The 487,587-nt window shown below is 43.7% G+C and overlaps 1 protein-coding gene across 2 annotated transcripts; it reads left to right on the top strand.

Annotated features, from left to right (window-relative positions):
• The first annotated feature begins 1,549 nt into the window (after nucleotides 1–1,549).
• On the top strand, nucleotides 1,550–365,750 carry fhit (fragile histidine triad diadenosine triphosphatase). Of its 2 annotated transcripts, XM_041887645.1 has the most exons (9): nucleotides 1,550–1,588; nucleotides 10,130–10,226; nucleotides 29,137–29,223; nucleotides 140,702–140,835; nucleotides 302,400–302,545; nucleotides 303,850–303,879; nucleotides 318,226–318,294; nucleotides 365,360–365,469; nucleotides 365,621–365,750. In XM_041887645.1, the coding sequence occupies exons 4-8, from the start codon at nucleotides 140,718–140,720 to the stop codon at nucleotides 365,459–365,461; spliced, it is 465 nt and encodes a 154-aa protein (XP_041743579.1). In that variant the 5' UTR covers nucleotides 1,550–1,588; nucleotides 10,130–10,226; nucleotides 29,137–29,223; nucleotides 140,702–140,717; the 3' UTR covers nucleotides 365,462–365,469; nucleotides 365,621–365,750. The 2 variants fall into 2 exon arrangements, with proteins under 2 accessions (XP_041743579.1, XP_041743580.1); XM_041887646.1 differs by lacking the exon at nucleotides 318,226–318,294.
• The last annotated feature ends 121,837 nt before the right edge of the window (nucleotides 365,751–487,587 follow it).

Genomic DNA, 487,587 nt, shown 5'->3' with positions numbered 1-487,587 from the left:
TTTCCCACCGTAAAGCATGGAGGAGGAGGTGTTATGGTGTGGGGGTGCTTTTCTGGTGACACTGTCTGTGAGTTATTAGAATTCAAGGCACACTTAACCAGCATGGCTACCTCAGCATTCTGCAGCGATACGCCATCCCATCTGGTTTGGGCTTAGTGGGACTATTATTTGTTTTTCAACAGGACAATGACCCAAAACACAACTACAGGCTGTGTAAGGGCTATTTTACCAAGAAGGAGAGTGATGGAGTGCTGCATCAGATGACCTGGCCTCCAAAATCCCCCGACCTCAACCCAATTGAGATGGTTTGGGATGAGTCGGACCGCAGAGTGAAGGAAAATGTGGGAACTCCTTCAAGACTGTTGGAAAAGCATTCCAGGTGAAGCTGGTTGAGAGAATGCCAAGAGTGTGCAAAGCTGTCATAAAGGCAAAGGGTGGCTAGTTGAAGAATCTCAAATATAAAATATATTTGGATTTGTTTAACACTTTTTTGGTTACTACATGATTCTATATGTGTTATTTAATAGTTTTGATATCTATTAAATATTTTGTGGTCCTCTGTAGCTCAGCTGGTAGAGCACGGCGCTGTAACGCCAAGGTAGTGGGTTCGATCCCCGGGACCACCCATACACAAAAAATTTTTTATGCACGCATGACTGTAAGTCGCTTTGGATAAAAGCGTCTGCTAAATGGCATATTATAATATTATAATATTATAATATTATATAATAATATTATAATTATTATAATATCTTCACTATTAGTCTACAATGTAGAAAATTGTAAAAATAATGAAAAACTCTTCAATGAGTAGGTGTGTCCAAACTTTTGACTGGTACTGTATGTATCAATGTGACATCTAGATGGTTATAAATATTAGTTATTTCTTGTGTAGGCTGCTATCCTACTCGAAATGAAATCATGTGAGAGAAAAAAATGGCCACATATCTACCGCCGGCGACACGACATTGATACGTAGTCGGCAGGCACAACACCGAGCACTGGTCACTTACTGGCTTACTATTGACTCATAGTGCAGCCCAATCAGCCAAGCAAAACTGTCTTGAGTGTCAACAAATCTGCCCAATTATGTGATTTGCTTTCCATAGACCCACTCCTTTCGACACACCCACTCGCCCATACTCTGGTCGCCATATTGGGCTGCAGCTACCCATACTTGTGATTGGTTGACAATAGTGCCTCACACATTGCAGGCGATGGCTGCAGGATGAAGTTGGTAAAGAGCAACTGCAGAACTTGCAGTCAAAACTTCATGACCTTTGATCACATTAATTTTGTAAAGTTCCTGCTGTCGACATGTAGGTGGAAGTCAGACATTTTTCATCCCCATAATGCAAACCACTTTGAAAGGTTGGTCATCGACTTGACAAAAGTGATCCGCTCAAACGCGCCCAAAGTATGTTGTTTAGGGATTCAGAACGAACATACAAGCCATGTGGCTACACTCGTTGTGGAACTTGTAGTCACATTTACATGCTAGAGATGCCCTTCCAGCACGATTGTGCATCACCAGAACTGCATTTCCCATAGATCATTGGGGTTATCAAGACTGTCTCATACACGGAAGGTGAGTGCTCCTGTCATTTTCATTTCAAACGAGGACGAAATAAAGCAACTATATTGTTCTACGTTTTAGCTGTATTGATTGAATGTATTGATTGAAGAATTGTAAGTGAATTAAGATGATTAGCTAATATATTTTACTTCTCTCGACGTTTCATAATGTTTATTTGCTAGGAAACATGTCAATGAATGTGTATTAGGCTACAATCACCGGTCAGTCCAAAGATCTGACAACCAAATTGCGGATAATAGGCCTACATAGTATTTTGCTGTGAGCGAAAGCAAACTGTATGTGCGTTCAATACATTCTAGCTAGTTAAACCTAATAGAATGGAGCTTTACCTTGTCCACGCTACGCGGTGTTCTCTTTAACATTGTTTCATTACTGCACTGTTCATTCTAGACACATTTTTTGCGCGGAATAATGTGCCAAACAGTTTTTCAAAGATTTACGTTTCATAGGCATATAGTGCACATTATGTAAAGATCCAACATAAATTGCAGACGGGGATTATACAACGAAAATTAATAGGCTATTGAATATAGGTAATTGTAGGTCTATTTGACATAGGCATTTTTTGTATTTAACTCAACTTCATGGATGTTCCTTTTTTAAAAACATAATAATAGTCTCATTGATGCTGTTACCATTGTCATTACTGTCTTTTTTGTTTCATTTTTACACATAGACCAGTGTCCCCTTCAAGTATGCTGATGACTGACAGCTGCAATAAGGGCCTTCTAATCATAAAGACCCACCAGAACTATGCCTTCTTTTAGTCTATCAGCATGTATGGTTATATAATGTTTTCCAATATGGATGATTGATGATCTGTTCTGGCCATATTAGCCAATACCTCTCCCCTGATGAAGAACCAGAAAAACACTAAATCCCTCTCCTCTTCTTCACTTTCAGTCTAAACTCCTCAAAAAGGCCCAGTTGGCTTCTCAGTCAGCGTCAAACCCTGGGGATGTACACTTTTAATGATTGTGAAAACAAGGTGACAGTGTAACAGTGGCACAGTCCCACCATTCAGTGTATGGGAAGAGTCAGAGAGAATGCTGAAGTCTACACGCTTGGACAATAATGATTGTACTGTTTTTTACTGGGAGGGTGACAGACTGATGAAGATGTTTTGTTGTGAGGCGGTGTCATTCGTAAATAAAGCTTAGCATGTAAAAAAGAAACCCAATAAACTCAAAATGATCCAGGCATGGCCTATCCCTATATAATATACTATATCCTGTCCTTACAAAGTATAGACCATACATGTACATTGATGCAGGTACAGTTCTAACACAGTTCAAGTAGGCCTAGTTATTAGAACTGAAACCTGTTTTCAGTTTGTCTTTACAAATTGATATTTAGTGCAAACATTAGATTTGCAATCAAGCTCGATTAAGTATGTTGAATACTGCTCTCACTCTATTACTGTTTGATGAAATTAATCAGAAATACTCCACTGGGCTTCTTATGAGTTTGTTTACAGATGGTCTTATACGACTCACAAACAGCTATAACAGCATATATAACAGCAGCTATAACAGTGCTACAAATTCTTTAATGTAAACTCTTTGTAGCCGATTTGTACCTATTTACATGGTACACTACACATCTACAGTGCATTCAGAAAGTAATCAGACCGATTGACTTTTTCCACATTTTGTTACGTTACAGCCTTATTCTAAAATTGATTAAATAGTTTTTTCCCCCTCGTCAACTAAACAAAATACCCCATAATAACAGCACATTTTTGTTGCACATTTATTAAGAAATAAAAATCTGAAATATCACATTTACATAAGTATTCAGACCCTTTACTCAGGACCTTTGGCAGCGATTACAGCCTTGAGTCTTCTTGGGTATGATGCTACAAGCTTGGTACACCTGTATTTGGGGAGTTTCTCCCATTCTTCTCTGCAGATCCTCTCAAGCTCTGTCAGGCTGGATGGGGAGGGTAACTGCACAGCTATTTTCAGGTCTCCAGAAATGTTAGATCAGGTTCAAGTCTGGGCTCTGGCTGGGCCACTCAAGGACATTCAGACTTGTCTCGAAGCCACTCCTGCGTTGTCTTGTCTGTGTGCCTAGTGTTGTTGTCCTGTTGGAAGGTGAACCTTCGCCCCAGTCTGAGGTACTGAGTGCTCTGGAGCAGGTTTTCATCAAGGATCTCTCTGTACTTTGCTCCGTTCATCTTTCCCTCGATCCTGACTAGTCTCCCAGTCCCTGCCGCTGAAAAACATCCTCACAGCATGATGCTGCCACCACCGTGCTTCACCGTAGGGATGGTGCCAGGTTTCCTCCAGACGTGACGCTTAGCATTCAAATCAAATTAAATCAAATTGTATTTGCCACATGCGCCGAATGCAACAGGTGTAGACCTTACAGTGAAATGCTTACTACAAGCCCTTAACCATCAATGCAGTTTTAAGAAAGAATACCAAAAGAAATCACACAAAAATACAATATAAAATAATACGAAATAAAAGTAACATAATTAAAGAGCTGCAGTAAAAATAACAATAGTGAGGCTATATACAGGGGGTACCGGTACCGAGTCAATGTGTTGGGGCATCGGTTAGTCAAGGTAATTGGGGTAATATGTACATGTAGGTAGAGTTATTAAAGTGACTATGCATAGATAATAAACAAAGAGTAGCAGCAGCGTAAAAGAGGGGTGGGGGGGCAATGCAAAAAGTCTGGGTAGCCATTTGATTAGATGTTCAGGAGTCTTATGGCTTGTGAGTAGAAGCTGTTTAGAAGCCTCTTGGACCTAGACTTGGCGCTCCTGTACCGCTTGCCATGCGGTAGCAGAGAGAACAGTCTATGACTAGGGTGGCTGAAGTCTTTGACAATTATTAGGGCCTTCCTCTGACACCGCCTGGTATAGAGGTCCTGGATGGCAGGAAGCTTGGCCCCAGTGATGCACTGGGCCGTACGCACTACCCTCTGTAGGCACTGGCGCCGACGAAGATGGCGGCCTCGCAACTAGCTCTTAGGAAACTTTGCAGTATTTTGTTTTTATGTATTCTTTTTTACATTATTAGCTCAGAAAGTGTTTTGCATCATTACATACAGCCGGGAAAAACTATTGGATATCATAGCGGCGGTAACTCACCAGCATTACGACCAGGAATACGACTTTCCCGAAGCAGATCCTTTGTTTGCTCTCCCCAGGGCAACTGAACTGAATCCAGCGGCTGACCCAAAACATCACCGGAGGAGGAGAGGCACTCGGAGCGGCCTGCTGGTCCGACTTAGGAGGCACGCACACCACCCACCGCTTCCAAGTATTCTACTCGCAATGTTCAATCTTTGGTTAACAAAGTCGACGAACTACGGGCAAGGATTTCTTTCCAGAGAGACATCAAGGCCTGTAACATACTCTGTTTCACGGAAACATGGCTCTCTTGGGATATTCTGTCGTAATCGGTCCAGCCAGATGGGTTCTCAGTTCATCGCGCAGACAGGAATAAATATCTCTCCGGGAAGCAGAAGGGCGGAGGTGTGTGTTTCATGATTAACGACTCGTGGTGTAATTGTAGTAACATAGAGGATCTCGAGTCCTTCTGTTCACCCGACCTAGAATATCTCACAATCAAATGCCGACCGTATTATCTCCCAAGATAATTTTATTCGGTTATAGTCACGGCCGTGTATATCCCCCCTCAAGCCGATACCACGACGGCCCTCAAAGAACTTCACTGGAACTTATGCAAACTGGAAACCACATATCCTGAGGCTGCATTTATTGTAGCCGGGGATTTTAACAAAGCAAATTTGAGGACTAGGCTGCCGAAGTTCTATCAACATATCGACTGTTGTACTCGCGCTGCTAAAATCCTCGACCATTGCTATTCAAACTTCTGGGATGGTTATAAGGCCCTCAAATCTGACCATGACTCTATTTTGCTTCTCCCTTCCTATAGGCAGAAACTCAAACAGGAAGTACCCGTGCTAAAGACTATTCAACGCTGGTCTGACCAATCGGAATCCACGCTTCAAGATTGTTTTGATCACGCGGACTGGGATATGTTCCGGGTAGCTTCCGAAAATAATTTAGACATATACACTGAAACATTGACTGAGTTTATCAGGAAGTGTATAGGTGATGTTGTGCCCACTGTGACTATTAAAACCTACCCTAACCAGAAACCGTGGATAGACGGCAGCATTCGCTCAAATCTGAAAGCGCGAACCACCGCATTCAACCATGGCAAGGTGACTGGGAATATGGCAGAATACAAACAGTGTAGCTACTCACTCCACAAGGCAATTAAACTGGCAAAACATCAGTATAGAGACAAAGTGGAGTCGCAATTCAACGGCTCAGACACGAGACGTATGTTGCAGGGTCTACAGACAATCACGGACTACAAAAAGAAAACCAGCCACGTCGCCGACACCGACGTCTCGCTTCCAGACAAGCTAAACACCTTCTTCGCCCGCTTTGAGGATAACACAGTGCCACTGACGAGGCCCACTACCAAGGACTGTAGTAGTGGCCCACTACCAAGGACTGTGGCCTCTCCTTCTCCATGGCTGACGTGATTAAGACATTTTAAGCATGTTAACCCCCGCAAGGCTGCCGGCCCAGACGGCATCCCTAGCCGCGTCCTCAGAGCATGCGCAGACCAGCTGGCTGGTGTGTTCATGGACATATTCAATCTCTCCCAGTCTGCTGTTCCCACATGCTTCAAGAGGGCCACCATTGTTCCTGTACCTAAGAAAGCAAAGGTAACTGAACTAAATGGCTATCGCCCTGTAGCACTCACCTCTGTCATCATGAAGGGCTTTGAGAGACTAGTCAAGGATCATATAACCTCTACCTTACCTGTCACCCTAGACCCACTTCAATTTGCTTACCGCCCCAATAGATCCACAGACGATGCAATTGCCATCACACTGCACACTGCCCTATCCCATTTGGACAAGAGGAATACCTATGTAAGAATGCTGTTCATTGACTATAGCTCAGCATTCAACACCATAGTACCCTCCAAGCTCATCATTAAGCTTGAGGCCTTGGATCTGAACCCTGCCCTGTGCAACTGGGTCCTGGACTTCCTGACGGGCTGCCCCAGGTGGTGGAGGTAGGAAACAACATCTCCACTTCGCTGATCCTCAACACTTGGACCCCACAAGGGTGCGTGCTCAGCCCCCTCCTGTACTCCCTGTTCCCCCATGACTGCGTGGCCATGCACGCCTCCAACTCAATCATCAAGTTTGCAGACGACACAACAGTAGTAGGCTTGATTACCAACAATGACGAGACCGCCTACAGGGAGGAGGTGAGGGCTCTGGGAGTGTGGTGCCAGGAAAATAACCTCTCACTCAACATCAACAAAACAAAGGAGATGATCGTGGACTTCAGGAAACAGCAGAGGGTGTACCCCCCTATCCACATCGACGGGACCGCAGTGGAGAAGGTGGAAAGCTTCAAGTTCCTTGGCGTACACATCACCGACAAACTTAAATGGTCCACCCACGCAGACAGTGTGGTGAAGAAGGCGCAACAGAGCCTCTTCAACCTCAGGAGGCTTATCACCTAAAACCCTCACAAACTTTTACAGATGCACAATTGAGAGCATCCTGTCGGGCTGTATCACCGCCTGGTACGGCAACTGCACCGCCCACAACCGCAGGGCTCTCCAGAGGGTGGTGCGGTCTGCCGAACACATTACCGGGGGCAAACTACCTGCCCTCCAAGACACATACAGCACCCGATGTCACAGGAAGGCCAAAAAGATCATCAAGGACATTAACCACCCGAGCCACTGCCTGTTCACCCCGCTATCATCCAGAAGGCGAGGTCAGTACAGGTGCATCAAAGCTGGGACCGAGAAAATGAAAAACAGCTTCTATCTCAAGGCCATCAGACTGTTAAATTGCCATCACTAGCACATTAGAGGCTGCTGCTGCCTATTGAAAACACTGGCCACTAGTGCCTTTTGTCAAACTCCAAGCGGGCTGTCATGTTCCTTTTACTGAGGAGTGGCTTCCGTCTGGCCACTCTACCATAAAGGCCTGATTGGTGGAGTGCTGCATAGATGGTTGTCCTTCTGCAAGGTTCTCCCATCTCCACAGAGGAACTCTGGAGCTCTGTCAGAGTGACCATCGGGTTCTTGGTCACCTCCCTGACCAAGGCCCTTCTCCCCCGATTGCTCAGTTTGGCCGGGCGACCAGCTCTAGGAAGACTCTTGGTAGTTCCTAACTTCGTCCATTTCAGAATGATGGAGGCCACTGTGTTCTTGGGGACCTTCAATGCTACATAATGTTTTTGGTACCCTTCCCCAGATCTGTGCCTCAACACAATCCTGTCTCTATGCTCTACGGACAGTTCCTTCGACCTCATGGCTTTTGCTCTGACATGCACTGTCAACTGTGGGACCTTATATAGACAGGTGTGTGCCTTTCCAAATCATGTCCAATCAATTGAATTTACCACAGGTGGACTCCAATCAAGTTGTAGAAAAAGGATGCACCTGAGCTCAATTTCGAATCTCTTAACAAAGGGTCTGAATACTTATGTAAATAAGATATTTATGTTTTTTTATTTGTATTACATTTGCAAAAATGTCTAAAAACCTGTTCGCTTTGTCATTATGGGGTATTGTGTGTAGATTGATGATTAAAAATATATATTTAATCAATTTTAGAATAAGGCTGTAATGGAACAAAATGTAGAATAAGTGAAGGGGTCTGAATACTTTCCGAATGCACTGTATATAATTGCTTAAACCATGCTTTAACCTTAACTATGTTTCAACTACATTGACTACATCTGATGTGTAGATGACGTCTGAATGTGTGGACTCATGTTACTGGACATTTCAGACACTTTACACCCTCTGACCCTCCGTTAGTCTTCTCAGACCATCCAGAGGTGGAGGTGGTGGGAACAGTGGGAGTCCAGAAGTGACCAGATGGATTTTTTTATTTGCCGAATTTGATTAAATACATTTTAATTATCTGGTTTTCAGTGGTGCTGTTCAGGGATGTCACATGGCTCCTTCTTGTAATGTGGACCATCTGTATCCTCTGCAAAAAAATTAAAAAATAAACAGAGAAATCTTCTTGTCTAAACCTATGAACTCCTGCTGAACTAAACAGTACACCTACTTGGAGCTGTAAACCTGTTTATTTGAACCCTAACCTGAAACGGATGCAAAAAAAGGTCCATGGCAATATGTGCCAGGTGTTCTCCCAGATTTGGATGTGCTTGGTTTGAATTATTTTAGATGAATCATACACACACTTCGCCCACCTTAATCACAAGACAACTCAAGAATTATACATGCTACTGCATGCAGCCTTCTACTGTATATCTTCAATACTTTCTCCTTAAAGGAAAAATCATGATGATGCAAAATGTTGGTCCAATATCTTGAGAACTTGACTGCTGACATGCAAAACATTTTGGGACTGTATCAACAGTTGACTAATGAAAAAATATATAGTTTTTGAGTTGAGTTTTCCTTTAAGCATCCTTTTGATGTTCCTGGCCCTCCATACATCCCTCTATGTACGGTGTGTCTTCACAATTATACCTTAACATACAATAAAACCAGTGTGGATGAATATATCAGTGATACTTGTCCGCAGCTTTCCCTGGTTCCAAACATCATTTGGAGATTTGCGGACAGGGATGCATAATGCAAGAGTACTGGCATCAATTGTACACTGTTTATTCATACCACAGCAATATTTAATTGATTTGATTATCTTTGCTTCATGTTTAATTAAACAGCCATAGACCTGTGTTCATTTCTCTATCCCTGTATTTCCCCAGCATGTCCGCCATGTATCGTGTTGTTCAGTGTGTTGTGTGCGTCATTACTTGTGCCCATCTAACACACAAGGAGGCTCTTGTATCATGTTGAGAATGCACAGGACTATATCTATTTAGCAAGTTCTAATTAGGATTATAAAATTACTTTGGAGAAAAGCATTTAGGCCAAGTACTGTATATAACAGCCATGCTATCTTCATTGACATTCATTTAGTGTTATATAGCAGTGTTGCGCAATGCAGTTCTCGAACTGGGATATGAATACAAGCACGACTCTCACTTCCTAAAGTCATAACAAAATGACATGTTCACATTGTCTTATAAAGCAACCATGTACTGTATTCAGGTCAGTGTTCTCCCACATTGAAAGTCAAGTGACCTACAAATAAACACAAGTTCATCCAGTCATCTCTATCTGTTCCTTGAGTCCTTGATTCTTTCCAAAAGAAGAGCAGGAGGAATAGGGAGAGTGGTGATAATGACAGAACCAATGGCTCCTCAGTTCTAATTCTGCCACTGTGTGTGTGCGTGTGGTATGCGTGTGTATGTGTGCACTCTGAGGTCAGGCTGTGTGTGTGAGGGGCTGCAGAGAGAAGACCTGCATAATGATTTTCAAGGAGAGGTCGTAAAGGTCACTACCATAGTGCGGTGGAAGGTGCCCAGACCCTCAGCAGAATATCAACTCTCCACCTCTCCTTGCATTTCTCCTCCATTTACATGGAGCCTCATGTCCATACTGGTCTCTGCCCCTGCAGGTAAAGAAAAGCGAGGTAGAAGATCAGAGAGGAGTTCACACTGCATCAAGTCAAATAGCTGTGATCTGCTCTGGAGTCCAGGTCCACTTAAAGACAGGTAAATATGATTAAACAAGACAAGCACACAGTGTACAGTATCTGACTAAACTCCTGGACAGTCTGTAGCGCAGAGGTAAAGGACAGCTGTTATGTAAAATGGTAATACATTTGGTTTAGATCAGGGGTGTCAAACTCATTTTAGCTCAGGGGCCACATGGAGGAAAATCTATTCCCAAGTGGGCCGGACCGGAAAAATCATGGTATATATAACTTAAAAACAACAACTTCAGATTGTTTTCTTTGTTTTAATACGATCAACATACAACATAAAGCTGGAGCCTGAGGACAGTGTGTCCAAAATAGTACAAGCACAACATCACTATTAATCATAAAACACGTCAAGTTTATTTGAAAATTCTAAAGAAAAAGAACACACAAACACACAATGCCTCAGTGATTAACAGAACTGTTTCACAGATCACAGAACTATATCAGGGTGTCATTTCTCAGGCAGAAATGTAGATAAAAATAATGAAATCCTGTTCCCCAAACAAGTGCAAGAACCACAGAGTCAAGAATAGGTTAAATATACAAATAAAATAAAATCAATTAAAAACAATAGCACATCAACATAAAAACATATAAACATAAATCTGAAAGCGTTGCTCAAACTCCCGTAGCAGTCCAGTTATTTTATCTTTGAACCGCTTCATGTCTGCCACATGTTGGGTCGCGCACACATTTTTCAGACAGGGGAAGTGAGCTGCATCACCACCGGCAAGTTGCGTCTCCCACAATGACCGCTTCAACTTGAAAGAACGTATGCTTTCATAATACTGCGTGACAACTTTGTTGCGCCCTTGCAGCTGTTTGTTCAAGTTATTCAGGTGCTCTGTAACATCCACCATAAATGCAAGGTCCGGCATCCATTCTGCGGAATGAAATTCTAACACTGGTTTGCCCTTTTCTTCCATGAACTGTTCAATTTCTTCTCGTAAATCAAAGAAACGCCTCAGCACAGCACCTCGGCTTAACCATCTTACCTCAGTGTGGTATGGCAGGCCATAGATGTGGTCTTTCTCTCTGAGAAGGCTGTCAAACTGACGGTGATTCAGGCTTCTGGATCGGATGAAATTAACAGTTTGGATGACCACCTTCATGACGTTATCCATCTTTAATGACTTGCAACACAAAGCCTCCTGGTGCAAAATACAGTGAAAAGTCAAAAATCACGTCCTCCATTTGCAGATTGCACTTTCTCTCTGAACTTTGTCACAACGCCTGCTTTTTTCCCGATCATTGAGGGCGCACCATCTGTAGCCAGGCTGACAGCGTGGGACCAGTCCACTCCGACCCTGTCCAGCGCGCCGACGAGTGCGGTAAAAATATCAGCTGCTGTCGTTGTATCTGTCATCGGCACCAACTCCACGAACTCCTCGGTGACGGTCAATGTGTCATCAACTCCGCGGATGAAAAAAATGGCCAGTTGTGCAACATCTGTAATGTCCGTGCTTTCATCAATTGCAACCGAAAAACGCAATAAATGACTTTACTTTTTGCTTCAACTGGCTGTCCAAATCCACTGAAAGATCGGAAATCCTGTCTGCAACTGTGTTTCTTGTCAGGCTGATATTTGCAAAAGCCTGCCGCTTTTCAGGGCACACAATCTCCGCTGCCTTCATAATGCATGTTTTTACAAATTCACCCTCACTAAATGGTTTTGAAGCCACTGCGATTTCATTAGCAATGAGGTAGCTAGCTTTCACTGCAGCGTCACTGATGTCTCGGCTGTGAGTAAACACAGACTGCTGTTTCTTCAGACCCGCCAACAGTTCATTCACCTTCTCTCATCTCCGCTGTCCTTGAAAGTTGTCATATCTGTCGGCATGAAGACTCACATAGTGGCGACGAAGGTTATATTCTTTCAGCACTGCAACATGCTCTGAACACACCAAACATACAGCTTTCCCATTCAATTCCGTGATTAAATAGGATTACAATTTTTCTTGGAACACTCTGCACTCTGCGTCCACTTTTCTCTTTTTTGACAGAGACATATTGGGGCAATGAGGGTGCCAAAGCACATAATGTTAAAAGTAGAAGCCGTAATAAATATCGCGGGCAAAACAAAGTAGCTCATTGGCTGCACGTGCTTGACCTACTTGCTCTGCCCCGGTATAAACAGTTTGCTTGCTTAACACAATTGCTATTGCGCCATCCAGTGGACGCAATTGGAACAGCAGTTTATTTTATTGAAAAATTGCAGCGCATTTTTATACTTTCAAACATTTTATATATTTTTTTTCCCCCTAAATCATCTCGCGGGCCGGATTAAACCTGTTTGCGGGCCTGATCCGGCCCGCGGGCCGTATGTTTGACACCCCTGGTTTAGATTGAGATTTTAGTCATTTAGCATACGCTCTTATCCAGAGCGACTTACAGTTAGTGAGTGCATACATTTTCATACTGGCCCCCCGTGGGAAACGAACCCACAACCCTGGCGTTGTGTCTATAAATACATGAATTAGGATGGTGACATGCTATGTGGGATGTACTTACTACTGTAGCTAGGTTTCCATCCAATTGGCGACAGATTTTCATGTAAATATTCAAAAATCTGCATGAAAACAATATGCAAATGTTTCCACTAGAGATGTGTTTCCATCAAATTGACCTGTTGCGAATAAAAGGCTGTGCGTGATGACGCAGTGCACATAAAATACCCTTTGCGGTTAAATTCCCATGTACCGAATAAAAAATACAAGTTAAATGGGTTTCCATCGCATTTCCAACTCTACTGATGGTTTTGTCAACACATTTTTTTTGTGTTATATTGCGAATGTGCCCACTCTGGTCTTGGCATGTGAGCTCTAGCCAACACCTTGCAGATACAGTGTACGTAAAATAGCCTACATGATGAGATTATTATGGACAAAAGAGCGAGATTATTTATTTATCAAAAGGCAGCCAAGCATCGATCATCATGTCTCCATAATAAGACCCTTGATATTTATTGGAGAGGAGCATCAAACACCACGTGCACTTTCACCTCCAAGTTTACTTCGATATGATGGTTATTATATCAATATTTGTGCATAAAGGAATTCCCATCGCCATTTCTCGCATAACAAAAGGATCCCACCTTGTCTAGCGTATTTTGTTTTGTCGACATTTGGAAAGTTTACGGACAAATTTACTCTTTCCATGTCACGTTCGTTGTGGAAAGGATCGGACCAAGGTGCAGCGTGGTATGCGTACATAGTCGTTTATTTTAATAAACACCGGCAAAATCCAACAGAACGTGAAGTTCAAGAGGCTAAACATCAAAACAAGCCAAACAGAAACAAGATCCCACAACTAAGGTAGGCAACATGGCTGCCTAAGTATGACCCCCAATCAGAGACAACGACCGACAGCTGCCTCTGATTGGGAACCACACCCGGCCAACATAGAAATATATAAATTAGATTTCACACCCTGACCAACCCAACTAGAGATCTCAATGTCAGGGCGTGACATTCCATCAGGCCTGTCGTGACATTTTTTAAACCAATGTGTACATTACTCGCATAAAAAGGTTGGATGGAAACCTGGTTAATGACAGCAAAAATGTAATGAGCCTAAATCAAGTCATTCATGACCTTTTGATTATTAGAAGTCAATATATGTGCCGTTGCATGGTAGAGTCATTTAAATGTATCATTCCCTATGCTTATTGTGATGCCCTTCAACACTGCCTATCCTGTTAGTGTTGTTTCTGGTCACGCCTCAACGTGGGGCTTAGTGTACGTCAATGTCAATGGCAGAGCAACAAAGGAGCGGAGCTCCAACCCATGTTACCCAGTGGATGACATTTATCCCCTCTCTGTATTTCTGCTGTTAATCCGATTGGAGACAAAGGCCTTCATTCCCAATCACATTATACAGTTGGCATCTCTTCAGTCTCTTTCACTCTTAATCCCATTCAATACGAGCAAAAATGTTACTTTATCTGATTGGGCACAACAGCAATCTGATACTGGAAGATAATTGGTCATATCTGATTTGGGGAAGAGGGGGAAAATTAAACATTTAGAGGTGGGGGAAGGGGGTTGGGGAGTAATAAGTGAGGGAAGTGGGTGGGAAAATAGATAAATGGAGGGAGAGAGATAGATAGTAGGATGAGCAGAGGGAGAGTTTATCTGTCTGAGCAATGGTGGGGCTCCTTGTTTTTTTATTAGTCATCTTGCCCGGGGATACGAACGATTGTTACTCAATCCTTTAAACCAGGTAGGCCTACAACTGAACTGAATTCTGGAGATGTGTGTCAGCCACTTTTAGATATATTCTTTGCCTTACCACTAAGTAAAAGGATCACCCTTCCAAAAATGAGATATGTGTTCAATTTCACCTTCTAATTTCACCTTTCAATCTCTTTTATCCTCTCTGGAAATGTGCTGCTTCAATCCTTTGACAAAGAGGATAGCCACCGAAAGCCACCAGTGATGGGGTATTGGCGTCTCTACTGTGTTACTACACTCTACCCCTAGTGATCTCCTATGACTCTCATTACCATTCATGGAAACACTATGAGAAATTGACACAGATGTGCTTATAATGTTTGCTCATATGCATCATACTTGCCTGGATTGTTTTTCTTTTGTCTCTCACTTACACTCTGTGCCGTAGACCTATAGCCTACATAATTACAAACGTTTAGGTACTGCAGGCCCCTAAAATTTAAATCTGGACCTCGAAGCCAATTCCACTGGTTTGTTGCATTCTTCACCGCTAATTAGGGACTAATTTAAACCTGGGACACCAGGTGGGTGCAATTAATTATCAGGTAGAACAGAAAACCAGCAGTAGTCCGGACCTTGTTGGGTAAGATTTGAATACCCCTGCCCTAGGCTATGCATTATTGTATGTTCCAATAATTACATGTTTTGAATAATTTTCTAATTAAAGCAGTCACAACAATGCAGAAACATTACAATCTGGGTGGCTACAGCGGGATTATAAGAGTAGGAGTACCTGCGGCACTCCAAGAACAGGGTTGTCTATACCCCTGCCATATAGCCTAGGGCTACACTCTTAGAAAAAAGGTGCTATCTAGACCCTAAAAGGGTTCTTTAGCGGTCTCCATAGGAGCTCTTTTAAGAACCTTTTTGGTTCCAGGTAGAACCTTTTGGGGTTTCATGTAGAGCCCTTTCCACAGAGGGTTCTACATGGAACCCCAAAAGGTTCTACCTGGAACCCAAAAGGGTGCTCCTATGGGGACAGCCAAAAAACATTTTGGAACCTGTTTTTCTAATAATGTAGGCTACTATTTTGTAGGCCTATACAGTGGGGAAAAAAAGTATTTAGTCAGCCACCAATTGTGCAAGTTCTCCCACTTAAAAAGATGAGAGAGGCCTGTAATTTTCATCATAGGTACACGTCAACTATGACAGACAAATTGAGTTTTTTTTTTCTCCAGAAATTCACATTGTAGGATTATTAATGAATTTATTTGCAAATTATGGTGGAAAATAAGTATTTGGTCACCTACAAACAAGCAAGATTTCTGGCTCTCACAGACCTGTAACTTCTTCTTTAAGAGGCTCCGCTGTCCTCCACTCGTTACCTGTATTAATGGCACCTGTTTGAACTTGTTATCAGTATAAAAGACACCTGTCCACAACCTCAAACAGTCACACTCCAAACTCCACTATGGCCAAGACCAAAGAGCTGTCAAAGGACACCAGAAACAAAATTGTAGACCTGCACCAGGCTGGGAAGACTGAACCTGCAATAGGTAAGCAGCTTGGTTTGAAGAAATCAACTGTGGGAGCAATTATTAGGAAATGGAAGACATACAAGACCACTGATAATCTCCCTCGATCTGGGGCTCCACGCAAGATCTCACCCCGTGGGGTCAAAATGATCACAAGAACGGTGAGCAAAAATCCCAGAACGGGGGACCTAGTGAATGACCTGCAGAGAGCTGGGACCAAAGTAACAAAGCCTACCATCAGTAACACACTACGCCGCCAGGGACTCAAATCCTGCAGTGCCAGACGTGTGCCCCTGCTTAAGCCAGTACATGTCCAGGCCCGTCTGAAGTTTGCTAGAGTGCATTTGGATGATCCAGAAGAGGATTGGGAGAATGTCATATGGTCAGATGAAACCAAAATAGAACTTTTTGGTAAAAACTCAACTCATTGTGTTTGGAGGACAAAGAATGCTGAGTTGCATCCAAAGAACACCATACCTACTGTGAAGCATGGGGGTGGAAACATCATGCTTTGGCTGCAAAGGGACCAGGACGACTGATCCGTGTAAAGGAAAGAATGAATGGGGCCATGTATCATGAGATTTTGAGTGAAAACCTCCTTCCATCACCAAGGGCATTTAAGATGAAACGTGGCTGGGTCTTTCAGCATGACAATGATCCCAAACACACCGCCCGGGCAACGAAGGAGTGGCTTCGTAAGAAGCATTTCAAGGTCCTGGAGTGGCCTAGCCAGTCTCCAGATCTCAACCCCATAGAAAATCTTTGGAGGGAGTTGAAAGTCTGTGTTGCCCAGCGACAGCCCCAAAACATCACTGCTCTAGAGGAGATCTGCATGGGCCAAAATACCAGCAACAGTGTGTGAAAACCTTGTGAAGACTTACAGAAAACGTTTGACCTGTGTCATTGCCAACAAAGGGTATATAACAAAGTATTGAGAAAATTTTGTTATTGACCAAATACTTATTTTCCACCATAATTTGCAAATAAATTCATTAAAAATCCTACAATGTGATTTTCTGGAGAAAAAAAATCTCATTTTATCTGTCATAGTTGACGTGTACCTATGATGAAAATTACAGGCCTCTCTCATCTTTTTAAGTGGGAGAACTTGCACAATTGGTGGCTGACTAAATACTTTTTCCCCCCACTGTATGTGTGATGTACGGAATTGTAACATGATATGTGAATGCTTTCATACCATTTATATCTTAGCTAGTGTAATGCATCGGCAGCATTTTGAACGTGACTCAGAAATCAAGTGTCACTTTGAATAACACTAACCTGTCTCGATCAATGAGAGAAGATCTGAATTAGACACAGTGTTGGATTACGTCATGGAACAAAAATTGATTTAATTTCATAAGTGAGCATTTTCTAAATTCCAACGTCCCACCTACAACTAGCGATGGGAGTTGAGAAGACAACGGTAACTTCCAAATTGAGAATTAAGGAAGTATCGCCATGTAAATGTTCGTTGAAAAATGTCAGGCGGTGCTTTACACTAGCAAAACTGTAATAGGTAGGGAAGCATTCACATATCACGTTACAATTCTATAGCTACGTGTGATGATGAGTCCAGAGGCCATCACGTGTGCACTCTGACTGTAGCGCACAATTTTCCCTAATGCAAACTCTCTCACATTGCTAAAGACAGCCGGACATTCACTATTAAAATGTGTACTTTACGCCCCACACTGAAAACATGTTGTTGAGTGTTTTGCAGCGTTGTCTAGTTGATTGCATCGTATTGATTTGCTGGGACAAGTCCAAACAGACTGCGATTCGGCAACATATCCATGCCTCAGCCATACCTCCAGTAGCTCATTACAGTAATGTTGATGTCAATATTTTTCCTGCCTTTGAGTAATTTGAGTTATCATTCAAGGATTCAAGAAACGCGTTTCCTACCTGTTAGTCTCTTCTCACACCTGTATCACTTCCTTGTTCTCCAGGTAGTTGCCTAGGCATGTGCTTGTTTGATCCAATGTTGCCTTGGTGAGGGAGTTTGTAATTGTCATAATAGTGTTTATTGTAATGAACAGACGTGTATGATACGGGATGTGAAATTTGTCCCCCAAAAATGTTAATTTAAGTGTAATGTGACATTGAGCCGAAGTGTATTTTCTTGTCAAATTTGTCTTCTTTGGTCTTGAGCACATGATTGCAGTCGTCAGTGATTACACTGCACCTTTATTCAGTAAATCATCTTCTTGCCTCCGTGGCTACCCAGGCAATCACAAAGATGGTCACTTCTTCCTGTCTGTCTATCGCCTCCCTTGGCAGTGAGACATGGTAAGCCTACCTGCTTCCAGCAGATACATTCTTAGGGCACAGACGCTGTGAGACATACGAGCTAACAGGATGTCGAAGGGTGCCAGACAGGATGGTGCGTTACCGCCACCAACAGCACGGGTGGTGAAATTACATAACTAGCTAGCTAGCTACTAGATACGCCATAGACCAGAGCTAGTACAGCGCTAGTGCGGACCAGAGCTAGCTAGCTACACCCTGGACCAGAGCTAGCCAGCTATTAGCTACGCCCTGGACCAGAGCTAGTACGACAGGATGTCGAAGGGTGCCAGACAGGATGGTGCATTACCGCCACCAACAGCACGGGTGGTGAAATTACATAACTAGCTAGCTAGCTACTAGATACGCCATGGACCAGAGCTAGTACAGACCAGAGCTAGACCAGAGCTAGTGCAGACCAGAGCTAGCTAGCTACGCCCTGGACCAGAGCTAGACCAGCGCTAGTGCGGACCAGAGATACCTAGCTGCTAGGTACGCCCTGCACCAGAGTTACTAGCTACGCCATGGACCAGACAAGTGCGGACCAGTGCTCGCTAGCTACGATCTGGCCCAGCGCTAGTGCGGACTACAGCTAGCTAGCTACTAGCTACACCTGGACTAGAGCTAGTTAGTGAAGAATAGAGTTCGTGCGGACCAGAGCTAGCTAGCTACTAGCTTCACTCTGGACCAGAGCTAGTTAGTGCGGACCAGAGCTAGCTAGCTACACCCTGGACCAGAGGTAGTTTATGCAGATCAGAGCTAGACCTGAGTTAGTGCAGGCTAGAACTAGCTAGCTACTAGCTACACCTTGGACCAGAGGTACTTAGTGCAGACCAGAGCTAGACCTGAGTTAGTGTGGATCAAAGCTAGCTAGCTACGCCCTGGACCAGAGCTAGTTAGTACAGACCAGAGCTAGCTAACTACTAGCTACACCCTGGACCAGATCTAGTTAGTGTGAACCAGAGCTAGACCACAGTTAGTGCGGACTAGAGCTAGCTAGCTACTAGCTACACCCTGAACCAGAGCTAGTAAGTGCAAACCAGAGCTAGACCAGAGTTAGTGTGGACCAGGCTAGCTAGATACTAGCTTCACCCTGGACCAGAGTGTAGTGTCTGAGGGTCTATGATTTTGCTGACGTTTGCAAAAAGTGTGTTAGAGGTAACTTGGCTCTGCTTGCGGAAACATCTGGAAAGCATTACTACATAGGCTTCTTGGAATAGAGGATATGGGGAGATATGTGGAAGGCCAGGGATTGGTTTATTAAAATCACGCCATATTATGTTACATAGGCTATAAATACCAGGTTCTGAACAAAGGGACTGGGGGAGACAACATATTGGATCAACAGATTGGCCGTTTCTCTCCAGATATAACTGCAGATATCTGTAAATTAATACTGTGAACTTCGATACAATAAATATTTATAATCAAAGAACAGTGTAAGCTGACTTCTTATCATCACAGCATAATTAGCAACGTTGTCTTGGACACCACAAGAGCATGTTAGTGCGGACCAGAGCTAGCTAGCTACTAACTACACCCTGGACCAGATCTAGTTAGTGCAAACCAGAGCTAGAACAGAGTTAATGCGGACGAGAGGTAGCTTGCTCCTAACTACACCCTAGACCAGAGCTAGTTAGTGCGGACCAGAGCTAGAACGGAAATTGTGTGGACTAGAGCTAGCTACAGTTGAAGGCGGAAGTTTACATACACTTAGGTTGGAGTCATTAAAACGAGTTTTTCAACCACTCCACAAATTTCTTGTTAACAATCTATGGTTTTGGCAAGTCGGTTAGGACATCTACTTTGTGCATGACACAAGTAATTCTTCCAACAATTGTTTACAGACAGATTATTTCACTTATAATTCACTGTATCACAATTCCAGTGGGTCAGAAGTTACACTAAGTTGAAAATTATGTGGATATATTGAAGCAACATCTCAAGACATCAGTCAGGAAGTTAAAGCTTGGTCGCAAATGGGTCTTCCAAATGGACAATGACTCCAAGCATACTTCCAAAGTTGTGGCAAAATGAATTAAGGACAACAAAGTAAAGGTATTGGAGTGGCCATCACAAAGCCCTGACCTCAATCCTATAGGAAATTTGTGGGCAGAACTGAAAAAGCATGTGAGAGCAAGAAGGCCTACAAACCTGACTCAGTTACACCAGCTCTGTCAGAAGGAATGGGCCAAAATTCACCCAACTTATTCTGGGAAGCTTGTGGAAGGCTACCCGAAACGTTTGACCCAAGATAAACAATTTAAAGGCAATGCTACCGAATACTAATTGAGTGTATGTAAACTTCTGACTCACTGGGAATGTGATGAAAAAAATAAAAGCTGAAATAAACCATTCTCTCTACTATTATTCTGACATTTTACATTCTTAAAATAAAGTGGTGATCTTAACTGAATTTTTTACTAGGATTAAATGTCAGGAATTGTGAAACTGAGTTTAAATGTATTTGGCTAAGGTGTATGTCAACTTCTGACTTCAACTGTATATACTAGCTACGCCCTGGACCAAAGCTAGTGCGGCCAGAGCTAGCTAGCTACTAGCTACACCCTGGACCAGATATAGTTAGTGCTAACCAGCGCTAGGCCACAGTTAGTTCGAACTAGAGCTAGCTAGCTACTATTTACACACTGGACCAGATCTAGTTAGTGCGAACCAGAACTAAAACAGAGTTAATGCGAACCAGAGGTAGCTAGCTAGACCCTGGACCAGATCTAGTTAGTGCGAACCAGAGCTAGGCCACAGTTAGTGCGGACTAGAGCTAGCTAGCTACTAGCTACGCCCTGGACCAAAGCTAGTGCTGACTAGAGCTACTAGCTATGCCCTGGAACAGTGCTACTTAGTGCGTACTAGAGCTAGCTAGCAACTAGCTTCACCCTGGACCAGATTTAGTTAGTGCGAACCAGAGCTAGGCCACAGTTAGTGCGGACTAGAGCTAGCTAGCTACTAGTTACACCCTGGACTAGAGCTAGTTATTGTGGACCAGAGGTAGCTAGCCACTAGCTACACTCTGAACCAGAGCTAGTTAGTGCGGACCAGAGCTAGACCAGAGTTAGTGCGGACTAGAGCTAGCTAGCTACTAGTTACAGCCTGGACTAGAGCTAGTTATTGTGGACCAGAGCTAAAACCGAGTTAATGCGGACCAGAGGTAGCTAGCCACTAACTACACCCTGGACCAGAGCTAGTTAGTACGGACCAGAGCTAGACCAGAGTTAGTGTGGTCCAGAGCTTGCTAGCTACTAGCTACGCCACAGATAGAACAATGAGACAGATATTTCCCAGGATGTATAAATGTGAAGTATCCGCGTGGCCTTTCCACTCGCTAACAAATATGGAAGTGAGAGGAAGCCAATTGGCCGGCAGTGGGAGAAGATGTAACGAGATGGATTCTGCACATTTTCTCATCAATGAAACATTTGATCTCAATACAGTTTTCTGTTCCCAAGACTAGAATTTGTTACGAACAGAGTGGACAAAAGTTAGTAGACTTTGCCCTTTGCCAAAGTTTTAAAAAATGGTGTTGTTTAGAAGGAGTGCAAAGGCAAATTTAGTTATTGCACACGCGCACTTCACAGAGTAGGCGTTCCCTAACGGAAATATGCAAATGTATGCTAGAACGTGCCAATAGGATCTCGCTAGCTCGTGCTTGGCTCTGACCACCTCCTTGCTTTTTCTGCCCACTATGACTAATTAGTTCCCATTGAAAGACAGGCTGTGGTTTATCTTAGTTATAAAAATCTGTGGCTAAGCCCTGGACCAAAGCTAGTGCTGACCAGAGCTACTAGCTATGCCCTGGTCCAGAGCTAGTGTGGACCAGAGCTAGCTAGCTACTAGCATAGAGATCCTTTTAAATTCCTAATTATATGGGTATGCCCTGGACCAGAGCTAGTGACATATTATAACTCTGGTCCAGGGTGTTAGAGCGCATGCGCTTTGACATTAGCAGACCAGGCGCCCGTCTGCAGCTGGATGCTTCTCACCCACTTTGACATGAAGTGACTTAAATTGACAATAGTCTGCATTTTCAATATGGAGCCCACTAGCCCAGGTTTCCAAGTAGGCTTCCTAGGCCTATAGCTCAAATGTCAGTGTTGGTTCACAGACAGCGAGGACAGAATACAAGTTGTCATTCATTAGGAAATAAATAATGACATTTACGGTGGCCAATTTTGAAACTATTACGTTTTTTAATGCTCTTGGCATTGGTCTCACTCTGCCTCTCCTACCTCAATTACATTCTGTGTGTTGGTGTCTCAGTCCAGTGCAACTTCCTAGCTCAGCTCATCTGTTCCTGGGGAATTTATGGCGGGGAGTTGATCTGTTATCATATTTGTGCATTATCTCCAGCAGCGGGTGGATATGCATGGTACGGTGAGCAATGATAGAAAAATATTAGCCCCAGTAAATGCCACGTCTTTATATCACGTTAGGAACGCCTAACCGGAAGCTATAAATACGATGGAGCCTGTCTAGCATGTACACATTACTTATATTTGGTCACAAGGAAAAAAGCAAGAACACCGTTATTAATTAGATTAATTGGATTATAATGCAAGTAGATCATGAAGAATTTGATTCTGGGAGGCTACGTTCTGAATCTACAGCGTTTCTCTCTGGTGGAGACAGGCCTACAGTAGCTTTGAAGTAAAGGACACACGCAACACATTGGACTGTCTGTCCTCAGTCTTGTGCTCTGATTCTTGGGTGGGAATGTGTGGATTCCCATTCACAGCTTGTAGAGGAACAAGGTTTCAAACAACTGAGAAGTTTACGAAACAACCTTCATCATCCCGTCATTCATGTGACTGGAAGTTGGATCAAGGTGACCCACTATCCAGCGTGACTCATGCTGCCTTGGGTTGAGTTCTGTTGGTTCTAGTCCAAAAGTTATCCTGCTGTTACTTCTCCTTCCATCAATCAAAACCTTGTCATGTACAAATGGTTAAATTCTGTAGTCTTTCTGTCGTGCTGCCATTATGGATGCTAGGGCATATGTACAGAGAGATTAATATGGAAATGCATCATAATGCTTTGTGTGCCAAGAGGAATCTAACAAAGCACTTGTCATTGTAGAATAATACAAGGGTACAGAAACTGGCAGTTCCTTTTATGTAATGTATTTACTACAAGCAGAATAATCAACAAAATCTTTTCATTTTGAGTTATCACATTAGCTGCTCTGTATGAATTTAATGAATGTCAGTTTGTATTTGGACATAAAAAACACAATGTCAAATTAACTTAACTCTAAGGTCTGTCCAGAGTGTCTCCCTAATTAAAAGTGATGTTTGTTTTTGTCTTCAGTTTTCGGAGGCTATTGCAATTGAAGTTCAGGTTGTTGAGTTGTTACCCCCTCTGGGCAAGCCCAAATTAGACGAGTGGTACTAGACGGCTAGACTAATGTATAAAAGTGCTGGATTTTGTAGAGTGAGGCTTCCTCAGGTCAGTGTGCATGTGTGAGGCCGGGAAAAACAAACTGGCCAGGGTTTTAAGTTGCAAAACCCCAGGAGTTAATTTGGTTTCCCCTGCAGGTCCACTGTTTGGCTGAAAAGCTATCATCTGGTTCTGATGTCTCTTTGGGAAGTCTTGGCCAGTGGTAATAAACAAGATATCTAGCCAGCGAACACCAGGACTTTGAACTCTCTTTACCAATAGCCTAATTGCCCCTGGATCCAGTTGTGCTCTTTGTTGCTTCAAACATTCTCATCTATACATTTGAACTTGAATTAAGTTGTTAGACTGCTGGTAGTGACTGTTTGTGAAAGTCAAATGCAATAGACTAACTTCACCTTCAAATATTCAGATTTAGATTGTTACCACCAGATTTACCTTGTGGGCATTGAATCTAACTGGCAACCATCATTCCCGCAGAATTACAGTTTTCTATGTCTTCTGTGATGGCAGCCCTCTAGAGATTTTGCCCCAATTGAAGTGACTTGCAGAAAAAAGTATTTATCTGGCTCTCCTGTTAACTCGAGGAGTGATCTGACATGATTCCTGCTCTACTGCTCTCCCTCCCTCTCTCTCCTGAACCTTGTTTTCTCCCTGGGTGTCCGCCTTCCGTCACTTTAATCAACCCTTTTAATTACCGTCACTATCAGTCGCCCTGCGCCTCATTGTCACCGCTGGGACATACTGCCTGGGAAGGCAAGGCAAGGCAGGGGGAAACTCCTAAGGGAGACAGGGGCCTGTGCTTGGGTAATAGCAGGCCTTTGCCAGTCCGTCAGCTGTATTGCCAGCTCCCATCTCTCCCTGCCCGCCGGGCAGCTCCAGAGATGTCGTGATAAATGGGTGTTCGCTTCAGCTCAACTGTGCCCTCTTAAGTAGAGGAGAAACTGAGGGTATTAGGGCTTCTGTTCAATCAACACTTCCCCAATAGAATTTGTCCTTTACGAGGAAAAACAAAGTTCAAGCTTGCACCATCTCTTTCATTAAAAAAAGAACGCCGAGTTGAGAGACAGGAAGATAAATAGGATCCAGGCATCCAGGGAAAGGTTACACCATCTAACTAGTTTACAATTTATTTTGCGCATCAATGACATGTCTTTTACTCACAGGTCTTTTTATCATCTTTGTTTCTTTCCATCCCCTCTCATCACTGTTCCAGGTAGACGAGCTATTGTTCTAGTCTCTTATTACCTGTTTAACTACTCCCTGCCTAGTCATTAACATGTTAAACAGTGATATTCCAAGGTTATCTTTGCATTCCTACACGTTCTTTCCAACATGCTTAGCTTTTTATCCAAGGCCCTTATGCTTTGATCTGTCATAGAACCTCAACACAATAAATTCATCATGATGCAATGTGAATTATAGAAACACTTAAGGTAGCTGAGACTAAATATTTTATCTGCCCCACTGCTGAACCAAATCCAATGTTAATTGTTCATGGCATTCATTCGGCATACCACTTGAACATTACGTCATGAGATGTCTAAAAATAGCTATTCATGTTACAGTTTTTTATTTACAATTGTCATTATGGCAACATTTCTATTTACTTTGAAAAGTCTTTATTTAGACGTGTTGCAATCAATGTCAGACACCTTAAGATACGTTAACAGTAAAGCATACATTCATTAACCCAAGTCCTACATCCCTTATTGAAAATAGGCTGCGTTGAAACATCAATGACCCAAGACCAGCTCAGTTCATCCCTACCATTGTGACAATGAGTCGTCATAATGCTGCATCAAATGTACATTATTCTAGGGGCATTGGCAGACACAATGTGAGTAACTTAATTTATGTCCCCCTAATTGCCCTGAATACCTCTGTTGATCCTACAGCTATTGTATGCAGCACTCATGAGCCTATGAACCAGAGTTACACTGTTAGCACTGAGGCGGTGTGCCCTAGTAGGAAGACCATTGTGTGCAGCTCACCCTGCACTATCAGCTCCAATATAAATAACATGAGCAAGTCTACTTCTGATAAGCTTCCCAGTTTAGCTTTAAAAACAATCAAGCAACCCAGAAAAGTGCTAAAAATTGCCCATATTAACATATGCACCCTGAGAAACAAGGACCATGAAGTCAACAACTTGCTTGTAACAGATTACATTCATATTCTGACTATCTCTGAAACTCACTTAGATAATACCTTTGATGATACAGTGGTAGCAATACATGGTTATAACATCTACCGAAAATACAGAAATGCCACAGGGGTGGTGTTGCAGTCTATATTCAGAACCACATTCCTGTAAAGCTTAGAGATGATCTCATGTTAAATACTGTTGTAATATGGCTACTGTTGAAGTAATATGGCTACAGGTTCATCTGCCTCACCTAAAGCCCATTCTTGTGGGAAGCTGCTATAGACCACCAAGTGCTAACAGTCAGTATCTGGATAATATGTGTGAAATGCTTGATAATGTATGTGATATCAACAGAGAAGTATATTTTCTTGGTGATTTAAATATTGACTGGCTCTCATCAAGCTGCCTACTCAAGAAAAAACTGTAACCAGTGCCTGCAACCTGGTTCAGGTTGTCAGTCAACCTACCAGGGTATTTACAAACAGCACATGAATGAAATCATCAACATGTATTGATCACATCTTTAGTAATGCTGCAGAAATTGGCTTTAAAGCAGTATCCAAATCCATAGGATGTAGTGATCACAATATAGTAGCCATATCTAGGAGAACCAAAGTTCCAAAGGCTGGGCCTAATATAGTGTATATGTTTTGTAGTGATTCATATGTTGATGATGTAAAGAATATTTGCTGGTCTGTGGTGTGTAATGAGGAGCAACCAGATGCTGCACTTGACATATTTATGAAATTGCTTATTCCAGTTACTAATAAGCATGCACCCATTAAGAAAATGACTGTAAAAACTGTTAAATCCCCTTGGATTGATGAGGAATTTAAAAATGGTATGGTTGAGAGGGATGAGGCAAAAGGTATGGCAAATAAGTCTGGCAGCCCAACTGATTGGCAAACATACTGTAAATTAAGAAATCATGTGACTATACAGACTATTAAAAATAAAAATAAACTATACTATGAAACAAAAATAAAAGATATAAAGAATGCTAGTAAAAAGCTTTGGAGCATCTTAAATGAACCTTAAATGAAATTTTGGGAAAAAAGGCAAACTCGACTCCATCATTCATTGAATCAGATGGCTCATTCATCACAAAACCCACTGATATTGCCAACTACTTTAATGACTTCTTCATTGGCAAGATAAGCAAACGTAGGTATGACATGCCAGCAACAAACGCTGACACTACACATCCAAGTGTGTCTGACCAAATTATGAAAGACAACAATTGTACTTTTGAATTCCGTAGTCTGTTTGGAAGAGGTGAAAAAAGTATTGTTGTTTATCAACAATGACAAGCCACCGGGGTATGACAATCTGGATGGAGAATTACTGAGGATAATAGCGGACGATATTGCCACTCCTATTTGCCACATCTTCAATTTAAGCCTACTAGAAAGTGTGTGCCCTCAGGCCTGGAGGGAAGCTAAAGTCATTCCGCTACCCAAGAATAGTAAAGCCCCCTTTACTGGCTCAAATAGCTGACCAATCAGCCTGTTACCAACCCTTAGTTAACTTCTGGAAAAAATTGTGTTTGACCAGATACAATGCTATTTCACAGTAAACAAACTGACTTTCAGCACGCTTATAGGGAAGGACACTCAACAAGCACTGCACTTACACAAATGACTGATGATTGGCTGAGAGAAATTTATGATAAAATGATTGTTGGGGCTGTCTTGTTAGACTTCAGTGCAGCTTTTGACATTATCGATCATAGTCTGCTGCTGGAAAACGTATGTGTTATGGCTTTACACCCCCTGCTATATTGTGGATAAAGAGTTACTTGTCTAACCTGGGGCGGCAGGTAGCTTAGTGGTTAAGAGCGTTGTGCCAGTAACCGAAAGGTTGCTGGTTCTAATCCCCGAGCCAACTAGGTGAAAAATCTGTCGATGTGCCCTTGAGCAAGGCACTTAACCCTAATTGCTCCTGTAAGTCGCTCTGGATAAGAGCGTCTGCTAAATGACTAAAATGTAAAATGTAACAGAACACAGAGTGTGTTCTTTAATGGAAGCCTCTCAAACATAATCGAGGTAGAATCAGGAATTCCCCAGGGTAGCTGTTTAGGCCCCTTACCTTTTTCCATCTTTACTAACGACATGCCACTGGCTTTGAGTAAAGCCAGTGTGTTTATGTATGCGGATGACTCAACACTATACACGTCAGCTACTACAGCAACTGAAATAACTGCAACACTTAACAAAGAGCTGCAGTTAGTTTCAGAATGGGTAGCAAGGAATAAGTTAGTCCTAAATTATTCCAAAACTAAAAGCATTGTATTTGGGACAAATCATTCACTAAACCCTAAACCTCAACTACATCTCGTAATGAATAATGTGGAATTTAGCAAATTGAGGTGACTAAACTGCTTGTAGTAACCCTGGATTGTAAACTCTCATGGTCAAAACATATTGATACAACAGTAGCTAAGATGGGGAGGTCTGTCCATAATAAAGCGCTGCTCTGCCTTCTTAATAACACTATCAACAAGGCAGGTCCTACAGGCCCTATTTTTGTCACACCTAGACTACTGTTCAGTAGTGTGGTCAGGTGCCACAAAGAGGGACTTGGGAAAATTGCAGTTGGCTCAGAACAGGGAAGCACGGCTGGCCCTTAATAATACACGGAGAGCTAACATTAATGACATGCATGTCAATCTCTCATGGCTCAAAGTGGAAGAGAGATTGACTTCATCACTACTTGTTTTTGTAAGAGGTGTTGACAAGCTGAATGTACCGAGCTGTCTGTTTAAAATACTAGCACACAGCTCGGACACCCATGCACACCCCACAAGACATGCCACCAGAGGTCTCTTCACAGTACCCAAGTCCAGAACAGACTATGGGAGGTGCACAGTACTACATAGAGCCATGATATCAGGTAACTGATGAAAGCAGTAGAATCAGATTAAAAAAACAGGTAAATATACACCTTATGGAACAGCACACATTGTGATATTGTTGTATGGTGGTATTAAACATTTTGTATTGTAGATATGTAGTGGTGTAATAATGTTATATGATGTACTGTTTTATCTTTTGTTTTATATGTAGTGTAAGTGCTTTAATATGTTTGGACCCCAGGAAGAGTAGCTGCTACCTTGGCAGCAGCTAATGGGGATCCCTAATACATACAAATACAAAATAAGCATTATTATAACAGTATTATAACAGACCTCCGTACAGACCAACAACAATATCTATATCCAGATCTGCAGTATCCCAATCCACGGCCAATGTGTTTACCTACAGGCATCTTTGAGTTAGTGTTGTGAGTGACAGAGGAGTATCATTCAACCTAGGCTGTCTACAATGAAACTCATCATCTTGTAATCTTCTTCTCCTTTGGTTCCAGCCTCCATCTGTCCTTCTATCCCTCCTTCCATCCATCCCTTCTCTAATTACCAGACCCTGGGACCGTGAGAAGCAGGCGAGGTTGAAGGTAAGTGCATTTATTGCTTCTCTTTGACAATAAAGTTGGCCTGGATCATTGATTTTTCCTCGCCTGCCTTTTTTTTCAGGGGATGTAAGCATGTTGATTACAGATAAAGTGAACAGCAACATTTGTGTTGCTACTGTTGTCTTGTTTTCTCATTGCTGACTGTATGTAGAGAACACTGGGCTAGATAAGTTCAGCCAAGAGGTTGTTTGCTCTGCTCAATGTATGTCTGGTCATCCTCTCTGCCTCAGCTGCCTCCTACGTAGAGTTACACAGCACTTACACAAGAGGGAGAATAATGCTTTATTTCTCTTTATTGAATCACATGTTTTTAACTCATCCAGATTCAGTTTGCATGAATTACTTTGATTTGCTGATGTGCATGGTGGTGACAGTGCTGCTTTGCAAAGCCCTGTATCTTAGTAGAAGGCTCTAATAGAACGTGCTGTCTCTCCCCTCACAGGAAAAGGGGAGAAATGTGGATGTATATCTGATGTTGGGGATACCAGGGAATGGGAAGTTATTAATGAATCGTGTCATAGGGTGGGTGCTCTAGCATGTTAAATCTCCATCTGAATGGTGTGTGTTGGTGGTGCTATACGCCACTCTCCATGGCCTGTGCTAACTACTGCACAGCTGGTCTTCAATCCCCTGCCTGTCCAGAGGGAGACATTTCTTAAACTAGCTCTGGTGGATCCAGGCCTAGCCACGGCACTGGGGTAGACCCAGTTAACAGATGTTTGATTTGGACATCAGCCCCTTGCACCAGTGGATCTTAACCTCCCTCAATGTTTTATTTGCCTATGCCTGCAGATGAACACATCTGGCTGCAAGCCTGTTACCCTCAGGACTAAACTACAGATTACAATTGACTGCTTAGTCCATGAGAAACTTTAAGCAAATCGACCATTGTCATTAATGTAGTCAGAGTTATGTGCACAAGATTAGGTCTTGTAGGTTGTGTTTCACACAGCAGAACTGATGAAAAAATGGGCAATAATAGCCTGTTTTACTAATCACTGATTGCTGTAGTACATTTGGAGGGCTCTTAAAATGTTTACTGCAAGGGCCCTAACAGGGGTAATTATCACTCATTTAGCGCATTTTGAAATTATAATTGGCATAATAATTTTCATGAAGTAATGCCTTTCTGGGAAACATTTAATTATCACTGTAATATTTAGGGGTTTTATAGCCATGAATTACACTTGCCCAGATTGAAAACCATCACTGCTTGATTCATATAGGCTGCAGTTTATTATTATTTTTAGCAGAATGTGCAGCTTGGGTTAACATATAGAGATTTGGATTAATATATGTTTGCCTATACTGTATGTGTGGAATGTCTGTAGAAATCACTTCCCTATCTCCCATTCAGGAGCTCAAATATTCCTAGGGTCTCATACCTCATACTGTAATTTTCTTTACCCAGGGACCACTAATGCTGCCTGACTAATTTTGATTAGTCTACAGTACATTCCCCTGTGGAGAACTGCTCTCTGTCTATTGACATAAACTTACATTGAGAAAGATTACATTGTCCAAAGCTATTATTTACCAATGCAATACATGCCGGAGACTAAGGTGAAGGCTAATGGATTTGTTATTATACCTCTGTTAGCGTCAGAATGTTAACTGATTGTTGGTTATGTGTGTGCCTGTGCGCGCGCGTGTGTGTTGTTCCCTGTGTGTGTTGACCGGAATGTACAGCTCCCACCTTTATTCCTGAGATGATGGGGATGCTGTGTAGATCCGGTCTATTCTCCAATGGGAATATTAATCATTTTCCATCCACTATGTCTGGGTAATTGCTCATTCCTGGGTGATGGGCCGGACTAATGCAACTCCCACATCTGGGAATCGAGGGGGGCTTTTACCCTCTTGAATAACCTCTTAGACGGCAGCCTCAGTGCACCACAGTTCTGTTTGATCGCTCCAACAGGTCATGTTGACACAACCTGACATTTCTTTATTCCTGGATTGTACTTGAAGTATATGGTTTACGAGAATGTTACGTCAGTAATAGTAGTAGATGTCCCAAAATCTAAATTCAATTTGGTATTTTTTGTAATTTAGGTAAGCACTAATTGTTCTAATGTAATGCTGCATGGATACAGGCTTCCAAGGCTCATGTATAGATATACTCAGGCCCCAAGTAAAATCTGTTATGAAAGCACTAGACATTCAACACCATTGAGTAATACCAGCATGCCATGAATGCACCATGTTGGGTGTTTTTGATGTGGCAGAAAGTGTTTTTAGAGGTACTGTAGTACAATGGCCGTAATTGGCATTTGAGAATATGATCAGATTCAGAATCACTTGCCATTGTGTTATTTATCGCTATAGCCTTTTGGCGTGGGAATAGATAATCTATAGACATTATTCTGTGTCATGATACATTCAGGAAAGAGCTAAAGAATATCCTTGGGGACATTCAATGGCTCGTTTTACTTCACTTGGATGTTATTATTTCAAAGTTAGTTTTTTATACCATGCAGGACTCTATGATTAGAATGCTTGACAGCTTTATGGCAGGTAATTCCACACTTATTTCAAATGGATCTCTGAAGGCTTCACTTTTATCTTGTTTTTTCCCATTAAACCTCCCTTATAATACATTGAAAGCACATCCAAGTCATTATGTAAAACAGGAGTATGTCTTAAAGTGTAGTTATTGAAATCACCACTTTTAAATAAAAGGAGATTAAACCATATTATTATTATATTATTAAACTTAGCTCTGGTGTCAAATAGGTGGTTTATGCATTAACGGCTGCAGCACTTAAATCACGACTAAAAGCTTTCTCCAACTCTAGCAGAAATTCAGATTTTCTATAGAAATGTCCATTGCCTAGTGAAAACGACATTTTAAACACTCTTCCAGCACATGCAATTAGAGCAGGGGGATTTAGTCTAGGTAGAGGATTTTACCAAAGAGGTTTTCAGTATGTGCAGATAAGTGAACGGATAATACTGTATGTACTCAGCAAAAAATGTTTTAAACTAAACCATGTGTAACTAGTAGGCTTTTACAGATAGATACTTTCAGTTTTCATTTGAAGTTCAGGTAGGCAGCTTTTACTTTCAGAGAACCCCCATCTGTTCAAAAACAAGTCTGCAACTCGTCTCTTTCTGTCATGTACTGTAACTGAGGACACTATCAGATTTCTCTGCTTTCCCACTGCGAGTGCAGTTACAGTAATGCCCCTGTTCTCTGCCCAAAATACAACTATTTGTATGGGGAATAATTGTATTGAGAATGTGCAATCTGTGGCCTTTATCCTATTAACTCTCTGGTCAATAATCCAACAGAGACAGATAGAGTGTCAGGCCGAGTCAGGGAAGGAGAGGGAGAGGGGGGGACATTACAGGATAATATGGCCTTGACACAGCCTTCTCACATACAGTGAGGGAAAAAAGTATTTGATCCCCTGCTGATTTTGTACGTTTGCCCACTGACAAAGAAATGATCAGTCTATAATTTTAATGGTAGGTTTATTTGAACAGTGAGAGACAGAATAACAACAACAACAAAAAAATCCAGAAAAATGCATGTCAAAAATGTTACAAATTGATTTGCATTTTGATGAGGGAAATAAGTATTTAACCCCCTCTCAATCAGAAAGATTTCTGGCTCCCAGGTGTCTTTTATACAGGTAACGAGCTGAGATTAGGAGCACACTGTTAAAGGGAGTGCTCCTAATCTCAGTTTGCTACCTGTATAAAAGACACCTGTCCACAGAAGCAATCAATCAATCAGATTCCAAACACTCCACCATGGCCAAGACCAAAGAGCTCTCCAAGGATGTCAGGGACAAGATTGTAGACCTACACAAGGCTGGAATGGGCTACAAGACCATCACCAAGCAGCTTGGTGAGAAGGTGACAACAGTTGGTGCGATTATTCGCAAATGGAAGAAACACAAAATAACTGTCGATCTCCCTCGGCCTGGGGCTCCATGCAAGGAACTGGGTGAAAGTGTTGTGGGCAGATGAGACCAAAATCGAGCTCTTTGGTATCAACTCAACTCACCGTGTTTGGAGGCGGAGGAATGCTGCCTATGACCCCAAGAACACCATCCCCACCATCAAACATGGAGGTGCAAACATTATGCTTTGGGGGTGTTTTTCTGCTAAGGGGACAGGACAACTTCACCGCATCAAAGGGACGATGGACGGGGCCATGTACCGTCAAATCTTGGATGAGAACCTCCTTCCCTCAGCCAGGGCATTGAAAATGGGTCGTGGATGGGTATTCCAGCATGACAATGACCCAAAACACACAGCCAAGGCAACAAAGGAGTGGCTCAAGAAGAAGCACATTAAGGTCCTGGAGTGGCCTAGCCAGTCTCCAGACCTTAATCCCATAGAACATTACATTTACATTTACATCATTTAGCAGACGCTCTTATTCAGAGCGACTTACACATTGGTGCATTCAATTTATGATAGCCAGTGGGAAAAGCACTTTTTTGTTTTTTTACGGGTTGCCAGAGCAGCAAATAGCTTTGACTGGGCTGAGCGGGAACTGTGCTTCCGTAGAGGTAGGGGAGCTAGCAGGCCAGAGGTGGATGAACGCAGTGCCCTCGTTTGGGTTTAGGGTCTGATCAGAGCCTGAAGGTAAGGAGGTGCCGTTCCCCTCACAGCTCCGTAGGCAAGCACTTTGGTCTTGTAGTAGATGCGAACCTCAACTGGAAGCCAGTGGAGTGTGCGGAGGAGCGGGGTGACATGAGAGAACTTGGGAAGGTCGAACACCAGACGGGCTGCAGCATTCTGGATAAGTTGTAGGGGTTTAATGGCACAGGCAGGGAGCCCAGCCAACAGCGAGTTGCAGTAATCCAGACGGGAGATGACAAGTGCCTGGATTAGGACCTGTGCCGCTTTCTGTGTAAGGTAGGGTCGTACTCTGCGAATGTTGTAGAGCATGAACCTGCAGGATCGGGTCACCGCTTTGATGTTAGCGGAGAATGACAGGGTGTTGTCCAGGGTCACGCCAAGGTTCTTTGCACTCTGGGAGGAGGACACAGTGGAGTTGTCAACCGTGATGGCGAGATCATGGAGCGGGCAGTCCTTCCCCGGGAGGAAGAGCAGCTCCGTCTTGCCGAGGTTCAGCTTGAGGTGGTGATCCGACATCCACACTGATATGTCTGCCAGACATGCAGAGATGCGATTTGCCACCTGGTTATCAGAAGGGGGAAAGGAGAAAATGAATTGTGTGTCATCTGCGTTGCAATGATAGGAGAGACCATGTGAGGATATGACAGAGCCAAGTGACTTGGTGTATAGAGAGAATAGGAGAGGGCCTAGAACTGAGCACCAGTGGTGAGAGCATGTGGTGCGGAGACAGATTCTCGCCACGCCACCTGGTAGGAGCGACCTGTCAGGTAGGACGCAATCCAAAAGTGAGCAGCGCCGGAGATGCCCAACTCGGAGAGGGTGGAGAGGAGGATCTGATGGTTCACAGTATCAAAGGCAGCGGATAGGTCTAGAAGGATAAGAGCAGAGGAGAGAGAGTTAGCTTTAGCAGTGTGGAGAGCCTCCGTGACACAGAGAAGAGCAGTCTCAGTTGAATGACCAGTCTTGAAACCTGACTGGTTTGGATCAAGAAGGTCATTCTGAGAGCGATAGCAGGAGAGTTGGCTAGAGACGGCACGCTCAAGAGTTTTGGAGAGAAAAGAAAGAAGGGATACTGGTCTGTAGTTGTTGACATCGGAGGGATCGAGTGTAGGTTTTTTGAGGAGGGGTGCAACTCTCGCTCTCTTGAAGACAGAAGGGACATGGCCAGCGGTCAAGGATGAGTTGATGAGCGAGGTGAGGTAAGGGAGAAGGTCTCGGGAAATGGTGTGGAGAAGAGAGGAGGGGATAGGGTCAAGCGGGCAGGTTGTTGGGTGGCCGTCCGTCACAAGTCGCAAGATTTCATCTGGAGAGAGAGGGGAGAAAGAAGTCAAAGCATAGGGTAGGGCAGCGTGAGGTAGGACCAGCGGTGTCATTTGACTTAATAAATTAGGATCGGATGTCGTCAACCTTCTTTTCAAAATGGTTGACGAAGTCATCCACAGAGAGAGAGGGGGGAGGAGGAGGAGGATTCAGCAGGGAGGAGAAGGTGGCAAAGAGCTTCCTAGGGTTAGAGGCAGAGGCTTGAAATTTAGAGTGGTAGAAAGTGGCTTTGGCAGCGGAAACAGAGGAAGAGAATGTAGAGAGGAGGGAATGAAAAGATGACAGGTCAGCAGGGAGTCTAGTTTTCCTCCATTTCCGCTCGGCTGCCCGGAGCCCTCTTCTGTGAACTCGCAATGAGTCGTCAAGCCACGGAGCAGGAGGGGAGGATCGAGCCGGCCGGGAGGATAGGGGACATAGATAGTCAAAAGATGCAGAAAGGGAGGAGAGGAGGGTTGAGGAGGCATATTCAGGAGTTCGGAGGGAGCAGGATTTAGCAGAGGGAAGAGATGATAGGATGGAAGAGGAGAGAGTAGCGGGAGAGAGAGAGCGAAGGTTGCGACGGCACATTACCATCTGAGTAGGGGCAGAGTGAGTAGTGTTGGAGGAGAGCGAGAGAGAAAAGGATACAAAGTAGTGGTTGGAGACTTGGAGGGGAGTTGCAGTGAGATTAGTAGAAGAACAGCATCTAGTAAAGATGAGGTCAAGCGTATTGCCTGCCTTGTGAGTAGGGGGGGACGGTGAGAGGGTGAGGTCAAAAGAGGAAAGGAGTGGAAAGAAGGAGGCAGAGAGAAATGAGTCAAAGGCAGACGTATGGAGGTTAAAGTCACACAGAACTGTGAGGGGTGAGCCATCCTCAGGAAAGGAACTTGTCAAGCTCATTGATGAACTCTCCAAGGGAACCTGGAGGGCGATAAATGACAAGGATGTTAACCTTGAATGGGCTAGTGACTGTGACAGCGTGGAATTCAAATGAGGAGATAGACAGATGGGTCAGGGGAAAAAGAGAGAATGTCCACTTGGGAGAGATGAGGATTCCTGTGCCACCGCCGCGCTGACCAGATGCTCTCGAGGTATGCGAGAACACATGGTCGCCAAGAAGTCGAGGGACTGGAGGGTAGCATAGGCTGAGATGAACTCTGCCTTGTTGGCCGCAGAACGGCAGTTCCAGAGGCTCCCAGAGACCTGGAACTCCACGTGGGGTCGTGCGCGCAGGGACCACCAGATAAGAGTGGCAACAGCCACGTGGTGTGAAGCGTTTATGGCCTGTGCAGAGAGGAGAGAACAGGGATAGACAGACACATAGTTGACAGGCTACAGAAAAAGGCTACAATAATGCAAAGGAGAACGGAATGAAATGAACTAAACATCTGGGAAAGCGAGAGAGCGGGGCCTCCCTCCCTCACAACCTGGTGGCCAACTACAAGAAACATCTGACCTCTGTGATTGCCAACAAGGGTTTTGCCACCAAGTACTAAGTCATGTTTTGCAGAGGGGTCAAATACTTACTTCCCTCATTAAAATGCAAATCAATTTATAACATTTTTGAAATGCGTTTTTCTGGATTTGTTTGTTGTTATTCTGTCTCTCACTGTTCAAATAAACCTACCATTAAAATTATAGACTGATCATGTCTTTGTCAGTGGGCAAACGTACAAAATCAGCAGGGGATCAAATACTTTTTTCCCTCACTGTACACACAAGTCATCTGGAGTGACTCACCAGGACTCCAGGAAGAGGAATGTCTGACATGCAACATGAAAGCCAAGTGATACTGTACAAACACAATGACCAACCTTTGTTGGCCAGATCTGGCAAATATCAATTATTTTCAATCAGTTCCCCTAAGCACTATTACTGTGAGCATAATTGGTCTGGGAAAAGCACTGTGCACAGACAGATTGGTTTTAGAGATAATTGTGTCTGCTGAGAAAGGATGTCGGCTGGTTTTAAGAGTGCCTCGCATTTGGAAAACACTCATTGTCACACAAGGAGGGGAGGAGTCTTCAGAGTGTGATGACATTAGAATGGATGGCTCTTCCTGTTCAGGGACATTAGATGACTGCCACTTGCTTCCTTGGTGCTTTTCTACATCAGCTTCATATGGGGCATTCTGGAGATCTGAATGGAGTCTGAATACCATTACATAGAAAAAGCTCACGCCGTTTCTGCACTGTATTTTTTTAAGGCATTTGATCTGAGGCGAAGTTCAACATGCCATTTCATACGCCTTACATGCATGCATATTTTTGTGGGTGTCACTTTGAGATCTTGCTTGCTTACACTCAATACATTATTCACAACATACCTGCATAATTCCATGTGATCTTCTTGTATTTTTCACAGTGAGGAGATTCAATCAATTTTACAAGAATTTACACAAAGGTTCCAAAGCAAAATAACTGTATCTTTAAAAGTTATTGTGAGTAGTTCTTTCATAGTTGTAGTACTTCTCGTTAACTTGGAAAACGTTATTGTTTTGATTTTCATCCCATTTTCCATACATTTTTGGGAGCTACAGTGTATGTAAAGGACCCCTTAAATGTTTGATGATGCATATTCCAGTTTACAGTCATTGGGAGTCAGCATGAACTCCAGAACTCTTACTAATGTGCTTTGTCCCCTGGAAGTTCATATGCAGTATTCAAAGGGGTGTCCCATTTGAAGCATTTAGGATAATTATCAACTAGATTCAGCCGTGGACCGATTTATTTATTGAGCGGATGATCGGGGGGCTGGAACATAATTAAGCAATAAGGTCTGAGGGTGTGTGGTATATGGCCAATATACCACAGCTAAGGGCTGTTCTTAAGCACGACGCAACGAGGAGTGCCTGGATACAGCCCTTAGCCGTGGTATGTTGGCCATATACCACAAACCCCTGAGGTACTTTATTGCTATTATAAACTGGTTACCAGTGTAATTAGAGCAGGAAAAATATATGTTTTGTCATACCTGTAGAATACTGTCTAATATATCACGGTTGTCAGCTAACCAGCGTTCAGGGCTTGAACCACCCAGTTTATAGCTACAAATAATTTGTAGACTCCGAATTGACTATAAGAAGCCCAAACAGATATAATGTTTGACACAAACATAATCATTTCAAACCTTGCTTACGTTTGTATACGATCACGTGTCTCTATTATGCGTGGGAATACTTGGAATCAGATTTCTTAAATTAAGATCATTTGGAGCTCATTTCCTGGTGTTTTTACAGTATTTTATGTCCAACAATAAATGAATAAATATATATATACTGTGCCTTCGGAAAGTATTCAGATCCCTTGACTTTTTCCACATTTTGTTACGTTACAGCCTTCTTCTAAAATTGTTTTTTTTTAAATAATCCTCAGCAATCTACACACAATACCCCATAATGACAAAGTGAAAACAGGTTTTTAGAAATTGTTGCAAATGTATTACAAATAAAAAACAGAAACAAGACAGACTCGAAATTGAGCTCAGGTGCATCCTGTTTCCATTGATCATCCTAGAGATATTTCTACAACTTGATTGGAGTCCACCTGTGGTCAATTCAATAGATTGGACATGATTTGGAAAGGCACATACCTGTCTATATAAGGTCCCACAGTTGACAGTGCATGTCAGAGCAAAAACCAAGCCATGAGGTTGAAGGAATTGCCCGTAGAGACAGGATTGTGTCGAGGCACAGTTCTGGTGAAGGGTACAAAAAAATGTCTGCAGCATTAAAGGTCCCCAAGAACACAGCGGCCTCCATCATTCTTAAATGGAAGAAGTTTGGAACCACCAAGACTCTTCCTAGGACTGGCCGCCTGGCCAAACTGAGCAATCAGGGGAGAAGGGCCTTGGTCAGGGAGATGACCAAGAACCTGATGGTAACCCTGACAGAGCTCTAGAGTTCCTCTGTGGAGATGGGAGAACCTTCCAGAAGGACAACCATCTCTGCAGCACTCCACCAATCAGGCCTTTATGGTAGAGTGGCCAGACGGAAGCCACTCCTCAGTAAAAGGCACATGACAGCCCGCTTGGAGTTTGCCGAAAGTCACCTAAAGACTCTCAGACCAGGAGAAACAAGATTCTCTGGTCTGATGAAACCAATATTGAACACTTTGGCCTGAATGCCAAGTGTCACGTCTGGAGGAAACCTGGCATCATCCCTACAGTGAAGCATGGTGGTGGCAGCATCATGCTGTGGGGAAGTATTTCAGCGGCAGGGACTGGGAGACTAGTCAGGATCGAGGCAAAGATGAACAGAGCAAAGTACAGAGAGTTCCTTGATGAAAACCCGCTCCAGAGTGCTCAGGACCTCAGACTGGGGCGAAGGTTCACCTTCCAACAGGACAATAACCGTAAGCACATAGCCAAGACAACGCAGGAGTGGCTTCGGGACAAGACTCTGAATGTCCTTGAGTGGCCCAGCCAGAGCATAGACTTGAACCTGATCGAACATCTCTGGAGAGACTTGAGAAAAGCTGTGCAGCAACGCTCCCCACCCAACCTGACAGAGCTTGAGAGGATCTGCAGAGAAGAATGGGAGAAACTCCCCAAATACAGGTGTGCCAAGCTTGTTGTGTCATACCCAATAAGACTCAAGGTTGTAATCGCTGCCAAAGGTGCTTCAACAAAGTACTGAGTAAAGGGTCTGAATACTTATTTAAATGTGATATTTCAGTTTTTTTGTTTTTATAAATTAGCAAAACATTTGAAAACACCTGTTTTTGCTTTTTCATTATGGGGTATTGTGTGTAGATTGATGAGGGAACGAAAACAATTTAATCAATTTTAGAATAAGGTTGTAACGTAACATAATGTGGAAAATGTCAAGGGGTCTGAATACTTTCCGAAGGCACTCTATATAAAATGATTTTGCTCAGAAAACTTGGGTGGCGAAATTGAAACCACCCACAGGCCAAATTCGGCCCGTGGGCCCCCAGCTGGGTAACCCTGCACTAGTGCGTATGTGTTCATCTGTGTGAAGGAAACTGAAATACACAAGACACTTGAGGATTCAGTTTAGTTTTTTATGATCATTAAAACGTCCTTTCAGAAAGCATGCTAAGTGCATCCCACATGGTTTGCATGGTTAATTTTTTTAATAAGGCTGTGCCTCAAAAATGAAGGCAGTTCCACCCCCCCTTTCTCCTTTTGTTGCTGGACTATCTGGGTGCTTTGGCTCATAAACAGAGGGAAGTATCCTCTCTTGACCACGGCTTAAGTGAAATCGTTGCCTTCCCTTCCATGAGCGGCCGTATTGTTTCCTGCTTTGCCTTTGATGCGGGTGCTATTTGTGGAGGGTGGAAGCGCAGCCCCACCTGCAGAGCATTCCAGATAAATGGCAAGAGCCAGGAGCGGGCGTGCGTCCTCTCGCCATCTGCGCGTTATCGGTGCGGACACCCCTCTGCCGCGGGGCATTGGCAGTACCATCTCCCTCAGGGAGCTGAGCCTGGCGGACTCCAGCCTCATGTGCTATTCACACTGCTACGAAATATTTTTATAAGTAAACCAAGATAAACCACAGCCTGTTGTTTCAAATGGGAACAAATGAGTCATAGTGGGCAGAACAAGCAAGGATGTGGGCAGAGCCAAGCACGAGCTAGCGAGGTCCTATTGGCGCGTTCTAGCAAACATTTGCATATTTCTGTTAGAGAACGCCTACTCTGAAGTGCGTGTGGGCAATAACTCAATTTGCCTTTGCGCTCCTTCTAAACAACACAATTTTTGAAAACTTTGGCAAAGGGTAAAGTCTACAAAACTTAGTCCACTCTGTTCGTAACAGATTCTAGTTTTGGTAACAGAAAACTGTATTGAGATCAAATGTTTCAGCGAGGAGAAAATTTGCAGAATGTCGGCCAAAATCCATCTCATTCCATCTTCTCCCACTGTCTGCCACTGGGCTTCCTCTCACTACCATATTTGGTAGTGAGTGGAAACGCCAAGCAGATGCGTCACATTTATACATCCGGTAAAATATCTGTGTCATTGTTCTATCTTTGCTGCTACTGAATACTGTGTGGTTAGAGAATGTGAGTTCTCTATTCAGAGGGGATGTAGGCCTATAAACATATGGATGGATCACTCACTTTGAGAAGTCGTCTGCAGATGAATTGTAGTTAAAAAAAGAGAGCATTGTGCATCATTTCATGTCAGCTCATTAGAAGATGGTACCATACAGTACTATATGCCACAATTTTGTACATGCGTACGATGTGAGTTTATATTTAGTCACTTTCTCTTTGTCAGTTGCAAAGAGGATTTTAGATGTGTAGAATTGTGAAAACTGTGACTCAGTTAAAAAAGAGAGGTGTCCTGGGCGTGTTTTATTGTCCCACAGTCCTACTGTTGTTATTTGTAGGAGAGGACTATGTAAAGGATAATCAACGAGGGGCTATGCGTACTATGGAAAATAGTGAACGAGGTGGAAGGTGTGTAACTAACCTTCCACAGGTAGAAATTTGTTCAACATCCACTGAAGTAGCTAGCAAGTTTACTAGATACAGTTGAAGTCGGAAGTTTACATACACATAGGTTGGAGTCATTAAAACTCGTTTTTCAACCACTCCACAAATTTCTTGTTAACAAACTATAGTTTTGGCAAGTCGGTTAGGACATCTACTTTGTGCATGACACAAGTCATTTTTCCAACTATTGTTTACAAACAGATTATTTCACTTATAATTCACTGTATCACAATTCCAGTGGGTCAGAAGTTTACATACACTAAGTTGACTGTGCCTTTAAACAGCTTGGAAAACGCCTGAAGGTACCACATTCATCTTGACAAACAATAGTACACAAGTATAAACACCATCGGACCACGCAGCCGTCATACCGCTCAGGAAGGAGACGCGTTCTGTCTCCTAGAGATGAACTTACTTTGGTGCGAAAAGTGCAAATCAATCCCAGAACAACAGCAAAGGACCTTGTGAAGATGCTGGAGGAAACAGGTACAAAAGTACCTATATCCACAGTAAAACGAGTCCTATATCGACATAACCTGAAAGGCCGCTCAGCAAGAAAGAAGCCACTGCTCCAAAACCGCCATAAAAAAGCCAGACTACGGTTTGTAACTGCACATGGGGACAAAGATCGTAGTTTTTGGAGAAATGTCCTCTGGTCTGATGAAACAAAAATTGAACTGTTTGGCCATAATGACCATCGTTATGTTTGGAGGAAAAAGGGGCTTGCAAGCCGAAGAACACCATCCCAACCGTGAAGCACGGGGGTGGCAGCATCATGCTGTGGGGGTGCTTTGCTGCAGGAGGGATTGGTGCACTTCACAAAATAGATGGCATCATGAGGAAGAAATATTATGTGGATATATTGAAGCAACATCTCAAGACATCAGTCAGGAAGTTAAAGCTTGGTCGCAAATGGGTCTTCCAAATGGACAATGACCCCAAGCATACTTCCAAAGTTGTGGCAAAATGGTTTAAGGACAACAAAGTCAAGGTATTGGAGTGGCCATCACAAAGCCCTGACCTCAATCCTATAGAAAATTTGTGGGCAGAACTGAAAAAGCATGTGCAAGCAAGGAGGCCTACAAACCTGACTCAGTTACACCAGCTCTGTCAGGAGGAATGGGCCAAAATTCACCCAACTTATTGTGGGAAGCTTGTGGAAGGCTACCCGAAACGTTTGACCCAAGTTAAACAATTTAAAGGCAATGCTACCAAATACTAATTGAGTGTATGTAAACTTCTGAACCACTGGGAATGTGATGAAAGAAATAAAAGCTGAAATAAATAATTCTCTATTATTCTGACATTTCACATTCTAAAAATAAAGTGGTGATCCTAACTGACCTAAGACATGGAATCTTTACTAGGATTAAATGTCAGGAATTGTGAAAAACTGAGTTTAAATGTATTTGTCTAAGGTGTATGTAAACGTCCGACTTCAACTGTAGCTATAGTAGTTGCCTTGGTAACCAAACAGACTTTCTAGTTAGCTAACCAAACCATTAGTCCTAGCTTGCTATTGTGAAAATCAAATTCAACAATGCCAATAATGTTTTCAATTTGACTTTTGCATTCAAAAGCAGCTCAATCATAGAACATGCAAGGGACAGATCAACATTTACTCGGGGAGTGGTGGTCAAAAATAGGGGAGGGTTATCAAACTTTTGTTTTTGCTTTGGGAGGGTTGTGTGGTTTCTTGGGGGGCACAGGGGAGGGTAGTGCATTTTTCCCTGGTTTCCATTTGCTCTTCTGCACATACAGTGGGGAGAACAAGTATTTGATACACTGCCGATTTTGCAGGTTTTCCTACTTACAAAGCATGTAGAGGTCTGTAATTTTTATCATAGGTATACTTCAACTGTGAGAGACGGAATCTAAAACAAAAATCCAGAAAATCACATTGTATGATTTTTAAGTAATTAATTTGCATTTTATTGCATGACATAAGTATTTGATACATCGGAAAAGCAGAACTTAATATTTGGTACAGAAACCTTTGTTTGCAATTACAGAGATCATACATTTCCTGTAGGTCTTGACCAGGTTTGCACACACTGCAGCAGGGATTTTGGCCCACTCCTCCATACAGACCTTCTCCAGATCCTTCAGGTTTCGGGGCTGTCGCTGGGCAATACGGACTTTCAGCTCCCTCCAAATATTTTCCATTGGGTTCAGGTCTGGAGACTGGCTAGGCCACTCCAGGACCTTGAGATGCTTCTTACGGAGCCACTCCTTAGTTGCCTTGGCTGTGTGTTTCGGGTCGTTGTCATGCTGGAAGACCCAGCCACGACCTATCTTCAATGCTCTTACTGAGGGAAGGAGGTTGTTGGCCAAGATCTCGCGATACATGGCCCCATCCATCCTCCCCTCAATACGGTGCAGTCATCCTGTCCCCTTTGCAGAAAAGCATCCCCAAAGAATGATGTTTCCACCTCCATGCTTCACGGTTGGGATGGTGTTCTTGGGGTTGTACTCATGCTTCTTCTTCCTCCAAACACGGCGAGTAGTTTAGACCAAAAAGCTCTATTTTTGTCTCATCAGACCACATGACCTTCTCCCATTCCTCCTCTGGATCATCCAGATGGTCATTGGCAAACTTCAGATGGGCCTGGACATGCGCTGTCTTGAGCAGGGGGACCTTGCGTGCGCTGCAGGATTTTAATCCATGACGGCGTAGTGTGTTACTAATGGTTTTCTTTGAGACTGTGGTCCCAGCTCTCTTCAGGTCATTGACCAGGTCCTGCCGTGTAGTTCTGGGCTGATCCCTCACCTTCCTCATGATCATTGATGCCCCACGAGGTGAGATCTTGCATGGAGCCCCAGACCAAGGGTGACTGACCGTCATCTTGAACGTCTTCCATTTTCTAATAATTGCGGCAACAGTTGTTGCCTTCTCACCAAGCTGCTTGCCTATTGTCCTGTAGCCCATCCCAGCCTTGTGCAGATCTACAATTTTATCCCTGATGTCCTTACACAGCTCTCTGGTCTTGGCCATTGTGGAGAGGTTGGAGTCTGTTTGATTGAGTGTGTGGACAGGTGTCTTTTATACAGGTAACGAGTTCAAACAGGTGCAGTTAATACAGGTAATGAGTGGAGAACATGAGGGCTTCTTAAAGAAAAACTAACAGGTCTGTGAGAGCCGGAATTCTTACTGGTTGGTAGGTGATCAAATACTTATGTCATGCAATTAAATGCAAATTAATTACTTAAAAATCATACAATGTGATTTTCTGGATTTTTGTTTTAGATTCCGTCTCTCACAGTTGAAGTGCACCTATGATAAAAATTACAGACCTCTACATGCTTTGCAAGTAGGAAAACCTGCAAAATCGGCAGTATATCACATACTTGTTCTCCCCACTGTATTTTCCCTATAAACACAGAGCAGCCAACTTTTGAAAGCTTGGAGTGAGATTTGCTATTTGAATTTCATTGCCCCCTAGCACAACACCTAGACGGGGAAAAATGTTACTGTTTTAAAGCTAATTTCCTGCAATTCTACATATTTTTACATGGCTTAGGCCTATGCCCAGGGTGGACAACAACAGGTCAGGTGTATTCAGGATGCTTTGAACATTAAATGAACACTCAAAATCGGACGACTTTGTTACTTTGCAATTTTGGGGAATGAAAATGAAAATATGCTAATATTTTAAACATATTTTTTCAGGTGGTTTGACGCTTTATTCAGACAGTAATGAAATGAGATGGGGATACAGGCAAATGCTAGAAACAGTGGGATGGTTGGAAGTTGTATGTGCGGGGAGTGTTACCACTACACCAAGGCTCTGCACAGGGAATAGTAATAGTTGATGGCAGTGGGTCACCAAATCATAGATTGCAATCTCCTTGTCCATAGACTGATTTCAGGGTAAGGACACAACATTTTGTATTTACTAATTTGGGTGAATTATCTCTTTAAAATAGGGCTGGAAGAAATTCCTGCTTGCTCTCCAGGAGGGTTGGCCACCCTTGATCTATGTTTACCAAGTGCTGGGTGTTTGAAAATGTTCTTGTTATAACAATTAATTTCTCAAAATCACCAAACCTTCAAGAAAAATCTAATGAATATCAATATTCAGGTGGTTTATGCCTACTATTTGACGAACCTTGCCATCATCTTACTCTACATAGACATAATATGATGCGTTTAGGAGTTGTCTAGCGTGTGCACAATACTGAAATTTCTAAAATTATGTTTGATTCCTGGAGCATTTAATATCCAATGCTTATGTGTATGACATATTCAAAACTGTCTATGAAGGGCTGCAAAAACACATAGCCTCACATAATTCATTTTCAAAGACACAAGTAGGCATATGAGATTTCAAATATGTGATTACACTGGCAAAATTGTGAAGAAGTGGAATATTAAGTGTGTTGAATAACAGTAGTGTTCTTGCTGACAAGCACAGTAATTACCATATATTTTAGCCCATTGTTAAGAATGAGAATTGTTCCACAGATCAGACTAAATAAAGTAAATAGATAATAAAATCTCCTGAAGACAAGATGACATATCTCCCCCTATACCCTAACCAAATTAATGTTATATTTATTGTATAGAATCAAACTTTGTATAGAATCAAACTTACACTTTTGGGTTCACAATCTATTTGACAAAATTATTTTCATAGTTACAAATCAGGTCAGCCTACCAAACTTCCCTGCTAAAACATACTGTAGCCTTTTTGTTGTCACAGCCTTAATGCCAATCACCAAACGAGGGGACTAATGCAAGTGTGGATTAAATTAACTTTAGTAAATTCTTTCAAAAGGCTGCATTCTTCAATAGGGATGGGAGTAAAAGCAACCAAATTTTGTTGACAACATTGTACATAAAACAGCATTACCATGCTACTCTTTTTACAGTTTTATAAACTTAGCGGCGAACATTCTCGCTCTCCATTCAGCTCCACACTTATCTTGAGGGGCGTTTCTTTAAAACATGAATCCAATCCCCGTGATCCCTTACATAACTAGACCAATCATATGCTTCAATGTGCTGCGGTTCACAGTGCTGTGGCAAGACAGGACAATGATAAAGGTTTCGCTCGTGATGTTAAATTGCAGGTGCAGATGCTCCGATTTTCAAAACGATTTGGAGCACAGTTGAAAAGTTAACGTGCTGACTATACAATGGACGAATTTGAAAAATAAAAGCAGTAATTTTCAATGCGTGAGATATGAGGTGTGCCGTGAGAGCGTGAGAAGAGGGTCAAATGCGTGTGTCTCAATGCCAATGTGTGAGAGTTGGCAGCTCTGTAAACAATGGCTTGACTTACTTTTGTTTTATAATATATGTGCACAACCTGTTTTTTCTTTCTCATTATGGGGTAATGTGTGTAGATTGATGGGGTGGGGGGGTGACAATTTAATCAATTTTAGAATAAGGCTGTAAATTAACAAAGTGTGGAAAAAGTCAAGGGGTCTGAATACTTTCCGAATGCACTGTATTTATTAAAATATGGTTATCATACAGTGGACACCTAAGCCTATAGGTCTTTATAGGCCACTGATACATTTAGTGCTCAAATCTCTGACAGTGTCACGCTCTGGCTCCGGGACTGTGTATTTTGAGCCAGGGTGTGTTCATTTGGTTGTGTTTGGTATTGGTTGTGTTGTATTTGGTTGTGTTTCCTTGTTTGGTCGTGTGACTCCCAATCAGTGGTAACGAGTGTCAGCTGTCGGCTCGTTATCTCTGATTGGGAGCCATATTTAAACTGTCAGTGTTCACCTTAGTGTTGTGGGTTTTTGTTCCGTATCAGTCATTGTAACTGAGGACTTCACGATTCGTCATTGTTTGTTGTTTTCGTAGTGAGTACTTTTATTTAATAAAGTCATGTTCGCTCAACGCGCTGCGCTTTGGTCTCCCTCATTAGACGATCGTGACAGAAAAACCCACCAAGATGGGACCAAGCAGCGTGTCCAGGAGCCATCGCCAGGGAGATCCCTCACAGATCTCCTTCGCCTCCTGGACTGGGTCAAGCCGAGTGAGGAAGAGAAGGGCTTGACATTATGGCAGAAGGGCGAGAGGCTGGCGAGGGACATGGAGACCTGGTCCACGGGTAGGAGAGACGCCCCGAAAATTTTTAGGGGGGGGCTCACGACGTCGGACCAGCAGGAGGCCGCGATAGAGCGGCCCAGTGGGTTGCCGGAGAAGGCCGCCGGGTTACGGGGGCCACTGGTCGAAGAGGGGATGGATGAAGTAGAGGCACGGCGAGAGATGTACTGGCGTGTGTTGCCAGTCCGGTCCGGCCCGTTCCAGATCCCGGTGTAGGGCCAGTGGTGTGTGTCCCCAGTACAGTCCGGCCCATCCAAGCTTCCCGCACCAAGCCAGTGGTGTGCGTCGTCAGTCCGGCACGGCCCGTGCCTGCTCTCCGCATCAAGCCTGTGGTGCGTCTCGTCAGCCCGGCTCTGCCCGTTCCTGCTCTCCGCACCAGGTCTGTGGTGCGCGTCGCCAGCCCAGTCCGGCCCATTCCTGCCACTGCGTACCAAGTCAAGGGTGCGAGTCGTCAGCCGGATTCAGCCCATTCCTGCTACTCGCACTCAAGCCAAGGTGCGAGTCGTCAGCTGGATTCAGCCCATTCCTGCTACTCGCACCAAGCCAAGGGTGCGAGTCGTCAGCCAATTCAGCCCATTCCTGCTACTCGCACCAAGCCAAGGGTGCGAGTCGTCAGCCGGATTCAGCCCATTCCTGCTACTCGCACCAAGCCAAGGGTGCGAGTCGTCAGCCGGATTCAGCCCATTCCTGCTACTCGCACCAAGCCAGGGATGCGAGTCTTCAGCCTGGTGAGGCCTGTTCCGGCTCCACGCACCATGCAAAGGGTGCGTATCGTCTGCCAGGTCCGGTCCATTCCTGCCTCACGCGCCAAGCCAGGGGTGCGGCGTCGGCAGTCCTGATCCAGCTAACTGGGTCAGATCGGACTGGGGGCACTACGGGGGGATTGTAGTAGGGTGGTGGTCAAGCCCGGAGCCGGAGCCGCCTCCGAGGAGCAATACCCACCCAGCCCTTCCCTATTTGGGGTGTAGGCGCGGTCGGAGTCCGCGCCTTTAGGGGGGGGTACTGTCACGCTCTGGCTCCGGGACTGTGTATTTTGAGCCAGGGTGTGTTCATTTGGTTGTGTTTGGTATTGGTTGTGTTGTATTTGGTTGTGTTTCCTTGTTTGGTCGTGTGACTCCCAATCAGTGGTAACGAGTGTCAGCTGTCGGCTCGTTATCTCTGATTGGGAGCCATATTTAAACTGTCAGTGTTCACCTTAGTGTTGTGGGTTTTTGTTCCGTATCAGTCATTGTAACTGAGGACTTCACGATTCGTCATTGTTTGTTGTTTTCATAGTGAGTACTTTTATTTAATAAAGTCATGTTCGCTCAACGCGCTGCGCTTTGGTCTCCCTCATTAGACGACCGTGACAGACAGCTGAACCGTGAGGTGGACAATTATTGTTTTAGGCAAAAAAATAAAAGGGCTTTAAAGTTTTGAATATTTTTAAGGACACATAAATGTGGCTCATTTAAATGTCCGGTAAATTAAAATCTTCCCTGTCATGTTGCCCTGAAACTCTGTTTTTATTAAGATTTTAGAATATTCACATGAACATATGTTGCTAATTGGATGGAAAACTAGCTATAGACTTCCTAAAGACTCTGGCAAGTGTGCTAGTCCAGTGTCACTTTGATTATGCTCGCTCATCATTTTTCACCAGCAGCCCCAAACATCTAAAGAATAAGCTACCAGCCAAACAAGCTTGTAAGAATTGTACTCAAACTCCCCCCTCATACTCATCTGGAGGTTGAGTATTTTTTTGTCTCTATCTCTGTAATGTGTCTGTATCTATGTAATTGTAGATGTATTTATGTTTAAAAAAAATAGGGACCACGATGGAAATAAGTCCCCGACTTTATTGAGCAATCCCGGTCACTTTAAAACATCTGTGTATATGTGTATTTTTTTTAACTGACAAATAAAATATAAAAAATAAATAATATAATATCAATCAATCAATCCAAACTGTGCAGCGGCCAACTGATGAAAGTTGAATGACATTCAGAGATTGTCAAGCCAAGCCTTCGATACTGGGTAGGCCTACAAGATAGGGAGGGATGTATTTTCTGTTTGTCGAGATTGACATAGTCTATTTATTGTGGTGTTGAAAACACAAACCATGATATTGAAGTGCCCGAAGTCGGTATGCTTTGTTTTTTGGTTGTGTTGTGTATTGGCACAGAAACCTGTTGATGGAAAATTTGTTGCATATATTTTATATAAACTCAGCAAAAAAAGAAACGTCCCTTTTTCAGGACCCTGTCTTTCAAAGATAATTCGTAAAAATCCAAATAACTTCACAGATCTTCATTGTAAAGGGTTTAAACACTGTTTCCCATGCTTGTTCAATGAACCATAAACAATTAATGAACATGCACCTGTGGAACGGTTGTTAAGACACTAACAGCTTACAGACGGTAGGCAATTAAGGTCACAGTTATGAAAATTTAGGACACTAAAGAGGCCATTCTACTGACTGAAAAACACCAAAAGAAAGATGCCCAGGTTCCCTGCTCATCTGCGTGAATGTGCCTTAGGCATGCTGCAAGGAGGCATGAGGACTGCAGATGTGGCCAGGGCAATAAATTGCAATGTCCGTACTGTGAGACGCCTAAGACAGCGCTACAGGGAGACAGGACGGACAGCTGATCGTGAATGTGTAATTATATAATGTGTAAAGACCACTCTCTTTACACTTTATATAATTACACATTCACCCTAATTGCAGGCGTAGTTTGGATATTAGACTGAAAGGATCCATATTTGACCATTAATGCAGAGTTTTAATGCAAATTGGTTCAGCAAATGAAAAAGTGATGTCCTAGATATTTTGGATTGGAGTCACACAGTGCAAGAGAGACTAGCAGACACTGTGTCACGATCGCTGACAGATGAAGCGGACCAAGGCGCAGCGTGATAAGCGTACATTCTTTATTGTACTTAACAACCGAACCAAAACAATAAACCAAACGATACGTGAAGTCCTAGGTTATACACAAAACCTAAACGGAACAAGATCCCCCAAAACTAACATGCCAAAAGGCTGCCTAAGTATGGTCCCCAATCAGAGACAACGAGCTACATCTGTCTCTGATTGGGAACCACCCTGGCCAACATAGATATAAACGATCTAGAACGAAAGCATAGAAAATGTAACAGAAACTCCACACCCTGGCTCAACATTTAAGAGTCCCCCGGGCCATGGCGTGACAGTACCCCCCCCCAAAGGCGCGGACTGCGACCGCGCCACACCAACACAACGGGGTAGGGGCCGGGTGGGCATTCCGCCTCGGAGGCGGATCCGGCTCCGGGCGTAACCACCACTCTCTCTCTACCCCCCCGTAGCGCCCCTGGTCTGGTCTGGACCCGCTGGCCGGAGCTGGACTGGACACCGGTGGAGCGGATTGCTCTGGCTCCGGTGTGGAGCAGCTGACCGGTGCCAGACCAGGCACCGGTGGAACAGGCACGGACCGGACCGGGATGACGACGCGCACCATTGGCTTGGTGCGGAGAGCAGGAACAGGCCGGACCGGGCTGGCGACGCGCACCACTGGCTTGGTGCGAGGGGCAGGAACCGGCCGGACCGGGCTGACGACGCGCACCACAGGCTTGGTGCGAGGGACAGGAACAGGCCGGACCGGGCTGGCGACGCACACCACAGGCTTGGTGCGGGGAGCAGGAACAGGCCGGACCGGGCTGGCGACGCTCACCACAGGCTTGGTGCGAGGGACAGGAACAGGCCGGACCGGGTTGGCGACGCGCACCACAGGCTTGGTGCGGGGAGCAGGAACAGGCCGGACCGGGCTGGCGACGCGCACCACAGGCTTGGTGCGGGGAGCAGGAACAGGCCGGACCGGGCTGACGACGCGCACCACAGTCTTGGTGCGAGGGACAGGAACAGGCCGGGCTGGACTGTGGTGACGGACTGGAGGTCTGGAGCAGAGAGCTGACACAACCCGTCCTGGCTGAATGCCTATTTCCACACAATCTGTGTGAGGCATCAGCACAGGACGTACAGGGCTGTGCACTCGTACTGGCACTACAGCACGTGGCACTGGCACAGGATATCCGGGACCGAGGAGGGGTACTGGAGGCCACGAGCGTTGAGCCGGCACACTCCGTCCTGGCTGCATGCCCACCTTAGCACGACACGTGCGTGGTGCTAGCACAGGACGTACAGGACTGTGCCGGAACACTCGCGGCACAGTACGTGGCTCCGCATAACACAGAACCTGCCAAGTCTCACGCTGCCTAGCCTGAGTACGGGGAGTTGGCTCTGCTCTACCTCTAGGCTCCGCCAACCACCCTTCCAGCCCCCCAAACCTGGTGGCCTCCTCTCCTAGTCCGCCGATTCGTCCTGTAGCTGCCTCCAGCAGCCCCGTCGTCCACGCCGTGTGCCCCCCCCCAAAAAATTACTTGGGGTTGCCTCTCGCGTGTCCGTCGTCGGCACGGTTGGCGCCGTTTCTCCTCTCCTGCCTGGGCATTTACTTTTGCCCATGGCCCTCTGCCCGCGAATATGTCCTCCCAAAACCACCATTCGCCCACCTGGGACATCGCCAACTTCTCTTCCTGGGCACGCTGCTTGGTCCTCTGGTGGTGGGATCTTCTGTCACGATCGCTGACAGATGAAGCGGACCAAGGCGCAGCGTGATAAGCGTACATTCTTTATTGTACTTAACAACCGAACCAAAACAATAAACCAAACGATACGTGAAGTCCTAGGTTATACACAAAACCTAAACGGAACAAGATCCCCCAAAACTAACATGCCAAAAGGCTGCCTAAGTATGGTCCCCAATCAGAGACAACGAGCTACAGCTGTCTCTGATTGGGAACCACCCTGGCCAACATAGATATAAACGATCTAGAACGAAAGCATAGAAAATGTAACAGAAACTCCACACCCTGGCTCAACATTTAAGAGTCCCCCGAGCCAGGGCGTGACACACTGTCTGAAATGTAAAGATGTGCACTCCATTATTTCACATAGGAAAACATGACTGTTTAATTAACACACCAAGTGCACCAACCAAACATAACTACAGTACATTTGAGAATAGTGAGGGATTGTCTCAACCCATCAATCCTCAACAACGAACACTAGAACTGGGTCTGTATGTCTATAGTCCATCCAGTTACAGCCTAAACATGTTTAAGTGCAACTTATAACAATACTGTATTCCTTAGAGGAAAAGTGACAGCTTCTGTAGAGTGAAACTCACAATGGTAAAAGGCCCTGCTCAAATGTGTTGCTTTGAAACGACAGCCACGTCCTCATCTGTTCTGTAACGAGGAGCTCTAGTGCTGAGGAAGGAACACATTGACTGGTTATCTGCTGAAAGCTGTTGTTTAATATTCATAAAGCCTGTCCTATTTTAACAGCAGCCAGTCTGACAGCTACAACTGCGCTCCTCTGCCAACTGTGCTTCTCATCTTCATACCTTAAGGCCCTGACTAGCAAGAGAGGAAGGACAACACTGACAGCCTTGACATTTGATGCTAGCACTCAATGGAGAATTATACCATGGCTTTGTTGAATACTCATTTCTGATTGCCTTGAAGGGCATTCTAGAGCGTGCATTATTTCCCTATAACGCACAGTATATCAGCATGGTAGAATTCAATGGCTATAGTTCATTCTTAGGGACAGATTAACATTTACTGGGGGGGGAGGGACTGGTTAACTCAAGGTTTCATAAAAACAAAATGCACCCCCCCTCCCCAAAGTTACAAATATTTTCACATGAACCTCCCCTTATACTGTAAAATGTATTTAACACCCTCCCCCCTCATATAATGACCTCAAATAATGTTTACGACCACAAATAACAATAACTGTAGCGACACTGTGTTTATAAAAGTGGATATCGACTTTGCCACTTCAGCATGCTTTTGCGGCACAGTCGATGCCTCGCAGGGCTACAGGCCAGAAGGTTGAGGGTTCACCGACCACCACAGACGAGCTCACTCTCCCTGCCTGTTTCATTACACTACGATCAGAGCCAGCTGCAGACAATGATCAACTGAGTGTCACGTTCGTTGAAGGACGGGTCAGACCAAGGCGCAGCGTGATATGCGTACATATTTATTTTACTCATAAACACACGACAAAACAACAACCGAAATGTGAAGTCCAAGGTAGAATACACAACATACCTTAACCGGAACAAGATCCCACAACTAGACAGTGCCAATAGGCTGCCTAAGTATGGTCCCCAATCAGAGACAACGAGCGACAGCTGCCTCTGATTGGGAACCACAACGGCCAACATAGAAATACACATACTAGATAATAAACATAGAAAACGCACAACAAAGAATATACACACCCTGACTCAACATTTAAGCGTCTCCTGAGTCAGGGCGTGACAGTACCCGCCCCAAAGGTGCGGACTCCGACCGCACAACATAAACATAACAGGGTAAGGGCCGGGTGCGCATTCCGCCTCGGAGGCGGATCCGGCTCGGGGCGTGACGACCTCTCACTCTTTGCCTCCCTGTTGCGCCCCTGGTCTGGTCTGGACCTCTGCGTGCTGCTTCCCCTCTCCTTCCTCCCACGATACGCCAGGCCCTGTCTGGACCCTGACGTCATGGTCTGGACTGGAGCCGCTGACCGGAGCTGGACTAGACCCCGGTGGAGCGGACTGCTCTGGCTCCGGAGTGGCGCAGCTGACCGGAGCTGGATCAGGCACCGGTGGAGCGGACTGCTCTGGCTCCGGAGTGGAGCAGCTGACCGGTGCCGGACCAGGCACCGGTGGAACAGGCACGGGCCGTGCCGGACTGGACAAACGCACCACTGGTCTGGTGCAAGGAACAGGCACGGGCCGGACCGGACTAGGAACACGCACCACTGGCTTGGTGCGAGGGGCAGGAACAGGCCGGGCTGGCGACGCGCACCACTGGCTTGGTGCGAGGAGCAGGAACAGGCCGGGACTGGCGACGCGCACCACTGGCTTGGTGCGAGGAGCAGGAACAGGCCGGGCCGGGCTGGGCTGGCGACGCGCACCACTGGCTTGGTGCGAGGAACAGGAACAGGCCGGGCCGGACTGGCGACGCGCACCACTGGCTTGGTGCAAGGAGCAGGAACTGGCCGGGCCGGGCTGGCGACGCGCACCACTGTCTTGGTGCGAGGAGCAGGAACAGGCCGGGCCGGGCTGGCGACGCGCACCACTGGCTTGGTGCGAGGAACAGGCCGGGCCGGACTGGCGACGCGCACCACTGGCTTGGTGCGAGGAGCAGGAACTGGCCGGGCTGGCGATGCGCACCACTGGCTTGGTGCGAGGACAGGAACAGGCCGGGCCGGACTGTGAAGGCGGACTGGAGGTCTGGAGCGGAGAGCTGGCACAACCCGTCCTGGCTGGCTGCCCACTTTCGCACTACACGTGCGGGGCGCTGGCACAGGACGCACTGGGCTGTGCACGCGTACTGGCGATACAGTTCGTAGAACTGCCGCAGGATATGCGAGATTGAGGAGGCGTACTGGAGACCAGGAGCATTGAGCCGGCACACCCCGTCCTGGCTGGATGCCCATCTTCGCACGGCACGTGCGTGGTGCAAGCAAAGGACGTACAGGACTGTGCCGGTGCACTGGCGACACAGTACGTAGCTCCGCATAACACGGAGCTTGCCCAGTCATACGCCTCTTCGCGTGAGTACGTGGAGTTGGCTCTGCTCTAACCCTAGGCTCCGCCAACCACCCCGTGTGCCCCCCCCCTAACATTTTCTTGGGGCTGCTTCTCGGGCTTCCTCCTCGACCGGCCTCCTCCGTGTTGCCGTTGCTCCTCTCCTGCCTGGGCATTTACCTTAGCCCATGGTCCTCTCCCCGCAAATATCTCTTCCCATGACCACAAATTGCCCACCTGTGACATGGCTACTCGCTCCGCCTGGGCACGCTGCTTGGTCCTCGTTTGGTGGGATCTTCTGTCACGTTCGTTGAAGGACGGGTCAGACCAAGGCGCAGCGTGATATGCGTACATGTTTATTTTACACATACTAGATAATAAACATAGAAAACGCACAACAAAGAATATACACACCCTGACTCAAAATTTAAGCGTCCCCTGAGTCAGGGCGTGACACTGAGACATGAACTGAACAAGTTCTACAGACATGTGACTAACAGAAATGTAATAATATGTCCCTGAACAAAGGGGGGGGGGGGCAAAATCAAAAGTAACAGTCAGTATCTGGTGTGGCCACCAGCTGCATTAAGTACTGCAGTGCATCTCCTCCTAATGGACTGCACCAGATTTGCCAGTTCTTGCTGTGAGATGTTACCCCACTCTTCCACCAAGGCACCTGCAAGTTCCCGGACATTTCTGGGGGGAATATCCCTAGCCCTCACCCTCCGATCCAAAAGGTCCCAGACTTGCTCAATGAGATTGAGAACCGGGCTCTTCGCTGGCCATGGCAGAACACTGACATTCCTGTCTTGCAGGAAATCACGCACAGAATGAGCAGTATGGCTGGTGGCATTGTCATGCTGGAGGGTCATGTCAGGATGAGCCTGCAGGAAGGGTACCACATGAGGGAGGAGGATGTCTTCCCTGTAACGCACAGCGTTGAGATTGCCTGCAATGACAACAAGCTCAGTCCGATGATGCTGTGACACACCGCCCCAGACCATGACGGACCCTCCACCTCCAAATCGATCCCACTCCAGAGTACAGGCCTCGGTGTAGCGCTCATTCCTTAAACGATAAACACGAATCCGACCATCACCCCTGGTGTGACAAAACCGCGACTCGTCAGTGAAGAGCACTTTTTGCCAGTCCTGTCTGGTCCAGCGACGGTGGGTTTGTGCCCATAGGCGACATTGTTGCCGGTGTTGTCTGGTGAGGACCTGCCTTACAACAGGCCTACAAGCCCTCAGTCCAGCCTCTCTCAGCCTATTGCAGACAGTTTGAGCACTGATGGAGGGATTGTGCGTTCTTGGTGTAACTCGGGCAGTTGTTGTTGCCATCTTGTACCTGTCCCGCAGGTGTGATGTTCGGATGTACCGATCCTGTGCAGGTGTTGTTACACGTGGTCTGCCACTGCGAGGACGATCAGCTGTCCATCCTGTCTCCCTGTAGCGCTGTCTTAGGCGTCTCACAGTACGGACATTGCAATTTATTGCCCTGGCCACATCTGCAGTCCTCATGCCTCCTTGCAGCATGCCTAAGGCACATTCACGCAGATGAGCAGGGAACCTGGGCATCTTTCTTTTGGTGTTTTTCAGTCAGTAGAATGGCCTCTTTAGTGTCCTAAATGTTCATAACTGTGACCTTAATTGCCTACCGTCTGTAAGCTGTTAGTGTCTTAACAACCGTTCCACAGGTGCATGTTCATTAATTGTTTATGGTTCATTGAACAAGCATGGGAAACAGTGTTTAAACCCTTTACAATGAAGATCTGTGAAGTTATTTGGATTTTTACGAATTATCTTTGAAAGACAGGGTCCTGAAAAAGGGACGTTTCTTTTTTTGCTGAGTTTATATAAAATATATGCAACAAATTTTCCATCAACAGGTTTCTGTGCCAATACACCACACAACCAATAAACAAAGCATACCGACTTCGGGCACTTCAATATCATGGTTTGTGTTTTCAACACCACAATAAATAGACTATGTCAATCTCGACAAACAGAAAATACATCCCTTCCTACCTTGTAGGCCTACCCAGTATCGAAGGCTTGGCTTGCCAATCTCTGAATGTCATTCAACTTTCATCAGTTGGACGCTGCACAGTTTGGATTGATTGATTGATTTTATTTGTCAGTTTAAAAAAATACATATATACATAGATGTTTTAAAGTGACCGGGATTGCTCAATAAAGTCGGGGACTTATTTCCATCGTGGTCCCTATTTTTTTTACATAAATACATATACAATTACATAGATACAGACACATTACAGAGATAGAGACAAAAAAATACTCAACCTCCAGATGAGTATGAGGGGGGAGTTTGAGTACAATTCTTACAAGCTTGTTTGGCTGGTAGCTTATTCTTTAGATGTTTGGGGCTGCTGGTGAAAAATGATGAGCGAGCATAAACAAAGTGACACTGGACTAGCACACTTGCCAGAGTCTTTAGGGTGTCTATAGCTAGTTTTCTATCCAATTAGCAACATATGTTCATGTGAATATTCTAAAATCTTAATAAAAACAGAGTTTCAGTGTTTCCTTTAGGATAATTTGGCGCCGGGCAACATGACAGGGAAGATTTTAATTTACCGGACATTTAAAAAGAAATTTCATGGACATCCATATGCATTCAGATCCATCCTGGCTCAGCCAGCACCATCAATAAACGAGGGATGTTGGCCAAATGAGCCACATTTATGTGTCCTTAAAATATTCAAAACTTTAAAGCCCTTTTATTTTTTTGCCTAAAACAATAATTGTCCACCTCACGGTTCAGTTGTCAGAGATTTGAGCACTAAATGTATCAGTGGCCTATAAAGACCTATAGGCTTAGGTGTCCACTGTATGATATTGATATTAATATTGCAATTAGGGTGAATGTGTAATTATATAAAGTGTAAAGAGAGTGGTCTGCTCCACAGATGAATAACAACAGCTCAGGTCAAATCAATAGGCTTTGTCTTATGGTAGTGTGTGCCTTTAGTAACATGACTCAGCCAATGGATTACCACTCAATGAGTCAGACAGAATGTTGTTATATTCGGAATGGCTTTTCCCTACAATTGACACTACAGTAATGTCTGGACAACAATGTAAGCAATGTTATTTTTATTAGAAAAAAAGCACAAAGAGCAAAAAAATAGAAAAGGGAGGACATGAAAACCAACTTTCCAGGCTTAGTAACTTGAGAAGGAGAGCAGTGGTGATAGTTGAGCACCACCTTGTCCTCTTCTCAACGGGAAAGGACACAGAGGGCAGGTGGGAATGTTCCCCAGGGTCTCCTCCCGCAGAGTAGTGGGTATCACAGGCACACAGTCAAGGCTCTTGGCCTCTCCCTTGTAATAGATTGCAACTATATAATGGATTGCATTTATATAGCCCTTTTCCCATGGTCTCAAAGCGCTTTATAGTATATTGTGATGGGAAAACTGGCCCCACCAACAATGTGTAACACCCACCCTTAGATTCACGGTGGTATCCTGCCCTTTCCTCACATGGAGACTGACATGATTCTCTCAGTGAGAATTCTGAGAATAGAAACTCAGAGGGAAGGAGATAATCACAGAACATAACATTCAAACATTAAGCTGAGCTTTTGCCTTGGATCGATTTCAGTGCACAGTTTACATTAGACTAAGCATTTCAAATAGGATTCTAAAACACTTAGTTGTCTAGTCCTAAAAGGGGACAGGTGTGATTGACCAGTTGACTTGATCTCCACAACAGATCAAGTTCAACATTTGTTGCAGACAGGTCGCTAATAAGGTATAGTTGTGGCTCCGTTGAGGCCCAGTTCCCTACGGCATCACTTTATCACCATGTTTATTACGGTTGTGCAGGCCAGGCTGCTCAGAAACACACGTCATACCCTCTCTTCACACACAAAGGAAATAGAACTCAAAATACAGCGCCTTTATGGTTATGTTATGCTTTCTCTATTTGTAAGACAATGGTTTCATTCTTCATAGAGAAAAAAATACTGTGATCGAATTATTATTGTGTATAAAGTTAACAACCGTATGTTATGGCAGAGGGTGAAGGTTTCCATGCCCCCTATTAAGCATCCTCAGGCCTTTTAGCAGCATACAGACAGGTCTTATTGAACTGATGTTGTTTATGTCTTTAGTTGCCCTACAGTTCTAACCACCACTGTCATCCTGCTGATGTTGTGCCTGTGAACAATTTATTCACATTTTCATGCTTTTCGTTCTCGATAAATTCATTCTACGGTATTGTAATGTTGTTTGAGCCATAGAATAGAAGCTCTCTATGAAATCAGTGATACTTTCAGTGTTCATCAAACCAGGGTCCTGGGCATAGATGTCATTTTGTTCTAATACTGCATCAAGGTTTTGTCAACCTTTGTGATAGCAGACCCTTGTACAAGAGGTGACAGTGTAAAGGCAGGTGAAAGTGCCTGAGGGTGTGTCCTGGTTAAACAGGTGCCTGTGGGCCATCCACAGGGAGGGCTGATGTACTATAAGCTGTCAGTGACATTTTCAAAGCCCCTACACGAGCACACACACACACACACACACACACATACACACACACACACACAGCATCTCAGTACAAAGCTGAGTCTGTATGTTGGACTTGGAGGTGTCTGGGTGAAAGCCTTTTGTCTGAGTCTGTCCTCAACTGCTGGGCTGTCTGCCTCTGCAAAGTCAGACAACAATTTCAAAGATTTTACTGAGTTTACAGTTCATATAAGGAAATCAGTCAATTGAAAGACATTCATTAGGCCCTAATCTATGGATTTCACATGACTGGGAATACAGATATGCATCTCTTGGTCACAGATACCTTAAAAAAAAAAATGGTAGGGGCGTGGATCAGAAAACCAGTCAGTATCTGGTGTGACCACCATTTGCATCATACAGCACGACACAACTGCTTTGCATAGAGTTGATCAGGCTATTGATTGTGGCCTGTGGAATGTTGTCCCACTCCTCTTTAATGGCTGTGCGAAGTTGCTGGATATTGAACTGGAACACACAGTCATACACGTTGATCCAGAGCATCCCAAACATGCCATGAAAGAAATGGGACATTTTCAGGTCCAGGAATTGTGTACAGATCCTTGTGACATGGGGCCGTGCATTATCATGCTGAAACATGAGGTAATGGTGGAGGATGAATGGCATGACAATGGCCCTTAAGGATGTCGTCAAGTTATCTCTGTGCATTAAAATTGCCATCGATAAAATGCTATTGTGTTCGAGGTTCGTAGCTTATTGCCTGCCCCCACCATAACCCCACCATAACCCCATGGGGCACTCTGTTCACAACGTTGACATCAGCAAACCGCTCGCCCACACGATGCCATACACATGGCCTGCGGTTGTGAGGCCGGTTGGACGTACTGCCTACCCGACTGCTCGGAGATGTCCGCATGGTCCTAAAGCACACCGCTGCCTCATTTTGTATCACATTCCAATGATAAAACTGGGAGGGACAAAAATGCAATTTCAGAATGTGTTGCGCCCCTGATTATAAACACAGGTAGATACCAAAGCTTTTTATTCACGCTCATGTTATTCACTCTTTCATGTTGGACTAAGCAGGCCCTCCTTTGCTTTGTGAGTTTTCCTGCCCATCAGTATTTATGATACTCATAGCCCTAATTAGCCAAATGGAAGTGGAGTGGCTCTCTGGCTACCTGGATAATGACCTGTAATGCACTGTACAACTCACCTATTTAGTCACCCTGCCTCACACACACCAACTAGATGTCTTTGAATCCAGCTGAATACATGCCACTGTTTTACACTCCCTATTGTGTGCGTTATCAAGGTTTGCAAGAAAATGAAAAGCATATAAATATAAACGGATGAAAATATATGGAAGAACATGAAGTAAACCTGATGGTGTTAACATTTTTAAAAGAGAATGTATTTATTTAACAATTTCAACATCTCTCAGACATATGATTACTTCAGTGAAAGAAGGGTGAAAAGGATGCATGGTAAATTATTAGAACAAGTCCATGGAGAGAGCTCTGTCCTCTGTGTATCTGGGGTCCATACCGGACTGGGCCAGCAGAGGGAAGAGCTCAGCTCAGGGTTGATTAACGTGTCTCTCATCTCCCTGTCACTTGGCTTCTCTCACACACAGTCACTCCACACTGTCACTCAGCCCAGATTACTTTCAGCCATAGCTCATGTGTGAGTGAGTCACGCTTATACAAACACACTTCCGTTGGTATACATACATACCTTTTGAGTCACCACACATTCTGTGTGTCTGAACGGGCTCTTGGACTATGAGTAAAATGTTATAGTCTTCTTGTCACATTCATGCTGGCACGTTCCTGTCTGTATCCTTGGACTTTCCTTCACTTTGAAAGCCCTATTATACATTTCTGGAACATTAGAATGTTAGTTTTGTTATTAGTCTTTGAAACTTTTGCACAGTTTGGACACCTACTTAATACAATTATTGTTTCTATAGGAGTGGGGAAAAGGGGACAAAACAATATGTGTAAGAAAGATGGCACTGCTAATAGCCCATTTCACACCATAGTCTGGATTTTCAGGTTAACTTTTCTTTCATTTAGATTTAGGCAAAAATGAAAATGTGGCACTGACTCACACAGATCTTCCAGCAAATAAGTCACAATAATATACACTACCAGTTAAACGTTTGGGGGTATGCGTCTTTAACTTTCTCACTCATCATTATTCACGATTCATTCAGGATTATTTGCAATCATGGTAGACTACTTTTGGAGCTCACTGTATGTCACAGACATGAGCAAAGATTAATGTCTTGTACACACTTTTTCAGTATGGAAAATGTTCATATTTCACTGTACCTCCAATTAGGAAAAATAATATCATATAGCATCACTTATTTTGTTTCCTCAGTTTTACAGAGAACAATAGCGTATGTCTTTGTCCGGGCAGGTTAAGGCTCCTGCTGGTAGCTGTCTGAGTGGATGAGAGGGCAGTAAACAGCCTCTGTCGGGGGCCTGTGCTGGGACATTAGCTGGCCTTTGTTTTACGAAGCTTTAGGATGCAGATACAGCCATGACTTTAGCAGCCCTTGATGACCAGTTTTACATGCTAATCATTTGACATCCTGCTCGCTAGAAGAGGAAGAAAAAATATGGAGGGGGGTAGGAAGGGGGGGAACAGAGGATGAAGGAAAGAATATGAGGAGAGGATAAATTATTTTTGCTTTGGTTTGGCAATGATAAAATGAATGCATGCTTTTTGGTTTCTAAGCTGCCCATAAAATTTGGAGGAAACAACAAGCATACTGCTAGGAGATTAGCTCTGCAAAAGTGTAACTAATTATTTTCTGTTCCACAAGCTGTGCCACACTCCAGTGTATCAATGAATACCATTAGATGAGCCTAAGTTAACTGAGACGTGTGGCTCTCCATCACCCGTTCTGCTCTATGTAAAAGCACCACCACACTCTCCTCCAATTCTGTATGAGGTGCAGGGCTCGGGGGAGAGAAGGAGAGGAGGAGAGAGAGAAAAACAAGCTTAATTACAAAACCAATAAAGTAGCTGTGTAAAGTACTCTGGAGGACTGGAATTACATCTCCATCCCAATGAATGGACTGCAGCCCTCCTACCTCTGCTATTATTGTCTCCTCCTCCTCCAACTCCCCGCTGACAAGTTTTTAATTGCCATAAATTCATGCATATTCATGTAAGGTGTCACCCCTCTTTTGTTGGTTTACTTTGGTAAAAGGCTGTTTTGCATAGCAATGATGACGTTTATTTGTTTGGTTATACCTACTCCCTCCCTCCACCCTGTCAAAATGCTGTTGTTGTGCTACATCTGTCTACTTAGCAGCAGTATATGATGTTCAGTAGAGGTTGCCTGTGCGTATGCTGTATTGCGCTCTTATCTCTGTCAAATAACGACCATTAAGCAAGGTAAAACCCTCATTAGCTGTGATTCAAATAACATTTCAAGTTCAAGTAATCTTTATTTACCAGGAATGGTAAAATGGAAAAGTGTCTTTGGCTTCAACTCAACAAACTCAATGACAAACACATTTCATAAGTCGTCATGTGACATTCGTCCTTTTATATTCTGCTGTGATCTTTACCGCAAAACTGTCAATATCCCCATGACCTCCCCAAACTCGCAGAGAAGGGTTCAGCACCCAGACCTGCAGAGCGCAGCCGTTTTCACGGCCCTTTTGGCTTGGGGATTATATTTCATTCACTGGACCACACACACACTCTGCTGCTCAAGCAGTCTGCTAGACTTCCTTTGTTACCTACATCAGCTGATATTTTCACATCACGATCAGTGAATTCCCCTCCAGATCAATTGACCATGGCACATTGCTTTGAAAGGGAATAATGTCAATTCTTCTAAATCTAATTCTATGGTGCTAATTCACCCGAATCCGGACATATGTCATTCAGCCTTTAAAGTTTTTACATGTGAACAAGTGCTGCTAAAGTTCACAACCTAGCTTGAACTATTAATGACTTGGTTGCTCTATTGAATTAGACACTGACAGGTGTTTATTTGTTTTTGAAGCTAGCGTTGGCTGAAAAATCAATGTCTCTATGATACATTTCAAAGCTTTGTATGCATGTCATGTTCTTTCTTATCATCAAAAACTCTTTGAAATTGGTTAATTAGTTTCAGTTTGTCATGCTGAACATCATTTTACACCAACAATTTGTGATTTGCTTTACTTAAAAAGCACGGCTTTCAATATCACAATTTTAATTCAGTTTGTCAGACAGCATATTGGCCCTTGTGATGGTTTTTATTTGATTATATTTGCAGTGCTTTGCACCAACGTGTACAACAGTTTAATTAAAGGAGTAGAAGAGCCTGAATGCGAACATAATTTAAGAGTAAATTGAATTATTGTATTTGCTCAGTCATGTTACCCTGTGGGTCTACTCTAGATTTCATTTTACACAGTCAAACTCCTGAGAGAACAGCTTTCAGAGCTGACAGCATTCCATTTACACGCACACACAGGCATCCACGCACATACATACAATCACGGACAACACGCACGCACGCATGTACACACACACACACACACACACACACACACACACACACACACACACACACACACACACACACACACACACACACACATATACACACACACACACACACAATATCTATTTCATTGCATCAGTGACATGCTTTTATGAAGCACCCTAGTCATTTGAAATTAAAGCCTTTCACTTATTCATTTGATGCATTGAAGTTTAATAAGTTTACTTTACCCACTGCACCATAAAAAAAAAAAACTTTTGAAAAAATATAATAAATCCAAATTAATTGGCAATTTTGTATGCAGATGTGGACAGATGCTGAGATACAAAAAACTGTTTTCTCTCTAAGGTCTACTTGTTTCTCAGGTCTTGGAAAGTACCGTGTCCCTGGCTGTCATGTGCATATTTTATTACAACATTTTCTAGGGGGTCACCGTGCTTATTTTGCTGGACTTCAGTAACAGGCAGGGTGACTCAATAGCAAACCCTTACCCATGAAAGAGGAGACGCAGTAGGGATGAGGGGTTCACATAAACCTGTCTGTTTGAACGCTGGGCAGTTTGTCTGTATCCCCTCTGCTCTTTCATCCCTTGTCAGATCCTCATTGGATACATCCTGCCAGCCCTCACTGACACCCCCTACCCCTTCCTAGCCTCCACCCCAAGAGGTCAGAGTCATTATGCTGCTTTCTGCAGCACCATTAAGGCCTGTTTAAATCCTTTATCTCTTTTCAGCAAGCTATTGTTAAATCTCCTCTGTCTCCAACTCAGGTCAACCGTTTTTTTCGGGGGGACTTGAACATCAACAAGCGACCCAGAGGTCTCATCCTCAAAGGCTAGTAACACACTCCAATTAGATCCAAAATCCAATTAGAGCAGAGCTTTCCTTGCTATTTTTAAACCGCTCCTCAACTCCTAATGGGGCGCAAACATTATTATTTGAAATTAACAGCTTTGCCCCATGCTATTCTTTTGACATTCATATCTTAAACTTTTCATATAATTGAATCAACCAATCTGAATTCAGATTGGGTTTTCACAGTAATTGGGACAATTGGAAGTTTCTGTGTCAAAGCAGAACAGGTTTACCAGGGATTGAGTGCTCTATTTGTTGCTGAGATAGCTGTTGCTTTTTAGTGCCAATGTCACTGTTCTCTGAATGTTTGTCTCAATTAGTTTTCCTTCCAGACCTTGTGGGAGTGATTTGTCTCACCTACTTTGTGAAAGAATTCAATGCCCACTCACAGCCGCTAGTGCATAACAACATATCACTATGCTTTTTTTGTACAGCCAGCTATTTACCTGGTAAATAGTAAGTACTCTTAGTAGAATTGCTACAATTCATTCCTAAGTACTTAAATTGAATAATGTAATACGTGTAAACAAACATTTGCTAGGCTACAGTACCCTGTTAACCAATTGTGCAGATTTTTTTTATTTTGAATTAAAACCCCAAAACTGCCTGCAGTAAATCACATGATTTCTCAATAGTCATAAACACCAGCAAAAAAAAGCCTGTCAAATTAAGTATTTTTGAATTTCTCAAGTGGCAGCCGTGAACTATCTTGGTTCTCAGTATCTAAATTATTCAAGCAGATATGGTTGAAACTGCGTAGCACAGGCCCATATTGTGTTAAAGCCTTTTTCCATGTAGTTAATATATGAACAAACCTTGGGCTCTGTCCTGTGGGCTTTCGATTACAATTGTGTGGGAATATATATAAATAATGGTGTGTTCCATCTGACCTTCAGTGAACTGAACTAATTATTTATCCTATGTGGATGGGGCTATTGAATACCATCCAAACATAGATGCAAGCATCAAGCTCACATAATAAAATAGTAGAACATGAGGGACATTAATAGATTTCACTGCTAGTTAACCCTTTGAAAGGGTGTGGTATTGTGGTTGCAAAGCTTTTTGATTTCTTCATGGGTTGAACTGAATTGTCTTTAGAATTACGTTCAAGGCTGCATTTAAATGCTTTATGAGTGGGCTAGTTACTGTGTTGGAGGCGTTCGGTAGTGGGCACATATTTTGGTGAATGCTTGTTTAGGCTGGGATTGGGGTTTGTGAGTTTCCCTCTGAGCAGTTTGAAGGTCCATTGGGAGGAGACATCTGTGGGATATGCTAACTGTACCTTGAGGCTATTAGCATTCACCACCAAGTCAAGGCCACTGGTTCACTGTCTGGCCATCAGACATGCGACTGTTACAGAAGACCTGAGGGTAACACTTCACAATCATGTCACTACTGTATTACAATGGTACAGTAGCACATGTTCACCTTCAAAAACCTTAACTGCATCACCATACACTTACTTAGGATTTGTTTAGTATGATCTGTTGGATTCAGTCATAGTGTAGCATCACCAGCATTCCTCTTTCATAGTTTTTACGTTTTTTAATTAACCAAAAAATATGTTTTAAGTAACACTAGGCATTGGTCTGAAGACGAAAAATAAATGAAATTCACATGAGCACCACAATGCATTTTTCACCCATGCTCTACCAAGGTTTTCCAGCACACAGCTTTGACCAACTACAGTTGCTATGTATGTACGGGGTAGGCCGTCATTGTCAATAAGAATTTGATCTTAACTGACTTGCCTAGTTAAATAAAGGTTACATTATTTTTTATTTTTTATGTTGGTATTGTTCTTCAAACTATGTGTAGGCAGGTTGCTTAGGATTCAAACCTTTTAAAACAGCCTAATTCATACTCTTAGTGGAGGTGCTTCCACAATCATGTGATTTGTACCGCATATAAGGTAAAGTATTGAATTCTTCACACACCACATTAAGACATTATCCCATTACGCTAAATTTTCAAGCTTTTAAAAAAATTAAATGAAAGCAAGCTTTGCTTTTATACTTACAAGACCATCAGGCTTGATTTAGCTTTTTTGTCTTGTAGTAATGTGGTGCATGCCTGTATTTCCTTAAACCTTTATTTTAGCAATGCATATCATTGAAAAAAAGGTAGGTGCCCAACATAACAACAGGTGGTGGTGTGTTGGATACAGTAGCTCAGATAGATAGAGCCTGTCTACATTCCTGATTTTTGCAACTGTTAGCTTACCTGTGTAATATTGAATTAAGCTCAGAACCACTTGTGTTTCAAACATGGTCCTGTTTTATCAATTGCTGTGCTGATCAATGGACAGTTCATTACCTCTGTCAAAATAATGTGTAGCTTAAAGTTATGTTCATACTTGTATTTCTTTTTGCAATAAAGATGGTCACGCAACAATAATACACATTTACAATCGGCCTACAGTGCATTCGGAAAGTATTCAGACCCCTTCACTTTTTCCCATTTTGTTACGTTACAAACTTATTCTAAAATTGATTAAATAAATAAAAATACACATCAATCTTCACACAATACACCATAATGACAAAGTGAAAACAGGTTTTCTGAATTTTTTGCAAATGTATAAAAAAACAAAAACAGAAATACCTTATTTACATAAGTATTCAGACATTTTGCTATGAAACTCGAAATTGAGCTCAGGTGCATCCTGTTTTCGTTGATCATCCTTGAGATGTTTCTACAACTTCATTGGAGTCCACCTGTGGTAAATTCAATTGATTGGACATGATATGGAAAGGCACACACCTGTCTATATAAGGTCCCAGAGTTGACAGTGCATGTCAGAGCAAAAACCAAGCCATGAGGTCGAAGGAATTGTCCGTAGAGCTCCGAGACAGGATTGTGTCGAGGCACAGATCTGGGGAAGGGTACCAAAAAATGTCTGCTGCATTGAAGGTCCCCAAGAACACAGTGGCCTCCATCATTCTTAAATGTAAAAAGTTTGGAACCACCAAGACTCTTCCTAGAGCTGGCGCCCGGCCAAACTGAGCAATCAGGGGAAAAGGGCCTTGGTCAGGGAGGTGACCAAAAACCGATGGTACAGACAGAGCTCCAGAGTTCCTCTGTGGAGATGGGAGAACCTTCCAGAAGGACAACCATCTCTGCAGCACTCCACCAATCAGGCCTTTATGGTAGAGTGGCCAGACGGAAGCCACTCCTCAGTAAAAGGCACATGACAGCCCGCTTGGAGTTTGCCAATAGGCACCTAAAGGACTCTCAGACCATGAGAACCAAGATTCTCTGGTCTGATGAAACCAAGATTGAACTCTTTGGCCTGAATTCTAAGCATCACGTCTGGAGGAAACCAGGCACTGCTCATCACCTGGCTAAAACCATCCTTATGGTGAAGCATGGTGGTGGCAGAATCATGCTGTGGGGATGTTTTTCAGCGGCAGGGAAAGTCAGGATCGAGCAAAAGGTGAACGGAGCAAAGTACAGAGAGATCCTTGATGAGAACCTGGCCCAGAGCACTCAGGACCTCAGACTAGGGCAAAGGTTCACCTTCCAACAGGACAACGACCCTAAGCACACAGCCAAGACAACGCAGGAGTGGCTTCGGGACGAGTTTCTGAATGTCCTTGAGTGGCCCAGCCAGAGCCTGGACTTGAACCTGATCGAACATCTCTGGAGAGACCTGAAAATAGCTGTGCAGTGACACTCCCCATCCAACCTGACAGAGCTTCAGAGGAAGAATGGGAGAAACTCCCCAAATACTGGTGTGCCAAACTTGTAGCTTCATACGCAAGAAGACTCGAGGCTGTAATCGCTGCCAAAGGTGCTTCAACAAAGTACTGAGTAAAGGGTCTGAATACTTAAATACGTAAATGTGAATATGTAAATGTGATATTTCATTTTTTTTAAATATACATTTGCAGAAAATTCTACAAACCTGTTTTTGTTTTGTCATTATGGGGTATTGTGTGTAGATTGATTAGGAAAAAAATCTATTTAATCAATTTTAGAATAAGGCTGTAACATAACAAAATGTGGAAAAAGTGAAGGGGTCTGAATACTTTCCGAATGCACTGTATATCAGAAAATACATATAGCCAAATTATATGTATATACAGTACTAGTCAAAAGTTTGGACACACCTACTCATTCAAGTGTTTTTCTTTATTTTAACTATTTTGTACATTGTAGAATAATAGTGAAGACATCAAAACTATGAAATAACACATATGGAATCATGTACTAACCAAAAAAGTGTTAAACAAATCAAAATGTTTTTTATATTTGAGATTCTTCAAAGTAGCCACTCTTTGCCTTGATGACAGCTTTGCACACTCTTGGTATTCTCTCAACCAGCTTCATGAGGAATGCTTTTCCAACAGTCTTGAAGGAGTTCCCACATATGCTGAGCACTTGTTGTTTGCTTTTCCTTCACTCTGCGGTCCAACTCATCCCAAACCATCTCAATTGGGTTGAGGTCGGGTGACTGTGGAGGCCAGGTCATCTGATGCAGCACTCCATCACTCTCCTTCTTGGTCACATAACCCTTACACAGCCTGGAGGTGTGTTTTGGGTCATTGTCCTATTGAAAAACAAATGATAGTCCCACTAAGCGCAAACCAGATTGACTGTCACATTAGGTGGCTCGGAGAGCGAGGCATGGTGTGGCACGATCTGCTCAGTGTTCTGCGCCAGCAGAGGGCCTGTTTCTACTTCTCCCCCTGACATTGTAGTCATCCACCTAGGTGGAAACGACTTGGGATACACCAAGGGGACGGCACTGGTACGGCAGATGCGCAAGGATTTAGAGGTTCCCCGGTACATAGGTGGTCTACTCGGATATCGCGCAGCACAGGAGCTGGATGTTCCAGTGGGACCAGAAGTTAAACAAGTGCATAGAGAGGGCCCGGCGTGCCGTCAATCAGCTGGTGTACGCATTTCTAATTGACAGGGACATGCACACAATCCACCACTCTGCCATTAAGCAGTGTTTCCCTGGGATGTACCGTAGGGATGGAGTGCATCTGACGGATGAGGGCAACAACGTATTCCTTGAGAGTTTGAGAGTTGGTTTCTCCACCTTTCTCTCCCCCATAGTAGTAGCAAGACGTGCACAATAGTACACACACCACACTCCCTGTCTATTGCTGCTCAACAATGCTCAATGAACCCAAAGGCTCTTTTAATGCAAATAAGCAATGTGTCAAAACTATACACTAAAGAGAATGGTGAAAATGTATCCTCCGAGAGGTAAACCCAGAACCTTTAGTTCCGAAGGCAGTGACGCTAAAAGCTAATTTATGCTTTATCCGAAAATGTCGTCGGAGGCTCCGTATGGAGGGTGTGATGCAATTGTGGAGCCTCCGGAGGCATGCAGAGGCCAAATTGAGCTCCGTACCATATCGCCGTGCACTTCCCAAATTTTGTAATGATGCAGAGGGCTCCGTATAGCTCCACATTGACATGATTGGTTGTCGGTAGGTGGGGGTGCTGCACGGCCAATGCAGACGTCGGTTTGACCATGCAGCGCCTTTTACCATTACGCTACGAACCTTGTTATAAACACGTCAACTTCAAACTCTATTTAAATGTACAGTCTGGACTATTTAACTGGACAGTGTGGTGATTACACAAAGCTTTCGTTGCACACTGTTTTTATTGTTCATTCACTCAGTACTGATTGAATATTTATTTCTCTTGCTTGGTTAAAAATAAATTGTCTAAAACAGTTTAAAACATCTCATTTATACAGTTAGGTCATTTATAGAGTTAGCTCTAACCATGTTAGCAAGCATGGTGTTTTCTTTTGACTGTGCATGGGTTCGGCTGCGCTAGCAAGCAATGATGTTGTTTTAACAGGGTGTACATGTGCACTGGCACAAAGTGCTACATATGTGGATGGCAAATTCAGATTTTTGGGAACACACTGAAAAGTAACTTAACACTATTGATCAGTCAGAGCATATTTGGATTATAATGACAAGAATACAATTGCATTGAGAAAGGAGGAAGCGTACTGAATTAATGCATAAGGTAAGGTCTGTAACGTTAGTTAACGTTATATTGCTTTGCTTTGTATGGTCGAAAAGCAAAGTGTCTGGTGTGCTAGCTAGCACATTTTTTCTTTGCAAGTTTGTGTTGTGAGAGGCATGGCTGATCTTGGTCGAGGCTAGCTAGCTAGCTAGCAGTTGTTATGTTATGAGCTGAAATCTGGTTGCACACGTAATGTTAGCAAGCAAGCCAATTTGACTGTATGGAGTCCTCAACCACTTCTTATCATGGCTGGCTGCTGCCTGGCTGGTGCAGGCGGCGAGCTGTTTGTGTTGTCGAGTTGCTGAGCGACCGAGTTGCTTGCCTGGTTTGATAGAACTCGGCTGAAACAATATGTTAGCGTTGTCAGAAATGCTACAAAAAAGGTAGCACATTGTTGTTTTTTAATGGCCGGAAATGTACACGTGAGAGTGATAAATTATCAATTTAATAAAAACGGTTGCACCTACAAACTTAGTCAATCCGGCATTTTTTTAAGTCCAGTGGTCACTTTATTGACGCTATAGTCGTTTTAATCCGACGTCTAGAATTTGAGCTTGGGAGCCACAAGAAATACTCTTAAAACTCAATTGCTAACGAACCTATTAAAAATCCGGTATGTGGTTCTCGGTAACGGACAGACGGCTCATGACGAGAGGCGGGGAGTGTGTTGCGTACCTCCAATCAAATTGATTTGCGAATATTCATTGAGATTGGTCTCATATTGGCTTAGATATGACGGTAGGGAGATTATTGTCGCGTCTATATTCATTTGAAAGTTGTGTTTTGGTTTTCAGTGGAAACACTGATGTACTGTATAACCATGGCAACTGTGTAATAGAAGAAGATCTGTGTGTTTGTGTACGCGCGTGTGTATTTGAGTTTTTTGGATAAACAGCATTCTTATAATCCTCCAGTATCATTCACGTCATTGGGATGCCACCAATACATTAGCCATGTACACTAGATCCCTATTATTCGGATTAGAGTCAGAAGCTTTATTGCGGAGTTGCAGAGCCAATGGTGACATGGCTGCTAATTTGAATGGGCTTATTGCTGACACAAGCACAGACTATACTCTACCAACCAGGAATATGCATCATAACCCATTTCCACATCTCAGGCAAAATCTGTATAAATAAATTGAACCCAAATGGCCATACATTTTTGGTTAAACTTTAAAAAAGAGTTAAACCTAAAATCTTACTATTGATTAGAATGAAAACAGAAAATGGAAATACTGAACTTTCTCTGCACTCACAGTCGATATAACTTGATGCAGAGTGCAGATATATATCCCAGTTTTTTTTGTTATACTGTATCAATGGGAAAAAGTTTGATGCTAGGATCTCACATCACACTCATCAATTCCATCAAGATTAGTGTAAGCCCTCATATAAGCTTCAGTAATTAGTGCTCCTCCAAGCAAGACAAGCTTAGCATCCATCCAAAAATAGTAATTGCCCTACTCTATAAATCTCAATTTCTCTCACACTTCACGCACAACATAGAATTGAATAAGGCAATTAACATTCAGACATTTCACACAACCATTTTTCTCCAACCTAATCCCTGGGCATCATGCTACACAATATAGAAATGATATACCGACTCTTAGCATTGGCCACACTGGCTATACTGTATGCATACAGTGGGGAAAAAAAGTATTTAGTCAGCCACCAATTGTGCAAGTTCTCCCACTTAAAAAGATGAGAGAGGCCTGTAATTTTCATCATAGGTACACGTCAACTATGACAGGCAAATTGAGAAAAAATAATCCAGAAAATCACATTGTAGGATTTTTAATGAATTTATTAGCAAATTATGGTGGAAAATAAGTAAAATATCTTAGTACTAACCCAAGGTATTTTGATTATCTTATATCTTCTCACAGTTATACTTCATATTCAGTGAGAGTATATTTGTGTAACCCTCTCTTCCTGTGCTGCCGCCCATTACATGCAATCCCCATTCTGTTCTGTTGCATTTTGAATAGAGCGTCTCTGGCTCCCCCGGGCTGTGAGATTGCTTGGTTATCACCAGGATGAGATTATTTCTGTCTCACATTCAATGTGCTGTGGCAGCTATCACATGGCCATTGTCTAAAGGCCTGAAGAGGAGACAGCTCCAAAATACAGGCCTCTGTTGAAAGGGACACGCAGATTTTTTTTATTTTTATCGTTTCACTTTGTACACCCTACACTGAAAAGAAGCGTGTTATCCATTTCTTTGGTCAAATCAAATCAAATCAAATGTTATTTGTCACATACACGTGTTTAGCAGATGTTATGTATGAAAAATGTATGCACTCACTAACTGTAAGTTGCTCTGGATAAGAGCGTCTGCTAAATGACAAAAATGTAAAATGTAATGTTATAGCGGGTGTAGCGAAATGCTTGTGCTTCTAGCTCCGACAGTGCAGTAATATCTAACAATTTCACAACATATACCCAATGCACACAAAACTAGTAAGGAATGGGATTTAAGAATATATACATATATGGACAAGCAATGACAGAGCGGCAAGATACAGTAGAATATTCTAGAATAGAATGCAGTATATACATATGAGATGAGTAGTGCAAGATATGTAAACATTATTAAAGTGACTAGTGTTCCATTTCTTAAAGTGGCCAGTGATTTCAATAGGCAGCAGCAGCCTCTAATGTGCTAGTGATGGCTATTTAACAGTCTGATGGCCTTGAGATAGAAGCTGAGGCTCTGTTGCGCCTTCTTCACCACACTGTCTGCGTGGGTGGACCATTTCACTTTGTCGGTGATGTGTACGCCAAGGAACTTGAAGCTCTCCACCTTCTCCACTGCGGTCCTGTCGATGTGGATAGGGGGGTGCACCCTCTGCTGTTTCCTGAAGTCCACGATCATCTCCTTTGTTTTGTTGATGTTGAGTGAGAGGGATGGGGCCTAATTCTATGTAAAGCAGTGCAGAGTCCAAATGCTGGTGAAGGACAGACTCAGAAGCGATGGACTAATTTTACCATTGGAATAAACATGCTGCTATATGTCTGTGCAATGTGAACACACAAACCAAGGGCAATCTGACCACAGCCTTGACCTAGTGGGTTTGTTGACCTATAATCACATCAATTATGTTGTTTATCTTGCCTCTGGCTCAAAAGGCATGCTGTGTAGGCCTATATATATTTATTTTTTAAAGATGTGGACTGAAGTTTTATGATGACATTCTAGCCTTTTCAAGTGTACTGATAAATAATATATCTGAAAAGTTAGTAATGCACCAACACAGTTTTTAGTTGTTGTTTACATCAGTGTGTGGATCATTGGACATGTGTACTGCCAACAATATTTAATAATATTTAATAATACTTAAGCCTGTAATTTCATGCTAGAGTAGAGTCAGGGAGAAAATCAACCAACGTCAACCAACCATCTTGATAATTGCAATTTGACAAGTTTCATGACTATTGCAGTCTAACCGAGAGTGTGAGATGTACAGGTGTAGGATCTTAATTTGAGCCAGCATGCTACAGTAGGGAAATAATCCTGCAGCAACAGGAAATGTGAATGAGTATGTGGATTCTAATTAATTGACATTTTTGTAGGGGTTGATACATTTTTCGTAAGGGAAAATAAAGTCTGAAATTTCAAAGTGGAAATGACAAACTTCAGAAGCCTTTTTAAACCTCAAATACACTACACATTTTACATTTCCCTCATTAAAATGCAAATGAATTTATAAAATTTTTGACATGCATTTTTTGGATTTTTTTGTTGTTATTCTGTCTCTCACTGTTCAAATAAACCTACCATTAAAACGATAGACTGATCATGTCTTTGTCAGTGGGCAAACATACAAAATCAGCAGGGGATCAAATATTTTTTTCCCTCACTGTACATGCCTTTTAGCCTGCTGCCTTAGTGAGAATGATCATAGCCAGTGATCAGGAGTTACCCTCTTGGTTGTACATGCCCTTGAATGCTGACATCAAGGATATTGATATTTATGAGGCAAGTGGGTGCACATTTAATATCATGTGGCAGCAAACCATATTAAAAAAGTGGTCTCTCCTTGGGTCTTCAATACTTTGGGCTTTTATTTGCACCATAAATCCAAGAATCAAGTTTGTTGGGTTTTAAAAAGGCCCTATTATTCATGTCAGGGCTGAGGGATTGTAAATATGAGAGAACAAAGTGGTGTGTGAGGTGATAACAAGACTAATTTATGCTGATGTTGCGCTGTAAACTATTTACGGAGGCTGTTAGCAATCGCCAGGTTTATGTTGATGTCCCAGGAGCCATAAACAATCTAAAAAACATTTCAGGTGAACATCAAAAACAAACAGGCAGATGCAACAAGCTGCCCAAGGTTATGGAGCTTGTTTACTATGCTTGGTTTTTAAGACCGCCCTCTCTGCCCATCACATCCATCTTGTAATCTCGTGTTTTGTGATGAGACCTTGACGTCCAGATCACCAGTTTTTTGAGCGCTCCCAGAAGAATGGTTTGTTCAACCACCTTCAGCCTGATCAAATGCCCCATTCAAAATCCACAGGAAGAGGTTTCTCAAACGTCCTTATGTTTCAAATAATATTTGTGAACCTTGTCCATTCCATTGGCTATTATCCATAGCGAACGCAAACTCTTCAACGTTTCATATTGGTATCTAAAGAGGACTTTCAGTACATGTTCAATATACACTGTGTAACACTGTGTTGTTAGTAGAATTAGATGTAAGTGACCTTGGCAAACAGTTGGTCTCTCTAATGCAAATCGTCCGTAGCACCAGTTGGCTGGATTGATTTCTAGTCCGATTCTCCTGGTTGTAGGTTAGAGCTGAGGATCCCTTAGAGGCTTGTACGAGGCCTGTGGATGCAGGGATTGACTTTGGACTGAGGCTTTAGCTGACAGAGAGCGCAGCTGGATCCATACTCTTCCCACATGTCCATCACTAACCCCTCATCCCCCCGAGCTCACACACTCCCTCCACCAGGGAGGCCACAGAGGGCTGAGCTATGGGAAACTGTTGGCCAAGCACATTTCACTGTTACTCTGTCCTCTTTTCTCCATCTTGGCAAACTACTGGAGTTACATCAGCTTCCCTCTGAGACACGCTCCATATCTCCATTTGATATTCAACAAGTTAAGCAGATGCTCTCCTCCTCCACCAGTGAAACTTGAGACTCCTGTTGGAAGTCTTGACAAGGCCATGTCCAGCATTGATTTGTCATTGTTTTCTAAATGAATGACTCATGTTGTTTATTTTCACTCTTCAGAACAGTTGAAACATAAACCAGTGTATTTTGTCCTTATTATTTCTATAGAGGCATTGATTTAACTAAACACCCACACTGTATATTAGCATGTGATAGCTTGACATCCACCCACTTTGTGTACATAAGTCTTTGTTCTCCTCAGTTTATGCAATGCAATGAGATATATTGTACCTGCCTCATGTTTTAGAACAATAAAATATTTAGAGTTGTATTTTGGCCTTCTCTTCCTCTATATCCCTAATTCATGTTTTATTCAAATAGAAGATGAGCAAACCATCATCAACAGCATGAATTATGACTAATACCAAAGACTTAATGAATAAGAATAATGCAAATGTTACAGTAAAGATAATTTTAGGGGACCCATCATTGTCTTCTAGTGATTGAGGTCAATGTAAATGATGTGTTAGTCAGATCTTGTATAATGTATATATCCCTATCATGTAGGTTTGATGTCCTAAACAGTTCTCTAGCTTTTAGTATTTACTTTGCAGTCATGCACAGAGATAAGTAATTCATTTTTTATCAACTGAAAAACTAATTTTAAAAATACCTGTGTTGTTTAATTAAGCAGACAGAAAATATTAAAACCCAGTCCCAGCAGTACTCAGACAAACTCTGTCTGGAATAAATGTGCTCATCTCAAAATATTTCATCAGAATTTAATATGAATACAAGTCAATGTTGTCTCCAAAGGTTGGGGTGACATCAAACAAGTATTTGTCTGTTTCATGCCAGCATTTTATTCCGTGTGCAAAAAAGGTGTGAGGAGATGTACTGTATAACAGGGGAGCCAACAATCAAGCTCTGTATAATTGGCTTTGTGGAACAAGCTCCCCCACGATGCCAGGACAGCGGAGTCACTGACCACCTTCTGGAGACACTTGAAACCCTACCTCTTTAAGGAATACCTGGAATAGTACAAAACAATCCTTCTACCCCCCCCCCCCCCACCCCCCCATAAAAAAAAGAAGAAAACAAGTGGTTGTCCCACTTGCTATCATAAATTGAATGCACCAATTTGTAAGTCGCTCTGGACAAGAGTGTCTGCTAAATGATGTAAATGTAAAATGTGACGTTTAATTTACTGAGAATAAAAAGGTATTTAGTGAATAATACTGTTGTTGTGTGCTCCTCATTCCAATAATAGTAATAATATATGCCATTTAGCATGCACTTTTAGCTGAAGCGATTTACAGTGATGCATGCATACATTTTACGTATGGGTGGTGTTGGGAATCAAACCCACTTCCCTGGCGTTACAAGCACCATGCTCTACCAACTGAGCTGTTGTAATGATCAACACACAGTCATTTGGTGAGGCCTACTGCCTCATCTACTATTATGGGAAAACCTCATGAATTGTGGGTAACTTATTCACAGAAAAACTGCAGCAATGAACAAGTCTATGATCTTGATTGTCAATTAACGTCAACTTTTGATTATCATTTGGCATATGCTGTGAATGGTGAATTAAAATGTCGTCATCTATTAGTTTGTATTTATTATAATCAATGATGCTCACAGTCACAGTTTGGTGTTCATTATGATATTTGCATAGGCTTACATTAGTGTTAGGACTTGTGTTTTAAGGAATGCTTAAATGTTTTTCTTCTTCTAATAACTTATGTTTTCCCAATAGAGTGAATAGGACCTGGAGCAGTGAGCATCTCTATAGCTGTGCAGTAGACCTCCCATTAATACCACCACACTTTGTTATTCTCCCCATGGCAACACATTGCTTTTATCCATTTAGATTGCACACCTTAAGGTTGAGGCCGGTCTTCAGTGTAGAATTCATTTAAATACATGACTAATTCAATTCCCTTCTTAAGGGTGCATCGTTGGATTTGGTGTGATATTTAATTTATTACTATTATGATTATGTAGAGAGATACAGTAGGTAGATAGATATATACAGTGGGGCAAAAAAGTATTTAGTCAGCCACCAATTGTGCAAGTTCTCCCACTTAAAAAGATGAGAGAGGCCTGTAATTTTCATCATAGGTACACGTCAACTATGACAGACAAATTGAGAAAAGAAAATCCAGAAAATCACATTGTAGGATTTTTAATGAATTTATTTGCAAATTATGGTGGAAAATAAGTATTTGGTCACCTACAAACAAGCAAGATTTCTGGCTCTCACAGACCTGTAACTTCTTCTTTAAGAGGCTCCTCTGTCCTCCACTCGTTACCTGTATTAATGGCACCTGTTTGAACTTGTTATCAGTATAAAAGACACCTGTCCACAACCTCAAACAGTCACACTCCAAACTCCACTATGGCCAATACCAAAGAGCTGTCAAAGGACACCAGAAACAAAAGTGTAGACCTGCACCAGGCTGGGAAGACTGAATCTGCAATAGGTAAGCAGCTTGGTTTGAAGAAATCAACTGTGGGAGCAATTATTAGGAAATGGAAGACATACAAGACCACTGATAATCTCCCTCGATCTGGGGCTCCACGCAAGATCTCACCCTGTGGGGTCAAAATGATCACAAGAACGGTGAGCAAAAATCCCAGAACCACACGGGGGGACCTAGTGAATGACCTGCAGAGAGCTGGGACCAAAGTACAAAGCCTACCATCAGTAACACACTACGCCGCCAGGGACTCAAATCCTGCAGTGCTAGACGTGTCCCCCCTGCTTAAGCCAGTACATGTCCAGGCCCGTCTGAAGTTTGCTAGAGTGCATCCAGAAGAGGATTGGGAGAATGTCATATGGTCAGATGAAACCAAAATATAACTTTTTGGTAAAAACTCAACTCGTTGTGTTTGGAGGACAAAGAATGCTGAGTTGCATCCAAAGAACACCATACCTACTGTGAAGCATGGGAGTGAAAACATCATACTTTGGGGCTGTTTTTCTGCAAAGGGACCAGGACGACTGATCCGTGTAAAGGAAAGAATGAATGGGGCCATGTATCGTGAGATTTTGAGTGAAAACCTCCTTCCATCAGCAAGGGCATTGAAGATGAAACGTGGCTGGGTCTTTCAGCATGACAATGATCCCAAACACACCGCCCGGGCAACGAAGGAGTGGCTTCGTAAGAAGCATTTCAAGGTCCTGGAGTCTCCAGATCTCAACCCCCATAGAAAATCTTTGGAGGGGAGTTGAAAGTCCGTGTTGCCCAGCGACAGCCCCAAAACATCACTGCTCTAGAGGAGATCTGCATGGAGGAATGGGCCAAAATACCAGCAACAGTGTGTGAAAACCTTGTGAAGACTTACAGAAAACGTTTGACCTGTGTCATTGCCAACAAAGGGTATATAACAAAGTATTGAGAAACTTTTGTTATTGACCAAATACTTATTTTCCACCATAATTTGCAAATAAATTCATTAAAAATCCTACAATGTGATTTTCTGGATTTTTTTCCCTCATTTTGTCTGTCATAGTTGACGTGTACCTATGATGAAAATTACAGGCCTCTCTCATCTTTTTAAGTGGGAGAACTTGCACAATTGGTGGCTGACTAAATACTTTTTTTCCCCACTGTATATAAAGGCATACAGTGAGGAAAAAAAGTATTTGATCCCCTGCTGATTTTGTACGTTTGCCCACTGACAAAGACATGATCAGTCTATAATTTTAATGGTAGGTTTATTTGAACAGTGAGAGACAGAATAACAACAAAGAAATCCAGAGAAACGCATGTCAAAAATGTTATAAATTGATTTGCATTTTAATGAGGGAAATAAGTATTTGACCCCTCTGCAAAACATGACTTAGTACTTGGTGGCAAACCCCTTGTTGGCAATCACAGAGGTCAGACGTTTCTTGTAGTTGGCCACCAGGTTTGCACACATCTCAGGAGGGATTTTGTCCCGCTCCTCTTTGCAGATCTTCTCCAAGTCATTAAGGTTTCGAGCCTGACGTTTGGCAACTCGAACCTTCAGCTTCCTCCACATTTTCTATGGGATTAAGGTCTGGAGACTGGCTAGGCCAGTGCTTATTCTTGAGCCACTCCTTTGTTGCCTTGGCCGTGTGTTTTGGGTCATTGTCATGCTGGAATACCCATCCTCGACCCATTTTCAATGCCCTGGCTGAGGGAAGGAGGTTCTCACCCAAGATTTGACGGTACATGGCCCCGTCCATCGTCCCTTTGATGCGGTGAAGATGTCCTATCCCCTTAGCAGAAAAACACCCCCGAAGCATAATGTTTCCACCTCCATGTTTGACGGTGGGGATGGTGTTCTTGGGGTCATAGGCAGCATTCCTCCTCCTCCAAACACGTCGAGTTGAGTTGATGCAAAGAGCTCCATTTTGGTCTCATCTGACCACAACATTTTCACCCAGTTCTCCTCTGAATCATTCAGATGTTCATTGGCAAACTTCAGACAGCCCTGTATATGTGCTTTCTTGGGCAGGGGGACCTTGCGGGCGCTGCAGGATTTCAGTCCTACACGGCGTAGTGGCTTACCAATTGTTTTCTTGGTGACTATGGTCCCAGCTGCCTTGAGATCATTGACAAGATCCTCCCGTGTAGTTCTGGGCTGATTCCTCACCGTTCTCATGATCATTGCAACTCCACGAGGTGAGATCTTGCATGGAGCCCCAGGCCGAGGGAGATTGACAGTTATTTTGTGTTTCTTCCATTTGTGAATAATCGCACCAACTGTTGTCACCTTCTCACCAAGCTGCTTGGCGATGGTCTTTTAGCCCATTCCAGCCTTGTGTAGGTCTACAATCTTGTCCCTGACATCCTTGGAGAGCTCTTTGGTCTTGGCCATGGTGGAGAGTTTGAATCTGATTGATTGATTGCTTCTGTGGACAGGTGTCTTTTATACAGGTAACAAACTGAGAATAGTAGCACTCCCTTTAAGAGTGTGCTCCTAATCTCAGCTTGTTACCTGTATAAAAGACACCTTGGAGCCAGAAATCTTTCTGATTGAGAGGGGGTCAAATATTTATTTCCCTCATTAAAATGAAAATCAATTTATAACATTTTTGACATGCGTCTTTCTGGATTTTTTTGTTGTTATTCTACCATTTAAAATTTTAGACTGATCATTTCTTTGTCAGTGGGCAAATGTACAAAATCAGCAGGGGATCAGAGCAGGGGATCAAATACTTTTTTCCCTCACTGTATATACAGTATTTGATACACTGCCGATTTTGCAGGTTTTCCTACTTACAAAGCATGTAGAGGTCTGTAATTTTTATCATAGGTACACTTCAACTGTGAGAGACGGAATCTAAAACAAAAATCCAGAAAATCACATTGTATGATTTTTAAGCATTTTATTGCATGACATAAGTATTTGATCACCTACCAACCAGTAAGAATTCCGGCTCTCACAGACCTGTTAGTTTTTCTTTAAGAAGCCCTCCTGTTCTCCACTCATTACCTGTATTAACTGCACCTTTTTGAACTTGTTACCTGTATAAAAGACACCTGTCCACACACTCAATCAAACAGACTCCAACCTGTCCACAATGGCCAAGACCAAAGAGCTGTGTAAGGACATCAGGGATACATTTGTAGACCTGCACAAGGCTGGGATGGGCTACAGGACAATAGGCAAGCAGCTTGGTGAGAAGGCAACAACTGTTGGCGCAATTATTAGAAAATGGAAGAAGTTCAAGATGACGGTAAATCACCCTCGGTCTGGGGCTCCATGCAAGATCTCACCTCGTGGGGCATCAATGATCATGAGGAAGGTGAGGGATCAGCCCAGATCTACACGGCAGGACCTGGTCAATGACCTGAAGAGAGCTGGGACCACAGTCTCAACGAAAACCATTAGTAATACACTACGCCGTCATGGATTAAAATCCTGCAGCGCACACAAGGTCCCCCTGCTCAAGCCAGCGCATGTCCAGGCCCATCTGAAGTTTGCCAATGACCATCTGGATGATCCAGAGGAGGAATGGGAGAAGGTCATGTGGTCTGATGAGACAAAAATAGAGCTTTTTGGTCTAAACTCCACTCGCCGTGTTTGGAGGAAGAAGAAGGATGAGTACAACCCCAAGAACACCATCCCAACCGTGAAGCATGGAGGTGGAAACATCATTCTTTGGGGATGCTTTTCTGCAAAGGGGATAGGACGACTGCACCGTATTGAGGGGAGGATGGATGGGGCCATGTATCACGAGAGCTTGGCCAACAACCTCCTTCCCTCAGTAAGAGCATTGAAGATGGGTCGTGGCTGGGTCTTCCAGCATGACAACGACCCGAAACACAAAGCCAGGGCAACTAAGGAGTGGCTCCGTAAGAAGCATCTCAAGGTCCTGGAGTGGCCTAGCCAGTCTCCAGACCTGAACCCAATAGAAAATCTTTGGAGGGAGCTGAAAGTCCGTATTGCCCAGCGACAGCCCCGAAACCTGAAGGATCTGGAGAAGGTCTGTATGGAGGAGTGGGCCAAAATCCCTGCTGCAGCGTGTGCAAACCTGGTCAAGACCTACAGGAAACGTATGATCTCTGTAATTGCAAACAAAGGTTTCTGTACCAAATATTAAGTTCTGCTTTTCTGATGTATCAAATACTTATGTCATGCAATAAAATGCAAATGAATTACTTAAAAATCATAAGATGTGATTTTCTGGAAATTTTTTTTAGATTCCGTCTCTCACAGTTGAAGTGTACCTATGATAAAAAATTACAGACCTCTACATGCTTTGTAAGTAGGAAAACCTGCAAAATTGGCAGTGTATCAAATACTTGTTCTCCACACTGTAGATAGATAGAGATATAGTATTTTGAGTACTGATTCAATGTCATTTAGAGGTGCTGTGTGTCAGGCCCCTTTCACATCACACCATGCATTCAGCAGCAGTTTAGACTGGTGTTGTATGGTACGGTGGCGGAGCCATCCTTGACTCTGCTCTCCCTCTGTTCCTGTGTGCTAGCCTCCTCCCTGGGTGCTGAGCTGCTCCTCTCATTAGTGGAACAGTTAGCGACCCCGGCGCCTCAGGGTGCCTCCCAAGTTCGACCCCGATTCTTGTTTCCATCATAATTGCTTAGTCAATTTCACCTTGAGTTCACAGTGTACCCTCTCCCTCTCCCTTGCCGGGAAACATTCTGCAGTCGTTAAGGTGTGTCCTTTTTTAAAATTGCCTGCTGCGCTAGGTGCAGCTGTGTTACTGGAACAACCTCCCTGTCTCCTACGTTGTCATACTCTCTTTTAAGGAAAATGATATTATTTTATACTAATACAGTTGCTTAGAGAAAGAGATTTTGTTTAACAAGTATTAAATTTTTTCTAAAAAAGAGGGAGGTAAAGATTATTGCCACCCCTGTTTTCAATACGTTTCAATACCACACCTTGCAAGGATAACGGCACAGAGCCTTTTTCTAAAATATTTAATGACATTTGAGAAAATATTGGGAGGGATTTTAGACCATTCCTCTATACAGAATCTTTCCTTTGTCTGTGCTTATGGACTGCCCTCTTCAATTCAAACCACAGGTTTTCAATGTGTTTCAAGGCCGGAGACTTAGATGGCCATTGCAAAATGTTGATTTTGTAGCCAATTAACAATTTCTTTGTGGATTTCGATTGGTGTTTGGGGTTATTGTTGCTGACAAAGGCAACCCGGTTTTTGGCTAAAATGTCCCGGTACTCGGTAAAGTACATGATGCCGTTCACTTTAACAAGGGCCCCAGGACCAGTGGAAGCAAAATAGCTCCATTACAACAAAGATCCACCACAATATTTTATTGCAGGTATGTTTTTTTTAATGCTTATGCATCCTTGTTTTGACACCAAACTCACCACTGGTGTGCGTGGCCAAGGAGTTTTATTTTCATGTCATCTGATCATAGCACCGTTTCCAATCCAAGTGCTAATGCCGTTCAGGAAACTTTACATTTGTTGGATGACATGAAAATAGAGCTCTTTGGCCATGCACACCAGTGGTGAGTTTGGCGTCGAAATAAGGATGCATAACCCCATACCTACTGTAAAATAGGGTGGTGGATCTTTGATGTTATGGGGCAATTTTGCTTCCACTGGTCCTGGGGCCCTTGTTAAGGTCAACGGCATCATGAACTTTACCCAGTGCCAGGACATTTTAGCCAAAAACCTGGTTGCCTCTGCTAGGAGGCTGAAACTTGGCCGTAAGTGGATCCTCCAGCAGGACAATAACCCCAAGCACACATCAAAATCCACAAACAAATGGTACATTTTGCAATGGCCATCTCAGTCTCCGTTCTTGAAACCCATTGAAATCCTGTGATTTGAATTGAAGAGGGCAGTCCATTAGCACAGATGAAGGATATCACGTATCTGGAAAGGTTCTGTATGGAGGAATGGTCTAAGATTCTTCCCAATGTATTTTCCAATCTCATACAACATTTTAGAAAAAGGCTCAGTGCCTTTATCATTGCAAGGTGAGGTATTGAAACAGGGGTGTTGTTGAACAAAATCTCTTTCTCTGAGCAATTGTATTAGTATACAATTATTTCATTTCCCCATTTTCTGCAGAGTACAATATAGCTCAGTATTTGTATTATTTATTTTATAAAGTATTTTTTGCTCATCTTTATCAAGGGTGCCAATAATTTTGGACCTGACTGTACACCAGGGTGTCTTGGAGGACATGGTAATTAAATTACATTTGCTGATCTGTACATTGCATTAGGATTTATGACCCACATTAAGCTTGCTGTAGTGACTGGTCCCAGTGTCATAAGAGCTCTCCTCTTTGGTAACTGCTTATGTATATTAAACATATTTCATAGGATGATGTTTATTCAAAGACTCAAAGACCTATTAGTGCCTCTCAGTCTATAGGCATGAAGAGGACCACAGCACATTGATACACAGCAGCACTAAATGAGAGCCTGGTCTGAAGCACATTAATTAATTAATAGGATTGTGATAAGAGGGCTTGAGAGGGAGTGGATAGATACATACGAAGCAATACAAAGCCATTAGATTACTGATCCAGTGCACATTTTTCGTTTCCAACTTGAGTCATTACGGTATTGCACTGTATCTACTTCCGATATTTTACCATATTTTTCCCCCTCCTTGGCATTGAACTAGGAATGATGCTCAGAGGGATGGATGAACACGAGAGGTGCTTGAAATGATTTTGTCAAGGGTTGGTAATCATTCCTCTCTGTATTGTTTTCTATGAAACTAGTTTAAAATGAGGTTGGGAAATGTAGTTATATCATCCCCTACATCAGGGATCATCAACTAGATTCAGTCACGGGCCAATTTTTTTCTTGACCGGATGGTCAGGGGACCGGAACATAATTACAAATAATTTGTAGACCAAAAATGTACCGCATGAAGCCCATACAGATATATTTGACTAAAACATAATCATTTCAAATCTTGCTTGCATTGGTATACGATCACATACAGTATATCTTGCTATTATGTGTGGGAATACTTTGGAACAGATTTCTAACATTAAAATCACTTGGAGCTGATTTGCTGTTGTTTTTACAGTCTTTTATGTCCAACAATTAAACACAATATATTAAAAATAATAACATTTCTTTCTTGCTCAGAAAACCTGGGGGGCAAATAAAATCAAATGCGGGCCAAAGTAAGCCTGCGGGCGGCCAGTTGGGGAACCCTACCCTACATGACACAGGCCTACTATAGCCGGGTACAAATAGCTTAGGCTAAATGGTACTGCTTGCTGTAAACATTTGTTATTGTTTTTCATTTCCAGCTCAAGTGATGTTATACCATAGAGTTCTTATTTACTTATTTTATTGTTGCCTTGACCTCTGAAATTGTACAATAGCAGTGTTTTCAAGGCCTTTTAGTAATAACATGAAACAGTAGCACTGAAGGGATGGAATACTCTTTCATTTGTTCCCACATTAAGAATAACATTTCACTTACAATCGATTATACCATGTGTTGTGGACATATGCTACTACATCTCAAGTCTCACCATCAGAGTGAACACGCACAAAAAAAACAGTTCCATGTAAATCCATTTGTTTGATGGATGAGTCTCAGTGTTGCTGCTGTTCTGGATCTGTAGCTCCATGACAGATGGCTCTCTGGTCTAATGTAAGCACAGTATTTTTAATTGAATATGAAAATACTATATAGAGCAGCCACAAGTCTCCATCATGGCAAAGGTCAGAGTGGCACAGTAATCAACGGTGCTGCTGGGAGGAGGCTGGGAGCCCTGAAACGACTGCTCTGGCCCTGGTCTTAACCTTCTCCCAGCAGCACCGTTGTTTAGTTGCTCTTTCTCCTCAGTCGCTGTGCCCGCCTAATCTCATTTCCGCTGCTAATGCCTGTTCCGGGAGATGGTGTGCTGACAAGGCACATCATGATAATGATTCATGTACACAACCAAATTGGATCTCTCAAACACTTCTGACTTAGGGAGGAGTCTTTGATAAAATTGGTTGAAACTCTGCTGACAGTAATGGTTTTAAATCAGCATGTGTAACGACTAGCGATGAGGTACTGTAGATCTGTATGGAACCGTGTTACTTTTTAATAGACAATGCACCAGTGTCAATAGATGCAGTGTTGTACTCTTTCAGAAACTGTAAGTTGTCACATGCCATGGAAAAACACTGTAGTTATGCTTCTGGGTCTTCATCAAATAGGACGTTAACTCCACCCAAACGTAATACAGTAAACCAATGATTGTAGCCCACCCGAATAAATAATTGTATTTTTTTATTATGTGCTTTTTACTTTTTGTAGTAGAAAGCTATGTGTTTTCTTCTGAGAGAGCGAGGTAGAGAGAGAAATAGTAAAGAGAATAAATGTATAAAAGATTCAAACTATCGTACCCTATATTTTTACTCCTCCCATATGTGAATTTGGCTTTGGTGTTACTATAACATACGGGATGAGGTGATGTTGAAGATGACAGGGATGCTATGCAGTGACTAACACTACCGTCTTAGCATCTGTGGTTCTACAAAGGCATGCTAAGTCAGGTAACATGGATGTACGGCACACAAGTACACATGATTTACACTTTTTTTTTTTTTTTTTTTTACTTGAAAGTTACCAAAATGCTGATAGATTACTGGTAAACTACGAATGTTTCCATTAAAATATACCCTCCCTTTGCAAGCCAAACCAGGGCCTTTAACATAGTCAGCACCACATGAAATGACTCTTGACAAGATATTATGTTGTTGAGAGCAGAAGTGCTCTTGGCCTTTTCAGCTCAACAGGACCATTATCCTGACCACTCGACAGTTCCCAACAACTTCTCATTCACTAATTACACATTTGGATGGCTGTATGCAAGCCACTTATTATTCCTGTTGGTCTTCTGTGAAGTGGTTGAGCCCATATTTTATTTAGATTTTTGATTGACAGCTTGGGCTCATAGGTCTGAGTCTGACAGGGTTTGTCTACACATCAGACTGTGCTGAATCAACATCAAATTGACAAAGCACTTCAACCCTCTCTGAAGCCTGTTGATTTACAGGGAAGTAAAGTTTCCTCTGAACAGACAAACAGCCTTTTCCTGAAACATGTTATCTGGGTGACATTTCTGTCCACTAAACAACCATATTACTCATAATACTTGTGGGATTTATAGAAAACAATTGTTTTATGATGCCAATGATAACAATATGGTAGCATCTACAGAGAAGAGTGATGGCAAGCGGTACCAGTGCACCAAGTCTGGAACCAACAGTACCCTGAACAGCTTCTAACCCCAAGCCATGAGACTGCTAAACAAGACTGCTAAATAGCTAATCAAATGGCTGCCCAGACCACCTGAATTTAAAAATGTTTGCACTAACTCTCTTGCACTGACTTTATGCACACACACTGGACTCTACCCACTCACACATACTTAACTGATACCTCAACACACACACACTACATACGCCCACATACACATAATATATGCACACACGCATACTTATGCCACACACTCAGTCACACACACTTTCACACACAAACACTTTCACACTCACCACATACGCTGCTGCTACTGTCTATTATCTATCCTGTTGCCTAGTCACTTTACCCCTACTTATATGTACAGTACATACACTACCGTTCAAAAGTTTGGGGTCACTTAGAAATGTCCTTGTTTTCGAAAGAAAAGCAAATTTTCTGTCCATTAAAATAACATCAAATTGATCAGAAATACAGTGTAGACATTGTTAATGTTGTAAATGGCTATTGTAGCTGGAAACGGCAGATTTTTAATGTAATATCTACATAGGCGTACAGAGGCCCATTATCAGCAACCATCAGTCCTGTGTTCCAATGGCACGTTGTGTTTGCTAATCCAAGTTTATCATTTTAAAAGGCTAATTGATCATTAGAAAACCCTTTTGCAATTATTTTAGCACAGCTGAAAACTGTTGTGCTGATTAAAGAAGCAATAAAACTGGCCTTCTTGAGACTAGTTGAGTATCTGGAGCATCAGCAATTGTGGGTTCGATTACAGGCTCAAAATGGCCAGAAACAAATACATTTCTTCTGAAACTCATCAATCTATTCTTGTTCTGAGAGATGAAGGCTATTCCATGCGAGAAATTGCCAAGAAACTGAAGATCTCATACAACGCTGTGTACTACTCCCTTCACAGAACAGCGCAAACTGGCTATAACCAGAATAGAAAGTGGAGTGGGAGGCCCCGGTGCACAACTGAGCAAGAGGACAAATACATTAGAGTGTCTAGTTTGAGAAACAGACGCCTCACAGGTCCTCAACTGGCAGCTTCATTAAATAGTACCAACAAAACACCAGTCTCAACGTCAACAGTGAAGAGGCGACTCCGGGATGCTGACCTTCTAGGCAGAGTTGCAAAGAAAAATGAATATCTCAGACTGGCCAATAAAAAGAAAAGATTAAGATGGGCAAAAGAACACAGACACTGGACAGAGGACGATTGGAAAAAAAGTGTTATGGACAGATGAATCGAAGTTTGAGGTGTTCGGATCACAAATAAGAACATTTGTGAGACGCAGACCAATTGAAAAGATGCTGGAGGAGTGCTTGATGCCATCTGTCAAGCATGGTGGAGGCAATGTGATGGTCTGGGGGTGCTTTGGTGGTGGTAAAGTGGGAGATTTGTACAGGGTAAAAGGGATCTTGAAGAAGGAAGGCCATCACTCAATTTTGCAACGCCATGCCATACCCTGTGGATGGTGCTTGATTGGAGCCAATTTCCCCCTACAACAGGACATTGACCCAAAGCACAGCTCCAAACTATGCAATAACTATTTAGGGAAGAAGCAGTCAGCTGGTATTCTGTCTATAATGGAGTGGCCAGCACAGTCACCGGATTTCAACCCTATTGAGCTGTTGTGGGAGCAGCTTGACCGTATGGTACGTAAGAAGTGCCCATCAAGCCAATCCAACTTGTGGGAGGTGCTTCAGGAAGCATGGGGTGAAATATCTTCAGATTACCTCAACAAATTTACAACTAGAATGCCAAAGGTCTGCAAGGCTGTAATTGCTGCAAATGGAGTATTCTTTGACGAAAGCAAAGTTTGAAGGACACAATTATTATTTAAATTAGAAATCATTATTTCTAACCTTGTTAATGACTACATTTCCTATGCATTTTGCTATATTTCCTGTTCAAACTCATTTCATGTATGTTTTCATGGAATACAAGGACATTTCTAAGTGACCCCGAACTTTTGAACGGAGTGTAGCTACCTCAATTACCTTGTACCCCTGCACATCGACTCAGTACTGGTACTCGGTACTCCCTGTATATACAGTGCATTCGGAAAGTATTCAGACCCCTTCACTTTTTCCACATTTTGTTACGTTACATCTTATTCTAAAATGGATGAGAAAAAAATTAACTAATCCTCATCAATCTACTACACACACTACCCGATAATGACAAAGCGAAAACAGGTTTTTAGACATTTTTGCACATTTATTACAAATAAATAACAGAAATACCTTGCTTTGTCATTATGGGGTATTGTGTGTAGATTGATGAGGGGGAAAAAACAACAATTGAATCAATTTTAGAATAAAGCTGTAACGTAACAAAATATGGAAAATGTCTAGGGGTCTGAATACTTTCCGAATGCACTGTAGCCATGTTATTTTCTACTCCCTATATATAGCCATGCTATTTTCACTCACTATTTTTATTCGTTATTCACTGTGTATTTCCTCATGTCACTATTTCTATTTTTTATATATTTTTTATCTTATCTTTACAGTGGGGGAAAAAAGTATTTAGTCAGCCACCAATTGTGCAAGTTCTCCCACTTAAAAAGATGAGAGAGGCCTGTAATTTTCATCATAGGTACACGTCAACTATGACAGACAAATTGAGAAAAAAACATCCAGAAAATCACATTGTAGGATTTTTAATGAATTAATTTGCAAATTATGGTGGAAAATAAGTATTTGGTCACCTACAAACAAGCAAGATTTCTGGCTCTCACAGACCTGTAACTTCTTCTTTAAGATGCTCCTCTGTCCTCCACTCGTTACCTGTATTAATGGCACCTGTTTGAACTTGTTATCAGTATAAAAGACACCTGTCCACAACCTCAAACAGTCACACTCCAAACTCCACTATGGCCAAGACCAAAGAGCTGTCAAAGGACACCAGAAACAAAATTGTAGACCTGCACCAGGCTGGGAAGACTGAATCTGCAATAGGTAAGCAGCTTGGTTTGAAGAAATCAACTGTGGGAGCAATTATTAGGAAATGGAAGACATACAAGACCACTGATAATCTCCCTCGATCTGGGGCTCCACGCAAGATCTCACCCCGTGGGGTCAAAATGATCACAAGAACGGTGAGAAAAAATCCCAGAACCACACGGGGGGACCTAGTGAGTGACCTGCAGAGAGCTGGGACCAAAGTAACAAAGCCTACCATCAGTAACACACTATGCCGCCAGGGACTCAAATTCTGCAGTGCCAGACGTGTCCCCCTGCTTAAGCCAGTACATGTCCAGGCCCGTCTGAAGTTTGCTAGAGTGCATTTGGATGATCCAGAAGAGGATTGGGAGAATGTCATATGGTCAGATGAAACCAAAATATAACTTTTTGGTAAAAGCTCAACTCGTCGTGTTTGGAGGACAAAGAATGCTGAGTTGCATCCAAAAAACACCATACCTACTGTGAAGCATGGGGGTGGAAACATCATGCTTTGGGGCTGTTTTTCTGCAAAGGGACCAGGACGACTGATCCGTGTAAAGGAAAGAATGAATGGGGCCATGTATTGTGAGATTTTGAGTGAAAACCTCCTTCCATCAGCAAGGGCATTGAAGATGAAACGTGGCTGGGTCTTTCAGTATGACAATGATCCCAAACACACCGCCCGGGCAACGGAGTGGCTTTGTAAGAAGCATTTCAAGGTCCTGGAGTGGCCTAGCAAGTCTCCAGATCTCAACCCCATAGAAAATCTTTGGACGGAGTTGAAAGTCTGTGTTGCCCAGCGACAGCCCCAAAACATCACTGCTCTAGAGGAGATCTGCATGGAGGAATGGGCCAAAATACCAGCAACAGTGTGTGAAAACCTTGAAGACTTACAGAAAACGTTTGACCTGTGTCATTGCCAACAAAGGGTATATAACAAAGTATTGAGAAACTTTTGTTATTGACCAAATACTTTTTTCCACCATTATTTGCAAATAAATTCATAAAAAAATCCTACAATGTGATTTTCTGGATTTTTTTCCCTCATTTTGTCTGTCATAGTTGACGTGTACCTATGATGAAAATTACAGGCCTCTCTCATCTTTTTAAGTGGGAGAACTTGCACAATTGGTGGCTGACTAAATACTTTTTTTCCCCACTGTAACTCTGCATTGTTGGAAATGGAGACGGAAGTAAGCATTTCACTGTTAATCTACACCTGTTATCTATGAAGCATGTGACAAATAAAATGTGATTTGATTATATGATGCACACTATGCAATCTCTATATCCCAACGTTGCATTGAATATATTTGATGTTTTTGGCAAGATGTCACCACAGACCAGTAATATTACCAGTATGTTTTACAACATGTCAAAAGCAGATTTCCAAGTCTTCAGAGGACGTGTGTGTTTAAGGCTACTGTTTATTCAAGTGAGCATGCAATAAATACTAGGTAGATATTATGCCATTAAGCTTCACAGACCAGACTTTTTTAATTAACACATTTAAATAATCACATTTTCCCTGCTCATCATAATCGAGTAATTGACTTTTTCAGCTCATTTGCTGTATCTTCACAGACTAAATAGGATATTTTTCCTAATAGCAACAGTATTGCAACAATATTACAATATTACAACAATACAATTGGAATATTATATTGTTGTAATATTGTACATTTTATATTGCCAATTTGTAATGGTGGAGCAGTGTGATTTTGTATAGTGCACAATGTCTTGTGTGATGTATTGCTTTATTTATGATATAGACTATTGTTTTGTTGTGATGTATTGTTTTATTTATGATGTAGACTATTGTTTAGTTGTGATGCATTGTTTTATTTATGATATAGACTTGTTTTGTTGTGATGTGTTGTTTTGTTCCTCTAACATTCCACTCCTTGCCACTCTTTGTCATTGCAAAAGAGACTGGCCTTTCGGCAATCTTCAAATATGAACATTCTATCATTAATGAGCTTGAGGAGATCAGAGGATTTTATCCTAATTCGATAACCCATCATCCAATCACAATGTTTATGCAAAATCGACTAATAGGAAAACGTTCTAACTTAATTCATACATTTAATTGGAAACATTGGGCATACTGTTCACTAGTTTACTCCAATTAGGGAAGGGGTGGTGGGGTTGTAAAGTAATAAAGTGAAATATATATATTTTTTAAAAGTATATATATATATATATATATATATATATATGTATGTATATGTATTTATTTGTATGTATGTGTATATGTATGTGTATGTATGTATATGTGTGTGTATATATATACACACATATACATACATTTTTTCATTTGCGAGAAAAAAAAACATATGGGGGATTGGAAGTGACGCAGACAATTACATTGATGGAAGTTACAATCTATCTGTAATATTAAAGCTGATCTACCCCCTAAATTTTTAAAGAAATAAAAAAATAAAAGGCATTCTGACATTATACATTTCCTTGGAAACATTAACATTGGCCACATGGAGAGCAGAGGACACTCATTGGGCTAGGCTACTGGTTCAAGAGCTATAACAGAAATACAGAGGATGGAAGAGAGAGAGGCCAGCGGAGATGCATAAATTGATGCATGAATTGTGCAAGAAGGAAACTGTAGTGAAGATAAAGATGTATAAATTAGAAGTTAATTCATAAACTGGGCTATTAATCCACTATGTGTATGCTAGCCAATACAGTATATTAGGCCTAGGCTACTACAGTGAATTTATGTGACCACCTGTGCTATGCAAGCCAGAGACAACAAAATATTTTTGTCTGACACACGTTTTGTGCCAATGAGGGGGCGTGCTCGGTCCTTATTTTCCTGTAGTCCACAATCATCTCCTTTGTCTTGGTCACATTGAGGGAGAGGTTGTTATCCTGGCACCACACGGCCAGGTCTCTGACTTCCTCCCTTTAGGCTGTCTCATCGTTGTCGGTGATCAAGCCTACCACTGTTGTGTCGTCAGCAAACTTAATGATGGTATTGGAGTCGTGCTTGGCCATGCAGTCATGGGTGAACAGGGAGTACAGGAGGGGACTGAGCACGCACCCCTGAGGGGCCCACGTGTTGAGGATCAGCGTGGCAGATGTGTTGTTACCTACCTTTACCACCTGGGGGCGGCCCGTCAGGAAGTCCAGGATCCAGTTGCAGAGGGAGGTGTTTAGTCCCAGGGTACTTAGCTTAGTGATGAGCTTTGAGGGCACTATGGTGTTGAACGCTGAGCTGTAGTCAATGAATAGCATTCTCACGTAGGTGTTCCTTTTGTCCAGGTCGGAAAGGGCAGTGTGGAGTGCAATAGAGATTGCATCATCTGTGGATCTGTTGGGGTGGTATGCAAATTGGAGTGGGTCTAGGGTTTCTGGGATAATGCCTTTCAAAGCACTTCATGGCTACAGACGTGAGTGCTACGGGTCAGTAGTCATTTAGGCAGGTTACCTTAGTGTTCTTGGGCACAGGGACTATGGTGGTCTGCTTGAAACATGTTGGTATTACAGACTCAGTCAGGGACAGGTTGAAAATGTCAGTGAGGACACTTGCCAGTTGGTCAGCGCATGCTTAGAGTACACGTCCTGCTAATCCGTCTGGCCCTGTGGCCTTGTGAATGTTGACGTGTTTAAAGGTCTTACTCACATCGGCTACGGAGAGCGTGATCACACAGTCGTCCGGAACAGCTGATGCTCAGTGTTGCTTGCCTAGAAGCGAGCATATAAGTAATTTAGCTCGTCTGGTGGGCTCATGTCAATGGGCAGCTTGTGGCTGTGCTTCCCTTTGTAGTCCATAATAGTTTCTGTACCCACACATACAATTATCTGTAAGGTCCCTCAGTTGAGCATTGAATTTCAAAAACTGATTCAACCACAAAGACGAGGGAGGTTTTCCAATGCCTCGCAACGAAAGGCACCTACAGTGGGGAGAACAAGTATTTGATACACTGCCGATTTTGCAGGTTTTCCTACTTACAAAAGCATGTAGAGGTCTGTAATTTTTATCATAGGTACACTTCAACTGTGAGAGACGGAATCTAAAACAAGAATCCAGAAAATCACATTGTATGATTTTTAAGTAATTAATTTGCATTTTATTGCATGACATAAGTATTTGATCACCTACCAACCAGTAAGAATTCTGGCTCTCACAGACCTGCTAGTTTTTCTTTAAGAAGCCCTCCTGTTCTCCACTCATTACCTGTATTAACTGCACCTGTTTGAACTCGTTACCTGTATAAAAGACACCTGTCCACACACTCAAACAGACTCCAACCTCTCCACAATGGCCAAGATCAGAGAGCTGTGTAAGGACATCAGGGATAAAATTGTAGACCTGCACAAGGCTGGGATGGGCTACAGGACAATAGGCAAGCAGCTTGGTGAGAAGGCAACAACTGTTGGCGCAATTATTAGAAAATGGAAGAAGTTCAAGATGACGGTCAATCACCCTCGGTCTGGGGCTCCATGCAAGATCTCACCTCGTGGGGTGAGATCCACGACCCATTTTCAATGCCCTGGCAGAGGGAAGGAGGTTCTCATCCACGATTTGACGGTACATGGCCCCGTCCATCGTCCCTTTGATGCGGTGAAGTTGTCCTGTCCCCTTAGCAGAAAAACACCCCCAAAGCATAATGTTTCCACCTCCATGTTTGACGGTGGGGATGGTGTTCTTGGGGTCATAGGCAGCATTCCTCCTCCTCCAAACATGGCGAGTTGAGTTGATGCCAAAGAGCTCGATTTTAGTCTCATCTGACCACAACACTTTCACCCAGTTCTCCTCTGAATCATTCAGATGTTCATTGGCAAACTTCAGATGGGCCTGTATATGTGCTTTCTTGAGCAGGGGGACCTTGCTGCAGGATTTCAGTCCTTCACGGCATAGTGTGTTACCAATTGTTTTCTTGGTGACTATGGTCCCAGTTGCCTTGAGATCATTGACAAGATCCTACCATGTAGTTCTGGGCTGATTCCTCACCATTCTCATGATCATTGCAACTCCACGAGGTGAGATCTTGCATGGAGCCTCAGGCAGAGGGAGATTGACAGTCTTTTGTGTTTCTTCCATTTGGGAATAATCGCACCAACTGTTGTCACCTTCTCACCAAGCTGCTTGGCAATGGTCTTGTAGCCCATTCCAGCCTTGTGTAGGTCTACAATCTTGTCCCTGACATCCTTGGAGAGCTCTTTGGTCTTGGCCATGGTGGAGAGTTTGGAATCTGATTGATTGATTGCTTCTGTGGACAGGTGTCTTTTATACAGGTAACAAGGTGAGATTAGGAGCACTAATCTCAGCTCGTTACCTGTATAAAGGACACCTGGGAGCCCGAAATCTTTCTGATTGAGAAGGGGTCAAATACTTATTTCCCTCATTAAAATGCAAATAAATTTATAACATTTTTTACATGCGTTTTTCTGGATTTTTTTGTTGTTATTCTGTCTCTCACTGTTCAAATAAACCTACCATTAAAATTATATTTTCTTTGTCAGTGGGCAAACGTACAAAATCAGCAGGGGATCAAATACTTTTTTCCCTCACTATATACAATGACCGACAAAGACAAATGACAGAGGGAGTGTAAATATATAGTGATAGAGTGGGGATTGGAACCAGGTGTGTGTAATGATGACAAGACAAGTCTGGGGTTGATGAGTGAAGGGTGTTTGCCAGCAGCAGGTTCAGCAGCGGCCAGAAGGCCGGCGATGCCGAATGCCTGAGCTGGACTGGAGGGGGAGTCAAAGCGAAGGCTGGTGTGACAGTACCCTCCCCCCTGAGGCGCTGCTCCAGCAGTGGGGCTCCGCCGACCTTGGGGACGACCCCGGAGACGCGGTGCGGGTCGGTCGTGACGACCCCTGTGGAAATCCCAAATGAGAGAACGGTCCAGGACGTCCCACTCCGGAACCCATCACCGCTCTTCGGGACTGTACCCCTACCAGTCGACCAGGTACTGGAGAGACCCCCCCACGACGCCTTGAGTCCAACAGGCTGCGGAAGGAGTAAGCCGGGTCTCCCTCAACGTCCAAGGGAGGGGGAGGTGGGTCGTGGGGTCCAGCACTAGCCAAGGGACCAGCTGCCACCGGCCTGAGGAGAGATACATGAAATGAGGGTGAGATACAGCATTTGACGGGGAGCTGTAATCTGTACGTCACCTCATTGATTCTCCTCAGGACTTTGAACGGCCCCACAAACCACGGGCTCAGCTTCCGGCAGGGCAGGCGGAGGGGCAGGTCCTTCGTAGAAAGCCAGACCCTGTCACCGGGGTGGAAGACCGGGGCCACGCTGCGGTGACGATCGGCTTGCGCCTTCTGCCAGAGGACGATGCGCTGGAGACGGGTGTGCGCTGTGTTCCATACCTCCTCGGCGCGCCGGAACCAATCGGCCACCGCAGGAGCCTCGATCTGACTCCGGTGCCAGGGCCGGCTGATAGCCTAGAACACACTGAAAGGGTGTGAGGTTAGTGGAGGAGTGACGGAGGGAGTTTTGTGCGTATTCTGCCCAAGGCAGAAACGCAGCCCACTCCCCCGGCCGGTCCTGACGGTAACTACGAAGGTACCTACCCAGTTCCTGATTTACCCTTTCCACCTGCCCATTTGATTGGGGACGGTACCCGGAGGTGAGGCTGACCGTGACCCCCAGCCATTCCATGAAGGCCTTCCAGACACTGGAGGTGAACTGAGGACCACGATCAGACACAATGTCCTCCGGGATCCCGTAGTGCCGGAAGACGTGAGAGAAGAGAGCCTCCGCGGTCTGCATGGCCGCAGGGAGACCAGGCAGAGGAATAAAACGACAGGCTTTGGAAAACTGGTCCACAACCACCAGGACGGTGGTGTGCCCCTCCGAGGGGGGAAGGTCTGTGACAAAGTCCACGGAAAGATGGGACCAGGGTCGTTGTGGAACTGGCAGCGGGTGGAGTTTGCCATAGGGTAGGTGTCTCGGTGTCTTGCTCTGTGCGCAGGTGGAGCAGGAAGAGACGTAAACCCGGACATCCCGGGCCAAAGTGGGCCACCAGTACTTGGCGGAGAGACAGTCGATAGTACGTGCTATATCCAGGTGCCCCGACACAGGTGCTGTGTATGCCCTGGTGAGGAGATGGACCCGCACATCAGCGGGCACGTAGATACGCCCCTCGGGACAGTGGGCAGGTGAGGTCTCCTGTCGAGGGCTCGACGGATGTCTGCGTCCACATTCCACACGACAGGAGCCACAATGCAGGACAGGGGAATAATGGGTGTCACATCCTCCCTCCAATCCTCTGTGTCATGCACCCAGGACAACGCATCGGCCTTAACGTTCTTAGATCCTGGCCGGTAGGAGAGGGTAAAGTCAAACCTGGTGAAGAATAGGGCCCACCTGGCCTGACGTGGGTTCAGCCTCTTCGCTGCTCGAATGTACTCTAGGTTCCGGTGGTCCGTCCAGACAAGGAATGGGTGTTGAGCACCCTCCAGCCAGTGCCGCCATGCCTTCAGCGCCTTCTTGACGACCAACAACTCACAATCCCCCACGTCGTAATTCCGCTCCGCGGGGGACAGCTTCCGTGAGTAGAAGGCGCATGGATGGAGTTTAGGTGGCGATCCAGTACGTTGGGAGAGAACAGCCCCTATTCCAACCTCGGAGGCGTCCACCTCCACGATGAAGGGCAGAGACGGGTCAGGGTGAACCAGAACTGGTGCGTTCGTAAACCGTTCCTTGAGCGCACGAAAGGCTTTGTTGGCCTCCCCAGTGCAGTGCAGCTGTCGAGGACCTCCCTTCAGGAGGGAGGTGAGAGGGCCACCACACAGGAGCGCTCCTCGGCCTGTCGCTTCCTCGCCTGGTTCTCCTTCTAGGACAGGAGTTCCAGGGGTGGTCCGACTCCCCACGGTAGGAGCAGAGACCCTGTTGACGGCGGAGTTGACGTTCCTCTGGGGTAAGGTGTGTCGTGCCCACCTCCATGGGCTCAGTCTCGCTTGGATGTTCCTGGGAGAGATCCGAACCCCTGGGATGGGCGACGACGGGCACGCAGGAGATTATCCAGGCGGATGGCTGGTCCAGCGTGACGTCCTCAACGCGACAGGCCAGCTCGGTCTGGACGTATGCCTGTAGCCTGCTGCGGAAAACTGTCAACAGGGCCTGGTCATTCCAGCCAGTGGACGCAGCCACCGTCCGGAAATCCAGAGCGTACTCAGACACTGTCCTGGATCCCTGGCGCAGACGTAGGAGACGCTCACCTCCCTCTCGGCCCTCTGTTGGGTGGTTGAAAACGGCACAGAAGAGTTGGGTGAAGCGCTCATAGGACTGTACTTCTGGACCGTCCCTCTCCCAGATGGCATGCGCCCACTCCAGAGCCTGGTCTGTCAGCACTGAAATCACCACCACCTTGTCCCTCTCGAAGGCAGTCCCGGCATGACGTGCAAGGTGGAGGTCACACTGCAGGAGAAACCCCCTACAGTGAGCTGGGGTGCCGTCAAACTGCTCCGGGAGGGGCAGGTGGACGTTGCTGATCGGACCAGGTGAAGTAGATGGTGGTGGGGTGGCTGGAACGACCGTGAGGAGCTGGGAAGATGGAGGTGTAGCTGCAGTTGGTGTACGGTCTGGATCACCTCTTCCATAGCAGTCCCGAGGTGCTCCAGGCACGAGTCGTGCTGCTCCTACAGCGGAGAGGTCGGGATGTCCTGCTGCCTCCTGTTTTCTAGGGTCGGTCATTCTGTCACAAGTGTAGAGAGGAGTAGGCAGGAGACAGTCACAGGTTAGAACTACTGAATTTATGAAAGCATCATAGCTTAAAGTGGGACGAAACCCACAGTGCAAAATATAAAGTACTCAGGAAATAGTAGGAGAGATCCCTCTCAGGAAAACAAACAACATATACAATGACTGACAAAGACAAATGACAGAGGGAGTATACATACAGTGATAGAGTGGGGATTGGAACCAGGTGTGTGTAATGATGACGAGACAAGTCCGGGGTTGATGACTGAAGGGCGTTTTCCAGCAGCAGGTTCAGCAGCAGCTAGAAGGCCGGCAACGCCGAACACCTGTGCTGGACAGGAGGGGGAGCCAAAGCGAAGGCTGGTGTGACATGGATGTCCTTTTATTGTTTATTTTCCACGACACAAAGCTCTCCACATCCTAATGTCAGACTCTCATTAATTTCATTCAGACTGTCGGAAACCTGCTGTGGAGAGTGGAGAAACCTTTCACTATTGCTTTATTGATGTGAGTGGGCTTTGGGGACTGTATTTGCCTTACACTTTGTGTACCAGTATATTTAATTAGAAGGAGTTTTCAATTCCAACTTTCTTCTGATAGTATTTCAAAACACACTGTTCCCTTATGGTTAAGATATGTTTTGCACTTTTGATACATTTGGCACGTGAATAGACTACCTTCTGTAGTAAACACATTGTAGTAGTAGGAGTCAATATTGTGGGTTAGTATTTGTTTTTATTTTACCTTTATTTAAACAGGGAGTCACCATTGAGACCAGGGTTTCTTTCGCAAGGGAGCCCTGAACATACAGTTCATAGACAAAATCAAATCAAAATCAGACAATACAGCACAACAACAAATCTAGAAAAACAGCCACATTCCTCAGCAAATAGTTCCCCAATCAATATTTTAAATTGGCCAAGCGGCATCAGAACGTCCAATTGCAATGTATTTTACTAATAAAGTTAGGTAAGTTGGAAGCTTGTGTAGTAGGGCTTTGTAAACAAAAAAGGGAGTAATGAATTGATCTATGGGAATTGAATGAGGACCAGCCAACCTTTTGATACAGAATTCAGTCAGTGGTGAATATTAAAACTGTCACCAGTGATAAAACAAATGATGCTATGGTAGACGGCATCCAAAGGTTTAAGAGTAGTGGCTGCTGCATTCTGGTAAATGGTGTCACCATAATAGTCAAGAACTGGCAGGAAAGTTGACTGGACAATCTGCTTCCTGCTATTTAGGGACAGGCAAGATCTATTTATAAAAAAAGAAGCCACTTTAAATCTTAGCTTTTAACTAGCTCCTCAGTATGTTTTTTTTTTAACATTAAGTCTTTCTAAATCCAAATGCCCAGATATTCATAGGCGGAACCCGATCAATGGGAGAACCATCCAATGAATAAATATGTAGTCTATATGAAACATCTTTGCGAGAACTAGAGAACAACATGTATTTAGTCTTGTCCGCATTAAGTTAAAGTTTTAAACCAACCAGGGCTTTCTGTGAGGTAACAAGGTCAGATTGCAGCTCTAACATGGCCTGGTCAACAGTTGCGGCAATGGCATACATAGCAGTGTCGTCTGCATACAGATGAATATTACAAGTTTTAACAGATAGACCAATATTATTTATATAAATAGTAAAGAGAACAGGTCCCAATACCGACCCCTGCTGTACACCTTTTGTAATATTCAGGAAACTAGACTTAACACCATCAGAGATCACACATTGAGTCCTGTCTGATAGATAATTTTCAAACCACTTGTAAGATGCCTGATCCAGGCCTATTTCAGTCAACCTTTGAATAAGAATGTGATGGTCAATGGTATCGAAGGCCTTGGAAAGGTCTATAAATAAGGCAGCACAATGATCTTTATGATCCAAGCAATTAAACACATAATGTAAAACAAGCGTAGCAGCTGAAACTGTGCTATGTCAAGATCTAAACCCGGATGGGTGAACACTTTAAGAGTGAGAAGTTAAAACAGTTCTTAGCTGAAAGTTTGGAAAGGCAAGATAATTTGGACATTGGACGGTAGTTATCGAAGGAAATGTGCCTCTTTACAGATCTTAAGGATAACACCAGAAACATTTTTCAAGTAAAAAAATATAGGTCACTGCAATAAGTGGGGCAGAGAGCTGCAGTAAGAAGATTTAAAGTGAATATGCCAATGTGTTTTTTTTTTACATCAATCTTTAGCAAAGCACTTAGTACATCCATAGACATCAAAGGGTTGAAATGAAAATAAAGTATGTGAGTCTGTTAGTGCATCATTCTCGACAATCTGTTCTGAGGTGACTAAAGGTCTCCCTCTAGTGGGATGAGATGAATATACAGAGATGATCCTTTCAAACAGGTGGCCAGCTGAAGAAAAATAATTATGATAGGCATTATGTAGCTCAGTTGGTAGAGCATGGCGTTTGCAACGCCAGGGTTGTGGGTTCGTTTCCCACGGGGGGCCAGTATGAAAAATGTATGCACTCACTAACTGTAAGTCGCTCTGGATAAGAGCGTCTACTAAATGACTAAAATATAAAAATCACAAATGTCTATTTTGTCTAGAATGGGACCAGAGGCTGTCAAAACCTGCTGGGGCAACGAGGGGGTGGAGTTTTTGTTAAAAAATATTTGACCACTATCCAGAAGTTGGCTGGCTTAACACCACTCTTTGATAAACAATTAAAGAAATATGTTGATTTTGCTTTTTTAACCAGGGATAGACATCTACAGTGCATTCGGAAAGTATTCAGACCCCTTGACTTTTTCCACATTTTGTTACGTTACAGCCTTATTCTAAAATTGTTTAATAAGACATTGTCCTCATCAATCTACACACAATACCCCATAATGACAAAGCGAAAACAGGTTTTTAGAAATGTTTGCACATTTATGAACAATAAAAACAGAAATACCTTATTTACTTAAGTATTCAGACCCTTTGCTATGAGACTTGAAATTGAGCTCAGGTGCATCCTGTTTCCATTGATTATCCTTGAGATGTTTCTACAACTTGATTGGAGTCCACAATTGGACATGTTTTGGAAAGGCACACACCTGTCTATATAAGGTCCCACAGTTGACAGTGCATGTCAGAGCAAAAACCAAGCCATGAGGTCGAAGGTATTATCTGTAGAGCTCCGAGACAGGATTGTTTAGAGGCACAGATCTGGGCAAGGGTACCAAAACATTACTGCAGCATTGAAGGTCTCCAACAACACAGTTGCCTCTATCATTCTTAAATGGAAGAAGTTGGGAACCACCAATACTCTTCCTAGAGCTTGCCGCCCGACCAAACTGAGCAATCAGGGGAGAAGGGCCTTGGTCAGGGAGGTGACCAAGAACCCGATGGTCACTCTGACAGAGCTCCAGAGTTCCTCTGTGGAGATGGGAGAACCTTCCAGAAGGACAACCAACTCTGCAGCACTCCACCAATCAGGCCTTTATGGTAGCGTGGCCAGATGGAAGCCACTCCTCAGTAAAAGGCACATGACAGCCCACTTGGAGTTTGCCAAAAAGCACCTAAAGGACTCTCAGACCATGAGAAACAAGATTCTCTGGTCTGATGAAACCAAGATTGAACTATTTGGCCTGAATGCCTAGCGTCACGTCCGGAGGAAACCTGGCACCATCCCTATGGTGAAGCACGGTGGTGGCAGCATCATGCTGTGGGGATGTTTTTCAGTGGCAGGGAGACTAGTCAGGATCAAGGGAAAGATGAATGGAGCAAAGTACAGAGAGATCCTTGATGAAAACCTGCTCCAGAGCGCTCAGGACCTCAGACTGCGGCAAAGGTTCACCTTCCAACAGGACAACGACCCTAAGCACAGCCAAGACAACACAGGAGTGGCTTCGGGACAAGTCTCTGAATATACTTGAGTGGCCCAGCCAGAGCCCGGACTTGAACCTGATCGAACATGTCTGGAGAGACCTGAAAATAGCTGTGCAGCTAAGCTCCCCATCCAACCTGACAGAGCTTGAGAGGATCTGCAGAGAAGAATTGGGGAAACTCCCCAAATACAGGTGTGCCAAGCTGTAGTGTCATACCCAAGAAGACTTGAGGCTGTAATCACTGCCAAAGGTGCTTCAACAAAGTACTGGATAAAGGGTCTGAATACTTTACGTTTAAATTTTTTATACATTTGCAAAAATTGCTAAAAACCTGTTTTTGCTTTGTCATTATGTGTATAGATTGATGAGGTGAAAAAAAAGATTTAATACATTTTAGAATAAGGCTATAATGTAACAAAATGTGGAAAAGGTCAAGGGATCTGAATACTTTCCGAATGCACTGTATTTCTCAAATGTCTGAAGGACTGCAGTCCGTCTAGCTTTAGCCCAAGCTAAATGTATTTCCTGTAATTTCTCAGACAATTCATGCATAAACCAAGGATTACATCGGTCTTTTACCCTTAGTTTTTTGTATGGCACATGTTTTATCTGCAACAAAGTTAAACAGAGAAATAAAACAATTAAGGTCCTGATCCGTATTCTGTTAACGTAAACAGGTTTCCTGTGTGGATTTAAAGCAGGTGTAAGAAGCTATGAGAGGAAAATAAATCAGGACTGGTATCAGGGCACAGCGTATAACCGCAACCGCAAAAAAGGATGTCGTATGCTTGTGATTGTAAGCTCATGGCAATCCATAAAATATCTGGATATAATCATCTTTGTTGTAATGGAACAGGGCTTTGTGGCAGCTTTGAGCTGAGTATCACTAGCCAAGCGTCAGAATGGATACAGGCACATCCCTGGTTTCAGCATAGCGATCCTGTGCTTAAACAATCAGAGCCTATCAGTAGCCCAGAATCACAGGGCAACATGCAGCACTGCAGAGACGAGATACAGAACTGAGCTGTCATTCTCACTCCCAGTCCCCTTGTGCATGTGTTTGTGACAATCGTCGTTTGTGTGTGTGCATGTGTGTGTGCGTGTGTGTTAAGTTCATGGTGAGGCAGATGTGCTGTGAAAAGCAATTTGAGATTAGAGTGCTGTGGCTACCATTTAAACTAGCCTGGGTTTAATTGAGGCTGGCCCTGGGCTTACTGTAAGGGAAGTCAAAGCACCTGTGTCTCAAATGCATTCTTTACCAAAGCCTCTGAATCACCATCACCATTCTCTTACCTCTGTTAAAACAGCCATATGGGACCCAAGACCTAGTAAGCATCAAGTAGAATACAGATTGAGCTGTTTTTATCTCTTACCTCTGTTAAAAGAACCATATACATTTACATTTTAGTCATTTAGCAGACGCTCTTATCCAGAGCGACTTACAGTTAGTGAGTGCATACATTATGGGACCCAAGACCTAGTAAGCATCATGTAGAATATAGATTGATCTGTTTTTATCTCTTACCTCTGTTAAAACAGCCATATGTTTCCCAAGAGCTAGTAAGCATCAAGTAGAATACAGATTGATCTGTTTTTATCTCTTACCTCTGTTAAAACAGCCTTATGGGACCCAAGATCTAGTAAGCATCAAGTAGAATACAGATTGAGCTATTTGTATCTCTTACCTCTGTTAAAACAACCATATGGGACCCAAGATCTAGTAAGCATCAAGTAGAATACAGATTGATCTGTTTTTATCTCTTACCTCTGTTAAAACAGCCATATGGGACCCAAGATCTAGTAAGCATCAAGTAGAATACAGATTGAGCTGTTTTTATTGTGTTGATAGATGACTATTGGGCATAGTATCACTCAAGAATGTGCCAATTTCATTTAGATCAATGCTTGTGGTTGGATTTCCCTCAGAAATATCAATGACTGAACCAGAATGACTTAACACAGACCATTCAATACGTTGGTCTTTACTTCATACCTTTGTGATGACACTGGTAGGCTTTTTTTTTCTGTTTCATGCTTTATTGAAACTGCCTTTACCTTGGATAGATTAAATCCCAGTGTATCTTTTGAAGAAGTGGAAATAAGGCTGTTTCATTATTTTCATTGCACCACAGGGCTTTGAATTGTTTGGCATTGCTGTTATGAGCACCTGGGTCCAATCTGGCCAATCCCAGTGTGATAATCAATAGCCATTTCCTGGCCAGTGTGTAAAACTGTGTGTGGCCGTGATTGAGTCGACCCCCTGACTTAAGAGGTCAGATCATACTCGTGGGATCTAAAGCTACACTCTTGCAGATGGGAGCTGATTGGAGGAAAAAAAGGCTAATTAAGAAGTGTGTCAATAAAAGTATTGTTGATATGCTGACGTGTTGATTAAGTATTCTGTGAGTGTCCTTAAGGATATTTTTGATACTGAATAAAATTGTGTTGTTGATTGGCGAGTCAAAAGCAAAATTGTCTTTGATTATAATAATGTTGATGTGCACAATATAAATATTGTGAACAAGGTCAGTGGGTGTTATGTAAGGGAATACTAATGTTTAATTCCTGCTCTGGAAATTGTTACTGCATTCAAATATGGCTGCACTGTACCTATAGATACGCGTTAGCACATATGCTAAAAATAGTATTCTCATAAACCATAAGTCAAATTGACTCCAGATTTGGTATATACACTCTAATGAATTTGAGAAAGATAACCAACCTACAGCACTAGACTAAACTTCACTTGCGTCATGCTTGAGATAAACATGTTAAGGCTTTCACTGATTGTACACAAAGGAAGATAGTTTACATTTACATTTTAGTCATTTAGCAGACACTCTTATCCAGAGCGACTTACAGTTAGTGAGTGCATACATTATTTTATTACTGGAATCGAACCCACAACCCTGGCGTTGCAAACGCCATGCTCTACCAACTGAGCTACATCCCTGCCGGCCATTCCCTCCCCTACCCTGGATGACGCTGGGCCAATTGTGCGCCGCCTCATGGGTCTCCCGGTCGCGGCCGGCTACAACAGAGCCTGGATTCGAACCAGGATCTCTAGTGGCACTGTGATGCAGTGCCTTAGACCGCTGCGCCACTCTACGTGATAGAGTGCTTTCTTTGTTATCCAACTGATCTTTCTGTCATCCTGTGACCCTGTTCATTGCTGCTCACAGCTATATTTACATTTGTAACACTTTTCTTTTTTTATCATGATGAAAGTGGGCATTTTAGGCCCTTTTTAGACCTATATATCCCCCCTGTAAGACCCAATGATCCGTGAGCAGTATATGATACAGAGAACACCTTGGTGTCATTATACTCCTTATAGTGTGCTCTAAAATATGGAGTATCGCTACATTCTGAAATACAATTTTAAACATGCATTTATTCAACATTAAAACTATTAATATCTCAAAAGTACCCTTTTTGATTTTGTTAATTTTAGACATATTGTTTTAAACAATATACTCTACAAGTACGTCACATTTCCAGAGTGGGCGCTCTGTTACTAAAGTTATGATCGATTTTATGAGCACCCACCAACACAGTGAATGGGAAAATGGATCCAAAGGGAACTCTCTCTGCTGGTGATTTGTCGAATGTGGAACCCCACAGGAGGGCTGTGATTGATTAATGACCTATAATGTCAATTTCTATGTCTAAAATTGATAATTTCTTCAAAGGTAGGTTTGATGTGTTTGAAGAGTTTATTGTTCCAAACAATATGTCTAAAAATAAGCAAAGGGTACATTTGAGATATTTATATGTTGAAAAAATTAATGTGAAATAAAATGTTTTTCACAATATAGCCATACTCAATATTTTAGAGCACACTATAAGGAGTATAATGACAGCAAGATCTTATCTGTACCATGTAAGTTTCACGGATCATAGGGTCTTAAGAGGCATGTATAGGTCTAAAAAGGGCCTAAAATTGCCACTTTTATCGCGATTTTCTCAAAAATTGTTTGTGATACAAATGTAAAAAGCATGCTAAACATCCTTCCTCCCAATACATTTTTATGTGAGAATTGCCAGAACAATCTGAGATACCAAAAATATTTTCCGCCCATGCTGGCGTGGAATCGTCCCATTGCCAGTCCCTGATTCCCCATTCCCTGTCAGATAGCATAATCCGCACACAGACCTCACCACAACAAGGAGTAGCGTCCTTCACAGGATCCCTACCAGGACCCATCATCTCAGACATCAGCCTCTGTGTGCACCTGACATTACACTAGCATCAAACACACCTCCAGAGCCACTTCTCATGCTGATTGACGTTTACTACACACTGGTTCTGAAACCATCGTTCTGATGGAGGGTAAATGCACTCATTTCAATTAGAACATCTAGTGAACAGCCAGTACGTCTGCATTAATAACTGATGTAATGAGTCGAAATACAAATTTGGAATGAATCTGATGTGTGGTTCATGAGGAGAAGATGATCGCAAATGATTTTGAGCATTAGCGTTACATATGCAAATAATGAGCTGTTAATAGTTTCCTTGTTCTTTGAGATATCAATACCAAATTCAGTGTGGTTCATCTTAGGGGTGCCCATGATAGGGATGACAAGTTTCAAGTTGATAGGCCAGTGTGGAGTGTATTTACAGTGGTTTAACCCTTTGATGCGTATGAGTACATGGGTGTGATCATTCTACTGTGGTCCCTGCAGCATACGCTCAAACCGGTGTGATTAGAACACTTCTTTAGAACGTCTAGTTATGATTGACGCAACAGTCAGTGTTTGAGCTGGGCACACTGTTCTTTCACAGAAACATTTTGCACAAACACAGTCTTTACTACTTTATGCCCTCAGTGTGAGCAGTTTATTTTTGGATGCACTGTTCACACATTAACAGAAGATGCAACAGCATAACACAATTCTCATCCAAACTGGAAAATGTAGGCTACGCTAGTCCTAGTGCGTTTTTTTTCTTCTGTTTTTAAATAACTAATTTACCGACATCGGTTCAATTATTTGAATTCAATTTCATGCACTTTGCACTGCAGTTTCTCTAGAGATAAATCAGATCGTGCATGAACTGTGTGATGTAGTTTCCAACAGGCCAATGTTCTACATAGTTTAGTACAGAAGACGTGATAATTAACTATAATGACCATAATCAATTTTGCGGCTACTTGTCCGGTCTGTGTTTCTTTTATGCCTGCTACGTAAGAGACAGAAGAATGCGCGATCAAGAGGGCATACATAGAGAGCAGTTGCTTCGCGAGGTATTGGTGTTCAGAAGTCATAAAAGTATGCCATACATACTTTGAAGAGAGCCACACCTTGGCCGTATCTAGCCCTTCCACTCGTTCTCTCTCTGCTCTGCCTTTACACATCTTGTGCATCTGTTTTACCATGGATTCGAGTTTGTCTGCATCCTGACGTCCCTCAAAACCATACCTCTCCCTCCACCTGGTCACATAATGGAGGTTCCTTCTATCCCTAGACTCCATAAATCTTGTAATAATTCACTCAATAATTATTCTCCTTTGGACTTATTATTAGGTGCGACTTTTGAGCAAATGTTATGATCAACTTTTGTAATTAACCATTTAAATTATTCAACCTGTAACCCAGAGTGTTTTAAGACCCCAGTTTCATGAAACAGATGGGACAACCATTCTTTCTCACGCGACCTATTTTAGTCCCTTTTTCTGGAATTATTCATAGATGTGACTTTTGAGTAAATATTAGGTCTCACACGTATACAACCTTACATGATTATTGGTTAACACTATCGGTAACCCAGAGTTTGTAAGGCTCCAGTTTCATGAAACGGATAGAGTTACGGCAAAATCTACAGTTGTTTGTGACTTTTGACTTTACTAATATTCTATTTCTCACACATGCTATTTTAATTCCCTGGTTATATTGTAAAGACTGTATCGTGTACAATCTCAATATTACCTAGTTTATATTGGTATTGGCTTATTATTGGCCTATTACCTTGAGTCAATTGCGGACCCACTTCCTTCCTTCCTGTTTATATTGTAAAGACTCTATCTTGTACAATCTCAATATTAACTAGTTTATATTGGTAGGCCTATTACCTTGAGTCAATTGCGGACCCACTTCCTTCCTGTGCTATACCACTCACATCTTATATTTATCTAGAATACTGGCACATTGGGTTTTCTCTCGATAAACGTCTAAAAACGTGATGGCAAGTCTTACTAGATTTTGGTAATCATTCTCTGCCCTTAACAAGAATTTCAAATTATAATTGCAAGTTCAGATCACTTTCCCCCAAAATCCAATGAATAAAGATTACTGACCTTATTCTTGCAGCTCAATTTTGGTTGGATATCGTCACCGTTTCTGTCGTTTCCAGTTTGTCACCGGCCTGTATTGAACCCCCAATCTCAGAGGGCAGGTCTTTGTCTATACGGATGTATCATCCGCCCGTACATGGTTTTCGGGCAAATATGCATCTTATATAAACACATTTGATTAACTCTCTAAGCTCTAGTCTACTAATAGTCATACATTATTAGTTTAACTGAGGGTGTGACATTTTAGTCATATCTTACTCACACATTTCTTTATCAGTAATCAAATAAAACAAATTTAATATAGGCTACACAACAACTGAAATATTGTATTAAAGTAAGCTAATGTGAACAACCGATGATTAATAAGTGATAAGCAGTCATGGGCAGCAATCACTACATTCACAGAACTTTTATAAATTGTTTCATTCTGTGTTGGCAACCCACATAGTGCATAGAGCATTTAACAAAAACAAAACAAAAACAAAAATATGAAATCGAAAATTGTGATTATTTGTTAATAATCAAACTGAACCGAACTCAACAAGCAACAAGGAAAGAGTGACCTAACACAAGCGGTCAACTCTGTCAACTCTCAGCTGAAAGAAACCATAATATGAATTAGCTAATAGCAATTACTATTTACAGTTCAGCAAATCACAGGTGAGCTCACCAGTGATTGAAATATTTGAGTAAAACACTTTCTAAAAATCGAAAGTAATCCGACGGTTTGTTACACGCTGCCATGTTGTTGTTTTTTTGGCAACCAAAGATAAGAAGAAGTGACAATATGAGTTGGGTCTGTTTGCAGAATGCATGTTGAAGGGGGTGTGTCGTCTACCATCATTCACTTCCCATCATTCACTTCCAGAAGTTTACTCGAAAGACGAGTGAACCATCCCTTCACCTCGTTTTGTTATAACATCTTTGGTCTGACAGACGTTTACGTGACACCCAGAATGCATTGTATGATGTCAACAAACATGGCTCCACACATAGCTGGTAATTAGCTTAGCATTAGATCATCATAACCAGTACAACCCTCAAAAAAGTATTTTACACACATATGTGTCCATTACAATATGCAAGAATTGGAATGCATGATTTGTCACCAGTACTTGAAAACATGAATAAAACAGTAAATAAATAACCATTTTCTAATAATGATTTATTAATACAAGTGACGCGTGCCGGCAGTCAGGAATCAGATTCTGACAGTGACAGTGACAGTGATGAGCTGCCCCCCAACCTTGTGGCCATTGAAAATCCTGAATCTGAGGACTCTTTGCCCACCGACGAAGTCCCAGGTCCCTCTGAAGATGCTGGTGGTGATGGAGGCAAGACAACAGTGGGAGAAGTACAGGAGGTCTGCGGTAGCTGGAAGGCCGCCAGCCATTTCACCCCTCCTGGCCCTGCTGTTGGCTTTGATGAGTCCCAGTCTGGAGTGCAAAGCCCCTTGCCATATCCCTCTGAGGCAGAGTGCTTCAAGCTGTTTCTGACAGAGGAGTTGGTGGTAGACATAGCTACAGGAGAAAAGAGAGCCAGGAGTGAGGGGGAAGCTCGCTAAATGGGTGACAACCACAATTAGTGAAATGTATACCTTTCTGGTGACAGTCCTTCTCATGGGAATAGTGAAGAAGAACTCCCTAAGGAAATACTATGTTTGCAAGTGCCTTCTTTGCCACTGTCTTTTCCCAAGACCGCTTCCTAGTTCTGCTGCGATGCCTGCATTTAGTCAACAATGCTACTGCCAACCTAAATAACCCCTTACACAAAATAAGAAATGTTCTTACCAGCCTGACATCAGCATTTGGTCAGGTCTTTGTGCCATACAAGGACCTATGCATTGACGAGTAGGGTAGGCTGGCGTTCTGTCAATATATTCCCTCCAAAAGGCACAGGTTTGGGGTCAAGTTCTTTTTTATGTGCGACGTGAAGACAGGATTTGACTAGGACTCTATAGTCTACACAGGGTCCACCACTGACATCCAACATTATGAGGGGCTTGGGGTGTCTGGGTCCATGGTGATGACCATGCTGGTACCTCATCTCGGGAAGGGCCACACTTTGAATGTGGACAATTGGTACAGCAGTCCTATACTCTTGCAGCCTCTGCTCTCCAACCGCACAGGGGCCTGTGGCACAGTCCGGTCAAACAGGAAGGGGATGCTGGCATTTGGAAGCAGGAAGATGCAGAGGGGGAGGTTGGAGTTCAAGGAGAACGATCAACAGCTGGTAGTAAAGTGGCATGACAAACGAGACGTCCATGTCCTCTCCGCTGTCCATAGTGCAACTATGTTGGCCACAGGGAAGGTGGACCACCTGACGGGAAAGAGAAAAATCAAACCAGACTGTGTGCTTGACTATAACCTCAAAATGGGGGCAGTGGATAATGCGGGACATGATAAACAGCTTTGTGGAATGCACTCGGAAAACTACCAAATGGTATAAGAATATATTTTTCCATCTGATTAACACTGCTGTCCTCATTGGTTCACCACCAGCTAACAGGTGAGATGATTACTGAACAAGTATTTTTTGTAATTGGACATAGAGTTCACATACAAACCACATACAGTTCTATTATGCAATTATATTGACAATATCTCACCCACCTACCCACTCCGTCATCCTCCCCACTCCCTCTCCCTCACCTCCATAGGTGAGGTGACTACCTATCAAAAGTAGAGAACCTCATGAGAGAGCTGCTGGAGGAGCACCACACCCCTTTGGCGTCCATCCACTGGCGGCCGTCCTGCTGCAGACAATCCCCTAAGCCTCACTGCATGGCATTTTCCCTCCGAAGTCCCTCGAACTGCTGCTCAGGCAGTCACACACGGAGGCACTGCAAAGTCTGCCTGTCTGGCACCAGGAGAAGGAAGCAGAGGAGGTTGACAAACTACACGTGTTTAACTTGTGACACACCTTTGTGTGTTGCGCCATGCTTTGCGGAGTACGATACGCTCAAGCGCTATTGAGCACATCTGCAGCAATTACTGACTGACTGACTTGACAGGTGACCTGCCATGATACTATGCCTTTAGGGGTGGGGGGTGGGAATGCAGTTGTTGTTCAATTAGTACTTAAATATTGAAATATGGGTTTTGCATAATGCATATTAATAAGTTGTCAGTCTTTTCTTGCTGTTTTTTTCCTCTATTAAAACTAGTTTTTGTTTTTATTGTTCAACCACTACCAATACTTCAATAAAATAGACAACCATTACATATTGGTCTATGTCTTTTCTTGCTGTTTTTTCCTCTAGTAAAACTGTAAAGGAGCGTATGTTCAACAGTATGTTGCTAGCATTCAAAAGCTGGCCTCAATCTTCGGCAAGAAAGATGTCCAGTTTGAGTGATGATGTTGGCAAATAATGTTCAATACTGTTTTTGTGTGTGGTTTCTGAAAGTATAGAATAAAGAGGAATTATTAGTAATTAGAATACAATATCAGCATATAGCAATAAAACAATATTAAAATTAAGTAACATAATAACACTGCTATAAAAATAATAAGTTGCATTGACAAAATCATAATTATGAATGATATAACAGTAAGAAACAGTAACTGTTGAACTCCACAAGGGGGCAGGGCAGAGCAGAGCTATGCTAAACAGGCCAAATAAAAACACAGGCAATGGTCATGATAAGGCCAGGGCAGCTTCAAAAGATGCAACACAAGCTAATACTTTTCTGAAGTCATTATCATTGTTTTACAGAGTTAATAGAAAAATGTAGCTAGCTACATAAGCACAATTGAGTATAATGCCATAAAGGTTAAGCAATTAGTGTCTTGCGTGTCTGCGGTTATACGGGAATACACACAGAATACAATATGCTCTATACATACAGTTCATTCGGAAAGTATTCACACCCCTTGCTTTTTGCAAAAATTGTTAGGTTACAGCCTTATTCTAAAATTGATTAAAATGTTTGTTTTTTTCCTCATCAATCTACACAAAATACCCCATAATGACAAAGCAAAACAGTTTTTACAAACGGATATATCACATTTACATAAGTATTCAGACCCTTTACTCAGTACTTTGTTGAAGCACCTTTGGCAGCGATTACAGCCTCTTGGGTATGACGCTACAATCTTGGCACACCTATATTTGGGGAGTTTCTCCCATTCTTCTCTGCAGATCCTCTCAAGCTCTGTCAGGTTGGATGGGGAGTGTTGCTGCACAGCTATTTTCAGGTCTCTCCAAAGATGTTCGATCAGGTTCAAGTCCAGGCTCTGGCTGGGCCACTCAAGGACATTCAGAGACTTGTCCCGAAGCCACTCCTGCGTTGTCTTGGCTGTGTGCTTAGGGTTGTTGTCCTGTTGGAAGGTGAACCTTCGCCCGAGTCTGAGGTCTTGAGCGCTCTGGAGCAGGTTTTCATCAAGGATCTCTCTGTAATTTGTTCCGTTCATCGATCCTGACTAGTCTCCCAGTCCCTGCCACTGAAAAACATCCCCACAGCATGATACTGCCACCACCATGCTTCACCGTAGGGATAGTGCCAGGTTTCCGGCAGACGTGACGCTTGGCATTCAGGCCAAAGTGTTTAATCTTGGTTTCATCAGACCAAAGAATCTTGTTTCTCATGGTCTGAGAGTCCTTTAGGTGCCTTTTGGCAAACTCCAAGCGGACTGTCATGTATTTTTTATTTATATTTTTATTTATTAAATTTTATTAGGATCCCCATTAGCTGTTGCAAAAGCAGCAGCTACTCTTCCTGGGGTTTACACAAAACATGAAACATGACATAATACAGAACATTAATAGACAACAGCTCAAGGACAGAACTACATATATTAAAATAAATTACAAAAGGCACAGGTAGTCTACATACAATGAGGGAAAAAAGTATTTGATCCCCTGCTGATTTTGTACGTTTTCCCACTGACAAAGACATGATCAGTCTATAATTTTAATGGTAGGTTTATTTGAACAGTGAGAGACAGAATAACAACAAAAAAATCCAGAAAAACGCATGTAAATAATGTTATACATTTATTTGCATTTTAATGAGGGAAATAAGTATTTGACCCCTCTGCAAAACATGACTTAGTACTTGGTGGCAAAACCCTTGTTGGCAATCACAGAGGTCAGACATTTCTTGTAGTTGGCCACCAGGTTTGCACACATCTCAGGAGGGATTTTGTTCCACTCCTCTTTGCAGATCTTCTCCAAGTCATTAAGGTTTTGAGGCTGACGTTTGGCAACTTGAACCTTCAGCTCCCTCCACAGATTTTCTATGGGATTAAGGTCTGGAGACTGGCTAGGCCACTCCAGGACCTTAATGTGCTTCTTCTTGAGCCACTCCTTTGTTGCCTTGGCCGTGTGTTTTGGATCATTGTCATGCTGGAATACCCATCCGTGACCCATTTTCAATGCCCTGGCTGAGGGAAGGAGGTTCTCACCCACGATTTGACGGTACATGGCCCCGTCCATCGTCCCTTTGATGCGGTGAAGTTGTCCTGTCCCCTTAGCAGAAAAACACCCCCAAAGCATAATGTTTCCACCTCCATGTTTGACGGTGGGGATGGTGTTCTTGGGGTCATAGGCAGCATTCCTCCTCCTCCAAACACGGCGAGTTGAGTTGATGCCAAAGAGCTCGATTTTGGTATCATCTGACCACAACACTTTCACCCAGTTCTCCTCTGAAACATTCAGATTGGCAAACTTCAGATGGGCCTGTATATGTGCTTTCTTGAGCAGGGGGACCTTGCGGGCGCTGCAGGATTTCAGTCCTTCACGGCGTAGTGTGTTACCTATTGTTTTCTTGGTGACTATGGTCCCAGCTGCCTTGAGATCATTGACAAGATCCTCCCGTGTAGTTCTGGGCTGATTGCTCACCGTTCTTATGATCATTGCAACTCCACGAGGTGAGATCTTGCATGGAGCCCCAGGCAGAGGGAGATTGACAGTCTTTTGTGTTTCTTCCATTTGCGAATAATCGCACCAACTGTTGTCACCTTCTCACCAAGCTGCTTGGCGATGGTCTTGTAGCCCATTCCAGCCTTGTGTAGGTCTACAATCTTGTCCCTGACATCCTTGGAGAGCTCTTTGGTCTTGGCCATGGTGGAGAGTTTGGAATCTGATTGATTGATTGCTTCTGTGGACAGGTGTCTTTTATACAGGTAAAAAACTGAGATTAGGAGCACTCCCTTTAAGACCTGCATAAAAGACACCTGGGAGCCTGAAATCTTTCTGATTGAGAGGGGGTCAAATACTAATTTCCCTCATTAAAATGCAAATCAATTCATAACATTTTTGACATGAATTTTTCTGGATTTTTGTTGTTGTTATTCTGTCTCTCACTGTTCAAATAAACCTACCATTAAAATTATAGACTGATCATTTCTTTGTCAGTGGGCAAACGTACAAAATCAGCAGGGGATCAAATACTTTTTTCCCTCACTCTATCAATACATACACACAAACTATCTAGGTCAAATAGGGGAGAGATGTTGTGCCAAGAGGTGTTGCTTTATCTGTTTTTTAAACCAGGTTTGCTATTCACTTGAGCAATATGAGATGGAACAGAGTTCCATACAATAATGGCTCTATATAATACTGTACGCTTTCTTGAATTTGTTCTAGATTTGGGGACTCTGAAAAGATCCCTGGTGGCATGTCTGGTGGGGTAAGTGTGTGTGTGTCAGAGCAGTGTGTAAGTTGACTATGCAAACAATTTTAATTTTTTCAACAATCTCCTCAACTCTTAACCAAGATAGACTGGCATGCATAGTATCTTTATCAGCTCTCTGATTACATTGAAGAGCAAGATGTGCCGCTCTGTTCTGGGCCAGCTGCAGCTTAACTAGGTATTTCCTTGCAGCACTCGACCACACGACTGGACAATAATCAAGATAAGACAAAATACAATACCAAATACAATACTCTTAGATGTTCAGGACCAGTTTATTTCTGTCCACCCTTTCCAAAACAGACTGCAACTCTTTGTTAAGGGTTTCAGTGACTTCATTAGCTGTGGTTGCTGATGCGTATATGGTTGAATCATCAGCATACATAGACACACGTTTTGTTTAATGCCAGTTGCAGGTTATTGGTAAAAATAGAAAAGAGTAGAAGACCTAGAGAGCTGCCCTGTGGTACACCACACTTTACATGTTTGACATTAGAGAAGCTTCCATTAAATAAAACCCTTTGAGTTATATTAGATAGATAGCTCTGAATCCACAATATGGCAGAGGTTGAAAAGCCATAACACAAACTTTTTTTCAATAACAGGTTATGGTCAATAATATCAAAGGCTGCACTGAAATCTAACAGTACAGCTCCCACAATCTTCTTATTATCAATTTCTTTCAACCAATCATCAGTAATTTGTGTCAGTGCCCTTCTCTATAAGCATGCTGAAAGTCTGTTGTTAATTTGTTTACAGAGAAATAGCATTGTATTTGGTCAAACACCATTTTTTCCAACAATTTGCTAAAAGCTGGCAGCAAGCTTATAGGTCTGTTGTTAGAACCAGTAATGGCCACTTTATTTACATTTACATTTACGTCATTTAGCAGACGCTCTTATCCAGAGCAACTTACAAATTGGTACATTCACCCTATAGCCAGTGGGATAACCACTTTACAATATGTATTTTTTATTTTTTTTTTGGGGGGGGGCTGGGGGTGTAGAACGATTACTTTATCCTATCCCAGGTATTCCTTAAAGAGGTGGGGTTTCAAATGTCTCCGGAAGGTGGTGAGTGACTCTGCTGTCCTGGCGTCGTGAGGGAGCTTGTTCCACCATTGGGGTGCCAGAGCAGCGAATAGCTTTGACTGGGCTGAGCGGGAACTATGCTTCCGCAGAGGAAGGGGAGCCAGCAGGCCAGAGGTGGATGAACGCAATGCCCTCGTTTGGGTGTAGGGACTGATCAGAGCCTGAAGGTACAGAGGTGCCGATCCCCTCACAGCTCCATAGGCAAGCACCATGGTCTTGTAACAGATGCGAGCTTCAACTGGAAGCCAGTGGAGTGTGCGGAGGAGCGGGGTGACGTGAGAGAACTTGGGAAGGTTGAACACCAGACGGGCTGCAGCATTCTGGATGAGTTGTAGGGGTTTAATGGCACAGGCAGGGAGCCCAGCCAACAGCGAGTTGCAGTAATCCAGACGGGAGATGACAAGTGCCTGGATTAGGACCTGTGCCGCTTCCTGTGTAAGGCAGGGTCGTACTCTCCGAATGTTGTAGAGCATGAACCTGCAGGATCGGGTCACCGCCTTGATGTTAGCGGAGAACGACAGGGTGTTGTCCAGGGTCACGCCAAGGCTCTTCGCACTCTGGGAGGAGGACACAACGGAGTTGTCAACCGTGATGGCGAGATCATGGAACGGGCAGTCCTTCCCCGGGAGGAAGAGCAGCTCCGTCTTGCCAGGGTTCAGCTTGAGGTGGTGATCCGTCATCCATACTGATATGTCTGCCAGACATGCAGAGATGCGATTCGCCACCTGGTTATCAGAAGGGGGAAAGGAGAAGATTAGTTGTGTATCGTCAGCGTAGCAATGATAGGAGAGGCCATGTGAGGATATGACAGAGACAAGTGACTTGGTGTATAGGGAGAATAGGAGAGGGCCTAGAACTGAGCCCTGGGGGACACCAGTGGTGAGAGCACGTGGTGCGGAGACAGCTTCTCGCCACGCCACTTGGTAGGAGCGACCGGTCAGGTAGGACGCAATCCAGGAGTGAGCCGCGCCGGAGATGCCCAGCTCGGAGAGGGTGGAGAGGAGGATCTGATGGTTCACAGTATCAAAGGCAGCAGACAGGTCTAGAAGGACAAGAGCAGAGGAGAGAGAGTTAGCTTTAGCAGTGCGGAGAGCCTCCGTGACACAGAGAAGAGCAGTCTCAGTTGAATGACCAGTCCTGAAACCTGACTGGTTTGGATCAAGAAGGTCATTCTGAGAGAGATAGCAAGAGAGTTGGCTAAAGACGGCACGCTCAATAGTTTTGGAAAGAAAAGAAAGAAGGGATACTGGTCTGTAGTTGTTGACATCAGTGGGATCGAGTGTTGGTTTTTTGAGAAGGGGTGCAACTCTCGCTCTCTTGAAGACGGAAGGGACATAGCCAGCGGTCAAGGATGAGTCGATCAGCGAGGTGAGGTAGGGGAGAAGGTCACCGGAGATGGTCTGGAGAAGAGAGGAGGGGATGGGGTCAAGCGGGCAGGTTGTTGGGCGGCAGTGTCAAGTCGCAGGATTTTATCTGGAGAGAGAGGGGAGAAAGAAGTCAAAGCATAGGGTAGGGCAGTGTGAGTAGGACCAGCAGTGTCATTAGACTTAACAAACAAGGATCGGATGTCGTCAACCTTCTTTTCAAAGTGGTTGACGAAGTCATCCACAGAGAGAGAAGGGGGGATTCAGCAGGGAGGAGAACGTGGCAAAGAGCTTCCTAGGGTTAGAGGCAGATGCTTGGAATTTAGAGTGGTAGAAAGTGGCCTTAGCAGCAGAAACAGATGAAGAAAATGTAGAGAGGAGGGAGTGAAAAGATGCCAGGTCGGCAGGGAGTTTAGTTTTCTTCCATTTCCGCTCCGCTGCCCGGAGCTCTGTTCTGTGAGCTCGCAATGAGTCATCAAGCCACGGAGCTGGAGGGGAGGACCGAGCCGGCCGGGAGGATAGGGGACACAGAGAGTCAAAGGATGCAGAAAGGGAGGAGAGGAGGGTTGAGGAGGCAGAATCAGGAGATTGGAGGGAGAAGGATTGAGCAGAGGGAAGAGATGATAGGATGGAAGAGGAGAGAGTAGTGGGAGAGAGAGAGCGAAGGTTGCGGCGGCGCATTACCATCTGTGTAGGGGCAGAGTGAGTAGTGTTGGAGGAGAGCGAGAGAGAAAAGGAAACAAAGTAGTGGTCGGAGACATGGAGGGGAGTTGCAGTGAGATTAGTAGAAGAGCAGCATCTAGTAAAGATGAGGTCAAGCGTATTGCCTGCCTTGTGAGTAGGGGGGACGGTGAGAGGGTGAGGTCAAAAGAGGAGAGGAGTGGAAAGAAGGAGGCAGAGAGAAATGAGTCAAATGTAGACGTAGGGAGGTTGAAATCCCCCAAAACTGTGAGGGGTGAGCCATCCTCAGGAAAGGAACTTATCAAGGCGTCAAGCTCATTGATGAACTCTCCAAGGGAACCTGGAGGGCGATAGATGACAAGGATATTAAGCTTAAATGGGCTAGTGACTGTGACAGCATGGAATTCAAATGAGGAGATAGACAGATGGGTTAGGGGAAAAATTGAGAATGTCCACTTGGGAGAGATGAGGATTCCTGTGCCACCACCCCTCTCACCAGATGCTCTCGGGGTATGCGAGAACACATGGTCAGACGAGGAGAGAGCAGTAGGAGTAGCAGTGTTTTCAGTGGTAATCCATGTTTCCGTCAGCGCCAGGAAGTCGAGGGACTGGAGGTTAGCATAGGCTGGGATGAAGTCAGCTTTGTTGGCAGCAGAACGGCAGTTCCAGAGGCTGCCTGAGACCTGGAACTCCAGGTGTGGGGTGCGTGCAGGGACCACCAGGTTAGAGAGGCAGCAGCCACGCGGTGTGAGGCGTTTGTGTAGCCTGTGCGGAGAGGAGAGAACAGGGATAGGCAGAGGCATAGTTGACAGGCTGTAGCAAATGGCTACAATAATGCAGAGGAGATCGGAATGAAATGAACTAAACATCTGGGAAAGGAGAGAGTAGGGCCTCCCTCACCAAAACTTCCACCTCAGAAACTATAATTGTTTCACTGAACCACCCGAATAAAAACTCTCCCAACTTCCACTTTAGAAATTAGAATTGTTGTGAACTACAGCGGTTCAATGTTTCAAGGAATAGACTCAACTTACTTTATTCAGCTAGCTAAATATGACACCATAGCTAACTAGCATGCTAGCATCCAATAACACACAGTTTAGCACCAATACTTGGTTACAACAAACTACCAATAGTGTGTTAACACACTAAACAGATAATTCGTGTCCGTGTCTAGTTCCTTTCATAACGCAGCAAAAATTAAACGTTGGCTAGCTAGCACAAATATATTGTATTTAGCTGCTACAGTACAGTTAGCTGGTCGTGTTGGCTAGCTAGCAATGGCTACTGTGTTGACTTTGTTTGAAAAACGGCTAGCTAGCTAGCTAGCTTCGTGCTACACCCGGCACAGCCGAATACAATGCTAACCTACAATAACTACCCACAACAGCCCGCGATGCCTACCTACAATACCTAACTACAATCTAAATACATAATTAAGCCTTACTCGACAAAGCCCAAGCTATGTATAAAGCCAAACTTACCCGACGCCAGCTGACATTTGTCTTCTGCAATCAGTAGGTGTAATTAAGTACAGTAGCTACTAACTACCTAACGTTGATGCCTCAGATAATGAGGATAGAAAAAACGGCTGAATGGTAGGTAGCTAGCTGGCTTAATTACAGGTACTCTTAAGCGTGAAATAACATTGGAAACAACTATCCACCGTTGCTAAACGTTACCAGTAGCTACCCGCTAGCTAGCTAGCCTCGTGCTTCGCCGGGCTCCGCCGTATACAATACTTACCTACAATAATTACCTACAGAAACCTACAATAACTACTGTGACGTCACGAGAGGCTACACAGCTTTCAGCGGGATTGCTCAAGTAGTGCAAGGAGACCAGGTTCAACCAAAACAAGGATTTTATTAAAGGTCTTGGGAAACTAACGAAAGTATAACACAATTATGTTCTCTGGTGGCTCTTTAAGGGTTAACAGTTCAGGGATGTCTCTTCCACATCCAAAATCATAACTCTCCCTCGCTCAAATAACTTTTCCCCAGTCTTACTGTATTCCACGTTGCAGCTAGTGGCCAACCCAGCAAACCGTCCTTCCAAATGTCCCACACGTATTTCCACAGGTGCATATATCCAAAGGTGAGTATTTCCCAAAGGTAAGTATCTCCAAATCCTTATATTCCTCATGGAAGTGGACGTGCAGCACTCTTGTCCTCCAGAGAGCCCAGCCTGGAGACCGTGTCTCTTCCCTTCAACAAACCTTCAGCTCATCAGCTCCTCATTTGTTTCAGCTGCGTGGGAAGATTGGCCATAGAGGGGTGGAGTTCCCGACCATACCAGCAGATGGAGCCATAGCTGTCTGGGTTTGCAGCCACCTCAGGGGGATGTAACGTCCCTCCAGGACACAGCCTCTCGTGACATCACACATCCCCCTCCTCGGGACCGACGTCCCTCGTCGGGGTAAAGGCAGCGAAGAAGGCATCACGCCGGGAGAGGGCGTCCGCATTGCCGTGGTGCTTGCCAGACTGCTCTCTCTTCAACTCCTCCAACTCTAGGACCAGGGACTCAGCCTCCTGTTGTCTCTCCTTGAGTTTCTTACTGAACGCATCAGCCTTGGTTTTAGCAGAGTTTAGCTTCTGTTGAGCAGCTTTCAGTTCCTTCTCTCTCTCTGCCTCCGCATTCTTCATCTTGTTCTCCAACACCTTGTACTTCTCCTCTGCCTTCTTCTGGACCTCCTTACTCCTGCGCAGGGTCTCCTCACACTCCTCGATGGTCCTGCGCAGCCTCTCCAGCTCCTCCTGTTGCTTAGGGAAGGAGCTCTGTTGGAGTTTAGCCTGGAGGATATCTAACTCTTCTGTCTTCATGTCTAACTGTTGCTTTAACAAACGATACCTCTCAGCGGTCCCCTTCAGACCAGACAGTTCTTTGTCCAGATTCTGTAGCTCCGTCTCTGTGTCGGTCTGGGCACCTGCCATCCCTATCAGAGCCCGGGCGGGAGTGAGTAATTCGGAGGATTGCACCGGAGCCTTCCCAGGATGAGTCTTGCCTCTCCGTTTCCGAGGTACTCGGGTTATCCTCTCCTGAGACTCTCTCCAGAGTGGGTAAAAGGCTGGGCAGTCTCGTCCAATTAGGACAGGGACGGGGAGGGAATCAACCACCCCCGCCGTCGTGTGTATGGTTCCCCGTGTGCTGGTCATTGTAAGTTCAGTAATGGGGTATTCTCTGGTGTCCCCATGGACACAGGAAACTGGGAGGACTTCCCCGGGGTCAGACACGTTGGGCCCACCAAATCCTTACGCACCAGGGTGGCCCGGCTACCAGAATCCAGTAAGGCCTCCACATCATGGTGATTCACAGTTACCGGGCAGGTGGGGGGGTCGATCTGGGCCGCCATCTACGACTCCCAAGAGCGAGGCAAAACGGTGGGTGGGTGCTGAGCTGGAGGACTCCGCAGTGGGCATAGGTTCATCGGCTGGTTTCCCACACTGCCAGGAGATATGTCCCATCTCCCCACACCGGTAACACTGTCGAGTTTCCCCCTCCTGGTGTACTCTTCTTGGACCCGCCTGGTTTCTGGCTCCCCCTGGGGCCGGGATAAGTCCTGACGTGGCTGGGTTTCGAGACCTTGGGGTCCTTTGGACGGGTTCTTCCCATTTGTGGTGGGGCCGCCCTCCTGGGGTCTTTTCGGGAAGCATTCAGCATCTCCGCTGTGGCCTGGTACTTTTCCACAGCTTCCACGGTCAGATCAGCCGTGGTCAAGGCCTGTTGACTGATGAACCGTTTTGCCTCATAAGGCAGGGCGCGTAGGTAACGATCCACCACAACGGCCTCCACCACCGCCGCTGCTGTATTCCTCTGCGGATCCAGCCATTTCCTTGCGATTCGGACAAGTTCATGCATCTGCGCCCGAGGAGGTTGGTCTGGTTGGAAGGTCCAGCTGTGAAAGCGCTGGGCCATACCAAACTTTGTGAGTCCATATCTGCTGAGGATCTCAGACTTCAGGGCATCATAGTCAGTAACCTGGTCAGGGCCCAGGTCCCGGACAGCATTCAGCGATTCCCCGGTTAGAAAGGGGGCTAACAGACCAACCCACTGTTGCTTGGGCCAGGCTTCCCTAGTGGCCGTGGCCTCAAATGCATGCAGGTATGCCTCAATGTCATCGGTAGCTCCCATCTTAGATATAAAGTCACTTGCCTTTATTGGGCGGGTATTTTGGACAACCCTCTGTCTCTGCAACTGCAATTCCTCTGCCTTCAGAAGGTTGGCTTTCTTTTGCTCCTCCAAGAGAGCCACGTTTGCTTGCATCTGGGCTTGCTGGCCAGCAACAAGGGCTTTCAATATGTCCTCCATTTCAGTCGGCGGGGAGCCTACGGCCAACTTGGAAAACTGGGTGATCAAACCTTCGGTATCCTCCTCTGACATGCACTATTAACGCTTGAGCGTGCCCGTATTCTCCACCATCTGTGACGTCACGAGAGGCTACACAGCTTTCAGCGGGATTGCTCAAGTAGTGCAAGGAGACCAGGTTCAACCAAAACAAGGATTTTATTAAAGGTCTTGGGAAACTAACGAAAGTATAACACAATTATGTTCTCTGGTGGCTCTTTAAGGGTTAACAGTTCAGGGATGTCTCTTCCACATCCAAAATCATAACTCTCCCTCGCTCAAATAACTTTTCCCCAGTCTTACTGTATTCCACGTTGCAGCTAGTGGCCAACCCAGCAAACCGTCCTTCCAAATGTCCCACACGTATTTCCACAGGTGCATATATCCAAAGGTGAGTATTTCCCAAAGGTAAGTATCTCCAAATCCTTATATTCCTCATGGAAGTGGACGTGCAGCACTCTTGTCCTCCAGAGAGCCCAGCCTGGAGACCGTGTCTCTTCCCTTCAACAAACCTTCAGCTCATCAGCTCCTCATTTGTTTCAGCTGCGTGGGAAGATTGGCCATAGAGGGGTGGAGTTCCCGACCATACCAGCAGATGGAGCCATAGCTGTCTGGGTTTGCAGCCACCTCAGGGGGATGTAACGTCCCTCCAGGACACAGCCTCTCGTGACATCACACTACCTAAATAACTACCTAAATAAACTACCTACAATACCTAACTACAACTACCTACCTACAATCTAAATACATGGTTTAAGCTTTACTCAACACCATATAAGAAGCCAAGCTTACCTCCTGCTAGAGAAAACACAACCTCTCCCGACCACAGCTAAGGTCCACTCTTGGGTAGCGGAATTACTCTGGTTTCCCTCCAGTCCTGAGGACAAAGACTTTCCTCTAGACTCAGATTAAAGATTTGACTGATAGAAGTGGCTATCGAGTCAGCTACCATCATCAGTAGCTTTCCATCTAAGTTGTCAATGCCAGGAGGTTTGTCATTATTGATCGATAACAAAAAAAAATCCACCTTCTCACACTAACTTTACAAAATTCAAACTTGCAATGATTTTCTTTCATTATTTCTTTCAGACGATGGCTCACTGTTCGTTGTTGGCATTTCCTGCCTAAGTTTGCCTACTTTGTCAATTAAGTAATCATTAAAATAATTGTCAACATCAAATGGTTTTGTGATGAATAAGCCAGCTGATTCGATGAAAGATGGAGTTGAATTTGTCTTTCTGCCCATCATTTCATTTAAAGTACTATTTTTTTTTTTTTTCATAATTCTTTATATCATTGATCTTGGCTTCATAATACAGTTTCTTCTTCTTTTTGTTGAGTTTAGTCACATAATTTCTCAATTTGCAGTAAGTCAGACAGTCAAATGTGCAGCCAATACTTATTAGCCACTCCTTTTGCCCCATCTCTTTAAACCATACAGTTTTTCAATTCCTCATCAAGCCTTGGAGCCTTAACAGTTCTAACAGTCAGTTTCTTAACAGGTGCATGTTTATCAATAATTGGAAGAAGCAATTTCATAAATTCATGAAGTGCAGCGTCTGGATGCTCCTTATTAATCACATCAGACCAACAAATATATATTTTTAATCATCCACATAAGAGTCACAGCAAAATCTTTTGTATGATCTCTTATTCACTACTTTAGGCCCAGCTTTTGTAACTTTGTCTTTCCTGGATATAGCCACTATATTGTGATCACTGCATCCAATGGGTACAGATACAGCTTTAGAACAAGTTCTACAGTATTAATAAAAATGTGATCGATACATGTGGATGATCTTGTTCCTATAGTGTTTGTAAACACCCTGGTAGGTTGATTAATAACCTGAACCAGATTACAGGCACTGGTTACAGTGAGAAGCTTCCTCTTGAGCGGACAGCTTGATGAAAACCAGTCAATATTCAGGTCCCCAAGAAAGTAGACCTCTCTGTTTACATCACATACACTATCAAGCATTTCACACATATTATGTAGAGACTGACTGTTAGCACTTGGTGGCCTATAGCAGAAGTGAATCTGCAACCACAACACTTCAATAACACTTGACATAAGATATGGCTCTGAATATATACAGCAACACCTCTCCCATAAACATTTCTGTCTCTTCTGTAGATGTTATATCCTTGTATTGGTACTGCTGTATCATCAAATGAATTATCTAAGTGAGTCTCAGAAATGGCTAATATATGAATGTTATCTGATGTTAGCAAGTTATTGATTTCATGAACCTTATTTATAAGGCTACATATATTAATATGTTCTATTTTCAGGCCTTTCCTGGGTAGCTTATCAGAGATAGACATAATATGGAAAAGAGCAAACAAAGCAAGATAAAAAAAAATATACATTCAGCAGTCCATTAATCAATTGGTGTGTGTGTGTGTGTGGGCTGCGGTGTTGAAGCTACGAACCCATAGGCTTTCTCATCCCTTCCAGGCTTCTGGGAGGGAGGGTGGACAATGAGCCTTTCATAGCAGATCTAAGCAATGTCCCCACGCGCTCTGGCAGCTTTCGTGGCTGAGATAAGTTCTTTCCTCTTCTGGCGCACAGCTTCAGGATAGGCCTCATTGAGGAAAATATACGTTCCTCTCAAGTTCTTGGTCTTTCCAGAACAGCTACCTTGTCCTTGAACCTCAGGAACTTGACCACTATCGGCCTGGGCCTGTCACCTGGGCCGGTGGTGGGTTTTCCAGTCCTATGGGCGTGCTCCACCTCAATCTTCCTGTAGTCCATCTTCAATTTCTCAGAGATCGTTTCCCTCACTTTGTCCTCAGACTCCGTCCAGGTCTGATGTGGAGATTCTGCAATTCCATCCACAACCATGTTATTCCGCCTTGATTGTCCCTCGAGATCCGTCATTGTTATCATGGATTCACACACAGAACTGATGTCAATGACTCAATGACTTACAGATTGCTGTCATCTTGCCACTTTCCTGTTTTAACTCATCGAGCTGACCCTGGGAGAACTGCAAGCTGTTCTTCAGGTCCTGGACCTCCCAGGTCAGGTCGTCCATTCTATTATTAGTTGAATCCACCACTATTTGGACCAAAGAATTGAAGCTATTTTCTTGTTGTTGTAACAACTGCTTGTAGAACTCTTTTTGTTCGTTTAAATGATCCTTCACCAGTGATAGAGACACACCACTGTCCTCAACGGTACTCTCGCCGGCCTTGGTCTTTGTCATGGTAGCTAGCAATGTAGGTTATGCTGTTACTCCTCGCAGTTCCAGACAGGGCAGGTCACAGGGAAGATTTAAAACAACAAACAGTAGAGATCTATACAGCCACAAACCCAGGACAATCCGCGGTCCCAGCCACAATTGCTAATCGCGTCGCGGGCTGCGTTCAAGCCCTCAAGAAATCCTGCTAGCTTGATAGGCAGCTAGCTAGCAGCTAGGCTAGCTGCTACCCCAAATAACTCCTCAGACCCGGCTTTGGTCGGCAGGATCACTGGACAGAGAGTAGCAGTCCCAGCAACTGATGCCAACTGCATCGCGGGATCCAAACTAAAAAGTTAGCTAGCTACTAAGAAACTTTCCAATACACTTTTAAAACAACAAACTTTCCAAAACAACAAACTGAGCTCTCCCTCGTTCCGCGTTCAACAGGAAGTGACAGGAAGTGACAATGCCGCTTTTTACTGAGGAGTGGCTTCCGTCTGGCCACTACCATAAAGGCCTGATTGGTGGAGTGCTGCAGAGATGGTTGTCCTTCTGGAAGGTTCTCCCATCTCCACAGAGGAACTCTAGAGCTCTGTCAGAGTGACCATCGGGTTCTTGGTCACCTCCCTGACCAAGGCCTTCTCCCCCGATTGCTCAGTTTGGCCGTGCGGCCAGATCTTGGAAGAGTCTTGGTGGTTCCAAACTTCTTCCATTTAAGAATGATGGAGGCCACTGTGTTCTTGGGGACCTTCAATGCTGCAGACATTTTTTGGTACCCTTCCCCAGATCTGTGCATTGACACAATCCTGTCTCGGAGCTCTACAGAAAATTCCTTCAACCTCATGGCTTGGTTTTTGCTCTGACATGCATTGTCAACTCTGGGACCTTATATAGACAGGTGTGTGCCTTTCCAAATCATGTCCAATCAATATAATTTCGAGTCTTATATCAAAGGGTCTGAATACTTATGTAAATAAGGTATTTCTGTTTTTGTTTTTAATAAATTTGCAAACATTTCTAAAAACCTGTTTTTGCTTCATCATTACATTTACATTTACATTTACGTCATTTAGCAGACACTCTTATCCAGAGCGACTTACAAATTGGTGCATTCACCCTATATGTGGTATTTTGTGTAGAATGCTGAGGAAATTGTTTTATTTAATCCATTTTAGAATAAGGCTGTAACGTAACAAAATGTTGAAAATGTCAAGGGGTCTGAATACTTTAAGAAAGCACTGTCTATGAGCCTCCTAGGTTTTGTATTGAAGTCAATTTACCCAGAGGAGGACGAAAATAGCTGTCCTCCGGCTACATTATGGTGCTACCCTAGAGGGTGCTGTTGAGGCTACTGTAGACCTTCATTGCAAAGCAGTGTGTTTTAATCCGTTATTTGGTGACGTGAATGTATTTAGTATAGTTTTATCTAAAAATGACAAAATTTTGTAAATGTTTCACTATTTACATTTTTCAGAAATGCAGTAGGATGGTCCTCCCCTTCCTCTTCTGATGAGCCTCCACTGACACACACACCACACACACAAACACACACACATACAACACATGCGCACACACACACACACAATGTTGCCAAACTAAAAGGGCTATAGCATTTTAAATTATCTTTGATGAAAATTATCCAAAGCTAATGTTAATTGGGTCATCGCTGTGTGCAATAAACTAAATTCAGCATTCTAATTCTTCATTGTGGAATTGTTGGAGTCCATTTGGAATGTTCATGCGTGAGACAGCTGGTGAGCGTGTGTGTGAATGCGTCTTCTGGGACCAGTTCCAAATCCACCCAGAGCTCAGCTTCTCTCTTTCTCTTTCTCCAGTTCCCTCTCTCTTTTTTCTCTCTCTTTTCCTTCTCTCCTATCCATGTGTGCTTACTTTACCAAAGCCACCATGTTGCAGTGCAGAGAGGGCGGAAACGGAGAGAGTGTGACGGAGATGCTGAGAGAGAGAAACGCAGCATGATTATCTCCAGGCCTCAGCCCGTCTCCTTAGTCTCCTCTCCCATGCAGACTCTGTTGGGCCGCAGAGCCCTCGGAGACAGGCCCGTGTAATCGCTTAGGCCTCATTTAACCCCATTACAATAAGTAATTCACACATTTCAAAAGTGGATCCTCTCACAGTCATTAGGTGTAATTAAATTGAGGGGGAGCGGTCACGTTAGAACGCCAATTTACTGCTTTTTAGAGAGGGATGCATCCCACAGGATTTTCTTGTTGATTTTTTTACTCTGGTAATTTTACACACTGTGCTTTTGAATTTCATTTTCAGCCTCAAAGTCATGCACTTGTGTAGGTAGGGCATTGGGGCAGACTATACCACAGCACAGCCATATAGTTGGCCAGCTGTGTGTACAAAGGATTTTGACATACTGGTCTAAACAGGAAAACCTCTGGCCCCTATTTATAGTTTAGAGAGAGTTGCACTCCCCTCCAGTCATTCGAGAATAAGATGGATGAGCTTCGTTCAAGAGTCTCCTATCAGAGAGACTTCAAAAACTGCAATATTATATGCCTTGCAGAAACTTGGCTGGCTCAATCTATGAACATAGAACTCAGTGGTTTCTTCATGCAGCGGCACGAACAGACGATGGCAGCCTCAGGCAAGTCCAAATGTGGAGGAAATCTCGACCTTTTGCTCACCTGATATAGAATACCTCATGGTATGCTGCACTTTTTTTTTATCTACAAAGAGAGTTCTCATCTGTAATTATTATCTCAGCTATCTACATCCCTCCACAAGCCAACCACTTTGTCACTCAACAAACTGTATGGAGCCATAAACAAACAAGAAACCACACACACAGAGGCATTGTTTCTGTTGGGCGGAGACTTTAACGCTAGGAGACTTAAAACCGTTCTACCTCACTTCTACCAACACGTCTCCTGCGCCACTTGGGGCGCTAAAACTCTAGACCACCTTTAATCTACCCACAGAAACACATACAAGGCCTGCCCTCACCCTCATTTTCGGCAAATCAGACCATGACTCTATCCTCCTGCTTCCTGTTTACAAACAAAAGCTCAAACAGGAAGTACCAGTGACGAGCTCAATACGGAAGTTGCCTGATGATCTGATAAAGCAAACACAAGGCTACAAGACTGTTTTGCTAGTACAGACTGGGATATGTCCTGGGACTCATCCGATAGTATTCAGTCACGGGCTTCATCAATGAGTGCATAGACGACATCCCCACAGTGACTATACAAATGTCTTTTATGTTCGCTTCGTGGAAAACAACAGAGAGTCTTGCATGAAAGCCTTGTTGTTCTGAATGACTGTGTGATCTCACTCTCAATGGCCGATGTGAGTAAAGCTTTTAAACAGGTTAACACTCGCAAAGCCGCCGGGCCAGACGGAATAACAGGGCGCGTTCTCAGAGCATGCAGAAACCAGCTGGCAAGTGTCTTCAATGACATTTTCAATCTCTCCTTGTCCCAGTCTGTAGTCCTAACATTTTTCAAGCTGACCACCATTGTCCATGTTCTCTAGAACTCCAAGGTAATCTGCCTAAATACCTATTGCCTTGTAGCACTCACATCTGTAATTATAAAGTGCTTTACAAGGCTGGTCATGACACACATCAACACCATCATCAACACATCCGCCATGCTGACCCTCAACACAGGGCCCCACCCAGGGGTGCGTGCATAGTACCCTCCAGCACTCCATGTTCACCCACGACTGCATGGCCACGCACGACTCCAACACCATCATCACGTTTGCTGATGACACGGGAGCCTACAGGGTGGAGGTCAGAGACTTGGTAGTGTGGTGCCAGGACAACAATAACAATAACTGATCGTGGACTACAGGAGAAAGAGGGGAGAGCTTCAAAATCCTTGGCGTACACATCACATGGTCCACACACACCCGCACAGTTGTGAAGAGGGCACTACTGCGCCTCTTCCCCCTCAGGAGGCTGAAACGATTTCACATGGGCCCTCTGATCCTCAAGAAGTTCTACAGCCGCACCATTGAGAGCATCTTGACTGGCTGCATCACCACTTGGTATGGCAAATGCAACACTCTCGACCGCAAAGCGCTACAGATGATGTTGCGGATGGCCCAGTAAATCACTGGGGCCAAGCTCCCTGCCATCCTGGACCTCTGTATCAGAGAAAGGGCCGAAAAATTGCCAAAGAATTCTGCCACCCAAGCCACAGACTGTTCACTCTGCTACCTGTTATCTCTGCACTCTGCTACGCGAGGACACACACACACACACACACACACACACACACACACACACACACACACATACACACACTTTCACACTCATATGCTGCTGCTACTCTGTTCTTTATTTTACTTCTATTATTATCTATCCTTCTGATGAATAAGTTAATTCATATTGTTACTTGTGCGCATGCGCTAGAGCAGTGGTTCCCAACCAGGGGTACTAGGACCCCTGGGGGTACTTGGCCTATCCACAGGGGGTACCTGAGAACACTCATGAGACCGTAGGCCAACTGGTAAAATGTACATGAGGGAGTACTTAAGGGGTAATCCGGGAAGAGCAAAATTCAGTTGGTGGTACAGTAACCGAAAAAGGGCATGAGGGCAGTTGGGAACATTGGCACTTAGCATTCAGTTGCATGTCATTTTGTTACTTGGCATTTATGTTATTAAATGTGGTAACACATTGAAAATAACCTGAAAATAAAAGTATATTATATTTAACTATAACCAGCAGTGTCAGCTGCTGCCAGTAAATGCAGAATAGGAGGTGTCCTACTTCAACAGCATGTGAAGACTGGAAACCAGTCGCCTACTGCAGCAGGCATCTGAGGGGTGCAGAGACAAGGTACGCTCAGATTGAAAAAAAAAGTGTTTAGCGAGCGTGTGGGCTTGCGAACGCTTTGAGAAGTACCTCTACAGACTAGACAGCTTCAGGCTGGTCACCGACCACAAACCCCTTGTGCCCCTCATTAACAGCAAGGACTTGGACAATGTTCCTATCAGGTGTCAAAGACTGTTGATGAGGTTGATGCGTTACAGTGGAATCGCAGAGTACGCGCCAGGAAAGACACTCGCCGAAGCTGATGCTCTGTCCAGGGGTCCACTGAGAAACCTTGAGGGTGCAGCAGACTCCCAGAGCGACGTGACTGTGTATGTCACATCAGTTGTAAGTAATCTACCTGCTTCCCCACAGAGAATGTAGGACATCAGGCTGAACACAGAATCCGACCCACAGCTGCAGTCAGTGCTGTGTTTCATCAGAAATGGGTGGCCTGAGTACTTGGAGAAAACCCCTAAATCGATAAGAGACTTTTATCAGGTGAGAGGGGAACTATCAGAGACACATGGAATAGTGATCAGGGGCAACCACATAGTCATTCCCACATGCATGAGGAAAGAAATCCTACATAGGATTCTTGAAGGACACCAAGGGCTGGTTAAGTGCAGGGAGAGAACTAACCAGTCAGTGTGGTGGCCTAAAATCTCACAGGAGATAATTACAGAGGTGCAAATGTGTGCATTTTGCTGTTAAACTAGGCACACACAGAGAAAATAGCCATTCATGTCTAGTGAGCTTCCCTCCAGACCATGGGAGAAAATAGCAATAGATATGTGTGAGTACAAAAAGCAAAACTACCTAGGAGTGTCAGACTACTATTCTAGATTCCTAGAAATCCTCCACCTTCCAACCACGACCAGTAGCCAGGTCATAGCCAAGCTCAAAGCAAACTTTGCTAGGTTCGGAGTCCCTGAGATCCTGCTTAGCGATAATGGCCCCCAGTTGGCAAGTACAGAGCTAAAATAACTCAATAAGGTGTATGACTTCATACATGTGCCAAGCAGCCCCCACTTCCCACAGAGTAATGGACATGTGGAGAGAGCTGTACAGACAGCCAAGTGGATACTCAAGCAGACAGACCCTCTGCTCGCTCTGATGACCTACAGAACCACTCCCTCAACATCCACAGGTTTCAGCCCGGCTGAGCTACTGATGGGGAGAAGGATTCAGAACAACCCTCCCTTCATTGGAAGAGAATCTGAAGCCAAACTGGCCTGACCAGGAGAAGGTCAGACAGGCAGACACTGCTGCAAAACGGAAGCAGGCGTTTTACTACACGGCCGCAGGAATTAGAGTCAGAAACCTTCCATCACTGAGCCCTGGGGATATAGTACTCATGAAACTTGATGGACAAAAACGCTGGGTGACACCAGCTGTTGTTCAAGGCCCGAGCTCCATCCCACAGTCATACCGGGTGGAAACTGCCCAAGGGGGGCAGTTCAGAAGATACAGGCGCCATCTACAGCTAGTGCCAAGCACAACGACACCAGACCAGATCGTAGAGACTGTGCCCATGACCTCTGAGGTGTCTGGTGAGTCAGGGGAGACACAAACTGTTTCTCCTCACAGGGACATGACTCGTCCACAAACAGTAATAGAGACTAATGTCACACGTTCAGGACGAGTGAGAAAGCCAGTAGAGAGACTGGACCTGTAAAACTTTGAAAAGAAAAATCACTTCTCCTATGTAAAAAAAAAATTAAGAACATGGTTAAAAGACACATTGAATGTTGTTTATTCTGTTTATGAGCTTACTTGTTGGTTAGCCAAACACGGAACAGTTAAGTTTAAGATGAAACTGTGGTGTTTAACGTTATAGTTACAGGTATAGTTTTGAGAAGATCAGAAGTTACTTCATGGGTTATGCTCACAGTATAGGTTCACTTGTGATTGTAAACTGTCATCTTGATAGCTACATTATGTAATAACAGTAGACAGAGTTTGAATGTAAACATACCGTTGATAAACAATTTGGGGAATGTTTTATTAAAGGGGGAGATGTGATTAATGGGTTAATTCATATTGTTACTTGTGCGCATGTGCTAGAGCATAAGGGCAGTTGGGAACATGGCTACTTAGCTTTCAGTCGCATGTATTTTGTTACTTGGCATTTATGTTATTAAATGTGGTAACACATTGAAAATAACCTACAAATAAAAGTATTTAATATTAACTATAACCAAGACCTTTACAATCCTGAATGCTAGTCACGTTACCCTGCCTTTATGTACATATGAAGAGTTTATTTTCTAAACGCTATATCCTCAAATTTTTGTTTTTTCATCAGAAATGATTGCTTATGGCTACTTTCATGAGCATGTAAAATATAACTGTTCACAGATTTGTAATTAATAGATTTTAGATACCATATATCCATTGTTTAGCTGGAATGGAAGGTTCATATCCTGTATATTTGACTGTGATATGTGGTTGTCTCACCTAGCTATCTTAAGATGAATGCAAGTCGCTCTGGATAAGAGCATCTGCTAAATGACAAAAATATTAAATGTAAATGTTTTACATACACATCTCATATTATTGTATTGAATAATATATAATAATCATGTTATTTTGCTAAATGCAATGTATTCTCCACACTCTCAAAGAAATAAGTAGTACTGCTAGGTTGTGACACTCTGGCTCCATGGACTTTGTTTATTGAGCCAGGGTTGTTCATTTTCATTGTTTGGGTGTATTTCTATGTTGGGTATTCTAGTTGTTCATTTCTATGTTTGGTGATTAGTCATATGACTCCCAATCGGAGGTAACGAGTGTCAGCTGTCGGCTCGTTATCTCTGATTGGGAGCCATATTTAAACTGTGTGGTTTCTCTTTGGTTTTGTGGGTTTTTGTTCCAGGTTCAGTCATAGTCACTGTAGGACTTCACTATCGTCATTTGTTTGTTGTTTTCGTGGTTGCTTTTATTTAAATAAAGTCATCATGTTCACTCCACGCGCTGCGTATTGGTCCGTTTCCTCAGACGATCGTGACAGAAAAACCCACCATCAAAGGACCAAGCAGCGTGTCAAGCGGCAACAGGACCCAGCTCCAAAGGCTTCCTGGACATGGGAGGAGATTTTGGACGGAAAGGGGTCCTGGACTTGGGAGGAGATCCTGGATGGGATGGATCGCCGTCCATGGAGCGAAACGGTGGAGAGGCGACGGCGAGAGGAGCAACGGCGTCAGCAGGGCCATCGTCGGAAGGTCGAGAGGCAACCCCAAAAAAGTTTTTGGGGGGGCACATGGCTTGGGCGGCTGGGCAGCAGGAGGCTACCACAGGGCTGACGGAGGCAGAGAAGGGGCATATTCAAAGGGCAACCAGGTTACGGGGTCACTGGGCAAAGTAGGGAAAGGAGATGTAGAGGCACGGCGAGTGGTACTGGGGTGTATTACCAGTCCGGTCCGGCCCGTTCCAGTTCGGGGTAGAGCCAGTGGTGTGTGCCTCCAGTAGGGTCCGGCCTGTTACGACCCCTCGCACCAAGTGTACGGTGCGCATCTCCAGCCCGGCTCGGCCTGTTCCGGTTCCTCGCACCAAGGATACGGTGCGCGTCGCCAGCCCGGCCCGGCCTGTTCCGGCCACTCGCACCAGGGATACGGTGCGCGTCGCCAGCCCGGCCCGGCCTGTTCCGGCCACTCGCACCAGGGATACGGTGCGCGTCGCCAGCCCGGCCCGGCCTGTTCCGGCCACTCGCACCAGGGAAACGGTGCGCGTCGCCAGCCCTTTCCCACCAGTGCATACACCACGCACCAAGCCTCCTGTGTGTTCCCCGAGTCCTGTGCGTCCTGTTGCTGCTCTCCGCACTAGGCGTGATGTGAGTCCCCAGGGTCCAGCATGCCCTGTTCCGGCTCCCCGCACTAGGCGTTATGTGAGTCCCCAGGGTCCAGCATGCCCTGTTCCGGCTCTCCGCACTAGGCATTATGTGAGTCCCCAGGGTCCAGCATGCCCTGTTCCGGCTCCCCGCACTAGGCGTTATGTGAGTCCCCAGGGTCCAGCATGCCCTGTTCCGGCTCTCCGCACTAGGCGTTATGTGAGTCCCCAGGGTCCAGCATGCCCTGTTCCGGCTCTCCGCACTAGGGCGTTATGTGCGTTCCCAGGGTCCAGCAAGCCCTGTTGCTTCTCTCCGCACTAGCCCTGAGATGCGTGTCCTCAGCCCGGTACCTCCTGTTCCGGCACCACGCACCAGGCCTACGATGCGCCTCAGACGGCCAGAGTCTGCCGCCTGCCCAACGGGGCCTGAACTGTCCGTCTGCCCAACGCCGTCTGAACTGCCCGTCTGCCCAACGCCGTCTGAACTGTCCGTCTGCCAAGCGCCGCAGGAACTGCCCGTCTGTACTGAGCCTGCAAAGCCGCCCGTCTGCCATGAGCCTTCAGAGCCGTCCCGCCAGACCGGAGCCGCTAGAGCTCTCCGCCAGACAGGAGCAGCCAGAGCCTTCCGCCAGACAGGAGCAGCCAGAGCCTTCCGCCAGACAGGATCAGCCAGAGCCTTCCGCCAGACAGGATCAGCCAGAGCCTTCCGCCAGACAGGATCAGCCAGAGCTTTCCGCCAGACAGGATCAGCCAGAGCCTTCTGCCAGACAGGATCAGCCAGAGCCTTCCGCCCAGCCAGGATCCGCCAGAGCCGTCCAGCCAGGATCCGCCAGAGCCGGGTCCAGCCAGGATCCGCCAGAGCCAGCCAGCCAGGATCCGCCATTCAGTCCGGTGCTGCCCCTCAGGCCGGTGCTGCCCCTTAGTCAGGTACTGTCCCTTAGTCCGGTGCTGCCCCTTAGTCCGGTGCCGCCCCTTAATCCAGTGGGGTTTAGTTGGGGGGTGGTCATGTGGAGGGGGCTACGGAAGCGGATAGTGACTAAGGTGGGGTGGGGACCACGACCTGGGCCAGAGCCGCCACCATGGACAGACGCCCACCCAGACCCTCCCCTAGACTGTATGCTGGTGCGCCCGGAGTTCGCACCTTTAGGGGGGGGTACTGTGACACTCTGGCTCCATGGACTTTGTTTATTGAGCCAGGGTTGTTCATTTTCATTGTTTGGGTGTATTTCTATGTTGGGTATTCTAGTTGTTCATTTCTATGTTTGGTGATTAGTCATATGACTCCCAATCGGAGGTAACGAGTGTCAGCTGTCGGCTCGTTATCTCTGATTGGGAGCCATATTTAAACTGTGTGGTTTCTCTTTGGTTTTGTGGGTTTTTGTTCCAGGTTCAGTCATAGTCACTGTAGGACTTCACTATCGTCATTTGTTTGTTGTTTTCGTGGTTGCTTTTATTTAAATAAAGTCATCATGTTCACTCCACGCGCTGCGTATTGGTCCGTTTCCTCAGACGATCGTGACATAGGTTTTACACAGTCAAATGTAACAAATAACTACATGTTTAATTAAGAACTGAACAAATGATACATTTGTGACATCAATATTTAAAAAATATATACAGTGCCTTCGGAAAGTATTCAGACCCCTTGACTTTTTCCACATTTTGTTACGTTACAGCCTTATTCTAAAATTGATTAAATTGTTTTTTCCCCCTCATCAATCTACACACAATACCCCATAATGACAAAGCAATAACTGGATTTTAGAAATGTTTTCTAATTTATTACAAATACAAAACGGAAATAAATAATTTACATAAGTATTCAGACCCTTTATCCAGTACTTTGTTGAAGCACCTTTGGCAGCGATTACAACATCGATTCTTCTTGGGTATGACGCTACAAGCTTGGCACACCTGTATTTGGGGAGTTTCTCCCATTCTTCTCTGCAGATCCTCTCAAGCTCTGTCAGGTTGGATGGGGAGTGTTGCTGCACAGCTATTTTCAGGTCTCTCCAGAGATGTTCGATCGGGTTCAAGTCCAGGCTCTGGCTGGGCCACTCAAGGACATTCAGAGACTTGTCCCGAAGCCACTCCTGCGTTGTCTTGGCTGTGTGCTTAGGGTTGTTGTCCTGTTGGAAGGTGAACCTTCGCCCGAGTCTGAAGTCCTGAGTGCTCTGGAGCAGGTTTTCATCAAGGATCTCTCTGTACTTTGTTCCGTTCATCGATCCTGACTAGTCTCCCAGTCCCTGCCACTGAAAATCATCCCCACAGCATGATGCTGCCAACACCGTGCTTCACCGTAGGGATGGTGCCAGGTTTCCTCCAGACGTGACGCTTGGCATTCAGGCCAAATAGTTCAATCTTGGTTTCATCAGACCAGATAATCTTGTTTCTCATGGTCTGAGAATCTTTAGGTGCCTTTTGGCAAACTCCAAGTGGGCTGTCAAGTGCCTTTTACTGAGTAGTGGCTTCCGTCTGGCCACTCTACCATAAAGGCCTGATTGGTGGAGTGCTGCAAAGATGGTTGTCCTTCTGGACGGTTCTTCCATCTCCACAGAGGAACTCTAGAGCTCTGTCAGAGTGACCATCAGGTTCTTGGTCACCTCCCTGACCAAGGCCCTTCTCCCCCGATTGCTCAGTTTGGCCGGGCGGCCAGCTCTAGGAAGAGTCTTGGTGGTTCCAAACATCTTCCATTTAAGAATGATGGAGTCCACTGTGTTCTTGGGGACCTTCAATGCTGCAGACAATTTTTGGTACCCTTCCCCAGATCTGTTCCTCGACACAAGCTCTACAGACAGTTCCTTCAACCTCATGGCTTGGTTTTTGCTCTGGCATGCACTGTCAACTGTGGGACCTTATATAGACAGGTGTGTGCCTTCCCAAATCATGTCCAATCAATTGAATTTACCACAGGTGGACTCCAGTCAAGTTGTAGAAACATTTCAAGGATGTACCAGTCAAAAGTTTGGACACACCTACTCATTCAAGGTTTTTTCTTTATTTTTTACATTGTAGAATAGTAGTGAAGGCATCAAAACTATGAAATAACACCTATGGAATCATATAGTAACCCAAAAAGTGTTAAACATATCAAAATATATTTTATATTTGAGATTCTTCAAAGTAGCCACCCTTTGCCTTGATGACAGTTTTGCACACTTTTGGCATTCTTTCAACCAGCTTCATGAGGTAGTCACCTGGAATGCATTTCAATTAACAGGTGTGCGTTGTTAGAAGTTAATTTGTAGAATTTCTTTCCTTCTTAAGGCATTTGAGCCAATCAGTTGTGTTGTGACAAGGTAGGGTTGATATACAGAAGATAACCTTATTTGGTAAAATAGTCCATATTATGGCAAGAACAGCTCAAATAAGCAAAGAAAAACGACAGTCCATCATTACTTTAAGACATGAAGGTCAGTCAATCCGGAAAATTTCAAGAACTTTGAAAGTTTCTCCATGTGCAGTCACAAAAACCATCAAGAGCTATGAGGAAACTGGCTCTCATGAGGACCGCCACAGGAAGGGAAGACCCAGAGTTACCTCTGTTCATTAGAGTTAAATGCACCTTAGATTGCAGCCCAAATTAATGCTTCTCAGAGTTCAAGTATCAGACACATCTCAACATCAACTGTTCAGAGGAGACTGCGTGAATCAGGCCTTCATGGTCAAATTGCTGCAAAGAAACCAATACTAAAGGACACCAATAAGAAGAAGAGACTTGCTTGGGCCAAGAAACACGAGCAATGGACATTAGACCGGTGGAAATCTGTCCTTTGGTCTGATGAGTCCAAATTTGAGATTTTTGGTTCCAACCACTGTGTCTTTGTGAGACACAGACTAGGTGAACGGATGATCTCCGCATGTGTGGTTCCCACCTTGAAGCATGGAGGAGGAGGTGTGATGGTGTGGTGGTGCTTTGCTGGTGACACTGTCTGTGATTTATTTAGACTTCAAGGCACACTTAACCAGCATGCTACCACAGCATTCTGCAGTGATACGCCATCCCATCTGGTTTGGGCTTAGTGGGACTATAATTTGTTTTTCAACAGGACAATGACCCAAAACACACCTCCAGGCTGTGTAAGGGCTATTTGACCATGGAGAGTGATGGAGTGCTGCTCCAGATGACCTGGCCTCCACAATCAACCGACCTCAACCCAATTGAGATGGTTTGGGATGAGTTGGACCGCAGATTGAAGGCAAAGCAGCCAACAAGTCCTCAGCATATGTGGGAACTCCTTCAAGACTGTTGGGAAAGCATTCCAGGTGAAGCTGGTTGAGAGAATGCCAAGAGTGTGCAAAGCTGTCATCAAGGCAAAGGGTGGCTACTTTGAAGAATCTAATTTTGATTTGTTTAACACTTTTTTGGTTATTACATGATTCCGTATGTGTTATTTCAATTACAATGTAGAAAATAGTAAAAATAAGTAAGTGAAAAGAGAATGAGACACGGACAGAAACATAGACAGATAACTTTCAAATATTTTATGATTGCTCTAATAGATTTTCCCAGCAGGGATATCTGTGACAGCCGATAGAGAGGGGTTTGTCAGATGTGACGTCATCTTGGCGGTGCTCTTGATATCTATGACACACTCTGATGAGAGGACTCATCATTTCACAAACCCAATTTCACCAAGCGAACTGCTGCAAATAGTGACAATCCTTTTTGTTTTAACTAGCTTCAAAATGAGCAATTGGCTCCAGTGAAGCGCATGGTTTATTATCTCACTAGTGCTCATTACTGTGTTTCTCACACCAGGGTATTCTTTCATTTCTGTTATGATTGAGACTTTTCAATACGAAGAGACCAGTTTGACATTTTTAGATGATGACACAAATGTCATGCTTGTTTGTCAGACTTCTGTACCTTGAAAGCTGTTTCATGAACGGTTGATTCTTTGGAAAGTGGCACTTTGTATTATCCTTAGATACTTTCTGCAGTGTGATTTGCTGAACACCAAGTGAACCCTTACAGACAGCGCTGCAGCAGTCTTGCCTCAGTTCACCTTATTTGAACACTTCTTCCCTCTTTCAGGCCTGCAGTCATCACCATGTCCGTCACCATGTCTACGTTCCGTTTTGGACAGCACGTCATCAAGGCCTCAGCAGTGTTTCTGCAAACTGAGTTGTCCTTCGCCCTGGTCAACAGGAAGCCTGTGGTGCCTGGACGTATCCTTCAATTATGACTTTAACAGGCCCTAACAGGAGAGGAAACGACTGAACCATCCTGAACCTTTGTCTGTAAACAGGTAGGTCACAGCTCTCGTTCTCTCTCTCTCTCTCACCTCACTAGAACATTCTGTGCTCAATTTAACAGTCTAACAGTTTGTCTCTAGTAAGGTGGGTGTGACCTCAACAATAGGCCAAGTAAACAGCTGCTTACCACAAAAACAGATGAATAAAAAAGAAAACAGTGTCCCGCAATATGTGGACAATTGGGGATTGTTTAGATGGTATAAAGTTTAGTTGTTTGTGTCACAACATAACTTTAAAACAGATGTTTACCTCATAATGGATCAAGGCAGAGCGGGAGAAGAGGGTTCATGCATCTTAGTCAGCTCTTGCCTCCACTGTCCTCTCTCTTTGGGTGAAAAAAACTCAATATTTTTGTCTATTAATCATCGTTTTCAACCAGCAAATGCGAACCTTGCATTCATTTGCATGATTTCCATCGCTGATTTGCTTGAATAATGTGCTTATTCTCTTTTTGGAATACTAATCAGTCCTTGGCTTTGTGCTTGAATTCCTCAAGTGCTGTTCTGCCTTGCATAACTTCTCTGTGTTTAGATTAACTTTCGACTTGGGGAGATTTTTCACCGCATTATAGGGCATTGCTGTATAATCCTTAAGTCTAAAGAAAGGGAAAAATGTTCTCAGGTTCTCAGGCCATGCAGAATACATTAGCATTATTTAATCATACACTTTTTTCGTCCTACAGGGAACATTATAATAATGCCAGAAAGCAAATTCACTGAGTAGACACTGTGATTATCACTCCAGTGTTAAAGGGCACTTTTTGTTTCCTAAAGTGTGTGCGTTTGTGAGTGAGTGTTTGGTGCCTTACTACTGTCTTTATGCGTGTGTATTTGAGTCGCTGTCTGTGTGTCTATAGGTGAATCTACAGCCACTGTGGGTTCGGGTTGTTGAATATGCATTGGCATATAGCTCTACTGTTAGATGTGTTTTGTTCGCTGGGTGAGGGCTTAGATCAAAGCACTATTCTCTGCTGTCATATCTGTACATGTTGTGGTGTGGAGAGGTAAACAGTACTTAGAGCACTTGGCTGAGATCTGAAACATTACATTGTTGTCTGTCTGCACTTGGACTTCCCAGGGATATTGTGGGTTAACATGGTATGCATTAAAGTCTGTGGGAAAACCCAACGGACATACAGTTGAAGTTGTAAGTTTACATACACTTAGGTTGGAGTCATTAAAACTCGTTTTTCAACCACTCCACACATTTCTTGTTAACAAACCATAGTTTTGGCAAGTCGGTTAGGACATCTACTTTGTGCATGACACAAGTAATTTTTCCAACAATTGTTTATGGACAGATTATTTCACTTATACTTTACTGTATCACAATTCCAGTGGGTCAGAAGTTTACATACACTAAGTTGACTGTGTCTTTAAACAGCTTGGAAAATTCCAGAAAATGATGTCATGGCTTTAGAAGCTTCTGATAGGCTAATTGACATCATTTGAGTCAATTGGAGGTGTATCTGTGGATGTATTTCAAGGCCTACCTTAAAACTCAGTGCCTCTTTGCTTGACATCTTGACATAATGGGAAAATCAAAACAAAATCAGCCAAGACCTCAGAAAAGAATTGTAGACCTCCACAAGTCTGGTTCATCCTTGGGAGCAATTTCCAAACGCCTGAAGGTACATTACATTTACATTTACGTCATTTAGCAGACGCTCTTATCCAGAGCGACTTACAAATAGGTGCATTCACCTTATAGCCAGTGGGATAACCACTTTACAATGTATTATTAAAAATATATATATATATCTTCTTTTTTTGGGGGGGGTGGGGGGGTTAGAGTAAGGGTTACTTTATCCTATTCCAGGTATTCCTTAAAGAGGTGGGGTTTCAAATGTCTCCGGAAGGTGGTGAGTGACTCCGCTGTCCTGGCGTCGTGAGGGAGCTTGTTCCACCATTGGGGTGCCAGGGCAGCGGACAGTTTTGACTGGGCTGAGCGGGAACTATGCTTCCGCAGAGGTAGGGGAGCCAGCAGGCCAGAGGTGGATGAACGCAGTGCCCTCGTTTGGGTGTAGGGACTGATCAGAGCCTGAAGGTACGGAGGTGCCGTTCCCCTCACAGCTCCGTAGGCAAGCACCATGGTCTTGTAGCAGATGCGAGCTTCAACTGGAAGCCAGTGGAGTGTGCGGAGGAGCGGGGTGACGTGAGAGAACTTGGGAAGGTTGAACACCAGACGGGCTGCGGCATTCTGGATGAGTTGTAGGGGTTTAATGGCACAGGCAGGGAGCCCAGCTAACAGCGAGTTGCAGTAATCCAGACGGGAGATGACAAGTGCCTGGATTAGGACCTGTGCCGCTTCCTGTGTAAGGCAGGGTCGTACTCTCCGAATGTTGTAGAGCATGAACCTACAGGGTCGGGTCACCGCCTTGATGTTAGCGGAGAACGACAGGGTGTTGTCCAGGGTCACGCCAAGGCTCTTCGCACTCTCAACCGTGATGGCGAGATCATGGAACAGGCAGTCCTTCCCCGGGAGGAAGAGCAGCTCCGTCTTGCCAAGGTTCAGCTTGAGGTGGTGATCCGTCATCCATACTGATATGTCTGCCAGACATGCAGAGATGCGATTCGCCACCTGGTTATCAGAAGGGGGAAAGGAGAAGATTAGTTGTGTGTCGTCAGCGTAGCAATGATAGGAGAGGCCATGTGAGGATATGACAGAGCCAAGTGACTTGGTGTATAGCGAGAGGTACCACGTTCATCTGTACCAACAATAGTACGCAAGTATAAACACCATGCCGTAATACCGCTCAGGAAGCAGACGTGTTCTGTCTCCTAGAGATGAACGTACTTTTGTACAAAAAGTGCAAATCAATCCCAGAACAACACCAAAGGACCTTGTGAAGATGCTGGAGGAAACAGGTACAAAAGTATCTATATCCACAGTAAAACGAGTCCTATATCGACATAACCTGAAAGGCCGCTCATCATGGAAGAAGACACTGCTCCAAAAACCGCCATAAAAAAGCCAGACTACGGTTTGCAACTGCACATGGGGACAAATACTTTTTGGAGAAATGTCCTCTGGTCTGATGAAACAAAAATAGAACTGTTTGGCCATAATTACCATTGTTATGTTTGGAGGAAAAAGGGGGTCGCTTGCAAGCCGAAGAACACCATCCCAACCATGAAGCACAGGTCACAAATGGGTCTTCCAAATGGACAATGACCCCAAGCATACTTCCAAAGTTGTGGCAAAATGGCTTAAAGACAACAAAGTCAAGGTATTGGAGTGGCCATCACAAATCCCTGACCTCAATCCTATAGAAAATGTGTGGGCAGAACTGAAAAAGCGTGTGCGAGCAAGGAGGCCTACAAACCTGACTCAGTTACACCAGCTCTGTCAGGAGGAATGGGCCAAAATTCACCCAACTTATTGTGGGAAGCTTGTGGAAGGCTACCCGAAACGTTTGACCCAAGTTAAACAATTTAAAGGCAATGCTACCAAATACTGATTGAGTGTATGTAAACTTCTGACCCACTAGGAATGTGATGAAATAATTAAAAGCTGAAATAAATAATTCTCTCTACTATTATTCTGACATTTCACGTTCTTAAAATAAAGTGGTGATCCTAACTGACCTAAAACGGGGAATTTTTACTAGGATTAAATGTCAGGAATTGTGAAAAACTGAGTTTAAATGTATTTGGCTAAGGTGTATGTAAACTTCCGACTTCAACTGTACATAAACTCCTACTATCTCTCTTTCCTTTTTCTCTCCCTCTCTTTCTCTCCATGGGCCCACCATTGATTTTGTTAGTCATTGTCACTCAGATATCATATTAACATGTCATAAGTCAGTGCAAAATGTGTAGAATTGCAGGAAATCTTGACTTTCACTTACTTAGCTAGCAAATGCAGCTAGCTAGTTTAGCCTACTCAAACACCCGGTTCAAACAGAGAGGGATGCTATGTTAGCTAGCTGGCTATGGCTATCCAACACTGGAACTCTTCCAAGTCAAGGTAAGCTTTTGGTTTTATTAATTTATTGCCACCGGGGCCTGCCGGTGTAACTGCTAATCTGCTTGCTGTACACTGTTCTGCGTGATTTTAGTGGGTTTACTAACGCGTTAGTTCTAGTAGCTACATTATATGACCAAAAGTATGTGGACACCTGCTTGTCGAATATCTAATTCCAAAATCATTGGCATTAATATGGAGGTGGTTCACCATTTGCTGCTATAACAGCCTACACTCTTCTAGGAAGACTTTCCAATGTTGGAACATTGCTGCAGGGACTTGCTTCCATTCAGCCTCAAGAGCATTAGTGAGGTCGGGCACTGATGTTGGGCGATTAGGCCTGGCTCGCAGTCGGCGTTCCAATTCATCACAGAGGTGTTCAATGAGGTTGAGGTCAGGGCTCTGTGCAGGCCAGTCAAGTTCTTCCACACCAATCTCGACAAACCATTTCTGTATGGACATCGCTTGAAAAACAGTCCCAGACTATTATTCCTCCTCCACCAAACTTTACAGTTGGCACTATGCATTGGGGCAGGTAGCGTTCTCCTGGCATCCACCAAACTCAGATTTGCCTGTTGGACTGCCAGATGGTGAAGCGTGATTCATCACTCCAGAGATCACGTTTCCACTGCTCCAGAGTCCAATGGTGGTGAGCTTTACACCACTCCAGCCGACACTTGGCATTGCACATGGTGATCTTAGGCTTGTGTGCGGCTGCTCGGCCATGGAAACCCATTTTATGAAGATCCCATTTTATGAAGCTCCCAGGCAGTTTGGAACTCAGTAGTGAGTGTTGCAACCGAGGACAGAAGATTTTTACTCGCTTCGCACTTCAGAACTCGACGGTCCCGTTCTGTGAGCTTTATTGGCCTACTACTTCGTGGCTGAGCCATTGTTTCTCCTAGACGTTTCCACTTCACAATAACAACACTTACAGTTGACCTGGCCAGTTCTAGCAGGGCAGAAATTTGACGAACTGACTTGTTGGAATGGTGGCATCCTGTGATGGTGCCACGTTGAAAGTCACTGAGCTCTTCAGTAAAGTCATTCTACTGCCAATGTGTCTATGGAGATTGCATGGCTGTGTGCTCAATTTGATACACCTGTGAGCAACAGGTGTGGCTGAAATAGCCGAATCCACTAATTTGAAGGGGTGTCCACATACTTTTGTATATATAGTGTATGTTGACTATGACATTAATATGGTGACAACGATGTAGTCTGTGTGAAGCGGTTATGGTATGAAGGTTTGGCTTGGAAAGTAATTTTTTTTTCTCACAGACAGCTGTTTTATTGTGCACTGAAGTCCACAAGCGAAGGGAAAAGGTGAGAGGAGGAGAGAGCGTAGATGCGAGAAGGAATTATATATACATCGAGCAAAGTGATCATGCTGTTTATATGTGGCTGCTTGTTCTGTGTATGCGTGTGATCAGGGGTGTATTCATTCTGCCGATTCTGTTGAAAAACTTTTCTTAAACGGAAGCAAATGGAACGAAACGGGGATAAACATACCTGAATTTGTCCAATAGAAACTCTCGTTTGCAACTGTTGGACTAATGTCTACAACCTAGATCAGCTAGATGCTAGATGCAAGCAAGAGTGTGCAAGACGGTATTGAATGTGTCACTGTCTGTCACCTTGATTACTCAAATTTCTCTCGACCTGTGCACCTTCGTTGTAAACTTTCATTTGTAGGCTAGGTTGTAGCAACCTCATGATGGTTCTGTAGTAGTAGTCTAAACCTATCGATGTTACATTGAGCTGGGTGAATGGAATATGAATGACTGTCATCCAATATGCTGTAATAGAAATAAGCCCCCCTAAAAAAAATGGTTCTCCCTCATCTTAAACGACACCGACCACTGGTACACACACACATGCTGTCACGCCCTGGCTCTGGGGACTCTTGTATGTTGAGCCAGGGTGTTAGTTTCGTTGTGTAGAGTCTATGTTTCGTGTTTCTATGGTATGTTCTAGGTTATGTGTTTCTGTGTTGGCCGGGGTGGTTCTCAATCAGAGGCAACGAGAATCAGCTGTTGCTTAGGCAGCCTTGTGTGCACTTGTTATTCGTGGGATCTTGTTCTGTGTTGGTTTGTATTGTATAACCGAGGACTTCACGTATCGTTTTGTTGTTTTGTGTATTTGAAAGTACTAAAATAAAAGTATGTACTCGTATCATGCTGCGCCTTGGTCTGCTTCGTATGACGATCGTGACAGAAGATCCCACCAAAACAGGACAAGCAGCGTGCCCAGGAGCAGACAGCCTGGACTTGGGAGGAGATCTTGGACGGGCAGGGGTCCTGGACTTGGGAGGAAATCCCGGCCGGTATGGATCGCCGTCCGTGGGAGGAGACGGTGGAGGCGCGCCATAGAGAGGAGCAGCGGCGCCAACCGGGCCGACGTCGGACACGCAAGAGAAAACCCCAAGAAAAGTTTAGGGGGGGGGGCACACGGCATGGACGACGGGGCTGCTGGAGGCAGCTACAGGGCGAGTTTGGGGATTAGGAGAGGAGGCCACCGGGTTTGGGGGGCTGGAAGGGAGGTTGGCGGAGCCTAGAGGTAGAGCAGAGCCAACTCCCCGTACTCAGGCTAGGCAGCGTGAGACTGGGCAGGTTCCGAGGTATGCGGAGCTGCGTACTGTGCCGCGAGTGGTCCGGCACAGTCCGGTACGTCCTGTGCGAGCACCACGCACGTGTCGTGCTAAGGTGGGCATGCAGCCAGGACGGAGTGTGCCGGCTCAACGCTCGTGGCCTCCAGTACCCCTCCTCGGTCCCGGATATCCTGCGCCAGTGTCACGTGCTGTAGTGCCAGTGCGAGTACACAGCCCTGTACGTCCTGTGCTGATGCCTCACACAGAGTGTGTAAAAATAGGCATTCAGCCAGGACGGGTTGTGTCAGCTCTTCGCTCCAGACCTCCAGTCCGTCTTCACAGCCCGGTCCGGCCTGTTCCTGCTCCCTGCACCAAGCCTATGGTGCGTGTCTCCAGCCCGGCCCGGCCTGTTCCTGCCCCTCGCACCAAGCCAATGGTGCGCGTCGCCAGCCCGGCCCGGCCTGTTCCTGCCCCTCGCACCAAGCAAATGGTGCGTGTCGCCAGCCCGGCCCGGCCGGTTCCTGCTCCCCGCACCAAGCCTATGGTGCGCGTCGCCAGCCCGGCCCGGCCGTTTCCTGCTCCCCGCACCAAGCCAATGGTGCGCGTCGTCAGTCCGGTCCAGCCCGTTCCTGCTCCCCGCACCAAGTCAGTGGTGCGCGTCATCAGCCCGGTCCGGCCCATTCCTGCTCCCCGCACCAAGCCTGTGGTGTGCGTCGTCAGCCCGGCCCGGCCTGTTCCTGCCCCTCGCACCAAGCAAATGGTGCGCGTCGCCAGCCCGGCCTGTTCCTGCTCCCCGCACCAAGCCTATGGTGCGCGTCGCCAGCCCGGCCCGGCCCGTTCCTGCCACTCGCACCAAGCCAATGGTGCGCGTCGCCAGCCCGGCCCGGCCTGTTCCTGCCCCTCGCACCAAGCAAATGGTGCGCGTCGCCAGCCCGGCCCGGCCGGTTCCTGCTCCCCGCACCAAGCCTATGGTGCGCGTCGCCAGCCCGGCCCGGCCGGTTCCTGCTCCCCACACCAAGCCTATGGTGCGCGTCGCCAGCCCGGCCCGGCCCGTTCCTGCACCCCGCACCAAGCCAATGGTGCGCTTCGTCAGCCCGGTCCAGCCCGTTCCTGCACCCCTCACCAAGCCAATGGTGCGCTTCGTCAGCCCGGTCCGGCCCATTCCTGCTCCCCGCACCAAGCCTGTGGTGCGCGTCGTCAGTCCGGCACAGCCCGTGCCCGTTTCACCGGTGCCTGGTCAGGTACCGGTCAGCTGCGCCACACCGGAGCCTAAGCAATCCGCTCCACCGATGTCCAGTCCAGCTCCAGCCAGCGGGACCAGACCAGGGGCGCTACGGGGGGGGGTTGTTAGAGGGTGGTGGTCACGCCCGGAGCCGGTTCCGCCTCCGAGGAGGAATGCCCACCCGGCCCCTCCCCTGTTGGGTTTATGTTGGCGCGGTCGCAGTCCGCGCCTTTGGGGGGGGGGGTACTGTCACGCCCTGGCTCTGGGGACTCTTTTATGTTGAGCCAGGGTGTTAGTTTCGTTGTGTAGAGTCTATGTTTCGTGTTTCTATGGTATGTTCTAGGTTATGTGTTTCTGTGTTGGCGGGGTGGTTCTCAATCAGAGGCAACGAGAATCAGCTGTTGCTTGTTGTCTCTGATTGGGAACCATACTTAGGCAGCCTTGTGTGCACTTGTTATTCGTGGGATCTTGTTCCGTGTTGGTTTGTATTGTATAACCGAGGACTTCACGTATCGTTTTGTTGTTTTGTGTATTTGCCTCACACAGAGTGTGTAAAAATAGGCATTCAGCCAGGACGGGTTGTGTCAGCTCTTCGCTCCAGACCTCCAGTCCGTCTTCACAGCCCGGTCCGGCCTGTTCCTGCCCCTCGCACCAAGCCTATGGTGCGCGTCGCCAGCCCGGCCCGGCCTGTTCCTGCCCCTCGCACCAAGCCAATGGTGCGCGTCGCCAGCCCGGCCCGGCCTGTTCCTGTCCCTCGCACCAAGCAAATGGTGCGCGTCGCCAGTCCGGTCCAGCCCGTTCCTGCTCCCCGCACCAAGTCAGTGGTGCGCGTCATCAGCCCGGTCCGGCCCATTCCTGCTCCCCGCACCAAGCCTGTGGTGCGCGTCGCCAGCCCGGCCCGGCCCGTTCCTGCACCCTGCACCAAGCCAATGGTGCGCTTCGTCAGCCCGGTCCGGCCCGTTCCTGCACCCCGCACCAAGCCAATGGTGCGCTCGTCAGCCCGGTCCGGCCCATTCCCTTCTCCCCGCACCAAGCCTGTGGTGCGCGTCGTCAGTCCGGCACAGCCCGTGCCCGTTTCACCGGTGCCTGGTCAGGTACCGGTCAGCTGCGCCACACCGGAGCCTAAGCAATCCGCTCCACCGATGTCTAGTCCAGCTCCAGCCAGCGGGACCAGACCAGGGGCGCTACGGGGGGGGTTGTTAGAGGGTGGTGGTCACGCCCGGAGCCGGTTCCGCCTCCGAGGAGGAATGCCCACCCGGCCCCTCCCCTGTTGGGTTTATGTTGGCGCGGTCGCAGTCCGCGCCTTTGGGGGGGGGGGTACTGTCACGCCCTGGCTCTGGGGACTCTTTTATGTTGAGCCAGGGTGTTAGTTTCGTTGTGTAGAGTCTATGTTTCGTGTTTCTATGGTATGTTCTAGGTTATGTGTTTCTGTGTTGGCCGGGGTGGTTCTCAATCAGAGGCAACGAGAATCAGCTGTTGCTTGTTGTCTCTGATTGGGAACCATACTTAGGCAGCCTTGTGTGCACTTGTTATTCGTGGGATCTTGTTCCGTGTTGGTTTGTATTGTATAACCGAGGACTTCACGTATCGTTTTGTTGTTTTGTGTATTTGCCTCACACAGAGTGTGTAAAAATAGGCATTCAGCCAGGACGGGTTGTGTCAGCTCTTCGCTCCAGACCTCCAGTCCGTCTTCACAGCCCGGTCCGGCCTGTTCCTGCCCCTCGCACCAAGCCTATGGTGCGCGTCGCCAGCCCGGCCCGGCCTGTTCCTGCCCCTCGCACCAAGCCAATGGTGCGCGTCGCCAGCCCGGCCCGGCCTGTTCCTGTCCCTCGCACCAAGCAAATGGTGCGCGTCGCCAGTCCGGTCCAGCCCGTTCCTGCTCCCCGCACCAAGTCAGTGGTGCGCGTCATCAGCCCGGTCCGGCCCATTCCTGCTCCCCGCACCAAGCCTGTGGTGCGCGTCGCCAGCCCGGCCCGGCCCGTTCCTGCACCCTGCACCAAGCCAATGGTGCGCTTCGTCAGCCCGGTCCGGCCCGTTCCTGCACCCCGCACCAAGCCAATGGTGCGCTTCGTCAGCCCGGTCCGGCCTATTCCTTCTCCCCGCACCAAGCCTGTGGTGCGCGTCGTCAGTCCGGCACAGCCCGTGCCCGTTTCACCGGTGCCTGGTCAGGTACCGGTCAGCTGCGCCACACCGGAGCCTAAGCAATCCGCTCCACCGATGTCTAGTCCAGCTCCAGCCAGCGGGACCAGACCAGGGGCGCTACGGGGGGGGTTGTTAGAGGGTGGTGGTCACGCCCGGAGCCGGTTCCGCCTCCGAGGAGGAATGCCCACCCGGCCCCTCCCCTGTTGGGTTTATGTTGGCGCGGTCGCAGTCCGCGCCTTTGGGGGGGGGGGTACTGTCACGCCCTGGCTCTGGGGACTCTTTTATGTTGAGCCAGGGTGTTAGTTTCGTTGTGTAGAGTCTATGTTTCGTGTTTCTATGGTATGTTCTAGGTTATGTGTTTCTGTGTTGGTCGGGGTGGTTCTCAATCAGAGGCAACGAGAATCAGCTGTTGCTTGTTGTCTCTGATTGGGAACCATACTTAGGCAGCCTTGTGTGCACTTGTTATTCGTGGGATCTTGTTCCGTGTTGGTTTGTATTGTATAACCGAGGACTTCACGTATCGTTTTGTTGTTTTGTGTATTTGCCTCACACAGAGTGTGTAAAAATAGGCATTCAGCCAGGACGGGTTGTGTCAGCTCTTCGCTCCAGACCTCCAGTCCGTCTTCACAGCCCGGTCCGGCCTGTTCCTGCCCCTCGCACCAAGCCTATGGTGCGCGTCGCCAGCCCGGCCCGGCCGGTTCCTGCTCCCCGCACCAAGCCTATGGTGCGCGTCGCCAGCCCGGCCCGGCCGTTTCCTGCTCCCCGCACCAAGCCTATGGTGCGCGTCGCCAGCCCGGCCCGGCCCGTTCCTGCACCCCGCACCAAGCCAATGGTGCGCTTCGTCAGCCCGGTCCGGCCCGTTCCTGCACCCCGCACCAAGCCAATGGTGCGCGTCGTCAGTCCGGTCCAGCCCGTTCCTGCTCCCCGCACCAAGTCAGTGGTGCGCGTCATCAGCCCGGTCCGGCCCATTCCTGCCCCCCGCACCAAGCCTGTGGTGCGCGTCGTCAGCCTGGCCCGGCCTGTTCCTGCCCCTCGGTTTGTATTGTATAACCGAGGACTTCACGTATCGTTTTGTTGTTTTGTTTATTTGAAAGTACTAAAATAAAAGTATGTACTCGTATCACGCTGCGCCTTGGTCCACTCCTTTCGACGAACATGACACATGCATGCACCAGGGTTTCTGTTAGCCGGTAATAGCCGGCAAAAAAAAATAATAATAATTAAAAATGCCGATAAATAAAGTTATTGCAGTCCAAATTGACCGGGAGAAAAAACAATCCCATTGCAAAATAATTATTTTTATTCAGCGATGGAAATGCCAGTCAATGTAAACACATTTGACCGTTAAGCTTATCGGTCTATAAGTAATTTGCATAACTTAGTGAAACTTAAGCATAGCATACAGAGCCTATTTTGAGCAGAATATTACCTCAGCTCTAGACCTGCTGTTGCAGCTTCTCAGCTCGTTGCTGCTGGAGTGAAACATGCTTTTATATAAGCCCAGTCATTATGCAAAAATTCTAAATGCAATCGCAGGTTAAAAACAGTTTTGATGGTCACGATTAAAAATAGCTACTATTTTTATTTATTAACTGGTAATTGAAGCGTGCCTCACATTCGCCATTCAAGTGCATAGGCAACAGTAGGCAGGCTATCAGCGCGTCAACGATCACTTTGCAGTGTGAGCTGGAGGCAGAATGCATTTTGAAAACTGATACTTAATTGCTTGAAACCTGAACATTTGACTTCATATTATGAGGCATGTCTTACCTTGCTTCAAAGTAACTTAGGAAAAATCCGACCATTGAAACATCGGTACAATTATTTTATAAAGACTTAATATGCCATTGAAACCAGCGTTCATCTCCTGTTCTATTGGTTTTTATATGAACTTTCTGTAGTTGTCCAGAAGCCAAAGGCATGATCCTAGTCATATTAGCAAACCATCCTAGTTGTTGCATCTTTAGTTTCCCCTTCTTTCTACGTTTCTAACATATATTTTAATCTCTGTCACATATGGAACCACACGCATCAGGTGCGCTGTTTAGAATGGTATTTTCCCGCGAATTTCATTTTGGCAAATGTTTGAAAATGACGTTTTATTGGCTGCTTCATTACAGGAGTTGAATGTTCTGTTAAGATGAATTACCATAATCTAAATGTGATTTCTGTCATTCTGAGCACATGGATTACGCACCCAATGCATATACAGTACAGTCGTGGTCTTTTGAGAATGACACAAGTATTGGTCTACACAAAGTTTGCTGCTTCAGTGTTTTTAGATATTTTTGTCAGATGTTACTATGGTATACTGAAGTATAATTACAAGGATTCCATAAGTGTCAAAGGCTTTTATTGACAATTACATTAAGTTTATGCAAATAATCAATATTTGCAGTGTTGACCCTTCTTTTTCAAGACCTCTGCAATCCGCCCTGGCATGCTGTCAATTAATATTTGTGTCATTCTCAAAACTTTTGACTATGACTGTAGGTCCCGTAAATTTCAAATGGCCGGTAGATTAAAATCTTCCAGGTCACGTTATCCGGCGCCAAATTTTCCTAATGGAAACCTTGGGAACACACACACACACACACAAACACACACATTGACATGAACACACACACACCATGAGAGCTGACGTGCTGCGTTGCATATATGACTTGAAATGCAGGTAACACCGTGACTTGACTCTGGAAAAAACATATTGGCTTTTCAATAACGTTGGGTAATGAGAAAGCAGGTGTCACTTCCAGTCGATGAGATGGAGAGTTTGGTGAGATATTTGAGGGAGAAAATGTGTTTTATGATGCCGTCAGGCCTACAGTGTTTCCCTACCTGTCGGGTTTATTGATGGAGTTTCCCGGCAATGGGTTTTCTGGGTAAATTAACAAGATAGACGCTGGCTGTCCAAGAGTCAGTCTGAATCTGAACTATAAGTTCCATAAAATGCCCTACCTTTTATGGAACATGATCCAGGTATTGGGTAATATAAAATAATTTGATTTTGCTTAATTAGCTCTGGTAAACAGCATAGTTGAAGGTAAGCACAGGGCTCCTAGACCATAGACCAGCTATGAGAAGTTTACTCAAGAAGATGAGGCAAATGACCTATTAGCATTGCATGTGCCATCCAGGCCAGGGTAATGTGTGCTAAGTTAAATTAGCATTGTGCCTCTAATGACCCTGTTTCAACAAGGCAGTGCTATGTACATTGAAATTACACTCATGAAGATTCTAATTGATGATGTTTTCTATTAGAATTACAATATACTGTATGTAGAATGTCTGCTTGGCATAAATCACTTTTGCATTGCATTGCATATAGCATAGTAGTACAGCAGTCGTTAATGATATAAACTTCCTGAGTTTACACTGTACAGTATATGAAATAATCTTTAAAGCGGAGATGTTTACAAATTGGTAGAATATGTCCCACAATTTATCATGGTATACTTTTTTTATGTTTACTGTTTATATCAACAAGACTCTAATTGAAGTATTACTACCTTTTAACATCATCATAAGGCTCCAATAAGGGATGACACATCATTACCCTTTTAATCAGTGCCAGTGATCTACCTCTTTTGATCCAGTGAACCCGGACCAAACTTCATAAGAGTAAGTCTCAGTAAGTCTCAGTTTGAATGAACATCAAAGACAAACAGATAAATATCTATAGTGTGTATGTCTGCCTTCTACTGTATGCCACGGATAGGAAAGCCTAATCATGTTGTCCGTTGGTGTTGTAACTTTGCTCTGGCAGAACATGGCTGAAGGTCAAGTTTAAAATTATGGATTATAACTTGTCATATCAGCGTTAAACATGCCCACTGCCAAGCCCTTTAGGGTCCCTCCCCTCACAGGCATGCAAATCTCCCTGACAACACAAATCACACCCTTTGATTAAACATCTCCTTTTTGGATGAATTTGTCATTAGTGAGATACTCAGAATAGTTGATTACATAGATCTAGTAATCCTATTGAAATTCATAATTAACAACATTTCCCCCCCTCTTCCCGAGGTAGCAAATGGAGGGAAAGAAAGAGCTGTGATTAGCGCGGCACAATGATCTCTCATTATCGTTCAATCTAGCAACACACATTACCAGACGCACAGGCCGGGATTACCACTGCCTTAGTTCTGGAAATAGCCCCTAGGTAACTGTTTGAGAGCTATGTTGTCATTGAGGTAAATGTCAGTGGATGACAGATATGTTCTTCACATTGCGTTCTCAAGGAGATCAAACAAATGTGACAGACATCGGCGGTCGCACCAAGAAGGTCAATGATTTCTCAGACCTTTTTATATGAATCCCCTTGAATATTGCTGTGTGTTTTCTATTGCCAGCCTCTCCAGAATCACTCAGATCAGAGTTTCTGCTTTGACAGTCACAGACCACTGTGGTGGAGAGAATACACTAGTCACACTTGAAGACATCAGAACCACACACCATATACTGTCTATAGTAAATCTTCACTTAGCTTTGATGTAGAGGGAAGTCTGAAGGGATGGTGATGTTGACACATCAGAAAACCTATTTTATTCTGGCTGTTCTCCGTTGTCAGTCTCATGTGTTTTCTAGGCATATTTGTATTGTAGGCTAAATAGAGACAAAGGTTTATAGGTTTTTGCAATCAGCACCATCTTCTCAGATCGTAGTATGTACATTGACAGTGGCGTCATGCCAATAGGGGGCACAAGGGCATGTGTTCCCTCAGATTTATCCAGTTTTTTCATATGTTATATTAATTACTAAAACATGTTATGGTATTTTTCATAATTATTTATAGTAATATCTGTCAGCTGTATTTTGTGGAGGGGGACACACTGACTGGACCAGGTAGTCCCCTGTAGCTCAGTTGGTAGAGCATGGCGCTTGCAACGCCAGGGTTGTGGGTTCGTTTCCCACGGGGGGCCAGTATGAAAATGTATGCACTGGATAAGAGCGTCTGCTAAACGACTAAAATGTAAATGTAAAATGTAAAGAGTACCCCCCTATTCTCCCTAGTAAGTGGTTCCTTACAAGGTGCACAGAGCAAAGATATGCTAGATACTCTAGTGTATGCAGTAATGTCAGTGGAGGAAGAGAGAGAGTGTAGAGTGACACACACAGCGTTTGATTTGATTTTAGCTGCAGGTGATGGGCAGGACTCACAGGAGGTATGTTTGTTTATAAATTAATTTAATCAAGCTATGTAGCCTATTGATTCCTTGTTGCTGAATAAATTTTAAAAAATGATGTTTTGTTTCTCTGTAATACTAGCCACCTAGCAATTTCTGAAGTTGGCTTTAGCTAACCTCCCAACATCATAACTAACTACCCAGCCATTTCAGGCCATCAATACAGTTAGAGTAGCTTGTCTAACTGTCTTAGCTGGCATGCCTGCTGGTATGCAATTACTAGATGTACTGAAAAAGACTTACATTCCTTTAAATATTTTACCTAGATTTTAGCAGAGATGCAGAGAAGCATAGTTTCTTAAAAAATGTAACCACCAGTCAGGAAGATACAGACGGCTCAAGAGGTATGCTTAGATATGCAGAAAAATACTTTATTTAAATGTGATCTGGCACCTTATGATAATATCATGATAGACCTATGTGTGTATTAATTATGATGCCATGATATGTGCCTGTATTGATGATGTGTGTTATGATCCAATGTACTGTGTTTTAATTTGGATGTAATATCCTAGGCGTTTTAGTGTAGGATATTGAGATGTGTGATTTACAACAGTCAGAATGACACCCTCTGGAATGTGTAGAATAGAATTAGGCATCATGATTATGCAGGAAAAAGCTGTTTCAGGTGTTTGAAAAATGCAAAATATTCCAACTTCCATGCGCCCAGGCCCCCTCTGGACCACCCCATTCCTCCATCCTCACGTACATCGTGCCCGCTCTAATAATCAATGACGCCCCTGTACAGTGATACAGCTCCTTCTCAATGAGTGAGCTCTTGTCTGAAATGATCTCTTCCCATCTCAGACAGCCTTTCTACACAGCCCTGTCTTTGATGTGATCACATTAAATGTCACAATGATGGAAGAATGCTTGAGTCAATGCCACCCCCAAGCTTTGGCATGCTAGCCTATATATCCAAAAGGTTGAGTAGGCCTACAGGGTAATGTACACTGAGTATACCAAACAAAGGGACACCATACTAATATTGAGTTTCACCCCCCACCTTTTGCCCTCAGAACAGCCTCAATTCTTCAGGGCATGGACTCTACAAGGTGTCGAAAGCATTCCACAGGGATGCTGTCCCATGTTGACTCCAATGCGTCCAATAGTTGTGTCAAGTTGGCTGGATGTCCTTTGGGTGGTGGACCATTGTTGATACACACGGGAAACTGTTGAGCGTGAAAAACCCAGCAGCGTTGCAGTTCTTGACACAAACCGGTGCGCCTGGCACCTAATACCATACCCAGTTCAAAGGCACTTAAATATTTTGTCTTGCCCATTCACCCTCTGAATGGCACAAATAAACAATCCATGTCTCTTCACCTTCATCTACACTGATTTAAGTGGATTTAACAAGTGACATCAGTAAGAGATCATAGCTTTCACCTGGTCAGTCTATGTCATGGAAAGAGCAAGTGTTCTTAATGTTTTGTATACTCATTGATCATCCGCATTGTAGAACTGGAACCCATTACCTGTGTTTTCTTACATCATTAAAAAAAAAGATGAGTGCTTATTCTGTTCACGAAATACATTCCTCTTGAAATGTGATTTGCCTTTCTGAACAATTATGTTATCCAACTGAGAGTTAGCTTCACATAGTTTTGAAGGTTAACATAATTATCATAAAATAGGTTTGGCTTTAGGGAGCAAAGTCAATGCTATCTTATTGTTAGCTTGCAGTGCTTGCGGTGCTTTCACTCTAGTGGTAGCATGAGACGGAGTCTACAACCCACACAAGTGGCTCAGGTAGTGCAGCTCATCCAGGATGGCACATCAATGCGAGCTGTGGCAAGAAGGTTTGCTGTGTCTGTCAGCGTAGTGTCCAGAGCATGGAGGCGCTACCAGGAGACGTGGAGGAGGCCGTAGGAGGGCAACAACTCAGCAGCAGGACTGCTACCTCCGCCTTTGTGCAAGGAGGAGCAGGAGGAGCACTGCCAGAGCCCTGCAAAATGACCTCCAGCAGGCCACAAATGTGCATGTGTCTGCTCAAACGGTCAGAAAGGTACCGAGATGAGATCCTCAGACCCCTTGTGAGACCATATGCTGGTGCGGTTGGCCCTGGGTTCCTCCTAATGCAAGACAATGCTAGACCTCATGTGGCTGGAGTGTGTCAGCAGTTCCTGCAAGAGAAAGGCATTGATGCTATGGACCGCCCGTTCCCCAGACCTTAATCCAATTGAGCACATCTGGGACATCATGTCTCGCTCCATCCACCAACGCCACGTTGCACCACAGACTGTCCAGGAGTTGGCGGATGCTTTAGTCCAGGTCTGGGAGGAGATCCCTCAGGAGACCATCCGCCACCTCATCAGGAGCATGCCCAGGTGTTGTAGGGAGGTCATACAGGCACGTGGAGGCCACACACACTACTGAGCCTCATTTTGACTTGTTTTAAGGACATTACATCAAAGTTGGATCAGCCTATAGTGTGGTTTTCCACTTTAATTTTGAGTGTGACTCCAAATCCAGACCTCCATGGGTTAATACATTTGATTTCCATTGATCATTTTTGTGTGATTTTGTTGTCAGCACATTCAACTATGTAAAGAAAAAAGTATTTAATAAGATTATTTCATTCATTCAGATCTAGGATGTGTTATTTTAGTGTTCCCTTTATTTTTTTGAGCAGTGTATTTAAATGTAAGCTCAGTCGAGAAGATGTACAGTGTTGACTATAAGATTATTCATTATGGATAGTTTTGATAGTGGATCTGCTATAGTTCCTATCACTGTATGCATTTGTCACCAGGTTCCATGGTTTATCTTCTATGTTTTGTGTGGTGCACTGTGCTGTATCTGGTTTAACCCTCCTCTTGGAAAGGGTTATATGTAGCTTCTTTACTGTGATGGCATTTGACAACTCTCCTAACCCATTCCTCGACTGTCTGTCAGAATCCTCCTTTAAAACATCTCCCTCTCCGTCTCTTAACTGATATTCTACTCTATGATCGTTTCTGCTCTCCTCCCCTTTCCTCCCCTCTCTCCTCCAGGCCCATGTTCTGCTGATAGTGCAGTGAAATTCTCTGCTCCTGGCGACTGTAGACCCTCATGTCCAGCCGGCTGGCTGCATGGATCATTGTGCTTCCATGCCGGCAACCATACGAGAGTAATCAGGTCATTGAGTATTCTGAGCTGCAGGAGGCACTAAGCCTCAACCTTTTTATCTCTATCGAGTTTACGTCCATGTCTGTTCAGGGCTCCACAGCCTGGTGGGAATGGGGCTCCACCAGGACCCCCTCTGAGCCTGCGCCACAGCCCACTCAGAGGACCCCGACGGCTGGCAGTGCCAAGGCCAGGATGGGGGTGGGCGTGACAGGAATTGGAGGCTTTTGAGTTTTACCCTGCAGTGATACAGTTCGTCTGGATGTCTTCCCAGTCCACTTTTCATCCAACACACACACACAAAGAAACACACATAGGTCATGAAACATTTATCCCATCATGCATGTTTGTCCATGGAAAGTAAAGTAATGTTTCACATCTAGTTTCGAAGGGACACAGTTAAGATTCTGGAAGGGACAAAGAAAACAAAAGCTTTGCATTTTAGAAAAGTCAGCCTCTTTAATATAATATTAGACAAACAAAAAATGGCCTACTTTTTTGTTTTTACAAAAGCTGAATATTGCAAGCCACTACACATCTCCAATTAAACATTTGTATGCACAGGTTTCTTTTTCTTTAGAATTTTCTTTGAAGATGTTTTATTTCATATACATTATCGCTACTAAATGACTTGCCTTACTAAATTATTCCTTGTGCTATCTTACACAAAGCTCTGTTTTCATGTCTAGCTCCTCATCATGGTTCTCTATGGGGCGTTAGTCTTGTTTAGGGTCGATGCACAATATATACTGGTCTGCTCTTTCTCCGCCCTAGTCATCAATAAATGAAGTTCTCACCTAAAGACTTCTCCCTCGAAAAACAAGCATTTGACATCTGGAGGATCACTGAGTTGTTTGGCTATAATGTTAGGTAGGTTATTCTGTTGGTTTTCCACCCAACCGTTGCCCCATTAGATTTAATCTTTACTTTCATGTCTGTCTAAAAGCTGTACATTTCCATTTGTAATCCACATGCAGATGTTATTGCCTAAATGCATTTGTGGTCATTTCATTTAATACATATGTACATTTAGTACATTTGTTGTTATTACATTTAGTCTTGCCAACATATTTACATTCTTCTCACCTGAACCCTACTTCAAAGGCAGTAACTTGCTCTCTCTCTTTTCTCATCTCACATGGAGCCACCCCCACGCTTGTTCTGACTTGCCCTTTTCTATCTAACAGGTTTTAGTTGAATGTTAGGGAATCATAAGGATCTTATAAGATTACAAATATAATAAACAAAAATATAAATGCAACATGCAACAATTTTACTGAGTTACAGTTCATGTAAGGAAATCAGTCAATTGAAATAAATTCACTAGGAACTAATCTATGGATTTCACATGACTGGGCAGGGGTGCAGCCATGGGTAGGCCTTGGAGGGCATAGGCCCACCCACTTGGCAGCCAGGCCCACCCACTGGGGAGTAAGGCCCCAGCCAATCAGAATGAGTTTTCCCCCACAAAATGGCTTTATTACAGACATAAATACTCCTCAGCACCTCCCCGCAGGTGAAGAAGCCGGATGTGGAGATCCTGGGCTGGCGTGGTTACACGTGGTCTGCGGCTGTGAGGCCAGTTGGATGTACTGCCAAATTCTCTAAAACAACATTGGAGGCAGCTTATGGTTGAGAAATGAACATTACATTCTCTGACAACAGCTCTGGTGGACATTCCTGCAGTCAGCATGCCAATTGCACGCTCCCTCAAAACTTGACACATCTCTGGCATTGTGTTGTGTGACAAAACTGCACATTTTAAAGTGGCCTTTTATTGTACCCAGCACAAGGTGCACCTGTGTAATGATCATGCTGTTTAATCAGCTTCTTGATATGCCACACCTGTCTGGTGGGTGGATTATCTTGGCAAATGAGAAATGCTCACTAACAGGGATGTAAACAAATGTGTGCACAGAATTAGAAAGAAATAATATTTTTGTGCATATGGAACATTTCTGGGATTTTTTATTTCAGCTCATGAAACATGGGACCAACACTTTACATGTTGTGTTTATATTTTTGTTCACTGTATATTGCATGTAAACATCTTTAAGTAATAATATTTTTTTATAAGAACTAACATCTACAAATATATTGCATGTGAACATCTTTATGTAGACCACACTGCAGTGTCAATATTCCAGGAACATAGGCCAAGCATTGCACAAAATGTTTTGCAAAATATCTACAGTACAAATTGATTGATTCGACAATGTTTGCTTGAATGTCACTGTGTATTATGAAAACCTTTTCTAGGAACTGCACAATTAACTTATGAGAGCTGTAATTAGTATTTTTAAACCATTTTGGCAACAATTAGTTTATTGGACAATACCTGAGTGGATGATGACAGAGGACAGGGTGGGCTACTTTTCCCATCAGTTGGTTGTAGGCCTATAATCAAACAGTTGTAGACTCTTTTCAGCAGATGCATTTTGAGAAGCATATTTACCTCCTGGATTCTCTCCTGCTGGGCAGCAATGACATGGACAATTGCAATTGTGTTTTGTTATTTCTCAGAAGACCTTGCATGTCTCTTATGGAACTGTTTATGAAACATCAATCTATTTGTGCCATTTTGAAATCAGAGAAAGCATATTTTGTTTCCATTATGTTGTAAAATCTCTCTTTTATTGTCCAGACAAGTTGGACAGAAAAGTGAAAAAGCATTACCGTATTTTCCGCACTATAAGGCGCACCGGAGTATAAGCCGCAGCAGCTAAATTGAATGATGTGTACATATACAGTGGGGAGAACAAGTATTTGATACACTGCCAATTTTGCAGGTTTTCCTACTTACAAAGCATGTAGAGGTCTGTAATTTTTATCATAGGTACACTTCAACTGTGAGAGGCGGAATCTAAAACAAAAATCCAGAAAATCACATTGTATGATTTTTAAGTAATTAATGTGCATTTTATTGCATGACATAAGTATTTGATACATCAGAAAAGCAGAACTTAATATTTGGTACAGAAACCTTTGTTTGCATTTACAGAGATCATACGTTTCCTGTAGGTCTTGACCAAGTTTGCACACACTGCAGCAGGGATTTTGGCCCACTCCTCCATACAGACCTTCTCCAGATCCTTCAGGTTTCGGGGCTGTCGCTGGGCAATACGGACTTTCAGCTCCCTCCAAATATGTTCTATTGGGTTCAGGTCTGGAGACTGGCTAGGCCACTCCAGGACCTTGAGATGCTTCATATGGAGCCACTCCTTAGTTGCCCTGGCTGTGTGTTTCGGGTCATTGTCATGCTGGAAGACCCAGCCACGACCCATCTTCCATGCTCTTACTGAGGGAAGGAGGTTGTTGGCCAAGATCTCGCGATACATGGCCCCATCCATCCTCCCCTCAATACGGTGCAGTTGTCCTGTCCCCTTTGCAGAAACGCATCCCCAAAGAATGATGTTTCCACCTCCATGCTTCACGGTTGGGATGGTGTTCTTGGGGTTGTACTCATCCTTCTTCTTCCTCCAAACACGGCGAGTGGAGTTTAGACCAAAAAGCTCTATTTTTGTCTCATCAGACCACATGACCTTCTCCCATTCCTCCTCTGGATCATCCAGATGGTCATTGGCAAACTTCAGACGGGCCTGGGCATGCGCTGAGCAGGGGGACCTTGTGTGCGCTGCAGAATTTTAATCCATGACGGCGTAGTGTGTTACTAATGGTTTTCTTTGAGACTGTGGTCCCAGTTCTCTTCAGGTCATTGACCAGGTCCTGCCGTGTAGTTCTGGGCTGATCCCTCACCTTCCTCATGATCATTGATGCCCCACGAGGTGAGATCTTGGATGGAGCCCCAGACCGAGGGTAATTGACCGTCATCTTGAACTTCTTCCATTTTCTAATAATTGCGCCAACAGTTGTTGCCTTCTCACCAAACTGCTTGCCTATTGTCCTGTTGCCCATCCCAGCCTTGTGCAGGTCTACAATTGTATTCCTGATGTCCTTACACAGCTCTCTGGTCTTGGCCATTGTGGAGAGGTTGGAGTCTGTTTGATTGAGTGTGTGGACAGGTGTCTTTTATACAGGTAACGAGTTCAAACAGGTGCAGTTAATACAGGTAATGAGTGGAGAACAGGAGGGCTTCTTAAAGAAAAACTAATAAGGTCTGTGAGAGCCGGAATTCTTACTGGTTGGTAGGTGATCAAATACTTATGTCATGCAATAAAATGCAAATTAATTACAAAAAAATCATACAATGTGATTTTCTGGATTTTTGTTTTAGATTCCGTCTCTCACAGTTGAAGTGTCCCTATGATAAGAATTACAGACCTCTACATGCTTTGTAAGTAGGAAAACCTGCAAAATCGTAAGTGTATCAAATACTTGTTCTCCCCACTGTATAAGCCGCACTGGACTATAAGCCGCAGGTGTTTTAATGTTTAATTACCATATGTAAGGGTTCGTGCACAGAGGGGATTGTCTGGAAAAAGATGGCTGCTTGAAAACTTCCTTTGCACAAACTGTCTCGCTCTCGTAATGTCTGTCTGTCTTGCTCTCGTTCTGTCTCTCGTTCTGTCTCTCGTACCACTCTCGGTTCCACTTTTACTTTTGCACGCTAACTGTCTCACTCTTTTCCGGCCTCCAGCTTTTCCTGCTGGAGCCCACCGCTTAAAGGTGTGGGGCGCGGACCGGTCATAGAGCCCATAGAGTTAAAGTTGGTGGACTGTAACCTGTAAAATCCATATATTTAGGAGGTCTTCTAGTGGCCGTTAGCTGTAAAAATCCATAGATTAGCCGCACCGTTATATAAGCCGCAGGGTCGAAAAATGGGAAAAAAGGCGTGGTTATAGTCCGAAAATTACGGTAGTTTATCAGTGGCAAAAAATAATAGCCAAATGATCAACTGCCAGTGACTCTGGAAACAGGGGAGAATTATGTCTGAGTAACTCTTATATAGATGAATATGACTGACCATTATGAGTGTGTGTGTGTCTTTCTTTCTTTCTTTCTTTCTTTCTGTCTGTCTGTATTACTGTGTGTCTGTGTCTGTGTCTGTGTTTGTGTCGATGTGCAGGACAGTAGGGATCCCAAAGACTTTGATTGCGAAGGCAGATTGAGGTTTGGTCTCCTTTCTTGAGTTGAGACTCTGTTTCATAATTAAAATCACTCTCCCATAGGCCTGCTCCAGATGTGATAGTGAACTTGCTGGCCTCTTCAATGCCACTGAGAGATGCTGGAGACAGCCAGACATCTCTAAATGGTGTACAGAGGCCTTGGGACTAAGGCATATTTCAATTATTTCGAACCCCCTCAAAATGTCTGTGGACCTTAAGATAAATATGGTATCTGACCTGCCTCTGTCTAGTTTATATAGTGCAGTGTTTGGTATTAACTGTAAAGGAACTATAAAAATTGCAACAGATTGGTGCTTGTAGTGTTCCAATCAATTAGCATGTCAAAAGCATCATTATTGATAATTAACTTGTATTACATCAAGTAGGCACTTAAAGTGTGCCTACGCTATTTATTCTTCCATAATTTTGGGGGAAAACAATTGTGAGTGTGTGTGTGTGTGTGTGTGTGTGTGTGTGTGTATGATTGCATGGTTGGGGAGTAGCTGATTACAGGTAATCTGATTACAAAAAAACGGTAACTGTAATCAGTTATGTTACCAGCAAAAATATATTGTAATCAGATTAGAGATACTTTTGAAAAACAAAATGATTATTTATTGGATTACTTTTAAATTCAGAAAAGGTGTTTGAGGGGGAAAAAAGCATTATGACACCTTTCTGTTTTCTCAATGACATTCAATTCAGTATTGAAAAAAGGTGACCACAATTCAGAGATCACTATGATGACACACCAAATGTGTTTGATGGATCCTATTTGTCTTCTTCTAATGCCACTTAAGGGAAAAGCAATCCAAAAGTCACTGAAAGTAATCAGATTTTGTTACTGAGTTTGTGTAATTCAAAAGTTACGTTGCTGATTACAATTTTGGACAGGTAACTAGTAACTGTAACATATTATATTTAGAAAGTACATACCCAACCCTGCATATGTGTGTGTGGTTAGCATATCTCCTGTGTGTGTTCAGTATGTGATATGTTCAGGTCTTTGTGTGTATGGCTTTGTGCTGCATGTGTTGTGTGTGTGATAAAGTGCTGTGTTTTTCACATTACAGTCCCAGAGACAGATGACAGTCCTAGTTGGCGGATGATTCACTGAGTCTCGCTGGGAACCTATCCGTGGAAATAGCAATAATGAATTTATGAGCACTAACTATGCTACTTGTAAATTCACATTTCTGAAAGATATACTGCACTGGCCTGTACCGCCATCCTCACTCACTTTGATTCATTTCAGTGGCTGAATACAGGATAAGAAACCACTGATTATTTTATTATTCTATGGAGCCATAGGCAGTCAGGGCTGAATTAGACTAATGTTTGGACATGACTGCCAGAGAATAGGGGAGTAGGAGCAGATAACAATATTGGCCTCTACTGATCTTTTGAAAGATTTGTATAGGACAGCGTGCCTTTAGGGGTGCCATCAATAGCATGTAAAGTAAATGAACTGTTATTGCAAACACAGTAAACAATATGCATTTCAATGGACATAAAACAATAACTGTCAGTGGTTGAAAATAAAAAATATTAAAGGGTCAAGACACTGTGGATGAATGCCCTACCTTGCGTTCAATTAATCACATGTGAACTTATTAGTATGTCTGTTAGATTATGCAGCCTTTGAGAATGAATACATTGGTGGCATCGGATAGCTGGTCGTCGTGTTTAGCGTGTTCTTGATATGGTCTCGGAGAGCATGAAAATGTCTGTGTTGATGTTAATATATCATGTGTCAGCTCTACCTCATTCAACTTCCTCTGTACACTCTTAGAAAAAAGGGTTCCAAAAGGGTTCTTCTGCTGTCCCCATAGGATAACCCTTTGTGGTCAAGGTAGAACCCTTTTGGAGAGATCAACTGATCTGCTGGTTTTCCGTTGCAATCAAGCTTAATTAAGCCCGCAGGTGCATGTAATCTCCCGTTAGTAGTGTTTTAAGAAATCCAGTGGTAACCTACAGGAGCGCATTAAGTTCTATCTGTTCATTGCAATCGAACCCAAGTGTTTGTGCACCCTTTTATAAATTAAAATAACCCTACTCCACTGTCCTTTAAAGTCCAATGTTTCATATTAATGGAGGAAACGTGGGGTCATCTGTTGTAGAGTTGGAGGCGTAGAGCTGTCTGGTCTCTCCTCATGCAGTATGCTGCTTCCTCCTGATTTTGTTCCTCCGTGGAGGACCCATTATGTGCTTGGCTCGCACAAAGGAAAACAGGCCCTGTGTGGCTGCATTATTCATTTCTTAATTTCACATTGGCAGAGTAATTGAGAAATAATGTAAGGGTGGGAGTTACCTGGACAGAAAGCAAATTAAGCGCTCTATTCTCATGGAAATGATGGAAGTTTACTTTGGTGTGGTGGTGAATAACAAAATGTTAACTCTCCTCCCCCACCCCACACTTTGCTTTTGTCTGCCAGGGTTACGGAATCTTCTGGTTTTCTCTACTGGGAAATATGACATTTTCCAGAGTGATCACTTTCCTTTGCATGACTAGTTGTGTGTCATTTGATGTCCTTGAGGGAAAGCAGGAGATGATAAAGCTGGTTGTTTAAAGACAGTCTAAACACAGAGCTCCTCCGTGACAGATCCACACTCCACACTGACTCTAAGGCTGATTTGAATTACTCTCTTTAGCGTTTTGTATCCTTTGCATGTGATTATATTTCTTAACCATTGCTAATTGAAAATATATTTTCATACCATCTCTGGGATCATAGTACCATCCTAATGACGTGAAATAAATATAAGAATATTACAAAGGATAATAATAATAATAATAATAATAATATGCCATTTAGCAGACACTTTTATCCAAAGCGACTTACAGTCATGCGTGCATACATATTTTTTTTTGTGTATGGGTGGTCCCGGGGATCGAACCCACTACCTTGGCGTTACAAGCGCCGTGCTCTACCAGCTGAGCTACAGAGGATCACAATGGTCATTTTTTAAAATGAAATATATTACATTTCTGATCATGATTTAAGCATATGACTAATAAGGTCCATATGCACAGCTGTGGTGAATTCTCATCTACGTAAGTAAGGGATAATCAACAATAGGCTATGCATTCTATGGAAAATAATGAACGACGTGGAAGGTGTGTTCTATGACGCGCTCCGTGGAACTAACCTTCCACGGAGTTGCATTATTTTCCAGAGAATGCATAGAGCCACGAGTTGATTATCCCTTTTATACCATGGCTATAATTAAACACATTTGTCTCTAGAAATGTGTTCAACATCCACTGAAGTAGCTAGCAAGTTTAATAGATAGAGACAGTAGTTGCTAGTTTAGCTAACCAAACCATCAGTCCTAGCTTGCTATTATGCAAATCGAATTCAACAATGCCAATAATGTTTTCAATTTGACTTTTGCTTTCAAAAGCAAACATAGAACATGTAATAATTAACTATAGCCATTGAATTCTACCATGCAAAAATACTGTGTGTTATAGGGAAATAATGCCCTTCTAGAATGCCCTTCAAGCCAATCAGTATTCAACATGCCATAGTATAATTAAGTGATAATGCCCTCGAAGCCGGTGTTTGGAGGATATATTGGCATGGGTGTTGTTAGGCCCGAGTCAAAGTTGAGGGCATTATCACTTTTATACAACTGGTTACCAACGTATTAAAATAATGATTTACATATTTTAATTAAAAATGTTATTTTGATGAATTTAGTCATACTATTTCATCCTTCCACAAGATATAGTCCCGACACAAATCTAGGGTTGCTACCCAAGCCGGCTGGTCATTTGTTCTATCGGTTCGGTGACCAGAGATGCGACCCAGTCGTTCAGTCTTTTTGTTTTGTATCTTTGGACGCGACCCAGTTGTTCATTCTAAATGTTCCATTGGCATACTGGCTGGCAACGTTCTTATCCCTTGCTCGCTAACTACGGCTAACTTACAGTAACGTCAAACAGTGCAGCCAGAATAACAATAGTAGCTGCATTTGCATTTGTTTAAGTTGTTTTCTAGTGACATTTATTTGGATACATCCATAACAATGAGCTAATGCGGCACGATATTGCCTGGCATAGGAAATGTGCTCTCTCGTCAGGACACTGTTGTTCAGAGGAGCTAGCCAACAACACAGCTAACACAATCACTTCAAACTGAAGCTGGAAAGACTGCAAACCAGCTGCACTTCATTTTACCTTTTTTTCAATTGACATTTCTTTGTATATATCCCTAAAAACGATGCCAGCTGATTCATGATTTCAACTGGCTGAGAAACGCTGCCTGCCTGTCTGTCTCGTCCTGACTCCCGACACGTTCATTACTATGGGACAGCTGAAGATCGAATTTGAATATTGAAACAATGTTGCAAATGTCAGAGGGACAGACAGCAAGATTTATACAAATATTCGCTGTCGAAAACTAAATGTTAGTCTAAAAGAAATGTGAGATAATGTCTAGATGCTTTTTATAGTGGAGACCAAGTTTATAAATAGCCTGGCTGGGCTGAAGAGACAGTGGATTGTGCAGTCAGATGGAACAGAGTAAATAGGCATTTTAACGACATAGATTTATCCGTTGGTAACTTGTGGAATAGACACCGGCTGTAATGCGGTTTTAACCAATCAGCGTTGAGGATTAGGCCCACCCCTTGTATAAAAATAGTTATTTAATTGTTCCTTTCACTTTCAGCAAGGTCATACACCCCATTCCAACCATGCTGCCTCAAGTTTGATTAAAAAAATAATATTCAGTAAATATGATACCTGGGGTCTTTATTCCCTCCCATCTTGACACCAAATATACACATTATAGTACCATAACTTGAGAAATTATATTTCCACAACATTTGGTTATCATGTAGAATGTTGCCATACAACATGCCATCCAATGTGTTAGTCTTAATAGGAGAGTGACACAATAAGCTCCAATAGATTTTATTTCATTTTTTACTAATATTGGAAAGAACCAAAAGGCCCCCATGGCTGTAGATATTCATTAAACTAACAATTATAAATATGTGATAAAAAGAAGAGAAAATTACTCTATTCATGAGTTCCATAATGCAAATTCTATTAAGATGGCACCTTAAATAAATACATTTCCTGATGGCTCCCTACATTGCCGCCACAGATAATGGAGTCCAAAATTATATGTTTTATTCTTGTAATCCAAATGAAATGACTTACTTGGAGCATTCATTCATTCTGCCTGGCTCACAGGCACATCTCACCAGTGAATGCAAGTCTGAAATACAATACTGCTGGTAATTAGGCTTTTTAATGAGCAGGGCACAACTATAAACAGGTCAGACGGAGCAATTATCTTACAGTTAAAGACTATTAAATGGCTTAAACAATCACATTCACAGCATAAAAATACTTTACTGACAATTTCTACCAAATACCTATTTTCTCTCAGTAATGTAAATGGAACATTGGAATAGATATAATAATGTTGCAAATGGCACACTACCCTAGGAAATAAAGAAAACATTTAAATAGCGTCATTTCTTTCAATAATGAATTTACTAAATGCAAATGTTTCAAAATGTGTTATTGGAAAACTGCAGGAAAGGGTTATGTGTGTCCAGAGAGAAGCTGTGTGTGTGCAGTGGTTGAAAAAGTACCCAATTGTCATACTTGAGTAAAAGTATAGATACCTTAATAGAAAGTTACTCAAGTAAAAGTAAAAGTCACCCAGTAAAATACTTCTTGAGGAAAAGTCTAAATGTATTTGGTTCTAAATATACTTAAGTATCAAAAGTAAATGTAATTGCTAAAATATACCTAAGTATCAAAAGTAGAAGTAATTTAAAATTCCTTCTATTAAGCAAAGCAGGCGGCTCTATTTCCTTGTTTTTATGGATAGCCAGGGGCACACTCCAACACTCAGACATCATTTATAAAAGATGCATTTGTGTTTAGTGAGTCCGCCAGATCAGAGGCAGAAGGGATGACCATGTGTTGTCTTGATAAGTGCGTGAATTGGACCATTTTCCTGTCCAAAATGTAATGAGTACTTTTGGGTGTCAGGTAAAATGTATGGAGTAAAAAGTACATTATTTTCTTTAGGAATGTAGTGAAGTAAAAGTAAAAGTTGTCAAAAATAATAGTAAAGTACAGATACCCCCCAAAACGACTTAAGTAGTACTTTAAAGTATTTTTACTTAAGTACATTACACGTGTTTGTGTGTGTGTGAGAGAGAGAGAAAGTTGTGTTTGCACACACTCTTGTGTGGCGATGGTCTAATGCCCTTCCCGCAGTGGGCTCTGTCTGTGGGGGGCAGCACTGCTGATTGCTCCTCTTTCATCAGCCTGTCATGGCTGGACCTCAGGAGGACATCACGCTGGCCCAGTGACCTCCACTTCTCTAGGTCAACCTTCCCCTCCTCTAGAAACTCCTCTCCCTCTGGACAGCACAGGGAAAGTTCACCTTGTCTCTCTTAGCAGCTGTTTGAATCTGTGTGTTGATTTTTATGTTGGGGTCAACTCGGCTCTGTATATCTAATCCATATACTGTACCTCTGCAACCAAGACACTCATTTCATGTGAATCAATCATCCATTCATATGTCATAACATTTATAGATTTACACTTGATTACTATTGATATTATTGATAAGTACAGTATATTAACATTTGCAGTACAGATCCATTATGTCTCCTCACATACAGTATTCCAGTGCAGTGCAGACAGACATCCATTTACCGGTAATATTGTCATCGAGACAGTGAGTGAGCTGACCACCGGTCCGCTTTGTCAACTGTCAACGGCAGGGAGATTCCACTAAGCAGATAGGCCTGAGGTTATTGAGTCCTTTTGATAGTGTCAGAGCATGTAAGGCCTGTAATCTATCACTTCAGCTTTTCACTGGGATCGGCTCCTCACCCATCTCCCAGTCCCAGGCCTGCTGGGCCAGTAGTTAGTTAATCATCCTAGCTAACCTCACTGTTACAGGCTGCTACAGTCTCATTTTAGCAGAGTTGGATCAATGTGAGTAATGGCTTTGTCACAATAGACTGTCGGACATCTGAAAGTGACAGAAAAAAATCTAAATAGTTTTGGTTCTGTCAATTATGTTGACAGATTAGAAGAGTGTGGTATATTAGAGCCTTTGAAATTGACCACAACCCTGACAGGTATACAGTATAGCTATTTTGTGTGACAAATGTATCTGTGAAAAATAATCTCTACAGCCTTATTGTATCTTTGATTTGTCATTTTTGCAGAAGTTAGCATCTCTGCTCTACTTTTGGTGTTGGTTCTAATGACTGTGACCTTCAGAGTAGAGTGGTGAGGTGGTAAGGGGTTATAATGAGAGACTAGCAGAATGCTTTATTATCAGCATATCTCTTAGCTCTTCACAGACCCAATCCGGTGATTGAGCACTCTTTACTGTCAACACACTCCCTCATGCTAATTAGCATGTATACTACAGTGCATTCGGAAAGTATTCAGACCCCTTGACTTTTTCCACATTTTGTGACTTTACAGCCATATTTTAAAATTGATTAAAATAAAATAAAATATCCTGATCAATCTACACACAATACCCCATAATGACAAAGCGAAAACAGGTTTTTAGAAATGCTTGCTAATTTATTAAAAATAAAAAAACTGAAATATCTTATTTACATAAGTATTCAGACCCTTTGCTATGAGACTCGAAATTGAGCTCAGGTGCATCCTGTTTCCATTGATCATCCTTGAGCTGTTTCTACAACTTGATTGGAGTCCACCTGTGGTCAATTCAATTGAGTGGACATTATTTGGAAAGGCACACTCCTGTCTATATAAGGTCCCACAGTTGACAATGCATGTCAAAGCAAAAACCAAGCTATGAGGTCGAAGGAATTGTCCGTAGCGCTCCGAGACAGGATTGTGTCGAGGCACAGCTCTGGGGAAGGGTACCAAAACATTTCTGCAACATTGAAGGTCCCCAAGAATACAGTGGCCTCCATCATTCTTAAATGGGAGAAGTTTGGAACCATCAAGACTCTTCCTAGAGCTGGCCGCCCGGCCAAACTGAGCAATCGGGGGAGAAGGGCCTTGGTCAGGGAGGTGATCAAGAACCCGATGGTCACTCTGAAATAGGTCCGGAGTTCCTTTGTGGAGATGGGAGAACCTTCCAGAAGGACAACCATCTCTGCAGCACTCCACCACTCAGGCCTTTATGGTAGAGTGGCCAGACAGAAGCCACTCCTCAGTAAAAGGCACATGACAGCCCGCTTGGAGTTTGCCAAAAGCCACCTAAGGACTCTGACCATGAGAAACAAGATTCTCTGGTCTGAAGAAAACAAGATTGAACTCTTTGACCTGAATGCCAAGCGTCACATCTGGAGGAAACCTGGCACCATCCCTACTGTAAAGCATGATGGTGGCTGCATCATGCTGTGGGGATGTTTTTCAGCGACAGGGACTGGGAGACTAGTCAGGATTGAGGAAAAGATGAATGGAGCAAAGTAAAGAGAGATCATTGATGAAAACCTGCTCCAGAGCGCTCAGGACCTCAGACTGGGGCGAAGGTTCACCTTCCAACAGGAAAACGACCATAAGCACACAGCCAAGACAATGCAGGAGTGGCTTCGGGACAAGTCTCTGAATGTCCTTGAGTGGCCAGCCAGAGCCCGAACTTGAACCCGATTGAACATCTCTGTAGAGACCTGAAAATAGCTGTGCAGCGACGCTCCCCATCCAACCTGAGAGCGCTTGAGAGGATCTGCAGAGAAGAATGGAAGAAACTCCCCAAATACAGGTGTGCCAAGCTTGTAGCGTCATACCCAAGAATACTTGAGGCTGTAATCGCTGCCAAAGGTGCTTCAACAAAGTACTGAGTAAAGGGTCTGAATATTTACGTAAATGTGATATTTCCTTTTTTATTTGTAATTTCTTTCTGCAAAAATGTCTAAAACCCTGTTTTTGCTTTGTTATTATGGGGTTCTGTGTGTAGATTGATGAGGAAAAACAAAACAATTTAATCAATTTTAGAATAAGGCTGTAACTTAACAAAAAGTCAAGGGGTCTGAATACTTTCCAAATGCACTGTATATCTGAGTTCCACAAAATATATTCTCCTCTGCATCTTTACTGATGGACAGCCTCTACACCCACAACTAATTAGGTTGGATGGAAAGTTTGATCAAATACAGATATTTTGGGTCCTCAAGGACAACTTTTAATGTTTGTGGAAAAGTTAATGTGCATATGGTTTCTATCTTCAGTAAGAGCTGTGTTGTATAGTGAACCTCATATTGTGTGGAGCAATCCAATCCTCTCTTCTCTCTCTTCTTTCTATTAGCTCTATCCTCTCTTCCCTTTCTGTTTTAAGTAGAGTAAATAGGCAGTCTCCTCTCCTCTGTTTCTCCCCCTACCTCCCCTCCTCTTCCTGAGGCCAGCAGATTGTACCATGTTTGATTAGAGTATTAATAGCCACAGACAGTCTCGGCAGTCACAGCAGTTATTGATGGCAAATTATGAATCTGACCTCTCAGCTTTTTAGCTGATTCCATTATGTTTGATTAGAATACACATAACCCAGAAACTAGATTTTGTATTCAATAGCAACATTTTTGTTGAATGGCATATTTTCTTAGTGTTATAGGCCCGGATCATTTCCCCCTGTTCTTTATCAGGAAATTCTAAATATTCAGGGTTTTCACCATCCCACTCAGACACTCAGACTCCATTCACCAGGTCCATCTGGTCCCAGATATTCCTGTCATTAATACAGCCATAGTCAGTTTGAGCCAGTCAGTACCAGCACTGATATTGCATTAATAAAAAATGAAGCAAAGTAATAAAGTCGTACAAATCAGAGTTGGAAAGAACAGCTGTTTGCCTATTCATCATTTTACTCCATATGAACCCCAAACTGAGATGAATAGGCAGCACCAGTAGGGTACACAGCAGTTTAAAGGACACAGTTGGCAAAACTCTTCCAGTTCTGTTAGTCCCTCTGTCTCACATGAGGCACACTGTTGGCCTGTACAAATAATCCAAAAAGGCTTCCAACATTATGTTATCATTGAATGATTGAGTATAGGACAATTCCACGGAAACATAATGATGCTGAGACTCAGATTTTTCACTGTGAAGTGTATGTCAAACAAAAACCAATGATTGCACAAGGACTAGTTTTAACAATTCCAACTGCAAATGTTACAAAAACACATTTACTTGAACAGATGCAAAGTTTGGTAACAGAATGACGGTTTGTGCTGTTTGTGACATCATTCAGGAAATTGTTAAAAGTCATCCTTGTGCATAAAGTTGTATGATTTGTTTAACTCTACAATCAATGGTTTTTGTTTGACATACAGTTTAAAGATAAACATCTTAGTCTCAGCATAATTCTGTTTCCGTGGAATTGCCCTAGAGCAAAAGAGTGAAAGAATGTATAGGTGACTCCTATGTTTATATGTCATCTCTTTCCTGTCTCCAGTGATTAGGGAAGAATCTTTAAAGTAATCAGGTTGCGATGCCAGTTCAGCTTTAAAGAGAAGCTCAGTGGTGAAAGCTCCCCTCTCCCTTGACAGAATCCATGTACAGTACTAATGAGTATGACTGTGACAGCGTGTAATTAGGTTTTTATGGACAGCGTTGTGGGTCATAACTTAGAACACCAGAGTGCTCCAAACTTTTAACTGCCCTCCCTGAAGTTTAACGACCTCCCACCTGTATTCCTGCTGGACTCATTTCGTACCCTTTCAGTTGTCATAAAGGTGCACTCCTCCTCCTTAAACTGGCCCCCTCTAGGGGGGAACACATGGTTAATATACCTCTTCCCGTCACACGCAGGTGTTGGGCCAGAGATGGGCCTCACCTCTGAGCAGATTTTGCAGGAGGCCGATTGGAACAGTAGCATTAATCAATGGTATTTTGGGCTGTGTATTAATTAAACTGGCACATGGCACAAAACTGCATGGGCGACATGCTGGCTCCACTGTGTGCCAGGGATATTAAAAAGTCTGGGATATTAAAATCAATCTGGTTGGGTTTATTTATCCTCAGACAGACAGAGTTCCTTTAGAGAAGCATTTCAACTCACTGTGTGAATAACATAATATTTCTAGCTCTTTACCCATTTTTCCTTAACATTTTCCAGGGATGCATGATTTGTCATATTTCAGTAGTGCATTTGCAACAATTTCAACCGTGCTGTGAATCAACATCTGTCATTTTTTATTTCATATTGTTAAGGCCCCTTTCACAGAGTATGACACAGATGGAATGGGATATCATAAGAGCTGTGGATGTACATATGCAAATGCTTGTGACTGTGTTGTGTAATGCAGGGTAATCTCTCTTCATTATGAGTGCGGAGGACTTGCAGTTTTGGCAGTTCGCTCGTCACTGGTTTGAAAAACGCATGTATGGATTTCTATCCGTCTGCTGTTCTCGTTAATGTGTGTTATTTTGTTCTAATGTCGGGATAATTCATTTTTATGTGCAGCAACAAGCACTCTCCAATTAATCAGTTAGCTTTTCAAAGTGCTATACAGTGCAACTTAACAGACTGGAAGTCCATAATGAAGTGCTTTATTATAGATTTTCGAATATGTCTTTCTTCTTGCTTTTCTCTTTTCCTTTCAAGCTGCAGAGAAAAGAGGGTTCTTTGATATCCATCCAGAAAAACATGAGCATCTGGGAGATGCAGAGATACAAAACACCATTTGAATTATTTGCCTTTGAAACTCCTCAATAAGCACTGTCTGTGAAAGTCAACAAAGTACAACCGAAGTTGACATGAGTTGTGTCTGGAGACTTTGTAGTAAGGGGACTCTTCAAACTGAACTGACCAGACACCTGTGTGTGTGCATGCAGGTTGTGTCTTTGTGTGTGTTTGTGTCTGTCTGTGTGCGTGCATGTCTGTCTGTGTGTGTTCGTGTCTGTCTGTGTGTGTGTTCGTGTCTGTCTGTGTGCATGCATGTCTGTGAGCTTATGTGTGTGTACATGTCTGTGTCTGCGCGCGTGTTTCTGGGTTATCTGGTTTGTTTGGATGGCGAACGTAAGGCATTCAGCCACCAGCCCGGTGTAAGGCGCCAATGTAGATTGCTTTGGCATGGTGAAGCATAATGAATCTATTGGGCAAAATAATTGTTGCGAGTGTTAAGCTGCTGCTGCATGTATGCCTGTGATAAGCTGATCATAAATGGAGGGATTTATGATACCACATTAAGGAGCTGCATTTATTCATTCAACTATTATTTGGGATACAATGGGGAGGAGGAGATAAAAAAACAAAAAAACATTCTAAAGTATAGCAGCGGGAGGTAGCATTTGACAAGAGAGGGAATGACATGACTCTTGTTTTTTTTTTGTTTTTTTGCTGAGCAGAGATACGGAAGGATAGAGACCGCAAATGATCCACAATCAAAATCATATTTTTGTCAGCAGACAGACGAGCAGTGTAATATAATTATAAATGTAGGGCTAAGCCGATAATGTCTCACTCGCTCCCTGCGGCTGTGTGAATGTGTTTCCATGAATTGAACTACCGGTACCTACTGCATGTTTGCATGTTTCTAGCCATTGCTTCCTCAGAGCCAATCACTTAACCCAGTTACTGCAATGCTGTATTATTATATCATTCAAAAGTAGAGATTTGGACTGGTTTGTATACCTTTGGTTTGCATTCAGATACAGTATAAGGGCCTGTAGTAAGCCCTGTTGATGACAAAAACAAGCAAACTTCTCATAAGAAGTTCTGACACCATAATATTTAGACTTTTGAGACTAGAAAAAAATATATATATAAAGCCTATCCGACCACAGCGGGATTTTGTGAAAATTGTGAAAAGACAAATAATAATTTTTTTGGTTGTGTAAATATTCACATTTGTTTCTAACAATGTTCTGTATAGACATTTAGGACACTCCTCCATACATGTGGGATATACTATTACATCACTACAGTCCTCTGCATCTAACCTGCTGAATATATCCTTAGCAAACTTGGTGGTTGTATTGTGATGAATGCATTGTTGTTTACATAACACCTTTTTAAGCCACTGAATAGTACATACTTTTCTATACAACACTGATCTCTCTTGGGGAATGATGAATAAGTAAATAAAGGCCTGCTGTCATTGCAGAGATTTGATCCTCATTTATGTCCTGTCTGTGAGGTTTGCATAGTGCTAAAAGATAAATGAACAATGACTGTATTGACGAGTAGACTGCTTTATTTGTATCAGAAGGATGTTTGAATGACTAGAACCCTGGGCATGATCACAGAGGACAAATCAGGCTTGAGGATTAGTGTAAACAAAGTAGAGATTGCATCACTGATCAATACAAATAGACAATTTGGGTTGGCCCCCTGACGTGCAAAGCAAAGGCCACTTGTCAGCTGACAATGAGACAACCCCTAGTGTTAGCCAGCTCAACAGTGACCCCCTCATACTGCTAATGCTGATATTATGCAAAGCTCCAGATTTCTAACTGAGTCCCTCTGACAGGCTAATTGCCCTGACAGCTCTTGTTAGAGATGTTTTATGGGTGTGCAGCGGAGGCGCCCAGAGTCAGGCCCACGTGACTCCATGCCAGGCAGCCTGCCGGGCAGAGGGGGACAGGGAGGGGAGGGGGAAGGGGTCAGGGGCACTCCCCTGGAGGGAGGGTGGGGGGGTGTCCAGGGCTGGGATTGGGCTCTGTGGTAGTCATTAGAATGGTCAGCAGCTGGTGGGATGTTGGCATACTGTCAGGTCCTCTTGTCCCCCTGACCCCACCGCTGCACGGTGCATGTAGATGAGGTAAGCGGCGCAGCAGTGTGAGGTCATGAGGCACTGTCATTAGAGGGGAGGTCAGAGAGCTATAATCGCTTACATCTTAAAAAGGCTGCTTCCTGACAGCAGCACCACAGGTAGTCATACATCATGGGACTGGCTGGCTGTTGAAGCCTGTTTACCCTCCCTCCCTCACTGTCTCTGGGCATTGTGTGACTCCATGCAGCACTGTTGCACTGCAATTTATCCACTTATAGTGGAAGAGATTGAGCATTTTTATACATGATAGATGTTTTCACTTATATTATGGATGGCTATTATTTATTTAGCTTTTTTTTTTGTGGAAATGTTTGAACTGGGATCCTGGCTGATCAGACTGTGTTTATATAATATGTTAATGAATAATCCTGTGGTGTTAACAGGAATGAGTAGTTAGGATACACAGACATCCCATTATAAATGATGTCTCAACAGGTTACGCTTCGTTTTTACACCAACCACCACTGTGATGAAAGCATCCATTTGGCCTATCAATAAGCAGGGTTCTAATTGCAGTTTGACTACCATTGGGTCTTCTCTCTAGCATATTTGTTCAACTAAATGGGTAAGATGTTGAAGAAGGTTGTGTATGTGTGACTGTGTGTATTCCTCCTCTGTATCATCTTTCACAGGTGTTCATTCAAAACTCGCTTTGTTTTCTTACCTCCGAGAGACTGTGTTTTCTCCTCCAACATGGTGAGCAAAATGTGCTGTCTGACAACCGGTGTGTGTGTGAATGCTGCTCTGTCTCAGCCTGTAGAGGTTAATGGGTTGGTTGGCTATGAAGCGAGACTGCGCCACTTCTGACGAGCCACTGTTTATTAATTGTGACCTCTCACATCCAGGGGTTCATGCCTGATAATGTATGACATGAGTTATGGAAGAAGGACCCATTTCAGAGCCAGCCCACCTCCCGGATGCTTTCAGGGGTCGGGCGTGCGTTTGTGTGTGTGACAGGCATTATTGGAGAGACAGGACGCTAATTTGTGTAACACGACAGAACAAGATGGAACGCAACGAGAGGAATGTGGCGTGGTGTCTCCTGACAGGCCTGCTTGTGGAAACGCCCGCCATTTTGTGAACACATCTGGGGATGTCACGGACAGACGGCAAATAGCCTCTCTCTAAACAGTTTACAGTGACATGGGCCACCTCTGTGACACAGGGATTTAAAACCAGACCCCTGTCTCTCATCAATAGTCATCCGTTGTGTTTGCAAAATTAACGAGAGCAACAACATTGTTCGTTCCCTTGCTATACTCTATTCTCCTCCAAGGCTGTTCCTCCATGAGAATGGGTCTATTAGACAGTGCCAATGTGGTTTGATGAAGAACAGTGCTGTCTGTCTAACTGGAGGAAGTGATTCTGACATTTATGCCTGCTGGGAAGCATTAAGAAGGCTGCTCATTTAATCAATTCCTCACAAACACAGCGATTAATTAACTTGTTATGGATTGTTTCCTGCTGAAATTATGCTTCTTTGTGAGTGGCGATTAAATCAAATCAAATTGTATTTGTCACAAATGCTTACGGGTCGTTTTCCAACAATGCAGAGTTAAAGATAAAAAAAGATATACACTACCAGTCAAAAGTTTGGACACACCTACTCATTCAAGGGGTTTTCTTTATTTTTACTATTTTCTACATTGTAGAATAATAGTGAAGACATCAAATCAATGTAATAACACATATGGAATCATGTAGTAACCAAAAAAGTGTTAAACAAATCAAAATATATTTTATATTTTATATTCTTCAAATAGCCACCCTTTGCTTTCATGACAGCTTTGCACATGTCACACCCTGGCTCTGGGACTCTATATGTTGAGCCAGGGTGTGTTCATTCTATGTGGTATATTTCTATGTTGGGGGTTCTAGTTCTTCTGTTTCTTTGTTGGCCTGAGTGACTCCCAATCAGAGGCAACGAGTGTCAGCTGTGGCTGGTTGTCTCTGATTGGGAGCCATATTTAAACTGTCTGTTTTCCCTTGGTGTTTGTGGGTTTTTGTTCCAGTTGGTCATTGTTACCTAGGACGTTACGAGTCGTTTTGTTGTTTTGTATCGTGTGTGCACTTTAACTAATTAAAGTATGTTCGCTCAACACGCTGCGCCTTGGTCCTCCTCTATTAACGACGCTCGTGACAGAAAACCCCACCATACCAGGACCAAGCAGCGTGTCCAGGAGCAGGCAGCCTGGACGTGGGAGCAGATTTTGGACGGGCAGGGGTCCTGGACCTGGGAAGAAATCCTGGCCGGGATGGATCGCCGGCCATGGAGTGAGACAGTGGAGAGGCGACGGAGAGAGGAGCAACGGCGTGATCAGGGTCGTTGTCGGACGGTCGAGAGGCAACCCCCAAAAAATGTTAGGGGGGGGCACAGGGCATGGACGACGGGGCTGATGGAGGCAGAAAAGGGGCGTATTCAGAAGGCCACCAGGTTACGGGGGCCACTGGTCAAAGTAGGGACAGAAGATCCCGGGGTAGAGCCAGTGGTGTGTGTCCCCAGTACGGTCCGGCCTGTTACGGCCCCTCGCACCAAATGGACGGTGCGCGTCGCCAGCCCGGTCCGGCCTGTTCCTGCCTCTCGCACCAAGCCTACGGTGTGCGTCGCCAGCCCGGTCCGGCCTGTCCCTGCTCCACGCACCAAGCCTACGGTGTGCGTCGCCAGCCCGGTCCGGCCTGTCCCTGCTCCACGCACCAAGCCTACGGTGTGCGTCGCCAGCCCGGTCCGGCCTGTTCCTGCCTCTCGCACCAAGCCTACGGTGTGCGTCGCCAGCCCAGTCCGGCCTGTCCCTGCTCCACGCACCAAGCCTACGGTGTGCGTCGCCAGCCCGGTCCGGCCTGTCCCTGCTCCACGCACCAAGCCTACGGTGTGCGTCGCCAGCCCGGTCCGGCCTGTCCCTGCTCCTCGCACCAAGCCTACGGTGTGCGTCGCCAGCCCGGTCCGGCCTGTTCCTACTCCACGCACCAAGCCAGGGGTGCGCATCGTCAGCCCGGCCCGGCCTGTTCCTGCCACTCGCACCAAGTCTACGGTGCGCGTCGCCAGCCCGGCCCGGCCTGTTCCTGCCACTCGCACCAAGCCAGGGGTGCGAGTCGTCAGCCCGGTTCGGCCCGTTCCTACTCCACGCACCAAGCCAGGTGTGCAAGTCGTCAGCCCGGTCCGGCCCGTTCCGGCTCCACGCACCAAGCCAGGGGTGCGCGTCGTCAGTCCAGCACAACCCGTGCCTGGGTCACCGGTGCCTGGTAAGGTACCGGTCAACTGCTCCACTACGGAGCTGAAGCTAACCGCTCCTGCTACGTCCAGTTCAGCTCCAGCCAGCGGGGCCAGACCGGACCAGGGGCACTATGGGGGGTTTATTGGAAGGGGGGTGGGAAAGGCCGGAGCCAGAACCGCCGCCGAGAAGGAATGCCCACCCAGCCCTCCCCTGTTTTGTTCTAGTGGAGGCGCGGTCGCAGTCCGCGCCTTTAGGGGGGGGTACTGTCACACCCTGGCTCTGGGACTCTATATGTTGAGCCAGGGTGTGTTCATTCTATGTGGTATATTTCTATGTTGGGGGTTCTAGTTCTTCTGTTTCTTTGTTGGCCTGAGTGACTCCCAATCAGAGGCAACGAGTGTCAGCTGTGGCTGGTTGTCTCTGATTGGGAGCCATATTTAAACTGTCTGTTTTCCCTTGGTGTTTGTGGGTTTTTGTTCCAGTTGGTCATTGTTACCTAGGACGTTACGAGTCGTTTTGTTGTTTTGTATCGTGTGTGCACTTTAACTAATTAACGTATGTTCACTCAACACGCTGCGCCTTGGTCCTCCTCTATTAACGACGCTCGTGACAGCACACTCTTGGCATTCTCTCAACCAGCTTCATGAAATAGTAACCTGGAATGCATTTCAATTAACAGGTGTGCCTTCTTAAAAGTTGATTTGTGGAATTCCTTTCCTTAATGAGTTTGAGCCAATCAGTTGTGTTGTGACAAGGTAGGGGGGGGGTATACAGAAGATAGCCCTATTTGGTAAAATACCAAGTCCATATTATGGCAAGAAGAGCTCAAATAAGCAAAGAGAAACAACAGTCCATCATTACTTTAAGACATGAAGGTCAGTCAATACGGAACATTTCAAGAACTTTGAAAGTTTCTTCAAGTGCAGTTGCAAAAACCATCAAGCGCTATGATGAAACTGGCTCTCATGAGGACCACCACAGGAATGGAAGACCCAGAGTTACCTCTGCTGCAGAGGATAAGTTCATTAGAGTTACCAGCCTCCGAAATTGCAGCCCAAATAAATGCTTCACAGAGTTCAAGTAAAAGATACATCTCAACATCAACTGTTCAGAGGAGACTGTGTGAATCAGACCTTCGTGGTCGAAATGCTGCAAAGAAACCTCTACTAAAGGACACCAATAATAAGAAGAGACTTGCTTGGGCCAAGAAACACGAGCAATGGACATTAGACCGGTGGAAATGTGTCCTTTGGTCTGGAGTCCAAATTTGAGATTTTTTGGTTTGAACCACCGTGTCTTTGTGAGACGCGGTGTGGGTGAACAGATGATCTCCACATGTATATTTCCCACCGTAAAGCATGGAGGAGGATGTGTTATGGTGTGGGGGTGCTTTGCTGGTGACACTGTCTGTGATTTATTTAGAATTCAAGGCACACTTAACCAGCATGGCTACCGCATCATTCTGCAGTGATACGCCATCCCATCTGGTTTGGGCTTAGTGGGACTATCATTTGTTTTTCAACAGGACAATGACCCAAAACACCTCCAGGCTGTGTAAGGGCTATTTTACCAAGAAGGAGTGTGATGGAGTGTTGCATCAGATGACCTGGCCTCCACAATCCCCCGACCTCAACCTAACTGAAATGGTTTGGGATGAGTCGGACCGCAGAGTGAAGGAAAAGCAGCCAACAAGTGCTCAGCATATGTGGGAACTCCTCCAAGACTATTGAAAAAGCATTCTAGGGGAAGCTGGTTGAGAGAATACCAAGAGTGTGCAAAGCTGTCATCAAGGCAAAGGGTGGCTATTTGAAGAATCTCAAATATAAAATATATTTTGATTTGTTTAACACTTATTTGGTTACTACATGATTCCATATGTGTAATTTCATAGTGTTGATGTCTTCACTATTATTCTACAATGTAGAAAATAGTAAAAATAAAGAAAAACCCTGGAATGAGTAGGTCTGTCCAAACTTTTGACTGATAATGTATATACAGTGCATTCAGAAAGTATTCACACCACCTCCCTTTTTCCACATTTTGTTATCTTACAGCCTTATTCTAAAATTGATTAAATATAAATTTAAAAAATGCTCATCAATCTCCACACAATACCCTATAATGACAAATAGGTATTTAGAAATGTTTGCAAAAAAATACAAACATTTCCTTATTTACATATGTATTCAGACCCTTTGCTTTGAAACTCGAAATTGAGCTCAGGTGCATCCTGTTTCCATTGATCATCCTTATGATGTTTCTACAACTTGATTGGAGTCCACCTGTGGTAAATTCAATTGATTGGACATGATTTGGAAAGGCACACACCTGTCTATATAAAGTCCCACAGTTGACAGTGCATGTCAGAGCAAAAACCAAGCCATGAGGTCGAAGGAATTGTCCGTAGAGCTCCGAGTCAGGATTGTGTTGAGGCACAGATCTGAGGAAAGGTACCAAAATATTTCTGCAGCATTGAAGGTCCCCAAGAACACAGTGGCCTCCATCATTCTTAAATGGAAGAAGTTTTGGAACCACCAAGATTCTTTCTAGAGCTGGCCGCCCGACCAAACTGAGCAATCGGGGGAGAAGGGCCTTGGTCAGAGAGGTGACCAACAACCATATGGTCACTCTGACAGAGCTCCAGAGTTTCCATGTGGAGATGGGAGATCCTTCCAGGAGGACAACAATCTCTGCAGCACTCCACCAATCAGGCCTTTATGGTAGAGTAGCCAGACAGAAGCCATTCCTCAGTAAAAAGGCACATGACAGCCCGCTTGGAATTTGCCAAAAGTCACCTAAAGGACTCTCAGACCATGAGAAACAAGGTTCTCTGGTCTGATGAAACCAAGATTGAACTCTTTGGCCTGAATGCCTTGTGTCACGTCTGGAGGAAACTTGGCACCATCCTTACAGTGAAGCATGGTGGTGGCAGCATCATGTTGTGGGGATGTTTTTTCAGCAGCAGGGACTGGGAGACTAGTCAGGATCTAGGGAAATATGAACGGAGCAAAGTACAGAGAGTTCCTTGATGAAAACCTGCTCCAGAGCGCTCAGGCCCTCAGATTAGGGAAAAGGTTCACCTTCCAACAGGACAACAACCCTAAGTACACAACCAAGACAACGCAGGAGTGGCTTTGGGACAAGTCTCTGAATGTCCTTGAGTGGCCCAGCCAGAGCCCGGACCTGAACCCGATCGAACATCTCTGGAGAGACCTGAAAATTGCTGTGCAGCAAAGCTCCCCATCCAACCTGACCGAGCTTGAGAGGATCTGCAGGGAAGAATGGGAGAAACGCCTCAAATACAGGTATGCCAAGCTTGAAACGTCATACCGAAGAAGACTCAAGGCTGTAATCGCTGCCAAATGTGCTTCATTACATTTACATTTACATTTTAGTCATTTAGCTTTATCAAAGTACTGAGTAAAGGGTCTGAATACTTATGTAATTTTTTATACATTAGCAAACATTTCTAAAAACCTGTTTTGGCTTTGTCATTATGGGGTATTGTGTGTACATTGATTAGGGGAAAAAAACTATTTAATCAATTTTAAAATAAGGCTGTAACGTAACAGAATGTGGAAAAAGTCAAGGGGTCTGAATACTTTCCGTATGTACTCTATATATAATAGAAAGAGTAATATAATTACTATTTCTAGTGATAAAATAACAAGTAAAAATAACATGGCTATATACAGGGAGTACCAGTACCGAGTCGATGTGCAGGGGTTACGACGTAATTGAGGTTGCTACAGTGCATTCGGAACGTATTCAGACCAAGTTGCAAAGATGAGGTGAAACTGATTTCAGTTCCCCTGCATTAAAATCACCTGCCACGAGAAACGCCGCCTCTGAATGTGCATTTTCTTGTTTCCTTATGGCCCTATACAGCTCATTGAGTGCGGTCTTAGTGACAGCATCAGTTTGTGGTGGTAAATAGACAGCCAGGAAAAATATAGATAAAAACTCTGTTAGTATGGTCTCCAGTTTATCATGAGGTTTTCTAACTCAGGCAAGGAAAAATCGCGAGACTTCCTCGACATTAGAGATCACCCACCAGCTGTTGTTAACGAAGATACACCCCCTCCTCCCTTCGTCTTACACAAGTCTGCCGTCTGGTCTTGACAATGCATAGAAACACCAGCGACATGTCTATCCATGTCCTCGTTCAGCCACAACTCTGAAAAACCTAAGATATTGCAGTTTTTCAGGTCCTGTTGATAGGATAGTCTCGAAAGGAGCTCATCCAGTTTGTTCTCCAGTGATTGCATGTTCGCCAATAGAACAGAGGGCAATGGCGGTCTATTTGCTCGCTGACGTAGTCTCGTCAGGATGCCGGCTCGCCTACCTCTCTTTTGCCGCAGCTTCCTCTTTGGAGTCCCAGGGATAAGGGCCTGGTCTGGAGTAAGCAGAACGTCCAGAGTTGCTGACTCATTGAAGTAGACATTCTCGTCCAAATCGAGGTTAGTGATCTCTGTTCTGATGTCCAGAAACTGTTTTATGTGCAAACAAATTTAAGATCAGCGTAAGTACACTCACAAACTAACAGAATTGATCAGGAGCCTGTAAGATGGCTGCTATTCAAGGGAAGGATCCAAGGTGAAATAGAGCAGAAGCCAATTTCAGGCCTTGAAAGTTGTCTTGGCCAATCATAGTGACAGTGTGCTGCTGTATTTATTTAGCTTGTTATTGACTGATTTTTGGATTTAGGGATTTGTTTGGTTGTTAAACAAGGGAGAAACACTGGCTCTCTTGGTATGCCATGTTTCCTCAGTGGTACACAGTGGTAGATGGGTGGGGGAGTGTACTGTATCCCAGCTGTGGTTGGTCCTTGTGAGCTATCTCCCCTCTCTGTCTGTTTGTGGTGGACATTGCTCCAGGCTACAAACTCCAGACATGGATGCCAGTAAATCTACAGAAACAGCCTGTCAGTAAGAAATAGGATTTCACACACACATACACATACACATACACACACACACACACACACACACACACACACACACACACACACACACACACACACTCTGCCTCGGCGCCTCTGCTTCCTCAGTTGCTCCTAATATGAGCCACACTATCGGGTAGTGTAGTGTGAGGGTGTGGTATGGTTTTGTCTGGTGTGGTAGCCTCTGCCTGGGTGTCTAGCATTGTTGACAGGCAGGGGGGGCATCTGGATGTCCCCATCCCGTGTCCCCGCTGCTTCTCATCCATGTACGGCGGCAGGCGCGGCGGCGGTGGCTGTCCAATTGATCTCTTGTTATCTGAGGGGACGCGCTGGTGATTGATGAGCGCGTGCAGGAGGTACCTGTGCCACAGCCTCTGCTCTTATCTGGCCTCCGCCGCCGCCGGAAACACAGCCGGAGCCTCAGCCTGAGCCTCAATGTATGGCAGAAGGGGCCGAGGGGAGGATGATGGACTGCCTGCCTGGTGCCCCCCTCCCTCCCCTGTCTCTGAATCAGGCTGGGGCTAGAGTTGTGTTTGGGGCTGGAGGCAGAGAGGAGACTGGAATTGCATTTGGGGCTGGGGATGAGGAATGGGGAGGGGTGGAGCAGGAGGATAGAGTATTGAGCTGGACCACTCAGGCTGGTAGGCAGGGAAACAGCCACGTAGGCTGGGAGGGAGACAGGGAGGGAGGGAGGCAGGGAGGGAGGCAGGGAGGGAGGGAGGCAGGGAGGGAGGCACTACAAGCCCTGCAGCTGTGTCTGCTCATAAAAGACAGACCCTCCAGCCACAGATTGTCTCCCTGCGATACACAAACACAATTTGCACTGGCTAATTACTGTTAATGGAGGGCCAAGGTACGGGTGGGGATGGGGAGTCTGCTGGGATGAGGGGGGGGTTGTTTTTTTATCAACAGTGACATTATTGATTATCCTGGCTCTGAAGCTCTATTTAAATTATCAGAAATAAATTGCTCCGGGATCATCTGATGAAAGGGAAATCAAAACGGGGGAAGGACAGAAGGACTGTCTCTCCAAATGATATACGGTTGGCACATTACATTGGCAAGTTGTGCTAACTGGAGACAGGATGATTGAGGGAACAGACAATGACAACAGCTCCATAATGAAGTGTTGCTACATTCCCTCATTATGAGAAGAGGAGGCCAGAAAGTGCCAGGAGTGGACCACACCTGTCCAGCACTACGCCTCTAAGTGTCACAGCTGCAGGGCTGTGGGATCCAGTCTCTGAATCCAGCATCTCTGTCCAGCTCTATGGAAGGAATAGGAAGGGGGTTGGATACATAATGACTCAATACTCAGAGAGCAGAGATTCTTAAATAAATTCAAAACTACATACAGATGACATGACGTTAGGACTTTCCACGGTCAGCTTTACAATCCTCTCTTTCTTTCTTTCTTTCTTTCTTTCTTTCTTTCTTTCTTTCTTTCTTTCTTTCTTTCTTTCTTTCTTTCTTTCTTTCTTTCTTTCTTTCTTTCTTTCTCTCTCTCTCTCTCTCTCTCTCTCTCTCTCTCTCTCTCTCTCTCTCTCTCTCTCTCTCTCTCTCTCTCTCTCTCTCTCTCTCTCTCTCTCTCTCTCTCTCTCTCTCTCTCTCTCTCTCTCTCTCTCTCTCTCTCTCTCTCTCTCTCTCTCTCTCTCTCTCTCTCTCTCTCTCTCTCTCTCTCTCATCTTTGTTTGGTTGTCCATGCTTCTTTCTCCCTCTCTATCCAGCATATTTCTCACTCCCTCTTCCTTTGTCTATGATCTAGCAGAAAGAGCACTGTAGTATCTACACTGATCAAAAATATGAACGCAACATATTGGCCCCATGTTTCATGAGCTGAAATAAAAGATCCCATAAATTGTCCATAAGCACAAAAAGCTTATTTCTCTAAAGTTTTATCTCTGTTAGTGAGCCTTTCTCCTTTGCCAAGATAATCCATCCACCTAACAGGTGTGGCATATGAAGAAGCTGATTAAACAGCATTATCATTACACAGGTGCACCTTGTGCTGGGGACAACAAAAGGACACTCTAAAATGTGCAGTTTATTCCCACAAGTTATAAGGGAGCGTGCAATTGGCATGCTGACTGCAGGAATGTCCACCAGAGCTGTTGCCAGATAATTTAATGTTAATTTCTCTACCATAAGCCACCTCCAACGTTGTTTTAGAAAATGTGGCAGTATGTCCAACCGGCCTCACAGCTGCAGACTAGCTCAGGACCTCCACATCCGGCTTCTTCACCGGCGGGATCGTCTGAGACCAGCCACCCAGAGAGATGATGAAACTGTGGGTTTGCACAACCGAATAATTTCTGCCCAAACTGTCAGAAACCGTCTCAAAGAAGCATATCTGCATGCTCGTCGTCCTCACCAGGGTCTTGACCTGACTGCAGTAACTGACTTCAGTGGGCAAATGCTCACTTTCGATGGCCACTGGCACGCTGGAGAAGTGTGCTCTTCACGGATTAATCCTGGTTTCAACTGTACCGATGGCAGACACCGTTTATGGCATCGTGTGGGCGAGCGGTTTGCTGATGTCAACGTTGTGAACAGAGTGCCCCATGGTGGGGTTATGGTATGAGAGGCATAAACTACGAACAATGAATACAATTGCGTTTTATTGATGGCAATTCGTGAGAAGATCCAGAGGCCTATTGTCATGCCATTCATCAGCCGCCATCACCTCATGTTTCAGCATGATAATTCCTGGAAGCTGAAAATGTCCCAGTTCTTCCATGGCCTGCATACTCACCAGCAATGTACCCTCTAAGCTGCGCGCAGTGGCCCCGAGACTGCCGCACAGCTCCCCCGGGACTGCAGCGCATAAATATCAGCCAACAGAGTGAAGCGCGAGATTAAACTTCACTCAACTTTCTAGAGCTGTGGTCACCAACCGGTCGATCGTGATCTCCAAGGCATTCCTAGTCGATCGCCAAACATTTCTGTAAAAAAACAAACAATGCTAAAGTCTTGTGTTCCTATTTATTTTTATTCGTCTCGGGCTGTTGGCGGTAGGTGCATCCGATTCAGCTGCCCTGCGTGCCGGGTTGGCCAACTGTTGCCATTTTGATCCATTTCATGTGTCTGAAGGTACACACTCTGCCTTCCTGGTGGGCCCAGAGAGCAAATCAAGTGCACTATATGCCTACCGCTGACCAATCGGATGGCTCAGATGACCGTGTCTGCATTTACATTTACATTTTAGTCATTTAGCAGACACTCTTATCCAGAGCGACTTACAGTTAGTGAGTGCATACATTATTTTTCATACTGGCACCCCATGGGAATCGAACCCACAACCCTGACGTTGCAAACGCCATGCTCTACCAACTGAGCTACATCCCTGCCGGCCATTCCCTCCCCTACCCTGGACGACGCTGGGCCAATTGTGCGCCGCCTACGACAGAGCCTGGATTCAAACCAGGATCTAGAAGGCATAAAAGAAAGCTACAGCAAAGTTGATACTGTGAGATTTCAAAACGTTTAAAACAATGACTAGAGAGAGACTGTAAATGAATACAGCAAAGATATGCTGTTTTTATGAGTGAGTTCTTGTTTAAGTTCTTACTCAGCACTGTCAACACTGTATTCAACACTTGTATAACCTGTAAAATATGCGTTCTTCCTATTTCCACTTAGCACTACAACAAGCACTGCAGCAGTAATGAATGAGTAGGAAAGTGTATCTATAGGCTTGCATTATTGTTATTATTAGCGGCTTTGGTCTTTTTTAATATCGAGGAATATTTCATTTCAGGAGTAACAACATGAATTTGTGCATGAGGCAGAAATAATGCGGTGCGACTCGAGTTTTCGCCATCAGCTGGAAGATGGTGTCCCTTTTTGGTCAGTGTCAGTGGAGGAAAGGGAGAGCGGAGAGATGTTGAGAGGCGGACCCACAGTCTGCTGCTCTCTCCCTCTGCTGAGACTGACCATCAGATGCAGGCACCCAGTAAAATAAAAATAAAAAGCAAATTAGTCAAATGTATGCTCACTCAGCTGTGCTTCATGAGTAATACAACAACAGATTTATTACCGGTGTGATCATACAGCCTACCTCAAATTCTGAAATATAATTTTTTTAAATGGCCCGAAAAACAATGCATTGGCAATTCAAGTAAAGCCAATATGCAGTGATAATGTATTAGGCCTATAGCTTACTGCACAAACGTCATTGCTACAGTACTGTTTTTAATTGGTTAATGTTCCATAGGCTTATGTTTTTTATGTAATGTTTTTTAAAAATCTGAGCGGTAGACTTTTTTTTGTTGTTATTCTGTCTCTCACTGTTCAAATAAACCTACCATTAAAATTATAGACTGATCATTTCTTTGTCAGTGGGCAAACTTACAAAATCAGCAGGGGATCAAATACTTTTATCCCTCACTGTATGTAAGAATACTGTTCATTGACTATAGCTCAGCCTTCAACCCCATAGTACCCTCGAAGCTCATCATTAAGCTCGGGGCCCTGGGTCTGAACCCTGCCCTGTGCAACTGGGTTCTGGACTTCCTGACAGGCCACCTCCGGGTGGTGAAGGTAGGAAACATCACCTCCACTTCGCTGATCCTCAACACATGGGCCCCACAAGGGTGCGTGCTCAGCCCCCTTCTGTACTCCCTGTTCACCCATGACTGCGTGACCACGCACGCCTCCAACTCAATCATCAAGTCTGAAGACGACACAACAATAGTAGGCCTGATTACCAACAATGACGAGACAGCCTACAGGGAGGAGGTTAGGGCCCTGGTGGAGGGGTGCCAGGAAAATAACCTCTCCCTCAATGTCAACAAAACGAAGGAGCTGATCATGGACTTCAGGAAACAGCAGAGGGAGCACGCCCCTATCCACATCGACGGGACCGCAGTGGAGAAGGTGAAAAGCTTCAAGTTCCTCGCCGTACACATTGACAATCTGAAATGGTCCACCCACACAGACAGTGTTGTGAAGAAGGCGCAACAGGAGGCTGAAAAAATGTGGCTTGGCTCCTAAAACCCTCACAAACTTTTACAGATGCACAATTGAGAGCATCCTGTCGGGCTGTATCACCACCTGGTACGGCAACTGCAACGCCCGCAACCACAGGTGTCACGAGTTACAAAGCCAGAACCCAGAAGCAGACCAGGACAAGGTAAGTAGAAACGAAGGTGAGTGTTTATTTACAAATTCAAGAGTGATGCTGAATAATCCAGGGAACAGAGCGGGCGGCGTTGATTAGTTGTTGGGGGTGCAGTGGTTGATCCCATCATGGCTCGGCAGTCGCCGACCACCAGGCAGAGGTTGGATGAAGGTTCCGGACGAGTGACTGCAGATGGAACAAAACGGAGGTAAGTAAACAACAAACCAACGAGGTGCAAAAACAACAAAACTAACGCTAGAAGCTCTAAGACTGATACTCTGGTAAACCTACTGTTCATGGCTAACGATCCGGCAGGGAATGGATGTTAGGCCAGAGCCTAAGAAGGGTGATGATCAGGACCAGGTGTGCAGATTGCTGATGGGATGCAGGTGCGGAAATCAAGAGAGCTCCCCGGAGCGTTCCAGAACCCTCGGGAAACTGGAGATCACGAGCAGAAAAACTAGTCCACAGACAGGACCCGACTCAGACTGCCGGGATCGTTACAACAGGGCTCTCCGGTGGGTGGTGCAGTCTGCCCAACGCATCACCGTGGGCACACTTCCTGCCCTCCAGGACACCTACAGCCCCCGATGTCAAAGGAAGGCCAAAAAGATAATCAAGGACATCAACCACACATGCCACGGCCTGTTCACCCCACTATCATCCAGAAGGCGAGGTCAGTACAGGTGCATCAAAGCTGGGACCGCGAGACTGAAAAACAGCTTCAATCTCAAGGCCTTTAGACTGTTAAATAGCCATCACTAGCCGGCTACCACCCGGTTACTCAACCCTGCACCTTAGAGGCTGCGGCCATATGTACATAGACATGGAATCACTGGTCACTTTAGTAATGGAACACTAGTCACTTTAATAATGTTTACATACTGCTTTACTCATTTCATATGGATATACTGTATTCTATTCTACTGTATTTTAGTCAATGCCACCCCGACATTGCTCATCCTAATATTTATATATTTCTTAATTCCATTCTTTACTTTTAGATTTGTGTGTATTGTTGTGAATTGTAAGATACTACTGTTGGAGCTAGGAACACAATCATTTCTTTACACCCGCAATAACATCTGCTAAATATGTGTATGTGACCAATACATTTGATTTGATTTGATTTGATTACAGCCTTCAGGCTTCTTGGGTATGACGCTACAAGCTTGGTACACCTGTATTTGGGAAGTTTCTCCCATTCTTCTCTGCAGCTCCTCTCAAGCTCTGTCAGGTTGGATGGGGAGCATCGCTGCATCTAATTTCAGGTCTTTCCAGAGATGTTCGATCGGGTTCAAGTCCGGGCTCTGGCTGGGCCACTCAAGGACATTCAGAGACTTGTCCCAAAGCCACTCCTGCGTTGTATTGGCTGTGTGCTTAGGGTCGTTGTCCTTTTGGAAGGTGAACCTTCGCCCCAGTTTGAGGTCCTGAGCGCTCTGGAGCAGGTTTTCATCAAGGAACTCTCAGTACTTTGCTCCATTCATCTTTCCCTCGATCCTGACTAGTCTCCCAGTCCCTGCCACTGAAAAACATCCCCACAGCATGATGCTGCCACCACCATGCTTCACCGTAGGGATGATGCCAGGTTTCATCCAGACGTGACACTTGGCATTCAAGCCAAAGAGTTCAATCTTGTTTTCTTCAGACCAGAGAATCTTGTTTCTCATGGTCTGAGAGTCCTTTAGGTGCCTTTTGGCAAACTCCATGCGGGCTGTCATGTGCCTTTTACAGAGAAGTGGCTTCCGTTTGGCCACTCTACCAGAAATCCCTGATTGGTGGAGTGCTGCAGAGATGGTTGTCCTTCTGGAAGATTATCCCATTTCCACAGAGGAACTCTTCTCCCCCAATTGCTCAGTTTGGCAGGGCGGCCAGCTCGAGGAAGGATCTTGGTGGTTCCAAAATTATTCCATTTAAGAATGATGGAGGCCACTGTATTCTTGGGGACCTTCAATGTTGCAGAAATGTTTTGGTACCCTTCCCCAGAGCTGTGCCTCGACACAATCCTGTCTCTGAGCTCCACTGACAATTCCTTTGATCTCATGGCTTGGTTTTTGCTCTGACATGCACTGTCAACTGTGGAACCTTATATAGACAGGTGTGTGCCTTTCCAAATCATGTCCAATCAATTGAATTTCCCACAGGTGGACTCCAATCAAGTTGTAGAAACATCTCTGTTTGTTTTTTTGCAAAACAAATCTAAAAACTTGTTTTCACTTTGTCATTATGGGGTATTGTGTGTAAATTGATGAGGATTTTTATTTATTTAATCCATTTTTGAATAAGGCTGTAACGTAACATGTGGAAAAGGGGAAGTGGTCTGAATACTTTCCGAATGCACTGTATGAACTGTAACTCAGTAAAGTCTTTGAAATTGTTGCATGTTGTGTTTATATTTTTGTTCAGTATATTAGCTAAAGGGTATTTCTGAGTATGAAATGGATCTGAATCAACGGGCATGCCTAGTCTGCAGTATGCAAAACCCAATTTCCTTTGTCTTCATATCGATACACATGACCACACATGCACAGATGTGTGTGAGTGCACAAAATAATCCTGAATTGTATTTTTTGAGACTACAAACTGCCAAAAGAAGCACTTAAATGCACAGAACACCTGTGAGAATTGTACTGTAGCTACAGTGGGGAAAAAAAGTATTTAGTCAGCCACCAATTGTGCATGTTCTCCCACTTAAAAAGATGAGAGAAGCCTGTAATTTTCATCATATGTACACGTCAACTATGACAGACAAAATGAGAAAAATAAATCCAGAAAATCACATTGTAGGATTTTTTATGAATTTATTTGCAAATTATGGTGGAAAATAAGTATTTGGTCAATAACAAAAGTTTCTCAATACTTTGTTATATACCCTTTGTTGGCAATGACACAGGTCAAACGTTTTCTGTAAGTCTTCACAAGGTTTTCACACACTGTTGCTGGTATTTTGGCCCATTCCTCCATGCAGATCTCCTCTAGAGCAGTGATGTTTTGGGGCTGTCGCTGGGCAACATGGACTTTCAACTCCCTCCAAAGATTTTCTATGGGGTTGAGATCTGGAGACTGGCTAGGCCACTCCAGGACCTTGAAATGCTTCTTACGAAGCCAGTCCTTCGTTGCCCGGGCGGTGTGTTTGGGATCATTGTCATGCTGAAAGACCCAGCCACGTTTCATCTTCAATGCCCTTGCTGATGGAAGGAGGTTTTCACTCAAAATCTCACGATACATGGCCCCATTCATTCTCTCCTTCACACGGATCAGTCGTCCTGGTCCCTTTGCAGAAAAACAGCCCCAAAGCATGATGTTTCCACCCCCATGCTTCACAGTAGGTATGGTGTTCTTTGGATGCAACTCAGCATTCTTTGTCCTCCAAACACCACGAGTTGAGTTTTTACCAAAACGTTCTATTTTGGTTTCATCTGACCATATGACATTCTCCCAATCCTCTTCTGGATCATCCAAATGCACTCTAGCAAACTTCAGACGGGCCTGGACATGTACTGGCTTAAGCAGGGGGACACGTCTGGCACTGCAGGATTTGAGTCCCTGGCGGCGTAGTGTGTTACTGATGGTAGGCTTTGTTACTTTGGTCCCAGCTCTCTGCAGGTCATTCACTAGGTCCCCCCGTGTGGTTCTGGGATTTTTTGCTCACCGTTCTTGTGATCATTTTGACCCCACGGGGTGAGATCTTGCGTGGAGCCCCAGATCGAGGGAGATTATCAGTGGTCTTGTATGTCTTCCATTTCCTAATAATTGCTCCCACAGTTGATTTCTTCAAACCAAGCTGCTTACCTGTTGCAGATTCAGTCTTCCCAGCCTGGTGCAGGTCTACAATTTTGTTTCTGGTGTCCTTTGACAGCTCTTTGGTTTGGCCATAGTGGAGTTTGGAGTGTGACTGTTTGAGGTTGTGGACAGGTGTCTTTTATACTGATAACAAGTTCAAACAGGTGCCATTAATACAGGTAACGAGTGGAGGACAGAGGAGCCTCTTAAAGAAGAAGTTACAGGTCTGTGAGAGCCAGAAATCTTGCTTGTTTGTAGGTGACCAAATACTTATTTTCCACCATAATTTGCAAATAAATTCATTAAAAATCCTACAATGTGATTTTCTGGAGAATTTTTTTTCTAAATGTGTCTGTCATAGTTGACGTGTACCTATGATGAAAATTACAGGCCTCTCTCATCTTTTTAAGTGGGAGAACTTGCACAATTGGTGGCTGACTAAATACTTTTTTTCCCCACCGCTTTTTTCCCCCACTGCTTCAAGCTCAACTGGAGTATTTTCCATGTCTGGATACTAAAGGAGCCTGAGGATTTTGCTTTTAATTGTTTTGTTTTTTAGCTCGTGTCAAGTGGTGGTTCAGCCCTCAATTTTGTTCTTTCACATGATCTTAGTGTACCTTCAAGCGTTGGCCTTGAATTTAATTGCACATCCACCTTCTCGAACTTGTGTTGAAACAGTACATTAATACAGCATTGTATTCGTCTAAGTCCCAAGCTTTCTGTGTTGCTTTAACCCAGAGACAAGGGAGTTCTCAGGGCTACTGTATGAATGATTTATACTTTTCTCTTTGAAATTCACAGACAAAGCAACAATTTCTTGCACGGCTTGCAGATATCCCTGCAAGGAATCTGATCATTTGTCCCACCGTCCTTAGTGTGATAAATAATACAAACTGCTGAATTTTTTGTGGGGTGTGTGTGTGTGAGTGAGAGAGATTTATAAGTGGGGGGATGGAGACAGAGAAAACAGAGAGAATATTATTGGTGATGGAGCATTGTTTTCCACAGTTCATTAGCAGGAGGACACATTATTTACACATTATGTGAGACATAATGGCTATGCTGATGTGAGATGATGGCCCTTGTCTTATTACAGTGATGATAAACAGCCACTCCCTCTCCCAGTCCACTCACAGCCATTCCAAACCGATCATATTGCAGCTCCCAGGCCGCCCATGGATCAATATAGTTTTCAGCACGACTGTTTTTCTTTCCCTGATTTGATTTTCTCTCCATTCCCCTGCAATGGTCTCTGTTCTTGGGGCTTCAGCTGTGCATGCCTGGGGATGATGCTCAGTCATAAACAATAAAGTCCCTTCTCCTGCCCCGTCTCCCCCAGCTCTGGCACCGAGTAAGTCTGTCCGCTGCATTAATTTCTTTAAAGGAGTCCGGCTGGGCTACACACTCTCTCTCCTCAGCGGCTTAATGCGCGGTATGATACAGGGTACGTGTGTATGGTGTGTGGTAGAGCCTGTGCTGAGCCGTGCTGCATTCCCAGTATTGATCCAAGGTAATGAGCACCGAGAGAGCGTGAGCCCGGCCAGCACACAGCAGCCCAGGAAGATGAATGAGAGAGTAATTGACTGAGACAATACAAATAATTTGTGGCTATAGGAGAACATCAAGATTGATGGCTGCTTTGGTTGCGTAGTGGAATAGCTCCTAGTTTTAGTAGTGCAGGTTCGACTGCTCCCAGGGAGGCATTTGGAATGAGGGAAAGGACTGTAAAATCTATGGCAGTGAGAGAGAGACGGGAGGATAGAGAGAAGGGCAAGGAATAAAAGCGAGAGGGATAGAGGGAGAGAGCGGAGGAGAGAATGCCGCTTTCATGAAGAGAAGGAAAAATGTAGGGCTGATTCACCTATAGAGGGCAGGCTCATCCAGCTCTAATGTACACTGAGTTTACAAAACATTAAGAACACCTGCTCTTTCCATGACAGACTGAACAGGTGAATCCAGGTGAAAGTTATGATCCCTTATTGATGTCACTTGTTAAAGCCACTTCAATCAGTGTAGATGAACGGGAGGAGACAGGTTAAAGAAGGATTTTGAAGGCTTGAGACAATTGAGACATGGATTGTGTATGTGTGCCATTCAGAGGGTGAATGGGCAAGACAAAATATTTAAGTGCCTTTGAACGGGGTATGGTAGTGTTTTTCACACTCAACAGTTTCCTGTGTGTATCAAGACTGGCCCACCACCGAAAGGACATCCAGCCAACTTGACACAACTGTTGGAAGCATTGGAGTCAACATGGGCCAGCTTCCCTGTGGAATGCTTTCGACACCTTGTAGTGCCGACGGATCAAGGCATGCCCCGACGGATTGAGGCTGTTCTGAGGGCAAAAGGGTGGGGGGGTGCAACTCAATATTAGGAAGGTGTTCCTAATGTTTAATATACTCAGTGTATATCATACCTTGTTTAAAATTGATTACATTAGTCATATATTATGCATTATACTGGAACTGTAAATTACTTTTGGAATAGAGAAATGTGTGAACACTGACATCAGACTCGCTCCCGGATTGATCTTCTTACAGGAACATCAGTTTAGAAGTAATAATTTCACCCCAGAATTTGTGAAGAACAGTACTGTAGATGCTGACATCTCATTCCAATGCATTATGTACACAAATAAACATTGTTATATACTACACTCACATATACACTACCAGTCAAACGTTTGGACGCACCTACTCATTCAAGGGTTTTCTTTATTTTTACAATTTTTTAGATTGTAGAATAATAGTGAAGACATCAAAACTATGAAATAACACATATGGAATCATGTAGTAACCAAAAAAGTGTTAAACAAATCAAAATATATGTTATATTTGAGCTTTGCACACTCTTTGCATTCTCTCAACCAGCTTCATGAAATAGTAACCTGGAATGCATTTCAATTAACAGGTGTGCCTTCTTAAAAGTTGATTTGTGGAATTTCTTTCCTTAATGAGTTTGAGCCAATCAGTTGTGTTGTGACGAGGTAGGGGGGGGGGGTATACAGAAGATAACCCTATTTGGTAAAAGACCAAGTCCATATTATTGCAAGAAGAGCTCAAATAAGCAAAGAGAAACGACAATCCATCATTATTTTAAGACATGAAGGTAAGTCAATCCGGAAAATTTCAAGAACTTTGAAAGTTTCTTCAAGTGCAGTCGCAAAAACCATCAAGCGCTATGATGAAACTGGCTCTCATGAGGACCGCCACAGGAATGGATGACCCAGAGTTACCTCTGCTGCAGAGGATAAGTTCATTAGCGTTACCAGCCTCAGAAATTGCAGTCCAAATAAATGCTTCACAGAGTTCAAGTAACAGACACATCTCAACATCAACTGTTCAGAGGGGACTGTGTGAATCAGGCCTTCATGGTCGAATTTCTGCAAAGAAACCACTACTAAAGGACAACAATAATAAGAAGAGACCTGCTTGGGCCAAGAAACACGAGCAATGGACATTAGACAGGTGGAAATCTGTCCTTTGGTCGGGAGTCCAAATTTGAGATTTTTGGTTCAAACCGCCGTGTCTTTGTGAGACGCGGTGTGGGTGAACGGATGATCTCTGCATGTGTAGTTCCCACCGTAAAGCAGGAGGAGGAGGAGGTGTTATGGTGTGGGGGTGCTTTGCTGGTTATATTTAGAATTCAAGGCACACTTAACCAGCATGGCTACCACATCATTCTGCAGCGATACGCCATCCCATCTGGTTTGGGCTTAGTGGGACTATTTGAAGAATCCCAAATATATTTTGATTTGTTTAACACGTTTTTGGTTACTACATGATTCTATTTGTGTTATTTTATAGTTTTGATGCCTTCACTATTATTCTACAATTCAAAAATGTGTAAAAATCTAGAAAAACCCTTAAATGAGTAGGTGTGTCCAAATTTTTGACCGGTACTGTATAGATATATTTTTACATGAATAAATAATATCTCATTCTCATACAGAAATGCATAAAACCATATTTTGCAATTCACTAGCTTTCATGTTTAAAACATTGTGTAGTCATTAATATTTTGACCCTTCCTAATCACATGGTGTGTTATGAAAGTCACTGTAAGTGATCGGATCTCATTACGCATCAGTAGTTTCAGGTATTCTCAAGCCATCATTCAAACAACATGCTTGTTTCCACCTGCGCCTGTGATGTCACCTGCTTCATTTGTAATCCTGTTCTCAAAGCCTGTATGTATGTTGAGATGCCTGTAGTCCCCAAGTTTAGGCAGGAGAATGATATAGACAAACTCCAAATTCTTAGTACATAGCTGGATAGCATCTGTAATGCCTGGTGAGCGTGTGTGTCATCTGACAGCTCCCCATGGGCCAGCTATTCAGAGAGAGCAGCCTACATTATTAATAACTCCCTCACATCCATACAGGTCCTTGATCATCCCACTAATAATGTTGATATATTCCAAAAAGTCTTATCTTAATCATGATTATTACAGTGATTCTTGTGAAAACAACACAGGGAGATCACATTAGTTTCAGGTGTACAATACAGTATGCTCTCTTTCTACCAGGATCAGGGTTGTCTGAAGTGTCATGATTGTGTGCACATGGGCTTACTCCGAGAGCCAATTAAATAGGTTGTCATTTGAAGGAGACACATGGTCACGTGACACGCTCTTGTGGTAGAAACACTGAATTGGATTCTCATCTACTCAGACGCTCCCTGCATAGTTTTTCTGCTCCAGTATGATAGCATATCCAGATCAGTTAGAGCCCTTTTCCACTGCACCCATTAGTGAAACAGGCTTTGTTAAACACAAAGGTCGTGGGCTTCCTAATGAAAAAAGATCCCATTGGTCTGTGGGCTGTGGTACGTGCAGTGTGAAACTAATATATATGGTGCTGTGTACATAAGGGAGGTAGCGGCCCAGAGTGAACTCTAGATTTATAGTAATAATCTGTGGAAGGTAAGAGATCTGTGCTGGAGAGAGCTGGGCCAGATGGTTGAAGAGTCCCTGCTAATGTATTACAATTAGACAGGAGAAAGCCTGTATGGGCAGAGGAGAGGAGAGGAGAGGAGAGGAGAGGAGAGGAGAGGAGAGGAGAGGAGAGAAGAGAAGAGAAGAGAAGAGAAGAGAAGAGAAGAGAAGAGAAGAGAAGAGAAGAGAGGAGAGGAGAGGAGAGGAGAGGAGAGGAGAGGAGAGGAGAGGAGAGGAGAGGGAGAGGAGAGGAGAGGAGGGGAGGGAGGGGAGGGGGGAGGGGGGAGGGGAGGGGGGGGAGGGGAGAGGAGGGGGGGGAGGGGGAGAGGAGAGGAGGGGAGGGGGGGGGGAGGAGAGAGGAGAGGAGAGGAGAGGAGAGGAGAGGAGAGGAGAGGAGAGGAGAGGAGAGGAGAGGAGAGCCAGGATCAGTGAAATGCCAGTTTTCTCTCCTGAAGTTGTGATTTGGAGAGAGGTGAAGGCTCTGACAAAGACGGAGATGGAGAAAGTCATACACCTGGCTTACGTAGTCAATCCTCACACCATGCTGGCATTCATAGCTCAGAACATGCACAGAAATGGGCCATTTTAATTGTATTCTCAAAATTCATTACAAAATACATTAGTTGTTGTTTGGTAATTTGGTCATATGTTACATGGATACTGGTAATAGCTCATGAATTTAAATGATTGTGGCATTGTTATGCATGTTCATTAGTTTCATGATAGTAGTGGTCTCAGTCCATAGCTGTTGCATTTTTTGTTTGCTTTTGAAATGACACTATCAGGCATCAGAAAATACACACACACAAACAAACATAGACACACGCGTGCACACACACAGACACACACAGGAAAAGCAAGCTGACAGCAAGCTTCATTAGCAGGGTGAGTTGTGTTTACGTGGGTCTGTGGGAAACCAACAGAAAGAGTAACGTGCATTAGTCACATCTCTGCTCCGCTCCTCTCGCTCTGCCTTCTCAGGGCAGGGATTGTTAAGCACACGGCTAGTCGGACAGACACTCTGACAGCTTTATCAATATTCCCTCTCATCAAAGCGCTCAGCCAGCCTATGCCCCCGAAAGGCCACCGCCACACACCTAACTGTCTCATTAAAAAGTGTGGAGGGCGTCAGGGGATGTTTGGGGCTCCCGGGAGCCGAGGTTGACACCGCTCAGGTCCCCCAGGCGTTGGCCCCGGGGGCAGATCAGAGATCAGCTCTCACCCAGCACCTTGACCCTCCACTGACCTCATCTATTTACACCCTGTCAAGACTGCTGACAGAAGTAACCCACTGGGCACAGACCACAATTCAATGTCTATTCCACGTTGGTTCAATGTAATTTCATTGAAATGATGTACAAAACAACGTTGATTTAACCAGTTTATCTCCTCTCTCTGTCTCCCTGGTGATGATTCACAACCACAGAGAGAGAGCGGGGGAGAGAGAGTGGTTGAAAGATGGAAAGAGAAAGTGGTGAGGGACAGGTAGAGAGAAAGAAAAAGGGAGCGAGAGAGAGGGAAATCAGAGCAAAGTAAGGGAGGAGAGAGGGAAAAACAGAGGGAGAGGGAAAAATGATAGCGCGAGAGAAAGGGGGGATGAAAGGGAGGGAGAGAAATGCAATTAGCATTAAGTAGGGGCGACGTGGCTGAGCTATAGTTTTTTTTCTCCCATGGTGCTCAGGTAACGACGTTGCTGATGGCCCATCATGGAGAGATGTGGTGGGAGCGGGGGAGTAGGAGTAGATGGGGGAGGAAGTGAGAGGGGGGTTGCAGGGGGAGAAAGCGAGGGGGCGCAATGCAAAACAATAATGCAAAGGCATACCTGATAAAGAAAATTGAATTTTAAAGCGTCTATTGGGAAAAAGCCTGTTCTGAATTGTGTTCCTGGAGGGCTGGCATTGGGATTGCTCTCAGCTCAGCCATAAACAAGGCACAATCATAATGCAGATCTCTCTGTGCAATATTGCTGTCTTTATGGCTGAAAAAGGCAAACAGTGCCTACTCCTGCTCCCAGAGTGAGCTGCCGAGAGGCAGAAACAATGCTTAGCTAGAGGAGAGAGAAGGAAGAGGATTTTTAGGGAAATCCTGAGTGAGTTAGTGGACAGCTTGTTCTTCTCTCTCCTCTGATGCGTTGGCTGAATGTTCACCAGATTGGTGATGACAGGAGTTTTTTAATGAGGTTTCACTGGTGCGGATGTTAACCTGCACCATTAGGGAAAGAAACACATGGCTAACTGTTCCTCAACGCCCAATGAACGCTGCAGAGATACCCACATTTATCAATTACAGCAATCTATTCCTTGAGGCTTCACGGAAGAATACAGCCACATAACTAGCTGGACTACTGCAGGAGCAGAGGTGTAAAGTACTTAATAAAAATATTAAGTAGTTTTTTGGTGTATCATAACTTTACTTTACTATTTATATATATTTTTTACAACTTTTACGTTTACTTCACTACATTCCTAAAGAAAATAATGCACTTTTTACTCCATACATTTTCACTGACACCCAAAAGTACTTGTTACATTTTGCATGCTTCGCAGGACAGGAAAATTGTCAAATTTGCGCACTTATCAAGAGAACATCCCTGGTCATCCCTACTGCCTCTGATCTGGCGGACGCACTAAACACACATGCTTCGTTTGTAAATGATGTCTGAATGTTGGAGTGTGCCCCTGGCTATCCGTAAATAAACAAATACAAGAAAATGGTGCCGTCTAGTTTGCTTTATATAAGGAATTTGAAATAATTATGTAGCTCAATTGGTAGAGCATGGCGCTTGTAACGCCAGGGAAGTGGGTTCGATCATCGGGACCACCCATACGTAAAAATGTATGCACACATGACTGTAAGTCGCTTTGTCGCAGCCGGCCGTGACCGGGAGACCCATGGGGCGGTGCACAATTGGTCCAGCATCGTCCAGGGGAGGGAATGGCCGGCAGGGATGTAGCTCAGTTGGTAGAGCATGGCGTTTGCAATGCCAGGGTTGTGGGTTCAATTCCCACAGGGGGCCAGTATGAAAATTAAAATAATGTATGCACTCACTAACTGTAAGTCGCTCTGGATAAGAGCGTCTGCTAAATGACTAAAATGTAAATGTAAAATGGATAAAAGCGTCTGCTAAATTGCATATTATTATTATTACTTTTACTTTTGATACTTACGTATATTTTAGCAATTACATTTACTTTTGATACTTAAATATATTTAAAACCAAATTATTTTAGACTTTTACTCAATTAGTATTTTACTGGGTGTCTTTCACTTTTACTTGAGTAATTTTCTATTAAGGTATCTTCACTTTTACTCAGGTATGACAATTGGGGACTTTTTCCATAAGCCTATTTATAGGCTAAATGCTACACATAGAGGACCTAATTTGAAGCATGCCTGTACTTTTAGCTGATGGTAGTCAGCAGAAGGAAGGGGTGTATGGTTAACATCTTGTCTGAGATGAAGTTGTCCTGCTCAGAGGCTACCCACAAATTTGGTCTGTGGGAGAGTTAGTTGGCATGGGTAAGATGTTCTGAGGAGACACATTAGAAGTCTGCACACAGTGTAAAACATTATTCAAGAATTATCGTCACAAATCCTGTAGTTAGGAAATATGTGACCGACCACCTCGATTTGGTCTTATGTAGCAAAATTTGAAATTGTGTTTTTTACATTGGATAAAAATAGAGACTCAGAGCTACACAATGGTATATCATACAATGCAGTTGAGGAACAATGGGAAAGTAATTCTGCTTTGAGAGTTGATGAACTTGTAACCCCACTTTTGAGAAAATGTACCTTGAATGTTTTGGTTCACCTACTGGAGAGCTCTTCTTTGTTTACACCTATTCAGCATCGTTCACACCCTCTAAACCTTAGCCCCACCCATCTCTTTAATGATTCACATGTGAGGCCATGTGCTAAACAGAGTGAGTAAGTAGTGTTGTAAACAACCAAAGATGTCAAGACTAAAAGTGCTGAAAGTAGGAGCCTACAATAAGGAAAAACTCCAGGTAAAAATACACTTTATCTAGTCCTTGGCCAATATCCTAATCTGACTTTGGTGCAGGTCATGTTGTTCTTCACATTACCGTATCTGGTAAACACACACTATATCAAACAAAATCTAAGTTTATTTGTCACATGCACAGGATACAGAAGGCGTAAACGGTACAGTGAAATGGTTACAATATCAAAAATAGAAACTGTCCAGATTTAAATATTTTACAATTATTCGATGATGCTTACCCAGACACACTTGTCTAAATTGATGGGTCATGTGAAAGAAATGCTATAACCACCCCCCTGCTACATCTAGCTAAGTGGATGGGTCACTATTGTCTAGACATGTACATATGTTCATGAAATACAATAGATGGCCATAATCACCCCCAGACACACCTGGCTAACTTGATGGGTCATGTAAACATCTGGTGAAGTGTAGTGATTTTATATATATATATATATATATATATATTATTTTTAATGTTTATTTAAGGGGTAGATCAGCTTTAATATTGCAGATAGATTGTAACTTCCATCAATGTAATTGTCTGCATCACTTCCAATCCCCCATATGTTTTTATTCCGCACCTATACATATACATATACATACACATACATACATATAAATACATATACATACATATATGTATACATATCCTTTAAAAAATATATATTTCCCTTTATTTCTTTCCAATCCCACCACCCCTCCCCTATTTTGGAGTAAACTAGTGAACAACAACGCTAAGGCCTCTTCTTCCAGCATATACATACTATATACATTTTAAGGACAAAGTCAATTTTACAATAATTATATATATATATATATATTTTTTTTTTTTCTTTTTTTTCTGAACTTCCTCAACCTCTCCGATCATTTTCTTGATGTCCATCCGGTTTGCTTCTATATGCCATATATTTCTAACTGTGATCTTTCACAAAAGCTCTCAACCTATAACCACTGTACATATTATGGACACATTATGCTTTACATTAGTTATCTTGTTGTTATTAGTTATTGTTAGTTGTTGTTAGTCCCATCCTTCAGCTCCATTCAACACCTCCCATCTATCTCTTAACACCATCCAAATTTGATTTCTATTTGCCATATATTTTTCAAGTTGAGTTGAGTTGATGCCAAAGAGCTCCATTTTGGTCTTGTCTGACCACAACACTTTCACCCAGTTCTCCTCTGAATCATTCAGATGTTCATTGGCAAACTTCAGACGGCCCTGTATATTTGCTTTCTTGAGCAGGGGGACCTTGCGGGCGCTGCAGGATTTCAGTCCTTCACGGCGTAGTGTGTTACCAATTGTTTTCTTGGTGACTATGGTCCCAGCTGCCTTGAGATCATTGACAAGATCCTCCCGTGTAGTTCTGGGCTGATTCCTCACCATTCTCATGATCATTGCAACTCCACGAGGTGAGATCTTGCATGGAGCCCCAGGCCGAGGGAGATTGACAGTTCTTTTGTATTTCTTCCATTTGCGAATAATCGCACCAACTGTTGTCACCTTCTCACCAAGCTGCTTGGTGATGGTCTTGTAGCCCATTCCAGCCTTGTGTAGGTCTACAATCTTGTCCCTGACATCCTTGGAGAGCTCTTTGGTCTTGGCCATGGTGGAGAGTTTGGAATCTGATTGATTGATTGCTTTAAGAGTGTGCTCCTAGTCTCAGCTCGTTACCTGTATAAAAGACACCTGGTAGCCAGAAATCTTTCTGATTGAGAGGGGGTAAAATACTTATTTCCCTAATTAAAATGCAAATCAATTTATAACATTTTTGACTTGCGTTTTTTCTGGATTTTTGTTGTTGTTATTCTCTCTCTCACTGTTCAAATAAACCTACCATTAAAATTATAGACTGATCATTTCTTTGTCAGTGGGCAAACGTACAAAATCAGCAAGGGATCAAATACTTTTTTCCCTCACTGTACATACACATACATATCCTTTAAAAAAATATATATTCCCCTTTATTACTTTCCAACCCCACCACCCTTTCCCTAATTGGAGTAAACTAGTGAACAACAAGGCTTAGGCCTCTACTTCCAGCTTATACTTACTATATACATTTTATGGACACAGTCAATTTTACAATAACTATATTTTGTTTGTTTTTTCTCCTGAACTTCTTCTACTCTCAACCTCTCCGATCATTTTCATGATGTCCATCCGGTTTGCTTCTATATGCCATATATTTCTAACTGTGATCTTTCACAAAAGCTCTCAACCTTTAACCACTATACTTATTATGGGCACATTATGCTTTACATTAGTTATCTTGTTGTTATTAGTTATTGTTAGTTGTTGTTAGTCCCATCCTTCAGCTCCATTCAACACCTCCCATCTCTCTCTTAACACCATCCAAATTGGATTTCTATTTGCCATATATTTTTTCAACTGAACTGTGATGTTTCACAAAAGTTCTGAACCCTTCTTTTCTCATTGTTTCTACAGATTGTAAATTGAAAATAAACATTTTTGCTAAAAGTATTATTATATTATTGATCGATTGACTATGACTTTTCAGATCACCCAGTAGTGCTATCTGCAGGGTTAGCTACAGGTAAATATTGCAATCCTTCGGCCATTCCTGGACCTGTGTCCAAAAACAAGCTACAAATGGACAGTACCAAAACAAATGATCTAATGATTCTGTCTCTTCGCAGCAAAATCTGCAGAGCTGGGAAGATTGCATCACTCATATAAATAACATTCTATTGGTAGCAAGAATTTTGTTTAATAATTAAAATTTAAAAATTATAAGTTTTGAATCCGGCGTCGTTTTGTGTATCAGTTCATAAACACTATGCCATGGAATCGGTACGTCAAAAATCTCTTCCCAACTATTTTGCAATCTATATGGGACGGCTGTCAATCCTTTGGTCCTTAAATGTAACTGGTATACTTTTTTATTTTTCTCAATTTTCTTTAACCAATTATGGTCTTTAATGCAAGTTTCTTAGTTTTTCCCCCTTCCACTTTCCTCTTCCATTTTTGCGGTAATGCTGCAATTATTTGGTTGTAATTTTGGGTAGAGCAGACATTTCCATATGTTGTTGTTAGCTGCATGTGTGACATAACTCCATCAGTCCTACCTATGATATAATCTACAAAGTTTATACTGATTTATTTTTATATTTTTTCTTCTTTAAAAAAAATAATCAATTAGTATATTTGAGTTTAACCACAATATTTGTTGCATTATTTGTTCTGTCGTTTCTGGAGGATTACATTGAAATTGCAACCAACTTTCTATGGCTTGTTTTAGAAATAGTGATATTTGGGAGATTATTTCCTTTACAAATAACTGAAAGTGAGACGTTGTAATCTGAATAAAGGGAAAAAGGCCATTCTTGAACATGGGGTGAGACAATCTTACTAATTTGCTAGAGTACCAGTTCAGATTTAAGTATAACTGAAGCTTTTAGTGATAGGTCTAAAACTTTAATATTTAATAATTTAGGCCCATTTAATTTTGTCTGGCTTGCCGTTCCAAATAAAATTGAATATTTATTTCTCATATAATTTAAAAAACTGTTCGCTAGGCGTAGGCAAGACCATAAGCAAATACGTAAACTGGGATAATACTAAAGAGTTAATCAGGGTGATTTTTCCACAAATTGACAGGTATTTTCCTTTCCATGGTAGCAAGATCTTATCTATTTTTGCTAACTTTCTATTTACATTTTTTGGAGTGAGATCATATATTTAATTTGGGATATGTATTCCGAGTATATCCACATCAACATCTGACCATTTTATTGGTAAACTACATGGTAATATGTAATATAGTACATTTATCATAATTTGGTTGTAATCCAGAGAGGTTAGAAAATTTATCTAGATCCTATATGAGGCTGTGGAGGGATTCAAGTTGTGGATTTAAAAGAAAACATGAATCATCAGCGTACAATGACACTTTTGTTTTTAAGCCCTGGATTTCTAATCCCTTGATATTATTGTTGGATCTGATTTTAATAGCTAATATTTCGATGGCCATAATAAATAGATATGCCGATTGTGGACAACCTTGTTTTACTCCTCTTGACAGTTTAAAACTTTTGGAGAAATACTCATTATTTACTATTTTACACCTAGGGTTATCATACATGATTTTATCCCATTTTATAAGAGATTCTCCTAAATTGAAACGCTCCAGGCATTTATATATAAACTCCAGTCGTACTTTATCAAATGCCTTTTCAAAGTCTGCTATGAATTGCAGGCCAAGTGGAGTCTTTTGTTTAGACATTTAGCTAGCAAGCTAGCTAAACAATGAACCATAATCCCAACCCATAGCTAGCCACCATGCACGAAATGCTGTAGTATGAATCTGCAGGTAGCTAAAGAGAACCAACAAGGTTCAATGTTAGCTAGCTAGCTAACATTAGGCAATAACTAGCAATGCAAATGAGTTCATGACAAAATTAGAAATGTATAACATCTGAAAATGTAGCTAGACTTTTACCCGTATACTTGGATGACCGCTTCATGGCAGACTAGAACCACTTTAACTAAGACGTCCTGTGTCTTTTCCGTTTTGTTTGTAGCTAGCTACAGCTTGATTGGCTGAACGTGGTACGCAACATACAGAAGTAGCATTAGCCTCTCTAGCATGGTAGGGAAAAACTGTCAAGTCACTCCAATTCACACTGACCATGTGCATAAAGTAGTCCATCACAACTTTGTCCCACAGATCTTTGCCGATAGTGCCTGCTAAATTCAGGGCAGCAATGTTGTTGAGAGCAGTAGCAACACTTTTTCAGTTCTCCAAGGCTAACATTATATCTTTAAAAAAAGCTTATCAAAACGTATTTTGATAAAAAAAAACAAATATTACGTTCAAATACCTCTCCTGTGAAGTAGTGATGTGCGACATACGCCTAGCTTCATGAAATGGGTCACATACAGTATATCAGATCAGAACCAGCTTTAACGCTTCACACATGCTATAGTTTATGAGATTATTCTTTTCACCTCAGTCACAACAATGTGTTGTTCAGCTGTCAGCCAATTCCCATCCCTTTAGCTCTGTCCAGCCGACATGACTCACTTCACATTGTAGAGGACCGCCAAAAGATATGCCACCATTTTGTTTAACTGCTAATTAGTCTTAATACATGTATGTAGTCATGTCAGCCTGTTCAGTTAGCCCTTCTGACATTAATCATGTGTGACTTGCACAAATTGTTCTGAATACATGTCATATTCAACCGATGTTGCCACGGTTTCTGCAGCATTGGCAGTTTGCTCTGTGTCGCAGTTAATGGCCCTCTCCCATCTAAGCTTCTGTTTGTGACGATAATTATCCACTGTGTTTCTGAGACCAGGATAAGGTTCCCTGTCACGCTAAGGGGTTAAGGGGAGTTCAATCCAAGGGAAAGGGACAGAATCATCCAGGATGTTTCTCTCCATCTCTCTCTCCTCTGACATGACCTCACAGGCCTCATCATGCAATTATATCTCCTAATCTGTGTCTGGTGTCACCAGTCCATGGCAGAGGGTTTGGGAGGTGTGGAGCTGCAGAGGTAATGATGTACTGTACCGAAGGTGTGGTTTTTACCCCATCCATCTGTCTGTAATTTGCGAGCTGTGCGCAGGAACTCTGTCTTTCTCCAGGGAGCGAAGAGGGGAGGTGAGAATCTTAGTGTCTCATTAAGACCCAAATTAATTGATAAGCACGCGATGCTCCTAGGCATGTAGGTGTCTTATTAAACTTCTTCAAAGCTTAAGGTCTGCAATTCAGCGCCTACTTTGATCAGTAATTGCAGACAACTTTCCCACAATTAATTGATTACTCTGGGGAAAAGGGGTTTTCTCTTAGTTGGAGATACTGTACATGTCTTTTGGATTTCTCCGAACCAAGGTGAAAGCAAAGGAAAAACCATACACTGTCCTCTCTTTTACTGCAATTATCATCTTTAGACTTGAAGCCCTTCCGACTTCTACGATGTGTCATAGTTCACTTAGAGTTAAGATAGTCAGTGTGGAGGCAATGGCTGAAGGGTAGGAAAGGTACAGAACACAGTAGTTCCATGGGCCCCACTCTCTCATAGCTGGAATCACTTATTTTCTCCCAGGACTTCAAGGCCCGTCCAAAGTGATTCCTGTGGGAGAGGGTCATCAGCTTCCCAGGTGTCGGAAATGATCTAAGAGCAGCTTTAGAGAAGTGGAATGCTTCATATGAACTCACTCCTACCTTAGTGGGCTCCTTATTCTTAGTGTGATTTCATAACCAAGTCGCTCCATTCAATATTGAGTTTGCGTCTCGATAGAGGCTTGTTATGTTTTTATGTTTCACTATAATTTAAACAAATGTGTTTATCAATGTATTTTTCGGAAAGCGGGCATGGTGAAGTTCTATTATCTCTCAGTAAGCCAGTCTTTCTGACTCGTTATCTCACGCCACGCAATGATTCAATGATTCCCTACAAAATATCAGTTTAATGAACCCCTGGCCCACTTTGTTATGTTCGTCATATTGTGGTTGTTGTAAGTAATGGCAGTCATCCATTAAGTAAATTAGTTTCTGTGTGAGTAGAAGAACGGTAGCGGAGGAATGCAGCGTATAGCTGAGTGTAATGAAGGGCTGGGCCATACAAAGAGAATCCAATGTGGCACTGCTGAAGCACTTAAATAACAATAAACCTCATAATGAGTTGGCTTGGTGCAGTTGGGGGTCAAAGACATCAATATGGGACTAATGTTGGTCTCTTTTAGATAGTTGTATATATTTGTGTATCTATTTATCACTTATTTTACCAGGCAAGTTGGCTGAGAACATACAGTGGGGAGAACAAGTTTTTGATACACTGCTGATTTTGCAAGTTTTCCTACTTACAAAGCATGTACAAAGAGGTCTGTAATTTTTATCATAGGTACACTTCAACTGTGAGAGACGGAATCTAAAACAAAAATCCAGAAAATCACATTGTATGATTTTTAAGTAATTCCTTTGCATTTTATTTTATGACATAAGTATTTGATCACCTACCAACCAGTAAGAATTCCGGCTCTCACAGACCTGTTAGTTTTTCTTTAAGAAGCCCTCCTGTTCTCCACTCATTACCTGTATTAACTGCACCTGTTTGAACTCGTTACCTGTATAAAAGACACCTGTCCACACACTCAATCAAACAGACTCCAACCTCTCCACAATGGCCAAGACCAGAGAGATGTGTAAGGACATCAGGGATACAATTGTAGTCCTGCACAAGGCTGGGATGGGCAACAGGACAATAGGCAAGCAGCTTGGTGAGAAGGCAACAACTGTTGGCGCAATTATTAGAAAATGGAAGAAGTTCAAGATGACGGTCAATCACCCTCGGTCTGGGGCTCCATGCAAGATCTCACCTCGTGGGGCATCAATGATATAATAATAATAATATAATAATATGCCATTTAGCAGACGCTTTTATCCAAAGCGACTTACAGTCATGCGTGCATACATTTTTTTTTGTGTATGGGTGGTCCCGGGGATCGAACCCACTACCTTGCCGTTACAAGTGCCGTGCTCTACCAGCTGAGCTACAGAGGACCACGAGGAAGGTGAGGGATCAGTCCAGAACTACACGACAGGACCTGGTCAATGACCTGAAGAGAGCTGGGACCATAGTCTCAAAGAAAACCATTAGTTACACATTACGCCGTCATGGATTAAAATCCTGCAGCGCACGCAAGGTCCCCCTGCTCAAGCCAGCGCATGTCCAGGCCTGTCTGAAGTTTGGTAATGACCATCTGGATGATCCAGAGGAGGAATGGGAGAAGGTCATGTGGTCTGATGAAACAAAAATAGAGCTTTTTGGTCTAAACTCCACTCGCCGTGTTTGGAGGAAGAAGAAGGATGAGGGGAGGATGGATGGGGCCATGTATCGCGAGATCTTGGCCAACAACCTCCTTCCCTCAGTAAGAGCATTGAAGATGGGTCGTGGCTGGGTCTTCCAGCATGACAACGACCCGAAACACACAGCCAGGGCAACTAAGGAGTGGCTCCGTAAGAAGCATCTCAAGGTCCTGGAGTGGCCTAGCCAGTCTCCAGACTTGAACCCAATAGAAAATCTTTGGAGGGAGCTGAAAGTCTGTATTGCCCAGCGACAGCCCCGAAACCTGAAGGATCTGGAGAAGGTCTGTATGGAGGAGTGGGCCAAAATCCCTGCTGCAGTGTGTGCAAACCTAGTCAAGACCTACAGGAATTGTATGATCTCTGTAGTTGCAAACAAAGGTTTCTGTACCAAATATTAAGTCCTGCTTTTCTGATGTATCAAATACTTATGTCATGCAATAAAATGCAAATTAATTACTTAAAAATCATACAATGTGATTTTTTGGATTTTTGTTTTAGATTCCGTCTCTCACAGTTGAAGTGTACCTATGATACAAATTACAGACCTCTACATGCTTTGTAAGTAGGAAAACCTGCAAAATCGGCAGTGTATCAAATACTTGTTCTCCCCACTGTATGTTCATATTCCACTACTGCCTGAGTAAGAGGGGTCAATGAGTGGGGTGCTGGGGATGCTATGTACATGAGTGGAGGATGGTGAGTACTGTATAAGCATTAGAGTGTGTAACTGTCAATATCAGTTGCTCAAGTACTTTTGAGTAGAAAACGACTGATAATCAGTCCAGACAATAATTATGGCCGATATGATCCCTTTCCTAGTCTATCGGCCCTTGACTATCCGCGCGGCCGATGTCCACTTTATAATGTGAGTGCACCATGCCTCTTGTGTCAAATTGCTACAAGAAATAGCTGCCTCACTGCATTGCTAGCTTGCCTGTCCTGAGGAACCTCTGGAATGCATCTCTTGCTAGCTCCCCACTCATGCTGATATCTGCACATCCTTTAACACACTTGAATAATGCAACATGGCATGTCGAAATGTTGAAAGTGCTAATTAATTTACTGTTCGGTCAAAAAAATCCATACAGGCTACAACACTTTACAAAGCAAGAAGATACCAGTGGCTTGCCAGCTAGCTAGCCAGGTAAGAGCCCAAATGTCCACCAGATGGCGCTATTATTCCTGATGTTGTTTGTCATCTAAGGTATATATAATATTAGCACTGTGTTAATATTAGCACTGTGTGGAAAAACACAATTTTCCACCACCATGCTAGTGGCTAATGCTACATCCGGATGTTGCGTACAGTGCTCAGACCAGGAGTAAACAATAGACTGCTGCAACCTGATTGGCTGAACATGGTACGCAACATCCAGAAGTAGCATTAGCCTCTCTTGCATGGTAGGAGAAAATTGTGTTTTATTAAGACTACGCATATTTTCCAAGTTTTTTTAGGCTGGCGCCCCATTAAATTGAGGAAGGAGGAAACAGACGCCATTGCAGCCTGAATGGAGGATGTTGTATGTACAGTTCCTGTGTTTTATATATACAGTGGGGAAAAAAAGTATTTAGTCAGCCACCAATTGTGCAAGTTCTCCCACTTAAAAAGATGAGAGAGGCCTGTAATTTTCATCATAGGTACACGTCAACTATGACAGACAAATTGAGAAAGAAAAATCCAGAAAATCACATTTTAGGATTTTTAATGAATTTATTTGCAAATTATGGTGGAAAATAAGTATTTGGTCAATAACAAAAGTTTCTCAATACTTTGTTATATACTCTTTGTTGGCAATGACACAGGTCAAACGTTTTCTGTAAGTCTTCACAAGGTTTTCACACACTGTTGCTGGTATTTTGGCCCATTCCTCCATGCAGATCTCCTCTAGAGCAGTGATGTTTTGGGGCTGTCGCTGGGCAACACAGACTTTCAACTCCCTCCAAAGATTTTCTATGGGGTTGAGATCTGGAGACTGGCTAGGCCACTCCAGGACCTTGAAATGCTTCTTACGAAGCCACTCCTTCGTTGCCCGGGCGGTGTGTTTGGGATCATTGTCATGCTGAAAGACCCAGCCACGTTTCATCTTCAATGCCCTTGCTGATGGAAGGAGGTTTTCACTCAAAATCTCACGATACATGGCCCCATTCATTCTTTCCTTTACACAGATCAGTCGTCCTGGTCCCTTTGCAGAAAAACAGCCCCAAAGCATGATGTTTCCACCCCCATGCTTCACAGTAGGTATGGTGTTCTTTGGATGCAACTCAGCATTCTTTGTCCTCCAAACACGACGAGTTGAGTTTTTACTATTTTGGTTTCATCTGACCATATGACATTCTCCCAATCCTCTTCTGGATCATCCAAATGCACTCTAGCAAACTTCAGATGGGCCTGGACATGTACTGGCTTAAGCAGGGGGGACACGTCTGGCACTGCAGGATTTGAGTCCCTGGCGGCGTAGTGTGTTACTGATGGTAGGCTTTGTTACTTTGGTCCCAGCTCTCTGCAGGTCATTCACTAGGTCCCCCCGTGTGGTTCTGGGATTTTTGCTCACCGTTCTTGTGATCATTTTGACCCCACGGGGTGAGATCTTGCGTGGAGCCCCAGATCGAGGGAGATTATCAGTGGTCTTGTATGTCTTCTATTTCCTAATAATTGCTCCCACAGTTGATTTCTTCAAACCAAGCTGCTTACCTATTGCAGATTCAGTCTTCCCAGCCTGGTGCAGGTCTACAATTTTGTTTCTGGTGTCCTTTGACAGCTCTTTGGTCTTGGCCATAGTGGAGTTTGGAGTGTGACTGTTTGAGGTTGTGGACAGGTGTCTTTTATACTGATAACAAGTTCAAACAGGTGCCATTAATACAGGTAACGAGTGGAGGACAGAGGAGGCTCTTAAAGAAGAAGTTACAGGTCTGTGAGAGCCAGAAATCTTGCTTGTTTGTAGGTGACCAAATACTTATTTTCCACCATAATTTGCAAATAAATTCATTAAAAATCCTACAATGTGATTTTCTGGATTTCTTTTCCTCAACTTGTCTGTCATAGTTGACGTGTACCTATGATGAAAATTACAGGCCTCTCTCATATTTTTAAGTGGGAGAACTTGCACAATTGGTGGCTGACTAAATACTTTTTTTCCCCACTGTATTTCCACACTATGGGGTTGAAATAATACTCTGAAATTGTGAAAATAATGATAATGCCCTTATAGTGTAAGAGCTGTTTGAAAAGACTGCCTGAAATTTCTGCCTGTTTTGGTGGGATGGAGTTCTGGGCTGCCTGGTGAAATCACCAGGTGGTAAATGAGTTAGTAGACCAATAAGAAAGAGAGTTCCATACATCTCTGCCATTAACAGCTAATTTTCAGTTTTCCCCTTCCTACTCAGACCACTCCCAGACAGTCCAAGCAACATTTCCTTGAGAAATTGCTCTTTGCTAAGAATCTATTTTTGTTTATTTTTTACCATTTTAATTGAAAACAATCACAGTAAGGCACCTAATTGTTACTCATGTCAAACAATGTCAGGAATAATAGTGCCATCTGGCGGACATTTGGGCTGGCCAGGTAATAAACAACATTCTGCTTTCACATAAAGTTAACTTTCCTTGCTAGTTTACAGCTGAAGCTAACATCAATTCACTACCCTATAACTTTATTTGTGATACCATAATACCATCATCCAAAATATTATGATTTCAAATCTGGTTATCACCAATAACTTTGGTAATTCACTGGGTTAAAACATTTTGCGAATTCACTGTCTCACTGTGCATGCAAAATGTCTGTGCCATTTTCTTAAAGGGACAGCCTGCAATTTTATGAAATAAGAAATTAGGCTACTTCCAGGGGCGGATTGGCCATCTGGCATTTCGGGAAAATGCAAGATGGGCTGGTCCATTTTTTGTGGGCCTGTCTAACTTGGGGTTTTAGCGTTAAATCATAATTAACTGGAAACAAATGGGTGCCTCAAGGAAATAAATTGACTGGTGTGGGGGCCTCGAGGAAAGAAATGGGCCGGTGTAGGTGGGTGTGTTAGAAATGCCAGGGCTGATTTCTGGTCCCAGTCTGCCCCTGGCTACTTCTATGCAAGTGTTGTTGATCAGTAGGATAATATCAGTCCCAAATGGAAGGGAAACTAATTGTTTGTCATCTGTAACTCCATATAATCCACTGAAATCAGCCAAACAAGCTCAATAACTCAATGCACATACTCCTATTAAATATGCATTCACCTGTATTGTGAGTAGGCCTAGGCTACATCTTGATTTGCCCAGTTTATCAATAGAGATTTACCATTCAAATAAATTATTACCATTGTAATGTAGTTAGATTGGTAAAAACAAAGTCAAATGGATTGTATGATTGTATAATTGATTCATTATTACATACATGGCTGTCATTGGGAAATTTTGACATCCAAAAAGTATAATTTAATGATAGTGAATATTGGCATAAAATCAGTCTCCTTGGCCCCCCAAAAATCGGTATCGGCATCGGCCCTAAAAATAACTTATCGGTCCTTATACAAATCCTTAATAGGGAAACAAGAATTATAAAATACATTTCAATATCATAAGTAATGCATTAGAATAGTTGGTCAAAGTGTAAAGTTACTGAAAAGGAACAAAAATGTGGTAATTGGATATATTAAAAAGACGGAAATTGAATGTTTTGCATAGGATTATTCATTGATTTAGTGCCATAATATTATACCAGACAGGGTGTGCTGGAATTCAATTAAGTGAAAGAGACAAAGCAACATTTTGGAGAGATGTGCCGTTTAATAGGATATGATTCGTTTTTAACTTCCCTCATAAAAAAGTTTGTTTCTGAGGTTGTTTTGGGGTTGTGTTTACTGGATATTTAATTCATTAAGGATTTTCCGAGTCCTCCTATGAATTGAAGGACAAGCTTTTGAATTTCACATGAGACCCGAATGATACCTTATTATTCATTATATGCAATTCATTTGAAAGAAATCTGTTTCATACTTGAGAGGAGACCAAGAAAATGATTCGATTTATACATCCACTCATGCAAATCTAGAAATGGAACTGGACAAAAAAAGTATTATTACATAACTGCACGGTATTTGCAAACAACATGACAGGACATCAACCATATCAGTTATATATCCTTTTTATCATATTTGACAGTGTATCCCTTAGCAGTTTATGTTGATGATTAAGTCTAAATGGTTGACTGACATCTTTTGGCCTATTTTTGGAAGAAAACAAAACAACTATCTGCTCCTGTGCATTGTTGCTGACTTGGACTGTATGGTTTGAAAGCCTTAGATTAAAAATGAATGATAGATCTTTGACTAGAGTTTTTCTTCTCCCTACCCATGGAGATAAAGACACACCAGAGCTCTCAGCTAGATTTGCCTCAATTCTTATACATGCCTTTGGTGAGACACACACACACACACACACACACACACACACACACACACACACACACACCATGCACACACACACACGCGTGTGCATGTGGGCACACACACACATTCACAAATACAACAGAATCAGACTTGAAGAACATTGTAAATCATGTGTGCTGGGTCTGTTGAGAGGGACCACTATTTTGTGATGGAGTGTTGGCACTGCATTGTAGGATGCGGCAGGGGGTTCTGTGTGTACTGGGGAAGAAGGATCGATACACACACACACACACACACAGAGGCACTGTGGCCTGGTCGTGGCACAGCTGGTGGTGGTTTATAAAGGACGTTTCAGCCCCTCTTTGTTTGCGTGTCACATCTGATTGTGTTAAACACGCAGATGCTTTTCACATGACATTTAAATCAACACTTCAACAGAACTGCGTCTTCAGCTTTCCTCTACAGTACTGTAGCTCTGGGCTCTCCAGAATGCTGGATGAGATGTGGGAAAGTAGACAGACTACTGTATGGAGTATGTTAAGCAAGGATGTGTCTGCCCTTTTCTGTTTTAGGCTACACCGGAGGCAGTCAAGTCTCCATTAAGCCACAGAAGAGAGGACTGTATGTTTTGGTATCCATGATGTACATTTGTGAATGTACTATGGATGAGGAGTGTGTGAGAAACCCACCCTCTCATTTCTACTGCCGCTCACACAACAAGGCCAAGCCACCATCTCTCCTGGAGCCAAGTGGAGCCTGCTCTGGCTGTTGACATCCCAACATCTGTTTTCTGAAGTGGCACACAGCAGCTGTCAAAAAGTACAAACCCAAAAAGTACAAACACCCCTCGCCTCTGTTGACAGTGTGTATTTTAGGCTATATGTTGATGACTTTGACAGTTATTGTGATTGTGAACCCCATCTCGTCTTCAGGACTTGTCAATCTCCGAACCTGTCCACTCACCCAGTCATCTGCTAACGTATAATTTCTGTCTGACAGACATTTTTTTTAGGGGGTAGATCAGCTTAATATTGCAGATAGATTGTAACTTCCATCAATGTAATTATCTGCATCACTTCCAATCCCCCATGTTTTATATATATACATACACACATATGCACACATACATACATACATACATACATACATACATACAGTGAGGGAAAAAAGTATTTGATCCCCTGCTGATTTTGTACGTTTGCCCACTGACAAAGAAATTATCAGTCTATAATTTTAATGGTAGGTTTATTTGAACAGTGAGAGACAGAAAAACAACAACAAAATCCAGAAAAATGCATGTCAAAAATGTTATCAATTGATTTGCATTTTAATGAGGGAAATAAGTATTTGACCCCTCTGCAAAACATTACTTAGTACTTGGTGGCAAAACCCTTGTTGGCAATCACAGAGGTCAGACGTTTCTTGTAGTTGGCCACCAGGTTTGCACACATCTCAGGAGGGATTTTGTCCCACTCCTTTTTGCGGATCTTCTCCAAGTCATTAAGGTTTCGAGGCTGACGTTTGGCAACTCGAACCTTCAGCTCCCTCCACAGATGTTCTATGGGATTAAGGTCTGGAGACTGGCTAGGCCACTCCACAGGACCTTAATGTGCTTCTTCTTGAGCCACTTTGTTGCCTTGGCCGTGTGTTTTGGGTCATTGTCATGCTGGAATACCCATCCACGACCCATTTTCAATGCCCTGGCTGAGGGAAGGAGGTTCTCACCCAATATTTGACGGTACATGGGCCCGTCCATCGTCCCTTTGATGCGGTGAAGTTGTCCTGTCCCCTTAGCAGAAAAACACCCCCAAAGCATAATGTTTCCACCTCCATGTTTGACGGTGGGGATGGTGTTCTTGGGGTCATAGGCAGCATTCCTCCTCCTCCAAACACGGCGAGTTGAGTTGATGCCAAAGAGCTCGATTTTGGTCTCATCTGACCACAACACTTTCACCCAGTTCTCCTCTGAATCATTCAGATTGACAGTTATTTTGTGTTTCTTCCATTTGCGAATAATCGCACCAACTGTTGTCACCTTCTCACCAAGCTGCTTGGCGATGGTCTTGTAGCCCATTCCAGCCTTGTGTAGGTCTACAATCTTGTCCCTGACATCCTTGGAGAGCTCTTTGGTCTTGGCCATGGTGGAGAGTTTGGAATCTGATTGATTGATTGCTTCTGTGGACAGGTGTATTTTATACAGGTAACAAACTGAGATTAGGAGCACTCCCTTTAAGAGTGTGCTCCTAATCTCAGCTCGTTACCTGTATAAAAGACACCTGGGAGCCAGAAATCTTTCTGATTGAGAGGGGGTCATATACTTATTTCCCTCATTAAAATGCAAATCAATTTATAACATTTTTCACATTTTTTTCTGGATTTTTTTGTTATTCTCTCTCTCACTGTTCAAATAAACCTACCATTAAAATTATAGACTGATCATTTCTTTGTCAGTGGGCAAACGTACAAAATCAGCAGGGGATCAAATAATTTTTTCCCCTCACTGTACATACACATATATATCCTTTAAAAAATATAGATTCCCCTTTATTACTTTCCAACCCCACCACCCTTTCCCTAATTGGAGTAAACTAGTGAACAACAATGCTTAGGCCTCTACTTCCAGCTTATACTTACTATATACATTTTATGGACATAGTCAATTTTACAATAATTATATTTTGTTTGTTTTTTCTCCTGAACTTCTTCTACTCTCAACCTCTCCGATCATTTTCATGATGTCCATCCGGTTTGCTTCTATATGCCATATCTTTCTAACTGTGCTCTTTCACAAAAGCTCCCAACATACAACCTATATACTTATTATGGACACAGTATGCTTACATTATTAGTTATCTTGTTATTAGTTGTTGTTAGTTGTTATCAGTCCCATCCTTCAACACCACCCATCTATCGCTTAACACCATCCATATAGGATTTCTATTTGCCATATATTTTTCAACTGTACTGTGATGTTTTACAAAAGTTCTGAACCTTTCTATTCTCATTGTTTCTATTTTTGCTAAAAGTATTATTATATTATTGATCGATTGACTATGACTTTTCAGATCACCCAGTAATGCTATCTGCAAGGTTAGCTCCAGCTAAATATTGCAATCCTTTAGCCATTCCTGGACCTGTGTCCAAAAACAAGCTACAAATGTATAGTACCAAAACAAATGATCTAATGATTCTGTCTCTCCGCAGCAAAATCTGCAGAGCTGGGAAGATTGTATCCCCCATATAAATAACATTCTATTGGTAGCAATAATTGTATATAATAATTTAAATTGAAAGATTCTAAGTTTTGAATCCAGTGTCGTTTTGCGTATCAGTTCATAAACACTATGCTATGGGATCGGTATGTCAAAAATCTCTTCCCAACTATTTTGCAATCTATATGGGACGGCTGTCAATCCTTTGGTCCTATGTTCTTTAATGCAAGGCCGACAGACAAGTTCCTTACTTTCTCACCCTTCCACTTTCCTCTTCCATTTTTGCGGTAAGGCTGCAATTATTTGGTTGTAATTTTGGGTAGAGCAGACATTTCCATATGTTTTTGTTAGCTAATAACATAATATTATACCTTCAGTCTTCTCTGCACACTGGGTCCATAGACCTCACCCACACTGCAAACACAGAGATCTCTCCGATAGTCTCTGTCAGAAAGTCGACAAACTGTCCTCGCCTGTGTTTCCATGTGTACTCCCTGGGCTAAGGAGCAATATATGGCCACTTTATTTATGTAACTTGTGGTTCTCTATCAGGGCATTATGAGTTCAGACAGACACAGTATTTCATTTACAGTGACTGTTTTCAAATGCTTTCGAGAGCAGCATGACCATTGCAGTAATACAGTTAGGGCTGACCCCATTTAGTCGACTGGTCGATTGTTTGGCCCATAGGCTGTTGGTCGACCAAGATTTTTTTTTGTCAAGCAGTGGCAAATATATACAAAAAAATGCATGGCACACAAGACACCTGTCAGATTCACGCCTGTCTGAGTGGACTAATCCATTGCAGAGGCCGCAGGGATGGCACACCAGTATCACCAGTAGTACATTTAGCCTACCGTTAGTTCCCATTATTTCTAATCTACAGTGTTTGTTTGGTTACGGTAATTTATGTTATTGCATTCAATATATTATTATTACAGTCGTACCGTTGTCATTGTAGGAGTGGACATGTTGTTTGCATTCCATTTACGAGTTGTCAATTTATTAATTGTCTTTTGTTTTGAGAGCTCCTATTAATCTTGAGTAAAGACACACATTTGCCCTAGGCTACCTGGCCTGCGGGCAAATGTAGGCCTATAAATGTGCCCATTTGGGGATCTGATACTATATCTGATTGTCTTAACTCACCATCACCGTGGAGCTTCTCAAAGTACATTTTTCTTCGCCTCAAACAGCAAGTAAACAAAGTCTGTTTTTGCATCCATTGAGAATGACAATAGTTCCTCAACTTTAGCCTATTTGAAAAATATCTCCCTTTCGATAACCACTCAGCATTAAAGGGAAAAAAATATAATGCTCTGATCCGGTGGAATCGTCATAAAATAGGCCTACCTGATTACTTCTTATCCCTTGCGCAAATAGCCTACAGCTCTGTCTGTCTGTCTGTCTGGAGCTCACTGGTGTGGAAACGCTGAGGGCCCAGAATATTTTATACAATGTTGCAAGTTTGCTAGCACGAGCTTCTAGCTTCGGGCCGGACCAACTTAATAGTTGATAAATTTTTCAAGTTCCTTGCAGACAGGCCATGTGTAGCCAATGTGATTTATAGGATATTTTACCAGGATATTTTCTACCTGCGGGCTGCAATGTTTTTATTTGTTGGCTTTATGTAGGCTATTTTTACATATTGGCAATGGCAATAGAAGTTACTTTTAGATTTGTATCATTTTCATTTAGAATTTTGATTAACCACATGACATTGATTTTGAGATATAAAGACTTTATTATAAATGAAATGTTCCACGGAAATGTGCATATGAAAATCATAACTGACACGCAGATCAGTAGAAATGGTACGATAGCTTGGCACTCCAAATGGAAAAGGTTGCTAACCTCTGGTGTAGCCTATTACTAACAACTTCAGGCGCATAACTGCAGAATCTACGTAGGCCAGCAGCAGCGGGCAGTGGGAGGAGGAGGGTCGGGAACAGGTTTCTTTCTTCTGGTTAGGCTATATTGATCGCTGGCTCACTCTTTAGTAATTTGTGTGTCTTCATTTTTAATCGCAGTGCTTAAAGCATCAGACAAGCTCAGTAGCCTACATATAGTTGATTTTATTCAAACATAGGGTATGTCTATATATGGAAAAATACACGTTTAAAAATGTTGATTGGTCGAAAGAACAGACGATTGGTCGAAAGAGCAGACGACTCTCGTCAACCAATATTTTTTTTTTATCGGGGACAGCCCTAAATACAGTACTGTGCGATTGAACTGGCCAGATCAAATTCCCATTTACAATCCAGCACCTGGTTCCGGAATTCTTGTTGGAGGGTGACGCCTGCCTCACTGACCTTGGGTTTGAGCATTGCGACAGATGCCCTTGACTCCAGTCCCAATGAATGTAAATTCTAGACTATTAAAGGGTGTTGTGGTATGTGCTGCGCTTTGCCGGCTCTGTGCAACCAAATTAAAAGGACATACATTTTAAAAGGTGGTGCCTGCATCAGTGTCAGTTACCACTATCTGATTAATGGTGTCGAGTACTCATTTCAATAAGACATGAATAATTCTGCTTTAGTCACAAAGTCATGATAAAGTGTGTTCATTGAGAAAAAGAGGAAAAACATAGACATATTAGAAAGTTGGTTTGGAGGGGGCAGCCATTGATGTGAGGATGAAGTTGGGAAAGGGGAAGTGACCATTGACTTCCCCAGTGTATTGGCTTGGTTGCTGCCAGGGGAGAATGACTGCACTCATTGAAGCCACTGAAGTTTAAGGCCGACCGTGATAGTGCAGGCATTGTTTGTAGAAAACAAGATCCCTCATTATAGTGAATAGCAAAATGGCAATCGTCGTGGTCAATTAATAAAATACAAAAAATCTATTGTTTTATGTTTGTGTTGAAATTGTCAACAAACAAAAAAATCTTGGTGGTCAGTCTTCTTGTAAATAAAAACATGTTTTGAAGACAATCATGGTACCAATAATTTATTCTAATTCATCAGATGTATGTCCTTGAATACATTATTTTAAAATCGCACACAGAAGATGTTATAAGGATAATTTAGTTGCTAATGGCAGCCTGCAGTACCTCGGTCGGCCTTCAACTTGAGTCAGTGTTTCACAACTCTGTTCCTTCGAGTATCCCCAAGAGTACATATTTTTGTTGTGGCCCTGGACAAGCACACCTGATTATACTTTTCAACTAATCATCAAGAGCTCAACAAGTTGAATCAGGTGTTTTTGTCCAGGGCTACAACAAAAATGTGTGCTGTTGGGGGGTACTCGATGACCGCAGTTGGGAAACATTGAGTCTTGAGTTACTCAATGCGATGGGGCAGCACTGAGCTAGCCTGCAATGTCACTTCCTGTGGTAGCTCCTGCGCATGTTATGTATCCATGAGACGCCATCTTAACTGACTTTATTTGGCTTCAATGCGCTATTGAGTCTTTACATAGGATGGCTTTTTCCATTAATGTCATTGGTTGCTGCGCTGCATTTGGGGCAGTAGGTCTGGAGGAAATAGTTCCCTGCCCTGGTTTCACCAACTGAGCCATTATAACTTAAACTGTATGAGTTAGCTGTCAGATCAGTTTGACTAGTTATAGATTGACATTGATCTAAAGAGCAGTCTGATTACAGTATAATCTGCTTAACTTACAAATTATTGTTTTACACTCTTTTACTCTTGCAAAGCTGACAGCCTTATGGACCGAAGTGGCCACCTTATAAATGTTTCATCACTTAGGAAGATGTTATTCTTTCGCCTTTTCTTTTTTGTTGATCATTTTTTTGTTTTACTCGGTGACAACTGTTGTGGGGTCAAATCAAGTTAGTTGATAAAATATGTCCTGCTATTTACAGTGGGGGAAAAAAGTATTTAGTCAGCCACCAATTGTGCAAGTTCTCCCACTTAAAAAGATGAGAGAGGCCTGTAATTTTCATCATAGGTACACGTCAACTATGACAGACAAAATGAGAAAAAAAAATACAGAAAATCACATTGTAGGATTTTTAATGAATTTATTAGCAAATTATGGTGGAAAATAAGTATTTGGTCACCTACAAACAAGCAAGATTTCTGGCTCTCACAGACCTGTAACTTCTTCTTTAAGAGGCTCCTCTGTCCTCCACTCGTTACATGTATTAATGACACCTGTTTGAACTTGTTATCAGTATAAAAGACCCCTGTCCACAACCTCAAACAGTCACACTCCAAACTCCACTATGGCTAAGACCAAAGAGCTGTCAAAGGACACCAGAAACAAAATTGTAGACCTGCACCAGGCTGGGAAGACTGAATCTGCAATAGGTAAGCAGCTTGGTTTGAAGAAATCAACTGTGGGAGCAATTATTAGGAAATGGAAGACATACAAGACCACTGATAATCTCCCTCGATCTGGGGCTCCACGCAGGATCTCACCCCGTGGGGTCAAAATGATCACAAGAACGGTGAGCAAAAATCCCAGAACCACACGGGGGGACCTAGTGAATGACCTGCAGAGAGCTGGGACCAAAGTAACAAAGCCTACCATCAGTAACACACTACGCCGCCAGGGACTCAAATCCTGCAGTGTCAGACGTGTCCCCCCTGCTTAAGCCAGTACATGTCCAGGCCCGTCTGAAGTTTGCTAGAGTGCATTTGGATGATCCAGAAGAGGATTGGGAGAATGTCATATGGTCAGATGAAACCAAAATAGAACTTTTTGGTAAAAACTCAACTCGTCGTGTTTGGAGGACAAAGAATGCTGAGTTGCATCCAAAGAACACCATACCTACTGTGAAGCATGGGGGTGGAAACATCATGCTTTGGGGCTGTTTTTCTGCAAAGGGACCAGGACGACTGATCCGTGTAAAGGGAAAGAATGAATGGGGCCATGTATCGTGAGATTCTGAGTGAAAACCTCCTTCCATCAGCAAGGGCATTGAAGATGAAACGTGGCTGGGTCTTTCAGCATGACAATGATCCCAAACACACCGCCCGGGCAACGAAGGAGTGGCTTCGTAAGAAGCATTTCAAGGTCCTGGAGTGGCCTAGCCAGTCTCCAGATCTCAACCCCATAGAAAATCTTTGGAGGGAGTTGAAAGTCCGTGTTGCCCAGCGACAGCCCCAAAACATCACTGCTCTAGAGGAGATCTGCATGGAGGAATGGGCCAAAATACCAGCAAAAGTGTGTGAAAACCTTGTGAAAACTTACAGAAAACGTTTGACCTGTGTCATTGCCAACAAAGGCAAATATATAACAAAGTATTGAGAAACTTTTGTTATTGACCAAATACTTATTTTCCACCATAATTTGCAAATAAATTCATTAACAATCCTACAATGTGATTTTCTGGATATCTTTTTCTCATTTTGTCTGTCATAGTTGACGTGTACCTATGATGAAAATTACAGGCCTCTCTCATCTTTTTAAGTGGGAGAACTTGCACAATTGGTGGCTGACTAAATACTTTTTTCCCCCACTGTAAATGCTAATTTCACTTCCTCTGTCCGTGAAAAGTTTATCTCTTTATGTGAGGAGCAATAAACCAGTTGGCTTATCTCCAGCATGGTAGCAGAGTTAATACTGTATGCAGATGACAGCAATAGGACAAATATAGAGACAAAGCCAGTAGAAGGTATGCTATTCAAATAACTGTCAACTGGTTTTGGCATTGTCGGATATTATTCATCCTAATCAGACAGGTTTTTTACATGGATGATACATTGGAGATAATATAAGACAAGTACTGGAAACAATAGAACACTATGAAAAATCTGGGAAACCAGGCCTGGTATTCATATCTGACTTTAAAAATGCTTTTGATAAAGTATGACTGGAATATTTCAGTTTTGGAGAATCTCTTATACAATGGGTTAATGTTATGTATATTAACCATAGGTGTGAAATAGTAAATAATAGCTACTTCTCAGAAAGTATTAAACTGTCAAGAGGAGTAAAACAAGGTTGTCCACTATTGGCATATTTATTTATTATGGCCATCGAAATGTTAGCTATTAAAATCAGATCCAACAATAATATCAAGGGGCTATAAATCCAGCGCTTATAAAGAAACGGTGTCATTGTACGCTGATGATTCATGTTTTCTTTTAAATACTTTTTAAATACTTTCAGCAAAAAATTTTAGCTTTAATTTACAATCTGTGGAAACTATGAGAATAGAAAGGTTCAGAACTTTTGTGAAACATCACAGCACAGTTGAAAAATATATGGCAAATAGAAATCAAAACTGGATGGCATTAAGCGATAATTAATGTAAAATATACTGTGTCTATATATATAGGTTCAGAACTTTTGTGAAATAGCACAATTAACAATATACAAGGGTTTTTCTTTATTTATTTTTTACTATTTTCTACATTGTAGAATAATAGTGAAGACATCAAAACTATGAAATAGCACATATGGAATCATGTAGTAACCAAAAAAGTGTTATATATTTTACATTTTAGATTCTTCAAATAGCCACCCTTTGCCTTGATGACAGCTTTGCACACTCTTGACATTCTCTCAACCAGCTTCACCTGGAATGCTTTTCCAACAATCTTGAAGGAGTTCCCACATATGCTGAGCACTTATTGGCTGCTTTTCCTTCACTCTGTGGTCCAACTCATCCCAAACCATCTCAATTGGGTTGAGGTCGGGGGATTGTGGAGGCCAGGTCATCTGATGCAGCACTCCATAGTTAAAATAAAGAAAAACCCTTGAATGAGTAGGTGTGTCCAAACATTAAACTGGTACTGTGTGTGTGTATATATATACAGTGGGGAAAAAAAGTATTTAGTCAGCCACCAATTGTGCAAGTTCTCCCACTTAAAAAGATGAGAGAGGCCTGTAATTTCCATCATAGGTACACGTCAACTATGACAGACAAATTGAGAAAAAAAAATCCAGAAAATAACATTGTAGGATTTTTTATGAATTTATTTGCAAATTATGGTGGAAAATAAGTATTTGGTCACCTACAAACAAGCAAGATTTCTGGCTCTCACAGACCTGTAACTTCTTCTTTAAGAGGCTCCTCTGTCCTCCACTCGTTACCTGTATTAATGGCACCTGTTTGAACTTGTTATCAGTATAAAAGACACCTGTCCACAGCCTCAAACAGTCACACTCCAAACTCCACTATGGCCAAGACCAAAGAGCTGTCAAAGGACACCAGAAACAAAATTGTAGACCTGCACCAGGCTGGGAAGACTGAATCTGCAATAGGTAAGCAGCTTGGTTTGAAGAAATCAACTGTGGGAGCAATTATTAGGAAATGGAAGACATACAAGACCACTGATAATCTCCCTCGATCTGGAGCTCCACGCAAGATCTCACCCCGTGGGGTCAAAATGATCACAAGAATGGTGAGCAAAAATCCCAGAACCACACGGGGGGACCTAGTGAATGACCTGCAGAGAGCTGGGACCAAAGTAACAAAGCCTACCATCAGTAACACACTACGCCGCCAGGGACTAAAATCCTGCAGTGCCAGACGTGTCCCCCTGCTTAAGCCAGTACATGTCCAGGCCTGTCTGAAGTTTGCTAGAGTGCATTTGTATGATCCAGAAGAGGATTGGGAGAATGTCATACGGTCAGATGAAACCAAAATAGATCTTTTTGGTAAAAACTCAACTCGTCGTGTTTGGAGGACAAAGAATGCTGAGTTGCATCCAAAGAACACCATACCTACTGTGAAGCATGGGGGTGGAAACATCATGCTTTGGGGCTGTTTTTCTGCAAAGGGACCAGGACGACTGATCCGTGTAAAGGAAATAATGAATGGGGCCATGTATCGTGAGATTTTGAGTGAAAACCTCCTTCCATCAGCAAGGGCATTGAAGATGAAACGTGGCTCGGTCTTTCAGCATGACAATGATCCCAAACACACCGCCCGGGCAACGAAGGAGTGGCTTCGTAAAAACGCATTTCAAGGTCCTGGAGTGGCCTAGCCAGTCTCCAGATCTCAACCCCATAGAAAATCTTTGGAGGGAGTTGAAAGTCTGTGTTGCCCAGCGACAGCCCCAAAACCTCACTGCTCTAGAGTAGATCTGCATGGAGGAATGGGCCAAAATACCAGCAACAGTGTGTGAAAACCTTGTGAAGACTTACAGAAAACGTTTGACCTGTGTCATTGCCAACAAAGGGTATATAACAAAGTATTGAGAAACTTTTGTTATTGACCAAATGCTTATTTTCCACCATAATTTGCAAATAAATTCATTAAAAATCCTACAATGTGATTTTCTGGAAAAAGAAATCTCATTTTGTCTGTCATAGTTGACGTGTACCTATGTTGAAAATTACAGGCCTCTCTCATCTTTTTAAGTGGGAGAACTTGCACAATTGGTGGCTGACTAAATACTTTTTTCCCCCACTGTATATATATATATATATATATATATATATATATATATATATATATATATATATATATATATAACACAGTGGGGAGAACAAGTATTTGATACACTGCCGATTTTGCAGGTTTTCCTACTTACAAAGCATGTAGAGGTCTGTAATTTTTATCATAGGTACACTTCAACTGTGAGAGACGGAATCTAAAACAAAAATCCAGAAAATCACATTGTATGATTTTTAAGTAATTCCTTTGCATTTTATTGCATGACATAAGTATTTGATCACCTACCAACCAGTAAGAATTCCGGCTCTCACAGACCTGTTAGTTTTTCTTTAAGAAGCCCTCCTGTTCTCCACTCATTACCTGTATTAACTGCACCTGTTTGAACTCGTTACCTGTATAAAAGACACCTGTCCACACACTCAATCAAACAGACTCCAACCTCTCCACAATGGCCAAGACCAGAGAGCTGTGTAAGGACATCAGGGATACAATTGTAGTCCTGCACAAGGCTGGGATGGGCAACAGGACAATAGGCAAGCAGCTTGGTGAGAAGGCAACAACTGTTGGCGCAATTATTAGAAAATGGAAGAAGTTCAAGATGATGGTCAATCACCCTCGGTCTGGGGCTCCATGCAAGATCTCACCTCGTGGGGCATCAATGATCATGAGGAAGGTGAGGGATCAGCCCAGAACTACATGGCAGGATCTGGTCAATGACCTGAAGAGAGCTGGGACCTCAGTCTCAAAGAAAACCATTAGTAACACACTACGCCGTCATGGATTAAAATCCTGCAGCGCACGCAAGGTCCCCCTGCTCAAGCCAGCGCATGTCCAGGCCCGTCTGAAGTTTGCCAATGACCATCTGGATGATCCAGAGGAGGAATGGGAGAAGGTCATGTGGTCTGATGAAACAAAAATAGAGCTTTTTGGTCTAAACTCCACTCGCCGTGTTTGGAGGAAGAAGAAGGATGAGTACAACCCCAAGAACACCATCCCAACCGTGAAGCATGGAGGTGGAAACAGCATTCTTTGGGGATGCTTTTCTGCAAAGGGGACAGGACGACTGCACCGTATTTAGGGGAGGATGGATGGGGCCATGTATCGCGAGATCTTGGCCAACAACCTCCTTCCCTCAGTAAGAGCATTGAAGATGGGTCGTGGCTGGGTCATCCAGCATGACAACGACCCGAAACACACAGCCAGGGTAACTAAGGAGTGGCTCCGTAAGAAGCATCTCAAGGTCCTGGAGTGGCCTAGCCAGTCTCCAGACCTGAACCCAATAGAAAATCGTTGGAGGGAGCTGAAAGTCCGTATTGCCCAGCGACAGCCCCGAAACCGGAAGGATCTGGAGAAGGTCTTTATGGAGGAGTGGGCCAAAATCCCTGCTGCAGTGTGTGCAAACCTGGTCAAGACCTACAGGAAATATATGATCTCTGTAATTGCAAACAAAGGTTTCTGTACCAAATATTAAGTTCTGCTTTTCTGATGTATCAAATACTTATGTCATGCAATAAAATGCAAATGAATTACTTAAAAATCATACAATGTGATTTTCTGGATTTTTTGATTTTTAGATTCCGTCTCTCACAGTTGAAGTGTACCTATGATAAAAATTACAGACCTCTACATGCTTTGTAAGTAGGAAAACCTGCAAAATCGGCAGTGTATCAAATACTTGTTCTCCCCACTGTATATATATATATATATATATATATATATATATATATATATATATATATATATATATATATATATATATATACACTACCGTTCAAAAGTTTGGGGTCACTTAGAAAAATCCTTGTTTTCCATGAAAACATACACGAAATGAGTTTGAACAGGAAATATAGCAAAATGCATAGGAAATGTAGTCATTGACAAGGTTAGAAATAATGATTTTTAATTGAAATAATAATTGTGTCCTACAAACCTACAAGAATCCTCCATTTGCAGCAATTACAGCCTTGCAGACATTTGGCATTCTAGTTGTCAATTTGGATTGGCTTTATGGGCACTTCTTACGTACCATACGGTCAAGCTGCTCTCACAACATCTCAATAGGGTTGAGATCCGGTGACTGTGCTGGCCACTCCATTATAGATAGAATACCAGCTGACTGCTTCTTCCCTGAATAGTTATTTGCATAGTTTGGAGCTGTGCTTTGGGTCATTGTCCTGTTGTAGGAGGAAATTGGCACCAATCAAGCTCCGTCCACAGGGTATGGCATGGCGTTGCAAAATGGAGTGATAGCCTTCCTTCTTCAAGATCCATTTTACCCTGTACAAATCTCCCACTTTACCACCACCAAAGCACCCCCAGACCACCACATTGCCTCCACCATGCTTGACAGATGGTATCAAGCACTCCTCCAGCATCTTTTCATTTGGTCTGCGTCTCACAAATGTTCTTCTTTGTGATCCGAACACCTCAAACTTCGATTCGTCTGTCCATAACACTTTTTTTCCCAATCTTCCTCTGTCCAGTGTCTGTGTTCTTATGCCCATCTTAATATTTTCTTTTTATTGGCCAGTCTGAGATATTAATGTTTCTTTGCAACTCTGCCTAGAAGGTCAGCATCCCGGAGTCGCCTCTTCACTGATGACGTTGAGAATGGTGTTTTGCGGGTACTATTTAATGAAGCTGCCAGTTGAGGACCTGTGAGGTGTCTGTTTCTCAAACTAGACAATCTAATGTATTTGTCCTCTTGCTCAGTTGTGCACCGGGGCCTCCCACTCCTCTTTCTATTCTGGTTAGAGCCAGTTTGCGCTGTTCTGTGAAGGGAGTAGTACACAGCGTTGTACGAGATCTTCAGTTTCTTGGCAATTTCTCGCATGGAATAGCCTTCATTTCCCAGAACAAGAATAGACTGACGAGTTTCAGAAGAAATGTATTTGTTTCTGGCCATTTTGAGCCTGTAATCGAACCCTGAATTGCTGATGCTCCAGATACTCAACTAGTCTCAAGAAGGCCAGTTTTATTGCTTCTTTAATCAGCTCAACAGTTTTCAGCTGTGCTAACATAATTGAAAAGGGTTTTCTAATGATCAATTAGCCTTTTAAAATGAAAAACTTGGATTAGCAAACACAACGTGCCATTGGAACACAGGACTGATGGTTGCTGATAATGGGTCTCTGTACGCCTATGTAGATATTCCATTAAAAAATCAGCCGTTTCCAGCTACAATAGCCATTTACAACATTAACAATGTCTACACTGCATTTCTGATCAATTTGATGTTATTTTAATGGACCAAAAAAATTGAATTTCTTTCGAAAGCAAGGACATTTCTAAGTGACCCCAAACTTTTGAACGGTAGTATATATATATATATATATATATATATATATATATATATATATATATATATATATATATATATATATATATATATTCAGTCGTAGTCAAAAGTTTTGAGAATGACACAAATATTAATTTTCACAAAGTCTGCTGCCTCAGTTTTTATGATGGCAATTTGCATATACTCCAGAATGTTATGAAGAGTGATCAGATGAATTGCAATTAATTGCAAAGTCCCTCTTTGCCATGAAAATGAACTTCATCCCAAAAAAACATTTCCACTGCATTTCAGCCCTTCCACAAAAGGACCAGCTGACATCATGTCAGTGATTCTCTCGTTAACACAGGTGAGAGTGTTGATGAGGACAAGGCTGGAGATCACTCTGTCATTCTGATTGAGTTAGAATAACAGACTGGAAGCTTTAAAAGGAGGGTGTTGCTTGAAATCATTGTTCTTCCTCTGTTAACCATGGTTACCAGCAAGGAAACACGTCCCGTTAATATTGCTTTGCACAAAAAGGGCTTCACAGGCAAGGATATTGCTGCTAGTAAGATTGCACCTAAATCAACCATTTCTCGGATCATCAAGAATTTCAATGAGAGAAGTTCAATTGTTGTGAAGAAGGCTTCAGGGGGCCCAAGAAAGTCCAGCAAGCGCCAGGACCTTCTCCTAAAGTTGATTCAGCTGCGGGATGGGTGCACCACCAGTGCAGAGCTTGCTCAGGAATGGCAGCAGGCAGGTGTGAGTGCATCTGCACGCACAGTGAGGCAAATACTTTTGGAGGATGGCCTGGTGTCAAGAAGGGCAGCGAGGAAGCCACTTCTCTCCAGGAAAAACATCAGGGACAGACTGATATTCTGCAAAAGGTACAGGGATTGGACTGCTGAGGACTGGGGTAAAGTCATTTTCTCTGATGAATCCCCTTTCCGATTGTTTGGGGCATCCGGAAAAAAGCTTGTCCGGAGAAGACAAGGTGAGCGCTACCATCAGTCCTGTGTCATGCCAACAGTAAAGCATCCTGAGACCATTCATGTGTGGGGTTGCTTCTCAGCCAAGGGAGTGGGCTCACTCACAATTTTGCCTAAGAACACAGCCATGAATAAAGAATGGTACCAACGCATCCTCCGAGAGCAACTTCTCCCAACCATCCAAGAACAGTTTGGTGATAAACAATGACTTTTCCAGCATGATGGAGTACCTTGCCATAAGGCAAAAGTGATAACTAAGTGGCTTGGGGAACAAAACGTCGACATTTTGGGTCCATGGCCAGGAAACTCCCCAGACCTTAATCCCATTGAGAACTTGTGGTCAATCCTCAAGAGGCGGGTGGACAAACAAAAAACCAAAAATTCTGACAAACTCCAAGCATTGATTATGCAATAATGGGCTGCCATCAGTCAGGATGTGGCCCAGAAGTTAATTGACAGCATGCCAGGGTGGATTGCAGTGGTCTTGAAAAGGGAGGGTCAACACTGCAAATATTGACTCTTTGCATAAACTTCATGTAATTGTCAATAAAAGCCTTTGACACTTATGGAATGCTTGTAATTATACTTCAGTATACCATAGTAACATCTGACAAAAATATCTAAAAACACTAAAGCAGCAAACTTTGTGAAAACCTTTGACCACGACTGTATACATTTACAAAAAAAGTATATGGGGGATTGGAAATGATGCAGACAATTACGTTGATGGAAGCTACAATCTATCTGCAATATGAAAGCAGATGTACCCCCTAATTTTTTTTAAAACATTAATTAAAATATTGTCAGCATCAATTATTCATTTGTAAGTGTAGTTATCTCTCACTCTCTCTCGTTCTCTCTCTCTCTCTCACTTTCACCCTCACATTTACACACACGGTCACACGAATGCATTTGCTACATACATGTATACATTTATACTGTACAGTTTTCTTATAAGGAAAGGAAATATACTCAATCAAATCTATATAACAATATCCATAGGGGCCGTAGTGTACTGTAATATTTCTAAATGCTCGATCAATGTAAATTGTTGGAGTGTTGTAGATAAGACCATATGTTTTCCCCAATAATCAACCTCCCCTGGTAGTGTATTGGAATGCACTGATACTTGTTTGTCCTGCCACTGATATTGCAGCATTACACCAAGGAATAGAGTGTACCAGCAGCTGGAAAACATCTGTTGTTGAAGTGTACGCTGAGGATAGGATAGTGTGGGGGTGGTACAGTATGTGTCTGTGCTCCAATGTGTGGTACAGACTACTGTTGATGGGTGCTGTTGTGGTGTAGGCTACACAAAGATATTGTTCACATCAGACTCTGAAGTAACCAACTAGGTGTGAGAAATATGGCAGATGGTCCAATTGGAACCATATAGCTTACATTCCCTCAGTCCCTTCAGTTTTATAAAACCCAAAGGGGTAAGTATGGGCCAATGTTGTTATAGTTTTGTGATTTAATATTTGTTTTTATTTATATTAGTTTTTAGATTTTTATTTGAAATTCAGTTTAGTTTCAGTTTGTTTTCAGACTTGGTTTACTAGTTTTTATTTAGTTTCAATTTGATAAAAACATTTCTATTTTGTTTTTAGATTATTTAGTTTTAGTTTTGGTGTTAGGGACAGAAAGTAGCCTATGCGTGGGAGGCTAGGAGCCATTTATGTGTTGTAGGCCTACAGTTTGTTATTTTGGGATGTCACTTTTTGCCACTCGGGGGCTGTAATACATAAGGTGATGGGCCAGGACCATAGACTTGGATAGACATAACATATCTGTGTCATGATGGCATCTGGGAGAGCATGGGCAGCGCCATTGAGGCCATCTACATCTTGAAATAGTCAATTTTCTTCACGAGTAAAATGTATTGGCTGATCCAGTATGAAAAATAAAATAATGTATGCAACTGTAAGTCGCTCTGGATAAGAGCGTCCGCTAAATGACTAAAATGTACTTGCTGCTAGCTAACTAGCTAGCTAGCTAACGTTAGCTGGGCTCAATGGTCTTATCTTCCCTGAACCTTGTTCTCAGGGTATCCGTAATCCAAGGGTATTAGGTGAAACACACCCAGCATGTTATTGTTAGCTGGCTAACTGCTTTTGTCAACACAAGCACACATGTCCCTCAGTGAAGTCCTGGTAACTTACAGGGAACAACATAAAGGTCCGCCAGAGAACGTTCCCTTGGAACCATCACATGACGTTCTTAGAACAATTTCAGAACGTCAATGGGATAACGTCGCACCGAAAGCCTTAAGGGACCTAATGGAAACCTCGCCGAATGTCCTCAGGACATCCCATGTTTGCTGGGAAGTACCTTTACCTTTATCTGACAGAAAGAGAGGAAAAAACAACAAATGAAGTCATGGCACATTTATGCAATATTAAACATGTATCACTGACTAGCCCCTTCAAATAGGGTTAGTAAAAACAGCTTCAATAACAGCAAAAACATAAGCAATACAACACATAAGCAATACAACACAAATCTATCAGTTCACAGCCAGCCAGCCAGCTTGGGTGTGTGTGTGTGTGTGTTTCTGTTCAACCAAACAACATTTTCGTGTTTATCTTCAAGAAGGCTCTGCGTTCAAGAGAGGTGGTCATTCGGTTTCTCAAGCCTGATGCCCTGTGGCCTCCAGTGCCACAAGGCACAGCTTTGGATAAACAGAATTGTGTGAGGGTCTCACCTTCAGTATTTCATTTGACTCTTAGATACAGCTATCAATGTTTGATAAAACTATTTAACATTTATGTCCAGGAGAAAGATAGACTAAATGTTCCATTCAGATTCAGTTCAGTTTGTTTCTAGAGAGAATTTGGTACAATAGAGTTGCTTCAGTATTGCCGGTTAAGTTAGACTTCCGTTTAACTCCAAGTATGGCAGAATTCAAGACAGAATCATCCTAACTGGTAATGGCTCCAGCTCATATTCTATGATGGATCTTCTTATTATTCAAATTGGGTAAACAAATGCCTGCCAGAAAGTCGAGGCAATCTATCAGTTCACAGCCAGCCAGCCAGCTTGGGTGTGTGTGTGTGTGTTTCTCTTCAACCAAACAAGATTTTCTTGTTTATCTTCAAGAAGGCTCTGCATTCCAGAAAGGTGGTCGTTCGGTTTCTCAAGCCTGATGACAGTTGTCCACAGATAGAGAATATCCATTGCCACAGGGCACAGCTTTGGATAAACAGAACTGGGGAAGTGACTCTGTAAACATGCCCCCCTTTACCTCTTCCAGGTATTTCCGCAGCTCACACGGGGCACTTAATACCCTGCCAGGTTGACCCTCCAGCTGGACAGTGACCTCAGACACAATCTTCGATGCGAGGAAGCTATATTTCTGAAGCCGGCAGCCTTGCGAGGGTTAACACACTTAAATGTCTTACTCACGTCGGCCACGGAGAACGAGAGCCCACAGTCCTTGGGAGCGGGCCGCGTCGGTGGCACTGTGTTATCCTCAAAACGGGCGAAGAAGGTGTTTAGCTTGTCTGGGAGCAAGACGTCGGTGTCCGCGACGTGGCTGGTTTTCCCTTTGTAATCCGTGATTGTCTGTAGACCCTGCGACATACGTCTTGTGTCTGAAAGCACTGGTCGAGATGCTTGCTGGATTCATCGTGCTGGCATCTTCCTGGGGTCCTGCTGCTCCACGGCTGTACTCTCTGATTTCCTGAAATACAAGACTCTGCTTCCCTCAGAAACACACTTGGGTCCGTCAGGCAAGCTGCTGCAGGGGTGGGATCAAAGTCTGCTGCCAGAGGATTCAGTGTGCATGCGAAGCGCTCACTCAGTGACTTCAGGAGGACCTGTGCCAAATGTTTGCAACAGTAGTTGACGGCAAGTGTGCCTCAAGGTTGAGAAGGTAAGGCACCACATCAGACAGCGACTGGGTCTCAGTTTGAAGTTGATTGTTGTGGATTGTGAATGGCTCCAGCAACTTCACAAGCTGCTCTAGCTTGGCCCAGTCACTGGTCAGCAAGTTGGTCAGTGTGGATTGCGAACTGCTCCAGCAACTTCACAAGCTGTTCTACAGTAATTTGGCTCAGTCACGCTCCCTGCTCACCCTCGGATTTCTTCCTTGTTAGCTAGTGATAGATAGTGATAGTGATAGTGTTGCATAAGCTAGGCCTATTTGAAACATCGGCATCTACTGGCAGCACTTACCCACCAGATTCAGAAGCTCGAAAACCCCATTTCAATGAAAGCTTGAAAACCACATTCGATTATTGTCTAAAGTTTAGAAGAAAAATACTAAAACTAAACAGAATGTGTGCTTTTTATTTTAGCTGTTTTGCAGTCAACGATAATAGTTTCAGGATAGTTTTAGTTTTTCAAATCTTTTTCATTTTTATTTCAGTTTACTAAATTATTTTTGCAATTTTGGTTTTTATTCTACATTCAGTTTTCGTTTACTATAATAATCTTGGAGAGGGTTATGGTTGTTTTAGGACCTGGGAAATGTGTGAGGGTCTCACCTTCAGTATTTGATTTGACTCTTAGATACAGCTATCAATGTTTGATAAAACTATTTAACATTTGTGTCCAGGAGAAAGATAGACTAAAGGTTCCATTCAGATTCAGTTTGGTTGTTTCTAAAGAGAATTTGGCACAATAGAGTTGCTTCAGTATTGCCGGTTAAGTTAGACTTCCATTTAACTCCAAGTATGGCAGAATTCAAGACAGAATCATCCTAACTGGTAATGGCTCCAGCTCATATTCTATGATGTATCTTATTATTATTCAAATTGAGTAAACAAATGCCTGCCAGAAAGTCGAGGCAATGTTTGAGCATGTTTCATCTCCTCTCCATTAATGATGTTTATTTCTTCCTGTTCGACTCCCCGAGGAGCATCAGCAAAGCATCTCAAAACGCCAGCAATCAGCTCCCACTATCTGCATAACTCAATTAGTGCTTCGGCGTGACTTTGAATGTGTTTGTTGCGTCTCCCCCCGTCCCTTCCCCCTTTTCATTTATTTCAGATATCAAGGACTTCCTGAATGACAGATACGTCCTCTATTCTCAAAATAGACGGCACAAACAAGGCACAAAGATACCGAGATCTTATTTGGTCTTTCTTCACTCACGGAAAAATACGTTTTCATGAAACACATCAGTAAAAATGTAGGAGCTGTGTCACCACTCGATCCTTTCTACACACACAGCACAGTCCCCATAATGCACACTGTGTGTGTTTGTTCTCTTCAGAATGTCTAGCTCCAAGATCTATAGATGTTCAACTCTATTTGATGTAACCATCTGCAATCTGCAGTATGTTTTTTAGAGCCAGGGGGTATTGATCATAAAAATATCATTACACAAGAACCTATTGAGCAAGGGTTCTTCAGCCATTATGTATTGTACTTCATACAGTACACTGTTGTGAAACATTATAGTCCCCCTTGACCATCTCAATATGCAGCATGAGAGTCCTTGATACGATAAAAACATGACAGAGGAGTTATGTATTTTTATAAATAGTCACCATTAAATGGAAGAGGCACATTATATTTAAGCCCTTATGACACTGGTCAGAGAGGATATTGTATTTCTGTATAATAGAGTGTCCTGTATTCTAACAGTATATGGACAAATTAAGTGATACAACATTTTATAAGTCATTTAATCATCTTTGGAAACCAGTGTCAGATTTGATCTATCAAGGGGTTTTAGTATTGTCACTTAGGCCCTGTTTATAGATCTCTAATGTCGCATTGAGAAAAGAGACACTTACATGTCAGTAAAGTAGTTTTATCCCATTGTACTTTTATATTCATGCATATTTCATGTTTTGGGTATATGAATAGATATAGTTTGATGCCTTGTTTGAAAAGATAATGTATGGGGTTGGACACTCAGGCAGCAACAGTGCTGCTTAAAGAACCTGGTACTCTATTCATGGCCATGAAATATACACTCAACCAATAAGCATTGGACAAAGAGTACAATTTAGCTCTTTTTTTTTGACCACTTGGCTTTAATGAACTCTTATGTCCACTGACCATCACCTCTATTACTCAAAGTACATTTCTCACCCTGTAGGCTATAGACGTATTGCTTCCAGATGGAGCCCCTCAATTCTAGCCCACCTGTTTTACAGTGTAGCAAGTGTTGTACTGTACAGTCAATCTATTTTGACATGCCATGAAACCTTTACAGCCCCGGTGAACATAGAAATCAGCTGGTCTCTAGTTTACCTTCTTTACACATTGTGCAGTGATTGAAAGGTTGCTGTTTTCTTTGATGGTGGGTTTCATATTTGAATAATCATTTGAGCATGCCTCTCCACAAATTACTGGGTAGAATGATTATGAACATTTACACTGGGAACATCTCTCACATCAGGCTGTCACAAACGCTGAGTGTGGATGTGGTGTAGGGAATCAAGCGCAGGCACACAAGAGTTCGTCAATTTCTTTTAGTGGTGCAAAACAACTCCAAACAGGAGAAAATAGCCAACCCAACCGGGAGGCAAGAACGACAAAAACGCACACAACACAGTGCGTAAAACAAGGAAAAGCGCACGCAGTGCGGACTCTCAAAAAAACACAGAAAGAGAGCAAAATCCCATGAACACGAACAGCTGACAAAAACAATCACACATAACACCTGACCCAAATGACGAAACTAAATAGGGAACACAATCAAACACTAACAAGGGACAGGTGTTACAAACAGACAAAACCAAACAAACATGAAACATCGAACGGTGGCAGCTAGTACTCCGGAGACGACGACCGCCGAAGCCTGCCCGAACAAGGAGGAGGAGCAGCCTCGGCCGAAACCGTGACAGTACCCCCCCCCTTGACGCGCGGCTCCAGCCGTGCGCCGACCCCGGCCTCGGGGGACGACCAGGACGACGCGGAGCAGGGTGCGTAGGGATGACCCCGATGGAACTCGGTCAGCAGGGACTGGTCCAATATGTCCCTCCTTGGCACCCAGCACCGCTCCTCCGGGCCGTACCCTCCCACTCCACGAGATATTGAAGACCCCCATCCGGCGTCTCGAATCAAGGATGGACCTCACAATGTGCGCGGAGCCCCCTCAATGTCCAACGGGGCGGAGGAGTCTCCTCTATCTCATACTCCTGGAGTGGACCAGCTACCACCGGCCTGAGGAGAGACACATGGAACGAGGGGTTAATATTCCTATAGTCAATAGGCAGTTCTAACCTGTAACACACCTCGTTCAACCTCCTCAGGACTTTGAATGGCCCCACAAACTGCCGACCCAGCTTCCGGCAGGGCAGGCGGAGGGGCAGGTTTCTGGTCGAGAGCCAGACTCGATCTCCAGGTGCGTACACAGGCCCTTCACTGCGGTGGAGATCGGCGCTCGTTTTCTGCCGACGGATGGCCCGCTGCAGATGTACGTGGGCAGCGTTCCAAGTCTCCTCCGAGCGCCGCACCCATTCATCCACCGCAGGGGCCTCGATCTGGCTCTCGTGCCAAGGTGCCAGAACCGGCTGGTACCCTAACACACACTGGAAAGGGGTTAGTTGGGTGGAGGAGTGGCGGAGAGAGTTCTGTGCCATCTCGGCCCAAGGAACGTATCTCGCCCACTCCTCCGGCCGGCCCTGGCAATAAGACCTCAGAAACCTACCCACATCCTGGTTAACACGTTCAACCTGCCCATTACTCTCCGGATGGTAACCCGAGGTAAGGCTTACCGAAACCCCCAACCGTTCCATAAACGCTCTCCACACTCTGGAGGTGAACTGGGGGCCTCGATCAGACACTATATCCTCGGGTACCCCGTAATGCCGGAAGACATGGGTAAACAGAGCCTCAGCGGTCTGTAGGGCAGTGGGTAGACCCGGCATGGGAAGGAGACGACAGGCCTTCGAGAACCGATCCACAACGACCAGGATGGTAGTATTCCCCTGTGAGGGGGAAGGTCGGTAACAAAATCCACCGAGAGGTGGGACCAGGTCGTTGTGGAACGGGCAGGGGTTGTAGCTTACCCCTGGGCAAATGTCTGGGCGCCTTACACTGGGCACACACCGAACAGGAGGAGACATAAATCCTCACATCCCTAGCTAACGTTGGCCACCAGTACTTCGTGCTAAGGCAGTGAACTGTCCGGCCGATACCCGGATGTCCAGAGGAGGGGGACGTATGAGCCCAATAAATGAGGCGATCGCGTACCTCGAGCGGAACGTACGTCCGACCCACTGGACACTGGGGAGGACTTGGGTCGGTGCGTAACGCCCGCTCGATCTCGGCATCAACCTCCCACACCACCGGTGCAACCAGACAAGACTCTGGTAGTATGGGAGTGGGCTCAACGGACCTCTCCTCCGCGTCATACCGCCGAGACAGAGCATCTGCCTTCCCGTTCTGGGACCCAGGGATGTAAGTAATTTTAAACACAAACCGGGCTAGAAACATAGTCCAGCGGGCCTGGCGAGGATTCAGTCTCCTAGCTGCCCGGATGTATTCCAGGTTACGGTGGTCAGTTAGAATGAGGAAAGGGTGTTGAGCCCCCTCAAGCCAATGCCGCCACACCTTTAGGGCCTGTACCACGGCTAACAGCTCCCTGTCTCCTACGTCATAATTCCGCTCCGCCGGACTGAGCTTTTTAGAATAAAACGCACAGGGACGGAGTTTAGGTGGTGTGCCAGAACGTTGGGAAAGAACGGCCCCTATACCGGCCTCTGACGCGTCCACCTCTACCTGGAAAGGTAAAGAGGGATCCGGATGCGCCAACACCGGCGCCGAGGTAAACAGGTCCTTCAGTTTCCCAAAAACCCTGTCCGCCTCAGCTGACCACCGCAAGCGCACCGGACCCCCCTTCAACAGAGACGTTATGGGAGCTGCCACCTGTCCAAAACCCCGGATAAACCTCCGGTAATAATTTGCAAAACCCAAGAACTGTTGCACCTCCTTCACAGTGGTTGGGGTCTGCCAATTACGCACAGCTGACACCCGGTCTACCTCCATCTCCACCCCTGACGCAGACAACTGATAACCCAGAAAGGAGACCGACTTCTGAAAGAACAGACATTTCTCTGCCTTGACATATAGGTCATGCTCCAACAGCCTCCTCAATACTCGGCGCACCAGGGCTACATGCTCTGCTCGGGTAGGACTGTACACCAGAATATCGTCTATGTACACGACTACTCCCTGTCCCTGCATGTCCCGGAAAATCTCATCGACGAAGGATTGGAAGACTGAGGGAGCATTCATTAACCCATATGGCATGACTAGATACTCGTAATGTCCGGAAGTCGTGCTAAACGCTGTCTTCCATTCATCGCCCTCTCTAATGCGCACCAAGTTATATGCGCTCCTGAGATCCAATTTTGTAAAGAACTGAGCACCGTGCAATGACTCCGTCATAGTCGCAATCAGAGGAAGTGGATAGCTGTACTTCACCGTAATCTGATTGAGACCGCGGTAATCAATACACGGGCGCAGACCTCCATCCTTTTTCTTCACAAAAAAGAAACTCGAGGAAGCGGGTGAAGTGGAGGCCCGTATGTATCCCTGTCTCAGAGACTCAGCGATGGAGCGGTCCAGCGGGTGTGAAGAGGAGGCCGCCAGGTTAAGGGGGCCACTGGTCACAGAGGAGAGGGAAAGTGTGGAGGCACGGCGAGAGGTACTGGGGTGTGTTACCAGTCCGGTCCGGCCCGTTCCTGATCCCTGCGTAGGGCCAGTGGTGTGTGTCCCCAGTACGGTCCGGCCTGTTCCTGTTCCTCGCATCGAGCCTGTGGTGCGTGTCGTCAGCCCGGCCCGGCCTGTTCCTGCTTCCCGCATCGAGTCTGTGGTGCGCGTCGCCAGCCCGGCCCGGCCTGTTCCTGCTCCCTGCACCAAACCTGTGGTACGCGTCGCCAGCCCGGTCCGGCCCGTTCCTGCTCTCCGCACCAAGTCTGTGGTGCGCGTCGCCAGCCCGGCTCGGCCCGCTCCTGCTTCCCACACCAAGCCAGTGGTGTGCGTCGTCAGTCCGGCACGGCCCGTGCCTGTTCCCCGCACCAGGTCGGGGGTGCGCTTCGACGGCCCGGCTCGGCCCGCTCCTGCTCCCCACACCAAGCCAGTGGTGTGCGTCGTCAGTCCGGCACGGCCCGTGCCTGTTCCCCGCACCAGGTCGGGGGTGCGCTTCGACGGCCCGGCTCGGCCCGCTCCTGCTCCCCACACCAAGCCAGTGGTGTGCGTCGTCAGTCCGGCACGGCCCGTGCCTGTTCCACCGGTGGCTGGTCCGGCACCGGTCAGAGGCTTCACGTCGGAGCTAGAGCAATCCGCTCCACCAGTGTTCAGTCCAGCTCCGGCCAGCAGGGCCAGACCGGACCAGGGGTACTTTGGGGGGTTCGAGAAGGAGTGGGGGTCAAGCCCGGAGCCGGAGCCGCCGCCGAGGAGGAATGCCCACCCAGCCCTCCCCTGTTTTTGCTCTTATTTAGGCGCGGTCGCAGTCCGCGCCTTTAGGGGGGGGTACTGTCACACCCTGGCTCGGGGACTCATTATGTTGAGCCAGGGTGTGTTCATTCTATGTTTTCCGTTTCTTTGGTGGGTGTTCTAGGTTGTCTATTTTCTATGTTTGCCGGTGTGACTCCCAATCAGAGGCAACGAGTGTCAGCTGTCGGCTGGTTGTCTCTGATTGGGAGCCATATTTAATCTGTCTGTTTTTCTTTCGGGTTGTGGGATTTTGTTTGTGTGTGTTCGTGTTGAACCATAGACGTCACGCATTCGTTGTTTATTGTTTTGTTCGTGTGAGCATTTAAATAAATAGAATATGTTCACTCGCAACGCTGCGCCTTGGTCTCCCTCATTAGACGATCGTGACACAGGCTGGTTTAAAGGGTGCTGCTAATGATTGGTTACCCATTGATCAAGGTCTTGCTGTGTTTGATCTATCAAAGTGCTAGCCTGAAGAAGCAATAGGAGATAGATAGGAAAGCAGATCTGCTTGAGTTCCTCTGATGAAGAGTGAATGTGGATCCCAGCACTAATACCCTTTGGTGACACAAGTGAGGAGGGCCTTGATCAAATGGAAAAGGGGATTATTCAGGGTTATGAGGAGAATATGATGTAATGCTTGTTTGTGTGTTTGTCTGTGTGTGTGTTTAAAGATTGCTCATTGTGTTTATGAGGACTGTGGGAATGGCTGGCCCCAGAAGGATATAGTCGGGTAAAATAAAGTGAAGTAGATTTAGCAGATAAAGCGCCAAATGCCTCCTATCAGAAAGGTTCAGGTAGATGCCCCTAACCCAGCAAGGTCACAAAGCACTGAATCTGAAATATGTTATTGCCATCGCTTCTCCATCCAGCTCTGTTATTGTGAACCGTAATGAGAATGATACTCGTCGATCTTGGAAATGTGATGGCTTTTCCACACAGGCGTCAGTAGGCAGGAGCAGAGAAGGGTTTATTTTTGGCACGGAGAGGAACAGGCAGTACTGTGAGGTTCACTGAGGAGCAGGTAAAGGTCAGCGTGCAGCACCAGCTAGCAACCAACCAGATAGCATAGAAAACAATAACAAACAAGGCGCTAGCAGCAGAAACAAAACAAACCCTCAATGAGGCCTGAAGGACGTCACGGGTTGGGTTGTTTGAACATCTGTCTGTGCCTGAATAAATTAACACCAAATCCCTGCCAACATCAGATGAAGAGATACCATCAGACATCCAGAGAGGACAGCGTTATGGCTGTAGCAGCAGCATCTCTCCCTGTCACTGTGTACCTATTGTCTACGTTCAGACAGAATGGTGGATAATTAGTAACCACAGCATGCAGTCCTTGAACAGGAATGTTTGATTTGAATGTCAAAACACATTACACTGAATGACACCAAACAGGTAAGCTAGGCATTTAATTTTTTTATAAATGATTCTGAATGCTGTCCCACACAATGCAAATGATTGAGATGGTGGGCCTTTCTAATGAACTAATTGTGATGGAGGTATTCAGTGATGGCTGTGGATGTGCTACTTAAGGAAAACAGCAACACAGGAACATTGATGATGGGAGATATGGGGATGCTGTGGCCCTATCTCTCTTCACACTCATCCAGGTCCCATTTCATCCAAGGCCCATTTCAGTGCATTATGTATGATTTTCAAAGCCCCTTGCCTCTGCGCTGAATCACATGTATTTATTAATCCAATATCACTATAGAGATGGCTCACAGGGCATCAGCAGGCTCAGAGAGGAGAGCTGGGACTGTCAGAACCCATCAGCCTGTCTGTCTATTAGCTCATCATTCTATTATACAATGGGGTTATACGCTGAACAAAAATATAAACTCAATATGTTGAGAGTTGTTCCCATGCTTAATGAGCTGAAATAAAAGATCCCAGACATTTTCCATACGCACAACAAGCTTATTTCTCTAAAATGTTGTGCACAGATTTGTTTACATCAATGTTAGTGAGCATTTCTCCTTTGACAAGATAATCCATCCACCTGACAGGTGTGGCATATCAAGAAGCTGATTAAACAGCATGATCATTACACAGGTGGACCTTGTGCTGGGGACAATGAAAGGTCACTACAATGTGCAGTTTTGTCACACAACACAATGCCACAGATGTCTCAGATGTTTTGAGGGAGCGTGCAATTGGCATGTTGACTGCAGGAATGTCCATCAGAGCAGTTGCCAGAGAATGTAATGTTAATTTCTCTACCATAAGCCATCTCCAACATTGTTTTAGAGAATTTGGCAGTACGTCCAACGGCCTCACAACCGCAGACCAGGTATGTGGATGGCATTGTTTGGGCGAGCGGTTTGCTGATGTCAACGTTGTGAACAGAGTGCCCCATGGTGGCGGTGGGGTTATGGTATGGGCAGGCATAAGCTACGGACAACAAACACAATTGCATTTTATCAATGGCAATTTGAATGCAGAGAGATACCGTATTGCTTCCAGATCCTGAGGCCCATTGCCGTGCCATTCAGCCGCTGCCATAAACCTAATGTTTCAGCATAATAATGCACGCCCGGCCCCATGTCGCAAAGATCTGACCACATTTCCTGGAAGCTGAAAATGTCCCAGTTCTTCTATGGCCTGCATACTCACCAGACATGTCACCCATTGAGCATGTTTGGGATGCTCTGGATCAAAGTCTACGACAGCATGTTCCAGTTCCCGCCAATATCAAGCAACTTTGCACAGCCATTGAAGAGGAGTGGGACAACATTCCACAGGCCACAATAAACAGCCTGATCAACTATATGCGAAGGAGATGTGTCGCGCTGCATGAGGCAAATGGTTGTCACACCAGATACTGACTGTTTTTCTGATACATGCCCCTACTTTTTTAAGGTATATTTGACCAACAGATGCATATCTCAAATCAAATAAAATCAAATCAAATTTTATTGGTCACATGCGCCGAATACAACAGGTGCAGACATTACAGTGAAATGCTTACTTACAGCCCTTAACCAACAGTGCATTTATTTTAAACAAAAAAGTAAGAATAAAACAACAACAAAAAAGTGTTGAGAAAAAAAGAGCAGAAGTAAAATAAAGTGACAGTAGGGAGGCTATATATACAGTAAAATAAAGTGACAGTAGGGAGGCTATATATACAGGGGGGTACCGTTGCATAGTCAATGTGCGGGGGCACCGGCTAGTTGAGGTAGTTGAGGTAATATGTACATGTGGGTAGAGTTAAAGTGACTATGCATAAATACTTAACAGAGTAGCAGCAGCGTAAAAAGGATGGGGTGGGGGGGCAGTGCAAATAGTCCGGGTAGCCATGATTAGCTGTTCAGGAGTCTTATGGCTTGGGGGTAGAAGCTGTTGAGAAGTCTTTTGGACCTAGACTTGGCACTCCGGTACCGCTTGCCGTGCGGTAGCAGAGAGAACAGTCTATGACTAGGGTGGCTGGAGTCTTTGACAATTTTGAGGGCCTTCCTCTGACACCGCCTGGTATAGAGGTCCTGGATGGCAGGGAGCTTTGCCCCAGTGATGTACTGGGCCGTACGCACTACCCTCTGTAGTGCCTTGCGGTCAGAGGCCAAGCAGTTGCCATACCAGGCGGTGATGCAACCAGTCAGGATGCTCTCGATGGTGCAGCTGTAGAATTTTTTGAGGATCTGAGGACCCATGCCAAATCTTTTTAGTCTCCTGAGGGGGAATAGGCTTTGTCGTGCCCTCTTCACGACTGTCTTGGTGTGTTTGGACCATGATAGTTCGTTGGTGATGTGGACACCAAGGAACTTGAAGCTCTCAACCTGTTCCACTACAGCCCCAATGAAATCCATTGATTAGAATTTATTTCAATTTACTGATTACCTTAAATTAACTCAGTAAAATCTTTGATATTGTTGCATGTTGCGTTTGTTTTTGTTCAGTGTAGTTTTAAATCTTAAGAGATTATAGATAAATATATTTTAGTGGAAATGGGTTTACATTATGAATGAAATTCAAGCCCTCTGAAATTAATTCAATCAATCAATTTTCAATTTTATTTTATATAGCCCTTCTTACATCAGCTAATATCTCGAAGTGCTGTACAGAAACCCAGCCTAAAACCCCAAACAGCTAGTAATGCAGGTGTAGAAGCACTATTGAGGTATTGTAGGTAGGTCAGCTAGCCTGCTATATCCTGTGCCTTTGCTTTTAAGGGATTCACAGTTGATATGATATCTACTATCTTTGCTGTTATTATTAGCATCAGCCATACGTTCTGGTTATATCATTATTCTCTTTTGAATTGCTAAGCATATGTATTGCAGATGCCAGAACTTTTGTATGTAGTTTAGTGAGGTTTGTTTGTTAGTAAGCGTTGCATGGTAGGATCGAGACAGAGATGGAGTGGCTAAATGGGTTCTGTCTGATAAATGAAGGCGATACTGCCTTGTTGATGCACCAGATGTATATTGTAGCCGGCTGATTGGCAGGGCCATCTAGACCCATCTGGATATGAAACACCAAGGCTATTATATGACATTCAGTATGCTCTAACCAGCAGGCTCTAAGTGATTTCTCCGGGTGTGGATAAAGAGAAAAACACTATTTGCCAGCCATCCATTTTACTCACCCATTTCCAACATCCCACTCCCTCAGAATTGTTTCAGCCATTTAATATTTTCACTCGCTTCTTTCCCACCGTCACATGTTCCCGAGCCATGTCTTGGCAGTTTTCAGCATAGTACCTGAAATCGTTAGAGGGCAAGTCGTTAAGGAAGTTATCTACCTTTTACATGGCTTTTCATCCTGTTTCAGAAGTACTGTTCTGGCCTCCTTTTATGACTGAACGAAAGGTATAATTCAAAGGCTCAGCGGTTGCGGCGGTTAAGGTCACTTTGATGAGTGTAGAGCGGAGCAGACGTGAAACACATTGAGTAGTAGCTAATTTGGTGCATGCTAATGTGGCAGAACGAGGAGTGATCGGGGTCAGAGGCGTGGGGGACTCCTGGGTAGAATTGATTCTGTGTGGATCTCTCTCTCTCGCTCACTCTCTCACGCTCTCTCTCTCTATCAGTCTGATGGTATACGAATATCCTGTTCTCATATATTTATATACAGTGTATCTACAGTCTATGCCTCATGTCCTGGGGTGCCTCATTCAATCTTCACTCTGTCATATCAACATGTTAGCTATGCCTCTTGACATTACACACAGTCCGTTAGTGACATCCATCAATTTACCCATGGATTATGTATCAACCCGCACATATGCCGCTGTCCCTTCGACATCTCATTAAGTTACTGTATGTTCCTTACACAGGGTCACATATACACTGCTCAAAAAAATAAAGGGAACACTTAAACAACACATCCTAGATCTGAATGAATGAAATAATCTTATTAAATACTTTTTTCTTTACATAGTTGAATGTGCTGACAACAAAATCACACAAAAAATATCAATGGAAATCAAATGTATCAACCCATGGAGGTCTGGATTTGAAGTCACCCTCAAAATTAAAGTGGATAACCACACTACAGGCTGATCCAACTTTGATGTAATGTCCTTAAAACAAGTCAAAATGAGGCTCAGTAGTGTGTGTGGCCTCCACGTGCCTGTATGACCTCCCTACAACGCCTGGGTATGCTCCTGATGAGGTGGCGGATGGTCTCCTGAGGGATCTCCTCCCAGACCTGGACTAAAGCATCCGCCAACTCCTGGACAGTCTGTGGTGCAACGTGGCGTTGGTGGATGGAACGAGACATGATGTCCCAGATGTGCTCAATTGGATTCAGGTCTGGGGAACGGGCGGGCCAGTCCATAGCATCAATGCCTTCCTCTTGCAGGAACTGCTGACACACTCCAGCCACATGAGGTCTAGCATTGTCTTGCATTAGGAGGAACCCAGGGCCAACCGCACCAGCATATGGTCTCACAAGGGGTCTGAGGATCTCATCGGTACCTAATGGCAGTCAGGCTACCTCTGGCGAGCACATGGAGGGCTGTGCGGCCCCCCAAAGAAATGCCACCCCACACCATGACTGACCCACCGCCAAACCGGTCATGCTGGAGGATGTTGCAGGCAGCAGAACGTTCTACACGGCGTCTCCAGACTCTGTCACGTCTGTCACATGTGCTCAGTGTGAACCTGCTTTCATCTGTGAAGAGCACAGGGCGCCAGTGGCGAATTTGCCAATCTTGGTGTTCTCTGGCAAATGCCAAACATCCTGCACGGTGTTGGGCTGTAAGCACAACCCCCACCTGTGGACGTCGGGCCCTCATACCACCCTCATGGAGTCTGTTTCTGACCGTTTGAGCAGACACATGCACATTTGTGGCCTGCTGGAGGTCATTTTGCAGGGCTCTGGCAGTGCTCCTCCTGCTCCTCCTTGCACAAAGGCGGAGGTAGCGGTCCTGCTGCTGGGTTGTTGCCCTCCTACGGCCTCCTCCACGTCTCCTGATGTACTGGCCTGTCTCCTGGTAGCGCCTCCATGCTCTGGACACTACGCTGACAGACACAGCAAACCTTCTTGCCACAGCTCGCATTGATGTGCCATCCTGGATGAGCTGCACTACCTGACCCACTTGTGTGGGTTGTAGACTCCGTCTCATGCTACCACTAGAGTGAAAGCACCGCCAGCATTCAAAATTGACCAAAACATCAGCCAGGAAGCATAGGAACTGAGAAGTGGTCTGTGGTCACCACCTGCAGAACCACTTCTTTATTGGGGGTGTCTTGCTAATTGCCTATAATTTCCACCTGTTGTCTATTCCATTTGCACAACAGCATGTGACATTTATTGTCAATCAGTGTTGCTTCCTAAGTGGACAGTTTGATTTCACAGAAGTGTGATTGACTTGGAGTTACATTGTGTTGTTTAATTGTTCCCTTTATTTTTTCGAGCCGTGTATAATATAGAGGGTGTCCCACTGTCTTTGAACCTGGTAAAGTCAATAGGAGCCAGCCTCCCCTGAATGCATTATTTAGCCTGTGCACACTAATGAGCTACTTAATTTATTTAATGAAGTCCAAATGTCACTCATCATTCCTACACCTCCCATAAGGAGGAGAGAGATGGATCCTGACGCTCTGGTGATGCATAATGATTTTAACCTGCTCTCATGGAGCTCGAGTAATAGCCTGTAATGGGACAGCACTGGAATTTGTTTGGTTACGTTTTTCACACCCAGATTAATCACTTCACTCCCATGGAGAGTGGGAGGAAGGGAGCAAGGAAGAGAGAGTGAGAGAGAGAGAGGGAAAGAGAGGGAAACAGGTTGATGGGTGTGTGGATGGACGGATAGATAAACTGCCAGGAAGTAATATCATCTGCGAGGGAGAGTGATAGTGGCTTGGAGCTCATTAGTAGGCCTACTTGAGATGAGCAATTCAGCTCTTTCTCATATGAACTGGACACAGCAGGGGTTGCCCTAAATGAAAGGTTATGTCTGAGGATCCAACCTAATGAAGCAACATGAAGCTACAGTATATAAGAAGGCCCTTCACATGATTGCTTAATCTCTTTGACTTTTATGTCTGACATTTAAACTATCCCAAAGGGCAGTTATTTGATTGTGGCTTTGTTTTTGTCTATCAATTATGTGGAACTGTTTCATGATTTGGACATAAAATGTTGCTTTAATACAGTCCCATACCACTTCCCCCAGTTCAAAACCCAGATCATTGTATGATGTCATGCCAAAGGTTTACTATCACACCCTACAAGACAATAAGAAATGGGTGTAATGGTAATGCATGTACAGTGGTCTAAGCAGGAGGGTACTTTAGACCTTCTACCTTATACCCCCCAGGTGTTAATTATAGATTGTATAAATCTATATGCAGATTATGGATGATAGTCATTATTAAATAACACTAACCTGTCCATCAAAGGCAGAGTCACCTGGAAGTTGGAACGTTTTCCCCAAACTCCCCCCCAATGATATGCTTCCTCAGTCCCAGCCATGCAAATCACCAGGAGGACAGGGAGTTTTTCCTAGCCACCGTGCTTCTACACCTGCATTACTAGCTGTTTGGGGTTTTAGGCTGGGTTTCTGTACAGCACTTCGAGATATTAGCTGATGTAAGAAGGGCTATATAAAATAAAATTGATTGATTGATTGATTGACACATTGAAGTATTGAAATATATTTAAATTAATTTAAATGTATTGAGATGAGCGGTGCTGCCTGTGAGCCAAATCCGAGTGATTGCAGCGTATTCATAAGAAGATGTATTGTGCTGTTCACTCTTAGGAGATTCTCAGAGTCAAACACCTGCAGACAGACACTTTTTATTTGACTTCTACTATCGTTAGACACTACCCAGCAAACCAAAACTGAACATTCGTTAGGTCGCAGCAAATGTTCTCATCACACAAAAACTATCCAGTCATGGTGATGATTATAGAATGTTTGTATAAAACATTTCCCTGATGTTGCAAGAACGTTCCTAGAACACATTTAATATGTTCTTTAAAGGTTCCCAGAATGTTTCATTAGGTTGTGGGAACAGTCTGGTGAGAACATTGTGAACATATATAAAATATATATTCCCAAAACACAAACATTATCCAGTTCTGCGGATTATTCTACGATGTTTCTTTTAGGGTGCAAAAAACATTCACCTGATGTTACAAGAACGTTCCCAGAACACATTTTGTCTGTTCTTTAAAGGTTCCCAGAATGTTCCAGATGGTGAAGCGTGATTCATCACTCCAGAGAACGCATTTCCACTGCTCCAGAGTCCAATGGCATTGTGCATGGTGATCTTAGGCTTGTGTGCAGTTATTGTGCCGACGAACAGTTATTGTGCTGATGTTGCTTCCAGAGGCAGTTTGGAACTCGGTAGTGAGTGTTGCAATGTGTGGCCTACCACTTTGCGGCTGAGCCGGTGTTGCTCCTAGACGTTTCCACTTCACAATAACAGCACTTACAGTTGACCCCGGGGCAGCTCTAGCAGGGCAGAAATTTGACGAACTCAATTGTTGGAATGGTGGCATCCTATGATGGTGCCACGTTGAAAGTTACTCAGCTCTTCAGTAAGGCCATTCTACTGCCAATGTTTGTATATGCAACGGGTGTGGCTGAAATAGCCGAATCCACTCATTTAAAGGGTGTGATGTCACGAGAGGCTGTGTCCTGGAGGGACGTTACATCCCCCTGAGATGGCTGCAAACCCAGACAGCTATGGCTCCATCTGCTGGTATGGTCGGGAACTCCAACCCTCTATGGCCAATCTTCCCACGCAGCTGAAACCAATCAGGAGCTGATGAGCTGGAGGTTTGTTGAAGGGAAGAGACACGGTCTCCAAGCTGGGCTCTCTGGAGGACAAGAGTGCTGCACGTCCACTTCCATGAGGAATATAAGGATTTGGAGATACTTACCTTTGGGAAATACTCACCTTTGGATATATGCACCTGTGGAAATACGTGTGGGACATTTGGAAGGACGTTTTGCTGGGTTGGCCACTAGCTGCAACGTGGAATACAGTAAGACTGGGGAAAAGTTATTTGAGCGAGGGAGAGTTATGATTTTGGATGTGGAAGAGACATCCCTGAACTGTTAACCCTTAAAGAGCCACCAGAGAACAGAATTGTGTTATACTTTCGTTAGTTTCCCAAGACCTTTAATAAAATCCTTGTTTTGGTTGAACCTGGTCTCCTTGCACTACTTGAGCAATCCCGCTGAAAGCTGTGTAGCCTCTCGTGACATCACAGATGGTGGAGAATACAGGCACGCTCAAGCGTGAATAGTGCATGTCAGAGGAGGATACCGAAGGTTTGATCACCCAGTTTTCCAAGTTGGCCGTAGGCTCCCCGCCGACTGAAATGGAGGACATATTGAAAGCCCTTGTTGCTGGCCAGCAAGCCCAGATGCAAGCAAACGTGGCTCTCTTGGAGATAGAGAACTACTGCCGTAGTTGCCCTGAGTGTCAGCAGGTTGCGCCAAAGCCCACATATAGAAACCCGCTCATTCCCTTGCCCATTATCGAAACTCCTTTTGAGAGGATTGGATTAGACATAGTCGGGCCCTTACCGAAAAGTGCCAGGGGACATCAATACATTCTGGTCATTCTGGACTATGCGTCCCGGTACCCGGAGGCCATTCCGCTGAGGAAGGCTACATCCAGACAAATCGCCAAGGAGCTGTTCCGTCTCTCAACTAGTCTGGGAATCCCAAAAGAGATATTGACGGACCAAGGGACTCCATTCATGTCCAGGGTGATGAAAGAACTCTGTGCTTTACTGAAAATCAAACAGCTGAGAACCTCGGTCTACCACCCCCAGACAGATGGCCTAGTCGAACGTTTTAACAAAACACTAAAATCCATGCTGCGGAAAGCGGTAGGGGAAGATGGGCGCAACTGGGATCAGCTGTTACCATACATATTATTTGCGGTGAGAGAGGTACCTCAGTCTTCTACTGGTTTTTCACCCTTTGAGCTCTTGCTTTCCTACAGACCCAGAGGACTGCTCGACATCGCCAAGGAGGCCTGGGAGGAGCAGCCATGCCAACAGCGGACACTGATCGACCATGTAGGGGCTATGAGGGAGAGAATGAAGGCCATCTATCCCATGATGCGGGAACACCTGGAGGCCAGTCAGCGGCAACAGCAAGCCTCCTACAACAGATCTGCTCAACCCAGGGAGTTTAAGCCGGGGGACAGAGTGCTGGTCCTGGTGCCAACCGTTGAGTGCAAATTCCTGGCAACCTGGCAAGGACCATATGAGGTCATTGAACGCATGGGAGAAGTAAACTACAAGGTGAGGCAACCAGATAAAAGGAAAACTGAGCAGATTTATCATGTTAACCTTTTAAAGAAGTGGCACGCCAGAGAGGCGCTGTTCAGCTCTCTACCCCCACAGAGACCCAGGAACCGGCGCGAGAAGAGGTTCAGCTGGGTCCAAATCTGTCCCCACATCAACGACAGATGGCCCTGGAACTCGTGGAGCAGAACCAGGATGTCTTCTCCTCCCTTCCCGGTCACACAGAGGTGGTCCAACATGAGATCCGCACCATGCCTGGCCGAACGGTAAACCAGCGCCGCACTACCGCGTGCCAGAGGCTCGTAAAGTGGTTATACAGAAGGAGGTAAGGAAGATGCGGGAGTTGGGAGTAATCGAAGAGTCCCACAGTGCCTGGGCAAGTCCCATCGTACTAGTTCCCAAGCCAGACGGTTCAGTACGATTTTGTAATGACTATCGAAAGTTGAATGAAGTGTCTGAATTTGATGCATACCCAATGCCTCGTGTCGATGATTTAATAGACTCCTTGGGGGCATGCTCGTTTCCTAACCACTCTTGATCTCACAAAAGGCTACTGGCAGGTGCCCTTGACCCCGGCGTCTAAGGAGAAGACAGCCTTTGCCACCCCCGGAGTGGCTCTACCAGTATACCCGACTTCCGTTTGGTCTCCACGGGGCACCTGCCACGTTCCAACGCCTGATGGATCGAGTCCTTGCGCCCCCACAAGAGTCACGCAGCGGCTTATTTGGATGATGTTGTTATACAAAGTCAGGATTGGGCCAGCCACATACCCCGGGTACAAGCGGTGCTGGATTCGCTCAGGGAAGCAGGGCTCACGGCAAACCCGAAGAAGTGCAAGGTGGCCTTCAGTGAGACAAACTACCTGGGGTACACCATTGGGCGGGGGTTGGTCAAACCACAGGAAGCCAAACTGCGGGCCATACAGGACTGGCCGCAGCCCATCAACAAGAAGCAAGTAAGGTCATTTTTGGGCCTCGCTGGCTACTATAGACGCTTTATTGCAGATTTTGCTACCATAGCTGCACCGTTGACGGAGCTGACGACCAAACGCCACTCACGAATGGTGAAGTGGAACCCTGCGGCGGAGGCGGCTTTCCTCAACCTGAAGCGAGCACTCTGCTCCAGTCCGATCCTGGTGGCACCAGACTTCAAGAAGGAATTCATTGTCCAAGCGGATGCTTCGGAGGTGGGTCTGGGTGCTGTCCTCACCCAGGCACATGACGGTGAAGAACATCCCATTCTCTACCTAAGCAGAAAGTTACTTCCAAGAGAGAAGAACTATTCAACGGTGGAGAAAGAATGTCTGGCTGTAGTCTGGGCCCTGGAGTCCCTTCGGTTCTATCTCCTGGGCCGACGTTTCATGGTGGTATCTGATCACGCCCCTCTGCAGTGGATGGCCAAGAACAAGGAATCAAACAGTAGAGTAACCAGATGGTTTTTGAGCTTGCAACCGTTTAACTTTTCTGTTGTCCACAGGGCTGGCAAGCACCACGGCAATGCGGACGCCCTCTCCCGGCGTGATGCCTTCTTCGCTGCCTTTACCCCGACGAGGACGTCGGTCCCGAGGGAGGGGGATGTGTGATGTCACGAGAGGCTGTGTCCTGGAGGGACGTTACATCCCCCTGAGATGGCTGCAAACCCAGACAGCTATGGCTCCATCTGCTGGTATGGTCGGGAACTCCAACCCTCTATGGCCAATCTTCCCACGCAGCTGAAACCAATCAGGAGCTGATGAGCTGGAGGTTTGTTGAAGGGAAGAGACACGGTCTCCAAGCTGGGCTCTCTGGAGGACAAGAGTGCTGCACGTCCACTTCCATGAGGAATATAAGGATTTGGAGATACTTACCTTTGGGAAATACTCACCTTTGGATATATGCACCTGTGGAAATACGTGTGGGACATTTGGAAGGACGTTTTGCTGGGTTGGCCACTAGCTGCAACGTGGAATACAGTAAGACTGGGGAAAAGTTATTTGAGCGAGGGAGAGTTATGATTTTGGATGTGGAAGAGACATCCCTGAACTGTTAACCCTTAAAGAGCCACCAGAGAACAGAATTGTGTTATACTTTCGTTAGTTTCCCAAGACCTTTAATAAAATCCTTGTTTTGGTTGAACCTGGTCTCCTTGCACTACTTGAGCAATCCCGCTGAAAGCTGTGTAGCCTCTCGTGACATCACAAGGGGTGTCCACATACTGTTGTATATACAGTGCATTCGGAAAGTATTCAGACCCTTTGACTTTTTCCACATTTTGTTACGTTACAACCTTATTCTAAAATTGATTAAATTGTTTTTTCCCCTCATCAATCTACACACAATACCCCATAATGACAAAGCAAAAACAGATTTTAAAAATGTTGCAGATGTATTAAAATACAACACTGAAATATCACATTTACATAAGTATTCAGACCCTTTACTCAGTACTTTCTTGAAAAACCCTTGGCAGTGTTTAAAGCCTCAAGTATTCTTGGGTATGACGCTACAAGCTTGGAACACCTGTATTTGGGGAGTTTCTCCCATTCTTCTCTGCAGATCCTCTCAAGCTCTGTCAGGTTGGATGGGGAGCATCGCTGCACAGCTATTTTCAGGTCTGTCCAGAGATGTTCGATCGGGTTCAAGTCCGGCCTCTAGCTGGACCACTCAAGGACATTCAGAGACTTGTCCCAAAGCCTCTCCTGCGTTGTCTTAGCTGTGTGCTTAGGATCATTGTCCTGTTGGAAGGTGAACTTTCTCCCCAGTCTGTGGTCCTGAGCGCTCTGGAGCTGGTTTTCATCAAGGATCTCTCTGTACTTTGCTCCATTTATCTTTGCCTCGATGCTCACTAGTCTCCCATTCCCTGCTGCTGAAAAACATCTCCACAGCATGATGCTGTCCTCACCATGCTTCACCGTAGGGATGGTACCAGGTTTCCTCCAGACGTGACGCCTGGCATTCAGGGAAATGAGTTCAATCTTGGTTTCATTAGACCAGAGAATCTTGTTTCTCATTGTCTGAGAGTCTTTAGGTGCCTTCTGGCAAACTCCAAGCGGGCTGTCATGTGCCTTTTACTGAGGAGTGGCTTCTGTCTGGCCACTCTACCGTAAAGGCCTGATTTTTGGAGTGCTGCGGAGATGGTTGTCCTTCTGGAAGGTTCTCCCATCTCCACAGATGAACTCTAGAGCTCTGTCAGAGGGACCATTGGTTTCTTGGTCACCTCCCTGACCAAGACCCTTCTCCCCCGATTGCTCAGTTTGGCCGGGCGGCCAGCTCTAGGAAAAGTCTTGGTGGTTCCGAACTTCTTCCATTTAAGAATGATGGAGGCCACTGTGTTCTTGGAAAACTTCAATGCTGCAGAATTTATTTGGTACCCTTCCCCAGATCTGTGCCTCGACACAATCCTGTCTCGGAGCTCTACGGACAATTCCTTCGACCTCATGGCTTGGTTTTTGCTTTGACATGCACTGTCAACTGTGGGACCTTATATAGACAGGTGTGTGCCTTTCCAAATCATGTCCAATCAATTGATTTTACCAGAGGTTGACTCCAATCAGGTTGTAGAAACATCTCAAGGATAATCCATGGAAACAGGATGCACCTGAGCTCAATTTCGAGTCTCAAAGCAAAGGGTAAATAAAGTATTTCTTTCTGTTTTTTCTTTTTAATACAGTTGCTACAATTTCTACAAACCTGTTTTCATTTTGTCATTATGGGGTATTGTGTGTAGATTGCTGAGGATTTATTTGTATTTAATCCATTTTATAATGAGGCTGTAACGTAACAAAATGTGGAAAACGTCAAGGGGTCTGAATACTTTCCTAAGGCGCTGTATTTGCGCATGTTATGGTCTTGTGAAGGCTGGCTGAATTCTGGCAAAGTGTATGTGTTTTTTTTTTTTTTTATCTCAGCATGTCTACAAATTCTCCCTTCTCCTTGTTTTTGTTTGCTTGGAAATGTTGATACTGGAGACTACTATCAGAAGAAACTGTGTAACCTAGCATTTATAGCTGCTAAGAAATACATTGCCATTAATTGGAAGGTTGGTTATCCTCCCACAATGGATGGAAGAAATGTCAAGTTATGTATTATTAGATTAGATTTATTACAAGAATAAGGGTGTACTGTGCAACTTTCTTAAGGTCTGGATGCCTTATATGGAATGCTGTACGACAAAAGGAGTCTGTATTGAAAACATGCCCACGTCATGGGAGATACCTATTTAGGCAATCCTTAGCTTCTGGGCTGCTCAGACTGGCCCTGGGGGTCTGCCGTACTGTTGGTGGTTGTCACTCTGGCCTTGGCCTAACACAATAATTAATGTTTTACTAAGATCCTAAAGCTGAGTGGGGTGTGTTGGGTTGGGGCGCTGCAGGGCCGTGGATCACTAGGGGTAGGAAGGGGTGACCCAGTATATTGTGTGCAAGTATTGGAATGGCGCCGGAGAAGATGGCTGCCGTTTTACAGCCCTCTAGCAATTGTACTATTATGTGTGTTTTTCCGCATTATTTGTAATTTATTTTGTACATAATGTTTCTGCCATCGTCTCTTATAACCAAAAAGAGCTTCTGGATATCAGGACAGCGATTACTCACCTCGTATTGGACTATTAATTTTTCTTCAACGAGGCGGCCGCAAAGGATATCCTACAGACACCCGACAAGGCCCAAATCCCCGTCATTCGCATAAGGAAGAGACAGAGATATCGTGGACGTAGGTCGGGGTGCCTTGTAAGGATCCGACGGCGAGCGAGTAAACTGCCGCTCCCATCAATCCTATTAGCCAATCTTCAATCATTGGAAAATAAATTGGATGGCCTAAGATTACAGTTATCCTACCAACGGGACATTAAAAACTGTAATATCTTATGTTTCACCGAGTCGTGGCTGAACGACGACATGGATAACATACAGCTAGCGGGCTATACGCTACATCGGCAGGATAGAACGTCTGACTCCGGTAAGACAAGGGGTGGCGGTCTGTGTATATTTGTAAACAACAGCTGGTGCACAAAATCAAATACTAAGGAAGTCTCGAGGTTTTGCTCGCCTGAGGTAGAGTATCTTATGATAAGCTGTAGACCACACTATTTACCAAGAGAGTTTTCATCTATATTTTTCATAGCCGTCTATTTACCACCACAAACCAATGCTGGCATTAAGTTTGCACTGAATGAGCTGTATAAGGCCATAAGTCAATAGGAAAACGCTCATCCAGACGCAGCGCTCCTAGTGGGCGGGGACTTTAATGCAGGGAAACTTAAATCCGTTCTACCTAATTTCTACCAGCATGTTAAATGTGCAACCAGAGGGAGAAAAAAAAAACTCTAGACCACCTTTACTCCACACACAGAGACGCATACAAAGCTCTCCCTCGCCCTCCATTTGGCAAATCTGACCATAACTCTATCCTCCTGATTCCTGCTTATAAGCAAAAACTAAAGCAGGAAGCACCAGTGACTCGGTTAATAAAAATGTGGTCAGATGACGCAGATGCTAAGCTACAGGACTGTTTTGCTAGCACAGACTGGAACATGTTCCGGGATTCTTCAGATAGCATTGAGGAGTACACCACATCAGTCAATGGCTTCATCAATAAGTGCATCGATGACGTCGTCCCCACAGTGACCGTACGTACATACCCCAACCAGAAGCCATGAGCTAATGGAAGAGTGGCCGCACTGAGCTAATGGCTAGAGCTGCCGCTTTCAAGGAGCGGGAATCTAACCCGGACGCTTATAAGAAATCCCGCTATGCCCTCCGACGAACCATCAAACAGGCAAAGAGTCAATACAGGACTAAGATTGAATCGTACTACACCGGCTCTGACGCTCGTCGGATGTGGCAGGGCTTGAAAACTATTACAGACTACAAAGGGAAGCACAACCGCGAGCTTCCCAGTGGCACAAGCCTACCAGACGAGCTAAACCACTTCTATGCTCGCTTCGAGGCAAGCAACACTGAAGCATGCATGAGAGCACCAGCTGTTCCGGATGACTATGTGATCACGCTCTCCGTAGCCGATGTGAGTAAGACTTTTAAGCAGGTCAACATTCACAAGGCCGCAGGGCCAGACTGATTACCAGGACGTGTACTCCGAGCATGTGCTGACCAACTGGCAAGTGTCTTCACTGACATTTTCAACATGTCCCTGACTGAGTCTGTAATACCAACATGTTTCAAGCAGACCACCATAGTCCCCGTGCCCAAGGACACTAAGATAACCTGCCTAAATGACTACCGACCCGTAGCACTGACGTCTGTAGCCATGAAGTGCTTTGAAAGGCTGGTCATGGCTCACATCAACACCATTATCCCAGAAACCCTAGACCCACTCCAATTTGCATACCGCGACAACAGATCCACAGATGATGCAATCTCTATTGCACTCCACACTGCCCTTTCCCACCTGGACAAGAGGAACACCTACGTGAGAATGCTTTTCATTGACTACAGCTCAGCATTCAACACCATAGTGCCCTCAAAGCTCATCACTAAGCTAAGGATCCTGGGACTAAACACCTCCCTCTGCAACTGGATCCTGGACTTCCTGACAGGCTGCCCCCAGGTGGTAAGGGTAGGTAACAACACATCTGCCACACTGATCCTCAACACGGGGGCCCCTCAGGGGTGCGTGCTCAGTCGCCTCCTGTACTCCCTGTTCACCCATGACTGCATGGCCAGGCACGACTCCAACACCATCATTAAGTTTGCCGACGACACAACAGTGGTAGGCCTGATCACCGACAACGATGAGACAGCCTATAGGGAGGAGGTCAGAGACCTGGCCATGTGGTGCCAGGATAACAACCTCTCCCTCAACGTGACCAAGACAAAGGAGATGATTGTGGACTACAGGAAAAAAAAGAGGACTGAGCACGCCCCCATTCTCATCGACGGGGCTGTAGTGGAACAGGTTGAGAGCTTCAAGTTCCTTGGTGTCCACATCACCAACGAACTATCATGGTCCAAACACACCAAGACAGTCGTGAAGAGGGCACGACAAAGCCTATTCCCCCTCAGGAGACTGAAAAGATTCGGCATGGGTCCTCAGATCCTCAAAAAATTCTACAGCTGCACCATCGAGAGCATCCTGACTGGTTGCATCACCGCCTGGTATGGCAACTGCTCGGCCTCCGACCACAAGGCACTACAGAGGGTAGAGCGTACGGCCCAGTACATCACTGGGGCCAAGCCTTCTGCCATCTAAGACCTCTATACCAGGCGGTGTCAGAGGAAGGCCCTCAAAATTGTCAAAGACTCCAGCCACCCTAGTCATAGACCGCACGGCAAGCGGTACCGGAGTGCCAAGTCTAGGTCCAAAAGACTTCTCAACAGCTTCTACCCCCAAGCCATAAGACTCCTGAACAGCTAATCATGGCTACCCGGACTATTTGCACTGCCCCCCCCCACCCCACCCCATCTTTTTACGCTGATGCTACTCTGTTAATTATTTATGCATAGTCACTTTAACTCTACCCACATGTACATATTACTTCAACTACCTCAACTAGCCAGTATGTCTGCGGTAATGTCTGCACCTGTTGTATTCGGCGCATGTGGCCAATAAAATTTGATTTGATTTGATTTGATTTGAAGTAAAAAGAGCTCTACAGTACTATTAGGCCTATGATACAAATTATATGGAAGATGTACTGTTTCTGTTTTTTAATGTGTAGGTGTATGTGTGTTTTTATTAAACTTTTGTTTTCCAAAACATAAAAAAATAAGAAGATGGGCAGGAAGTTGTGTTGGGGAGAGAGTTCAGTTATTGACTAGACTGGTGGGGGTCGTGCGTGCAGGCGGCTCGGGCTGCCTGGGCGGTCTAGCTGAAATTTGATATAGAGGATGTCTTAATAAAGACAATCAAAAGTTGTCTTTGTACTTTATTTGTAAGAGTTGTTCAGTTTTGTGGGGCTATTGGTTAAAGGTGCAACACAATATTGATTATTTAATTAGCATAGATCTAGTTCAGTCTTATCAATCACTTAAACATATTTAATAAAGATCTCTTACCTAGCTTGATGACTGTGGACATTTTTGCTTACTTTTTGTTGTTCTAAATAGAGACAGCTAAAAGGGCCATGGGTTATATTAGATAGTGTAGAAATGGGAGGACCCACAGACCCCCCGCCAAGTTATGCCCCCCCGCCCCCAATTTTAAAACCAAAGTTGCGCCCCTGTAACCACCATTTGTCTCATGCAGCGTGACACATCTCCTTCGCATAGAGTTGATCAGGCTGTTGATTGTGGCATGTGGAATGTTTCCCACTCCTCTTCAATGGCTGTTCAACACGCTGTCGTACACGTCGATCCAGAGCATCCCAAACATGCTCAATGGGTGACATGTCTGGTGAGTATTCAGGCCATGGAAGAACTGGGAAATGTTCAGCTTCCAGGAACTGTGTATAGATCCTTGCTACATGGGGCCGTGCATTATCATGCTGAAACATGAGGTGATGGTGGCGGATGAATGGCACGATAATGGGCCTCAGTATCTCGTCACGGTATCTCTGTGCATTCAATAAAATGATCAAATGCAATTGTGTTCGTTGTCCGTAGCTTATGCCTGCCGATACCATAACTCCACCGCCACCATGGGGCACTCTGTTCACAACGTTGACATCAGTAAACCGCTCGCCCACACAATGCCATACACACTCTCTGCCATTTACCCGGAACAGTTGAATCCGGGATTCATCCGTGAAGAGTACACTTCTCCAGCGTGCTAGTGGCCATCGAAGGTGAGCATTTGCCCACTGAAGTCGGTTACGACGCCAAACTGCAGTCAGGTCAAGACCCTGGTGAGGACAACGAGCACGCAAATAAGCTTCTCTGAGACGGCTTCTGACAGTTTGTGCAGAAATGTTTTGGTTGTGCAAACCCACAGTTTCATCAGCTGTCCAGGTGGCTGGTCTCAGACGATCCCCACAGGTAATGAATCCAGATGTGGAGGTCCTGGGCTGGCATGGTTACACGTGGTCTGCGGTTGTGAGGCCAGTTGGACGTACTGTCAAATTCTCTAAGATGACGTTGGAGGCGGCTGAACATTACATTCTCTGGCAGCAGCTCTGGTGGACATTCCAACCTCACTAATGCTCTTGTGGCTGAATGGAAGCAAGTCCCCGCAGCAAAGTTCAACATCTAGTGGAAAGCCTTCCCAGAAGAGTGGAGGCTGTTATAGCAGCAAAGGGGGGACCAACTCCATATTAATGATTTTGGAATGAGATGTTCGACGAGCAGGGGCCCACATACTTTTGGTAATGTATTGTACATTCTACTAAAAGAGAGGATATCTTTATTTCATCCAGATTCATGAATCCAGTCAGAAATGCAACATTTAGACTAACTGTAAAAAATGTAACATTGTGAAAAAATGTACTTTTCAACTTTTTAAATAAAATCCACCCAATATAATTCCTACTTTGAGACGCTTGATATGGTCCCCTGTCTTATTTTTAATGATATGAAAAGCAAAAGTGATCCTAGATCAGCACTCATAGTCTTGGATGCCTTGTAAATATGGGCCCAGAAGTACGCAGCATAAAAAGAGGATGGGTAAAGTGATGGTGAATAACCCAGTGACCAGTATATCCCTCGTTAGTTATGTCTAATAAGGCTAAAAAGGAAGCATGGAATTCCTGATTGACCATACTGCCATGGCTATATACTGAAAAAAATATATATATAAGAGAGCTTCCCTAGTGGAGCAGAGTATAAAAGAACTGGCTTGTGGAACCAAATATTACAGGTTCAAACCCTACATGTGCAGATTGTCAACATATAAAGGGTAAAACATTTTGTTGTGTTTGTATGATTAAATGCTGTTCAAATGTCCAATGAGTGAAATAATGTGCATATTGTCAACGTATGATGTGTAAAGATATCGTTGGGTTTGTATGATTAAATGCTGTTCAAATGTCCTATGAATGAAATTAAAATGTATTCTGTCTATGTCACCTTGTAGTGGGCCTACAATACACTCCTCAAATGTGAACTGCCATTAAATCTGGAGAGAAACATAATGGGGATGTATTCCAATCTGCTTTAAGGAACTACAAATTTGCATGATGTGAATGTTGTGGTAATATTAGGTAAAACTTAAATATAACATTTTCTAAATGTTCAAATGTTCTGAGGACCTCCAAGAAAAAGGTAAAATATATACTTTGTGAACATCAATTAAATATTATGTTAAACCTAAAACTAATATGCTATGACCGTCATAAAAACTGACTTATTTGGAAATTGTGGAATATAGTGCAACATTGTTGGAATGTTCTGTGCAATGTTTGTGAATATCACAAGAATACTCTTGCAATATTAAGGGAATGTCCTGTGTAACTTAACTTTATGTATGAATGTCATTACAACTGAGCATATATTTTTTGGGGGGAACCTATTTCTTGTAATGTACACTACCGGTCAAAACTTTTAGAACACCTACTCATTCAAGGGTTTTTCTTTATTTGTACTATTTTCTACATTGTAGAATAATAGTGACGACATCAAAACTATGAAATAACACATATGGAATTATGTAGTAACCAAAAAAGTGTTGATCAAATAGCCTTGATGACAGCTTTGCACTCTTGGCATTCTCTCAACCAGCTTCATAAGGTAGTAACCTGGAATGCATTTCAATTAACAGGTGTGCCTTCTTAAAAGGTCATTTGTGGAATTTCTTTCCTTCTTAATGCGTTTGAGCCAATCAGTTGTGTTGTGACAAGATAGGGGGTTATACAGAAGATAGCCCTATTTGGTAAAATACCAATTCCATATTATGGCAAGAACAGCTCAAATAAGCAAAGAGAAATGACAGTCCATCATTACTTTAAGACATGAAGGTCAGTCAATACGGAACATTTCAAGAACTTTGAAAGTTTCTTCAAGTGCAGTCACAAAAACCATCAAGCGCTATGATGAACCTAGCTCTCATGAGGACCGAAACAGGAATGGAAGACCCAGAGTTACCTCTGCTGCAGAGGATAAGTTCATTAGAGTTACCAGCCTCAGAAATTGCAGCCCTTCACAGAGTTCAAGTAACAGACACATCTCAACATCAACTGTTCAGAGGAGACTGTGTGAATCAGGCCTTCATGGTCGAATTGCTGCAAAAAAAACACTACTAAAGGACACCAATAAGAAGAAGAAACACGAGCAATGGACATTAGACCGGTGGAAATGTGTCCTTTGGTCTGGAGTCCAAATTGGAGATTTTTGGTTCCAACCACCGTGTCTTTGTGAGACACAGTGTGGGTGAACGGATGATCTCTGCATGTGTATTTCCCACCGTAAAGCATGGAGGAGGAGGTGTTATTGTGTGGGGGTGCTTAGCTGGTGACACTGTCTGTGGTTTATTTAGAATTCAAGGCACACTTAACCAGCATGGCTACCACAGCCTTCTGCAGTGATACGGTATCCCATCTGATTTGGCCTTAGTGGGACTATCATTTGTTTTTCAACAGCACAATGACCCAACACACCTCCAGGCTGTGTAAGGGCTATTTTACCAAGAAGGAGAGTGATGGAGTGCTGCATCAGATGACCTGGCCTCCACAATCCCCCGACCTCAACCAAATTGAGATTGTTTGGGATGAGTCGGACGGCAGAATGAAGGAAAAGCAGCCAACAAGTGCTCAGTATATGTGGTAACTCCTTCAAGACTGTTGGAAAAGCATTCCAGGTGAAGCTGGTTGAGAGAATGCCTAGAGGGTGCAAAGCTGTCATCAAGGCAAAGGGTGGCTAATTTGAAGAATCTCAAATATAAAATATATATATTTTGATTTTTTTAACACTTTTTTGGTTACTACATAATTCCATATGTGTTATTTCATAGTTTTGATGTCTTCACTATTATTTTACAATGTAGAAAATTGTAAAAATAAAGAAAACCCTTGAATGAGTAGGTGTGCCCAAACATTTGACTGGTACTGTATATTTGAATGTTTTTGGGATGTTAGCATCCTAATGTTAGATAAAACCCTAACTAGAACTTGTGAATGTAAATCTTACCTAATGTTCTGGGAATGTTCCCGGTTTGTTGGGTATGCTACAAAGGTTCTGTCTCTGCTTCTTTTCATGATGCTTTGTCCAGATGATATACAATTCTGATTCTCCTCTCAAAAGAACAGGCAAAGGTCCTTCTTCCAGTTATTTGGAAGACATTTTAAATCACACTGTTTAAACCTTTATTTTACCACATGCCATGTGGCACATGGAGAGCTTACCTTACTTTCTAATAGTTATTAGGTATTGCATTAGACTTATTCAGCTAATATTATTTCTCTAGTCTGCAGCCTGCCAGGCAGGGGATAAAAGCTCGACTTTAGAGGATTTAAGTTCCCTTAATCATTCTCATTGAAAATAGGCAGGCAATGGAGCCTTTATTCTGAAGGTTCTTTTGAAGTCAAGCTTTAATGGTTGTTTGAGTACAATGCAGGAAGCTGCTAAGCCACTTACATTGCATATAAACATACTCGATCAGAGAAATATTCAACTTTAGTTAATCTAATTCTCCTCTAATTAACACATAATTGTACAGAAATCTACCTGATACATGTGAATGGAAATGCACTGAATCGTGGGGAGGAAGAAATGAAAGAGGCCAAAGTACACTTACTGATTTAACCATTCCTTTTGACATGATTTCAGCCTTTATTGGATACAGGCTTTATTGACAGTGCCTCCATGTGGAGTTAGTTACAGTATAAATACTAAATAAATACTACTTTAATGCACTTGAGTGGGTACGAAGCGGGATTGTGTATTTTTGTGAATGTGTGTGTTTCTCTGAGCCTATTTCTGTTTCACCTTTGTACGTGAGTGTAGGAAATGTGAAGTTTAATCTATAAAATCAGGTCTTGACCCATCAGCCCCTCAGTATCGTTCAACCCTTGTAAGAAAAAAAAGAAAGTAAAAAACTGAAAGAAATACAGGGATCTCAATTATAGCAGTGGGCAGAATAGAGGTGCTGGTCCAGGTCATTGAGAGAGGCCGTGACGGCTTGGGCTTGATTTCCTTTCTGGAGAGGACCAACGTGCAATCTCTGCCATGTAATCCACCAGCGCAGAGGTTACTAAAGATATTACTTCAAAACTCAGAGGACTTACAGTATATGGAAAGAGCTGAACTTCTTAATTTGCTCTAGGACTAGCTGGGTTTGTACCTACTCTGCTTTCTTGTTTTAGAAATACTCTGTCTGTGTTCTATGGAGGGACTCATTCAATGACCTCCTGAGGGGAGTTAGAGGTAGGAAAATAAATGCAATATTCCATAGATACTGTACATCCGGCATCTGCACTTTCAGTGTAAACTCAGCATTGATTAACTCTGTTTGTTTGAATGCTAAACAATTCTAGCCCATTCTTTTCTTTGCACAGTCAAGATATAATACTACTGTATATAGCAGTGAAAGCGAACAACATTGGAATGGAATGTATTATTTTAAGAAAGAAGAAACATATTTCATGGATATTAAGTAGCCAGTTATGGGCCATATAGCAGAAGGTTTGTGGGCTCATAGTGGTTTATTCTCTGCCTTAAACTTAATTACATCACCAAGCACTATGTATACAGTGCATTCGTAAAGTATTCAGAACCCTTGACTTTTTCCACATTTTGTTATGTTACAGCCTTATTCTAAAATTGATTTTTGTCTTTTTATCCCTCATGAATCTAAACACAATACCCCATAATAACAAAGCAAAAACAGGTTTGTAGACATTTTAGCAAATTAATACAAAATAAAAAACTGAAATATCAGATTTACATAAGTATTCAGACCCTTTACTCAGTACTTTGTTGAAGCACCTTTGGCAGCGATTACAGCCTTGAGTCTTCTTGGGTATGATGCTACAAGCTTGGCACACCTGTATTTGGGGAGTTTCTCCCATTCTTCTCTGCAGATCCTCTCAAGCTCTGTCAGGTTGGATGGGGAGCGTCGCTGCACAGCTATGTCCAGGTCTCTCAAGAGATGTTCGATCGGGTTCAAGTTCGGGCTCTGGCTGGGCCACTCAAGGACATTCAGAGACATGTCCCGAAGCCACTCCTGCGTTGTCTTGGCTGTGTGCTTAGGGTCGTTGTCCCGTTGGAAGGTGAACCTTCACCCCAGACTGAGGTCCTGATCTCCGTTCATCATTCCCTCCATCCTGCCAAGTCTCCCAGTCCCTGCCGCTGAAAAACATCCCCACAGCATGATGCTGCCACCACCATGCTTCACCATAGCGATGGTTTCAGGTTTCCTCCAGACGTGTCGCTTGGCATTCAGGCCAAAGAGTTCAATCTTGGTTTCATCAGACCAGAGAATCATGGTCTGAGAGTCCTTTAGGTGCCTTATGGCGAACTCCAAGTGGGCTGTCATGTGCCTTTTACTGAGGAGGGGCTTCCGTCTGGCCACTCTACCATAAAGGTCTGATTGGTGGAGTGCTACAGAGATGGTTGTCTTTCTGGAAGGTTCTTCCATCTCCACAGACAAACTCTGGAGCTCTGTCAAAGTGACCATCGGATTCTTGGTCACCTCCCTGACCATGGCCCTTCTCCCCAATTGCATAGTTTGGCCGGGCGGCCAGCTCTAGTAAGAGTCTTGGTGGTTCCAAAGTTCTTCCATTTAAGAATGATGGAGGCCACTGTGTTCTTGGGGACCTTCAATGCTGCAGAATTTTTTTGGTACCCTTTCCCAGATCTGTGCCTCGACACAATCCTGTCTCGGAGCGCTATGGAAAATTCCTTCGACCTCATGGCTTGGTTTTTGCTCTGACATGCACTGTCAAATGTAGGACCTTATATAGACAGGTGTGTGCCTTTCCAAATCATGTCCAATCAATTGAATTTACCACAGGTGGACTCCAATCAAGTTGTAGAAACATCTCAAGGACGATCACTGGAAACAAGATGCACCTGAGCTCAATTTCGAGTCTCAGAGCAAAGGGTCTGAACACTTTTGTAAATAAGGAAATTATTTATAAAAACCTGTTTTCGCTTTGTCATCATGGTGTATTGTGTGTATATTGATGATTGAAAACATTTATCTTATCCATTTTAGAATAAGGCTTTAACGTAACAAAATGTGGAAAAAGTCAAGGGGTCTGAATAGTTTCTGAATGCACTGTATATATATATATATATATATATATATATATATATATATATATATATATATATACACACACACAAGTCAAAAGTTTGGACACACCTACTCATTCAAGGGTTTTTCTTTATTTTTTACTATTTTTTACATTATAGAATAATAGTGAAGACATCAAAACTATGAAATAACACATATGGAATTATGTAGTAACCAAAAAGTGTTAAACAAATGAAAATATATTTTGTATTTAAGATTCTTCAAATAGCCACCCTTTGCCTTGATGACAGCTTTGCACACTCTTGGCATTCTGTCAACCAGCTTCATGACGTAGTCACCTGGAATGCATTTCAATTAACATGTGTGTCTTCTTATAAGTTAATTTGTGGATTTTTTTTTCCTTCTTAATGTGTTTGAGCCAATCAGTTGTGTTGTGATAAGGTAGGGGGGTATACAGAATATAACCCTGTTTGGTAAAAGACCATGTCCATTTTATGGCAAGAACAGCTCAAATAAGCAAAACGAAATGACAGTCTATCATTACTTTAAGACATGAAGGTCAGTCAATACGGAACATTTCAAGAACTTTGAAAGTTTCTTCAAGTGCAGTCGCAAAAACCATCAAGCGCTATGATGAAACTGGCTCTCATGAGGACCACCACAGGAATGGAAGACCCAGAATTACCTCTGCTGCAGAGGATAAGTTCATTAGAGTTACCAGCCTCAGAAATTGCAGACCAAATAAATGTTTCACAGAGTTCAAATCACAGACACATCTCAACATCAACTGTTCAGAGGGGACTGTGTGAATCAGGCCTTCATGGTATAATTGCTGCAAAGAAATCACTACTGTCACGCCCTGGCTCTGGGGACACTTGTATGTTGAGCCAGGGTGTGAGTGTCATTTGTTTTTCTAGTAGTTGTATCTCTGATTGGGAACCATATTTAGACAGGCTGTTTTCCCACAGTGGTTGTGGGATCTTGTTCCAGTATGGTTTGTGTTTAGACCGTGGACGTCACGTTATCGTTTTTGTTGTTTTGTTCGGTTATTCACTAATAAAGAGTATGTTTGCCTTCAACGCTGCGCCTTGGTCCTCCTCTGTTCCCGACGATCGTGACAGAAGATCCCACCAGAACTGGACCAAGCAGCGGGTCCAGGAGCCATCGCCAGGGAAATCTCTGGCGGATATCCAGCGCCTCCTCGACTGGGTCAAGCCGGGTGAGCAAGAGAGGGGCTTGACGTGGAAGCAGAAGGGCAAAAGGCTGGCGAGAAGTATGGAGACCTGGTCCACGGGTAGGAGAGTAGCCCAGACATTTTTTAGGGGGGGGGCTAATGCCGTGGACGACGGGGCAGCAGGAGACCGCGATAGAGCGGCCCAGCGGGTTGGCAGAGGAGGCCGCCAGGTTACGGGGGCCACTGGTCAAAGAGGGGAAGGAAGGTGTAGAGGCACGGCGAGAGGTACTGGGGTGTGTTACCAGTCCGGTCCGGCCCGTTCCAGATCCTTGCGTAGGGCCAGTGGTGTGTGTCCCCAGTACGGTCCGGTCTGTTCCTGCTCCCCGCACCAAGCCAATGGTGCGCGTCGCCAGCCCGGCCCGTCCTGTTCCTGCTCCCCGCACCAAGCCAATGGTGCGCGTCGCCAGCTCGGCCCGGCCTGTTCCTGCTCCCCGCACCAAGCCTATGGTGCGCGTCGCCAGCCCGGCCCGGCCTGTTCCTGCTCCCCGCACCAGGCCAATGGTGCGCGTCGCCAGCCCGGTCCGGCCCGCTCCTGCCCCCCGCACCAAGCCTATGGTGCGCGTCGCCAGCCCGGCCCGGCCCGTTCCTGCTCCCCGCACCAGGCCAATGGTGCGCGTCGCCAGCCCGGTCCGGCCCGCTCCTGCTCCCCGCACCAAGCCAATGGTGCGCGTCGCCAGCCCGGTCCGGCCCGCTCCTGCTCCCCGCACCAAGCCAATGGTGCGCGTCGCCAGCCCGGTCCGGCCCGCTCCTGCTCCCCACACCAAGCCAGTGGTGTGCGTCGTCAGTCCGGCACGGCCCGTGCCTGTTCCCCACACCAAGCCAGTGGTGTGCGTCGTCAGTCCGGCACGACCCGGTCCCTCCCCTGTGGTATTTAGTTGGCGCAGTCGGAGTCCGCGCCTTTAGGGGGGGGTACTGTCACGCCCTGGCTCTGGGGACACTTGTATGTTGAGCCAGGGTGTGAGTTTCATTTGTTTTTCTAGTAGTTGTATCTCTGATTGGGAACCATATTTAGACAGGCTGTTTTCCCACAGTGGTTGTGGGATCTTGTTCCAGTGTGGTTTGTGTTTAGACCGTGGACGTCACGTTATCGTTTTTGTTGTTTTGTTCGGTTATTCACTAATAAAGAGTATGTTTGCCTTCAACGCTGCGCCTTGGTCCTCCTCTGTTCCCGACGATCGTGACACTACTAAAAGACACCAATAAGCAGAAGAGACCTGCTTGGGCCAAGAAACATTAGCAATGGACATTAGACCGGTGGAAATTTGGTCTTTGGTCTGGAGTCCAAATTTGAGATTTTTGGTTCCAACCGCCATGTCTTTGTGAGATGCGGTGTGGGTGAACTGATGATCTCTGCATGTGTAGTTCCCACCGTAAAGCATGGAGGAGGTTGTGTTATGGTGTGGGGGTGCTTTGCTGGTGACACTGTCTGTGATTAATTTAGAATTCAAGGCACACTTAACCAGCATGGCTACCACAGCATTCTGCAGCAATATGCTATCCCATCTGGTTTGGCCTTAGTGGGACTATCATTTGTTTTTCAACAGGACAATGACCCAACACACCTCCAGGCTATGTAAGGGCTATTTTACCAAGAAGGAGAGTGATGGAGTGCTGCATCAGATGACCTGGCCTCCACAATCCCCCGACCTCAACCCAATTGAGATTGTTTGGGATGAGTCGGACAGCAGAGTAAAGGAAAAGCAGCCATCAAGTGCTCAGCATATGTGGGAACTCCTTCAAGACTGTTGGAAATGCATTCCAGGTGAAGCTGGTTGAGAGAATGCCAAGAGTGTGCAAAGCTGTCATCAAGGCAAAGGGTGGCTATTTGAAGAATCTAAAATATTTTGTTTAACACTTTTTTGGTTACTACATAATTCCATGTGTTATTTCATAGTTTTCATGTCTTCACTATTATTCTACAATGTAGAAAATAATACAAATAAAGAAAAACCCTTGAATGAGTAGGTGTGTCCATACTTTTGACTGGTAATGTATATAGAGGAACAACGTTAGGAAACAAATCATTTTAAAACTCCAGCCTTATCCCTCTTCATTGAATGCTCCTATGCATGTTGTTGTTGTTCCTGTTTGCATCTTCAGGAAAGGTGTAAGATTAACGGGAGCTGTTGGTGACAGTCCCACAAGCCCCACAACTAGCAGCTCTTGACAACAGTAGAGTTTTAGTAGCTGTGTTGGGGACAGACAGAAGGGAGATGGGGGATGGAAGGGGCCTCAGGTTCCCAGGCTCAGAAGTCCTTGCGGGACCCGACGATGTGAGGAAATGAGTTGAGTTCTTGACAACTATCTCCTCCATCCCTCACCTGGGATTGCAATGCCACCGTGGCACAGGACGGGTGCTGATAACCCAGTAATCACTTTTGATTGTGTTTATTTATGAGCGACAACCCACAGGTGGATAAATGTTTTAATTTGCTGTATAATTGTGTTCATGGTTAAATGGGGCACAGCCTAGATTAAATTTAAAAGTCAAATGGTTTGTTGCTGGGAAAATGTAGTTTACAGTTTGCAGGGCAGCGCTCTGAGGTTGTTTGTCAATGTTGATGACTTCTTTAACTTTTAATGAAAACGTGTGTTGCCATTTGGATGTTTGAGTTTGGTTGTGCCTTCCCTAACAAAGATTAAGTGTGTTATTTATGTGTTTGTGCACAGTGCCGGGCCTCTGTTTGTCTTGTTGACCACACAATATGCCACAGCGAGTAATGGGTCATGGCAAATTAGTCAGCTTGATTAACTCTCCAATATACATCTTGTCCTCACAAATTGTGTGTTCCCTTCACCACTAATAGTCTCTAAAGACCTGTGTGGACGTAGCTCACTGTGACTGTGGTCTATGTTCTTGGAGCCGGTGTCACGATCGTCTACGAAATGAGTGGACCAAGGCGCAGCGTGCGATACGAACATGACTTTATTTAATTAAAGCCTAACACGAAAACCACAAAACAAATGACGATACGTGAAGTCCACAGTGACAATGACTGTACAGGAACAAAAACCCACAACCACAAGGTGAAAACACACAGTTTAAATATGGCTCCCAATCAGAGATAACGAGCCGACAGCTGACACTCGTTACCTCCGATTGGGAGTCATTTGACCAAACAAGGAAACACAACCAAATAGACAACCCAACCAAACAGAACACAACGAAAACGAACACACCCTGGCTCAACATACAAAGTCCCGGAGCCAGAGCGTGACAGTACCCCCTAAAGGCGCGGACTGCGACCGCGCCTCAAAAACCCCAAACAGGGGAGGGCTGGGTGGGCATTACTCCTCGGAGGCGGCTCCGGCTCCGGGCTTGACCACCACCCTTCTTCAATCCCCCCGTAGCGCCCCCGGTCCGATCTGACCCAGCTGGTAGGATCTGGACTGACGACGCGCACCCCTGGCTTGGCGCGTGAGGCAGGAACGGACCGGACCTGGCCGACGATACGCACCCTAGGCTTGATGCGTGGATTCGGAACGGGCCTCACCAGGCTGACGACTCGCCTCCCTGGCTTGGTGCGAGTAGCAGGGACGAGCTGAACCAGGCTGACGACTCGCACCCTTGGCTTGGTGCGAGTAGCAGGAACGGGCTGAACCAGGCTGACGACTCGCACCCTTGGCTTGGTGCGAGTAGCAGGAACGGGCTGGACCAGGCCGACGACTCGTACCCCTGGCTTGGTGCGAGTAGCAGGAACGGGCTGAACCAGGCTGACGACTCGCACCCTTGGCTTGGTGCGAGTAGCAGGAACAGGCTGGATCCGGCTGACGACTCGCACCCTTGGCTTGGTGCGAGTAGCAGGAACAGGCCGGGCTGGGCTGGCGACGCACACCGTAGGCTCTGTGCGTGGAGCAGGAACAGGCCGGGCTGGGCTGACGACGCACACCGTAGGTTCTGTGCGTGGAGCAGGAACAGGCCGGGCTGGGCTGGCGACGCACACCGTAGGTTTTGTGCGTGGGGCAGGAACAGGCCGGGCTGGGCTGGCGACGCACACCGTAGGCTTTGTGCGTAGAGCAGGGACAGGCCGGGCTGGGCTGGCGACGCACCCCGTAGGCTTTGTGCGTAGAGCAGGAACAGGCCGGGCTGGGCTGGCGACGCACACCGTAGGTTTTGTGCGTGGAGCAGGAACAGGCCGGGCTGGGCTGGCGACGCACACCGTAGGCTTTGTGCGTAGTGCAGGGACAGGCCGGGCTGGGCTGGCAACGCGCACCATTAACTTAGTGCGTGGAGCAGGGACAGGCCTCACCGGACTGTGGAGACGGATAGGAGACCTGGAATGAAGAGCGGCCACAACCCGTCCCGGCTGAATGCCTACCTTCACACACTCTGTGTGAGGCATCCGCACAGGACGTACAGGGCTGTGTACCCGTACCGACATGACAGCACGTGATACTGGAGCAGGATATCCGGGACCGCGGCGAGGCATAGGAGACCACGAGCGTTGAGCCGGCACACTCCGTCCTGGCTGCATACCCCCCTTCGCACGACACGTGCAGGGTGCTCGCACAGGACGTACAGGACTGTGCCGGACCACTCGTGGCACCGTACGCTGCTCCGCATACCGCGGAACCTGCCCCGTCCCATGCTGCCATGCCTGAGTACGGGAAGTTGGTTCCGCTCTCCATCCCGGCCGAGCCAACCTGCCTTCTGGCCCCCAAAACCCGGTGGCCTCCTCTCCGAATTGCCCTGTGGCAGCCTCCTGCTGCCCAGCCGCCCAAGCCATGTGCCCCCCCCAAAAAATTTTTTGGGGTTGCCTCTCGTCCGTCCGACGATGGCCCTGCTGACGCCGTTGCTCCTCTCTCGCCAGGGCCTTGATCCTACCCCAAGGTCCCTTGCCCCCGAGCATGTCCTCCCAGGACCACGATTTGCCCACCTGGGCCATCGCCAGCCTCTCGATCTCCTTACCCGCCGCTTCCTCCCATGTCCAGCCTCCTTGCTCCTGGACACGCTGCTTGGTCCTTTTACGGTGGGTTTTTCTGTCACGATCGTCTACGAAATGAGTGGACCAAGGCGCAGCGTGCGATACGAACATGACTTTATTTAATTAAAGCCTAACACGAAAACCACAAAACAAATGACGATACGTGAAGTCCACAGTGACAATGACTGTACAGGAACAAAAACCCACAACCACAAGGTGAAAACACACAGTTTAAATATGGCTCCCAATCAGAGATAACGAGCCGACAGCTGACACTCGTTACCTCCGATTGGGAGTCATTTGACCAAACAAGGAAACACAACCAAATAGACAACCCAACCAAACAGAACACAACGAAACGAACACACCCTGGCTCAACATACAAAGTCCCGGAGCCAGAGCGTGACAGCCGGCTGCTATAAAGGGAAATGTCTATACCTAGGCTGCCAGGTCAGAAATGTGGTTAATGGTTTGGAAGACAAACGTGTTGTCCACTGTGACTTACTCTGAATGATGATGTGGCCGTCTTTGCCTTGGCTTGAGGAGCAGAGAACGATCATAGAGGGCAGAGAGAGACAGAAAGGATGTTAGTGACTCCTCACAGGCTCAGTCTGCTCATCCGTTTGACTTGTCAGCCAGATGTCTGGGGCGGACTCTCTAGCCATGGATACTGATCAGTCGAGATGGGGTGTTTCAAAGATACCAGCCATTTAAGTTGATACACAAATAACCCAAGCCATTACTTTTCTCATTAGAGTTTATGTGTGTGATGGAATCTGTTTTGTTTGGAAATAGATAAAAGCTGCAATAGTTTTGGGATGTTTTGCTTTTAGTTTTTCAAGCTAGTGGTTGGGCAGTCATATAAACTGCACCTCCGGTAAAGGCATCTTAAATTCACTTTCAGTGTTTCACTGTGTATCAATATGGAAGCCAGGCTATGGTAAAGGTTAGGTACAGTGCTATGCTGCCCTTGGAGGCATTTAAAGAGTCCTGTTTTATTCATAGAGGCATGAAGGAGCTTGTATGATAGTTTATTAAAGGGAATCCCGCTCAGGGACCTCCATGGCCTTATTGTTACTGCTATGGCTGTCAACCATGTTTCATTGTCAGCACTGGGATTATAGTACTCAAATAAATGCTCTTATTTTGTCCTAGCCAAAGCCTATTACAGGGAAGGAGACCAGGTTCTGTGAAAGGATGCACATTTAAAGACCTAAAATCACTGGAGTAATTGGGTCTTAATTGGATTTAATTACAGAGTTCATTAGGAAACATGAATTAAAGCTTGTTTAGCTTAGAGGCTAGTCAATTCAACTGCCACCAGTTTCCCTAAGATACATATGTTGCTGTTCTTCTATCTACTTCTGACAAGGAATTAAGAAGATATTTTAATAAATTATACAGCCAAGCTGACTATGTATTCCCTTTACTCCTCTTTGTATACTTCCATGGGTACCAAACCTGGAAATGTAGATTTCTTCCAGTAGTGCCACCTCAAGGTATGAAAACTTGCAGCGTAACAGGAATTCTAATTGAGTATTAATATCTCTCCCTGCCTCAGGCTGACGACGTAGGAGCCTTCACTAAAAATCATTAAAGCATCAGCAGGATGGGAGCAAAGTTGGCCTCTCATCCTGCTTCCATGGTTTTAGGCCCTTACTTCAGATCCTGTGTTTAAAGGTGTGCTGCTTTGGCTTCCTAAAACCCAGCCCCCCCAGACACACAGCCTGGGGCAAGAGTGGAGAGCCATGTGCAATGAGATTTTTGTGTGTACAGTATGTGTATTTAGACACCTGTATATCCAGGTGGTTTCTGTGGTGGTTCAGTTTTACAGAGAGACATGTTGACATTAACAAGTGACCGGTTTTTATAGTATGTTTGAATTATGTTGTCATAAAGTAAATACCAAAGAAAGCACTTTTCAGTTATTAATGTGTTTATAACAATGGCCTATGGTCCAACCAGGAGCTAAGGTCTTAAATCAAATATTGATTTAATAATGAGCTAGCAGCTAGATCTTATTGATCACTAATACAGACATTCAGGTATCCCTGTAGTGCCAAACATCCCCCCCACACACACTCTTTTTAATTTATCAGAAAATAAGATAATGTCTCTCTCACAAGGCTGTGGTGAAAGAAAAAAATATTCTGTAACAATAAGATTTTATGAAAAATCTGAAGTGGGGTTGTATTATAACCTGAGGCTAAGAGCGTCTTTATTTCTTCACTGCACAATATACATCAGAGACAGCCTAGCCGGTTGTAAGTTTATTGGAACATTTATAAAGAAAAATATCAAAACAACAACAGACAAAAAAATAACAATTTTGTGAGAACACAAAGAAGCAATTTCGCTACAGTGTAGACTCAAAATAGATGTAGACAAACCAACACATAACTTGATATTTTCTGTTATTAAGTGTGAGAGGGATGAAAAACAACTCTGAAAAGACACATACGGTATGAAAGCTATTAGTGGAATTCAGAACTTCATCATAGTAATTATTTCTTCTTTGATCATGTTAATTTTACATGAATACATTTTTGGGGGGCTATCTATAATGCTCTTTCTCTCTCTTTCTCTCTCTCCCGTTCTCAATTTCTCTCTCCCTGCCTCTGTATCCATAAAATTATGGTTTTAGACCATGCACCGCTCATATGATTGTTGAATGGGTGCAGTGATAGTACAGATTACGACACTACTGTAAATCGTTGGTGACTGAAGACCAAAACAAACCCAAAGCAGCTCTGGCACTGCCAAGATATGATAACATATCAGTTTGGTGTTTATTCAACTTTTTGGCTTCAATTATTTTTCCTCTTTCTCACTTCACTTGTTTCTTTACTTGTAGTCTAGGCAATATGTGAAAATTATGATAACTTGGTACACTTGTACAGTTTAGGGTCCTGGACATTTTCAGAAAGGGAGCCATCAAAAAAAGGCTTCTTGGCGGCCGTGGTAGCCATTTCATATTTTCAGCCATAGCTGAACAATGTATTTTCCTTCATATCTGCTGAACCAAACATGATCACACAAAAAAGGTTTCTACCCCTACGTTTTGATGGTCAAGGATGACAATGGTGCCATGTAAAAGAAGAAAGGTGCTGCAGTGGGTGGCAGCCGTCTTACAGGCTTCTGACCAATTCTGCTATTTTGTGTGTTTTTTACGCTGATCGTAACTTTTTTTGTACATAAGGTCTTTGCCATAATTTCCTATGACTGAAAACAGCTTCTGGACATCAGAACATCACTAACCTCGATTTGGATGAACATTTCTACTTCAACGAGTCGGCAGCTCTGGACGTTCTGCTTACTCCGGACCAGGCTATAATTCCCGAAAGAGGAAGCGGCGGCGAAAGAGAGGCATGCGAGGTTGCATCCTGTCGAGCCTACGTCGGCGAGCAAATAGACCGACATTGTCCTCTGTTCTATTGGCGAACTTGCAGTCACTGGAGAACAAACTGGATGAGCGCCGTTCGAGACCATCCTATCAACGGGACCTGAAAAACTGTAATATTCTATATTTCTCAGTCCTGGCTGAACGAGTACACCAGCCAGTTTATTAGGTACACCACCCCATTCATAAAGCAGTCAGACGGGCATCGAGGCATTCAGTAACTGTTCGATTGAACGTTAGAATGGGCTTTGAGCGTGGTATGATCGTAGGTGCTAGGAACGCCGGATCCAGTATCTCAGAAACGTCCGCCCTCCTGGGCTTTCATGCACAACAGTGTCTAGGGTTTACAGAGAATGGTGCAACAAACAAAAAACATCCAGTCAGCGGTCTGTCCATGATAGGGCGTTGCTCTGCCTTCTTGACATCTCAGTCGACCAGTCAGGTCCTACAGGTCCTAATTTTGTCGCACCTGGACTACTGTCCAGCTGTGTGGTCATGTGTGGCAAAGAGGGACATAGGTAAATTGCAGTTGGTCCAGAACAAAGCAGCACGTATCACACTTAGATGTACACAGAGGGCAAGTGTCAGAACGTGTCTGTCAATCTCTTCTGGCTCAAAGTTGAGGAGCAATTGACTGCATCACTATAGGTCTTTGTGCAAGGTATTGATGTGTTGAAGGTACCGAACTGTCTGTTCAAACAGTTGGCACACAGTTCGGACACTCATCAGTACAACACAAGACATGCATCCAGAGGTCTCTTCACAGTCCCCAGGTCCAGAACAGAGGCTGGGAAATGCACAGTATTAAATAGAGCCACGACTACATGGAACTCTCTGCCATCCCAGGTAACTCAAGCTAGCAATAAAACCAGATTAAAAAACCAGATAAAAGAACACATTACTGCACAAAGGGGACTGTGGAAATACACAGCCATTTTATATATATTGTATTGTAATTTGCACTGTATTATGTATGAGATATTGTGTGTATGTACTGATATGTAGGCTATATGTGGCTTTTTAAATGTATGTAGTTCAGACCTTGACTAATAATGTTCAGTACAATGTATTATGTCATGTTTCATGTGGACCTCAGTGTCACGATCGTCAGGGAGAGACGAAGGCGCAGCGTTGCAGGTGAACATATTTATATTTATTTAATGATCACACGATCAAAACAACAAACGAAAAACGTGACGTCTATGGTTTAAACACAAACCAACACGAACAAGAAACCACAAACACAAAGTGAAAGACAGACAGTTAAATATGGCTCCCAATCAGAGACAACCAGCAGACACTCGTTGCCTCTGATTGGGAGTCACTCAGGCCAACATAGATAGACAACGACTAGAACCTAAACAAAATAAACACCCTGGCTCAACATACGAGAGTCCCCAGAGCCAGGGCGTGACAGTACCCCCCCCCCAAAGGCGCGGACTCCGACCGCGCCAACCAACCACAACAGGGGAGTGACCGGGTGGGCACTCCGCCTCGGCGGCGGATCCGGCTCCGGACATGACCCAGGCACGGGTTGTGCTGGACTGACGACGCGCACCCCTGGCTTGGTGCGTGGAGGAGGAACGGGCCTTACCAGGCTGACGACGCACACCGTAGGCTTGGTGCGTGGAGCAGGGACAGGCCGGACTGGGCTGACGAAGCACACCACTGACTTGGTGCGGGGAGCAGGAACGGGCCGAGCCGGGTGACGAGCGCACCACTGCCTTGGTGCGGGGAGCAGGAATGGGCCGGACCGGCTGACGGGCGCACCCCTGACTTGGTGCGGGGAGCAGGAATGGGCCGGACCGGGCTGACGAGTGCACCCCTGACTTGGTGCGGGGAGCAGGAATGGGCCGGACCGGGCTGACGACGCGCACCACTGACTTGGTGCGGGGAGCAGGAATGGGCCGGACCGGGCTGACGACGCGCACCACTGACTTGGTGCGGGGAGCAGGAATGGGCCGGACCCGGCTGACGACGCGCACCACTGACTTGGTGCGGGGAGCAGGAACGGGCCGCGCCGGGCTGACGAAATGCACCACTGGCTTGGTGGGAGTGGCAGGAACAGGCCGGACCGTACTGGGAACACACACCACTGGCCCTACGTGGGGATCAGGAACAGGCCGGACCGGACTGGCAACACACGCCAGTACCTCTCGCCGTGCCTCTACAACCTCCTTCCCCCTGGTGACCAGTGACTCCCGTAACCTGGCGGCCTCCTCTGCCAACCCGCTGGACCGCTCTATCGCGGCCTCCCGCTGCCCCGACGTCGTGAGCCCCCCCCTAAAAATGTTCTGGGGGTCTCTCCTCCCCGTGGGCCAGGCCTCCATCGTTCTCGCCCAACTCTCGCTCCTCTGTCTCCAACTCCCGCCATTCAGCTCCTCAATGGGCTTGACCCAGTCGAAGCTCTTCCTCAACTGGTCCCAAGTCCACCCTCTCTGCTCCTCACTAGGCTTGACCCAGTCGAGGTTGCCACGGAGATCTGCTAGCGATGGCTCCTGGACACGCTGCTTGGTCTGGTTTTGGTGGTTTCTTCTGTCACGATCGTCAGGGAGAGACCAAGGCGCAGCGTTGCAGGTGAACATATTTATATTTATTTAATGATCACACGATCAAAACAACAAACGAAAAACGTGACGTCTATGGTTTAAACACAAACCAACACGAACAAGAAACCACAAACACAAAGTGAAAGACAGACAGTTAAATATGGCTCCCAATCAGAGACAACCAGCAGACACTCGTTGCCTCTGATTGGGAGTCACTCAGGCCAACATAGATAGACAACGACTAGAACCTAAACAAAATAAACACCCTGGCTCAACATACGAGAGTCCCCAGAGCCAGGGCGTGACACCCAGGAAGAGTAGCTGCTGCTTTTGCAACGGCTAATGGGGATCCTAATAAATACCAAATATCAAATGCCACACACACACACTCACACTTATCTATCTTGTTGCCTAGTCACTTTACGCCCTACCTATATGTACAGTACATACAGTGGCTTGCGAAAGTATTCACCCCCCGTGGCATTCTTCCTATTTGGAATTAAAATTGATTTTTTGGGGTTTGTATCATTTGATTTACACAACATGCCTACCACTTTGAAGATGCAAATATGTTTTATTGTGAAACAAACAACAAATAAGACAGAAAAACAGAAAACTTGAGCGTGCATAACTATTCACCCCCCCCCCAAAGTCAATACTTTGTAGAGCCACCTTTTGCAGCAATTACAGCTGCAAGTCTCTTGGGAAATGTCTCTATAAGCTTGGCACATCTAGCCACTGGGATTTTTGCCCATTCTTCAAGGCAAAACTGCTCCAGCTCCTTCAAGTTGGATGGGTTCCGCTGGTGTACAGCAATCTTTAAGTCATACCACAGATTCTCAATTGGATTGAGGTCTGGGCTTTGACTAGGCCATTCCAAGACATTTAAATGTTTCCCCTTAAACCACTCAAGTGTTGCTTTACCAATATGCTTAGGGTCATTGTCCTGCTGGAGGAAGGTCAACCTCTGTCCCAGTCTCAAATATCTGGAAGACTGAAACAGGTTTCCCTCAAGAATTTCACTGTATTTAGCGCCATCCATCATTCCTTCAATTCTGACCAGTTTCCCAGTCCCTGCCGATGAAAACATCCCCACAGGATGATGCTGCCACCACCACCACCTTCAATGTGGGATGGTGTTCTCGGGGTGATGAGAGGTGTTGGGTTTGCGCCAGACATAGCATTTTCTCATCTGACCAGTGTACCTTCTTCCATATGTTTGGGGAGTCTCCCACATGGCTTTTGGCGAACACCAAACGTGTTTGCTTATTTTCTTCTTTAAGCAATGACTTTTTTCTGGCCACTCTTCCGTAAAGCCCAGCTCTGTGGAGTGTACAGTTTAAAGTGGTCCTATGGACAGATACTCCAATCTCCGATGTGGAGTATTGCAGCTCCTTCAGGGTTATATTTGGTCTCTTTGTTGCCTCTCTGATGAATGCCCTCATTGCCTGGTCCGTGAGTTTTGGTGGGCGGCCTTCACTTGGCAGGTTTGTTGTGGTGCCATATTCTTTCCATTTTTTAATAATGGATTTAATGGCGCTCCGTGTGATGTTCAAAGTTTCCGATATTTTTTATAACCCAACCCTGATCTGTACTTCTCCACAACTTTGTCCCTGACCTGTTTGGAGAGCTCCTTGGTCTTCATGGTGCCGCTTGCTTGGTGGTGCCCCTTGCTTAGTGGTGTTGCAGACTCTGGGGCCTTTCCGAACAGGTGTATATATACTGAGATCATGTGAAAGATCATGTGACACTTAGATTGCACACAGGTGGACTTTATTTAACTAATTATGTGACTTCTGAAGGTAATTGGTTGCACCAGATCTTATTTAGGGGCTTCATAGCAAAGGGGATGAATACATATGCACGCACCACTTTTGCGTTATTATTTTTTTTTGGAATTTCTTTAAACAAGTAATTTTTTTCATTTCACTTCACCAATTTGGACTATTTTGTGTATGTCCATTACATGAAATGCAAATAAAACTCCATTTGAAATTACAGGTTGTAATGCAACAAAATAGGAAAAATGCCAAGGGGGATGAATACTTTTGCAAGGCACTGTATCTACATCAATTACCCTTCCACATCGACTCGGTACTGGTACTCCCTGTATATAGCCATGTTATTATTACTCGTTATTCGTTATTCACTGTGTATTTCTTCCTCGTGTCACTATTTCTCTCTCTCTCTCTCTCTCTCTCTCTCTCTCTCTCTCTCTCTCTCTCTCTCTCTCTCTCTCTCTCTCTCTCTCTCTCTCTATATATATATATATATATATATATATATATATATATATTTTTTACACCTTTTTTCTTTAACTCTGCATTGTTGGAAAATGACCCGTAAGTAAGTGTTTCACTGTTAGTCTACATCTGTTGTTTACGAAGCATGTGACAAACACAATTTTATTTTATTGTATTTGTACAACCTTAAAAACTGCCACCTGACGGCTGTAGTGGCATTTTTCCTGTTCCGCCATAGCCGGACAATGCATATTCCTTCATATATGCTGAACCAAACATGATAACACAGACATGGTGATGTCTACCCCTATTTTTATGGTCAATGATTACAATGGTGTACAACATCATAAACTGTTCAGATTATTATATAATGGTGGACTGCCATGGTAAACCATCAAAGGAAATTCAAACCTTTTCTGTGTTATCATGTTTGGTTCAGCACATATGAAGGAAAATACATTGCCTGGCTATGGCGGAATAGCATTTTTGAGGTTGAACTTTTTGGCAAAAGTGTACAAAGTTTCATGCTTTTAAGCAAAAGTTAACATATCACCTAAAATTGTACACATATCACCTGGACTATTGTGGAAGTTGTCACACAGCTTGTTAACTGGGATTTTATTTTAGGAATAAGGCCTGTTTTTCTTTTGAAGCCAGAAGGAGGCTAGTATCAGCTACATTTATGCCTTTACTAGACTATGGGGATATTTTATATATGAATGCTTCCGCTCAGTGTTTGAGATCAATTGATACTCTTTATCATGGTACTTTGAGATTTATTTTAAACTGCAAAACCCTTACGCACCACTGTACTTTGTATACCAGGGTTGGCTGGCCTTCTCTAGTCACTCGTAGGCTCAGTCACTGGTATACTTTTATTTACAAAGCCATTTTGGGTTTACTACCTTTTTATTTGGGCATTTTTATTGTTCAGAAATGTGGTGGGTACTCTCTTCGTTCACTGGACTTTATCCTGCTAACTGTTCCAAATGTCCGAACTGAATTTGGTAAAAGGTATTTTATGTACTCTGCGCCATCGTCTTGGAACACCTTACAAAATAATTTTAAACTGGAAGAACTTGTCCCGATTGGTGTTTTTAAATCTCTGATGAAGGATTTTGAGGCTGATTCCCTGACCTGTCAATGTTTTTAATTTGCTGTTTTTGATATTGTTATACTCTTGTGAATTCATGAATGGTTTTTACTAGATTACTTGTAGTTTTTCATGTTGTCTGTCTGTAATTTTTTGTAATGACTTGGTGCTGCCTATCTTGGCCAGGACGCTCTTGAAAAATAGATTTTAAATCTCAATGAGCCCTTCCTGGTTAAATAAAGGTTAAATAAAATAAAATAAATAAAACTGTGGCTTGGTTTCTGCAAATCCTCTTAAACTCGGGAGGTCATTGAGGCGCATATGCACTTTTGAAATCATTATCTGGCTAAAATATGGATTGCTTTCCTGGGGCCCCCTGAGGATTGGCGTCACACCACCAGATGAGGGTGGCAGTGATCCAGGGGCCAGCACAGCTCCCGCGCTTCCTCTTTATTATTGTTGTTTTTCCGCGAGGGAACACAACATGCTCCAGAACGCCAGAGAACCACCAGGGACCTCTCTCTTTCTTGATGGCAGGCTGAATGCTTTGATCAGTGTTGCGTTCCCTTGTGGATTTGCCCTTTGCCTCTGAGCAAAACCAAAACTGTGTCGCTGCTCAGAAAGAAGTTGCCTCTAATGCCAATGAAACTCTGTTAAGGAGGAAGACATGTTCATTTGTTGAACGCCGTGAGCAATCTTCTTTCTCTCAAGTGTTAAGTCAACCTCTGATGGGGAGAGATTGTTTATAATATTCAATACAAATCCCTTGCCGTGCGGTAACAGAGAGAACAGTCTATGACTTGGGTGGCCGGAGTCTTTGACAATTTTTATGCCCTTAAGTGAAAAGTACCTCTCTAATATTCAGTTCCTATGCATATTTCACATGAATCCGCCAATTTCATAACACATATATGTTGTTTCTATTCTGTCATTGTGTTCTGTCATTGTGTTCTGTCATTGTGTTCTGTCATTGTGTGCTCATCATTTGAATAAAGAATATAATTCGAACATTTCATATGCTTTCAAACCATATAGGTGGTAAACATTGTCTCCATATCAATAATATAGTGGGTATGGGAGACAGGAATCCTACAATGGTTTGTTTGCTTCATAGACGATGGATACCTACACGGACAAGAAACATCTCATTGGTCTTTAAAGTTACAGTGAGGGAAAAAAGTATTTGATCCCCTGCTGATTTTGTACGTTTGCCCACTGACAAAGACATGATCAGTCTATAATTTTAATGGTAGGTTTATTTGAACAGTGAGAGACAAAATAACAACAAAAAAATCCAGAAAAATGCATGTCAAAAATGTTATAAATTGATTTTCATTTTAATGAGGGAAATAAGTATTTGACCCCTCTGCAGAACATTACTTATTACTTGGTGGCAAAACCCTTGTTGGCAATCACAGAGGTCAGACGTTTCTTGTAGTTGGCCACCAGGTTTGCACACATCTCAGGAGGGATTTTGTCCCACTCCTCTTTGCAGATCTTCTCCAAGTCATTAAGGTTTCGAGGCTGACGTTTGCCAACTTGAACCTTCAGCTCCCTCCACAGATTTTCTATGGGGTTAAGGTCTGGAGACTGGCTAGGCCACTCCAGGACCTTAATGTGCTTCTTCTTGAGCCACTCCTTTGTTGCCTTGGCCGTGTGTTTTGGGATGCTGGAATACCCATCCACGACCCATTTTCAATGCCCTGGCTGAGGGAAGGAGGTTCTCACCCAAGATTTGACGGTACATGGCCCCGTCCATAGTCCCTTTGATGCGGGGAAGTTGTCCTGTCCCCTAAGCAGAAAAACACCCCCAAAGCATAATGTTTCCACCTCCATGTTTGACGGTGGGGATGGTGTTCTTAGGCAGCATTCCTCCTCCTCCAAACACAGCGAGTTGAGTTGATGGCAAAGAGCTCGATTTTGGTCTCATCTGACCACAACACTTTCAACACTTTCACCCAGTTCTCCTCTGAATCATTCAGATGTTCATTGGCAAACTTCAGCATGTATATGTGCTTTCTTGAGCAGAGTGACCTTGTGGGTGCTGCAGGATTTCAGTCCTTCACAGCGTAGTGTGTTACCAATTGTTTTCTTGGTGACTATGGTCCCAGCTGCCTTGAGATCATTGACAAGATCCTCCCGTGTAGTTCTGGGCTGATTCCTCACCGTTCTCATGATCATTGCAACTCCACGAGGTGAGATCTTGCATGGAGCCCCAGGCCGAGGGAGATTGACAGTTCTTTTGTGTTTCTTCCATTTGCGAATAATCACACCAACTGTTGTCACCTTCTCACCAAGCTGCTTGGCGATGGTCTTGTATCCCATTTCAGCCTTGTGTAGGTCTACAATCTTGTCCCTGACATCCTTGGAGAGCTCTTTGGTCTTGGCCATGGTGGAGAGTTTTGAATCTGATTGATTGCTTCTGTGGACAGGTGTCTTTTATACAGGTAACAAGTGTGACGATGGACGGGGCCATGTACCGTCAAATCTTGGGTGAGAACCTCCTTCCCTCAGCCAGGACATTGAAAATGGGTCGTGGATGGGTATTCCAGCATGACAATGACCCAAAACACACGGCCTGTAGCTCAGCTGGTAGAGCACGGCGCTTGTAACGCCAAGGTAGTGGGTTCGATCCCCGGGACCACCCATACACAAAAAAAAATTATGCACGCATGACTGTAAGTCGCTTTGGATAAAAGCGTCTGCTAAATGGCATATATTATTATTATTATTAAAGGAGTGGCTCAAGAAGAAGCACATTAAGGTCCTGGAGTGGCCTAGCCAGTCTCCAGACCTTAATCCCATAGAAAATCTGTGGAGGGAGCTGAAGGTGTGAGTTGCCAAACGTCAGCCTCGAAACCTTAATGACTTGGAGAAGATCTACAAAGAGGAGTGGAACAAAATCCCTCCTGAGATGTTTGCAAACCTGGTGGCCAACTACAAGAAACGTCTGACCTCTGTGATTGCCAACAAGGGTTTTGCCACCAAGTACTAAGTCATGTTTTGCAGAGGGGTCAAATACTTTTTTCCCTCATTAAAATGCAAATCAATTTATAAAATTTTTGACATGCATTTTTCTGGATTTTTGTTGTTGTTATTCTGTCTCTCACTGTTCAAATAAACCTACCATTAAAATTATAGACTGATCATGTCTTTGTCAGTGGGCAAACAAACAAAATCAGCAGGGGATCAAATACTTTTTTCCCTCACTGTACATCAATCTAAACGTTCTCACTTTATATCTTCTCATGTGGGACCTTCCATAGAACACATCTGTAGTACACATGCGCTTCCTCTTTTCCCCTGTATCCCAGTTGGCGTGTGGCTGATAGTTACAGAAAAGACAAATATAACTCAACTGAAAGAAGAGAGCAATAAAGGAGACTTGAGACCCATTTCTCGACTTGTGTATCAAGTATATCAGACATCATTCAATTGTATTTGTCATAGCTTGGCACACTATAAAACATAACTCCGAAAGAAGATTGGCCTGATTAACATTTATGTAAGCAAATAAAGCAATTATATATACATTTTACTACTGTGTACATTATGATACTGTTTATACTGTACCAGCAAAAAAAAATTGACATTAGTTCAAACCAGGTATTAAATGTGTTTAGTGAATGGAATGCAATATCTTTGTTACCAAAATACACAAACATACCTTGCACCTACCACTGCATTTGATCCCTCTAAGCGTCTCCACAATGTACACAGACACAACAGTGCTCTTTAAAACCAAAATCACTTCAGCTAAATGTCACGAAACATAATGTGAATGGATATCCTCCACAGCTTATGAAACCTGGCCAGAAAAACAAATCTTTCATACTGAAAGAGATTTACTTGTTGTCACTTCAGTATTTTCCTCCGCGTTCCTGCTTTGTCAATCCTTCATCTCTGTGCGGCTCCAGATGGGCAAAAACAAAACACAGGGAGCCATTTTGTCATCCCTGACAACTGCTTCCACAGAACAAACGGCAGACAGGCAGCCATGCTCCATTTGTCTGTTATCATCACACTTAAAACACACACAGGAAACAGACAACTACTTCACAGCTGTTTGGGTGGAAACAATAACCCCTTAAAGAGTGATGCTGCTTTGTTGATAACATTTTCCTGGAACAAACAGTACCTGACAGAGTCAAGTAACCCCCGACAAAACAAGGCCTCAGGATCAGACTTCACAAGACACGTCAAGGTCTCATCAAAATGCTCTGCCTGCACTTATTATACAGCTACACTGGATCATATTCAGCTCTACAATCTGGTTATTGCTGAATACAACATTCCAAATTCCACAAATACCGTCAGAGATATTAGTTATTTAATATGTGGAGCCGTATTATCTCTTTGTGAGCTCCATGTCATCTCGTTATGAGCACCATGTCTGCTGCAGCCTGTATCTTGAGGATGTTCTGAGTCCAATGATGGACACACCGTCTGAACTAGTCAGCAAGACGTGAGCTGAGGGCATTTCAGAGGGTCTGTGTTCTCCAGAAAACTGAAAGGCTTAATGCTTTGACAACTCTCTGTCTCCAAGGTCCCTGGCCTTTCAACTGCTTTAACACTGTGATCCGGAAAATCAGCCGGTGCTCCCTGACAGTCGCTACATCTCACAGGATAGACAGAGAGATGGAGAATCCACGATCTTGTCTTAAAGCCCCCCCCCCCGTTTGGAAGCATTTACCACAGATATTGATTTATTCTCATCCCCCCACCCCTGTCTTTGTTTAATCATATCAGCTTTGGAGGTTGGTTCAGCATTGATATAATTGATTGTCCAAGACAAAACTGCCAATTCCTGTCCAAGGGTTGTTTTTGAGACTGAATGTTTGTATGTAGAGCGCTTGAATTTAAATTGACCTGACAGAATCAATGTGTTTTTGAGAATACATCAAGGGGGAATTGGAAAAACTTTAATTGGTGCTGATGTCGTTTGTAGTCTGTTTGCAGTGATGGACCACTTTAATATACCTCCTATTATTCAATTTCAGCCTGCTTAATTTTATGAAAATCCACTTTGTAAATTAGGCTTTTATATGTCTCTATTTTCACTATAAGCAATTAGCTACTACATCACTTGCAGATAACATAAACTGTTCTGTCTAGAGAAGAAAAAAAACACTATGGCATTTCTGTCTGCGTAATGCTTTGATATGGAACGATAAATCATACTGTACATTGATAGTCCATTTTGCTATGTAAATCACGGTGGATTTTTTAATATATTACATTCTTAGTTCAGTGGAATAGGTGATATGACAATATTAGGTGTACTTTTTCCTGTCTTTGTGTCCTTGTATAGTCACCTATTGTGAAGATTGAAAGAAAGTAAAGTGTATCCATTGTTTCTGTTCCATGCTTCTATAGGAAAGGTTCACTGGGCGAGCTTTCCCTCAGTCTTCTGATGGTGGTGTAACTATATCTGAAAGCATCATTAAAGCCTTTACACCCGTACACTGGCTGTTTAAAGCCAACCATGATCCTGTAGGGATAAGGAGTTAGAGAAGAGAGTTGCATGTGTTATCCAGAAGAGTCCTTGGGCTTTACTCAACCTTTCTACATTCTCTACATCTATCCATCCAGAGATGTACTCCTAAGAGTGCAGATGTCACAGGATATCGTCTTGGCTTTTTCTTTTTGTTGTGGATTGCTCAGGGCGACTTACGACAGTCTAATCCTAGCTGACAGTTAAGTGATAATTGCAGAGGCAAGCTTTGCCCAAGACATTTGGTATTGAATGAGAACTGCACTAGCTATTGACAGGAGAGAGGGGAAATCCTATATTTAACAATGAAAGCCTGGTAGCGTGAGAAATCGTATTTCTAGATCTTTCTCCCCGCACCCCCCCTCAGTCAACCACATGTTGCTGAGGTATAGTGCCCTGCATTCCGAGAGAAGAGCTTATTTAAGATTTAAAAAAAAAAAAAAAAAGATTTTTTTTTGAATTGGGAATTGTTTATAGAATCTTTCAATATGACAGATCATCTCTTGAACTCCCACCCATGCATTATACAGACATATCCTGTAAATTGCTTTTCATGCATCTGACTATGCACTGTATGGATATTCTCATTGAAGACCTGCAGTCAATCTGTCATGAATTAAAGTTTTATGGACTGAATATGAAGTTGCCCGGACATCATTTGAAGTCCTGCATCTCCCCTAATATTATTATTTATCGTTCACTAAATCGTCCGGTATGTTCCAGGCCAGGGGATTTTCCTGTCGTAAATCTCCAAAGAGATCCAGCACTTGGATTATTCACTCACCCAAGATGGGCTGGTGTATTTACAAAGGGGTGTGGTGGCACGCTTGCATGCCCTTGTGTTTAGGTAGAGGTTCTATCTATACCATATATCACGTATACAGCCCCTGGCACAGAAGAGCTAAACCGCTTTCATACGACCCACACACCATATTGTGAGCTAAGGTGTGTGATTTATGTTTGATTGATACATACCGTAGGTTGGAGCTGATTTGATTTAGGCTTTTTAATGAAATGGGTCGCACTTTGAGCTACAGATTCCATAATATTGTAAGGTGGATGTGTGATTGATAGAACAATTATGTAGGAGAAAATAGAGCTTGATTGGTTCACCTACAGTATAAATTATTATGAGCTTATAATGGACTATACATTTAGACAATCAGTCAAGCTATAAGAAGAAAAAAGTGTTGGGTTAGTGAATGGATTGAGTAATTGTTTTACTCAAGTTTTCTATGACAGATGTATGTGAAGTTCTCTGAACTAAGGCGTATCTCTTGAACTCTTGCATGTCTTGTCCAGTCTAAGGCACACAAAAAGTTACTCAGCTGGAACCATGCAATCCTTCCTGTATGAAGATCTACACTCTTAGAAAAAAGGGTTCCAAAAGGGTTCTTTGGCGGTCCCCATAGGAGAACACTTTATGGTTTCAGGTAGAACCCTTTTTGGTTCCATGTAGATCCCTCTGTGGAAAGGGTTCTTCATGGAACCCAAAAGGATTTTACCTGGAAACAAAAAGGCTTAATCAAAGGGTTCTCCTATGGGGACAGCCGAAGAACCATTTTAGGTTCTAGATAGAGTTTATATCTGTTTCCTGCCGATTGCTGTTTTCCCATGAATGGATTGATCATGTGGATAATAGACTCATCCACACACAGTACTACAATATCTGTCAAATAGCCCAACGGAGGGTATTGAAATGAAATTCAGATGTTTTTTTCTTGATTTTCCTTTCCTTCCCTGTTGTTTTTGTGTTGCCTCGAAGTATGTATGTTTTAGACTGGATGTTAAAATGAGCAGACATGTTGTGCCAGAGGCAGCCTCTGCATAGCACAACAAGGCTTTGTTCTTCTGAAACATGATGGGTGGCACTTATTTCCTCTACCATTCTCCCATTCTCTCTGCACTGCCTGTCAGCATTGACTTGTGGGTGCTGTGTGAGTCTACCATGCCTATACCCACTCATTGGCAGTGTAGGCACACCTCTCTCTGCAGCTGTTTCTGTACTGCTCTCTTACAGTCAATACCTCATTTTACAAAAGAACACATTGAAAAAAAGGAAAAGATAGTAATGATACAGACAAATCTATTGTTTACAAAGAAATAGTGGTTGGCTGTTGAATGTGGCGTCACGATCAAAACTATCAGCTCACCTTGCAGTGCTTTTGCAGAGCAATGGGTGAGCTGTCTGGAAAATTATTTCAATACATTAGTGTGAATAGATATGTTTAGAAATTCCCAATGACTGAACAAAGAAGGAGCAAGGTTGTAGGCATGTTGGGCTCATTTGGTTCTGGGAATGTTTTCTCATGGGGGAAGCAGCAAATCCTGTCCAACCCCAGGCTTTGCTGACATCCTCCGCTTCTCTCCACATACTCACCCTGTCTCAGCCCTTCTTCCAGATCTCAGGCTCTCTGACATATCATAAATCGCCACATAAAACACCAAACTCCCCCATCCAAGTCACTCTAACACCAAACGTCCCCATCCAAGTCTACCATCCACTGCTACAGTAAGTGTCCTATTCTTTAAGCCTTGTAAGAAATGGCCATCCATTCACAAAACCACCGGAGACACCACTACGTTCACAGCCTCAACTCTTCCCTGCAGTAAACATCTCCAATCAATGAGTCAACCCAGAGAAAACGAACACATTCTGGAATAAAGTGTCCGTTGCCAACGCGACAGGGGGCCATACTTTTCACAGAACACTACATATTACATCAAGAGCTCTCCAGCATAAACGGGATGCCGCAGGCACCGGTGGAGCGGACTGCTCTGGCTCCGGAGTGGAACAGCTGACCGGAACTGGATCAGGCACCAGTGGAGCGGACTGCTCTGGCTCCGGAGTGGAGCAGCTGACCGGTGCCGGACCAGGCACCGGTGGAACGGGAACGGGCCGTGCCGGACTGGACAAACGCACCACTGGTCTGGTGCGAGGAGCAGGCACGGGCCGGACCGGACTAGGAACACGCACCACTGTTTTGGTGCGAGGAGCAGGAACAGGCCGGGCCGGGCCGGACTGGCGACGCGCACCACTGGCTTGGTGCGAGGAGCAGGAACAGGCCGGGCCGGGCTGGCGACGCGCACCACTGGCTTGGTGCGAGGAGCAGGAACAGGCCGGGCCGGGCTGGCGACGCGCCTTACTGGCTTGGTGCGAGGAGCAGGAACAGGCCGGGCCGGACTGGCGACGCACACCACTGGCTTGGTGCGAGGAGCAGGAACAGGCCAGGCCGGGCTGGCGACGCGCACCACTGGCTTGTTGCGAGGAGCAGGAACAGGCCAGGCCGGGCTGGCGACGTGCACCACTTGCTTGGTGCGAGAAGCAGGAACAGGCCGGGCCGGACTGTGGAGGCGGACTGGAGGTCTGGAGCGGAGAGCTGGCACAACCCGTCCTGGCTGGATGCCTACTTCCGCACAGTATGTGTGAGGCATCAGCACAGGACGCACTGGGCTGTGCACGCGCACTGGCGATACAGTTCGTAGAACTGGCGCAGGATATGCGGGACCGAGGAGGCGTACTGGAGACCAGGAGCGTTGAGCCGGCACACCCCGTCCTGGCTGGATGCCCATCTTCGCACGGCACGTGCGTGGTGCAAGCACAGGACGTACAGGACTGTGCCGGCGCACTGGCGACACAGTACGTAGCTCCGCATAACACAGAGCCTGCCCAGTCATACGCTTCCTCGCGTGTGTACGGGGAGTTGGCTCTGCTCTGACACTAGGCTCCGCCAACCACCCCGTGTGCCCCCCCAATTTTTTTTATTGGGTCTGCTTCTCGGGCTTCCTCCTCGACCGGCCTCCTCCGTGTTGCCGTTGCTCCTCTCCTGCCTGGGCATCTACCTTAACCCATGGTCCTCTCCCCGCAAATATCTCTTCCCATGACCACAAATCGGCCACCTGTGACATGGCCATTCGCTCCGCCTGGGCACGCTGCTTGGTCCTCGTTTGGTGGGATCTTCTGTCACATTCGTTTAATGACGGGACAGACCAAGGCGCAGCGTGATATACGTACATGTTTATTAAAACAATAAACACTTGACAAAACAATAAACTAAACGAAACGTGAAGTCCAAGGTAGCACACACAACATACCTTACAAGGAACAAGATCCCATAACTCAATAGTGCCCATAGGCTTTCTAAGTATGGTCCCCAATCAGAGACAACGAGCGACAGCTGCCTCTGATTGGAAACCACACCGGCCAACATAGAACTATACATACCAGATCACAAACATAGAAAAAACACAACAAGGAATATACACACCCTGACTCAACATATAAGCGTCCCCTGAGTCAGGGCGTGACAATAAGGGAGGCGAAACGCATGGATTCCATTCACAATTTTCCCCTGAATGTTGCCTGCATCCATGTCTGTCCATGTCTCCTGAATGTTGCCTGTACCCATGTCTGTCCATGTCTCCTGAATGTCGCCTGTACCCATGTATGTCCATGTCTCCTGAATGTTGCCTGTTCCATGTCTGTCCATGTCTCCTGAATGTTGCCTGTACCCATGTCTGTCCATGTCTCCTGAATGTCGCCTGTACCCATGTATGTCCATGTCTCCTGAATGTTGCCTGTACCCATGTCTATCCATGTCTCCTGAATGTTGCCTGTAACCATGTCTATCCATGTCTCCTGAATGTTGCCTGTAACCATGTATGTCCATGTCTCCTGAATGTTGCCTGTAACCATGTCTGTCCATGTCTCCTGAATGTTGCCTGTACCCATGTCTGCCCATGTCTCCTGAATGTTGCATGTTCCATGTCTGTCCATGTCTCCTGAATGTTGCCTGTACCATGTCTATCCATGTCTCCTGAATGTTGCCTGTTCCATGTCTGTCAATGTCTCCTGAATGTTGCCTGTACCCATGTCTATCCATGTCTCCTGAATGTTGCCTGTTCCATGTCTGTCCATGTCTCCTGAATGTTGCCTGTATCCATGTCTGTCCATGTCTCCTGAATGTTGCCTGTACCCATGTCTGCCCATGTCTCCTGAATGTTGCCTGTATCCATGTCTGTCCATGTCTCCTGAATGTTGCCTGTACCCATGTCTGCCCATGTCTCCTGAATGTTGCCTGTACCCATGTCTGTCCATGTCTCTGGAGTTGTTTGTTGTATACTCTTTTGTCTCACTCTATTTTTGAATAGTAACTTTGATTATTGATATTGATCAAACATGAAGGACAGACATCTTTCAATCTCCCATGTTTTCTGTGCCCTCTAACAACAATGTGCAAGCAGCCTATGTTTGTGTCAATCATCTCATGGACACAGCTGTATGTAGAATGACAGCCCAGACATAGTCCTCTTTTTACTTTCCACCAGACTCCCCCTTCATAGTCCAGTAACAGTGCACCATGTACAGTATGTGCTACTGGATTCTCATGACAGTGTCTGACCGATCTGATTAAATCAAATAACATATTTTGAAGAGGGGGGGGTCAATATGTTCCAGACCTCCTGGGTCTCTCTGGCAGAGACTGGCAGAACTCCCAGCTCTGTGGGGAAGGGTTGAGGGGAGGCAAAGCAGTCATAGAGGGCATAGCTCTGGACCACCCCACCCCCACCGCCTCGCATCCCTCCCCGGGCCTAATTTCACATGATTCAGCTTTTAATTCAATGTTTTTGTTTTTAATTACTATTTGTGTGGAGGCTTGTGTGCTTCGAAGGGTAAAGGATACTGAGCAGCAAGCTGCTGAGGATGTGGAGCAGAGCATGTTGAGAAACGGAGCCTCGTCGTATCTCTTTGACAACAACACTGTGAGTGTCAGGGCAATATCGCAGAAATGAGATTGAGTTCAAGTTTATTCTATTAAGTGTTGAAATAATGATTTATTTTCAGTGTCCCAGCCATAACTCAGCTGAAAGGCTCATACTAAAAGCGTAAATATTTCATGAAAAGTAACTCATAAGCTTTGATTAGAGGAATTTGGGTTTCAATAAAACCCAATTCCAAAGCACGCAGATGTTTTCAATAACGACTGCACATAGTAATTAAACCCAATGAGTTTAATTTGTGTCCTCCCGCCTCACAGACACAGCAGAGAAGAAACCGAAAATAAAGAGAGCTGTGTTGTTCAGTCTTCAGAGAAACACTCATATCCTTTAATTCCTCCGTTAGTCTCTCCTGTGTTGCTGAACAGAGTCTAGTCCTTGGGTAGATTGTTTTTGTAAAGAAAAAAGAGCCCTCTTCAGAAATGAATCCCTTTGTGAGCAGATCCATGCCACTTTGAAGGGGTGATGGGGGTCGTTTAGCCACAGCTGTAATCAGTAAGACAGACCAAGTTGTTGCCACGGTGATGAATCCCCTTGTTTTGGCAGCCCTATTTCTGAGCTGTGGAGCCACTTTGATTCATTCATAGCCTGTTGTGTTAATATCAGACCAGGTATATGTCAGAAGGTGTGTGTGGGTTTGCAGTGTATGTGCAGGTGTGTGTGTGCTCCCCCACACCTAACTGAAGCCTGGACCTCCAGCCCCACACCATTTGCAGGGTCACACTGCATACAAATCTGTAATTGTTATGTTAGATGTCATTACGCTTGATGTCATTTTAATTTCTCAGCCTGTATAAAGTGCAACTGGATCATATCTCTCTTGGCCTAATCATGGGATTTGTGATCCAATTGTGTGGTGCCGTTATTTATTTATATCCATCTGCCTAATCCAGCTACTCAATTTTCCCACCGCATATTGAAAAGGGAGGGGGCTTCAGGATGTGGAGGGGGGAGACAATGTGGGGTGGGGGCTGGTGTCGAAGGGGATGATTCTCATAGACCTAGACAAAGTCGATGTCACAGTAGAAAATGATAACGTTCGGGGGCAGATGTTTTCCCGAAAGAAATGATTGCATTTGCAATGTAAAACCAATCTACATGCCTTGTTCTTATTACATGCACTGCGACCTCAGGAGTGAATCAGATGAAAACAGTCAAATAACTGTTATGACAGATAATAATGGGATCAGAATGGGGTTTCTTGCCTGCGCCCCAGCCCCCATCTGTGGAGCCTGGAGAAGGAGTGTGCCCGCCAGGCCAGCCTCCGCTGAGAGATTGAGATTGGATTGGTTTAGGCAGAGCCATACGGACTCCACCTCACCTGTGGGATGCTGTAGAGGGTAATGAAGCCCCTGGCACACAAGGACAATGGGTGTTGGGTTGGCACGCAGTAAAAAGATGCACTGGTATTGTGCTGATTCGACTGAAGATCATGCTTAGGTTATGTTTATATTCAACCCACAGCAGGTAGTCAATGCATACTAGAAGATCCCCACACAGTGGAAAGATGTGTTGGGCTAGCAGAGAGTGAATATGTGTGTGTGGTCTGCACACAGTGAAAATGAGTGGTGGGTTAGCTCACCGTTAAAATGTATTTAAGATACTCTTTACATTTTTCGGAAGATGGGCAGGGACTCAGCTGCCCTGACATTTGGGGTGAAGCTTGTTCCACCATTGGGGTGCTAGGACAGAGAAGATATTTGACTGGGCTGAGCGGGAGCTGCCCTCCCGTAGGGGTGGGAGGGTCAAAAGACCAGAGGTGGCAGAACAGAGTGCTCAGGTTAGGGTGTAGGGTTTGACCATAGCCTGAAGGTAGGGAGGGGCAGTTCCCTTTGCTGCTTTGTAGGCAAGCAACAGGGTCTTGAAGATGATGCGAGCTTTGACTGGAAGCCAGGGAGTGTGCGGAGGAGCGGGTTGACATGGGATAACTTGGGAAGGTTGAACACCAGGAGTGCTGAGTCGTTCTGAATAAGTTGCAGTTGTTTGAAAGCACAAGTGGGGAGCCCAGCCAACAGAGAGTTGCAGTAGTCTAGACGGGAGATGATTAGTACCTGCGCCACTTCCTGTGTGAGAAAAGGTTGTACTCTACGGATGTTGTAGAGCATGAACATGCAGGAGCGAGTCACTGCTTTGATGTTTGCAGAGAATGATAGGGAGTTGTCCAGGGTCATGCCAAGTTTATTTGCACACTGGGAGGGGGACACCGTGGAGTTGTCAACCGTGATGGAGAGGCCTTGGAGCGGGCAGGCCTTCCCCGGGAGGAAGAGCAGCTCCGTCTTGTTGAGGTTGAGCTTGAGGTGGTGGGCCGACATCCAAGCTGAGATGTCTGCCAGGCACTCAGAGATGTGTGTCACCATCTGGATGTCTGAATCGGCCAAGGAGAAAAGTAGTTGAGTGTAATTCGCATAGCTATGATAGGAGAGCCCATGTGAGGATATGACGGACCAGAGAGACTTGGTTTTAAGAGAAAAGAGGAGAGAGCCTAGAACCGAGCTCTGTGGGACACCAGTAGCGAGAGCATGTGGTGCAGACACAGATCCTCTCCACACCACCTGGTAGGAGCGACCTGCCAGGTACGATGCAATCCAGGAGTGTGCAGAGCCTGAGAAGCCCAGCCCTGAAAGGGTGGAGAGGAGGATCTGATGGTTAGCGATTTTGAAGGCAGTGGATAGATCTAGGAGGATGAGAACAGAGGAGAGAGTCAGCTTTGGCAGAGTGGAGAGCCTCCGTGACACAGAGGAGCGCAGTCTCAGTTGAGTGAGAACCAAAATTGGTTCTGTGAAAGTTCCCAGAATATTTGCTGCAAATGTTATCATAACACAAAAACTGTCCAGTTGTGCTGATGATTATACAATGTTTGTATAAAACATTCGCCTAACATTGCAAGCACGTTCCCAGAACACATTTAGTCTGTTCTTTAATGTTTCCCAGAATGTTTTATTATGTTTTGGGAACAGTCTGGTGGGCACATTGTGGGGACATCAGAAAAGACATGTTCACAAAACCAAAAAAAAGTCCACTTGTGCGGAATTATACAATGTTTCGTTTAGGGTGCAAAAAACATTCACCTGATGTTACAAGAACATTCCCAGAACACATGTTTTATTTGTCCAGTTGTGATGACATTCTTACAATGTTTGTATCAGGGTGCATAAAATATTCCCTCAATGTTCTTCCTATGTTCCCAGAATGATACAATTACGGTTTGAACAGTCCATTGATGTTTTTTTCATGTGTTATCTTGCTGTTGAGGAAGTTAATTGTAAAACAATCCATGTAGATGCACATATGGCAAGTATTTGAAATCACATTACAATTTATTTATTAGACATTTATTGTACAAACATAGTTTTACCTTATTTTGTTGGTAGTCACAAACGGGGATCGAACCTGGGAACTATGGAGTGTTATCCCTGGAATTAATTCACTGTGCCGCTGTGAACGCAATTTTAAAGCGGTTTACACCTTTACTCTGACTTCCAGGTTGTGTTGTTGGTCTTTGGAAAAGAGAGGATAACTCAATCTAGGAAAATAAGTATACTCTATTATTTCTTACTCTATACTTCTACCTATCTTCTTTATAAACTGTAAAGATGGGATATTTTGACTTTTATTTTCCCTACAAACTTTATTTCAGAAATCAGGTTAAATTATTGCCTGGCAGATTGCAATGAGGTGTACATAGATGTACATTTGTACTAAGACATATAGCCATGATTTGGATCATAATTCAAGGATTTAGATACTGGTCTATAGTTTTTTACTTCAGAGGGGTCAAGTGTTGGTTTCTTGAGGTGGGCCATCTTGAAGTCAGAGGGGACGCAGCCAGTGGTCAGAGATGAGTTGATGAGGGGAGTGAGGAATGGGAGAAGGTTTCCAGAGATGGTCTGGAGAAGGGAGAAGGGGATGGGGTCAAGTGGGTAGGTTGTCGGGCGGCTGGACATCACTAGTCACAGGATTTAATCTGAAAAGAGAGGGGAGAAAGAGGTTAAGGTGTAGGGTAGTTCTGTGGACTCAGTAGGCTGAGTGAATGAGGTGTGGATGTCATCAACCTTTTTATGATATCTGATTTCATTCCAGTGTGCTGCACAAGAAAAGGGGAGCAAACTGATCATTTGTGCTGCTGTTTCTGACTCGTGAGATAAATGGCGCCCAGACACAGCCATTATACCGTGAAACGCAAAGATGTAATCATCCTCTCCAAACGCTACAGGATGCTGTTTTATGTTGGGTATTGGACTAGGATGTCTCTTTCATTTCTATTGCCTGTGGACAAGTTTTTGAATCTTTTTCGCATCAGCGATTCAATACTTTAGATGTTTTTTTTCTCATAAATCTGGCCTGCACATGAAGTCACTGTGACAACTCTTGATGTTTCATAATGGTCCAGTACTTCATATTAAAGTATATTTGGTATAGTTGATTGCTACGCTTGACTTTCATTTAGATTCAACTCTGCTGTCTGTCTCTACAAATGATATCTGCCACAGTGCAATAGAATATGGAAATCATTTTTGATTACTTGATGCTAGTAATCAAGACATGTCTGGCAGCAAAGTGATTTGAATCCAAGGGGCGAGACATAGGAGCAATAACAACATTTGATACAAAATGATTATCTTTTGATTGCTTATTTGAAAGTTATTTTTAAGCAAGAAACTAACATACATCATGAATCCTATGTTCCTGGTTTTGGTCTCTGTCATGTAAGTCTGTTACACACTGTCCTATCTTAAGTTTCCCATTTTTGATTTTGCGAAAGGAACAATCCAAGATGCATTTCAGAGTGTTTAGCTTTTTTTCTTGTTGTTATTTTCCCTCGATCTCTCCTTAATTGTTGGCTCCTGTTTCTCAGAGAACTGTTTCCCGGGTAGTGTTGTCAGAACACTGTTATTGATCCAATGACCCAAGTCTGAGGGAAGAATGTCCTTCAGCCTTTGGACATTTGCTCTCAAAGTCCTTCCACCTGTCATCAACACGTCTCGCTTTAGTAACAAAGCTTGATTACTTTTCAGTGTGCAATTGCACTGAGATGTGTGGATTGTGAGACTTTCTGTGAAATATGTTTCATGACCTTTATAACTCAGCTGAAATTGATCATTTTTGGTCCCTGACAAAACTTCCTCTCGCACTTAGGTTGTGAGAGGTATGAACATGGCAGTTTTCTCTCTTTGAGTTACTTCAAAGCCAGAATACTGATAATAAATGAGTCCGCTTTCAATCCCCTTGCCTTTCCTATTTAATAGGGACTTTATAATGGGTTTGTAAATGGCTTGTACATACACTACATGACCAAAAGTATGTGGACACCTGCTCGTCGAACATCTCATTCCAAAATCATGGGCATTAATATGGAGTTGGTCCCCCCTTTGCTGCTATAACAGCCTCCACTCTTCTGGGAAGGCTTTCCACTAGATGTTGGAACATTGCTGCAGGGACTTCCATTCAGCCACAAGAGCATTAGTGAGGTCAGGCACTGATGTTGGGCGATTAGGCCTGGCTCGCAGTCGGTGTTCCAATTCATCTCAAAGGGGTTCGATGGGGTTGACGTCAGGGCTGTATGCAGGCCAGTCAATTTCTTCCACGCCGATCTTGACAAACCATTTCTGTATGGACCTCGCTTTGTGCACGGGGGCAGTTGTCATGCTGAAACAGGAAAGGGCCTTTCCCAAACTGTTGCCACAAAGTTGGAAGCACAGAATCGTCTAAAATGTCATTGTTCTGCCCACTTTTTGTTAAGTTTGTTTGTATGAGTATTGGTTGTTCATGTTTCATATAGCTCCGTTCACAACCAAGAGAGTGTTTCTCCACTGTTATTATGTCCAAGTCTAAATGTATGCTTTGCATGGCTAGATGAAACACCATTTTTGGTAAAAACGATGGTGTTTTTTCACCATATGAGAACAATGTTATTTCCATAAGGACATGACTAACACAACGATAGTTTATAATTTTGGTGTTGAAAATAATCACAATTGTTTTATTGCTATCTAGATGATAAGTGTCCTCATGATAAGTGTTGTTTCATTTTTGGTATTCATACTATACAAAGACTTTGTCTTAAATGTAGAACATAATGAATAGAGCTTGATAATTACAAAAACACTTTAGTTGTACTGCCTGCCTTTTAGAGGAACAAAGCAGAGGTACGGACAGCAATCACACCTCTATAAAGCTCTGTTTTATTTCACATTATCCTTTGGAAACTAGCTATACTGAAAAAACATATCAAGTTACCTTGTTGAACAAATTGTACAAAACTCCCATATAAACCATCTCAATTGAGTTTATTTGACTCAGCTTAAGAAGGCAATAGCAACAACAACACAATGTAAGATTTCAAATAACACACTTGTGTCTCAATTAGGATTATGCCTTCTCTCTTTTCCCAGTTGTCTTTCAATCTCCCTGTCTATCAATGTTGCTATCAATGCACTGTGTTGTTGATATCGTATCCCTCTGACTGTGTTCCCTTACCTCTCTCGCAGTCTGTGGTTTCCTTAACCAGCCTGTCTCTCAGATGTGTTGGTGTGTCCTCTGCGGCCCGTTGAGCGTTTCCGAGACTTGCGTCCTGATGAGGTGGCTGACCTCTTCACCACTACCCAGAGAGTGGCTGACCTGGTGGAGAAACACTTCCAGGCTTCCTCCCTCACCATCGCCATACAGGTAATACTGTACACACTACCGTTGGTATCCAGAATTACATCTTAGGGCTGAATCCTAATTCCAAATCTACATCCCTTTGTTTATGTTTCTTCCGTTGTTCATTTCTGGTCCATATCAGACAGAAGAAAGTGTTTATTACTATTCAAGCTCAAAATTATTTTGAATAATGAATCATTGTGGGCCATATATCTATATATATATATATAGAGAGAGAGAGAGAGAGAGAGAGAGAGAGAGAGAGAGAGAGAGAGAGAGAGAGAGAGAGAGAGAGAGAGAGAGAGAGAGAGAGAGAGAGAGAGAGAGAGAGAGAGAGAGAGAGAGAGAGAGAGAGAGAGAGAGAGAGAGAGAGAGAGAGAGAGAGAGAGAGAGAGAGAGAGAGAGAGAGAGAGAGAGAGAGAGAGAGAGAGAGACTGTAGATCTGCATTGGAATAAGAGGCATAACTCAGGAAAGTTGCACCGAGAGCCAACAGAAGAACCCCACCTACTGGAACAGGCAGGGTCTGACAGGCAGGCAGCCTATCATTTCACAGGCTCCGTCATTCTGCATAACTTGTGATATATACATTATATGGTAATGTTAAAACATCACCTAACTTGCTTGGTGGCCCTACACAGAAAATAATTTCATGTGTTTGAAAAAAGCAGGGAATAATGTTTACAGGGATATCATTTTCTTTGACTTGAGGGGTCTAGAGAAGTGATGATGTGAGATTAGTTGTGACAGCTCCGAGGTTAGAGTCATAAAAGTGAGGCACTGTATCAAGCAACACTCTCCGCAGGAGGGCTGCTGTTCTCTGCATTGACCACCACACGACAAACAAAATCACACACCACAAACCTGAGAAAGGAGATGTTAAAATTAATTACTCCATAGACTTGCATAAACCTTACGTCATTATGCAGACTTTGTCACCAAATACATTTTTGTCATACAGATGTTCCTTTGAGGTCTCTCATTGATCTTAGATATTTGTGTCCTCAATTCCCTATAGTGGAAAATGCATTAGAGGTATGCAGTCTGTAATGTGCTTTAACTTAACTCTATTGAACCAGTCAACTTGCCAAATACAAACAATTTCCACACACAGCTTTCATGTGACAGAGCGTGACACTAAAGCGAGAATATAGCTCGATGCCGAAGGACAGAAAGAAGACAAAATAAACAAATTAAAAACTTTTGAGATTCACGTGGCGATGGGGAGGTGCTGCCACGATTAATCTGAAATTAAAATCCTGTTGAATTATTAACGTAGGTATTCCTGAATTCTCTACCGTTCCTAATGATCTCGTTCTGTTCCCACCAGGATGGCCCTGAAGCCGGACAAACTGTGAAGGTGAGGACTTAATAATGCACTCCCTTTAAATTTATCATGAGGCCTCGGCAACAGTTATATGCTATTAAATAATCATTGTATTTCATTTGCCGGTCCCAAACTCTTGGCATATGTAAATTATTCAGTGATCTATTTTAAAATGCATTGTGTATATTATTGTGGGGGAAGATGGAATGACATGCGCTGAGACTCAGGGGCTATGGGGGCTGCCACTCTAAAGGGGGTGAACGGTGTCGGGGGATCCTACCCTTGCCTCCAGCACTGACAGTAGTTTAGAGAAACATTCTTCCCTTACTCTTCCTACTCTTTATATCTGTAGTGAGATATAATAATATACAGTGCATTCAGAAAGTATTCAGACCCCTTCACATTTTGTTACGTTACAGCCTTATTCTAGAATGGATTACATAGTTTTTCCCCCTCATCTATCTACACACAATACCCCATAATAACAAAGCAAAAACAGGTTTTTATAAATTTTTGCTAACGTATTAAAAATAAAATACTGAAATATCACATTTACAGTTGCAAGTCGGTTAGGACATCTACTTTGTGCATGACACAAGTTATTTTTCCAACAATTGTTTACAGACAGATTATTTCACTTATAATTCACTGTATCACAATTCCAGTGGGTCAGAAGTTTACATACACTAAGTTGACTGTACCTTTAAACAGCTTAGAAAATTATGTCATGGCTTTAGGAGCTTCTGATAGGCTAATTGACATCATTTGAGTCAATTAGAGGTGTACCTGTGGATGTATTTCAAGGCCTACCTTCAAACTCAGTGCCTCTTTGCTTGACGTCATGGGAAAATCAAAAGAAATCAGCCAAGACCTCAGAAAAAAATTGGTAGACCTCCACAAGTCTGGTTCATCCTTGGGAGCAATTTCCAAATGCCTGAAGGTACCACGTTCATCTGTACAAACAATAGTATGCAAGTATAAACACCATGGGACCACGCAGTCGTCATACCGCTCAGGAAGGAGACGCGTTCTGTCTCCTAGAGATTAACGTACTTTGGTGCGAAAAGTGCAAATCAATCCCAGAACAACAGCAAAGGACCTTGTGAAGATGCTGGAGGAAACAGGTACAAAAATATCTATATCCACAGTAAAACAAGTCCTATATCGACATAACCTGAAAGGCCGCTCAGCAAGGAAGAAGCCACTGCTCCAAAACCACCATAAAAAAGCCAGACTACGGTTTGCAACTGCACATGGGGACAGAGATCGTTCTTTTTGGAGAAATGTCCTCTGGTCTGATGAAACAAAAATAGAACTGTTTGGCCATAATGACCATCGTTATGTTTGGAGGAAAAGGGGGGTCGCTTGCAAGCCGAAGAACACCATCCCAACCGTGAAGCACGGGGGTGGCAGCATCATCTTTTTACGCTGCTGCTACTCTGTTAATTATCTATGCATAGTCACTTTAACTCTACCCACATGTACATATTAACCTCAACTACCTCAACTAGGCAAATACAATTTGATTTGATTTGATCATGCTGTGGGCGTGCTTTGCTGCAGGAGGGACTGGTGCACTTCAAAAAATAGATGGCATCGTGAGGATGGAAAATTATGTGGATATATTGAAGCAACATCTCAAGACATCAGTCAAGAAGTTAAAGCTTGGTCGCAAATGGGGCTTCCAAATGGACAATGACCCCAAGCATACTTCCAAATTTGTGGCAAAATGGCTTAAGGACAACAAAGTCAAGGTATTGGAGTGGCCATCACAAAGCCCTGACCTCAATCCTATAGACAATTTGTGGGCAGAACTGAAAAAGCATGTGCGAACAAGAGGCCTACAAACGTGACTCAGTTACACCAGCTCTGTCAGGAGGAATGGGCCAAAATTCACCCAACTTATTGTGGGAAGCTTGTGGAAGGCTACCCGAAACGTTTGACCCAAGTTAAACAATTTAAAGGCAATGCTACCAAATACTAGTTGAGTGTATGTAAACCTCTGACCCAATGGGAATGTGATGAAAGAAATAAAAGCTGAAATAAATTATTCTCTCTACTATTATTCTGACATTTCACATTCTTAAAATAAAGTGGTGATCTTAACTGACCCAAGAGAGGGAATTTTTAATAGGATTAAATGTCAGGATTGTGAAAAAGTGAGTTTAAATGTATTTGGCTAAGATGTATGTAAACTTCCGACTTCAACTGTAAATAAGGTATTTCTATTTTTTTTCTTTTTTTTTATAAATTAGCAAACATTTCTAAAAACCTGTTTTCACATTGTCATTATGGGGTATTGTGTGTAGATTGATGAGAATAATAAAAAAATAAATTTTAGAATAAGGCTGTAACGCAACAAAATGTGGAAAAACTAAAGGGGTCTGAATGCATTTAGCATACATTTTTACGTTATTGGTCACTTTGAGATTAATTTTATAATTGCTTTGGTTTTTATTAGCTTGTTGGGCAATCATAGTTCTGAAGTTTATAATCTGTTGTGATACATACCTCATATCTCAAACATTTAAATGTTATAGACTATGAATGCACAATGCAACATTCTATGCTGCAGTGTATTTGTTCAGAGACAAACTGTATTTGAACAAGTTTGTACCCTCCTCTTTTTATACATATCACCTTAGTGCATATGTTAACTGTTATTCCCAAAGCCCACACACTGATTTCGTATTGCATATGGAACACAAGCTTAATTATACATTTATGGCAGTTGCCATGAGAGAAGTCTTTGGCCTGAACTGTGGAGGAATATTGAAATGTTAATGGTGTAATTTGAGCAGAGGACATTAAGGCAATGAATGTGTGGACGTGTTTTAATCATAGAGATGAAAGTCAATATTTGCTGAATATATTCAAGAATACTGAAATATACTGAAATATAGCTCATGTTAGGGTTTTGAAAAAAACTATGAATAGACAAGGGTGTAAGGAGTTGCTTTATGTGCATTGATTTGATAATTCCATACCTACCACCCCCATCATTTGCATCCCCTTTCATTTATTTGATATACTTTGAAATGGCATTATTTGAAACAATGATTATGGTACTATTAGAAAGAAAATATACAAATAATTTGAATTAGTCTCAGCCTTGTGTATTTCTGGTATGTTTTTATTAAATATTTCCAGTATATTTCATAACACATTAGTGCATACTGTGTTAGATAATTTATAGTGTAATTACCATTTGTGACCGACTGCCTCGATTCGGTTTTATGTAGCAAAATTTGAAATGTTGTTTTTTACATTGGATAAAAGTATAGACTCAGAGCTAGAAAATTGTATATCATACACTGCAGTTGAGGAACAATGGGAAAGTCATTCTACTTTGAAAGTTGATAAACTTGTAACCCCACTTTTGAGAAAATGGCCCTTGAATGTTTTGGAACACCTACTGGAGAGCTCTTCTTTGTCTACACCTATTCAGCATCATTCACACCCTCTTAAGTCTTAGCCCCACCCATCTCTTTAACGATTCACATGTGAGGCCATGTGCTAAACAGAGTGAGTAAGGTAGTGTAGTAAACAACCAAAGATTTCAAGACTAAAAGTGGTGAAAGGAGTAGCCTACAATAAGGAAAAACAGGTAAAAATACACTTTATCTAGACCTTGGCCTATATCCTAATCTGACTTTGGTACAGGTCATGTTGTTCTTCACATTACCATCTCTGGTATCGTTTTTTTTTCAGGTGGCAGCAAACATGTTTGTCATGTGTCAGTCACAGAGTTTCTAAACCATACTGTACTGTCTTTGAGTCAGTCATGTGCGTGGTCTAAATAACTCAACTGGCTAGTTTGCCTGTCTGTAAAGAAAAGGGCGGGCTGTGCTTGATCCTGTTGCTCTGATTGGATAGAGTGAAACTGTATTTCTCTGGCCACTCGCTTCATCATTTCACCCGATCACTTTTCCTCGCATGTTTTCGGTCTGATCATTTAGATTGCTGCTGCCTGCTACTATGATAAATCACATGGCGAGGATGTTTGCTATCAAGCTATCAATGTGCATAATATCTAACAAGTGGGTCAAGGGTAGGGAAAAAATATGAAACGCTAATATGCATTCTGACTGAGTGACAGCAAACGTGCCTACCCGCTGCAAATTGAGGACACACAGACACACACACACACAAAGCCCTCCGCACGCTGCTTCTAATCTGCAGCTTTCTTTCAGTGAGAACTTGCAGGGAGGTATTTTGCCAACATCTATTTAGGCATATTAAAACACTTAAACACTCCGATCATGAGTATCATCCGATCCGACTATCAACTGTCAATTTACGGATACGATTACGAATACGAGTATGGCTATGTAAACACACCCCTACCAGACACACTTGTCTAAATTGATGGGTCATGTGAAAGAAATGCTATAACCACCCCCCAGTCACATCTAGCTAAGTGGATGGGTCACTATTGTCTAGACATGTACACATGTTCATGAAATACAGTATATGGCCGTAATCACCCCCAGACACTCCTGGCTAACTTGATGGGTCATGTAATCATCTGGTGAAGTAGAGTCTTTTGTTTAGACATGTAGCTTGATAGCTAGCTAGCTAAACAATGAACCATAATATCAACCCATACTACTAGCAATACAAACTGAGTGTCATAGCTAGCCACCATGGATTAAATGCTGTAGTAACCAGGTTCAATATTAACTAGCTAGCTAACATTAGGCTATAACTAGCAATGCAAATGGTTTTCTGAGATACAAATAATATTACTACACAGATACATTTACATTTACATTTTAGTCATTTAGCAGACGCTCTTATCCAGAGCGACTTACATATTTTTTTATACTGGCCCCCTGTGGGAATCGAACCCACAACCCTGGCGTTGCAAACGCCATGCTCTATCAACTGAGCTACATCCCTGCCGGCCATTCCCTCCCCTACCCTGGACGACGCTGGGCCAATTGTGCGCCGCCCATGAGTCTCCCGGTCGCGGCCGGCTGCGACAGAGCCTGGATTCGAACCAGGATCTCTAGTGACACAGTTAGCACTGCGATGCAGTGCCTTAGACCACAGATCATACATGTATCGTTAGCGAGCCAGCAAGCTAACGTTCGCTAGCTAGCTAACAGTACGCTTTAACTTGCAATGAAAACGACTTTCTGACTAAAAAAACATATAATATCTGAAAATGTAGCTACACTCTTACCCGTATACATAGATGTATGCTTCATGGCAGACTAGAACACCTTTAACTTTTTGTACGCATTGTGTCAAGTCACTCGGTTTACACTGACCGTGTGCAGAAAGTAGTCCATAACAACTTTTTTCCACTGATCTTTGTCAATAGCGCCTGCTAAATTCAGGGCAGCAATGTTGTTGAGAGCAGTAGCAACACTTTTGCATTTATATCATTTTTTAAAAAGCGTTAGTGGTTAAGAGCGTTGTGCCAGTAACCGAAAGGTCGCTGGTTCTAATCCCAGAGCCAAATGCCCAAAAAACGAATTTTGATCAAATAAAATTGTTTTCGTTCAAATGCCTCTCCTGTGAAGTAGTGACGTGCGACATACGCCTAGCTTCCTGAAACGGGTCACTTTTTACCATGTGATTACTTAAGTAAATACCTGGCCATTTCTCTACCGTGAAATAAAGTGCCACTGAGATGTGAAAAAGTCACGAATCCTCAGACGAAACCATCATCAGAAACACAGCACATTCCCAACCTGCTCTGGCGGCTTCTGCACACTAAAGATTTGAATGGGCATCCAAGGAATTTGCCTGAGAACAAAGGTACTTATTTGAAGAGGTCTTTGAATAAGTGTTACATCCTCTTCAAATGGCACCCGGTTCCCTAGATAATGCCTCCGCCATTGAAATGTTTAATCACCTAAGAAGCGCATTTAAAGTCAAAAGCCTTTTCATTTTTCTGGCAGAGGAGGAAAGACAGCCTCAAACACATAAATGTATGCTGTTATTTACTGTAATAGGCCAGTAGTGCTTTTGATTTATCTGTTTAATATTCTGTATGGGTTGTCTAGGCATGTGTGGAACAAGCAGGTCATTGAGGTTTGTTATCTCACATCACATCATATATAGGCTCAATCAGGCATTACGGCTCTTAGGATTTCTTATCTGTATAGGGAGTATTGTGGTGGATAATGTTAATTTCATGTGAACCTGAGAAATGTCAGACAGGCAGACAGGCGTGCTTAGCGGCCCCTCTCAGGTGGGGTGCCTTTAGGAGGGTGGTAGGGGTGGTCCCTCTGTCATAGCATATTTGGTGTGCCTTTTAAAAGTAAAGGTTAGCTTTCAGAACAGCTCGGACCACTTTTCAACAGTAGGTGAGCCGACTCCTCAGAAGCTTCATGCTGTCTGATTGAATGGAGGAACTCATATTGACTGAGCCCATTGTTGAAGTATCTGCTTTATACACCATCCATGTTATTGCCCTGAAATATCGATTAACCTTAAAACTTATCCAAACCACTTTGTTTTGTTGTAATCCAACTCGGACAGAAAGCATATCTTCTCTATACTCAGAAGGCCTTCAGCCAATAAGAGACAGCCTCCTTTATCACTACTTCTAAAATTCTGTTTTCTTTTGTCATTTCCGCTCACTATCAACGCTTACTATAAATTCAAGTAATTACCTTTAGAAAGCAAAATAGAGCACTAGAATTCACCATCACATAGCGATGTAGGATCTTAATTTGATCACCCTGTTGCACGAGAATTTATGTATTTCAGGTTTAAATAGGCTTCTGAAGTTTGTAATTTCCACTTTGAAATTTCAGACTTGATATTCCCGTACGAAATGTTTTGCTACCCTAAAGAAATGTCCATGAATTATAATCCACATAATAATTCACATTTCCTGTTGCTGCAGGATTAATTTCCTGTTGTAGCAAACTGGCTCAAATTAAGATTCTACATCTGTAATAGATGGTTCTGGAGGCTGTTGTTTTCCATTGCTTCTTGTTGTCTGCGCCGTTAATGTTGTTTTTACACCCGCCTTGTCTTCTTCATGCTCATTAGCCTCACGCTGCACGCTAGAAACATCTATCCTCTCCAGCCCAACCCTACACCAGATTCACAGTCTATCTGCTAATGGGACTGCTGAACACACAGCATCACCTCACCAACAACACTCCACATAACCTACTCTACCTGCTTAAAGGATGGCCTTTCTTACTTGTCCTATACTATTGATTATTTTCCTCTTTCTCTAATTTGAATAACGATGACATGAGATGTCTGTTCTTGGGCACAGTTGCTGTTTTGGGTGTTTTTTCTAACAGCTCAGGGTTTCAAATGTGCCCCTGGGCCAGCTGTCTTTTAGCCTGACCAGTTTCTAAATCAACTTTAAAATACTCTGCATGAATAATAAATGAATGCAAAGTCCTGCAGTAAGGCCATTTTGAAGCCAGATTTGATCTGATCTAGAGAATGCCCCCAAAACCCAACTAGTGTGTGGAGAGAAGATGGTGGTCATACTACACCCCCAGAGAAACAAAGCTTTGCCATCCATTTTTCACAAAACCAATTTTTCATCCTGTGATTGTTTGAGATTAAATTGTTTTTTGTCTGTCAATACAAACAAGGTCAAATAGCAATGTATTTTTTGCTATCTTCAATTAGATTCAAACCGAAGGGAAGGTTGGCTTTTGGATTATCGTGAAATCGCCTGCATCAAATATTCTCTCATTGTCAGTGAGTGCCATCACTGGGAAACGCAACAGGGAAGCTCTCAGCCATGAACAAAAGGCAGTAATAAAGAAAAGTTGTTCTATCACTGTTCCTTAACCCACTGAAATAATCTACATATTTTATCCAGTAATTTTGAACATGCAGTAAATCTGAATTAGAGGCCTGCCTGGTCCCTTTATGAGAACATATTATCTGGTGCACCAAGCACACTGGCTACAGTGCTGCCCCACCTCCATTTATCAACTGGATTATTGCAGTCATGTGCTCTCACGCTGGCAATAAAAAATGACTCTTTGATTGAATAAGAGAGAGGCAGTCTATGGAGGCAAATGCACTTTTATAAACTCTGTGCCAGGAGTTTCACAAAGACAGAAGACAAATCTTTGTATTAGAATGATGGAATTGAGTTTATTTTCATTTTATGGAAAATGTAGGGGTGATTATAGTTATTCATCATGTGGACGGCTCTGTTTGGTACATGTTTGTTGCTGTGTGTGTGCACGGAGAAGGGCCATGATATCTACATTGCTGTATGAAAACAAAGGAGAATGTGCTGAAATGTAGAAATATTAACAATATAACCAGTGAAGCCGGGTTGTGTGCTGGTTTGATGGCACAGTCATTGTTTATGAAAGAACCGGATGAACCGGGGAGGTTGATTCTCATTATTTGATTGACAGTTGCAGAGGTCCTGTTTTTGCTAAATGGCTATATTCCTATCAGTCATTTGCATTCTGTACAGGCAGCACTCTCACTGTTGATGTGTATGGGGGGGCATGCTGACGAGATAACCTAAGGGCTTGACCAATGACCCAGCCAACTTCAAAACAGATCACTGCCACATGGTTCTGGGTTAATTAGGGCTTCAGGTGATCCTAGAATGGCAGAGTAGGCCATTTGTTACTGCCACATATGGCTGATTGCAACTGTTTAACAATGCAGTAGGTGTTGAATACCTTTCAACACACCCGCAATTAATGTTAGGATGGTACCTCACAAAGTAGGACCTCACTCTAAAGCAGGGTTGTGCAACTTTGATAGGGGTGGGGGCCACCAAAAATCTGAACTCATCATGAGGGGCCACAGTGGCTCGCGGGTCTGCGTACCCACTGACATGCAGTCAGAGCTGGCCCTAAGCGATTTTTTAAAATATATTTTGCCATGGGGGTGTAGACAGGTCTCTAAAGTGCGACCAATTTGGTGGCATATATGTGAAATATTTTGCTGTCTGACCTGCAGTTTTAATTTGGGAGCACCTGTGCAAAAAACGTTTTTTACATTTTTGTATTAATTGTTGTAATGATAAGGCTTCGCTATAATGTAAATGTAAGATGTCTATACCATTGTTTCCTGAACACCGAATCATTAGCATCATGCTTACGCCATTTATGCAGCGAAAATTGTTTGTTTCTAGCCCAAACAGTTCAAAAGATCCAACCCATATTACCTGCGCAATGTTTCCTTCTTGGGGGGCTGCATTTTACAATCGTAAACCATGTCGTGGGCCGTTATAAAACTATTCACAGGTAGTTAACCATTTGTTTTACACCTTGTTCAGTCATGTTTGTTACCTCATTAGCTAGCTAGCTAACAAACTGAACTTTACCAGTATATCCAAACATTTGGGGGCACAGAAGAAAGGAAAAAGGGATAGCTTATTCAGGAGATCAATGATCATAGCAATGGATGAATGACTGATTCATGTGGTCATCACAAACTTGATGTGTACAGTTTTCTATGGAATGCATCTCAATAGGAAAATAGTGCTTTTACATCATGTAGAAACCTAATATTCCAGAAATGATTTTTTAATTTCAATGACAGGTATTTCTATCAACATTTAAACTTTTTATAATAAACAAATGTATTTACAGGGTTACATATTAGTTTCCAGGGCACAGCGTGCTTCAGAAGTAGCTAGAATTATTTTTATTTTGTGCTCTGTAAGGGTTGGTGTGAGGTGTGACCCAGGTGCGGTGCAGGATAGACAGTAGGCAGTAGGCAGAGATGGTGAAACAAGGATCTTCACTGGTGGTCCCAAAACCAGGAGACAAAATAACGGACTTGTCACGATAAAATAGAGGAGCAAATTGGTCTCCATAAACAGGCTGACAGCAAACATACGAAATACTAACTATGACTGAAAACAACAATGAAACAGGGAGAACACTTCTCAAGTACCTGTACATACGTCTCGCGATCAGACACTGATTAGTACTGTTTGGCATCGAGAAACTAGCAGAGAAACCGAGCAAGGGAACACAGGGAAGTGAGGGCCTAAATACACAGGTGAACAGGTAGACACAGGTGACACCAAAATGATAATGATTAGTCCAGACTGTGAGTGAGGAGGTGCCTAAGGTTGTCGGAGGATGACACCTAGTGGGTCGCTCCGGAACTGTGACCCCCTCCTGTAACAGTGCTCCTAACTTTTTTAATATTGGAGCACCAGTGCTATCAATGAAAATTGTTAATTTAGAGCCCTGGGCGTAGAAAACATGTTGCAGTTTTAAAGCAAGTTTGCTGCAATTCTACACATTTTGCCATGGGGCGGAGAGAATATTTTGCAATTTTATAACTAATTTCTTGCAATTCTACACATTTTGCGATAGGGTGGAGAGAAATGTTTGTAGTTTTTAATATGATATCTGAGTGAGAGTGACTAACAAAATCAATGGGTCCCCCCGGTCAGTAATTCGACCATGATTAAAAATACCTGATATTTACAGTGTAACATATTTTAAGACGGCAATTTGCCATGGTTCAGTAAAGACTATGTAGTAGTAAAATACAGAGGTTATGCTGTGTCTTGGGGCTGGTGACTAACCCTCATGCTAGCAGTCACAACACATCACATTCAGGCTGAGCCGTAATCAAACACACCACCTTTTACACAGGGCTCCTAGCAGAGGCATGACAATGGACTTTGCAAACATAATGGCTTATTCCAATGTTAGCATTCGACTCATTAATCTTGATGGTGGCACGTTTGAGTGTGTATGAGCCCTTTATAGAGAGAGAAATTGAGAGCATATGCATTGAAACTGCGTTGAAGTGCAAAGCAAAGGGGACCGATCAAACACAAAGCAAGATGAATCTTCCTGTAAATTGCTGGCTGTTGTTTTTTAGCGAGAGGTGGTTTGGCGGTGGAAGCAAAGAATGGTGGGACAGATCTTCCTCTCTTCCTCTAATTAGTAGCTCCTGCTTGGAGCAACGGTGGCTCCTGCACCCCCTGCCTTAATGGGAACACAGCTGTTTGTGACAAAATAAATTTGTCTGCCTGTCTGACTAGATTTCACCTAAACAAAAAAAACGCTCTATAGCCATTTGCACATGTGTCTCTGCAGTCAGAAACTAATTAAAAGACATATGTTTTTATTATGTTTGGAGAAACTTTACATACCTCTCAGAACGTAGCACATACAAACTATCATACAGCTCTGTATGAAGGACGTTCTAAATGAGTAGGCCTGTGCTGTGTGTGAGTTCTTTGAACAGGGTATGGTGACCAATTATGGATGGAAAATAAAGCATAACGAAGTATCCAGAGACTGATGAGGGGACGTTGGAGGGGGTGACATTGAACTTTGACCCCCAGTATCTGCATGTGTCTAATCAGGGAGGCAATGAGACAGAACAGATATACTGTGAGTGGGACTAAGATGGAATTGTTTTCTATTAGCTTTATTAAGATAGGTATAGTCCTATATTAGTTGGGGTATAAGGAAATATTGGTTCCACTTACTGTGTGCTTTGCTTTGTTCCTGCATAAATACACTTTCAAATAGTGATATTGTAGAGCCCCCAACTCCCCCATTTCAGAGCTAGTGACACTGCTGCTGTAAATCTAATCCAGGAAGTCAGACTTCCACTACCTTGCAGGTTCTAATTCCTTTACCAGTGTGAATCCCAGTCAAGGCCAGGCATGACAGCTGCCGTGTCTTATGAGGGGAGACATATTGAGCCCATGCAGAGTGACCGCTTGCTGAGCATGTGGGCATCAAACTGTCTGAAACTCACCCCACACATTCTGCAGTCAGTCAGGGTCTATGATCTCCCATCCCACCCTTCACATTTCTGGCATGCAGGCTTTTGCACACTTCCTGTATGCCGGCCTCTGCCTACCTCACTAAGCACTGTTTAAAATGTATTTTTGATGAATACCGCTGCCGCCGACTTCTCTTCAAGGTTTACCTCAAGGTAGGCAGATTTAATAATGCAGACATTATGCAAATCGACTCATTAAATAGAAAATGTGGCAACAAAGCGGAGGCCTCAAAACATGTTATCTTGTTTGTAGCATTTATAAACACTTATTCACACAGCCTGTGCTGTTTATCATAGCCGAGTAATGATAAATGAATAAAAGCCAGCAATTAGGTTATTATGCTCTAGATGAGTGTATTGCACTGCACAGACCCCCTGATAAACTGGCTGGCTGACAGCTGATGATATTGTTGTCTTGTGTTTTGTGAGTATCGATACTGATGAGGTTTTGGCACTGAGAAAATTTAGAAGCAGTCACAACTGCCTGTCTCACCCCATCCACTAGGTTCACAACACAAATGTACTGCTAGTACAGAGCAAGAGACAGAAACTGTCATCTTTTAGTACTTCAGTGTGTTGTTTTGCTCAAACTACAAATGTACCAACCTCCTTGAAGTTGTTTTGACTTAATTCACATCGGAGTGCATGTGGCTGTTTTAAAATGCTGTTTGAGGTTAGGACCTGTAGATAAAAGTGAGCCCCAGAGTTCAAATGGCCCTTCTTGATATTTTATACACAGCTTTGCTGAGTAGCCAAAGTTCATGATATAGAACTCTTAAAGGTGCACTATGCAGAAATCGCTCCGACATTTCCTGGTTGCTAAAATTCGAATAGTTTGGCTAATTTCAGTTTATGTGACAAAACAAGCAAGTATAGTGTAGAGAATCATTGTACCATCTAAACCACTGTGAAATATATTTTCCATAACCAAAAATATTGTATTTTCAGCTGTTTGAAGCTGGTGTACAAAACCGAAAGTAAAAGACACAAAAAACAAAACTTAAGAGTGCAAAGCATAGAAAAGTGCACATAGAACAGAACTACCGCTTCTTAGACTTGCTTTCAATGACAATGACAGATCTATAACTCCCAAAAAGTTACATATTGCAGCTTTAAAGTTGGATATCAGTTGTGTTTGTCAGTTAATTTCCCCTGTCAGTTTAGTTCCTTAATGTGCTGTCAACTCTGAGAATGATGAGATAAGTGAGATGTTCCGAGCCAGAAAAGAATAAGACAGTTTGCCTCATGTCATTGATTTTATTTATCATGTACAAAGTTGACAGTGTGTGCTTACATGATCCTAACAAACACAGGATGTGTTGTCATTTGTGTTCTGTAAGCTAATCAAACTGTTTTGAAGATACTTCTGAGAATGCTCTTGTTAAGTAAGAGCTGTGTACTCTAAAGAACTGTCACAAGTATTCAGAAGGTCCAAGAGGCTGCTTTGTGTGGGAGTGATTTCTTACATCTGAATAGCCTTGACAGTACACTTTCTCTATTCACGTTGATGCTTATACAAACGCGATGATGTGCTGTTCTCCCACAATGCCAGTGGCAGAAACACAAAGACTGTTGACAATTTGCAAAATGCACTATGACAATTTGCAAAATGTGTTTAATACCATCTCTGAAATAATGTCGGAGGTAAGCCTATTCCCTGTGAATGTGGCTTACTGTCATGTTAATTGTAACTGTGTCTTTCATTTTTTCATATTGATTTATTCTGTTTTACTTAGAGACATAATAATTATATATACCAGGGTTTGCTTCATGACAAGACAAAGGAACTAATCAACTGAGACAATATACAAAATGACATGTACAACTTTGCCACTTTATTATACAGGACTTACTCCATTAATTCCTCATGTGGTTGTTGTGTTAGGAACACTGCTGCTGAACTATTCATTTAACTAACATCTAGTTGTAGTCTGCCATTTTAGTGGATTTATTTGCATTATTTGAAGTATGCAAACTTTCAGCAATCTAGAACCAAGTGGATTGCTGATTAAAACTCAAGCATACGTAAGTGCTGGGGACATTAGCATCATGAGGACATTGTTTCTTCAGTTTGAGCGTGTTGTCTTTCATTTCAGAGGAGTCTCTCGTTCTCTACTTGTCCTTCATTATGTTATCACTAGCTAATGACTTTTTTTTACTCCGTAAAACTTTGTTGCAGATTTGCATAGTGTAAGATAAATGTTTGCATCGTCTAATTATCTTTCCTGTTTTAATGTGTGTGTTTTTTCTTCTTCTACGTAAATACGTAGCAGTTGTTCTGCGACATTACCACACTAATAAGCACCCAAGGAAAGCTGCAAGTTGGAAACTAACTGTGCAGATGGCCAAGCTTGTGACAGCACGAGGCAAGGGGGAACAGAAAAGGATGTCTGACAAAGTCAATTTAAGTTTTAAAAGCATAAAATTAAGGAGTCTCGGTGGTATACAGGTGGTACGCTTGGCGGAATGTACTGTAACCCTCCTGTGATTTACAGCGTTGCCTCACCACCAGGTTGTGAATTAATGAAAGATGTCTCTGGATAGGGCTGTTGTCAGTTCAGTCTGTTACAAGAGTACCTGGCACAGCATAGTATGTATGTCTCTCTGGATGAGTGAATAACATAATATCTCATTGTGTCTTTTCAGCATGTTCACGTGCACGTCCTCCCCAGGAAGGCAGGTGACTTTGAGAGAAATGACAATGTCTATGATGAGGTAAAGTAGAGCGTTTTAAAAGTTATTTTGCCTCTCCCACTACATTGGTTTGAGTTCTTATGACCAAACATTGATATTCAATATGACACACTGGCTGTTTAAATTCCTCCAGGGTAGGAGTTGTTTTTATCATACAGTTCTCTTACATTTCTCAGTAATGCACTAGCTCACCTGTAGCTCAAAATAATAGCTTTAATTAAACATGTTAGAGCTGGGGTTGAACAAACGTCAATACACCCTGAGGCCTTTTCGGGAACTAAAATCACCAAACCAATGAACCACAATACTTCAATACACAAATAATGAACATGCCTTTCATAGTGATTTAAATTTCCCTGTGACATTTTAAATTTGTAAAAAGAGAGGCCACACCAAATGAATATCAATGACTAAGTTTGACATGCATATTCTAATAACCACATCTAATAAAAACAAGCTTGACTATAGTTCCCTAAAGAGCCAGAGGCTGAAATAGAACGCATCCACATCTGTGACCCACCAGCCAAATACAAATAGGTTTGTTTTTAATTTGCATGTGATCATAAGGGTTATTTTGAAAGCAGCTATGCCATTTATATTGTTGATGTCACACGCTGCAAATTATAAATTTTTTCTCTGAGATATTTTGCTTCACAATGAATAATCACCCAGTGTTGTCTCCCCCCATACCTTACCACTGTTAAGTGTTTTATAACTCAAACCGTGCACATTTACTCTCTCATAAAGACTATTTAAGAGGCAATATAATAGTTTAACCACTTTCCTCCTTCACAGTGTGAAACTAGTGAGAAATGTAGCACAGGGTTTTCAATCTCTATTTGTGTGATACCGTGGGTAGTGAATATACAATGTAATCTTAACTTCAGACCCACGTCATCCAGTCACAGCCTCTGATTGGCTGTATTTCTGATTAGGACATTACATAATTATTGGTTGATGTCTCTGATGTCAGTGACTAGGCCAATTACCCCAGATAGTCAATCAGTGGCCGTGTTCACTACAAGGCTGGCTTTGGGGCAGGCACCGAGGCTCCACAGTCTGGGGTGTTTATCATTGCAGAGAAAGGGATGGGACTCTGGAGTGTGATTTTATTTGTCACTTTATTTAGACGAAGTGACACGGCGCGGTAGATTCACGCAACGTGGTCATAAAGAGCCTGTCCCCACGCCTGACAACCACTCTAAGAGATACAGTCAGCAGCCTCTCTCTTGCTCTCGCTCGCTCTCGCTCTCTCTCTTGCTCTCTCTCTGATATAACACTTGCCATTTCCAATTTTCTTAGCAGTGTCACCTTGCCAAAAAAAGCTGTCATGGCATATTAGACTTGTTTTGTCTCTTCTCTTTCACGAATGTTCTTTGTCATGTGCTTTGAATGTACGAGCTTGTCAGTAGTCATAATGGAGACAACAGCAAATGCTCAGGTTTTGTCTTCGTCTCTCACCGAACTAGATGCTGTAGCTATACAAAGTTTCATGCAGATGCACTACTATAAAGTGTGTACTGTACAAAACATACTTTGTCAAGTTCATCTGACATCTTTACAATTTATATATGCAACCGGCTCAATTCGGTCTTATGTAACAAAATTTGAAATCATGTTTTTTACATTGGATAAAAGTAGAGACTCAGAGCTAGAAAATTGTATATCATACACTACAGTTGAGGAACAATGGGAAAGTAACTCTGCTTTGAAAGTTGATAAACTTGTAACCCCACCTTTGAGAAAATGGCCCTTCAATGTTTTGGTACACCTACAGGAGAGCTCTTCTTTGTCTACACCTATTCAGCATCGTTCACACCCTCTTAAGTCTTTGCCCCACCAATCTCTTTAAAGATTCACATGAGGCCATGTGGTAAAGAGAGTGAGTAAGGTAGTGTACTAAACAACCAAAGATTTGAAGACTAAATGCTTGTTTATACTATGTCTATCGACAGTTGTCACAGTGACAACATGAACATTCTATTGTCATCCGACATCAAACTTGTCGTTGTCGTTATGAAAAAGTATAAACACAAAAATGACATCAGTAGCCTGGTGGTCCAAAATACCATAATTGGTGTATTTTAACACCAATAAACCCAGCCGTTTAAAAATGAATTTAGTATGTCAATCTAGCAAACCAGGCAACTAAAAGAAACTTTCTAAACAATGTTTTGGTTCGTTTCTAGCTTATTAGCTGGCTAGCTAACATTAAGTTAGCTAGCTAGCCAGTTCAAATAATGACCATATCATATAGCTGACAACATCTTAACTTTAGCTAATTTGTATTCATTATTACAGGAAAATAAACTCATAACAAGATCATTATTTACAAGTTAATGGCAAGCTATTGACAGAAAAGAGCTTACAGTAGTGAGTGTGACAAAATAAAAGCAGGGAATTCTACTGGAGAATCTTAGAACTTGGACACTGTCTCATTGGCCTAACGTTATATCCTAATTTGACTTTGGTGCGGGTCATGTTGTTCTTCACATTACCATCTCTGGTAAACACACACTATATCAAATAAAATCAAAGTTTATTTGTCACATGCACAGGATACAGAAGGTGTAAACAGTACAGTGAAATGGTTAGTTGCATAGTGGAGTCTTTTGTTTAGACATATAGCTAGCTAGCTAAACAATTAACCAAAATCCCAACTCATAATGTTACTACCCTGCATGAATCTACAGGTAGCTAAAGCTAACCAACTATGTTCAATGTTAGCTAGCTAGCTAACATTAGGCTATAACTAGCAATGCAAATAGCTCTGAGATAGGAATATACGAATAATACTACATAGATCATACACGTAACGTTAGCTAGTGAGCTAGCCAGCCAGCTAACGTTAGCTAGCTAGCTAACAGTACACTTTAACTTGCATTGAAAACGGACAAAATTAGAAATGTATAATATCTGAAAATGTAGCTAGCTAGACTTTCTTACCCGTATACATGGATGAACGCTTCACCCTCTCTGTCACGGATGCCATGGTTGCCCTTAGTTTGAAGATGTAATCCAGAGACAGGTGTTTTAACAACAGCCTTCTGTGTGTTCTCTTTTCGACTCTCTCCGCATATTTGCAATCAAATGCCTAAATCTTCTCCAAATTTTTAGCTATCATACTCTGCTTCCACCGGGCATTCTACTGATTTCAAAACTCTGAGAGCATTAGCAACACTTTTGCAATTCTTCATGAGATCTTTCAAAAAAGCTGCATTAGAAAGTATTACCTACACATACTGAGCAGCTCATGTTATAGACAGAAGCGTGCTACATGCCAAACCAATCCAAACTCATCTCTCGGCATGTCCAGCCAATCATGGCTAGTGGGAAGGTTCCGGTCTTTTTCCGTGGCTAAACCAACTAGGCTCGTAATTTAACAATTGTATTCGTATTTACAGATGGCATACAAGTTTTGTTATTAAGGCACATGAAAGTTCACATGTTCCAGAAGGCATTTCTGCCACAAAACTAATTTTGATAAAATAAATAATAATTATGTTCAAATGCCTCTCCTATGAAGTAGTGGCGCGCGACATACTCCTAGTTTCCTGAAACAAGTCACGTATGCTTTCCCAGCAGTATGGTGAAAGACAGAGAGACATAAACAAAGATACATTATATTGTTGTAATGTGGCCTGCAGTAGCAACATGTGCCGTAGCGTGCCCTGCATTGAAATAACTTGCTCCAAAAGGTCAGAGTGGATATCAGATGAACATGATTGGAAAGGTGAAGGATTTCACTGTGTGGAGAATGATGCTGTAATAATCATTACAGTGGGCGAGTAGAAATATCCCAGCCATAAAAATCTACTTGACCTTGGTAATGCTCATCAATGGTCAAGTTATACACTTACAATGAATCATGTCAAACACCCAATTAGCTACTAACTGAAAATAGATCACAGCTATGAATGTGATGGCCTACAGTCTCTGGGGGCTTTGAGAGTTTGTTAGATGGAGAGAGAGAGAAAGACAGAGAAAAGGTTTGAAAGGCGTAGAGAGTTAGATGCCTGCCCCACAACATGGTAAGTATTGTGTATTTGCACCTCAGCAGCCTTCTGCCCAGACACCACTCATTACACCTTTTAAAGGTCAGCGCTTTTCAAAAATACGTGCTTTGACCTTTTAATCAGCCAAGGGGGAAAAAAACATGGAATCACATTTGGCATTCGTTTAACACAGATTTTATCTAATATAATAATATATGGCATTTAGCAGACACTTTTATCCAAAGCGACTTAGTCATGCATGCATACATTTTACATATGGGTAGTCTCGGGAATTGAACGCACTATCCTGGCGTTGCAAACGCTATTCTCTACCAGCTGAGCTACAGAGGCTAATCTTTCTCATGATTGTTCTACGCACATGAAGGACTGCAAATTAGACCCATGGAATGTGCACTTTAAAACTACTGTACTTCAGCAGGTACACAGTGACCATGACCCAAAATGTAGATGGTGAACTTTTTAGCCTGGTATAACTACAACCCATTAATGGGTTCCAATTCCGCATTTCTTCTATTTTCCTAAACATAAATCCTTGCCAATTGTAAGTATGCAAATTGCATGTTTTAAAAACAGTTTCTGACATGGGAAGCCATGTTGTTGACAAACACAAGCTTTTGAATGGTGCCTCAAATGTTTGTGTCCTTGTACCCTGATCCATCCCATCCAACTGATTAAGTGCTGATTGAGTATGTGTTTGTGCTCAGAACATGTAAATGACAATTGGAATCAAAAGTGTGGTCTTTCTTTAATGAAGTCTGCACTCACTCACTCTCAGTGCCTGGAACACTATCTCAACACAGGAGCTTGAGAGCTGTACTGTAGCAGCTAGTCGTGAGCTGGCGTTAATAACCACAGCGCTTTGTCGTTAGAATCCCAATACTCCTCTTCAGTCCTATTAAGATCACCGGCACTGTGGACACGAGTCACTCTTATTGGATGAGAGAGAGAAAGTGCACTCTTTATGGCTATTTAATAATAATAATAATAATAATAATAATAATATGCCATTTAGCAGACGCTTTTATCCAAAGCGACTTACAGTCATGCGTGCATACATTTTTTGTGTATGGGTGGTCCCGGGGATAGAAACCCACTACCTTGGCGTTACAAGCGCCGTGCTCTACCAGCTGAGCTACAGAGGAAAAAGCAGTGGAAAACGGCACCAGGGTATGCCTCTCCTCTGCTCTCGCTCTGAGCCACCTCAGAGATCAGTGGAAACAAAATTACGCCGCTACCACGCTTCTTAGCGGGGAACAATGTCAGCTCGTGATTATAAGTTGTAATGATGTTATTTTCTCCAATTAGGCCTTGTGTGTTTTTTTCATATGCCTCTGCAGGTTCTCTAGGGAAAAGAGAAATGACCGACTGATGGAGGAGATGCTGTGAACCTAGTGTTTTGAAGGCAGTTTGTAGGTTTTGATCGGCAGCTACTGTAAATGTTTTCCATTTTGGTTCTGCTTATTTGTGGTGGCCACTGAAACAGATGCAGGAACAGGAGTTTGATACAGGCTTATTGATTGGAAGAGGGGTGAGCAACATGAATATTCACCACATCTCTGAACTGAATACATTAAATGAGAAGATGATTGCTTCGGGGTCAAGGCTAGAATATGCCCCCTGGATAATGATGTTGGAAATAAATGATTCTTAATGATTCACTGTATACAATTTATCTAATGCCTTTTTCAACTAGATCTACAGTATGTTCTAAAATCATTTAATAATTTACATAGTTGCATAATGACTGCTCATTATATCTGGTTTTGTCATATGTCATATGTATTTCTACTGTCACTGATCAGCTAGGGAGAACATTGCAAGGGAAAGCAGTCAAGTTATTTTACTGTCTCTAGCCGCTTGCTGGTGGAAACAGCAGCTCTTAAATTACCCCACCTTGTATCTGCTCTGCTTATGTGCCTAGTCACTCCAAAGACAACAAGTCTTTCAGGGGCCCTGGAGACTGAATTTCACTTATTTAGCTTCCCGATTATTATCTTTCATTCCAGTATCTATCCTCCCAATCAATAAATCCCCTCTCCGCTCTCCTTTCTATTTAAACGAGCCAGCCAGCTGACGTAGCCTGGCTATGAAATGTAGTGGGCCTCTCTCTCAGCTAGCCCTATCAACCCTGATATTGTTTGATAGCATTGCTCATTAGATCTTTATCGATGGCACTCCCCTCTGCTGTGTGTGAGGATACCCAGACAGAGCGATCATATTCAGGGGAGTCTCTGCGTTGTTATTTGGCTGTGATTCATCATATTTTGTGGCAGTGTTATTAGGGAACATAGGGGGGAATAGGGCCATGTAATGAGAAATATCAATGGATCCTCATGTTCTTGCCTGCTGTGACAGGCTACTATCCATCTCTCTGACACTCACCTAGTTAACATTTTTATTAAAGGGCCAAGATTTGTCATTTTCCCATCCCGGGGGGAGTAGGAGTTTTCGCCGATAGTTTAGATAAAGGAGAAAGATCCAGAACACGGCCCACACTTTCCTGTGCAAATGATGAGCAATTGTTCTGAAGTGCAGCCCCCATCTGTCTGGCACTGTTGGACATGCAGTATTGTAGCCTACTGTGTTAGATAAAGGGAGGAGTGAGGGGGTGTCAAATAATAATGTTTACCATGGGAACCCATTAGCCCTTTGGGTTCTTGTTATGTTGTTCACCTCATCCTCACCTGTATCAGGGTCTATCTGAGACTGTGTAGGAGGACAGGTATCTCTAGACATATTATTCAGCAGAAAACACACACGCACACACACACACTGTAAAAAGTAACTGCCTAACTCAGAAAATAAATTGAGTAGTGGCAACTCAAACATCTCCAACTGTCAGTAGAACTCAAATCATAAAAGTGGGACTAACTCAAATGTCAATAAGATTTCTTATCACTTAATGTTTTTGAATACTGTTAACAAATATTAGGTTATTGAAAAATTTAACTTTATTTATTTGTGCTCTGCTAATCTTAATTTTAGTATTTACAAGTTATGATTATTTAATATTTTAAAGTCAATCTAACATTTAAAAAATAATAAAGTAGTCGTCAGAAACAATTATATTTTACTTCAAAACACTTGTTTATCTGTGTTGTGCTGATATAGAATTATTATGTTTTTGCAAGTTATTAAAACGTAATCATGCCACGTGGCTCAGGTTTTTGCGTTTATAATACTTTTACACAATGTTGTATGCATGTTTGAAGAAAGAGAAGGACATTTCTAAACTAGTATTAAGCAGTTTTTTGTGCTATGAGGTGTAATTGCTCTTGATAAACTGATATCAAAACCGTCAAGCAAATTGACGTTCAGTAATGAGTAGCCATTCCCACTATCAACAAGGTCATGACAGAGGCTAATACAGCATCCTGTAATGCTTACTGCCCTACCTCCAGTTACTAGAGGAATGAGCACTGTGCTCAACAATGCATGCAAACGTGGATTAAAATGACAAATCGTCAAATATATAAAACAATTTTGAATATTAAGACACGACCAGAACTACTTACACTTGAAAAATAAAATAGTAATGAAGGTTAAGAATTTAAGTAGAAAGGACCCTACATTTCTATGTTCACTACAACAAATATTCATGTTGAAGTAACTTCAATCGTTATAGTTCAGAATACATGTAATTTAGTGTAAAAAAGTTCATAAAACACAAAACAGTGAAGTATTTACCTTAAAAAGATAACCATATGGGTTGTGATGTCACTTTAAGTATTGAACACTGGAATACTTTGAGTAGGGTTACATGAATGGTTCTTGGCTACGGGTTTCCAACCAAAAATGTAGTTAGCAGAACTAATTACTTTTTACATTGCATGCACACACACACACGGACACACGGACACACACACACGGACACACACACACGGACACACACACAGACACGGACACACACACACACACACACACACACACACACACACACATCGTTTAATAACAAGTGAGATTAACCATCGTTTAATAACAAGTGAGATTGTGGTCCTCTGTAGCTCAGCTGGTAGAGCACGGCGCTTGTAACGCTAAGGTAGTGGGTTCGATCCCCGGGACCACCCATACACAAAAAAAAATGTATGCACGCATGACTGTTAGTCGCTTTGGATAAAAGCGTCTGCTAAATGGCATATTATTATTATATTATAACTAGTGTCTGGATGAATCATCAGAGCTGTGGAATCTACCTTGAGAAGTAGATTTAAGTATCTGTACTATCAGATTTTAGTGTCTGTACTATCACTGTCGTCTTTTGATCAACGACAACCACAAACAATCAATACATCCCTGTGAAGTCAGCTCCTCGCTTTGTTTATTTATACATTTGTTTCCTATACTCTTTTAAAAATGCATTGTTTTTAAACTAGTTTTGAGTGAGGCCCTGTCTTTGGTCAGGCTTGCAACGATACTAGGCAGGATCACTGTATGAGTTATGTATTGATTCCTCTGTGAGAAAATAAAAACACATCTATGTATTCCTCTCTGCAGCTTTCAATCCACTTTCTTTTCTCTTCTACTTTTCCAAGTCTGTGTTAAAGCATCTCTGTTCCTTGCTGCTCCCATCTGTCCCTACTGAGGAAGACAAGGCGAGCGATTTAGTTGCACAGCTAGCCTCCCATGGGGTACTTGGCATTGTCAAGTTTATAAATGTGTTCGCCATAACCGGCTATTGACAACGTTCGCCGATGATGAAACTGTTAATTATTCTACCGACTGTGGGATGTATTGAGCTGATTTAGCTGAGCATATGGAAAGACCATGAAGTTGCTGTACTTTTTAGAAGCAGCAACTTATATAGTCCCCCTCCTTACCCCCTCTCTCTCTCTCTCTCTCTCTCTCTCTCTCTCTCTCTCTCTCTCTCTCTCTCTCTCTCTCTCTCTCTCTTCTCTCTCTCTATCTCTCTCTCTCTCTATCTCTCTCGCGCCTCTCTCTCTCTCTCTCTCTCTCTCTCTCTCGCCTCTCTCTCTCTCTCTCTCTCTCTCCATATGCTAATGTTGTTGTTGTCGTGGAGGACCTGGTAAATTGCCCAATAAAGCAGGAATCATCTGATGTGGTGCGCACGCCCAAGCGTTTACAGCTTGAACACAATTTTCGTTGTTAGCTAAGTGTGAGAGAGGTTCAGGAGATGTCAGAGAAGTGTTGATTTGCATCTCATTTGGAATGCAAATATATGTATGAAGCATGGTTTACAGAGTTGTGATCGGCTTCACATTCCAAACACATTCACTTCATTACTAGATGTATTATTTGCTAGGTCTCAAGTATCTCTTTGCATAAGCTTATGCTGAGAAAGAGGTAACACCTTCACATAGATTTATGAATAATATGAATAGCTCCATGAGGGATCTAACATGTTACCAAACAAGACTGCATTACTCACAGTTCTTGAGGCAATATTTCCTCCTAAATCAACTCTCTCTCACGGTCTCCTTGAGAAAGCATCCATGACTTACACAGCTTTAAAAGTAAACAATATGACACATGCAATGCAATAAGGATCTGCAGTATTCCAAACTCATCTTGAATTAAATGCAGTGTTGAGTACATGAAATCGAGGGGGTCATCTTGGGTAATATCTCTGCATTTCTGCACTGTAAAAAATGTCCCCCACTGTGTTTAGAGACTCAGAGAAGCATGGCAGAGCTGAGATTCAGCAGACAGATTCAGTCAGACATCTGGGTCCGGGTCTGTAATGTGATACAGAAAGCTACATCCAACTCCAATAAAGCACTGTCATCTTCTGATACAGCACGTCACTGCAGATGCCTTTCTCACTTTTCCTCATGTCCTGTATACTCAGTCAGTGTTATATTCAGTTGTATTTTTTAATAATAAAGCATTGCATAGCATTTGTGTAGTAGCAATACAGATGAGCAGCTGCGTTTTTAGCAGTGTCTGTTTTTTTTTTGTGCCTTTTATAAACGCATTTCATGCAATTCTACTTTATTTACATGAGAGAAGACATTAGCAGAATCTTTTTTAATATCACACAAATGACTGAAATTAGTGGCTACTCAGACAGTGACAAACTGAGAGCAATAAAAACAACCTGGTTTTGAATGCAAACAATAGCCCAGGCCAATGAAGAGACACACAGATTGCATTCACCGGACAGTTTATTAGGCACACCCATCTAGTACTGAGTTGGATCCACCTTTGCCTCCAGAACAGCCTGAATTCTTCAGGGCATTCTACAAGGTGTCGGAAACGTTCCACATGGATGTTGGTCCATGTTGACTCGATGGCGTCACGCAGTTGCTGCAGATTGGATGGCGGTACATTCATGCTGCGAACAGCCCGTTCCATCTCATCCCAAAGATGCTCTATTGGGTTGAGGTCTGGGGATTGCGCAGGCCACTCAAGTAAACTGAACTCGCTGTCATGTTCCAAGCTATGTTTTTCCACTCCTCAATTGTCCAGTGTTGGTGATCTCATGCCCACCGGAGCCGCTTCGTCTTGTTTTTAATTGATAGGAGTGGAACCCTTTGTGGTCGTCTATTTGTGGCCCGCCTGTTAGCTTGCACCATTCTTATCATTCTCGTTCGACCTCTCTCATCAACCAGCTGTTTTAGCCCCCACAGGACTGCCACTGACTAGATGTTTTTTGTTTGTCGCACCATTCTTGGTAAACCTTAGACAATGTCGTAGGTGAAAATCCCAGTAGGGCGGCAGTTTCTGAGATACTGTAACCGGCACGCCTGGCACCGACGATCATACCACACTCAAAATCACTTAAGCCATTTGTTTTACCCATTCTAACGTTCCAGCGAACAGCAGCTGAATGCCTCGATGCCTGTCTGCCTGCTTTATATAGCAAGCCATGGCCACGTGATTCACTGTCTGTAGAAGCGATCCATTTTCATGAATAGGGTGGTGTACCTAATAAATTGACCTGTGAGTGTCTGTACTGAACAAAAACATGAACGCAACATGCAACAATTTCAATGATTTTACTGAGTTACAGTCAATTTAAATAAATTCATTAGGCCCTAATCTATGGATTTCACATGACTGGGAATACAGATATGCCTCTGTTGGTCACAGATACCTTAAAAAAGAGGGTAGAGGAGTGGATCAGAAATTTGACCACTATTTGCCTCATGCAGCGCGACACATCTCCTTCGCATAGAGTTAATCAGCAAACCGCTTGCCCACACGACGCCATACACATGGTCTGCGGTTGCGAGTCCGGTTGGACGTACTACCAAATTCTCAAAAACAACGTTGGAGGCGGCTTATGGTAGAGAAATAAAAATGTGATTCTCTGGCAACAGCTCTGGTGGACATTTCTGCAGTCAGCATGCCAATTGCACGCTCCCTCAAAACTTGAGACATCTGTAGCGTTGTGTTGTGTGACAAAACTGCACATTTTAGAGTGGCCTTTTATTGCCTCCAGCACAAGGTGCACCTGTGTAATGATAATGCTGTTTAATCAGCTTCTTGAAATGCCTCACCTGTCATTTGGATGGATTATCTTGGTAAAGGAGAAATGCTCACTAACAAGGATGTAAACAAATTTGTGCACAACATTTGAGATAAATACGCTTTTTGTGCATCTGGAAAATTTCTGGGATGTTTTATTTCAGCTCATGAAACAAGGGACCAACGCTTTACATGTTGTGTTTATATTTTTGTTCAGTAAATATATATATATATATACACTGCTCAAAAAAATAAAGGGAACACTAAAATAACACATCCTAGATCTGAATGAATGAAATAATCTTATTAAATACTTTTTTCTTTACATAGTTGAATGTGCTGACAACAAAATCACACAAAATGTATCAATGGAAATCAAATGTATCAACCCATGGAGGTCTGGATTTGGAGTCACACTCAAAATTAAAGTGGAAAACCACACTACAGGTTGATCCAACTTTGATGTAATGTCCAAATGAGGCTCAGTAGTGTGTGTGGCCTCCACGTGCCTGTATGACCTCCCTACAACGCCTGGGCATGCTCCTGTTGAGGTGGCGGATGGTCTCCTGAGGGATCTCCTCCCAGACCTGGACTAAAGCATCCGCCAACTCCTGGACAGTCTGTGGTGCAACGTGGCGTTGGTGGATGGAGCGAGACATGATGTCCCAGATGTGCTCAATTGGATTCAGGTCTGGGGAACGGGCGGGACAGTCCATAGCATCAATGCCTTCCTCTTGCAGGAACTGCTGACACACTCCAGCCACATGAGGTCTAGCATTGTCTTGCATTAGGAGGAACCCAGGGCCAAACGCACCAGCATATGGTCTCACAAGGGGTCTGAGGATCTCATCTCGGTACCTAATGGCAGTCAGGCTACCTCTGGCGACCACATGGAGGGCTGTGCGGGCCCCCAAAGAAATGCCACCCCACACCATGACTGACCCACCGCCAAACCGGTCATGCTGGAGGATGTTGCAGGCAGCAGAACGTTCTCCACGGGCGTCTCCAGACTCTGTCACGTCTGTCACATGTGCTCAGTGTGAACCTGCTTTCATCTGTGAAGAGCACAGGGCGCCAGTGGCGAATTTGCCAATCTTGGTGTTCTCTGGCAAATGCCAAACGTCCTGCACGGTGTTGGGCTGTAAGCACAACCCCCCACCTGTGGACATCGTGCCCTCATACCACCCTCATGGAGTCTGTTTCTGACCTTTTGAGCAGACACATGCACATTTGTGGCCTGCAGGAGGTCATTTTGCAGGGCTCTGGCAGTGCTCCTCCTGCTCCTCCTTGCACAAAGGTGGAGGTAGCGGTCCTGCTGCTGGGTTGTTGCCCTCCTACGGCCTCCTCCACGTCTCCTGATGTACTGGCCTGTCTCCTGGTAGCGCCTCCATGCTCTGGACACTACGCTGACAGACACAGCAAACCTTCTTGCCACAGCTCGCATTGATGTGCCATCCTGGATGAGCTGCACTACCTGAGCCACTTGTGTGGGTTGTAGACTCCGTCTCATGCTACCACTAGAGTGAAAGCACCGCCAGCATTCAAAAGTGACCAAAACATCAGCCACGGAGCATAGGAACTGAGAAGTGGTCTGTGGTCACCACCTGCAGAACCACTCCTTTATTGGGGGTGTCTTGCTTATTGACTATAATTTCCACCTGTTGTCTATTCCATTTGCACAACAGCATGTGACATGTATTGTCAATCAGTGTTGCTTCCTAAGTGAACAGTTTGATTTCACAGAAGTGTGATTGACTTGGAGTTACATTCTGTTGTTTAAGTGTTCCCTTTATTTTTTTGAGCAGTGTATATACATACCGTTGAATATTTTGGGCTAACTTAGAAATTTCCTTGTTTTCCATGAAAACATACATGAAATGAGTTTGAATAAGAATGATAGCAAAATGAATAGGAAATGTAGTCATTGACATGATTTTTAATTGAAATAATAATTGTGTCCTTCAAACTTTGCTTTTGTCAAAGAATCCTTCATTTACAGCAATTACAGCCTTGCAGACCTTTGGCGTTATAGTTGTCAATTTGTTGAGGTAATCTGAAGAAATTTCACCCCATGCTTCCTGAAGCACCTCCCACAAGTTGGATTGGCTTGATGGGCACTTCTTACGTACCATACGGTCAAGCTGCTCCCACAACAGCTCAATAGGGTTGAGATCCGGTGACTGTGCTGGCCACTCCATTATAGACAGAATGCCAGCTGACTGCTTCTTCCCTAAATAGTTCTTGCATAGTCTGGAGCTGTGCTTTGGGTCATTGTCCTGTTGTAGGAGTAAATTGGCTCCAATCAAGCGCCGTCCACAGGGTATGTCATGGCGTTGCAAAATGGAGTGATAGCCTTCCTTCTTCAAGATCCATTTTACCCTGTACAAATCTCCCACTTTACCACCACCAAAGCACCCCCAGACCATCACATTGCCTCCACCATGCTTGACAGTTGGCATCAAGCACTCCTCCAGCATCTTTTCATTTGGTCTGCGTCTCACAAATGTTCTTCTTTGTGATCCGAACACCTCAAACTTCGATTTGTCTGTCTATAACACTTTTTTTCCCAATCTTCCTCTGTCCAGTGTCTGTGTTCTTATGCCCATCTTAATCTTTTCTTTTTATTGGCCAGTCTGAGATATGGCTTTTTCTTTGCAACTCTGCATAGAGGTCAGCATCCCGGAGTCGCCTCTTCACTGTTGACGTTGAGACTGGTGTTTTGCGGGTACTATTTAATGAAGCTGCCAGTTGAGGACCTGTGAGGCGTCTGTTTCTCAAACTAGACACTCTAATGTATTCGTCCTCTTGCTCAGTTGTGCACCGGGGCCTCCCACTCCTCTTTCTATTCTGGTTAGAGCCAGTTTGCGCTGTTCTGTGAAGGGAGTAGTACACAGCGTTGTACAAGATCTTCAGTTTCTTGGCAATTTCTCGCATGGAATAGCCTTCATTTCTCATAACAAGAATAGACTGATGAGTTTCAGAAGAAAGTTGTTTGTTTCTGGCCATTTTGAGCCTGTAATCGAACCCACAATTGCTGATGCTCCAGATACTCAACTAGTCTCAAGAAAGCCAGTTTTATTGCTTCTTTAATCAGCACAACAGTTTTCAGCTGTGCTAACATACTTGCAAAAGGGTTTTCTAATGATCAATTAGCCTTTTTAAATGATAAACTTGGATTAGCAAACACAATGTGCCATTGGAACACAGGACTGATGGTTGCTGATAATGGGCCTCTGTACGCCTATGTAGATATTCCATTAAAAATCAGCCGTTTATAGCTACAATAGCCATTTACAACATTAACAATGTCTACACTGTATTTCTAATCAATTTGATCTTATTTTAATGGACATAAAAATAGAAAATAAACGAAAACAAGGACATTTCTAAGTGACCCCAAACTTTTGAACTGTAGTATATATATATATATATATATATATATATATATATATATTCTTGTATAGGCTACTAAATAAACTTTCCAGTGACACTCACTCACCCAATGATGAAGATGAAGCCTAGGCTACTCACCGGTGATGGCCGAAGTGCGCGTGCCAATAGCCTATCTCAAGACACCGGTATTCTACTTTGAAAAACAGTGTTGTTCGCTCAGAATCACTCAAAAGTTGTTTGAGACATTTTTTTATTTAGCTTCTACAGACAGATTAGTGATCTATTTTCAGCAGTAGGCATTTGCTTTCCAAACTGTACGTTTTTCCCGAGATTGTATTTTGAAATTTGCGAAAGGCAAACTGACAGCTACAACCAACAATAGAAATATAATCCATACATGGCAGTTCCCAGGACTGGCAGCCATTGCTAGTATATCCATGAGTTTAACAGTCAAAGAGCCAGGGTTAGAGGTTCCAAAATCCTACAAGCTATTGATCTTCTATGGCTAAATTATGCTCTTTGGTGTAGTATTTTTTAATGATTTTATTTATGTCTGTTCAAATGTTTTGGGGGAAAATATTTCGTATAATTTTGGCAACACCCCCAGCACCCGTACGTCCCGCGGCTATGATTGTAGACACTCCCTGTTCATATAGATCAGTGAATGGCAGTTTGTTTTAAGTTGGATAAATAATGTAATTCATACATTTCCGATAATTATAGCCCTGTCAAACATGGGTCATGTTCAAGCAGTTATGTAAAAGTTCACTCTCCCGTCGTAGTGTGGTCTCATTTAGATTTCAGTATGATTTATATTTTGGAGAATGTTCATATTAATACATTCACAAATTGATAAATGTATAGAGAGTTGTGGAATGTAGCCATTACAGGACTAATACTTTTCTTTTTTTACCTTTATTTATGCAAAGAGAGAACATAAATTAATTCACAAAATTTGACTCACTTCATACCGGCAGATAGTGTTGATGGGTAAACAATCTCTCTCATGTTCTCTCTTGTGGTCCTCTGTAGCTCAGCTGGTAGAGCACGGTGCTTGTAACGCCAAGGTAGTGGGTTCGATCCCCGGGACCACCCATACACAAAAATGTATGCACGCATGACTGTAAGTCGCTTTGGATAAAAGCGTCTGCTAAATGGCATATTATTTATTATATTATTACTCTCTCGCTCTCTCTTTGTCTCTCTCTCTCTTTCTCTCTCTCCGTCTCTCTATCTCTGTTTCTGTCTCTCCCTCTCTCTCTCTCTCGCTCCCTCTCTCTCTCTCTCTCTCACACACACACTCATTCAGTATACACACAAAGATAAACACACACACACACAGTCCTAGACACAGCTAAGCTCCATGTCTCTGAGCCCTGTGATAGACATCAGTCAGTCTTGCACAAGGAAAGAGAGAGAAAGTCAAGTCTTTAAATATTGTGTTTGTATTAGGAGAGCTGGCTTATCGAAAGTGGCAGGCAGCAACAAAGAGAGTGGCGAGTGGATTGTGCCAACTAACCTTTTAGCCTAAATCATTTCTCATTTACTTCAGCTCTGCCGTCTCTCTGTCGGCCGTGTGCAGAGTGGCCCAAGGAGAGCTAAATTATGCGTCCACAGAACAGAAGATAGTCTGGGAGAGTACCTGCTGAGAAAGTGTAATTTGATTCTGGAAGAGTCTTTGGGTCGAGCAGCAAAATCACCAGTCATTCTTCAGCCCCCCCTTGTGATTTGATTTGATTGTATATTTTCTCATCTTCAATAGGTTGGTTGGTTCTCTTTTTTTCACAATGGAACCATTGTGAACGTAAAAAGCGGGCATGTATACCGTGTCCGGTGGGGGTTGTCACAGTTGTGTAGCAGCATGGACAGGAGACGATAAACCACCGGTTCTGCTTTAATTTCTTCTGGGAATCCAGAGCGTGGTGTTCATTCTGGGGTATTTTAAACATGTGCCTTCCCATAAGTCTCTGTAGTGCAAATTACTTTGATGGTGGCAAAGGAAGCTGGGAGAAAGGATCTGAAAATGGGTTCCTTTTTCTGTCCCAGCTGGAATAGTAACATGAATAGTAAATACTGGGATATGAAGGGAATGGCATGGGATAGTTATGGAGGCCAGTTCAAATCCCTATGGCTTCTTCAGTGTCCTTACAGCACACCCCTCTCTATACTCATGTGGCTTAATTATCAGGACGTAATACAAATGTGGGCTAGTGTTTACAGTATGCCCTCTGCAACAAACACACTATGGCACAGTGGAGAGGGCTTCCAGAACACACTATGGCACAGTGGAGAGGGCTTCCAGGACACACTATGGCACAGTGGAGAGGGCTTCCAGGACACACTATGGCACAGTGGAGAGGGCTTCCAGAACACACTATGGCACAGTGGAGAGGGCTTCCAGAACACACTATGACATAGTGGAGAGGGCTTCCAGAACACACTATGGAACAGTGGAGAGGTTCTCAACTTCAGAACACACTATGGACAGTGGAGAGGGCTTCCCGAACACACTATGACATAGTGGAGAGGGCTTCCAGAACACACTATGGCACAGTGGAGAGGGCTTCCAGAACACACAATGGCACAGTGGAGAGGGCTTCCAGAACACACTATGGCACAGTGGAGAGGGCTTCCAGGACACAGTATGGTACAGGACAAATATCTGTGTGACTTCAAGGATACATTGGTTCATGCAGAAGTATTGCACTTGATAATTTTCCTAGAAAGAATATGTGCTTTTCTAGATAAAATATTTTTATGTAACAACACTTGTTTCTGGGTTTGCATGCTTCTCTGTTTAAAACAGTCGGGGAGACAGGTGCACTGCAATACATCAAGACTGTGTCTTTAGAAAGATAATACAGCTTTTTACACAACAGGAATAGAAGTGCTGACGTGCTAAAATGAACCTCCTCTAATGTACAGCTACTTCTGAAAGAGCGAACCACATCGCAAATGGAGCACCGCACCTGCCCAGAGTGGGAGTATATTCTAATTGACTTCTGACCCTCCTTCTGCCGTGCACAGCACTTCTCCATCTCCCTAATATAGACATGGGGGCCAGTGTCACGGTCTGTAGCATACCAGCAGGATGAAAAGGGGCTCAAGTCTTGATCACATAAAAAAAATTTTGGAAATATGAGAGATACAATCACTGAGTGTAGAAAACATTAAGAACACCTGCTCTTTCCATAACATAGACTGACCAGGTGAATCCAGGTAAAAGCTATGATCCCTTATTGATGTCACTTGTTAAAATCCACTTCAATCAGTGTAAATGAAGGGGAGGAGACAGGTTAAAGAAGGATTTATAAGCCTTGAGACATGGATTGTGTATGTGAGTCATTCAGAGGGTGAATGGTCAAGGCAAAATATTTAAGTGCCTTTGAACGGGGTATGGTAGTAGGTGCCAGGCGCACCAGTTTGTGTCAAGAACTGCAACGTTGCTGGGTTTTTCATGCTCAAAAGTTTCCCATGTGTATCAAGAATGGTCCACCACCCAAAGGACATCTAGCCAACTTGACACAACTGTGGGAAGCATTGGAGTCAACATGGGCCAGCATCCCTGTAGAACGCTTTCAACACCTTGTAGAGTCCATGCCCCGACAAATTGAGGCTGTTCTGAAGCCCACTGTAGCCCACTACCTCCCGATGAGAGCGTGTGTGATTGTAGAGAAAGCCCCTCTACCTGTGCCCTCACTGTGAAAATAATTGCTGGGATAGTTATTCTCAGAGATTTTGCAATTAAAGGTGATTACAGCCATAGCAGGAGTGCTGCAGATTTCCTCTCTTCAGGAGAGGTAATACAGTGCAAAGCGAGAGATAGCAAGCGATATGGAAAAGAGAGAGAGAGAAGGAGAGAGAGCAGGGCCCAGGTACTAAAGCCTTTTATCAGTTTCTGCCTAATAATCTTAGTACAGAAGAAGGGTCTGTAATTAGACTTTTCTCTCTCTTATAATTGAGGATGTGTTATCAGTCTGAGGCTGCTGCTCATTATTTAACTGGAGATTACCTTTTTTGGAGTGGAGGGTAAAGATGGGGACTCATAACTGTGTAACAACTCTGTTCTTGAATTTGAGTGGGTTGGATGGCAGCAATCGATCAAAACTCGGTTTGAGATTTGTGATTCTGAGATTTATTTTCATTGACCTGTATATAATATTCTCCAAGTATACCATGTTGTAGCTTACATATGTAGAACTTCCTGTGTCCGTTCACCCATCCTGGACAGTTTTAATTACATGCCAGCTCGCACATCTGTTGGATGCGGGTAGTGGAGTTGTTTTGGATCCAGTTCCAGCTCCGGAGAGAGAAAGAAAGAGAGAAATTGGTTCCAGTGACATCCCCACTGAGCATTCTCTGAGCCCGGCCCCATCCGAGCCCAACACCTGCACTGACATGACTTCAGTGCCAGCATGGTGCCAGTCAGCATCTGCCTGCCGAGTCTGGCCCACACCCCAGTCCCAGTGTTGGAGCTGTTAGTCTGGGCATTGGACAGAGCCAATTAGCCTGGACAATCCCCTGGCGCTGGTGCTGGTGCTGTGCCACACCAAGCCACTTCCTGTCCAACTGTCCAAGGCCTGGTCATTACACCACCTCTGTCGCCATCCTGCTCTGCCCCAGCCTCTGGAGCCTCTGGAGCTGGGGTTCTGGGTTCTAACACCAAGGCCACATCTAGCTTTTGTTCCCTTTTGTGTCCAATCACTGCTAAAGAGCTTTAAAGCCATGTTTGTACACTGTGTCACTCAACCTGCTCGTTGTTTTCGCACAAATCTGTTGTGATTAATCCTCAACACCTGTTTACTCTGCTGTCGCTCAGCGAATGAAAGGCATGCAAGGAAGGCAGTGGATTGTGTATGCACACTTTGTCCTGCTACCATTTGTTCTCAAGAACAAAAAGACCATTGTTGTTTTCATGCATCAACACTGGATGTTTTTTTCTGACTTTGTCTCACATCGAACATAGACATGAACCATCAGATATAGAAGCCCTATCATTAGCTGAGCTGCTCTTATGAGGCACATTGCTCCTACCAAACACATGCAATTGAGATGGAGAATGTGACCAGGCTGCATTTCCCATCCCTGTGTGACTGACGGGTTAAATTGACTCCCAGACAGACAGTGTGATGAAGGGACAGGGAAGGTAAATCAAACACACTACTCCCCCATCCCTGTCTGTCACTGATCGAACAGGTGACAGCTCCATAGTAGACACTAAATCCCATTACCAATAAAGCCCCCATGCATTTGCATGTTAATTAGTCGCTATTAGAATTCTGTGTTATCACAAAATGACAGAATTAATCAGCCCCTAAAAGAGTGTAATTAAAATAAACTGTATAACGGGATGTCTTTTGTATCGGCAACGACTTTAATATGAAGTCAGAGGTCTGGAACGGATGTGTTTGAGGGACATTCTCAAGGCCATGACATTGATCAAAGCAGGGGAAGACAGAACTATGGTTATAAGGTGTGAAGGGTACGAATGTGCTCCTGCAGAGCCAATTGGTCTGTCAAGGTGTGCTGAGAGCTACCCCTCAGACATCAGGTAGATGATTCAATGATGTCCTGTCGTCTGGTATTACCTGAAGAATATTCTTGGAAACCCAGAACAAAAATTTAGCGTAACTGCATCAGATGGTCGATTAAGTTCTGGGGGGAAATGTTAAGAGAAAAATACTAACGCCACTTGCGAAGTCTCCCTCCCTCTCAACTGAAACTCTCTGCAAGTTTCAGGCAAGTCTATGGGCCAAATGTCCCCTCCCTTTCCAAAATTCGAAAAACGCTAGCAGGCGAGCAGCTGGAAAACCATGATTTGTCCAAATGATCAGGTACTAAAAAATCAGTGTACCGGAAACAAAGTTTTTCGTTAGTTGTCGCATCCCACAGTCTGTTGACAGACGGTACGATACCATTACGTATGTCTGTCCACGAGAGATTAATTGAAGAATATTCTCACCGTTCTTTAAGCTGCCTGTGTCAATGGTATGTTGTCGTCTTGTATTGGTGGTGTGTGATTAGTGGCAGTCTCTCAACTTTTGTTTTTGAGGGAACCAACCTGAGGGCCGTCCTTCATAGTGATTCACCCAGTGAGCGAGTTAAACCATTATAGGAAAGGAAAATCTGAAAATATTGTAAGGAGATCCAGCCTTCACATGTTTCCCCAACTAGAATGCTAAAAGCAATTGAATTAATGTACACTGCTCAAAAAAATAAAGGGAACACTTAAACAACACAATGTAACTCCATGTCAAACACACTTCTGTGAAATCAAACTGTCCACTTAGGAAGCAACACTGATTGACAATAAATGTCACATGCTGTTGTGCAAATGGAATAGACAACAGGTGGAAATTATAGGCAATTAGCAAGACACCCCCAATAAAGGACTGGTTCTGCAGGTGGTGACCACAGACCACTTCTCAGTTCCTATGCTTCGTGGCTGATGTTTTCGTCACTTTTGAATGCTGCCGGTGCTTTCACTCTAGTGGTAGCATGAGACGGAGTCTACAACCCACACAAGTGGCTCAGGTAGTGCAGCTCATCCAGGATGGCACATCAATGCGAGCTGTGGCAAGAAGGTTTGCTGTGTCTGTCAGCGTAGTGTCCAGAGCATGGAGGCGCTACCAGGAGACAGGCCAGTACATCAGGAGACGTGGAGGAGGCCGTAGGAGGGCAACAACCCAGCAGCAGGACCGCTACCTCTGCCTTTGTGCAAGGAGGAGCAGGAGGAGCACTGCCAGAGCCCTGCAAAATGACCTCCAGCAAGCCACAAATGTGCATGTATCTGCTCAAACGGTCAGAAACAGACTCCATGAGGGTGGTATGAGGGCCCGACGTCCACAGGTGGGGGTTGTGCTTACAGCCCAACACCGTGCAGGACGTTTGGCATTTGCCAGAGAACACCATGATTGGCAAATTCGCCACTGGCGCCCTGTGCTCTTCACAGATGAAAGCAGGTTCACACTGAGCACATGTGACAGACGTGACAGAGTCTGGAGACGCCGTGGAGAACGTTCTGCTGCCTGCAACATCCTCCAGCATGACCGGTTTGGCGGTGGGTCAGTCATGGTGTGGGGTGGCATTTCTCAGGCTACCTCCATGTGCTCGCCAGAGGTAGCCTGACTGCCATTAGGTACCGAGATGAGATCCTCAGACCCCTTGTGAGACCATATGCTGGTGCGGTTGGCCCTGGGTTCCTCCTAATGCAAGACAATGCTAGACCTCATGTGGCTGGAGTGTGTCAGCAGTTCCTGCAAGAGGAAGGCATTGATGCTATGGACCGCCCGTTCCCCAGACCTGAATCCAATTGAGCACATCTGGGACATCATGTCTCGCTCCATCTACCAACGCCACGTTGCACCACAGACTGTCCAGGAGTTGGCGGATGCGTTAGTCAAGGGCCGGGAGGAGATCCCTCAGGAGACCATCCACCACCTCATCAGGAGCATGCCCAGGCGTTGTAGGGAGCTCATACAGGCACGTGGAGGCCACACACACTACTGAGCCTCATTTTGACTTGTTTTAAGGACATTACATCAAAGTTGGATCAGCCTGTAGTGTGGTTTTCCACTTTAATTTTGAGTGTGACTCCAAATCCAGACCTCCATGGGTTGCTAAATTTGATTTCCATTGATAATTTTTGTGTGGTTTTGTTGTCAGCACATTCAACTATGTAAAGAAAAAAGTTCTATGCAGATCTAGGATGTGTTATTTTAGTGTTCCCTTTATTTTTTTTAGCAGTGTATTTTTGTTTCGGCAATTACGATGTAAGCTTTTGTTTTTTAAAATGTTGATGTGTGAGCATCAACACACACACACACACACACACACTTGTAGTCATGTGGTATACAATATTTATGCTGTTGCTATGTGTTCCCCAGCCTACTGAGACTTTGTGGGTTTCTTGTAGTGGCTGAGTATGTCTGTACACGGCTCCCTTAAGCTTTCACCATCTGTGCAGAAAAAGAACAACACTGTTCCTTTCTTTCACATGAAACCTACTGTATGGTATGTGACGATAGGCATGAGAAGACTATCAGAACAAACAGTATCCTGCCACAAGCAAGAGCCTGAAGAATGTTGGGTTATTGTGTCTAAGCTAATAACTGAACTTGCTTGGCTCATGAAGGAATGTATTTAATGAACAAATACAAAAATACCTTTTGTTATCCTGTATTTCCCCACATACATTATAGTCATATTTGTGCTTCCTCTGCCTCAGCAGATCTATACAGATGAGACTGGTTAATTCCTTTAGTTGTCCATTGATACCGTATGCTGTGATGCTAATACCCTAGGAGAAACTGTTCCAGAGCTGTATGTTCATATCTAGATCAAAGTCAAAGAGCCACAGAGCAGTGTCTGCTTCTATTGCCCAGACCAGACTGTATGGACCATTCCAGTTGAACTAACTCTGCTTGGTCAGTTCATGTACACATCAGATCAATAGCAATACAGAGAATCGATAATAAGTGGAGCAGACGTGAAAGGGAGAGATCTGTTGTGAATACTCACAAAAGGAGAGAGTGTGTGATTCAGACTACAACAAAATCAATGGCGCTTAATAACTAAACAACCTCCTCTAAATGTACTCATCGATGTTCTGACAGCTCTTATTTGAGATGTCCATCGGGAAGTGGCCTTTTTTTACCTGGCTGTGATATAGCAGTCTCAACACTCCTTAGCAAAGTCTTACTGTTAGTAATGTGTTATAGCAGTCTCAACACTCCTTAGCAAAGTCTTACTGTTAGTAATGTGTTATAGCAGTCTCAACACTCCTTAGCAAAGTCTTACTGTTAGTAATGTGTTATAGCAGTCTCAACACTCCTTAGCAAAGTCTTACTGTTAGTAATGTGTTATAGCAGTCTCAACACTCCTTAGCAAAGTCTTACTGTTAGTAATGTGTTATAGCAGTCTCAACACTCCTTAGCAAAGTCTTACTGTTAGTAATGTGTTATAGCAGTCTCAACACTCCTTAGCAAAGTCTTACTGTTAGAAATGTGTTATAGCAGTCTCAACACTCCTTAGCAAAGTCTTACTGTTAGAAATGTGTTATAGCAGTCTCAACACTCCTTAGCAAAGTCTTACTGTTAGTAATGTGTTATAGCAGTCTCAACACTCCTTAGCAAAGTCTTACTGTTAGTAATGTGTTATAGCAGTCTCACCACTCCTTAGCAAAGTCTTATCTTAGTAATGTGTTATAGCAGTCTCAACACTCCTTAGCAAAGTCTTACTGTTAGTAATGTGTTATAGCAGTCTCAACACTCCTTAGCAAAGTCTTACTGTTAGTAATGTGTTATAGCAGTCTCAACACTCCTTAGCAAAGGCTTACTGTTAGTAATGTGTTATAGCAGTCTCAACTCTCCTTAGCAAAGTCTTACTGTTAGTAATGTGTTATAGCAGTCTCAACACTCCTTAGCAAAGTCTTACTGTTAGTAATGTGTTATAGCAGTCTCAACACTCCTTAGCAAAGTCTTACTGTTAGTAATGTGTTATAGCAGTCTCAACTCTCCTTAGAAAAGTCTTACTGTTAGTAATGTGTTATAGCAGTCTCAACTCTCCTTAGCAAAGTCTTACTGTTAGTAATGTGTTATAGCAGTCTCAACACTCCTTAGCAAAGTCTTACTGTTAGTAATGTGTTATAGCAGTCTCAACACTCCTTGCAAAGTCTTACTGTTAGTAATGTGTTATAGCAGTCTCAACTCTCCTTAGCAAAGTCTTACTGTTAGTAATGTGTTATAGCAGTCTCAACTCTCCTTAGCAAAGTCTTACTATTAGTAATGTGTTATAGCAGTCTCAACTCTCCTTAGCAAAGTCTTACTGTTAGTAATGTGTTATAGCAGTCTCAACTCTCCTTAGCAAAGTCTTACTGTTAGTAATGTGTTATAGCAGTCTCTCAACTCTCCTTAGCAAAGTCTTACTGTTAGTAATGTGTTATAGCAGTCTCAACTCTCCTTAGCAAAGTCTTACTGTTAGTAATGTGTTATAGCAGTCTCAAATCTCCTTAGCAAAATCTTACTGTTAGTAATGTGTTATAGCAGTCTCAACACTCCTTAGCAAAGTCTTACTGTTAGTAATGTGTTATAGCAGTCTCAACACTCCTTAGCAAAGTATTACTGTTAGTAATGTGTTATAGCATTCTCAACTCTCCTTAGCAAAGTCTTACTGTTAGTAATGTGTTATAGCAGTCTCAACACTCCTTAGCAAAGTCTTACTGTTGGTAATGTGTTATAGCAGTCTCAACTCTCCTTAAAAGTCTTACTGTTAGTAATGTGTTATAGCAGTCTCAACTCTCCTTAGCAAAGTCTTACTGTTAGTAATGTGTTATAGCAGTCTCAACACTCCTTAGCAAAGTCTTACTGTTAGTAATGTGTTATAGCAGTCTCAACACTCTCTTAGCAAAGTCTTACTGTTAGTAATGTGTTATAGCAGTCTCAACACTCCTTAGCAAAGTCTTACTGTTAGTAATGTGTTATAGCAGTCTCAACACTCCTTAGCAAAGTCTTACTGTTAGTAATGTGTTATAGCAGTCTCAACACTCCTTAGCAAAGTCTTACTGTTAGTAATGTGTTATAGCAGTCTCAACTCTCCTTAGCAAAGTCTTACTGTTAGTAATGTGTTATAGCAGTCTCAACTCTCCTTAGCAAAGTCTTACTGTTAGTAATGTGTTATAGCAGTCTCAACACTCCTTAGCAAAGTATTACTGTTAGTAATGTGTTATAGCAGTCTCAACACTCCTTAGCAAAGTATTACTGTTAGTAATGTGTTATAGCAGTCTCAACACTCCTTAGCAAAGTCTTACTGTTAGTAATGTGTTATAGCAGTCTCAACTCTCCTTAGCAAAGTCTTACTGTTAGTAATGTGTTATAGCAGTCTCAACACTCCTTAGCAAAGTCTTACTGTTAGTAATGTGTTATAGCAGTCTCAACACTCCTTAGCAAAGTCTTACTGTTAGTAATGTGTTATAGCAGTCTCAACTCTCCTTAGCAAAGTCTTACTGTTAGTAATGTGCAGCTGTTAGCAGAATAGTTCTTGCTGCTGACACTTAGAGGACACTCATTTATCATTGAGTGTTCAGGGAGAGTTTAAAATGCCATGGAATATGAATGTAGCATTAAATATACAATTAAATCTGAAAAAGACAATGGGGAGACTTTGCATAAGCAGCACTCTGTTATTTTTATAGAAGTAAAAAAAAAGATATAAATTACTTCAGAGTTTAAATTATTTTGTTCATATAAATATTAGACAGGTTGTGAAAATGTAAGAAACGATATCACACAATAACTTGTTCTCTGTCGCATTAAGGTTAAATTAGTAAGATGACACCCTTTGTCCCCTCAACAGCATCTCGCAAAATAACAGTTACATTTTAAACAGATGGTATATCAAGTCCAAAATGAATTTGGAACAACGCATCATTTCCACACTGTTTACTTTATTCAAATCTGCTACAAGCATTGTGAGTGATTTTATTCCGGCTTTCATTATTGTTCCAAGGATATAAAATGTAGCCCTCAAAGTTCAGTTTGGAGGAACAGAATACCATACTTTTGTTTCATATTTTGTGTTATTTGTTGAAGGGGCGAGAAAAAAGACAGAGGCATATAGAACCACCCCCTCAGTGCAGGAAAGGTGAATGTTAAGGGGAGAGAGACAGTCCAGTGTTTAATTAGAGGGACACCATAACCACCCACACAGACTATTCAGAGGGGGAAATAACACAATTACTTGTTTTAGGTAGGGGTGTGCATTTGGGTTCAACCCTGAATTTTAACATGTAGAAAAGTGTAATGATTACCCTTTCAAAAATGCAGTAATTGAAAGTCTGGATTGACGCAATGCAGTTAGATTCTATGAAATGATGATATCATTGACTCCACAGTGTTTGCTATTTATCGAGAGAGGACTATGCTAACTCAGTATAAAAACAATGTGCACATAATATAAAAACCAGTAAACAGTAGCATTGTTGTCAACATGTTTGACATTGCTACTGCAACATTCTTTCTCTTGACTAATTTGCTTAACAGGCTACAATACAGCATGTGACAGTTGACAGAGGTTTTTTGTTAGCGCTTTGTTTGATCTCACATTAATCTGACAGCTGTTTCATTTTATACAAGGGAACTGTACCTCTGTTCTAGCATACATTGGGTGGTAAGTAACATCACTGCTATTACTATCTGACAGATAATGGTCTATCATGAAGGAACCAGAGTCTGTAAATAAGAGCCAAGAGCACAACATGTTTTTAGTTAAGTTCGTTAAAGGTCCCTTTGATATCTCCCATTAATTACTTAATTAGGTGGTTCTTTTTTTCATGGGTTTAATGTTTAATGTAATCCGTGCTCTTTGTTGTGTTGGAAGCACTGTGGTACCAACCTTTAAATGCTTACACTTCAGAATATACTGCTCTGGGTGATGTTTTCTCTGTTGCTTTGAGATTTACACAAAAAAATGGGGTACATCAATTTCATTGCCCTGCAGACGTCCATATTGCATGCCTATAAACGTACCATAGTTATTTTTAGGACATGTTCCTCTTAAATTGGTTCATACCTGATACCTGTTATCAGTCACCCATGGGTACCTACTTTGAAATCATATAGCATGACAATTGAGCCTGCTTAAGCAATCAACATGGGTGATATAGAGTAGTATAGGGTGTTAAGTTGGTGCAGTCCAAGGTGACCTAACCAGACCCACTCCTGTAAACCAGATGAATTATACAGATGAGTTATGAGGTCAGTGGAGTCAGATGCTTGAGACGTGCGAATGTAATTTAAACTTTAGTTCAAATCTCTCATTGACATAAATGCATGATTTATGCAAATGACGTGAAGATTTGGCCTAGACGTCATAGACCGCTGCAATAGAATGAATGTTTGCTGTAATAAAGTGACAATAGCATAACTGACAACAGTAGGTTTCGACATGAACCTTGCTCCATAAGATCTGGCTCATTGCTCATTTACACAAGTAATATCATAAATTAAAAAAGTTTTCACTCTGTGATGGTTTTCTTTGACAACAGCAGCTGTTGCTTGTTTACCGTAGCTGTATTTGATCTCCAACACCAAGGTCAAGGTACCATGAGGCACAGGAGGCTGCTGAGGGGAGGATGGCTCATTATAATGGCTGGAATGGAGTGAATGAAATGGTATCAAACACATGGAAACCGTGTGTTTGATGAGTTGGATACCATTCCATTTATTCTATTCCAGCCATTACTATGAGCCCGTCCTCCCCAATTAAGGTGCCACCGGCCGCCTGTGCCATGAGGGTGGACAAAGTTGACTTTACGGCCACACGCGCATCACTCAGCTGCATATTGTTTGAACATTGTACCTGTCAAGAGATTAGCATGAGATGTGATTCCTTTCGGGAGGCAGAGTTAAGGATTTTTATTTTTCCATTGACAGCAGCTTTGTGGCACTTCAGTCACTATTGTAGTGTGCTGATCAAATCCCTTCTGTTCAAATGCAAGTCATTTAGGAGGCAGCCGCTCTCTCCTGGTGGAGATCATTAAAGATAGAGTAGGTACACAAGCAAGCAGTGTTGATTTCTCTCTAATATACCCACAAATGCACTGAGCTCTCTTCCCGGAAAAGCGTCATCTGTCTGGACATCTGGTGTTTATCACCACAGCTATTCAAGCATGTCATTGCAAAAATTAACGTCAAACTCAAATGTCAATCTTAATAGCAGCTCTTAGGGTTTCTTTATCATCACCTAAATGTGCTGTAAACTTGGCTTTTGTAGTCCATTAGTGGTCAATTTAAGATAATTTCTATCTTGATTGGGAAGGGCAAAGCTGTTTAGCTCATTTTTGCTGTTGAATACATTATTCTAAGCAAAGACTACTTCAGAGAATGTTAAGAATTCAAAATGTACCTTAATAACAATATTAAGGTATATTCTCTAGATAACTCTGTAGATTAATATTACATTAATAAAATGAATTGGTTTGTTGGTTCATAGTTGCAGGGTTTAGAATTTGGGATCATTAAATGTAATGGATCTTCATGTAGTCTTGGAGACAATAGCTGATGTGAATATTTAATAATCTAAAAATTGTCAGGTTGACTTATATAAGGACCCAGGCAGTAGCTGTACAGCAAGATATTACAAACTGTGTGCCCGTACAACCGTAAGTAGTGCTTAAATATGTATAAGCCGTGTCTGCAAAATGTTTGATATTATTATGCAAATTAAAGTGCAGGAGGTTAACATAGATTTTCAGAACAATGTAACCCCTTGCGGTCCTGTATTTAGCTCTTTCAGCAAACGCATTGGGCCTAGTATGACTGCAAGCTGTTGTAAATGTAATTGTGCATGTGTGTACCCGCAATTTTAGTCAATGCACTCAGCCTCTCTATTCAGCTATTACTGCATTAAAAACAAAACTTTCATTGTGACATACCTTCTCTGTGAAGAAAACAGACAGTCTAAGTGCCAAATAGAAAGATTGGATGTGCAGGGCAGCACAGGTATGTCAGGAGTTAAGACCTTAAGATATGTGGACACCCCTTCAAATGAGTGGATTCGGCTATTTCAGCCACACCCGTTGCTGACAGCTGTATAAAATCGAGCACATAGCCATGCGATCTCCATAGACAAACATTGGCAGTAGAATGGCCCGTACTGAAGAGCTCAGTGACTTTCAACGTGGCACCGTCATAGGATGCCACCTTTCCAACAAGTCAGTTCGTCAAATATATGCCATGCTAGAGCTGCTATTGTAAGTCAACTGTAAGTGCTGTTATTGTGAAGTGGAAATGTCTAGGAGCAACAAAGGCTCAGCCACGATGTGGTAGGCCTCACAAGCTCACAGAATGGGACCGCCGAGTGCTGAAGTGCGTAGAGCGTAAAAATCGTATCTCCTCGGTTGCAACACTCACTACCAAGTTCCAAACTGCCTCTGGAAGCAACGTCAGCACAATAACTGTTCGTCGGGAGCTTCATGAAATGGGTTTCCATGGATGAGCAGCCGCACACAAGCCAAAAATCACAATGCACAATGCCAAGCATCAGCTGGAGTGGTGTAAAACCTGCCGCCATTGGACTCTGGAGCAGTGGAAACGCGTTCTCTGGAGTGATGAATCAAGCTTCACCATCTGGCAGTCCGACGGACTAATCTGGGTTTGGCGGATGCCAGGAGAACGCTACCTGCCCGAATGCATAGTGCGAACTGTAAAGTTTGGTGGAAGAGGAATAATGGTCTGGGGCTGTTTTTCATTGTTCGGGCTAGGCCCCTTAGTTCCAGTGAAGGGAAATCTTAACGCTACAGCATACTATGAAATTCTAGATGATTCTTTGCTTCCAACTTTGTGGCAACAGTTTGGGGAAGGCCCTTTCCTGTTTCAGCATGACAATGCCCCTGTGCACAAAGCGAGGTCCATACAGAAATGGTTTGTAGAGATCGGTGTGGAAGAAATTTACTGGCATGCACAGGACCCTGACCTCAACCCCATTGAACACCTTTGGGATGAATTGGAACGCCGACTGCAAGCCAGACCTAATCGCCCGACATCAATGCCCGACCTCACTAATGCTATTGTGGCTGAATGGAAGCAAGACCTTGCAGCAATGTTCCAACATCTAGTGGAAATCCTTCCCAGAAGAGTGGAGGCTGTTATAGCAGCAAAGGGGGGACCAACTCCATATTAATGCCCATGATTTTGGAATGAGATGTTCGACGAGCAGGTGTCCACATACTTTTGTATGTAGTGTATCACAGGAAGGGCACAACTTCAATGTCAATACTGGTGCCTTTGTTGAAAGGTGGAAAGGGAAGTGAGCACCAAGAACCAGCACTGGCTCAATTAGCACCTGTGGGTTCCTGTAGTAGCTATGTCCCCATTTACCAAACCACCGCAAAAGTCCTGTTGGCTTCTCAGAGGGAGGGCTAGAGAAAAAAAGGAGAGCAATACAAGTTGTCACGCTGAGTAATTAGTTTTCATGGGCCAAGAAGGGCATCAGGTTGTTGTGACACACACCAGATTGTCCAGCAGTCCACTGAGAGCCCCTGTCACTATCCAGAGGGACCAGTCCAGGGACCACTCTCCTCCCTTCCCAATCCCTCCTCCTCATAAGAGCTGGCCTCTAGCCAACACTACTGAAATAACCAAGCTCTCCATGAGGATGGGGATATAATAGCAAAGAGTTCTCCTCATTAACTTACTGTGTGTATATTCTAAAGTCACTGTGTATTTTCATATTTACCTAACTTCTGTTCACTAAGTTTTGTCACGGGAGGATGTTTTTGTGGAGGGATTAATTGTAATGTCCTTGCCTGTCACTGAGCCAGAAACACAATTTCTAGTCTGTGTATTTATTCTGTCACAATGTGATCACTTTATATTAAGACAGGAAACTCTTGGCTCATTATGTAGCGACGTTTCACATTTTCAAAAAAATTACCTGCAAACCGTGAATAAATGATGGCAGGCCTAAATGAGACAGAATACGTTCATTCTAAAATCAATGTGGCATCTTGAGAGAGTTCAGTGAGGGGCCAGATTGACTGTCTGTCTGTCTAGGTAATCCAGTCCTTCTGAGGGGTAGCTTACCGCTAAAGTAAATGACAGTTATGGCGACAGGCAACTTTCTGGGAGCACAAATCATTACTTCAACACAGAGAGGATAACAGGCCAGGGTACTGTTTAATATGGATTGTAAGAAAGACAGCAAGTGTATGATCTGAGAGAGAGACAGAGGGAGAGATAATACAGAGAGAGAGAGAGTGGTCAGATGATGGGACAGAGAGAGAGAGTGGTCAGATGACAGGACAGAGAAAGAGAGTGGTCAGATGACGGGACAGAGAGAGAGAGTGGTCAGATAATGGAACAGAGCGAGAGAGTGGTCAGATGACAGGACAGAGAGAGAGAGTGGTCAGATGATGGGACAGAGAGAGAGAGAGACGTAGAAGGTCAGGTCTTTGATAAAAGTCAGAACTGTCCCCCAGTCAGCCAGTTGGCTCCTGAAGACATCCAAATGGGGATATCAGCGTTTTCATCAAAGCACTATTTCCCCATTAAACCTTTGTGTTCTCTACATGGAAGGCACGCTATCAGACTTTATTAATTTCTGACTACTGGCCACCCTGAATGTTTTAGTTTTTTTGCTACAGACTTTCATTATCAAAAGGGTGCAGAGAAATGTCATTATATTATGGAAACTAACTCTTGAGAAGATATTAAAGATGTCACTAACTTTCTAACAAGGTACAGTATGATACATTCATAACACCTCCAAATAAAAAGGATAGTAATTTGTAAGTGTGAGAAATGTTCACTAAAAATATAATTAATCATATCATCTCTGCATTTCCCACCATCCTCCTGATTATGAGGCATTACACTACTTATTTTCCCACCAAAATAAGAAAACCATTTGTATTGTTGGAAGAAGGGTGTTCACTATTTTAATTCAAATTAGAACCAGTGAATAAATAACATTAAAATGCATCTCAATCAATCATAATATCAGAAGTTTTCTTGTTAAAAAAACATATCAACTGTTTTCAGTATAAGAATCTTTCCAGGGCCCATTTGAACAGCACTCAAACTCGTACATATTGAAACACATGCCACATCACTTCATTCATTAGCTCCATCAAAGCCTGTCTATAGCAAATGTTACCCCCTCCTGAAGGTTTTTCACAGAGTACCTCTTCTCCTGTCCTGGGAATCAGAACATCACAGGGATGGTGTCTTCACAGTGTGGTGTTCCTTACAGATGTGGCGTTCCTTACATAACTGAAGTGATGGTAATAGTAATCTGTGTCAAATGGGGCATGCCTCTTTAACCATTCATCCCAGGGTTCCTGAAGTTGGTATCATGTGGGTTTTATCCCTTTCATCAAAAAGGGGAATCCAGAAAGAGACAAATTAATAAAACAGTCAGAGGGTTCAGAGATTCCGTTTGATGGAGTTTAATTGAGCTGCCGGATTTTCTTTAAACTAAACTAAATGAAGGGTTCTCTCTTTCGTGAGCGAGAAATTGTCTGCAGGGGGAGACCTCTAAGTGAGTAGAGGGTTGACAGTCTATTCTTTGACTAACATGACTGCCACTCCATACAATTTCAGTACGGATGTCTCTATCTGGGTCCCAAAGCAAAATGTTTGTATTGTCCGTAGCTACTACAGTGAATCATTGTGCACTTAAAGCAATGCTTGTTCTAGTCCAGCGGTTCCCAAACTAGGGGTCGCAACCCCATGTGGGTTTGCCTGATATGACAATGGGGTCGTGGGAGAATTTCCAAAATCCTGAGAAAAAAATATATACACTACCGTTCAAAAGTTTGGGGTCACTTAGAAATGTCCTTGTTTTCGAAAGAAATGCATTTTTTTTTGTCCATTAAAATCACATCAAATTGATCAGAAATACAGTGTAGACATTGTTAATGTTGTAAATGGCTATTGTAGCCGGAAACAGCTGATTTTTAATGGAATATCTACATAGGCAATTTCTCGCATGGAATAGCCTTCATTTCTCAGAACAAGAATAGACTGATGAGTTTCAGAAGAACGTTCTTTGTTTCTGGCCATTTTGAGCCTGTAATTGAACCCAAAATTGCTGATGCTGCAGATACTCAACTAGTCTCAAGAAGCCCAGTTTTATTGCTTCTTTAATCAGCACAACAGTTTTCAGCTGTGCTAACATTATTGCAAAAGGGTTTTCTAATGATCAATTAGCCTTTTAAAATGATAAACTTGGATTAGCAAACACAACATGCCATTGGAACACAGGACTGATGGTTGCTGATAATGGGCCTCTATACGCCTATGTAGATATTCCATTAAAAATTCATTGTAGCCATTTCCAGCTACAATAGCCATTTACAACATTAACAATGTCTACACTGTATTTCTGATCAATTTGATGTTATTTTAATGGACAACAAAAGTGCTTTTCTTTCGAAAACAAGGACATTTCTAAGTGACCCTAAACTTTTGAACGGTAGTGTATATACAAAAATATATATATATTATAATTTCGTTTTTGTATCTCAAAATCATTGTAATGTGGTTAACCTTAAAAATCGAAATGAAACTTATTCAAATCTAAAAGACAAAATTCAACCAGAGTGCCCTTAGATCATGGGAAAAGGCCACCCTTGACCTTTGCACTTGAATCTTTCCCACGGTGAATGGCTAGGCCTGCTACGCTACGAAACCACACACTATTGCAGAGACTTTGATATTACCAGTGGCAATTGATATTGTGAAAACAGGCAGAGGCACAGAAACTCACATCAATACCTTTGTCAGATAACACTTTTAAAAGAAGAATGTATGCTAGCAATCAAGGGGAAACTCTGAATGACTCAAAAACTCCCCAGCTTATGCTCTCCAAATGGACGTTAGCTGTGAGGGCCGAGATGCCCATGCACTGACTTTTGTTCGCTATACAGTACCAGTCAAATGTTTGGACACACCTACTCATTCCAGGGTTTTTCTTTACTTTTACAATTTTCTACATTGTAGAATAATAGTGAAGACATAAAAACTATGAAATAACACACATGGAATCATGTAGTAACCAAAAAACTGTTAAACAAATCAAAATATATTTTATATTTGAGATCTTCAATGTAGCCACCCTTTGCCTTGATGACAGCTTTGCACACTCTTGGCGTTCTCTCAACCAGCTTCACCTGGAATGCTTTTCCAACAGTCTGTTGAGCACTTGTTGGCTGCTTTTCCTTCACTCTGAGGGCCGACTCATCCCAAACCATCTCAATTGGGTTGAGGTCGGGGGATTGTGGAGGGCAGGTCATCTGATGCAGCACTCCATCACTCTCCTTCTTGGTAAAATAGCCATTACACAGCCTGGAGGTGTGTTGGGTCATTGTCCTGTTGAAAAACAAATGATAGTCCCACTAAGGCCAAACCAGATTGGATGGTGTATCGCTGCAGAATGCTGTGGTAGCCATGCTGGTTAAGTGTGCCTTGAATTCTAAATAAATCACAGACAGTGTCACCAGCAAAGCACCCCCACACCATAACACCTCCTGCTCCATGCTTTACGGTGGGAAATACACATGCGGAGATAATCCGTTCACCCACACCGCGTCTCACAAAGCCACGGCGGTTGGAACCAAAAATCTCCAATTTGGACTCCAGACCAAAGGACACATTTCCACCAGTCTAATGTCCATTGCTTGTGTTTCTTGGCCCAAGCAAGTCTCTTCTTATTATTAGTGTCCTTTAGTAGTGGTTTCTTTGCAGCAATTTAACCATGAAGGCCTGATTCACACAGTCTCCTCTGAAAAGTTGATGTTGAGATGTGTCTGTTACTTGAACTCTGTGAAGCATTTATTTGGGCTGCAATTTCTGAGGCTGGTAACTCTAATGAATATCGATCCAGGTTGGATGTGACAGCAGAGATGAGGTGCGCACTGTCGACCACGCCCCCTGACTTTGAGAAGCTCCGACGCGACATGCATCAAGCACACCCATTTCATTAGCGGTTGTGAGATGAGAGATATTATGTCAGACTAATTTGCAATTGACTGTCATAGCCCCACATTAAAAGTATGTGATAGTGAGTTGAGAAGACAACCAGAAATACTGTTAGAATGTTTTTCAATTGACTGCCATAGCCCCAAATAAAAAAGTAAACATTGGCTGTTAATTACATATTTTTCTTCACATGGTTGGGGTCGCGAGAATTTTCAGATATCAAAATGGGGTAGTGGGTCCCAAAAAGTTTGGGAACCCCTGTTCTAGTCAAACTGTACATGTGGTTAACATGTATCTATCATTCAACAGTACTACTTGTTCTGTTTTAAAATGTCACAACTCTGGGTCAATGTGTAAGTTAATCACGTCAGTGCGTAAAACAGTAACTTTTTCTTATCTTGGAAATATGCCGTCTTGGAAAATGTCATCAAACTATGAAATACACCAGGTCTACCCTGCGGTTATGGAAATAAATTGAACAACAAGAAAAATACTGACTTTCAATCAAGCAAAAAGTAATTACATGGTGTGGGGCATGTCCCTCATGATAAGGTAGTCTTGTATGCTGACATGACTGTCGAGAGGTTGTTGTGATTCGAGGTGGAGAGCCATGTACATGAAATCTTATTTCACCATCACCAAATGAGCAAGGGACCAGAGAGGACACAGTAAGAGACATTATGTTCTAGTAAAGACAATGAAGGATGGAAAGAGAGAAGGATAAAGAAGTCAGCAGTTTGAGGGACAGCCCAGGTGTCATCTCTTTAAGTCACCCAGTCTCATTTGGGAATCTGCTCGTTTCCATTTGACAAGCTGTAGTGCTGGCCCCTGCATGGGCCTGTGCCTGTAAAGGACATACAGCAGGGTTCCCCAAACGAATTTGGCCCGTGGGTGGTTTTATTTGGCCCCCCAAGTTTTCTGAGCATTTTTTAAAATTATTATATACAAAAAATGTATTCATTGTTGGACATAAAAGACTGTAAAAACACCAGGAAATCAGCTACAAGTAATGTTGTCACGATCGTCTGACGAATGAACAGACCAAAGCGCAGCGCGTTGAGTGAACATGACTTTATTAACTCAAAGTCTGGAACAAAACAACAAAACAAGAACGATTCGTGAAGTCCTCTGCTAAACTGACAGAACATGGAACAAAAACCCACAACACCCACAGGAAAACATACAGATAAATATGGCTCCCAATCAGAGATAACGAGCCGACAGCTGACACTCGTTACCTCCGATTGGGAGTCATTGAACCCAACAAAGAAATACAACACATAGAACCACCCAACCAAACAAAACACCACGAAACGAACACACCCTGGCTCAACACACAAAGTCCCGGGGGCCAGAGCGTGACAGTACCCCCTAAAGGCGCGGACTGCGACCGCGCCTCAATAAGGCAAAACAAGGGAGGGCTGGGTGGGCATACCTCTTCGGCGGTGGTTCTGGCTCTGGCCGTGGTCCCCACCCCACCAAAGTCACTACCCGCTTACGTAGCCTCCTCCACATGACCACCCCCCAACTAAACCCCACTGGATTAAGGGGCGGCACCGGACTAAAGGGCAGCACCGACTAAGGGGCAGCACCGGACTAAGGGGCAGCACCGGACTAAGGGGCAGTACCGGACTAAGGGGCAGCACCAGGATAAGGGGCAGCACCGGGCTAAGGGACAGCACCGGACTCAATGGCGGATCCTGGCTGGCTGGCTCTGGCGGATCCTGGCTGGACGGCTCATGGCTGGCTGAAGGATCTGGCTGCTCATGGCTGGCTGACAGATCTGGCTGCTCATGGCTGGCTGACGGATCTGGCTGCTCGCGGCCGGCTGACGGATCTGGCTGCTCATGGCTGGCGGACGGCTCTGGCTGATCCTGTCTGGCGGAAGGCTCTGGCTGATCCTGTCTGGCGGAAGGCTCTGGCTGATCCTGTCTGGCGGAAGGCTCTAGCGGCCCGGGTCTGGCGGACGGCTCTGAAGGCTCATGGCAGACGGGCGGCTTTGCAGGCTCCGTACAGACGGGCAGTTCATGCAGCGCTTGGCAGACGGACAGTTCAGACGGCGTTGGGCAGACAGGCAGTTCAGGCGCCGTGGGCAGACGGGCAGTTCAAGCGCCGTTGGGCAGACGGGCAGTTCAGGCGCCGTTGGGCAGACGGCAGACTCTGGCCGTCTGAGGCGCACCGTAGGCCTGGTGCGTGGTGCCGGAACTGGAGGTACCGGGCTGAGGACACGCATCTCAGGGCTAGTGCGGGGAGAAGGAACAGGCCGGACCGGGCTGGCGACGCGCACCGTAGGTTTGGTGCGGGTGGCAGGAACAGGCCGGACCGGGCTGGCGACGCGCACCGTAGGTTTGGTGCGAGTGGCAGGAACAGGCCGGGTCGGGCTGGCGACGCGCACCGTAGGTTTGGTGCGAGTGGCAGGAACAGGCCGGGCTGGGCTGGCGACGCACACCGTAGGTTCTGTGCGTGGAGCAGGAACAGGCCGGGCTGGGCTGGCGACGCACACCGTAGGTTCTGTGCGTGGAGCAGGAACAGGCCGGGCTGGGCTGGCGACGCACACCGTAGGTTCTGTGCGTGGAGCAGGAACAGGCCGGGCTGGGCTGGCGACGCACACCGTAGGTTCTGTGCGTGAGCAGGAACAGGCCGGGCTGGGCTGGCGACGCACACCGTAGGTTCTGTGCGTGGAGCAGGAACAGGCCGGGCTGGGCTGGCGACGCACACCGTAGGTTCTGTGCGTGGAGCAGGAACAGGCCGGGCTGGGCTGGCGACGCACACCGTAGGTTCTGTGCGTGGAGCAGGAACAGGCCGGGCTGGACTGGCGACGCACACCGTGGGCTTGATGCGTGAGTAGGAACAGGCCGGTCCGTACTGGGAACACACACCACTGGCTTTAACTGGGGATCAGGAACGGGCCGGACCGGACTGGTAACACACATCAGTCTCTCACGCCGTGCCGCAACAACTTCCCTTCCTCTACTCGCCAATGGCTCCCGTAATCCGATAGCCTTCTCTCCACGTCTCCCCTGTGGCAGCCTCCTGCTGCCCAGCCGCCTAAGCCATGTGCCCCCCAAAAACTTTTTGGGGTTGCCTCTCGTCCTTCCAACGATGACCCTGCTGACGCCGTTGCTCTCTCTCGCCAGGGCCTTGATCTTCCCCCAAGGTCCCTTGCCCCCGAGCATGTCCTCCCAGGACCACGATTTGCCCACCTGGGCCATCGCCAGCCTCTCGATCTCCTTACCAGGCGCCTCCTCCCATGTCCAGTCTCTTTGCTCCTGGACACGCTGCTTGGTCCTTTTATGGTGGGTTTTTCTGTCACGATCGTCTGACGAATGAACAGACCAAAGCGCAGCGCGTTGAGTGAACATGACTTTATTAACTCAAAGTCTGGAACAAAACAACAAAACAAGAACGATTCGTGAAGTCCTCTGCTAAACTGACAGAACATGGAACAAAAACCCACAACACCCACAGGAAAACATACAGATAAATATGGCTCCCAATCAGAGATAACGAGCCGACAGCTGACACTCGTTACCTCCGATTGGGAGTCATTGAACCCAACAAAGAAATACAACACATAGAACCACCCAACCAAACAAAACACCACGAAACGAACACACCCTGGCTCAACACACAAAGTCCCGGAGCCAGAGCGTGACAAATGTTAAGTTTGGAAATCTGTTCCCAAGTATTCCTACGCATAATAGAAAGACACGTGATTGTATACAACTGTAAGCAACATTTTAAATTATTATGTTTTAGTCTAATATTATATCTGTTTGGGCTTCTTGCGATCAATTTGCAGTATACAAATTATGTTCCGGCCCCCGACCATCCGCTCAAGAAAAAATCTGCGGCTGAATCTAGTTGATGATCTTTAACATACAGTTTCTACAGATGACACGTTAGCGGTCTCCTCTCTGCTAAAACCATGGATGACTCTGAGGTCACGGCGACCCTGAGGTCAGTGCTTAATGAAAGCATGTTTTGTCTGACTTATGGGGTCCTGCCCTGCATGTGCTATGACACAGAGTCCCCACAAGAGAACATGGGGTTACCAGGGGTTAATCAAGTCTGATTCCTCTCTCTGCGTGCAATATGATATTACCTACTTGACTTTGAGATGGATCCCTGATTGTTCTGAAAGAGCTGTAGACTCTTTCTATGGCCTCATACAGAGCTATACTATCAGGGTCTCTTCACCTCCAATACAGTACAAATGCCTACTATACAGTGCATTGCAGAAGAACATTGTATCGGCAACAATTGATTTCCTCATTGAGATTGTTAAGATTTATATTTTTCCCTGAAGTTTTATCACAGAAATACTAAAATCATAAAGTGCACTCCAAAGGCAGTGTAGCGTCTTCCAGCTATCCAACATGCTGTGATAATAATTGTCCAACTGCCAACTCTTGGCATAATCATATAATCCATTATACTGTGCTGTATGTTTCTATGATTCATAAGCATGTACTCTAGTTGAGATTATGCGACTGTGCCATGTCTTCTTCTCCCTAGCCTAACACACGCCCTCTCTCTCATGGGTGTCTGATGAGCCCTCTCTCTGGCACCATGTGACTGTACTCTACTGTACTTGGAGTGCAGTCTGCAACCTGAACCTGAGATCTCATATGAAAGCTGGCTTCTCTCAACAACAGGCCGTGTGCTGAGCCCCTCCTGTGGCCGTCTCAGCAGGGGAGCACAAGTGTACGGGGAGGGTGGCCAAGAAGGAAGCCAATAGGATCTCTGCATGTGTTCTCTCGAAACGTCTAATGGGTCCGCATCACAGAACCTCTCGAGCTTAATCAGTGTGTCTGAGAATAGAGGCGCGTGTTTGACAGCCTGTCAGAAAAAGGTTATAAAAAAAAAAATATGGGGAATATTATTTTTGTTGGGTAATTACCGCACCAGCTGCTAAAATGTTTTTACATGCCATCAAGATGGCTTCAGTCACAGAGGAAAGACAGGAGGAGAGAAGCTAGGGCAATTTATTCTTACTGTGGTTATGTGAAATTCTCCTCTCACTCTGTCTCTCTCTGTCTCCTGGGTTTTTACTGTTGGCCAGAATATGTGACTGACAAACCAAACAGAAGGTAGAATCAGTGAAGCTTGGAAAAATACATAAGGAGTAGAATCTTTATATTTGAGTGCAAATTGTATGTAAAGCACTGTAAACACCTTGTTCAAACCAACTGACTAATATGAGATGGTTGCATATTAATTTATATAATCACACATTCATTTAAAATACTGTATGTTGGACAGTTTGGAAGTTACATGCACACAACTGATGTTAGTTGTGGAATGCATATAGTGTATTTGTTTCTGATGTAAGAGGCTTCAGCACACTATTATCCAACACTGCTGCCCCCATGCTGCCACACTAACTCCTACCAGTAGCCACCAGCTTGCATCATTCAAGGAGGCAGTGCAATTAAAATGTTATGGTTTGGAGGAAATGTGTAATATCCTTGCCCCCAGCAACCATATCTAGTCTAGATCTGTAAGTTCATTATCATTCATATTTAACATTTCTCCTTTTATTTTATATCCTCCATGAATCCTATTTAGTACTTACTTTTTGTCGCTGTCATACAATTTGTCCTTGTGTAACTTGTAATAAGACCCTATGGTACAGTTGTAAATAATTATAATTATATTCTAAAGTGGACCCTCTCTGTCTCTGAGGTCGGTGTTTATAAATTTCTTTACTTGAGTGGGCCAGCTTTTACTGTTTCGCAAGCTTGTGCATTCTCTAGTGTTACACTTTACTTCTGTGGTTCCCAAACACATTGTCTAATGTTAACTTAAAATGTAGGTTGATGTGCTGCCTACATCCTGCAACGATGACTGTAACTGTCTTGATAGCAAACAGCACGAATATGGTTCAGGCTACAGTGTATATTTGAATTTTGGCAGTTTGTCTACCGACTACAATTTGTCTATCAACTATGGCACTTTGATTACATAAGTGGATGCTGTGTAGTATTTTAACACAACAAACACAATCATTGCCAAATGATTTAAATAAGCTGCCAATAGCCTGATTTGTGATTCCAATTTATCCGAACTAGGGTTGCAAAGAGAGGGTAACTTCGAAAGTTACTTGAATGTTTTTTTTTGTATTTTTCAAGGATTTTATGTAATCTATCACAAGACATCTAGTGGCCCTTTTTGGTACTTCAGATTATCACGTGTCTGTAATTATCTCTGGCCCTCTGTGTGGCCTTAACACATGTAAAATAAAAAATGTTTTCGGAATGACAAAGCTGTAAAACTTTATCCTAAATATAAACCATCAATTTAGTGAATACCATTAGTGTTTAAAATGAGGGTTTCAGCATGAAATATCCTTTCTATATATCTGTACAAAGAAAAAAAATTTTTACTATGTTAGTATGTATTTGTTGTCAATGTTTCGGCATCGAACTGGTGGCAGTTGTGAAGAAAATTCAGTAGTTGGAGTTCATTGAAAATAATGCCATTGTTGATTAGATGCTTTTTTCATTAATCAGGCTTTTTTCTCTTGAACAATATTGTATATTTACTAGAAACTCGTGGACAATATGGACACAGATATAAAAAAATGTATACTATATATGAATACATTTCTTACAAGTTATTCAAGTATAAAGGACCAAAGTTACGATAGATTGCCATAGATTTTCTGTTAATTACCTAAATTACTGAAGATTCCGGTAACTTTGGTAAATTACCGGTAGTTTTGCAACCCTAATCCAAACATATCTTGAAAACCCAACATAACTGAATCAATCAGAGAGAGTTAGGAGTGAAATTGAATGGTACAAGAGGTGAGCTACAGTAGTCATCTCATGTGAAATCACCATTCAAACTATTCAAAATACAAACCAAAGAATGGAAATGTGTCTTGCAGAAGCTGATTGCCAAAGGTAATTACCAGTGGAGATTAAAACATATGCACTTGCATCTGCCATTTCTATCATGGTCTCCAAGGTTAAATGGGAGGCTAGGACTCTAGAGACTAGAACCATGAATTATCAATAACTCAATAAACATAACTATATATTTGATTTAAACCATTTGAAATGTTAAGATCTTTGAATTGTATGGGGGATGAAGAGGTCTGGGTCCTGAATCTTGTGTAAATATGTTGACGGATTTATTGGATGTTTTTATTTTCTCTGTATTGACATACAGGGCCTTCGGAAAGTATTCAACCCCTTGACTTTTTCCACATTTTGTTAAGTTACAGCCTTATTCTTAAATAGATTAAATGAAGAAAAAAATCCTCAGAAATCTACACACAATACCCCATAATGACAAAGCGAAAACAGAGTTTTAGAAATGTTTGCAAGTGTATTAAAAGTTCAAAACAGAAATACCTTATTTACATAAGTATTCAGACCCTTTGCTATGGGACTCGAAATTGAGCTCAGGTGCATCCTGTTTCCATTGATCATCCTTGAGATGTTTCTACAACTTGATTGGAGTCCACCTGTGGTAAATTAAATTGATTGGACATGATTTGGAAGGGCACACACCTGTCTATATAAGGTCCCACAGTTGACAGTGCTTGTCAGAGCAAAAACCAAGGGATGAGGTCGAAGGAATTGTCCGTAGAGCGCTGAGACATGATTGTGTCGAGGTACAGATCTAGGGAAGGGTATCAAAACATTTCTGCAGCATTGAATGTCCACAAGAACACAGTGTCCTCCATCATTCTTAAATGGAAGAAGTTTGGAACCACCAAGACTCTTCCTAGAGCTGGCCGCCCGGCCAAACTGAGCAATTGGGGGAGAAGGACCTTGGTCAGGGAGGTGACCAAGAACCTGATGGTCACTCTGACAGAGCTCTAGAGTTCCTCTGTGGAGATGGGAGAACCTTCCAGAAGGACAACGATCTCTGCAGCACTCCACCAATCAGGCCTTTATGGTAGAGTGGCCAGACGGAAGCCACTCCTCTGTAAAAGGCACATGACAGCCCATTTGCCAAAACTCCCCAAATACAGGTGTGCCAAGTTTGTATCGTCATACCCAAGAAGACTTGAGGCTGTAATCGCTGCCAAAGGTGCTTCAACAAAGTACTGAGTAAAGGGTCTGAATACTTATGTAAATGTAATATTTCATACCTGTTTTTGCTTTGTCATTATGGGGTATTGTGTGTAGATTAATGAGGAAACCTAACAAAATGTAACCTAACAAAATGTGGAAAAATTCAAGGGGTCTGAATACTTTCTGAAGGCACTGTATGTTCCCCAGAAAACCCAGTTTTCCTTATTTATTCAGAAGCCTTGATGCACCCGGAGGGATTTGAATTCCACAAACTTCCATTTATGAGTAAATTGGGTGTGACACATTTTTTAATGAGGAGGATGTCTTCGCGCTGAGAGCAAAAAGCTTGTCCTCTGAACAAAAGCTTGTCTTCTGAAGTCCTTTTTGTTCACACGTAATTATTAGATGACCTCTAGTGTGACATTGTAATGCCATAGCATGTATGTCAGAGTCCCGTAGTGAAGAGCCATGCTGATAGCGGAGGTGTGTCTCCTTTAACTGGAGTGCTGTGTTAAATGTTAAGGAGCTCCAACAAAACCCATTATGTTCCTTGGCTCCACATTTATCTCTTTAATAAGGGCATAAATTGATACATTAAAAGCCGCCATGGGGGGGGACAATTCACACATGCTGCTCCCGCCAATGTGAACAGACAGTTGAGGTATTAGCTCTTTGACACACTGTGAGACAGCTAGCCAGCTACTGTACTGTACTGTACCTACAGCCGGTTGTGGCCATGTTGCGAGTCATCTCCAGCATTAGTATTCATGGGCACATTTGTCACTGACAGTGTTAGCAGGGTTTCTGTGTCTAAATTCTCAGGCTCACTACGGAGAAGTGGGGCTATACTAAAGAGGTTAACATAGACCCTCAAGGAGAGGCACACACACACACTCTCACACACACCAGTGTGTGTTTGGACATCCGCACAGCTGCTAGTGAGGACACAAGGGGATCGGCTTTCCCTTCTCTCAGAGGAACAGCAGGAAGACCAACCACTCTACATGCATACATACACACACACACATGCACACACACACACACACACACACACACACATACACAGACACACACACACACCATGCTGCTAATTGTGCTGCTGTTTTCTTGGACATGCTGAGATCTTATAATGTACAAGTGAAGGAACTTGTTTTCAACAGTCTAATGAACTATGAAGAACTTAAGTTGTATGAAGGTTACAGTTTATAAAATACTGGGAAAACCAATGCCAAGAAGAAGAGATACTGTACGAAGGCTATATCCTATTCCATGCTTTTTCTGCCAAAAAAGTGTCTTACTTGAATTAATATCTCTTGTTTTTCGGTGCTTTGTATTTTCTCAAAGAGACACAATTAGCACTGCAAAATTCGATGACATTACAGTTGTTGTGTCAGCATTTGTGTGGGAGATTTTTAGATGGAGAACAAAAATACTTGATTAAGTCTTGATCAGCCTGATGATGATTCAGATAAAGTCAGAGACAAGTCTTTGTTAATATTACATGATTACATTACATTGCATGCTATTAGCTATTGTTCTGCAAACCTCCAGTTTTCCATGCTGTTGTCAATTCAGCTTTTACTCAATATATGTGTGCCCTGTGAATCAACACAATTAAGTAAAAGGATAACAATTTAGGCCAATTTTTGTTGAAGATTGCCCATGTTAACTTACTAAGAAACTACTGTATCTTAGAAATAATTGTTTTGCCTTGATATAATATGATGTATGAGGCCCAAGTAAATGATTAGAGGCTAGTCACCAGCTCAGGGCTAAATTGCCATATTAGTGTCTCTAATGACATAATCTGAGGTGTCAGCTGGTATTTTGTGTTGCAAGGACCCAATATATTTGAGCTCCATAAATACGTAATGTCCCCATGAAAATCAATTTGGGACAAATTATGTGACTTGCTGCACGCATTATAAATCTCTGATAAGTTGACTATGCCTTACTAAAACTGTGTGCAATTCATCTTACTGTAAATGAATTTTCTACCAGAAAAAGAAAAGCTTCAACATCAGAAAGACACATCTTTCCTTCCCCCATTCCTTTGCTTACAGCGAAATATGATGTTGATGTGAGTTTTCTACGCTTGAAATACATTGTAATGTCTTATGGGATTACGTGAGCCTACAAAGCCATTTCAGTTCAACGTTTGAAGCTTACAAAATCTCTGACTACATCCAACCCCACCACTCCCCCCATTAACTCCTTCCCAACAAAATGTCATCCTCCAGTTGCTGTAACAATGTCCTGTGAGGTAAATGGACTAGATCCTAATACAGTGTGATGGGCTGAGATAAGGCTTGTCTGGGGTTTGAGCAGTATGTTTGTGTGGTCCCAGATAACCCACATGAACAGTCAGAGGGCCCAGCCTAGCCTAGCAGAGGGGCTAGCATGACTCCCAAGGGCCCTAGAGAGATGACCCCCATGTCCCCATGTTCCCACTTGCCATCTCCTGCTTTCTACAGGACCCAATCCGACAAGCTTTCAAGCCAGGGTCATATTCTGTTTGTCCATATAACAAAAAAGAATATGCAACAAAACAGAACAGCGCTTGTCAGTGTTGGAAGGAGAAGATGTATTGAAATAATGACCCCCTGGTGTTTTAGCTTCCAGACGGTTTAGAGAGGAAGCGGGGAAACATTGACATCTATTACATGTTGAATCATTTTACTGCCTAGCTCTCTGAGAACATAAAGCATCCCTCTCCTCTGTGCCTTGCTGTTACAGTAGCTATCTGCAACTGGTGGGTATTTTTATGGCATCGTTTTTTACCTAGACTAACAAAGCATGCCACAAACATGTTAGATGTGCTGTGAAAATAACTCAAGGACATAAAAAGCAATATCACCAAACAGTGCAAGCTTTCTGCACTGTTTATGTTTATGTATTTCGTGTGGCTTGAAAGACATCTCATTCTGAACACTGTATACTAGCCTTGAGGACTTTACTGCATCTTAACATCATCTAAACAATAGCCACATATGACAGATCCCAATATGAAACCATAGCAGTTGAAAACCACCCCCTGCTGTTGTGGCTTTTATGGTTGGGAGAGGGTATGTATTGCATGCAGCTTTACACTATAAACAACCCCCCCTGGCAGTTAAAATGACGACACCTTCCAAACCTCAGCATGTCAGCCCCTCTGTCCTGGGGGAGGCATTAGTGTGATGAAGTACATTGTTTCCCTCTAAATCTACGAATGTTACAAAAACAGCAACAACAGGCGCGGGTGTCAGAATCTGTCACAGTCATACATTTTCCCCTCCATGGCTATACTCAATGAACCATAATGGGTTCCTCTTGTTTACCTTGTTGGAAGGGCGAGACGTTTATATTTCAAACGTCAACTCTGATTGTGTCTGAAAAGACTAAATGAGGGGTGAGGTTGTCGTTGTTTTTGTTCTGGGCATCCATCTTTTATATTCTATAATCTGGTGGAACAGTCAGGTGCACAGAGACTATCGGGTGCTAATGTTTCTGCTAACCCCTGGTCAACAGCTTTGTTTATTCTGCTACATTGAAACAGTTTTTTTATTCACCGGTGCATACTCATCAAAGGAATTGTTTCAATTTCTCCCTCCAGTTACTGAGGTAAACAGGTGACTATGTGTGTGCGTATGTGCGGGTAAGTCTGGGTATACAGGTGTTTGTTCATGAACTAGTAGCCTCTGTTTAGTAGACTTTTAGTAAAGTAATGTAAAGGACTATGTGATGTATCTATGTGCAGCTCCAGAAACATGACCGTGAGAATGAGGACGTCCCTTCCAGGTGGAGAACAGAGGAGGAGATGGCAGCAGAGGCTTCTGATCTGAGGAAACAATTCAGCTAAACTGTCCGGTAAAGAACCACTTTAGGTCTTTCTCTATAAAGCAGGCTACATTGAAAATGGTTTGCCCATGATGTTAAAGTTGTTGTTGATGAGTGCTTTAGTTGAAGTAGAAGGTTCATGTTAGTGACTCATGACTTATTGTGTTTTATATTTTTTCAGATCCAGAATCTCTATAACGACAACTTACAAAGTTTCAAGTGATTGTGAAGTGGATAATTCTTCAGTTGGCACTGTTGTTGAAAAAAGTATTTTGAACTGAACTAATGTGGTTGATTAAATTTCATACCTATTTAAATGTAACGTGTGACTTGTATTATTACCTCAGCTGTTATTTTGTGGTATTTTCGTTGTTCTCCTTAGAGTTTTTTGGGGTAAGAGTTATTGTTGTTGTTTTATATTCCATGACTGTCACAACATGTAAATGTTGAATTATTCATCAATCGCTCTCCCTTGTATCAGTTCTTAATCCCACCAAATCAGTGCTCATAACAACACTTAAAGGCCCTATAAACCCCACAGTCACAGCTATGAACATGCATGTGGGCACCTCCATGCAAAGCGGAGCTAAAAACAAGCGGATAATGAAGGTAACATGTGGTTAATAAAGAGGAGCAGCTGCTCTGGGATCTGTGAAATTGTCAAATCAGATTTAGTGTGCCGTAGGAGACAACAAGCCTGCCAAAGAGTCAGCTGAAGGCAATAGATCTGCTTCCACATTGCCGGAGTTCAGGAACTAGTAGTGGTTTTTCTTCATATTTGATTTGGTAAAAAAGTTTGCTCTTCATAATAATCAGTTTAGTTTAGTTTATTAGGATCCCCATTAGCTACTGCACATGCAGCAGCTACTCTTCCTGGCGTCCACATAAAACATACAAATACATGACAAAGTACAGAACAGTAATAGACAAGAACAACATAAGATATTACATTAAATAAAATAAAATAAAAATCTAATAAATAAAATAAGAGTTATATATATGATATAGGAAAGACAAGAAGAGACAAAAAAAATACTATTTACAGTGGGATAATGAAGGCCTGAAACATATTATGAGAAGCATTTTGAAGCCTAATTTCATAGTTTTCAGTTGAAGCTTTGATACACTTTCACTTCCTTCAACTCAACTGTAAAGTGCTTAAAAGCATTTCCCTGCACTCTTAGAAAAAAGCGTTCCAAAAGGGTTCTTTGGCTGTCCCCATAGGATAACCGTTTTTTGGTTCCAGGTAGAACCATTTTGGGTTCCATGTAGAACCGGAACTGCAAATAGTTCTACCTGGAACAAAAAAGGGTTCTCCTATGGGGACAGCCGAAGAACCCGTTTAGGTTCTAGATAGCACCTTTTTTTCTAAGAGTGTGGAGTCCAGGGACTGGGTTTTGTTTGGTACAAGGTTGAAAAATTGACCATAAGAAATGGTGTGAATTGAACTCCACATCAACATTCAGTAAAGTGGCATTATGATTGAAACAATGACCACAGTAATGGATTGATTCCTGGTGATTATGCCTGATGAATAGCACAGCATAAGGCTACATTGATTTTCTTTATTGTATCGATGTTGGAATAAAATGTCAGTCTTGCCATTTACTCAGCTGGATGCAGAAATACAATTCTGTCCTTGAAATACAATGTGTGAGTGGCTTTCTAGTGGTAATAAAGCTGTAAAAGGCCCCATGAATTTTAAACAATATTATTAAGCATGAGGAATTCTTCAATGGCAATAATTCAAAGAGTCGGGGGAGAAAATCCATCTACCGTAGGTCCAGTAAGATTAAACCTTCCCACATAGTGAGGGAAACATAGCCTCACATAAAGGAATATACAGTTCGTATTAGGCCTTGGCTTCAGGACCAACACGGTGTTACCTCGATCCAAATTCCCCTTTTAATATCCCTTCCATTTCACAGGTTTGTGGTTGATCGTAATAGGAAATAATTAGTAGGCACATTGGATATCGTTAAAGCATATTGAATATAATTAGCGATCAGAGAATAACGTTGAAATAAATTTCACAAGCTGTGGAATGGAATTCCAATTAGAAGGCACATCCCGAATCTATTAAATGGATGACTCGAAGTGTTCCTATTTACTGAGGTATGGTTTAATTACCTCACTGACATGGTTATAGGGCCTAATAACTCCCAACATCTTTCATAGAATTACCAGGCTACCGCTGCAATGGTACCATGAATCACTTTACTTCTTTAGCGTCTCAAACCGAGAGTACACAGCACTGTGTGATTGGCTTCTGGGAACTTCTCTGACTAATGTTTTGCTTGTATTTCAAGAGAAAGACTGTTTAATTGAACTTCATAGATTAGATGTTTCATTACAATGATTTACACAACCCAAATTATCTTATAATATGTATTTAAACCATGCACATTGACATGAAAAACTAAATGTACAGTGAGGGAGAAAAGTATTTGATCCCCTGCTGATTTTGTACGTTTGCCCACTGACAAAGAAATGATCAGTCTATAATTTTAATGGTAGGTTTATTTGAACAGTGAGAGACAGAATAAATAAAAAAAAATCCAGAAAAACGCATGTCAAAAATGTTATAAATTGATTTGCATTTTAATGAGGGAAATAAGTATTTGACCCCCTCTCAATCAGAAAGATTTCTGGCTCCCAGGTGTCTTTTATACAGGTAACGAGCTGAGATTAGGAGCACACTCTTAAAGGGAGTGCTCCTAATCTCAGTTTTTTACCTGTATAAAAGACACCTGTCCACAGAAGCAATTAATCAATCAGATTCCAAACTCTCCACCATGGCCAAGACCAAAGAGCTCTCCAAGGATGTCAGGGACAACATTGTAGACCTACACAAGGCTGGAATGGGCTACAAGACCATCGCCAAGCAGCTTGGTGAGAAGGTGACAACAGTTGGTGCGATTATTCGCAATTTGAAGAAACACAAAAGAACTGTCAATCTCCCTCGGCCTGGGGCTCCATGCAAGATCTCACCTCGTGGAGTTGCAAAGATCATGAGAACGGTGAGGAATCAGCCCAGAACTACACGGGAGGATCTTGTCAATGATCTCAAGGCAGCTGGGACCATAGTCACCAAGAAAACAATTGGTTACACACTACGCCGTGAAGGACTGAAATCCTTCAGCGCCTGCAAGGTCCCCCTGCTCAAGAAAGCACATGTACAGGCCCATCTGAAGTTTGCCAATGAACATCTGAATGATTCAGAGGAGAACTGGGTGAAAGTGTTGTGGTCAGATGAGACCAAAATCGAGCTCTTTGGCATCAACTCAACTCGCCATGTTTGGAGGAGGAGGAATGCTGCCTATGACCCCAAGAACACCATCCCAACCGTCAAACATGGAGGTGGAAACATTATGCTTTGGGGGTGTTTTTCTGCTAAGGGGACAGGACAACTTCACCGCATCAAAGGGACGATGGACGGGGCCATGTACCGTCAAGTGAGAACCTCCTTCCCTCAGCCAGGGCATTGAAAATGGGTCGTGGATGGGTATTCCAGCATGACAATGACCCAAAACACACGGCCAAGGCAACAAAAGAGTGGCTCAAGAAGAAGCACATTAAGGTCCTGGAGTGGCCTAGCCAGTGTCCAGACCTTAATCCCATAGAAAATCTGTGGAGGGAGCTGAAGGTTTGAGTTGCCAAACGTCAGGCTCGAAACCTTAATGACTTGGAGAAGATCTGCAAAGAGGAGTGGGACAAAATCCCTCCTGAGATGTGTGCAAACCTGGTGGCCAACTACAAGAAACGTCTGACCTCTGTGATTGCCAACAAGGGTTTTGCCACCAAGTACTAAGTCATGTTTTGCAGAGGGGTTAAAATGCAAATCAATTTATAACATTTTTGACATGCATTTTTCTTGATTTTTTTGTTGTTATTCTGTCTCTCACTGTTCAAATAAACCTACCTTTAAAATTATAGACTGATCATGTCTTTGTCAGTGGGCAAACGTACAAAATCAGCAGGGGATCAAATACTTTTTTCCCTCACTGTAAAAGCATCCAAGGAACTACTTCTCCCCACAGAACAAGGAAAATAAAGCATATTCTGTCCCAACAGAGCAATAGATCCCTGGACATTAAACCTAGTTGTTTCTTGTGTGTTTTGGCCACCCTTGTATTCACTAGAGGACACACCCATCTTCCTCTTTCCACCATCATTGAATGTAACTATATATTTTACATTTTACATTTTAGTCATTTAGCAGACGCTCTTATCCAGAGCGACTTACAGTTAGTGAATACATATTTTTTTTATACTGGCCCCCCGTGGGAATTGAACCCACAACCCTGGCGTTGCAAACGCCATGCTCTATCAACTGAGCTACATCCCTGCTGGCCATTCCCTCCCCTACCCTGGACGACGCTGGGCCAATTGTGCGCCGCCCATGAGTCTCCCGGTCGCGGCCGGCTGCGACAGAGCCTGGATATATAAACAGAGCCTGGATATATAGAGCGATACAGCTTATTTTCAAATTATAATATCCCTGGACCATTAGATATGCATCTGTACATGTCAGCAATGGAGTTCAGTATTACTATGAAATGTGGATGGAGACCCCACACATAACCATCATTATTGACCAGAAATATAAACAAATCTTCTGCTTCAACTAAATGGATGTGCCTTCCGTTATTGGTGCATTTGGAGAAATCGTGTACTGACCTAAGTAATGGTGCCTCTCATTATGTGGACGAGAATTGAATAGCAAAATGTACCTAACCTCTTTTAAGACTGGTTATACAGTGCATTCGGAAAGTGTTCAGACCCCTTGACTTTTTCCACATCTTGTTACGTTACAGCCTTATTCTAAAATTGAATAAATAAATAAAAATCCTCATCAATCTACACACAATACCCCATAATGACAAAGCGATAACAGGAATACCTAATTTACATAAGTATTCAGAGCCTTGGCTATAAGACTCGAATTGAGCTCAGTTGCATCCTGTTTCCATTGATCATCCTTGAGATGTTTCTACAACTTGATTGGAGGCCACCTGTGGTAAATTCAATTGATTGGACATGATTTGGAAAGGCACACACCTGTATATATAAGGTCCCACAGTTAACAGTGCATGTCAGAGCAAAAACCAAGTTATGAGGTCGAAGGAATTGTCCGTAGTGCTCCGAGACAGGATTGTGTTGAAGCACTGATCTGGGGAAGGGTACCAATCAATGTCTGCAGCATTGAAGGTCACCAAGAACACAGTGGCCTCCATCATTCTTAAATGGAAGAAGTTTGGAACCACCAAGACTCTTCCTAGAGCTGGTTGCCCGGCCAAACTGAGCAATCGGGGGAGAAGGGCTTTGGTCATGGTAGAGTGGCCAGACGGAAGCCACTCCTCGGTAAAACGCACATGACAGCCCGCTTGGAGTTTGCTAAAAGGCACCTGAAAATAGCTGTGCAGTGACGCTCCCCATCCAACCTGACAGAGCTTGACAGGATCTGCAGAGAAGAATGGGAGAAACTCCCCAAATACAGGTGTGCCAAGCTTGTAGCGTCATACCCAAGAAGACTCGAGGCTGTAATCGCTGCCAAAGTTGCTTCAACAAAGTACTGAGTAAAGGGTCTGAATACTTATGTAAATGTGATATTTCAGTTTTTTTTTTTATTATAGATTTGCAAAAATGTATAAAAACCTGTTTTTGTTTTTTCATTATGGGGTATTGTGTGTAGATTGATAAGGGGAAAAAAACAATGTAATCCATTTTAGAATAAGCCTGTAACGTAACAAAATGTGGAAAAAGTCATGGGATCTGAATACTTTCAGAATGCGCTGTATATGCCATTGCCATGTTTTTTATAAAATGTACAGTCACAGGAGGTTGGTGGCACTTTAATTGAGGAGGACGGGCTCGTGGTAACAGCTGGAGCGGAATAGGTGGAATGGTATCAAATACACCAAACACATGGCTTGATGCCATTCCATTTTCTCCGTTCCAGACATTATTATGAGCCGTCTTCTCCTCAGCAGCATCCATACTGCACAGGGGTTTCTACTACTCCTGTGGGTATGAGTGCATGGATGAGATTAATGTCTACAACAATTACTCTCACATTTGTGCTAATGTCTTCTATATGCATTTTTGCTTTCAGTGTTAACTACATTACATTTTTACCTTCCTAATATTACTTATGCTGATAACAATAGGAACATTATTATTAACCAGTAGTCATGTCTACAGACCTGTCAGTTTCTTTGCGTACACATCACTGACAAACTGAAATGGTCCACCCATGCAGACAGTGTGGTGAAGAAGGCGCAACATAGCCTCTTCAACCTCAGGAGGCTGAAGAAATTTGGCTTGGCACCTAAAACCCTCACAAACCTTTACAGATGCACAATTGAGTGCATCCTGTTGGGCTGTATCACCGCCTGGTACGGCAACTGCACCGCCCGCAACCGCAGGGCTCTCCAGAGGGTGGTGCGGTCTGCCGAACGCATTACCTGGGGCAAACTACCCGCCCTCCAGGACACCTACAGCACCCGATGTCACAGGAAGGCCAAAAAGATCATCAAGGACATCAACCACCCGAGCCACTGCCTGTTCACCCCGCTATCATCCAGAAGGTGAGGTCAGTACAGGTGCATCAAAGCTGGGACCGAGAGAATGAAAAACAGCTTATATCTCAAGGCCATCAGGCTGTTAAATAGCCATCACTAGCACATTAGAGGCTGCTGCTGCCTATTGCAATCACTGGTCACTTTAAGAAATCGAACACTAGTCACTTTAATAATGTTTACATATCTTGCATTACTCATCGCATATGTATATACTGTATTCTATAATATTCTACTGTATCTTAGTCCATGCCGCTCTGTCATTGCTTGTCCATATATGTATATATTCTTAAATTCCATTCCTTACTTATATTTGTGTGTATTGGGTATATGTTGTGAAATTGTTAGATAATACATTTCGCTACACCCGCAATAAAATCTGCTTAACACGTGTGTGTGTGACAAATAACATTTGATTTGATTTGATTTGATTTGAACAGCAAAGGGAAATACATCCTCATCAGAAGTAGTATATATTGTGACAGGTCTGCATGCAGTGGGGGCTATCAAAAATGGCCTGCAGTTTTTCCCTATCTATTTTTCTATTCTTCTCTCAAATTGGATCCAGGTTCTTGAATAGGTAGTCCTTAGTGGATATAATGGCTTTAGGAGTAATGTGCTTGAGCAGTAATTAACCTTTTTGTGTTGTTTGGGGCTGTAATGACTTACTATAAGATATCTCCTCATATTTAGTGACAGTACAAATTTGGCACCATTTCATATAACTGACGACAGATCATTTTCTGCCAAGCGTCCTCTAAGCAACGCAGAGACACTATTTGAATATCTGCAGACTCGTTACAACTTCAGCTTTGCGCACAAAGTGATTTTGTCCCTCTTTGACCAAGAGAAAGTGGTCATGTATCAATTCTACAAAATTATTTAGTATTTTTTCAGGTTGAGAGCTCTAAATCTAGCTCAGAATATGATGAGAATAATATGATGAGAATAATTCACTAGACTGTCCCCTTTATTATGCCGTCTCCCAGGCTTGGCTCCGTCGCTCAGAGGCAGAGGAAAATCGATTATTTGTCTGGATAGGCCAGAAAATGTGACACGTCACTCCCTATGAAAATGTTGGGTGTGAAACCTGACACTTCAAGTCAGCTCCACTGACAGAGTGGTAGCGGAAGGAAAACAGATGGGAATTTCTGGCACTATAAAGCACTGGACCCTTCGACGTTCACAGAGTCAGAACCGGTCCAGAACCGCTCAAAGTCCCCTAAATAGGGTACTTAACATTGGAGGACAAATAAATTGTTGGTTGACAAAAACAGAGATTTTCCATTTTCATTTGTGATTTAGTGTGTGAGCCTATACATTTGAATTGATTTGGGGGGGGTTTTGGTTTGATTTTCTATGCCAGCTGATTGTGAACATCATTATTTTCATGACATTTGTGCCCTCCCTTATTAAATAACTTATACTGTTGTCCGAATGACTTAGTATCGCTTTTTTTTACTAAGTTGTTCAAACGAGATACTACAACTTAATAATTATTTTGGCTAATTAGGCCTCAATTGTTATGCTGCGCCAGTTGTTCTTGTCAGACCGTTGCTGCAGCCATTCATTCACTGATTCCAACCATTGATATGATTATTCATTGACAGTTCTTTGATAGGGCTGCTTTTGAATGCCAGAGCATGTAAGTGGGCCAACAACATCTTAAGTCATTCAAACAACTTAGTATCTCATTCGAACGACTTAGTCTCTTGTTTGAACGACTTAGTAAAATACAGTACCAGTCAAAGGTTTGGACACACCTACTCATTCCAGGGTTTTTCTTTATTTGACTATTTTCTACATTGTAGAATAATTGTGAGGACATCAAAATTATGAAATAACACATATGGAATTATGTAGTAACCAAATAAGTGTTAAACAAATCAAAATATATTTTAGATTTTAGATTCTTCAAAGTAGCTACCCTTTGCCTTGATGACAGCTTTGCACACTCTTGGCATTCTCTCAACCAGCTTCACCTGGAATGCTTTTTCCAACAGTCTTGAAGGAGTTCGCACATATGCTGAGCACTTGTTGGCTGCTTTTCCTTCACTCTGCAGTCGAACTCATTCCAAACCATCTCAATTGGGTTGAGGTCAGGTGATTGTGGAGGCCAGGTCATCTGATGCAGCACTCCATCACTCTCCTTCTTGGTCAAATAGCCCTTACACAGCCTGGTGGTGTGTTGGGTCATTGTCCTGTTGAAAAACAAATGATAGTCCCACTAAACGCAAACCAGATGGGATGGTGTATCGCTGCAGAATGCTGTGGTAGCCATGCTGGTTAAGTGCGCCTTGAATTCTAAATAAATCAAAGACAGTGTCACCAGCAAAGGACCTCCACACCATCACACCTCCTCCTCCATGCTTCACAGTGGGAACCACACATGCGGAGATCATCCGTTCACATACTCTGCGTCTCACAAAGACACGGTGGTTGGAACCAGAAATCTCAAATTTGGAGTCGTCAGTCCAAAGGACAGATTTCCACCGGTCTAATGTCCATTGCTCGTGTTTCTTGGTCCATGCAAGTCTCTTCTTATTATTGGTGTCCTTTAGCAGTGGTTTCTTTGCAGCAATTCAACCATGAAGGCCTGATTCATGCAGTCTCCTCTGAACAATTGATGTTGAGATGTGTCTGTTACTTGAAATGTGTGCAGCAGAGGTAACTCTGGGTCTTCCTTTCCTGTGGCGGTCCTCATGAGAGCCAGTTTCATCATAGTGCTTGATGGTTTTTGCGACTGCACTTGAAGAAACTTTCAAAGTACTTGACATTTTCCAGATTGACTGACATTCATGACTTAAAGTAATGAGCTGTTCTTGACATAATATGGACTTGATCTTTTACCAAATACGGCTATATTCTGTATACCACCCCTACCTTGTCACAACACAACTGATTGGCTCAAACGCATTAAGAAGGAAAGGAATTCCACCAATTAACAAGGCACACCTGTTAATTGAAATGCATTCCAGGTGCATTTCAATTAACCCCCCCCCCCCCAAATTGTAAAGTGGTTATCCCACTGGCTATAGGGTGAACGCACCAATTTGTGAGTCGCTCTGGCTAAGAGCGTCTGCTAAATGACGTTAATGTGCCCTTGAGCAAGGCACTTAACCCTAATTGCTCCTGTAAGTCGCTCTGGATAAGAGCGTCTACTAAATGACTAAAATGTAAATGTAAATGTAAAATCAAGGCAAAGGGTGGCTACTTTGAAGAATGCCAAATATAAAATATATTTTGATTTGTTTAACAGAGTTTTGGTTACTACATGATTCCATATGTGTTGTTTCATAGTTTTGATATCTTCACTATTATTCTACAATGTAGAAAACAGTAAAAATAAAGAAAAACCCTGGAATGAGTATGTGTGTCCAATGTGGTTGAAAAACGAGTTTTAATGACTCCAACCTAAGTGTATGTAAACTTCCGACTTCAACTGTATATACATATTTTAAACGACTTAGTAAAAAAAAAATACATATATTTTTACTTTTTTTACTAAGTCGTTGAAACGAGATACTAAGTCGGTCGGACAAGATAATTCCAAGAGTCTACGTTTTATTTTGTTTTGCTTTGGGTTTCAGGGCTTCCGTAGGGAAAACAAGGTTGTATGGGATTTAAATGTTTTGAAGAAAAAAAATCAGGTTAAAAACATTATGAATATCCATTGAATGGTAAACATTTTATTCACTGTTGGATTTAATTTCACTTCCTATAAGTGTAAGAATGTATTCATTTGGAAGAGCATTCCCTGAGGTCCAACATCTTACAACTACAGTGGGGAGAACAAGTATTTGATACACTGCCGATTTTGCAGGTTTTCCTACTTACAAAGCATGTAGAGGTCTGTAATTTTTATCATAGGTACACTTCAACTGTGAGAGACAGAATCTAAAACAAAAATCCAGAAAATCACATTGTATGATTTTTAAGTCATTAATTTGCATTTTATTGCATGACATAAGTATTTGATATATCAGAAAAGCAGAACTTAATATTTGGTACAGAAACCTTTGTTTGCAATTACAGAGATCATACGTTTCCTGTAGGTCTTGACCAGGTTTGCATACACTGCAGCAGGGATTTTGGCCCACTCCTCCATACAGACCTTCTCCAGATCCTTCAGGTTTCGGGGCTGTTGCTGGGCAATACGGACTTTCAGCTCCCTCCAAAGATTTTCTATTGGGTTCAGGTCTGGAGACTGGCTAGGCCACTCCAGGACCTTGAGATGCTTCTTACGGAGCCACTCCTTAGTTGCCCTGGCTGTGTGTTTTGGGTCGTTGTCATGCTGGAAGACCCAGCCACGACCCATCTTCAATGCTCTTACTGAGGGAAGGAGGTTGTTGGCCAAGATCTCGCGATACATGGCCCCATCCATCCTCCCCTCAATACGGTGCAGTCATCCTGTCCCCTTTGCAGAAAAGCATCCCCAAAGAATGATGTTTCCACCTCCATGCTTCACGGTTGGGATGGTGTTCTTGGGGTTGTACTCATCCTTCTTCTTCCTCCAAACACGGCGAGTGGAGTTTAGACCAAAAAGCTCTATTTTTGTCTCATCAGACCACATGACCTTCTCCAATTCCTCCTCTGGATCATCCAGATGGTCATTGGCAAACTTCAGACGGGCCTGGACATGCGCTGGCTTGAGCAGGGGGACCTTGCGTACGCTGCAGGATTTTAATCCATGACGGCGTAGTGTGTTACTAATGGTTTTCTTTGAGACTGTGGTCCCAGCTCTCTTCAGGTCATTGACCAGGTCCTGCCGTGTAGTTCTGGGCTGATCCCTCACCTTCCTCATGATCATTGATGCCCCACGAGGTGAGATCTTGCATGGAGCCCCAGACCGAGGGTGATTAACCGCAATCTTGAACTTCCATTTTCTAATAATTGCGCCAACAGTTGTTGCCTTCTCACCAAGCTGCTTGCCTATTGTCCTGTAGCCCATCCCAGCCTTGTGCAGGTCTACAATTTTATCCCTGATGTCCTTACACAGCTCTCTGGTCTTGGCCATTGTGGAGAGGTTGGAGTCTGTTTGATTGAGTGTGTGGACAGGTGTCTTTTATACAGGTAACGAGTTCAAACAGGTGCAGTTAATACAGGTAATGAGTGGAGAACAGGAGGGCTTCTTAAAGAAAAACTAACAGGTCTGTGAGAGCCGGAATTCTTACTGGTTGGTAGGTGATCAAATACTTATGTCATGCAATAAAATGCTAATTAATTACTTAAAAATCATACAATGTGATTTTCTGGATTTTTGTTTTAGATTCCGTCTCTCACAGTTGAAGTGTACCTATGATACAAATTACAGACCTCTACATGCTTTGTAAGTAGGAAACCTGCAAAATCGGCAGTGTATCAAATACTTGTTCTCCCCACTGTAATTAAAAGCCAGTGATTCTGTTAGTGGTTGTTTTGCATGACATTTTGATGTGATATGGTTAATCTAGAGATGTTTGGCACTTCAAACATTCACATGTGAAAGAAGAAAATAAATATATATATCAAAATAATATAAATGCACTTTTCTCCCTCTGGTTTTGGTTTCTGAATCATATCTAGTTGTGAGAGAGACAAAAAATAGGTGAATTCCCAAATAGATCTTCAAAGCTGCTTACATTAATTAAAAATACATTATGTTACAGGAGATTGGGGAAAGTCCAAGGGGGCCCTAGCATGCTGTTTGCCTGTGGCTAAGAAAATGAAGTGAGTATGTAAGCCGTCACGGAGCTGGCCTTTGCCACCACAACCAAGGGCGGAAGTTTCCCCTGACTGTGGTACCCATGGGGCGTGGTGCCAATAACATGTCAACCCCCTACCCTCTGGGTTACACGCTGCGCGACTAATGACAAACTAATGGACCGCTTCGCTAAGATGGCTCTCAAACTGTTCTCCCCAGAGTGAGTGAAAGAGAAAAGGTACAGCAACATTCTACTCCCCAAACACACAGTAAGACACCAGACTCTAACATAATTAGCTCATAACTTTGTCTTAGAATAAATGAGAGCAACTTTGTTCACTAACCTAATCAGCATTTTTCTTTTGCCATATCCAAGGCCTCTGAAAATATAACTCCCTTATATTTGTGAAAAGGCGTTATTTTATAGAAATGTAGCTAACTCAACCCATAACCCATACCGTGTAAAAAGGGACTGCAATAAATAGTAGGATGCTTGAATGTGAAAAAACAGTTTCATCTGGATGCGAAACCACATCAGTACTTGCAGTACTCAATAACAAAATGAAAGGCCCTGTGATGGTCAAAGATGTGTGGTACAGTGGCCTAGATATAGTGCCTCACAAAAGTATTCAGACCCCATGGATTTCTTCACATTTGATTGTGTTACAAAGTGGGATTCAAATTGATTTAATTGTAATTTTTTGTCAACAATCTACACAAAATACTCTGTAATGTCAAAGTGGAAGAAAAATTATATATATATTTTTTGACAAATAAAAAATATATAACTGAAATATAGTTGTTGCATAATTATTTTGCCCCTTTGTTTAGGCAAGCCTTAACAAGTCACATAATAAGTTACATGGACTCACTCATACATGGACTCACTCATACAACATCTGTAAGGTCACTTAGTCAAGTACTGAATTTCAAGCACAGATACAACTACAAAGACCAGGGAGCTTTTCGTAAGTTCAATGAAGAAGGGCAGTGATAACAAATCAGACATTGAATATTTCTTTAAGCATGGTCAAGTTAATAATTATGCTGTGGATTATGTATTAATTATGTATTAATCCACCCAGACACATCAAAGATGTAGTCGTCTTGAAATGAGCTGCAAGACCGGAAATAAAACTTGGGTGTTACCATGAGACCATTGTTGATTTTAAAACAGCTACTGAGTTCAATGGCTGTGATGGGAGAAAACTGAGTAGTGACTCCACAATAATGACCTAAATGATAGAGTGAAAAGAAGAATACAAATATACAGAATACAAACATCCCAAAACATGCATATTGTATGCAACAAGACACTAAAGTCTTATGTTTGGGGCAAATCCAACACATCACTGAGTAACTGCCTGTCACGGATTCTGCCGAGGCTGCCCCTCCTCCTTGCTCGGGCAGGCTTCGGCTTTCGTCGTCACTGGAATACTAGCTACTGCCGATCTATGTTCTATGTTTCTATGTTCTACCTGTTGTTGTCTGATTGTCACACACCTGTTTCCCATCATGTAATTACTCCTTCCCTATTTAACCCGGTGGCTCCCATTGTGTTATGTGCGTGTTTGTTATTTCGTTTCGTGTGTCGTTTGGTGAGCGGGTTTGTTCCTCCCTGTGTGGAGGTATTTTGTATTGGTTTCTTTACTTATCAGTAAAGTACGTTTTCATTGAGTTCTGTGTCCTGCGCCTGACTTCAACCCACCGCATTACACTGACACTCGTGACAGAAACACGCACCAGTATGGAGTCAGCAGGTGCAGCCAGTCAGTCCGGATCGATGGAGGATCGCGTCCAACGACAGGAGAGCATGATCCAGGCACTCGGCACCGCTATGGAGAGAGTGGTAAATACTATGGAACGATGGGAGAGAGGTGGCTTTCCTACACCTCCTCCAACCACCCATACCACTGTCCACCCCTTCGCCACCTTGGTCCAGTGGGATTCGGCTCTTGCTCCCGAGGGCATATGACGGTACACCAGCCGGGTCTCAGGGTTTTCTTCTCCAGGTAGAGCTCTACCTGGCAACCATTCACCTGGCGCCCTCAGGATACGAGAGCGTGTCCGCCCTCATCTCCTGTCTGTCGGGGAAGGCGCTCGAGTGGGCCAACGCCAAGTGGGGAGGAATTGATGCTACATCAGTCCGCTACGAGGATTTCGATCAGCCACCGGAGGGGAGAGCGGCAGGCGAGCGTCTGTTCCACCTAAGACAGGAGAGGAGGAGCGCCCAGGATTTTGCGCTGGAGTTCAGGACTCTGGCAGCCAGCGCAGGATGGAATGAGAGGGCCCTGATCGACCACTATCGATGCAGCCTAAGGGGGGACGTTCGTCGGGAACTGGCCTGCAGGGATACCAACTTCAACCTGGACCAACTGGTGGATATGACCATCAGGCTGGATAACCTGTTGGAAACCCGCGGACGTTCTGATCGGGGCCCGTCCATTCCATCCCCCAGCACCTCCGACCCTACCCCCATGGAGCTCGGAGGTGCTGCGCTTAGTGAGACCAGGAGAGGGGCCGTCCCCTGTACCAACTGTGGCCGCAGAGGACACACTGCTGGTTTGGTGCTGGGGAGGGTCCCCAGGGAGTCGAGGCAGTAGGCAGAGCACTGGTTGACCATCTCAGGTGAGTAAGCACCCGACTCACCCAGAGCTCCCTGTTGCTCATATGTGTATTGAGGTTGTTTTCCCAGAGTTTTCTCCTTTCCCAGCATAAGGCGCTGGTAGATTCAGGCGCAGCTGGGAATTTTATTGATCGTCAGTATTCAATTAGTTTAGGGATTCCCACTGTTTGTGTTGATGTGCCCTTCCCTGTACATGCATTAGATAGTCGCCCGTTAGGGTCAGGCCTAATCAGTGAGGTCACCGCTCCACTCTTAATGAGGACGCAGGGGGGTCATGAGGAGAGGATTAGTCTCTATCTGATTGATTCTCCTGCGTATCCTGTGGTGTTGGGACTTCCCTGGTTAACCACTCATGACCCCACTATTTCATGGCAACAGAGGGCTCTCAAGGGATGGTCCAGTCAGTGCTCAGGGAGGTGTGTAGGGGTTTCCTTAGGGGCTACTACAGTGGAGAGGTCTCCACAATGCACATTCCCTCCGAGTATGCTGCTCTGGCACCCCAATGGTGGAACAAGCTCCCTCACGACGCTAGGACAGCAGAGTCACTCACCACCTTCCGGAGACACTTGAAACCCCACCTCTTTAAGGAATACCTGGGATAGGATAAAGTAATCCTTCTACCCCCCCTTACCCCACCCCCCAAAATAAAATAAAAATAATACATACAGTGGGGGGGGAAAGTATTTAGTCAGCCACCAATTGTTCTCCCACTTAAAAAGATGAGAGAGGCCTGTAATTTTCATCATAGGTACACGTCAACTATGACAGACAAATTGAGAAAAAAAATCCAGTAAATCACATTGTAGGATTTTTAATAAATTTATTTGCAAATTATGGTGGAAAATAAGTATTTGGTCACCTACAAACAAGCAAGCTTTCTGGCTCTCACAGACCTGTAACTTCTTCTTTAAGAGGCTCCTCTGTCCTCCACTCGTTACCTGTATTAATGGCACCTGTTTGAACTTGTTATCAGTATAAAAGACACCAGTCCACAACCTCAAACAGTCACACTCCAAACTCCAGATTTTGAGTGAAAACCTCCTTCCATCAGCAAGGGCATTGAAGATGAAACGTGGCTGGGTCTTTCAGCATGACAATGATCCCAAACACACCGCCCGGGCAATGAAGGAGTGGCTTCGTAAGAAGCATTTCAAGGTCCTGGAGTGGCCTAGCCAGTCTCCAGATCTCAACCCCATAGAAAATCTTTGGAGGGAGTTGAAAGTCCGTGTTGCCCAGCGACAGCCCCAAAACATCACTGCTCTAGAGGAGATCTGCATGGTGGAATGGGCCAAAATACCAGCAACAGTGTGTGAAAACCTTGTGAAGACTTACAGAAAACGTTTGACCTGTGTCATTGCCAACAAAGGGTATATAACAAATGTCACGGATTCTGCCGAGACTGCTCCTCCTCCTGGTTCGGGCAGGCTTCGGCGTTCGCCGTCCCCGGAGTACTAGCTGCCACCGCTCTATGTTTCGTAGTGTGATTGCTTTTGTCTGTCTTTTACACCTGTGTCCATTTGTGTGTCGATTACATGTCTTATAAGTTCCTTGTTTTGCATTAGTCTGATTGTGTGTTGTTATTTTCTGCCTGTCGTGCAGAGCTGCGTATCTGCACTCTGTCTATGTTTGGGATTATTGTTTACGCGTGTTTGCGTAATTGCCTCGCCTTCGTCTGTTTTCGAGGTCGTGTTTTGTTTGTTGCTCTTTGGACAATTAAAGTCTTTTGGACGTATCCTCTGTGTCCTGCGCCTGACTCCTCCACCACATCCACATCGGAACTATTGACAGAACAACACACCTAAACTATGGAGTCAGCAGGAACAGCGGCGGCACCCGAATCCCTGGAAGACCGGATCAGCTACCAAGACACCATGATCCGGCAACTTGGGGCCGCCATGGACGAGGTGTCCAACACTCTGCGCCGGTTGGTGACTCGAGAGGTGCCCACGCACTCTTACACCATCCCATCACCAACGGCCAGTCCTCCTCTCTCAGCACCGGAACCCAGTGGCATTCGGCTCTCGCTCCCGAGGGCATATGACGGTTCTGCAGCCGGGTGTCAGGGATTCCTCCTGCAGGTGGAACTCTACCTGGCCACCATACACCCGGCGCCCTCGGGATACGAGAGCGTCTCCGCCTCATCTCCTGTCTATCCGGCAAGGCGTTGGAGTGGGCCAACGCCGAATGGAGGGGAATAGACGCCGCTACCATCACCTACGCGGAATTCTCCCCGCCGCTTCAGGGCTGTCTTCGATCATCCACCTGAGGGGAAAGCGGCGGGAGAGCGTCTGTTCCACCTCCGACAGGGGAAGAGGAGCGCACAGGAGTTCGCACTGGAGTTCCGGACGCTAGCGGCGGATGCGGGGTGGAATGAGAGGGCCCTCATCGACCACTACCGGTGTAGCCTACGAGAGGACGTTCGTCGTGAGCTGGCCTGCAGGGACACCAACCTGTCGTTCGACCAGTTGGTGGACATTTCCATCCGTCTAGACACCCTGCTGGCTACCCGCGGACGTCCCGAGTGGGGGTCGTCCATTCCACCCTCCAGCACCTCCGAGCCGATTCCCATGGAGCTCGGGGGTGCTGGCGCTAGAGAGAGGAGGAGAGAGAACCTGAGGGGGGCCATCCCCTGCACCAACTGTGGTCGTGGAGGACACACCGCGGCCAGGTGCTGGGGAGGGTCTCCTGGGAGAGGGGACAACAGGTCACGCACTGGGGAGTCATTTCCAGGTGAGTAGGCGCCCCACTTACCCAGAGCTTTCTGTTGGTCACATGAGTATTCCTGTGAGATTTCCACAGGTGGCACCTCATTCCCAGCATAAGGCGCTAGTAGATTCAGGCGCAGCTGGGAACTTTATTGATCGGGCATTTTGTTGTAGGTTAGGAATTCCCCTTCGGCCGGTAGAAGCTCCATTTCCTGTCCACGCCTTAGACAGCCGGCCGTTGGGGTCGGGCCTGATCAGGGAGGTCACAGCACCACTGACGATGACGACGCATGGGGGTCATGAGGAGATCATTCAGTTTTATCTGATTGACTCTCCTGCGTACCCCGTGGTGTTGGGGCTTCCCTGGTTAAGCACCCATGATCCTACCATTGCGTGGCAACAGAGGGCTCTTATGGAGTGGTCTGCCCAGTGTGTAGGGAGATGTCTAGGTGTTTCCGTAGGGGCAACCTCGGTAGAGAGTCCGAACCAAGTGCCCGCACTGCGCATTCCCCCTGAGTATGAGGACTTAGCACTTATGTTCAGCAAATCGAGGGCAACACGGCTACCTCCTCATAGACAGGGGGACTGTGCGATAAATCTCCAAACAGGAGCGACTCTTCCACGGAGTCGTGTGTATCCCCTGTCTCAAGAGGAGACAGCGGCTATGGAGACTTACATAGCCGAGTCCTTGGCACAGGGATACATACGGTCCTCCACTTCCCCGGTTTCCTCGAGTTTCTTCTTTGTGAAGAAGAAGGACGGGGTATTGCGCCCGTGTATTGATTACCGTAGTCTCAATCAGATCACAGTTAAGTACAGTTACCCACTTCCACTGATTGCGACTATGACGGAATCGTTACGCGGAGCGCAGTTCTTCACAAAGTTGGATCTCAGGAGCGCGTACAATCTGGTGCGCATTAGGGAGGGGGATGAATGGAAAACAGCATTTAGCACCACCTCGGGTCATTACGAGTATCTCGTCATGCCATACGGGTTAATGAATGCTCCTTCAGTCTTCCAATCCTTTGTTGACGAGATTTTCCGGGACATGCATGGGCAGGGTGTAGTAGTGTACATCGACGACATCCTAGTGTACTCTTCTACACGAGCCGAGCATGTAGCCCTGGTGCGCCGAGTGTTGAGAAGACTGTTGGAGCATGACTTGTATGTCAAGGCAGAGAAATGCCTGTTCTTCCAGGAGTCCGTCTCCTTTTTGGGTTATCGGTTGTCCGTGTCTGGTGTGGAGATAGAGGTAGACCGTGTATCGGCCGTGCGTAATTGGCAAACTCCAACCACTGTAAAAGAGGTGCAGCAGTTCTTGGGTTTTGCTAATTACTACCGGAGGTTTATTCGGGGTTTTGGACAAGTTGCAGCTCCCATTACGTCCCTGCTAAAGGGGGTCCGGTTCGTTTGCAGTGGTCGGCTGAGGCGGACAGGGCATTTGTCATACTGAAGAACCTGTTCACCTCGGCCCCGGTGCTGGCGCATCCGGATCCTCTTTACCATTCCAAGTAGAGGTAGACGCGTCCGAGACCGGTATTGGGGCAGTCCTGTCACAACGGTCCGGCACGCCACCAAACTCCGCCCCTGTGCGTTCTACTCCAAGAAGCTCAGCTCGGCGGAGCGCAACTATGACGTTGGGGACAGGGAGCTGTTAGCCGTAGTCCAGGCCCTAAAGGTGTGGAGGCATTGGCTTGAGGGGGCTCAACACCCTTTCCTCATTCTGACTGATCACCGTAACCTGGAGTACATCCGGGCAGCTAGGAGATTGAACCCTCGTCAGGCTAGGTGGAACATGTTCCTAACCCGGTTTGTTTTTAAGATCACATACATCCCAGGGTCCCAGAATGTTAAGGCAGACGCCCTGTCCCGGCGGTATGACACAGAGAAGAGGTCCAACGAGCCTACTTCCATACTGCCGGATTCTTGTTTGGTGGCTCCGGTGGTATGGGAGGTCGATGCGGAAATCGAGCGGGCACTGCGTACCGACCCTACTCCCCCCGAGTGTCCTGTGGGGCGGACGTACGTTCCACTCGAGGTTCGTGATCGTCTTATTTATTGGGCTCATACATCACCCTCCTCTGGACATCCAGGTATTGGCCGGACCTGCACTGTCTTAGCATGAAATACTGGTGGCCAACGTTAGCTAAGGATGTGAGGGTTTATGTCTCCTCCTGCTCGGTGTGTGCCCAGTGTAAGGCGCCTAGACATTTGCCCAGGGTAAGTTACATCCCCTGCCCGTTCCACAACGACCATGGTCCCACCTATCGGTGGATTTTGTAACCCGACCTACCCCCCTCCCAGGGGAATACCACCATTTTGGTCGTTGTGGATTGGTTTTCCAAGGCCTGTCGTCTCCTTCCAATGCCGGGTCTCCCTACTGCCCTACAAACCGCTGAGGCCCTATTTACCCATGTGTTCCGGCACTATGGGGTCCCCGAGGATATTGTGTCTGACCGAGGTCCCCAGTTCACCTCCAGAGTTTGGGGGCGTTCATGGAACGATTGGGGGTCTCGGTAAGCCTTACCTCGGGGTACCACCCAGAGAGCAATGGGCAGGTGGAACGTGTCAACCAGGATGTGGGTAGGTTTTTGAGGTCCTATTGCCGGGACCGGCCGGAGGAGTGGTCTAGGTTCATCCCCTGGGCAGAGATGGCCCAGAACTCTCTCCGCCACTCCTCCACCAATTTAACACCTTTCCAGTGTGTTGTAGGTTATCAGCCGGTCCTGGCACCATGGCACGAGAGCCAGATCGAGGCCCCTGCGGTGGACGAGTGGATTCGGCGCTCGGAGGAGACGTCGGACGCTGCCCATGTCCATCTGCAGCGTGCCATCCGTCAACAAAAGGCGAGCGCCGATCGCCACCGCAGTGAGGGACCGGTGTACGCACCGGGAGATCGAGTCTGGCTCTCGACTCGAAACCTGCCCCTCCGCCTTCCCTGCCGGAAGCTGGGTCTGCGGTTTGTGGGGCCCTTCAAAGTCCTGAGAAGATTGAACGAGGTGTGTTACAGGTTACAACTGCCTATAGAGTACAAAAATATTAACCCCTCGTTCCATGTGTCTCTTCTCAGGCCGGTGGTAGCTGGCCCACTCCAAGAAGATGAGATAGGAGAGACCCCTCCGCCCCCTTTGGACATCGAGGGGGCCCCGGCGTACAGGGTCCGGACCATCTTGGACTCGAGGCGCCGGATGAGTGGTCTCCAGTATCTCGTGGAGTGGGAGGGGTACGGTCCGGAGGAACAGTGCTGGGTGCCCAGGAGGGACATCCTCGATCCATCCCTCCTGACTGAGTTCCACCGTGGGCATCCCACGCGCCCGGGTCCGCGTCCTCCTGGCCGTCAAGGGGGGGTACTGTCACGGATTCTGCCGAGACTGCTCCTCCTCCTGGTTCGGGCAGGCTTCGGCGTTCGCCGTCCCCGGAGTACTAGCTGCCACCGCTCTATGTTTCGTAGTGTGATTGCTTTTGTCTGTCTTTTACACCTGTGTCCATTTGTGTGTTGATTACTTGTCTTATAAGTTCCTTGTTTTGCATTAGTCTGATTGTGTGTTGTTATTTTCTGCCTGTCGTGCAGAGCTGCGTATCTGCACTCTGTCTATGTTTGGGATTATTGTTTACGCGTGTTTGCGTAATTGCCTCGCCTTCGTCTGTTTTCGAGGTCGTGTTTTGTTTGTTGCTCTTTGGACTATTAAAGTCTTTTGGACGTATCCTCTGTGTCCTGCGCCTGACTCCTCCACCACATCCACATCGGAACTATTGACAACAAACAATTGAGAAACTTTTGTTATTGACCAAATACTTATTTTCCACCATAATTTGCAAATAAATTCATAAAAAATCCTACAATGTGATTTTCTGGATTTTTTTCTTCTCAATTTGTCTGTCATAGTTGACGTGTACCTATGATGAAAATTACAGGTCTCTCTCATCTTTTTAAGTGGGAGAACTTGCACAATTGGTGGCTGACTAAATACTTTTTTCCCCCACTGTATTGTAAAGTGGTTATCCCACTGGCTATAAGGTGAATGCACCAATTTGTAAGTCGCTCTGGATAAGAGCGTCTGCTAAATGACGTAAATGTAAATGTATGCCGATTTGGCTCTCGCCTTCAGTAAACAGAGGGCGACTAAATTACCACCCCATCGTCCGGGGGATTGTGCGATAAATCTCCAGGCGGGCGCTGCACTTCCCCGGAGTCACGTGTACCCTCTGTCACAGGAGGAGAAGGCGGCTATGGAAACATATGTCTCCGAATCTCTGAGACAGGGATACATTCGGCCTTCCACTTCAACTGTTTCCTCAAGTTTCTTTTTCGTGAAGAAGAAGGATGGTGGGTTACGCCCGTGCATTGATTACCGTGGTCTTAATCAGATCACCGTCAAGTACAGCTATCCATTACCTCTGATAGCTTGTATGACGGAGTCATTGCACGGGGCGCGCTTCTTCACGAAATTGGATCTCAGGAGCGCGTACAACCTGGTGCGTATCCGGGAGGGAGATGAGTGGAAGACGGCATTCAGTACCACCTCAGGACACTATGAGTACCTCGTCATGCCATACGGGTTGATGAATGCTCCATCAGTCTTCCAATCCTTTGTCGATGAGATTTTCAGGGATCTGCACAGACAGGGTGTAGTGGTGTATATTGATGACATTCTCATATACTCCACTACACGGGCAGAGCATGTGTCCCTGGTGCGTAAAGTGCTTGGACGACTGTTGATGCATGACCTGTATTCCAAGGCGGAGAAATGCCTGTTCTTTCAGGAGTCCATCTCCTTCCTAGGGTACCACATGTCCGCGTCTGGGGTGAATATGGAGAGTGACCGCATTTCGGCCGTGCGTAATTGGTCAACTCCAACCACAGTGAAGGAGGTGCAGAGATTTTTGGGGTTTGCCAATTACTACCGGAGGTTTATCTGGGGCTTTGGTCAGGTAGCGGCTCCCATCACCTCGTTGCTGAAGGGGGGACCGGTGCGTCTGCGGTGGTCAGCTGAGGCGGACTGGGCGTTCAGTTATCTGAAGAACCTGTTTACCTCGGCTCCAGTGCTGGCTCATCCGGATCCCTCCTTGGCCTTCACGGTTGAGGTGGAAGCGTCGGAGGCTGGGATAGGTGCTGTACTTTCCCAGCGCTCGGGCACACCACCCAAGCTCCGCCCCTGTGCGTTCTTTTTGAAGAAGCTCAGCCCGGCGGAGCGCAACTATGATGTGGGGGACCGGGAGCTGTTGGCTGTGGTCCAAGCCCTGAAAGCGTGGATACATTGGCTTGAGGGGGCTAAACACCCTTTTCTCATTTTGACTGACCACCGCAATCTGGAGTACATCCGGGCGGCGAGGAGATTAAACCCTCGCCAGGCAAGGTGGTCCATTTTTCTCACCCGTTTTGTTTTCACCCTTTCTTACAGGCCAGGTTCCCAGAACGCTAAGGCAGATGCTCTGTCCTGACTGTATGACACGGAGGAGCGTTCCATGGAGCCCACTCCCATACTTCCGGCGTCGTGTCTGGTGGCACCGGTGGTGTGGGAGGTGGACGCGGACATCGAGCGGGCGTTGCGTAACGAACCCACTCCTCCCCAGTGTCCAGAGGGTCGTGTGTACGTCCCGCTGGAGGTCCACAATCGTTTGATCTATTGGGCTCACACATCACCCTCCTCTGGTCATCCTGGCATCGGTCTGACAGTGCATTGTCTTAGTGGGAAGTACTGGTGGCCCACCTTAGCTAAGGACGTGAAGGTTTATGTTTCCTCCTGCTCGGTGTGCGCCCAGTGTAAGGCTCCTAGACAACTGCCCAGAGGAAAATTGCAACCCCTACCCATTCCACAACGACCGTGGTCCCACCTATCGGTGGATTTCGTGACGGATCTTCCCCCCTCACAAGGGAACACCACGATCCTGGATCGGTTTTCTAAGTCCTTCTGCCTCATTCCACTGCCCGGTCTCCCTACGGCCCTACAGACTGCTGAGGCCCTATTTACACACGTCTTCCGGCACTATGGGGTACCTGAGGATATAGTGTCTGATCGGGGTTCCCAGTTCACCTCGAGGGTCTGGAGGGCGTTCATGGAATGTCTGGGAGTCTTGGTCAGCCTGACCTCAGGGTTTCTCCCGGAAAGTAACGGGCAGGTGGAGAGAGTCAACCAGGAGGTGGGTAGGTTTCTGAGGTTGTATTGCCAGGACCGGCAGGGGGAGTGGTCACTTTTCCTCCCCTGGGCAGAGATGGCCCAAAACTCACTCCGCCACTCCTCCACTAACATTACTCCATTCCAGTGTGTATTTGGTTATCAGCCGGTTCTGGCACACTGGACATCGAGGGGGCACCGGCGTACTCGGTCTGTTCCATCTTAGATTCGAGGCGTCGGGTGGGAGGCCTGCAGTATCTCGTGGAGTGGGAGGGGTATGGTCCGGAGGAACGGTGCTGGGTCCCTAGGAGGGACATCCTCGATCCCTCCATGTTGAGGGATTTCCACCGCAGTCATCCGACTCGCCCCGTGCTGCGTCCTCCTGGCCGTCCCCGAGGCCGGTGTCGACGCACGGCTGGAGCCGCGCGTCGGGGGGGGGGTTACTGTCACGGATTCTGCCGAGGCTGCTGCCGAGGCGTTCATCGTCACCGGAATACTAGCTACTGCTGATCTATTTTCTATGTTCTACCTGTTGTTGTCTGATTGTCACACACCTGTTTCCCATCATGTAATTACTCCTTCCCTATTTAACCCGGTGGCTCCCATTGTGTTTTGTGCGTGTTTGTTATTTCGTTTCGTGTGTCGTTTGGTGAGCGGGTTTGTTCCTCCCTGTGTGGAGGTATTTTGTATTGGTTTCTTTACTTATCAGTAAAGTACGTTTTCATTGAGTTCTGTGTCCTGCGCCTGACTTCAACCCACCGCATTACACTGACACTCGTGACACTGCCTCCTTATTTTCAAGCATTGTGGTGGCTGCATCATGGTAAGGGTATGCTTGACATCTACAAATACTGGGGAGTTTTTCAAGGATAAAAAGAAACCTAGAGGAAAACCTGCTTCAGTCTGCTTTACACCAGAGACTGGGAGAGGAATTCACCTTTCAGCAGGACAATAACCTACAACACAGTGGAGGCTCCTCAGAGGAGGAAGGGGAGGACTAGTAAAACATTAAAAAAGTTATCATTTTTTAGATAAAACTATACTGAATATAATCATGTCACCAAATAACTAATTAAAACACTATTTTGCAAAGAAGGTCTACAGTAGCCTCAACAGCACTCTGTAGGGTAGCACCATGGTGTAGCCGGAGGACAGCAAGCTTCCGTCCTCCTCTGGGTACATTCACTTCAATACAAAACCTAGGAGGCTCATGGTTCTCACCCCCTTCCATAGACAGTAATTACACAGTAATTATGACAATTTCCGGACGTCCTCCAGCCTATCAGGGTTCTTGCAGCATGAACTGACATGTTGTCCACCCAATCAAAGGATCAGATCATTAATCTAGTACTGAAAGCATAAACTACAGCTAGCTAGCACTGCAGTGTATAAAATGTGTTGAGTAGTTGAGTCAAAGAGAAAGAAAGACAATAGTTGAACAGTTTTGAACAAATTAATTTATTCCAAAATGAAGGAGAAGCTAGAGAGAAATAGAGAGAGAGATTTCGTATTTTTTTCACTTTCAGTTTCACTTACTTAGCTAGCAAATGCAGCTAGATAGTTTAGCCTACTGAAACACCCTGCTCAAACAGAGTGATGCTATGTTAGCTAGCTGGCTATGACTTTCCAACCCAACACTGGAACTCTTCCAAGTCGAGGTAAGCGTTTGGTATTACTAATTTATTGCCACCAGCCACTCCGACATTGCGTCTATGCCACTCCAACATTGCTCGTCCTAATATTTATATATTTCTTAATTCCATTATTTTACTTTTAGATTTGTGTGTATTGAATTGTTAGATATTACTGCACTGTTGGAGCTAGAAACACAAGCATTTCACTACACCCGCAACAACATCTGCTAAACATGTGTATGTGACCAATACAATGTGATTTGATTTGAGCTATGCTGACTATGACGTTACTTTAGCTAATATGGTGACAACAATGTAGGCTGTGTGTAGAGGTTTGGCTTGGAAAGGTTTTTTCGCCTTGTCACATACAGCTGATGTTTTGTGCATTGAAGTCCACAAACAAAGGGAAAAGGTGAGAGGAGAAGAGTGCGTAGATGCGAGAAGGAATGCAATGTGGCTGCTATGAAAGTGAACTGTGTTTACGTTTGATCAGGGGTGAATTCATTCCGGCGATTCTGTTGAAAAATGTTTCTTAAACGGAAGGAAACAGAACAAAATGGGGATAAACATACCTGATTTTGTCCAATAGAAACTCTTGTTTGCAACTGTTGGACTAATGATTATACCCTATATCAGCTAGATGCAGGCAAGAGTGTGCAAGGCTGTATTGAATGTCACTGTCTGTCACCTCAAATTTGTCTCTCGACCTGTGTGCACCTATGTTGTAAACTTTAATTCATAGGCTAGGTTGTAGCAACCTCATGATTGGCCCTCCTGTAGCTCAGTTGGTAGAGCATGGCGCTTGCAACGCAAGGGTTGTGGGTTTGTTTCCCACGGGGGGCCAGTATGAAAAATGTATGCACTCACTAATTGTAAGTCACTCTGGATAAAAGTGTCTGCTAAATGACTAAAATGTCAACAAACAAAAAAAGATGGATGTTGGGAAAATTCTAGTATCATGTAGTAGCCTAAACCTATTGCTGTTACATTGAACTGGTTGAATGGAATATGAATAAGTCATCCAATATGCTGTAATAGAAATAAGGCCATGCTCATGAAAACAAATAGTCCTCCCTCATCTTAAACGGCACTGACTGCCACTGCTACAACACAAGGACAAATCTACATTGGAGTTGCTTACCAAGAAGACAGTGAATGTTCCTGAGTGGCCAAGTTACAGTTTTGACTTAAATCTGCTTGAAAATCTATGGCAAGACTTTAAAATGGCTGCTAGCCATGATCCTCAACATCTTGACAGAGCTTGAACAATTTTGAAAAAAATAATGGGTAGCTGTTGCACAATCCAGGTGTGCAAAGCTCTTATACACTTACACAAGAAGACTCACAGCTGTAATCGATGCCAAAGGTGTTTCTAACATGTATTGTCTCAGGGAGCTGAATACTTATGCAACAACTATATTTTAGTAATTTGTATTAAATCTAAAACTCTGACGTTACAGAGTAGTTTGTGTAGATTGTTGACATAAACATCACAATTACATACATTTTAATCCCACTTTGTAAGACAATCAAATGTGAAGAAATCCAAGGGGTCTGAATCATTTTGCACTGTATACTCTGTGCGTCCGGTCGTTCTCTATTGGCCTTCAGTAAGTGATGTGTAAAAGCTCAACAGATCCACTAGGTAAGACATCCCACATCATCAGTGTTTCACACATGTCCTTAGAGACCATATATCCAGTCAGCATCCCATAATTTCCTCTCTTTCCCTCCCCCCGGTGACACCTCTCTCCCTGGGGCGGAAAGCTGAGACCTAGAGGGCCTTGGAAATGGACCTTTGATCTGTACCTCTACCTCCACTGAAGCTCTTCAACAGAAAATAGCCTTTGTAAAGTGTACATATGAGCCCCACTGAACAGAGTATGGCAGGCAAAATTATCCAAAAAGTATTGATTCAGCAGCGCTGCATCAACATCTCTACAGCACACTTCTCTGAAGTCCGTGAGATGTCTGCTCATGAAACAAAATGTAGCCTTTGTGTGTGAGTGTGCAGTTATTTACCTCTGAATGAAGCTAATGAGGTTCGTTAGCTGAGGAATTTAGCTCTACTTTCTTGGTTCCGGGATGCTGACCTTCTAGGCAGAGTAACAAAGAAAAAGCCATATCTCAGACTGGCCAATAAATAGTAAAGATTAAGTGGGCAGTCTGAGATATGGCTTTTTCTTTGCAACTCTGCCTAGAAGGTCAGCATCCCGGTGTCGCCTCTTCACTGTTGACGTTGAGACTGGGTGTTGACAAAGAAGAGCTCTCCAGTAGGTGTACCAAAACATTCAAGGGCCATTTTCTCAAAAGTGGGGTTACAAGTTTATCAACTTTCAAAGCAGAATTACTTTCCCATTGTTCCTCAACTGCAGTGTATGATATACAATTTTCTAGCTCTGAGTCTCTATTTTTATCCAATGTAAAAAACACAATTTAAAATGTTGCTACATAAGACCGAATCGAGGCGGTCAGTCAAATTTTATATTGTGACATCAATATTGTACCGATGAAGGAAAGTAATACATTAAATGACTGAATATTAGAGCGTGTATCAAAGGAACAGAACAGAGTTGGTTGGAAAGAGTATGGTTTGTCATGTCCACTTTTTTGGTATCTGCGAGCCAACAATATCTAGCTAAGCTATCAATAATACATTTGTGTTTTACAAGGACAATGTTTCTACGGTAGAGTGTTGGGAGATGGCCATTGTGCTTCCAACGTAAGGACTAGATTCACAATGCACCAAAATGTGCCATACAGGCTGTTCTATACAATCGCACTACATGGCCATTTCCATGTATTCATTGAGAACAATGTGAATGTCAATGAGAATATTTTGTTTCAAGTTTCTAACCCAGTTTTTCAGTTTGAGCAGAAGCCTCTCGAGTAGCATGACCATTTTCAACTATTTTAAGCAAAACACAGCATAGGCATGTTCAGAGAACAGCAGACATTTTCAGAGAACAGATATAAATCCTATTTAGAAAATATAAATCATAAACTATAGAATATATATTGATGTTTAAATTATAATCCTTAATGTCCATGAAACATGGGGATGTGACATACAAAACTGTTCTCCTGAATATTGGCCAGGGGGTGCCTACTTCTTATTCTGTGGCAAAGGTGATTCATCAGGCACATTTTTATACTTTCTTTGTTTTCTGCATAGAATCAATTGATGATGTGTTAAAATATACACTTTCTTTAGTTTCTTTTAGGCTCTGTGAACTCTAATCCCTATGTGGCATGTTAAATCCTCTTATCTGAAGGAAAGTGTTGAGACCCAAACTGCTCCGAGGAGGTACAGTGAAGGTCCTTATCTCAGGGACTTAGGCTTTCTGCCGTGTGCAGTAATTTATAAATGAGCAAGAGGTCATTCATGAAATGGGGTTTGTTGTTCCATGAGTGAAGGGCTGGTCTGAGGGATGTACAGGAGGATTACTCATCCCGGGTGTGACGTTACTGAGGCTTGACCAGGTGTTCACAGGGAATGTGAAACTGCTAATGCTGCTGAAGCTGAGCCTGGGTTAATGTGGTTGTTGGTGGGGATTGTGAAGGCACCGCCCTGTTTGAAAAATATATACAGTGAGGGAAAAAAATATTTGATCCCCTGCTGATTTTGTACGTTTGCCCACTGACAAAGAAATGATCAGTCTATAATTTTAATGGTAGGTTTATTTGAACAGTGAGATACAGAATAACAACAAATAAATCCAGAAAAATGCATGTCAAAAATGTTATAAATTGATTTGCATTTTAATGAGGGAAATAAGTATTTGACCCCCTCTCAATCAGAAAGATTTCTGATTCCCAGGTGTCTTTTATACAGGTAACAAGCTGAGATGAGGAGCACACTCTTAAAGGGAGTGCTCCTAATCTCAGTTTGTTACCTGTATAAAAGACACCTGTCCACAGAAGCAATCAATCAATCAGATTCCAAACTCTCCACCATGGCCAAGACCAAAGAGCTCTCCAAGGATGTCAGGGACAAGATTGTAGACCTACACAAGGCTGGAATGGGCTACAAGACCATCGCCAAGCAGCTTGGTGAGAGGTGACAACAGTTGGTGCGATTATTCGGAAATGGAAGAAACACAAAATAACTGTCAATCTCCCTCGGCCTGGGGCTCCATGCAAGATCTCACCTCGTGGAGTTGCAATGATCATGAGAATGGTGAGGAATCAGCCCAGAACTACACGGGAGGATCTTGTCAATGATCTCAAGGCAGCTGGGACCATAGTCACCAAGAAAACAATTGGTAACACACTACGCCGTGAAGGACTGAAATCCTGCAGCGCCCCAAGGTCCCCCTGCTCAAGAAAGCACATATACAGGCCCGTCTGAAGTTTGCCAATGAACATCTGAATGATTCAGAGGAGAACTGGGTGAAAGTGTTGTGGTCAGATGAGACCAAAATCGAGCTCTTTGGCATCAACTCAACTCGCCATGTTTGGAGGAGGAGGAATGCTGCCTATGACCCCAAGAACACCATCCCCACCGTCAAACATGGAGGTGGAAACATTATGCTTTGGGGGGGGTTTTCTGCTAAGAGGACAGGACAACTTCACCGCATCAAAGGGATGATGGACGGGGCCATGTACCGTCAAATCTTGGGTGAGAACCTCCTTCCCTCAGCCAGGGCATTGAAAATGGGTTGTGAAAAGGGTATTCCAGCATGACAATGACCCAAAACACATGGCCAAGGCAACAAAGGAGTGTCTCAAGAAGAAGCACATTAAGGTCCTGGAGTGGCCTAGCCAGTCTCCAGACCTTAATCCCATAGAAAATCTGTGGAGGGAGCTGAAGGTTCGAGTTGCCAAACGTCAGCCTCGAAACCTTAATGACTTAATGATCTGCAAAGAGGACTGGAACAAAATCCCTCCTGAGATGTGTGCAAACCTGGTGGCCAACTACAAGAAATGTCTGACCTCTGTGATTGCCAACAAGGGTTTTGCCACCAAGTACTAAGTCATGTTTTGCAGAGGGGTCAAATACTTATTTCCCTCATGAAAATGCAAATCAATTTATAACATTTTTGACATGCGTTTTTCTGGATTTTTGTTGTTGTTATTCTGTCTCTCACTGTTCAAATAAACCTACCATTAAAATTATATACTGATCATGTCTTTGTCAGTGGGCAAACATACAAAATCAGCAGGGGATCAAATACTTTTTTCCCTCACTGTATACTTTCAAAATTCATATCTCGAAATTCATAACATACCAAATGACTCTGTATCGAAGATTTTAGCATTTCTAAGCATAGGCCTATTTATTTCTGCAACAACACACTCACTAATCATCACAAATTGTAAGGAAGCTAGTTACAGTGCCTCCTAAAGACATGATTGACATCAGGAAAAGAGGGTGGGCTATCAGCTGATCATTGATGTTGATGATTGATGTAAATCTTCTAGTTAGCTAGCTTGATTTCTTTTAGTGATTGTGATTTACCTCTCTGTCTTTCTGCCTCTCTCTGCTGAACTTCTCAGCCAACCAGACAGAATATTGATGATGTACTGTTGGCTAAATAATGTGTTATCAAGTGTTAATCAAATGTTATGCTGCTGTGGCAGTACTGTTGATATTTAAACTAGGTCGTTAGCTACACACACTCGACCGGTGACCACATCTCTCAAGCCATGCATATTTGGATACCAGGCACGCACAATCTCTGTATATGGCAGATTGTGAAAAAGGCTCAACCGGGCATGCACAAGCTTTGTACAGGGCAGATCAACAGGCGCAACCAATGGATGGATCGGGGGATGGCGAACTTGAGTACGACTTACGGGCAGTGGGTTCCGAACAACAATGGCAATATATAGTACAAAATATATATCACCACCCAGAAGGGCACTTTGGAGCCTGGAAGGGCAAATGGGCATGTGCTCTGCACAGGTAGAGCCCTATCTGTGTACGTGCCTGGTTGTGAAGCAGGGTAGCAGGGTTCTCCACTGTGAATCCCTTGGTGGATTGTGGGTGTGAAAGCAGAAGGACCTGCGTGGGGGGTGCATCAGCTACTCCTCTGCATGAGATATCAGCTCAAGTTCTCACCCCAGGGCAAAGAGCACCAGCACTTGAGCAGCTCACTGCCACATTGGGTGAGGGTGAAGAAAGGGAGTCCATATATTTACAGGGAAATGTCATTATCAGTGATTCATTCGCCTAGGGATCCTCCTCCTCCTGAATGTGTGTACTCAAAAAGAGGTCATTTTAGTGTACCATTCGTGGCTGAGGCAGGGAAAAAGAGGAATGTGATTTGAACCTGGGTGATATTGCTGGATCATTTATCACTCCAGTGCCTCTGTGGCCGGGGTTCAGTGCAGATGGCTGCATATTTCCAGGTTGTTCCACTTGCTCCTGCCGTACGTATGTGTCCCCAGAAGAGATCTGCTGAAAGGAATTGTGATTTGGCTTGTAGGGAGGGACTGGGGGCTGTGAGCTCGTTCATTCTCCATAAATATAGGGCGGGCGTGTGGGGCGGACAGGCCTAACTCTGCCAGTGCCAACACCTGGTCCACTGAACTCTGTCTGCACGGATCCACGTGCACGTTTTTCATTACTCCACTTCTGCCGCCGTGTGCCTGTGCACTGGAGGGAGTAATTCAAGAGTTTCTAGAAAAGTCTCAAGCACAGCTCAAGTCATGGAGCTTAAAACTTGTGTTTGGAGAAAATAGCTGTATTTTCCCTTTAGTTCTCATTTCTGTCTACAAACCTTCTCCTGCTTATGGACATTTTGTAACATGAATTGTGGCTCAGACTTTTTGACCTTTGAACGGGGTATGGTAGTAGGTGCCAGGCGCACCACTTTCTGTCAAGAACTGCAACGCTGCTGTGTTTTTCACGCTCAACAGTTTCCCGTGTGTATCAAGAATGGTCCACCACCCAAAGGACATCCAGCCAACTTGACACAACTGTGGGAAGCATTGGAGTCAACATGGGCCAGCATCCCTGTGGAATGCTTTCGACACCTTGTAGAGTCCATGCCACGATGAATTGAGGCTGCTCTGAGGGCAAAAGGGTGGGTGCAACTCAATATTAGGAAGGTGTTCTTAATGTTTTGTACACTCAGTGTATTTTAATTTAAAAGCTTGTTGCCCATGGGCCTGACATTTCAGCTGGCAACATTTGAATAGAACCCAAGGTCAACCAATGGATTAATCTGTTTACTTGTGTCTAACATATATTGATTAATGGAATTAATCAAACGCTATCAGAGCAGTACCTGTATTTATCATCCATTCAATTTAGAGAGAACTCTATGGACATTGGCACTGGCACAAAGCACATTCACATCCCAAATATTACTTTATGGCCAGAGAGTCAATGACAGAGGGAAAGCTTGCCATATACCTGTCCAAAGTAGAAAAGTCCAAAAAGTGTATTGAGAAGAATAGGCCTGAGTGAGAGTTTTTGTTGGGAATTTTTCAAAGGATCAGTTAGAGGCCAACACTTTACTTGAACCATTATGGCATAGGACCTACACATTCAACTGTTATGACAGTTAACATCAGCTTATGGCACCTATCGTTTCACAGCCACAACACTAAGCAAAAATTCAGGTAAGCTTGTGCAACGATGTGCGTCAAAGGGTTCAAGTAAGGTTACATTTGAATATGTTGTGTTCACCTGTATGGTGGGTCCTTGGAACATTGTGAAGTGATCCTCCACACACAGTGCAAACAATCCTCCACATACAATTTCCCATTGTATCCAGCATTTTATTGTAGCTGTTTAGGACATTATCGAGAATGATTTAGATTTCCTATAGAACGTAAACATGTTCCCACACAATACAAGTCCATAGCCCCCTCCGTTGCTTGAGTCCCCAGTTTCTATTCAGCTGTTTCCAGCAATAGCTCAAAACATGCATGAGCCTCTGTTTGCATCACTGTCCCTGCCCTCAGTATCGCATCACAAAGGTCTCTGACCCTTAAAGACATAGAGAGCAGGGATGACAAGTAATACTAACATTGTCATATATGCGTAACAGCTTCTGATTAGCAAACACACAAACTGGGAGCGAGATCCGGATGCATTTTCCCAGCCCTGATTCATCAGTGATGCTGCAGCTGATTGCCTGGGAGAGATGGCGGCTACATAAAAAATATATATATTTGGCTGACCTTAAGTTTTGCTCTATCATATTTTGTACACATTTAATTCATGTTTTATTGCAGAATGTAGTTGTCTCTTGTAGAATTTACTTAACTTGGTGGAACTTGATGTGCGCCAGATTCATTCATGTAGAATGAACTGATCAAAGAGTTTGTCTTTTTGGCATAGCTCATTAGAATAATTCCCAGCATGCTTTGCAATTGTAGATTTCTATATTTACATTTTGGTCATTTAGCAGACACTTTTATCGAGAGCGACTTCAGTCAGTGCATTCATCTCAGGTATATAAACAGCCACATGTAAAAAGTAAAACATTTATGTAACCGTTATTGAGAATGTCGTTGTGCTTAAACTTGGCTGTTGGTTAGTTCACTTCACCACAACAACTGCTGGCTTAAGAATGGGTGGAAAAGCTCATGGATGAGCAATAAGTACATGGGATCACAAAGCTCCCTACTGAAATTTTCATTATACCATTGTTAAATGGAAATATAATTTCAGAATGTAAAGAAGTGCTTTTTTCATTTAGAACTAAAGCAACTCAAATAGCTAGAACTGACACAAATGATTCATTTGGGAGGTACTTGTTCGAATTGAGTGGAAACATGATTACCTGAATACATTTTGTCAATCTAACATACATTAAATATTGTTCCAATAACTAAATTAAGTAGATATGTATTCATAATTTAATGTAAAATATAACTGGTTTACATTAGGTGTAACTACTGTCCAAAACTGAAGTAGATCCAAATACTTTATTTTTTTAGTGTAGGAAAAGAGAGGGGGAGCTATGGAGGAAAAACGCTCAAATGAAAATGCTAACATTCACATTTCCCTGAAGGCTTTTCTGCAATAAAGAGAGTGACTTGATTTTCATTCAGATAGCACGCTAACGGTGTCAGTGCTGTATTCTTCCCCCGCTTCTCTCCAATGGCAGGGGACCTGAGCTGATCGGGAGATTGGTTTCAGGGATTCACAGCCATTTCCTCAGCGAGTTGGAGACAACACCATGCATCGCATTATCTCTGTTATTCCCCTGTTTGTGCCTCCATGGGTGATTTGCTTGGAAATGAAAGTTTGGAAAGGGATTTTCAGATATCCGCTAAACCTGGTCCCCCTGTACAAAACAATAATAGATATGACATCTCACCTTATCTCTCTTTCCTACTCCAAACTGCTGAAGTAAAGCAAAGATTCAACATGATGATTTCATTCCAAGCTATCCTACATACAGGTGGTTTGTTACAAGGGTGAAGCCCCATAAAGGTGGTTTGTTACAAGGGTGAAATTGTGGTGTAGATATTGGGGGGGACGAACATTAGAATGGGGGTCTGGGTGTCCTCTCCCGGATTTGCTTTTGACATTTTAAAACGCATATCCTTACTTATTATGCCTATTTTGAGGGGTATTTTGAGGGGTATTTTGAAAATACAGTGTAAGTGGAAGGATAAGTCTTCACCATCATTGCCTTGAAGGTATTTCAAGTGAACTATTAAGAATACACAAAAGATGAAGACAGTTTTATTATAGTTAGTTCATCTATCTTATGCCCATAATAATTGTGTGAACATACCATGGACAAAGACTGACACTTGTGTCGTTGAATGTTGTGCCGAGTCTGTCTCCCGATAGTATTCTTCAGAAACTTTTCTTCTAATGACAGAAGTGCAGTCAACGATGTGGTACTGTTTTGGTGTGTTCGTTTTAGCCTGCCTGGTGTGCTGGGTCAGCACCAGTGGCGTTTTTATCTCGTTAAAATTTGTCCAGCCAACGGGAAAACCAGAACAAACGCATCTTTTCTTTTCCAATGTGAGCCAGATTGACAGCCCTCTGACCCAATCAGAATGGGGGGGCTGGTGCCACCCCGGGTCGCCCCCCTCGTACCGCCCCTGACTGAAACGAGTGGGGGAGGGGCTTGAATAGACAGTGCTGCTGTCTATAGACAGTGAAGCTGAGCGGAGGAGATGCAGTGTGCAGAACAGGGCCGGACTAATGCATTTGGGGCCCCGGGGCAGCTACCTCCAGGCTACCCCCTCAAATGTTTTTATTTTATTTTAAAGAAATTATTGTGGGGGATGAATTGACCTGTTCTAAATATTGGGCAATTTCGCCTATGGTTTGTTATATACTGATATGAACATTTTCCATAATTCCTATCAAAATATATAGAGGATTATAATGTTGTATATTCCACTGTATAATTCCCTTTTCCAATGTATCTTACTATTTGATTCCATTAACATTTGTGCACTTGAGCAGTCTTAAGTGTATTTTAAAAGTCAAGAAACATTGTGAACTGAATCAGTATGCATACTAACTTTTTTCTTTGATTTGATTTGGTTTGGCTGTTTGACCAGCTGGTCTGTGAGTTGGAGGCTAATGCATAAACATTGTGTTGGAAGCAGTAAAAACCTATTTCATTAGATACAAAAGAGAGAAAGGTCAATGATTTAAGGCATAGCTGAATGTAACGCTTTTATCAATTTCATTGAAGTCACACATGTCAATCATCTCTCTGAAGATCCCCCTTGAGTGTAGACCTCTCTGCCTCTCTCTGCCTGTTCCATGAAGGAAAACATGCAATGAAGAAAGCACTACAGTACAACATCACATACTCATTCTTTCTCTCTCCCTCTCGTTCTCTCTCTTTTTACCCTACTTTCTCATAGCACGTGGGGTCCAAGTCACATGGAATGCAATCATTTGTGTGGTGATTATTGGATGATGGCATTAAGATGAAGGCACAATAAAGGTTTAGAACTGCTACACATAATGAGCTAAACTTTTGATTTTAAACAATCATCATAGGGCTAATCGTCAACAGAATATTAATATTAAAGCAGTTTTCATAACCAACAGAATGGTATTTGGCACAGTTCATTTCGCATAACATTTTTAGTACAGTACACAAGGGCAATACTTTGTTTATCTGCAAGGTCTCTTCAATAATCTCTGTTTACCATTATTGTTCAGCACAATACAAGCCAAACATACCCACCCCAGTGTTGGAGTCGTTTCTTCCCCGTTTAAAGTAATGTATTCCTGCGGTAGCCAATGCTCTACGATAATCAATTGGATGTTGCATAAAGGTAATTTGATCCTCTTTAAATAAATGGAGAACTCTGATTAAAATGTCATACATGTATTGATTCTCTTTGACCCTTATATTGCAGAGCGGGTCAATTATCTTGTGGAGAAAATAGCAAGTGAAAACATTCCTTGTGTTCTATTAATGCTTTAACTGCAACATTTATCAAAGTAACCAGGATCGGGATAAGAAATAGAGAGAGAAGTTCACCATTATACTAATTGGCTTCCTTACTACACTACCAGTCAAAAGTTTGGACACACCTACTCATTCAAGTATTTTTCTTTATTTTTTACTATTTTTACATCGTAGAATAATAGTGAAGACATCAAAACTATGAAATAACACATATGGAATCATGTAGTAACCAAAAAAGTGTTAAAACAAATCTAAATATATTTTATATTTGAGATTCTTCAAATAGCCACCATTTGCCTTGATGACAGCTTTGCACACTCTTGGCATTCTCTCAACCAGCTTCATGAGGTAGTCACCTGGAATGCATTTCAATTAACAGGTGTGCCTTGTTAAAAGTTAATTTGTGGAATTTCTTTCCATCTTAATGTGTTTGAGCCAATCAGTTGTGTTGTGACAAGGTAGGGGGGTATACATAAGATAGCCCTATTTGGTAAAAGACCAAGTCCATATTATGGCAAGAACAGCTCAAATTGGCAAAGAGAAACGACAGTCCATCATTACTTTAAGACATAAAGGTCAGTCAATCCGGAAAATTTCACGAACTTTGAAAATTTCTTCAAGTGCAGTCGCAAAAACCATCAAGCTCTATGATGAAACTGGCTCTCATGAGGACCGCCACATGAATGGAAGACCCAGAGTTACCTCTACTGCAGAGGATAAGTTCATTAGAGCTACCAGCCTCAGAAATTGCAGCCCAAATAAATGCTTCACAGAGATCAAGTAACAGACACATCTCAACTGTTCAGAGGAGACTGTGTGAATCAGGCCTTCATGGTCGAGTTGCTGAAAAGAAACCACTACTAAAGGACACCAGTAAGAAGAAGAGACTTGCTTGGGCCAAGAAACACGAGCAATGGACATTAGACTGGTGGAAATCTGTCCTTTGGTCTGGAGTCCAAATTGGAGATTTTTGGTTCGAACCGCCGTGGCTTTGTGAGACGCGGTGTGGGTGAGCGGATGATCTCCGCATGTGAATTTCCCACCATAAAGCATGGAGGAGGAGGCGTTATGGTGTGTGGGTGCTTTGCTGGTGACACTGTGATTTTATTTAGAATTCAAGGCACACTTATCCAGCATGGCTACCACAGCATTCTGCAGCGATATGCCATCCCATCTGGTATGGGCTTAGTGGGACTATAATTCGTTTTTCAACAGGACAACGACCCAACACACCTCCAGGCTGTGTAAGGGCTATTTTACCAAGAAGGAGAGTGATGGAGTGCTTCATCAGATGACCTGGCCTCCACAATCCCCTGACCTCAACCCAATTGAGATGGTTTGGGATGAGTCGGACCGCAGAGTGAAGGAAAAGCAGACAACAAGTGCTCAGCATATGTGGGAACTCCTTTAAGACTGTTGGAAAAGCATTCCAGGTGAAGCTGGTTGAGAGAATGCCAAGAGTGTGCAAAGCTGTCATCCAGGCAAAGGGTGGCTATTTGAAGAATCTCAAATCTCAAATATATTTTGATTTGTTTAACACTTTTTTGGTTACTACATGATTCCATATGTGTTATTTCATAGTTTTGATGTCTTCACTATTATTCTACAATGTAGAAAATAGTAAAAATAAAGAAAAACCCTTGAATGAGTAGGTGTTCTTAGACTTGGTAACAACGAGATGTTTTGTTTACTTGTAGCTAATTCCACTGTATCTAATGTATGGCGGTGGGATAATTAAAAGAAGCGGGTCATGAGCAGGGTCAGGCTTCTCATCTGGGTAAGATGGAAGCTGGCCATAGAGTTGTCAGATAGGGAACTGATCCAGATTACCTATTCTACTGTCTAGCAAAAGAACACACACATTCCATCCAATAAATATAGGGTAATGAAGCAGGTCTAGATTACTGTAAACCAGTCAATCTAGAGGTTTGAATACACTGGACACGATGAGAAGACAATTAGCAGGGCATAAACCTTACCTTGTTCTATTATTTAGAAAGCCGCATTTGCACAGGACCATCAAAGATAAATGTAGCTACATCACACAGACAATTTGATCAACACAGACAATTTGTCGCTTCTTATCATTTCTACAAAATAAAACAGCTATCAACAGCCAGATGGAACACTATTAAAGCTACAATTTGATTTGAAAAGAGCACATCCCGTACATCCAGTAGCTACTGTACATACAGCACCCACCCCATACTGCTTTATGAGGGCTTTTACATGAAGAGCTGATAAATGTTTAATTAGTGCATCCCCATAGTGTGTCTGGACTAAAACACCACCGTAATGTCCACCCCTCAGGTCCACAGCAACAAAGCAGGCCTACCCAGGCTGTCCTGGAGTAATTGTGGTCACATTGACAGAACTCCTTAGACATACCCACCATACTCATTACCAAACTGCTATTGTAGACTCTGTTCTAATAATCTCTCATCATACATGAATAGTCTGATATTCAAGTTTAACTACCATTTGATTTATGACTTAAGCTATAGTGGAATAGAAGGTTAATTAGGTGGAATCCCCATACAATCTCTACTATCCACATTCATTCATCACCGACACTCAAACACGCATTGTTGTAATACCCAACTGTAATAGAAATCAAATAAGGGCTAAATGATTTTGCTGAAGTACCAAGTGTGATGTGTGTCATGTATTTTCTTTAGGGGTTATTGTGATACTGTTTATTTTCCTACATGTCTAGAATAAGTCAATACAACTCTCCTTCCAGACTCACATTAAGAATCTCAAATCCAAAATTAAATCTAGAATCGGCTTCCTATTTCACAACAAAGCCTCCTTCGCTCATGCTGCCAAACATGCCCTCGTAAAACTGACTATACTACCGATCCTTGACTTCGGCGAAGTCATTTACAAAATAGCCTCCAACACTCTACTCAGCAAATTGGATGTAGTCTATCACAGTGCCATCCGTTTTGTCACCAAAGCCCCATATCCTACCCACCATTGTGACCTGTACGCTCTCGTTGGCTGGCCCTCACTACATATTCGTCGCCAAACCCACTGGCTCCAGGTTATCTATAAATCACTGCTAGGCAAATCCCCGCCTTATCTTAGCTCATTGGTCACCATAGCAACACCAATCCGTAGTATGCGCTCCAGCAGGTATATCTCACTGTCACAACTTCCGCCGAGGCTGCCTCCCCTCCTTGTTCGGGTAGGTTTCGGCGTTCGTCGTCACCGGCTTACTAGCTGCTGCCGATCCATTTATCATCACTCCACTTGTCTTGTCTAATTTATCACACACACCTGGTCCTTATCCCCAATTAGTCATTGTATAAGTGTTCCCTCTGCTTCCTTGTCTGTGTGGGTGATTGTTTGTTGTGAGCTGTGTGTAGCTCGGTTGAGCTACCCTTACCTTGTTGTTGCCAGGGTAGTATTTTCCCCTGTGCCTGAGTGTTGTTGTTGCATGCTTGCGCAACTGTTTATCGATGGAATAAACTCTTTGGATGCGTGTTACTCTCCTGCGCCTGACTCCTTCTATCACACGCATCACACTCATTGGTCATTCCCAAAGCCAACACCTCCTTTGGCCGCCATTCCTTCCAGTTCTCTGCTGCCAATGACTGGAACGAATTGCAAAAATCTCTGAAGCTGGAGACTCTTATCTCCCTCATTAACTTTAAGCATCAGTTGTCAGAGCAGCTTACCGATCACTGCACCTGTACACAGCCCATCTGTAATTAGCCCACCCAACTACCTCATCCCCATATTGTTATTTATTTTGCTCATTTGCACCCCAGTATCTCTATTTGCATATCATCTTCTGCACATCTATCACTCCAGTGTTAATACTAAATTGTAATTATTTTGCACTATGGCCTATTTAATGCCTTACCTCCATAACTTTCTACATTTGCACACACTGTATATAGATTTTCTATTGTGTTTTTGACTGTACGTTTTTGTTTACCATATGTAACTCTGTGTTGTTGTTGTTTTTATCGCACTGCTTTGCTTTATCTTGGCCAGGTCGCAGTTGTAAATGAGAACTTGTTCTCAACTGGTTTACCTGGTTAAATAAAGGTTGAATAAAATAAAAATTCTACTTAAAATTAATATATTTCTATCAACATTTGTCTGCCTAAACAAGCTATTTAATACGGTACCACCATACTGAAACCAACAGGTATCATGCAGCATTATATATCACAATGCATTTTATAAGTTGGCTTTATGTCAAGTGTTACCCTTAATTCTTGTAGGCTACTGCATTTAAGGTCATGGTCGACTTTGGCTGCAGACATCTGTAAAACAGCAATGTACTATTCCCTTCAAGAGTGGCATTCAGAACTCCCAGTATTGACTGAAAGGTTAGCGCTCAGAAAAAAGGGTAAGGCTCAGCTGTTGACAGATACAGCGCATACGGAAAGTATTCAGACCCCTTCACTTTTTCCAAATTTTGTTACGTTACAGCCTTTTTCTAAAAAAGAAAAAGAAAATCAATCTACACACAATACCTTCCTCTGTGGAGATGGGAGAACTTTCCAGAAGGACAACCATCTCTGCAGGACTCCACCAATCAGGCCTTTATGGTAGAGTGGCCAGACGGAAGCCACTCCTCACATGACAGCCCGCTTGGAGTTTGTCAAAAGGCACCTAAAGGACTCTCAGACCATGAGAAACAATATTCTCTGGTCTGATGAAACCAAGATTGAACTCTTTGGCCTGAATGCCAAGCGTCACGTCTGGAGGAAACCTGGCACCATCCCTACGGTGAAGCATGGTGTTGGCAGCATCATGCTGTTGGGATGTTTTTCAGCGGCATGGACAAGAGACTAGTCAGGATCGAGGGGAAGATGAACGGAGCAAAGTACAGAGAGATCCTTGATGAAAACCTGCTCCAGAGCGCTCAAGACCTGAGAATGGGGCGAATGGTTCACCTTCCAACAGGACAACGACCCTAAGCACACAGCTAAGACAACGCAGGAGTGGCTTCGGGACAAGTCTCTGAATGTCCTTGAGTGGCCCAGCCAGATCCCAGACTTGAACCCGATCTAACATCTCTGGAGAGACCTGAAAATAGCTGTGCAGCGACGCTCCCCATCCAACTTGACAGAGCTTGAGAGGATCTGCAGAGAAGAATGGGAGAAACTCCCCAAATACAGGTGTGCCAAGCTTGTAGCGTCATACCCAAGAAGACTCGAGGCTGTAATCGCTGCCAAAGGTGCTTCAACAAAGTACTGAGTAAAGGGTCTGAATACTTATGTAAAATATATATATATTTTTAAAAATTTGCAAACATTTCTAAAAACCTGTTTTTGTTTTGTCATTATGGGGTGTTGTGTGTAGATTGATGAGGAAAATAAGGCTGTAACGTAACAAAATGTGGAAAAAGTGAAGGGGTCTGAAGACTTTCTGAATGCACTGTATCTAGTCATGAGTGTGGGGTTTTATAGGATATTTTGTGAAATATCGCTGTGGCCAAAACGTTGCAGGGAAAATAATGCTGAAGGATTTCGAAGTTGCAGGTATTCTGATTTATTTTCATAAGGTGTCTGTCTAGTCATGTTCATAACTCTTTCTCGGCTGTGACATCATATAGTACCTGGCATTGTGATCTTCGTATTATGAGTACTCTTTATATAATGAGTACTGTTACAGCAGAAAATAAAGAATATCCATGAAAATGGACCAATAAAGCAAGTATTGTATTGTTTTCATCACCATGTGTGCTCAGTGCAAACAAGTAATAATTCCTGTTTAAAATAATGAAAGAAGCGAAACAGAGAAACATCCATGAATTCTTGGAACCAAAGGTTCAGAGTTACTCGACTGAGACAATCTGTCATGTGTCACACAGTTAACCAGATGTAGTAGTAGAACTATTAACATAGTGAGAAAGCAAATGGATTCTGAACTATGTTTCGCATGTCTGTTGTATGACTAAGCCATGTTAGCTGTATTGATTTACCATTATATACAGTAGTATAGTGTATGTATACCATATTTTGCATGTTTTTCATCCAATGGGTATTATATTTTCATGTGGAGGTACTATACATACATTTTGTTGTACCTCCATTGTTGACAACATACCATCTGTTCCTCTGTTTCCACAAACCGAGTGTGGCGTTATCTCCTGCCAATAATCTACGGCAGGTAGAGTGTAGAAACATGTTCACAACTTCCCATGTTCAACAGGAAAGCTAATTAGCATTCTACCAGCAGGCTACAGTGAAAGAGTTCAGAAGAGAGCACCAACTTTGAGTCATACTATTTAGAAACCATTAAGAAAGTCACATAAACAGGAAAATCAAACAGGGAAAGTAATAATGGTATCATCACCTTTTTGTGTGTGCTTGTGTATCCTGTTATTAGATGAAAACACAGATGCAATTAAAGGGACTAAAATACATGTGCACGTAATTTACTGTGGGTTGCATACCAATCAACATTTGACACTGGGACGAGTCTGTGCTTTTGGGTTTACGGTGTTCGTTTTAGTAGCAGCCCTTAAATCATGTTTTCAAACATTTTTGTGGCTTGTTAACTTTGGTAATAGCATGGGGCCGCGATGGCATCTCCCATCTCCCATCTCTGGGGCTTAGCCGGTAATTTGTCAGCCTGAAATAAAAATCTCACCTGGCTCACAGACCGAGATGATTAGAGGACACACACAGTCTCACAGTGAGGAGTCAGCTAATTACAGCACACCGGTGCTACGCTGATTTTAGTGTGCCCCTCCACTCTCAACCCTGGGCACTCAAATTCACTGTCATTACAAGGCAATGTCCAACCCATCATAATAATAATTTCATCATATTCCTTGCACCACCACATTGTATCTGTAGCCCCCAACTTTAGTGAACCCTTTAGTAAACGTCTGTCCTAGATACACCCTGGAACATTAGATGTGAAAGCATTGATGGTTTATAAAGCAGTTGGAATGGTGTTATGGCAGGCTGCAGTACATCTGTATTTACAGGTCACACAGTGAGTGCAGGACCACAGGTCAGTGCATGGGGACACAGCCAGCTAGCAGACGGCCACAGGAACAGTTCAGAATTGACAGAATGACTGAGGTTTCAGGCCAACAATGTCTGCTCTCATTCTCTCTCTTCCTCTCTGTATCCATACCTCCTGCCAAGCAACTGACTGTGAACGCCTGCTTGCATTATGCTGGATATTTTAATTACTCTCTGCACAACTTGTTTGCTCCATCTACTGGTGGACAGTTGATATGTCTATCTAAAACAATAAGGAACGTTACAGATAACATAACATGAATGTCAGTTGTTTCAAATAATACAATCGTGCTTTTGGCTGCAATGAAATAAATACATTGAATTACCAAGACATGATATGTACCTTAGTGTAGTTATATAAATAAAAGGATTTGCTAAATGCATGTGTTTTATAGTATAAAGTCGTATATTATGGTTGTCATGACAAACATCGAGAGAGCAATGCTTTCAGAATTGATAAATTTTATGTGGACATACTTGAACAGTTCATCAGCTGAGACACAATGATGTGTGTAATTGTAAGAAATACGCGGGTTTAGAAATATCCAAGCTGTTGCGATGTGATAATTTTTTTGGGGAACACAATCAATAGGCAATGTTAGAGTGACACAGTAGTTGGTACAGTGATCATCGTATAAAGATTGGTCTATTTCTCCCTGCTATTGAACTACTGTACTTTCATAGTAAAACTGAAATCCATACTGCAACCACAACTGCTTGATTCTGCATCACTACCCCTGACGCAAACAATAGGTTGACCACAACATCACCTAACAGAAACCTCAACTTTCAGTATTCCTGCAGGCACTTGGGAAGTAAAACTTGAAAAAGGAACAGCACAAAAATATTATGCTACTGGCATTATTTTACAAAAGTATTCTTGCTGCTTTTGATGAATGTTTTAACACAAAGTTCTATGCCTGGAATAGCCTTAACTGTAATATAATAGCCCCATGCTGACTGGATGTTCACATTCTCTTCCAAAATCAATAAGACATTTTGGGATGGCAAGAAACACCAGAATTATTTGTTTCATACACCTACACTTCTGTTACATGGACATGTCAAAGTAAAGTGTTTGTTCAAACAAGGTCACACATACAGTATACCTTCATGTTGGTATTGATATGCTTTATTGTGTGTTATAGAAAGCAAGCAAGAAAGAAAGCCAGAAAGAATGTATTTGGGGTGTGTTAGTTGTGAGGATACACAATGGAAACTTTCATATTCCTCCTACCTTGTGAACACTGCCATCCCTGGCTCTCCCACAGGACACTGTAGAATGCTGCCACCACAGAAGGAGACTTTGTAACAAGGATAAAGTCATGAAAGTATAGTTTGTGATCTCTTTCTATGAAGAATGATTGTCACCCTAGCAGCTCCTCTCAGAGTGAGCAGTGAATGCAGCTTACGGCTCTCTAAATCACACTCTGGAGCTTTATTCATCTGTCCTTATTGAACTCATTTTGCCTCAAAAGAATAAAACCATATTGATGGCAAACTCAAGAGGAGTCAACAGCTAGGTTATTGCATCTTCTTTCAGTGTGTACTAATCAGCAGTGTGGTGGTGTGTGTGTCTGTGTGTGTGTGTGTGTGTGTGTGTGTGTGTGCGCCTTTCCCTTTCCTTGTGCAGAAGCAAATTGCCTTCTTTGATGGGATCTGTGAGAGTTTGGGGAATGTGGCGGGGATCACACTGCGTAAAGAGATGTGTAATGAGTTACATGCTTGTGAAATCATAAACAGGTTGGAGCTGCCTGAAGCCCACAAACCCTCTCAGGCAGTTGGCGCTGCGCTTTATAGCCCCACTATCCCCCAGATGAATTGCATGCATGCCACACTAACTCCAGGCTCCTTTTGCCAGTGGAGTTTGTTGTGTTGTTGATGTGCGTGTGTGTGTCTGTGTGTGCAAGCGTGTGCGTGTGTGTGTGTACATAAACAGATATGTGTGTGTATGTTTGTAAATGCATGTTTTGCCTCTTTCTGTCCAGCACCTTTTTGCAGGTTAGCCAAGCATTTTCTCCATCTCTCTCTCCTCTCCGCCAGAGTGAGGCACATTGATCACCATCATAGTCCTGAGTGCTGTGTGCTGTCTGACTCACTGCATCACAAGCCTAAGAAACTGGGAGGGAACAGTGCATAAACGCTGTGCTATGCTGAAAAGCCCAGATCAACTGTTGGGCATAAAATTACGAACCGTTACAGATACTGAGGATAGTTCCCTAGTCACTTGGAATTGATAACCATGTCTATACATTTAAATACATTCCTACCATTTTCTATATGGCAACAATTTAAACCCCAAGATAAGAAGTTCTATAGGGAAACTCATTGAAACACAGTCCTCATTTGGAGAGAGAGAAATACCCAAGCAACTCACCATGGCTTTAGAGAAGGTCATTAACATAATAATTAGAAACAACATGTGTGCCGTATTTCCTAGTGGAATCTCTTTAATCTTGTTATTAGTCACCCAATTAATGAGGAAAAGCAGACTAATGCAGCGTTAGTTGAAAAGATCCCACAGCTGGGTCCCCACCCACCCAGACCCAGAGAGGGAGAAGGGCAGCCAGGGCCAGCCATGGGCTAATCCACCCTCTGGGGCCTGGCTCTCTTCTTCTCTCTCTGGGTGGCCCTGACATCTGGAGTTCTGATGGGGCATGTGAGAGATATGCTGCTCACTGATGTCCATTGTGCTCCTGCTCAATACGTCACCAAACAGCTGTTTCACATTTCTTTACTGAATCTCTATGCATCCATCCACATCTGGATACGGACTGAAAAGTAAGGTTTTACTGTACTTTTTGTGCCAGTCAAAGATGCTTTTTCTAATTCAAATGACACCCATGAAGAGACACTCAGTTGAGAGCAAAGATTAACATTCTATCAGCACCAAAAAACCCTAGTATTCCCTGGTAACGCAAGCCAATTTATGGACGTGTTAAATCTCAGTTTTACAGGGCAATCTGCAATGGTAGCTTGACAAAACTTCACACGTTACCTGAATCACAAATGTCTCAAAGCTGGCATCTCGCATTCAGTGAGCACCCATTAATGTTCAGGCAGACTTAGGAGTGACAGGTGCCTGACACAACACATTAACGCCGTTTATTTATCCCTGCATCTGATTTTGGTACACCTGCTCATCTTCCTGTGTGTAGCCTATCTGCTAAATCTCTCAAACCCAAAATTATGAAACTCAGAAGTGCTTGGATTCCAAAATGGGGGATGTCAACAGAACAGCTCAGTACTCTTTTCATTGCCTCTGGCAACATATAAAAGCTACTTTTCATCTACAATTTCTCCACACATGTTGTAGATCCTATTACATACTAAGGAACCTTTTTTTTTCTTTCCGGCTCCTTCTCTGTTGTTTGAATGGTTATTTGCTAAGCTGTAAGAGAGGTGGGGGGAGCTATTCACGCAGACAAACATGCAGATGAGAAAAGTATTCTCAAAGCTTGGCTAGAGGGAAGCGGCTTGCCAGTGTCAATTCTGCAACATAGTGTTTTACCTGCAGGCATTCTGTTACTCCTGCTTGTTTCATTCAGTGGGATTCACTACTTTAAGCTTGTTGTAGACCTTCCCAAAACCAGGCAGCCTCCTAACAGGCTTGGCAGTGACCAATGTGAAAGCACAAAATAGTGGGCAACTGCAGCCGTCGTCCGCAGCCCAATAAGTCCATTCAAACAGACACATTGATCAATACGAAGAATACACCACTTATGCCAGAACACCTCTTCAAAGTTCTGTGAATGACATTGATAAAGGACCCAACAGTATTGTGTGTTGACATACAGAAGTAGTTCTGTTCATGGCAGAAAATAATGTCTTGGCCCTGTTGTCCAACTGTCTGTTACTGTGGAGAAATATTCTAAGAGAACTGTCTGTTAAACCAGAAGAAGTTGTTCTAAGAGAATAGCAACAAAGGAGAGACCATGGGATCAGTCAACTCCCACAATGATTGAAATTGTTGTTGTTACTTTGTGGCATTTTCTTATTACCACGTGAGTCGATTGAAAACAAAGGTTGATTGACTCTTGATTGAAATGTACTTCGCACAAATGCATGACTAACAGCTGATGCCCACGCCTTAGGAAATCTTGGTTGATCTGCCCTTATCTCACTATGACTGCATCAGACTGAAGAATAGATTCAGATAAGCAAATACAACACCGGTCAGTAGTCTGTTTTGTTCTCGGCTTGTTCCTAACCACATAAAGCATGGTAGAGAAAAAACTGTCCCTTTTGCTTTCTGCCACAGCCTTGGATGTATAGCCTCAGACTCTTTGCTTAACACTACCTGACAACTCGGTTGACATCCCAAAGAGTTCCTTAATATATTCTTAAACCTTTCGGCATCTCTTTCCTGTCCCAAATCTCATGAATAAGGCATAGGGCCCAGTCAGCAAGTAAGCGGGAGGAGGGCGGCGAAGTCCCATCCATCACTGTCACTGAGCTGCCTCTCTGGCGAGCTGTGCTCGCTCAGCCAATGATCGCCTCACACACACACAGACACACACACACACACACACACACACACACACACACACACACACTCCTGTCAGTAAACAGGTAGGAGAGAGGGTAGGGCTTGGGTTGCTCAGGCATTTAGTGGGCATAAATCTTGAGGAATCATTGAGGGATCTGAGGCAGCTGGGCCACCCACTGTTATGCTCCGAGGCTGAGAGTGAGACAGACCTCACTGTGCATAGGGATATGGAGATAAAGACATTGCTGCTTTAGGTATCCTCCACTCTTCTCCTCTACTCACCCTGCTGATTAAATGGTAGATGGTGGATTGTAGTGACTAAGATGAAGTGTGTGTGTGTGTGTGTGTGTGTGTGTGTGTGTGTGTGTGTGTGTGTGTGTGTGTGGAAGAGAGAGGGGGGAGAGTTTAATTGCTCAATTATGTTTTATTTAAGGGCACATAAAATGAGATAGGAAAGGTAGGAAGAGAGAGGGAGGAATAAGGTAGTCATTGTTCGGATGAGACGAGGTGGATACGAGGCTTTGTTTGTGTCTCAGTGTTGTGTAAGCAATCAAAATCAGGTTTAATCTGTGAAAACAAGCTAACAAGACACAGCCTTGGCCAGATGTTAAAATGTTCCCTTCTTTATTTTTTTCTGTGAGATGTTGAAGGCCAAGAATCGTGACGCCTGGAACACAGATAGCTACAGCAGTGTCATGTCACACCTTTCACCCGCTGCCTTTCATCCTCGACCTTCCTATCTCAAATCTTTATACGACCTCATCTCCGCTGCCTGTCTCCTCTCCTCCTATGCCTCCACCTCCTCCCTTTCTCCTAGCCTGGCTGTCTCTCTCCATGCGTGGTATTGCCCTGCCTCCCTCATCTCCCCTCTCTCCTGACCTCCTAAATCCTCCTTACACCTCCCTAGTCCTCCCTCCATGTCCCAATCCTCTCCTGTCAGGGTACCAGGCTGTTTAAAAGGTGCATTATGGGGGTGAGAGCTCTTGTTTCATGGAGGCTCTGCCTTAACAGCACTACCTCTCTCTATCAGGACTGAACCCCCTGCCTCTGCTGCCCAGACAGGCCTACTGATGAGACAAGTACACAGACACTGCTGACAAATGAAAGAAAAAGGCCACAACACCACAGGCGTGGTGTGTTGTATTAATTTTACACAGGTTCTGTTCTGCCTTTTTGCTTTCATTTACTCACCGTGTTTCTGCAATGCAGCAGGACTCTGCTGCACCTATGAATAAAGGGCAAAACACCACCTGGAGAGAGAACTACTAAAACACAGTCTGGAGAAAGAACTACTGTTTCAGTTTTTTTTTAGTTCTTTGAATGTTTCTTCTGTAGAGAGAAAGATGATCACAAATGTGATGTGTAACAAGGACATCTCTAGTCAAATATTGGTGGGAGATGGAGGGCTAACCATTTTCTAAACTACAGTGAAAGACACCCAATTTTTATTTTACCTTTATTTAACTAGGCAAGTCAGTTAAGAACAAATTCCTATTTACAATGACGGCCTACACCGGCCAAACCCGGACGACGCTGGGCCAATTGTGCACCGCCCTATGGGACTCCCAATCATGGCCGGTTGTGATAGAGCCTGGAATCAAACCAGGGGGTCAGTAGTGACACCTCAAGCACTGAGATGCAGTGCCTTAGACCACTGCGCCACTCGGGAGCCCAATGATGACAATCTACTTGTTGTTCTGTAAAGGCTTTAACTGTGACACCAGTGGTGTAAAGTACTTTTGTAAAAATACTTTAAATTACTACTTAAGTAGTTATTTTGGGTGTCTGAACTTTACTATTTATATTTTCGCCAACTTTTACTTTTACTTCACTGCATTCCTAAAGAAAATAATGTACTTTTTACTCCATAAATGTTTCCTCCCACCCAAAAGTACTTGACCAATTCGACCATTTTCCTGTCAAAATGTAACGAGTACTTTTGGGTGGGAGGGAATATGTATGGTGTAAAAAGAGAACATCCCTGGTCATCCCTACTGCCTCTGATAGCGCATTCACTAAACACAAATGCTTCGTTTGCACCTGGCTATACATATTTCTTAAATACATGAAAATTGTGTTGTCTAGTTTGCTTAATATAAGGAATTTGAAAATATTTGTACTTTTGATACTTAAGTATATTTTAGCAATTACATTAAATGTTGATACTTAGGTATATTTAAAACCAAATACTTTTTGACTTTTACTCAAGTAGTACTTTACTGGGTGACTTTCACTTTTACTTGAATCATTTTCGATTACGGTATCTTTACTTCTACTCAAGTATGACAATTGAATACTTTTTCCACCACTGTGTGACACAACGGCGGGACATTCCATGGTGGATTTGAGAGTTAACACTCAAGCAGCTTTGAAGTGTATCCTTCATCCATTCCAAATTCTCACTAAAGTTCTGGCAACCCTTTCTATATTCATTCCATTAACAGGGAACTCATAGAGACGCAATACAAAATCCAAGGCGAAACCATACTAATGATAATGTTCTCTTCTTTAATGTCTCCATTTGGGCCATAATAAGTCATCACTGCGGTGGTTTGGCTGTGATTTGCTGGAGGTGATGTTGAAGGAGTCGTGGGGCTGAGAAAGCGAGCATTTTAACGTGTGGCCGCGCTCTGAGAGAACCACTGATGTCATTAGCAAGCGAGCGCTAGCCTGTGTGGGTGGCTAATGGATGGATGGATGGATGAGAGGAGGCACAGCTCACAGTGTGTGCATCTAAATAGACAAAAGTGGCTTCCTCTACACCTTTTTTACTCCATCGGCTCAGATGTGAAAGAACTGGAAAAGGTGAAAGCAAATCCACAGTAGTTATGCACCATGGTGCTTTCACTTGTCCTGTGTTTTCACATCATTGCAGAGGGAGGAGAGGAATACACTTTATTGAGATGTCTTGAGATGCCCTCTGACTGGTGGGATTTCACCTTTACTAGGTTGGCTGTAATGTTAGCATCATTGGTTGGAGGCGGGCAGGGATTTGTGTATCGAGACGGACGGACAGAATGTATCAGAAACCCTATAGAATTGTTACTACTATACTACCTATAAAATGGGTTGCTTCCTCACTTCCTTTAAAAAAAAATGTTTTGGGACATAAAATAGGTGCTGAATGTAACTTGTTCTGTCATGAATAATAGTGAATTGTAGGTACGTAAGTTTTGCTCCAGACTCGGTCATGAGGATCCAGGCAGTGATCTGATGGCATTTCCCAGTAGGTGACTCCATCACAGCGTCTCAGTCCAACCACAGAACAACCTTTAATGCTCTCCACTGTTCGGCCTGTTCGGAGAAATTTCTCCACTCTCTCCCTTTTCGTTGGTCTGAGATGTATTGCTTTGGTCTGCAGTAACAGTTCAGCAGCGTGCACTACACTCGCTCTCTTTCTATTTGTCGTGTTCGCTGAGGAGCAGTAGCTACAGGGCTCGAAATTAAGGGCGGGTTCAAAACAAACTCTGGGCAGGTTCATGGACGATAGATCAAAAATTCATACACTACTTGACCAAAAGTATGTGGACACCTGCTCGTCAAACATCTCATTCCAAAATCATGGGCATTAATATGGAGTTGGTACCCCTTTGCTGCTATAACAGCCTCCACTCTTCTGGGAAGGCTTTCCAATAGATGTTGGAACTTTGCTTCCATTCAGCCACAAGAGCATTAGGGAGGTCGGCACTGATGTTGGGCGATTGGCCTGGTTCACAGTCGGTTTTCCAATTAATCTCAAAGGTGTTCGATGGGGTTGAGGTAAGGGTCTGTGCAGGCCAGTCAAGTTCTTCCACACCGATCTTGACAAACCATTTCTGTATGGACCTTGCTTTGTGCATGGGGGTATTGTCATGCTGAAACAGGAAAGGGCCATCCCCAAACTGTTGCCACAAAGTTGGAAGCACAGAATCGTCTAGAATGTCATTGTATGCTGTATCATTAAGATTTCCCTTCACTGGAGCTAAGGGGCCTAGCCTGAACCATGAAAAACAACCCCAGACCATTATTCCTCCTCCACCAAACTTTACAGTTGGCACAATGCATTGGAGCAGGTAGCGTTCTCCTGGCATCCGCTAAACCCAGATTCGTCTGTCGGACTGCCAGATGGTGAAGCATGATTCCTCACTCCAGAGAACACGTTTCCACTGCTCCAGAGTCCAATGGCGGTGAACTTTACACCACTCCAGCCGACGCTTGGCATTGTAGATGGTGATCTTAGGCTTTTGTGCGGCTGCTCAGCCATGGAAACCCATTTCATGAAGCTCCCGACGAACAATTATTGTGCTGATGTTGCTTCCAGAGGCGGTTTGGAACTCGGTAGTGAGTGTTGCAACCGAGGACAGATGATTTTTTTGCGCTCCACGCTTCAGCACTCGGCAGTTCCATTCTGTGGGCTGAGCTGTTGTTGCTCCTAGACGTTTCCACAATAACAGTAATTACAGTTGACCAGGGCAGGTCTAGCAGGGCATACATTTGAAGAACTGACTTGTTAGATAGGTGGCATCCTATGACGGTGCCACATTGAAAGTCACTGAGCTCTTCAGTAAGTCCATTCTACTGCCAATGTTTGTCTATGGAGATTGCATGGCTGTGTACTCGATTTTATACACCTGTCAGCAATAGGTATGGCTGAAATAGCCGAATCCACTAATTTGAAGGGGTGCCCACATACTTTTGTATGTATAGAATGTTTTATTTTTAATTTTTAAAATGACCCACTGGGCTTAAACTGGTCGAATCAACGTTTTTTCAACATAATCTGTCAATGTATTGTGATGTGGAATCTACTTGGAAAATACATTGGATTTGAAAAAAGTCATCAACGTAAAGTGTTGAAAAAAGTCATCAACTGTTGTTTTGGGGGTGAAATTTCAACCAGAGGATTATGTCATGGTAACCAAAGTTATACATAGACAAACCTTGTATAAAATATTTTTAATTTGTACCTGTAAAACAATGTCAGACCTTCAACGTCATATCCACTATCAGAAGAAAACTATAAGCTGGGCAGCACCTCCTACTGGATAATTAATTTATCTACAGCTACCCTCTGGTTTCCCATCCAGGGTTTTAACCAAGCCCAGTTATGATATTTGTCACAGACTATTACCAATGTGCTATTGTGAGAATGATTGTTGAGAGATCTCCACTTAAAAACTAAATAGATTCACTGTGGCTTTCGAAGTCATTCCAAAGGGTAGGTTTAACAGAGCAAATTAAATGTGACCATACTTTATCACTCATATATCATCAATGATGCCATTTAGGTCTATATAACATTTGCAAAGTCATCAACGGCTATTATTTCAATTCAACACAGAATACAACTAAAAATAGACAATACAATAGGCCTAGACAAATGTTATGATATTTAGGGCTCGATTCAATCTGTATCGCTGAAGTGTTACAGATTGCGCGATTGAAATGTAAAGGTAATTCCCAATTGAGCCTACATATGCAGCGTTTACCGTGAATGCAGTCTCCTTTAACGCGGGAACATAGCTTTTAAATTTCAATCACGTTGTAACACTGAACTTCAGTGATACAGATTGAATGTGTTTGGTTGTTCTTCATAGTTAGTTACTACTATTGCCTATTGTATGTTGCCCCTCTGAGTTTACTGTGTTGTGTAATACTCTGCAGGTGGCATATGCAATATATAAAGTCCTTTGAGATTTATTGCTGCTATATTCTGTAAGATTCTGTATCTGTGCATTTGTGCCCTGGTGTATTCATTCGGTATGTGTGCATTAATTAACTCTGTTTCTGTCCATTACAGAACCACCACCATTCCACTACCATTCCACTACCTCTTCCACTTTTCATATCCATGTACATCCCCATGTGCATTCCCATGTTTATCTTCTTCAGTGTTTTTAAATAAAGTTCCTGTGTGTGTTAACTCTTGGGCTGCTTTATTCCCCTCTAACTGGGGGTGGTGTCAGTGAGTCACAAACCAGTAAAATACATAGAGCCGGGTCGCTCTCTTTCAGCTATCTAACAAACTACTGTAACATTCAACCTTAAAATGAGTAACACATCAATGGCCACATTTTGAGGTTAGTATAACTATACATTTATTTTTATGTAATCATATAAAGCATGCATGCTCAAGATAGCATGCATAGGTCATTGCAGGTCTGTGGAGATCTTCATAATTGCTGTAGTAATCTGCACAGAATCTCGAACGGCATTGATCACTTTCACAATGTAGAGTTGAAGTCGGAAGTTTTATATACACTTAGGTTGGCATCATTAAAACTCGTTTTTCAATCACACCACAAATTTCTTGTTAACAAACTATAGTTTTGGCAAGTCGGTTAGGACAAGTAATTTTTCCAACAATTGTTTACAGACAGATAATTTCACTTATAATTCACTGTATCACAATTCCAGTGGGTCAGAAGTTTACATACAGTAAGTTGACTGTGCCTTTAAACAGCTTGGAAAATTCCAGAAAATGATGTCATGGCTTTATAAGCTTCTGATAGGCTAATTGACATCATTTGAGTCAATTGGAGGTGTACCTGTGGATGTATTTCAAGGCCTACCTTCAAACTCAGTGCCTCTTTGCTTGACATCATGGGACAATCAAAAGAAATCAGCCAAGACCTCAGAAAAAAAATGGTATACCTCCACAAGTCTGGTTCATCCTTGGGAGCAATTTCCAAACGCCTGAAGGTACCACGTTCATCTGTACAAACAATAGTACGCAAGTATAAACACCATGGGACCACGCAGCCGTCATACCGCTCAGGAAGGAGACTCGTTCTGTCTCCTAGAGATGAACGTACTTTGGTGCGAAAAGTGCAAATCAATCCCAGAACAACAGCAAAGGACCTTGTGAAGATGCTGGAGGAAACAGGTACAAAAGTATCCAAATCCACAGTAAAACGAGTCCTATATCGACATAACCTGAAAGGCCGCTCAGCAAGGAAGAAGCCACTGCTCCAAAACCGCCATAAAAAAAACAGACTACGGTTTGCAACTGCACATGGGGACAAAGATCATACTTTTTGGAGAAATGTCCTCTGGTCTGATTAAACAAAAATAGAACTGTTTGGCCATAATGACCATCGTTATGTTTGGAGGAAAAAGGGGGACGCTTGCAAGCCGAAGAACACCATCCATTTACATTTACATTTTAGTCATTTAGCAGACGCTCTTATCCAGAGCGACTTACAGGAGCAATTAGGGTTAAGTGCCTTGCTCAAGGGCACATTTACGTCATTTAGCAGACGCTCTTATCCAGAGCGACTTACAAATTGGTGCATTCACCCTATAGCCAGTGGGAAAACCACTTTACCCTTTTTTTTTCCTTTAAATTATTATTATTATTATTATTATTATTATTATTATTATTATATTTTTTTTTGGGGGGGTAGAAGGATTACTTTATCCTATCCCAGGTATTCCTTAAAGAGGTGGGGTTTCAAATGTCTCCGGAAAGTGGTGAGTGACTCCGCTGTCCTGGCGTCGTGAGGGAGCTTGTTCCACCATTGGGGTGCCAGAGCAGCGAACAGTTTTGACTGGGCTGAGCGGGAACTATGCTTCCGCAGAGGAAGGGGAGCCAGCAGGCCAGAGGTGGATGAACGCAATGCCCTCGTTTGGGTGTAGGGACTGATCAGAGCCCGAAGGTACGGAGGTGCCGTTCCCCTCACTGCTCCATAGGCAAGCACCATTGTCTTGTAACGGATGCGAGCTTCAACTGGAAGCCAGTGGAGTGTGCGGAGGAGGGGGGTGACGTGAGAGAACTTGGGAAGGTTGAACACCAGACGGGCTGCGGCATTCTGGATGAGTTGTAGGGGTTTAATGGCACAGGCAGGGAGGCCAGCCAACAGCGAGTTGCAGTAATCCAGACGGGAGATGACAAGTGCCTGGATTAGGACCTGTGCCGCTTCCTGTGTAAGGCAGGGTCGTACTCTCCGAATGTTGTAGAGCATGAACCTGCAGGATCGGGTCACCGCCTTGATGTTAGCGGAGAACGACAGGGTGTTGTCCAGGGTCACGCCAAGGCTCTTCGCACTCTGGGAGGAGGACACAACGGAGAAACCGTGAAGCACGGGGGTGGCAGCATCCTGCTGTGGGGGTGCTTTCCTGCAGGAGGGACTGGTGCACTTCACAAAATAGATGGCATCATGAGGAAGGAAAATGATGTGGATATATTGAAGCAACATCTCAAGACATCAGTCAGGAAGTTAAAGCTTGGTTGCAAATGGGTCTTCCAAATGGACAATGACCCCAAGCATACTTCCAAAGTTGTGGCAAAATGGCTTAAGGACAACAAAGTCAAGGTATTGGAGTGGCCATCACAAAGCCCTGACCTCAATCCTATAGAACATTTGTGGGCAGAACTGAAAAAGCGTGTGCGAGCAAGGAGGACCACAAACCTGACTCAGTTACACCAGCTCTGTCAGGAAGAATGGGCCAAAATTCACCCAACTTATTGTGGGAAGCTTGTGGAAGGCTACCCGAAATGTTTGACCCAAGTTAAACAATTTAAAGGCAATGCTACCAAATACTAATTGAGTGTATGTAAAATTCTGACCCACTGGGAATGTAATGAAATAAATAAAAGCTGAAATAAATAATTCTCTCTACTAGTATTCTGACATATCACATTCTTAAAATGAAGTGGTGATCCTAACTGACCTAAAACAGGGGATTTTTACTAGGATTAAATGTCAGGAATTGTGAAAACCTGAGTTCAAATGTATTTGGCTAAGGTGTATGTAAACTTCCGACTTCAACTGTACTTTTAATGTACAGTAATCTCAACTGCAATCCAGGTAATTTGGTTCTGCTATTAGATGAAGACCAGTGATAATACAATAAGCTGTTGTATGAATTAACAAAATATTTGACATTGTATTCCCCTTTGAACTTTGCTGTGCTATTAAATGGTTGAAATCGCAGTGATAGACATTTGGGTGACAACTAAACCAAAAATCAAACATTGTTTTTCCATTTGGTTGTGCTGTTAGCTGTCTTTTTGAGTGGTTGAATATAGGTTGGAATCTCATTGATCAACGTGTCAACCAATTATTACCCATTATCCACATTGAAATGACGTGGTGTGCCCATTGGGGAGGCTGATGCAACAGATCAGAACGTTTAGCCTAAAATTTTAAGTTAAACTATTATCCCTTCACATTATAGGCTAAGCGCAGCAATACACACACGGCAGTAGGCTCAGCCAGGTCACCCGTGATACAAGTCAGTATTCAACGTCCATCCATGTCTGAGGATGTCAGGAGATGATGTGGAAACTGGCCACTACGGCAACAGTGAGCGCTGTTACCTTCAAGTAGGTTTCAATTTTGTTAGGGCATTGGGGATGGCGGATGGGTGTATGATTCTAAAGGTTGCAAGTTTGAATCCAGCGATAGAAAGTGGTTTTTGTTTAAACCTATCCCAAACCTTAACCCTTACCTTAACCATTCTGAGTTAATGCCTAACCTTAAGATTTCTGAGTTAATACCTAAACATAACTCTAACCTTAAAAATGTGGAGTTCATACCTAAACTTAACCTTAAACACTTCATCATTTGACATTTGCAACAACTTTCGAAATTTGATGTTTGAGAAACATGGATGAACGTCTAACTCTGACGTGAGACTGTGAGAGCTAGTTGAGTAGGCTATGCTCGAATGTTCCAAAATGCAATTAGTGGGAACACACCATTCTAAAAACCACACTGCACATGCAAGCCATTTCATGTGACAGAGATGAAAATATCTGTTAGAAATGTAGAAAGAGGGGAGATCTAAAGATGTAACAACGAGCATGGGTTGCTAATATGACTAGGATTGCGTCTTTGGCTGCTGGACAATAAAATAAAGTTGATTTGAAAACCAATAGAACATGAGAGAAATGCTGGTTTCAATGGCATAAGGTAATGTTTATAAAATAATTCCTTCAAAATTTCTACTGAACTGTGCCTCGAGTATGTCAAGAGAATCAAGCCTTTAGACGTTAATTTAAATTATCATTTACATTTACATTTTTGTAATTTAGCAGACGTCAAACATGACCAGCATTTGTCCTATATTTATGTAATCAACAGTCTAATTAAAAGCTTGGCTACATTTTCTGGGGCCTCCCTCATGTCAGCATCGGTGTGGCCATATCACATAGGCTACACTTTGAGATGTAGGCTAATTATTTATGTCTAGGTAACTGCCAAAATAAAGGAAACACCAACATAAAGCGTCTTAATAGGGCGATGGGCCACCACGAGCCACCAGAAAGGCTTCAATGCGCCTTGGCATAGATTCCACCAGTGTCTGGAACTCTATTGGAAGGATGTGACACCATTCTTCCATGAGAAATTCCATAATTTGTTGATGGTGGTGGAAAATGCTGTCTCAGGCGCCGCTCCAGGATCTCCCTGGAGTGTTCAATTGGGTTGTGATCTGGTGACTGAAAAACACATGTTAATTGCTTAATTAACTCAGGAACCACACCTGTGTGGAAGCACCTGCTTTCAATATATTTGTATCCCTCATTTACTCAAGTGTTTCTGTTATTTTCTCAGTTTGGTAGATATGTTGCTCAATGAGATTCCAGCCTATTTTCACCCACTTAAAAAGACAGCCAAAAGTTTGTTGAATTCCCAATGTGTTATCACTGTGCTTTAAACCATTTAAAAGCACAACAATGTTCAAATGGGAATACGATGTCAGATATGTTGTTTATTTATTCAACAACTTAATATGTTATCACTGTGTTTCATCTAAAAGCACAACCAAATGACATGGATTGCAGTTGAGATTAAATGAAAGTACCTGGTATGAGTGATCAATGACGTTTGAGATTCTGTACAGATCATGGTAGCAATTGTGAAGATTTCCACAGACCTGCAACCCTGGACATGCATACTTTCTATGATTACATAAGACATTTCTTGTTACAGTAACCTCAAAATGTGGCCATGGATGTGTTACTTATTTTAAAGTTGAATAAATACTGTTATGTTAATTTCTAAAATAGCCTTAACATCAGGCTATTTACTGTCTTACAAAAGTAAAATTGAATTGTGTTTGGTGACAATGCAACCAAATATCAACATTTAAAGGAGATGTATTTACTACTTGGATAGTTACAGTGCATTCAGAAAGTATTCAGACCACTTAACTTTTTCCACATTTTGTTACGTTACAGCCTTATTCTAAAATTGAAAAGTTTTTTCTCATCAATCTACACACAATACCCCATAATGACAAAGTCAAAACAAGTTTTTAAAATGTTTGCTAATTTATAAAAAAACAAAACTGAAATACCTTATTTACATAAGTATTCAGACCCTTCGATATGAGACTTGAAATTTTGCTCAGATGCATCCTGTTTCCATTGATCATCCTTGAGATGTTTCTACAACTTCATTGGAGTCCACCTGTGGTTAATTCAATTGATTGGACATGATTTGGAAAGGCACACACCTGTCTATATAAGGTCCCACAGTTGACAGTTCATGTCAGAGCAAAAACCAAGCCATGAGGTCGAAGGAATTGTCTGTAGAGCTCCGAGACAGGATTGTGTCGAGGCACAGATCTGGGGAAGGGTACCAAAAAATGTCTGCAGCAATGAAGGTCACCAAGAACACAGTCGCCTCTATCATTCTTAAATGGAAAATGTTTGGAACCACCAAGACTCTACCTAGAGCTGGCCGCCTGGCCAAACTGAGCAATCGGGGGAGAAGGGCCTTGGTCAGGGAGGTGACCAAGAACCCGATAGTCACTCTGACAGAGCTCCAGTTCCTCTGTGGAGATGGGAGAACCTTCCAGAAGGACAACCATCTCTGCAGCACTCCACCAATCAGGCCTTTATTGTAGAGTGGCCAGATGGAAGCCACTCCTCAGTAAAAGGCACATGACAGCCTGCTTGGAGTTTGCCAAAAGGAACCTAAAAGACTCTCAGACCATGACAAACAAGATTCTCTGGTCTGATGAAACCAATTGAACTCTTTGGCCTGAATGCTAAGCGTCACGTATGGAGGAAACCAGGCACCGCTCATCACCTGGCCAATACCATCCCTACGGTGAAGCATGGTGGTGGCAGCATCATGCTGTGGGTTTATTTTTCAGCGGCATGGCCGGGGAGACTAGTCAGGATCGAGGGAAAGATGAACGGAGCAAAGTACAGAGAGATCCTTGATTAAAACATGCTCCAGAGTGCTCATGACCTCAGGCTGGGGCGAAGGTTCACCTTCCAACAGGACAATGACCCTAAGCACACAGCCAAGACAACGCAAGAGTGGCTTCGGGACAAGTCTCTGAATGTCCTTGAGTGGCCCAGTCAGAGCCCGGACTTGAACCTGATCGAACATCTCTGGAGAGACCTGAAAATAGCTGTGAAGCAAAGCTCCCCATCCAACCTGACAGAGCATGAGAGGATCTGCAGAGAAGAATGGGAGAAACTCCCCAAATACAGATGTGCCAAGCTAGCGTCATACCCAAGAAGACTCGAGGCTGTAATCGCTGCCAAAGGGTCTGAATACTTATGTAAATGTTATATATCCGTTTTTTTTATTTGTTTTATGTGCAACAATGTCAAGAAAACTGTTTTTGCTTCGTCATTGGGGGTATTGTGTTTAGAAAGATGAGGATTTCTTTTTTATATATATATCTATTTTAGTATAAGGCTGTAAAGTAACAAAATGTGGAAAAAGTGAAGGGGTCTGAATACTGAGGCACTGGCATAAATCCTATTTTTTTACTTCTTTAACTTTTATTTTTGGTTGCGATGGAGACGTGAATCCAACATAAAATGTATTAACTTGTAGACAAGTTAATAGGCTATTGACCATATTGCAAAAGTGATATTGAATTGTGTTTGGTTGTCAGCACAACCAAATATGAACATTTGAAAGATTTGTTTCTTCTGCTTGGATAGTTCCATCTGTGCCACTGAGTCTGGCTATAATTCCAGTTTGTCTACAAATTAATAATTGATATGTTTGATTCAAGTCTCCATTTCAACCAAAGATCTAATTTAAAAGAATGTCACTAAATCAAATCAAACTTTAACTTTTTGGTTGAGATGGAGACGTGAATCCAACATATTTATTATTAACTTGTAGGTTTGATTTGAAATCAACCAAAGCTTGAAACCGTAGGCCTATATGTAGTCTATTTATAGTTTAATTCTGTTACAGGAGGGGGTCGCAGTTCCGGAGCGACCCACTAGGTGTCATCCTCTGACAACCTTAGGCACCTCCTCACTCACAGTCGGGACAAATCATCATCCTATTGGTGTCACCTGTGTCTTTCGGTTCACCTGTGTATTTATGCCCTCACTTCCCTGTGTTCCCTTGCTCAGTTTTCTCTGCTAGTTTCTCTATGTCCAGCAGTACTATTCAGTGTCTGATCGGAGATCTATGTACAGGTACTTGAGAAGTGTTCTCCCTGTTTCATTATTTGTTTCAGTCTTATGTAGTATTTCGTATTTTGGCTGTCAGCAGGTTTTTGTAGACTTATTTGCTCCGCCTTTCTTTTATCGTGATAAGTCCATTATTTTGTATTTTGGTTTCGGGACCACAAGTAAAGAACCTTGTTTCACCATCTCTGCCTACTGCCTACTGTATATCCTGCACCGCACCTGGGTCACACCTCACCCCAACCCTTACAGAATTCTAGGCTGAATTTAAACAATAGAAGTAGATTATTTCCCAAATGCTATATAGGCATAAATAGCTTAATTGATTATATATTATTGATAAAGTATGGATACATTTCATTTCCTCTGTTGAACCTACCCTTTGGAATGACTTTGATATCAACAGGGAATCTATTAAGTGGAGATTTCTCAACAATCATTCTCACGATAGCACATTGGTTACAGTCAGTGACAAATATCAAAGCTAAGCTGGGCTGGGCTTGCTTAAAACCCTGGATGGGAGACCAAAGAGATAGCTGTAGAGATAGATCAACTCTCTAGGAGGTGCTGCCCAGACTATTCGTGTTTTGTTATAGTTGATATTACATTGAAGATCTGACATTGTTTCAAAGGTACAAATTCAACATATTTTATACAAGGTTTGTCTACAGTATGTTGAAAATTGGTTACCATTATAATAATCCTGTGGTTGATATTTTAATGTATTTTCCACATAGATTCCACGTTACAATACGTTGACAAATTACATTGAAACAACGTTAATTTAACCAGTTTGTGCCCAGTGGGCAGAGTTCCTGAAAAAAGAATGTAACTCCCCACTTGAGTTTTGCATTTGGGCAAAAAACTATATGCGTTTTAACCACTCAATGATCATGCAAGTACTGCACGAGTAGGCTACCTAGCTGTTCTACGTCTGGGCAGCCAAATGTTCTAGGCAGCCCGAGCATGTGTATCTACATCGGTAACCAGAGTCTGACAATGGGCGAGTTGGTTTTGCATCGCCCTTGGCCGGCGCGCTATTATTCCTTACGTCGTTTGTCAACTACTACTTTAGACTGCAAACTATTTGTGATGATAATCTTCATTGTTATGCTTCCATATCGTAGCGAGAGTTGCTGAAAAAAGAACTAGCCAATGTTTGCAATGATAATGAGAAAATAATAATTAGTTTGACTGCCTGTATGTGTCTTGCTTGTGTTTGGTATGCTTGCCTAAATATACTGTTACAGCAGACAACAAAGTTTGTACGAACATGTCGATCATGTTTTTTGTGTAGGCTACAACACGAAATCACACTTGAGGCATGGAATGCATAGTTCGAACATGTGGACCATATCTTTAGTGTACAACATTAAGTTTTCCCCTCCATATCAATGAGGGGGAAGCGGCAGCGGAGCAGTGGGAGCAGAACTGAAAATAAGCCACGTAGACAGCAGAGTGGGCAACAGCTACGTAAAAGAAAATCCTGCACATGAACAGAAATCTCTGTATCGATAGCCACGGCAAGTCGGATTCCAGAAAGGGTATAAGAAATGAGTTATTTAAGTCCATGTACTAGACAAGCGTGGTGAGGGGTACACAAATATAATAATGGGTTTTGACATTTAAAATGTGGTCAAGGAAGGGGTGTGGTGGTGACTGTCTAAACTGTCAACAGTAAGAACACAGTTTAAAGTAATATAGAAATATATTGCTGTTTTAGTTGTGATTGGATTGACCAAATTATAGGACATTTTTTGATGTATTTTCCCTTCAAAATTCAGCAGAATCAAGAATTTCTCAGCTATCTCCCAGGGAGGCATTCCCCTGGACCTCCCTAGAGGGGTGTTGAAACCGGAAACCATTGACCCTAACCCCCCCAATATCCAACTCTTGCATAGAGTTGTATGGTTTGATTAACTTTGCAGTCATTGTTTTTAGTTTGACATACTGTACATTTCTAAGTGAAAAATCACTCTCTTACAGTGGAAATAGCCTGAATCGCTGGTAGCTGCATTTATGTAATGTTTAGAGTCTTGTCAAAGGAAATTATGTTTGAATGATCTGAAGAGAAATTATGCCATTTAGATTTTTAGGTACCCTGCTTATGGTAATGTCTGAGTGCCTATAGAAATATTGTCACTTTCATGACAACACACACTGATGTTCTGATAATACTGAAGTACACTTTCTTACATTTCAGTGATTGAGAATTGGGCTCCCTTATGAGTGACAAGTGCATTCAAATGCAAGCGCTGAAGAACAACATAAAAACTATTATGAAGCACAAACTTCTTCAAAAGTTATATTGTCAATCACAGTGCTAAAATAAATGTAGATTCAAGTTTTATATCTTTTTGTTCATGCATGCCTATCAGTATTCTTAAAACTATTACATATTCACATCATCAACCCTATTCATGAGACCAAAAGGAAATGTAGTTCAATCAAAGCTTTTAGTGCATGAATGTGATGCCTTTGTTTAGAAAAATCTCTCTGCTTCCTGAATTCAGATTGTCAGAGGCATAATAATATACAGTTTAATGTTTCCTAAACACTAGTGTTTTCATTCAAGGCACAATACATTACTCTGCCACCCTCAGGTTCTCATGACTAAACTTGTGAAGCTGCTGACAACTCAGCTCAATTGCCCCATTTTAACTAAGGTGTTATGGTATGAAAAAAATGTAAGAGTACAGCAAAGTTAACAAATTTGCTAAGGATGTGTGTGTGTGCACCTGTGTGTGTGCCTGCATATGTGAAGGCGTTTGTGCCTGTGTTTATGTTTTGAAGGCCATCTGCACAAATCCATTTCCTCTACCTAATTAGCAGGTTATAACCCAGGCATTACGATAGCAGCCAATCATGGAAGGAAAGCAGACATACCTTCATGTAAATACGAGTCTGTTATGGTACCTCCCATTCCTCTCATGACCCAGCAGAAATGACTGTAACACCTTGGGACAGCAGAGAGATGCTGATCCCCTCCGTTTCCAAGACAACAGAGTTGCAGGCATGGCAGATTGACACTTCCTCCTCTGTATTCACTAATCTCCTCAGAGGAAATGTGTTTTTGTGCTGCTTAATCAAACACCTTTGGAGATTAAGTCAAATACGTTATTTAAAAATCAGCCTTGTTGAATTATTTCTACCAGGGATACGAACCCTGGATATGAGCATTCAGAGCACATATGAAATGTCCTCAGTAGCAGTCACACAAAAGACATCACATTGTAGATTAGATTTACTGCTGAGTTCTCATGTCAACAGTACATTACAATAACCTATGCATCAGAGTATCCATGAACAGAAACAATAAAACATTGCAATGCCTCTCTGACCCCAATCAAACAGCATCAGAATCAGAATCACCTTTATTCGCCAAATACATTTGCATGTACAGGATATTTGACATCAACAGAATTTACAGACACACGATAAACAGGATATACAGACAACATATGTAGAAGCAGAGTTTACACAAATGAACATGCGGTATGTACACTATGTACACTGTAAGCTAAGAACTAGAAGCTTCACCATTAACACTAAGCTACATTATAAATTATGTATGTAGAGATGTATACATAAAAAACAATTTTACAGGTTGATTTGCGATGGGGGAAATATATACAGTCAGGTCCATAATTATTGGCACCCTTGATAAAGATGAGCAAAAAAGACTGTATAACATAAATTATTAAAATAATGAGCTGTATGCACAAAAAAGGGAAATTATATTATTTTATACTAATACAATTGCTCAGATAATGACACATAGCCTTTTTCTAAAATGTTTTATGAGATTGGAGAACACGTTAGGACAGATCTTAGACCATTCCTCCATACAGAATCTTTACAGATCCTTGATATCATTCTTCTGCTATTATGGACTGCCCTCTTCAATTCAAACCACAGGTTTTCAATGGGGTTCAAGTCCGGAGATTGAGATGGCCATTGCAAAATTTAGATTTTGAGGTCAATTAACCACTTCTTTGTGGATTTTGATGTGTGCTTGGGGTTATTCCAACACCATCATTAAGCTTGCCGACGACACAACAGTGGTAGGCCTGATCACCGACAACGATGAGACAGCCTATAGGGAGGAGGTCAGAGACCTGGCCTTGTGGTGCCAGGATAACAACCTCTCCCTCAACGTGATCAAGACAATGGAGATGATTGTGGACTACAGTAAAAAAAAGAGGACTGAGCACGCCCCCATTCTCATCGACAGGGCTGTAGTGGAACAGGTTGAGAGCTTCAAGTTCCTTGGTGTCCACATCACCAATGAACTATTATGGTCCAAACACACCAAGACAGTCGTGAAGAGGGTACGATCGAGAGCATCCTGACTGGTTGCATCACCGCCTGGTATGGCAACTGCTCGGCCTCCGACCGCAAGGCACTACAGAGGGTAGTGCGTACGGCCCAGTACATCACTAAATAAATAATTAACAGAGTAGCAGCAGCGTAAAAAGGATGGGGTGGGGGGGCAGTGGAAATAGTCCGGGTAGCCATGATTAGCTGTTCAGGAGTCTTATGGCTTGGGGGTACAAGCTGTTGAGAAGTCTTTTGGACCTAGACTTGGCACTCCGGTACCGCTTGCCGTGCGGTAGCAGAGAGAACAGTCTATGACTAGGGTGGCTGAAGTCTTTGACAATTTTGAGGGCCTTCCTCTGACACCGCCTGGTATAAAGGTCCTGGATGGCAGGAAGCTTGGCCCCAGTGATGTACTGGGCCGTACGCACTACCCTCTGTAGTGCCTTGCGGTCGGAGGCCAAGCAGTTGCCATACAGGCGGTGATGCAACCAGTCAGGATGCTCTCGATGGTGCAGCTGTAGAATTTTTTGAGGATATGAGGACCCATGCCAAATCTTTTCAGTCTCCTGAGGGGGAATAGGCTTTGTCGTGCCCTCTTCACGACTGTCTTGGTGTGTTTGGACCATGATCGTTCGTTGGTGATGTGGACACCAAGGAACTTGAAGCTCTCAACCTGTTCCACTACAGCCCCGTCGATGAGAATGGGGGCGTGCTCAGTCCTCTTTTTTTTCCTGTAGTCCACAATCATCTCCTTTGTCTTGGTCAATCAGATTCCAAACTCTCCACCATGGCCAAGACCAAAGAGCTCTCCAAGGATGTCAGGGACAAGATTGTAGACCTACACAAGGCTGGAATGGGCTACAAGACCATCGCCAAGCAGCTTGGTGAGAAGGTGACAACAATTGGTGCGATTATTCGCAAATGGAAGAAACACAAAAGAACTGTCAATCTCCCTCGACCTGGGGCTCCATGCAAGATCTCACCTCGTGGAGTTGCAATGATCATGAGAACGGTGAGGAATCAGCCCAGAACTACACGGAAGGATCTTGTCAATGATCTCAAGGCAGCTGGGACCATAGTCACCAAGAAAACAATTGGTAACACACTACGCCGTGAAGGACTGAAATCCTGCAGCGCCCGCAAGGTCCCCCTGCTCAAGAAAGCACATATACAGGCCCGTCTGAAGTTTGCCAATGAACATCTGAATGATTCAGAGGAGAACTGGGTGAAAGTGTTGTGGTCAGATGAGACCAAAATCAAGCTCTTTGGCATCAACTCAACTCGCCGTGTTTGGAGGAGGAGGAATGCTGCCTATGACCCCAAGAACACCATCCTCACCGTCAAACATGGAGGTGGAAACATTATGCTTTGGGGGTGTTTTTCTGCTAAGGGGACAGGACAACTTCACCGCATCAAAGGGACGATGGACGGGGCCATGTACCGTCAAATCTTGGGTGAGAACTTCCTTCCCTCAGCCAGGTCATTGAAAATGGGTCGTGGATGGGTATTCCATCATGACAATGACCCAAAACACACAGCCAAGGCAACAAAGGAGTGGCTCAAGAAGAAGCACATTAAGGACCTGGAGTGGCCTAGCCAGTCTCCAGACCTTAATCCCATAGAAAATCTGTGGAGGGAGCTGAAGGTTCGAGTTGCCAAACGTCAGCCTCGAAACCTTAATGACTTGGAGAAGATCTGCAAAGAGGAGTGGAACAATATCCCTCCTGAGATGTGTGCAAACCTGGTGGCCAACTACAAGAAACGTCTGACCTCTGTGATTGCCAACAAGGGTTTTGCCACCAAGTACTAAGTCATGTTTTGCAGAGGGGTCAAATACTTATTTCCCTCATTAAAATGCAAATCAATTAATAACATTTTTTACATGCGTTTTTCTGGATTTTTGTTGTTGTTATTCTGTCTCTCACTGTTCAAATAAACCTACCATTAAAATCATAGACTGATCATGTCTTTGTCAGTGGGCAAACATACAAAATCAGCAGGGGATCAAATACTTTTTTCCCTCTCTGTACATATTACCTCAACTAGCCGGTATCCCCCTGTATATAGCCTCCCTACTGTTATTTTACTGCTGCTCTTTAGTTATTTGCTTACATTTTTTTTGCTAAACACTTTTTTTATTTGTTTTACTTTGCATTGTTGGTTAAGGGCTTGTAAGTAAGCATTTCACTGTAATGTCTACACATTTTACATATTTAGCAGACGCTCTTATCCAGAGCGACTTACAGTTAGTGAGTGCATACATTTTCATACTGACCCCGTGTGGGAAATGAACCCACAACTCTGGCATTGCAAGCGCCATGCTCTACCAACTGAGCTACAGGGGACACCTGTTTTATTCGGCGCATGTGGCAAATACAATTTTAATTTGATTTGATTGTCTTGCTGGAAGATCCACTTGCGGCCAAGTGTCAGCCTCCTGGAAGAGGCAACCAGGTTTTTGGCTAAAATGTCCTGGTACTTGGTAAAGTTTATGATGCCGTTGACCTTAACAAGGGCCCCAGGACCAGTGGTAGCAAAATAACCCCATAACATCAAAGATCCACCACCATATTTTACTGTAGGAATGAGTTACTTTTCTGCATATGTTTCTGTTTTTCAACGCCAAACCCACCACTGGTGTGCATGGCCAAAGAGCTCTATTTTAATGTCATCCGACCATAGCACCAGTTCCAATCTAAGTGTCAATGCCGTTTATCAAACTCCAGGCGGTGCTATGGTCAGATGACAGGCTCAGTGTTGTTATCCTCGCAAGGGGTGGGTGCTAGAGCATTGAAAACAGGGGTGCCAATAATTTTGACCCATATATATATATATATATTTTAATTACTTGTTATTAAACATAATAACTTTCTCTGAGCAATTGTATTAGTAGAAAATAATATAATCTCCCCATGTTTTTGAGCATACAATATAGCTCAGTATTTGTATTATTTATTTTATACAGTCTATTTTGCTCATCTTTATCAAGGGTCTCAATAATGATGGACTTGACTCTATATAAAAAAGTATCAGGTGCATATGAGGATGTGCAGAGAGTCACAGCCTGTTTGACCTTGCCCCAGTAAAACTGATAGAGAGGGGGAATCTGTGGCCTCTAACAGCATAACCTTATGAGGCAGCTCATTGTGGAGTCAAGTTAAGTCAGTGGGTCATCTCTTTTTTATCTCAATGCCTATTCAAACATTCAGATATCTTCTCTAATTTGTCTAACATTTCGAAGAGCTATCCTCGTTTACCATGAAAGCTCAAAGCGCTGCACTCCCCCTATGTGCTTTTAATAGTGACTGTACATTTTACATGAAATCGACACAGACACATCCTGAGAGCTGTTTAATGTGGAGAAATTACAACTGATAGAAATGTCTCTGTATTATTTAAAAGCTAAATTGGCCTGAAGCATCCATGGATATTCTGGCACCCTTGAATATACTTTCCATTTAATATTTTCAGACATAACTAGGTCACCTTTATTTAACACATCACCCCCCCCCCTTCCAAAAAGTGTTAAAGAGCTACTGCCTTTAAAAAGCAAAGAAACCCTTTGAAAATGGCCTATGTGGCATCGATATGAGTCAGAAACAGTTATTCTAGTGTCCAAATTGACTACGAAGAGTAAATAGGACAATTATGGTCATAAAGTCAGTCTCCGTGCATCACAACAGGTAAAAGGTTCGGTTTTGATTTGAAGATGTCAATTTACCCACTAACATGGGGTGAACAGCTGCGGTGATTGCTCTCTATCCAATAGCATAGACAGTGAGACAGACGTACCCAGCAGCTCACGTGTCAACCGGCGTGTTCAGTGGCTCAATAAAAAAGAAAAAACACAAGGGCTATAAACTACGTGCTTAGTAAGCCAAATGTGAGACATTGGTGCACGTCTATAGGGAAACAGATCAAATTAAATTGAAGAGTGCCGTCTGAATGTCTCTATAATCCCACCGCTCTTAACTTTAGCCCTAACTGCTGGAAAGTTATTAACACCTTGAAATGTAAATCGCTCGGCCTGCCATTCAGGGATTATTTTTTAAAACTATTTATGAACGTACAGTACGGTGGAAACTGGAAAAACCGAGCAGCAATCACCACATTTCCTTATTCATACATCCCACGGGTGTTTCCTACATTGAAAGCAGAACCAGGATGTGATTTCCCCCCATAATTTTTCCTAACCACATTACGCTTTCACACATTTCGATTCCTCGTCCCTCCAGACGCCCAGTTGTTGAATATTTTAGATGGTGGATGGTGGAGGTGTGGTGAAGCTGCAATCTCCCTGATTACTTTAGAGAAGAGGGAAAACCACAAGGAACATTCTGAAATGTACTATCTCCTTGTGAATGCCTAGAAAAAACAGAGTATGAGGAAGCTATTTCCTGCAACAGAATAGTATAGTCTCCACAGATGATCTGGAGATCTTAATCTATCCTGTCAGTTCCATTTAGCCAACTGTAACATGCAACATTATAAGCTGCTAATTGGCTGAGGATGTTGAATGTTTGTTGCATGTTGACAGAGTTGCTGTTGACACTACAAATCAATGTTTCAGTTTGACGATAGTTTGAGCACTACAGATCATACTATGAAGGTTGAATATCTACAATATCTAAATTCCCTTAAAGGACCCCTCCAGAGGAAGTTGCCACCCCTATTTCCATGTCATTCGAGTCCTAGAGCGGAAATGCTTGTTTAGTTCCACCCTCCAAACACCAACGTATGACTCCTTATAAATATTGAATAGTAGGGCGTGCACATCTCCACCTTCCTCCGTGTGCACAGCCCATACGGTAAACAAACCAAAAGCTGGACATGGTTGTAATATTCATATGTGTCAGCATACTGAATTGTAATTGGATTCATTCTACCGTCGTATCATACTGCGCTATGATTGGTTAAGACCACCCAGGTGGGGAGGTCATCTTCAAGATGATCATGGCCGGAGACACATGAACATGCCAGTTATAGCTAGCTAATAAAGAGCTATGTTTATAAAGATCCTGTCGTGCTGCATTTTATTATTTTGTACAAAGCATACAAAACAATACATGTGTCAGAGTAAAAGGACAAAAATATGGATTTTGCTGGAGTACCTTCACCTCGAATGGATTGGGGGTCCACAAATCTACCCGATGCATGGCGTAAATTCATACAGCATGTGGAGCTAATGTTCACGGGTCCTCTGAAGGAAAGAGGAGAAGAGGAAAAGTGCAGCTACCTGCTCCTCTGGATCGGTGAAAAAGGGAGAGACATTTACAACACATGGACACTTACCGAGGCTGAATCAAAGGTACTGAAAACATACTATGATCGTTTTGAAGCATATGTTGTGCCAAAGACCAATACAATTTTCGCTAGGTACAAATTCCATGAGAAAGTACAGGGAGCTAGCGAATCGTTTGAACAGTTATGCAAACAAGGATGAGATGGTCAGGGACCGTATTGTATTTGGAATACCCTCACCGCGAGTGAGAGAGAAACTTTTGAATGTTGGGTCTGAGCTAACGCTGGACAAAGCTATCGACATAGCCAGATCTCACGAGCTAACACAGGTTCAGATGAAAACCATTTCGGGCGGCAGCATGAGTGCATCACGTGAACAAGCAGTGCACGCAGTCAGGCAGACATCAAAGCACACCTCCGTTGCCCATAGAGCATGTTTCAGAACGGAGAGAGACAGAACTCCAAAACAGAGCGACACAGACTCCAGGTGGACACGTCGAAGTATGGACTAGGTGCAGTGCTACTGCAAGAAGGAAAACCCATCGGCTACGCTTCCAAATCTCTCACAGACTGTGAAATCAACTACGCTCAAATCGAAAAGGAGCTGATCGCCATTCTGTTCGGATGTAAGCATTTCCATCAGTATGTATATGGACGACAAGTCATTGTGGAATCAGACCACAAGCCCTTCGAGTCAATCATGAGGAAACTGTTAGCCGCAGCCCCGCCAAGGCTACAGAGAATGATCCTTCAACTACAAAAACACGACTTCACAATCACTCACCGTCCAGGCAAAGACATCCCTGTCGCAGGCACACTCTCAAGGAAGTTCCTTACCTACAAGGACAGCTGCCTCAGTGAAGGCATGGACATGCAGGTGCACGCTGTGTACAGCAACTTACCAGTTAGAGACACAAAACTGAAGGAGAGCCGAGCAGAAACAGAAGAAGACACACAACTCACACAGCTGAGGAAAGTCATACAGTCAGGATGGCCTGACGAGAGGAGTAAATGCCATCAGAGCGTCTCAGAGTTCTGGAACCATCGTGACGATCTATCACAGATCAACGGAATCATTTTCAAAGGAGAGAAAATCATCATTCCTACCAGTCTCAGAGAAGAGATTTTGACAAAGATCCATGCTGGACACATGGGCATGGAAAAGTGCAAACAGAGAGCACGGGACATTTAGTTTTGGCCCGGAATGTACAAACAAATAAAGGACATGGTTGGTAAATGCCCCACCTGTCTTGAACGACGCCCCTCAAACACCAAAGAGCCAATGTTACTTTACCGTATCCCAGACTGACCCTGGCAGGTCGTGGCAACCGATCTGTTCACCTGCAACAACGAGGACTACATCATAACAGTGGACTACTACAGCAGATACTTCGAACTCAACAAGCTTCACAGCACCACATCTGCAGCTGTGATACACAAGCTTAAAGCAGCCTTTGCCAGGCATGGCATTGTAGAGACTTTAATATCTGATAATGGCCCCTGTTACAAATCAAATGAGTTTGAATCCTTCACAAAAGCATGGGAGTTCACACACGTCACCACAAGCCCACATTACCCTCAAAGTCATGGCCTTGCTGAAAAATCTGTGCAGATTGCTAAATCACTCATGGACAAAGCAAAAGCAGACAAGAGAGACCCCTACCTCAGTCTCCTTGAATACCGCAACACTCCAGTTGACAACTTCAAATCACCAGCCCAGAAGCTGCAACCTGAGGTCGTCAGCTACAAGGAAATGCATGCAAAACGTGCACAGAGACAACAACACCAAAAGCGATACTACGACAGGTCAGCTAGACCACTGCCACCACTGAACGATGGAGAGTCAGTTAGAATCCAGGAGCATGGCTACTGGAAGCCAGCAGTCGTCATCCAACCAGCTGAACATTCATATCACGTTCGCACCGCAGAAGGAGCGGTGTAACGCCGCAATCGTCGTCACTTACTGAACACAAAATAACAACACACTGATGAGATGAACTGTTCCCCTGAAAGAGAACGGGATGGACTAAACACAGACACAACACAACATACACCATACTTACCTGCAACACCACAAGAACTGTTGACTGACACAGAAGCATGCTCAGCTTCATATCACACAATGTCAGGAAGAGAGGTCAAGCCTAGGGCTGTCCTAGACCTGTGAAATGTCAAAGGGTGTAGGCGGATCGCTGCCCTAAAAGGACTGTAAAATTGTTATTTAAAAGTTAACTTGAAATGCTTTGGTATTGTATTTGTTTGAAATGTTGAGATGTCATTGCTACAGTGAAAAGCTGAGTTGCTGAGAAATATTTGTTCTAAAAGTAACAGTATGCTGAATCATTGTTTCAGAGTCTATGTTGATGCAGTCGGTGCAGTATAAATGGTTACTTACCTCAAGTTCAAACTACAGAGCATGTATGCAAAATAAACGCTTAAAATATGTAGAACATTTTTCTTTTTTTAAAGAAGGGGGATGTAATATTCATATGTGTCAGCATACTGAATTGTAATTGGATGCATTCTACCGTCGTATCATACTGCGCTATGATTGGTTAAGACCACCCAGGTGGGGAGGTCATCTTCAAGATGATCATGGCCGGAGACACATGAACATGCCAGTTATAACTAGCTAATAAAGAGCTACGTTTATAAAGATCCTGTCATGCTGCAATAAATTATTATTTTGTACAAAGCATACAAGACATTGGGCACTTTGGGGACAGTCACGCTACAGAAGTCAGCGTAGCTTCGCTAATCGCTATGGAGCACAGCACAGCACAGCTAGCTAGAAAAAGGCAGAGGACCATCCACACTCCTCCTTCCTCTTCTGCAACTGTAATACTGGAGTTTTACCGGCAAAGCTAGAGGCTAGCTAACCTACCCCCTGGACCAGGTAGCTATCGGTAACTATAAGCAACTATGGATAATTGGTTCCAAAGTTGTTTCAAGCATAACAGTACATGTAACTACGCTAGCTACAATTCAGCTGTTTTTCTGATAACTTCATTATCTGAAGAGTAAAGGTTAGGTAGTAGTTAGTAGCTAGCTAACTAGTTACTGTACTCAAAATGTAGCTAGCGTGTTAGCTACCTGGCTAGCTAACTAAACAACAGCTGTAACGACCTAGCTGTAATGTTTACAAGTATCCCAACTAGCTGGCTACTAGACTACCAATATACCGTTAACAGTTGTCCCTAAAGCTTTTTGTATGGAGCCAAGAAAAGCAACTCTTGCCTGTATCAGTGATTGACACTAGCTAGCTAGAATGTGGAACAATATATGCTACTATTAGCAATAGGCCAATGCCAGTACAATAGGCCAAGGATTACTTTATCCTATCCCAGGTATTCCTTAAAGAGGTGGGGATTCAAATGTCTCCGGAAGGTGGTGAGTGACTCCGCTGTCCTGGCGTCGTGAGGGAGCTTGTTCCACCATTGGGATGCCAGAGCAGCGAACAGTTTTGACTGGGCTGAGTGGGAACTGTGCTTCCGCAGAGGTAGGGAAGCCAGCAGGCCAGAGGTGGATGAACGCAATGCCCTCGTTTGGGTGTAGGGACTGATCAGAGCCTGAAGGTACGGAGGTGCCGTTCCCCTCACAGCTCCGTAGGCAGGCACCATGGTCTTGTAGCAGATGCGAGCTTCAACTGGAAGCCAGTGGAGTGTGCGGAGGAGCGGGGTGATGTGAGAGAACTTGGGAAGGTTGAACACCAGACGGGCTGCGGCATTCTGGATGAGTTGTAGGGGTTTAATGGCACAGGCAGGGAGCCCAGCCAACAGCGAGTTGCAGTAATCCAGACGGGAGATGACAAGTGCCTGGATTAGGACCTGTGCCGCTTCCTGTGTAAGGCAGGGTCGTACTCTCCGAATGTTGTAGGATCTACAGGATCGGGTCACCGCCTTGATGTTAGCGGAGAACGACAGGGTGTTGTCCAGGGTCACGCCAAGGCTCTTCGCACTCTGGGAGGAGGACACAACGGAGTTGTCAACCGTGATGGCGAGATCATGGAACGGACAGTCCTTCCCCGGGAGGAAGAGCAGCTCCGTCTTGCCAAGGTTCAGCTTGAGGTGGTGATCCGTAATCCATACTGATATGTCTGCCAGACATGCAGAGATGCGATTCGCCACCTGGTTATCAGAAGGGGGAAAGGAGAAGATTAGTTGTGTGTCGTCTGCGTAGCGATGATAGGAGAGGCCTTGTGAGGATATGACAGAGCCAAGTGACTTGGTGTATAGCGAGAATAGGAGACGGCCTAGAATTGAGCCCTGGGGGACACCAGTGGTGAGAGCACATGGTGCGGAGACAGCTTCTCACCACACCACTTGGTAGGAGCGACCGGTCAGGTAGGACGCAATCCAAGAGTGAGCCACGCCGGAGATGCCCAACTCGGAGAGGGTGGAGAGGAGGATCTGATGGTTCACAGTATCAAAGGCAGCAGACAGGTCTAGAAGGATAAGATCAGAGGAGAGAGAGTTAGCTTTAGCAGTGCGGAGAGCCTCCGTGACACAGAGAAGAGCAGTCTCAGTTGAATGACCAGTCTTGAAACCTGACTGGTTTGGATCAAGAAGGTCATTCTGAGAGAGATAGCAAGAGAGTTGGCTAAAGACGGCACGCTCAATAGTTTTGGAGAGAAAAGAAAGAAGGGATACTGGTCTGTAGTTGTTGACATCAGAGGGATCGAGTGTTGGTTTTTTGAGAAGGGGTGCAACTCTCGCTCTCTTGAAGACGGAAGGGACATAGCCAGCGGTCAAGGATGAGTTGATCAGCGAGGTGAGGTAAGGGAGAAGGTCACCGGAGATGGTCTGGAGAAGAGAGGAGGGGATAGGGTCAAGCGGGCAGGTTGTTGTGCGGCCGGCCGTCACAAGTTGCAAGATTTTATCTGGAGAGAGAGGAGAGAAAGAAGTCAAAGCATAGGGTAGGGCAGTGTGAGCAGGACCAGCAGTGTCATTTGACTTAACAAACGAGGATCGGATGTCGTCAACCTTCTTTTCAAAATGGTTGACGAAGTCATCCACAGAGAGGGAGGAGGTGGGGGGGGGGGAGATTCAGCAGGGAGGAGAATGTGGCAAAGAGCTTCCTAGGGTTAGAGGCAGATGCTTGGAATTTAGAGTGGTAGAAAGTGGCCTTAGCAGCAGAAACAGATGAAGAAAATGTAGAGAGGAGGGAGTGAAAAGATGCCAGGTCCGCAGGGAGTCTAGTTTTCCTCCATTTCCGCTCGGCTGCCCGGAGCCCTGTTCTGTGAGCTCGCAATGAGTCATCAAGCCACGGAACTGGAGGGGAGGACCGAGCCGGCCGGGAGGATAAGGGACATAGAGAGTCAAAGGATGCAGAAAGGGAGGAGAGGAGGGTTGAGGAGGCAGAATCAGGAGATTGGAGGGAGAAGGATTGAGCAGAGGGAAGATGTCAGAGTTTGCTGTAGGTGGGTGTGGTGTTGGAATCAGGCGCAGGACGCAGAAAATAAGTCCAAAAGACTTTAGTAAATGCACCAACTGAAAACACGAAGAAAAGCCCTGAGGCGAGAACTCCGCACGCAGGCGTAAAACAAACGGGCGCACTAAACATGTGCGAATAAACTCTCCTAAACAGAGGAGAACAGCTCAACCGAGCAAACAGTAAATGATAGCGCAAATGCATGACAGTGAAAACAATCACACACAACACCTGACAAACACAACGAGAACTTATAGGACACTAATGACACTAAACGACAACAGGTGTACAATACCAGACAAGACCAAACGAACATAGAAACATACAACGGTGGCAGCTAGTATTCCGGAGACGACGAACGCCGAAGCCTGCCCGAGCAAGGAAGAGAGGCAGCCTCGGCCGAAACCGTGACAGTACCCCCCCCTTGACGCGCGGCTCCAGACGTGCGCCGACTCCGGCCTCGGGGACGACCAGGAGGACGCGGAGCAGGGCGCGTCGGGTGACTACGATGGAATTCCGTCAGGAGAGACGGGTCCAAAATGTCTCCCCTCGGCACCCAGCACCGTTCCTCCGGGCCGTACCCCTCCCACTCCACCAGATATTGGAAACCCCCCATCCGACGTCTCGAATCCAAGATGGACCGCACGGAGTACGCCGGTGCCCCCTCGATGTCCAATGGGGGCGGAGGAGTCTCCCTGATCTCATTTTCTTGGAGTGGGCCAGCTACCACCGGCCTGAGAAGAGACACATGGAACGAGGGGTTAATACTTTTATACTCAACAGGTAGTTGTAATCTGTAACACACCTCGTTCAATCTTCTCAGGACTTTAAATGGCCCCACAAACCGCCGACCCAGTTTCCGACAGGGCAGGCGGAGGGGCAGGTTTCTGGTAGAGAGCCAGACTCGATCACCAGGTGCGTACACCGGTCCCTCACTGCGGTGGAGATCGGCGCTCGCCTTTTGACGACGGAGGGCCCGCTGCAGGTGGACGTGTGCAGCGTTCCACGTCTCCTCCGAGCGCCGCACCCACTCATCCACCGCAGGAGCCTCGATCTGGCTCTGCTGCCAAGGTGCCAGAACCGGCTGGTAACCTAACACACATTGGAAAGGGGTTAGGTTAGTGGAGGAATGGCGTAGGGAATTCTGGGCCATTTCTGCCCAGGAACGTACCGTGCCCACTCCTCCGGCCGGTCCTGGCAGTATGATCTAAGAAACCTACCCACATCCTGGTTCACACGTTCCACCTGCCCATTACTCTCCGGATGGTAACCCGAGGTGAGGCTCACCGAGACCCCCCAACCGCTCCATAAAGGCTCTCCAGACTCTGGAGGTAAATTGGGGACCTCGATCAGACACAATATCCTCGGGTACCCCATAGTGCCGGAAAACATGGGTGAATAGCGCTCGGCGGTCTGTAGGGCAGTAGGAAGGCCCGGCATAGGGAGCAAACGACAGGCCTTAGAGAACCGGTCCACAACGACCAGTATAGTAGTATTCCCCTGTGAGGGAGGAAGGTCAGTGATGAAATCCACCGAGAGGTGAGACCATGGTCGTTGTGGAACGGGCAGGGGTAGTAACTTACCCCTAGGCATATGTCTAGGCGCCTTACACTGGGCGCACACCGAGCAGGAGGAGACATAAACCCTCACATCCCTCGCCAACGTGGGCCACCAGTACTTAGCACTAAGGCAGTGCACTGTCCGGCCGATACCAGGATGTCCAGAGGAGGGTGACGTGTGAGCCCAATAGATCAATCGATCCCGAACCTCGAGCGGAACGTACTTCCGACCCTCCGGGCATTGAGGTGGACTAGGGTCGGTGCGCAACGCCCCGCTCGAGTTCAGCATCGACCTCCCACACTACCGGTGCCACCAGACAAGACTCCGGCAGTATGGGAGTGGGCTCCACGGACCTCTCCTCCGTGTCATACCGCCGAGACAGCGCGTCTGCCTTACCGTTCTGTGACCCAGGGATGTACGTGATCTTAAATACGAACCGGGTCAAAAACATATTCCACCGCGCCTGGCGAGGGTTTAGTCTCCTAGCTGCCCGGATGTACTCCAGGTTACGGTGGTCCGTCAAAATGAGGAAAGGGTGTTGAGCCCCCTCAAGCCAGTGCCTCCACACCTTTAGGGCCTGTACCACGGCTAGCAGCTCCCTGTCCCCTACGTCATAATTCCGCTCCGCCGGACTGAGCTTCTTGGAATAAAAAGCACAGGGGCGGAGTTTAGGTGGCGTGCCGGACCGTTGCGAAAGCACGGCTCCTATACCCGGCCTCTGACGCGTCCACCTCTACCTGAAATGGTAAAGAGGGATCCGGATGCGCCAGCACCGGAGCCGAGGTAAACAGGTCCTTCAGCCTCCCAAAGGCCCTGTCCGCCTCGGCTGACCACTGCAGACGCACCGGACCCCCCTTCAAAAGAGGCGTTATGGGAGCTGCCACCTGTCCAAAACCCCGAATAAACCTCCGGTAGTAATTCGCAAACCCCAAAAACTGCTGCACCTCCTTCACAGTGGTTGCCGTTTGCCAATTACGCACGGCTGACACCCGGTCTACCTCCATCTTCACCCCTGACGCAGACAACTGATAACCCAAAAAGGAGACCGACTCCTGGAAAAACAGACACTTCTCTGCCTTGACATACAGGTCGTGCTCCAACAGCCTCCGCAACACTCGGCGCACCAGTGCCACATGCTCGACTCGGGTAGACGAGTACACGAGAATGTCATCTATGTACACGACCACCCCCTGCCCCTGCATGTCCCTGAAGATCTCATCCACGAATGATTGGAAAACTGAAGGAGCGTTCATCAACCCGTATGGCATGACAAGATACTCGTGAATGGCCCGAGGTGGTACTAAAGGCTGTCTTCCATTCATCGCCCCCCCCTAATGCGCACCAAGTTGTACGCGCTCCTGAGATCTAATTTAGTGAAGAAACGGGCCCCGTGCAATGACTCCGTCATGGTCGCAATCAGCGGGAGTGGATAACTGTACTTCACCGTGATCTGATTGAGACCACGGTAATCAATGCACGGGCGTAACCCACCATCCTTTTCTTCACAAAAAAGAAACTCGAGGACGCAGGGGAAGTGGAGGGCCGTATGTATCCTTGTCTCAGAGATTCGTCTATGTAAGTCTCCATAGCTCTCTTCTCCTCCTGAGACAGAGGATACACATGGCTCCGTGGGAGCGCAGCTCCAGCCTGGAGGTCTATCGCACAATCTCCTGCCTATGGGGAGGCAACTGCGTCGCCCTCGACTTACTGAACACAATAGCCAAATCCCCATACTCAGGGGGAACGTGCAATGCGGGCACCTGGTTTGGACTCTCCACCGAGGTAGCCCCTACGGAAACGCCTACACATCGACCCACACACTGGGCAGACCACTCCATCAGAGCCCTCTCCTGCCACGAAATAGACGGGTTATGGGTACTCAACCAGGGCATGCCCAGCACCACCGGATACGCAGGCGAGTCGATCAGAAATAGCTGGATCATCTCCTGATGACCCCCCTGCGCACACATCCTAAGTGGCGCCGCTGACCTCCCTGATCAAGCCCGATCCCAACGGACGGCTATCTAGGGCATGAACGGGGAAGGGACGTCAACAGGAAGAAGGGGAATCCCTAAGTCTAAACAAAATTTCCTATCAACAAAATTCCCAGCCGCGCCTGAATCTACCAGCGCCTTATGCTGGGAATGAGGTGCTACCTGTGGAAAACGCACAGGTATACAGAAGTGCGCAACAGAGAGCTCTGGGTGAGTGGGGCGCCTACTCACCTGGAAGGGCTCCCCAGTGCGGGGCCTGTCGTCTTCTCCCCTAGGAGGCCTTCCCCAGCACCTAGCCGCGGTGTGTCCTCCCCGACCACAGTTGGTGCAGGAGATGGACCCCCTCGTATTCCGACCCCTCCTCTCTCTAGCGCCAGTGCCCCCGAGCTCCATGGGGCTCGGCTCGGAGACGCTGGAGGGTGAAATGGACGGACCTCCCTCGGGACGTCCGCGGGTAGCCAGCAGGGTGTCCAGCCTGATGGACATGTCGACTAACTGGTCGAAAGAGAGGCTGGTGTCCCGACAGGCCAGCTCCCGACGGACGTCCTCACGTAGACTACAGCGGTAGTGATCGATGAGGGCCCGCTCATTCCACCCTGCATCCGCCGCTAGAGTACGGAATTCCAACGCAAACTCCTGGGCACTCCTCTTCCCCTGCCGGAGGCAGAACAGACGCTCCCCCGCCGCTTTCCCCTCCGGTGGATGGTCAAACACCGCCCTGAAGCGGCGGGAGAACTCAGCGTAAGTGATGGTGGTAGCGTCTATCCTCCTCCACTCAGCGTTGGCCCATTCTAACGCCTTGCCGGAAAGGCAGGAGATAAGGGCGGACACGCTCTCGTGTCCCGAGGGCGCCGGGTGCACGGTGGCCAGGTAAAGCTCCACCTGGAGAAGGAAGCCCTGACACCCGGCAGCGGTCCCATCGTAGGCCCTCGGGAGCGAGAGTCGAACTCCTCTGGGTTCCGGAGCGGGAATGGGCTGACTTGCCGATGGTGATGGCAGGGAAGGTGGCGTTGGGGGTGTCCCTCGGGTCTCCCAGCGTTGGAGGGTGGTGATCACTTCCTGCAGGGCGGTCCCGATCCGCAGGATCTGGTCATTCTGCTCCCGGACCCTGTCCTCCAACGTCTCCTGTGCTGCTGCGGCTCCTGCTGATTCCATTCTAATGGTGTGTGATTCTGTCAGAGTTTGCTGTAGGTGGGTGTGGTGTTGGAATCAGGCGCAGGACGCAGAAAATACGTCCAAAAGACTTTAGTAAATGCACAAACTGAAAACACGAAGAAAAGCCTGAGGCGAGAACTCCGCACGCAGGCGTAAAACAAACGGGCGCACTAAACATGTGCGAATAAACTCTCCTAAACAGAGGAGAACAGCTCAACCGAGCAAACAGTAAATGATAGCGCAAATGCACGACAGTGAAAACAATCACACACAACACCTGACAAACACAACGAGAACTTATAGGACACTAATGACACTAAACGACAACAGGTGTACAATACCAGACAAGACCAAACAAACATAGAAACATACAACGGTGGCAGCTAGTATTCCGGAGACGACGAACGCCGAAGCCTGCCCGAGCAAGGAAGAGAGGCAGCCTCGGCCGAAACCGTGACAGAAGAGATGATAGGATGGAAGAGGAGAGAGTAGCGTGAGAGAGAGAGCGAAGGTTGCGACGACGCATTACCATCTGAGTAGGGGCAGAGTGAGTAGTGTTGGAGGAGAGCGAGAGAGAAAAGGATACAAAGTAGTGGTCGGAGACATGGAGGGGAGTTGCAGTGAGATTAGTAGAAGAACAGCATCTAGTAAAGATGTGGTCAAGCGTATTGCCTGCCTTGTGAGTAGGGGGGGACGGTGAGAGGGTGAGGTCAAAAGAGGAGAGGAGTGGAAAGAAGGAGGCAGAGAGAAATGAGTCAAAGGTAGACGTAGGGAGGTTGAAGTCCCCCAGAACTGTGAGGGGTGAGCCATCCTCAGGAAAGGAACTTATCAAGGCGTCAAGCTCATTGATGAACTCTCCAAGGGAACCTGGAGGGCGATAAATGACAAGGATATTAAGCTTAAATCGGCTAGTGACTGTGACAGCATGGAATTCAAATGAGGAGATAGACAGATGGGTCAGGGGAAAAATAGAGAATGTCCACTTGGGAGAGATGAGGATTCCTGTGCCACCACCCCGCTGACCAGATGCTCTCGGGGTATGCGAGAACACATGGTCAGACGGTACCAGAATGTGTATGAGCTGTAATATAGGTTATAGATAAGAGATGAGGAAGTGGTGGCTTGTTAGAACACAGACATGGTTCTAATTTCAGTGGTGCATATGAGGACCCCCATAATGGGTCCGCTTTGAAAGCAAACTAGCTTATTATAACATAACCCTAAAAAAGATTGTAACATTGAGAACTCAGTATGTAATCAATATGTGATAGAACCCTGAGCACAGGAATAGACTATAATTAACATGTTGGCTTTCTATACATTGTAATAATTTATTTTCCTCTTTCATTGTTTGCTCAGATTGTAATTGTAGTTGGTTGTGTAAACATTATCAGAACAGGCATTGTATGATAAACAGAATAAAACATGGACCCATTTTGGGATATATGATTTTACAATGTCATCACATCTCACTTTATGTCAATATAACAATATCACTGCTGGCTCAGCCATTTCATGGTCTGCATAATTCAGCCCGGGGAATCCTCGGTCCTGTAAGACACATGAAACACATAGATAGGTTGTTGAATTTGTCATTATGTTATACCATTTTGTTGTTCTCAGTTTAGTCCAGAGAACTGAGAATCAAGCAGGGATTTTCTCTCTGTATACAGTCAAGACAGTGCTGTCAGATTGTTACTCACCCTGTGTACATCAACGACCCGGTCAAGCCACCCTTGATTGTCCAGCCTTGTTGTCCTGACATCCTCTACTGTACTTCATTTATGTGGTGGAGGGATTTATGGGGATGGACAATCAATGATGGATGAAACTGGGGTCAACTTAGGATATGATTAGCATTTTCTGGGGGGAGAGAGAGAGAATTAAACAACAGTTGGACAGATCCTATAGCCTTCTTAGACTCAACAACTCTGAAGCAATTATCAGCAGACAAAAAAAATGTGCACTAAAAACAGAGATCACCCAAGAACAAATATTAGATACTGTTAAAACATTCACACAGAAAAAAACACCAGGAATGGATGGCTTTCCCATAGAATTCTATTCAACATTTTGGGACAAAGTAGCCCCCCTATTTACACAGATGACAACACACGTCACTCAATTCATTACATCCTAGTTCCATGTATTAAACAGTTATTTTAGTTATATTAAAACCAGGAAAATCTGGAGAGTCCCATGCTGATTATAGACCCATAAGTTTAATAAATTATGACAATAAAATAATAACAAAGCTTATAAGCAATAGAAAGGCAAAAGTCTTACCAGACTTGATACATATCAATCAGGCAGGGTTTATTAAAAATAGACACTTACAAACAAATACAAGAACATGTTTCAGTTTAATACAATAAACAAAAAAACAAGATTAGATTTATCAATAATGTCTGTTGATGCCAAAAAGTCTTCAGATCATCTTGAATGGCTTTTTCTATTCAAAACTTTGTAAGCTTTAAACTTTCCAGCTGAAATACTCAATTTAATAAAACATGTCCTATACTAATATATACACAAATAATACATCATCTGATGAAATTGCTTTAGAAAGGGGCACAATACAGGGATGTCCCCTCTCCCCCCTCCTGTTTGCACTAGCAATTGAGCCGCATGCAGAAATAATTAGACAGGACCCATATGTAACACGTATCAGTATTGGTAAACATGAATATGAACTAAACTTATTTGGAGATGACCTCCTGCAGTGGCGATTTTAGCATGTAAATCTTGGTGGGGCAAACTCAACATGTTTTTTTTAGATGCATGCCAGCAAAGCCACTACACAACACAACACTAAACAATACATTCATTGCACTATAACAGTGACAAACGGTGCCCACAAACTGTTAGGGCCTACATAAACCTGTCCCAACAGCAGAGCTTTCTTTTCAGCACCATGGAGTGAATCCTTACCACCGCTACACCTGGCTATCAGCGGAGCCTTGTCTGGCAGCGAAACAGTCATTCAGCCTCATTTACTGCCTTTTTTTAAAACATAGCTGATATGGCTGACTTGCTTAAACAAATGTGGTTTCTACTGACAACTGAGATGTACAAACTATGGCATAAGGGAATGATGAGCGAATAAGAGGCAATTCGTAATTTCGTCAATATAACTATTTGTTCAGCACTTTTGAAATGTACGGTGACAGAATTCAGAACATGGGCCGTTCTTACAGTATTCTCTCTGTACACCAAGTCAGAACCATAGGATAAATAAAGGGGGCATATAAGCAGACAATGAAAGCTCTTAAAGTATTCGATGATGACATTTCTCTAAAACAAGCTATAGGCTACATGTGCACCACCAAGTCAGAACAGTAGGCTAAGTTATGAAGGGGAAAGGGACCAAATTATTAGGGTGAGTCACATGGGCTACTACAGCTTACTACACAACATACACTACACAACATACAGTTAGTATTCCTTTCTTAGCTATTGTATACATATCTCCCTGGCATATTACATAATTTATGCAGCAGCATACAATACATTTTTGGACTCACCTTGTTGTGCTGTGCTCACTTGAACAGGAAGGTGGCGGGGCGGTCCTTCTTGTGGGCAAATTTTGTCATCAAACTTTGTCATCAAAGTCTGGCATTCTCTGGATTTATGGTGCTTTCAAGACAACTGAGAACTCTGAAAAAAACAAGGTTGAATCATGAAGTCAGTGATCTTCAGGTCGGAGCTCTAGAAAGAGGCCAGAGTTCCCGACTTGGAATTCAGAGTTGGATGACCGTTCAAAAAGTATTTTCCAAGTCTGAACTAGTTTTTTTCTGAGTTTCCAGTTGTTTTGAACGCGGCAGAAGTCATGTTTGATTGACAGCATGGCCAATGTATTCAACCTTTTCTGACCCATGGTGTTGCATGTGAATGTTTATCCTTTTAAGCTTGGAAAAGAGACCCTTAAACTCAGACTTGGACCACGCACCCTCTCTACTGACTAGCAGGCTAGTGATTGTTTTGCAACGCTTGCATTTAGCCACTGATTCCTTCCAAACCACTCATTGATGAATTTGCGATTTCTAACTTGTTGTGTGGGTCTTGTAGCCCATTCCAGCCTTGTGTAGGTCTACAATCTTGTCCCTGACATCCTTGGAGAGCTCTTTGGTCTTGGCCATGGTGGAGAGTTTGGCATCCGATTGATTGATTGCTTCTGTGGACAGGTGTCTTTTATACAGGCAACAAACTGAGATAAGGAGCACTCCCTTTAAGAGTGTGCTCCTAATCTCAGCTCGTTACCTGTATAAAAGACACCTGGGAGCCAGAAATCTTTCTGATTGAGAGGGGGTCAAATACTTATTTCCCTCATTAAAATGCAAATCAATTCATAACATTTTTGACATTCTGGATTTTGTTGTTGTTATTCTGTCTCTCACTGTTCAAATAAACCTACCATTAAAATTATAGACTGATCATGTCTTTGTCAGTGGGCAAACGTACAAAATCAGCAGGGGATCAAATACTTTTTTCCCTCACTGTATGATGTTGACATGATCGGTCCAATCAAAGCTACGGTAGATATTACGTGATTTGCCTCCCAAGTGGAGCAGCGGTCTAAGGCACTGCAGTGCTTGATGCGTCACTACAGACCGCGGTTCGATCCCAGGCTGTGTCACAGCTGACGGGGAGACCCATGAGGCAGCGCACAATTGGCCCAGCATCGTCCGGGTTAGGGGAGGGTTTGGCCGGCCAGGATGTCCTTGTCCTATCGCGCTCAAGCGACTCCTTGTGACGGGCCGGGCGCATGGATGCTGACTTCGGTCGCCAGTTGTACAGTGTTTTTCCGACACATTGGTGTGGCTGGCTTCTGGGTTAAGCGAGCAGTGTGTCAAGAAGCAGTGCGGCTTAGCAGGGTCGTGTTTCAGAGGACGTATGGCTCTCGACCTTCGCCTCTCCCGAGTCCGTACGGGAGTTGCAGCGACGGGACAAGACTGTAACTACCAATTGGGGAGAAAAAAGGAAAGAAAGTACAAAAAAAAAAAAGATATAACGTGATTTGACGTCATTTTATCTGTGGCCAATTGCCTTGAGCCTTCTTGGATGGGCACTTATAATGTAAATCTATGGCAGCACCCAAGGGGCTTGAAATTTGGAGGCTCCCTGTAGATTTTGCGGTGATGTAGTGTCCCCATGAGTGACAGAACACTGAGCCAATCACGGCGCAACTAGAGAACATTACTGTACCAACCCCTACGCCCTGTATTTTCCACTGGCTGCCCCACCACCACCACAGAAAGCACTGAGCTAGGTTGAAACACCTGCATTTTGGAGCTGCCTTATTCAAGAAAGCAAAAAAGAGACCATGTTTGTATGCGGCTTTATTAACTTTTTTACATTGTTTGCAGACTGATATGTGACACATATTAATGCCAAAATAACATGCAAAATAAGCAACAAAAAACTGCCACACCTGCCCTGAATGACGGGTCACCACAGATCTCCTGATACACCTGACCAATATTGAAAACTCAATGCCCCCTTTGCTAAAAATATTTTCAGAATACTCTGAGATCTCAGGATATAAGATGTATGTGGAAAAAAATGAAGTGATGGCAATAGTAAAAATTAAAATATAACTACAGCAATCCATTAAGTGGACCTAAAAAATGTAAAATACTGCTTAATAAGTGACAACAAACAACAAATATATAAAGATAACTTTATTCCATTACTCAACAATATGAAAGCAAAAAATCTAATTAAATGGAATCATCTTCCCATCAATCTTACAGGCAGAATACATCTTTTTAGAATGGCATGGCTCCCAAAGTTTTTGTATTTATTTTTGGTAATACCAATTACCTCACCGAAGACATTCTTTAAAAAAGTATACTCAGTCATAACATAATTTATATGGGCTAATATAATTCATCGAATAAAAAGGAAAATGTTACATCTTCCCAAGTCTGAGGGTGGTTTTAACCTTCCTGACATGGAATTATATCAACTCGCTACCCAAGGATTTTACTTGTGACATAGAGTTAAATTCACTAAAGAGGAACTATGGGTACATATTGAAGATGCACATGCTCATCCCCAGGATATTTTTGCATGTCTATTTGTAAAGGATAAAGCTAAGAACATTAACAATGTCATAGTTAAGAACACTATAACAATATGGAAGAAAATGTAACGTATTCTACAAGAACCAATATCACTCCCTAAAAAGAAAACCTTATGGAACAATCCTTCGATAGATTTTCAGAATTCACAGATCAATTGGTCCACATGGAAAACTAAAGGCATAGAAACCATAAATGACTTGGTAACAGGAATTAAAAATTACTTTCAAATACATTCAACTTAAAAGTTACATATCACGAAATGTCCATTATAAGTATTTTGGACATCAGAGCAACCTTGAGGGAATCTTATTTGAGTCAGAAAAGGATGTTCATATGATAGGTAAGATATAAAAAACATTGCAGAGAGCATATCCAACTTACAATCGCTTAGAAAAAATTATAAACTATTGGAACCAAGACTTAAAAATAACTGATGTTGGCACAAGATGGAGGGAAAGTTGGAGCATAACTAATGAAATTACACTTAATTAAAATGTATGCTTAATCCAGTATAAACTAAGGTATAGAATGTATTATACAAGAGACAAAATTCACAAATTATACAGCACAATGGGGGAGTCATGTCTTAAGTGCAAAACTAAAGTTATGGATGGAGCTAGAAAGTTGGCAGTCAGAAGTATTACAATGTAAACTTACTTTTAATCCATCTGTCTGTATATTTCAAGACATGGCATATGGGGGTGTAGAGTGAGATACCCAATGGGCTGGATGATTTTTTTCTCATCACTCATCTTGAAAAAACGTATATTAAAAACTTGGAAATCAATTAATCTGCCAAAATTAACATAATGAAAAAATCAAATTTACATTTTAGTCATTTAGCAGACGCTCTTATCCAGAGCAATTTACAGTTAGTGAGTGCATACATTATTTTATTTTTAATACTGGCCCCCCGTGGGAATCGAACCCACAACCCTGGCATTGCAAACACCATGCTCTACCAACTGAGCTACATCCCTGCCGGCCATTCCCTCCCCTACCCTGGGACAATTGTGCACCGCCCCATGGGTCTCCCGGTCGCGGCAGGCTACGACAGAGCCTGGATTCGAACCAGGATCTCTAGTGGCACAGCTAGCACTGCGATGCAGTGCCTTAGACCACTGCACCACTCGGGAGGCCGAGTGATTTATTATTGAAATATTGAAATAGCATGGGCAACCGAGAAAAACAAACTGGTATAATTTAGTCCCTCCTGTAGCTCAGTTGGTAGAGCATGGCGGTTGCAACGCCAGGGTTGTGGGTTCGTTTCCCACGGGGGGCCAGTATGAAAAATGTATGCACTCACTAACTTTAAGTCGCTCTGGATAAGAGCGTCTACAAAAAATGATTACTTTATCCTATTCCAGGTATTCCTTAAAGAGGTGGTAAAAGATATGTAGTCGTTGTTTGTGTGCATCTGTAAATTGTTGTTTGTATGTGCATATTTGGTGTGGGGAAAAAAAGAAGAAAATAATATATATAAAAAACTTGTGTGAGTTATGATTTTATTTAAAGTCACATACCTTTACAGGCTACTCAAAGGAATGTATACACTGTATTTTCCTGGACAAACTTCAGTAAGGCTGAATTGTTGTTATCTGTTGACTCCTGAAACACATAGACACAGTGGTGGAGTGTAGTGGGTGATGAGGACGGAGTCAGGCGCAGGAGGTGTGAATCACAGAATATGGTTTATTCGTCCAAATACAGCAGTTCGTAGCAACGCGAAAACCAAACACAGTTCCTGAGGAGAGATACATGTAACGAGGGGTTAATATGGTAATCAGGAGGGAGCAGCAACCTATACATAACATCGTTAACTCTCCTCAGGACTTTGAACGGCCCCACAAACCGCGGGCTCAGCTTCCGGCAGGGCAGGCGGAGGGGCATGTTCCGGGTCGAGAGCCAGACCCGATCACCCGGTACAAAGACTGGGGCATCACTGCAGTGGCGGTCAGCGCCGAAACCAGTCATCCACCGCAGGAGCTTCGGTCTTGCTCTGATGTCACGGAGCCAGGACCGGCTGATACCCTAAAACACATTGAAATGGTGATAGGTTAGTGGAGGACTGGCAGAGAGAGTTCTGGGCATATTCGGCCCATGGCAAGAACACTGACCCCTCCGCCGGCTGGTCCTGGCAGTAGGACCGCAGGAACCTACCCACATCCTGATTCACCCGTTCCACCTGTCCATTAGATTCTGGGTGAAACCCAGAGGTCAGGCTGACGAGACTCCCAGCCGTTCCATGAACGCCTTCCAGACCCTAGACGTAAACTGGGGACCCGGTCAGACACTATGTCCTCTGGCACCCCGTAGTGCCGGAAGACGTGAGTAAAAAGGGCTTCTGCAGTTTGCAGGGCCGTGGGGAGACCGGGCAGAGGAAGGAGGCGGCAGGCTTTAGAGAAGCGGTCCACAACAACCAGGATGGTGGTGTTACCCTGAAAGAGGGAAAGATCAGTTAGAAAGTCATTCGATAAGAGGGACCATGGCCTTTGTGGAACTGGTAAGGGATGTAACTTACCAGCTGGAAGGTGCTAGGTGCCTTACTCTGGGCACACACCGAGCAGGAGGAGATATACACCCTCACGTCCTTAGCCAAGGTAGGCCACCAGTACTTCCTGGTCAGGCAGCGCACTGTACGGCCGATGCCTGGGTGACCAGAGGAGGGTGACGTGTGTGCCCAGTAGATAAGACAATCATGGACAGTAGACAGCACGTACCGCAGCCCAGCTGGACACTGAGATGGAGATGGCTCTGTGCATAATGCCCGCTCTATGTCCGCGTCCAACGCCCACAACATCGGCACCACAATGCAGGAGGCCGGGAGTATGGGGGTGTTGTCTATGGGCCTCTCCTCTGTCATACAGCCGTGACAGTGTGTCTGCCTTCACACTCTTTGTGCCTGGTATATAGGACAGCGTGAAATCAAACCGGGTGAAGAACAAGGCCCACCTGGCCTGGCGAGGGTTCAGCCTCCTCGCTGCCCGGATGTACTCCAGGTTACGGTGATCAGTCCAGACGAGGAAAGGGTGATTTGCCCCCTCGAGCCAGTGCCTCCACGCTGTCAGGGCACTGACAACAGCCAACAGCTCCCGATCACCAACGTCATAGTTCTGCTCCGCCGGGCTGAGCTTCTTAGAGAAGAAGGAACAGGTGCGGAGCTTGGGTGGCATGCCCGAGCGTTGGGATAGGACAGTGCCTACCCCATACATCGGACGCATCCACCTCCACTACGAACAGCTAAGATGGATCGGGATGGGCCAATACCGGGGCTGAGGTGAACAGAGCTCTCAGGTTACTGAAAGCCCTGTCAGCCTCAGTAGACCAGCGGAGCCGGGACGGCCCAACCTTCAACAGAGAGGTGATGGGCGCTGCGACCTTGCCAAAGCACCGGATAAACCTCCGATAGTAGTTGACAAAGCCAATAAAGCGCTGCACCTCCTTTACCGTGGTTGGAGTCGGCCAATTACGCACGGCTGAAATGAGGTCTCCCTCCAACTCCACACCTGAGGTGGTGATGTGGTATCCGAGGAAGTAGACGGATTGTTGGAAGAACAGACACTTTTCTGCCTTGGCATACAGGTCATGCTCCAACAGTCGCCCAGCACTCTGCGAACCAGGGACACATGCTCGGCACACGTAGCGGAATACACCAGGATGTCATCAATGTAGACCACTACACCACGACCAAGCATGTCCCGAAACACCTCGTTCACAAAGGACTGGAAGACTGATGGATTATTCATCAACCCGTACGACATCACTAGGTATTCAGAATGCCCCGTGGTTGTGCTAAATGCTGTCTTCCACTCGTCCCCTTCCCGGACCAGGTTGTACGCACTCCTGAGATCTAATTTCGTGAAGAAGCGCTCCCCATGCATTGATTCGAAAACAAAGGGGATGAGAGGTAGAGGGTAACTATACCGAATGGTAGTTTGATTTTAAGTGCACTGTATTTTATTTTATTTTTTATTTTATTTAACCTTTATTTAACCAGGTAAGCCAGTTGAGAACAAGTTCTCATTTACAACTGCGACCTGGCCAAGATAAAGCAAAGCAGTGCGATAAAAACAACAACAACACAGAGTTACATATGTGGTAAAACAAAACATAAAGTCAAAAATACAACAGAAAATATATATACAGTGTGTTCAAATGTAGCAAGTTATGGAGGTAAGGCAATAAATAGGCCATAGTGCAAAATAATTACAATTAGTATTAACACTGGAATGATAGATGAGCAAGAGATGATGTGCAAATAAAGATACTGGGGTGCAAATGAGCAAAATAAATAACAATATGGGGATGAGATAGTTGGGTGGGCTAATTTCAGATGGGCTGTGTACAGGTGCAGTGATCGGTAAGGTGCTCTGACAACTGATGCTTAAAGTTAGTGAGGGAGATAAGAGTCTCCAGCTTCAGAGATTTTTGCAATTCGTTCCAGTCATTGGCAGCAGAGAACTGGAAGGAATGGCGGCCAAAGGAGGTGTTGACTTTGGGGATGACCAGTGAGATATACCTGCTGGAGCGCATACTACGGGTGGGTGTTGCTATGGTGACCAATGAGCTAAGATAAGGCAGGGATTTGCCTAGCAGTGATTTATAGATGGCCTGGAGCCAGTGGGTTTGGCGACGAATATGTAGTGAGGACCAGCCAACAAGAGCGTACAGGTCACAGTGGTGGATAGTATATGGGGCTTTGGTGACAAAACGGATGGCACTGTGATAGACTACATCCAATTTGCTGAGTAGAGTGTTGGAGGCTATTTTGTAAATGACATCGCCGAAGTCAAGGATCGGTAGAATAGTCAGTTTTACAAGGGCATGTTTGGCAGCATGAGTGAAGGAGGCTTTGTTGCGAAATAGGAAGCAGATTCTAGATTAAACTTTGGATTGGAGATGCTTAATGTGAGTCTGGAAGGAGAGTTTACAGTCTAACCAGACACCTAGGTATTTGTAGTTGTCCACATACTCTAGGTCAGACCCGTCGAGAGTAGTGATTCTAGTCGGGTGGGCGGGTGCCAGCAGCGTTCGATTGAAGAGCATGCATTTAGTTTTACTAGTGTTTAAGAGCAGTTGGAGGCTACTGAAGGAGTGTTGTATGGCATTGAAGCTCGTTTGGAGGTTTGTTAACACAGTGTCCAATGAAGGGCCAGATGTATACAAAATGGTGTCGTCTGCGCAGAGGTGGATCTGAGAGTCACCAGAAACAAAAGCGACGTCATTGATATACATGGAGAAAAGAGTCGGCCCAAGAATTGAACCATGTGGCACCCCCATAGAGACTGCCATAGGTCCAGACAACAGGCCCTCTGATTTGACACATTGAACTCTATCTGAGAAGTAGTTGGTGAACCAGGCGAGGCAGTCATTTGAGAAATCAAGGCTATTTAGTCTGCCAATAAGAATGCGGTGGTTGACAGAGTCGAATGTCTTGGCCAGGTCGATGAAGACGGCTGCACAGTACTGTCTATGATCGATCGTTGTTATAATATTGTTTAGAACCTTGAGCGTGGCTGAAGTGCACCCATGACCAGCTCGGAAACCGGATTGCATAGCGGAGAAGGTACGGTGGGATTCAAAATGGTCGGTGATCTGTTTGTTAACTTGGCTTTCAAAAACTTTCGAAAGGCAGGGCAGGATGGATATAGGTCTGTAACAGTTTGGATCTAGAGTGTCACCCCCTTTGAAGAGGGGGATGACCGCGGCAGCTTTCCAATCTCTGGGGATCTCAGACGTTACGAAAGAGAGGTTGAACAGGCTAGTAATAGGGGTTGCGACAATTTTGGCGGCTAGTTTTAGATTTTGCAGTGCTTTCAGAACATCAGCTGTCTGAATTTGTGTGAAGGAGAAGCGGGGGGAGCATGGGCAAGTTGCAGCGGAGGGTGCAGAGCTGGTGGCTGGGGTAGTGTTAGCCAGGTGGAAAGCATGGCCAGCCGTAGCAAAATGCTTGTTGAAATTCTCGATTATTATAGATTTATCGGTGGTGATAGTGTTTCCTAGCCTCAGTGCAGTGGGCAGCTGGGAGGAGATGCTCTTATTCTCCATGGACTTTACAGTGTCCCAAAACTTTTTGGAGTTAGTGCTACAGGATGCAAATTTCTGTTTGAAAAAGCTAGCCTTTGCTTTCCTAACTGCTTGTGTATATTGGTTCCTAACTTCCCTGAAAAGTTGCATATCGCGGGGGCTATTCGATGCTAATGCAGTATGCCACAGGATGTTTTTGTGCTGGTCAAGGGCAGTCAAGTCTGAGGAGAACCAGAGGCTATATCTGTTCTTAGTTCTGTATTTTTTGAATGGGGCATGTTTATTTAAGGTTGAGAGGAAATTACTTTTAAAGAACAACCAGGCATCCTCTACTGACAGAATGAGATCGATATCCATCCAGGATACCTGGGCCAAGAGGGACGTATGAACCCCTGATGCAGGGACTTGGAGACGTATGTCTCCATAGCCTCCATTTCAGTCTATGACAGGGGATATACTGTAGATGACTCCTGGGAGGCACAGAATCTAACTGGAGGTTTATCACGCAGTCCCCCACCCGATGGGGTGGTAATTTGGTCGCCTGCATTTTGGAAAACGCGTGCGCCAAGTCGAGGTATTCGGGGGGAATGCGCATGGTGGATGTAGTGTCTGGACTTTCCACCGTGGTCGCACCAATGGAAACAGCTAGACACCTACCCTGACACTCTCGCGACCACCCAGTGAGAACCCTCTGCGGCCATGAAAAGGTGGGGTCGTGTTGTGCTAGCCAGGGAAGGCACAACACAACAGGGACATCAGGGGACTCAATAATATGAAAGGTGATTTGCTCCCTATGGTTCTCCTGCGTAATCATAGTGACTGGTGCTGTAACCTCCCTAACAAAACCTGACCCTAATGGTCGACTGTCGAGTGCTTTGATGGGCAATGGAATGGACAGGGGAACCAATGTAGTATGTAAACTAAGAGCTAAAGACCTGTCTATTAAGTTTCCAGGTGCGCCTGAATCTACCAGCGCCTTACACTGGGGAACTACCGTGTAATCAGGGAAGTTGACATGGATGGTGAAATGTGCAGCAGAGGGCTCTGAATGAGTGTGGGTTAGCGGTACCTGGGGTGACGCGAGCGTGCCCTGCCTGCCGCCTCCAGAACCAGAAGAACGCTGATGACGTTGTGTAGTAGAATGTCCTCTCTTGCCACAAGAGTGACACTGGATCTGTCATCCTCCGTTCTGTGATCCAGGTTGAAGGGGTGAAACGGGCAGGCCCCATTCCAGGACATCCTCTCGAAGCCAGCAGGTTGTCCAACTGGATGGCCATGTCCACCAGTTGGTTGAAGGTCAACGTGGCAGGCTAGCTACCTTTGGATGTCATCGTGCAGGCTGCATTGGAAGTGGTCGATGAGGGCCCGCTCGTTCCACCCGGACCCAGCCGCTAGAGTTCTAAACTCCAGGGCAAAGTCTTGCGTGGTCCTCGTCTCCTGCCTCAGATGGACCAGACGCTCACCCGCCTCTCTTCCTTCGGGGGGATGATCAAAGACTGCCCGGAAGAGGCGAGCGAACTCTCCGTAGTTGTCCAACGCGTCTCCTCCTTCCCTGAGAGGCAGGAAATGAGGGCGGACACCTTCTCCCGAACCGATGGAGCTGGGCTGATGGTGTTAAAATAGAGGTCCAGCTGCCGGAGGAAACCCTGGCAGCGGGCCGCTGTCCCGTCGTATTCCCTCGGTCGAGACAGGTCAATACCTCTGGGTGCTGGGGTATGGGTGGCTGGATCCGGTTGCTCAGCTGGTTCCGCAGGGTCGGGTCCTCTCCTCTCCAGGCGCTGGACGACCTGGAAAACCTGATCCATCACTTCGCCCAAGCTGGCTAACATGTTGGAATGCTCCCGGACCCGCTCAACGACTCCAGGCATATTCCCCGCTCCTGTTGACTCCATGCTGTTGGATGTGTGATTTTATAGTGGGTGATGAGGACGGAGTCAGGCACAGGAGGTATGAATCACAGAATATGGTTTATTCTTCCAAATACAGAGGTTCACAGCAATGCGAAAACCAAACACAGTGCGACTTCAATGCGCACTGGGGAAACAAAACACACGGGTGAATATCCCGATGACAAAAGTAACATGAATGCTCAACCAAGCTAGCGACACCTCCACATGGAAAACAATCACACACAAAGACATGGGGGGCAGAGGGAATACTTATACAGGGACTGATGAGGGGATATGAACCAGGTGTGTGTAAAAACAAGACAAAACAAATGGAATGATGAGATGAGGAGCGGCTGTGGCTAGAAGGCCGGTGACGACGAACGCCGAAGCCTGCCCGAACAAGGAGAGGAGGCAGCTTCGGAGGAAGTCGTGACATGGAGTTAGTGAATAGTTAGTGAATAGTCACCTTGTCTGTCTGTCTATCATGGATATAAATGTTTAGCTTCATTTCTATGAACTTGAAAATGGCGTACATTGACATACTCAAGCATTCTCCATGGAGAAGAAGGCATCTGTCTGACAATATACATAGCTGTATTCATTTATATCCACTGTCTCTTTTGTTTTTGTTTTTTGTTTTTTTGGGGGGGTGGGATGGATCAGCTTAATATTGCAGATAGATTGTATCTTCTATCGATGTAATTGTCTGCATCACTTCCAATCCCCCATGTTTTTTTTTATATATATACTCCCCTTTATTACTTTTCAACCCCGCCATCCTTTCCCTACTTGGAGTAAATTAGTGAACAACAATGCCCAGGCCTCTACTTCCGGTCTATACATACTATCTACACCTTATGGACAGAGTTAATTTTACATTAATTATATTTTTTATATATATATATATATATATATATATATATATATATATATATATATACATTTATATATTTATATATTTTTTTTGCTCCTGAACTTCTTCTACTCTCAACCTCTCCGATCATTTTCATGATGTCCATCCGGTTTGCTTCTATATGCCATATCTTTCTAACTGTGCTCTTTCCCAAAAGCTCCCAACATACAACCTATATACTTATTATGGACACAGTATGCTTACATTATTAGCTATCTTTGTTATTATTTGTTGTTATTTGTTATTAGTCCCATCCTTCAACTCTATGCAATACCTCCCATCTATCTCTTAACACCATCCATATAGGATTTCTATTTGCCATATATATTTCAACCGTACTGTGATGTTTTACAAAAGTTCTGAACCTTTCTATTCTCATTGCTTCTACAGATTGTGAATTAAAAATAAACATTTTTGCTAAAAGTATTATTATATTATTGATTGATTGACTATGACTTTTCAGATCACCCATGGCACTGTCTCTTTAAGAGAGTCCATAAATAATTTGTGCAAGCAGGTATGGGATTGCACCTACGCAGTGTGTAAGAGTGAAAGCAAGCAATTACACTGGAGAGCTGTTGTAATCCATCATGGGTCCAACGTTACATTAGGGTAAATAAAACGTTTTATCAGAATGACATTCTATTTCTATTTCATTCTATTTTTAGTTTTGAATTATAACCTATATGGTGATATGTCATTTCCCCCGGTGCTTTTTGGGTGAGATGAAGATCTACGGTCCCATGTGGGGTTAGGGTATCACATGGACAGTGTGTTTGTAAGTATTCATATTGTTTTATGACAACATGTATTTTTGTTTTTCATGCAAGATGTAATTAACGTTTATGGACATCTTGTACTCAGACATTTGAAATGTTAGAAAGTCTATTCTAACCATGAACATTGTGGTCTTTGCATTTTCTTGTTTTATTTTATTTTATAGAAAGCAGAGCTACTACAGTTTATGCATTTCACTTTGTACTTATTGTACTCAGTTTGATTTTTTGCACTTTACTAACTGATTTATTTCACTTGATTGTGATTTAGACTGAACATTACTTTATGGTGACTTCACCTTGCGGTGATTTACCTCCTACATTATCCTATTTTAAATTTAAGCTATTTTGTTGCATTACAACCTGGATTTTATATGGATTTTTATTTGGATTTCATGTAATGGACATACACAACATAGTCCAAATTGGTGAAGTGAAATGAAAAAAATAACTTGTTTCAAATAATTCCAAAAAATAAAGAATGGACAAGTGGTGCGTGCATATGTATTCACCCCCTTTACTATGAAGCCCCTAAATAAGATCTGGTGCAACCAATTACCTTCAGAAGTCACATTATTAGTAAAATAAAGTCCACCTGTGTGCAATCTTAGTATCCATTGATCTGTCACATGATCTCAGTATATATACACCTATTCTGAAAGGCCCCAGATTTTGCAACACCAATAAGCAAGGGGCACCACCAAGCAAGCGGCACCATGACGAGCAAGGAGCTCTCCAAACAGGTCAAGGACAAAGTTGTGGAGAAGTACAGATCAGGGTTGGGTTATGAAAAAATATAGAAACTTTGAACATCCCACAGAGCACCATTAAATCCATTATAATTTTTTTTTAAAGAATATGGCACCACAACAAACCTGCCAAGACTCATGGAGTAGCCAGAAAAAAGCCATTGCTTAAAGAAAAAATATGTAAACACGTTTGGTGTTCGCCAAAAGCCATGTGGGAGACTCCCCAAACATATGGAAGAAGGTACTCTGGTCAGATGAGACAAAAATTGAGCTTTTTGGCCATCGAAGAAAACGCTATGTCTGGCGCAAACACAACACCTCTCATCACCCCGAGAACACCATCCCGACAGTGAAGCATGGTGGTGGCAGCATCATGCTGTGGGGATGTTTTTCATCGGCAGGGACTGGGAAACTGGTCAGAATTGAAGGAATGATGGATGGCGCTAAATACAGGGAAATTCTTGAGGGAAACCTGTTTCAGTCTTCCAGAGATTTGAGACTGGGACGGAGGTTCACCTTCCAGCAGGACAATGACCCTAAGCATACTGCTAAAGCAACACTTGAGTGGTTTAAGGGGAAACATTTAAATATCATGGAATGGCCTAGTCAAAGCCCAGACCTCAATCCAACTGAGAATCTGTGGTATGACTTAAAGATTGCTGTACTCCAGCGGAACCCATCCAACTTGAAGGAGCTGGAGCAGTTTTGCCTTGAAGAATGGGCAAAAATCCCAGTGGCTAGATGTGCCAAGCTTATAGAGACATAACCCAAAAGACTTGCAGCTGTAATTGCTGCAAAAGGTGGCTCTACAAAGTATTGACTTTGGGGGGGTGAATAGTTATGCACGCTCAAGTTTTCAGTTTTTTTTGTCTTATTTCTTGTTTGTTTCACAATAAAATATGTTTTGCATTTTCAAAGTGGTAGGCATGTTGTGTAAATCAAATGATACAAACCCCCCCAAAATTTTTATTCCAAGTTGTAAGGCAACAAAATAGGAAAAATGCCAAGGGGGTTGAATACTTTTGCAAGCCACTGTAGCAAGCAACTCCTTCTTGCTAGCTAGCTACACTCTTGCTGTAACTGTAGCGCCGCCGTGCATAACATGTCTACAGAAACGATGAGGTGTCCCACTCCCAACTGTGTTGACATTTCACCTATCCATTTCACCCTCTCATTAGAATCAAATAGCTTTTTTCTTAATTATTCACTGTCAGCCCGTCCACCATCTCCCAGCAGGTCGAAGTGCATTGCAGACAGCAGTAAGCCTCAGTAGCAACAGGTTGTAAACAGGAAGTAAGGAGCCCACACGTGTTAGCTCTAACATTGTAGGTGGTTCCAAATTAACTAAAGCCTGCCCTAGTAACTAACATGTAGGACAGATATAACTTACACCAGAGGAGGCTGGTGGGAGGATCAATAGGAGGATGGGCTCATTGTAATGGCTGGAATGGAATCAATGGAATGGAGTCAAACACATTGTTTCCATGTGTTTGATGTGTTTGGTACCATTCCATTGATTCCATTCCAACCATTACAATGAGTCTGTCCTCTCCTACATATCCTCCCACCAGCCTCCTCTGACTTACATTTTATCTAGAAAAGACACAGCATTAACACAAATTTCCACAAAGTTCCCACTTCGGATTTCCCACTTCAAGCCCAAATACTGTATAACATCCTTTGACTAAAACAATTACTTATTCACTTAAATCGTTGTGCAACTTCATGGGTAAGATCTGGGCATCGTCTTTTAGCTGAAAAAAGTGGATTTTTGCTGGTGTGGTACTTTAAAGTAACACTCTACCAATGCATGTCCCCAATAACCACTGTGGGTGATTGCAAATCACTGCTAAGACATGTTCCACCTGACTGTTATCACATTTCCATCTTAATTGGAGTTTTAGAAATCATAAGAGAAGCCCCATGTTGCAAATTGAAGCCTAGCATGTACTGTAGACTTTAACATAAGTATGTAATCATATTGATCAGGACAGTGGGAGAGCATACTGTGCAGGAAATTTAATTATTGCATAAAATACATTACTTGTGATGGATCTTCTTGTGTGGTGGAACATGACTATTTGAATCTAGTTGTGTTCTGTATAAATGATAAACTGAAAGAGGTGCTACTTATCATGAAGTGCAATAGGGCTTTTATTTCCTCAAAGACGTGTAAAACCGGTGGGTGGTGGATTTAATCAAGAATAAGAGGCTGTTGCCATTTATGAAACATTTTGTGTGATTTAAATCTGAATTACAATTACCATGTCTATAAACAAACTGTGATTAATTTCTCAAAGGAGCATAGTTCCAAATTGGTAAACTTTGGAATTTGCAATTTAGATCAAGATCATTCCTTTATACACTGAATACTTGCCTGACAGACACCTTCACACTTCATTAAGAGCCAAATTAAATGCTGAAAACATCCATCTCAATTGAGCTGCTACACAGAGGACAGCTACTGTACAGGGAGCACAAAGCACAATGCCAGGGGGGACAAATCTCCCATCAAATTTAAAGTTTCCTTTTGGGATAGACTGTTGTATTATTGTAACGATGCTCAAAGAAAGACACTAAATGACCTGTGTAGAATACCATTTGTATCAGTACATGAAATTAAACTACTGAAAACAACCTGTAGTTAATTAATGGCATGGTGTGCCTTGTTAAAAGTGTTGTTACCAGGTCCTAGTCTATCAAGATCATATCAACCATATCAACTCTGGGACTACCTGGGTTTTGGGTTTTACCTGGGTTTTGCGGTTTCTGTGTAGTTACAAGGTAAGATTTTGGTTTGAGTTATTAACATGGTCATTCACAGGTGACTTTCAAACGTGTAATTACAAAATATTAGTAACATAGTGGAACAAAAAAAATTGTAATAACATTAATAATTACACATGTGGAATAACCTTCAGCAAGTGGATGTGTAATTACACAGACCTTGTTCTAATTGTTTAATAACTGATAGCGCTAAACCCAATTAACATGTAATTACATAGCAAAACCTATGTAACTACTGCACTGTTATAACAGTTATTACCATGTAGTTACATGGTAAATGTAATGACGTAAATGGGTAACTTAATGTAAAGCGTTAGCCCTGTGGGTAGCTTCATGTCTCGTGGCTTCATATTCATGCAAAATTCATCTTTGTTTACACTGCATTCCCTCTTACCTGGTTTTCTCATTCCGGAGGTGGTGGAGCTATTATCATGCACTTTGAGGAGGAGAGATTCTGGAGATGACAAAGGCCAAAATCTAGATTAATGACAGGGATCAATCCGTGGTGTCGGCAGTGCCAGGCCACATCAATCACCACACGTTACCCAGGACTAATGATGGCACAGGAAAACATCTTGATAATGAACTTTATAATGATGGATGGTGTCAAGGCGTGTAATGGAGACAACCCTGAGATCGTGTTTCTTTGCACAGACGTCCATGCTGCAGGCCACACCAGAAGGAGGTAAGGGTGTTATGTAGAGGCTGAATCTGCTTTTGTGAATCATCTATTTTTTCCTCCTGTTTTTGTGGTAAGTTTATACTGTGTTGTTGTTGACTTTCCTCGTCATTGTGAATCATCATTTTCCTTGGCCTTTCTTTTCATACAGTCAATAAAACTAATGTTCACTAGATCCTAAAAAATATGTCACAGACACCTCATGCAATCTGTAATCTTCAGTCAATCATGAGCAACTGTCTACATTATCCTCAGCAGTTGTTCCTTATTATCCTCTCTTTTGTAAGTATTCCACATTTTGTTGGATGCACTGTAAAACTTGAAACACTTTGTCCTGAACAAAGATTTAGTCCAGACAGAGGTAGACACCATTGTGCATTGCAGCCAACTCCCAAAAAATATCTCAAAGAGTTTCTAAAAAGTGTATGTTTTGATGCTTGGATTCAAGTTGTGTATGTAGGAATGTGGGGCTTCCAGCTGACTGTGTAATTAATTGGTCAGAAATAATAACCAGCTCTATGATCTGGTCAAGCTTGCTAGGTTGCTAAACCACAGGTTGAAATGTGCTTCCTGTTTTTGAGAACTGTCCGGATTCCCGCAAGATCGGGACCAATTACCGAAGAACTCGCGAGATCACAGTCAAAACAGGAAGAACCTAGCATCCTAGCAAATTACCAATGCTAGATGAAACTTAATGGATATATGCATTCAAGGACGGAGAAAAAGACATGCACAGCTAGCTTAGGAGTTTGTAACCTATCATTTGCTTGCAGATTCTTTGCAATTTTTAAGTCTTTTTTTTTTTTAACCACTGATGTGCTAGTAATAGCTGGTGTGTATTTTTCTGTTCCTTCTAGGAATCAAGACTGCAGAGGCTTTTATGGATATGTAGAATAAATGCAGTGGGACATGGACTCAACTTTAGGACACTCTCAAGGTATGAAAAGGTTGGACAAAGTTTGTTTCAAAGGAGGTTTGAATTTACAACCTGTTGACCAGACAGTTAAAGGAAAACTCCACCCAAAAACGATATATTGGTATTTGTTTCATAAGTACATTGTTGATATAGTCCCAAAATGTTTTGCAAGTCAAAAATCAAGTTATATTACTTTCAAAATGCAGAAATACAGCCGGTATGAAGTTTTATTTCCTGAAAAATTTATTTCTGACATGCAAAACATTTTGGGACTATATCACCGATGGACTAATGAAACAAATACCAAAAGACAGTTTTTGGGTGGGATTTTCCTTTAATGCTAAGAAATCCTAAGAAGCTAAGAAACCTTCTGACTGTTTTAAAAGTTGCGAAGGAATCAGTGTATGGTTTACACTCTCAGTTAATTAGTTAATTAATTTCGTTCCCATTGTGGCTAAGAAAAAAAAACTGTTTCTGTTTACAGCACCTTGCAAAAGTATTCATCCCCCTTGGCGTTTTTCCAATATTTTTGCAATACAACCTGTAATTTAAATTTATTTTTATTTAGATTTCATATAATGGACAAAATAGTCCAAATTGGTGAAGTGAAATGAAAAAATAACTTGTTTCAAAAAATTCAAAAAAATAAATAACGGAAAAGTGGTGCGTGCATATATATTCACCCCCTTTGCTATGAAGCCCCTAAATAAGTTCTGGTGGAACCAATTACCTTCAGAAGTCACATAATTAGTTAAATAAAGTCCACCTGTGTGCAATCTAAGAGTAACCTGTTCTGAAAGGCCCCAGAGTCTGCAACACCACTAAGCAAGGGGCACCACCAAGCAAGCGACACCATGAAGACCAATGAGCTCTCCAAACAGGTCAGGGACAAAGTTGTGGAGAAGTACAGATCAGGGTAGGGTTATAAAAAAATATCCGAAACTTTGAACATCCCACAGAGCACCATTAAATCCATTATTAAAAAATTTAAAGAATATGGCACCACAACGAACCTGCCAAGAGAGGGCCGCCCACCAAAACTCACGGACCAGCCAAGGAGGGCATTAATCAGAGAGGCGACAAAGAGACCAAAGATAACCCTGAATGAGCTGCAAAGCGCCACAGCGGAGATTGGAGTATCTGTCCATAGGACACTTTAAGCCGTACACTCCACAGAGCTGGGCTTTACGGAAGAGTGGCCAGAAAAAAGCCATTGCTTAAAGAAAAAAATAAGCAAACACGTTTGGTGTTCGCCAAACATATGGAAGAAGGTACTCTGGTCAGATGAGACTAAAATTGAGCTTTTTGGCCATCAAGGAAAATGTCTGGCGCAAACACAACACCTCTCATCACCCCGAGAACACGGCAGGTAGCTTAGTGGTTAAGAGCGTTGTGCCAGTAACCGAAAGGTTGCTGGTTCTAATCCCCGAGCCGACTAGGTGAAAAATCTGTCGATGTGCCCTTGAGCAAGGCACTTAACCCTAATTGCTCCTGTAAGTCGCTCTGGATAAGAGCGTCTGCTAAATGACTAAAAAAAATAAATAAAAAATAAAAAAATAAACACCATCCCCACAGTGAAGCATGGTGGTGGCAGCATCATGCTGTGGGGATGTTTTTCATCAGCAGGGACTGGAAAACTGGTCAGAATTGAAAGAATGATGGATGGCGCTAAATACAGGGAAATTCTTGAGGGAAACCTGTTTCAGTCTTTCAGAGTTGTGAGACTGGGACGGAGGTTCACCTTCCAGCAGGACAATGACACTAAGCATACTGCTAAAGCAACACTTGAGTGGTTTAAGGGGAAACATTTAAATGTCTTGGAATGGCCTAGTCAAAGCCCAGACCTCAATCCAACTGAGAATCTGTGGTATGACTTAAAGATTGCTGTACACCAGCGGAACCCATCCAACTTGAAGGAGTTGGAGCAGTTTTGCCGGGCAAAAATCCCAGTGGCTAGATGTGCCAAGCTTATAGAGACATACCCCAAGAGACTTGCAGCTGTAATTGCTACAAAAGGTGGCTCTACAAAGTATTGACTTTGGGGGGGGTGAATAGTTACGCACGCTCAAGTTTTCAGTTTTTTTGTCTTATTTTTTGTTTGTTTTACAATAAAATATATTTTGCATCTTCAAAGTGCTAGGCATGTTGTGTAAATCAAATGATACAAACCCCCCAAAAATCAATTTTAATTCCAGGTTGTAAGGCAACAAAATAGGAAAAATGCCAAGGGGGGTGAATATTTCGCAAGCCACTGTATGCTTAACTTCACTGAAGCAGCACAACTGTATGTTCCAGTGGAGAATCACAAGCTAGTGCAGTTCTGTCTTTCCATCCCATCACTCACAAGGCAGAAGAAATTCTCTAAGTATTAACTTTATGTTAAATCAAATCAATGTTTGTTAAGGTGTTCAAGCTCAGTGTAAAAACAGTTGATATTGAGAGCCAAAGATAAAGCAGAGTGAGATCGAATCACTCATAGTTTCTTATTGAACAAGGCCACAACCAGGGCTGTGCACTTTTGTTGGTCTACAGCATTTGTAGGGAGGACTGCATATAAAATAAATCCTTCAGATTGTGTATGTTTTTTTCTGATCATATATAGGTTCTGCCATTTTGTAAAGTTAATCTCTGCCGTATGCACTATTTAAACAGTTTCACAGTTGTTTCAGAAGGCTTTCTACGAACACTAACCCCAGGAGCCCTGACAATTTATATTTAATCGCACTGTCAACGCTTCATGACAAGAGCTGATACACTCTCGTTATACCCCTGAACAAATTGAACTCCTCAATACAGCAAATGCTGACAGCATTTCCCTTGTGAGAGTGTGTGCTAATGCAATGCATGTAGAGTAGTGTGCACCATCCTTGTATGTAGAGTAGCATTATAAAATGTTATTAGTGTTTCAAAAGTCATGCAAAGTTCAATCTATCAGGGAATACCTACAGGGAGTTTAAAACTAAATCAGCAGGTCATTATTCGTCTCGCCTGTATCGGCAAGCAGCCCAAGTGATTTATTGTCTCATTCCATTGTGTTTTGACCAACCTTTTCCCAGAGTGGACCAGGGTCAAAATGTTCACACTAAATTCTTATTTCAATTTACAATCGGCAAGGAGACAAAATTGCTTTGTTGTTTTTCCCAAATCTTATATAACTAGAGTTGTTATTTCCATTAACACTTCTGCTATTTCTGCTCAAGTGCAGACGTAGATGTTCGACAACTGACCCCAGTGTTTTTCTCTCTTTTTATTCATCTATTCATCACTCATCAAAGGTTTTTGTTAGGGTAGCTACTTCAATCAGAACTTCTCCTCTTCTAAAAACAGACGAGAGGCCGCTCAGTTTAAAACTAAGTTACCTCTCTGAAAGTCTGCTTTTATCGCTAAATAGGAAGTATTGACAGGCAAATTATATCAACTGTTATCCTAGTGCAGACTGTAGGATTATGCTGTGCATTAGCAGCTGGTTTAACAGACCTCTATGATAATAGTAAATCACCCACATATCTGTCTGGGAGAATGGCTATGGCCACCCACTAATGGCCAGTTATCCTCCTAGGCTCTTCATCTTTATCGCCCCATTTCTAGCTACTGTATTATTCTACTCTGTCAAGTGATATCCTGGACGGTTACTCATGGTAACGGGTGGTTCAGGCACTTGTTAACCAGAGAGGTGTGGTATTATTACTATGATGATCATGTCTTTCCTGGCCTAAACAGAATACCATTAGTATTGTAATACTGTGACTATAGATGCCTTATTTCATAGAGGGTTGTTATTTCATGCAAATGTAGATCAGTTAGCATTTTTCAGACTGCCCACAACAATATGCCACCTCAATATTGGAAATCATTTCTAGTCATGTGTGAAATAAAAACATTTGATGACTAGCCATGTATGTTGCAGTTCATTTTCACATGATAAATGAAATATTTATTTGGTCATCAGGAAATGACTGCATTCATTGTGCATTCATTGTGAAGGCCTGCCCCTGACTGCTAAGAGTGTGCTAATGCTAGTGGTATGGTTGACTGACCCTGGCTGGTATGATAGGCAATGAGTAGGATTCCCCTCTAATGTATTCTAATGCCACAAACCCTAGCCTGATGCGAATGTTGCCTAATTCCTATAAAGAATTGTGCCCACCCGTTGCTCTCAAAGGAGAGTGAAGTGCATTGTGGTCCAGAAATAAGGAGTTGCATATAAGGGATTTGGGAAGGTTTGAATTTTTTATTGTGTTCCTCCTATGTTTGTACCGTATATTCTCTTTTCATATTGTTGTTGCAATATTGAAATATGTTGTGCTGTCTTCACCAGTCAGCGAATCGTGATGTTCTTAGCAGCACCGTGTCAGTATCCAGTATGTTATTTAAGTGATAATGCCCGAGAAGCCGGTGTTTGGAGGACGGGTGTTTCGTCTCGGGCTGGCAAACCGTGCCAATATATCTTCCAAACACTGGCTTCGAGGGCATTATCACTTTTATACAACGGGTTACCAACATATTCAAATAATTATTTACATATTTTGATGAATTTATTAATACTATTTCATCCTTCCACTAGATATATTCCCGACACAAATCTAGGGTTTCTACCCAAGCCGGCTGGTCGTTTGTTCTATCGGTTGGGTTGCCAGAGACGCGACCCAGTCATTAAGTATTTTTGTTCTGTATCTATGGACGCGACCCAGTCGTTTGTTCTAAATGTTCTATTGCCATACTGGCTGGCAACATTCTTATCCCTTGCTTGCTAGCTAGCCAACTATGGCTAACTTACAGTCACATCAAACAGTGCAGCCAGAATAACAACAAAGTAGCTGCATTTGCATTTGTTTAAGCTGTTTTCTAGTAACATTTATTTGGGTACATCCATAACAATGGGCTAATGATGAGCGATTTCACCTGGCATAGAACATGTGCTCTCTCCTCAGGACACTGTTGTTCAGAGGAGCTAGCCAACAACACAGCAACACAATCACTTCAAACTGAAGCTGGAAAGACTGCAAAATAGCTGCACTTTGTTTTGTTTTACCTGTTTTCTATTGATATTTCTTTGTATATATCCACAAAAATTATGCTGATTCATGATTTCGACTGGCTGAGAAAGGCTGCCTGTCTGTCTGTCTCATCCCGACTCCCAACACATTCATTACTATGCGACAGCTGCAGATCGAATTTGAATATTGAAAAAATATTGCAAATGTCGGAGGGACAGACAGCAAGGTTTATACAAATCTCTGCTGTTGAAAACTAAATGTTAGTCTAAAATAAATGTGAGATAATGTCTAGATGCTTTTTATAGTGGAGATCAAGTTTATAAATTGCCTTGCTGGTCTGATGAGACAGTGGATTGCGCAGTCAGATGGAACAGAGTTAATAGGAATTTTAACGTCATAGATTTAGCCGGTGGTAACTTGTGGAATAGACACTGGCTGGAATGCGGTTTTAACCAATCAGCATTCAGGATTAGACCAACTCGTTGTATGAATAATATTAACTTCTTCTACTTTGCTTCTTTGATAATGTTATGGTAAGTGTGTATGTTTCCACCACAGCCTAACACAGCAGGTAAACAGGGGAACTGACTATCTGCTCCAGGTCCTCAGCTTTAAACCACTACTGGATTAATAATGAATAGCTGCTAAGAGTCCTGCTAGTTTGTTTTGCCCATTGATTTATCAGGGTTTTCACTCTCTCTGCTGTGAGAGAGTTAAGTTGAGCTAGAATCCTGGTTCACTTTTCCTAAGGCGAGTCAAATAGTTGTCTATAGCCTATGCCAATTATGGCCATTGAGGTGCCGATAAGCCCTGTTTTAGTGTGGAGGGAAATCTGATTTCTCTTGTCTATGAAGCAGCCAGCTGAGATTAATCATCCTGAAGTGAATATCATTCGTATCATGCATATAAATACATCCTAATGGCACCTTGGATAAGAGAAAGGTCTAGTTGTGAATATGATGCTCTGTTTATGATTTGTCATAGTTTTAATGTGTTTTCTATAGTCTCTCAGGGTGAATGTAATGCAGCATATTCTCCATACCCAGCTGCTTGTCCTGTGTTGATTAGCCATGGAGTTTCATGGGGGAAAGTGAACGATAGGGTGGAATATGAATCGCTCCATAGAGACATCAACGTGAGATTAAAACAGAAGTGAAGCCACGGCAGGGCCAGGCAGAGGCCCTGCCAGATTGAACACTGGCCCACCCAATCAGGATGGCCTAAAAAATGAAATAAACTAATTTTATTTGTTGTTTGTATTGTCTCCTGACTAATCACACACATGCATACCTACTAGCTAGCTAACAGTGGGCAAATTGTTTTGACCCTCTGCAATTCTTTGCTAATGCGAACTAGTGCTAGCTAGCTAGTCACAAGTTAGGGCAAAACAAAGTTCACTCATGCGCTTAAAGAAAAGCCACGGCTGGAGGATGAAGACATAACACCTGCTCCACTACCTCCATTGGTCGAGCCCAATCTGTCAGAGTCGTTGTCAGCCCATGAGGAGGCTAGCATGTCAGCACATGAAGAGGTTATCATGGCTACTGCTTCAACATCCACAGCCCAGCTAGCTCACCATCGCCAAGCCCCGCCTCGTCATGGTGAGCATGTCATCATGGTGAGTCCACCTGCGGATTTGTCTGCAGTTGATGAACCACCCACACAACCAAAAATGTGAGTGTTTCCCATTACAGTGATCAGTGAAAAATCGTGGTGTTTCTCATGGAAGTGGTATGGACAGTTTTATTGGCTGGAATACAGTTCGACAAGGGACGCCTTTTTCTGTAAAATATGTAGACATTTCCCCGAGGCCACTATGTTTAGAGATGGATATAAGGATTGAAAACACCTTGGCGAGGCATGCTTCAAGTACCAGGCTATCAAACCCCACTGGATACATTTGAAGGCTACGTGCAAGGCATCGCAATCAAATCCGGGGTAATGTTTTAAATAAAATGTACTGCGAGTCCATGGACTATTCATTTGTAGAGAGGAATCGTCATCAAGTCAAAGTAGTTCCATGCATGCTGACTGCACGCATAGCCACGGGAAGTAGGGGTGCTGAGGGTGCTGCAGCACCCCTTGAAAAATAAGAATTAATTTTTTTTTTTTATAACAAAATCAATATATACAGTGGGGAAAAAAAGTATTTAGTCAGCCACCAATTGTGCAATTTCTCCCACTTAAAAAGATGAGAGAGGCCTGTAATTTTCATCATAGGTACACGTCAACTATGACAGACAAAATGAGAAAAGAAAATACAGAAAATCACATTGTAGGATTTTTATTGAATTTATTTGCAAATTATGGTGGAAAATAAGTATTTGGTCAATAACAAAAGTTTCTCAATACTTTGTTATATACCCTTTGTTGGCAATGACACAGGTCAAACGTTTTCTGTAAGTCTTCACAAGGTTTTCACACACTGTTGCTGGTATTTTGGCCCATTCCTCCATGCAGATCTCCTCTAGAGCAGTGATGTTTTGGGGCTGTCGCTGGGCAACACAGACTTTCTACTCCCTCCAAAGATTTTCTATGGGGTTGAGATCTGGAGACTGGCTAGGCCACTCCAGGACCTTGAAATGCTTCTTACGAAGCCACTCCTTCGTTGCCCGGGCGGTGTGTTTGGGATCATTGTCATGCTGAAAAACCCAGCCACGTTTCATCTTCAATGCCCTTGCTGATGGAAGGAGGTTTTCACTCAAAATCTCATGATACATGGCCCCATTCATTCTTTCCTTTACACGGATCAGTCGTCCTGGTCCCTTTGCAGAAAAACAGCCCCAAAGCATGATGTTTCCACCCCCATGCTTCACAGTAGGTATGGTGTTCTTTGGATGCAACTCAGCATTCTTTGTCCTCCAAACACGACGAGTTGAGTTTTTACCAAAAAGTTCTATTTTGGTTTCATCTGACCATATGACATTCTCCCAATCCTCTTCTGGATCATCCAAATGCACTCTAGCAAACTTCAGACGGGCCAGGACATGTACTGGCTTAAGCAGGGGGACACGTCTGGCACTGCAGGATTTGAGTCCCTGGCGGCGTAGTGTGTTACTGATGGTAGGCTTTGTTACTTTGGTCCCAGCTCTCTGCAGGTCATTCACTAGGTCCCCCCGTGTGGTTCTGGGATTTTTGCTCACAGTTCTTGTGATAATTTTGACCCCATGGGGTGAGATCTTGTGTGGACCCCCAGATCGAGGGAGATTATCAGTGGTCTTGTATGTCTTCCATTTCCTAATAATTGCTCCCACAGTTGATTTCTTCAAACCAAGCTGCTTACCTATTGCAGATTCAGTCTTCCCAGCCTGGTGCAGGTCTACAATTTTGTTTCTGGTGTCCTTTGACAGCTCTTTGGTCTTGGCCATAGTGGAGTTTGGAGTGTGACTGTTTGAGGTTGTGGACAGGTGTATTTTATACTGATAACAAGTTCAAACAGGTGCCATTAATACAGGTAACGAGTGGAGGACAGAGGAGCCTCTTAAAGAAGAAGTTACAGGTCTGTGAGAGCCAGAAATCTTGCTTGTTTGTAGGTGACCAAATACTTATTTTCCACCATAATTTGCAAATAAATTCATTAAAAATCCTACAATGTGATTTTCTGGATTTTTTTTCCTCAATTTGTCTGTCATAGTTGACATGTACCTATGATGAAAATTACAGGCCTCTCTCATCTTTTTAAGTGGGAGAACTTGCACAATTGGTGGCTGACTAAAAACTTTTTTTCCCCACTGTAATTACAGTGGGGAGAACAAGTATTTGATACACTGCCGATTTTGCAGGTTTTCCTACTTACAAAGCATGTAGAGGTCTGTCATTTTTATCATAGGTACACATCAACTGTGAGAGACGGAATCTAAAACAAAAATCCAGAAAATCACATTGTATGATTTTTAAGTAATTAATTTGCATTTTATTGCTTGACATAAGTATTTGATACATCAGAAAAGCAGAACTTAATATTTGGTACAGAAACCTTTGTTTGCAATTACAGAGATCATACGTTTCCTGTAGGTCTTGACCAGGTTTGCACACACTGCAGCAGGGATTTTGGCCCACTCCTCCATACAGACCTTCTCCAGATCCTTCAGGTTTCGGGGCTGTCGCTGGGAAATACGGACTTTCAGCTCCCTCCAAAGATTTTCTATTGGGTTCAGGTCTGGAGACTGGCTTGGCCACTCCAGGACCTTGAGATGCTTCTTACGGAGCCACTCCTTAGTTGCCCTGGCTGTGTGTTTCGGGTCGTTGTCATGCTGGAAGACCCAGCCACGACCCATCTTCAATGCTCTTACTGAGGGAAGGAGGTTGTTGGCCAAGATCTCGCGATACTTGGCCCCATCCATCCTCCCCTCAATACGGTGCAGTCGTCCTGTCCCCTTTGCAGAAAATAATCCCCAAAGAATGATGTTTCCACCTCCATGCTTCACGGTTTGGATGGTGTTCTTGGGGTTGTACTCATCCTTCTTCTTCTCCAAACACGGCGAGTGGAGTTTAGACCAAAAAGCTCTATTTTTGTCTCATCAGACCACATGACCTTCTCCCATTCCTCCTCTGGATCATCCAGATGGTCATTGGCAAACTTCAGACGGGCCTGGACATGCGCTGGCTTGAGCAGGGGGACCTTGCGTGCGCTGCAGTATTTTAATCAATGATGGCGTAGTGTGTTACTAATGGTTTTCTTTGAGACTGTGGTCCCAGCTCTCTTCAGGTCATTGACCAGGTCCTGCCGTGTAGTTCTGGGCTGATCCCTCACCTTCCTCATGATCATTGATGCCCCACGGGGTGAGATATTGCATGGAGCCCCAGACCGAGGGTGATTGACCGTCATCTTGAACTTCTTCCATTTTCTAATAATTGCGCCAACAGTTGTTGCCTTCTCACCAAGCTGCTTGCCTATTGTCCTTTAGCCCATCCCAGCCTTGTGCAGGTCTACAATTTTATCCCTGATGTCCTTACACAGCTCTCTGGTCTTGGCCATTGTGGAGAGGTTGGAGTCTGTTTGATTGAGTGTGTGGACAGGTGTCTTTTATACAGGTAACGAGTTCAAACAGGTGCAGTTAATACAGGTAATGAGTGGAGAACAGGAGGGCTTCTTAAAGAAAAACTAACAGGTCTGTGAGAGCCGGAATTCTTACTGGTTGGTAGGTGATCAAATACTTATGTCATGCAATAAAATGCAAATTAATTACTTAAAAATCATACAATGTGATTTTCTGGATTTTTGTTTTAGATTCTGTCTCTCACAGTTGAAGTGTACCTATGATAAAAATTACAGGCCTTTACATGCTTTGTAAGTAGGAAAACCTGCAAAATAGGCAGTGTATCAAATACTTGTTCTCCCCACTGTATATATTAATTTTTTTCGCAAAAGTAGTGCACTGGGCCTTTAATAGTCCTGTATTAGCGGACCGATATAGCCTTCTGCAGCACCAGCACGAGCAAAAACATGAAAACAGTTTCAGGGCTTTATTTTATTCCTTGCTTCTTTGTGCAATAGTGTAATAATCTGTTTTCTCAGATTCCAATCCAGTCCTGAGCTGGTGTCCGGCCGATGTGCTGACCATGATCCTAAATCCACCTATTGTGCCTGTACTGTAGATCACTCCTTTGAGTGGGAGTGGTCAATCTGATCTGATAATATGTTGATTATTTAGTGAGGTTGGACTGTCGGACTGAACACTTCATCCATTATCTATATTTTGTAACGGTATAATTTTTCCCATTTTATGACTGCACTTGTCTGCTGCTGTATAATCTCTCTCTCTCTCTCTGAATATGCAGGTGACAAACATTTAGTGTATTTTATTGTTTGTTTACTGTCGGACCCGGACAGTTGGCCTGTTTTGTCAGCGGTGTTGTTGTAAGCAGTTGTGTAGTTGTGCATTTGCGTTGCCTACTTGGCAATAATAACGGGCTTGTTTGTCTTGGTCACGTGTTAAATGATGCAATGTGATTGCAGAACTTTTACATTTTAGTCATTTAGTAGACGCTCTTATCCAGAGCGACTTACAGTTAGTGAGTGCATACATTTTTCATACTGGCCCCCTGTGGGAATCGAACCCACAACCCTGGCGTTGCAAGCGCCATGCTCTACCAACTGAGCTACAGGGGGCCTGTAATCCAATGCAACTCACTGAGTTTCCCTATTATATGAAGAGTGCCAGTATGTGGCATAAACCAACTCCAGACTACTTCACGGTACACCCATGTTTGTGTAATCCAGTAACACACATGAGAGGTCACACAACACAGACAAACGCCATGCTCTACCAACTGAGCTACACGGGGCCACAGATTTTCACTTAAATATGTCAGGCAGTGTTGTAGTGGAGGTTATACGCAGGTATACGCCGTATACCCACGTTCTTTCAGTGGGCATTCCGTATACTTACTTCTTAATCCCCACTGATGCGTATGAAAGTAATGTAGTAGAGGTATACAATTTATCAATGATGTAGTACAATAAAGAAATCATGCACAAAGTAGCCTATACAAACAAATCAAGTGAAATATTTGTCAATATGGATTTGAAAAGTGCAAGTGTGAAACCATAGCATAGGTCTATATTATTCAGCACCACGGGAAGGTAATGTGGCTTGGCCAGTGCTGGCTGAGCGTGAGAAAGTCTGATCAAAGATTTCAGCACCGGACAGCTCCGCACTCAGCTCTGTTCGCTGACTCCTGATATTCGCATTCACAAGGAGAATTGTGCATTTCTTCCCATGTCTCATGAGTTCTACGGTTTAGCCTCTTTATTTTGCTTCTCAATAGAACAGCTTTATGGACAGGCTATGAGGTTTCAGCCAGGGCCCTGACTCGATCCGGTAGCGATCACCATTTCCCCTACAGACGAATAGCCTAGGCCTACAGAAAGAATACAGCCTAGAAAAGCTATACAAGAATAGTAATGTTAGGGTAAAAATATGTGGAAACCATGGTGTATGGAATTGAATGCAGCCTAGGCCTTTTTTTGTAGGCGAGGTCTGTACAGGTGCATCAAAGCTGGGACCGAGAGACTGAAAAACAGCTTCTATCTCAAGGCCATCAGACTGCTGTTAAATAGCCATCACTAGGCGGCTTCCACCCGGTTACGTAACCCTGCACCTTAGAGGCTGCTGCCCAATGGAACACTTAATAATGTTTACATATTTTTGCTTTACTCATCTCATATGTATATACTGTATTCTAGTCTACTGTATTTTAGTCTATGCCACTCCGACATTGCTCATCCTAATATTTATATATTTCTTAATTCCATTCTTTTACTTTTAGATTTGTGTGTATTGTGTGTATTGTTGTGAATTGTTAGATATTACTGCACTGTTGGAGCTAGAAAGACAAGCATTTCGCTACACCCGCAATAACATCTGCTAAACATGTGTATGTGACCAATAACATTTGATTTGATTTGATGTATTATTTAATTCTGGATATCATGGTGGATGTATTTCGCATTGCCATGATTTTAGGTAATTCAGAGATGCCTACATCTGTTTCTCATATAATTTTTCACACAGGGTGCCTTTCTTTTGCCAGGCAGGCCATTTGAGAAATGTTTTGCCTTATTAGAGTATACCCACTTCACCATGCACCATGACTACAACACTGATGTCTGGGTATTTTTGCTGTATTTATGCTGGAAAATGAAAATTTCTACCTACGCCTCTGGATTAAAACCCAAAGGGAGGAAAGTCTCTGAGTCCAGTATGTCTATTGTCACTGACTCAATCTCTGGGACCTCATAATTTGACGTTGGGAAGTGAGATGGCACATCAACACCTTTTTACGTCTTTCTGATACAATGAGTGACAACAATGCCGTCTCCACTTCCTGCCTCGCTGTTTAATGTCCTGCAACGCGTTACCATAACAGCAATGCCTGTGACATCAGTGTGACAGGCTCCGACACATTTCCTTGTTCTGATCCACTTCCCACCTCGGAACATTGCATACAGAATATGTAGGAACATAGCTACAGTATAGGAGTCCCCTCTCTCCCTGTTCACCCTCACATAGACATTTGTTATTGGCAGATTGTAACAGCAATATGTTAGCTGGGGCATAACTCATTTATATGGTTTAAAATAGATATGGATATTTTATTTATTTTTATTTTTATTTCACCTTTATTTAACCAGGTAAGCCAGTTGAGAACAAGTTCTCATTTACAACTGCAACCTGGCCAAGATAAAGCAAAGCAGTGCGATAAAAACAACAACACATAGTTACATATGGGGTAAAAAAACATAAAGTCAAAAAATACAACTGAAAATATATATACAGTGTGTGCAAATGTAGCAAGTTATGGAGGTAAGGCAATAAATAGGCTATAGTGCAAAATAATTACAATTAGTATTAACACTGGAATGCTAGATGTGCAAGAGATTATGTGCAAATAGAGATACTGGGGTGCAAAAGAGCAAAATAAATAACAATATAGGGATGAGGTAGTTGGGTGGGCTAATTTCAGATGGGCTGTGTACAGGTGCAGTGATCGGTAAGCTGCTCTGACAACTGATGCTTAAAGTTAGTGAGGGAGATAAGAGTCTCCAGCTTCAGAGATTTTTGCAATTCGTTCCAGTCATTGGCAGCAGAGAACTGGAAGGAATGTCGGCCAAAGGAGGTGTTGGCTTTGGGGATGACCAGTGAGATATACCTGTTGGAGCGCAGACTACGGGTGGGTGCTGCTATGGTGACCAATGAGCTAAGATAAGGCGGGGATTTGCCTAGCAGTGATTTATAGATGGCCTGGAGCCAGTAGGTTTGACGACGAACATGTAGTGAGGACAAGCCAACAAGAGCGTACAGGTCACAGTGGTGGGTAGTGTATGGGGCTTTGGAGACAAAACGGATGGCACTGTGATAGACTACATCCAATTTGCTGAATAGAGTGTTGGAGGCTATTTTGTAAATGACATCGCCGAAGTCAAGGATCGGTAGGATAGTCAGTTTTACGAGGGCATGTTTGGCAGCATGAGTGAAGGAGGCTTTGTTGCGAAATAGGAAGCCGATTCTAGATTTAACTTTGGATTGGAGATTCTTAATGTGAGTCTGGAAGGAGAGTTTACAGTCTAACCAGACACCTAGGTATTTGTAGTTGTCCACATACTCTAGGTCAGACCCGTCGAGAGTAGTGATTCTAGTCGGGTGGGCGGGTGCCAGCAGCGTTCGATTGAAGAGCATGCATTTAGTTTTACTAGTGTTTAAGAGCAGTTGGAGGCTACTGAAGGAGTGTTGTATGGCATTGAAGCTCGTTTGGAGGTTTGCTAACACAGTGTCCAATGAAGGGCCAGATGTATACAAAATGGTGTCGTCTGCGTAGAGGTGGATCTGAGAGTCACCAGCAGCAAGAGCGACATCATTGATATACACAGAGAAAAGAGTCGGCCCAAGAATTGAACCCTGTGGCACCCCCATAGAGACTGCCATAGGTCCAGACAACAGGCCCTCCAATTTGACACATTGAACTCTATCTGAGAAGTAGTTGGTGAACCAGGCGAGGCAGTCATTTGAGAGTTGTCAAACAGCGCCGGAGAAGATGGCTGCCGTTTTACAGCCCTCTAACCATTTGTACTATTATGTGTGTTTTTCCGCGTTATTTGTAATTTATTTTGTACATAATGTTTCTGCCATCGTCTCTTATAACCAAAAAGAGCTTCTGGATATCAGGACAGCGATTACTCACCTCGTATTGGACAAAGATTTTTTCTTCAACGAGGCGGCCGCGAAGGATATCATACAGACACCCGACAAGGCCCAAATCCCCGTCATTCGCGTGAGGAAGAGACGGAGATATCGTGGACGTAGATCGGGGTGCCTTGTAAGGATCCGACGGCAAGCGAGTAAACTGCCTCTTCCATCAATCCTATTAGCCAATCTTCAATCATTGGACAACAAATTGGATGACCTAAGATTACGGTTATACTACCAACGGGACATTAAAAACTGTAATATCCTATGTTTCACCGAGTCGTGGCTGAACGACGACAATGATAACATACAGCTAGCGGGCTATACGCTACATCGGCAGGATAGAACGGCTGACTCCGGTAAGACAAGGGGTGGCGGTCTGTGTATATTTGTAAACAACAGCTGGTGCACAAAATCAAATACTAAGGAAGTCTCGAGGTTTTGCTCGCCTGAGGTAGAGTATCTTATGATAAGCTGTAGACCACACTATTTACCAAGAGAGTTTTCATCTATATTTTTCATAGCTCTCTATTTACCACCACAAACCAATGCTGGCATTAAGATTGCACTGAATGAGTTGTACAAGGCCATAAATCAACAGGAAAACGCTCATCCAGATGCAGCGCTCCTAGTGGCCGGGGACTTTAATGCAGGGAAACTTAAATCCGTTCTACCTAATTTCTACCAGCATGTTAAATGTGCAACCAGAGGAAAAAAAACTCTAGACCACCTTTACTCCACACACAGAGACGCATACAAAGCTCTCCCTCGCCCTCCATTTGGCAAATCTGACCATAACTCTATCCTCCTGATTCCTGCTTATAAGCAAAAACTAAAGCAGGAAGCACCAGTGACTCGGTTAATAAAAAAGTGGTCAGATGACGCAGATGCTAAGCTACAGGACTGTTTTGCTAGCACAGACTGGAACATGTTCCGGGATTCTTCAGACAGCATTGAGGAGTACACCACATCAGTCACTGGTTTCATCAATAAGTGCATCGATGATGTCGTCCCCACAGTGACCGTACGTACATACCCCAACCAGAAGCCATGGATTACAGGAAACATCCGCACTGAGCTAAAGGGTAGAGCTGCCGCTTTCAAGGAACGGGACTCTAACCCGGACGCTTATAAGAAATCCCGCTATGCCCTCCGACGAACCATCAAACAGGCAAAGAGTCAATACAGGACTAAGATTGAATCGTACTACACTGGCTCTGACGCTCGTCGGATGTGGCAGGGATTGAAAACTATTACAGACTACAAAGGGAAGCACAGCCGCGAGCTGCCCAGTGACACAAGCCTACCAGACGAGCTAAACCACTTCTATGCTCGCTTCGAGGCAAGCAACACTGAAGCATGCATGAGAGCACCAACTGTTCCGGATGACTATGTGATCACGCTCTCCGTAGCCGATGTGAGTAAGACTTTTAAGCAGGTCAACATTCACAAGGCCGCAGGGCCAGATGGATTACCAGGACGTGTACTCCGAGCATGTGCTGACCAACTGGCAAGTGTCTTCACTGACATTTTCAACATGTCCCTGACTGAGTCTGTAATACCAACATGTTTCAAGCAGACCACCATAGTCCCCGTGCCCAAGGACTCTAAGATAACCTGCCTAAATGACTACTGACCCGTAGGACTGACGTCTGTAGCCATGAAGTGCTTTGAAAGGCTGGTCATGGCTCACATCAACAACATTATCCCAGAAACCCTAGACCCACTCCAATTTGCATACCGCCACAACAGATCCACAGATGATGCAATCTCTATTGCACTCCACACTGCCCTTTCCCACCTGGACAAGAGGAACACCTACGTGAGAATGCTATTCATTGACTACAGCTCAGCATTCAACACCATAGTGCCCTCTAAGCTCATCACTAAGCTAAGGATCCTGGGACTAAACACCTCCCTCTGCAATTGGATCCTGAACTTCTTGACGGGCCGCCCCCAGGTGGTAAGGGTAGGTAACAACACATCTGCCACACTGATCCTCAACACGGGGGCCCCTCAGGGGTGCGTGCTCAGTCCCCTCCTGTACTCTCTGTTCACCCATGACTGCATGGCCAGGCACGACTCCAACACCATCATTAAGTTTGCCGACGACACAACAGTGGTAGGCCTGATCACCGACAACGATGAGACAGCCTATAGGGAGGAGGTCAGAGACCTGGCCGTGTGGTAACAGGACAACAACCTCTCCCTCAACGTGACCAAGACAAAGGAGATGATTGTGGACTACAGGAAAAAAAAGAGGACTGAGCACGCCCCCATTCTCATCAACGGGGCTGTAGTGGAACAGGTTGAGAGCTTCAAGTTCCTTGGTGTCCACATCACCAACGAACTATCATGGTCCAAACACACCAAGACAGTCGTGAAGAGGGCACGACAAAGCCTATTCCCCCTCAGGAGACTGAAAAGATTTGGCATGGGTCCTCAGATCCTCAAAAAATTATACAGCTGCACCATCGAGAGCATCCTGACTGGTTGCATCACCGCCTGGTATGGCAACTGCTTGGCCTCCGACCGCAAGGCACTACAGAGGGTAGTGCGTACGGCCCAGTACATCACTGGGGCCAAGCTTCCTGCCATCTAGGACCTCTATACCAGGCGGTGTCAGAGGAAGGCCCTCAAAATTGTCAAAGACTCCAGCCACCCTAGTCATAGACTGTTCTCCCTGCTACCGCACGGCAAGCGGTACCGGAGTGCCAAGTCTAGGTCCAAAAGACTTCTCAACAGCTTCTACCCCCAAGCCATAAGACTCCTGAACAGCTAATCATGGCTACCCGGACTATTTGCACTGCCCCCCCCCACCCCATCCTTTTACGCTGCTGCTACTCTGTTAATTATTTATGCATAGTCACTTTAACTCTACCCACATGTACATATTACTTCAACTATCTCAACTAGCCGGTGCCCCCGCACATTGACTCTGCACCGGTACCCCCCTGTATATATAGCCTCCCTACAGTTATTTTATTTTACTTCTGCTCTTTTTTTCTCAACACTTTTTTTGTTGTTGTTTTATTTTTACTTTTTTTGTTAAAAATAAATGCACTGTTGGTTAAGGGCTGTAAGTAAGCATTTCACTGTAATGTCTGCACCTGTTGTATTCGGCGCATGTGACCAATACAATTTGATTTGATTTGATTTGAAACCAAGGCTATTTAGTCTGCCAATAAGAATGCGGTGGTTGACAGAGTCGAAAGCCTTGGCCAGGTTGATGAAGACGGCTGCACAGTACTGTCTATTATCGATCGCGGTTATAATATCGTTTAGGACCTTGAGCGTGGCTGAAGTGCACCCATGACCAGCTCGGAAACCGGATTGCATAGCGGAGAAGGTACGGTGGGATTCGAAATGGTCGGTGATCTGTTTGTTAACTTGGCTTTCAAATACTTTCGAAAGGCAGGGCAGGATGGATATAGGTCTGTAACAGTTTGGATCTAGAGTGTCACCCCCTTTGAAGAGGGGGATGACCGCGGCAGCTTTCCAATCTCTGGGGATCTCAGACGTTACGAAAGAGAGGTTGAACAGGCTAGTAATAGGGGTTGCGACAATTTCGGCGGCTTGTTTTAGAAAGAAAGGGTCCAGATTGTCTAGCCCAGCTGATTTGTAGGGGTCCAGATTTTGCAGCTCTTTCAGAACATCAGCTGTCTGAATTTGTGTGAAGGAGAAGCGGGGGGCATGGGCAAGTTGCAGCGGAGGGTGCAGAGTTGGTGGCCGGGGTAGTGGTAGCCAGGTGGAAAGCATGGCCAGCCGTAGCAAAATGCTTGTTGAAATTCTCGATTATTGTAGATTTATCGGTGGTGATAGTGTTTGCTAGCCTCAGTGCAGTGGGCAGCTGGGAGGAAGTGCTCTTATTCTCCATGGACTTTACAGTGTCCCAAAACTTTTTGGAGTTAGTGCTACAGGATGCACATTTCTGTTTGAAAAAGTTAGCCTTTGCTTTCCTGACTGCTTGTGTATATTGGTTCCTAACTTCCCTGAAAAGTTGCATATTGCAGGGGCTATTTGATGCTAATGCAGTACGCCACAGGATGTTTTTGTGCTGGTCAAGGGCAGTCAAGTCTGAGGAGAACCAGGGGCTATATCTGTTCTTAGTTCTGTATTTTTTGAATGGGGCATGTTTATTTAAGAATCAGAGGAAATTACTTTTAAAGAACAACCAGGCATCCTCTACTGACGGAATGAGATCTATATCCATCCAGGTCAATTAGGAAGGCCTGCTCGCTAAAGTGTTTTAGGGAGCGTTTGACAGTGATGAGGGGTGGTCGTTTGACTGCGGACCCGTTACGGACGCAGGCAATAAGGCAGTGATCGCTGAGATCCTGGTTGAAGACAGCGGAGGTGTATTTAGAGGGTTGTACATGGTAGGTTCGTTGATAGTTTGTGTGAGATTGAGGGCATCTAGTTTGGATTGTAGGATGGCCGGGGTGTTAAGCATATCCCAATTTAGGTCACCAAGCAGTACGAACTCTGAGGATAAATGGGGGGCAATCAATTCACATATGGTGTCCAGGGCACAGCTGGGGGCTGAGGGGGGGCTGTAGCAAGCGGCAACAGTGAGAGACTTATTTCTGAAAAGGTGGATTTTTAGAAGTAGAAGCTCAAACTGTTTGGGCACAGACCTGGATAGTATGATAGAGCTCTGCAGGCTATCTCTACAGTAGATTGCAACTCCACCCCCTTTGGCAGATCTATCTAGACGGAAAATGTTATAGTTGGGGATGGAAATTTCAGAATTTTTGGTGGCCTTCCTAAGCCAGGATTCAGACACTGCTAGAACATCAGGGTTGGCGGAGTGTGCTGAATGCAGAACTATAATAATAAGCAACATCTTAACCTATAAAGACCATATCACATATATTGCTGTACCTTCCAGAATAGGTGTTGTTGTCTGTCTTGTACAGCTAACTGTTTGGGGACTTTGCCTTGTTAACTGATGTTGAAAGTGACACTTCTTGTTTCTCCCCGGTGAGGTTAATTAATTAGCTGTTGTTGTTCTACATGGCAGCACACATTCAGAGTATCACTTAGCATCGGTGAGTAATTATTATTTATCACGACGACCCCTTGAAGCCCACTGTCAAATGTCCATGTATTGGGGGACTGTGCAAATTATAGGGGGAAAAAACTCCCAAGAGTGACAGCATAACTACCCTGAGTTGTTGATGTATAGGAGACTGCACTGGCCCCAAGTTGGGTGCCAATTTAGGAAAATGACAGTGAGTGTTTCAACTGTATATAAAATGTCTGAGCTTATCACAGCTTCAAGGAAAAGATAGACATGAGAGCAACTGAAGATTTTTATTCATTAAAAAAACAAACATTCATAATAAGATAACAAGATTACATGATATT

This window comes from Coregonus clupeaformis, chromosome 10 (assembly GCF_020615455.1).
Source record: "Coregonus clupeaformis isolate EN_2021a chromosome 10, ASM2061545v1, whole genome shotgun sequence".
NCBI classification, from domain to species: domain Eukaryota; kingdom Metazoa; phylum Chordata; class Actinopteri; order Salmoniformes; family Salmonidae; genus Coregonus; species Coregonus clupeaformis.
The sequence above is the reverse complement of the archived record's forward strand: the minus strand, read 5'-3'. Positions and strand labels throughout refer to the sequence as shown.

Coding starts and splice junctions, on each gene's coding strand:
- fhit (XM_041887645.1), top strand. CDS start 140,718: ATGTCCGTCACCATGTCTACGTTCCGTTTTGGACAGCACGTCATCAAG. Junction 140,836..302,399: donor GAAGCCTGTGGTGCCTGGAC/GTATCCTTCAAT, acceptor CCTGTCTCTCAG/ATGTGTTGGTGTGTCCTCTG. Junction 303,880..318,225: donor AAGCCGGACAAACTGTGAAG/GTGAGGACTTAA, acceptor GTGTCTTTTCAG/CATGTTCACGTGCACGTCCT.